Below are 576,716 nucleotides of genomic sequence, written 5' to 3'. Positions count from 1 at the left end.
TAAAGGAAGTTCTCTAAACAGAAAAGGAAACAACAAGAGGAAGAATATTGGAAGATCAAGAAGGAAAAAATAATAATGGAAAGAGTAAAAATATGGGTAAATACAAAAGACTGTCCTTTTTCTCTTGAGTTTTCTAGATTATGTGTGATGTTTAAAGCAAAAATTACAACAGCAGAGCTGGCCCGATGGAGCAGAGGTTAAGTTTGCATGTTCCGCTTCAGAGGCCTGGGATTCGCTGGTTCGGATCCTGGGTATGGACGTGGCACCATTGGAAGCCATGCTGTGGTAGGTGTCCCACATATAATGTGGAGGAAGATGGGTGCAGATGTTAGCTCAGGGCCAGTCTTCCTCCAAAAACAAAAAAAAATTACAACAGCAGCTGATGTGGTACTAAAAAAAAGTATGTATGTGGCCCACATTATATTTCTTTTGATCTGTGGTGCTCTGTATAATAAAGAAATTGTAACAACAATCAAAAAGTAATGGGACCAAAGAGAGGGTCCCAAGATCAAGATACATGTTTTTGGGTGTCTTTGGTCTATCAACCAGCAGTGGCTAGCAGACTCTTAGATGAGGTACAGTGTTCTCACCTCCCGGCCTGCATGTCTCCATTTTCCCCACAAAGACATCATAGGAGATGCTGTCAGGTGCTTTTATAGACTGCAGTTACATTATGCACAACATGTCCAGTTTCAACCTATCACTCAGAAAGGGGATTTTCAGATTCAGATAGACTCTAGATGGCAGTACCTAAGTCATCTTCTCCTTTATTATTCCCACAAAAGTAGTCCTGAGAAAACATCAATAGCTCAGGAAACTGAAATTTCCAACCAACAATCTATCAGAATAAAAGAGAATTTCCCCCTAACCAATGCATGCATAGAGTCTAAAAAACAGCAAGTCTAGAAGGGAGAAGGTGGGGAGGTCTCCACCCACCATTACTGCGTACCGTGCCCAGGACGCCTTGGCCACATGCGTGCAGAAGTCCTCGGAGGGTGCCTTGCACACGATGCAGGTTTAGATGCAGCTGCCATCTGATTTCCTCCCTGGCCTCTCCCTCTCAGCTCTCTTCCTCCCCCACTGCCTCAAAGAGTGAGTTTCCAGTGTATCTCATGGAGATTACCACCTAAGTAATGACCCATAGCCTCACAATAATTCCTCAATTGAAATAGCTTTTGAAAAATGTGTTTTCCACAATAAACTTTATAACTAAAGACATGTTTAGAAAGAAAGGCAAGCAGGCATAAAGAGAAATAGAGGGAAAAAGAAACAAAGAAAGTATTTTCACATTGGAGAGCCATTGGTTTGGATCATCTGTATCCCTGCATATTTGTCCCATTTTAAGACCTTTATGGCAAGTCAACCATATCCAGAAATGAGTCATTCATTGCACTAAGAAGAGAAAAACAAGTTCATTACAATGGCAATAAAAATCTGGTTTCTGTGCTTAATGTCAAACAACAGGTTGATGTTACTTGCTTGTTCTGAATATTGAGGAAATGTGAAATCTCCTAACGCTTTTGTAATAAGATTTCCTATTGCTCATCTATAACTAGTCCAGCAGAGCATTAATTTCCTCCTAATGGGACATTTAAGAATTTACCAGGTTATGGAGAGTTCAAAAACAGTCAGGCTTTCAATCAAGAATTCCTAATTCAAATCCTGTTCTCTATTGACTAACACACACTAATGGGGATCATTACATCCTTCCAAACCAGAACAGAACAGTGCAGAGTAATCGGCTTAGCCCTTCTCCATCCGGCCAGAATGCCTTCAATTGGCTCAGGGTTGCAGACACGCCTGACTGGATGTTAAATTGTGCAAGGAAGAGTAAGTCCCTGTTGGGAGCTCTGTGTTGGCTTTATGGGAGAGCTGCAGGGTTCTTCAGTAAAAATCAGAACCGGGAAGCAGTTCTGGTGCCAGTCAGTCTGGTTGGAAAGTACCAGCCTCCTCTTCACCAAGCTTCCTCCCATCCCCACCTTCTTCAGGTAGCCAGCTGGGTCCCTACCTCCCAACTAACATGCACAGAGGGGCTAACATCTGTTGGTCACCTGCTCTACGGGGCATGGTATTTACCTCCTTCATCTCATCTGATCGTTCCAACCAGCCTATGAAGTGGGTAAGAAAGCCTGTTTATGGGTGAGGAAACTGAGGCAGAGACACATAAAGGAACATGCCAGAAGACACCGGGTTTTGTCTGTCACCAACGCCCATCCATTTAACCAATGGGCGATATCATCTATGCTTTGACTCTTTCTTTTTATTTGACTCTTTTTTTGTTTGTTTTTTAAAGATTGGCACCTGGGCTAACAACTGTTGCCAATCTTTTTTTCTTTTTTTTTTCTCCTTTATCTCCCCCAACCCACCCTGTACACAGTTGTATATCTTAGTTGCAGGTCCTTCTAGTTGTGGGATGTGGGATGCAACCTCAACGTGGCCTGACGAGCGGTGCCATGTCTGCGCCCAGGATCCGAACCCTGGACCACTGCAGCGGAGCACGTGAACTTAACCACTCGGCCACGGAGCCGGCCCCTTATTTGACTCTTGATTATACCATCTCTCAACACTGCTGTTGATATAACGCCCATGTGAGTTTCAGCAACAATGCATTTGAAATACAAGCTTCCTGCCTCTGCTTTAATCCAAATTTGAAATTGAGACTGTTCAGAAGAAATGGACTTTCATGCAATTCTCCATGAATCCACACGTTATAGTGTTCAGAGCAGAACTTTTGATGACAATTGGACAGCAATGAGTTCCTGGCTCTATTCCTGGGTTCAGAGTGTTTTGCTGAGTGAGGGCAGATTCGTACGCAGATTCATCATCTAGGAGGGGTCGAGTCAACATCCCTGATAGAAATGGACACACTACAGAACAGAGAGCCTTTCCCTCTCTGCTCAGCAGGTCAAAGGGAGAACCCTTGGCACACGGGGACTCCTCATAATGGTTGCTGAATTAAGAAAAATGGTTCTGTGTCAGTTCAACATGCTGTGAGCTGTCAGGGTTCTCCAGAGAAACAGAACCAATAGGAGGCAGACATATACAGAGACAGATAGAGAGTGAGAGAAAGAGAAAAGAGATGGAGACATTTATTTTGAGAAATTGGCTCATGCAATATGAATGTGAAGGTTGGCAAGTCCAAAATCTGCAGGATAGGCCAGCAGTGTGGAGAGCCAGAGAAGAGCTGATGTTGAAGTTCAAGTCCAAAAGCTGTCTGGAGGCAGAATTCACCCTTGCTCAGGAAAGGTCTGTCTTTTCTCTTAAGTCCTTCAACTGATTTGATGAGGCCCACCCACCCTAGGGAGAGTAATCTGCTTTACCCAAAGTCTACTGGTGTAAATGCTAATCTCATCTAGAAAATACTTTCACAGCAACATCCAGAATCATGTTTGACCAAATATCTGGGTACCAGGCCCATAAAATTAACCACCACACTCTCCAATCAAATACAAATGTGTCCCCACAATGACACTGAGGTATCAGGTCCTAAGGGATTCAGGGCTTTGAGCTCCTTCAAGGGCAATTGTGTTCTTAAGGTCTCTCATTTTGTTCCTTCTTTCAGGTAGTTTGTGGTCATTCCCCAGAGGTGGGCAGGAAGGTGTGCCGCGCGCACTGGGCCTCACAGGGATTGTCCCGTTCCTGAGGGAGGGCAGCCGGGGCCTGTGAGCATCACTGAGGCTGTGAGCTTCCTGCCTGCCTGCGGGATCACCATCCCCACCCTTCCTTGTTCCCAGTGGGAATCTCAGAGCAGAATGTCCGGGTAACATCAGATTCTACGATCATATTCAGGGATTCCCCAGGGCCCTGAGAGGACCAGCAACCTCCGCCCATGGTTGTCCTGACCACCTGGATTGGCACCCAGACTCTCCCTTCTGGTGTTAACTCGTTTATTCTTGTACATTCCCAGTTTGCAGCCAGGCACTGCTGTTTAACTTTATTTCTGCAAATTCTAAAGTAAACACTGGGCAGACCCAGGACCTAAATCCCATTGCTTCCATTGGCTAACGCGTCCCTTTTGCCTGTCACTAGATCAAAGAGAAAGTAGAAAGGAAGGGTTTGGGCTTTTTTTTTTAACGTAGAAGAAACTTACTTGTGTCAAAGTTTCAAGTTACATGAAATTTAAGCTGTATTGAAAGAATCCTGATGACTTCATCTCTGAATGCTCTGAGTAGCACTCTTTAATAGGATTCCGTGGGGCCGCCCTGGATCGAGGGCCTGCAGGCTCTTTAAACAGATGGGCTCTGCTGGGTTTCAACACTGGACCTTACCAGTTGCACCGAGGTTTGAGGCGCTGTGTGCAGTGCGGATGCGTGTAGCTCGTTGTGAAGGGAGGCAGGTCATTTCTGATCATACCTGATCTTGTACTCCACCCCCCATGCTACTCCATCTGCTTCTGATCCTTTCCTCTCCCCTTCCATCCCCTCCCCTGACGCCCTGAGCAACATCATGCCACATGTCAAAGGGCCAACTCCCACATCGCACCTTCAGGAGCGCAGACTTCACCACCCCACTGCTCTGGGCTGACACAGGGTGTCCCTACGTCCTGCCAGTGCGGGTCCACCTTGTCGTAAAGGGATGAGAGTAAGCATCCTCTCACCACAGACAGCGGAGCCCTTGTGTGCAAGACTGAAGGGCCTTGAGTGTCTCCCTCATGCCTGGCCCGCGAGAGACACCAGTAAACACAGGAGAGTGGGTCCAGAAAGCAGGAGCAACTGACAGAAGGACAAGAGACCATCACCCTTGTAGGGGTCTGGCAATTTTCCAATAGCTTTTGCACCCACCAACCCATCTCCTGGATGGGTAACCCATCTCCTGGATGACACAGACAAGGCCACCTGGGCTTGACCAGGATTCACCGACCAGAAGCCAAGTGCGTGGGCTCCATGCACATGTGGAATCACAGAGTGCCTTACAGTCAGGATATCATCCTGTATCTGGGGCACAAAAAGAGATGACAGAAGTGAAGCCCAGAGCTTGGGAAGATGGACGTCCTGCCCACTCTCCTCCACGCTGCAGCCCCAGCTCCACGGCTGGGACTCCCCGTCCTTCTCAGCCCACACCAGGAAGTGCTTGCTGCAGCTATCCGGGCAGCCACATAGTGCTTCCCATTTCCATCGCAGGCTTGTCATCACCCTGCAATGGCACTGATTATTTATTTCAACTGAAACTCAAATTCTGTGTCACTCCTGTATTCCCAGCACAGAATTAATGAAAATTGGAGGAAATGAAAAATTAACTTTGGGGTTGGAAGGTTCTGGCCTGTTGAAATGTCCCCAGCCATTGAGCAGGAGAGCAGCAGTGCAGTGGGAGAGGGTTTGGAGACAGAACTTCGTGGTAAGAACAGACGGTGCAGGATGGGGTGGGCAGAGTTACGGAAAGAAACACACAGGAACCTATTTAATCATCTAATCTCATCTTGTCCAAATTCTGGGGTAAACATTATTATTGTCACTTCACAGCTGAGGAGAATGGGGCTTGGACAGGTCTCCTAAATTTCCCAGGACTCCGAATGTGGAAGGCGGGCTTGAGTTCTACCCAGCTCTGCCTGGCTCCTGAGCATCTCCTCTTCCCACCACACCAGCCTCCCGGGAGTGGGGCGTAGCACTCTTCTGAGTCCCCACAGAAAGTGTGCAGAAGAGAGGCCAGGAGGAGCGGGGAGCTGAGCAGAGAGGACAGGGAAGGAGACCGCAGTGAGGACAGACACATGCCCGGGGTGCTGTGTGCACAGGCGGCGAGAAGAGGCCACCAGAGACTCAGGGCGATCTCACCAAGAGCTGGAGGCACCTGGGGCAAGCTGAGCGGGGGAGCTCAGACCGAGGGCTCTAAGGAAAGGAGACCAGGGCAAGAGGGAAAGCATAGCCCCAACCGTGAGAGAAAATGTCCAAGGCGTGCAAGACATGGAACCGTTTCCACCATCCTGAGAGAAAATATAACAAAGGAAGAAGGCAGCTGAGCGTGTGGATTGTCTGATCCCAGGTCAAGAGTCAGCATAGCACAACACCTTGTCCTTGGTCCAGCACTGTGAGTTGCTCCCAAGCAGAAGCACAACTCCCTGTACATGGAGACCCTCTCAGGCAGGACCGCTGTGGCCAGGTCCCTTCCCAGGAAAGACTGACTGGAGCCCTGGAGACAGCGTGCCCCCCCAGCCCTTGTGAGAACGATGGGAACAAAGCCCTGCTGGGAAGGGGTGGGGGCCAGGAGACACCTGTGCTCAGGGAGCAGAAACACAGAGAGGCCATCCCTTCTCTTCTCTTGGATCCTCTCTCCTTGGAAGTTCCAGAAAATCCTATCTGTGTCTAAACAGGTCATCAGGGATGGGCTGGGACTGCGCCCCACTGAGCACCACCCTCCACCAGGCCTGGTCATTCATTCATTCCTTCATCCACCATCTCGGTCAATACCCAGAGCCTCTTTGTGCCAGCCTCAGGAATAGAACAGCCTCAGTGACATAGGAGTCAGTGCTGTGCATGTTCATGCTTGTCAAAGACATCTCCTCCTCACAGGCTCTCAGGAAGGTGGGTGCTAGGAATTCAAACTTCAAATTAGTAAAGGAATCTTTGCAAGGGTTGAGTGACTTGCCCACAGACACATAGTAGTGTGTACGCAGTGGTGTAGACATGGCTTCTCAACTGGAGGGAATTTTGCCCGCAAGGGGATGTTTGACAAGATCTGGAGTCATTTGGGGCTTCATAACTGAGTGTTGCTATGAGCACCTATGGGTAGAGGCCAGAGATGCTGATGATCCTCCCACAATGCACAGGACAGTCTCCCCAGCAAAGACTTATTCGGCCGCAGGTGTCAGCAGAGCCAAGGTGGAGACTGGACTGGCCCTCCCCCACATCCCGCTCTCCTCTCCAGCATTCAGGACACTCTGTACCTCCGGACCCCTGCAATCAGATGGGACATGTGGCTCCTTCTGGATCCTGAGCTGAGAGAAGAAGCGCGTGCATCATTTCTGGACAGGAGCATCCACGTAGGGTGGAAGATCTCCATGTGCTTCCCCGCCTTGTAGTGAGAGCAAAGGCCACCTTCCATGGAGATGGCTGAGCCAGGACACAGGAGCAGCCTGCAGGACTGGGTCCCTGCATGGGAACAGCTGCCCTGTGAAGTCACAGGCCCACACAAGATTTTGCATTCATGAAAGATAAACTGTTTCTGTGTAAAGCCACTGTGATTTGGGAGACGTTTGTTACCACAGCAGAGCCCAGCCTAGCCTAACTAATACCCATGCTGGTGAAGACTGGAGTAAAGATTCAAGGCCAGGCTGTAAGCCTCAGCTTCCTTATCTGCCACAGAGAGGCTGTGAGGACTCAGTGAGGTCACACAGGTGGAGAACTCGGCATGGCGCCTAATCCAGGGGAAGACAAACATGTGTTGGCAGCTATTTCTCCAAAGCCCCAGCTCTGAGCACTCTGACTCCAGGTGGCCCCTGGCAATGCCCACAGGCCATCGCCCTGGCCAACATTACCATCTGTGCATGTGGAGGAAGATAGAGAGAGCTCAGAGTCCAGATGAAGGCCACGTTGTAGGGGAGGCCACAGGAAGGAGGCAGCAGGCCCGAGCACTCACAGTGCATAATGAGGACAATCGGCATCTTCTTCATCTTCCTGTAAATTCTGCATGGGATGCAAGAAAGAATTTCAAATAACTTGGACCAGTATTTAATTACTGTGATTTATTAACACTAAGTACATAGAGCAGTCCCCTGGACGTGACATCCCTCATTCCCCAGCGAGTCTGAGAGTCTGGTTGGCCTCCTGCCGCAGCATGCACAAGTCTTTTCATTATCATCATCCTGATTATTTATAACAGCCCCACCACTGGGGAGCAGGGTGATCGCCGTAAAGTTCACAGCAAGTTCAAGGATTGGCCAGAGAATGGCCTGGTGGTTGGGAAAAGAAGATCTTGGTGGCCTGGGGGTTTCCAGGGGCCTTAGTCCAATGCCCAAAAGGGTCACATGAAGTTGGGGACTGAGAGGGGATCTACTGACAGAAAGGTAGGCTGGTGCAACCTCTGCACCACCTCCTCCTCCCCCTTCTTCCTCTCCAGGACCTGCTCCAATCCAGTGGGAGAGCTAGCTGCCCAGCCAGGGCCTTTTGCTGCAAGTCGTGGTCCTCACATTTCATCGAAGCAAGCTCTGCCTTCTTGTCTCAGAGATGGAAAGCCCAGAGAGTACCTTCCTGCTTCAGCAGGGAAGACAATGTTGTACATGGATCCCTTTGACACTGGAGGCTTTAGGCCCCAGGTTATGACAACTCTGGCTGAGATGAAATGGGTAGACCTCGAGAGTATAGCATGTTGAGGAAGGGTATAGGTAATGGGGTCATCAGCTGGGTCAATGACTTCTTAGTTGAATCTATGATCAAATACTTTTCAGAAATGTGTATTGCCATAAAACCTGCCCCATTCAGTTCCTCTTACATCAGAATGGCTACCCATGGTGCTTGGACAAAGTCACATTCAATGACCTCTGATTACTGCAACAATCTCCATGTGACTAAGGACAAATGGAAAAGATGAGGCTGTTCTGTAACAAACCAGGGCTGACTTTAACCAAAGACCTGGGATTGAGTCTGCTCTCACGATATTGGATGTTGGTTTGCATGGTTGTGAGGAAAGGAATCTGAAAGAGAAACCCTATAAATGGCCAGCATCAAAGACCACAGCCCCTCTCCACGGTCAATCCGTGCATTCATAGAATGGTGATGTCTTGAGAGCCCAATGGAAATGGCCCAAAATGCTGAGAGAGGTTTGGTTGTTATCGCCGTTGCTCTGTGAGGATTTATCTAAAATCTCTCACATACCTTACTTGTGAGTTATTTCTCATTCTCACAAAAACTCTACAACTCCAGTATTATTTCTCATTTTACAATTGAGAAAACTGAGACTCAGAAGCTTTGCCCAGCATCAGGAGCTTATGGGAGGCCGCACAGAATCCACGTTTTCCCACCTTCTGTACTTTATGTAGTAACCTCTTATTTTGACAGAATTGTTCTGTTTGCTTAGCTTTTGACACCTGTATTCCTCACACCTGTCTTATGTGCCTGGAGAGAAAAAAGTTTAAGGATTGCAGCTCAAACTACAGTGACTAGGGAGTAGAAAGAAGTCATGTTTTTCTCCAAGCCAGACAAGAAATCCTGCAAGAGCATGAACATCTCAGCTGTTCTCGGCCTGCAGTTGTCTTCTTTGAAGGTGAGCTGATTGGGAAGGGTTTCTTTACAGGAACATAAGCTCTTTGTAATTGGGAATTGTAGGACGATCTTAAGGCTCCCGAATTCTGAGTAACTAGGTGAAGGTTGTTTCAGAATTAATGGAACTATGTTCATCATCACCACTAATATCTAACGCTGTCTTAGAAATGTTAGGTGACTCAGGAACACAAGAAAAATGCAAGAAAAACATTGAAGGAAGGGTACAAAATATTACCTTAATACTTCCAGATAATGTGATTATCTACATGAAGCATTTAAGAGAACCAAGTAAAGATTAATTGACCAAAAAAGAGAATTCAGAGGGTGGTTGGTTAAAATGTAAATATTTGAAAATCAACAGCTTTTTCAATATCAGCCGTTATTAGCAAAAGAACATCATTTGTTAAACATTTTTGGTTCACAATAGTAAGAAAAATGTAAAATACCTAGGATTAAACTTAAGACTTGGAGAAGGATATTAAATGAACAATTTAATGACTAGAGAGTGATATCATAATCTAGGATTTTAAAAAGTCGATACTAAAAATTAAGCTGGGAAGTAAATACTTTTCAGCTTTGTGAACCATATAGTCCGTGTCACAACTGTTCACCTCTGCCACTGTAGCACAAAAGCGGCACCATAGACAACACACAGATGCAGGAGAGTGGCTGTGTTCCAGGAAAACTTGACTTCGTCTAACAGTCAGAGGGCTGATCTGGCACACGGGGCACGGTTTGCAACCCCTGTACACATGATTGTCTTTTACCCTCTGGCACAAAATAACTACAGCGAGCATTGTGTTACTTCTAAATTGTTCCCTCTTTTGAAATATTTCCCGAGGACACATTCTTGGAATTTGGATTACTGGGCCAAGGAGCATAAATATATTTATGATTTTGGACACATATTGCCACATTGCATCCCAAAATGTCTGGCACAAATTATAGTGTAACCAGTTGTTTATGAGGGTGACCCTTTCACGCTAACACCACCAGCATTAGAGAAATCGTTCTAAGATTAAGGTGATATGTTCGGAGTAGAACTTCTGCAATAATTATTGAAGGAAAACACTTTTTTAAAAATATTTTTCAGAATTGTCAGGTTATAGCCTTTGCACCCTTATCCACTGAAAGTGAAGTGGAAGCATTTTTAAGAGAAAATGTACTATGACGTTCCTATTGATATATGGAATATCATCCATTTGGGGGCCCCTTAACCTCAAATATTTTAGCTCTTGTGCTATTTAAAGATGATCTTTTTATGTTTACTTTAAAGAATTTACTTTGAAGATGTTAATTTAGCCAAGATGGAGCGTTGGTAGTTTGGGGGCTATGAAGTTTATGAACATAATTGAAATCAGGATTCCCTGAGCAATGTCTCCCAGCAGTTTCCGGTGCCCTTGGTAGACATTTTCGAACACAGCCCTTTCCAGCCCTTCTCCTTTCTTCCTCAGCCCTCGGTTGGGCAGGCCCTGCTCCAGCAGAGATTACATGAAAGGGCAGAGATGCAGCACTGAGGAATCCCCTGTCATCATTAGGCCATTTACAGCTGTTGCGTTTAATAAGGTGAATATTTTGATTGTCTCAAACTTAATTTTAAATGGAATTATTCACATTTTGCGTTGACGTAAGTCCTTAGGGAAGAAGGAATAGATTTCATTTTTTACTTGTCTGTGTCAAATGAACGAGCACCTGGAAAGGGACCATTCCAAAAATAAAGCCATAAAGTGACTCCAAGTCAGTGTTTAGCTGCCCAAAGCAGCTCATGTTTTCTTGAAACAAAAGCAAGCAGGTATTAAAACGTTAGGATTACTGCAGTAAACCTCACCTGGGCAGTGCCCATGGGAAGATCAACTTCCCCCAACAGCTGACGGTTGCTGTGGGCAACTTCTGCCAGAGGAGTTATGAATTTTCCATCTGAAGACATCTGCATCACTTCCCTGCTCACTAGGTGGCTTCTCACCGCCCTGCTCCCAAGAAAGAATGTTTAAGCCCACCGCTGGGCTTCTCTCTGTCGAACGGCGTATTTTACAGGGAATCTTGAGCTCAGATGCGGTGATGTTTTAAGCAGTCTCCAGAGCCAGATTGCCACAGAGCCTTGAGCAGACTGCACGCAGGCCGGTGTGGAGCCGCGTGGACCACTCGTACTGGCGCCTCTCAGTTCCTGCCCAGGCGCCTCTTCCCCGATCTGCTCTGTTCTTTTTTTTCTTGCAGTTCCATCTTTTCCAAGTCGTCTTTCTTCGCCCACATTCTCCCTCTCAACTCCCGTTTACTGCTCTCCCTTCTCCATCCTCCCTTTCCCCTACCCACTACTTTCATTTTTATTTTCTCTCTCTCTGCTTCCATCTGGTACCATTTTTATTCCTAGAAAGAAAACTTTGTACCCTAGTTTTATGTGTTGCCTTTTACATCTACTCCATTTTTTTCCATAAAATTTTGTTTAAAAAAAAAACTTTCCTCAGGTGCTAATCCGCAGTGGCGCTCACATTTGATGTCGCACGGCCAGAGTCCATTCCTCCCTGGAAGCCAGCAGGGTCACAGACTGCAGCTGTGCGGGCTCTCTGCTCCATGCCAGGGATCTAGGACTCCCTCCTGCACTCACCGGGGCTTCTCCTGCTGCGCAGCAAGGACAGCGATGTCTGTGCTGGTCGCAGCAGGGTTCCATCGCAAACCACATGTCAGAGAGCGCCCAAAGCTAAAGCCAGAATTACTGTGTCTTTCCTCATCTGACCTGAGATTAAATCATCTCTGCCCTCCTGGATTTTTCCAAGAGCAAAAGAATCCTTCCAGTAATGGAAACGATGAGGCTTGTTGGTGGAGAGCTCATGTTGGTGTGTCTGCAAGGGACAAGCGGAGTGAGCTGTTTCTCCCGACCTCCTGTCCCCTACGGAGACTACTCCAGGGTCAACCCTCGGCCTGCAGCTCGCTGACCTGCCAAGGAGGGGGCAGGGAGGAGCAGAGATCACAGAATCTAGAATCGAAAGGCATGCTTTGAATCTCACTTCTTCCTTTAATCACTGTGTCTTCAGGCAAGCAAGTGAGCAAGCTGACCTTGCTGGTCTCACTTCCTGAAACGATAAAGTGAGGATAATAATCTCAAAAATTTGAGTGAAGATTTTATACACATATATATACACATATATCTAAAAATAAAACATCTTTCAAAATCTTTCTCTCAAATAAATCACATTAAATCTGTATCTGCGTGTATATACACATAGCCAGTTCTGGTGGTCTCATGGTTAAGATTCAGTGCTCTCACTGCCACAGCCCGGGTTCTTTTCCCATCTTTGGGTTGTCACACTGTGGCGGCTGCTTGTTGCTGTGATGCTGAAAGCTCTGCCACTTGTATTTCAAATACCAGCAGGGTCACCCATGGTGGACAGGTTTCAGTGGAGCTTCCAGACTAAGTCAGACTAGGAAGAAGGAACTGGCTGCTCACTTCTGAAAAAACTGGCCGTGAAAACCCTGTGAACAGCAGCAGAGCATTGTCCAACACAGCTCCAGAAGGTGAGAGGGTGGCACAAAAAGACCAGGCAGGGTTCTGCTCTTCTGTCCCTAAGGTGGCTAGGACTCGGAATTGACGCAAGAGCAGTAACAACAAATATATACACACGCACATATATATATACAAAATGCATCAAGTGTAGGGTGTAGGACTTAGATGAATTTCAATTATTAAACTTTATTCTTTGGCAATTGTTATTTTTAATTTCCAAGAGGCTTTCTCCGACTTTTCCTTTACTGTAGCACCCTGCCCTTGCCTTCTAGGTGCAGTTCTGGAAGGACGGTACGTGAAGCTTGTGGTTGTTGGTAATTTTTTCTGTTTCCCTGAATTACCCTTGCTCATCTTGTCTGTCAGATTCACGCTTCGGATTTTCCCCAAGTGTCTGTTCACATCTAGGAACCAGAGGGTGGGAAAACCTGTGGATGTGAATTGCCTTTGTCAACTAGCAAGGTCCACTTTAGGTGGAGTAGGCAAAGCATTGATTAATTTAGAAGGAGCCGAAATGAGCAGGGCTTTGCTCTGCAGTGTCAACCTCCATAGCAGCTGCTCCAACCCTGCACAGAAGGTGTTCAGTTTATTTACAGAAGGGCCCTTTGATTTGCCAATGTCAAGGGGGATGTGCCTGCTAGGGGAAGGGGCAGCATCGCTCTTCTGGCCACGGGCCTGCATCAGCTCCCCTACTTGAGCTGTAGGCTTCCTTCCTTCCCACACCCTGCCCCTCTAGTGCTCTGCTGGCCAGATCCACATTGCCTCACACTCAGTAGGCAATGGCTCGACACACAGCTGACCGTGTCGTTCCCTGCTGAAAACTGTTCCCTCAAAGGCCAAACTCTCTCCCAGCATTTGAGGCTCTTCATAACCTGGCACCACTGTGTGTTTCCAGACTCACTCTCTTCAATTATCCCGAGTGTCCTACACACACTCTGTATGCATGACGTGATTCTGTCCTTGCAGAGTCAAGAACCATCTTCCAAAGTTTTCTCCTTGGCCAGTTTCTAATATTGCTGATGCCAATTCCTCCTTTAAGCTGTCATGGATGCTTTCTAGGCACCTGAAGAGTAGCACTTACCTATTTTTTGTCATCTCCTAGTTACTGATCATTGTCCCTAGCTAGTCACAGCAGCCTAAGAGTAAAAAAATTACCAAAAAAAAATGTTTTCAGCACCCAATTATGTTACATCTTGTGTGGCCTCCAACCTAAGACGATCCTCACTTCACAGTGCACCCCTCACCTTTGGCGATAGCCCATTACTATCTGTCACGCCCAAGGCTCCAGCTGGGACCTTGGCCATTCAAGCCAGTGCAGACACTTCCCAGGCTTCAGGAATATTTAAAGTAGGAGGGTGAGTGACGGGTCCAGCAGGGATATTTGGCCGAGGGAGCTGCTCGTCAAAAGTGCCTTGGGCTCCCAGGTTCCTGCTTTGCATGGTCACACAGATGGCCCCTTCCCCAGAACACACGCAGGAAGGCTGGCTGGCTCCAGTGGCGGCCTCGCCAGGTACCACTTTGACCCCGGACTCTGTCTTAGCTTCATGTTTGCCACCCACTGAGCTTGGGTAAGACCACCTGATTCATCTTATTTGGTTTCAAAATCTTTTGTACCCAATTCATGTAATAAAAAGTGTATTGGGTAGGTCCAAGCAGACAGCAATTGTGTTTTTCTCACTAACGCCCTTTTAAACAAGATCTTTAACTCATTGTTTCAGTTTCAAGATTTTAACACAGATGATAGAACCTCTGCTGTTTCCAGGTGTTGAAAAGTCTGGCCTGGTCTCCTCTCAGGCTGTGTTCTCTCATTCCTCCTCCAGCTGCGTGTGAGTTTGGCCTGAGAAAGGAGACAGGATCAACGTCTTCCCTCTCTCCCCACTATGATGGGCTAAGCTGTGTCTGCCGACGTTCACGTGTTGAAGTCCTAACTCTCAGTGTGACTGCATTTGGACATGTCGCCTTTAGGGAGATAATGAAGGTTAAATGAGGTCATCAGGGTGGCTCCTGATGTGATAGGACTGGTGTCCTTACGAGAAGAGGAAGAGACTCCAGAGGCCACTCTCTCTCTCTCTGCACACACGGAGGCAAGATCAGGTGAGGAGATCTACACGCCATCTACACGCCAAGGAGAGAGGTCTGAGGAGGAACCACCCTTGATCTTGGACTTCCAGCCTCTAGAACTGTGAGGAAATAAACATCTGCTGCTGAAGCCGCCCAGACTGTGGTACTTTGTTATGGCAGCCGAGCTGACTGAGACGCCCGCCTTGCCCTTCTCCCTGTCCTGCCTCCTTTCTACTCTTGCTTCTGGTTTCTCCAGGGAGGACAGGGGGAGGAGAAGAGACAAAGGTTGAAAAGTTTGACTTAAGTGACACGGTTGAAGCTCATACCCCTTGGCTATAGCAGGTGGCCACATGTCCGAGAGAGAGAGAGAGAGAGAGAGAGAGAGAGAGACGAGGCAGGTTTGTGGATTCTTCAGAACCCTCCACCTCTGGGCTTGCTAACCAGCCATTGCCTGAGATGGGCAAGGATCTCCTCACCTCTGGCTCCAGGCCGTCTCTCTTCACACTGTTCACTCTTTCAGGCCACCTTAACTCTAGAAATTTCATCAGTCAGAATGGGCCAAGTTAGCTGTAGAAACAAATGCCAACATCTCGGTGGCTTATTCCATGTTCCTTGACCCTTGTAGTTTGGCTGAGGGCTCTGTTCTGTGTCATCTGCATGCCAGGCCCCAGGCCGAAAGAGCAGCCACCGATACTCATTGACAGCCATCATAACAGAGAAAGAGGCAAACTGTCCCCTGGTCCTTAAAACTTTTACATGGAAGGGACTCAGATCCTTTCTGCCCATGTTTTAACAGCCAAGGCAGGTCAGGTGGCCATATCCAACCTCAGATGGTGTGAGGGCAGTGCAACCTCCCTGGTGCCCAGAAGGAGGAAAGCAATCACCCACCTTCTTTGGTCAGATCCCTGTCAAAATGGTTCAACCCTGATTACACATCTAGCCCGTGGAAACCCACATCTTTGCCCCTCGATCCGTGGGAAGGTAGGATTCTCCTACTATGACCCACTCTTCGATGCTCCAGCCAGCCTCTCACCCTTAAATCTTTCCGGGTGAGAGTCAGGTATGAGACCTCGATTGCTCTCAATTCCTCGGTCCCCAGGTCCAGCTTTCCCAGTGTCTCTCTTGAACCCTCCCTCACTCAGCAGACAGGTTGAAAGTGGGGAAGTACTCCTTGCCTCCCCAAAGAGGGAGGCAAAATTCACAGCACACCAACAATTCCCTCCAAAATAATTTACCAGCAATTTGTCCTGTCAATCCTGGAAGAAGAGAACAAGTTAGGAGTCTTAAAATAAATCACACAATACACAAAGTTTTATCTACTGTGTTCAGCCTGCAGGGGTGTCTATCTGGACGCCAAGGCAGCAGAGAAAGGCTCATTTAAACCCCTTATTATACTTAGAATCTCAGAGAGAAGGGATTGGAGTCCCCGACTCATCTCTTCCAGGAGGTTTCTAGAATCTTTGAAGAGATGATCATCACTTCCGTCACCTCCATCAGAAAATTCCAGGCTTAACATAATAGTTCTCTTCCCTAAGTATGCAACATACAAACATACATACACACATTCATACATGAATACATACATAAACTCATAAATGACAAAACCTCACTCAGCAGAGAGCTGACTTACCATATGAATTTTAGAAAGATTGCTCTCGTGGTAATTTGGAAGCTGGATTGGCAGATGAAAGTCTGGCTGCAGAGTCTGGAACAGAAGATTGCGGTTATCCTGGGCGGAAAGTATGGGGTCTGAACAAGACAGAAATAATGGGAATCAAGAAGGTCCAGAGCGAAGGTAGAACAGACAGGATTTATCGATCTTTCTCACGTTAAGTGAAAATTGCAGCTTTGTAAAAAGGTGTGGGTAAATACTGGAAGGTGACAACCAAGTTATCAGAAGCCATTATGTGTCGTAGTTCTGAGTCCTCCTCCCTAGCAGTCTCTTAGGTTGTTAGAGAACAAACCAGTCAAGAACGTCTTTCATTCAGGGGTTAAGGAAAAGAATCCGCTTAAGGGGAGCGATAGGGGTTCAGAGTCTCTGACAGCAGAGCTAAGCATTCTTGGCTAATACATCTGATTCTAAGTTTTCTGGCACACCAAAAGAGAGCCCAGGTTACGCAGATTTAAATTTCTGACAACAGAAAACAGATGCCTCCGATTGTAGAGACTAAATATTTCCTGGAATGGAACTCGTGCGGGGATTTATTGCTCCTTGTAGTAGGCAATACATTCCACCACGGTTTTACAAGAAATATTACTGAACTTCTTAGTACAAAACTCCATATGGACAGAGGATGTGCCCATGGACTCAGCTCCACGGTTGTCTTCAGTAAGGGACTCTGCTCTGTGAATTCCGACACACGAACATAAATCTCAGAGCCCAGAGGTGCAGGCAGGCAACATGCCGGTTTAACCCAGGTCTCCCAGATTCAGCATCAGAGGCCAGTCCTGCCAGATGGGAAAGGCCCAAGTCTGGTCAGGGCACTTTCTTTGATCAGCGTGTTAAGAAGCTTGGGCTTTTCTTAAATGAGATGGAGCATCATTGAACCGTTTTAATTGGAGAAAGACAGGATAGGACCTGTGTTTTAGAAGGATCTCCGATTGTGCTGTCAATTGTTGATTAGGAACGGAGAGTGAAAAAGCAGTTAAGCAGCTCTTTTAAAGATAAGGTGAGAGATAATGAGAATAGTCTGAACTAAGGAATAGGGTTGGGATAGAGAAGAAGGGATGGTTTTGAGAAGAATCTAGGCAATAAAATCAATAAAACAAAACTAGTGACTAATTGGATGAATCGATGATAGAGTCTAAGTAGACAAACAAGACTAAAGTCTTCAAGTCTAGGCCACTGGGTGAAGCATGTTGCCTGAAATTAACACGGAATGCATGTGGAGTGAGTATGAGAGCTAGGCTGCGTAGCTGGTCCAGTGAGGTGATGGGGAAATGTGGAGATGCTTCAGGGACCAAGGTTCAGGAAAGAACTTGGCCTGGGAGTAAATTTTGGGGTGCACATGAGTAGTAGGTCATGGCTGCAGCCTTCAGAGTTGATGAGATCATCCTGGGCGAGTGAGAAGAGTGAGAGCCACAGGGCTGTAGGACCAGCCTTGGGCAGCAGAGGAAAAGGCAGCAGAGGAGTGACTACAAAAGCAGGCAACAACCAAGGTGGGGCTGGTGTCCCAGAAATCAAGGAAGACTAGAGTGTTCAGAGGGAGTAAACGTATTCCAGATGGTTCAAATGAGAACTGAAAGTTGGCTGTGTGTTCTCACCAAGTACAGACACCCAGTGGGTTTCTGATCTACCCCGCGGGATAGATTTGGTGCCGTGCCTGCTTTAATCAGGTCTTTGGGTCTTCCACCAGGGCTGTCTCTTCTCCAGCACGTCTTCCCGAACTTTATGGCGTTAGGCATGACCCCTCCCAAAGACTACTTCTCTCAGCCTGCCAAGACTTAATCTTTGCATTTTTCCAAATACAAATTCCACCATAGGGGAAAGAACAAATAAGTCAAGAAACAGAGTTATATTAATTCATCAGTTCTTTGAAATGGCGAATTAAAAATATTGATGACTTTATTTTTAAGTATTTAATTAAGAAATAAAACAGTGTAATGTTAAAATCTTCAAAATTTGAAAGGAGAGAGAAAATCATATTGTAAGACACAAGGACAAAGTATTTCTTTTCTACTTACAAGCTTTTTGTAATAAAACACGCTAAAAAATAACCATGAAAGAACACCCCATCCACCAACCTTCGCCCTGTTTTTTTTTTTTTCAAATAAGGACCAGCATTGAGGATTTTCCAAAAGTTATAAATTATTTAGATATTTTTAAGTAATGCAATAACCACATGTTTAATATGAATAAAATATGACTAAAAATTGATGTTGTTCTTGGAAAAAGTTAAATTTTCTACTTGTATCTAATATAAACCAGTCTACTTTTTAATAAGATTCCAAAAAGGTCCTATTTAACTGTTCAAAATTATAAATCAAAGATATAAGAAAATAATTATATCATTTGTCTTAGAAATGTTTCATGTTATAATAGCTCTGTATAAAACAGGATTAGATTCAAGCGAAGCCAACTAATCTTCAAGCACTTTAAGATGGCGCTTGAAAAGCAAAATCCAGCTATTTCCATCTGGCCTGCAGGCCCTCAGTGCAGCTCAGGAAATCCGCACACCGGGGGCCTGCGGTCCTGGCTATTAAGAATTCTTGGGTGTCATGATCCTGGAATGTTCACACGTTTTAAAAATCAGCCCCTCCAAATGTTCAATCTAAGAAAGGATGGATGACTTATGGGTTATCCGGGAACACACATAAAAAGAAAAATGGTCTTGAAGCTAGAGTAACAAAGAGACAGGTTAATATCGCTTTCTTCAAAAAAAATAGGATTTTAATTAGATTACACAATCCCCTAGATTGCAGTGGTTTGGAGCACATGAATGTTAAGAGGGATGCCCTTATCTAAAATTGAAATAATCAGAAAATTCCGATGGGCAGACGTTTCGTGGTGTTCTACAATTATTATTTAAGAGAAAGAAAGGAGGAAGAAAATGAGCATTTGTTAACATTTTACTGTGTACCAGAGACGTGTCTGGTTGCTCATTTAATTCTCACAACTCTGCAGGCAGAGATTTTTACCCATTTTAGAATGAGAAACAGAGCACAGAGAGTTAAAGGAAGCTGTCAGTAGTAACCAAAATGCTTTCCTTACCAAAAAGATCGAATTAGGAAGCCAACACATATAACTGACAAATAACAAATATGTAGCTGATTAACAAATAGAACTACATGTAGTTAAATATAGTACATATAGATGTTCAGTTACTAATGTATAGCTCTACTATAATTACATAACATACATTTTCATGTAAGATATAAGTAAGCAATTACAGAACTAATTATATTCACAATAGAGCTGTGAGAGACCTTAAAGATCATCTGGCCCAACCTCTTTACTTCACACATTCTCTCTGCAAACATTACTGAATGCCTACCATGTGTCAGATATTTTTGCGCATGCCAGAATGAGACACTCTGAGAAGCTCCCGGCTGTCTGACACCACCACCACGTGCTGGAGACAATGTGGATCATCCAGAAGATAAATCAGCACAACCTCTTGAAAAGCAGTTTGGCCTCATCTTCTGTGGGTCCCTTATGACACCACACTTCTCGTCGGAGGCGTGGACAGCTGAGACCCAGAATCCCAGGCACGTGGTCCACTGGAAACCTGTACCAACCAGGGTGACGTTGCTTCTCAAAGTCCAGTGATGGGAAGGACCCAAATGCCCATCAACAGTAAAAGAGAGCAATAAAAAACGGCATACTATTGCAAAGGTATCCGCCACAGCCAAAAGAATGCATGAACTGTCCTCAACAATGTGGGCGAATTCATCTTCAAAACAAAACCAAGCAAAAGATGCCAGAAACAGAGATATATAAACATGAGTTTACTCATATTCGGTTCAAAAACAAGCTAACCAAACTGTGCAGGGACACACATTTAGATAGTAAACTACAAAGAAAAACAAAAAAGATGGTAACTCCCAAATCAGGACAGTAGCCACTGCTGGGGAGATGCAGGCGGCAGTCTAGACGGAACCGTCTCGGGGTCTTCTGTGGCATGGCAGGCACCTGGTAACTACTGGTCAAACTGCACGTCTTATGTGTTATGCTCTGTAAGTGTGTTGTGTTTCACAATAAAGGGTAGACAAGACACTAGGCCCACCCCACTCAAATATATGTAAAGAGAGTTGATATATGTATACGTACGTACAGATTTAAGTGTATACACACATATACATATGTTCAGTATTTGCCTGTGGCTATATAATTATATATGACTTTTTAATTTTCTGCTCTTTGATTTCAGTATTTTCCATATTTTCCACAATGAACAATCAATATTCCAGTGAACGGGAAAGTCATTTGTAAAAATGAAGGAAAATGAGCCTGCCTTGGACTCACCAGCTGGTCTTGGCTCAGGCTGGGCTGGTGGAGGGGGAGGCGGGGGCAGGCCAGCATTCCAGGGGGCGATTTATGACTTTGCCTGGATTAATAAAATGTGCGAGCGACTTGCTCCAGGCCCAGGACCCTCCTTTGTGTCCTGGGTAGCTGAGGAATGCTCCTGTGTTTTGACAACCGTGAGAGCCCAGCGGGCGGAGGGGGGCCGCGGACAGAGCCCCTCTGTGCGCCCGCCCGGCACCAGCAGACCCTTCTCGCCTCCTCCCCTTTGCTGACTGTTTGGAATCCTTTCAGGACGGTGCCTGGACCTAAACAGAGGCTCCTTCCAGCTCTAAAACCCTGTGACGCCTTTTCTGCTCTGAGGGAAACAAACCACATATGCGGGGCCTGGTATGACACGCGTTATTCCCTGCCACAATCACAGGGTGCAGCCCCTCACACCGAAGAGGACAAGTTCTCCTCCTCCTTGAACTTCCCAGCCGAGAGCAATTCTTCTGGGCAATGGCCCTGGCTCCCTGTGAAGGGCCACAGGGTCGCAGGGGGTGTTCTAACCTAGCAAGAGGTCCCACCTCTGAAACATGCCCTCTCTAGCAAACACCTGGCACCTTCTCGGCCAGCCTGTGACACTCAGGTGAGGTCCCCAAGTGATGGGGTTAGAGTATAGGACCCCCAGAGCCCAACTGTCCTCCACAAAAGCATGCATTCCGAAGAACAGTGCTAGAGAGCAAGCTGCTGCCACTTGTGGGGTTTGGGTTGGTTTGGTTTTAATTTTGAAGCACATGCATTTCCAGCAATCATTTTTTAAATCATCCCAATAAAGAGCTTAATCAAATTGTCAGTAGTTAGGCACAGATTTTACAGTGGAAGCCACTAGTCAAAACATCATGATGAATGATGGTCTCTTAAACGCATGTCTTTGTGCATTAACTGCCAAAAAGAAACAAATCTATACATCCTTTCAAGACTGGCGTTTATTTCTATGAACAGGCATAAAAGGATGGGATCAGTACATTCTTCTGCCAGAGTCTGTTAACTTTATGTTTTAAATATTCTTGGAAATTAAATCTTTAATTAAAGTGAGTTTTTTCTCTCTCTGAAAACAGCAGAGGAATAGGAAGACAGCACGCTGATGTGTGAGCAACAGCCAGCCCTTTGCTCAGAAACCTTCTGACAGGCAGGACCACAGCTGGGTAGAGGGAACAGCAAAGCTGAGATGAGAACAGCAAAGGAGATCTGGTGGGAATCTGGCAGAACCTCAGCCAGGAGGACAGAGGCTAGTGCAATCATCAGTGAGAGTTATTCATTTCCAAGGTATAGGCTAAAAGAAGATGGGAAGAACGTTTATAACCCTTTCTAAAAAGAACGAGCTAACAAAATTGAACCCAAGTTAAGTGAAAGGATTTCAAGGGAATATTTGTCCCGCACCATTTTACTTGATCATGCAGGTCATGCTCTTTAATGTGCTGACACTGGTGTGTGACACACCTTTGAACTATTAAAACATTTTAACTAGAAATTTTTAAATGTTAGTCCACTGTGTGGAAAACTGTGCATTCAGATACAGTCCCGATCCTTTCCCCAGTGTCTTCATTTGGACACCTCCCTCTCTGGAGTCAGACCCTGTCTCGGTCAGCTCAGGTCCCCATAAAAACCCCCATGGACAGGCCAGCTAAAGAGACATCATTTCTCACACTTCTGGAGGCTGGAAGTCCGAGATCAAGGTGCTGGCAGATTCGCTCCCGGTGAGAGCTCCCTCCCTGGCTTTCAGGTGGCAACCTTCTTGCTGTGTCCTCGCATGCAGAGAGAGAGCGAGCTCTGGTGTCTCTTCCTTTTCCTCTGAGGACACTAATCCCATCATGGGGGCTCCACCTTCATGACCTCAACTAACCACAATCACCTCCCAAAGGCCCCACCTCTAAACACCATCATGCTGGGGGCTAAGGCTACAACATATGGATTTGGGGGGACACACACATTCAGTCCATTACAGACACCAGCACAGCTGCCCAGGCAGGCAGCCACTCAAGGCTCTACCCACCTGTGTCCCTGAGTGTTTTCCTGGCTCTGTTGCTTCTGAAAGGGACAGAATACCTTACCTGGCCCAGGAATTGGTGGTGTTCACATTCTCAGCCATTGTGCTCCACTCCCACCCTTTCATGCTGTGTTCTGGGAGTTCCCCACAAAGCTAACAGCAATTCACCTGGCACTTCAGACAAGCTCTGTTTGGTCCTGTCACTGGGGAATGGATAGAGACGAACTGATGAGAGCTGCGAACTTCAGGACACCCAGAGTCAACAGGCCCCATTGTCCCCGGTGGGATGGGAGGGGCTGGGGTCACCCACAGTGTCTACTTCCCTCGGAAAGTGCAGAGTTGGGGTAAGAGCCAGATTGCCTCATCAGCCTGAGAGAACTGTGAGCATCTTGGAGAGGAGCCAGAAAGAACCTTCCTCTCACTGAATGAGTCCTTGCCTCGGACCCGAGTTTCCTGATCCACAAACTGGGGTAAGAAGTCCGTCCTCCAGGCTCTGCGAGACCGTCAGTTCACGCGTGTGCAAGCACTCTGAGGGTCTGAAGAAATAGTGGAAATAACCATCGTTCAACCTTTAACTAAAAATTACTTAGTCCTCTCCCAAGAGGTTTATTTTATTTGCTTCTTGGGAATTTTTTATAGACAAATACCACCTCTGAGGCATCTATGATTAATTTTCACAAGATGTTTTCAGTAACTTGTAGACTTGTGCTAGTTATCTGAAGCGCCACGGAAAGAGCAGAGGCAGGTGGATGGGCCCGGGTTTGAATCTGATTCTGCCTGTTCGCAGCATGAAGCAGAGCAAGTCACGCCACCTCTTGGGGACTCGGTTTCCTCATCTGTAACTCAGGACAGCAGAGCTTGCTCTGTGGGGTTGCTGTGGGAATCAGCAATGGCTTACACTGGGAAACTAAGACAGAACCTCGATGATGCTAAATCCATCAGTCAACTGTTCCTATTCCCCAAAACAGAAATATTAATTAAGGGAGGTCACTTTGCAGCAGAAATGATGTGGAAACATTTAAAACAGAAGTTTCTCAGGATGCCAACGGCTGCACCCTGCAGGTTTTAGGGTGGTCACAGAATCAGGCAGCTCCCAGCCTTTGGAGATGGAAGAAGTTCTGTGAAGTTGTAAGAGCCGTGGGGAGGACTTCATCAAACATTAGAGCTGGAGTCGGCGGCGCTCACAGCATGTGAGTCGTCTGGCTTCAAGAACTCCCATCTGAGGCATGAAACTCATCTTTATTCACCACAGAGTATATCAAGGAGGGCTCTGGGCTGCAAGTGACAGAAATGAACTTTGCTAAACTCAGGCAGAAAAGGTATTTATGGCACTATCACATTATGGCACTATCAGCTTGCTCACAGAACCAAAAGGAACTCTGGGGATATAGGTTCCAAAAATGTGAAGCTTCAGGGGAGATGAGGAAGCAGGCAGACCCCGGCCAGCCCACTCGCTGCCGAGGCCCCTGCCTCTCCCCAGCACCCTCCCTGACACAGCCCCGGGGGCAGGGATTTCCTCCGTGCTGGCTCTGGTCTTTGAGCATTATTTAGAGAGTCCAGCCATCCAGGGGTATTAGTTTTCAAATATTCAATTCTGTCAATATTTTTCTTTACATTTTCTGGGTTTCTTATCATAGTTACAGAACCCCTTCCACCCTACTGTCACGTTTTAGAATCCACACAAAGTACTAATCTTATGAGTTTTCGCTATTTAATTTTTCCCAGAGCATTTCCTTTTGTATGTGGCGCAAGGTGGAAGTGCACCATTACCCATCTTTTGGGTGAATCTATTACACAGAATTCCCCAAAGTGCTTGGGCGGGAAGCTTGTCATCCTCGAGGACAACCTTGTGCTGAAGTCGATGCTCTGAGAGCAGGGTCTCAACAGATACGACTCGTACCACCAGCACGCTGGGTGAAATCATGCGTTTGAGCACATGCGTCTAGCGGAGCAGAGGGAGTGCAGAGGTCCCAGCAGTCACTGGGAGACCTCCCTCCACAGCGCCTGCCTCACTTCCAGGGCGGTGGCCCTCACCATGCTCCCTAGATGAGAAGCCATATCATTTACCTCCCATCTGAGAGGCCCCAGAGGGAGAAAGGGGGCACTATGGGCAATCACGCCAGGACAGCAGGCTTCAACACAGACTCTTCCCGTCCCCTCAAACCAGGACTGTGGTGTCTCAATATTTACAGCCCTGTGTTAGAATTACCTCTTCAGATGCAGGTTTCTGGGCCTCCCCTTGAGCTTCTGCCTCAGAATATCAGAGACTGGGTCCTGAGAGGCTGCACTGACAACCTCCCTGCGGACTCTCAAATGTGGTAACATCCAGGAGCCACTGTCTTTGAGATGGCGTGTCCTCACGTGGAAATCGCGAACCCGCTGGGCTGAGCAGGCCTGCCAGGCCCCCAGCAGGGACTCTAGAGCGGGTTTATTTCAGGAAGCCCTTCCTTGCTGCCTTAAAACCACGACCATCTGGTATAAGGTTCACTTAGAAGAATGCTACTCACCCTAAAAGAAAGTTGTGTCTGATAAGCCAAAGAGCAGTGTGGCCTTTGCTGCACTGCCATTCTAAAATGATAGCGATTCTCCTTTGAGGTCTGGAATGAGAGAAAGATGAGACAAGTGTCTGTCTGCATTATCATTAGTCCTTGTGGCAGCAGCCACAGGACAGCAGTTAGGGGGCTTTTAGTGACAAGTCCCAGAAAGCTCAACTGGCCTAAAAGATGAAGGTATTTGTGAATTTTTGGACCTCATGACAGAACAGTGCAGTAGGAAGAGGCTTAAGCAATAATCAGTGACGTCACCAACGATGGTTCTTCCTTCTGACTCTCCCCGGGCTCCTGGCATCCAGGAGCCTCCTTCTGAGCCCACGTCCCTTGTGATTGCAGATGGCTCCTGGGGCCCAAGCTTCTTCATCCTGGTCCAGGAAAAGAGACTGAAGGCCCTCTCCACATTCCAGGCAAGTCTCCTGAGGCTGGCACATTTCGCTACTTGGTTCACGCACCCACCCCTGAGCCAATCAGAGCCCAGCCAGGGCCTGAAGATGGGGTCACTTTCCTCGGAGGCACTTGGCTGCATGGAAGTGGGGTGAACTCTTAAGTGAAAACTAGGGGTTCTCTTGGAAAGGAGGAGGGACCTGCGTGTGGAGTGGGCAGCCTGCAAACGTCACTGCAGAGGTAGCCAGACTCAGCCTGTTCCGTGGCCCTCTGCAACACCCTTTACATGTAGCGTCTCATTTAATTCTATGGCACACATGAGGTAGATATTACCATCCCCATTTTGTAGGTGAGAAAACTGAGGCCCCTGGGATGACATGGCTTTTCTCACATTATTGTGAGCACCCCAGCCCAGCCCTCCTCTTGACCCAACTCTCTGTCTATAAACCCTGGGTCTGTCCATCACAGCAGGATGCTAGGTTTCCATTCCCTCTGGCCTATTCATACTGAGAGGCCGACATAACAGGCATTAGAGTCATCTCAATGGCCTGCTCCCTGGCTCCGAGATGTCCTAGTCCCTGGATAAGGAGCCCTCTCCTCCTCCAAAGACAGACATACAATGTCTGCTGGGCATGGGCTCCTCCAGCTGCCAGGCCAGGTGACTTTCTCAACCAACCCACCTCTATCCCTCCTTAAAACGTTCTCCATGCACAAAGCAGAACGCTGGGAAATAGGTTGTTTTTCCTTTCTCTTTCCAGTGAGTTCTTCATCCTGCCAGGCCTCCATGAGAAGTTGTTCAAATGTGGATCTTTCACAAGTTGCCTTTGAGTTTCAAAGTTGCCTGACTTACAGACCCCAGCCTGGGGACCTGAGAAAGTTCGCTCTGCCACTTGAGGAAGGGAACCTCAAATGAACAGGGAACAGAGCCGTCCAAGGAGCACTGCAGAGATGTAGGCGAGAGGGCAGGTCTACCAGCCGTCACCTCATGACGTCAGGAAAGCTTTGGGCAGGTGCCACCTGTCCTCACAGACCTTACCCAAGCCCTGAATTTGCAGTGAGGGACGGAGGCCAGAGTCACAGCAGTGAGCCACCATAATTTTCAGGGCAGACTGGGGACTGGCTGTCCCAGGGCGACAAGCACTCGACTCCTCGTCCAAGACTGCTGTGCTGACGTGCAAACACAGAGGTCCAGAACAAGTAGTGGCCAGCTCTCCAGCTACCCCTGGGGACATGCAAAGTCTCCCTAAGACTTCCGTGCATTCATGAAAGCTTGGGGTGTTGGGAGGTGCTCTGAAATTTACCTCTGGCTCCAGGAGCCTCTGTCACCTTCAGGACTTGCAGGTGTGGAGGGGCTTGTCCCCTGGATGTTTATTTCTGCCCTACACTGCCTTGGCACAGCCTGATGCACCTCTGCACGTGCACACACACATGCACACAATCATATGCACATGTGTATACACACACAGAGTTCTCATGGATAGGAGACATACTGAAAACTACACCACGGCAACACAGTCCACCTCAAGTCACAGTTGGGTCCTTTCTGTTCTTCCGAGTCCCCTGGCAACCCCCCCACAGGGGATCCACTGTCTGCCTTGCCCCCAGCCCTCAACTGCAGCCAGGCCACTCCTTCCCACCTCCTCCTGACTGGCCTGCACACCCCAATTCTTATCCACCCACAGAGCAATCCCACCCTCTCTAGCCCTGCTCCCAAACTCATTCCAGAAGCACTCTTTAAACACCAGATGTTCTTAAAATCTTTGGCTTGGAACCCCTTTACATTCTTAAAGTTTACCACGAAGCCCAGAAAGCTTCTATTTAGGTGGATGGTATGCGTTAACATTTGCCCTAGTAGACGCGGAAACGTTAACTACTGCACCCATTGAACCACAGGGACCCAGGAAACACAGGGACACTGAAACTCAGCAAGAGTCGGATTTGAACCCAAGGCTGTTCCGGGAACCGAGGCATGAGTGCCCTTCTGTGCTACTTTAGCTCTTTAATGGGCATAAAAGACATCAACGTTTATAACAGCATCAGATTCCCATCAAATGAGGGAGAGCGCCAGGATCGGAAATTCTCAGTGGAGCCGGGAATCTTAGTATATCTGATGACCTCAATCACTGACCTTATGATCCTTGTTTTTTGGGCAATAGATTCCCTCCTATGTGATAAATTAAGTTAATTCTATATTTAAATGTTCCTGGAAAAAGACCACACCAAGCTAACAATTTCCTGTGTCATTTAAAAATTGCACTGAAAGATTGTGTATTGTCTTGTCTCTCAGCTATTCTGTCTCTGCCTGGTTGGGTGCCTTTTACATTTCTGAGTGGAAAACCTAACACATCGGGTCCTCCCTCCCTCCTCATGATGCTGTGCTTTGCTGGGTTGTCGTGGACAGACACACTGCTGGGCACCCATCACGTCCTGAGCAAAACTTTCAGCACACCCCTAACAATGCTGTCTCTCCTGTGTGACATTGTGCATGGCCACCACCCTGAGCAGTCACCACCACTGTGTGTATGTGAGAGAGAGTGTGTGAGAGTGTGTGTGTGAGAGAGTATGTGTGTGATCGTGTGTTACAGAAAAGTGTGTGTGAGTGTATATGTGTGAGAGAGTGTATGTGGGTGTTTGAGAATATGTGTATGTGAGTATATTGCGAGAGTGTGTGTGTGAGTGTCTGTGGGTATGTGAGAGTATATGTGTGAGAGTATGCGTGTGTGAGTCCGTGCTGAGACTGTGTGTGTGTTTTCTCTGCTCTACTCCAGCACTTTCTAACTGGTCTCTCCTCCCACATTTGTCCCCCAACAATGCCTTCTCCACACAGCACCCAGATGCTCCACCTTGAAGGCTGACCCTATCCTGTTGTGCCTCCACTCGAATCCTCCGTTTGCCTCTGCTGAGCCCCTCTCCTCACCATGGCCCAAGGCCTCAGCCCTCAGCCCCTCTGCCCTCCCTCCGCCCCAACCATGACAGCCCTTGTCCAGCCCAGGCTGGGCCTTGCTCTTTGGCATTGTAAGGATGTTATATTTCCTCTCTGTCTGGCTTCCAGAACACCCTTTCCTCTGGCAACTGTAAATGTCAGGAAGAGCCAACAGCCTCAGAGAGTCTCAACAAGGTCCCCAAATAATCCAAGTCCCTGCACCCTGGCATTTGTTTCCTTCTTGCAGTAACTGAAATTCTGAACTCTGCTCTTGACTTGGAAATGTCTCTCTTGTGGCCAGGTGGCTCACCCACTCCTGGATGCAAGTTTGTGAGGCCACGGCCTGGTGGGTCCTATTCTGGGTGGTGCCCCCAGGCCTGGCATGGAGCAGGCCCTCAATCTGAGCATGAGCAGTGGATGCCTCTGGCCCTCCGGAGTCTCTCTGAGCCTCTGTGCTCACTCTTCCCCCCTTCTCCCACGCCCCCTTCCTTCCACCAGGCCCTAGGAATGCCTGAGCAAACATAAGCCAGGCCCCGGCAGACATACCGGCGGGATTCCGGGCCCCCAGGGAAGTGCTGGGGCCTCCTCAGCGTCAGTGATCTCGCAGAAACAGAGCTGACCACACTGCTTTCAGGTTAGGGTTCATACTCAGGCTCCTAAGGCACTAGATCAGATTTAGGTCCGATAGATGATGGGCTGCCTAATTTTATTCTGATCCTGCTTTTACTTGGACTCTTCAGGATGTGCCCTTTTACAAGGTGCATCCGTCACCCAGCTCCTGTTTGCTGGGAGAGACGGACAGCGAGGCGTGACTCCAGGTGGGCACACACGGCCCCCTAGATCCCCCTTCACCAGTGACATCTCTTAATGGGTCTTTCCACACTGGGATGAGGCCACCACAGGCCCTTGGGCTTCCCCTAGCCTTTGTGAAAGGCCTCTTTGATGTGTCCCTTCTCATTTGTTTAAACAACACAAGATTCTCAGAGGCTGCAACCCAGAGGCCAGCTGGGTGGTCTCGCTTTTTTATGCAGAAGTGTTGAGAAACACTTTCAAACTCAGGGTAATTAGCCTTTATTGCTTCTCATTAAGACGAAATTGTCACTCAGCACAGATGTGGGACAGAGATGGAGTGGGTGGCCGCTCCCTCTGGCCTCCAGTATTTCTCAGTTACCTGGGGAGGACGTGGGGGGGATCCTACTTCCATCTTCACATTCCTCAGGTGAAATGTGACAATTGTTCCCCACATGAGAATTTTGTGTGTTTTCTTTAAGGAACACAGTCAGAGCCCTAATGTCAGATGATTTGATTTGGCTGTTTGAGGATAAACAAATAATCAAGTCGGGGGGAAAAGATGAAATAATAATTGTGAGTTTTGTGATCCTCCTACAGTTAGAATGATTGGTGCTGACTCTACTTTATAACTTTTTATTTGGGGAAAATTACAGATCCACAGGAATTTGCAAAGATAGTATGGTACACCCCTCTCCCAGTTCCCCAGCCTTCCATAAATATGATACAATATCAAGATCAGGAGACTGGCCTGTGCACCATGTGTGTAGTTCTGTGGCATCTAATCCTGTGAAGATTTGCATAGCCACCACCATGCAAATGCTCCCCGTCACTGGCTGTCGGGAAAGTACAAACTAAGACCACATGAGACATCTCTACACACCTATCAGAAAGCTGAAATAAAAAGTGAGGAACCAAATGCCGTGAGGATGTGGAGAAGCTGGATCCCTATGCACCGCTGGTGGGAATGGAAAATGGTGTCACCAACGTGAGACTGACTTTTTGCCAACTTAAATTTTATTTCTAGCTTTCGCTCTAGAGCACAGATCTCTTCAAACCAGTCCTGTTGAAAGTCTTGGGTAATTCAGCCTGGCCAGTGGTCCCTGGGAGCCGGGAGCCACCCCCTCATTCCCTGCTCCACATGCAGTGCACTCCACAGACCCTAGCCCAGCCCCAAATACCGTGGCCTCCCTCTCACCCTTCCATGACTGTCTGTATTGTTCCACTACTCCTAAGTCCCTGGCCCCCTTTCTGGTAGACTCCAGCCCACCCACCAGTGCCCAAAGCTGTGTGTCTCACACTCCCCCGGAAGCGTATCACCACTTCTACCTGCTCCCAGAACCTCACCCATCACTCCACCATCCCATGCGCCATCTTGAATTTTGGTCACAAACGGAAACGTCTCTCTTCCCCCCTAGACCTTCAAGGGTGGGGCCCACATCCAATTCCTCCATATCCCCAACCTCAGGTATGCAGAGGTGCTCAATAACATTTGTGAGCTAAGCCCAGAACAAGCCTAGTGAGGAAAGCGTTGGTCTGGGGCCACTTTTCAGATGGGCGAGCCAAGAGTGGAAGCTTGAATTCCTTGCCAACGCACTGCAAAGAATTGTCCTCCTTTAAAGACAATGCCAGCTTGTTGCGGAAAACTCAAAAATGTAATCAAGAAAGTTAACGGGCCAGCCTGGTGGCGCAGCAGTTAAGTTCACACGTTCTGCTTCAGTGACCTTGGGTTCGCAGGCCCGGAATACTGGGTGCGGACTTTTGCACCGCTTGTCAAGCCATGCTGTGGCAGGCGTCCCACATATAAAGTAGAGGAAGATGGGCACGAATGTTAGCTCAGGGCCAGTCTTCCTCGGCAAAAAGAGGAGGATTGTCAGCAGATGTTAGCTCAGGGCTAATTTTCCTCAAAAACGAAAAACCAGGAAGGTAAAAAAATTAACCCCTGGGGGCCGGCCCTGTGGCCAAGTGGTTAAGTTCCAACGCTCTACTGCAGCGGCCCAGGGTTTTGCCTGTTGGGATCCTGGGCGCAGACATGGCACCACTTGTCAGGCCATGTTGAGGCGGCATCTCACATGCCACAACTAGAGGGACCTGCAGCTAGGATATACAACTATGTACAGGGTTGGGGGTGGGGGGTGGTTGGGGAGATAAAGCTGGAAAAAAAAATTGACCCCTACTCAATCCCACTCTCACAGCCAGTGCCCTGGGGTTGTAACTTTCCAGACATCTGTGGCAGCTTGAAATTTGCATTTGCTAACAGGAAGTGTCAAGTTCAGGCTAAGAATAAAATGAACACTGAGAATGAAAGCACAAACTGGAAGGGGGTCAGCTGGGCCTCCCTGCAGGTGGACTCCTGAGGGGGTCCAGCCAGTCCCTCCTGGGAATTCCACCTCCGCCCTCCCCCAGGTCGGAAGCCCAACAAATACGCCAGACTCTCTCTCTACTTTTACATATCTTAAAAATGCACCCAATCTGTTTCAAGGGGAGAGAGGAGAAAAGAAACTGTGGGAATGTTACTGATCCAAATACAGTGGAAGCTAAAGTATTTACAGATAAGAAGGAGAAATAGCATCCAAAACAGCATCACAAACTTGTCTGTAAAGGCCTGGGAGCAAAGAGTTTACACTTCATGGACCATACGGTCTCACACTGAACTCTGCACAGCGGTGCAAAAATGGCCATGGACCAGACAAAAGCGAAGGAGTGTGACCTCGGTCCAACCCTACCTTAACCATGGGCTCTGGAAGCAGACGTGAGCAACACTCACACACCTGAGTTTGCTGCAGTGTGTAGTTCTAGACCAGCTCCCAGAGCAGAGAAACAAAAAACAAAAAACAAAAAAATTTGACTATGATGTTATTGGGACAATTGGCAACGTTTGAATATGGACTGTGGATTAGATAATAGTATTACATCAGTGTTAAATTGCCTGATTTTGATAAATGAATAACGGTTATGTAAGAGAATGTTTTTGTTCTTAGGAAATACATACCGAAACATTTATATATAAGGAGGAAAAAAAGAATGTGAAGTCTAGGACAATGTCTGACATTGGAACCCACTCACTAATAATGTTGGCTATTATTGTTTTTAGTAGGAGATTTTAACTCACTCAGCAAATATTTACTGAGCATCTACTATGCTCTCAGGACAAACAGGCAAAGACCACACTCCTCTGCCATTAGGCAGTAGGACGGACCTGCTGGCCTCCCCTGGGTTCTGGAAGCACCTTAGGCGAGGACCTGGGTGACCCCCTGCCACAGCCCAGTGTCTGCACAGTTTCAGTTACACATTAGAGGCTCAGCACCATATGCTGAGTGAAAGATGGAAAGTGGGCCATTTGTTGCGGGCAGCACTGTGGCTTTTCTGTCTTTCAGGCGGAACTGAGCTGTGGTCTCTTGAGGCCAGGCAGCGCCTGGATGGTTCTCACAAAGTCTGGGACTCCTGCCCTCCTCTTCAGCCCCCAGGGCTCAGTGGTCCCTGGAGCCCCTCTCCCAGATGCCCTCTTCTTCATGTGAACATCCTGAAAGGCAACAAGGATTATCACGGCTCAGAGGAAATGAACCCCATTCCTGGCCCTTTGCTACTATAAGGGAGGAGAAATTTTCCTCTACCCTCTAGGTTCTTCTGGCTGCTCTAAGAATTAAATTAACGTGAGACAGAATCAGAGGAGAAAATCAAACAAATTTAAAAACATGTGAACATGGAAGAAACGCAGGAAAACTGAGTAACTCACCAAATGGCCAAAGCCACCACGTTAAACACCTTATTCAGCTAAAGACAAAGGAGCATGTTGGCAGTAGTGGTTTGGGACTTCAAAGGGGAGGAAGGCAATTCACACAGAGATGGAAAAGCAAATGTTTGGTAAGCACACATTTGCCATGCCTTGCAGAGACAATGGGACGCAGAGAGGACTTTGATCAAACAGGCCTTGCTGGGTTCCTCCCTGTCTGCCACACCTGGTTCACACTATACTATAGTTCTCTATAGTGATAGCTCCTTGCTGGAACAGACTTTCTATGTCAAATTCTTTTAGGTAGTTAGAGGGAAGTTCAAAGTTTCTTCCTGAGTCTTTTGTTCTTAAAAATAATCAAGTCAAAGAGACACATTGTAGGGGGCAAATTCTGCTCCCCTACATTACATTGATTTATCCCTTTGACTCACTTTCATCTTTAAGGAGAAATAGGCCCATGCTTCCTGTAGGAACAGTTTATTCACTCAGCATGCTTCTGTTGGCAATCTTTTACGTGTGTGCACATACCCAGGGAGCAAGACATGGTCTGAGGCACACTAGCCCTGCACAACCTGAGGGCTAAATTTTACTAGGGTGGGTGCACAGTCCTGCAGGAACAGGCAGGGAGGGATAATCTCAAACAGTATTAGGAAGTATTAGGAAGTATGAGTATTAGGAAGATTTCCCCTCTACCCTGGAGGTGATGTTTGGCCTGGGTCTTGAAGAGTGTGCCCGAGTTTGACAGATGGCAAAGGTGGAGGAGAGAATTCCTCCTAGTGAGACCCGCTGAGCAAAGCCAGGGAGCCTGAGAAGGTACCGGGTGTTCTGGGGAGGGGATTGGACATGCCTGGACACCCAGTGGGCTGTGGTCAGCCAGTTTGCCAAGACTGGAAAGGTTACATTGTCTGTGCTACAGAATCTGAGAGTGCGCGGGATCTACACTCCCAGAGCAGTTAGTTGACATGTGAAGGAACCTAATCAAAGAATCCACCTTTCTCACGGTTCACGGTCTCATGTTTAGAAGGAACAAAGCAGGACCCTCCTCAGAGGCAGCTCTATAAGCCCCCAGCTCAGGGGAGGCCTTGGCTTTGCATGTTAAAGATACTTTTCCACTGGTGACACGATGGTGTTCCACACACAAGGAGTGGCTGGAGATGTGCTCAGGCACCTGACCCTTGCTGGGACAGGGAAGGAGAGCCAGGTGGGGCTGACACTCTGGAGGGGCCTGGGGTCCCCTCGGTCCTGTGTGCACCCCATCAGGGGAGGCTGACCCCAGTTCTAAACTAGAAGGTTCACCAAAATATTGCAACAGCCTTGAATCAGCCTTCATGCAAGGACAGAGTTTGATAGTCAGGCTTATAGGATCGGAGCTTGGCCATTGGGCTCCTGCTTGCCAGTGATAAAGCCTTATGTGTCAGAATTCACATCCCTAGTTCTGAGGCCCCAAAAAGGAGGTGGGAATGGCCAGGGTGCCCCAGATCCTCGTCAGCCTGTCAAGGAAGAACTGGGCCTGCAAGGCTGAGATGAATGCCCACCTTCAACCAAGCCGGACCACGGCCCCAGGTTCTAGTGTAGAAAAACCCAAGGACCAGTCCTCTGGGCTCCTCAGAACCACAATCTGGAGGACCCCAGCTGGCTGTGGCTTCCTGGTTCATCACAGTTGATCCCAGTGCCAAACCGTTCATTACTCTGCAGTCCGAGCGATAACTATAGCTTCAACCACCGACTGAGTCCTTACTATTTCCAGGAATGGCTTGTATTTTTCAAACATCGTTTTCTTTTAAGTGTGATTTTTCAAGGTTTGGGTCATTCTTATATTTGTTATGTCAATGACAAAAAGAAACGAACAAAAAGAAAAACATGATCTTTTCTTCTTTTCGAGGGAACTATACCTTCATGGTATATATGCTTCATGGAGGAGCTGGTTGAAACACTGAATTCCTGTAAAGTATGTGCCACATTTAGGGCCTTATGCCAGAATGTATAATTTACGTTCACATCGAGGCAACATTTCCACGGTTCCTCCTGGCCCCATCACTCTGTGACAGACGCTACAAAGGGCCGTTACCCAAGGGACCTGAGGCTAAGTCAGCCTGTCTGAGTCTGGCAATAGGTAAGGGGGGTTCATTCTATTTTTCTGCTGCCAACTCAGCATTTTACACTCTAAGAAAGAACACAAATTTCCAGGAAAAGGCAGAGAATCAGTTAGCTAAAGGTATCATACTTTTTCTTGTAAGCATCCTTAGTCCTGGACAAAGTGGGCATATGGACATAAATGTACATGTAAGATGCTGCAGCCAGCGAACTATCCCAGTGGATTTATCACACTTGGGTTCTAGCAGGCAAATTTAAGCATTCTCAGGAAACTGGTGATATAGGAAATTGGTTTAGTGGGAAAGATTTTTGGTTTTCTCTTTCACCATTTAGTGGGCAGCTCCTTGTAGAAGAGCCAGAGAGGAGATGGCAGAGGTGGCTTTGTGAAAATAAAGCGACACACTCAGCTACAGCCCCCATGAACCCTTTTGCTGGCCCCACTGGAGTCAGAATTTCTCTTGAGTGTAGGCTGCGTTCATCTGTATTGTATCCCCAGAGATCGTGCCATGCCTGGCCTGTAATAACAGCTCATACTGTTGATACATGAGTGAAGACATTGATGAAGGAATGAATTGGAAAACTCGGTTTCCCCAGTCCTATACAATCCCGCACTGCAGGCCTCTTCAGCGCCTGTGTAGACCAGCAGAGAGCAGGGCTTGAGCCATACATGGAGGCTCTGATTGAGGAGCCCAAGCCCTTACATGGCTCAGCTCCCACTCAGAGTTGGCCCAGGCCAAGGAGAGAAGTCCCAGAAACGTCATTCTCAAAGAATTAACCTATTTGCTGAAACATTTTTGCAGGTAATTCTCTCTTTCTTCCCTAAATAAAGGAATGTAGAGAGGAAAATGTGAGGCAGGGAGAATTGGCTCACATGCTGGTAATGTTCCTTGGGTCTCCCTGGACCACTGAGACCTCCCTCAGTGCCTAGTCCACGGTCAGAGAGTCCTCAGTCTGCCCCCCACGGCCTCCTCCATGCACAAGCATCTTGTGCCCCAGCACCTGCTCCCAGAAAGCTCTTTGCAGCTAATAAACACATCTTCAGTTTTATACCCCAGTGCCTTTGCACAACATCTGGCACAGAGTGAGGATTTAATATGGGACGTTAAATGATAGGATGAATATATAGTTGTTGGATTGTGTTGGGATGGGAGTAAAGGTCTTCATTCTCCACTGAAGTAAGAACTGTGTCTTCATTACCCTGATACTTTTAGCATCCGGTAAACTGTCTGAAGGGAGATGCAGTTCAACAGATAGTGGGTGAGTGAATGCATTCATACTAATAACCACTTTTCAGTGCCTTAAAAGTGCCAGGAACGTTATTATTGAAGTTATTCCCTTGTAATATTCTTTCAAAAGGTAATGAAAAAGGATAGACTTTAGGACCAAAAAGACTTGGGTTGAAATATCACCCGTATGTGGGGTCTTGGTCCATCGGTAAGTCCCAGACACCTGACTCAGAACTGAACAGAGAGAACTGGGAGGAGACCTAGAGGCTAGTCCTACGTGAGGTGAACTTGTGAGTATCCTGAGAAAGTTTGCAAATTTCTCTGAGCTTCAGTTTCCTCCTCTGAAAAGTAATTCCTGACTGAGTTTCCTCCTCTTCAAATTTAAAATGATTAGTTTGAGCCAGATGGTCTCTGGTTATTCCAGCTCGACATTCATTGGTTTTCTGAGAATGGAAGAGAGGAGCCTGGGGTGGGACTTGGGGCAATATCTAGCAGGACAGGGGTTGTGAGGGGAGGTCTCCAGAACATCAGATAGGGTCCTTGGGAGTGAAAGTCAGCTGTTAGTTCTATTCCTGCCCATCCTTAGACTGTCTCCCACATCTCACCATCCTCATGGCCCCCCGATTTTAATATGTTCTGTCTGATCCAAGCTACCTATCTTCAGTTTAAGAACTTTCTCTATCGCTTCTGGCAACCACTATCACCAAAATTAGATAAAATTTTAACAAAAAGCAGAAATTTGACATGGTAATAGGATCTCATCACATTTACAAAGTCCAAGAGGCTTCTTAAACTATTTCCTAAAGAGTAGAAGGGACCCTTTATTACTTTTATGGGCCCTGAAGAGTGTGGGTTTGTGACTCAGACTTTAGAAGTTCACTGACTCAGGAGGACGCAGGGCACCAGTGCCAGGAAGGATTCAGACTGAAGGGAGAGGGCAGCCCGTGTCTTTCCCCTGCCAATGCCTTCCTTGCGCCTCGATTTCTTCGTTGTGCAAACAGATCTTACAAAGCACCCCATGGAGGCTGCCCAGTGGGCGGAAGTAGCATGTAAACAACCAGCCCCACACCTGACCCGTCTCCAAGCTCTGCGGCCTCTAATTCTGTTGTTCTCTGATCATGACGAGGATTCATCGTCCTTATGGGAAATTCAGAAAATAAGTACCAAAATAAATGGGAAAACAGTCATTCCTATAATACCAGCATCCAGATTCCAACTGGGTTAATATTTTGGTTCATATGCTTTCAGCCTTAACAGAGTATTTCAAGACAGTCTGAATCGTGTTATGTGAAGAATTATTTCACGTTATATTCTATGAGGAACATCTGTCCGTATCATTAAGATCACTTATGAGCATCACTCAGATGCCAAGCTACATGGTACCTCATCCCATGCAGGTGCCGTAACTGACATGACTATCCCCCTACTGCTGAATATGCAGTTTTCACTTTCTAAAAAGCTTGGCTTTTATGAGTAACTCTACAAGAACTTCCTTATACATAAATCTTTGTCCATATTTTTTATTAATTCTTTCGTCAAGACCTGCATGAAGCTAATTATTCTGTCAGATTTAAAGCTTTGGATACTGATTGTCATGTTGCTTTTCAGAAATACAAAGTCAGTTTTCTCCTCTCTTAAGGATGTCTGACAGCTGAGATGAATGTCGTACCTTCAAAAGTCCTTGCTAAAAGTATAGGACAAAAAAATGATAGGTCGTTGTCCCTTTTAATGGGCCTCTCTGTGGGTCCTAGAGAGGAAGCCTGTCTCCCTACTTTCCTTTGCTGTGTTGAATTGTCCCTGCTCCCAACTGGTTTCACGCCACACGAGCAGGGTTGTGGTCTCTCGCTCAGCAAGGACCTTCCACGCTGAGTTGGTGGAACAACCAAAGGGCTTTCCAAACAAGTCCTGTTAAAGAAATAAAGTTGCCCGTCCTGCGCGGCTCACTTTCTGTCCACACTTGGACCCTTTCTGTGGACGAGGCCCCGCAGTCTGTAATCCACCAGCCAAGCTCAGGAAATGGTCCACCAGATTGCACAGCCATTTGACTGTTCCAGAGCTAATATTCCTGAGAGTGCAGATTATGGATCTGGCGAGTCGGCATATGCACATATGTTCTAGGGAAAGAGCAAATTTGATTAAGTGTTCAGTATTTTTGATAGGAGGATCTCATTCGAGTTCCAAGGAGTTGTGAGGGAAGTAGCATGTTATATCCTGGTGCCTTCCAAATGTAGTGGAAGTTGTTTTCACCAGGGAAGAACAGGATCAGATATGCTTTGCGGAATGATAATTCTACCAGCTGTGCTGGAGAAGAACAAGGAGGCTGGAATGAAGAAAGGGAGACCAGTTGTGGGAGGTTGTAGTAACAGAGGCAAGAGATTACAAGACCATAACTCAGACTCACGCAGGAGAACTCAGGGTAGATTTGACCAAGAGACAGAGTCTGGAGGGTCTGATGGATGACATGAGAAGGAAAGAGGGCTCTTTTTTTCTTTGTAAAGTTCTGAATTCTGTTTTTTAAAGTATGCTTTTTTTTGGTGAGGAAGATTGGCCCTCAGCTAACATCTATTGCCAATCTTCCTCTTTTTTTTCCTCCCCAAAGCCCCAGTACACAATCGTATATCCTTGTTGTAAGTAAGTCATTCTACTTCTTCTGTGTGGGATGCCACCACAGCATGGCTTGATGAATGGTGTGTAGGTCTGTGCCCAGGATCCAAACCCATGAACCCTGGGCCACTGAAGTGGAGCATGTGAGCTTAACCACTTGGCCATGGGGCCAGCCCCAGGAACGAGGGCTCTTGAGTGGTGACACCATTCACCGAGAAAGGGGATGCCAGGAAAAGAAAAGTGGTCTCTGAAGGGGGCTTTCAAGTCAGAGAGACCTGTGTAGATCATGGCTGGAAAGAAAGACTCCATAAAAAGGGAGAGGGAAGAGGAAGGAAAGAAGAAGAGAGTGAGACGGGTCATGGAGCAGGTCCTTGGGAAGGAAAGAAGGATGAAACTCAAAGTCCACGTCCTCAGGGATCATCCTTGCCTGGAACAAGTCCAGGCAAGGGCCAGGCCTGTCCCAGGAGGTACCAAGAGGAGGTATGGAGGCAGAGAGAGGCTGTGAATCTGCCTGAGGGTGGTCTCTCAAGGGAATGGTCTTCCTAGCTGAGCAAGATCCTAAAACACGATAGTGGGTGAGTGATGGTGAGCAGTTCCAGCTGAGAACAAACCGACCCCCAGGCCAGGGCGTGGGCAAGTGTTTGCATACACGTGGTAGAGCTCAGGAGTCAGGCAGACTCTAGGTGGCTGTGGGAGGCAGAGTCGAGGCCTCCCAAAGATGTCCACGTCCCCATCCCTGGATCCTGTCAACATGCCACCTCACGTGGCAAAAGGGCTTCACAAATGTGACTAAGATAAAGATTTTAAGATGAGGAGATTCTCCTGGACTATCTAGTGGGCCCAATGTAGTCATAAGGGTCCTCATATGTGCAAGAGAGAGGCAGGCGAGTTAGAGAAGGAGACGTGACAATAGAAGCAGCTTTGACGCCATTGCTGGCTGTGATGGAGGAAGGGGCCATGAGCCAATGGATGCAGTTGCCTTGAGCACCCGGAAGAGACAAGGAGCTGGATTCTCCCCTGGAGGTTCCAGCCCTGCCATCACCTTGATTTTAGCCCAGTGAGACCCATGTTGGACTTCTGACCTCCAGAACCGTAAAAAAAATAAATCTGTGGGGTTTTTTAAGCCACCAAGTTTGTGGTAATCTGTTACAGCAGCCACAGGAGACAAATACAGTGCTGGAGACCAAGACATACTGGGTAAGAGAGAGGTCAGCAAGCGGAATTTAAAACAAGGTTCAAAGATGTTTCCGACAGACCCTCCAGTTGAACTGTCGCCAGCCAAGGACTCTAACCCTCTTCTCTTGTCTTGCCTACACTCTTTTACATTTGACTAATTCTCTTATCTTCTCAAAAGGTGCAGATGTTCCTCTCTTTAACAACTTTGGGGTCTTGAGCTTATGCGGTTCCAGCTATGTTCCAAGAAGAAGCTCTAAGTGACAACCGCCCTGGACCCAACCACTCTGAACCAGACCAGACTGCTACCACAAGAATGACACCCGCGCAGACAGGCAGAGAGTTATACTAAAGTAACCTGCTCTCATTTGCATCGTAAATTCTCCTCTGGGAGGGGCAAAGCTGCCATTTTTAGATCATGCAATGTATGTAGAAGCATGTTTTCAAACCACACATGGGAAAGCTTATGCCCACCTCTACATGCAATGATGAAACTTCCGCTTTGAATATTCATTCCCTACCTGGAATAAACATACCCCCTCCCCATCCCTGGGAAGCCATAACTTTGTGAAATTATTCTCTGTGGTCTCCATTTTCTTTGTTGCATGCCGCAAATAAAATTTCTGCTTTGTGTGACAATTGCTTCTGGTGCAGTTTGATTTAACTCACCCAGAAGGGGATTCACGTTTGATCTGGTAACAGAAACCCTGGGAGCCACCGAAAGCTTTGCAAGGAGGATGTGTGCCAACAAGTGGTTGTAAAGGTCAGGCTGGTGGGGTATGCAGTCAGAGATTTCCAGGGAGCAGACAGCACTGACCGGCCCAGCTGGTGCTCTCTTGCAGGGGGAAGCCCTCTGTACATCTTCACTAATGACTGAAACGTTATTTTTGTAGCCCCATATTTTTCTTTACTATTCCCGCAATTGACTAGTACATTTTAAGTAAGAAGATAAAGGGTAAAAACCACAAGTCAGACTACCTGGTATAGAATATACCTGAGTATCAGATTTGTTGAAGGTGGGCATTACCACGAGCCCATGGGTGTGAGCTAAAATCTAACCATTTACATGCAGTTCTAACAAGGAGGGATTAACACGCTCAAAAAGAAAAAGGAGAAATTACGCTTTATCTTGAGTCTGGTGATCCTGACAGAAGCACGGAACAGGTTGTGGACCACACTGGAGGAATAATGCAACTAGAATAACCAGTTTCTGAGTAAGAACTTCCATTCTTCAGAGATGCCACCCAGCTCAATAGCAGCCTACAGATGGATGATTCTAGGCACGGATCGCAGGGGAGCAACCCTCCCCGCTGAAATCTGCCCTCCCGCTAGTCTTCAGGGAGGTGCTTGGTGGCAGTAAAGGAGGAGAGCTGTAGGGCAGGAAAGAATGTTCGTCATGTTGGGGACACCAAGACCCCAAGAAGTAAAGCACACACTGGAAGGTGCTACAGCGACTTACTGTCCATCTTTAAGTTTATTTCTTCATTGACTTAACAATTACGGAGTGCGCATCTGCTGGGTGCCAGACATCAGATGTGAGGCGCTGGAGATACGACTCCGACCCAAGCCGACCTGCTCCCAGAGCCCCTCAGGAGAGGGCGGCAAAGCAGTGCTCTCAGGCGTGGCGGTGCCATCCCCACCACCTTCCCACTCCACGCCAACTGGGAGCCGTGTGCAGAGCAGAGGCTCACCAGGCTGCATGCTCTCGGCTCCACGTACGCACTCCCAGCACCCAGCACCAGCTCAACCAACTTCAGTTGAATTAAAGACATCCCAATGCAGACAGGTTAGACGGTCGCTGTCACGGGAAGCAGTGATCTTTATTGGATAACTTCGTTACGTGCGGACGTGAGCTCACGCAGACGAGTTCCGCCATAGGAAATAATTTGGCGGGTCTTAGAGAACGGTCAAGGGGGAGAAGGGCAGGGCCAGCCTCCCCCATGGGATTGATCTTGGAGGAGACGGCCTCAAACTGAGCCTCAGGGGCCACTCGGGGACCTCCAAAGTGAAAGCTTTTTACAGGTCTCAGGAAGTTGGAATGTCAAAGTGTCACCTTCCCTATCATGATTTCATGATTGTCATTAACTGAGTGCCATTTGTGGATTTAAATTCTCTCCATAAATAAAGTAAACTTAACTAATACATTTTTTAAAAACTGAAGATGGTAGGAGAAAGCTGTCTAATAAATTCTTTGTCCTTCTAACTAAAAGGAAACAAGACTGAAAAACAAACCATGGAATTGAAACCAGCACCTTCTTCAGGGCTAATGGGGCAGGCCTGGCATGGAGGTCACACCTGACTGGGGCCCCCACCTGCCCAGCAGGGCCCACTTTAAAAGAATTCATGAATTCCTCTATTTTTGGTGGAGCTGTGGGTGGGTGGGTATACCCCTCTCTCCCCTGGGCCTCTGCATCTCTCCAAACAGATCCTGAGCTGGGGGCGCACTTCCTGCACACATCGCCCCTCCCTCACAGCCCCTCAGACCAGGGGGAGACCACCAGCCTGGAAAGCTGACAATTCTGGGCTGACAAGGGTGTCATTCTCCAAACAGACTAATGGAAGCACCTTGCTAAGAGTTGGATCTGGCACACCTGGCCGTGGGTGCTGCTGTCCTCAACTCTGCCGTGGCAGGGACAGAGAAAGGTCTCCTTCAGAGACACTGGTAACAGCCACCACCCTGAGAAGTAGTGTAAAGGACGTGACATTTGACACAAACATCAGAAGTGACTTCAATGCCTGGAATTCGCTCTGGGAAGCTGTGTCCCCTGCAGAGGGTATAGAGCAGGCAAAGATTCCCAGCAATGCTTTCTTTGCAACATTTTAGTAGTGAAACTATGGAAAAAGCTATATATCAGCAAAGGGGGAGAGAAATAATTGAGTAAATTACAGTAATTCTACCTAAGGAAACATTATGCCTTAACTAAGACTAACCACTGTGAACACCCCGGCCATGGAGGATTACCCTTGGATAAACCTGTTGACCACAGTAACATCTTTATTCCATGCTGACCCGCAGGCCGCCTGCCTCTGAGCAGGCCTGCGTGGAGAGGTGGTAAAATTCATCCCCATGTGGGACATGGGATTCTGGGGGACTTTTTCTATTATCTCAACTTTCTGTGCAATTGTTAAACTGTTTTAAATTTAATGGGGGCAGGGAGCTGGGAGAAGACAGTATAGACTCTGTTTCTATACGTGGACGTGTCAGAGGAAAAGGGAAGACATTGTTTATTAGTCTGCCACCGTTGTATATGAAAATGAGAAATGTTTTGTATGTATATTTGAGAAGATCTTTACAGACATAGTTGGTGAAGTCCCACCCAAATCAACGGCTCCTCGAGCGGGTTTCAAAGTGCGTTTCCTCCACCCCTCAAGCTTTGTCTGCAGGTGATTGCCCCTATGGCTCCAGGTACTCTGGAGGCCTGGGGAGCGGGGCGAGGGCAGTTCTGGAGGCTGCGGGCAGGGTCCAGCCAGGACTCTCCCAAGGAACGAGGGAAGGGCAAGACGCTCAGGGGCAGGAGACCTGTCAGGGCAGAGCCCTCCAGAGGCCCAGCTGTGCTCACGGGGTGCGCCTGGGCGGGGGAGGCACTGCTGAGCTGCAAGGAGGGGTGGGGGACTAGGGGGAGTATTTCGGGGGCAGGGCCCCTGGAGGAGGACGCTATCAGGCACAGGCAGGGAGTCAGGGAGAAGGGACAACATGGCCCGGCCTGGCCTGGACTGGAGCTGTGCACCGTGCCTCCAGCTCCCCACCTCCCTGCCCCCAGCAGGGGCCAGCACAGCCAGGACCCAGGTGAGCAGAAGACACCTGTGGAGAGTGGGGGCGCCCAGCCAGGTGCTGTCACCACTCTGGTGCACAGGAGCAGTCCCAACTTGGGGACTTGTCTCTGGCTGGTGGAGTTTTAAAGCCCTGCGAGAGACCAGGGCCAGCTTTTCCGCCACCTGAGCTCTGAAGGGAAGGGAAGCCTGTCAGGTGCTCCAGGCTCCTCCACCCAGGGTGCAGGTGGACTGGAGGTGGAGGGGGCCATGAGCAGCTGGAGAGGCCTGGCCCCCACCGGGATCAGGAACTGAAGGCCCAGCTGGAGCTACTGACTGTGGCCACCCTGGCCAGCTCAACCAGAGAGTTCCCCACCTACGTGCCCCTCGGGTGGCAACCTCTCACCTGGAAGGTGTGACTCCAGGTTAGACACCTGGGCTTCCGCCAGGACCATTCTGGAGAACACCACCAGCGGCTAGAGAGGATACTGACCTTTGTTCTAGTAAAGGATGTTCTGTCTTCTAGGATCAGGTGGGGACAGCAGGTGCATTGGACTCAAGACAGTTGGAACACAGTGCCACATGTCCTGCTGAGGGCTCTGCCATTATACCATGGAGACGGTGCAGTGATGGCCTGCCACAAGACCAGCTGGAACGGTGCCCGTTCGTCAGCCACATTCAGGGCAAAGCTGCTATGCGCCAAGCCCTCTGCATGGCACTGGGGATATGAAAATGCACATCATTCCAGCTCACAGTCTGAGGGTGCCCAGGGCCACAGAGAAGTAAAAACCAACCAAAACACAAAATGATAAATGCAGTAATAACAGCCAGTACTTACCTAGTACTTACCCTGTGCCAAGTATTATGTACTTTTTGTATATTGGCTCACTAAGTTATCAAACATCCCTCCATGGAACCCACAGTTATTAACCCCACTTTATAGATAAGGAGAGGGAAGCACAGAGATGTCCCAAGTTCAACAGCCAGTGAGTGGCAGAGTCAGGTACAGACCCAGGCCATCTTGCACCTGGTTCATGCCCTTAACCAATTGTTCTAGATCGACTTTACCATTCAGTGACCAAGGTCATGGGCCTCCAGAGCAAGAGGGTTCAATTCTACCTAGTAATCATCCATTGAATATAGGAGGGTGATATAACTCCTACTCACTTCATTACAGGAAAAGCAAAGGACACGCACTGGGAAATGTATGTTTCTGGGAAGCCGGTTCCCTCTTACACCAGAGATGCCAATTAAACCTGCAAGGCTCCCCACTCTCAAGCTCTGTCCGTGCTGTGGGAAGGCCAACTGCTTGCCGAGGATTCCCTTTTCCCTAAACGTATCTCAGAGCTCATGGGCTTTAATCAAGACACCCGAATTTTTTGCTGGATTCAGTTTGATGTCTATAGTTGAAATCACAGGCATCCAGCAGGTCAGAGATATGGAAGCCCAGAGAGGGAAAGCAGCTTATGCTCAGTCACACAGAAAGTTACTGGGAGGGAACAGATGCCACTCTCCTCCTGAGTGGTGGCTGGACCGTGAGCAGAGGAAGCATGGAAATGTTAGCATGATTTCTGTTCCAGCCCTCAGAGAAGTATGGCCTCAACAGTCAGCAGAGCTAAAAGTAAATAGAGCACCCAATACGAGTAGGTTTGTTTTTTTTGTTTTTTTTTTGAGGAAGATTAGCCCTGAGCTATCATCTGCTGCCAATCCTCCTCTTTTTGCCGAGGAAGACTGGCCCTGAGCTAACACCCGTGCCCATCTTCCTCTACTTTATATGTGGGACGCCTGCCAAGGCATAGCTTGCCAAGCAGTGCCATGTCCACACTGGGATCTGAACCGACGAACCCCAGGCTGCCAAAGCAGAACGTGTGAACTTAACCGCTGTGCCATCAGGCCGGCCCCCCAACATGAGTAGTTTAGACCAAATGAACCCCCTAGTGTCCAGCGGTTCTGGAGGCCAGGCGCTCTGCTTTTAATGCCAACCACCATCCTACCCAGAGTCATCCTGATGGCAGTTTTGACGCCGGGATGGAGTTGTGAGTGGTTAAGGAATGCGCTCATGGTCACCCTGCTCCTAGGGCTGAGCTGGCATTGGAAGGCAAGTCTGAGTGAGTCCTAAGCCAGGCTCTATCTAGGGCGGGGCTGCCTCTCCTAAGGAGCACCTTGTCTGCTCTCCAGAGAGATGAAATCCTCACTGTTGGTGAGCAGCCCGTGGAGCCCGGGGGGCACTCCGAAATCAGCCCAGCTCCCAGCTGCATCTCTTCTCCTCCTCCACAACACGCCCCTCCCCACACGAGGTAACCCAAAGCCAACGAGTGAGCCTTTTGTTCCCCTCCCCAAGCTGACATGTATTCCTGGACTCACTGAGCATCGTGGCTGAAGCTGAGCCTCCAAGCTCCCTGTGGGGAAGGACCAATCTCTTCTTGAATTTTCAGTCCATTGTGTATCAATACTCTTATGAAATATAATAAAATAAATTTCTAGAACAATTAAATGAATAAAAAGTATGAAATTTATGAAATACAAGTCAAAATCTTTGTATTAAATTTTTACTTTTTGAGGTAATTATATATTCATGTGTGGTTGTGAAAATAATACAGAATGATTCCATGCAGGCTTTACCCATTTTCCCTAAAAATAACATCTTTTAAAACTGTAGCACAGAGGGGCTGGCCCCGTGGCCGAGCGGTTAAGTTCGCGCGCTCCGCTGCAGGCGGCCCAGTGTTTCGTTGGTTCGAATCCTGGGCGCGGACATGGCACTGCTCATCAGACCACGCTGAGGCAGCGTCCCATATGCCACAACTAGAAGAACCCACAACAAAGAATACACAACTATGTACCAGGGGGCGTTGGGGAGAAAAAGGAAAAAAATAAAAAATCTTTAAAAAAAAAAAAAAAAAAAAAACTGTAGCACAGAGCCAGCCCTGATGGCCTAGTGGGTAAAGTTTGGAGCACTCCACTTCAGCAGCCTGGGTTCGCTTCCCAGCCATGGAACCACACCACCCATCTGTCAGTTGCCATGCTGTGGTGGTGGCTCACATTGAAGAACTAGAATGGCTTACAACTGGGGTACACAACCATGTACTGGGGCTTTGGGGAGGAAAAAAAAGAGGAAGATTGGCAACAGATCTTAGCTCAGGGCAAATATTTCTCTGTAAAAAAAAAAAAAATTTGTCATTTCAAGAATGTTTCATACTAGCCAGAACAATTATATAAGAAAAAGAAATAAAAGACATCAAAATTGGAAAGGAAGAAACAAAAAGCTCTGTTTGCAGATGACATATTATATGTAGAAAACTCTAAAGATTCCACCTAAATAAACAATTGTTAGAACTAATAAATTCAGCAAAGTTGCAGGATACAAAATCAACATACGAAAATCAGTTGAGTTTATATGCACGAACAATGAACAATCCAAAAAGGAAATTAAGAAAACAATTATATTTATCATAGCATCAAAAGAATAAAATATTTAGTTATCAACTTAACCAAAGAGGTAAAAGACTCGTACATTGAAAACTAAAAAATATCATTGAAAGAAATTAAAGAAGACATAAATACATGCAAAGACGGCCTGTGTTCATGGATTGGAGGAATTAATATTGTTAAGATGCCAGTACTACCCAAAGCCATCTGCAGATGCAGTGTAGTCCCTATCAAAATGCCAACAACATTTTGTGCAGAAATAGAATACTTGATCCTAAAATTCATATGGACTCTTGGGTACCCCAAATAGCCAAAACAATCTTGAAAAAGAAGAACAAAGTTGGAGAATTCACACTTCCTAATTTCAAAGCTTACTACAAAGCTTTAGTAATTAAAACAGTGTGGTACTGGGGTACAGAAAGACAGTTAGACCAATGGAATAGAATAGAAAGCCCAGAAATAAACTCTCACCATATGTGGTCAAATGATTCTTGACAAGGGTGCCAAGCCCTTTGACAAGGGTGCCAACCATTCAATAGGAAAAAGACAGACTTTTCAATAAATGGTGCTGGGAAAACTGGATATCCACATGCAAAGAAGTGAAGTTGGAACCTTACCGAACACCATTAAAAAAATTATATCAAAATCGATCAAAGACCTAAACAAAAGAGCTAAAACTATTAAACTATTAGAAAAAAACATAGAGGGACACTTGATGATATGGATTTGGCAAAGATTTCTTAGAGATGACACTAAAGCCACAAAAAATCAAAGAAAAAATAAACAAATTGGATTTCATCAAAATTCAAAACTTGTTCATCAAAGGACAGTATCAACAGAGTAAAGAGACAGCCCACAGACTGCAAGAAAATATTTGCAAGTCGTATATCTGATGAGAGATTAATATCCAGAATATAAAAAGAACTAACACTCAACAACAAAGAATACAGCCTGATTCAAAAACGGCAAAGGATTTAAACAGACATTTCTCCAAAGAAGATAGACAAATGGCCAACAAGTACATGAAAAGGCGCTCAACATCATTGAGCATCAGGGAAATGTAAATCAAAACTACAATGAGTTACCAACTCAAATCCATTAGGTTGGCTATTATGAAAATAACAGAAAGCAACAAGTATTGACAAGAAATTGGAACCCTTGTGCACTGCTGGTGGGATTGGAAAATGGAGCCGTGTTGGAAAACAGTATGGCAGTTCTTCGAAAAAATTAAACATAGCCTTACCATTTGACCCAGCAATTCCACTTCTGGGTATATATGCAAAAGAACTGCAAGCAGGGACTCGAGTAGGTATTTGTACAGCTATGTTCATAGCAGCAATATTCACAATAGCCAAGAGGTGGAAGCCACCCAAATGTCCGTTGATGGATGAATGGAACAAAGAGTGTTATAAAGACATACAATGGAATATTATTTAGCCTTAAAAAGGAGTGAAATTCTGATATATACTACAACATGGATGAACGTTGAAAACATTATGCTACATGAAATAAGCCAGACACAAAAGGCCAAGTATAGTATCATTCCACTTATATAAGGTACCTAAAATAGTCAAATAAGTAGAGACAGAAAGTAGAGTGGTGGTTGCTAAGGGCTGCAGGGAGGGGAGATGGGGAGCTGTTTCATGGGGACTGAGTTTCACTTTGGGAAGGTGAGAAAGTTCTGGAAATGGGTGGTGGTGACGATTGCACAACAATATGAATGTATTTAATGTCTCTGAACTGCACACTTAACAATAGTTAAAATGGTAAATTTTATGCTATGTGTATTTTGCCATAATAAAAACAATAAAATGTAAAACAGTAGTTTGTTCCTTTTTTACTGCTGAGCATTATTCCACAATATCGATGAGCCAGTTTTTCAACCGTTTACCCACTGAAGGACATCTGGGTTGTTTCCAGTTTTTGACAATTATAAATAAAACTGCTGTAAACATTCATGTACAGGTTTTTGTGTGAATGTGAATCTTTGTTTATCTGAGATAAATACCTAGGAGTACAGTTGCTGGGTCATATGGTAACTGTGCATTTAATTTTTTCTTTTAGTATTTTTTTTTAAAGACTGGCACCTGAGCTAACATCTATTGCCGAGCTTCATTTTTTTTCCTTCTCCCCAAAGTCCCCCAGTACATAGTTGTATATTCTAGTTTCAGGTCCTTCTGGTTGTGCTATGTAGGACACCACCTTAACATGGCTTGATGAGTCGTGCCATGTCCACACCCAGGATCCGAAACAGCAGAACCCTGGGCTGCCGAAGCGGAGTGCTCCAACTTAACCACTAGGCCACAGGGCCGGCCCCTGCACATTTAATTTTTAAAGAAATTGTCAAACTGTTTTCTAGAGTCACTATACCATCTACATTCTCACCAACAAAGTATGAGTGATCCGGTTTCTCCACATTCTCACGAGCATTTGCTATTGTCACTATTTTTTATTTTAGCCATTCTGATAGGTGTGTGGTGAGACCTCATTGTGGTTTTAATTTGCATGTCACTGATGGCTACTGATGTTGAACATCTCTTCTTGGGCTGGTTGCCATCTGTACGTCCTCTTCAGTGAGATGTCACTTCATGTCTTTTGCCCATTGTCTGATTGCATTGTTTGTTTCTGTACAGTTGAGTTTTGAGAATTCTTTATATATTCTATATACTAGTCCTTTTTTGGACTTGTGGTTTGCAAATATTTTCTCCCAGCCTATAGCTTCTCTTTTCATCCTCTTAACAGAGTTTTTTTGCAGAGCAAGAGTTTTTAATTTTGATGAAGCCTAATTTATCAATTTTTTTCTGTTATGGGTCTGTTTTTGGTGTCAAGTCTAAGAACTCTTTACCTAATCCTGGATCCCAAGATTTGTCCCTATTGTTTAATATGTTATAAAGTTTTACATTTAAGTCCATGACCCGTTTTGAATCCATGTTTGTCTGATGTGTGCAACTTTGAGGTTCCCATTTTCCCTACAGGAATCCAAATTCCTACAGCATCATTTGTTGAAAAGACTCTCCTCCATTGACTTACTTTTGCACTTCCATCAAACATCAGTTGGGCATATTTGTGTGGATCTATTTCTGGGTTCTCTGTTCTGTTCCACTGATTTATGTGTCTGTCCCCTCGCCAATGCCACAGTCTTGGTTGTTGTAGTGAAGTAGTAAGTTTGGAACCTGGGTAGATTGATTCCTTCCACTTTATTCTCCTTTTCAAAAATTATTTTAGCTATTCTAGTCCCTTTCCTTTTCCATGGACATTTTAGAACAATCTTGTCTATATCTGCAAAATGTCTTTCTGGGAATAGGAATTGCCATAAGCCTGTATATCAGCTTGGGGAGAATCGACATCTTTACTCTGTTGAGTCTTCCATCCATGAACACAGCATGGCTCTCTCTCCATTTATTTAACTCCTCTGATTTCTCTCATAGTTTTTTGTAGTTTTCAGCACATAAGACCTGTGTACATTTTGCTAGACTTATACCCAAGTGCTTCTCTCTTTTTTAGCAATTCTAAGTAATATTGTATGTTTAATTTCAGTTTTCCCATGTTCATTGATATTACATGGAAATACAGTAGTTACCCCTCATCCGTGATTTCACTTTCTGTGGTTTCAGTTACCAGTAGTCAACTACAGTCCAAAAATATTAGATGGAAAATTCTAGAAATAAACAGTTCATAAGTTTTAAGTTGCATGCCATTCTGAGCAGCATGATAAAATCTTGTACCATCCCACTCCATCCTGCCTGGGACGTGAATCATCTCTTTGTCCAGCGTATCCACACTGTATATACTACCCACCCATTCGTTAGTCACTTAGCTGTCTCAGTTATCAGATTGTCTGTCATAGTATCGTAATGCTTGTGTTCAAGTAACCCTTATTTTCCTTAATAATGGCCCCAAAGCCAACTTTATCATTAGTTATTGTTGTTAGTCTCTTACAGTGCCTAACGTATAAATTAAACTTTATCATAGGTATACATGTATAAGAAAAAACAAGGATTCGGCACTATGCACAATTTCAGGCATCCGCTGGGGGTCTTGGAATATATTCCCCCAAGGATAAGGGGCGACTGCTGTGCAATAAACTTCTTATATTAGTCTTGTATCCTACAAATTTGCTGAATTCACTTGTTAGTTCTAGGAGAGTTTTTTGGTGATTCCTTGGAATTTTCTACATAGACGATCACGTCATTTCTCTTCCTTCCTGATCTATACACATTTTATTCCCTTTTCCTGCCTTGTCGCACTGGCTAACATTTGCAGCACTAGGTTGAGGAGAAGCTCTTAGAGTGCACATTCTTGCCTTATTCCTCATCTGAGGGGAAAAGCATTCAGTCTTTCACCATTAAGTGTGACATTCACTGTGGGTTTTTGTATTTGTCCACCTTCCTCTTTCCTGGCATCTCCCCCTGAGAGAGTGAAATCTCAGAGACTTTCAGGAGGACCAGTCTGGAGAAGGTTCCAGAAGGTAGCCAGAGTCCTGAGTGAGGTAGAGTGTGTGGCCCGGCCTGAGAGGATGGGCTCTGGCCTCCGCTGTCTGCAAACCTACACTGAGCAGCTTCAGGTGAGTGACCCGATGGCACATTCTCAATGTTTAATAAATAATAATGTTCTATTTTATTATTATTAGAATTATTAGTTTCACTCAAAGTGCTCAGAGTCCCAGGCCTCCAAGAATGGAGGAAATGTGGCAGCCACTCTCCCACCTGATTCCCACCTGGGGGATGTGTGTACAGCAAACCCAGGGACACAGAGTGGGAGGTCACCCTCTCCCGCTTCATCTGGGTTAGGAGAGGCCCTGAGAGAGAAGTAGAATGCATTGAAATTCATGGGAAAGAGGATGAGAGACATGACAAGGAGCCAAGCGGGAAACCAAGGAGATGAAGGGAAGGGCTCTCCACCTTTGAGGGCTCTCCACAGTGAGGAGTCCATGTGACTGAGACAAGACATCTAGGCAGTGGGTGAGGGGTGAGCCAGGAGAAGTATCTGGAAAGGCAGTGGGAGGGGCCAGGAGTACGTTTATGTTGGACTTGTGGGGAGCCCTGGACACCCTCTACCAGCATCACCTGCCAAAGCCCACGCAGTCAGATGTCATGAACAAACATGCGTGCGTGGTGTATGTGTGTGTGTGTGCGCCACGGAAACTTAGAACATCTCAGTGAAAAGGGGATCCTGAGACACGTGAGCAGTTTTCTCAATACTTTTCTTAGGGCTTAAATATTTTACAAAGGATGTATCAATTTTATAATCAGAGAAAGAATAAAGTCTTTTAATTTTGCACAAAGCAAACTTCCTTGTGTGAGCTATAGCTGGGGAGGCTGTTGGCCATGGCCAGGGTCAGCGGGGATGAGGCACGGACTGGATAGGCTCCAAAGGAGGGGTGTGGCTAGACAGGCCGGGCCAGCCCATGGGCAGTCCTGAAGCTCCTGGACAGAACTGGGTTTGGGGCCACCCAGGCTGAGCCCCACGGAGCCCATGGGAACCAGGAGATGGGTCAGGAGGCAGCGGCACCAGGGACAGGCCAGGCTGCCTCTGGAGGGCCAGCCTGGTCAGATACTTTGGGATTTCCCTTTTTCTGGTCCTGACCAGATCTGAAGAAGGGAAAGGCAGCTTTCAGCCTGGGTAACTGTATAACCTGGGCCAAGTTCATAACCCACCTGGGTCCTCAGTTTTCCCATCTGTAAAATGTGGCTAATAAAAATATCTTCCTCGTAGGTTTTAGTTGTTGAGGGTTTTTTCCCTGACTTGCCACGTAGTAAATGTTCAAGGAAATTAATATCAATATCCTCCCTATGAACAGATTTGCCACCTCTCTCCTCCCTCCATGGAGTGTTTCCTGGGGGAACAGAGCTGCTTGGGCAGGCAGATGACCTTCAACAAACATTGATATACCCCAGCCGAGCCCCCGGGTGCCGGGCGGAGCGGACGGGAGACAGCTCACTCTGCAGGGGCAGCAGAACGCAGGACAACGCCACGAGTTACCAGCTCTCTGAGCACCTGTTGACCCCAGATGTTGGACAAATAACTCTTCTTTCCCTTGTACAAGATGTGTCCAGATTCTTTACTTCCTTTAAATGAACAATAGAGCTCTGAGCCCTCTTCCTTGCAGGCTGGTGGGAACTCAGTCTCGTCATTCAGGGGGGCCCCACCACCCCTCTGGGCTTTACTAAGGCTCTGGGTTTTTTTCAAATCTTTATAGGTAACAAACACACAGACAAGGGCACCAAAAGTCCTAATGAATTATCACAAAGTGGACACACCCATGTAAGCGCCTCCCAGGCCCAGGAAAAGAACGTCAACAACAGTCTAAGAGTCCAGACCACCCCTGTGGGCCTCTCAGGGTCCAACCCTCCCTGTCCCCACAGATAACCACTGTCTTGACCACGAGAGCCGCCTCCCAGAGCCACCTTCTTCTGTTGACTTGGTCAGCACCCTGCCATCCACTGACCTCAACCACCTCCTGCCAAACTCAAGAATTGAGAAGGAGGAGAGGCTAGGAGCTCCCAGCCTACACCGCACCCCAATCCCGAAACCCCGAGGTTCCTGGGTGGCCCTCCCTTGGGTGTAGCATGCTGATGTGAGGTGACAGCAGCCTGCTGCAGGAGTATGGTGATCTGTGCCTCTGCTCCCCTTGGCCTTCAAGGGGCACACGTCTGGGAAACCCCCAAATTCTCCCCCAAGTGAGGGTGCACTGGACTCTTCTCACACCCCCACATTCCAGAAGGCAAGGGCTTGGACTGTAGGAACCTCAGCAATCCTAGAATTTCACTGACATCCTGTAATTTTCAGTCCTGCTGACTATTTTAGGGGTCTGTCCTCAGAACATGGAGATGCAAATGTTTTACAGTGTTGCCATTTTAATCCTGGGTGTTGCGATGACAGAGGTAGAGAGGGGCAGGGTGGCAAACTGTGTTTAGAGTCTATTTTTGGCTTATTTACAAATCATTAACAGCATTAATAACAATCCTGTGGCTTCAAGTTCATTTTAATTATTTTTTGCACCAAAAGAAAAAGAAAAATGTGTCTTAGGACAGTTTGTGGGTGAAGTGAGAAGAAAGGAGAAATCATTTCAACGGTCAATGTGACGGGAACATCAGAGGTAATTTTAGAAAAGAATCAGAGTTCGTATTATCTCAAAGAAATGACCTGACCCCTCTCCCTCAAACTGAGGAATTTTAATATACTTATTTTTCAGTAATCCATTCAACCCGGTGATTTGGTTCCAAAAGATATAGCTTTCATTCAATGCTGGCCTAATTCGTCTTATAAGACAAAGATTTTTAAATACAATTTGCTGGAAGTCACTTGTCTGAGGTACCAGCCCAGGATTACAGGACTACAGGTGCAGCAGGATGGAAGCATCAACTCGCCATTCCCGCCATGAGCACCGGACCTCTGAGCAAAGCCAATCTGAGGCAGATCGCACCTCCTGACCCTCAGCTCCTTGTCTCCAGGTGAGGTAGGCCCCCTTGCAGGTGAGCCAAGGATATGGGGGTTGTGGAGGAGACAAGCCCCAGGAGAGGAAAGATTCCTGGAGCCTGTGGGACCTGAGGGTGACCTGAAGCTGTGCCTGTGGACTGTGCTAGAGCCTGCGGGAGGGCTGCACCAAATATGAATGTTGCCAGGTAAGAAGCTGGGTGTGTCCAGGTGGAGATGGTGGCGTGGAGGGGCCCAGTAATCGCCTGAGGGCCTAATTCCAGAGTCTAGGGCACATGTCATGAGACGGGCTGTGGGACTTAAAGGCATGAAGTTGGAAATAAGAAATTAGGTAATCAGGGAAAAGGGTGAGTAGTTTTTTCCACTGACTATGCCTCTTTATTCTTGCTCACTGTAGCCTGGCCTGTAACTGGATTCTTTATTAGGTGAAACCACAAATACGACCAACCCCAAAGGACTTAGAATTCCCATAGTGACCTCTGGAAACCTCTTAGGATTCACAGAAGGAGGAGAGTGACGTCAGCATCATGGCGGAGTGAGTTGTTCCCTTTGTCTCCCCTGCCTAAGTTACAACTAAATGGACATTCATTAACCAGCAGAAGATCCCCTGCACAGCACAACAGGATGTCTGAGAGATCCACACAGCCATGCACCTGAAGATGGATCTCTGGCATGCAGTGGAACTAACTGGGTGGATTCCCCTCCCCCATCCTGGTGGCAGTGACTCAGGTCATGGATCCTCATACAGCAGCTGGCACTGACTACAAGAGGAGGCAAGGGCAGCCTGGCCTGCCTGCCAATGCTCTCAGAGCTGTAGCTTGGCTGAGGGAGCGCCCACCATGCTGTTGGTGGGAACACTCCATACAATGCTCTATGCAGAGTGACAGCAGCCCAGTCCCCATGTAGGTGCCCCTCCTACCTAACACAGCAGCTCAGAGGGTCCCCTGTGGAGCACAGTGGGCCCCACCTATGGTGGGAGACCCTCCACCCAGTACAGAGGCCCTGCCCACGTGTGTACAACCTTCAGAGTGGCTCCGGCAAGGCCAGGCAAATATGGAGCAGCCATATCCACACAACTTCCAGCAAACAGTGCAGGATCAGAAAACACAGCTCCTCCTTCCCCATAGTGGTGGCAGGTGGAATCTACAACTGGATACCACCACAAATGTGCCAGCAAAGGATCAGTTCATCAAACACCATGAAAAACTTCAGCAACACTTCAGAGCAGAAGGAAAATGACAAGTCTCCAGGAACCAGCCCTGAAGTCTCAGAAATTTACAATCTAAATGACAGAGAATTCAAAATAGTTGTCATAAAGAAACTCAACGAGTTATAAGAAAACTCAGAAAGACAGTTCAATGAGCTCAGGAATAAAATTAATGAGCAGAAGGAATACTTTACCAAAGAGATTGATACTCTAAAGACAAAAAACGGAATTCATAGAAAACTGCATACAGAAAAAGCGATTGTATGTTTTATTTCAACTCTCAGTTGGGGGAAAATGTGAAGCTGCCTATCATGGGGAAACAGAGGAGAATCAATATTCATGTGGAGCTTTAGTGTATTTTTTAAAAGTTGAACTCTCAAAAAAAAGTCTTATTACTCCGTTTTATGGTTGAGAAAATTGAGCCTCAAGGGCCTCCTGAAGGGCACAGGGTGTGTGGATAGAGCTGGGATGGAGTCCAGGCATCTGGCATCACATCCCACGCTCAGCTGCCACCCTCCAGCCCTTCAGCTTGTTTGGTTCTCACCTTTTCCCTCTTCTTCTAACTTCTAACTTCTGCGGCATCTGGGAATAGGGCTGGGCAAACAACTCACATTTGTCCAAAGTATTTTAGATGACTCATGATTTGTTTTACAAAATTCTTGTGAACTGGGCATTCAGCACGTAAGTCTTACAGGATTATTTTGAGGTTTTGTGTTGAAATGATTATATTATGACTGGAGTTCCCTGGAGAAAAGCTGTAAGCATTTAGACGTGACATCCTGGAGCTGGCTGTCATTTGGGATATTTTGGGGTGCTGGTAAGGGCAGGTAGGGGTCATCCTAGGCCCTGTGTACCCATGGGGTTACAATGGGATTGATGAGTCATGTCACCCCTGCAGGAAGCTCACCTGGGCCAAGGGGCACAGTGGCTGAGTGCTGTGTGGTCTGGCCCCTCCTGGCTAAGTGACCATGGACAAGTTGCTCTCTGAATTTCAGTTTCTGATCTGTTAAACGGGGCTAATTACCCATGTCCCTGCCCTGCTCATGCCACAGAGTTTTTGAGAGGGTCATAACAAGATGGGTGCACTACAAGTGCCCATCGCAAAGATGATACAAACTCAGTGATGATTATGACTGAATGCGGGGAGGGGAGACTCCATCCACTCAAGGTAGGTGAGGGAGGCATCCGTCCTGATGTGAATGACCCTGCATTTCCACTGAGCCTCGGGGAGTGGGGGCAACAAGCAGAATGTGCTGCTCCAGGGTTGTCCTGGGCTCTGGGCAAGATTAATGGTACCACCCCCAACACCCACATCACTGGATGAGCGTCCTTGCCAAGGATAACCTCAGCTGAGCCTTAGCTCCTGAGGACCCTGGAGGGAAAAGGGAGATAGTCGGGGGGCCTGCACAGGAGGAACGCAGTGTCCATCAAGTGCCTACTCCACTTAGACATGGTTCCCTCTTCTGCTTCCTAGTTATCTTGGCACTCTTGAGAAAGGCACCTTTGTCACCTCTTTAAGTTGAGGACACAGAGATTCAGAGCAGCTGTTACTTGCCCAAGGTCACAAGCTGGCATGTGGCCGATGTTGGCCTCAGCTCTCCATTCCTCTCAGTTTGGAAACATGTATTGCACCTGGAGAAGGCCAGGGCCTGACTTTGTCATGGGATATGAAGTGACCAAGCTGAGTGTCCTGTTCTCCAGGGGCCTCTATCAACAGGAAGTGAGGGGCCTGACACCCAGCACTCTGGTTTTTCCAGTGTCAGTCTACTGTCCACCTCTCCTCAGAAGGGGATCAGAGCCAGGAAGATGAACCTGGTCCCCCATCCACCCTTCCCAGGTCATTCTAGGCTCAGCATGGCTCCCTCCTCAGGAAGCAAGGAATACATGGGGATCTCTTGAGATGAAGCCAGTTCAGCAAAACCAGAGAGAGGGGCTGCAGGAGACTGCGAAGGGTCGGGTAGCAGTAGGTCTGAAAATTGCAGCACATAGGGGCTGCTTATGAAGTTATGAAGTTGATAACATCCCCAGTCACCTGAGATGGGGAAGGAGGGACTCCAGCCTCAGGGCAGGGGTACCCCAGCCAACACCGTAGTTCATAAGAATGCACACCAGCCAGGCCTCCTAGTGAGAATTTGGAGCGGACACCTCCCTCAATTGGCCGAGGTAATTACGGATATGGAGGGAAGCCTTCTTTGCTAATGGAGAAATGCCTCACGCTCCTGATTTAGCTAACACTAAGCATCACAAGGCACAAGGTGGCTGCAAAGACAAGTAGAACATGGTCCATTCCTAAGGAGGGCAAAAGGCCAGCTTTTGCTCACCCAGAGGGAAGGCAGGATAAATGCATGAATCCTACTTATAATGTCTTGGTTCCCTGGCATCCTTTAAGTGACTGATGAGTTTTCATTTCTTGTTGTTGTGATGAACTCATGGATTTTAAAGTAATTGACATGCCTGGTCCAGCGAAGCCTTTTCTTTTTGGTCTTCGAATTGTTCCATCCTTGGCCGTTGGAAGCCTCTTCAAGCTGGGTTTTCCACCTTTTAACCTGCTGCTCATGGTCTCAGAGCCTCCATTTCCCTGGGAGAACCAAATGCTCTGGGCCCACCTCAGGCCAGGAATGAGCCATTGCCTCAGACGTCTTGGTGCTTGTTAGTGGGAAATAAGAATTCGAGAGCACAGCCTGGTACAGCCCAGCCACTTCGCCAACCTGGAGAGCATTTCATTAGCAATTATGAAGTATTTGGACTAAGACAGTCACCTTGGGGGAACCACTTAAAAAGACACATTACTGAGCCCCATTCTCAGAAGCTTTAATTCACAAGGTCCAAAGTAGATGTCAGAAACTGTAGTTTGAATCTGCTTCTCAGAAATTCTGATAGACTGTCATTAGAAGTTGGCTCCAGCAGGGAAGACGTGCAGGAGCCCGTCTTGGTGAGGGGGCGTGTGGGAGGTTTTCCTTCTGACCTTTCAGAGGAGCAGAGACCCCACAAGCTTACCAATAGTCACCATGTGTGGTATTTTGTGCCAGACCCTTGAGTCAGCATTTCAAGAAATTTTTTCTCTCCTTAGATAATTTTCTCATTTCAGTTTTCCCAAGGTGGTGAGAGAGGTGGATAATTTATTGCTTTCTTTCAAAACCCAATTTTGTCCTGAACTCAAACCACCCTGTATGTATTTATGAATTAGGTGACAGTCTTCAGATGTAGACACAGATATATTTTTTAAATACCAGTACAACTTTCTCAGCAAAAACAAGGGAGAAATCTTGGAATGAAACCCCATCTATCTCTTGTGGTTTGGTTTGATGAAAGGCTCACAGAAACATCGAACCCACACATCCGTCTCGGGTGAAGGGAGGAGCCAGAGCTGAGGCGCCCCCAGCCTGTCTGAGACTTTCCCATAACTCTGGTCTCCATGGGTCTGCCTGGGAAATTATGGATTTGTAGTTGTTCCTCTTTTCAGTGTTTGGGGGGGTTTTTTGGCAACTTCATAATCCAGAAACATACTAGCTATTCTTTCTTAGTGTGGTATTGCCTAGAAGATAAGTGTAGGGCCAGCTCAGACCCTCTAATTATGAAACCTCAATGGAATGAATGAGATTGTAGAGACTAAAATAGGCCAGCCAATGGAAGACAAATAGGACAGGATATACCCTCTGCTCCACTGAAATGTTTCCCAGGGCCCGGTACATCCTGGCCAAGGCAAGAGAAGGTGCGGCCTGCCAGGAAACTTTCAAGAGAAGCTTCTCTCTTGACAATAAGGGAGGGACAATTCCTCAGGGATTTGGATCATGAACTACAGAAGGCAGAATTAAAAAAATAAAATAAAAAGTAGGCTCTAAAACAAAGGCTTTCCCTGGAAATAAAGATGGTTTTGCCGTCCAGGCTATGAGGTCCTCCAGAGCAAGGATGGGGGTTGGTTTATTTTAATTATTTATCATTTGTCTATTTTGCTTTATTTTTCTGGGCTGTAAGTGCTTTGCAGAACTAACAACATAGCACGTGCTCAGTAAATGCTGAAGGAATGAACAATCGAATGAATGTCCCCTTGTTTCATCCATTATTAAATCAATAGGTGAAGCTGACCCTGGGAACTTCTCATGACACAGCGTGAGTTTGGGCTAGTCATGGACACTCATGTACCTGGGGTCCTTCTCTCTAATGCTCTGCTTGTTTTTAGCAAAGACGTCTTAACACCATATTTCCAAATTCCTCCAGATAATGAACACTCTGTTTAGACAGGGCACTTCTGATAAGGTGGCATTGTCACATTAAGAAACCAAACCTGAGAGAGTAAAGGGCACCCCCCTCCCCCAACCAAGGCCACTTGGTAGGAAGTAGCAGGCTAGGAGTGCTGTACCGGGCCCAGACCTTTCCGTCTACTGCTGACTCCAGAGAAACTGGGTCCTGGGCCAGGGAAGAGAGGCAGAAATAACAACTACTTCCTCGTTACCCCTTACACTGGTTATCAAGTCCTTTTGCACATCCCAAGAGCTTAGCTGGTCTAGAGAAAGGATATAATTCACCATTTGCCCAAATCAAAACCACTGCGGCTTGGCTAACAGCCCCCCAGGGACAGATCCCGGGTGCTTTCCTGGCAGCTCCATGCACTGTGGGTGGTTCTGGATCACGAGACTGAGCCAACAGGCCTGTGGCCAAGCAGAGGAAAGGCAGTGTTTGGCTCAGCAGGTACCCAGAGACCCTCTGTCCCCAGTCTCACCAGCCTGCTTCATACTCGGACATTCATACTCTTCTCATGTAGGATCCGGGCGCTCATGTTTCCTGCCTGGCTGACTCCCATGGGAAGAGTGCAGTGCCTGCCTCTTGTGGGAGCAGAGGACTCCCCTTTGGTCTCTCTCTGCTACTGGCTGTGGCAGCCTTCGCCCTGAAGCACCTCTTCAGTCTCTCCTGACTGAGGGACCCATAGTCCTTTGGGAGGCCATTTCCTGCTCGCCTGAGGTTGTTGCCTGGAGAGACTCTTCTGCAATAGTCACTTCAGAATGGCTGCTTCCAGGGAGCTGAGGAGGACAGCTATGGGGTAGAGACTCCAACATTTGTTATTCAAGGCACAGACCACTTAATGAGTGGTTGCTTTGGGATTTGAAGGCTTACCCTGGGATTTTGGAATGCCTTGGGAAAGTCTAGGAGTTGCATTTGAACTCAGGATACCTTCATTATTGAGGGAACAGAATCTGGAATCCCTGTGCCTCTGGTCATTTTCTTTTTTAATGGAAGCCATAGTCTTTTTTTCTCCACAGGGAAAGATTTTCCCTAAGCTGACATCTGTTGTCAATCTTCCCTTTTTCTTTCTTCCCCAAAGCCCCAGTACGTGGCTGTGTATCCTAGTTGTAAGTACTTCTAGTTCTTCTATGTGAGCTGCTGCCACAGCATGGCAACTGACCGGTGGTGTGGTTCCACTACCAGGAAGCAAACCTGAGCTGCCAAAGCAGTGAGAGTGTCAAACGATAACCACTAGGCCATCAGAGCTGGTTTGCCTCCAGTCATTTTTATCTTCCATTCAGCATCAAGTATTTTCTCCGTCTCAGACATATAACACAATAAAACAACATACAACTTCACATCCAGAAGACACTAACCAGAGAGTTTTGAATTGGTCACTTCCCTTCTTCCCTTCTCTAGGCTGCTGTTATCTCCATCATGATACACTCACATTGTGTATCATGTGTTCAGCAGCATGAACTTCACTTTAGTGCTTGTTGGAAATTTAGTATGTTAGGTCCCACCCCAAACCTTGTGAGTCAGACTTTGAATTTTAACCAGACTCCTCTGGTGATTTGTGTGCATACAAAGTTAGAGAAGCTCTGCTTCAGAGGACACAGAGGGTAAGACTTAGACACACTGGGGTTGATTCAGGTCACCCACTTTTTAGCCACGTACATTGGACTCTAGATCCTCTCTGAGTTGAATTTGCTCATCTATATAACAAAGGTGTTCCTTAGGGCTCTTTCAGTTGCAGCAACAAAAAGAAAATTCAAAGAGACGTAAGCATAGAGTGCCATAAGCTGGATGGCAGAATAGGAAAATTTAGGTCCTAGTTCTCCTAAGGAAACATTGAAAGAAAAACTAAAGACGGGCCGAAATAACTTTAGAGGAGCTCTGGAAAACATTCAAAAGCCTACAGCAATCAACCAAAAGCCCAAAAGAGAAAAAGCCTCATTCAAAATGATAGGAAATCTCATCACATTTTATTTGCCTTTGTCCCACCCCCTCCTCAGCACAGTGCAGTTGGAAGAAAGCAGAGTCCTGGCTCCCAATATCATCCCTCAAATCAGAGGGAGCAAGGCAGACCTTATTTTCAATATTCTAATATGTGTGGGGCTGCCTGGAGGACTGGTCTCCATTTCTCCTAACGTGGAGGTCAAACAGGGAAAAGCCCCACAGCTGGAATGCCAGTCTGAGGAAAGCCCGAGGAAGCAGTGAAGACTGCTCATGAAAGCTTCAGGGGGAATGTGGACCCCCTGATGCTTAGGGCGAAGGTTACAAGTAGAGGAATACAATGGAACATCTAAAGCCCCAAGGAGAAGTTGGAGTAAGATTCTCTGGGAAATTAAGACATTTAAAAGTAGCCGTGCATACAGGAGAAATCAAGAGGAAAAGCACATACACAGGCCCAAGGGAGATGCATGCCAGAACAGCCCTGAGAAGACCAGAAGCCTTCACTCCAGGCTGATCTCAAGCTCATAATGCATCCTCCTAATTAGTGAAGAGCTTTCCCAGCACAGAGACAGTCTGAAAAGACTAGGAGAGGTGACTGATTTTAAAAATGCCCAATTTTCACAGCAGCAACAAAATCACAGGGCATACAAAGAAACAGAAAAACAGAGCCTATTCAAAGGAAGAAAGTAAAGTGGCAGAAACTATCCCTAAAGAAAAATAACCATTGGACTTACTAGTCAAACAATTTTTAAAAACTGTTCTAGACATGCTGAAAGAAGTAAAAGAAAACACGGATGGGGCTATCCTGCTGGCTAGTGATTGGGTTTGAACTCTCCACTTCAGCAGCCCAGGGTTCACTGGGTCGGATCCCAGGCACTGACCTGCACACTGCTCATTGGCCCACGCTGTGGCACATATAAAATAGAGGAAGATGGGCACAGAGGTTAGCTCAGGACCAATCTTCCTCAACAAAAAAAAAAGAAAGAAAGAAAGAAAGAAAACATTGACAAAGAACTAAAGGAAATCAGGGAAACAATATAGGAACAAAATAAGAATATTAAAAAGAGATAGAAATTTTTTTAAAAAAACCAAACAGAAATTCTGGAACCAAAAAATACAATAGGTGAATTTAAAAATTCACTAGAGATGTTGAGGAGCATACTTGAACAGGTAGAAGAAAGAATCAGTGAACTTACAGACAGATGATTTGAAATTATTGTGTCTGAGGAACAAAAAGAATAAAGAACAAAGAAAGGTGAACAGAACCTAAGGGACTTACGGGACATTAAAAGGGGACAAACATATGCATTGTGGGAGTCCTAGAAGGAGAGAGAGAGAAAGGGGCAAGAAGATTATTGGAAGAAATAATGACTGAAAAGTTTGCAAATTTGAAGAAATACATGGATATATGAATTCCAAGTAGGATAACCCAAAAAGACTGTCATTGAGACACATTATAATCAAACTGTCAAAGCCAGACAAAAAGAGAATCTTGAAAGCAAAAAGAGAAAAGCAAATTGTTACATACAAGGAATCTGCAATAAAATTATCAATAGATTTCCCAGCAGAAATTGTTCTTCAAAAATGAAGGAGAGGTTTACAAAGCTTTGAGCAAGGAGATTAACAGACAGACAGAATCAGCAAATTGCAGCTCTATTTCAGAATAGATTAGTAAACACTTAATTATAACATGAAGGATAAAGGGAAAGAAAGAATCAAAAATGAGGGAGAAGTTAAAACATCCTCAAAAAAAATAAAAACTAAAGGAGTTCATTACCACTAGACCTGCCCTACAAAAATGCTAAAAGGAGTCCCTTAAGTTGAACTGAAAAGACACTGGACACTAACTTGAAACCATCTAAAGAAGTAAAGATCTCCAGTAAAAATAAGCACATGGGCAATTATAAAAGGTAGTCTTGATTGGTGTCAAGATGGCAGCATAGGCATACTCCGAACTCACCTTCTCCAACAGACACAACAAATTTACAAGTATTTTCAGAACAATTACCCCTGAGAGAGAACTGAAAACTGGATTAAAAACAAACCTTGCAGCAAGGGACAGTCCTGACTAAGGTGAAAGAGGCAGAAATTCCTTTCTAGAGAGAAAATAAGCCACCTTCATGAGCTACAGAGCTTCATGGTCAGCTGGGAGAAACCCTAAGGTATGCAGCCTTCTCTGGAGGAGCCAGGGACCTGAGCAGGGGAGCATTGTCACTATAAGCATCCTTCAGGCTCAGCACAACCGAGACAAGTCTCATAATGTCTGCCTTTGCTGGATACTGACTACAGTGAAGAATACTCCTAGAAAAGCTATCAAATATAAGCAGAAAAAAAGCCAGCTCTTAAAGGGCCCACACACAAATTCAACTGATTCAGAAAGCAACCTAAAATCACCAGAAAGGTCCGCAGTCTTTCTTGAAAAGAGACTCACCTGATAGGCTCTGGGTGTGTCTTGGTGAGAGGTGAGACCTCTCCAGGGATCGAGACATTGGCAACAATCAATGCTGTGACCTAGTACAGGCGTGCTGACACAGACACTGGCAGAGGCCATTGGAGTTTTTCCCCTGGCCTATTAGCCCATGGTCTTCCCTGCCCACTAGAGCGCAGGTTTAATCTGTCTCGGCCAGGGAAGGCAGCATAGGGACTGGCCCCACCCAACAGCAAGCCCTTGGGCAACTTGTGGGCCTGCATAGGCAGGGTGCCTGGATGCTCTCGAGGCAGACAAGTGGATCCACATCTGCCAGGCTGGGCATGAGTGAGGAAGGGTTAGAGTGTTGGGGGAGTCTGCCAGGGGGCAATGGGGCCCACTTCAGAGGTTTGGGACATGCACATGTGCCAGGGTTGTGTTAACATTCTGTGTGGACGTATGGGCCTTGGGGCTAGTCAGATACAGCAGACTTGTGCTTCTCCAACAGCCACATAGGGGACCAGCCCCACTTTATAAAGCCTGAAAAAAATGGGGCTCCCATGTCTAAGGCCAGCCCCACCCAGTTGCAATACTGAGAGAGCTGACAACAGCCTTGCAGGCTGAAGGCCTAGAGGAATTGCAAATCCCTGAGCCTAGCAACCAGCCATGATAGGGGCCTACTAACTTAACAGAAAAACTACAACAGGAATATGCTATTAGACCTTGCAGCCAACTGTTCTGGGGCTCCCCAAACCCAATAAAGTGACTGGAGGGCCCATAGCACACATGCAGCTGAGAATTACAACCAGCTGGCCAGAGGGACAGCCTAGCCTCCCTGAGCATCTGAAGCAAGAGCAACTCTGCCACAAAAGAAGGACACACATAGCCCACATATGGGTCATTCCTGGAATATTTGGAAGTGGTGACAACAGAGAAGCATACTGCTGGGTCCTCATGAGGCATCTTTTACATAAGACCATCTCTCCAAGATCAGGAGACGTAGCTGACACATCTAATACAAAGATATAAGCAACGAGAAAGAGACAAAATGAGGAGGCAAAGGAATATGTTGCAAGCAAGGGAATAGGAAAAAACTCCAGGAAAAAACACTAAATGAAACAGAAATAAACAATCTACCTGACAAAGAATTCAAACAGAAAGTCATAAGGATGCTCACTGATCTTGGGAGAAGAATGGATGACCTCAGTGAGAATGTCAACAAAGAACTGGAAAATATAAAAAAGAACCAATCAGAAATGAAGAATACAGGGGACCAGCCCAGTGGGGTAGTGGTTAAGTTCATGCACTCCCCTTTGGCGGCCTGGTGTTTGCAGGTTCAGATCCCGGATGTGGACCTAGCACTGCTTGTCAAGTCATGCTGTGGCAGCATCTCATATATAATAGAGGAAAATTGGCACAGATGTTAGCTCAGCAACAATCTTCCTTAAGCAAAAATAGAAATATTGGCAACAGATGTTAGCTCGAGGCCACGCTTCCTCACACACACACAAAAAAACATGAAGAATACAATACTGGAAAAGAAGAATTCACTAGAGGGACTCAATAGCAAAGTAGATGATACAGAAGAATGGATCAGTGACCTGGACAAAAGACTAGAGGAAATTGCCCAAGATGAACAGATAAAAGAAAAAATATTAAAAAGAATAAGAACAGTCTAAGGGAAATCTGGGACAACATCAAGTGCACTAACGTTATTATTATAGGTGTCACAGAAGGGCAAGAGAGAGACAAAGGGGCAGAGAATCTTTTTGAAGAAATAGTAGCTGAAAACATTCCTAACCTATGGAGTGAAACAGACATCCAGGTACAGGAAGTACAGAAAGCACCAAACAAGATAAACCCAAAGAGGCCCACACCAAGACATGTTATAATTAAAATGTCCAAAATTAAAGGTAAAGAGAGAATCATAAAAGCCCCAAGAGAAAGGCAAAAAGTGATATACAATGGTAATTCCATAAGGCTATCAGCTGACTTCTCAGCAGAAACCTTACAGGCTAGAAGAGAGGGGCACAATATATTGGAAGTGCTGAAAGGGAAAAACATACAGCCAAGAATACTCTACCTGGCTAGGTTATCATTCAGAATGGGAGGAGAGAGAAGAAGTTTCCCAGACAAGCAAAAATTAAAGGAGTTAAACCAGTTTTACAAGAAATGCTAAAGGGACTTGTTTAAGCAGGAAAGAGAAGATTACAAACAGGAATAAGAAAATTACTTTTTTAAAAATCAATAAAGTCACTGGTAAAGGCAAAAATACAGTAAACGTAAAAGATCAACTGCCTATGAAGATAATATGGAGGTCGAAAGACAAAAGTATAAAATTACCTATTTCAATGAGAAGAGGGTAATGGATACACACAAAGAAAAGAGGTTAGATATGATATCAAAAACATAAAATGTATGAGAAGGGGAGTAAAACAGTAGAGCTTTTAGCTTGAGGTCAAACTAAAGAGACTATCAACTCAATATAGATTACTGCATAGTAATCTAAATACATAGGTTATTATACATAAACCTCATGGTAATCGCAAACCAGAAACCTATAATAATTACACAAATAATTGAGAAAGGAACCCAAACATAATATTAAAGAAAGCTATCAAACCAAAAGAGAAGAGAACAAGAGAAGAAGAAAGGAACAGAGAAGAACTACTAAAAAACCCAGAAAAAAAGAATAAAATGACAATAAGTACATACTTATTAATAGCTAATTGAAATGTCAATGGACTAACTGCTCCGTCCAAAAGGCATAGGTGGTCGATTGGATACAAAAACAAGACCCATATATATGCTGCATACAAGCACACACTTCAGACCCAAAGACACTCACAAACTGAAAGTGAAGGGATGGAAAAACATACTCCATGCAAATGGCAAAGAAAAGAAAGCTGGGGTAGCAATACTTATATCAGACAAAACAGACTTTAAGACAAAAACTGTAACAAGAGATAAAGAAGGGCACTACATAACGATAAAAGGAACAAGTGCAAAAGAGGATAACACTTGTAAATATCTATGCACCCAACACAAGATCACCTAAATATATAAAACAATTATTAACAGACATTAAAGGAGAAATAGACAGTGACACAATAATAGTAGGGGACTTTAACACTCCACTTACACCAATGGATAGATCATCTAAACAGAAGATCAATGAGGAAACATTGGCCTTAAATGACACACTAGACCAGGTGGACATAGTAGATATAATACAGAACATTCCAACCAAAAATTGCAAAATACACATTCTTTTCAAATGCACATGGAACATTCTCCAGGATTGATCACATATTAGTCCACAAAACAAGTTTCAACAAATTTAAGAAGGGTGAAATAATACGAAGCATCTTCTCTGACCACAAAGGTATAAAACTAGAAATCAACTACAGGAAGAAAATCGGGAAAGCCATAAATATGTGGAGACTAAACAAAATGATACTGACCAACGATTGGTCAAAGAAGAAATCAGAGGAGAAATAAAAAAAATACCTGGAGAAAAATGAAAATGAAAATACAACATGCCAAAATCTATGGGATACAGCAAAAGCGGTTCTAAGAGGGAAGTTTATACCAATACAGGCCTACCTCAACAAACAAAAAAATCCCAAATAAACAATCTAACAGTGCACCTAAAGGAACTGGAAAAAGAAGAACAAACAAAAACCAAAATCAGTAGAAGGAAGGAAATAATAAAAATCAGAGCAGAAATAAATGAAATAAAGACTAAAAAAATAATAGGAAAGATCAATGAAACCATGAGCTGGTTCTTTGAAAACATAAACAAAATTGACAAACCTTTAGCTGGACTCACCAAGAATAAAAGATAGCAGGCTCAAATAAATGAAATCAGAAATGAAAGAGGAGAAATTACAACACATACCTCAGAAATACAAAAGATTATAAGAGAATACTATGAAAAGCTAAACACCAACAAATTGGATAATCTAGAAGAAGTGGATAAATTCTTAGAATCATACAACCTTCCAAAACTGAATCAAGAAGAAATAGAGACTTTTAATAGACATATCACCAGTAAGGAGATTGAAACAGCAATCAAAAACTTCCCAAAAAATAAAAGTTCAGAACAAGTCAGCATCTATGATGAAATCTGGCCATTTCTGGCAACATAGATGGACCTTGAGGATATTATGCTAAGTCAAATAAGTCAGAGGGAGAAAGTCAAATGTCATATGATTTCACCCATAAGTAGAAGATAAAAACAACAACAAACACATAGCAACAGGATTGGATTGGTGGTTACCAGAGGGGAAGTGGGGAGGGAGGAGGGCGAAAGGGGTAATTAGGCACATGTGTGTGGTGATGGATTGTAATTAGTCTTTGGGTTGTGAACATGATGTAATCTGCACAGAAATCAAAATATAATGATGTACAGCTCAAATTATCTAGTGCTATAAACCAATGTTACTGCAATAAAGAAAAGGCATTCTAAAATTTTTAAAAAGCTAGTATTAGTGTAATTTTGGTTTGTACGTGTATTTTTTATTCTTTTATAAGATTTCAAAGACAAGAATATAAAAAATAATTATAAATCTACATTAATGGGTACACAACATATAAACATTTTATTTGTGACATTAATAACACAAAGAAGACAACCAAGCTGTGAAGGAGTAGAAGTTTGTATACAGTTGAAGTTAAGTTGGTATCAATTTAAAGTAGATTGTTATAACTTTAGGATATTATATGTAATCTCTGTGCTAGCCACAAAGAAATATATATAGAATATAAACAAAAGGAAACAAGAAAAGAATCAAAATATGTTGCTACACAAAATTAAACACAAAAGAATGCAGTAAGGGAGGAAATGAGGAACAAAATACTTTTAAGAATTTAAGAAAACAAATAACAAAAGTAAATTCTTCCCTATCAGTAATTAATGTAAGTGGCTTAAACTTCACAGTCAAAAGACACAGATTAGCAGGATGGATGAAAATACAGGTACTAACTATATGCTGTCTATAACAGTCTCACTTTACATCCAAGGACATAAATAGGTTGAAAGTGAAAGGGTGGAAAAAGACGTTTCACGCAAATAGTAACAAAAAGAGAGCAGGAGTGGTTATACTGATATCAGAAAAAGAGACTGTAAGTCAAAAATGTTAAAGAAGTTACAGAAGAAAATTATATATTGATAAAAGGCTCAAATCACAAGAAGATGTAGCAATTATAAACATATATACAACAATCATCAGAGGTCCAAAATAGATGCAACAAACATTGACAGAATTGAAGGGAGAAACAGACAGCTCTACAATAATAGGAGGAGATTTCAAGACTCCATTTTCATTAATGGCTAGAACAACCAAAGAGAAAATCAAAAGGAAATAGAAGACTTAAACAGCAATATAGACCTATTGGGCCTAATAGATATACAACAGCAGGATATATATATTTCTCAAGTGCACATGGAACATCCTCCATGATAGACCATATGGTAGACCACAAAACAAATCTTAATAAATTTGAAAATATTAAAATCATGCAAAGTATTTCTTCTGATCACAATGGAATGAAACTAGAAATCAAGGCAAAAGGAAAACTGGAAAATTCACCAATATATGAAAATTAAACAACACTATTAAACAACCAGTGGATCAAAGAAGAAATCTTTGATCTAACTTCCAAGGGAAGTTAGAAAATATCTTGAGATGAATGAAAATGAAACCATAACACATCAAAATTTATCCAGTGAAAGCAGTGTTAAGAGGGAAATTTATAGCTATAAATACTTACATTAAAAAAGAAGAAAGATCTGAAATCAATAACCTAACTTTACACCTTAAGGAAATAGAAAAGAACAACAAACCAAACCTAAAGCTAGCAAAAGGAAAAAAATTAAGATTAGTACAGGGATAAATAAAATAGGGACTAGAAAAGCAATGAGGAAAATCAATGAAACAAAGAGTTTTTAAAAAATATCAACAGAATTGAAAAAAAAATTAGCTAAATTAACCAAGAAAAAAGAGGGAAGACTCAAATAACTAAAATCAGACATGAAAGAGGGACCATTACAACTGATCTAGAAGCAATAAAAAGGATTATAAGAGAATACTATGAACTATCGTATGCCAATAAATTGGATAACCCAGACAAAATGCATAAATTCCTAGAAACACACAACCTACCAAAACTGAGTCATGGAGAAATAAAAAATCTGAATAGATATATAACTGGTAAGAAGATTGAATCAGTAATCAAAAACCTCATAACAAAGAAAGACCCAGGACTAGATGACTTTGTAGGTGAATTCTACCAAACATCTAAAGAATTAACACAAATCCTTCTCAAACTCTTCCAAAAGATTGAAGAAGAGGGAGCATTTCCTAATGCATTCTATAAGCTCAACATTACCCCAACACCAAAGCCAAAGACACTACAAAAAAAGAACACTACAGACCAATATCCATTATGAATGTTGGTACAAAAATTCTCAAGAAAATACTAGCAAACATAATTCCTCAGCATATTAAAAGGATCATACACCATGACTAAGTGGGATTTATTCCTGGAATGCAAGGATGGTTCAACAAACAAAAAATCAATTAGTATAACACACAACATTAACAGGATGAAGAAGAAACAACCTGACCATTTCAACAGATCAGAAAAGCATTTGATAAAACTCATCATCTTTTCATAAGGAAGAAAAAACTCAATAAACTAGGAATGAAAGGGAACTACTTCAACATAATAACAGCCATATATGAAAAACCCCCACCTAACATGATACTCAACAGTGAAAGAATGAAATCTTTTCTTGTAAGATCAGGAAGAAGACAAGGATGGCCACTTTCGTCACTTCTACTCAATACAGTATTGGAAAGCCTAGCCAGAGCAACTAGGCAAGAAAAAAAGGTAAACAAGTTAAATAAGAAGAAATAAGATTATCTGTGTTTGCAGACAACATAATTTCATACACAGAAAACCCTAAAGATTCCATGGGAAAACTGTTAAAATTAATAAATAAATTCAGCAAAGTTGGAGGATATAAAATCAACACACAAAAATCAGTTATGTTTCCATATGCTAACAATGAATGATCCAAAAAGGAAATTACAAAAACAATTCCATTTGCAATATGGCATCAAAAAGAATAAAATACTTAGGAATGAACTTAACCAATGAGGGGAAAGACATACTAAAAACTACAAAATGTTTCTGAAAGAAATTAAAGAAGTCACAAATAAATGGAAAGACATCCTGTATTCATGGATTGGAAGATTTAATATTGTTAAGATGTCAATACGACTCAGCTTGATCTATAGATACAATACAATCCTTATCAAATTCCTAACAATGATTTTTTCAGAAATAGAATAATTCATTCTAAAATTCATATGGATTCTCAAGGAACCCTAAATAGCCAAAAATAAATCTTGAAAAATAACAACAAAGCTGGAGGTATTACACTTCTTGATTTCAAAATTTATCACAAAGCTACAAAAACCAAAACAGTTTGTTATTGGCATAAAGACAAACATATAGACCAATGGAATAGAATAGACAGTCCACAAATAAACCATCACATATATGGTCAAGTGATCTTCAACTAAGCTCCCAAGGCCATTCAATGGGGAAAAGACAGTCTTTTCAACAAATAGTGCTAGGAAAACTGGATATGCACATGCAAAAGAGTGAAGTTAGACCCTTATGTAACACCACATACAAAAATTACATCCCTTACGTAACACCACATACAAAAATTACATACAAAAATGAATCAAAGACCTACATGTAAGAGCTAAACTATAAAACTCCTAGAAGAAAACATAGAGGAAAAGCTTCATGACAATGGATTCAGGAATGACTTCTTGAATAAGACATGAAAAGCACAGGCAACAAAAGGGAAGATAAACCTGGACGTCAAAATCAAAAACTTTTGTACATCTAAGGACACCACCAACATAGTGAAAAGGCAACCCATGGAATGATAGAAAATGTTTGCAAATCATATATCCAATAAGGAATCAATGTTCATAGTAAATGATGAACTTGTGCTACTCAAAAACAATGAAAAAAGCTAATTTTAAAAAGGAGAAAGGAATTGAATAAACATTTCTGCAAAAAAGATATCAGAATGGCCAATAAGTACACTAAAACATGCTCAACATCACTAATCATTAGGGTAACACAAATCAAAACCACAGTGAAGTTCCACTTCACACCCGTTAGCATGGTTATTGTTTAAAAAAATAGAAAATAACAAGTGTTGGTGAGGATGTGGAGAAATTGGAATACTTGCTTTTCTGATGGGAAAGTAGAATGGTACAGCTGCTGTGAAAAACAGTAGGGTGGTTCCTCAAATAATTAAACATGGAATTACCATGTAATCCAGCAATTCTACTTCTTGTTATATACCTAAAAGAATTGAAAGCAGAGACTCAAACAGTAGATTGTACACCCATGTTCACAGCAGCGTTATTCGCAACAGCCAAAAGGTGGAATCAACCCAGTGACAGAGGAATGGGTAACCAAAATGTGATATATACAACAATGGCCTATTATTTAGACTCAAAAAGGAGTGAAATTCTTAAATATGCTTCCGTGTGGGTTAACCTTGAAGACATTATATTAAGTGAAATAAATAAGACACAAAAGGACAAAAAATGTATGAATCCACTTCTACAAGGTCCGTAGAGCAGTCGAGTTCATAGAGACAAAAAGTGGAATGGTGGGTGCCTGGGGCTGAGGGAGGGGGAATGGAGAGTTAGACTTTAATGGGGATGGAGTTTCAGTTTGACAAGATGAAAAAGTTCTAGAGATGGATTGTGGTGATGATTGCACAACAACGTGAATGTACTTAATTGTACACTTAAAAAAGTCTAAAATGGTAAATCTTATGTTATGTATATTTTACCATATAAATAAAATGGGTAAAAAGGGCATAAGCAAAACATGGCTGAACTTCTATCTATATAATGGCCACAGACAGCTGCCAAATTACATCATGTCAAATTAGTGACTAAATAGAGAGGACTTTTCTAGTACAGAATATGGGTATAAAATCTCAAGAAAGAATTCTAAATAGCATAACTTATTTCATATGCTCACATGGGAAACTGTGATCAGCAGCCCTTCATGGACCATATGGAATAGAAAATGGACAGTGACCTATATTTAAGGGGAAAAAAGAGGGAGGAGAAAATATAGTGGACAGGCAAAATCAGCAGCTAATAATCTCTGCCTTCGTGGGTTGTGATGAGAGTTAGAGATGCTGTATATAAAGCCCTGCAAATAGTAGGTATACAATAAATGGAGGTCATAGGTATTATGTCTCCATAATTAATCTTGAAAGATAAGTTTGAAAACCTTTCAAATCGTAGAGAACTCTCTTAGCTTCACTGAATTGAATGAACGTGGGATCCTCACTATCAACAATGTGTTCTTCATATACTAATTCCCACTAAAAGACACCAGGGCTCCTTGGAAAAACGGGTGATTCCAGGGATAAGGCATGGAAGGTACAAGATGATCCTGTAACATCTTGAGACACCACAGAGAATGGGCCAAGGCAAAAGACACAGGAGCCAGCTTGAAGGGTCTCTTCTGGCATATTATGAATCACTTAGAACATCACCAAGGATAACAACTGTAGGGAGTACATACATAGTCCTAATCATACTTTCAAAAAAATCACTGGTAGTTTCCAGAGCATCAGCTCTTTATTCTGGAAACTGTTAAAGAGAAGGCATAAAACACATAGCCAAGATGTTAGAATAACCAAATAGTTGATGAAGGGACATTCTGCTTTATAGATGAATTCTGGCTGATAGATGCAGAAAGTATGATAGATTAAAAATCCCCATTATGTAATGCCTAATAAAATGATAGATCTAGGCAATGGTTGTCACCAATAATTGCCAAAACCCATGTGTGATGTTGACAAGGAAGGGGAAGGACTGGGCTGACACCACCTGAACCTATGGTTAATCTTAGAATGTGGGACAACCAGATCCTATGTGTCCCAAAATGTCATGTGGTAGGAGGTGCATATCACTGCCTATGAAGTGGTATCTAATATATCAATTTTGAGTTGAGTAAGTCTCTAGATCCATCTGTTAGTTTGCAAGGAATATGGAAAGTAGAAGGGCAATTCAATAGCATGGGAGGATGACATTATCCAAATCTAGAATGAAAGATTTTCTATAGGACAAATTATCTTATTTTTTAAACAAATCAGTGTCAGGGAAATTAACAGGGAGAATTTTCAGGTCCAATCCACCTTAGGTAGTTCAATTGGTGAAATTTAATATGAGAACTGTTACAGAGTATGGAAAAGAAACAAGGGCTAGTCAAGAAGAGTAACACCAGGAAGTACATCCACCCCTCCCAGTGCAGTAGAGCCCAGGACAGGGCTGCCCAGGAGTGTGGAACTCCAGATGAGGGGCCACCTGGGGGCGGGGGGAGAGCCAGAAGTAAAAGGCTGCCAGGTGGGAGTTAGAACCAAGTTTACCTTCTTATTTGATGCCGGAGTGCTAGTTCTTTCCCTCAGCACTGTGAAGGCATTACACTATTGTTTTCAGGATGTTTTGTTGCTAATGAGAAGTCTTTGCTAATCTAATTATCTTATCTTTTTAGACAATCTATTCTTTCTCTCTGGTAGCTTACAAGATCTTTTCTTTGTCTTGGATGCTCTAGATATGATTTATTTATTTGGCTTGGTTATTAAATTCTGGAAAATTCTCAGGCTTTCTCCCTTTGAATATACTTCTCCTGCATTTGCTGTAGTCTCTCCTTCTGAAATTCCTCTTATATGTAAGTAGAATATTCCTATTCTATTTTTCAAGCTTTAACTGTCCTTTCATATTTTTCATCTCTTTATCTCTCTCTTTGCTACGTTTTGTGTGATTTCCTCAGATGTAGTCTCCAATTCACTAATTTTCTTATTGGTTGTGTTTAAACTGCTGTTTAGCTTTCTCATTTGATTTTTAATCAAGGAGTATATTCTTAGTTTCCAGAAACTTTATTTGGTTCTTTCTCAAATTCTACCTTTTTTTTTTTCATACTTTCTTGTTCTTTCATTATGTTTTCTCTTCCTTCCTTTCTCTTTTTTACAACTTTAAGCACACTAATTTTCATCATCACTTTCAGGTTATCCTATTATTTCCAGTTATTGGTATGCTAATCCCCCTGTTGATTTTCCTTTGTGGTGGTTCATTTCCTTAGGTGGTCTGTACTTTCTTATTTGGAAATCATCTCCAGTGAGGTTGTTTGTTCTGCAGGAGTTGTGCATGCCCTGGGTGGTAACATTGCTTCTATGTGGCAGTTTGAGGCTGACTTCTGTCCAGAGTCCCAGGGGACTTAACCATCCTGCACTAGTTTTTGTGTTAATGCCTCAGGTTTCTATACTATAATATAAATTCAAACCTACTCTGTACAATGTAGGCCAAAGTAATAACTTCTCAAGGATAATATTTTTCTAACTAAAACCCACAGAAAGTCTGCCAGCTTCTTTTCCATCCCTTCGTAGTTTGTGAGGACAGGGGACACTGTGAGCCTCCAGTGGACACATGGTGATTGCTGTCCAGGGTGGGATCGTGTCTCCTCACCTCACATGAGCATTCTAACTCCTGACGCCAACTCCTGGGCCACTACTGGATCAGATTTCTCCTATAGCTCTGGCTTTACTGTTTTATCTTTGTTTCCATCTCAAAGAGATGGACCTTTATTTTGGGGGACTTGTTTATATAACATTTGTCACAGTGTCTTATTCATTATTTCCATATAACTGTAACCAGAGAGTGGCATCAGCTCAACCCACCATACTGCTGGAAGTTTCCAGTAGTCAATGCTTTAAAATGAAGAAACGCAATGATGAGTAGCATATACATGGAAATGCACATATATTCTTAATTAATCAGATATTTGGTAGCTTTGCTATATATTCTGAGTGTTACAATAGTGCATCAGATGTGGTCTCTGCCTTTAAAGGACATCACCTTGTAATAAAAATAGATGGACATGCATACAAATAGTGAGGGAGAAATAAAGAGGAAGGAAGGAGAAAGTGCAGAGTGTGGATGTGAGACTCAGATCCTAGCCTGGCTCATGATAAAGCCTTTCCCTTCAGGAGTACAGACATGGGGAGTTGTGGGGATTCTTCTAGGAGGAAGGTGACCAACAGAGGGTTCAACCCAGGTGACAGGGATGTAAAATAACCATCATTTAATTGGTTGCCATAGTATATATGTGTCACCTCAGTCTGTGCAGCAGATAGATTTCTAAAAACGTTTCATGCAAATGATCTGTTTTCAAACCTAATCATATTTTAAGTGGCAGGGGAATTTGAGCCCCAAGGCAGCTTTCATGGTAGCTTCGGCCATGCACAGCTGTAGCATCCACTGGCCGTGAAGCTGTGGCCCATCCACGGTCACTGACGTCTGGCTCCCTGCTGCACCCCCAGAACCAGGTGATATATAATGCAGGCTCTGTAAACACTTGCCCATGGATGCAGGCGCTGCTGTCAGCCTGCGCACCCAGCTTCATGTGTCAGGGGTTCTTCATACACTATTCATTGGAAGGCCCGGTCACTTTCTGTTCTGTAGGATCCACAGGAAAATGTCTTTCGCTAGCCCAAGGCCCCAGTGGCTTCATGTAGAAGCTGCTGAAAGGCAGCAAGGCTTGGGCGCCCTGGCTTTTCTCCACTTCACCCCCGCTGTTTTCTTTTCCAATGAGAAGCTGCCAAAGAGGATTAGTTCTATTCACATCGTCCTGATGCACCATCCTGCATTCCAGAGGATGCTCAGGTTACAGTCGTGGGGGAGGGCGCTTATTTCTGGGCCAAAGTCAGCAAGTGAGCCTTCATCTGGAAGCTGCGGAGGGAGGACCTCTAAACCGGGCCGCCAATCAGGGATGGCAGGACTCAAGCAGCACAGGGACACAGACACACATACCCCAGGAAGAGAGGGGAGCTGAGTGGAAGGTTTGTTAGCCTCCTCCTCTGGATCAGACACCACTACGAGTTTTACATACATTGTCATTTCATTTTTCGGCCAGCCTGTCAAGATACGTGTTATGAATCCCTGTGAGTCAGGGTCCGGTTCCCAAAGTTGTATGTGGTGGCAGTGGGGCTCAATGCAGCTCTATCACCTAGACTTGCTCCCTCTTGCTTTTTTGGCAGTCTTTTGCTTTAGAAAGTGTTTGTTTTGCCAATATCTTGAGGCCTTCTGCCAAGTGTGTGCTGCCCATTTTTATGGAGCCACTGCCTGACATAAAGAGCATTGGTGTCAGATCAGCCCAGAGCTCATGTGTTTACAAGTCATACAGAACAATTGGCTTTACCCGGAGATGGGATTCTCACACGGGGCAAAGAGGAGAATCAAGGGATCCATCACTTCCCACCGGGGGTGCCCGGTCCTCTGCTGGGGCAAGCTGCTGCACAGCAGGGACCTGGCTCTGGCAGCTCAGTTTCCCTCTGTCCACGCATGCAGGCCCTCTGTAGTCCCACCTCAGCCTGCTTTGTCAGCTGCTGTTCCCACTAATCTCCCTGACCTGCCCCTACAATCCAGCCAAACGGAAGTACTCTGTTTCCCATGATACTCCCACCTCTTGGCCTTTGCTCCTACTTCATCTGCATGAGTGGCAACAGAGAGAGAGACAGAGAGAGGCTTCTTTCCACGTCTATCCATCCTTCAAGATCTTCAGAGACAGCCTCCTCAGCGGGTGTCTCTGACACTCATGCAGCCAGTGAGAAGTGACCTCTTCCTCTGACCATCTACTGTCTAGTCTCTAACATGAGATGCCTTACCTGTATTGATTTACAACTGTGGGTCGGGATCTCTCTACAGAATCATGTAAGCGAAAAATTCTATAAATTAAAATCATAGCCTCCTAGTAAGTGGATAGTTCTGCAGCTGCTAGACCTGGGCGTTGGACCGTCACTAGCACACACTCCTGGGCCTCCACCAGCACACATTCCCTTTACCTCCACTATCATGCTCTCCCTCGACCTCCACCATCACACACTCCCTGGACCTCTACCATCACACACTCTGGACCTCCACTATCACACACTGCCTGGACCTCCAGCATTCACACGTTCACTGAGCAAATGTGTATTGAGCTGCCACAATATTGCAGGCTCTGGACTGAAACACACTGCAAAGATAAACTACACGTGACTTTCCTCTGAAGAAGGCAAAGAGCCTGACAGAAAAATGAACAGCAGATTCTCAGAACAGGAAGCCTAAATAGCCGTGAAAATATAAGCTGTCCGGCCTCTCTGTAAATCAGGAATAGTGTATGGAAACCACAGTGTGATACCCTTTCACATCCATCCACTTGGCAAACATTAAAAGATGTGACGGTCCTGAAAGCTGACCACAAAATGGAAAGGGGCACCCTCCCACAGTGGGGAGTGCACAGCAGACCTCCCCGCAGGAGCTGCCTGCACCTTGCTGGAGCGCTAAGAGGACTCGCAGAGTCCAGCAGTTCCACTCTTATGTCTGAGCAACACTTCTGCATGTGGCCCATGGAGGTGCGTCCAAGGATGTTTACTGCAGCACTGCTCCTGAGAAAACCTGGAACCAACCTCTCCAGGAGCCCTGTGCGCTATGGGCATGCACCTGTAGAGAAGGAATTAAGTGCAGCGTGACGTGCTGTAACAGAGAGACACCGGATCTTATGGGAGGCAGAGGCACGGTTGATAACTGGGTGATAAAGGGCAGAAGGAGTTTCAAGAAGAAAAGGAAAGGAAGAGTATCCCAGCATGTGTTAACATCTGGGGGAGGAAAGAGCAGGTGTGGGTGGACGTTCTGTGAGGCTGCCTCACTGAGATATGAGGGGCGCGTAAGGGATCTGACAGAGGGTGAGGTCAGGACCACGCGAAAGCTTGAGATGCCAGCCAATGGGTTCCAGCCTTCCTTGGAGCCCCTACACAGAGCCATTGAGGTTCTAAGGTGAAATCCCCAGACTGGTGTTTAAGAGAAATAGACCTGGGGGTTGTGGATGGAGCAGCCCAGGTGGCGGAGTTGGGCACCAGTCCCAGATGGAGATGAGGGGGCCCCAAGGTGGGCAGTGGCCGTGAGAATGGGGAGCAGGAACAACTAGGATATTCGGGAAAGCGTTTGACTGCACTTGGACCTCTTTCTGAGGTACGCAAAATGTCAGCCATGACTGACCTGGTGTCTCTGAAAGAACAATGCCTCAAAAGGTCGGGGGTTGTGCCAGATTTGAAGACTCCAGAAAGACAAACAACCAAGCCAGTGCATGGATATTAATTAGATGCTGCTTCAGGGGGAAACATAACAACTAATAGACATTTTGGGCCAGGCTATCAGGGAAATGTGAATGTGACAGGATAGTAGATAATATTAGAGAATTCTCATGAATTTTTTATGCATGATAATGTCATTTTGGTTAGGTAAGAGAACGCCTTTACCCTCAGGAGAGGTGTGTTGAAATATTTAGGTCTACAGTGTCATGAACTTTGTAGTTCAGTTTTAAGTGGCTCAGAAAAAAAAGAATGAAAGGAAAAAAAATCCACTTGAAAAAGTTTTTTAGATTGAATATATGATTCCAAACGTATCAAATTAATTTTTACTTGACTTAGTTCTATAAAACAAAATTTTAAGTTCTGTACTCTTTTGAATTAAAATTACAGATAAATGTCTCAGTTTCAAAAAAAAGAAAGGAAAATACAGAGAGAGAAAGCAAATACAACAAAACATTCTGTGAAGATTCTATGTGGGGGTAGATGGTGCACATTGTACAGTTCTTAAGTTTTCTGCGTCTGGCCGTTCCTCGTAATAAAACACGGAGGAAAAATGACTGAAGACCACAGCATCCCGCGTCTAAGGATGTAAATAGATGCTGGTTGCTTGCATTCCTTCACTGGACTTGGGTCTCTGAAATTTGTTCCTAGTGTCCTTCCTGAGTAATTTTAAAAGCTCTTTTGGAATATGTTTGGGAATTGAAGAAATGGGATGAGGACGAGGAAGGAACGTGGCTGAATCAGCTGGATGGGAGCAGGCACACAGCGAGGGCTTCACCACCCCCTGCTTGGACGCCACCACACAGAACTTGTAGCTATCAACAGTTCAGTGGCATTCCCATCTCTAAACTTGGCTCCATCTATTTTTGAAACTTTTGAACATGAAAGAGTTCATTTTTATAAGGGTTTTTCAAAGTCTGCCCAGACTGCCTGGGCCCCCAATCTTCTCGCACAAATGGAGCCAGTGCCTGGAGGCAGTCAAACATCAGACGTGGTTTTCCTCTTCCTCTAAGTGACAGCCATAACTAATGCCAAAGTGGGGAGGAAAAACGCATTCCGTGCCGCGGGGCCTGGTGACTTGAAAAAAAACTTCTGCCTGGCATCGCCTTGAAAAAAATAATGGAAACGTCGTGGTGTTTAGAGAAGCAAACGGGGTGGGAGCAGTGGGCTGCTTTCTGCTTTGAAATCACTTGGCGTTGCTTTTCTCGGATGAGCGACAGAAAGCCTGACTTCCCCTCAGATGCAGGACTTTGTCACAGAGCCGGGGGGACACCAGCGACCAGCCTCGTCAGGCTCCAGGTCACCAGCCTAGGATCTGAGGCTCTGCACCCATGGCTGGCAGAATGACGTCGCTGAGCATCAGGACCAGCCCTGAGAAGTCTCAATCTAGGCAGCGCCCACGCAGGGGTCTGTCAATGGCCCTGTGACCTGTCTCTGGGCTCACTAACCCAGGTCTCTGGATGGGACGCTGGTCTGACCTCAGCCCCAGCTGTGTGTGGTGGGACGCAGAGCACCTTCAAGTTCCGGCCTCCCTTCCAATTCTCCAAGGAGAACACCGCCCACGTGGGGCCAAAACTTCAGTGCTGCAGAAGAAGCCAAGATCCCCTGGTTTTGCGTAAAGCCGCCTAATTTTTAAAAGTTGGCAATGAACTCAGCTTTAAACAAAAACACCACATGGGCCAAACAAACCCTGTGCACAGGCTGGATGGAGCCCAGGGCTGCCTGTTCGCTCCCTCTTGAGCTGGTGACTGTAGCTCAAATCCCATTTCTGCCACTTTCAGCCTCAATCTTCCCTTGAGAAAATGGTACCGTGGCTGCCTCCTCAGGCAGCTCAGTGAGGACTGAGGCAACTCCGGAGAGCGCAGCCCAGGTCTGAGGCACCCCTGCCTCCCTCCCTCTGTAACCATCATAGACCAATTCCTACCGGCCCTATTGTGTCCTATTGTATCAATCATGAAATATCAAAGTTATCTTGCAGGGGCAACAAGCAAAAACTGCAAGTCGTGTAGCTGGAGTGTGCTCAAAAATTGGCAAGCTTGTCTTCAGATGAACTCCAGCTGCCTAGGAACCAAAATTACCATGACTATGGAATTCAGTGTGAAGAAAAAGCGGTGTGGGGAACCTAGTAAGAAGTGAGGGGTCCCTTGATTTGTTGCACACCAGACTTATCAGACTCTTGCACTTCGCCCTCCAGTCAGGTTCTGCCAAGTAGTATTTTGCATAACCACTTCCATCCCAACTCCTTGAAAGTCTGTCCCTGCTCCAGCTTGGCGAGACAGATTTGAGCTTTGCCTCCTGTCTCCTTGCGAGTTGGCCATGCAATAAAGCTTTTCCTTCTCTCAAAAGCCAGTGCCATAGCGTTGGCTTCGATGCATTTTGGGCAGTGGGCCCTTGTGCAGTAACACCTCCTCCCTCCTTCTCCTTCCCTGTGTCCTCCCTGTCTAGGCCCAGAGCCTCTCCCATGGGCCCCCCATGCTCTGCTCAGTGTCCCCTCAGACTCCAGTCCACATCTCCTTAGACATAACCTGGCCAAGCTCCTGCAAACCCCCTTCCACACAGGTGATTGCCTGACTTTGTGCTCCCTGGTCAAGGGGCCGCCAGCATTTCCTGGTGGGCTCATGAGCAGCAGCACCTTGAGCTCCACTATGTCAAAAACAAACACCCTCTGCCAGGGTCTAGGCAGACCTGTGCCTCTCCTCCACCACTTTTCTCAGAGACGAGGCCCAATGTGCTTGCTGCCCACCATCCTCTCCTCACAGCTCAGAGACAGTGCCTTCCTCTCCTTCCTTGGGGGCAACTGAGACCTGGGCCCACCTGGGGCCATGGATGGGCCATACGCAGTGAGCTGGAAGTTTAAGTTCAGAAATGTACACACCACTGGCTGACAAGCAGAGCAGGTTCACTGTGGGAATTAAGCAACAGGGCGTCACACGGGCTGCAAGCTTGTCTGGGTGAGAGGAGGAAGTGGGGAATTGCCCCGGAAATATACGCAGAGCTCTGGGCTCGCATTCTGACCCTACCACTCTCCCGCTGGCCATCTGGTCATACCTCTTCACCTCCCTGGGCCACTGTCCCCTTGTGATACACATAAAGAAAGAAGTGGGTCATAAGAGCACTGTCACCGGGGAGTGGATGGGGCTCAAACGGGCATCAACAGGAAGCAACTTCTCAGAGAGGATGCAGGGTCAACGACTCCAGCTTAGAGAGCCCACACAGCCTATCCAGGGGTCAGAGTGGGTCTCAGATGGAAACTCATTCTACCTGAACAACTTCATAGACTGTTAGTTCCTGGGGAAGAGGATCCCTGTTGTGGACTGAATATTTGTGTCTTCCCAGTAAAATTCATATGTTGTAGCCCAGACCCTCAATGTGATGGCATTTGGAGGTGGGGCCTTTGGAAGTTGACTGGGGTTAGATGAGGTCATGAGGGTGGGGCCCCCAGGATGGGATTAGTGTCCTTATAAGAAGAGGAGAGACACCAGAGCTCTATCTGTCTGCCGTGTGAGGACACAGTGAGAAGGCGGCCTTCTGCCAGCCAGGAAGAGAGCCCTGACCAGAAGCCCACCGTGCTGGCACCACATCTCAGACTTCCAGCCTCCAAAACTGTGAGAAATCAATGTCTATTGTTTAAGCTGCCAGCCTGGGGCATCTTGTTATGGTGCCCAAGCCAACTAAGACAATACCAAACCCACGCATACTTTGAGCGGTAGCGGGAATAGTTGACTCACCAGGATGAGCCGATTGTACACAGCCAGAGGCCAGAGGAGGACAGCAGCGTGTGTGCTCCTATAATGGGGCTTCCTGGTACTCTTGGCATCTAGAAGACAGACCCTCCCAGCCAGCAGAGGCCCAAGGGAACTAGAAGTGCAACACAGAGCAAGAGAAACAAAAACAAAACCCTCCAACGGAAGCTCTCATGCCCCTGCCACCAGATCCTGGGGAAAGGAGGCCAGAAGGGCAATCTGGACCATCTTGAGCACATGCAAGATTGTCCAGGACCAATTTCTGCATGCGTAGCATCATCTAACAACTGGAAAGAATGATTTCAGAGTAAGGAGGCCAGCTCCAGCCCTCCTGCTACATGGCTGAGCCTACTGTCTGTTCCCCGTGGGCACCCTGTCAATTAACCTGCTAAGAATCTTGCAAATAGTTGCCCTGGATTTAACTTAAATAAAATGCTTCCTTTACTAATCACAGTGGAGTCTCTGCACTGGGGCAGCTGACACGTGCTCAGCTAGTGAAAGCCCCTTGGTGTCCAGATCCCGAGGGCAGTGGTGGGTTCCCACAGAAAGGGGACAAGTTCAAGAGTTGGATCCACTTGCTCCATCGCTTGCTAAGTGCACAATTTTGGGTGGCATCTTGGGTGGGGTGGGGGAGTCTTACATCCCCTTGGCATTAGGGGAGGGGATTTCTGGCCTCCCATTGCACCTGAGGTGAGTTGGCCCCATCCCTGTGTGTCACCTGGAAAAGGCAGGAGATCAGCAGGCAGGGGCCAGCCATGTCACAGACCTAACTCTGGGGGTCACAACATCTCCTCCTGCCACTTCAGAGAAACACATCATCATTTCTAAATACTGGTCTGTGCTGGTGTCCAGAGACGTGGGACCCACCCATTATTTCTCCTGTTGTTTAGTCTCCTCTCCAGCTTGACCTGTGCCGGCATTATTGTTCCCTAAATAAGCAACCTCTTGGTCACGGTTCCTCAAGATTCGTGTGCTCTGAAAATGGCAAGCTGACAGAAAGGACATGCTTAAAGGTTTGGGTTAAAAACAGCAGAGGATGTCTTTCTCTGTAACTGATTCGTCAAGCAGCATGACCCACGCACCAGCTACTCATGAGATTCTGGATGCACAAAATGAATACACACCAGCCCTGGGACCCCACAGACTCACAAAGTGACAACAGGTGTCTAGGAGCATGGAGGAGGGGGCCAGCTCAGGGAATGGGTTCTGGGAATGATTCAAAGAGAGGGGGTGATTTGAGCTGCGCCGTGTTGAAACCCTTGCTCAGAAAGGTCACTCCAGTGCAGTGGACAACAGGTCCAGGAGGCTGAAACCCAGAGACCAGTCAGGGGTTGTTGCCACTGTTAAGGGAGATGTTAGGAGGATGTGCCAGAGGGGGTGAGAGTGATGCTGTTCCATACGTTAGGTAGTCGTAGCATAATACAGAGAATTAGCACACGTTAGCCCAGCCCTGCGCTGAGAGCTCTACATGCATGCCCTCATCCAACCCTCTGAGTTAGAAATTGTGCCCCTATCTCACAGCTGAGAAAACTGAGGTCCCAAGTTCAAAGGTAACAAGTCACAGAGCCAGTGACATGAAAGGAGGCAGGATGCGAACGCAGGCCATCAGCCTCCAAAACTCACACAGACAACCACCACCTCCCTCTCTCCCTGTCCCTAAGACAGACCCAACTCCAATTAGCCAAAATGCCGAGAGAGGGAAGGAGTCAGAAACAGGGCCAAGGCCTTTCCCGGAAGAGCCTCAGGTCAGCTTGCCCAACGGCACACTGTATTTACAGGTATTTATGTTTATTTCTGAATGTGTTTGTACATGTGTTTATGCATATACACCTACTTGCACACACACACATATTAAACATGCCTCATGCACACTCACACTCACACATGCTCAGAAATTCTGGAGTGATACACCTGGTACAATTACAGACTGTCACCTCTGAGAAGATGGACTGGGGATTTGGGCACAAGAGAGGGGCCTGCTGATACTCACTGACAGCCCTTCAGTAACATTTGAATGTTTATCGTGTACATGCTCTACTTTTACAAAAATAAAATAAAGCAACTTAAAAATAAAGTCTTGACTCTGAATCTTAACATAAGCGAGAAGCGTGTCCCGTAGGATTGTATGAAGTGCCCCGCTTCCCTCTTCCAGGATACCTCGGGAGCACACACCGTGCATGTGTGTTGGATGGTCACACAGTAATGGGTTCTTAGCTCAGATTCATGACAGAGTTTCTGCCCCCAGAGGAGTCACAGGCGCTCAGCACTCGGATGTAAACAGTCACCGTGAAGGAACTTGATTTGCTCTATCCTGGGAAAGGAGACCGCACTACGGGGAGATCTCAGGGCTCTGAGATTCCCGCTGTGGGTCTGTGTAACTCAGCTCAATGGGTAAATAGGAGAAATAGCTGCTTTTGATTTTAGAAAATTCCCCACACTCAACTGCGACCACAGTGAACAGAGCTATTTTTGAAGTTGAAGGCGTGCTGTATCTTTTCAAACAGTCAAGAGCATGTTTGTGGCAGCTTCGTCTTCTTGCACAACTCTCACTTCCTGTTTCTGCAGAAACGGAGTGCTGAGTGTTAATCCCCACGGATCTGCTCTCAGGCACTTTGTGACCTGATTTGTTAAAAACCAAGACTCATAAACAAAAACAAACAATGCTCAGCGTTTGAGAGAAAAATCTAAAAGGGTCTGGGTCTTATGAATTCCCAGCACTGAAAAGAGTTAACATAACTTTCCTCCCATGTTCATATTTGGCACCCCGTGCAACGCTTGGACTGACAGTTTTTTAAAAGAAGAAAGAAAGAAAGAGAGAGAGTGAAGGAGAGAGGGAGGGACAAAGAAAGAGAGAGAGAGAAGGAAGGAGGGGAAAGAAGAAAGAAGCGAGCTTCAATTAGTAACTAAAGCTGAGCTCATTAAGCACCAGCTCTGTTTGAGGCAAGGACCTGCCTAGCAGCCCTCACGCCCCAATAATCTTTCTCTGTTCAACCCTGTAGCCTCTTGATGCCCCTGCCAACTGCTCATCCAGTAGGAAATAAATCTGTCCTTCTCTGGGGGACTTAAGGTGCTCTGGCCTACCCTCTGGGACCTCCTTCAAATCCTGCTTCTCTACCCTTGGCTCATTTGGGTACGCGGCTGGGCTGCCTGGGGCAGAGGCCAAGGCTCCCGGAAGTGCCCATCCAGCCCCTACAGACCTAACGGCGCCACTGTCCCGAGGCGCCAGCAGCCCTCCCCTCCGTCTTCCTTGCCAAGAGATGCCCGATTTTGTTCAGGAAACTGTGGCCCTGTGCCTCAGGGCAAGTGGAGCTTCCTCCACCCGACAAGGACTCTGGGTGAAGTTGATCATGGGTCTACATGGCAGTGGTTGATTCAGAAGGGTGTCTGCAGAATGCTGACCAGTAAAATACGAGTTAAGTCTGCTCTGGGGACTTAATGTGTGACCAAACATGGGGCATGTCACCTTCCCTTCTGCGGCCTTTGGCCATTGTTGTGAGGGGGTGCAGGCTGGAGCTGTGGCAGGCATGTCCCCGACCAGGAAGGGCCAGCCCAGAATGGGGGGACAAAGTGATAGATGACCCAGGCCCTGGGGCCACCTCATCTCGAGGGTTTCTGTAGAAATCTCCACATGGAGAGCAGTTGTGTCTGATCTCCTCTCACTTGCAGCTGAGTCTAGTTGAGAAGCCAATTAGTAAATCTGCTCTTCAGCACAGGTCAGAGGGAGCTCGGGGCTGGGCTCCCAAATCAGCCTGGGTTAGGGAAGGGAAGCCAGAGGTGGTGCTGAGAATGCTGTGGCAGGCAAGGAGTAGGCAGAAGTGGCGTGGCGTTCTTCAGGCTGAAGCAGAGGGTGAGAGCAGGGAGAAGGGTGAGGCCACTGTAAGAGACGAGGGGTCTCAGTACCCTTCCCCTTCTGATGCAGCCATCGTAGGCTCCAGAAAAGTCAATCAGCTACCAGCTCTCAGTGATCAGGCTTGCTTAAGTCTTTAAAGATGCTCACTTTAGTTTTTATTATTTGCTTTTGTTTACCCACCTGCAGACCCAGCCAGTGATGCCTGCATGCAAAATGGACGGAATACCCACAAGATAATGCTAGAGACTTCTGCAGCTGGAATAGCTTGTGTGCTCAACAGCTCCAGCTTTGTAAGCGCCTGAGGCCTCCATCAGCTGCTTGGGATGAGCTTCTAGATGGCCACGAGATTTCTCATCCATTCAACAGAGATTTAATGAGTCCGCACCTTGTGTGCTGGGCTTCAGGGATACGGGTGAATGAAGATGCCAGCCCTTTCCCTCAAGTAGCTCACTGCCTAGTGGTGGGATGTCAGCACATGGAAAAGCCCTTCCTAGAGGTTGTCTGCCATGCTGAGCACAGTCAGGTGTGTAATCACAATAGCTGCAATTTATTAGGAATCAACGTCTCTGGTACTAAGTGAAACAACTTTGCATAAATTATGTCTAATCTCCGCTACAATCCTTCCATTTTCCTGGGGATAGGTCGTGTTTCTCAAAGACGGTCACTTCAATGTATGTGTCCCATCCCACCTGCTCTTGCTCAGTGTGACCACTATCTTCTAATAAAGGATAGCCAGCGGTGCTGGTAAGTGTTCAACAGCTTGCTTTCTGGAAAAAAATTTAAAACCCTGATTTGCAGCACTGGCCAACTTCTGTGGAGTAAATACTTCCATCACGGCCAGAGTCAAGCTACCAGCATGGTGTCGTTGTACACAAAGTTGGGAAGAAATGCCCAAGAGCACACCAGTATATGGTATTTCCACATACGGATGCAAGAGATGGAAATAACCTTGGGGGCATAAATAATAGTAATATAGAGTAAAATAATTTGGAACTGATAGGTTTTGGGAATTTATTGCCTCTGTTTTTAATATGATTTATTTAATTGTAAGTTTATATAATTTAATTTTTAATGATGCCTGTGTTTACCAACTGGCTGGCAAAATTCCTGACAATTTAACAATCAGCTCTTGGGAGCTCGTCCTCTCCGGCTCCAGACACCAGACCCCGGAGACCTGAGTGAGACTTGCCCAGCCTGGCCCACTGCACCGCTACAATGAGGAGAGAGACTGTTAATAATACTGTTACTGTTACAGCCCCTAAGTGCTGGGTTGATTTTGTGATTCAGCAATAGATAACCAAGTCCATCCTGATTTTTCAGACGAGGACACAGAGTCCTAGCGTGAATGTGAACCAGCAGAGATGGCAGGCGCCGGGATTCTCACTGAGTCTGGGTCGCCTCCTGTTGCCACCGTGCTTCCTCCTCAAGGACAGCATAACGCATTCAAAATTAAGACGGTCTCAGTCACCTGTAAGTCATTTTAAGGTCGGAGGCTGAATCATCGGCTCGTGAATGGGAAGTGGGGCACCCCGTTTCTCTCTGACACCCCACTGGGTTCAGGAGACTGGCACAGCGAGAAAGTCACTACCCACAGCACAGGAGCCATTGGAATCCTGATGGAAAGCTGTTATCCTTGAACTGCTCATTAATAATTCTTCAACACTCCCATCAGCTTCTAAACTAACATCTGGAGAACTTCCTTTATAAAAGGCAAACTTCACAAAAAGAGTTCAGCCTCGTCTACAAACAGCCCCCGCTGTCTGGACCTGGCTGACTTGTCTGTATGGCTTCGGCTTGTCCTGGATGCGGCTCACCCTCTGCTGGGAATTATTCGGGGAGGTGACACTGTCAAACAGGGGACCACTTGGGAGCTGGAGGAGAGGGCCACAGTCTTCCTCGGGAGGAGCAGTGACTGAATTACCCGGAGGGCTCCTTCTTTCGAGGACTGGAAGAGGGCGGGTGAGGCGGGTGACAATGGCTACGTGTCTTCACGGCAGGGGGGCCCACTGGCAGAGCACCACTAGAGAGGACAGCTTGCAAACCTTTCCCAGATGGGTCCTCAGAACTGCAAACTTGAGGGTGGCGCACCCTCACCACCTGGGAACAGCATGTGTCCAGGACTGCCAAGACTCAGAAAGACGATATGGGTGAGCGCACGGGAACCGGGAAGAAATCGACCTGGCAGAGCAAGGCTGGTTAAGGAAATCGAGTCCACAGTGAAGTTCATCTCAATAAACAATCCCCCACTGGGAGGCTGAACCCGCTTCCCAAACAGAGCTGCTGTTTCCTACTGTTGCGTAATTACAGAGGTCACCCAGCTGTTGGGAGAGACCACACATTGTGTTTCCGGTTGTGTAAATACAAACGAGCCGGCAGCAGCCAGCAGAGCTCCTGAGGGCAAGAATGGGAGGCTGAGGGAGAGGTGTGCTCCAGGAGAGGACCGGCCGGAGCCCACCCGTCAGTGTGAAACAAGCGAGGCGGTTTCGGTTTCTGTCCTGTCTCTCTCCCCTCACTTGCAGCTTTGGAAAATTTGGATCTGTTGTGAAAGGGTAACACTTTTTCCATGTCTGATACTGGCAGCGTCAGATGGGGAGCAGCAGGATCCTCAACCTTCTTCCAGAAGGTTCAGGAAGCCCACGGGGCTGCACACATACCAAGCCATCCTCTGAAACCCTTCTTCCTGGTGGTATTTCCCCTGGATGTGTTTGAGCTCTCTCTGAGGCGGCCCTGGAAGCTCTGCTGATAATTAGAAGCTGGTGAAGCAGCCTCGGGCCTCGTCCTGGGCTCCTGCCAAGTCCACAGAGGGTTGAGAAACTGAAGGGGGAACCTCCCCTTTCTCACTCTTGGGCAAGAGGAGTGTCCGATGTGAACAACTGTGGACGCTGAAAGCTGTTTGACCTTGGCAGAGTCACTGAACTCTTGGAGGAGACGCATAGGACACGCCGTGGCTTGGTTCCCCAGGTCCCCTGCCATCAGCACAGCCCTTGGAAGAAGACTTCCGTCTCTGCATCTACAATGTGGGGTCACAATGAAAGGCTCTTCTTGGGGTGGTTGTGAGCGTTAGAGGAGCTGATGCATGCCAGTACCTGTCCAAGATGCTAATAATAATTAGCAATAATTCCTCTGGGATTCAGTCTTGTCAGCATGTAGGGTGGGTCAGAGTTCAGTGAGAGAGACCTCCTATCAAGCCTGGTAGATAAAGAACATATAAATAATGGTACTTTCTGATTATTTCTCACCACTGAGTGGTTTGCTTCTATTGAAAAAAGAGTTGTGAAGTGCCCCTTGTAGGGTCTGGCATGTGGAAAGTGCTTAATAAATATTCATTCACCCCTGCCTTTAATAGAAAGGAGGCTAAGTAACTTATTTTAGTTTATAGAGAAAATTCGTTGAAAAACATCCAATGAAGCAATTCCAAATTTCTGAATGTTACAAGTTTTAGCAACATTATAAATTGAGCTTTTTTTTCTCTTTCACTTACTGATTTTCTGACTATAGTCAATTTACCATTTTCAAATAAGGGGCATGAAAAACTCTATGAGCATGTAAATTTGTGACTTCTGGTTTTTCTGCAGACTTGAGCAATGGAGCAAAATACTCAACTTGACCTGGTGAATGCTAACCTCCTGCAGATATGCTGTTTGGATTGAATAAATTCTTGCATGATAACAGCACAGACTGACAAATTAGTAAATAGAATGTAATGTAAATGAGGAGCCTAATGATTTAGGGTTGACATTCTTACACTGGTCGTTTGAACATGCTTGGGTCCTTAGACCTGCTCACCTCTCAGGTGGCTGTTTCTTGACCAATCAGGGAGTGAGAAGCTTTTGCCCCTCCCCCAAGACCAGATCCGGCCTTTGCTCCCTGGACGCCATTGCTTTGATGGTCACAGTCTTCTGATCTCCTGGGACAGAACCCAGGTGAAGACTTTGTGCATAAGTGGGTTGATCCAGCTGTCCCACTTGGGGTAGCTCTTCTGATGACCATGGAGAAGGCGAAGGAACTGGCGACAAAGCTTTCTAAAGGGCACTTGCTGTAGGTTTCTGGTGAGATCATGGATGATGTCCTCTCTGAGGCCACATCATCAGCAAACACACCACTTGAGGTGGGTCACTTGAGGACCACGTGTACAGCAGACTGCAAATGAGGGCACCTCAGCCCTTGAACCCCAAGACAAGTGTCCCTGAAAGTCGCTCAGATGTTCAGGATCACATTTGTAAACATGCATGTGTGAGTCTCATGGTGCAGGTCCACAGGCCACTGAAAACCACCCTAGAGTAGTATATGGCAGGTATGCGTGGAGTATATGTAGAGAGTTACAAGAGCATGCTTACTTTATGCTTCACGTTTGTATCAGCTCAGGCTGCCGTAACAAAGTACCACAGGCTGGACAGCTTAAACAACAGAAATTTATTTGCTCACAATCCTGGAAGCTGGAAGTCCGAGATCAAGGTGTCAGCAGGTGTCCCGAGGCCTCTCTCCTTGGCTGTAGATGGACGTCCTCTCCCTGTGTCCTCACGTGGTCTTCCCTCTGCGCGTGTCTGCGTCCTGGATCTTCTCTTCTTACAAGGACACCAGTCAGATGGGACGAGGGTGGACCCAAATGACCTCATTTTAACTTATTTACCTCTTTAGGGAATCTATCTCCAAAGACAGTCACACTCTGAAATTCTGGGGGTTAAGACTTAAACATACAGATTTTGGGGAGACACAATTCAGCCCATAACAATGTTTCAATCTTCTTTTTCTTAATAAAATATCACTTAAAATTGTAAGAAGTTAATAAGCATATGGCAAAAGACAGGAATCTATAACTATAGGCAATAGGAATCTATAATAACACTAACACGATTGTCCCCCCCTTAATCAGAGACTCAATTCACCCACAGATGTTGACAGTCACTTTGGTCACCACCCATGGCTCAGGCTTGCCTATGTAACCACGGGCCCATTTAGAGCCAGACCCCATCTCTTATCCACAGAGTGATGAAAAACTATCTCTCAGAATATTTGCAAAGTCAGGTAGCCAGAGCATGTGCACAAGAAGAAATCTTGACCTGAAATGACCAAGGAACCGAAGATTCTCCTCCCTAAGGAACCAAAGGACAGAGAGGTGAGCAGAACTTAAAAGCTGGATTCTTATCAGAAGCGGGGGGTTCCGTCATTCAGGAAGCTCGTGTTAAAATTCCTTCCCCACCTTACCATAAACGTTTAGAACCTTACCATAAATGTTTAGAAACTTGGGATAAATGCTTGAAGCCCACCAATCAAAATCTGTCCCACCAGTGTTTCTGCTTGCCAGCCTGTTCTCCCTAACCCCTTAAATTTCTCCCCAAATCCTGAAGCAGAGAGACAGATCTGAGTGCCCTCTGTCTCCCTGCAGATCAATCTCACAGAATAAAGCTGATTTCCTTTCCCAAAAGCTTATGCCATAATTCATTGGTTTGTTTATGTGCATTGGGTAGGAGACACCTATTTTTGTGTAGTAACACCTGCATCCAGCAAGAAGACTACAGTCCAGCAGAAAAAGAAGCCTGCCAGCTGGTCACTGAACTGCTCTGATGTGTCTCCTGCTGGGTTCTGGGTCTCCCCGTGCCACACCCCGTCCCAGAGCCCCCCTCACTTTTGGCCACTTTGACAGGTCCTGCCCCACTCTCCCAGATCCCCTGATGGCACCCTGGGCTCCCCCATGCCATGCCGGTACACCCTGAACTCAGCAAATCCACCTGGCCAATGTGCCAGACATGCAGTCATCTGGTCTACCCGCTCTGCAGCTCTGAGGCCATTTTAGACAGAATGTTGAAGAGAGCAGCCTCTTTCCTTCCTCAATGTTTAATTTATTAGTTGGAGCTGTCAAACTGTCTATCCACCACAACCTGTATGAAGTATGACGGCCATACTCCCATGGGCGTACCCAGGATTATGCGCAAGTTGACCTTCAACTTCCACCCGGCACACGGATCAACATGAGTGGGAGTCAGGATGACGGATGACATTCTCGCAGAAATAACCTTGATTCTGGTGTTTCATTGCTTTCTAACTAAGTCACTCTCATCTTTAGCAGTTTATTATCGTGAAAAATGGCACTTCACAAACTCATAGTGACCACACATGAGAGGGTTGCTACACACCCCGAGCTCCTCAAGAACACAGACAGAGGCATCTGTTGACCACAGGGCCTCACACAACCTGACGCTGTGCAGTTTATAGACTGAATAGCATGAACAAATTGGAAGATTCACCCCAGAAAGGAATGTTGGCAAGTAAAATTATTTACTCAGAGGTTGACATCTAGGTTGCTTGTTGGGACTTTCCAAGCTATTTGGAAGAATTTTGGCATCCCAACTATGTGGCAAGAGCTGACCAGGGTGAAAAAGTTGCTTCATGTCGCTTTTGTTTGGAGAAGTGAAATCAGCTTGACTGAGAAAGAGCATCCACATTGAATCAAGTGGGGGTTGGAGCAGGTTACACAGCGATGGCAAACACAGAGGGAACAGCCCTTCTCGGACCTCTGCAGTGAGGTCTCAGAAACTAATGGGTCCAGTGCTACAAGGATCATCATTTTAAAATAGAGTCAAATGCCATGTTTTTTTTTCCATATTATGAAAGGAATACAAGCCTCTGGTGGAATCCTGGGAAACTAAAGAAAAGTTCATGTGAGTTAACAATTGTCAGTAATCCTGCCACCTGGAAAGAACCCAGGTTGTTACTGCCAACATCTTTCCTTCTTCCAAGCTTTCTTCTAAGCATATTTTTATATATTAAGCACGTCTTTCCTTTTCTTTTTTAAAGATTGGCACCTGAGCTAACAACTGTTGCCAATCTTCTTTTCTCTTCTTCTTCTTCTTCTTCTCCCCAAGGCCCCCGAGTACATAGTTGTGTATTCTAGTTGTGGGTCCTTCTAGTGGTGGCATGTGGGATGCCACCTCAGCATGGCCTGACCAGCGGTGCGCGCCCAGGATCCAAAGCAGTGAAACCCTGGGCCGCCAAAGTAGAGCGCGTGAACTTAACCACTTGGCCATGGGGCCGGCCCCAGAATGTCTTTTCTGCATAACTTTGGATAGTTTGAACAAATTTTCTCCTTTTGGAAAAATTCTTTGAAGCCATCCTTTTAAGTGGGCGCATCCAATGTCCATCGCTGAGACCTAATTATGCCCCATGGAGAGGCAGGGCAGCCGTGGAGCTGAGTGCAAACCCCCCTCCCTGAATTTCAGTAGTCCCTGTGTGAAATGGGGACACAATGGCCCCTCCCTCAGAAGGCTGTTGAGAGCACAAAGCGAGCTACTGTTTGGAAAGCACAGACTGCTCCCTGCCGGTGCACGTCCTCGGCAAGTGTTCACCGACCATTAGATCTCTCCTCATCGTAAGCGAGGTTTCCACCAACATCTTTGCACCTAAATCTCGGGCTGTGTCACAACTTCCTTGGGATGGAGTCCTCGCAGCAATTTGATCAAGGTCCCTCATAGGCTCCAAAGCTGGAAATGACCTTCTTCTTGGTGTCAAGTGGCAGCCAGAGGAAGTAGCTTAATTCAGGAGAGCAGGTGCCAGAGGGCCGACTGGGTCCCTGGAGGTCACTCGCTCCTCAGGGGGGCAGCGGGGCCCGGAATCGGGCTGCACTCATTTCAGTGCTCAGACTATGTACTAAACCACACTGAAATTGCAGAGAAATCTTCCAAACTTCTTGCCCTTCACCTTGAGGGTAAAAGTTGAAATCAAGACCCACTTGGGGGAAAGGTCTTGTTTTATTAGAACCACTTTCACTTTTTTCTTTCTTTGGACATTTTCAGGTTACAACTAAGGAGGCAAAGTTTGCTGAAGATCCACGGGGGTTATCAGTACGTCCCCCAGAGCTGGACACTCAGAAATCTGGCTTGGAGATGTGTGCCCACTGTTGGCGGTAACAGACGGCATGGGCCCCAGCTGGGCCAGGGAATGGGCAGAACTGAGCGGCAATGAGTCTAGAGGAGGAGGAGGGGCATGTGACATGGAGAAGGAAACTGGAGCCACATCTGGCCGGTCACCCCACCCTGTGGCGCCAGCTTTCTCAACTACAAATCATGCAATAGAATTGCAGAGTAGCGGTTTACAAACTTTTTAATAGAATCTTTTATGTAACCAAACGGATACACACAAGAGCCCCGATATCAGAAAGACAAGTCTGTCAATCAGTGTATGTAATTGTGCATGTTCTAATTCAAAACCTTTGTTCTTACATAAAGCCCATGAAGATGGGCGCTGGTGCCCAGCTGAACACACAGCGGCCACCTGGGGAAGGCTGAGAGCCCGGAGCAGCCTTGCCGGCCAACCCAGTCCTCCTTTTGGTTCTGGTAGGGAGGACCAAGGTAGTCCTGACTCCCAGGCAAACCGTAGCAGGGGTGGGGGCTGCTGTCATCATGTTCTGTGGCTTTCTTTTGCAGAACGGGGTTCTCCACTTAAAATGAATCCTGGAGCCTGAAAAGCTTGGCAGAAAGCTTTATCTTAATCATCAATAGATTATCCAGCTGCCCAAGTTTCTTGATGAGACATGTGACTTATAAGGGTCGGGTAGCAGCAGCCGGGATGCGCAGGGAGAGTAAGCTGTGGGCCGCTCTCGGCCTCCTGGGTCTGCATTCCTTTGTCTTTGCCTGGCTTCCCCTCAGAACCCTGTGGAAGGTCGGGCTTCATCTTTTGTAAGTCGTGATGGGCGCCCTCAGGGATCTGACTTCCGGGGAACTATTTGCTGCTCTTCTCGCCAGGGTCTGGGTGGGAGGGGCAGCTGGGCAGAGCCAGAGCCTGCAACCTCTGCTTCTTCCCGCTGGACTCTGGAGAAGCCACAAGTGGAAGGAAAACAGTAACGTCACTGGGTATTTGTTTATTTACTTATTTAGAAATAAAAATGAGTGTTGATAAAAAACAATGGCCCACCAGGCCTGTGGTTAGCGGCATGGCTAGGAAGGGCCAGGACCAAACTGTGAGCTCCTAGTCAGCGTCTGGCTTCCAGGGGGTGCCGAAATGTGGATGGAGACACAAGCTTTCATCTGAGGCCTGCAGAACACAGAGACTGGCAGTGGACACAGGGAGTGTGACGTTATGCTGTCTCATGAGAGTGAAAAAATAATTCGAGCCAACCTTGGGGCCAGGGGGTTCTTAGGGTGCCACCTGGGGGACCTGGGGTTCTTAGGATGCAACCCTGGGGGACCCGGTGTTTCTCAGGGTGCTGTTTGGCAACCTCTGAGCAAGCCGGCCTTGCTCGTTCCTGCAGTGGGCTGAGGGTTGCTGCAAGCACCCCAGGGGGCAAGGAAGTAACATGTGCGCGAGTGTGGGCAGCAGCGACTTCCTGGAGGGCTGGGTGGGGACACGCACTGGGCACACTCTTCGGCCCTTTGCGGGGACAGTGGGTGCTTAGTCGAGCTCCTTCAGAACCTCTCCTGTGGAAACCAAGACTGTCTCTCCTTCCGTGCTTGGTTGCTTCTCAGATTGTCAAGATCTCTTCAGTCCCCAGGCTGGCCGCCCACCCATCCTGCGGCCTGTGCGCCTGAGTCATGCAGGCCGGTTACCCGGTTATGGTTCTGAGGTGAGAGCACGGTGCTAGAGCAGTTAGCTCAGCTGAAGAATCCAGCAGGTCGGAATTCTCCCCCAGATCTGTTGGGAATACGCCCGTCTACATTCCTGCACTGGTTTAAAATCTACAGGCTTCTCCCAGCCCCCCATGAAAGACAGTCTTTACATGGAAGAGAGGAGCAGGTTAACAGAGCTGCAGGGCACAAAGCTCTCCTCTTGAATATACATATCCCTTCTTAAGTGGTAATTACAAAAACATGGAGACCTTTCTTTCTTTAAGAGCGCATTCCTGGACCCAGCCCTGGAATTCAGAGCTCTGGGTGCAGGAATCTGCCTGTTTAACGCCCCCTCCCCCAGCGTGATTTTGATGATCCGCAGGTTTGGAATCCACACCTCAGGCAGGAGGATTTCTTGGGTCTGGGTGGAGGCGCTGAGGTGGAGAAAGTTCCTTTAGATGGAAGTCCAGCCAGCTTAGCTTCCTTTGATGGGGAGGTGGAGGGTCTGTGGCAAAATGATCTTTGGTGCTATGCTCTCTCCAGTTCCCCTAACTGAGTGTCGGACATGTTCCAGGTCTCCGTCCACCCTGGGGAGCCCTGAGAGTGGCTGTGATGGCCAACATCTGCACTGCATGCTGGACACTGTCGTAAACGGAGCATAGAGCACACATTGACTGACTGGCTGAGCACTCACAACAGCGTGATAGGGTCAGTTCCACTGTCATATCCATTTTTTACATAAGAGGAAACTGAGGCACAGAGAGGTTCATTAACTACCCAAAGCCACACAGCAAATAATTGGCCACCCTAGGATTCCAAATTCAGGTGTCCTAAACTGCTCCAGGCTGTGCCCAGTGAGCTCACAGTTAGGTGGCATGGTCAAGCATGAAGACACACCGTGATCAGTTGCAGGGTTCAGGGACCCCCAGCTCTGCAGAGAGACACCTGAGCAAAAGAAGAGGGCAATCAGTTGGCCTTTATCTTTTTGGGGATATGCCCGCTCACCTGTACAGGAAGGTCCTCAAACTTCAGAACCCAGAACGACAGGAAGCACACTGCCTGAGGTCAGGGAAGCGTTAGGTAGGGTGGTCTGTGAGCAAGCCTGCCAGCGCCGCCTCTGGCGGGCACTGACTCTGAGCTGAGTTCAGCCAGGGGTGAGGCAGGCCCTTGCTTAGAGCAACAGATGCATTCCCGAGATGTTGCATGTGCGTCTTTTATAAATCATGTTTCATTTTCAAAGGAATACATGTTTAGAAGGAATCTTACGTAAACCAGTATCATTTTATAAATAATTCCTAGACTGTGTGTGTGTAAAGAAAGAGAAAGAGAGAGACAAAGACAGAGAGAGAGGGAGGGAAGGAGAGAGAGGGAGAGAAGCAGGCCACCTAGCATCCACTCTGTCCTTACCTTTCTACGCTCAGATTCCTGATTGCTAATGGCTCCCACCAGGCGGGGTCCAGGCTGAGCTGACCTGAGGACATCACCACAGGCCGACTGGCCTGGCCCCTGCAGAGATGTTTCCCGATTCCCTTCTCTGCCCAGAGAGCCCAGAGTTGGGTCTTGCTAATTTCCTTTGATGGTTCTTGAGGGATAAATCTTGATAAAGCGAAGTGATGCTGTTTACTTTGATTCACAGAGTGTCGTTAGTTCCAGGTGTTTATGAGGAAAACCTACTCGGATATAGAACGGAGGGGAGTTTAAAATTCATTATGTCGGTGTCGCACAAACATCAGGGTAGGGCCTGAAAGCCCCGTGAGCGTGGCGGGGACCCGGGCTCAGTGCCGGGCAGCTGCCACCTCAGATGCAGGACAGAGGTATGTGTGCCGCTTCTCCCTCCTACGGTTCATTTCTCAGCAGAAAGCTATGTAATTGTGGTCTAATTCTTAGAAACTGTGGAATATTGTGCAAAGGACATGAAGCATGAAGGTGGGAAGGGTGTCGTGGGACGGAAATCCTCCCGGAAACGTGTTCAGCTCTGGGTTGGTGAGGGTCTGGGCCGGGAGCAGATGCACGCTGAGGACAGAGGCCGGGCAGGCTGCCCCTCCAACCAGTCCACCAGTCGGGGCTTTCTAGACTCAGGACCCCTGAAAGGAGGAGGACAGGCCGTGCCAGGCAGTGACAGGGGTCTCTATGGGGGTCCCAGCTACATCTCCTCTGTGCAGAGTGCTTCATGGCTCTCAGTGGAAGGCTGCTGAGTGAACATAGAATAACTGAGTGATGCCTTCTGTAATTCATAATTGTTTAAATGCAAATAAACAAAGCAAAGCTGCAAAGCCCGGCCCGTGGTCTGTCTGCTCTGGTATTTCTGTGTTGCTGTCTAGAAACAGGAGGAGGAGAGTGGACCAGCCCTCCCCAAGTCCTCCCATGGCCCCTGCCCCCGGGGCCAGGGATGGCTGTCAGACCAGGCCTTTGTTCCCGGCACTCAGCTCCACCTCCAGCCAACCGCCAAGTCTCACCCAGGCCAACAGCAGTTCCCAGATGGCCGTGGTGCCTGCGGCTAGTGGAGGTCTCACTGTGTCAGGCCATGTGCAAAGGGCAGCTGGAACATGACCTCGGTTGGCCCGTGTGCAGACCCTTGGACTTCAGTTTCAGTCGCCACGTTTTACAGGTTGGAAAACTGAGGGTCTCACAGGTGGTTGTGGTGTATCTCCAAGGTTCTTACTCAAATCTCCCGGAATTGAAAGCCCCCACAACTCATGCACCCCTCCCACCCAGCTTAGCACTCCACCTCTTGCACCTCTCTGCCTTCTCTCCTGCCCTAGGCTCTCCCCTCTAGCTGTGCTCTCACCTCCTGTCCTGTCCCCTCCCCTCAGGGCCACCTCCTGAATGCTTGTTCACAGGCTCAGGAAGGCTGCCCTTCTCCCCAACCTACCAGGCTCCTTCAGGGTCCGGCTTTGTGCCTGGGTCTGGGCCCCTCCCCTTTTCCTCCAGGGGTACTCCCCCGGCGCACACCCTGATCCTCCAGGGAGCCCTCTCCGTGCGCCCCTCCTGTGCCCGCACGGCCCTCAGGGGGACATCTCTGGGAGTGCCTTCCTAGTAGCCGGAGCTGCTCCTCGGGACAGACTGATGTTTCCAAAGCTGGTTGGTCCCCACTGTGGGAAGCATTCAAGCTGAGCCCGGTGAGCATGTGTCAGGGACAGTGAAGGGGACATCCTGGCATGGAGGGTGAAGGTCACGGACTCTTCCAGCTGGAAGATTCTGGGATCCTCAGACCCCCCTGGCAGGACCTACTGCCACCTAACTCGGGCCCTGACTCTCACTGTGGTGATCCCAGAAGCCTCGGCTCTGGGGCTGCCATAGGGTGAAGGCTTGGTAAAGGTTTGCTCAGTGAACACACCGTGAGGGCCCTGGATCCAGCACAGCCGTCGGCACGTATGTGTGCTCTCAAAGGTTTTCTTGGGTGGATGTTAAGTGAAGCGTCTAACAGCCAGGTGCCTGATACATTGTGGGCATCTGGTGAACCTCTGTTGAACGCATGAATGAATGAATGAATGAATACATGCATGAATAAATGAATGAGTGAACAAATGAACGCATGTGTGAATGAATGAATCAGAGTGATCTCCAGGATGTGTTGTAAGCCAACAGTCGGGGCCACTGTATTAGTCTGCTTGGGCTGCCACAGCAAAGTACCACAGACTGGAGGGTTTAACCAACAGTTCATTTCTTCACAGTCCTGGAGGCTGGAAGTCCAAAATCAAGGTGTCGGCAGGGCTGCTTCCTCCTGAGGCCTCTCTCTGTGGCATGTTGGTGGCCACCTTCTCCCGGTGTCCTCACGTGGTTGTCCCTCTGTGAGTGTCTGTCTCCACATCTCTTTATAAGGACACCAGTCAGATTGGACCAGGGCCCACCCTAGACCTCATTTTACCTTAATTACCTCTTTAAAGACCCTGTCTCCAAATACAGTCACATTCTGGGATACTGGGAGTTAGGACTTCAACATAGGAATTTTGGGGAGCCGCAGTTCAGCCCATAGCAGCCTCTGATTAATAAGTCACAAGTAGAACGTGGCAGAGGTTGTAGCGAAGGTGCCCCCAGCACCATGAGATGCCTGTGATCCACAGGAAAGATGTGCCTGATGGGCTTCTTGCGGGTGAGCTCCCACCTGCCGTCCCTCACATGGCCTCTCCCACGCTGAGCCCCATAGCTCTCCTCCCAGGGCTCATGTCTGTGTGGATATGTACAGCTTTGGTGGTGGCCGGGACTCTCTGTGCAGTGTGCAGAGATCCAATTTCTGTTGGGTCTTCAGTCTTGGCAGGCTCCTTCCTCGGTCCTAACTCCCCCCTGAAGTGTCAGGCCCAGGATGGCAGACTGGCTTGCAAACAGGCCTTCCCTGGCTTTTCCAGGCCCCAGACAGAGGAGCTCAGTAAGAGCAGGAGCCCGCCTTCCCCTTGGAGGGTTCCTACTTGCCTGAGAACTGGATTCTGTCTCAGGCCCGGCAGGTGGGGCTGTGAGCCTTTGCCACATCTGTGGGTGTACAAAGGAGGGACTCTCCGAGTCCACCACCTTGGGCCCCTGTCCCACACAGCTTCATTCTTCTATTCTTTGGTGGGGAAATGGGTTGGTGAGTACTGTGCACTTGGCCACGAATCCAAGCTCAGCCTGGCCTCTGGTTTGTCAGCCATGGTGGGGGTGCTGACCTCAGCAGGCCAGGAAGGGGTTGGGCACATGGTCAGCTCACAGTTGGGAGTAGTCACCAGGGTCCCCTGGATCCCGAGAATGGTGGTAGGCAGCCTGGAGCGCTGACCGTGAGCTCCTCTGTCGAAGGTTCTTTTGGGGTGACCCCCAGATCTTCTGGGGGCCCCTGACCTTGACACTGTGCCTGGAATAGTGTCTTCCCGTGAGATGCAGGTCATAATCCTTGCACTGCTCATCCTGCAGTGTTTTTGGATTAGGCGCTGAATGTGAAAAGAAGCAATTGAGTCATCATGGATTGGGTTCTTACTGATTTTAGTCATTAGCAGGTTTTGCCAATTAGATACATAAACAAGACACAGGAATAGAATGGTAATACATTCGTTTGAAATTAAACTGCTGTTAGTATTATAAAACACTGCTTTATAAATTCATTCTGTCTGATTTTGTAAAATGTAATGGGTAAGATGGATTATTGTATTTTTTCTTTAACGTCCACAGGATAAAAGCCAGATGTTGTTACAGTCTAAATTTTCATTAAATATTCCTGTTATCTTAAGCAGTCATGAAATGTATATTTTATCAACTGACTGATTCATTTCTTGCTTCACAATGTATGTCCTGAACAGTACCTGTTATTAATGCTTAAATGTAGAGACGAGGGGATTTCCCAGCCATTTTTTCAGAGACACAGACTCAGAAATAGTATCACACAAATGCTTTATCCAGGAAATCTCATTTCTCTTTGGATAAATTTTGTATTTCACTTTAAAAAAACTTTTAAGAGGGGGTGACATGTGAGGGTAAAAGGGGAAACTGAAGAAAATAGCTTGACACTTAACACCTCCATGAATTCCATGAGTTTGGACAAACTCTCCTGAGCAAGCTAAGCACATTTCTTTGTAGCCAGAGGTTCAGAGGAAATTTGGGGGACTCGGCTTAGCCCAGGTCACGAAGGGGCAGCCTGTGGTGACATCTTCTCACTTGGCTATTTGGAGTCAGGGAAGCACGGCTGTGCTCTCATTTGCAAAGAAGCTGTTTTCTTCTTACAGCTCTAAGAGCGTTCTTAAAAAGAAACTTTAAATTTGAGAATTGCTTTAGATTTACAGAAAATTTGCAAGGACAGCACAGAGTTCCTGGACAGTCCCCGCAACCCCTCAATTTTTCCTGTCGTTGACACCTCACGTTACAAGCCTACAGCTAAGGAACCGCTATTGCGACGTCACTCTTTTTTTTTTTTTTTAAAGATTTTATTTTTATCCTTTTTCTCCCCAAAGCCCCCTGGTACATAGTTGTATATTCTTCGTTGTGGGTCCTTCTAGTTGTGGCATGTGGGACGCTGCCTCTGTGTGGTTTGATGAGCAGTGCCATGTCCGCGCCCAGGATTCGAACCAACGAAACACTGGGCCGCCTGCAGCGGAGTGAGCGAACTTAACCACTCAGGCATGGGGCCAGCCCCTGCCACGTCACACTTAACTAAAGCTTATATGGAGTTCATGCGTTTGCCCCTAATGCCCTTTCTCTGTCCCAGGATCCCATCCAGACACCAGGTGACATTTATTTATCAAGTCTCCTTAGGCTCCTCTTGGCCGTGACAGTTTCTTCCTTGTTTTTATGACCTTGACAGTTCTGACCAGCCCTGGTCAGGGGTTCTATAGAATGGCCCTCAGTTGGGATATGTCTGATGCTTTCTCACGGTTAAGCTGGACTTACTGGCTCTTGGGAGGAAGAGCACAGGGGTAGAGTGTCCTTCTCATCACATCCTGTTAAGGGCACATGCTCTCAACATGACTCCGATCGCCCAGCTGAGGTTGCGTCTGCCAGGTTTCTCTACCGTAAAGGTACTCCCAGACGCCTTCACACTCGACTCGTGGGAGGGAAGTCACTAAGCACAGCCCACACTCCATGGGTGGGGATCAGACCCTGTCTCCCTGAAGGGGGAGCTATCTACATAAATTGTTTGGAATCCTTCTGTAAGGGAGTTTTGCCTATTCTCCTCATGTATTCATTCATTCATTCATTTAATCAGTATGAGTATTTATTTTTATACTTTAAACTATAACTCCAAATTGTATTGTTTATTTTGTTGTTCAAATTGCTCTAGGTTTGGCCACTGGGAGCTCTTTCGAGTTGGCTGCTGTGTCTCTTTGACACCTGGTCCTAATCCTTTTGTTCTCTGACCTCAGCCTCCCTTTCTGGCACTATAATGTCATCCAAGCGCATCTTGTAGGTTTCCTGCCTGAGTCCTAGACCAGCCCCAGCTCCTTCTAGCGGCAAATGGGATTAGAAACCAGGATCCAGGTGCTAGATGTGCTCATCATCAGTGGGGGCTCTGTTTCCAGGCCTTCTCCAATGTCATTTTAAATAACAGATACGGTTCATTTCAAAGGAAGCTCGATAGAAGGCTGCTAATTTGTGTGTGACCTTGGGCAAGTGACCTGGCCGCCTGGACCTCAGTTTTGAGTGTGAAATGGGAGTGAGGCTCTCTGAGGCACTTTTCCCCTCCCCCATTTTAGGATCCCACCCTGAACATGGAAGATGGCAATCAACACAGTCTCGTGGGTATGGAGAGGATGTTTTGCTCCTTCAGGGCACTAGACTAAATCTCAGGCACTCTAACTGCTCCTGGAGTTTCCAGACCTCTCAGATTTGTTCGTTCTTCCACGGTCAGCCATTTATTCAATACTCATCTTCACTGAAGACCAACTGTGGCCTTAGCACCCAACTCGATGCTGGGGGTGCAAAGACATATCTACAGAGAAGGCAGGAGGGAGTGCCACAGATCTCTAGGGTTCTACCTCAGTCGGGGATGGCGGGAGGGCTTTCTGGACAAGGGTCCCCTTGCCGACTAGTGTGAGGTGAGGACTGGAAGGGCTCTGCACAGGCTGTGTGGGAGGAAGAGGTGCTGGAGGTCAAAGATAATGGGTGGGGAGAGGACAACAGGACTGTCCCTGACCCAAGAGTAACCTTCTCCTCGAGGTGACCAGTCATCTCCCCGTTGCTCCAGGCATCTCAGGAGGCACGTGTAGATGGATTTATGCATCCTGATTCTGTTAGGAATGCGTTTGGCTGCAGGAACAGAAAATCCCGCTAGTGGGGCTCTGACAACAGGCACCAGATGTTCATATCACCAGGAACCAGAGCTTGTCTGCTCAGGAGGGTCTGTCTTTCTTTCCCCTCTGCCGTCATCGGGTTTGGCTTCAAGCTCTTTGCCTCAGTTTTCCTGGGCTCCAGCTCTAAGCTCCACCCAGGTGGGACCAATGAGGGGAAAGTGCAGGGCTCCTGCTTTCCCCAGTGAGACGCAGCTTGTCCGCTACCTGCAGGATGGAGCCCAGCTGGATGCAGTTGGCAGGCTGCTCTCAGGACACAAACAGGGTGGGCAACCTACCGTTCTAAATATGGAGAGACAACTGGGGGCCAATCAGTCATTCCTGGGGCAGGTCCAACTCTGGGACAAAGCATCCCAGTGGGGATGTAGCGGGCCCTGTAATAGTCACCCAGGTCCTCCTTCAATGAACACTTGTTGGCCTGGCTGCTGGAGAGCAGCCCTCCGCTATCATCCTCCTTGGAGACAGCCTCAGCTGCAAAGGGTAGCCTTGTCTGACATTGTCCTCCTTCTGGAGTGGCCCACATCCAGACCTGACCCATGTGGCCCCAGGACATCTCCAGTGCTCCTGGTCAGGTGAGGTCAGCTCACAGCACTGCCTCCGCACTTTTCCCACCTTCCTTATGCTTTGCCCCGGTGTGATCCCCAGTTTTCTCCATCTTGGAGTCCACTTTCCTGGGACCTCACCAGTGGCACAGAGAGTTAATCTGCATCCAGGCAGTGGGCTCCCGGGGCCCACTTTGCAGAATTTGGTGTGCGTGTGCATTTTGAGGGAGAGGGTACCAAGGTTGTATAGATTCGTGAAAGCTTCTGGGATACAGAAAAGGTGAGGCATTGAGCTGTGAGTAAGGACTTGTGTGCCTGGGGAAAGAAGGAAAGGGAGGAGGGGGTGACATGTCCCAGGGAGGTCTCAAGGGACACGGGATCTTAAGGCACAACAGAGGCACGTGCTCACTCTCCTTCCATACCACAGTTTTCTTACAGCATTGTAGAGACAGGTAATGAATCTCGTATAACGTGACCTGCTTCCCCTTTCAGTGGCTCTTTGGACAATATTAATTTTCAGAGCAAGCAAATAAGAAATAAGAAAAATATCCAAGTCATAGTGCACATACTTCCTTTGATCTAGGGATACAAAATTATCAGACTTTGGCCATGGTCGGGACCATCTTCATGGCAGTGACAAACTTCCAGAAAGTTCTTTCAGAACTCCTGGCCAAGAGGAGAAAGAGTGAGGCTGCAGAGAGGGGCTCAGGGGAGCAGAGACGCCGGTGCTTCCGGCCCAGACCAGCCCCCTCCGCGCCAGGAGAGCTGGGAAGGGAATGGCCACTCTTGGCATAGGGCTGCTTTCCTTCATCTAAATTGGTTTGAGACTTTTGTTGTCAGATTTGAGATATTTTTGGATGGGTAAGAATGGAAAAAATGTGCCTTCCCTTTTTCAGATAATTGCTGCATGCCCTGTTTTTGTTTAAATTCTTGGGAACTCAAAGTTGTGGCTTGTGAAGTGGGGAGGCCCTGGACCTGGGAAGGCGCCGTGGGGCCTTGGCTGCCCTGCATGAGCCTCTGGGCCGGGTGTGGGCGTCTGCACTCTGGTGAACCAGGGAGCCAGGTAATCAGATTGCACAGGAACACCAGGTCCTTCTCCCTTCTGGAGCCACTTCTGGGAGTGTGAAGACAGACACTGCATGAATGGGCGTCCAAGTCACCATGGTCCCAGAAACAAGGGTGTATTTGGGGCCCACCAGCCCAGCAAGGGGCAGCAGGGTTAGTGGGACCATCTGCCTGGGGGTAGGTGCAGTTCGAGGGTAGGGATTCTAGGAGAGGCTGCCTGACAGGGAGAAGAACCCCAGCTTCCTAGCTGTGAAGTCTTGGGCAAACGCATCAGCCTGGCTCCCGCAAGTGGGTTTCCTAACAACTCATGAAGTTCAAGTTACTTAGCCATTCAACCAGCACGGACTGTGACGTGGTGGTAGATTCTGCAAAGCAAGGTGGATAGACACTGTTGGCTCTGGGTCTGAAGGTCCCTGTAGTCTAGTGGAGGAGATGCTAAGCAAAGACATTATTCAGTGCGACTGTGCTGGATGGATGGGCACAGCACAGCAGCCTGGAAGAAGGTAAGAGTAACTTGTTGGCCTGACAGTTCCGGTCCTTATCATGTTGTCGCTGACCAGCTGGGTGACCTAGGGCAAGTTCCCTAGGATTTCAGCCAGCTTCCCAGTCAGTGAAAAGAGGATAGGAACAGTATCTGCCTTTCCCAGTAACCCCCGTCTTGTCCTGTTGTCTCTTGGGCTAGAGTCTCCTAGAGGGCAGGAAAAATGTCTGCTCTGTTTCCGAGGCCTGGGGCTCAGCGCTCAGGGAGCTTTTGCCTCGAGGAATAAATGCCCAGCTCAGTCTGGGCACCAGAGTCACATGCCTCTGACTTCTCAGGAAATAACTCTACCCTTTAGAGCATCGCAGGGATTGTTCAGGTTTGTCCCAGAAGGGGTTGCGCGGTAGGAGGAGAGGTTGAGCGGGGCTGGGCCTCCCTTCTCAGGGATGAAACGAGCGGCCTGCTGTGACTCCTCCCTGGACCTCCTAGCTTTGGGTCCAGGCCTGCAGGTTTCTGATGGCTATTTTTAAAGACATCCTCTCAGGGATGGTTTTCTTGTTCTGTCTCCGAGCAGGGGCAGGACAGGGAGAGCCAGACCCTGAGGGCCAGGGCAAGTCTGGGCTTTGCATCCCTGAATCAGGGACGTTCCTGGTAACTGCCCTCCAGGAGGAGCCCAGCCCTCCTCCAGGTGGGATTCCACGACCATTCGGTCCTGGTGGCTGACACCCTCCATGTCCCTCTTCTGCAGTGCTTTCCTGGAAATGTCTTTCTTGTGTGAGGGGCTTCATGTAGTCGCGGGATAAGGTGTCGATGAAGCTGTTCTTTTGGATGGGAGGAACAGAGCTTCTAATTCTGCCTGTTTTACAAGTGGATCTTCAAGAACCTGCTGTCCGCCCCCCAGGATTTCACCAATGGGGAAACGGAGGCCGAGAGGCTGCGTGTGTGAGGGGCAGCCCACATCTTGGGGATGCTGGCATCTCTCTGCCTTTCCTCCTCTGAGCTTCCCTCTGCCTGGAACCTTTTCTCCTGTCTGCTCCTGGCTGGCCTAAATCCTGCTCATTTCTCCTGGCTCATTTTGAGACGTAACGTAACTTTTTTCTTTTTAAAGATTGGCACCTGAGCTAGCTGTTGCCAATCTTTTTTTTTTTTTTCTGCTTTTTCTCCCCAAATCCCCTGAGTTCATGGTTGTATGTTTTAGCTGTGAGTCCTTCTAGTTGTGGCACGTGGGACCCCGCCTCAGCATGGCCTGACCAGGGGTGCCATGTCCCCGCCCAGGATCTGAACCCGTGAAACCATGGCCCGCCGCAGCAGAGCGCGCGAACTTAACCACTGGGCCACCGGGCCAGCCCCCTCACGTAACTTCTAAAGTCTTCCCTGACCTCCTCCCTCCGTTGGTCGGACCTTCCAGGGCCTTCTGAAGCGTCTGGGCTTTCCCTGTCATGGCTGTACTGCTTTATGTGTGCACTATCCGGACTAGACTGTAAGCCACCAGAGGGCAGGGAGGTTTCCCTCCTTGAGAACGCAATCATTATAGCGCCAAATGAATGAATGAACCAGTTGTGCAGGAACCAGGACTCGACTCGCCGGCCCAGGACCCAGAAGCACCGTGAGCACATGGAGCCTGGGCTGCTCCATGGGTCTAATAATTCCCGGTCCCAGCTGGCCAGAGCAGGGAGGTCCCAGGGGCGCTCAGGGTCGCAGGCCTGCCTGGAACACGGGGCATTGTTAGGGCGAGGAGGCCAGGTGACCGGCCGCCCCGGGCGCGGGCGGTAGCGATTGCCCGCGCCGCCTCGAGGGGGCCCTGCGGCGGGCGCGGCCGCGAGCCAGGAGGACGGCCCGCCCGCGCGCTGCTCGCGCTGCTCGGCGCCCAGCCTGCTGCGGCCATCGCCCCGCGGGACCGCGCCGCCGCTCGCCCAGGTACCGGAGCGGGGCACGCGCCGCCGCCCTCTTTGTCTGGAGCCCAGCGCCGGCCTCTGCGCCCTGAGCGCGGGCAGGGGGCCCGGGGAGCGCGGGAACAAGAGCTGGGGGCGAGCGGGGACGAGAGCTCGGCCAGGATCTGGGACGCGGGCGCGGGGACGCGGCTGGGGCGCGGAGACGGGGCCGGGGCCGAGGGCGCGGGGACGCAGCTGGGGTGCAGGCCGCCTCGGCCGGGGACCCGCGGTGCCGGGGCTCCCTGGACGGCGGGCGCGGGCCGGAGCGGCACTGTCGCGGGCGCCGGGGAGGACTTCGGTCTCTACGACAGGTCCTGAGACTCCAGGGCGGAGAGCCGAGCCTGGGGCCGCAATGGGAAAGCTCAGGACACTTCTCCCGCTCTCTGCAAGCAGGCTGTCCGGTGCGTCTCTCTCTTTCCCTTTCCCTGTGGTGGGCGAGAGGCAGGGGGTCCCTTGGCGCTCCCTTTCTTCCTTTCGAAGGAGCGGAACGGGGCGGGGGGCGTCCGGGGCCGGGGCCACCTGTGGCACGTGCCTGCTGGCACGCCGGCGCTGACAGGAGGAGGGAGGGTCGGGGCGCGCCGGGTGCCGGCCGGGGTCTCCGCACGGTGCGGCACCCCGGCCGGATGAGCGAGCTGGGATCGTTTGCTTGGAGTGATTTGAAAATCTGTGTGTGGCTGGGAAGGGACTCAAGAGCTCCACTCGCACTCTTAAGACAGTGCAGAGGGTGACCTTCACTCTCCAATGTGGTTCAAAAAAAAAAAATCAATGCGTCCCCGGGGTGTGGGGCCAGCAGAGAGCACTGTTGAGGGTGGTCACTGCCCACTTAGGAGCCCTCGCACACTTTGATTCTCTGGTGTAGTTTTCCCTCTATTTTTCACTCTTTGCAGTGTGAAGGCATGATCTTCGAGGACTCTTAAAATATACTAAAACTATGAATGCAAAAGTTGCCGTGGCATTAATTTGCGTAGCCTTTCAGAACTACCCGTTTTGACATTTTGGTATATTTGGTCTGTGCATATTATTCTTTTCGAAGTGCTGTAGTTCTTTCCCTTTTGAAAGAAACTTGCGTGCCCTTGTAATTCTCCCCTCTGTGTCCTGGGAGGTTATGTTTGCAAATCAATCAACAAGTATTAAGAAAGGCGTTTCTGTGCAGAGGCGGGGAGGGGCGGGGGAGGGGTCAGGGAGTCGCTGCAGCTGGAGGGTGGAGGGGGCGAGGCCAGTCCTAGAGACTCAGGGGAGGGCTGTGCACCAGGAGCTGCCTGCGGGAACTGGCAGGAGGCCAGACTCCTGACCTCAAAGACCAAGTACTAGTAATCACACTTTGTAATATTACAAAGTAATACTGACCTCAGAGACAATGCAATAGCGTGGTTCACAGAGAGCGAGCCTGTTCGCGGTGTTTGTGCTAAATGCTTGCACGCATTCGTTTCATTTCCCCAAATAACAACCCTTGGAGGGAGCTGGGAATATTGCACCATTTTACAGATGTGCAAACTGAGGCAAACAAACACTTAGGAGGGTACCTGGCCCAAGTAGATGAAACACGTGCTGGCACAGCCCAGGGTTCCTGCCAGGACTGTGGGGTTCCAGGGCCCTGTTCGTCCCCGCCACCGCAGCACGTCTGACTGTGGAGAGGATGCATGTCCTGACAGCACATTTGTCAGCTGAGGTGCCAAAGCTATCAGCAGCTGTGGATGAAATGGATGAGTTATTTCTTCAAGAACCACCAAGAGAGAAACAGTAGTAGCCTTAGGGAACTGGGTGCTCCTGGATGCAAATTGGCTGGCTTTTTACAGTGTAGCTTTGGCACCTAATGGTTTTAAATGGAGCTACTTGCAAATGTGACCCTGGGAGCTAAACGTCACAGGGTCAAAGTAGGTTCCTGGGCTGCAGGAGATAGTGCGGATGGGGATAAAATTGGCCTAGGAAGAAGACAATAAGGTAAGAAAAGTGAGGGAAAAGGCTAGGAGGGGAAGATTTCTGACCTACCCTCTGGCAGTGGCAGCTCGTCCATAAGGCCCATTTTACAGATGAGTAAATCTGTGAAAGTCCAGAATGGCTAAAACTGGATCAGACCCACTGCTCTGGCTCTCTCTCCGGCCGTGTGCCTTCCCTAGGATCAGGCTGGCATAAACCACCGTGCTTGGCGGGGAGCTTTTTGTTCCCTCCAGCACCCTCCTCCCCTCAACTCTGTGAACTCCTTGGGGGGAGAGATGCAGGGCGTTCCCGCAAGAGAACGAGCCAGGTTCTGCGGACATAAGGGGCTGTTGTGTTCCCCCACCGAGGGCATGGCCCCTCCCTGGGGAGCGAGGCTTCCTTCCAGTGGCTCCCAGCGTGGCTTTCTCGGGAAGAGGCCTCGGTTTTGTGACTGGGTCTGTAAGGTCTGCTCTAGGCAGCAGGAGCTGGGCTGGGTGGGGTCCAGAGGTGCCCTGACCCAGGACCCCAGGCCCTTTTCTGTAGGACTCGGTAAGCACGGGAGTCATTGGTGAGCTAGAGCCGGCCCCGTCCACCCAGAGTCCTTTGCAGTCTTCTCTGTTAATCCAGAATAAGGGTTTCTGGTTAGTTGGTTAGTAAAGCAGGCGCTGCTGTTTGTTCCTGGCAGTTAGCAAGGGTGTTCGAAACCATCACCATCTATGCTGACATTGTCTAGGTTTTCTGTGAGCTGTTGTAGCTGCTGAAATACAATTACTTTTTTAACCCTCATGGCTGAGCAGAGGGGGATGCGAGGGGATATGGCGTGGCCTGGTCTTCTCAGGGATGTCCACATGGAACTGGTACTTAAACCCAAACTGTCCCACTGCGAGAAAGTGTTTCCACACTGCCTCACAGTTTTTAAAACCCAAGACATTAAATATTGGTTCCATCAAAATATTGCTGAACGTGAGTTAACTTCTCTTAGGTTCAGAAAACATTTTGAATCTTCTAGTGTGTTGACTCCTCAGAATGGCCGATGTGCCACTCCACATTGTGAGTGAGCTCAGGGTAGCAACAGTTATGTCTTTAATATCTGTCCGTTTCCTATAAAAGCAGAAAACCAGAATCTCCAGGTTTCTTGACCTTATTATTACACTCTGCATATCAGCAATGTGCCTGGTGAACGCCCACTGTTTCGGTGTGGGTCAGCCAGCTGTCTGCCCTGTCCACCAGGTGGGCCCTCCTGTAGGGACATCTTGCTCTCCTTCTCTGTGTGTGCTTGGGGACGTCTGGGTTCACTGTGCGCCTGGCCCTGACACAGCCCTGCCCAGTGTCCCCTACCTGGTGTCGCAGCCCCTACTGGGGGCTGCCTCTGCTTGATAGGAGGGAGGAGGCCAGGGAAGGTGAGGATGGCTGCTGCCTGGGGCCACCATTAGGAGCCATCAGAATGCCCCACTGTGTCCCTGAAGTAATGATGGTCATCACGATGACCCTTAGACATTTAAAAAGAGTTTTGTTAATTTTTTTAAAAAGAAGGCAGTGATCTGGTGTTAATATATTTTGTCCCAAATGGGAAAAATTAATAAAAAATTTATGTTTAAGGAGTCCTTATCAGTGGTCAGGAAAATCCCCTCCAGTCGAGTACTCCCTGATCATGCCGGGGAGGTGTTCCTCAGAGCCACTCCCTCTGGGAGAGAAACCTTTCTCCGTCCGTATCTCCACAGTTTTGCTACTGTGTCCTGGCAGGAGCCCTCTACAAGCATCCGTCCTGCTCACAGCCTAAGACCCTTGCAAGAATAATGCCTTCTTTTGACTGCATGGTGACCTACTTGGACCCAGGGCGCTTGCTACCTGAGGTCTGATAGTTGCCCAACCTTGCAAGACATGGTTTTTGTCTCCATTTTCTGGAATCGGATGCTGAGACTCAGCGAGGTTAAATCACTTCCCTGTGTCATGGGACTGGTGAGCCCAGGGCTGGTTGGAACCCAGGTCTTTCTAGGGGAAAGCCTGTGCCTGGTGCTCGTCTGCAGAAGGCGCATGTCCCCTTGGTTACCAGGGGCCTGAGCTTGTGAGTGGGTGGCATGGTGTGGTGCTGGGCGCAATCCCGGATTGCAACCCAGGTCCGTCTGCAGTGCTGGGACTTCTTCCCAAGACCAGGGGTCTCCACAGTCCCCCCGCCTCCCTCGCCCCTCCTCGAGGGGGGCCAGCGAAGGCACGGGGCGCCCTGCCATCCACCGCTGGGTTCTGGCCACAGCTGCTTCCTCAGACAGGGATTGCAGGTTTTTCTTTCCTCCTCTTCCTTCCTCCCTCAGCTCTAATTATGGCACGTGGTGAGCTGCCTGCCTTCCTCTTCCTCTTCTCCTTGGGAGCGATCATTGCACTCAGTACACCCTTTGCAGGCCCGGCTTTGTTTTTAAGATTTGGAAGACATCTGTAGAAATCCTTATTCCAGCTTCCCGAGGGGCTGTTGGCGCCGCTCCTGGCCAGGCTGCGCCCCATCCATCGGGGGACCCTCCATGTGGGCTCAAGGGTCTCACCTCCTTTCATTGTGTCTCTGTGGCAGCAGCAGGGTGTGACCTAGTGCCTCCAGGGTATAGATTTTCTGAAACTGGTCATGAACAACGAAAGCCAGTCCCTGAGGTTTTGAAGACACAGGAACGAAATAGTTGCAGTGGTGAAAGAAGCAAGTGGTCTTGGGAAGTGGCTCAGGCAGCGTCCCTTCTTTCTGCTTCTCTGTTTTTCTTTCTTTTCTTTTCACAGAAGAGGCGGCGGTGCTCCGGGCACTTGGGAAGCTGGTTATTTCACACCGGGGGATTCAGGAATCTGTTCTCTCCCCATTATCCTGGAACACAGCTGTAGTGTGTTGCGTCTCACTCACCGTGCAGCCGGACAGGACACGGGGAGCAGGCCCACATCTGGCCGGCCGAGTCGCCTGGGGCCAGGCTGGGCCATTAGCTGGGGCGTCTGCGTTCTGTACACATTCCTCCTGGAGCTGCGGCGCTGGCTCCAGGAACAAAGGGGCCCCATTGACTTGGTCCTGGCGTTCTTCTCCGCTCGTAATCCATCACCTTTCTCAGAGGTTTCCTGTGTGCTCACCCCCTCACCACTGGTGATTTTGGATGCAGATCAAAGGTACAGTTCAGGCAGCGTGCTAGGAGAAAGAGCTGGGCTCTGGCGGCCACAGACCTGGGGTAAAACACCCTGTGTCACCCTGACTGTCCTCACTGGTCCCCATCTGCAGCCTGGGGACGTGGCTTCCCTCCACAGGACTCACACCAGCGCTCCCTGTGGTGGTGTTTGGTATGACTTCCGTTGGCCAAGTGGCCCTGGGCAGGTGTCCCTCCTTTCTGGTGGGCTACTGCTTACTCTGGTTCTGCTAAATTTCCATAGCCTGAGGCTTCCTGCTGGAGTAGCACTTCCCCATTCTTGGAAGCGCTATCTGATCCCCCACGGGCACAAGCCTGTGCCACAACAGGAAGAGGTGGTGGGGACGTGTGAGTTTGTCCTGGTGATCCGGGACAGGCATGTTTCCAGTTCCTCTCCTCTGGAAAGGTCCGAAGCATCCAGTGGCCGGGGGTAAAGGAGAGGGAGCATGCCTATGCTTGTCACCACTGGGCTGGGCGCCGAGGGAGGCGAGAGGGGCTCTCAGCTGGTTAGAAAGGTGTTTTATCCCCTTCTGGACACAGGATGGGAGGGGGCATTTGTCTTCTATGTTGCTCAGAGCGTAGGAGAAGATTCCTAAGTAAGGGACATGTCTTGGCTTTTTGACTCTTTCTACAAAATAATTTTCATGTAATATGTCCTTGCTATAGACTTGGAAAAGAGGGGAAAATGCTAAGGAAGTTGGAAATAGTACCACCCCGGAGGCTGTGAATCCGCCTGCTTCATGCCTTGTACTCACTGTGCTTTTTGTTTACCAAGCTGAGATCATACGTATTATTTTGTGTCCTGCATTTTAGATCAGCGTGGCGGTATAAGCATTTCCCCGTTTGAAACTAACTCTGCATGTACACAAGTGGTGACGACAGTACAGGGTCCCTGTATGTGGAAGTGTGGTAAGGTGCGTGATGACCATTTGTCCTCTGGCCACACACAGCCTGTGTGCATCCTTGCACAGAGATCCTTGGGCAAGATCCTGGCTAGTCCTGTTCTTGGAAGGACTTCTAAGGCTGATTGAGGTCAAAGAACAGAAACTTTTCTTGATTGTAGTAACATATACATAACGTAACATTTACTATTTTAATCATTTTTAAGTGTGCAGTTCTGTGACACTAAGTATATTTTTGGGCAACCATCACCACCATCCATTTCCAGAACCGTTTTCATCTTGCAAATATGAAACTGTCCCATTACACATGAACTCCTCATTCTCTCTCCCCCAGCCCCTGGCACCCACCCTCCTACTTTCTGTCTCTATAAACTTGACTCCTCTAGGACCTCATGTAAGTGGAATCATACAGTATCTGTCCTTTTGTGATGGGCTTATTTCACTGAGCATCATGTCCTCAAGTTTCGTTTATGTTATAGTGTGTTAGAACTTCCTTGTAATATTCCGTTGTATGTATAGACCTCATTTTGTTTATTCATGAGTTGGTGGACACTTACACGCTGTTTCCCCCTTTGGGTTATTGTGAATAATGCTGCTGTGACATGGGTGCACAAGTGTCATCTGAGTCCCTGCTTTCCATTCTTTGGGGTATACACCCAGAAGTGGACACACACTTTTTGACGTCCCTTGATCTATATGGTCAGGTTGCAGTTGAGAAATGGTGTGCTCTCTGGCTCCTCTCAGAGTTCACTCTTGTCCCGGAACCCCGGGTGGGGCTGGCGCCCACCGGGTATAAACCAGGCCTGCAGGAAAAGGAAGAAGGAGACTTCTTACCGAGCTATTTTGACAGATTGTGTAAACTCAGTGATTAATGGAACGAGAAAGCAGGAAGAATGTCTTTCATTTAAAAAAAAAAAAAGCCTTCGGGGTTGCTTGGTTTTATTTTCAATTAAAAGGGTCTGATTTTGTTTCTGGAGAATGGTTTTAATTTGGATAAATGGTTCCATCTGGGAGCCGCATGCCAGCGCCTGTGATCTGTGAGTGCAATTACTCAGGGTTTCCTCGGCTCCTTTTCTGAGGGAACAGCACGGAGCTGGCCCTGCTTTGGTTTGGCCTTGGTGACATGGCCGTGAAGGCGCTGTGCCTCGGAGGGAGGCAGCCTTTCTGTCGGTACTTGGAGCCTGCGGGGCCCGGGCGGCCCAGAGAGCGCGGCCTGAGGCCCAGCGTGGTGGACGCTGGTTAATTTTTACCCTCTAAGAATGTGCTCACAATCTCAAGTCAGGAATGCCAACCGGCAGGCCACCCCCTTGCCCCGCCCTGGAACACGTTGCGCCAGAATCACTGGCATCTTTTCCAGTGTGGGCATTTGCAGGGTCGGTCAGGTGTGGAGGCGGTGGCAGGGGAGACACCCTTACGTTGTGCTCTATTCTTCCAGGCTCCCTGGGCCAGGCAGGCTTCAGGTCCAGGCATGGGCTCTCTGTGGGGTGGTCAGGTGGGGCTTCTTTCAAAGGGGATGTTGGGCTCAAGGAGGTGAGGGAGGAAATCCTGGGGGCTCTCTGGGAAGGAGCCATATCGGGGAGGAACAGTGAGGATGGAGGCCCTGGCAGGAACTGCCTAGTGTGTTCCTGGAGCAGTGAAGGGATTGAGGAAGGCAAAGGGAATAAGACATGAGATGGGGCGTTCCATTCTTTAAACTAGGAAAACTGGGTCAAGGCCTTAGCTTTCCATGCTGTTTAAACAGTGGAGGTTGCAGATCTGCCACTAATGCCAGTGACCTAGGGGGCTGGTGGGAGCCTGAGTGGGGTGGAGTGTCTGCACCCGGTGTCCAAGAGCACAGCCCACAGGGGCTTGCTGGACGAGGTGGTGGAAGAATTGTGGAGCCTGGAGGTCTTTTAGCCCTCTGCTGTTTGGGGCGAAGACCCCGCGGCCCAGAGTGAGAGGCACACCTAGCCTGGGAGGCGGGGCCTCGTCTTGCAGGCGAAGCGAGTGTGCCCCTAGTTCTTGGAGCAGCAAGTGGCCGGGCCCACCAGGCTGCGGGACGCCCACACCCACCCTGGGTCTGGTGGTGCCCTGCTGGCTTGTGGAGAGGCTGGGTGTGGGCACACAGCCCCTGACAAAGGGTGGTTCTTAGCATAAGGAATAGTGAAGTCTGGGTCGGGGGGCTGGTGAGGAGCAGAGAGGAGCGAGGACCGACCCTGTGCTGGGTGGGCCAGCCCAGGGGGGCTGCCCTGTTGGAGGGGTTGGGCGGGGCCTCATCCTTCGGAGGCCCAGCCTGCGCTGGGACCTCATGGAGAGATGTTGATAGCGCCTAAGCTCCGTGTTCCAAAAGGCAGAGCAGGATGTGCACCCCCATTTCTGGAGCAGCCTTTGCAGCTCCCCCTGGGCCTCTCACACACCTTTCTGCTGCCTACCTGCAAGGCTGAGATTTTCAGCAGGCTACACTGATGAAAAGTTTGGGTGAGATGATAATTGGCAACAACAGAGTGGATCTCTTTACCCCTCCCATGCTCATTGAAATGGGAATAATCCAGAGTGGAGGTCATCTTTAAGAGAATCGTGTACTTTTACAGCATTTTGTTTATTGCTAGAGACACCATCGCAACCTGGATGATGTTCGTACACGTACAAAAGGTGCCCCTTCTCACACTAACACACACATGGGCAGCTTCTGTTCCCGGCTAGGTTTTCACAAAGGCTCAGTGTAAGGAGCACAGGGGATGGTGTACTTTTCACTCTGAGTATTTTCCCAAACCTGTATCATATCTGAAGCATTTCCCATGTCTCCACACTGACTTCACAGTTGTCACCGTGGTGCCTTCTTTCAACTCTGGAGGACGAGGCCAGACTCTGCATGAGCGCTCACCGCCGGGCTGGCTCTTCGTGAGGAAGTGGTCAGAGCTGCTGCTTTCGGACAGTAACAGCTCCTCTTCAGCCCCGGCTTGTTGGGTGTCTTCCGGCCGCTTTGATTTTGTGCCTAGCCCCTGGGGAGGTCTGTGCAGCCTCCCTATGGCAGTGATACGGCCCCTCTGCAGCGGCTGGCTGTCCTGTGCGGAGGGACTGAGTTTCCTCCCCTGCTCCAGAACCTGCGGGCCGTGGCGGGCGGGAGGCCTGTGCGGCTCTTGCCGAGTTACGTCTTCGCAAGCTGGTTTAGCTCTGCTGTCTGCAGCGGCTCCCCAGGACGCGAGCGGCAGGGGCTGGCACAGCAACGGTGTCTAGCCGTGTGCTGGTGAGGCGAAGTGCCCTGGAGCCGTGATGCCGACCTTTGCTCTGTGAGTCTTTGTGACCAAGACTGCTGGCTGGTGTCCAGCTAGGACCTGTGGGAGCTGAACTCAGCTCTCCAGCCAGTAATGTTCTAGTGGGTCCAGACAGGCTCAGCTTTCAGTTTTCACGGCCACGTGGGTTGGGCGGAGGGCTGGACCAGCAAGGACTTGGCCGACCGTGATCTCTCGCCTGCTGTCCCTTGACCCTTGGGTCTACTGTCTTCCTCCCACATGTCTGCACTGGTTATTTCTGCAGCGTTCCACCTGTCATCAGACCTGGGTGCTTTGAGGACTAACATCAGTCCCGTGGTGCCAGCTGGTGTTGAGCAAAGAGGAGGCCTCGGCCGGGTGCTGCTGGGGACGGTGTGGTCCTGCCTGTTTGCTCTGGGGGTGGGGTGGGAAGGGAGCGGGCTCTGCAGTAACCGATGTGGTGCTGGTTGCTGCCTCGGCCACCGCTTCTCCACGTGACCCTGGGACAGTCACCGAGCTTCTCTGAAGGGCTGCTGAACACTGGGGTTGGTATTAAGGACCTCCCTGGGTTGCTGGTGGTACAGGGTGACATCCTGTACTGGAGGTCTTGAGTATACTCTGGGTGCCATTGTTGTTCCTTTCCTTTCGTCATTACTTTTTCACCTTTTCAAACAGCTGAATCCGAAAAAGCATTTTCCTCCATGCCAGCCCCCCTCCCTGAGACAGACCTCCTGGGAAGGAGGTGGGCTGTGGGGCCCCTGGAGCTCTCGAGGGTCGGGTGGGGCCCTTCCTGACGCCCAGTTAGCATGTCCTTTGTCTTCTGACGTATTCTGGGATCCTGTTGGGTACATTTTGTTCGTATCTCTCTCCTCACTAAAATCTGAGCTCTTCCAAGGACAAGACCCTGTCTTCCTGTATTTTTGTGTGATAAGAGCTTTGCAAGCAGCTTAGAGTTGGCTGCGTGACCTCGGGCAAGGCGTTACATCACGGAGCCTCATTCTGTCCTTGGGAAGCCGCGCTGCCTCCCTAATCTGAAGCGCATCCGGTGTGCTTCACAATGGGAGGAGACAACTCCACACCCAGATGGAAACATTCTAGAAGCTGCTTCTTTACTTGAAGAGGGAGGTGCTTGCACATTTTCCCAGGGTTGCATTAATTTTTACAGAATTTTTCAGAAAGATCCACCGTTTTCTTCTTTCTTGGAGTTTTGCTTTGCAATCTACTCCATTAGCTTTCAGAGGAGCCAATTGACAGTTATCTCACTGACTTGAGAACTAGTGCTCTGTTATTTTCTTGGAAAATAGCCACATTCCAAGTTGTCATATTATAGAAAGTTGATGGTAATTGCCCGCCAGGAGTCCACGAGGGCTCTCTGACAAGGGCTGCAGATACAAAGCTGTCACTTTACTGTTCTTGTAGCACAAAAGAATATTCTTTTTGCACAGAGTGTGTTGCAGAGTTTCCTTGAAATCCACCCTGTAATATGGCAAGAATTATTTCCTTTGTCTTCTACTCAAAATGGATTCCAGTCTTGATACAGACCCACTATTGATGTGTGATCTCTTGTCTAATGTTTAAGTGAGAGTGTTGTTGTTATAAAAATGTTGGGCATCCAGCAGACTCCTGTTGAGAAAAGAGTCGCCTCTCCCACTTATCTGCTTTCTGCTGAGGCTGCTCAGATCATGTTCACAAATTCTTTCTTTGGGACTGAATGCATTTAAAAAACTGGCCAAATTGTGGAGAGATGCTTTGATCAGCTGTATGGTACTCTTGGCGCCTGGAAGCACACAGCTCGCCATTCACATGAGGAATGGGTGAGGTGACACCAAGAGGGTGGCTTTGTTCTCCAGCCACAGTCAGGGCACAAGTTCTCTCTCCCTCTGTCCTTCCCCACAGAGGCAGCAGCCCACTCGGAGCCATGGTGTGACCAGTTGGCATCTGGCCTTGGCACTGGGTGAAACCCATGGCCCGGTGGCACACAACCCCCATCACCTACCTCAGTTTCCATTCTGTTCCAGCTGATGAATGAGATGTGGCGCAGTGTCAGTTCATAGACCTCAGGCTTGCTGCGAATAAAAGCTGCGGCCCTGCGGGTGGCAGAGGCGGCGAAGGACAGGGACTGACATTAATTATTGAGCGTTTGTGAGGCCTGTCAGGGAGTGGCTCGTTTGTTCATTGGCTCACTCTTTGCTTCCAGGCAGCGGGCGTGTACTGAGTGCCAACTGTATCCCAGGTGTGGTGCACCCTCCCCAGCTCTGGAGAGAGCGGGACTCGGGGGGCTCTGCGGCTTGCCCGCTGTCTCGGCTGGCACAGCGTGTTTCCTTAGAGCCCCTGGCGCTGCCAGCTGCTGCCCCTGCTTCTCGCAGTCCCACCAGGAGCCTTGAGCTGCCCTGCGGTCTCCCTGCCCCTGTGAGCCCGTGTGGCCTCCCAGGCCCTTTGGGGTGCCAGGCGTTGCAGAGGCCCGTGGGTGCGGACAGCCGAGGGGAGCAGGGGTCCGGAGAACCGGCCAGTGGCCCCGAACTTCTTTTACTGTTTTAGGCAGCAGCTGGCAGAGGCTGTCGTCTTAGGTCAGCACGAGACCTTACAGAGCAGAGTCGCCTGGCCCAGCGGCCAGAGGGAGCCAGTCCTCTTCTCGGTGCGCCCACGGTGTGGAAAGGCGAGACCAGCCTTAGAGAGAGTTGGCTGCCTGCTCATTCCGATGGTGACCTCCAGTGTCATCAGGACTTGAGGCTGGCATGGGGCTCTAAACAGATGCAGAGTGACTCCTTTGGCCTCTGCCCTGGTCCCACCTTGCTCTGGCCCCAAATCTGCTTTACTTCACTGTGAAGGGAGGTGGCTAGTGGTAGATGGACCAGGTAGAGATTCAGGCTGCCTGCCCAGTTTCACTCTGAGTCTCTCATGTCACTAGTTGTACAAGTCACCTGCCTTTCTGATGTCGGTTATAGGGGCCGAGAGTGTCCTGAGTAGTATAGCCAGGGTGATGAGACTGGGGTCAGGGTTGGGGGCTCCTGAGGACCGTGGGGTTGGGGACAGAGGTGGGTCCTAAGGACCATGGGGCTGAGGGTAGGAGTGGGTCTTGAGGATCATGAGGTCTGGGCGGGGGAGGGCCTGAGTACCATGGGGTCCGGGGTGGGGGTCCTGAGGACCATGGGGTTGGCTGAAGGGGGTCTCTCCGTCATAGCTCTCATCACATTTCTCTTTAGTTACTTCCTACTACCTGGTGGTGAACTCTCCCTGCATCATTTTGGGATTGAAGCCACGTCTGTTAGAAGTTCACTCTCCCGGGGCTGAGGGCTCCCCTTGGCTTGCATGTGCAAGGCTTTTTTTGCTATCATTCACAAAAGACCCAGGAACTTAGCATTGGCTGCATCTGTGCAGTGGTGTAAAATGAAAAGGAGACTGCAAATGAAGTAGAGACAAGCTCAGTGGGTCGTTGTTGAACTTAAAAGACTTTTTCACCCCACTTAAAGAAAATGTTCAACTTTTCAGGAAATTTGAAAAAATAGTATAATGAACACTTGTATACCCTCCACCTAGATTTACTGTATTTGTTTTCAGGGTTTTTTTTTGCCATTTTGTCACATTTGTTTTATCTCTCTTTATTTATGTAATCTGAAAAGTTGTACACATCGTGAGCTTCACCCGTACATACTCTAGCCTGCATTTCCTGAGAACAAGGACATTTTCCCACATCCCTCAAGACCATGATTACACTAAGAAAGTTAATATTGGTTTTGCAACATCAGCTGATGTCCTACCTTTACTGCACTGTTTCTCAATTGGCCCCCAAGTGGTTTCTTGCTGTGACTCAATCTGCCCAGAATCCCATCGTAGTTTGCACGTTGAAATGGGTGACGACTACCATCTGGGCTCAGCGAACAGGCCCCCTGCTTTCTTTGTTTTAATATCACTGTTATTTTTCCACAACTTTTTTATTTCGGAAGACTTTTTTTAAATTACATTTTTATTTTGAGAATTTTCAGGCAGTTGTAAGAAATAAGACAAAGAGAACCTGTGTACTCTTGACCCTGTCTCCCCCTGTGGAAACATCTTGAAAAACTATAGGACAGTATCACAGCCAGGATGCTGACATCGACATAGTCAAGATGCAGAACAGTCCATCCCTAAGGATCTCTCACGTGTTGCTTTACAGCCACCCCCACTTCCCTCCCATCTCCACCCCTCCGTCACCTCAGCAACCACTAATCTGTTCTCCATTTCTATAAATTTTTCATTTCAAGAATGTCCTATAAATGGAATCATGCAGTGGGTAGACTTTTGGGATTGGCTTCTTTCACTCAGCATAGTCCTTTGCAGATCCATCCAGGTTTTGCTATATCAGTGTTCCATTCCATTTCATTGCTGAGTACTGGTTTGTGGTGTGGACAGACTACCATTAGTTTAACTGTTCAGTCTTGAAGGACGTCTTCACTGAGTCTCCATGAACATGGTATGTCACTCCAGTTGTTTAGATCTTTTTTGATTTTTTTTTTTTTTTTTGGCGAGGAAGATTTGCCCCGAGCTAAACATCTTTGCCAGTCTTCCTCTAGTTTGTACATGGGATGCCTTCACAGCATGGCTGATGAGTGGTGTAGGTTCACTCCCAGGATCTGAACCCGCAAACCTGGGGTGCTGAAGCGGAGCACGTGGAACTTTACTCAGCTACAGGGCCAGCCCCTTCTTTGATTTTTTTCATTAATGTTGGGTAGATTTCAATATATAAGTCCTGTATATGTTTTGTTAGATTTACACCCAAGTATTTCACTTTTTTGGAGCAATTGTAAATGGTATTGTATTTTTAATTCTAGTATCTATGTGCTCATTGCTAGCACGTAGAAATGCACTTGACTTTTATGTGTTTATGTTATATCCTGTGATCTTGATAAATTCACTTATTAGTTCCAGGAGTTTTATTTTGTAGATTTCCTGGAATTGTCTATGTTGACAATCACGGCATCTGAAAATAGGGACAGTTTTTAAAATTTTTTCCTTGAGGAAGATCAGCGCTGAGCTAACGTCTGCTGCCAATCCTCTTTTTTTTCTGCTGAGGAAGACTGGCCCTGAGCTAACATCCATGTCTATCTTCCTCTGCTTTATATGTGGGACGCCTACCACAGCATGGCTTGCCAGGCAGTGCCGTGTCTGCACCTGGGATCTGAACTGGCAAACCCCAGGCTGCTGAAGCGGAACGTGAGAACTTAACCACTGCGTCACTGGGCTGGCCCCCAAGGGACAGTTTTATTTAGTCCTTTGCATAGACTTTTTGAAGACCCCAGGGCAGTTTTCTCACAGGATATAGCACAATCTGGATTTGTCTGGTTCTTTCCTCGTTATCAGATGCAGGATCACACAGGTGTGAGGTGGGGTACCTCCCCTTGCCTCCCGTCAACAGGTTGGAGTGTCTGTTGTCCCATTTGTGGCCGCCAAGCACGATTCCCCTGATGCAGGCTCCCGGCCGTCGTCAGTGTCACGTGCACCTTGCCCTCTGTCCCTTTGAGACTGTGAGCCTTCTGCTTCTCAGTTGCCTGTCACTCAATGGTTTAGCATCCAAGTGTGATCCTGGCCTGAATCAGTTATACTGGGGTTGTGCAGTGGTGGACCTTAACTGTTTTTACGCACTTTAGAAGCACTCATTATTTTGCGAATAGTCAGATTGTTAATAACCAATCCCTCTTACCTGGGTAAAGTAAGAATTTTATTTATTGTTTTAATTCTTTAAATGGTCTGTAAATTTGGCAAAACAAAAATGCTCTTCCATTTGTCCTCCTCAAACGTCACTTCGTGGTGGCACTCTGGGTGCTGTCCGGGAGGTCCTGTGCAACCTCGTTGGCAACGGGACTGAAGCTGTCATTGCAGCCACATGGCAGATCCGATGCAGGGTTTGCCTGCCCAGGTCAGCCAGCCGTTCAGGTGGCTCTGCTGAAAGCCCGTGTTTGTGACATTTGTCTAAGTCAGGGCTTTTCAAGGTGAGGTCCTGGGACCAGCATCAGCATCGCTGGAGGCCTGTTAGAAATGCCAGTTCTGGGCTCCACTCTGGCGGAGCGTTGCTGCCTCAAACCTCTGGACTGGGGATGGCAGTTGGAGGTGGAGTCCGATGCTGCTCCTGTCTGAGAACCCCTAGTTGTTTATCTGTTTTCCAGGATGTCTAGCTCTGGAACCCCGGTGAAGGTGTGCAGTCCGGTGTCTTTAAGACCCATTGTGGGTTTGCAACCATCCACACGTGTCATCGTGTCAGACTGTGGTGGGGAGCCGTTGCTAAGCCTCCCCGGGGCCTATGCCTGGAAAGAGATGCATTTACCATTCTTGGACTTAGGGGAGCTCCTTTGAGCAACCTGGACCCCAATTCGTGTTCCTGCCCAAGACGAGGACGCCGGCAGAGTGTGGGCTTGGAGAGTGAGGTAGCAGGGACAAGTGTGAAGTCGTGCGTGTTTTCAGCCTCTGCTCCTATTTAGCTTTGACTGGCTTCCTGCCGTAAGGGGTGATAATCGGCATTTCTGGAGGTCGGTGCCTCGGGAGTGGGCTCTGCTGTTGGGGATTAGCTTTTATTTTTCACTAAACAGAGGTAGACTGAGCTGCTTCTGTGTGCAAGGCTGCGTGCTTCTCATACAAAGAGAATCGAGGTCTTAGAGCTCGGGAGCTGTGGCTGGCCCTGTGCTCCTTTGAGCTTGCTGTAGGAAGGGGGCATGTCCATAGCACAAAAGAGGGTGCTGTGGGAACTGAGAGATGACTAGGAGGGAGGTAGCAAAGAGCCTAGGGGTGAAAAGTGGGTGTATTAGCCAGGTTCTCTGGAGAAACAGAACCAGTTGGAGACATATCCATATGAATTTGTGGGGCTGGCAAGTTGGAAGTTTGCAGGGCAGACTGGAAATTGTAGAAGGTCTTGATGTTATAGTCTTGAGTCTGAAGCAGAATTCCTCCTCCATCTCTTCCCTCTAGTCTTTTATCTTCAGGCTTTCAACTGATTGGATGAGGCCCACCCATTTTGTGGAGGACAGTCTGCTTTACTTGATATCTACTGATTTAAATGTGAATCATATCTAAAAAATACTTTTACAGCCACGTCTAGACTGACATCTGGTGCTATAGCTTAGCCATGAGGACACATAAAATTAACCGTTATGGATGGGAATCTGGACTAGATATAGTCAGATTCAAATAGCGGCATTGCCTCATATTATCTTTGGAACCCTGGACAATGTGAGCCTCAGTGATGTTAAGGGCTCCTTAGAGCCAATGGATATTTATTGATTTATGTAACTAGAATAATCAGAGGTAATGTGGACATCAGGCTTGGTTTGATTAAGCAGTTCAACCATGTGACTGCCCATAAACCTCTCTCTTCTCTGCCTTTTTAGTTATCACCTCCTTTCCCAGGTGGACCTCCTTATGACTACAAGACAGCTGCCAATTGCTCATTGCTTACTTCCAGAGAAAGGGTGTCTCTCTATAGTCATTCAACAAATGTCTCAGACCAATCTGGTGGCCATAGAAGGCTTGCACTGACTGGCTTAGCCTTAGTTGTAGGTTTTTCCTGGAGTCAGTGATTGGTGGAAGAGGGGGAGGTTTATGCTGGTTGATGAAGGTGTGTCAGAAAAACAATGTCCCCATTGCTCGGTGGCCTCACCCTAAGGCCGTGAGGAGATGCCTGGCATGTGGCTAGTGCTGAACAAGGAGGGCTGTTATTATATTTTCCCCTCCCTGGAGAAGCAGAGCAGGGCTTCTGTAAGTGGGCTTTGAGGGGACCCTGATGAGGAGGAAGGGTTTCCTCAGGAAAGGGTCCATGTCCTCTAGAGAAAGGGGACTTGCTGGCAGCAGGGCAGATCTCTCCGTCTTGCCTGAGTCCTGTTCTATCGCTTACTGGCTTGTGACCCTCACTTTCCTGTGTTTGTCTTGAATAATAGGTGATAAGTCCTCCCTAAAGGGGCGTGTCCCCGCAGGAGAGTCGAGTGAGATGCTAGTGGAAGTGAGTTTCCATCCCTTTGCTTACAGAATGCCTCTCAGCATAGGAGCCAGTTTTGCGTATTTCATCTCACTCTGTCCAGTTGGCATGACTACTGGTTTTAGAACCATTGTCGTTGGCTTAGAGTTCCTGAGCTCTTGAAGGGTGAGTCCTAGGCAAGAGGGGGTTCCGGGTTTCCAGCTGGTCCCCGTGCTGCTCCTGCATGCTTGATCTGGACTCTGTAGCCCCGAGGTGACCCCCGTGCACTGGGCAGAGGGCCTGGCCTTGGTATTGTCGGCTGTCACTGACTCAGCTGCCACATGGGGGTGTGAGCAGTAATAGGCTTGGCCATCATGGGCACCCGGAACTGGAGTCCTGGGTGCACGTCTTGACTCCACCGCCCCACTGGTGGCTTGGCGTGAGGCTGGCCGCTGAGTAGAGCTGTCTCCTGGCGCTGTTAGAGTTGGCCAGTCCTGACATCTACTTCCCTGTGTGAAGTATCGATCAAGTGACAGGCCTTCAACTTATCAATGCTATTCTTCCTCATCTTGAGGCAAATTTAAAAGAAAAGTCTCCTTCCTTGCACATAGGCTTCCACACACACACCTGCCTCCGGCTCTGTGGGTCAGGAAGTTTTACCAAATGATCCCCTTCAGTAGAAGTCCCGTCGCTGGGATGAAGGGTGTGGTTATTTGTCCTGTGCTCCATGGACCAAATAATTCTAGTTCCATTTCTCAGACTCTACTTAAAATAATTATAAATGTTGCTGATAAAGATATCCTTTGCAGAACCCCACTGAGGAAAAGTGAGCTGGCCTTTCCATTTCTAGAGTGCTCACTGGGCTCAAGACACTGGCTGGGGCCTGCGTGTGCGCCGTCCTGTCGGACGTGAGGGCATTCAGAGAATGTTCGCATTGCTGCTAAAATGGAGACGCATCCACGGATCACACTGTTGCAACCGGGCCTTGGTTCCCTGTCAGCCTTGAGCTGTCACCAGCGATGACGTCTGCGGGCCACTCACGGTTTGGCATTGGTGACTGTGCCAGTTATCTGTTGTGATGCAAACCACCCCAAACTTAGTGGTTTAAAGCAGTAGGATTTCTTTCCTGCGGTGCGGGGGTGGGGGGGGTGGGCGGGGCGCCGGCAGGCGTCGCCACTCATTTGCTGCGTCGTGTGGATTTCTCTGATTGCCCCAAAATAACTTTGGGAGCTAGTGTGTTAGGATCCTAAAAGGGCACACGCAGCACTGGCCTCTCTCTCAAGTCCTTTTTCCTCCATCCACTCCGTAGCTCTCTCCTCTCTTGTGGAGGACGCTGGGCAGACGGCCTGGCGTGGCGGAGCGGGCAGAGAGAGACTGAGTGGGGAGTGGCCTTCACAGCCCGTGTGATGTGGTACTGGGGGCGGGTCAGGGGTCATGCCCTTGACCTTGATGGAGGCCTCAGGGCCAGGAGAGCTGGAATGCTGTCCTCTCTTGCTGGGCCATGGTGGTCATGCTGGCAGGTCAGCTTCCTGTGCCACCTCCTGGCCAGGAGGACACTTGTGTATCTCCCCCGTCCTTGCTTCTGGGTCTGCGTTCTTGGTGTGTGGCCCTGGGGTCTGAGCAGCCAAGTTCCCCCTGTCCCCAGAAAGTCCTTGGAGCTCATCAGTGGAACGTTGTCATACTGCTTCTGCTGTCCCTGGGCGACGTCAGCCCCCATTTTAAAAATCTGAGCGTGCGTCCCCACTGTGTGCATATTTAAGGATGCGCTGGAGGGGGACTTGAAGAGTGGAGTAAGCAGTCCCTGTGAAAGGAAGTATGCGTTTACTTCTGCCTCCCAGTGCAGTCCCTCGGGCTCCCACCGGGAGGGGCTCTGGGAGGAGTCTGGCTGGTTCTCCTGCACCCTGGTCCTTGCACAGGCTCCCAGAGGTGGTGCAAAGCCCCCTCCTGCCCCCTGTTCTTGGACATAAGCTCCGACCCTGTAAAGAGGCTTGGTCTGGTGCCAGAGCTGGGTTTTCCCGCTGGGTGTGCACAGGGGATCGCCCCTTAGGGGATGTCCTGTAGGGGACGCCCGAGTGGGCACTGAGGGATGGAGGCCAGGACCGTGAGTGAGGCCGGCACCTCTGCACAGCCCACCTGCCTGTCCTTCCCTGTGCACAGGAAGCCTGCTGAGTGGGGTTGGGGTGATTCTGTCCCGGGTTTTCCAGTGAGGAAATTTGCCGGCAGTTGAAGGCAGAGGTGGGCGTCAACCCCGAGTCCCTAGAATGAAAACCTGGCTCCCTGTCCTGCCCCTGCATCCCGCGGGGCTGCAGGGGAGGGGCGCCTGGGAGGGCTCTCTGAAGTCCGGGCTGATGGGCACTTCTGGGGAAGGTGGGGCACCCAGAGTCTGGGAGCCAGCACCTGGGGTGAGGGTGTGGGACCCTTCTCGGAGCAGCAAGTCAGGCTGAAAGGAGGGCGCAGTGGGAGCTTTGCTTTTTGCCGTTGGCTAAGAAAAGAAAAGAAAAACAGCGTGAGCAGAGGAAGCCTTCCTGGCGGGGATTACCTGGAGGTGGCCAGCCTCTTTGATCCTGGGTGACTGGGCTTGCCGCAGCTTGCTCCCATCACGGCAGCAAATCCCCTTGCCCTTTTATGTCGGAAGCCCACACAGGGCTCTGAAGTTGAAGCTCTTCTTCAGTCTTGCCTGCAGGAAGCAATGCCCTGTCTGCAGGGGAGGACAGCTGAGGGTCTGGCCTGGCCCAGCCCCAGTTGCTGAGGTCTCATCGATGGGGTGGGAGTGTCCAGAGGCTCTGAATTGATGGACCTACAGACAGACAGACAGGGGAGATGTCCTGTGGGCCTGTTCACTGCCTTCCTCCTACCTGACCTCGTGACAAAACGGCATCCTTCCAGACTGTAGACTTTCTCTGGAAAATTCCATGATACATGCCTTTAAGAGTGGATATGATCCTTTCCTGCATACTTTATGGCATTTTGGGTGGAATAATTCTTTCTTGGAGGGTTTTCCCAGGAATTGGGTAGCATCCTTATGTCATCCCGCTAGAAGCTAGTGGCCACCCCAGTTGTGGCTGTGATGATAAGAGAGATGCGTTTTACGAATTTCCACATGCCCCAGACACCTGCGGTTATCAGTGGGCAGAGAAAGCAGTCAGCACCTGAAAAAATGAACACGGATGAAGAAATACCAGAGAGCATTCTATGAGTCGTCATGGTATCTTTTGTAAAAACTTCCAGTTATTTATATATGTATGTGTTTTATTGGGTTTCTATTTAAATTGTATTTCTTACTGTATGTTGCCATCAAAAAGATTTGAAAAACATGGAAACTGACAAGGACATTTTGGTCATTGTACATTGTGGCTATTCTTTTCCTGTATTTGAACGATCAAAAGACAGACGACTTTGGAAGAGGGTGGGCAGAGGATTGGGTTAAAACAGCACGTGTTTGGGTAAAAGATCCTTTTGTGTGCTGGGCACTGGCAGAAGTGATAGTCGTGGTCGAGGTAGTGGTGGCCCCTGCTTGTCGAGGGCCCTTCAGCTGTGGCGTGCACATCCTGCGCGCCTGTAGATGGTTATGAAGAAGACCACAGGGAGAAAAATCAACCCATCCTTTGAATAAGATGCTTAAGAGCTTTCCCAAACACATGAGGCCATGGTTGGTCAAGTATCATCCGATTGTGGACATTGTCAGGAGGGTCAGGGCCTCTGGATCAGGGATCCACCCGGCTCTGACTCCCCTTCCCACTCACTCTCCTGCTCTTGAGTAGCCTTCCTAGGGGGAGTCTGCATGGGGATGGGGGACACAGGGCAGGAGACAGCCCCTCTGAACTGCAGTCTGCCCCTGTCAAGGGTGGATCCTCCATGCTGAAACTCACAGGTGCCATTCATGCTGTGGGAACTGAGCCCCCACCAGACCACTCGTGGGAGGAGCCTCACCACCTGAGGCTGAAGGAGGTGGCATTCATGCCAGGCCTGCGAGGAGGTGTGTGAGGGTCTGCGGGGCGTCTGCACTGCACCCCACCTCGGAAGTCTCATCCTGTCCCCCTCTGGTTTTATCTGGGAAGCATGACTTAGAGGTGCTCCCATTGGCGAAGAAGCTCTTCTGCGGCAGGGCCCAATTGTTGGGTTGAAAAAAAGAGAAAAATAGCTAGCAAAGAAAACAATAGTCGCGCTCTCAGGGGTTGCACAGAGCATTGTGTGACGACCCCCAACGCTCCAGGGTGGGCTCTGAGCCTGGACACCAGCATCCATGACAGCACAGAGCTACTGGGGCAGCCAGGAGAGAGGCTGTGTGGGATCTCAGCCCTTGGTGTCCAGGACAGGGAGCTACGAACAGCCTGCGGACCTCCTCAGGGTGTTAAATATTATTATTTAATATTAATATATATTATACAATATATAATAATTTATTAATATTAATTTGTTAAATAAAGAGGATTCTTAAAAACATCGTATTTGATTTAGAAGCTTCTCCAAAATCTCCTGCAGTTTGTGGCATTTTGAGCAGAACCTCACACTGCCCAACACTTAGTGGAGTTTATTTTACAAAAGAGGGTTCAGGAGGCTCTGAACATACACTCGCACACAGAATCCTGCCTGCTTGCCTCCCTGTTTGCATGTGTGCACACACACCTACATGCATGTGTCTGGGTACACAGGTGTATGCAATACACAGTGTTTGTATGTGTGTATACATGTCGATATGTGCGCTCACGTGTACCATGCATATACACATGTATGTATGTGTGGGTGTATATACACCTGCATGTGTACGCGTGTTTTTGTGTATGTATGTATACATGTGTGCGTATGTGCGTGTCACTGTTGATTTCTGAAATGGAGGCAGAGAAAGCCTTTTGTTGTTGTTGCTGTTTTTTGCTTCCCCAGGCAAATTGTTTCTCCCACTCACTCATGAGCTAAAAGCCCAGACTGCTTCCTGGCCCGGCAAGATTAACGTGAGCGCATCTTTAAGCAGTCCTTTTATTTGTCAAATCCCTGTTATTTTGTTAGAATCTATCTTGCAGCCAAAATAGCCTCAGGGAAAAATAATGAAAAAAGGAATGAATTAGGTGTGTCAGCAAAATGTGGTGGGGATGGGAGCGTATGCAAATAAATAAGCATGCTGCTCCTTTTCTGTGTGTATCGAAATGTTGAAATGTTCCCTTTTAAATTATAAAGACACCACTCCAGCCCCTTAGAGTGGGCTTGCAGAGGGCGAAAGGAACGCTCCAGGCCCACCAGAAATGCCACCGTCAGTCGTTCTGACACATTGTTGAATCTCTTTGCATAACAGGGACATACCATTTTGTGTTTTTTCTCTTAACGTACCTTGGCAGAAATCATTCTCTGTTGTTGCTTTGTCTCTGCAATGTGAGGATTAATGGTTATTTAATATTTCCATTTATGGATTTGCCCACTCATTCTTTCATGTCTGTGGGATGCGTCCTGTGCTGTGGACACTGCGTCCCTTTGCCTGTTTATGTAACCTCCCCTGGTTGGCTGACTATGTTTCCCTTACGCTGTTAATGAAGACGGTGTGGTCACCCCTGCGTGCCTGGCGCCTGTCTTTGGTCACCTCCTTAGCTGAGCTTCACGGGGTGGGGGGAGCAGGGCCAGGAGCATCAACTTTTCTGTAGTTCTGGATATGTGTGGTCAGATCACCTTCCAAAGAGCTTCCCGCATTAACGAACTGTCTCTCACAGGGTGTCTCCCCGTAGTTTTGGACACTGATACAGCCAAAGGTCCCCTGCTGCCCCTGCAGCTCTGCAGGAGCCCCCTCCCTCCCTTTCTCCCCTCCCAAGTTGGCCTCACCCAGCCCCACCCACACTGGGCTTCATGCTTTCATCGCCCCTGTGGTCTCCTGGGCACTGAAGTTAACACCCCAGTAAGACAGAACCATCCCGTCCATCGCCGAGCCCCACTGACCTCCACCTCAGATCGTGTTCAGGGTGTGGTCACCTCGCCCCCGCCCCTGCCACCACCTGGTGCCAGCCTCCAGGCACCAGCCACTGTCGTCCCTTGCCGGGCTGCACTGTGTTTGCAAGATGTTAACTGGGCTTTCTGTCCCGCTACTGCCGCCTCTCCCACCCCTCAGTCTCTGTCACAGGGCAGCCAGAGGCAGCGTTTTAAAACGTTTCAAACCACATCATGGCACTCCTTTGCTGAAAGCTTTCTGGCCATTTCCATTTCTCTCCGAGTCAGAAGCCAAGTCCTTACCTTGGCCACAAGGCTGGTCCCCGCCCTGCCGCAGAACCCCGACTGTCCCCCTGGAGCATGGCCTGCAGTGGCTCATCCCTACCCACGGCCTCAGTGTTCTCTATGCTTCGGCTCCAATGTCCCCCTCTTGGTCCTGTATATACAAATAGCAGGGGCTCGCCTGGTGGCATAGTGTTAAGTTGGCACGCTCTGCTTTGGTGGCCTGGGGTTTGCTGGTTCGGATCCAAGGTGAGGACCTACACACTGCTCCTCAAGGCCTGCTGTGGCGGCGTCCCACATAGAGGAACTAGAAGGACTTACGACTATGACATAAAACTATGTAGTGGGGCTTTGGGGAGGAAAAACAAAAGAGGATGATTGGCAACAAATATTAGCTCAGGGCCAGTCTTCCTTACCAAAAAGCATACCTTAAAAAAAAATGATCAAATTGCTCTTGATAAAGGATCGCTCCGCCCCATGTCCCTGGCATGATTTTCTGTCCTTTTCACTTGCTTTGTTTCCCTCTGGAGCGGTTGGCACATCGCATGTGCTGTCTTTGTTTCCTGGCTGGCTCGCCCACTGGAAGGTAGGCTCTGTGCAGACAGGCTCCTTGTCCTGTTCATGCTGAGTGCTGTGGTCCAGGGGCAGCACACGGACACGCGGCCAGCATCCTGCCAGGAATGTGCACTCCGAGAGGGTGCTGAGCCCAGCCGAGCATGGGAGAGGGGTGGCAGGGAGGCTGCTGGCCCATCGAGACAGGCCAGCACGGCAGAGAGGTGCTCCCTTCGGGACCAGGCGTGTGAGGGGCTGTTCCTGGTGCCTGGAGCTGGGCTGGTTCCTGGTGTTCACGTGGTGGCCCAGGAAGCCGAGCCCTGGCCTGCCCCTTTGCGGAGTGAGTTGACGATCCCAGGCTGGGAATAGATCTGGGAGATGATCTCAGTCACCCCAGAACCAAGCTCTTCCCCTTTTGGGGTGCCATGATGCCTCGGGAGTGGGGAAGGACTGAGTGGGAATGATCAAAACTTAGATCTGTTTTGTCCTGTAACTTTGCTAATTTATTCTGGGTCTTTCCATGTCCATGAACATGATCTGAGCACTGTTTTGTGGTGCAGAGTCCTATAAATCCCTCTGTGTGTGAGTGCGGTTCAGGCACCGGAGACAAGTTGCTGGATGTTAAAACGGCGTCCGTTTCTCCCGCTGTGCACACTCCTGCAATGAACATCGTTCCATCTAAATCTTTATCTACATGTGTGCTTCCTGCCCCAGAAATGCACTTCTTGACGTGGAGTTGGACATGAAGAACCGTGGATTTTGTTTGCATGCCTTGCCCGCTGAGAGGCTGCTTGTGTATGCCTGTGCCTCTCACTCACGGCCCCGGCTGTCCTGTTTTGGGACCGGGGTCCCTGTGGCCTGGCTGCCGCCCACTTGCTCTGCGTGTTTAACTTTGCAAAGGGCAGTGCAGAGCACCCAGCCCTGCCCAGGCACCAGGCCTTCCTGGGGGCACTGCTGGCCGGGAGCCCGGGGCGGCGTCCCCGTTCCCACTTTCTGCGTTTGTTCACCTGTTCATTCAGCAAACAGGTGCTGGCCTTCCACAGAAGGGGTGGGCGGGGTGAGGCTGCGAGCTCAGGGGCACCTGAGAGTACTTCATGGGCTCCGAGCTGCACGGGCCCATGGTCCTCACCCACGTCAACCTTCAGAGGGCTCCACAGAGGAGACCTGTGTTGGCATTTTGAGGGTGAAGTGCTTCCGAGTGGAAGGCAGGAGGAGAGAGGGGAGAGTAAGGCTCAGGGTGGGTGCCCTCCCAGAAGGAGCGAGACACAGCGACTGGGCCGTGGTGGGGGAGGGGTGGTTCGTACTGAGGTGGGCAGTGAGGCGTCAGGAGCGTCATTCAGTCTTCACTCAGCCCACCCTTAGTGCTGCTCCAGGCGTGGGGAAAACCGTGTGAGCCAGAGGGACAGGTTCTCTGCCCTCTTGGAGGGGACTTTCCAGGGCAGGGGCCTGGCAGTCAACCCCTACACAGTGACCCCAGGGTATGCTGTTAGGTAGCAGTAAGGACCCAGAAGGAAAACAAGGCACCCTAGGGAGGAGCGAGTATGGGCAGAGGTGGGTAGGCTGGTTTTGATAAGGCCTCTGAGGGGGCAATGCTTCAGCAGAACTTTGAAAGAAGAGAGGAGTAAGCCACATGAGTGAGTTACAGGTGGAAGGAACAGCACGTGCAAGTGTCCTGAGGCAGCAGCTAGTGCAGCAGGTTAGAGAAGAGCAGGGAGGTGAACAGGTCCAAGGGGAGCAGCAGCAGACTCTGGTGTTCTGTGGGCCCAGCATCAGAAGTTTAGGCTTTTTTTTTTTTCTTTTTGAGGAAGATTAGCCCTGAGCTAACATCCATGCCCATCTTCTTCTACTTTATATGTAGGACGCCTGCCACAGCATGGCTTGACAAGCAGTGCATAGGTCCACGCCCAGGATCTGAACTGGTGACCCCTGGGCTGCCGAAGTGGAATGCATGAACACTGCGCCACTGGGCCGGCCCCTAGGCTTTCTTTCTTTTTAAATTAAGGGCCTAATTATAAAAGCTGGGGAGAGCCCTGTGCTTGAGCGTTGTCATGTCTGATTCCTGTTTAAGATGGTGCCTTAAACAGCTGGATGCAGGGGAGGGTCAGCTTGCTGGTGCATGCGTGGACCAGGCTGGTGGGAACGGAGACGGGCGCTGGGTCTCTTGGGGGATTTGTTTTGCAGGGCTTGCTGATGTGTTGCCTGTGTGCCTCTTGTGGAGAGACGGGGAGCATGTTTGGGAAGAAAATCTGGAGTTCTGACTTGGAAGGCTGAGGTTGGTGGTGCCTCGGGGCAGCCTGGTGGAGGTGTGGAGTAGGCGACAGGGATCCCAGGACTTAGCAGGTCAGGAGGGGACAGGGGAGGCCGTCAGCTGATGGATGGGGTGGGCTGGAGGCGACAGCTGGAGGACTGTGCACAGAGGAGAGTCCAGGACACCCACAGGTGCTCAGGGGCCAAGGACCCTCCAAAGGAGGGCCAGCGAGATAAGACATACTCAGGACATGGGGTCATGGAAGCCAGGGGAGGACAGTGTGGCAGGTGGGGGACAGTCAGGGGCAGCTGGGAGCTGGACTGGACGAGGAGCAGAGTCAGCTCTTGCGTCTGACGAGTTGCTGCTCTTTGGGGACTGGTGGCCAATTTCAGCTGACGGGATGAACAGTTCTTCGGTCTTGGAGTGAACGGGCGGTGGGTAGTGGCCATAACTACTGCCCACCCTTGAGGAAGTTTCCTAGAAGGGGAGCAGGAAGTGGGCCGGTGATGGGAGGGGTGGTGGCAGGCCAGAAGGGCTGTCTTTAAAGATGGGGTGTCTTGCGGCCTGTTGTGTCTGCTGGGGGTTAGCGTAGGGAGGAAAAGGCTGGTGAAGCTCCATAGTGGGAGACCCAGAGCCAGGGTCACTGTGGGGGCCTCAGGCCGGGGGCGGCCTGCTGTCCCTCTAGGGTTACACCTGGACACTGGCACCTGTGAGCTGGGCGGCCTGCAGCGGGTCGTGGTGATCTTCTGCATTTGGTTTGTTGGGCACGTCGAGCTCCTGTGTGTCGGTGTGCACGGAGCAGCTATCCACCCACGGGTGCCGACTCTGGAGGGTGGTGGGTGGCAGCACCCACTTAGGGAAGTTTCCTGGAGGCCACACTGAGAGCTCCTTGTGGGCGGTGACCTTGGCTGGTGTCCCTGACCTTCACCTTCCCAACTTCCTGCACAGCTGGGGCACAGTGTGGACCTGGCCAGCTGATTGAACAACAGGTGTTCCCTGTCACCCTGTGCTTGTAGCAGAGGAGACCAGAGAGCTGTGAGAAGAAGCTCCTGCACCCATATTTACGGGTGTCTCCCCCCACCCCATGATTTCAGCAGAAGCGTGCTGCGCATCTAAGATCCGAATCCCCAGTCCTCTATCGAGCGCTGATGGCCTCTGAAGGTCCCGGCCCCAAATAGGCCCCTTATTGCCTCCACCAAACCACTTCTTTCTCCCTCAATCCCAGCCCGGTCATGGTCCTCCCGAACCCTTGGAGCCGGCCTCTATCTTTCCGGCTGCCATAGCCACCAGGGTCTTGGTGGAAGCGCTCATGCCCTCTTTGCTGGCCTGTTTCACAGGAGGTCTGCAGCCTCCTGTCTGTCACCCTCAGCCTGCAGCACCCCTTTACCTGTAAGCCTCTGACCCCCCATTTTCACCAGGGTCAAGTCTAACGCTGAGCCCGGCCCCCAGTGCCTTCCCTCTTTCTTCTCTGGGGCTGCCTTCCTGTTCAGGGTCGGTCTTCTCTCTGTCCCTCCCACGCAGAGACTGTGGCAGTGAATGAATGGGGCCTGTGAGTCACTGTCAATCAGCTAATCAGAAATCAAAGGGCAGCAGATATGCAGCCACAAGTTCCAAGGCCCAGCCCAGGTGTGACCACAGGGTGTGGCCTCCAGTGACTTTTGCCTTAAAACCTGGCGTCTGTCTTTATTGATTTATAGTCATTCACTCTGTCGGGTATGTGTGTCCAGCACAGCCTGTGTCCCATGTGGACGCACAGTGAGAGGAAGCCCGCAGTCCCGGCCCACGCATGGTTTACAGTCCGAGTTGAGGCGCGGGATACAGGGACACATGGAACAAGCAGCGATGGGGTAGTGCCCGACAGTGTTGCTTCTCTGTCTCGCCTGCAGGACAGTGACGCTGCTGTTTCAGACACGGTATGAGAAGCCCCAGTGCTGAGGTGGGACCAGAAATGGAATAACTTTAAAAGAAATCCTAGAGGAGGATTAAAAGGATTGTCCATACTGTGCCTCAAATATACTTCTTAAACTTATAAGCTTTAACTTTTCTCTTAAAGCACAAGCCCAGAATGTATATGGCCTCTTTACTTTATAATGCTTTTAAAAATCTTTCTTCATGTAGGTGTTTCAGACAATCCCAGGGGAATGTCAATAAAGCAATTCAGTGACTTCTTCACGGTCTTTCCTCCTAGACTTCATATTTTTGCCTCCAGATTTTCTGCTCTCCCAACTGAACTGATTAAAAACCCTTCCCTCACCTTTATTATTTTTTTATTGAGGTTTAATTGACTTGTAACGTTAGTTTCAAGTGTACGACATAATGATTCGATATTTGTATATATTGTGAAATGATCATCACAATAGGTCTAGTTAATATCCGTCGCCATCCATCATCATCCATCCATTCCAACTGGAATTGTTTCCAGTTAGTCTGCTAGACTTACTTGTGAGATCTTATTCTTGTTTTCAAGGTATAACAGGTCTATGCTTGGTGGCATTAAATTAAATGATTTCATTAAAATGGTTTGGTGGCACTTTTGTAAATGGATTGCTTCTAGATCATTAAAAACCAAGCCTGAAATTCATTGAACTGTGACTACTCAGATTTTAGATTAATTGTGTTCTAGGTCTGCAAGTTGTGACAAAGCACTTGAACAAAAGTTATGGCATTTAAGAATTTCTTTATACATCTTAAATGTAAAAATGAAAAAGGGTTGGTTGGTTTTAAAATCTGGTAACTCCATGATGAAAAGAAATGTATGTGTTATGACTCTAGTGAGGTATTCATTTGATAATAAAAAACTTTAACTTTTAAAAATTAGAAATTATAAAAGCTTTAGTAACATTAAGTTTTTAAAATTATAAACCTTTCGGAAAGTTTGGGAATGACATAGACTTGGTCCGCAGACCCACCACCCGGCCCATCCTGGGTCGTCTGGGGAGGGGCTGATATGAGGCTGACGCTCCCCAGGCGAGGGGCCAGCAGGAGTGAGGTGGAGCAGCTGTCCTGAGTGACGTGAGTCTCAGGGGCTCGGTCCAGCTCCGGAAGGCAATGCCTCGCACGCACAGCCATGGGTGAGGCCAGAGGACCCGACGGGAACACCAGCAGCCAGGAATGCTGGGCAGCCGCCTGGCTCTGCCTCTCTGATGGTGGCTGAGATAAGAGCTGAGGATCTGAGCCTCAGGGCCTTGGCCATGCAACTGGAACCAAAGCGCCTGCTTGTGGGTTTATTCTGAGGGCTTCGAGGTTGTGGGTGTGCACCTGTGTGGTGTGTGCTGGGCACTCAGCTGTGCTTAGGCTAAGTCAACGAGTGGGCAGAGAATGGCACAAACCAGTGTGGCATCCTCTTTGCCATTCTGCTTTCTCTGCCCTCTGCTGCTCTGCGCCTGGTGGACATGGCAGTATTACGGGCAGTCAGCAGTCACAGCCCACACTCTCCGTCTGCAGTGGCCTGGGGTCCTGGAGTGTGATGCCCGGCCACCCCTGCCCAGGTTCCCTGCATCCTCATCTCCCTTCCCTCTCCCCACCATGCTGCCAGGTGGGTGGTCCGTGCGTCCTGGGGAGACCGAGGCTTACGGTCCTGGTCATGTGCGTGGCCTGGGGCTCTCCCTGTCATGTGGGATGCTCTGTTTCTCCTCTCTGGGTGTGGGTGGAGATTTTGCTGTTTCTTTTTTCTGAGTTTCAGCTAGCAGTGTTATTTACTGGAAACCTACTTTTCATGTGCTGGAAACTTCCTGGCCCAGATTTGGGTGAAGTAGGGTTACTTCAGGGCAAGAGCATTGCACTCAGGGGTGCACAGGAGTCCTGCACTGTGGGAAGGACAGCTGCCTCCTGCTGAAATTCAAATCAGAGGATTCAATTATTAGACCCTTTGAGAGCAGACTTTGATGGGGCCAGGTGCGTTCACAGCCACGTCGTGGTCTCACTGAGTTTGCAGGTGACCCGTACAAGGGTGGGCGGCATCACCCAGAGGCCCAGCCCTCTGCCTGGCTTCCCTAGAGCAGGATGGGACCCTGTTCTGCCTGCCTCACACCCGCCTGGTTAAAGTTAAACAGAAACTTTTTCTTTTTAAAAAACTTCAGGAATAAGTAGATAAAAATTGTTTAAATTGATGAAAACAGCCCAATTTCCTCAGAAACTGTAATGCTATCTTTCTATTGTCTATGAAAGGACCCCCCACCGTAGTCCCCCAAACTCTTCCGGCTGTGTAGGGTCCGCTCTTAGCAGGGGAGGAAGGAGTATTTGTGGGCATCGTACCAAAGCCCCTCCGTGCATATGGTGAGGAGTGACCCTCGCGAGACCTGCTGTTGGTTGTTGTTGGTTATTGTTGGTTGTTGTTGGTTGGTTTTTGGTTATTGTTGGTTGTTGTTGGTTATTGTTGGTTGTTGTTGGTTATTGTTGGTTGGTTTTTGGTTATTGTTGGTTGTTGTTGGTTATTGTTGGTTGGTGGTTGATTGTTGTTGGTCATTATGGGTTGTTTGTTGGTTGGTTTTTGGTTATTCTGGTTGGCTGTTGGTTGGTTGTTGGTGGTTGTTGGTTAGTTGTTGAGGTCGGTAGTGATTTTATCACCCCCATTAGCAGATGAAGAAATGGTGGCCCAGACTGATGAGTGATTAGCCTGCAGACACAGCAAATAGCAGAGCGGGTCCAGGGTGCCCCTTGGTGCTGTCTCCTCTGGAGGCTGCCTGGGCCCCTTGATTCAGCTTCCTGGGGGATCTGCAGCCCATGGGGGAGAGCAGGCATGTCCTCTGTCCTCGCGTCTCATCGCCCAGGGCTCCTGAACCCAGTCCTTGGGGAGATTTTGAAGAAATACTGGTATCTAGGGTCTCCTGAGGACTGTGGGCTGAGAACTGTTTGTTTCTAGGTGGGAACACAGTGCTGCGCTGGGTGCTTATGGGTAAAGTCCTTACCCAGAGTTCCAGATTTGGTCCAGCACTACAGTGTTTGGTCAAAGCTGGGGAATATTGGCGCATGTTCGGTCCAGAGAACTGGGAAGAATGAAAGGACGGAGGCTAATCTGAGTTTACGAGACAAGGCTTCCTGACTCAGAGGTGCTCTCTCAGTTTCTCCATCATCCTTCACCCTCGCCACGGGAGCCAGTGCCTGGGCAGACCAGGGGAGGCTGCGTTGGGGCCTTGTGAAACTGCGCTCTAGCACAAGGACAGGCAGGCGTGGTCCCTCTGTCCCCACAACCCACCTGGGAAACAGCATGGTTTCGGGGCCACCTGTGGGAGGCTGGCTCTGCTGTGGCAGGGCAGCATCTTGAGCAGGTTAAACTTCCCTGAGCCTCAGCTTGTCTCCAACAAATGTGGCTAATGTCTCCTGGGAACTGGGGTCTCTAGAGGGAGTGGAGGACACCCGCCCACTGCCAGCATTTCCAGGCCCATCCTCAGACTGGACAATAATCTAGATCTTCCTCTGTGTTAAATAAAACTCACTTTGAAATATGTCAATTTGATATCCTGGGGGAAGAGTGTAAAAGGCCAGATGAGTCCCAACAATATGTCTGTTTTCTTCAGCACCCAGAAAGGGAACATTGCTCCTTCCGTTTTTGGGGCTCCAGTGCCAAGAGCAGCGGGATGCGTCCTACAATTGTGGGTCTTGCGCTTTTGCTTATAAGTTAATTCTGCAGGTTTCTCTCTGCTTGGAGTCAAGTGATGGTGCAGAGACGCTTGGTGGGGAGTGGAGGGTCTGCCCTGGACATCGTCTCCTCTCAGTGCTAAACAAAAGGCCACAGACTGGTTTCCCATTGGCTTGTGTTCTGAGGTTAACCAGGATGGGCTGGGGCAGCTGCTTGCTTGTCCACCCTGTCCAGTCCCAGGACACTGTCAGGAGCAGGCGGAGGTCTGACAGCACACGAGCACTGGGGGCTGGGGCTCTGGGGTGCTCGGGCTCCGGGGTGCTCAGCTCTGTGACCTCAGGCGGGTCTCTGAGTGTGAGACTCAAGTGTGAGAGACAAGAAACGCTCAAGGAGGAGGAGCGCCCTCTACAGGCTTCCAGAGCCCTTCCCTGGGCCGCGGCGGCATGCGTGCGCGTGCGTAGACACTTGGTTTCCATTTACTAGTCTGGTATTTCTTGTTTCAGTCCCCACTCTTCCTGCAGCTAGTGTTCCTCGGGGGGAGGGTGACACTGAGTGCCTGGGTGGGTGTCTGTTCTTACCCTGACAAAGGGTGTGTTCCGTGCCTGCCAGGGTGGAGGGAGGAGCATGGTGTGTAAGAGGCAACGAATGGGGTTTGCTTTTTTCCTTTTTGGAGATTGGAGGCCTTGGTGTCCCCTCGGGCAGGAGACTGTGGTTTGCAGGGGTCCCCTCCCCAGGGGGCGGCCCTTCCTCTCTGCCCTCCTGCCTCCCCACCCAGCGCAGGTGAAGGAGCTAAGATGTCCTTCCTGCCCCAACCCACCCACCCCCCCCACCGAAGGCCCTTCCTCCTCCCTCTGGGGATGCGAGGAGATGAGGAGGAAAGTGGCTAGGGCAGGCACGTGACTGTGACTGCCTGGGGGGCAGCCTGTTTCTCATACCCATTTTTTCTGCTCTGCCCTGCAAGTTCATTAAGGAAACAGCTGCCGTTTTAGAGCAGGGAAGGGGAAAAAAAAGCACTTATTGGAGGTTGATTTTGTAGAGAAAGCACTTTTTCTGTACTTTTCCAGTGAAGGCAAGGGGAAGGAAATGCATGAAAGGGGAGAGTGGAGGGGGAAACGAGGACAAATGACCGTTTTCTTAGCATCGGCATAAAACATTATCATGCTAAGGATGTCAGAATTTGCCACCTTGTTCCTGAAAAAAAGCCACGAGATGTTCCTGTAAGAGAACCACGCTTGACACACACACAGTGTGAGGCCTCAGTGTGCCCACCCCACTGGGGAGGGGGCTGCCACTGTGGCCTCAGGCAAGACTCGTTGTGGGGAGGGGGCTGTGAGCTCAGAAAGAGTGTCACCTTGAACTCTGTAGCCAATTAAGACATTTGGTTAAGTTGGCAGGACTAAATGACTTCCCTTGAGGCCAGGGGACTCGTGGGTTCCTCACAGGCTTCTTAAGCACCTCTTGTGACTTTCGTGAGAAATACAGGGATGTGAAGGACAAAGCCTGGAGTCGGAACACTAAACACAAAGCACCTTTAATTCTTAAAATGAACCTGCGGGGTGGGCTCCTTGTCCCCAGGCATGACCCCAGCTTAGACGATGTGCCTAGACACTCCCCTGAGGGGACTGCACGCCAGTTCCCTGGGTCTCCAATCTTCTGGGGTCCCCACTCATCCAAGACCCCCTGGGGCCTTGGTTTCCCCTTGTGTCCAGTGCCCTGTCTCCCCCTCCTGGCTTTGTCTGACGACAGGTGGGAAGATGCTTGTGGACAGACTCTACTGCTGTCAGCGAGATGGACACAGGGGCTTCTTCAGTGTTGAGACGAAGTACTGGTTGATGGGAGCACCAGCTGGCTGAGCAGGGAAAGGAGGAGGAGGGCCTGGAGGGTGAGGATTTGCCCAAGGTCTGTGCTTGAGCAAGGCCCATGTGTGAGACCAGCCCCTGGAGATGGTTCCTGGGTCTCCAGCGCCCAGCATGGCCGGCGTCCCCGCCTCTGGACAAGGAGAGAAGGCCAGGCTCAGAGATTGCTGCAGATGAGAGCTGACAACAGCTCGCTGGTGTCGGAAACTTCTTAACTGAAGGGTCTTTTTCATTATCAGAGGCAAAGTGCTTTTCAAAGCACCTTTCAAAGTGCTTTAGGTGGCTCCTGGAAACTCCGTTACTCAGGATCACAGGGCCATGGACGAGTGTTACTGGCTTGTGGCGGATCTTATGCGTGATGGGGTGGAGGGGTGAAGACAGGAGGCATTTGCCGGAAGAGTTTGCTGACTCCACTGCAGACGCCAGGGCTGGCAGCGAGGATGCAGCTAGCAAGCGGAGGGGCCCTCTGAGCGCAGCTCCCAGGCACCAGAGATTCTGGAACCTGTGTCCCTCATTCAGGTCTGATGATACCTGGTCAAGATGAGGTTCAGGTCTGCCCCTCTGCAGGAGCACCCAGCAGGAGAGCCGTATTCTTATGGTGGACGCATTCCATCAAAGGCCAGGGTCACTCTGACCCTTGATTAAGGTGGCATGGCCAGCTATTGTACACTCAGTCTTTTCTCTTTTATAATAAATAAGGGACTGTACTTTGAGACTATGAAGATCTTCAAGGAGCGACAGGGACACAATGGTAGATTACAGCTCTCCTCTGCAAGTTCCCATGACAAGTGGGGGCTCAACCCTTTTCCATGTCTTACATCTCCACCCCGAGTTACCTCTCTGAGCCCATCTCCTGCTCCTCCCCTCCCTGACCCTCCAGGTGGGGAGGCGCCAGGAGACCACATGGGCATCTCCTCATCAGACCCTCAGTGTGTTCACTTACTTAATTCTAGCAGTAGGACTCGTGGACTCCTACTTTATTCAATGAGTTACAATCCAATATTATCACTATTTATTTTGATGTTCAAGTCGTCTCTTCAGGTGGGCTCTAGTGTCTGTGATGCAGCCGTCATTCTGTGAGCATTTTGTACTATCGCTGACTCACATCTGAGATCATCCATGTCTCAGGGGAGCCCTGGTTTCTTTTACTGGGACAGGGTGTTTCAAAGCCAAGACCTGGGTGCTGGCTGTGACACTGGTGTTGGGGGCTTCTGTGTCAGGTGCTCCCTGTGGACAGAGCTGGGCGTGTATACTGTATGCCTGTGTATGTTATGTGTGTGTGCACACGTGTGTATATGCATACGTGTGTGTGTGTGTGCATGCAGATTTACATCTATTTTCATTTCTGTCTGTATCTGTCTCTCTACGCTGGAACCAAGAGTTATATCAGCATCTCCGATCCCAGTTCCACAGTACGGCGCTTACTGTCATTTTCTCCCTTTCCATGTTAGTAACCCCTTCTCCCGCTGTGAGAGGTGGGGCTCCGTTTTTATTACTGTAGATTCCTCCCTGATCAGTCCTCCTGGAGTAACCGACCTCCATCTCCTTTCCTCTCCCCACAGACCCGCCTCATGTTGAGCAGCTTTTCCAGGCTCTCAGTCAGTGCTCTGTCTTGACTCCTGCCCGCAGTGCAGACTGTCGCCCCTGGGCTGCTAGGGGGTCCCCAGGACACAACATGTTCACGTGGCTCCTTTCTTCTTACCGCTAAAGGTTGCCCTCGACCTTGGGGTGAAGCCTTGGCTTGCTGGGAAGGCCCTCTTCTTCGTCACTACCCCAGGACTGTGCTCACCACCCCACACTTGCTCTTAGCACACGGCCTCCGCCTGTCTGCCATCCACGTCCCTAACACATGTTGGGCTTCAGTTCACCAAAACACCGTGCATTATGCACCTTGATTTGGTCCCCGGCTCTTTTCCTGTCTCGGAAATGTCTGCCTCCCCTCCTAGTCTCAGCCGACCTGTCACCTTCTTTCCTTGATGCTCCCACCAGCGGACTCAGTGCCCTCTCGTGACACTGTGTGTGGCTATTTGCACATGAGGGGTAAAGCTGAGTCATTCCTCACTGTACCTTCTCCAATGCTAGACACAGACTGCTCATCATTTCCAGATGGATGGAAGGGTGTGGGAGCAAGTGGACGTGTGGGGAGCAGCCTCCAGTGTCAGATGAGAGCCCTGGGGCAGTGAGCGGACCCGGGCCCTCCCTAGCAACTGGACCCCGTGTTAGAGTCGGTCTCACCGTGGGGCTCATGTCCCCAGTTCAGTCTGGGTTTCCAGCTCCAGGTTCGTGATGCAGCCCGGAGGCCTGGTGCTGGAGCCTGCCCTCACAGTCTGGCTCCCCACGTCCCTGAAGTCTGTCCTCATCAGGAAGAACCTTGCTTTGTTCCTAGGGACTCAGTGCAGCCAGAAGCCAGAGGTAGGTGGTCAGGCCAGCAAGAAGTAGGTAGGATTGTCGCTTTACCAGAGGCAGGCCAGGCAGTTGGCAGCACAGTTGCGGGGTGAGTCCCGTGAGGCTGGGACTGTTTGTATCTCAAGAGTTGGCTTTGCACCTGCCTTGGCTTCTGGGTTCCTGCAGGTTCCCCAGACTGAGCTGCCTCCAAACCTCAGGCATCAGCTTGCTTCCAAGGGGGTGAAAGGGGGGTCTGAGACAGGCTGCCGATAACTGGCATTGACCACATGGAAACAGAGCAAAGCAGGTATTTTTCATTCCCACCCCAGCATTTATTGCCCCTGCTCTGTTTTGTTGTGGAAAATCCCAGACAAAGGTTAGGACCTGCAGATTGGAGGCATGAAACAGATGACCACACTACAGAATCGGCCCGAGGATGAGGTTGGCTCTGGTGTGGGATGATTAACCAGTCGGAGAGGTCAGGCAGGAGGCGGATCTCGGCTGAGCCCAGGAAGGCAGCAGTTTTCAGTCAGAAAGAAGAATGGGAAGAGGCCAAGACGCCTGAGGGAGGCCCCAGCAATCCCTGGGCTCAGAGCAGGAGAGCCTGGGGTGTAAGCAGATTTTGGGGGGGGGTAGCGGGAAGGGGGCTGGGGAGGTGGCCAGCTGGCAAAGTGGGGAGTCACGGCAGGGTTCCCTGTTTTGCATTTGGGGAAGTTCCTTTGCACAGCAGTGTGTGGACTTCGGCCGAGAGACGGTGTCCTGATTGCTGATTCTCACCTCGTATTGTGACAACCCTGTTTGTTGTCATCCTCTGTGAGTCTTATCATGTGCATGTGATTTATTACTAGTAATAAAGCGCGGGAATTTTCTGAATGACGTACCTTTTAATTAAGTAACAGGAGATTCAGGGTGTCCCTATGGAAACAACCGTTTGTCTTGCAGTCTGGCAGCCACGGGCATGGGAGCGCCTGTGCTCCTGACAGTCTTTTCAAGTGACTCCATAGAGTGTGGAGCCTGGTCCTCGAGTTCAAGGAGCTTTGTCATGTTGGGGGTTACCTGCTGTTTGCTAAGGTTCAGATTCCTTCTGCTGGTTTTGTGGGTAAGGCTGGTGGCAGATCCAGCTGACTTCTGGAAAAAGTATTTGTACCATACACCCCCAAACAGCAGAATAATGTGCTTCTAGCTCAGCCTGTAGACGCTGCTCTGTGCTCTGTCTCATGTTAGATGTCAGGGAATCAGAAATGAATGTGATACTGAGGGAAGGGATGTATGCAAAAATAGGACTGAGAGATGTCTGCAAAAACTAAAGTCTGAATATGCTATAGAAAAAGTGCATAATGATGAAAGAATCTAGAAAATGAATGAATGTAGAGAAAGATGAATAATGATCTAATTTGAGGGGTTGGGGGAAACAGGAATGAATGGGTGTCTGCCAGGTGAGGAATCAGAACCCACAATGGCGTGTTCCTGGTTTTTTGTAGTTGGAAGTTGAAGAACCACTTTGCTCTTCCACTGCAGAAACGGAAAGGTGGATATTCAGTGCCAGAATCTGAGAGGTTAATGCAGGCCCTTGAATCGATGGCTGGAATTTGCACATGTGTTAACCATAAAGGCCCTGGTCTAGCCCACCCAGACTGCTCTCCAATGCTAAGACATTTGGAGTTGCAAGCAGAGTTGAAGATCTGAAGTCAGAGTGTTAGACCAACTCAGGTCTGAGCTGTGGGTGCATCACAGGTCAGTGGAGCTGCCCCGGGCTGGGCCGGAGGCAGGTCAGGTCACTAGGCACCCCGCTGCTCGGGGTCCACAGTGAACCAGCCTGAGGCCGGAAGGCTCCCTAGCACCATCTGCTCCTGTGGAGGGGTCTCCACCCCACAGAAGGGGGGAGGTGGCCTCAGCTGACCATGATTGAGGCAGCCTTTCCTTCTTCCTAGGAATTAACATGCCAGAGGTTCTCCTGGTGGAAAGCTATCTGCTGCTGCGTGATGGTAGCCCAGGGCAACTCAGTCCCATGGGGGTCTGACAAGCCTTAGAAAAGAGCTGTGCTGTCTGTGGATCATGCCCACCCTCCCCTCCGGGCTGTCCTTCAGGCTAAGTGACCCTTCCACTTTCCAGGTGTCCGGCTTGCTCTTCATGTGACACCCTGCCCCCACCATCATTGCCCCCTTCACTTCCCACACTCTAGGTTTTAAATTTCCTTCTAAAATGGCAAAGCCAGAAAGGAAAAGGAGAGGCGGTTTTCAGGGAGCTGGACGGCACTGGGGATGGTGAGGATAGGAAGGGAGCCCAGGGGCCCAGCCCCCCAGGTGTGGAGAGCTTGCTGGAACCCTCACCTGGCCCTCAGCCCTCTCTAGCAAGGCGGTTCTTTGTTTTTCTTAGTTAAGAATCAAATTGGAAAGAAAATCTTTGCGCATTAGGGGGTTCCTTCTTTCCACTCCAAACCCACCGTTTGCTAGCAGGGTAGATTACCAGTGATACTGACCAACACAGATACAGGTTTACTGGACAACACGCAAGATTTTAAGATCCCGAAAGCCAGAGAGCCTATGGATTTTGATTTTAAGCTCCTCGTCTGCGTTCTTGGAGAGGTCTGAAATCCTAGCAAAGCTGCACCCCAGCCAAAGGCGTTCGTAAGCCAGTCGGATGGCGGGGAAGGCCTGCCCCCACCCCTGCCCTGGGAGGCGTTTCTTCACCACTTTCCCTGAGTTTGGCTGAGAAGCCTTTGCCTCCTCTCTGGAGCTGCGGTCTGCGGCGGGGGAGGGAGGGCTAATTCGTGTCAGATGGAGGGGCGCCAGGGGACCGTGCGCTCACTCGCCTGGCTTTTGTTCCTGGCATCTGACTTCTGACGGCAGGGTGGATTTGGAGGTGGTGGCGGCGTCCTTTCGGGCCTCCCAGGGTCGAGCTTTTCCTGGGACTCCCAGACGCGGAGGCCCCGGAGGCATTCCTGCCCAGCACCGCCGCCGCGGAGGGGTCAGCGCTCGCCGCAGCTGTCCTCGCCTGGCCGGGCCGGGCTGTCCGCGGGCTCCTGGGGCGGCCATGCGGCTGCGCGCCCTGACCCCGGGGCCGCCTGGAGGGTGCGCGCGCGGGGCCGGGGCTCGCCGGCACCGTCGCCAGGTGAGCGGGCTCTCGGATCCAGGCCGCTAGGATCCTGGGCGTGGGGGCGCTGGGCGCTGGGGGCGCTTGGAACAGAGGTGGTCGGCGCTTTTCGACCAGTGCGCGAGTGCCGCTGTGTGTGCGCGCGCGTACCCTTGTATGGGCGCGCGTGTGCAAGAGCATACGTGTGCCCGTGCATCGTCTGCGCGTGCACGTGCGAGTTTATTCGTGCTCTTTGTGCGCGTGTCCGTGTGTGCTCATATGTCCATTAGTGCGCGTGTCCTCTGTGCGAGCGTGTGCACGTTCGTGCGTGTGTCCGCGTGTGCGCCCATGTCCGTGTGTGCTTGCAGGAGAGGGCCAGAGAAGGAAAGCGGGGCTTTCCTGGTGGGAGGCGGGCACCCCGGTGAGCCCACATGTAGTGGGAGACAGTTCAGTTCAGGCTCAAGTTTCTAATCCAACTGCCTCTTGAACATGTTTCGTTAGACAAGTCTCCCGGAATGGAAGTAGGACATTAGCCATTATGGAGACTCGCTGCCCTTCCCGTTTCTTGCAAAGGAAAAGGGCACTTAGCTCTGGCTGATGTTGGGATGCGCTGGCCTGTTGCAATAGCACAGGTTGGCCAGGGCCACATTACAATCTGTGGTCTATGGCACCGTCCTCCACAGCGTTTGAATTGAGCAGAGCAGATTCCGGAGGCAGCTCCCCTCTAGGTTTAGCCGTTTCTTTTTTGAGTCTAATAATCAGGCATTTATTGCATTCGTTTTCCTGGAAACTTTTATAAGGTTCTGAGGAGTGAGAAGTCATCAAAATGTCAGCTACTTGACATCAGTTTGAGTTGTGCTGCGTTTCTTTTTTCAGTTTAACAGTCAAACACTATTGCTGAGAAGCCTAGGGACAATGTGTGGTGTGAGGAGGGCGCCCCTGTGTCCTGGGTCCTGTGGTGGTGGTGGGTGGAAACGTCCAGGGCAGGATATCCAGGGAGGTTTGAGGTCCACTTTGTCCATGTGGGACATTTTGTGGGCGTTTAACTTCAGAGTCAAAAGTTGATTTGTGTTTTTGCTCAGCGTATGCCTCCCTAGAATGCTTCTGAAGGCTTCTCAGATACCAAAATGCATGCCTAAGTCCTCTTTCCTGAGAGGAAAATATAGCTTGGATACTTCTGGTTTCACCTTTGTGTGGGTAACTGTTGCTGCCGCAGGGTTAGCCTAGCCACAGCGTTAGCTGGGAGAACCCAGCAGAGAGGGCTGCTGTTCTGCATTTCTGCATTTCTGCAGAGCAGAGGGTTCCCCTTCTGCACTCATGTGGAGCACTTCCTTGCTCAATTTTGCAGAGATTTTTCTTTCTAAAAAAGAGACTTCACGATCAAGACCAGCACTAATTACCGTGCACCCCTCGGGGAGTCCTCATGGAAGGGCAGCCTCGCTCCCTACCCTTCCAACTGTCTGTTCCTAACAATTAAATGCAATTTAGATTCCTGAACTGAGCCTGCTAAATGCTTCAGCATTGCGGGCTCCCCCTCCCCCGCACAGTCATGGGCCCCACCTCTGTGGGAGAAGGGAAAGCACGGTATCAGGTGAAAACAAAGGCCGTCTAATCCCGTCTAGGCTCATTTCACAATGGAGATGTTATGTACAGATGGAGCGTGAGCAGCTGTTATTACACTATCTGAAATGAATTCCTCAGGGATCCAGCCACTGAAATGGCTCGAGCCTCCCAACAGCACCTCTGCTGTTTCCTTCCTACAGCCTTCTAGCTGTGGCCCTGCTGGCAAGAAAACCACAGGAATACAGTGCCTCTTTCTCCCTGGTTGGAATAAAGGTGTTTGTAAGGAATAAAAGGTTACAGTATCCCCCACTGGCCCACAGACTACGGCCAATTCATTCAGTCAACAAATATTAATTGAGGGTCCCCCGTGCACTGTCTGCCAGGCACTGTGCAGGGCCTCGGAGGAAACTGCAGTCGAGCACAGGAGAGAAGACGTATAAACAGATAACTGAAATATGAAAAAAAAGTGTGTGCCAGCAGGGAGATCGTGACAGAGGGCTGTGTTTGTGAGATGCTTGAATGCCTACTCCTGTCTGAGCATGAGACTGGGGTGGAGGCTGGTCTGAGCCCGTATCCCTCATCTGTTGGCTGCGTGGTCTTGCATCCTACCGTCCATTTGGAGAAGAGTGATGGTCATGGTTACGGCACAGAAGGGCCCTGCCAATGTTGTGAACTTTGGGATGGCAGCGCCGTCGTCCCTCCTTTGCAGGCATTAAATACAAGACCCCTGCTATCAAAAAGTATACAGGCTCTTGAGAAAACCAGAAACGAATGTATGAACAAGCACCTAGTAACAGTGCCTTCCATGTACATAGAGTAGATCCTTATAGCATAGTCATTGTAGTAGTGGCTCTCAGTCCCAGCTGCAGATTAGAATCACCTGAGGAACTTTGAAAACATTCATATTCTGACCCCACCTCCAGATAGTCTGTTTTAATTGGTCTGCAGTAGAGCTTAGGTGGGGCTTTTTAAAAAACTCTGCCCAGGCGATCCCCATAAACTGCCAGTGTTCACAGCTGGTACCTGGTATAGCATTTGGTCAGGCACAGTAGCTCTGCTAATAGGCATGGAGGGGAGAGTATCCTTTCCCTTGGAGAGAGGTTGTGACTTGCCCCCGGATCACAGAGCTTGTACTGCAGGTGGCAGAACTGGTGCGAAGCTTCTGCTTGGTGCAGGACACTTTCCCTCTTTTGATAGGCATGCTGACATCAACAAAAACACCAGGAGATAGGGGTTTAAGTGACAAGACTGCTCTAGGACTATTGAGGAACTCAAAGTGGTCAGGAAGGACTTAGGGGAGGGTGGGACTAGAAATGGTCGTGCTAGGAAACTCAAAGTTGCCAGCGTTCCAGGCAGCTTGAATTGCATGGGAAAGATGGGGTGGCCAAAGTGTGCTTTAAAGTTGGAATGGCACTTTGGCATCAGCCTCTGCCAGTTCCAGTCCATTGGTAGTGGCTTGCGGAGTTCTCCACTAAGAAGGCTTGTAAGGCCAGCTGGGGATGATAGCCATGATTGATTAGTTAGGTTTGCCATAGGTCAAGGAGTAAAGGTTGCGGACTGTGTGCTGAGTATTTGCACTTTGATTGATCTCAGGGGAGCATGTGCTTTGTTGAAAATTAGGATTCAAAGTGTTTGTTCAACATCTCATATTTGTTAGTTATATAGAATCCCAAGGGTACACTTTGGTTGAAACTCAGTTTAGTTTTTACACTGAAGACATGTTTTCAAAATATAATGGAGAACTTGTCAAATGGTACACTTCATATGTGCAGTCTTCAAAGTTGTTTTGGCAATTCTAGGTGCTTTGCATTTAAATATGAATTTTAGAATCAGTTTGCCAACTGAAAAAAAGTCCCTCCGGGGATTTTGATTGAGACTGTGTTGAATCTGTAGATTATATGGGAAGAGTTGCCTCTTAATCATATTGAGTCTTCTGATCCATGGCCATGGTATATCTCTCCATCTGTTTAAATCTTCTTTAATTTCTTTCTGCAGTGTTTTATAGCTTTAGTTTATAGGTCTTTCACATCTTTTGTCAGATTTATCTCGAAGTGTTTAGTGTTTTTGACGCTACTGTATAGGGTGATGTTTTTTGAATTCCAATTTCTGAATGTTCATTGCTACTATGTAGAAATACAATCAGTTTGTACATTCATTGATCTCCTGTCAACTTTGCTGAACTCGTTAGTTCTAGAGCTCTTTTGTAGATTTCATCACATTTCTCTACATAGACAATGGTGTCATCAGTGACTAAAGATAGTTTTCTTCCTCCTTTTCCAAATTGGATACCTTTTACTTATTTTTCTTGCCTGATTACACTGATTAGAACCTCTAGGACAAAGTTAAATAGAAGTGCTGATTGCAGACATCCTTGCCTTGTTTCAGAACTTAAAGAGAAACCCTTCAGTCTTTTATCATTAAGTATGATGTTTGCTGTAGGTTTTACTTAGATAATTTCATCAAGTTGAGGAAGTCCCTTTCTATTCCTATCTGACTGAGGGTTTTTATCAGGAAATTGATGTTGGATTTTGTCTGTTTTTTTTTTTCTTCTTTTTTTGCGATGATTGAAAGATGGTGCAGGTTTCTTTTTTAGTTTGTTGATTGATATTTAAACATTAAAGCAACTGTGCACTCCTGGGATAAACCCTGTTTCCCATCAAGTATTATTCCATGGGCTCCTTAGAATTGTGTTCTTTAGTTTCCAAATATTTGGGGGAATTTACAGAGATCTTTCTGTTTCTGATTTCTAATTTAACCCCATTGTGGTCAGAAAACACATTTAGTATGACTTGAATGCTTTTACATTTTAGACTTGTTTTATATCCCAGAATATTGTCTACCTTGGTAAACGTTCCATATGCATTGGAAAAGAATGTGTATTCTGCTGCTGTTGGGTCAAATGTTCTGTAAATGTCAATTAGATCAAGTTGTTTGATACCGTTGTTCAAATGTTATGTATCCTTGTTTATTTTCTGCAATAGTTATCAATTATTATTATTGATAGAAAAATAATTGTTAATTACTGAGGAAGGGTATATTAGTTTTCTAGGGCTGCCATAACAAAATACCACAGACTGGGGGCTTAAACAACAGAAATTTATTTTCTTACAGTTCTGGAGGCATGGAGTCCAAGATCAAGGTCTTGACAGGTTTGGATTTTCCTGAGGCCTCTTTCCTTGGTTTATAGATGGCCGCCTTCTCACTGTGTCCTCACCTAGACTTTTCTCTGTGTGCGAGCCTCCCTCGTGTCTCTTCTTCTTCTTTTAAGGACACTAGTCCTGTTGGATTAGGGCCCACTGTAGTGACCCCATTTTACCTTCATCAGCTCTTTAAAGGCCCTGTCTCCAACAGCCGCATCTGGGGTTAGGGCTTCAAGCTGTGAATTTTATGGGGACATAATTCAGTCTATAACAAGGGGTAATGAAATTTCTGACTATATTTCTACATTTGCCTTATTTCTCTTTGCCATTCTATCAGTTTTTGCTTCATGTATTTTGAGTTTTGTTATTAGGTGCATACATGTTAGGACTGTCTCTTCTCTGGGTGCATTTACCCTTTTGTCGTTGTCACATGCCTTTCTATATCATTGGTAATATTCTTTAATCTGGAATCTACCTTGTCTGATATTAATATAGCCATTTCAGCTTTCATTTGATTAATGTCATCATTATATATTTTTTCTGTCCTTTTCCTGTAAAAAATATATCATCTGAGAATTCCTGCCTTTTTATTAAGGTATTTAAGGTATTTACATTAATGTGATTATCAGTATGGTTTAAATCTGTCATCTTGCTACTTGTTTTCTATTTCTCTCACCTATTCTTCGTTCTTCTTTTCTCTTTTTTCACCATTTTTAGATTAATTGAACTTTTTAAGTAATTTTGTTTTATCTCCTTTGTTGGATTATTACCTTTAACTTATTATTTCAGCAGTTGCTATAGGGTTATCTTTAGCTTATCACAGTCTGTCTTCAAGTGACAGTCTACCACTTCATGAGTGTTATGAGAGCCTTACAATAGCATCCTTCCATTTCTCCTTTCCTGAACTTTGTACTATCTTATCGTAAAAATGACTTTTACATATGTTAAACCTCATATTACATCATTATTAGTTTTTGTTTAAACAGTTAATTATCTTTTAGTGAGTTTCAAATAATAAGAAAAAAATCTTATATATTCATCCATGTAATTGCCATTTCTGGTGCTCTTCATTCTTTTGTGTAAAGCCATTACTTCCATCTGACACCATTTTCTTTGTGCCCAGACTATCTTTAACGTGTCTTGTAGTATGTGTCAGCTGGTGATAAATTATTTCAGCTTTCAGCTTTTGTATGTCTTAAGAGTTTTCTAAGTCACTTTCATTTTTGAAAGATATTTTTGCTGGGTATAGAATTCTAGATTGGGAGATTTCTCTCAGTACTTTATGTTGTTCCACTATTTTCTCACTTGCTTTTTTTTTTTTTTATGTGAGAAATCTGCTGTTGTGCTAATGGTTGGTCCCTTGTATGTAATGTATCTTTTTTCTTCCCTCTGGGTGCTTTTATGATTTTCTCTTTATTGCTGGATTTGAGCAGTTTGGTATGTGCCTTGGTGTAGTTGCTGTCTCATTTCTTGTACTTGAGATTTGTTGAGTTACTTGGATCTATGGGTTTATAGTTTGCCTCATATTTTGGAAAAGTTTCACCCATTATTTCTTCCAACCTGTGTCCCCCCTCCCCCGCTGAGACTCCAGTTACACATGTGTTAGGCTGCTTAAAGCTGTTCCACAGCTCACTGAGGCTCTGTTTGTTTATCTATTTATTTATTTAGTTAGGTTGTCTCCTTTTCTGTGCTTTATTTTGGGAAGTTTCTACTGTGATGTCTTCAAATTCACTAATCTGTTCCTCTACAGTTCTGATCTGCCAATAATCCCATCCAGCATATTTTTCAGAGACCTCTGATTTTTACATTTTCTTCTTTAGATGTTTGATTTGTATCTTTTTATGCCTTCGAAGACTGTACTTAAGTTTTTGAACATGTGGAACATATATGTATATATTTTTAATTTTATTGAGGTCATACTGGGTTTTAACATTGTGTAAATTTCAGGTGTACATTACTATATTTCAGTTTCTGTATAGACTGAATTATGTTCACCACCAATAGTCTAGTTTTTAATCCGTCACTGTACACATGAGCCCCTTTATCCATTTCGCCCAATCCCCACCCCCTTTTCCTCTGGTAACCACTAATCTGTTCTCCTTGTCTGTATGTTTACCTTCCACATATGAGTGAAATCATATGATATTTGTCTTTCTCTGTCTGACTTATTTTGCTTAGTGTAATACCCTCAAAGTCAATCCATGTTGTGCAGATGGCACAATTTTGTCTTTTTTATGGCCGAGTAGTATTTCATTATATATATGTAAACCACATCTTCTTTAGCCAGTCATCTGTTGATGGGCATTTGTGTTGCTTCCACATCTTGGCTATTATGAATAATGCTGTGATGAACATAGGGGTACATCAATCTTTTTGTATTGTTGATTTCACATTCTTTGGATAAATACTCAGTAGTGGAATAGCTGGATCATATGGATGTTCTATTTTAGTTTTTTGAGAAATCTCCATACTGTTTTCTATAGTGGTGGCTAGATACCAGATAATTTTTTTATTGGACACCAGACATTATGAATTTTATTTTATTGGATGCTGGATCTTTTTTTTTATTTCTACAGATATTCTTGAGTGTTGTTCTGGAATGCAGTAAATTACTTGGAGATATAGTCATGCATCATTTAACATTGGGGATACATTCTGAGAGATGTGTCATTAGGTAATTTCATCATTATGCAGTTATCTAGAGTGCACTTACACAAAGCTAGATGGTAAAGCCTACCACACACCTGGGTTTTATGGTAGTAATCTTCTGGAGCTGCTCTTGTGTACGTGGTCTTTGTTTGACTAAAATGTTGTTATGTGGTCCATGACTATAGTTTGATCCTTTTGGGTCCTGCTTTTTGGATATGATAGGCAGAACAAGAGCAGTCCTCAGTCTAGAGTTAGTCATTCCCCACAGTCAAAGCAAGATCCTTCTGTGTTTTCTGTGCAATAATTCCTGAATCTTGTGGTTTTCTGATCTGGCTGTGGGAACAGCCACTGTTCTTACCTCTTTGTGAGTGTTGAGCACTATTTCCTCTAATCCTTTCTGGCAATTCTTTCCCCAGCCTTGGGTAGCTCCCTCATGCGTGCATGTGTGCGCACACACACATACACACGTGCATGTGCTCGTCAATACTTGGCTGAATACTTAGGAGGGACCTTCTGCAGATCTTAAGAATTCTATGCAGCTCTCTGTTCACTGGTACTCTGGCTCGTGAATTCATGCTGCGTTGTTCTGCCTGAACTGCTAGCTGCTTCTCTCCACTCAGGTTGTACACTGGCTCTTTCTCCCTTCTCTGCATCGTGGAAACTTTCTTGGTTACTGGAATCTGGGGCAATCGTAGAGCTCACTTCATTTTTTCCTGCCTCTGAGAAACTAGATAGATTCATTTGCCTGTTCATGAACATCCTATAAATAGAATCATTCACCGTGTGCTTTTGTGTCTGACTCTGTCACTCAACATAATAATGCTTTTGATGTTCACCCACGATGTTATGTGTATTAGTAGCTTGCTCTTGTGTATACTCAGTATTTCACTGTGTGAATATACCATGGTTCGTTTTTCCATTCTCCTTTTGATGAACATTTGGGTTATTTCTTGTTTTGGGCACTTTTAAATAAGGTGTCTATGACCATTCTTGCGCCAGTCTTTTGTGGACATATGCATTTATTTCTTTTTAGTGTCCATAGGAGTGGAATTGCTGAGTCATAGGATTGATATAGAAGTAAAAATATTTACAAGAACTTGTCAAACTGTTTTCCAAAGAAGTCGTACCATTTGTTTCACATTCTTGATAACATTTTATCTTCTCAGTGAATTTTAGCTATTCTGATGGTGAGTAATGGCCCCAGTGAGTCCATGTGGCTATCAGTTACTGATAAAATACACTGTCCCATATCAGCAAAGGGGTATAATGATTGGTATTTGGTTTCTAAGGCAAATTGAATTTTTATAAGATTATCAGGTACAGCTTGACACTGCAAACATGAATTTGGTGGGTGAGTGGTTCATTTCCTGCCAGTGTGTGTGATGGATTCGATGCTATACTAGGTTTAAGGAGGAACCACGTATCTTATTACATGGGGCTTTTGACTGCTTCTCCTTCTGCAGAGGTGCACATCGGCTCAGAGGCCCTGAGGGGCCGGGAGAATCCGTCAGTCAGCTTCCTCTGAGCATAGTCGGGCTGTTCGCTAATCATTTCTTCCTGAGGGAAAAGTGTTAAGACTCTGGGAATGCGTGTGGATTACTTTGTCACAGAAGTAGGCGGTCGTGAGCCTCCACTCTGGAAGCCAATACATGAGCAACGTTGATTCGTGTAGCGCTCCTGATGCGCTCTGCCCAGGGGATTTACAAGCCGGGCGAGTCTGAGCTTCCATCTGGGACTCTGGCATCGGGAATGCTGACAGGGTATCCAGGCGCCCCTCGGGAATCCCAGCGTTGGCACGGTGGCCTCTTGTTCTTCTCTGTTTGCTTGGTTAAAGTTCCTATTTTAGCTCTTCACAAACTCTGCTAGATTTATTATCTCCTGAAAGGGAGAAGGGAAAGCAAATGAGCCATGAATCGTAGCGCTGACAGTTTCTCCCTGTACTTTTTCAGCCAGAAGAATTAGCTTCGAGTCTGCACAGTTTTAAGAACAAGGCCTTCAAAAAAGCCAAAGTCTGTGGAGTTTGCAAACAAATTATTGACGGTCAAGGGAGTTCATGCCGAGGTGAGTCTGTGTTTGTCGCTCTCGCTGATTAAACCGAAGCAAGGCAAACAAACAAACAAAAACCAAAATGAAAACCTGCTTTTGGGAGTTTCCGAAGTTAAATCCTGGAATTCCCCTTCTTACTCTGTGTTTACCCCCGACCCTCGCGGGGCAGGGGCTGGCCGTATTTACACAGATATGTGCTCACGAGGACATTTGTCCAGGAAGAGCATAGCTGTGCCTGAGGGAGGGGGGACAGCAATGAGTAGTTCTTGGCGGTTCGTGTCCGTTCTGTCGCGTCAGTAACTTGGCTGTTCAGTTGTACTTTCTGGTCTCTTACCGGACTTTATAAACAAGATTGTTTTGCTCAAGTCAGAGCTCACTGCGTTGTGTTCCCCTCAGCCTGTCAGACATTGCTCCCATCAGTAAGAGATCCACCCCTTCGCTATCTGATGCCTAAGCACTGGCTAATCAGGGCACCTTGCTATGTTTTGTGTTCGAACGTTAATAAGTCTGTATAGTGGACAAGTGAGGATGACATCTCTTGTTTTCCTTGAACCCCTAGAATCAGGACTGGGGGTTGTGGGTCCACATCATGGAGCAGAGGAGAGTTGGGGGATGGGGCCTCTGGAGAATGCTTGGGCTGCTCTTTGGCATCTTGTCATTGATGGATTTGGGATTTTCTCCATGGAACATTCTCAGTGCAGAGTCTCACCGGTGGGCTCCTCTTGTGTTGGGACTACCTCTTGGCTCCCCTTTCTCCCTGTAGACCCCCTGGCACTTGGTCCCTGATGGCTGCTTTGGGGTAGGGCCGTGAGGGCGAGACTTACGTTGGTTGGACTTCAGTGGGGTGAGGATGTGACCGGGAACCTCAGGGTGTCTTTCAGAGGTAAAGAGCCTGCGAGTGGGCGGGAATCTGGTGTGGCCCCCTCCTGGGAAGGGCCCTTTCGCAGTCAGTGCTGACGATGCTCTGGGAGCCATCAGCATGTCATCAGCTCTGGCCACTCCTTCCCTTGCTGCTGCCTTGTGTGGGCCTCTGCCAGAAGTCTCCTTCCTCACTGCCCCCCTGGGTGTCTCTATTTCAGATGCACCTTGAGGCCGTTACCTGTTCTCTGAGTGCGTGGGTCCCTCTCACCTCCCTGGAGGCAGCCTATGTGATGGGACCTGGGAGCTCCCCTTCACCTAGACTGGAGGAGCTGTGGCCCTGGGATGGAGAAGTCACTATGGGTGTGTGCCCTGGGCGTGGACCACGGCTAGGCCTTCTCCTACCCACCAGCACATACACACACAGACATGCACATGTAAACACGCACGTGCAAACACACACATGCAGACACACACATGCGCAAAAATTCAGAGGAGGGTGGCCTCGTGGGTGTGTCCCCTGGGGTGTTGATCTCGTTCCTTGTGACCTGGAGCTTGACTTTCCTTGACTGCACTGGGGTGATGCTGCGGCTTCCCCAGGGCTGTGTGGACATTCGTCTGTGGAATTCATTTAGGTCCACCTCCAGGGTGGAGAACAGGGTGTTTAAAATCTACCCTGAGCAAACTGGCATGACATCTGTATGGTCCAGAATGTTCTAAAGCCCGTATTTGTAAATGGCCCCTCACAGCCCATTGGTCGGCTTGGGTGGGTATCAGCCATTTCCCACCTTCTCTGAGAACTCCCTAGAGTTCCAATTTGGGGAGCTGGATCTCAGGATCCTGCCACATGCTGTCCCCAGAGGACCCTGGGCCACATGGCTGTGCAGAGGGGCAGCAGTCAGCTGGCCTCACGCAGCGCCATCTCGTGTCTTGTTTGGCTAACACCCCTCCAGGAATCCCGGTGCGGTACTGTTCTATCTCACGGGTGAGATACATTCTAGGCCCGTGGAGAAGACTTTTTTGACCCACTCACTTTTTCCCTTGAAGAAAATCATTCATTAACAGCTATCCTATAGGTGGCTTCTCTTCTCAAGCATGGTCATCCTCCACATGTCATTTCCATCCAGCAGGACACACTGCCACCGCCTCCTCGTGCAGGGTAGGAAGGCAGGGCCACCATGATGTGGCACCGATGCACCCAGCCCTGTGTCGTGCCTGGCATTTGGCCATGGTGGCTGGATGGTTGGAGGGAACATTGGCAGTAGAGAGAGATCAGGAGTTGGGCTCAGGTCCTGGTTCTGCCACCAGATCCCCTGGGTATCCTTAGACATGGCTTTTAGGAGCATCCTTCTTCTCAACCATAAAATGGATATGAAGATACTGGCTTGATGGTGGAGAGACAGAGCCAGCGAGATATGCCTGAGACGTGCTCATCCAACCGTGCCAAGATGACAGGTACAGGGCCACCCCGACTTGCCCATCAGATCACTCCTTTGTGCTGGCAAGCGGTGCGGCATTGCGCCCTCATGTGCCAGCCTGTTCAGAGGGTGTTGGTTCAGCTCTTCCGGGGGAGGAGCAGCCCCGTGTTTGCTGGCTGCAAGTCCTCCGGCAGTGGCTTTTCTCTCACGCTCACCTTCTCAGCGTGTATACGCACTAGCAGGTGTGCCCACATTCCTCGTTCACTCCTTGCCTCTCCTGATGTCATCTCCTAAGGCCACGTTCTTCTGCTTTGAGCCCTCCAATTGCGAGGACATGTATGGACTGTCCTTGTGGAGCTGGGGCCTGTCCTTGTGGCCAGGTGGTGGCATGTGCTTCCCTGGAGCACATGGCTGCTTTTAGCTGAGAGCACTCTGGTGGAGGCCACCTCCTGGGCAGGCTTGGGAAAGCTATACAGACTGTCCCGTCCGCGGCTGGAGGAAGCAGCTGCCTGGATGTGGGCTCGGGAGAAGTCCCCAGGAGCAGGTCCACGTAAAGGATGAGGCCCATGTGCTGGAGGAAAGTCAGGGAGCACCTGCACACTCAGGTCCCTGAGATGGATTCCAGGGCATGGTGGTAGGCAGCATGGGAAGGAAGGCGCAGTGGTAGGTGCTGTTGGAAGCAATGCATTCTGATTCTGGGAGACGGCTGTGCTCCTCTCGTGAAGAGCACAGGGTGGGTTCATAGTGGGGGGGAGTGTTGTCCCTCGGGCACGTATGAGTTAGGGTTGGGGACTTGCCTATATCACTATGTTAGCGACATATCTGTAGATGTTTCTAGATAGATGTTTTGTAGAGGCAAGCTACATCACTATGTCTGCTGTCTTCTACACGGAAAAAGATTTTATAGAACTCCTTGTAGGATGGAAGTGAAAAACATGTTGTGAGATTACCCAATAGGTTATCATTTTTATGTACATTACTTAATAATTCTGTTAAACGATAGTTACTCTTTTCCTTTTTTGAAATGTAAAGGCCTCTATGTGCCAGGAATCTTTTAGACATTTAAAAAAATTAAATCAGTGTGCGTGCGAGATGCCATGAAGCTGTTCCAGGGTGATCGCAACAGTCTCTTAAAGATGCCATCATCTGCTTCAGGACAGTAGGGTGTATGAGCGGAGATGCTAGGTGCAGGTGAGGTGGTGTGATATCAGTTCCCGTCCATCTGCAGAGCAGGGCCAGGCGCTAAGAGGATGCTTGCTGCATCATGGACCGTGACTGCTCACAAGGTGCATTTACAGGCAGACCCCGCCCTCCTCTGCTCTCTGGACTCGTGGCTTGTCTTTTTCCTTCCTAGTTCTTTTTTTGACGGTCTAGCGAGGAGTGCTCTGTGGATAGTTGAGGGTGAATCAAGGGTCTCAGAAATCATACGGCATGGGAGAAACCAAACCGACAGGAATTTTACTGACCTGGATTTTAATGACAAAGAGACTTAAAATATGTATACCGAACCCCTGCAGAGAAATCTGGAAATTCCATATAGAAGCAGAAACAACTCCAAAGTTTGTAGATCTCTCCCTCTGCTCAAAACTTAGGGAGAGTTGTAAACCTTTCCTTCTTACAAAAGCACAGCTGAGATGCCAGGAATGCTCAGCATGCAGTTTGTGAGGACAAAACATGATAAATTTTGTAAGATTTTAGCAGAGTGCCTAGCATGGAACAGATATGCCGTAAATTGCAATTATTATCAGTATTTTTCTGAGATTTCTTTCGAAGTGACTTCTCTGATGTAGTGGTTAAGACTCTAAGTTCTGCAGCTGTGCTGTCCAACCATGGCCACCAGCCGCACATGGTGGCTCTCGGGCATGTGACACATGGCTGGTCCACGCTGGATGTGCTGGACGTGCAGAGCACACTGGGTTCGGCAGTCATAATGTGACAAAATGATGTAAAATATCTCATTAACAATTGTTTTAACAATGATTACATGTTGAATGATAATATATCAGATATATTGGGTCAAATGAAATCTATTAATAAAATTAATTTGAAATTACTTATGTGGCTACATTACACCCCTGTCAGAAGCCAAGAGCCAGCCAGATCTGGGTCTGAATGCTGCTCAGCACGCCCGGTCAGACACCCTGGGCTTGCAGAGGGGGTTGGGACCAAGTGCTCTTAGCTCACTAATTACCTGCCACCATCTCCACCGACGAGGTCCTGGGTGCCTGTGAGGAAGTGGGCTGGGGAGGAGAAGGGATCCTGGCATCGCCGCCTTTGCCTGGGGAGGGGCAGGTGTCCTGTCCGCACTGATGCCTGGGGACCCAGATCTGTCACTAGGAGCTGACTATGTGGACAGTGTGGACGACAGAGCACAGCCTCTGCTCCCCAGCCTACCTTTGCTCTGTGCTCGTGGCCACCTCCTGAGCTGGGCCCTTCTCCGTTGGCCACCCTGTGCCTTGCCTTCCCTCCTTCCTAACCTGGATTTGACTCTTTGGCTTGGAGGTCTGCTCTCGTTCTGAGCCACCTTCTCCTGGGCACCCTGCTCCTCTTGCTGTCCCCACTGAGAGAAGGGTGTTTTTTTTTTTTTTTTTTAAAGATTTTATTTTTTCCTTTTTCTCCCCAAAGCCCCCCAGTACATAGTTGTATATTCTTGGTTGTGGGTCCTTCTAGTTGTGGCATGTGGGACGCTGCCTCAGCGTGGCTTGATGAGCAGTGCCATGTCCGCGCCCAGGATTCGAACCAACGAAACACTGGGCCGCTTGCAGCGGAGCGCGCGAACTTAACCACTCGGCCACGGGGCCAGCCCCAAGAGAGAAGGGTGTCTTAACTGTTGGTTAGCTTCGTGTGTTTCAAAACATCTGCCTTCGTGGAGAGGGCAAGGGCCCTCCAGGTAAGCCCCTTCCCCAGGCACAAGTTTCTCCCCAGCTGAGACTTACCCGTAGGAGAAGAGTTGTATTCTCTGCATGGGTTTTGCCCTTAGGATTTGCAATGACACCTTTCCTTTCAGGTTTCCTTGTTGATAGTGGGTTGTCCTACATTGCTGGCCAGCAGCCCTTGTAGGGTGAGTGCTGGGATCAGAAGAGGGACTTGCTGGAGGTCCTGGAGCAAAACAGCGCAGCGGGGGCATGTCTTCCAAGATTTGATGGTTTTGTTTTCAGGGATCGCTAGATCGGCTCCAGATGCAACTCTAGAATTGGCACAGCCCGTGCCTGTCAGGGGAAAGATGCCTTTGCAAGAGACCAGTCTAAGCGGCATAAAAACATTAGAGTTAGGTTTTTATGTGTGTTGCTGTTGTTGTCGTTGGGTATCTTCAAAGGGAGTCATTTTAGCTGTTGTTCTTGTCAGCATTCTGAGGAGCTGGCCTCTCCCCTTCCGCGCGGACATGCCTGTAGACGGGCAGGGGCAGGAGGTGGGGATGCCGCTCACAGACTGGAGCTGGGAGCCTGGCAGAGTCAGGGACTGGCTCCTCCAGAGGAAGCTATGGCCCTGGATGGGCTGCATCTCTTCCCTGGTTCTCAGTCTGATGATCTTTACAATTTGCATGTTGAGTAATTAATCTCCAGGATTGCTTCCTTTTGTCAGTAAATGTCAGTAAACATAGAGACCATAAAAAGAGACCATTTATTAGTTTCGTCTCCTTGTAATTTAAATACATGTCATATGCATTTGTGTGTTAAGCCTGTGTATGTGCCCCCTATAGACAATAAGGCGTGCCTGTTGAGTGTATTATCTAAGTAATCACATGCACCGGCTCTGTGAGGTCTTGGTAGAAGGGCCCTTTCTTTGGCTCATTTTCGGAGAAGCAACAGGGTATGGTAGAGGGGAGCATGGACTATGGAGACAGGTTGCCAGCATTCCCAATTTGTCTCCCTGTGCTTGAACTTTCTTTTAGGGTCATTGTGAGTAACAGATTAAATACCTGTGAAACACAGTGAACATTGACTGGCTCAAGAAAGTGTCCAATAGTGTTAGTGATGCTGATGATGTTGTCATTGTTAGTTATGGTGATGAGGGTGACGGTGGTGATGATGATGATGGTGATGGTGGTGATGATGCTGTTTATGCTGCTGACGATAATGGTGATTGTGATGGTGATGATAGTGATGATGCTGGTGTGGTGATGGTGGTGATGGCGGTGACGGTGTTGGTGGGGTAAGTTTAGGGGTGTATTCTGTGACTCAGGCCCATATTTTTACTGTTCCTTTTCTGGTTCATTCTTGACTTTCAAGTCCCTTACTTTCACATTTTAACCTCTTATTTTGCCACAAATTTCGTGTGTTGCTAAATTAGAAGAAAAAAACTCATTTTTAAGGAGCTGTTATGCTCGCACGTAGAGGCTCTCTTATCCCTACTTCTGGAACTTTAACTACAGGCAAAGCCAAAGATGGAAATGATGGTGAGCGATGGAGTTAAGTGTCTGGTTATAGTTCGTCTCGTGCTGCTCAAAACCCTGCTGATGTGGCTTTAGCCCTGTGCCCTCACTACGAGTTAGGGCTCTGTGGTAACTTGTTCTCCCTACTTCATTGAGTTCCCTCGGGTGGTTTAACATGGTCCAGTTTCCACTGATAATCCTTTCACAAACCCAACCTGGTCATATTTTAGATAGGCCAGTGGAGGGCACTGGTATGGGTGACTTTGGTGTTCTGGTACTGAGTGGGTGTCCAGAGTTGTGAGTTCTGGGGGATTTGGCCCCAGGGGAGATGGAGCCAGGAGAAGGCAGAGTCAGACCAAGCAGAAGTGATCTTGTTGGAGAGGTGGTTTGCCTGGATTGAATAGTGGAATAGGAGAGAACAGACTGGAATGGAAAAGAATGGCACAGACTAAAGGAATGCTGTGAAGAGGAACAACTCTAGGAAGGAGCCTGATGGAAATGAAAGTTGAGAAAGGAAGCAAAAAGGAGGCCAGAGGGAAGGTGGAATGGAGGGAGTTTTGTAAGGAAGATTCGATAATGATTTTTTTCCCTTCAGTTAATCTAACACATATTAAGCACCTGCTAGGATAAAAAGATGAGAAAGTTGTGTGTTGTCTTTGAGGAGCTCACAGTCTCTGGGGAGGAGTCCGCCCTTTGAGGAGCCCACAGTCTGGGGTGAAGTCCTGTGTTTGCAGCCATCAGGTTCTGAGGGAGAAGTCTTGTCTATGAGGAGCTCATAGTCTGAGGGGCACCTCCTGTCTTTGAGGAGCTCACAGTCTGAGGCTGGGAGTCCTTCTGTGAGGAGCTCACGATCTATGGGGTGGGGCCTGCTGTTTTGTGAGGAGCTTATGGTCTATGAGGGGAGTCCTGTCTGTGAGGAGCTCAGGGTCTAAGGCGGGTATCCTATCTGTGAGAGCTCACAGTCTACGGGGGGTATCCTGTGTTTGAGGCCATCACAGTCTATGAGGGAGTCTTTTCTGTGAGGAAATCACAGTTTGATGGGGGCATCTTATCTTTGAGGAGCTCACAGTCTGAGGGGGGTGTCTTGTCTCTGAGGTCATCACAAAGTACACACATTAGTTGATTAGAGTTAAAGGCTTGGGTGGATGGGCAGGTCGGTAGGTATATGTGATTCAGTGCTTGCTTTGTGCCAGGTGCTGTATTAGAACCCAGGACATGGTGGCAGTTAGGACCAACAAGTCAAGGAGAGAGCAGTGCGGCCAAGCGGTGAGTGTGGCATTGGGCCCTCTGCCCGGTCCCCTCCTGTCTCATGTAGCCAGTTACTGGGGACGCGGAGAGGCTGGCAAACTTGAGGGTGGATGTGCGAGAAGCAGAGGTGACGCCCAGGGCTCATCTCTCACTTGGTAAATATGTGTGGAGGGTTGTGTAAAAGGTCTGACAAGCTGTGAGACAGTGGCCTGGATTCCCAAGGCTCCTGGAGACATTCTGAAGAATAGCAGTTCCAAGACAACATGTAAAAATGTCGGGTGTTGCAGGCCAGATGCTGTGGGCAGTTGCCTCTTCAGTGGGAGCCAGGATTCTTCCCAGGACTTTGGAAACCCCGCTTGGACCAGGGAGCCGACTGTGGACGCAGACCCTCGGCGGTGCAGGCAAGCGTCCTTGTCACTGATTCCGGGAAGCCCATGAGAAAGGCGCTCGCCACACACCCCTGTCAGACGTGGGGATAAGCTAGGGGTGGAGAAAGAACAGATCCCTGATGGGAAATGCTTGGAGGAGCCGACTCTGGACCCAGTAGCATTGAACTCCACCAACTTTTTCACTTGACGTTTCCCAGCTTTGCATTTTTGCAAGTCAGTGGATGACAACTGACATCTCCTTTTATTGTATTTTTCAGTTATCTGGTTATGACTGAGGGCTGAGCATCTAAAAAGACACAGAAAACTGTACTATTTGTTTAGTAAAGTAACCTTTCAAATCCTTTGCTCAGTTAAAAAATTAAATTATTTTATTTTCTCCTTGATTTCTAAGAATCCATTATATTATAAATATTAATCTTTTAGTGTATTATATTAGGCAGAACATTTGTCAATTTTTTATGGATTTCTGACTTACAGAAATGCCTGTTTCTTCTCATTCTACCTTAATCTGTTGCAAAGGCTCCAGGCAGTTGCTTGTCTGATTTTGTTTGCGGAGCATTTATCATGTGAAAGTTTTAAGATTTGGCTTGTTCACATCTCCCATCATTTCGTTTAGTTTCTATTTTTATTCCTTATTTAGGAATGCCCTCCCTTCTCCCTGGTCATAAAGACGTTCTACAATATTTTACTACAGTATTCATTTCTGCTTTTCCAATTCTGGTCCAATTTCATGGTTGATTCCTCTGGAATGCATGTTATTTATGCTATTTTCCATGAGTGAGCCAGGTTTCCCAGCATGACTTATTACACCATTCGACGTCTCTTAACCGAGTTGTAACGACGTCCGTCTCCTCTGCTGCGTTCTCACGTGTGGATGGGCCCGTCGCACGAGTCTGTTTTTACAGAGTTTCTTTTATACTGTACAGTTTTATATCTTTTCACTTTGCCCATTATAAGCATTGTCATGTATTAGATTTTTAGAAATCATGATTTTTCAATAGCTACTTAATATTTTATTTGTGAGTATGTAACTTTTCCTTTTTTCATTGCTTCGGTAACTTCTTTTTTTCATGGCAGAAAGGAATCTTTGGTATCACTTTGTTCCACTCCTCATTACATCAGTGAGAAGAGTGGCACTGTTGTCTCTCCATGTTCTTTTTGCACTTGTTAGCTGTGACTAAATAGACAGGTCGGGTCTTGCGATCTGCTTCTTCAGTCAATCTCTTTCAACATTGTATTAGGCAGGGTTCTCCAGAGAGAGAATCAAGAGGATGTGTATAGAGAAAGAGATCTGTCATAAGGAATTGGCTCACGTGGATATGGAGGCTGAGAAGTCCCAAGACCTGCAGTCGGCAAGCTGTTGACCCGGGAGAGCTGATGTGTAGTTCCAGTCCAAGTTCAAAAGCCTGAGAAGACCTAGGTCCCAGTTTGAAGACAGTCAGGCAGAGAGATGGAACTCTTTCTTCTTCTGCCTTTTGTTCTGTTCAGGTCCTCAGTGGATTGGATGTGGCCCACCCTCAGTGGGGAGGACGATCTGATTTGCTCAGTCTGCAGACTCAAATGCTAGTCTCATCCAGAAACACACTCCCAGACACACCCAGCTGATGTTTGACCAAATATCTGGGCATCTTATGGCCCCGTGAAGTTGACACGTAAAATTAACCATCACAAACATGTTGTTTTGATTGAAGTATTTGGGAAAATCTAGCCCCATACAGATATGTATTTGGAAAAGAAAGCATTTTAATAGCCTTTTCAGATTTTTGTGGATATTCTTTTTTGATACTACACCAAAACTCTAGTGATAGATTCTTAAAGTTTGGTTTCAATGTGGAATCTGGAACTGCTTCAAGGAGCTTTTCCTACTCTGCTCTGTTAGAATCCGTTGGTCTGTCTGGCACCTTGCGTGGATCCTTTACCCGGGCATGACATGACTGTGTAACATCATGCACTGTCATTTGGAAATGACTGGCTCACTGAGTTAAGTGGATCTTCCAAATATTGACACATTTATTGTACAATATCAAGAAAATCCCCACATTTGTTTATATCACTGTCGGTTTTATCAGAAAAGTCTTAGCAGTTGTCAAGCTCATGTTAATGGACACAAGTCCTCCAAAATTCTGCTTTCCATTTAAAATATCAAATTTTATCATTGGCCAAATGCTGTCAGCTGCGTTCCTTATCGTGATAGGCACACTTCATTCATTTTTGAAGATGACCACTCAAGTCTGAATGACCATATGTTGCTATTGGGAGTTCTTTCCAGTAAGGGTGATGCTCCCTGAGAGACTGGCTAGCGTAGCTGCCAGCTCACACTCTCACTGTGTGTCTCCCCAGGCCCACTGTCCTTCGCTGTGCAGAGAAGTGCCCTGGGCCCACGTCCCGTTGGTCTCACAGAAAGCTGAAAAAGTGAGAAGTGAATACTGATTAAGCGGTGGACAGTGAGCACCATATTCCACAGCAAAGAAGCAATACTTCCTAAAATCCCTCTACTGCATACCAAGTATGTAATTGTTCTCAAGAGATGTTAGGCATCTTCTGCTAAGTGTGTTGTCTCCCTGGATAATTTGCTTGGGTGTCGAGGTGGCAAGAGGTGTGTGAACCTGTTGGCAAAATATGACTAGAGGCATAAACCTGTGGAAAATACAGAAGAGAAGGGACCCAAGCTGTATCATGGGGGCGGTTTGGGCATTCATGGGAGGAGAGCTCAGGGTGCCATGAACACAGGGTCGCTTAAGAGTTCTGTGGAGAGAGGTCTGGGGAAGCAGAAAGAACATTCCAGCAACCTGTGAGCCTGGCATTGGATGGAGGATCTGGGCCTTGAGAGTTATTGGGTGCTCAGCACACAGGAGTGAGGGAAATTGTAGTAAAAAAAACCTCACAAGAAGGAGATGTTTAAAGAACAGAGTTGGTGTAATTCCGTGGAATCTTCAGAAACTGCATGGATAACAAGAGCAGAAGTGGCAACGCAAGGTGCGTCGATGGTGCACCAGCCAGCCCTGTTCTGTACTCTGCACATGCACTGCGTGTTCTGCTCTCCTCTCAACGACCCACTTCACAGGCGAGGAAGCTGAGCTCCAGATAGTGAGGCCTCTGTCCTCCAGTTTGGAGGATGTGTTAATGATTTCAGCAGGAACAAACTGGACAAGGGAATGAAAGGAAATGGGTACCAAGGCAAGTGGGTTTTTTTAAACCAAAGGGACATATTTGCCTTTAGGGTTAATGAGATTCTTTTCATGTAAGTAAGTGAAAATAAGGAGATTCTAAGGAAATTGTAATGAACATATTGTATAATGCATACATTTACTCCGTCTAAATTTAAAACCATCAGTAATGGTTTTAGGAGGCAGAATCACGAGCTTAGAATAACTGCCTAGTGCTGGGCCCAGAAATGGTGAGAGGTACATGTCTGAGTTTCAGTTCGGAATGGGGCACAGAGTCTCTTTGTTTTAGAACCTGCACAACATTGTGCTCCTTAGACAGACTGCTAGATTTTTTAAAAATGATTTTTTGTTAACTCTGAGTAATTCAAGACTGTTCCTATGATTAAAAGTTGCCTAGGTTTATAAAAGTCCAGTATTTAAAACAAAATACAATAGAAAACCATGAAGAGTCCACCAAAAAACTGTTAGAACTATTAAATTAATTTGGTAAAGTTGTAGCATACAAAATCAACATACAATATTCAGTTGCATTTGTATACACTAAGAAGGAGCTATCTGAAAGAGAAATCAAGGAAGTAATCTAGCTTTCAATAGCATCAAAAACAATAAAATACTTAGGAGTAAATTTAACCAGCAAGGTGAAAGACCTATACACTGAAAACTATAAGATGTTGATGAAGGAAATTGAAGGCCACACAAATAAATGGAAAGATATCCTGTGTTCTTGGATTGGAAGGATTAATATTGTGAAAATGTCCATACTGTGCAAAGTGATTTACAGATTCAGTGCAATCTCTATCAAAATTCTAATGGCATTTTTCACAGAAATAGAAAAATTCCTGAAATTTGTATGGAACCACGAAAGACCCCAAATAGCCAAAGCAATCTGAGAAAGAACAGAGCTGGAGGCATCACGCTTCTGATTTCAAACTATATTACAAAGTTGTAGTAATCAAACAGTAGGGTACTGACATAAAAACAAATATATAGATCAATAGAACAGACTAGCAAGCTCAGAAATAAACCTACCCCTATTAGATCAAAGGAGTCAAGAATATATAATGGAGAAAGGACAGTCTCTTCAATAAATGGTGTTGGGAAAACTGGATAACCACATGCAAAAGAATGAACCTGGGCCACTATGTTATACTCTACACAAAAATGAACTCAAATTCGATTAAAGACTTAACTGTAAGATCTGAAACCATAAAACTCCTAGAAGAAACATAGGTGGTAAGCTCCTTGACGTAGGTCTTGGTGATGACTTTTTGGATTTGACACAAAAACCAAAGGCAAAAATCAATAAGTGGGACTACATCAAACTAAAAAGCTTCTGCACAGCAAAGGAAACCATCAACAAAATGAAAAGGCAGTCTACAGAATAGGAGATATTTGCAAATCATATATCTGAGAAAGGATTAATATCCAAAATATATAGAGAACTGAATAGCAAAGAATCCCTAACAATCCAATTAAAAATGGGCAGAGGAACTAAATAGACACTTTTCCAAAGAAGACCTACAAATGACCGACAGGTACATGAAAGGGTGTCAACATCCCTACTCATCAGGGAAATGCAAATCAAAACTACAATGAGAGATCACCTCAGGCCTGTTGGAATGGCTGTCATCAAAAAGACAAGAGTTAGCAAGTTTGTGAGGATGTGGAGAAAAGGGAACCCTTGTGCACTGTTGGTAGAAATGTAAATTGTTGAAGCCACTATGGAAACCAGAGGTTTCTCAAAAGATTAAAAATAGAACTGCCATATGATTCAGCAATTCCACTTCTGAGTATATACCCAAAGAAATAAAATGACAATGTCGAGGAGCTGTCTGCACCCCCATGTTCATTGCAGCATTATTTACAATAGCCAAGCTATGGAAGCGACCTAAGTGTCTGTTGATTGATGAATGGATAAAGAATATGTGGAATTTATATACAATGGAATATTATTCAGTCATAAAAAAGAATGAAATCTTGCCATTTGTGACAACATGGATGGGCCTTGAGGGCATTATGCTAAGTGAAATAAGTCAGAGAAAGACAACTGCAGTATGATTTCACTTATATATGGAAGACAAAATACCAAAATCAAACTTATAGAAAGAGTAGAAGGATGGTTTCCAGAGGCGGGGGCTGGGGAAATAGGGAGATGTCGGTCAATAGTGCAAACTTCTGGTTGTAAGACGAGTAAGTTCTGGGCATCTCCTGTACAGCATAGTGACCATAGTTAACAACATTCTATTGTATACTTGAAAGTTGCTAAGAGAGTACATCTTAAGCGTTCTCACCACACACATACAAAATGGTAACTGTGTGAGGTGATGGAGGTGTTAATTAACTTGATTGTGGTAAATATTTCACAGTGTAGACATCTATCAAATCATCATGTTGTGCGCTTTAAATATATACAATTTTGTTTGTCTATTATACCTCAGTAAAGCTGAAAGAAAACAACAACGAAGAATGAGCTGCCAGTGTTGGCTTCTGAGAGAGCAGTAGATGAGAGAGGCTGATGGTCAGAGTAAACGTGTACGTTTTGTCCTTTTGGGCCTGCGTGGTTTGGGGATGCATTTTTGGGGGAAAGTTCTGGTGCTTTCTGTGGCCTCCCTTCTCCCTGGGACTGCACTACACAGAGAGGTGGTCAGGTAAGGAGGTCCCCCGCTGTGTGCAGCCCTGCTGGACACCGGCTTCTGAAGGCACACCGAGAACAGGCAAGGGTTGGTACAAAGCTGCCTGGGGAGTGACGCCTCAGGTCTCACCCCAGTCCCCAGTTGCCCCTCGGTCAATAGGCAGAAGATCGGTAGCTCCTTCATGGGGCACAGTCAAAATTTGGCAATGCCTGTGCAACAAAAGCTTGTCATAGTGCCGTCTGTGCACGGGTGGGTGCTCAGCCTGTTAGCTGCCGTCCCTCCTGTTTGTGTTGCTATTCTCAGAAGCTGTTGACACACAGTGAATGAGGCTGACCCTGGATGAGCTTGGCCCGGTCAGGAGAGGTGGACACACTGAGATTACTTTGAAACGACAAGCCACTGGAGGAGTGCTGGAGAGAAGAAGGTGCCCAAGGGGCTTCTGGAACACTTTTGGGTGCTTAGCCCTGCCTGTGAGGGGCAGGCAGAGAGAGGGAGGGCTTCCTGGTGGAGGAGGCATCTCCTGCCTTCGGTCTTGAAGAAAGAACAAAGTCTGCTTGACACAGGCTGTGTGGAAAATTCTGGGCAGACAGCAGAGCAGGGAGGTGCCTGAGGATGGTGTGAGTGAGCACTGGAGTCAGGGAGGAGAGGCTGGGGTTGCTGTTGGCATCGGCCACAGAGGACGTCAGATCGGTGCTCAGGAGCCTTCACTTTCTCCTTTAGGTGAAAGGATTGGACAGTGAGTCTGAACACTGTTCACTTCAGTGTTTATAATGTGTTTTATAATGTGTTTATAATGTGGCAGGTGCGGCTGGATGAGAAGCTGGGGCCTGGGGCAGAGAGGGGCTGGAATCCCAGCCTGCATAGGCCACAGCTTGGCCCCATCACTCTCCCTGATGGGCTTGTTGTGAAGAGCGATTGCAGTAACACACGGGAAAGCATCTTGCACAGCACCAGGCGCCTTTCCCACAGGTTGACGGCTGAGTTGCTATTCTGAGGAAAAACCAAGGGACCAGCCCTGTTGCTGGCAATTGGGTGGAAAGTCCATAAAACTTTGAGGGTCACCTGCCTACATACCGGAAACAGGGGGTCCATCTCTCGGGATCTCTGCCTTAGTGCTTGGGTACTTGATGTAATTTCACATTAGTTAACCTTTGTGAATGTATTGATTTTACCCTGCAGTGGCCCATGGCTCTCTTGTGGCCAAGTTGGCCATCCACTATGACTGTCACACCATGGTCACCATGCTTCCACTGACTCTTTTGGGTTGTGTTGGCCCATTGTATTAATTAGTTGCTGCTGCATAACAAATTACCCCAAAAAGTTAACCTGATGTTAGCATCTGTTACTTCTCAGTGTTTCTTTGCATCAGGAATTTGGGAGTTATGTGGCTGGGCAATGCTGGCTCAGGGTCTCTTCAGAGGCTGTGTAATCTGAAGGCTTGAGTGGGGCTGGACCGTTTCTGAGGTGGCTCCCTCCCATGGCTGGCGAGGTGGTGCTGGCTGTTGGTGGGAGCCCTCAGTTCCTCCCACGTGGGCCTCTCCATAGGGCTGCTTCGGTGCCCTCATGACATTGCCCCTGGCTCTCCTCAGAAGAGTTGATCCTGGAGACCAGGGCAGAAGTCACAAGCACTGCCATCCGTCACACTGCCTCATCACACAGACCAGCTTGGTGTCACTGTGGGAGTGGACTTCACATGGGCACAGGTACTTTAGGGTCACTGAGGCCATCTTGGGGGTTGACCCCCGTGTGAGGTTGTGCTCCCGTCCCAGGCTGACAAGTGGCCTGCCTGTCCGATGCAGTGTGTGGGCAGAGCGTCCTGTGGGTCCAGGGGGTCCTTCACCTGCATTTCTGCTCCTTCTCACTTACGCAAAGGCCAAGGGCCTCCCACTGTGCCTCCTCTTCGTCTCAGTCCTTGCTGCTGGCCTCCGGCTCCTGGCTGTTCTCCTGTCTGGGATTTTGATCTGGTGTGGAAGTCCCTTTAATTCCAATGGCAAGTGTGTCTTGCTTAGGAAATCACTCATCACTTTTGCAGGGCACCCATTAGAAGGTGTGGAATAAATGTTTGTGATCGCAAACCTCAGAGGCATGGAAAGACAATTTAAGAAATAGATCTTGCAAAGATAATAACCCTGGCCGTTCTCCGCTCGAGTTCCAGTAACCGCCAGCCGCTGGCCTAGTTACTCTGTCTATTTTATCCTCATTCACTCCTCTCGGACCTTAATGAGTTCGGTATTTTTGTGCTCAGCTCATAGAAAGGAGGGGGACGTGGTGGGGGCTGAAATGTTTGAGCCTTAAAGTGCCGAGCCAGAGTATGGGGCCTGTCTCCTGGCCTCCAAGGTCTTGTTCTTCCAGGGTCCCCACACACTTCCAGATGTCATCGTTTCAAAGCAGGGTCCCTTGAATGGTTCCATTTTGGTATTGCAATAACCCTGGGAGAGGAAAGAGAGGCCCAGAGAGGTCGCTGGCCCTGCCCAGGGCAGCCCAGCTGGACAGGGCCAGGAAACCCCCAGGCACATGCCCCCCGCCCAGGTCCTTGTCCCACATCTCACCACTGCTCCCAGGGGTTCACCAAGGATGGGGGAGGTGAGGGAGTGTACCAGAAGAAGCCACTTGGAGCCCACACGGGAACCTGCGATGGGGTTATTCATTCCTCAGTCTCCTTGTCCTGCCCTCTCTGCCTGGAAATGTTGGTGGGGCAGGGCTGCACCCCCAGCCACCGTGGGGTGGGGGCAGCTTTCATGTCTTGTCAGCACAGCTGCAGCCTCTGGAGGGCGGGCCTGTGAAATCCGCATTGGTTCCGGCTCTAAATCTGCATTGTTGGGGCCTCCGAACCGACACATGCCACTCTCAGGACACACAATAGCCCGGTTGAAGGATTCCCCCGTAGGAATTTAGACATGGATTTATTCTGACAGTCAGTTCTTAGTTGTCGGAAGTGGAAGGAACGTGGAACTCAAATATGCGACTTTCTCGCTAATTTAAAGGCGCCAGTCCTGATTCTTATGGGCATTTTCCAGTTTCTCTTCTTTCCTTAGGGAGAGGCTATAATTTCCAGGCAAACATTACTGCTTTTTACTGCTCAGATTCACCGCCTTTCTTCTTCAGATTTGGCTGCACGCACCCCTGGAAAAGCCAGCCTGTTTGGAACTGCTCCCGAGAATTCCCCGTCTGCGCATCTGAGCCCTTGCTAACAGCGCAGTCGTAGCTGGGTTCTTGCACACCATGTCCACCCCACGCTCTGTTGAAACTCAGCATTGCGTCACAGGGGCCAAACCTCCCTCACTCCGGATCTCTTCAAGACTTGAGACAGTTTGGAGATGTAAAAACTTTCGCTGCAGAGACCGTTCAACACACACACATTCTTTCTCTTTCTTTTCCAGCCTGCAAGTATTCGTGCCACAAGAAATGTGAAGCCAAGGTAAGCCTCGCGTTGCTTTCCCATGGGGCTTTTTATGGCCGAATTGGCCTTTGTTGAATGATGTGCATGGAAGGGGGACTGCTTTGGACCGTGGCCACTGAAATGAAACTCTTAAGAAACAGCTATTAGATGCTTTCCGATAGGGTGTATACTTTTCGTCTCAGGAATAAACTGAAGAGCTATGAAATCCATGGTTTTAATTATAGAAAATAACTCTGAAGAATTTGGTTTCACCTAAGAATTCAGTAATTTTGTCCTGGCTGTGTCACAGCCCTGTCTCTGTAACAAATGATCCCTTCTTTCTCATTACACGGACAAGCTGCTTTCCAGGGCGGAGAGGGGGCAGGAAGAGGGTGCAGGGCATGCGCCTGGCCTTGAGGATTTTCTGGCTTCTTCGGAGAGTAGTTGTTTGTGGATTGGTTGGGGTTTTCAGGCTGTTGGGAGAGCCTGGGATGGTTGTCTGGCATTTGAACATCCCCTGGAGGGGTTAATTTGCTGAGTGGCCCCACGAAGCACTGGAGGCCCGGGGTGCTTGTTTGGGTTTGGGACTTTGATTGGGGCAAATCGAGGAGGCCTAGAAATGGCATATGGGAAGCTGAGGCATCGAAAGGATGGGGCCCTGGTTTTCCACCTGGATCACTGTGTCTGCACGTCTCACATTTTTCAGGCGTGATGTTGGTCGGAAGTGGAGCCAGAGCACACATATCAGCCCTGTGGAGTGGCTGGCCCCGTCTTTGTGGGAGCCCAGCAGATGTCCTGCTGGCCGCCCCCGTGGCCGGAGCTCCAGGGAGATGGGATTTTAGAGAGTCTTGGGATTTGTTGCTGCTGTGGACCTCGGGGGTCACTAGTTCCTGAGAATTTCCGAGGTGCCTTTGGGCTCTGATTGGAAGGAGCGGGCTGGAAGAGGGCTTCATGCTGTGAGCTGGCTTCTCGTTGGTGTGTCTACCTGGGAGGACTGGGGCTCTGGTGTCCTTCACTCCCCACTGCACGTGTGTGTGCATGCACACACACACATGCACACACTTCACACTCATACACACAACATGCATGCACACAAATGTATACACACGTGCACATGCACACAATGCACACTCCCACATGCACGCACATACAGGTACATACACTCACACGTGTATACACACAGACATGCACACACACACTTGGAAGAACTACAGGCGAGTCCAGCCCTATTTTTTTTTTTAAGAGAGAGATTAAATGACATTTCTTTTTAAACTTTTCATGATGGAGAATTTGGGACACATGCAGAAGTAGAGAGGCTACTACAGAGCTCTGTGCAACACTGTTACTCAGGCCTGCAACCCATCCTGTCCTCTCCAGACCCCCTCCTCTGCCTCTTCCGAGAAGTCACACGATATGTGTTTTGAGCCGGATCAGGAAAGACGCCTGCCCATGGTGGGGTTTTGGGGCACTTCTGCTGTCACTCTCGGTCTCACTCTGGAGAAGGCTTCCCCTTTCCTGCAGGGCCCGGAGTCCCGCCCTCACACTCATGGAGCGGCTGATTTCCCAGCCTGGTTTATTTTAGGTCTGCTTTGCCCACATGTATCCTCTTCTCTCGCGTGTCCCAGGTACTGTTGATGGAAATGAGTGTGCGGAGCAGAGATGCCCGTATGCAGTGGAGAGTGGGGAAAATACCACCTGGGAGAATGTTCCTGATTTCACAGAGGGTTTTTCCCCATCCCCCTCATGAGGATTTAGGTGTCCTCCACCTCCAAGGGTCTCGGTTATAGTGAGCCTCATCCTGCGTAGCTTCTGTCTCGTCACCACAGTGGGACAGATGGGGAGAGCCATGCCCAGAGGCACTGCCTGTCCTGTGTCATTCCTCCACGTGTGTGCATGTGTGTGCACGTGAGTGTGTATGAATATGTTTGTGTATGTCTGGGTGTGTGTTGTGGGAGTGTGTGTGAGTATGCACCTCCGCCTGTGACAGTGGCTATTCCTGACCTGCAGCTGCTGTGGGCACCATTTCTTCAGGGGGCCCAGTGCCAACTACTTAGGGAATTCAATTCTTTGGTTGAAAGAACATTCCAAAAGTCTTAGCTATCACTGATTATGGCATTTCTAACTGCAGTAATTGGCAGTTTGCTGAGAGGTAGATGAGCTTTTACTTTTGTTAGATCGTGGTCAGGGGAAATGTATCCATATTCATTTTTTTCACTGATGCAGCTTTGAATGCCAAGAGAGAGTGCCACCGGCAATAACAAAGCCCCTTCTTATTCCAAGGCTGTTGTGGATACGAGGGCCCTAAGTTCTCAGCTGACCCTGGAGATGAGCAGGGGGTGGCTCAGTGTCCCAGGAGCTGGGATGTGGTTCTCCTTGACAATTTGGGTCCTTGGTTACCGCATGTGTTATGTAACCATGCGGGCTCCCTAAATGCAGGCGTGCCCTGATTTCCTGGGAGACAGTGAAGCTTTGGCTGAGGACACAGGCTTTGGCCTAACGTGCGACCCTGTCTGGCCACTTACTGACTCGGGGATGGTATGTGCCGAGGGTCCCCTCTGTGATGGGAGCCCATGTGCCTATGTATGAAGGTGGGAACACCCAAGGAGTGACGGCAGCCGAGGGTGCAGCACGTGCCCCAGAGCATGTTATTGTGTTAGTGTGGGGTGAAACCCATTGTCATTGTCATTGCCCTGGTGTGCCGGGCCACCGTCACAGAGTCCCAATCAGGCCTAGGATGTCCCCTCTATAGGGTGGATGATATGGAGAGAGCCATTGGGGCTGAGCCGGGGGCTGAGGCAGGGAAACCTAGTCATGAGCTGGGTTGCTAGAGGCCCTGATGGACCGAGGTCACTCTCTTCCTGGCCATCAGGCAGTGTGTCCCCTCACGTAAGGCTGTGGGTCAGAGGGCACACTGAGGCAGAGACCTGGGCTTTAGTCCCAGCAGGAGCTTCTTGTCTGCAGGAGCAGCTCCAGTTATCCCTAGCCTCAGTTTCTTCGTGTATAAAATGGATGAATAATACTTCTACGATCCAGCTGGAAATGGCTTGCTCTTCGCTGTTAATTTTGGTAATGTTAATTATTAGGCTTTGGGGAAGTCAAATAATTTATGTATAATTACTGGAAAGTTTGGGATTCTAAATATTTTGCTCCCTTGGAGGCTGTGCTTGTTCACTGGAGCCCTTTGAGCTGTTTGGGCATCGTGACTTGGCTTTTTCCTGGCCTCTGGTTGACTCATTGGCAAGAGAAGAAAGGAAGTAGGAGAAATAAACTGGTTTTAAGAAGGCAGATGATGGTGAGGAGACACGGGGGGATAGGGTCCCTGGTGGTGCCCCTGAAGTGAGACGAAGGCAGGGTTCTGTTCAGCTTGGGCCAGTGGGCAGGAGCACCATGAAAATGGGAATCACCTCCTTGCTGCTCGAGGCCCCAGGCATTGGTCCCTGCATGTCTGCCCATCCCAATACCTGCCCACAGGTAGAGGCACGTCCAGTTCAGGCTGCTAAGTATTGTCTTGGCTCATCAGAAGGTATATAGACCTCCAGATGATTTTTGGCAAATGGAAGGACCCCACATATGGACCAAACAGTGAGTTGGTGGAGCTGGAACGTGCACACGGTGGTGTGGAGCACCACCTCCTGGAGGGTCCCCGCACCAGCCTGGCCTGAGCCACCTGCCATCTGGCTCAGAAGGTGTTGTGGGACTCTTTTGTTCTTTCCTTGGCCTGCATAGCTTGCTGTCAAGGGCCAGCTCTCTTCTTTTACTCGACACACTTTGATCGTTGGAGATAAAGACTTGGACCTTGGGTGCTGCCCACCTTGGTGAAATGGGAGCCAGCTTTCAGCACAGGAGAGGACTCCCAGGCTCTGCCCAGCCTCTGGCTCCTGCAGGGGCCTCTTCTCCCTTTGTCCTCGTTGTGGCTGTCACGTTGCCTAAGCTGGGAGCTGTCACCTCCACCTCCCACTAGAAGCAGAGCTCTTTCTGATAGACATGCTGCTCCTCTTCCTGAAGAGAGAGCGTAGGAGGCAGACGTCACTACGTGGGGATGTGGAAGGAGCCTCCCAGAAGCCCACCAGCCAGCCTTGATCTGCTAGGGAAGCGCCCGGCCTTCCTACAGCTCTGGGTCCGGGCTGCCCGCCCTATGCCCGCTCTGTGCCGTTAACAGGCTTGGGCACTGTGAGCATGTGGGCAAGGAATGCATCTGGTTGTGCTCAGTGCCACAGTATTCAAGATGGAGGGGACCACCTTCATGTCCCCATGGGATGTCGGTGGTGGCCTTTATTCATTGGGACCCCTTGGTCCCATTTGTTCACGGAGAACAAATGACCTGAATTTGTTAGTAAAAGGGCAGGACTGAGAAGTCTTCCATAGAAAGCAGCTAGCCCCGTGAGCACAGAACTTGCAAGGGTCTGTGTGTTCATCACTCCTCAGCTCCCACGTATGCGTCCTGTGGCTTCCAGCAGCGTGGTAACCTCATCTGAAACCTGGAAGGCAATTGCTGTCTGACAGGGTGGTTTTGGGGTGATGTGAGATCACAGATCTAAATATCTAGCCCAGCAGCTGGTTTATATGTGCTCGGAAGTAACAGAAATCAGCCAAATTACTGAGGGATTATCAATAGCCTGCTGAGTGCCTTGCTGTTTTATCGTTTAATTATCACAGCCTCCCTCGGAGGTAATCCTGTTCTTGACCCCGTCTTAAGGTGAAGGCTGAGACTTGAGGGGGCCACAGTGCCCGCCTGGTGGACAGGGCCGGGCCCCAGTGCCATGTCCTACCCCAGCCCGAGCTGCAGACGCTGCGCCCTGGCCTCTCTCCTGGTCTCTGTGAATGTTTACACATTCCTCCCTCCCCCTTCCTCCCCACTCCTTGCACTAAGGCAGGAGGCAGTTAATTTTTAAACTGGCCAGTTCAACAAACATTTCCTGATAGGCCAGGCACTGAGCTGGTGCCCCAAAGTAGTTCCCTAACCATGGGTCCGTTTTGGGCTAGAGAATTCCATTGATCCACCTGTGTTTGACAGACGTGTGTGTGTTTTAATATTGGACAGCTGATTTTTGTTTGTTTTTTAAAATTAATAGGTGTTTTTTAGAGTAGTTTTAGGTTCACAGCAAAATCGGGGGGAAAATACAGAGAATTCACTCTTACATAGAGCCTCTCCCACCGTCAGCATGTGCATGTTACAATCGACCAGCCAGTTTGGATACATTGTTATTAACTGAAGTCCATAGTTTTACATTAGGGTTCACTCTTGGTGTTGTGCGTTCTATGGGTTTCGACAAATGTATAATGATGTGTATCCACTATCCATTATAGTTTCACGCAGTTCACCGCCCTGAAAACCACTGTGCTTCACGGATTCATCCATCACACCCCCAACCCCTGGAAACTACTAATCTTTTTACTGTCTACATAGTTTGGCTTTTCTAGAAGGTCATAGAGTTGGAATCACACAGTATGCAGCCTTTTCTGATTGTCTTCTTTCACTTAGTATTATGCATTTAAGGTTCCATTATGTCTTTTCATGGGCTGAGAGCTCATTTCTTTTTATTGCTGTGTAATATTCCGTTGTCTGGATGTCCACAGTTTTTTTTATCCATCCACCTACTGAAGGACATCTTGGGGTTGCTTCCATGTCTTGTGTTTAACTTCTGTGAGTTGTCGCTGGAGTCAGAAGAGGCGTTAAGCATGTTTTAATTTTGTTCTTCCAAAGGGCGCTTTTCTTTCCTTTTCCATAAGATCCTTTTCCTAGTAGGCTGTCCTCACCAGTCTTTTTTTGAGTCACTCCAATGAGAAAAGTCACCTTAACCTTACTTGAGGTACGTTCGTGGCTGTGGCTGTTTTCCTACCAGGAACTGTTATTCTGAGGCTCAGCATCTGGGAAATGGCCCCCCATGTGGCTTCCTGCTGACAGAAGCCACGGCACGGGCTCTGGGTTTTCTCTTAAAGTCCACGTGTATCTGTGTCAGGAAAGGGTGTGCTACTTTATACAAGCAGGGCAGTTTCCTTTGTACAGGAATTAATGTTTTTAAACCCAAAATAATCTGGGCCCCCAACAGGAGCATTGACTGCGGGGTCTTGGAGCTGTCTTGGACTTGAAGGTGGCCAGCAGGATGGAGCCACTGTTAACTGGAGGAGCTTGTCCACTGAATGCCTCTGCCGGCAGCAGTTCTGGCATCTCCTTCCATGGGCACCATTCTGCACACTGTCTCTGGGGGGTCCCACAGGGACCTGCTAAGCGCTGCACAGGCGAGCAGCCACTGTGTCACCGTTTTACACTGGAGGAAAGAGAGGCTTCTGAAGCTGGTGGTGGCCTATGGAGGGTGACAGGACCGTGTGGCTTGTGTAGTTGTGTCATTCTGACTTCATCATTTGCTCTTTAGTGCAGCCTGGGTTTTAGCTATGGTTACGTAGGGTTTACTAGCTCTGTCTGAAAAAAGCCCAGAAGGGAATTATGATCTTCTTTTGAAATAACACATTTATTTTAAATGTCATTTAATTAAAAATCTGTCTTGTTTTCTCTAAATCGCCGCTTTTCATTGCATGTTGTGCTGTGGCTGATAAGCAGACCGCCACACATGTCTCACAGGAGGCTGCCCTTCCCCACCGCACTGTTCGGCCGAACGGCTGCTCACCTGTTAGCGGGCTCGTCCAGCCGGCTGGAGGCGGGGAGGGCAGCCGGAGAGCCTGGCCCGCCGCAAGGCCAAGTGCACTTTGCTGTTTAGATGGGGACGTTTGAAGTGCCCTTGGAGCCTACTTCGGAGCCGGATGCTTCTCCCTCCAGCACCGGTTCTAACCTGAGGAAGTGGCCTCCCGCAGCCATCCCCTCACCATGCGCTGTGTTGTGGGGGCCGCTAGGCCTGGTTGTCACAAATTCTTGGCTAGCCATGTCTCCTGTGAGGGGAGGGGACTGAGCCTGGGTGTTGCTCAAGTTTGTTAGAATTGCTTTTGCAAATGCCGTCAGAGCTGAGACCACGTGTTTCTGCGACTCCATTAGTGGTGGGCTCTAGGCTTTTGGGGAAGACTTGACTTTTGATAAATCCCACAATCGTTGGCACCAGAATGCTGTGCAGAGCCAGCTCCTGCCTTCAGGACTGGCATCTTCCCTCAAGGCTTGACTCAGACCTGAAGTCAGCTCCAAGAGAGTTTTAGTGTTGTCAGTTTTGTTTTAATTAATGACAGAATTATTGGAATATTTGCATAGTGTCATAAGGTGACTTTTGAAGAGCTGCAGTCATTTAAATGTGTACATTCTGGAAGCTTCCTTCAAAAATAGCTCTTCCTGCACAGTCATATTCAGCCAGTTCATTGTATGGTCCTTTCCAGAGAGACCACGTGAGTGAGGCCTGCATGACCAGTTAGCCAGTGCCCTGTGTCCCCCACATCAGCCGGACTCGGGGACGGGAGGAATGGTCGCAGGAATGGTTTGAAATATTTTTAGCAAATTAATTCTGGTTTATTATTGGACTCACTTGGTGCAAAGGGGACTTGGTTACACATGAGATGATCAAATGCAGTCTGTGTGAGTCTTTCCCGAGCCTGAAATACAGCATGGAGGAGGTGGAACTACAATTCAAGCAAGCGGGCTCGCTGAGGCCCCGGAGGGGCAAGTCATGGGCACCTGGCTGCAGGGCTGCAGGAGGACGGTGCCATCTGACCTCACGAGCCAGGCTTTCATGACACAATAAGGGCACCTGGGAATATGAGGCCACTCCGTTCAAAACAGACGACACTCTCAGGATGACAGTCACAAATGTGTGACCGTTTGTACTGGCCCTGTCACGCCCAGCAGGGCAGGAGCCCGGCCGTGGAGGGCGTCCGATGCAGCCTGGGGGAGGGACGTCCAGGTTGGGCTGCCCTGGGGCCAGGCTGCATGGGCACATGTTGCTCATGCATAAACAAAAACAAGAAAAAGCACTTGGCGAACATTTTCCTTCTCTCTGAGTGTTATGACCTGATTCGCCAGTTCATGAACCTCCATAAAAGGTGATTATTTGTTTCCTTGCTCCCGCCCTCTTTTTGGGAGAACAGGTGTAGAAAGTGGAAATTTCCATGCGTAGCTGCCAGAAGCAGCCCCCAAAGCCTGGGACGCACAGCAGAGGTATGAGTTCTGGCTGCCCTGCGGTAGCTGCATGACCTTGGGCCTCGGGCTCTTTCTCCACCAGATAGGAATGAAAGTGCCTCGTTCCCACCTGGGGGCTTGGCACGCTTTCCGGGTATGGCAGCAGTGTTCCTTTAACATCACCAGACCGGTCCGCTCCTTGCCCTGCTTCCGTGCTGATGCGGTCTGCTCTGGCGTCCAGCGGCCTGATCTTGGCGGACGCAAGTTTTAGGGACTTTCCTGGTGGTTTTTGGGGGTTGTGCTCCAGCTTTGGCCAGGAGACCACATTCCGGCCGTGAGAGAAGGTTCTGAGCTGGGTCTTGTTCTCTGAGGTCACCTCCCTACTGCCCATTCCATCCGTCTTCCAGGCCCCGCATTCGGGCTGGGAGTGGTGATCAGAGCCCTACACTGACTTCATTGTCCCCTTCTTCCCCTGTCAGGGAGGACATGCAGGTGGGCTTGGGGGACCCCTGTAGGCTTCGTCCTCAGGGCGGTGGCCTTGGGCCTGTTCCCACTGTACCTGCAGACACTCTGTGCCTTGTGGCAGCTCAGCCAGGGCACAGGTGTCCGGGGACAGCCATGCCACTGGTCAGAGCCCCTTGAGGACACAGGGCCAGCACTGAGGTCAGGACCATGAATGTGGCGTACCCACCTTTCTGGTGACCACTGGTGTGCATCTGGGAGTGTTTCATGGGGTCTGTGTGGGCATCTTTGTGCCTCTCATTTGAAATTTCTTGTTGTACATGGAGAAGAACATTTCTAATCTAGTTGCTGGTTTTATTTTTGGGTGGCTGCTTCTGGAACATAGATTTTTTGGTATTGAAAACCCTATTTCTCTTTCTTTCAGCTACATTATTAGCCACAGGATGAAAACAGTTAACTAATCATTCGAGTTCCCACCTCCAAATTTTCGTTTGTAAAATTAAACTCCAGTTTACCTTGTGCTTTGTTTTTTCTCTTGTAAAGCTATTTATTTTGAGCAGGAATTCAGGAAGTGCCTGCCTCCCCTTTGCCTTCAGGCACAGAAATAGCTCATGGGTGCCCTTTCCCCGCCTCCCAGGAGCCCCCACACAGTTCTTTTTTGTGTGTTTCTAGGCGTTTTTGACTCTGGCCTTCTCAGGCACCGTGTGTCTCTCCGCGCCATTCACTCCTCATTCCCCCGGGAACTTTCCTGACCCGGCAGGGGTCCCTTCTGTGCACGAGAATCCAGCCTCTTAGCCTCCCCTGCCCCTGCTCGGACCATCTTTATGATAATAAATTCATAACTGCTGCTTTTCTGGAGGGTGGGGGAGGACAGAGTGTCTGAATGACTAAAACTGGCTATGAAGTCAGAAATTCTGATTCTGGAGTCTATCTAAAACATTTTTGTCCTTTCACAGACTTCTTTACTTTGAAAAAGCATTTTGCGGGGAGTTGACTGGCCTCGAGGCCCCTTGGAAAGCTTCGTGCTGCCCAGCGAGCGTGGGGACCTCATTCCCGTGGGGGACAGGACAGCGGGAAGGAGCTCGTGGGCATTTTAAGGTGGACCCGCTGGACCTGCGTCCTGGTGGATGGGGAGGGGGCTGCAGGCACTGCTCAGGCTTTCAGTCGTGGATTCTGGGTGGAGAGTGACGCTGTCAGCAGGAGTTTGTAAACGTGGATGGAAGTTCAGCTTCATTCAGGGTGAACCGGTGTGAGTTTAGTGGCTATGTTTGTGTGGACAGTTGGAGTGAGCTAGCTGACCATATGCAGCCTAATGCTAAATTAAAAATTTTTTAAGATTTGATGATAAGTTGTGCACTATTAAAATTTCTCATTTCCTTCCCTTGTCAGCCCTTCCCTGAATCAAAGGAGAGTTGGTGGAAACCAAAGTATTCATTGTACTCTTTTTAGACACTTTCAACAAAATGATTTTGGGGAAATTCTCTCAGTATCCTCCTTGTGGAATGTACCATTTTTGTCCTTAAATACCTGTTGTTTATGTTTGTGCCTTTTCTTTCTCTTTGTAACCAGAGGGAGGTGTTAAAAAAGTCATGAGGGGCTCACATCATATCTAACCCCGCTCATAAAGAGAAACAAAAGTGCACGCTTCATTGGCACAGCTCATTGTCCCATTTGTCCTGGCTCTGTTCACCTGGCCACAGAGCTGCTCCTGTTGAGCCTGGTCTGGTTGAGGGGTAAAGTCTGAGGGAGACCCTTCTTACTCCGCGTCTCCTGGTCTGCAGAGATGTTCTTCCCACATTGTTGTCTGTGTAAAGTGTGAGAGGAGGAAGGGGCTTGGTCGGGGGTGGGGGGGGAGTTTGATGGGGAGAGGACGGTGGAGTCTGGTGGGAGGAGGAGGGGGACTTGGTGGGGGAGAGAGAGAAGGGGCTTGGTGGGGGGACAGGAGGAGGGGGCTTGGTGGGGAGAGGGTAGGGCTTGGTGGGGGGACAGGAGGTGGGGGCTTGGTGCTCCTTGGTCCACCACTGGCATTGAGAGTGCCTTCTCCATCAGCTCGTGGTGTCTTGCCACTGTGTGCTTTACAAAATGCCACTGTAGAGCTGCCCTCCCCCCTTGGGACACAGTGAAGGATGGTGCTCGTCTGCTGTGCCCAGGTTCTGTGAATCTCCTGGCACGTAGCTCTCATTCCCCTCCCTGCCCTCTATTCTGTTCCCTCTTGATGGGGTCGCGGCAAAGTCATCTTCTAAAGAGCCTCGTGAGCCTCCCGTTTTTGAAGACACACCTACTGCGCTCCTCCTTTCCAGGGAAGCATTGGAAATAGCACAGGGATTATTGGAGAGGTCATGGTCAGTCTCTTCCTGCTAATTAAGACATGAATTATTCACCAGCATCAGTACTTTCATTATTATTAATGCCCAATCACTTGTGACGCACTTCTAGGCTGCGCATGACGTAGCTGGAGAGTAATGACTGATTTTGAGACCTGGATTTTTCTCGTGGAAATGGATCCAGTAATTTGATGCAGTTAAATCTTGACCCTTGGTATTTTAAATGACCAAAAAAACAAGAAAGATTTTCAAAAGTCTTCTTAAACGTATTATTATGTCCTATCTTTCTTCAGTTAAGTTGGATTTATGAGTTGTGCTTCTGGTTCTTTAGCAAGCCATTTGCATCTTATCAATTATTCTATGTCATCTTTCTCTCTTTTCAAAAAGATAAGACACAGGGATCTGGTAAGTGCCTGTGCCGAGACGTCTATAGGCCCCGATTCTGGTCTGGTCTAATTAGCAGGGGTCCTGGACCATTTTACCTCTGAAAAGCTCAGCTTCCTCAGCTATAAAGTGAGGGCATCAGTGAGACGCCAGGCCTCCCTATCCAGCCTAATCTTGTAAGACGGACTCAGGCACAGGATCTTGAGTCAGTCGCTGAGCACGCATCCTCTCGTGGGTGCAGGTGGTTCTGAAAAGTGTCCTTCCCGGCCCCCTTGAGAAGAATTCTTGGGACATTTTTCCAGCAATGGACTCACATGAGATTTCTGATCTGGGACAAATAGTGGTAACGAGATGAATGCAGAGCAGTATTTTATTGTTTTAATTTTATGATATTTCCTGTGAGTGGTGACGGTTGTTTGCCTGAACCCAGGGAAGACGCGGCCCTGACCAGATGGGCCTTGTGCCTCACTTGGGTGAAGGAGGTGGCTTTTGAGCAGTCACACGACGTGAGTAAGTGTGTGACGAAGTGGCTCCAACGGGAGCGCATAGCGGGCTCGGCTCACTCGTCTGGGACAGGCGCGTGACTGTGTTCTCTGAAAATCGTGTGCATCTCAGAGCTGCATGGGGAGAGCAGTGTGACCCTGAGAGCTGAGCAGAGCTGAGGCTGAGAGCTGGGAAGGCCTGCGGCTTGTCTTTCTAACTTTTTAAAAACAACTGCACCAAGTGGTCTCCACGAGCTGCTTGTTAACTTTCAGGAGAAATGTAACGAGTGACTCCAGTGACTTCCTCTCTCTCTTGTGCTCCCCCGTGTGAGGCTGGCTGGCCAAGAGGCGTGATTGCGTCTGTAGGGTGGCGTGTTTTCTCATGGGGATTAGACAGGCTAAATTGGGCTTTAACGCTCAGTGGGAGAACAGAGTCTGTGAGGAATGTGAACCTAATTAGGGATTCCAGGGTCACGCCTGACAGAGGAACTCAGAAGCACGGTTAAGGAAAGTGCTTGAAGGAGGCAAATAAGTTAATACACTCTACAGTGTCAGCGTTTCATGCAGCCACTCTTTGCGTAGACTCTGGCGCTGTTTGCAGGTTTGTGTTGAAAGTCAGCCTCTCCCCGGAGCTCCCCAACCTCAGAGGAGCATTTCCAGGTAGCCTTGAATGAGGAACCAGGCTACCTGCCCATGTCACAGCCCTCCTGGGCCCTGCCTGGAGGACCCTGCTCCCAGTGGAGTAACAGGTCCTGTGTTGACTTTGGTCCTCCTCTGCGCTCTCAGACCTTTGATGGTGGGTGCTGTGGGCCGGATGTGCCCTCCGCCTCCAAATGCAGTGGTTGGATTCCTAAAGCCCAGGACCTTGGAATGGGACCGTATTTGGAGATAGGCTTTTCAAAGAGGTGATTAAGTTAAAATGAGGCCGTTAGGGTGGGTCCTGATCCAGTCTGACTGGTGTCCTTATACGAAGAGGAGATGAAGACACAGAGGGAGGACCATACGAGGACACAGGGAGAAGATAGCTGTCTACACGCCATAGAGAGAGGCCTCAGGAGCAGCCAGCCCTGTGATACCTTGACCTCGGACTTCCAGCCTCCAGAACTGGGAGAAAACAAATCTCTGCTGTTTATGCTGCCCACTCTGTGGTATTTGTTATGGCAGCCCACACTAAGACAGTTGGTACCCAAGCGGATGTGCCCCCTCTCAGAATGTCAGCGCCGGTGGGGAGGGGGGCTTCCCTCTTTTCATTATTCTGCCCCCTATTTATGGTAAATGGTAATAATGGAAGTAAAAATAGTTGAACCTTTTTTTCCTCACTTATGTAATGGATGCTTAAAAACATCTTGCTGGTTTCCTGATCAGTAACGTACAACACAAGGAGTGAAAGCTATAAGATAATAAAAGATAAAAACAGTAATAAAGATTCTGCCCCATTAGGAAAGCCCCCATCTCAGGACTGCTGCTCTGTGGGGAGATGAGCAGTGTCGCCCGCCCCCCCCCCATGCTGTGAAGCCCCTGTGGCCAGTGGACATGTCACGTCTGTGTCCGTCTCCCAGCACCTGGTTCAGAGCAGGAGAGGGAGAAGGTGGCCTGTGACTATTGTTAGGATTTGGGAAGGAAAGGGGTGCCATCCTGGTCTCATTATGAATTCCCTTCATCGAATATCACCTTTGTAAAGATAAAGCAAAGGTAAACTTCACTCCACATTTTGCACAGCTTATGTTAGTATTCAAATTATTGTGCTAAAGAGATGTTATTGAATGCTAGAACCTATGCGTAAGGTGATGCCTTTTTCTTGGGCCTGACTCAGCAAATTGCCTCCTTTCCCGTCTGCGAGGCCCAGTGGCTGGCCCGCCCTTTCGTCTCTCCCGTTGCTGGCTTTGCACATACTGTGATGGAGTCTTGATTTATTTATGGCACATGTGAGCGGTTCTTTACTGCATTTTAATAACTGTTGGCTGGTGCTGTTGAACTCATCTACCCTTCCAAAATCTTGAATACTTGCTCCTGCTGGCTCGATACCAAACTGGGGAGACTTCATTTGTGGGCCAAATTACCTGGGAAACATGTAGGAAAAATGGCAAAGGAGAGACCAGCTGCCGGCCTTCAATGGGGCGGCTGAACGTGTGCACGCGTGCCACGTGCTTGAGGGTCCGATCTCTGTGGGGTCTGTGGTCTCATTCATGTGACCCAGCACAACTGACATTCTTGATGCTTCAGAAAAGGCTGAACTCTCATTTACCTTCACTCTGCACACACAGTAATCTGCAGTGTGTCAGTTGTACACATGCATTTTTAAAGAAACTAGTGGGAAAATGTCACCCTTTATATGGCTTTATCCAAAGCAAAGTTTAATAAGAAATGACGACAATAAAAGCTGAGTTCATCGTTTCATGGTGCTGATAGAAAGAAGACACTCTCTGTGACAAGTGTGGAGAACTGAGCGGTGACCTCTCTCCAGGACTTCCGTCTAGGCTATAGGAGACCGTCTCACTCTTCCTGAGAAAGAGGCTTACCTTGGAACTGCGGTCAGCCTGGGCGTGTCAGCCCCTCGGGTCTCCACCGCGGGTGAAAGAGCCTTCCAGGACGGGAGATGCTTGTCGGCTAAAGCACCATTGCCCCTGGTGAAGTGAAGCTGTAGGGCTGGGCTTTTGTTATGTGTTCACATGGGCACACATGCACAAGCACACACGCGTGTATGCTCACAGTCACATAGAGATATACACTCAAACTCTTGCACACTAACACATATTGTCACATAGACACGTAGTCACATGGAGGCACACAAACATGCCCCCCACATACTTACACTCCTCTACACTCACACTTGCACACACTCACTCATCCACACTCCCATTCCTGGGGGCACGGGCACTCCTCGATGCGAGGCCTCCTCTGTCCTGCCTCTGTTCTGGTCCCCTGTCCACCGGCTGGCTTGTGGGCTTCAGGCATCACGCAGCCAGGTGCAGCTGGGCACAGCGTGTTTGTTTGTGGTCGTCCTTGGTAACGGATGACTCGGCCCCACATCGAGTGTGACAAGGCCATAAAGTGCTTCTGGAGCAGACCTCTTGGGGCCCTCTGGGGTTTTCTTAGTCACAAGTGGGCACCTCCCTACCCCATCCCCTGTTATCACCTCTCATCACCTCGTCTCCCGGGCGCTCCATCTGGTGAAAAAGGGGAGCCGTTCGTGTCAGGAGAGGAAGGTGGCGTTTGGGCCCAGCAGCTGTTTCTTCTCCCCATGGGGGTCTGCCCATGTGGCTGGGCCTCTTTGGGCCTCAGTGTCCAGGCATAGATGTGACACTCACTGGCTTTCCGGGCAGTGGTGAGGGCAGTGAGAAGGACCTGCAGACGCAGCCTGGCCCTGCTGGGACTGGAACAGGCATGGTGACGCAGCCGTGGGCCTCGCTGTGAGTGGGCCCTGGTGCAGGCACATGCCCTGTTCTCTTCCTGCTGTGGCTTGCTCAGCCCACTTTACAGAGCAGGGGAGTTGCTCCATGAGGGAGGACCCCGCCCAGACCCCCAGGGCGCTGCCACATCCCCCTCTATCATGCTGGCTGGGCACTCACGGGCCATGAGGTAGAGCTCAGGGGTGTGTGGGGTGTTTGCATCCATTTATAGGGCAGTCCTGAGGAATGTAGCGGCATCGGGACCCTCCTACAATCTTGAATCCTGTGGTGGCTGCCCGCTGGCTTTTCAGCTCCCTCAGTGAGATGGAATTAGCATCTGAAGAACCTGGATGCTGCTTCATGCCGAGGAAGGCCAAGGCAACCTGGAAATGATCCAGGACCACAGCATTTCCTTTTGTCAAATGAAAATAGCAGAACCAGACGGCACTGGGAGGTATATGATCAGAGGTGGCACTGGAGATGAAGAGAGAAAGCAGGCAAGCATGCTCCACCGTTACTGCCCTGACCTGAACCCTGGATGGTGGCCCTCAGTGTGGTTACCTGCTCTCTCCATCCTGAGCGGGAGGAGGGTGGGCCTGCAGGTCGGAGGGGCAGGTGCAGCTGCCCGTGAGGAGCCTGTGGCTCTGTGGGCACATTGCTTGGGTGCAGAACATCCAGAGAAACCATGCACCTCTGCCTCGAGGGTCAGGCTGAAGAGCCGGGCAAACACCCAGATCTCCAGGACATGCAAGCAGGGGCCTATTGCACGGGTGCTCAGATCCCTAATACGGGGCAGGCTGGTTCGCGTGAGAACATGTTCTCCACTTGATGGTGGTCTTTACTACATGAGGCATTTGCAGTTGTTGATGTCAATATGAGTTTTCTCTTTACCCACAAGTGGCTTCCTCCCGACCATACCCTTTTCTCTGACTTGGCGCTTCTTGTGCATGTTCATTTGCAAATTCATTCTCTCTCGAGGTCTTGCCTCAGACATTTACTGTCTGCATTTCATAAAGGTGCTCGTAAAAATGGACACTAGGGGTTATAATCGGTTCTCTCCACCAGAGGATTTTTTTCTGGCAGGAATGCAGCCATACAAGCGCAGAGTTGCTGCTTGTCATTTGACAACTCACCTGGGAGCCTGCTCACTTCCCACCTCCAACCCCTGCTCACTTTCTGATGAACAGTACAGTCTGTGCCATTTGTGTTAGTAACTGTCCCCTCCCTGAGGACTTGTTCGCTTTGTTTAACAATGTATCACCGTGAGGTGCAGCGAGAGGAGGCGCTCAGGAAAAATGGGCTGAACAAATGATGGAGTCAGACAAGGTTGGCATGCAGAGCCTTTTAGTGGTGTTGGCCACAGCTTGGCATTGTTGTGATGGACGGGGGATGGGGGGCTTGGGGAGCCCCAGGGCACAGGGCTCTCTTGTTTTCTGGAGGACGTCCTGGGGCCAGGGCAGGTGGGCAGTGTCATTGCACCCCATCTGGACGCAGGGGCAAGTGGGAGGCACAGGACACACCTGGCACATTCTGGACTGAATACGTGGTTGCCGCTGTCTTTAAAACTCAAGCTTCTGATGTAGGGAGGGCTTGTGCTTTTGTTCTCAACAAACATGCTTCCAGAGAGTGAAATAAACAAATGATTCATAGACTTTATTTTTTAGGATAGTTTTAGGTTTATTGAACAATTGAACAGATAGTACAGGGAGCTCCCCCCGCCCCTCATAATTTCCTCTATTATAAACATCTTGCATTACTGTGGTACATTTGTTATGCTTGATGAGCCAATTTGGATACGTTTTTATTAACCGAAGTCCATAGTTTACCATAGGATTCACTCTTGGTGTTGTGCATTCTGTGGATTTCGACACATGTATAATGACATGTATCCACTGTTAGAGTAATGTACAGAGTAGTTTCACTGCCCTAAAACTCCTCTGTGCTCCATCTCTTCATCCCACCCTCAACTCTTGGCAATCACAGATCTTTTCACTATCTCCATAGCTTGCCTTTTCTAGAATGTCAGAGTTTGAATCCTACAGTTCGTAGCCTTTTCTCATTGGCTTCTTTCCCTTAGTAATAGGCACTTAATATTCCTCCACGTCTCTTTGTGGCTTGTTAGCTCATTACTTTTTAATGATGAATAATGTTCCGTTGCACGGAGAGCAGAAAATGATTTTTCAAAGGCGGGAACTCCAATTGCTTGCACATTTGTCTCCAGTATGTCAAACACTTACTGAAGCACCAGGACCCGTGTGTGCTGAGTGGAGACTGTACGAGGATGAAATGAATCACAGTGCTCCATTGACCATGGGGTTTCCTTGTCTGACTGCCATCACTGTCCTGTAAGCATCGGTCTGTAACTTACTGTATTCCAAAGCCATTTTTTTATTTTGTTTTTTTTTTTTGGCTTTACGTTTATTTTCTCACATTTCCTCATCCATTCATCAGACTTTAATATGTATATGTGGAGCTGAGGACACACAAATGAAAATGATGCTTTTCTGCTTTATAGGAAGTCTCAGTGTAGGGGGAAGCCAACCATTAAGTCAGCCATTCTGGATAGAGAGAGGGGCTGCTATGTGTGTGGAAGGGGGCAGCTAGGTTGGGCAGGGTGAGAAGATAGAGGGCCAGGAGAGAGGCCCCCTGCCCCAGACGAGATCATGAGTCAGAATCCTGGCGGAGTAATAATATGTCCCAGACAGATGAATGACTGTGTGTCACGTTTCTTGAGGAACTCACTAAGATAAGCAAGAGAGTTATAAATAGTCCCAGTGGTAAGAACCAAGGTCACACTGCTGCCCACGCCAGGCCACAAGGACAATTAGTCAGATCACTGGGATTTCTCCTTCCTTTGCACATTTTCATAAAACTCTTTGAGGATGGGGGTCTAAGGGTTCCAGAGCGGGGAAAGCCAGGAGGCAGCTCATGGGGAGCTGAATCCTGCTTGCAGGTGCCGTGATCCTGGCCTTCTAGAACTGCACCAAGCAAGTGTGATCCCCTCGCCCACCCACAGCCCTTTCAGCTCAGGGAGAGCATTGTGTTCCCTGAGTATGGAGAGCCTGCCCTGTGCCAGCCCGTTCTGAGCACCGTACATTCTCATTACATCCAGTTCTCAGATGGGGAAACTGAGGCCCAGAGTGATTAAAGCCCAGTTCTGTGGCTAGTAAATGGTGGAGCAGAGGTCCCATCAAAGACAGATTCCAAAGCCGGCATCTTTATCTCGTCGTGTCAGTTGTCCTGGGTGCCTGTACCATGTCTCTTGTGACTCAGTTATAGCTGTGGTCTCATCATGTTGGTATGTGAGTCTTTCCTAATGTGCTCTTGCTTCTTCAGAGGACCATGGTAGAGTCCAGGGAGCTCCTTTCCACCGTCTCCTGCACCTGGCACTGAGCCTCGAACGAGATAACCGCCCTGACGTTGCCACATTTAGACTCTGCTTTCAGTTCCACTTGTGGAAATAGTTCTAGAAAAGGCAGTCCATTCTGTGGAGAATGTAAGCTCTGGGTATGGTTGTGAGGCATAGGGGCAGCCTGAAGACCCCAGGCAGAGTCCTCCACTTCTTTCCCCTGGCCCCGCTCCCCACACTATGTGGCGAGGAGGGGCCTGGCAGACTCGCCAAGACATCCCTGGCCTGGGAGTCCACTGGGGCTTTGAAACTGAAGAGGACTTTCTGCATCTGTGAGTGATGGGGTTGTGCTTGGGCGAAGGCTCCATGGTTCTCATGAAATTCTCTGAAAGGACCTAGACTATACAACAGTCAGCAAAAATCCGGACTCTGTTAACTTGAGTTCTTGTCTGTCTTGAGGTTCTGAAAGTTTACTACTGTGATCGTGGTCAGAGGTCTGGGAGCCTTTCTTGAGCATTCTGCCGTTTTTTCTTGAGAGCTCATCTGCTTATCTTGTCTATTCTCCCTTTAGGTGGTGATTCCCCGCTGCGTACAAGTACCCCCGGAGCAGGTAAGTCCTTGGCGTCTCTTGGGGCCGTGGTACCATCCTGCAGGATTAAGTCTGTTCATGCTGTGCCCTCTTGGGGGGTCTTCCGTTCCCTCTTGGATCCACTCCCTCTGTTTGAGCTGTCACTTTCATTCCCACAGCTCTTGTAGGGACCCTTAACCACACTGCACTGGCCATGTCCATGCTTTCCTTAAGAAGAGAGAATCACGCACTCGTTCGTAAGACCTAGGGATTCATTTCCCTGAGCCCGAGTTTCTTTTGCTGTAAAGTGAAGATGCCACATATCCATTTTCTTAGCGATAAAAATGTGGGCAGAGTATCTGCCACAGAGTGTCTGTGTAGGAGCATCATGCGATGGCTTTGGCCCAGGAAGCTCTGACAGATGACGTCTTTCTATCAGACTGAAGGTAAACACAGTGATAACACTTTCTCTCCGGCTTGCTGTTCCGTGAATATAAATTGCAGTCTGCCTTTTAAATGAAACTCCGTTGCATGTCATGATGTTTTCTTTGCTGCCCCCCATTGGAGGACAAGGTTAAGCCTGGTGTTAATGACTTGTTAGTGGCCTACAGGACACCTGCTGGCTTAGTGCACTTCCAGGACAACAGGATACTGATCATCCTCTTTTCTTATCGCAAATCGGAAGTGACTCACTGTGGGGAAGTGCGAGGGAAGGAAACAGGTGTGCCCTGCTGCCTCCTCCAGGGTCTCTCTTAGGTGTGTTCCCCACACTTCTCCGATGGGACGCAGCACCATGCCCTTGGCCCTGGTTTTGTATACAGAATCCATAGTTCTGGAGAGGATTTTGCCTGTCTTCCTGCTTCCAGTGCCTCTTTTTGGCCGAGGCCCAGTGACCCCTCGACCCAGGGCTGGGTTTTCCCTGCAGTAGCTGTGGATTCTGTGTGAGGGCCTCCACTGTATGGCAGCTGTCTTGTGCATGGCTTTCTCCCTAGGATGGGGGGAGTGTTGTCTGCCCCCTGGCTGCTGGGGGAGTAAGCTGTCAGATGGATGTGGGCAGCCTTGACTGGCTTGTCCCCTTCTGCCTCCCTGTGCTGGGCGGCCTCGTGTAATGGACTGGCTTTGTCCAGTGGGCTTTGCTGAAGGGCTTCCACCTGTATGGTGTCCGTGCAGAAAACAGAATCCTGTTTCTCTCCTGGCCTTGCATCAGCTGACAACCCTCCAGTACCATGGGCCTGGCATTTCGGATTGGCATGGATGTGCCTCCAGATAGTCTGGCATTCCAGGTGTGACCTGGGAATCACCGGCCCGTGTGGCTCCTGGCCAGGCCCCTGAGAGTCCACTCCGTTTCTGTCTTTGTTCCATTCATGGAGTGCCTGCTCTGTGTCGGACGCTTGGTTAGACACATTTGCCCAGAAGGTCACCTTTGCTCACCCACCCAAGACATGAAGAACCTGCGGCTGCAAAAAGGAGTCACCTCCCAAGGTCACGCGGACGCTGAGAGGCTGTAGCCTCTGGTCTTAGCATCTTTTGCTTGCCCCCAGCTGTACACTCTCTGCCATTAGAGATAAGACAGGTTTGTTGGCGCTGCTTCTCATATTTTGATATGCCACATTCAGGGATAACTTGTTCAGGAAAAAACCCTCGTATTCTGTCAGTAGAGTTGGAGGGAAAATTAGTGGTTATTTAGGGCCACCAGTTTTTAGACTTCTGGCGTGGTATTTCTGAGCCTCAGGTCCTCGTTCATTCTCAGAACGTCTGAGAGATGGGCATCCTGAGTACCTTCCCTATGGCAGTGCTGCTCGTGAATGAGAAGGCAACCAGCGGGGACCCGGCTGTCACATGCTCCTTTGCCAGGCCTCCCCTTACCCAGTGCCAGCGCTCCCTGAGCTGATGCACACAGGGCCCACGTGTCTCTCCCTGTCCCCTTTCCCTCCCAATCCATCCTCTTTCATTATTGGTGGTCATGGAGACTCACGAGCCTTCCAGGTTTGGGAGCAGGTCACCCGCTTCCTCGTTCACCTGAGGTTTGGTTGATGGATGGCTCTGGGGTGTGAATGTCCCCCCACACCTCAGTGTCCAGCCCTCTGACCCGCCTGCCTGTTTGCTCCCTCTGTGCTAGGGGCTTCTCCGCACGTGGCGTTCAACCGCTCTGCAGATGTCTTCTCAGTTCCGTGAGCCCTTCTGAGAGGTTCCAGAATAGCTTCATCTCAGCTTGTTCTATCGCTGTGAGCTGCCAGGTCTGCCTGAATTGCTGGGGCAGCATTGGCTTGCACCCATTGTTTGAAATATTTGGGCATAATTCACCAGTCCCGGCTGGAAAGGAGAAGGTGGTGATGGGCCCTGCCAGCAGGATCTGATGACATCCTGTGGCTGACTCTCGGGGCCCCTGCACCTGATGAGGTTATGCTCTATGAGGGTCTTTGTCTACTGGGTCGGGATGCCTTCGTGACCATCTGGGGCATTTGTGACACACAAGGGAAGAAACTTGTCTGTGGTTGTAGTGCTCTGAAGGCTGTTTGCCTTGATGCCTGTTTTTCTATGATTTTCTGGAAGCAGATCCTTATTCTGTTTATTGCAATGGCTTAAAAAGTGGGGTATGAGGTTCAGTTAACACACAGACTAAAAATGGCAGACAGTGGGGCTGAGAAAAAGATCTGAGAACCAAACCACCCTTTGTAAATGTCAACTTAGCTGATGAAACATCCAGACAGGCTCTGAGTTTCCTGGAAGCCAGTGTAAAAGGGAAACCACACTATTGGTATGCGCCTTATCAGCTAGGAGGGAAAGGGCGATCAGCGGAGAAAGTGTGCCATGTGGGGAATAACGCAGGGTGTTGATGGAAGCTGGGGACACGTTCCGAACCATAGCCGCATGGCAAATGCTCCTGCCTGTGCCCTGGGGGAGCCGAATGATTGTTTTAGAGGGAAGTCAGACACACGCTTTGAAGTGCATCGTGATCAGGATCTTCGGCTTTATGTGGCTGTGGCCGTTGATATGGCATTTAGAAATAGAAAAGGGTAACTGGTGGTTTTATCTTCTGTCTCACATTTGTGCCACTTCTGTGCAACGTGGTCTACTGGATCATAAAGCGGATGCTTCATCGTTTTTCCAGATAACAGTGATCATTAGAGATGGGAGAGGTGGTTGGCTCTTTGAGACTGAGTCACGTGTTTGTTCTAGCTGTTTCTGTAGGTCTGCATGTATGTGTACATCGACTCTGTGAGCTCACATGTACATACAAGCACGGAGTATCCCAGTGATTATGAGCTTGGGGCTCAAATCAGGTTGGGGTACCATCCAGGCTATGACACTAGGAGAGCAGCGTGACCTTGAATGGAGTCCTCTCACTTCTGGGCTCCACTCTGCTCTTCTGTAAAATGGGGATGCTGTCACCTTCCTTGTGGGGTCCCTGTAAGGATGGAATGAAAGAACATGAGAATCCTTAGCACTGGCGGAGACACAGAGGAAATGCACAAGAGTAAGAGAGGCCTTAGTTGTCATTCAGTGAACTTAAGAGGGCAGGAAAGTCTTCGGTCCCGCAGCCTTTGCAGTTTGTGTTTTGCTTTTGACCATTGTTCTCTTGCCATCTGGTGGGAAAGAACCAGTTTGATCAGTTCCTGAGCATGCCGTCTGCTGCCAGAGGGTGAAGACACCTTGACAGATGCTGGTGAAACCTTCATTCTCATAATCCCTCATTTGGAGACTTAGAAAAAGTCAAGAAGCCGAAGGAAAAGAGACCTTGGTCAGGATTCGGGCAGCGCGAGCCTCCAGCTGGTGGTCGGTGGATTGATTGCAGGAGCTTTTCACGGCTCAGCCCTCACAGGGCTCTGAACGTGCCCGACAGCTTTTTATTGATGTTCCAGGCCCCCGTGGTGTTTGCTTTCCATCTTATCTTTACCTTCATCACTGTCCGAGGGAGCTGATTCACGTCAGTGCAGCAGCGGAGCTGGAAGCTCCCTCCTGGTGCCCGTGTGGCTTTCGCTTGGACACTGTTGAGTCCACAGGTAGGAACCACCCACACGCCAGGGCTCCTGGCTGAGCACAGTGGTCTCCGTCTGGGCGGTCTGGAGCAGCCAGCCTGGCGGAAGCACCGGCTACCCTCCGCCTGAGGGGTTTGCTCTTTTCAGAGTGGCCACTGTCCTTGAAAGAGGGCATGTCCCCGTCTTCAGGTGGCTACGTGCGGGGGGTGTTCAGGGCAGTACCAGCCTCAGCTCAGGAGGCAAGTGCAAGCCCTCGCCTGGCTGCTGGCGCTCACACATGGGTTGCTTTGGCTCGGCCATTGTGGTTTCTCGTGCTGGGGGAGAGGCTGTATAAGAATAGTTTCTGAAATTTGAGTCAGCTGTTTACTGAACTCATATGGCTTCACCTCTCTTTGTTTAATTAAAGTGGAGACAATGGGCGGTTTCTGTCAAAGGTGACATTAGGAGTCAGATTATGCAGTTTGAGGCTGGAGCTTCCAAGCTGTGTTCTGTTAGCTACACCTTTTTATTTGTGGGCATATATGGGGTGTGTGTGTTTGAACATACATGCATGGTGTGTGTATGTGTGCTTACATGCATGCTCAGTATATGTGTGTGTACATGCATAGTGTGTGAGCATGTGTATTCATGTGTGTACGTGCACACATGGTGTGTGTGCTTGTGTGCACAGGCACATGTATGCACAGTGTGTGTGCCTATGCACTCCTGCCTGGTGTGTGTATGCACGTGTGCGTGTGCATGCATGCACAGGTGTATGTGTGTGTGTGTATTGTGTTGGGACTTTGTTCAGTATTCTTTGCTTAAACTCAAACAGTCAGAGGAAGTGATTCTGAGTGATGAGGTTAATGCAAGGACAGCATGATTATTTAGGACACATGCCCATGAGCAAATGCTGTCAATGTTATATTTCCCACCAGTGGCCCATGACAGATTCTTCAAAGGTACTGAAAGATTTCAGAAAGAATGGCCACCAAATTGGACAATTGGAAATTTGAGATGGACGAAAGGAATCTACTTTAATGATGTTCCCTTTATTTTATTGCAAAATTAGGTAGCAACAACAAATTTCAAGCTTTCTGTTTGTCAAATATTGAGCTGGGGGCTTTGCAAAGAAGGGTAACTGGAGCTCGCTGAATACCTCGGTCTGCTGACGGCTCTGGTGCCCAGCGTGTCTCTGTATGATTTCTGGTCCTTGTCAACAAGTGCAGGTACTAGATTGGATGCTGGTTATTTCTGCTCAGAGATTGTTTCCACTGCTGCAGTAAACTTCAGAAACACAGACACGGATCTGCACACCACCGCAGGGTCTCCATGGAAGGACAAACTCTGTTTTCTGAAAATCACAAACGTGTACACATATGCCTGCACAGATCCGTCTAGATCCACAGCTGCCCCATCAGAGTCTGTATATCACATACCAACATCTTTGACCAGAATTGCAATGAGATTAATTTGTTTCAGGCCAACAGAGACTTGTAAATATTCTTGCTTCTTAATCTCTCTGATCTTAAGGAGACAGAGAAAAGTCTCAAGAATCGCACTGGATCAAGGTCAAAGTCTTCCACTTGGTCAAGAGACCCAAACTTAATACCTATGGTTTTGGTAAAAGCTAGGTGAGACCAGAAATAAAAATATACACGATATTGCATTCCCTGAGTTTCGCTTGAAATTAAATGATTCAAGAGCTGTGCTCCAGTTCACTAGTCTACACAGTGATGGGGCATCAGAGGAGACCCGTGGAGGACCCCTGTTGGAAGGCACGTGTCGAGAGGATAGAGCCGGGGAAACTGAGAAGCACAGTTAGGTCTGGGACACGCCCAAGTTTGTACAGCATCTCTAGATAGAGGGGCAGGTGTGAGGCCAGAGTTGCGGCGCCACCTCCACTGGAGAGACCAGGTGTTCTAGCCCCGCGGGGCCACTGGAGAGTCTGTGTTTGCTCAGCGACAGCCTCAGGCCCTCTTTCCCCAGCTGGGCGCACACACTGGCTGGTTCTGTGTCTTCTCAGCAGTTATGGACCAACAGGAATGTCCTGGGATTGACAACTTGGGGGAAGAGAGGGAGTGTTTAGGAAAAGCTGAACCTGAGTTGAGATGTGGACTGGGGCTCGCTGCCCCCAAGGTTCACTGGTACCCGTGGTCCAGACGCCCAGCAACCCCCCAGGGCGCTCGGAGCAGGCTGCACTCCCGGACTGGGGTGGATGCCCTTCATGACTTAGCTTCATTTCTCTGTTACTCATTTACTCTGTTTTTCTTGGTTCTCAGAGTTCTTTGTGAAGGTTGGGGATTTGAATTAAGGTAGTTGGGACCTGATGGAGGAAAAGTTCAAAGCCACAATCCTGAACTACACTCAGATTTGCTTTTTCTTAACTCCGTACATTTCACCCCCTCTGAAGATTTCTCTTCCAAATTTTCCTGTCCTCCTGACTTTCTCTTGAGGGAGGCAAAGTATTGATGAAGAAAGGCAGGCCCATGGGCATCTCTCACAAACTCACAATGGCTTTTCAGGTAAGAAAATGATACACAGTGAAAAGGAGTGAAAAGGAGCACAGACATGGGACCAGAGAATCCCGTGCGTCTGTCCTCACTACCCCCCTGCAATGCACCTGTAGAATGGGCGTAATGGATTGAGTCGTGTTCCCTAAATCCTTATTCATCTCAAACCTCAGAAAGTGCCCATATTTGGAATGAGGATGCCGATGAGGTCATACTGGAGTAGGGTGGGTGCTAAACTCAAGGACTTGTGTCCTGATAAGCAGAGCAGAGGTTGCAGAGATACACGCAAGGGAAGCGCCATGTGACGATGGAGGCAGATTAGAGAGATGCCTGTACGACCCGAGGACGCAGCAGCCCCCAGAAGCTGGAAGAAGCAGGAAGGATCTCCCCACCAGAGCTTCCAGAGGGAGCGCGGCCCGGCTGGCCTTGATTTTGGACTTCTGGCCTCCAGAACTGTGTGAGAATAAATGTCTGTTTTAAATGCTTGGTTTGTGGCACTTAGTTCTAGTATCCCCAGGAAACCGCATGTTGGGGTACCTCCTTTCACCTCTTTCCTGTTGCTTAGTGTCCCCAGGCATTTCTGGAACCTCTTTTTGGCCACAGTCCTGTGACGGGGGCATCTTGGGGCGTAAGCCCACAGAGTGGCCAGCAGGCAGTGGGCACGGGGTTGGGAAGGCTCTCAGAGAGGCTGGCCATGGTCCTCTGTACACTGTCCCTGCCCGTGCAGGTATAACAGGTTTTGTGAATGTGCAGAGAAGCAGGGAGCATGTTTGTGGGAAGTGTTTAAGGAGGAGCCTCTGGTTATGAATAGACCTGGGCGTTGGGCAGGGTTATGCAGTCTCTGGTATCCCAGAGCTTTCCAGGGAGAGGCCAGCAGACGGACCTCTGGACCTGTATTAAGTCAGAGTGAGCCCCAGCCGGAGCAGGAAGACCCCTTCCATTCCCTCCGGGGGGCGAGCAGGAGCCAGGCTGGCCCTGGCAGAGCCCAGCCAGTTCCCAAGATGGTTGTCGTTGCCTGACCCTGGCCCGTGGCCTCCGCAGCGGCCTTCAGTGTCTCCCCCAGGTGCCGGCCGGCCGGCTCCCCGTGGGCGGAGAGCTCCCAGGGCTCGGGGTTCATGCTCCCCCGCCAACCACAGGCCAAACTTTGGTCCACACTCTGCTTAGATTTCACCATTCCCTCCCACGCCCAAAATACCATCTGAGCCTTTGGGTTTTTTCGACTTGGGAGGGTAGAAATCGTCTGGATTTCTGGATTTGGGGGAAGGCGGCGGGTTAGGAGGCCCTGGCGCACCTGCCTTTCCTTTGCAGGAACTCCTGGTCGGCAGGCAGGAGCCTTTCCTTAAGTTTCAGTTCACTGACCTCCTGGAAAGAGGGACAACCCTTCACAAATTAAGAAAAAAACCCACCCACACTGAGCCTCATGTAATAAGCCACCCCCTCTGTAGCAGGGATTTGAAAACGGGCGGGTGGGCCAGATGCTACTGATGGTGGTCGGACCACTTGTAGGTGGACGGACTGCGAGGAGAAGGCAGCAGAATGTTCACCCAGGTCAGCTTCACCCCAGGGTGAGCACAGAGCCTGGCTAATGATTAAAACCCACACAGGCTGCAGGCATCACACCACTGACGGCTTGCCTGCGTCTGTTCCTGTCCTGGGTCAGATGTCAGTGTCCCCGTTATCTCCACGACTGTGTGTGGCACTCACAGTGCCGAGTTCCCACCCCTGGCCATAGCTCCCTGGTGGGCTTGGGGCTGCTTCTGGTCCTGGGCAGCCCTTGTCCATGGGCCCCCAATGCCCTGGCCCTCTGGGGTGACGGGCAGTCAGCTCCTGAGGCACCTTCAGCTTCTCTCCCGGGGACGCCCAGAGGAAATGTTCTCCAGGGAGCGAATGTCCCCAGGTCCGAAGGCTGGAAGGCTGCAGTGGATAAGAAAACCCTGCTTGAGGATTATTTCTTTTATTTTACTGCACAGATTCTGTAGCAATCACATGTGTGAAATGTGGAGCGACCCCTGAAGGCAGTGGTTATGTGTGATGGGTGGTGGGAATAGCAGTGACTGTTGAAAGGGAAAATCGACTGCTTGTTTATTTATTTATTTTTGCTGAGGAAGATTCACCCTGAGCTAAGATCTGCACCAATCTTCCTCTGTTTTATACGTGGGTCACTGCCACAGCATGGCTGCTGACGAGTGGGGTGGTTCCGTGCCTGGGAACCGAACCAGGACTGCTGATGCCGAGCTTGTCGAACTTAACCACTAGGCCACGGGGCCGGCCCCTGCTTATTTTTTTAGTGCCCTGAATCAGGGCAAAGTTAGCATCAGGAGGAGCGTCATATTGGCGCAGCACTTAAATTACCTGAGTGTATTTTACTTGCAGGAGGGGGACTCATTAAAAAAAACACACAACAGCCCTTCCCCCAGAGAAAATCAGCATCTCTGCCTGGGAGAGACGGCATGGGCCAGGAGTGAGTTTGGGAGCCCAGGGTTCTGGAATCAGGTTCCTGCCTAGGTTCTACGTGGCCTGGGTCTCCAAACTTCTGTCTTCTTGTCTGTAAATGGGGGTGTCCGGCTGGCCGGTGTGGTATGTGATGTCCTAGTTTAGCTTGAAGAGTGTCTGTTAGAGAACCGGGGCCTGGGGCAGTTTCTTTCTGCAGGTTGCCGCAGGTGACTTTGAGCTTTCTCGGAGGTCCACTGTTCATTTGCTGTGGACCCTGCACGGCGCGGCAGGCCACCGGGCGGTGGGATGTCTCCATTCTGAGAATCGGGAGTCTCCGCAGTTGTGGCTTCCCCACTGTGGTCACACTGTCTTATTCTCTTGGGGCTTTCGTAACTGCTTTCTCAGCTTTCTTTACAACATTTTCTTTCCCTAGGGTGTTAGGACACAGTTCTATAAAAGAAGAGAGGGAGTTTTGTCCTTCCCGGAGCCCGTGTCCCGTCTGGAGGCTCATCTGTGCAGAAGGAGTGAGGAAAATCATGTGCAGCTGCCCAGGCCTCTGTGTTCCCAACTCTGGTAACGGGAACGTCCCCACTCGGGCCCTCTTCAGGGTGCCCAGGAGCGTGGGGAGCGTGGCGGCGTGTCCCCGTCCCATAAACGGGGTCTGGAGAGCAGGTAGGGGACCAGGGGCCGTGGAGTGCAGACGTGGGCCTGAATCCGGGGGGTGATAGCTGTCAGCCTGTCCCTTTGGGCTGAGATGTCATGTTCTGATCTATACAGCAGATGTTAAAAAGGGCTTACTTCAAAAGAAACAGGTTACCTTTGAGGAACGCTAGAGAACCAAGTCAGTCTGAAAATTGGGAAATAAAGAGAAGCAATCAGCATTTAACCTTCTTTTCTTGTACAAACTGCACCTGAGGGTTAAAAATAGATGAAGAGGGAAAGTTTCATTTAATAGAGGAATTCTGGCTAACAAATGTTGAGGAAGTGATTGAGTTAGAATGTTTCAGACTGCTAATAACTGAATGGCTGGCTCTAGGCCGTGACCCTCTGTAACCTCCTCAGTCACAGAAGGAAGCTGCCCAGGTCATGTGCCTCCTCACGGGAAGTTGGCGGGTACGTGGGCCTCGCGGGAAGGACAGGCTGCCTCTAGGCTGGGTCCCTGGCAGAAGTCAAACCAGTGACACCACACCCAGACCCATCCACAGCTTACAGGAAACGCCGCAAGGGATCTGAAATAATTCCAGAGGGGTCAGCAAAACCCAGAATGGGGAAATTCTGCTGGGTGAAAAGATCCCCAGTCATTTTGAAATAGATTGGAAGAGGAGGAGAAGAACCTGTGTTGTGAAAGAACTGAAGAGAAATATTAAATAAACATTGTACGACTTTATTTGGATCCTGATTCAAACAATCAGACTGTAAAAAAACAAAACCGAAACCAAACTCCTAAGACAGAGAAATTTGAACATCGATTAGATATTTGGTGGCATTAAGGAATTATTGCTAGTTTGTTGTAATTTTTTTGAGTCTTTATTTTCTAAAGATTCGCACTGAAATATCCGTAGATGAAGTGATGTGATGTCTGGGGTTAGCTGTACAAAGATCCAGTGAGGGGCTGCGGGGGGTGGGTGTGTGGATGTAGTTCTTTTGGGAAACTGTGGAAGCTGGGAGCCCCGGGAGCTCAGGACCCCAGCCTCCATTTCCCAGCGTTATTGTGCAGGATGCAGGCCATGTATGTATAGAGCTCAGGGCTGGCCGGCGACCCAGGCCCAGTGGCCAGTAGCTGTTTTTCATTATTACACGAATCGCTAACCAGTGTTTCCTGAACCACTGCGCTCACTGTCCTGCACAGTTATCTGCCATTACCTAATGGCTCGGGGCTTGCCCGTGGGTCGTCAGTGTGGCATTCCCGACTGTTGACATCTAGAAGGACATTGCGTCTGCGTGATGAAGTGTTTCACTGAAAACCTGCTGAGTTCATCAGCACATGACACAGAGTTGATACATTGTTTTCTAAATGACAACCTTGTTCTGCATAAGGGTTGTTTCAGACTAGCCAAGTGCATTCTTATTCTTTTCCCTGGGAAAATCATATACCTCCCTCCCCAGAGGGATTAACGTTAATATGATTTGCTCATGGGAAGAAATCCAGTCAAGGTGCAGATACTGAGTACGTGCGGATTTTGACTCTGTGTAATGAAGAACTTTCGAAAATTGAGTTAAAAACAGACTTGGACGTGTATGAGATAGGGAGCTGCCTGTCTTTCAAGTAAAGGCTGACAGGGCCACTGTGGTGGTCTTTCCTAAGGTGATTGGGAGAGTAGGAGACCGAGTGAAAGGGACCTTGAGGGTTACTTTAATGAAGCCAGTGTTGTATTTGGTAACAAGGTTTTTAGTACAAACCAAGCAAAGCACAAGTAGTTTAGGTTAGTGGTTCTCAAAACATGGTCCCAGACCAGCAGCATCAGTGTAAACCTGCTAACTTAGAAACAAATTCTCTGGACCCTTCCCCAGACCTGTTGAATGAGAAATTCTGGGGTGGCGCCCCCAGATCTCTCTTTTCACAAGCCTTCGCAGGCGACTGTGATGCCAGCTGAACTCTAGAAGGAGACGTCCTCCTGGGTGGGTGGGACCACTCTCAGCGATCCTGGCGGTGTGTGGGAGCCTGGTGTGGGGATGACTGAGGACGGGGCAGCCTCGGGGGTCCCTTGCTCTTAGGAACAGCCTTTCGTTTCCTGGTTCTTTTCTCCTCTCCCTCCTGAGTGGTCCTCTCGTCCATGCTCTAGAATGCAGAGCCAGAGTCTTCAGAATCTCTCTAGAAAGCGCTCCATGCTCCTCAGCGGGAGGCATCGGCAGGTGGATAGAAATGCTCAGGTGGAAAGCAGTGCTCAGGGTGAGAGAGTGCGTGTCTTTGGAAGGAACTGTTGCAGCATCTACTTCTCTGCTTCCACTTTTCTTCCAAGGAGGAAGGAGTCCTCTGAGGCGTAGCTCATGTGGAGCATGTGTCCTCGGTATAAAGAACTGGAGTCACATACGTTTGCCAGGTTATTTCTTAAGTGAGTCAAAGATTCAATGATCTACAAAGTTATGTAAATTAAATTACAGTCAGTCCTCAATATTTATGAATTTTGTATTTGCAAATTTGCCTACTTGCTAAAATTTCTTCGTAATCCCCAGATTGGCATTCCCTGTGCTTTTCTGATCATTCATGGATGTGCTCAGAACTGCAGAACATTTGAGCTGCCTGCCGCGCACGTCGCCAGCTGAGGTTGAACAACAGCAGACGCTATGGCCTTCTTGTTTCGGCTCTCATACCAAAAGTAAATAAGTGTCCTTTTCCAGGTGTATTTAGTGGCACGTTTTTCGCATTTTTGTCCATTCTGTTAGTGATTTCACTGTTTAAAGTGGTCCCCAACTATAGTGCTGAAGTGCTGTTCAGTGCGCGGAAGCACGAGAAGGCGGTCCAGTGTTCATGGTGACTTTTTAGAACCTGATGACGGCAAACAGCAAGAGTTGGCTGCAAATGATTAGTTACATATTGACTAGGGGTCCTCAAACTGCTCCACTGTCAAGTTCTCACCTGAGAACTACCTTTTCCCTGACCTGCCAGTCAGAGTAAAAAGAGCCCAGCCCACTTTCCGGCTGCCTCCCAGTGAACCTTGGTGGGCAGTGCTCGTACCAATGCCAGAGGCTGGCAGAAGGAGAGGCCAGGCTGGGAGGAATCCCGGCTGGAGGGCTCACTCATCTTGGCTTCTTGGGGTGCCAGGGAGGTGGGGAATTTGACAGTCCACCGTGGTGGAGTGTGAACTTGGGTCCTGAGTGCCAGCTCTGCCACTCAATCGCTGTGTGACTTTGGGTGTGTGGCCTCAGCTTGCCAGGCCTGGTCCTCAACTCCCTTTTGGCAAAGTGCGGATGGTAAGGGTTCCCAGCTTGGGGCTGCAGTCAGGGTCCCAAAAACCGGTGCCGGGAAAGCACTTTGCACTGCATCTGTGCTGGAGTAAGTGTGGGACGTGTGTTGCTCTGCTCTTCCCATATGGTGTCAGCAGTAATGGGGATGATTGTTGCTTGCATGTCACGTGTCATCTATTTGCTTTCACATGCAGTCAAGCCTGTCATTTAAGACGATCAGAATTTGCAGGTGGTTATCGAATTGAATGTGAGTTAACTTGCAGAATCCTAAATGTTCCTCACGTTAGCATTTGATTGTGCCTGAAACAGACAACAGTCACTGTCTGTCTTTGATGTACGGATCCGCCCTGTCTTTGAGTTCCGTCCAGGGGCTGGGGTTCCCCTGTCCTGTTTTTGCATAATTTATACCCACAAGGAGTCCTCTGAAATTCCCCATTTGGGCTTCCTCAAAGTGTTATGAAAGCTTAAAGAGATTTACGAGATAATCTGACCACATCAATGCTCTGGGTCTGCCCTGTGTCTTACAGCTGTCCCACAGCCCCTGATTAAGTTGGGAGCACTTGGTGACCCTGCCTTTTCTGAGATGTGGACACCTATGTTCACAGCAACAACAGATCTCTTCTTAGGCTCATGTTTTGCTGGTTTGCACAATATTTTGTTCAACTCTGCAGTGACATTAGCCAGTGCATCCGGCATGAATAGATGAGAGCAGACACGGTGGGCTCCCGGTAAACTTCCAAGTTGATGTAGGATGCGGTACAGGATTACAGATGCTGGCGCCGAGCGTCCAGCGAGCAGCACTGGGCAACAGGTGTTTGGCTGGTTGCTCCATTCGTTCTGGAAGACAATTAATGGTCAGGGGGAGGGCTATAGGGCAGTTTGGTGGGACCTCACATACCTGGTTCTTGGAGGGCACAGAGTTCAATTCCCATCAGCAGGCAGTGAGGACCCCAGCTTTCCTGCAGCTTTCACAGCTGCTCTGGCCAGACGCCCCTTCCATTTCCCCTCCACGTGTGTCTGTCTCTTCTTGAGTGTGATACCTTGCCATCCAGCCTTTAATTCCACACTCACAGTCTTATATGTACCTCTCTTTCTCATTGTAAGCTTCTCAAATGAGGGAAATACGCTCTCTTGTGTTTTTTCAGCTCCAACTTTGCAGTGGGCCTGTACACATAGTAAGTGCTGGGAAAAATAACCGTTGAAGTTAATTGTTCAGTAAATTAACTTTCTCATGGGGGTATGTGTGGATTATGTGACCTAATCTGTAAATATATGATATCCAAGTTATATACACAAGACTCCTGGTGCAGGGTGTTGTTTAGGGTTGATCCTTGATCAACTTTCGCTAAACTGGAGGGAATCTGACAGGGGAATTGCCGAGTGGTGGAGCATCCTGGGTCTTTGCTGCCCTAATATTTTACAGTTTCCATCAGCTCTTCCCAATCACGTGAATAATTTCCACCCACAGGGTTGGTTTTCCCCAGTGTTTTCTTTACGTCCAGTCAAGAAGGAGAGAGGACTTCTCACGGGGTGCCTGGTGCGGCTCTAGCAGGAGGCCATTTTGGCTCCACCCCTGTGCGCCTCCCCCTTGCTCTGTTCCAGGTGCACACAGTCAGCCCTCACTTCCTGGAGGGAGAAGGCCAGGCAGAGGGAGGGGACAAGGTGGGGAGCGGTGGGGGCAGCTCTTGGTCTGCAAATACGCATTCACTGAGGCCTCTGGAGCGCCAGTGCTGGACCTGCTGGCAGTTCCAATGTGGTTTCTCTCGTTATGGAATTTACCTTCTAGGTGCTGTGGGGTCAGGGCTGCACGCAGAGAAGTTCTGGGGGACAAGGACATCAGTTTCATAACTACCCGCACCCCCCAAATGCCTCTTTAATTTTGCCAGGGTACTTCCTTTTGGGGAAAGAGACTCAACCATGCTCTAATAGAAAAGAGTGGAATGAGCTCTTCCCCTTTCAGACCTCTGCTCGCTCCAGAGCCCGATGCACAGTCCTAGAAGTTATAGCACTCTTCTTTCCCAGAGACGAGCTACAGGAAGTTCTCGTGGCAAGAATCCTGAAGTAAATTACACTTATAGGAGTTTCTCCTGAGGGAATCACTAAGGATGATGAAAATTTTTAACTGCAGAATGTTTGTCACAGCATAGTTTATAAGAGTGAAAATTGAGAGACCAATAACATTCAGGTATAGGGGAAATTACGTCCCAGCTAGACATTGGATACCACATGCTATTGAAAACTACTTCGTGGAAGAAAATCTGATGATATGGACTTACAGTGCTACTCTATTTTTAAATAAGTGTGTGTGGAAAAAAGCCAGGAAGGATCTATTCTGTGTTGCTAACTGTGGTTGTCTTGGAGTGTGCGAAGGAGTGGGTAGATGGGTCCATCTCCTTCTTTGTGTGTCTCTACTTTCTGAATTTTCTACAAGAAAATAACTTGCTTTTATCGTAAGAAAGAAAATAAGTGAGCACTTGTTATTTTTAAAATAGTACAGCAGGAGGCTGGCCTCGCAGTGCTGCGGTGGGCTCTGGTCTGCAGTGAGGCGGAGGCTGAGTGGGCCCGGCAGAGGGTGCAGTGCCTGCGTGGGACTGACTCCCAGCCGCGTGTGCACCTGAGGGAAAGGCTGGGAAGACCAGTTGTTTCTCCTGTAGAATGCTCTGCCAGCCTCCTGCTTTCCATCACTCATCTCGGTGCAGACTGATTTGATTTTATTATTTTGTTTTTATTACTTTCGGATTCAATTTGTACTGGACATCTGAACTCCCTGAGTGTAGAAAGGAAAAAAAAAGAGATTGGTGGATCTAAGAGGCGTTGCCATTCTAAACCTGGTCATGGGCCCATGTGGCAGTCCTAGATTGAAGCCCCAGAGTTTAGAGGATGGATTTGAAAATATCACACTGTCACCTTTTTTTTTTTGGAGGAAGATTGGCCATGAGCTAACATCTGCCCCCAATTCTCCTCTTTTTTTTTTGCTGAGGAAGAGTGGCCCTGAGCTAACATCTGTGCCCATCTTCCTCCATTTTATACATGGGACCACAGAATGGCTTGATGTGCGGTACAGAGGTCTGCACCCGGGATCCAAACCAGCAAACCCCAGGCTGCTGAAGTGGAATGTGCAAACCAACCACTATGCCACTGGGCTGGCCCCTGTCACCATTTCTTAAATGAAGTGGGATGCCCAATGCTTAGCTATTGAAGCTGCCCTTTGGCAGAGACCCAGGTGAGTATCCTGTCTGTCTGTACATGTGGGGAGGGGCCGCTGGGCCTTGCACCCAGGGCACTGACCTTAGACAACCGTGGCTTCCATAATTTAGTCAGGTGACCTTGGGCAGGTCAGTTAGGTGGCAGGAACTTTGTTTCTTCACCTGGAAAAAGGGAGCAACGTTTCAGTGAGGAGTAAGATCATGGGCGGTTTTTGTCCAATGTATCACGTTATATACATGGTATAGATTTTGACTGATGTTAAGTTGGGATGAGACTCATTTTGTTGATAGGTTCTGTTGATAGGGTTGATCCAAGAAAACTTATTTCCTGGTGTTTATCAGCGTTCTTTGGGTCTAGTTACTATGTCATCTTCTCAAAGTCTTCTGAGTGGCTCGCTCACTTGTCAGAGAATAACTTGGAAATCAAATTTTCCTTAGTGCAGAAGCAAGTATCAGTGAGGAAAGCCATCAGGGTCAAGCTCCTCTGTTTCTGGACTGCCAGGAGCATGAGTAGGGCACGGCTCAGACAGCCCCGGGTGAATGTCACTCCCCTGGTCATAGATGAGGACTCGAGTGGACAAGGCCCACCTGACTGAGCCAAGAGTGTCTTGCCGTGGACACAAAGCTGGGATTTGAGCCCAGCTTTTGCCAGTTCTAGGTCCTTTCCTGGGGTCTGCCCACTGACATGATGGTCAGGACGATGACAGAAATGCTGGGAGGCACCATTTTGGGTGGTAGTTGGAGGAGCTGTTAAACCCTGGCGATGGAATTAATTTGAAGTTCCAGAGAAACAAGGAGCTATTTTTGGTTTCTGAGTGGCCGAAAAACATGCTGGGGAGTGGCGTTTTTGAAAGCTTGGTTTCAGGCAGTGGAAAGGAGTTAATGTGATATTGTGATGTATGATAAGAAATATATATTTGCTCTTCGTCCCTGAAAACACTTGGAATTTCCTAAGTGATGAGAGCCATAACGGTGTCCTTTGTTATGTTAATGGGGTCCCGGAAAGCACCTAAGGATGGGGCTGGTTGCCAGTGGAGCCAAGCCAGTGAGTCCAGGGTTGGGAATTTTAGTCCCACCTCCAGTCCTCAACCTGGAGGTTGAGCCAATCACCAGTGGCTAATGATGTAATCAATCACGCTTATGCAATGAAGCCTACTTAAAAACCCAAAAGGACAGGGTTCAGAGAGCTTCCTGGTTGGTGAACGCGTGGAGATTTGGGGAGAGTGGCTCCTGGCCAGAGCATGGAAGCTCCGCCCTCTTTCTCCATACCTTGCCCTTCGCATCTCCACCATCTGGCTGTTCCTGAGTTACATCCTTTTTATGATAAACCAGTAATCTAGTAATTAACCAAATCAAGTTGTTCTTTTCTCCCTTTTTTTCCTGGAGAGCCTGTTTTAAATATTTATCAGAACACTATAGGGGCCAGTCCGGTGGTATAGTGGCTAGGTTCATGTGCTGTACTTTGGCAGCCTGGGGTTTGCAGGTTCGGATCCTGGGCGTGGACCTAGCACCGCTCTTCAAACCACGCTGTGGCGGCATCCCACGTAAAATAGAGGAAGATTGGCACAGATGTTAGCTCAGCGACACTTTTCCTAACCAGAACAACAAAAAAGAGAACACTATAGGGAGAGTGAAATTGGAGGAATGAGGTCCTGTCCTGTGGGTCGTGTCCTGTGGGTCGTGTCCTGTGGATCATGTCCTGTGGGTCACGTTGGGCCCTTGGATGTGAGGTGCAGCCCTGCCCATGCAGCCCAGGGAGTCGGGGTGGGGGGGGGCGGCGCTTTCCCCTGCTGGGTGGAGAGGCTCCTGCAGAAGTGCTCCCAGGAGGAGGACCTGCCTTTTCCTCTGGACGCCTGGCGTTCACCTGCCCCTGCGGTGCCCTGGGCCTCCCTTCTCAGGAACTGCGTGCTGCTGGCATTGGCCCCAGACCCTTGGGGAGGGGTGTGGAGAGGAAGCTTCCTCTGCCGAGCGAGCAGCCTGCAGACTGGACCTCTCGCTCCTGGCCCTCCTCATGCCTGACCTCTCCTGAGGGCCCAGCCCCTTCTTATTTCCACAGATACCCTGGGCACTGCTTGGGAGGCCCCAGCTCAAGTGGATGCCCTCTGTCCACAGCAGTGGAGGCTGAAAGCCCAAAGGGGCCTGGTTTTGATTTGAGCACTGTCTGTCCAGTGCCCAGCAGGAGCAGATGCTCACTGGCACCTCGCTGGACATGTGCGTGAGAACGTGGACACAGCTTCGAGAAGGCTCTGGTCCACCTCCGAGTGGTCAAGTGCACTGGGCTGCTGGGGAAGCTCCTCTGCTTGTCTCTTCCTGGGCATCCCTCACCCTGATGGTACCAGGCCAAGTTCATCCAGCCTGCCCTGGGCTGCTTCTTCGTGCGTTGTTGGTCTGCCTGGCCAAGGCTGCCGTGGTTGAGAATGCTGCTGCTGGAAATTTGCTGGCCTTTTTGAGAGAGCTGGGTCCCCAAGCTTGGTGTGCTCTCGGTCACCACGAAGTAAGGAATACACAGCCTGTCCTCAGGGCGCCACACCTGGCCAGTCTGCTCCCCCAGCAGAGCATGTCCCTCCCTGTAGAATGCAGGTGGTGGGCTAGAACCTTCTCTCTCTTTACAAGGCCAGTGATGGTGAAGGGTGTGGGCCGTGGGCCTAGGTGCCTCTCCGACCAGTTCTCACAGCGATCCTGCGAGGCTGCCTTTGTCAGCCCATTTCACAGAGGGGAGAATCGAGGCTCAGATGAGTCAAAGTCCTCTTTGGTCTCCCAGTCTGCTGATGTGCCAGGTGAAGGGACAGGTGGCCCGCTCAGCCCGAGCCTCCCATGCTCTCCCAGAAGCCCCTGCTGGCCCGCGGGAGCTGAGTCGGCCTGAGGCAGAGCGCCCAGCCTGTCAGCTTGGGGCTCCCTTTGCATCTGGCCTGGAAGGAGACCCCTCGCCTTTTCCTCTGGAGCCATCGAGCCAGAGGCGGGGTTTGAGGGCCAAGCGGGCCCTCCCCGTTCCCCTCTCTGTGGTCCTCTTTATGGGTAGGAATGTTCCTGTTATGAAATAATTGAGAAAAGTAAGAGAATATGTGTATGTGAGGCGTAATTATAAAATGAGCCCTCGTGAATCTCCTTCTTAAGGGACATAACTGACCATTTAATACCGAAATCCGTCCGAGTGTCGCCAGTGTAGACAGTGGTGGGGGTCTGACAGCGGGACGGGCCCTGCTCCTGGGCAGCTCCTCACACGGCTGCGGCCCACCCTTGCCCTTGTGGCTCTGAGTGTCAAGTGACTGATTCAATCCAGCCTTGACAGGTCGGGTGGCCTCTGAAGCCACCGTGTCCCCAAGATCTGACCTGTGCCCAGCTGCCATCTCCCTTTCTGTTTTGTTCTCTGGGAAACTTGGAGCCCAGGAGGGCACAGAAGTTTTTGGTGCCCCTGTGTCTCTCTGGTCTGGCTACGTCGTTTGACCTGGTTTTTGTGTTTTCTTGGTTTTGGTTAATTAACAGGGACAGAAGGTGGGCACCAGGCACTTGCTAGGTTCTGGGGCACGGGCCTGAGTACCTGCCCTCCCAGGAACCCACCACAGCTTTCTCTCCTGGGGGAAGCTTGGCAGACAGGGGACCCCTGCCCTGTCTGCACCCCAGGAGGGCAGGCCTCCAATCATGGGTCCTGGGAGGACGCAGCCGGTGCAGCGCTCTGCTCTGCGCAGCCCTTCCTGCTCCCTCTCTGGTCCCTGCAGGGCCTCGGCAGACAGCGTCCAGGGCCCTGCCTGCAGGCGTGAGAACTGCACCTGGTGCCCGCCTCGGCTGCTGCCCACACCTTCCCACTCACGGCGGCGCTGTCCCACCTGCTGAACCGCTCCTGCCGCCACGTTGGCCAGTGGCAGGGAGAGGGGCGCGGAGGAGCGGCAGGGAGGAAGCCCGGTGGTCTGAGGGAGCCGCTTCAGGAAGGAGAAGTCCTGGCCACCCGCCCCTTCCAGCACAGTGAGTGCCGCCCCGCTGGCGGGCGGGTCTGCACCGGCTGCGTCTGTCTCTGGCGCCCCCGGGCTCTTTGCTCAGCTCCTGGCTCTGCAGCGAAGGGGCTGTGAAAGTTTCCTTGAGTGCCAGGCCCTGGTGCTGTCCCAGGCGCCTGCTTCCTGGGCTGTGTTTCTGAGCCCTTCGGCCCCCAGCCCCTCTGGGGACCTCAGACTTGGTCGTAAAAGCTCCCGCCTGGGGGACGCCACCCTTCCTCCCTCCGTATGGTTCAGACCAGCCTGCGCTTCTCAGAATTCCAAGCATTTGGTGACAAATAAGCACAGATATAATCTCAGTCTGAACAAAACCTTGATCTTGTAGTTCAGTGGGGGCGAAATGATATTATTTTGGTTTCCTGACTTGTGTATTTATTTATATTTTGGTGAGGCAGACTGGCCCTGAGCTAACATCTGTTGCCAATCTTCGTTTTTTTTGCCTGAGGAAGATTGTTGCTGAGCTAACATCTGTGCCAATCTTCCTTTATTTTGTATGTGGGACACCACCAGAGCATAGCTTGATGAGCGGTGTGTAGGTCCATGTCCGAGATCCGAACCCACAAAACCTGGGCCACCAAAGCGGAGTGCATAAATTTAACCACTGTGCTGCAGGGCTGGCCCCAGCTGGGTATCTTTTTTTCTGGCAATTCTTGGTAATCGCTGCCCACCTTTAAGAGCATTAAGAAGAAAATTCAGGGTGGGTAATCCTGATAATGAGTTTGTTTCTGGTGTTCTCATTCTGGAAGGGAAAAATGTCTTGCTGGCTGTCTGACTTTAGGGAAATTACTTTCCATCTCTGAGTCTTATTTCTCTGCCGGTAGAATGGTGCTGCGGTCTCAGTTGGTTACTGCATTTAGGGTGGATTTATGGGGAAATTGCTTTTGAGGGGCCAGTCTCTGCCTGGCACCCCAAACGATGATTGACTGCATAGCTGATATTTATTTAGCTCTTGTTACCTGCCAGGCGCTATTCTTAGCCCTATACACGTGTCGCCTTATTTAATCCTCCCAACACCTCCACTTTCCAGATGAGGAACCAATCGCGGACAGGTTGAATTACCAGGGTCAGGCAGCTCTGAAGGTGGCAGAGCTGGCTTCTGTCCCAGGCATTGGGACTCCAAAGCCTGTGCCTGCCTGCTTGGTGGTGAATGAATGAATGAACAAATGAATGCCTTGAAGTTTGTCCACTGCACATGGCTGGTTGTTGCCTTTGGAAAAGGTTTTAAATGTATTTTTTCTCCATGTGCCTGGGGACACAAAAACCAAAAGTGCAGGGGGTTTCAGCTGACCTCTTCAGAGGCCCCGGCCGCCGAGGTCTGTGCCCTGCCGCCAGGCCCCCTGCGCCCCCTTGTGAATCTGGCTTGCATTACGCAATGTCCGTTTTGTTCCTTTTTACGGAACCATTCACACTGCGGGTTTCAGGGCTGGTCCGCACAGCTGGGAGCAGCACATGGCCCGGAGACTCTGGGGAAGCTGGCGTCCTGGCTGCGTTTTCAGGCCTTGCCAAGATTCCTGGTGTGGCGTCCACAAAAGGTCTTTCTCTCTTTGCTCGTCATTCAAAGGCAGAGAGGGCGAGGGGAGGGGGGAAACAGAGGCCCAGTCTTTCAGCTGCTCCAGCCCAGGGACCCTGTGCTGCCCTTCCCCGCAGTGAGCAGGAGCCAGGGGGGAGCCTGGCGAGTGGCGACCAGCTCCCTGGTGGTTGGCGGTGTGCCCAGTGCCGATCTCTGCTTCATGTGCCGGTTCAGGGGCAGGGAAGCTCATGAACTGCTTCTCACAGGGTGGGCATGGGGCTTCCAGCAGAAAGCACCAGCGAGAACGAGAGTTAGGTAGCCAGTCCCGGGGTGGGCACAGCATGCTGAGTCCACCCCGGCAGTGCGCAAAAGCCACGTTCTGCAGCTCTGGAGGAGAGGACGGGGGCTGCAGAGCTTAGACGAGGATTCACACAGCTAGTTATTTCTGCACAGGTGAGGTCGGCGCAGCCAAGAAGACCGTGAGCGTTTACCGAGTTGTCTGGAGTTGATGCTTCACCACCGGCTAGTCAAAGGACAGTTTCTTCCGAAATAAGCACCCCCAGTTCCATTGATTCCAAAGTTATAACTGTGCGAAGGCGTGGAGAATTACTGCTTTTCATCTGCTCTTCTTTTAGATGCCAAGTCTGTTTAAGGCACTTGGGTACACTTATTTTTCTTAGCCTGCAGATAAAGCTGACTGGGTATTTATTACTGAAATGTAAACGCAGCTTCCCTGTGCCTCCTAACGCAGCCAGGTCATCCTGCCGACACTTTGAACTTAGCGGTGGCTTTGTTCCTTCCTTCGTCCTGCACATCCGAGTTCTGCCATTTGTAGGATGCCGCCCCAGTGCTGAGTTGCATCTGGGCACTGGGCAGCCAGCGCCTCTGCTGTGTCTTCACAGGCGGAGCTAGAGCTTAGACAAGAATTCACACAGCTAGTTATTTCTGTGCATTTGAGGTGAGTGCAGTCAAGAAGACCAAGACAGATGGACATATAAATGGAGTCGGACCAGGGGCTGCTTTGCTGGGGAGATGACATATGAGCTGAGAGCTCCAGGTAGGACTTGGATAAGTGGATGGGGAGCATTCCAAACTGTGCACAGCATGTGCAGAGGCCCTGGGGCAGGAGGGAATGGAGTGTGTGAGGGGAACTGAAAAGTGGGTTGTGATGCAGGGATGGAGAGTGAGGGAGATACCTGATGCATCAGGCAGTGGGGTACGGGCCAGCTCACCGAAAACCTGGTGGGCCAGGCTGAGTCCCCACCCTAAACCCAGCAGCAGCAGCTGCAGCAGCAGAACGTGGGAACACCACACTAGCATTACCCCGACACAGGCGTGTTTTGCTGCCTGTGAACTCTGCTCTCCAGCTCCCTTCTGCCTGCAGGATTCACACTCAGGCCAAGCCCCCTCCCCCGTCCCGTGTGTGTGTGAGTTTATGTTTACCCCATGCTGGGCCCGTTCTCGGTGTGGCACAGACCTTGGCTGCCCAGCCCCACTATGGCCTTCCAGAGTGGGTTGCTGTAGTTGTCAGCCCATTTTGTGGATGAGGAGCCTGAGCAGCTGCCCAAGGTCCCAAGGCTCGAGCCTTTGGCGATCTTGTCACCTGTACTTACAGAGACACCTTCAGCCAAAGGAGAGCAGGCCTGGCGATGCTGGGACACCCTGCAGGGCTAACCCTGTCTCCATGTCCACTGGCTGTGTGGCCCTGCAGTCACAGATGCCCAAGGGTGGGCGTGGTGAGGGGGTGTGTGTGCCCAGCTCTGGCTCCACTGCTTACCTGCTGTGTGACGGGGACGTGCTCTGAATATCTTCCCCTTGGCTTTCCCTGTTGGTGAGTTAGAGGGGTAATGCGGTACATGCCGTGTAGCCGCTGTTGTCACTGTCCCTACCAGCACCCGAGCCTGCCAGGTGGTCCTCTACGTTCTGGTTGGGCCACGAGGTGTCCGTGCTGTGTTGTTTCTGTGTTAGGTTTGTTAAGCATCACTTTTCACAGAAGTGACGGTGCTATAGGATGGGGACTGTCTGAGGTCCTGCTGGCCCTGCATGGTCCCTAACCCCCAGGTGAGGTGCAGACTGCGAGGCCTGCGCTGGAAAGACCAGGAGAGTGGCGGAGGCTGAGGCAGGTGAATGGCCTCCCCGAGGTCACAGGTGGACCCAGACAGTCTGGTGTGGAATCATGTCCTGTGACAAAAACTGGGACAGTTTCTCCCAAGAAAATTGTCTTCACGCCTGTGCCAGCCAGTCCTGCCTCTCACCCTATGGCTAACACACCGTGAGGCGTGAACCAGGCTCTCTTATTAATGCGAAGTTCGTGTTGGCACACAAATCTCGTGGTGGTCGCCATCCTCTCTTGAAAGGTGGCCTCATGAGTGTATATCCCTCACTGCAAAATTGCTATTGCTACGTCTTTTTCAGATATAAAAATAACCCATTAACAAGGAAATGAGTTTTAATAATTTCAAACATACATTGGGCGAGAGAGCCCCTGTGGGCGGGTTGGCCAATTCTTTACCTGGTGGAGCGCTCCTCTTTGCTGTTGACCAGCGACTCGTGGATTCCAGGGCTGGGCTGGGCCTTCCAAGCCCTGGGTCCCAGCTCTCATTTTATCAGAAGAGACTGATGCCCAGGGAGGCTGCTGACTCCCTCAGTCCCAGGACCACTTAGTGGTCCAGCCCGATGAGCTCCAGGCCCCGCCAGAAGCAATGCACTCAAGGAGCTGTGACGCCTGGAGCCGCGCAGTGTACCTTTTGCAGGTTTAACCTTCAGCACACATTCCACTGGTGCCTTGTCCCTTCCCCTGCTTTTTTCTTAGCGCCTTTAGAAGTTGCAGGCTGTGATAAGTGTGTGCCAAAGGGGCCACAGGTGAGGGAGGCTGGGCCAGTGAGGCGGGTGGAGAGTGCTTTGTCTCCCTGGATGCCTGGAGAGCACAGGAGGCGGTGCTGCTGTCTCCTGGGCCCGCGGCGTCGGTCATAAAATGGTGGGCGCATCCTGGAGCCCAGAGCCTCGAAGCCTTCCCGGGAAGGTGGGCCAGCAGATCGCTTTCTGCAAAACAGCAAGAGAAAAGGAGTTTGCAGCACAGTCCTAGAGGCCTGTGGCCCACAAGCAGACACTTTCTTAAACTTCTTTCACAAGGTTAGGGTGCAGGGTTCCTCGTGAGCAAGGGACCTGCTTCAGTAAACTTTTAGTAAGTTGGCCTCTCAGTCGTTCTTGGGCAGTGAAATGTGGTGTATGAGGGGGGCTTCAGTTTGTGAACTCCAAGAGTAGATATAGGCTTTGCTTTTGAGTAAGGACCGGCAGAGACATCGTATCCCTGAGTCCCCTTCCTGACAAGCACAGGGTTTGGCAAGTCGTGCCCTTTCCAGTGGGCCTGGGGCATACCTGTCGCCATCTGCTGCTCAGCAGAGCTTCCTGAGCACCGAGGGTCCTCTCCCGGTGTACCCGGGTCCCGTCACTGGCACGTCATCCACTTGGTTCTGAATGGAGGGTTTCCCCGTCGGGGGATTTCAGTGCACATCCGACCTCGGAAGCTGGCTTAGAAGTGGAGAATTGCGCATGGTTTCTCTCTCCCGCTCGGCTTAGGGCAAGACTAGCTCCCCCAGAGAAGCTCTCCTAACCTCACTGAGTTTAGTTTGATCTGGGACAGGCAGGCAGGACAGACTGTGGACAGTCGAGGGTCTGGGAATCGCAATATCGTTTGGTGTCAGAAGTGGGTACCACATCTTAACTGTGTGATTCTAGTCTTTCTGATGCTCGTTTCCCAAGCTGTGAAACGAGGATGATGATTTCTGCTTCCTGGGGCTCCCGCTGACAGCCAGGTGGCGGACCAGGTGTGGGCTGCTTCCTGACCGCAGGCACCTGTGGCCTGTTACAGGACAGTGCTGGTGGCATGGTGCTGCCTTCCATAGTGTGCACTGTTGCCTGGGCACAGCCGGCTGCTCTGAGGTTTGGGGGCAGGAGGGCGAGAAATGGTCCAGGCTGGCTTTCTCTCCAGCCGTGCGGGGCCCCTGGATTGGCAGGAGGGCCTCCCTTCATCCTGGGGACCCCCCTCCTGTCACACTTCCCTTCATGCACCAGTTCTGGCCCCAGTGGTCCTCTTGCTCCTCCCCAAGATGCAGACAGGCCTACCGCAGGGCCTTGGTGTTGGCTGTGCTCTGCCTGAGATGTGTTCCCTTTGCTGGATCTCCCTCACTGCAGGAATCCTCAGCCCCTCCCACAGCACCCCCATCTCCCCTGCAGCTGTGCCCCTCTCCCCCTCTTTGAGGGGTGGGCACCTCACCTGAGGGGTGGCCAGGAGGCCTGGCTGCCTGGCTGGGGTGGGCAGTTGGTAGGAGGTGGTTTCCGGCCCCCGTCATACAGTTAGGTGGTAGGGGGTGCTGGAAGACATAAAGGGCCCTGCCTTCAAGGAGTTCACTCTTTATTGACAGACGTCCACATATGTATCGTGTCTGATTGTTCTAAATCAGTGCAGGTTACTTCAGTCTAAAGTGCTGTAGGACACAGCTGAGCAGCTGCAGCTGCGACAAAGAAATGCTGGGAGGGTGGGCGAGGCCTGGCCTTCTGACTGTAGTTTGCGTGTGCTTGTCTGTGTGTGTTTAATTATCATCAGTCTATTTATCTCTGTATCTGTCTGTCCATCTATGTATCTGTCTACCATCTAGGTATGTATGTGTGTATCTATCATCTGTGTATTTGTGTATCTATCGTCTATGTAATTATCTGTCTATGAATCTATCTATGTGTTTGTCATCTACTTTTCTTGCATTTATGCATTCACGGGGGCATGGAGCCCAGGACTTTTTGGGGGTGAGGGCTGGCTAGGACCCTCTGGGAAGCCGTGGGGCTACGGGGCTGCTTCAGGGAGAGAGGGAGCTGCCCTTACAGGCTCAGACTTGCTGTCCACTGGAGGGTTGGCATTTCCCGGGTCCAGAAGCTGCCCGGCTCTCTGCCCTGGGCACCAGGAAGTGTCTTGTGCCCGTGTGGTAGTTCTGGGGGAAATTACGCATCAAAATTTAAATGGTTCCTATGACCTTCAAGCCAGGAGAGGAGGTGGTGCGGAGAAGCTCTGCTGCCTCCTGGAAACTCAACTGCTGCTCGTCAAGAATGCCGATGGGCTGTCCCCGCGGGTCACAGTGGACAGGCGGGGTGCGCCTATGGGCGTGTCTTCCGTAGTGAGCGCTGTCATCTGCTCCATGTGTTTCACGACCTAGTGGATCAGAGTTTGTACCTTCTTAGTGGAAATGCAGGGAAGTTTGGAAAATGTCAGACTGCCCAGTGGAACCCCTTTGTGCTGGTCAATAGCTGAGGGCAGTGGTCTCCAGACAGCTCTGACTACACACTCCTCCCGGTAAGACCTACTTACATTAGTTGTGAATATAGTGTAACGGGATGCAGTAGAACAGAATCTTACCTGTTTGTCAATGTGTTTGTGTCCCATTTTGCAAATGTATTGCATGTGTTCTACAGCCCTCACAGGATGCGACAGTAGATGGTGGATGAGCGGCAGGAATAGTGAACGGGCTGTGTGCTCCCCACTGGGAACGGTGGTTCCCAAGCACAGTGATGATTGGAATCAGCTGGTTGGCTTAAAACCCAAGTGGTCCCAGTTACCACAGCAGCGATTTTGATGATCCCCTGTGATTGGCAGTTAAGTCCAAAGGGAGATGTAGTCACTGAGGGAATCTGCCTCTGGGGTCTCTCTGGGCCTGGGAGGAAGGTGAGCTGGGCGGCCCAGTGGCAGGGGTCAGGGCCTGTGGCCTGGCTGTGCCCAGTGTGCCCAGCTGTGCACAGTGACTCGAGGTGGGCCGGGAACATTCCTGTTCCAAGATGCTCAACATCCACCCTCAGGGGTTCCCTCATCGTCTGCCTTTCAGAAGGCACTCTTCCGTGACTGCGACCCTGGGGGGAAGGCCTGAATGCCATACTGGGAGCAGAACTACTTGTGAACTGATCCTGGGGGCATTGCGGATTCTCTCTCCAGTTACAGGAGTAAACTGTCAAGGTGGAAAAGTAAAAAACGCACATAGAAGAAAAAAACCCAGAATGTGATAGAACATGCCAGAAACAAACTACTGCCGAATCAGCCTGCAGTCTGGCCAGACCTTTGTATGTGTGAGTGTGCATGTATGTGTGTGAATCATATACTCTTCTTTATACTGCGACGTGACCCTCGTGACCTTTGACCTGTTGCTGTCATGCATCCTGGTATCTCTCTGTGCCCCCACGTGCGTCACCCCCTGCAGAGCCACGTGCTTTCTTGCTGGGCACCTTTGCCTAATGTAATACAGCTGAACTCTCAGGCTCTTGTCTGTTGTGTGCTCTTGTATAAATCCGAGTGCAGTGAGCGCCCTTGTCTATACAGACTCATGCGCTTTTCCAGCAATTTCCTCAGGATATGTTCCTCACCTTCTTAAGTCCCGTGGTTTACATTTCACTAATACTTAAAAAAAACCTTACAATTTTATCTTTGCTGTTCTAATGGGCAGAAAACCATCTCGTTGTTTAGAACTGATGTCTTCTAGTCGGAGCCGTTAAAGGGCTGGGGCAGGGCCTCGGGAGGCTGGGCAGAACAGTGTGAGCCCTCCGTAGTGCAGCCAAGGGGAGCGGCAGCCCGCGGGAGGGTGGGCTCGGATGTTGGGGAGCCGCATGCGTGTGGAGGGCTGGTTCTGACGCCCGGCGCGGAAGGGCTGCCCCTGGCCCAGGTTTGTCCAGCCCATAGGGAGCCACCATCCTGTCCCAGTCAGGGTTCCAGCCATGGATGGGAATCATCTGGCAGTCCCCAGACTCCTCTGTGATTGGAGGGGATGAACTAGAGGCAAGTGGCTTGGCCAGGGGACAGCAGCTGGTGAGTGTGGATGCCCCACGGCAAGCCCTCAGCACATTCTGTGCAGGGAGGAGGGTGCCTTCCGGTCCTGCCTCTTCTGGGGCTCAGGTCATGACCTCTGCGGGGGGAGTTGGCCTAGGTGTTGTGTTGGTGTGATTGCAAGAGAACATCTGGCTTGCTTTCCTTGTCCCCAAAATAGTTTTGTATTTATTTTCGTTTCCCTTTGTTTCACACTGTGGGACCCAGGGTGAGCCAGCTGCCCGAGTGGGACACCAGGCGGAGTCCAGGGTGTCAGATCCTGTTTGAGAAGGGTTCCCGAGGGCTGGGATTGATGAGGAGCAGAAGGAGTGCCAGGGGCTCTGGCCACCAAGGCAGACTCTGGGTGTCCTGCTGCACCCTTCAGCCAATGTCACCCACCTGGGGTATGTGGGGGCTGGCCCACGGAGCGGGGCCAGGAGGCGCAGCGGGCAGAGAGGGGCTCACGGAAGGCTGGAGACAAAGGAGCTGCGTGTGGGAATGCCATTTGGGAGAGCTGTGTCAGGGGACATCTGGGTTCTTCTCCCACCTCTGCCGTCTTTGACAACATCTTACAACTCTCTGAGCCTCGGTTTCCCAACTTCTGAAATGTTGGAGATAATTCCTAGTCACAAAATTTGCTGGGTGCGTCTCCTGAAATAGTGCATATGCATATAGCCTCAGTGCATAGCATAACCCTTACACACACACACACTCACCAATGCACACACAGGCACATGTATGCACTTGTATGCACACACACACATGCACAAACACGCACACATGTGGAAAAGTTATGTAAACTATACAGTAATTCTAACCTGAAGCTTTTCTTCCTGTTGGGTAGGTTTAAAATAGAGAGTAAATATAGAATTCTCTGGAAGTCGTTAATTGTTCTTTCAAGTAAATGCTAACGATGATGATGGTGATAATGGCCAGTGCTGTCAGAGCGCCTCTGAGTGCAGAGCAAGCCTTACCTGTGCGTGCTGTCACGCTGTCGCAGGGTGGAAGCCGTCCTGCTATGGGTTAATGGGATTGTGTCACTTGGGATCTGAAGTCCTAGGGCCAAGGGATCCTGATCTCTGGAGACCCTCCCAGGAGATCAGATGGGCAATAATCACAATGTTTGACTTACCATTTATGATTAAACCGTGGAGCATCTGTCGTCCTTCCTTCTCGGGGGGTTTGTGATGTGTGGACTGACAGGACACGGAGATTCAGAGTGACCCTTGTCATTTGTCATTTGCAGGCTCCAGTGGGTTCCTCACCACCTGCATCTCTCTGCGGTGACAAGCCGTCCAGGTGAGTGTCCCTCACCGAAGCTCATCTGTGAGCATCTGGCCTTGGGTGAGACCTCGTAGAGGAAGCCTGGGCGTGGGGTGATTTTATTCTTTATTAATTTCTTTTTTGATTTTAAAAATAAATTCTCAAAGGAGGTACATACCATGGTTATGTCCTTTTTTCTGGATGTGAGCTCCCAGCATTAGAGGCCCGGGTTGTGGGGACACGTGGTTGTCTTTCAGTAAATCGTCACATTGCTGGGGCTCGATTGTGAATCTGTAACTTTGGGTGAGGTTTCAGGCTTGATTCTAGCACGTGGGATGAGCTCGCTCTTTGCCTCCATCAGGGCAGGTGCCTGGAGGGACTGCCACAGCCAGTGCTCCTGCATGGACCGTCCCTCGCAGAGGACTGTAATTCATGCAGAAGTCAAATTATTATTATTTTTTTGTGTCAGTTTTCCAAAGAAATCTGACTTGATTTTTAAAAGCAATCAGAACTCTTGCATCCATGTTTGGTGAATAAGGTAGAGAAAAAAATCTTGGGAATTATTTGGATCCTAGTCTGAATAAATCAACTGTAAAAAATAAGTTTATAATTTGGATATTTGATGATGTTTCTTTTAGGTGTGATAATGGCATTGTAGATGTTTTCAAAGTGTCTTTATCTTTTGTTTGTTTGTTTGTTTTTGGTGAGGAAGATTGACCCTGAGCTAACATCTGTTGCCCATCTCCCTCTTTTTGCTTGAGGAAGAATGACCCTGAGCTAACATCTGTGCCCATCTTCCTCTAGTTCGTATATGGGATGCGTGGCCTTGATGAGCCATGTGTAGGTCTGTGCCCAGGATCTGAACCTGCACACCCCAGGCCACCTCAGTGGAGAGCGCAAACTCAACCACTACGCCACCAGCCCAGCCCCTAAAAAAGTGTCTTTATCTTTTAAAAATGAATACCAAGAAATTTATATTCTTTTTCATTTATAAGAATTTTTTCATTCATAATTTTCATTTTTCATTTATAATTTATATTCATTTATAAGGAACTTATAAATGAAATGACATACTATCTGGGATTTCCTCAAAGCAGTCCAAGTGGTGGAGGAGATAGCAGAGGGGTTGGATGGAAGAGCTTGGCTGTGGGTTAATTTTGAAGTTTGTTAAACCATGTTTTATATTTTTGAATTTTCCAATACTAAAGAAAGGAGAGAGAAACACATATAGCAGGAGTAGGTAATAAATAACAACCGCAAGCCCCCAAAGCTGGTGGTCGTGCTATGGATGGACGGAAACCGCCACCCCGTGAATGTCCTACATCCTGCTGGTTTCACTGCGGGCTGTCTCTGTCTTCGGTTGACCCCATCACCTCTCCCCTGGACCTTTTCCTTTTCGTCCCAACACCACCCACAGCCCTAGGGGCCTCTCCTGGGAGGGGCTCTCTGGCCAGCGGTGCCCACAGCACAGCCCTGGGGAGGGAGGGGGGCAGGGCTGGGATGCTGCATGCCAGACGGTTGTCCTGGGCTCGCCTGGGCTCTGGGCTCTCCCTACACCAGCCTGTCCTCACCAGCTCCTCCGCTCTGCTTGGCCTGATGTGCTTGGCATTTCTGCCCTCCCCCCTCCTCTATGCCCCATCTTCTTGCTCCTGATGCCTACCCTCATACCCTACCCCCTAGGCAGAGCCCGCACATGGCCCGTCTCATAGATGCCAGCCATCCCCTGCCCTAGCTGAAACACCCCTTCATTATGCTGCTGCTGGAATCTCCCCCCAGGTCATCCCCTCCTCCTTGGGCTGTGGGCCCTGCACACCGGCCCTGGATGCTACGTGCAGACATAAGGAGTCCTTTGCAGATGTCTCCCAGCCTAGGCCTCTGCTCCTGTCAGGCCTGGCTGAACGTGCTTCTTCCCAGCTGCCTGGGGCTGACCTGATACCAGGGAGCGTGGATGAGGCTCCTCCTTCCAGGGCCCAGGCCTGCGACCCCACGCTCTCCTGCTGAGGCCCTCCGGCAGGCCTGTCCCTCGGGTGCCACAGCGCTGCCGTTGAACCTCTGCTCTTCCGTTTAGCCCGGCTTGGAGCTCGTGTTGTCCTGTCATGACTTTCGATTAGCGGATTTATGAGTGCCCTCCTGTCATGGGGAGATGCTAAGGGGATGTAGCCACAGTATATTCCAAGTCCAGTTCCTGTGGGAAGCAGTGAGGGGATGTCCCACATTTGCTGCTGCAGGTTCGTGGGCTGTTTCCTGACCAGCGCCCCCTCTCTTCTAGGCCTGCTGCGCTGAACCCCACCATGGAGGACGGCCGCGAGCTGGACCTCACCTACATCACCGAGCGCATCATTGCCGTGTCCTTCCCTGCGGGCTGTTCCGAGGAGTCCTACCTGCACAACCTGCAGGAGGTGACGCGCATGCTGAGGTCCAAACATGGGGACAACTACCTGGTGAGTGGGGGACAGTGAGCATGAGGACACTGAGCATGAGGGCAGTGAGGGGACAGTGAGCATGAGGGCAGGTAGGGGACAGTGAGCATGAAGGCAGTGAGGGGACAGTGAGCATGAGGACAGTGAGGGGACAGTGAGCATGAGGATAGTGAGCATGAAGGCAGTGAGAGGACAGTAAGCATGAAGGCAGTGAGGGGACAGTGAGCATGAAGGCAGTGAGGGGACAATGAGCATGAGGACAGTAGGGGACAGTGAGCATGATGACAGTGAGAAGACAGTGAGCATGAGGACAGAAGGGGACAGTGAGCATGAAGAGAGTGAGCATGAGGGCAGTGAGGGGACGGTGAGCATGAGGACAGTAGGGGACAGTGAGCATGAAGGCAGTGAGGGGACAGTGAGCATGAGGACAGTAGGGGACAGTGAGCATGAAGGCAGTGAGGGGACAGTGAGCATGAGGACAGTAGGGGACACGGAGCATGAAGGCAGTGAGGGGATGGTGAGCATGAGGACAGTAGGGGACACGGAGCATGAAGGCAGTGAGGGGACGGTGAGCATGAGGACAGTAGGGGACACGGAGCATGAAGGCAGTGAGGGGACAGTGAGCATGAGGACAGTAGAGGACATGGAGCATGAAGGCAGTGAGGGGACGGTGAGCATGAGGACAGTAGGGGACAGTGAGCATGAAGGCAGTGAGGGGACAGTGAGCATGAGGACAGTAGGGGACACGGAGCATGAAGGCAGTGAGGGGACAGTGAGCATGAGGACAGTAGAGGACATGGAGCATGAAGGCAGTGAGGGGACGCTGAGCATGAGGACAGTAAGGAGACAGTGAGCATGAGGACAGTAGAGGACATGGAGCATGAAAGCAGTGAGGGACACTGAGCATGAGGACAGTGAGGGACACTGAGCATGAGGACAGTGAGAGACACTGAGCATGAGGGCAGTGAGGGACACTGAGCATTAGGGCAGTGAGGGACACTGAGCATGAGGACAGTGAGGGACACTGAGCATGAGGGCAGTGAGGGACACTGAGCATGAGGACAGTGAGGGACACTGAGCATGAGGGCAGTGAGGGACACTGAGCATGAGGGCAGTGAGGGACACTGAGCATGAGGGCAGTGAGGGACACTGAGCATGAGGGCAGTGAGGGACACTGAGCATGAGGGCAGTGAGGGACACTGAGCATGAGGGCAGTGAGGGACACTGAGCATGAGGGCAGTGAGGGACACTGAGCATGAGGGCAGTGAGGGACACTGAGCATGAGGACAGTAGGGGACAGTGAGCATGAGGGCATTGAGGGACACTGAGCATGAGGACAGTAGGGGACAGTGAGCATGAGGGCAGTGAGGGACACTGAGCATGAGGACAGTGAGAGACACTGAGCATGAGGGCATTGAGGGACACTGAGCATGAGGACAGTAGGGGACAGTGAGCATGAGGGCAGTGAGGGACACTGAGCATGAGGACAGTGAGAGACACTGAGCATGAGGGCAGTGAGGGACACTGAGCATGAGGACAGTGAGAGACACTGAGCATGAGGGCATTGAGGGACACTGAGCATGAGGACAGTAGGGGACAGTGAGCATGAGGGCAGTGAGGGACACTGAGCATGGGTATAGCGAGAATGCACTGAGTTTGCTGAAATTGGAAGAAGGCACCCGCGTGTCCTGGGGACGGTCATGGCCTGCAGGGTGGGGTGCAGTCCGTCCCTCTAGGTCAGGTACTTTGGGATCCTGGTTTACAAGGGGGAGGATGGGCTCACACAGCGCAGTGGCTTTGGTCCTGGCTGTGCTGCCCTGCCAGTGCTGTGGAGAGCCAGGAGTCCCCACAGGGAGCAGCCAGAATACAATAGCCTTGGCTGCAGGCTGTGGCCCCCGTGCCCTCTGAGGGTGGACAGGCCTTATCCATGTGATTGACTTTCCCTGCCCTCAGGACAGGGCCAGCCAGCCTCCCCCAACGGGGACAGGTGTCCCTGCTATCAAAAAGCACGTTCTCTCCCTTGTCCTGAGATAGATCCGGAGGACAAGGGGTGGGTGTTCCAGAAGCCAGTGTCTGCCCTGGAGACAGTGGATGGCTCCATTTTCAAAACACATGTGTGAAGTTGGCGGATGGAGCCCACGTCTGGCCTGTGGAAAAGCGTAGACCAGCCTTTCCCTGCTTCCCTCCTGCATCCCTGGTTCCATGTGTTCCCATCGTGCCAGCCTGTCCCACAGGCTGCTCCATCTGCCCTGTGGGCGCTGGCCAGTGACTTAGGTTACAGCCCCCTCGCACCTCCCAGCCCGGCCCTGGGCGGCCTCCTTATCTCCATCAAAGCAGCTAATCTTTACCCTCAGCGACAAGGCCGTTATTGTCCTCCTTATCAGCCCCATCCCATGACAAAGGGGCTGGCGGCAGGTGGCCCCACTGATGGCTGACTTCCTGCAGCCTCTGCCCCAAATGCTCTCCTCCAGAGCGGCCAGTGCAGGAGCCCAGGAGGCTCCGCCTGCTCCCAAGGACCTGCTGCTGTCCCCCGCCACCCGTCCCCTGCCACGGCCTGCTTACCGGCAGGGAAAGCGGCGTGGAAGCCCCCAAGGTCGTCTGCCTGTGTCCTCGGGGCTCTGCGTCTCCAGGACTTCTGCCTGTCTCGTAGAGGGGTCTGCCCGCCAGAGCCTGGTCTCCCTCTTGACCCCTCACCCTGGCAGTCGGCACACGCTGAGTCCCACTCCACATTCCCTGCCGCCTCCCCTGCTCACTGTCCCCAGAGAGCTGGTGAGACTGTCGCCTGGGGCTGGGGTCTGGGCAGTTCCTGCCTTCACACCGGGGGGGCCCTCATCGGGGCAGAGCTCCCTGCAGAGTGGCTGGGCCGGGGGTCTCCGCCTGGTTTTGGGAGGAGGGCCTTTTTGAAAAGTCGGAAGAAAGACGCCCGTGTGTGTCTTGTACAGTTCCTGAGTTAAGAGCCCTTGGTGGACACCTCTCCCTTCCCCACACACATCCGAATTTCGTCCTCTGACCATCGAAGGTGGAGACAACGAACCCCCAGACCACTGACTGAGGCGTTCAGGGGGCGAGTCTCATCAGGCCAGAGGGGCCAGGGCCTCTGTGGAAGGTGGGCCACGGGCCTGGTAATTCTGAAGTGGGCCGGGCCCGTGTTTCAGAGGTCCAGGAGGCAGCCTGTGTCCGGCTGAAGGAACTGGGATCCAATCAGGGCAAAGGCGGCCCCCCACTTGTAAGCTGGGAGGTGCTGTGCCACCTGGACAAACTGTCCCGTCTGCTCTCCTCAGTGTCCAGTCTCTGAAATGAGAGGGACGTGTGTTAATTTCTCAGGCCCCTTGCTGCTCTGACGTTGTCCTTCCTTTTTCTTTACTAAGGTGTGCTCAGGTCCTACCTGAGACTTGCTTGTCCCTGAGCGGTGAGTGGCTCTGGGCTGTTTCTGAATGTCGGGGCCTCAGCTCCTCGCAGGCCAGGCTGGCCACACACCGAGGCAGGGACGGCCTCCTTGCTGTGTCCCCTCTCCCCAGGAAGCCCGTGCTTTCTGGGGGCAAGGCCAATCCCGTAGGATTCCGTATGCCATCCTTATGTATTTGTTTTATTTTGTTTGTTTTTTATTCCATGACAATTATCTGTCTATACATTTCAGCCTTTTATAGTCCTTGATACCTCAAAGGCAAATGGTGTATGAAAATGCACTTGTGTTTTCTCTTTGATCTCTGAGGACGTTGACTTGTCTAACAGCTTTTTATTTGCCCTTTGTAGGTATTGAACCTTTCGGAAAAGAGATATGACCTCACAAAGCTTAACCCAAAGGTACGGACCTTGGGCCTTGATGTTCTGAGTTACATAGACTGGCGGTGAGGCTTCTCCTGCTCACCAGCAAGAGTGTGTTGTGAGTCTTTGTGGAGTGTGCCTTGATGAGAGGTATTAGGAACTGTTCATATCCGTGGGTTATTTTTTTAAATTCATTTTCTGTTAGTCTGAAATAATCATAATTTCACAGGAAGTTACAAAAATAGTACACAGAGATCCGATGTGCCCCTGACCCAGTCTCCCTTAATGGTACATCTTGCATAATTAATAGTAAAATATTAGTGCCAGGAAGTTGACCTTGGTTCAGTCCACAGACCGCGTTCAACTTCCACTGGGTGTACATGCAGCTGCGTGTGTGTGCGCGGTTCCCTGGCATCTCGTACCATGTAGGTTTTTGTCACTACCACCACCATCAAATACAGAGCGTTTCCACCCCAGGGATCTCCCTCCTGTCGCCTCTGTACAATTGTCGTCCTCCATCCATTATTCTTTTCACTAGTAAAGATTTAGGGGGAAATTTTTAAGGTTGCGTAAATGTAAGTTATGGCATATGTGCTATATATGTTCCATATGTTGGAATATTTTGCAGCCATTAGAGTAAAAAAAAAGTAACTTGATGAATTGCCTGTTTTAACAAAAGCAGAGTATAGAATTTATGTATACTAGCGTCTCAACTCTGTTAAATGTACATAGAGTGTCTAAAGGATTCGTCAGAATGTTACTGCCTCATCTCTCAGAGGTGAGAGGGTGTGACTTTTTCTGCTTCCTGGCAGTTTTCTGAGTTTTTCCATCCTTTTACACTATTTGCATTGCTTTTCTATTAATCTCTGCCTCCTCTCCCCACTTAAAACGTCTGCCACTGTAGGTGTTAGACTGGGGGTGTGCGTCAAGTTGCTTGGAGTTGCTGATTTTTGTACACAGACCCACTGTGCTTCTTTCCATGTGATCAAGACTTTCTTTGTTCCTGCTCCCAGTTGTGAGCAAGGTTTGAAGGCGCTTCCTCCCTGGGGGGCAGGTCCCTGTCCTTTGAGGAGTGTGTTTCTCCCAAGCTTGCACAATCGGCCTCTCTCTGAGACTTTGTCTGCACCATGCGTGGGGGAACAGCTCGCTGCATTTTCCCAAACTGCGATTTTAGTCTGAATGGAGGAATTTTGGCAGGAGCTTGGGCCAAGAACTCCTATTTCAGATCTTGCCAGGCCTTGGCCCCTCCCCGGGAGCCTTGCACCATTAGCGGCTCCTGAAAGCCCTTCTGGAATTGTCATTCCAGCTGCAGAAGAGCAGATAAGACCCAGGGACAGAAGTCTCAAGGGGGCAACATAATCCTTCATAGTTTTCTTTCCAGTGAAGGAGCCTGGCCGCAATTCCCATGAAGTTTTGGAAAAGGAACACGCAGCGTCTTTCTTTACTCTCGACTGAAATATTTTGGTAAATAAGAAAAGCCATCGTGAGATGGCCTCAGAGGCCCTCCAGAGATGGATACCAGGAAGCCCCTTCTCTCTCTCGTTGCAGATTCTGGACGTGGGCTGGCCAGAGCTGCATGCGCCACCCCTGGATAAGGTGTGCACCATCTGCAAGGCCCAGGAGTCCTGGCTGAACAGCGACCCCCAGCACGTGGTTGTCATCCACTGCAGGGTGAGCCCCGCCTCCACGCTCGGGGGTCCAGTGGGACCACCTTTTCACTCCAACTTCCAGCTCTGTAGGCATTTGTGGTTAGGTTTTCATACTTGACCTTAAAAACAAGAGTCATCCCACCTCCCAGAGTTTGGCTTCAGAGTTTATAGGATTGAAGTCCCTGAATGCGTAGCTGGACATTTTGAAATGAATGAAGGATACCAATAAGAATGAATTCTTTCATTTTCATGCATTTTGATTTTTCAGGGAAAGTCCTCTTTTAAAAAGAGAAGAGCATGGTTACAATACACGGCCTTGGACTTCCGGTGCTGCTGAGTCATGGTTATTGATTGACTTGAGATTGGGGGCAGGATGCTGAGGCAGCAGGCAGATGGTCCTTTCCATGCCCACCGCCCAATGGGGACGTGACATGTCCACCCTCCCAGGGTGGCTGGGGGCTAGCTGTGGAAACGGTAGCACATCGTCCTGGCTGCCCAGGCACACTTGTCAGCCGGGCATTGTCCTGGCTGCCCTTAACCTGCTTTGTATCCTCCTCCAACCCCCTGGGACACTTCCTCTGACATCTCCTGTTTCTCAATGGCCCTGGATTGTTCATAGGCTCTTCCTGTACTATCTCTGATTCCTCAAACCTGATTGGTGCTGAAGGGGAGTGAACAGGAGGCAAACTGACTGAGGGCTAAAGCATGTGGGCTTACCCCTCGGTAAGACACTTGTAGTACCCGAGGACAGGGATTTCCCCAGACACGCCTTGAGCAGGTGCAGCATGTGGGAGGAACACTGTGGGAAGGGAAGGTGCTGTGGGCGGGTCTTGGTCCCAGAAGGAACGGGCTGCGCCCTACTTTGTGCATTGTACACTCCTTTCTTATGACCATCAAAGCATCTCAAAAATATTGACACTTCCTCCTTGAAGTGTTTCTTCTTTCACACGCAGAAGCCACACAAAAATCCTTTGTATTATGGCACTTAGTTTAAAAGAACCTTCCTTTGGTTTATATCACACTTTCTATATTTCTTTCCTATAAGAGCACTAAGAGTTGCTTGTATAATGATGGATGTCAGCCAGCTCCTGACGCTGGCTAAAGCTTCTGCACTCATGCATTTGATGGGCGCTCGGTGTGGAGAAACATGCCTCCGGTGCACAAATGCCATTCGCTTCTCTCTGTTTCTCTCTCTTTTCTCACGTCTGACTTGATTACATTCTCCCACAAACAGCAGGTACTCCCATCAATTTTCTTCTCAAATTTTTTAAGTTAACCTGGGCTTTTTCAAAGATTGAGTTATATTAAGGAGCTTCTTTTCAAATTTGTGCTTTGGTGCAAACTTAAAAAAATAAGAAGAGAAGGTTTTGTCTTTTTTTTTCCCCAATTATTGTGTTTTCCATCAGGTGCGGCCTGATGATTTAGATGCAGTGAAGATGATCCTGATGGGTCATTGCTGCCTAGCATCACTTCCCAAGCCTTTCCGAGCCACATTCTGTAGCCCAGGGGTCCCAGAGCAGCAGCAGAGCCCGACCCTATGAGAAACGCAGGCCTGGCCCACCCAGCCCTGCTGCCAGCAGTGTCTCCAGAGGATTCTGGCACACTCTGGACCTTGAGAAGCACCCCGTCACCATTTATTCCATTTGGGTTGTTCACTTCAATTTTGTAATGAACTGAATTATAATATTATTTACAACATCTGGGTCACAAGTGACGAACTTCCTGTGTAGAGATCTCCAGAACGCGTGCTCTTCCTGAGCCACACCTGGCTCTCAGGATGAGTCTTGTTGGTGGGATTAACTAGGAACATGTTGAAACTTCTCAAAAAAGGATTTGCTCATCTCTTGCACTATTCTAGTGACGCGTGAACCATTTCCAAGATGTTCTAGAAAACGTGCCCTAAGAGAGAAGCACTCTTTTAATTTGAACTTGATGTCGACATTAAGAGAAGATCATTGAGGGGCTGGCCCCGTGGCCGAGTGGTTAAGTTCGCGCACTCCGCTGCAGGTGGCCGAGTGTTTCGTTGGTTCGAATCCTGGGTGCGGACATAGCACTGCTCATCAAACCACACTGAGGCAGCGTCCCATATGCCACAACTAGAAGGACCCTCAACGAAGAATATACAACTATGTACCAGGGGGTTTGGGGGAGAAAAAGGAAAAAAATAAAATCTAAAAAAAAGAAGAGAAGGTCATTGAAAGTGCTGCAGGGGCGAGATTGCTGACAGTTGCCAGAACCTGTGAGCTCTGCAGAATGTGCACTTCCTTCCTGACATGCCAGAAATGACTGACATTGCTGGCCTGTCTTGGCCTGGAGGGCAGACCCAGTGCCAGACTGCGATGTCCCTGCTCTCCTATTTGATGCAAAGGGTGGTATTTGTGTGGGTTTGCCTCAATCTCCCCTCTTAACCATCCACCCACTGGTTACTGATTGAGCAGAAATAGCCTACGGTCCTCCTGGAAGGTTTCATCCTCCACACTGTTTGTTTTTGAGTGGGTGGTGAAAGACGCCCACAGCAAATTGTGCAGTCAGCAATTCTGAGTTTAGTTAAGATCAGACGAAAACTTCAAGTCCTAAAAAATGTGGCTTGCACTGGAAGACCTCATAGCCATAAATGAGCAACTGCTGGGAGACGGAAGTGGTGAGCACCACCATGTGTGCCCGATTTGGCAGCGGTGTTCACTTAGGTGGATTTATGCAAGAAACGTACCAGTAGCTGTGTGCCAGGAGTCACTGGAAAGGGCCCATCGTGTGCCTGCACTGAGTATCTGCAAGCACACATAGGACTTCACAGGACGGAGAGAAGGGTGCCTCTAGGTGACGTTTATACGTGATTGTGGGTCTTTCAGAACTTTGACTTGAATTTCCTCAGTCGTCCCTTTTTAAGAATAGACTTAGGGGTCTTTATGTTGCTGGCCTTTTGTAATTCTATAACAAGGTTGCTAAGTTTTCTTGAAAGACCTGGGCAGTAAGCACTCTAGGCTTTGAGGGCCCTGCCATCTTGCCGTAACTTGCCGTTGCCGAGTGGAAATAACCCCTGACGTACCTAAACAGGTGGGTGTGGCCCTGGTCCAGTCAAACTTTATGTAGGGACACTGAAATTTGAACTTCATATGATTTTCATGTGCCATGGAATATTATGCTTTTAATTTTTCTTCAACTGTTTAAAAACATCATAGCAACTCTAACTCACAGGTTGTAGGGACACAGGCAGTATGCAGAAGTGGCTCATCGACTGTGGTTTGCTGACCACTGTTCTAGGTCAGGGCAGTATGTTCTAGAAGGTTTGCTGACTGCTGTTCTGGGTGAGGGCAGCCTGTCATGTAGCTGTGGTGCTTCAGGCTCCTTCTCCTGTTGGTACTGTTGGCTCGTGGTTCCGGCTGGGTGGCCCGGTCTGGGCTGTGTGTGTCTATGATTACGGATTGAGCACTGCGTTTTCCATAACGCTGCTGGACAGTGGTCCCCTGGGTGTGACCAGGCAGGGCTGGTTGGGGGTGCCAGCAACATTGCAATGGTGCCAGCACGCTGGAATCTGCTGTCCTGCAGCTCTGGACTTCTCTGGGCTGTGTGCAGCCCTCAGAGCCACAAGCCTGTGGAGGTGTTCAGTCTCTGTCACCTGGGTAATTAAGTCATGCTAATTGCTCCCACCCTGACGCAGTTTCTTCCAACCTCATTGGGAAATGGTGAATTGACTGGCTGCCTCTGTGCAGAGCTGCCCTCAGGGGTGTCCACGGATGCCCCAGGCAGCACTGCTCCCGCTGTGGGCACCCAGTGTATACAGTCCCTGCGACAGGGTGCTGCCATCCCCCGGAACAGGGACAGGACGCGGGGACGCTGGCTTCCCCTCCAACACAGGCTCCTTGGCATCCTCTGAATGAATGAATGTTTTCCTGTTCTAATTAGATCTCTGCCATGGGATTCGAGAGAAAATCAGTTCCTCTTTTTGTCTCCTGCAGGGTGGAAAGGGACGCATCGGAGTGGTCATTTCATCCTACATGCACTTCACCAACGTCTCGGCCAGGTAGGAGGGAAGCATCCATGCTGCCGTGGCATTGGGAAGCTCTGAGACTGGGCGAGGAGGACACTGGAGCCTGGGGGCTGGCCTGGAGGCCGCGGCTTGGCTGACCCGTGCCCTCGTGCCCCTGGTGCCTAGAAACCTAGCTCCAGCTAAGGGTTTACCCTCATGAGAAGGACATCTTCCTAGGTGTGCAGCTATGTATGATTCATGCTGAAGACTTCCATGCAGACATCGAAAATAAAGTGAGCACACTGCCATTCTCCAACAAAAACAATAGGGATAAACGTTACTGTTGTTAAAATCATGAGCAGGGCTGTCTCGTTGAATATCTCACACCCTGTAAATAGTAATGGCCACGGCTGCTGTGTTCTGCATTCACTGGGCCTCTGGGAAGCACTTTGCATATTTCCGTTTTCTCCGTCCATCCTCCTAAGTAACCCAGGAGGCAGCTATCATCACTCCCACTTTACAGATGAGGAAACTGAGGCTCGGCAGAGTTAGGCAGCTTGCTCATGGTCTCACGGCAGGCGAGCCCCATGGGGAGCCGGGTCTGGTCCAGTTCTCATGAGGTGGAAGAGTAATTGGGGGACTTGGGAGCTGCCACAGTGTGGGTATGGGTGCTGCTAGCAGGAGGCCAGTCCTATCAGCCAGGCACAACGGGCACAGCGAGGCCAGCGAGGCACTGGGCGTGAGCCAGCCCTCCTGGCTCTGGGGCAGCGCGAAGTGTGCCCAGATATACTTCCCCGAGCACACATCTCCGCTCACACTGAAATCCAGTTCAAAAATATCACTCTTTATGGGTTTTGCATCTGCATTGCCCTCTCTTTTCAATGGCCACTTTGTGAAGAATGAACTACTCCATTCTGGGGAAATATAAGCCTATTCATATTAGCCAATAAACCCTTTCCTTTCTAGCAGTAAGGCATGAAATTTGACTTTCCGAATGTTTTCTCTGGAAACAAATTGGGGAGCTCGTGCCTGCCAGGGAGGAAACCCAACCCCCCAGTGAAAATCATATCCCTTCTTGGTGATAATGAGCGTTTGTGTATGTGCCAGACGAGTTGAGATTCCTGTTCACATTGAATCCCTCAACGGAGCCAAAGGCATTGGTGAGAGACCGGACTTTGCCTGGCGGATTCTGGACAGAGCCCGCCCTCACGTGTCTGCCCGCAGCAGCGCAGCTCTGTCTGGGTCCCAAGTTCCATGTGCTGTGCGCAGTCCTGGCACTTGTAGAAAGTGCAGAGACTAAGAGGTTCATTCACTTAAAGCGCATCACTGACACTGTTTCTAAAAGCCCTCCTTTTTCCAAATAGTCAACGCATATTTCAGCTGCACGCGTCGGGTGATTTACGCGAATCTCTCTAGGCCTCGGGGTCCTCACCTGGGACATGGGAGTGATGGTTGTGCCTCGTGGGGTTTTATGACAATTCAGTGTGTTATTGTACATAAGGCACTTGGAACAGCACCAGTACTCAGGTATCAGCTGCCACACTCATAGGAGTAACAGTATTAAGTACTTTTCAATAAAATGGAGTGACACCACGACACTTTTGTAACCTGCTTTTCTAAATTAGCACCCTTTCCTAAATGTCTTCCCTGACATCATGTAAGTGACTGCATGGTTCTTCATTTGACAAATAGAATATTGCATAATTGAGCATTTGCTGATTTTGCCTAGCTAAAATCAGCTTCAGATGATTCTCCTCTTGAAAGTATGCCGTGATAACAGATTCTCACATATGCGTTTTTGATCATTTGTGCTGTCTGCCCCTTAGATGTTGTTCTCAGAAGTAGACTAATCACAGGGAGCATACATTTTTAACACCTTCGTCACAAACTGTGCTCCAAATCAAAACGCAAACTTCAAGTTGCAAAGTAGGAAGAAAATTCTTGTACCGGCCATAAAAGTAAGAGTTCAAGAAGGCAGAATCAGTGCTAATGTTATTATTACCAATAACAAGATTAACACTGCACATCAACATCGGCCAAAATGCATTATCAGCGTTTAATGACACAAGTAAATTCCAGAAAGAGGAATGCTTAACAGTGAATGGTGGATATGTAACTATACTTTTCTAGTTAAAAAACAAATGCGTTCAATGTGTGAAGTACTCAGTGTTTAAGTGGACCCTTCTGTTTGTGACAGCCCCACCAGCCCAGCCCCTTATTCAGACAAGTGCAAGCTGTGAGTTATCCATCTTATAGCGTGTGGTGAAAGTCAGGTCACGCTAAATTTCATGTTGAGTGCTTGCCTTTGTCCTTCTGCCTCTCTCTGCATGTTCTCTTCTAGGTCCTGTGTCTGTCCTTTTTCTGCAGGGACACATACACATTCTAAAGAGAGGGCCTACACTTAGATCAGATTTTTCAAGGAAGCTTTTGGCTCAGACAAGTCTTAGTGTGGACTTACTAGTGTCAAGTTCCACGATTTATGTGGAGTCAGATCAGGAAAGCCCATGGATGCCCCATTGTGGGGTTTCCTGAAGATGCTGCTGGGTGCACTTGGCGGCATTGTGGAGCTGGGGTTTAGAGGCCCACAGGTTGTTGGAGAGTCATTTCACACACGTGGCTCTGCAGCCCTGAGGCCTCGGATAGCTGTGCACTTCCTCCGGGCCACAGTATTCTGACCCCTCTGAAGCCTGTGGATAGACAGGACTCCCTGATGTGGCCCTCAGGCCATCCCCTGTGGGTCCCAGACTCACTTCTTGGGCTTGATGAGATGTCCAGGAACTGCAGTGCTCCAGGCATGGCCCAGGACCCTCCTGACCTGACACTTGGGTCTGCCGGCTGCCCTCGGCACGGCCCACTGAAACCTGCCTCCTTTGTTTGGAGCCAGTATGGCAATGGGACAGTTAGGATGCCAGGCCTGTGCCGCCGGTGAGAAATAGCTGCTGGGCGACTCTCCTGAGAGTGGTGGGTGGGGCGCAGCCAAGTGCCACACCCATGGGGTTTCAGACCTTGAAGCCCTGGCTTCCACTCCGGCCTGAGCGTATTCCTGTGGGGGGTTTGGGGTCCAAGGAGCGAGGCTAAAGTGGATGTACACGGCAGTAGCAAACAGTAACGCTCTTCTGGTTGCCATGGCTCAGCACAGCCACAGGGCCTGTCCCCTGTTCCCCAGCTTGCCATGGCAGCCACAGAGTTAATGCTCTCTCTCTCTTTTTCTGCTTCCCCAGCGCTGACCAGGCCCTCGACAGATTTGCAATGAAGAAGTTTTATGACGATAAAGTTTCAACTTTGATGCAGCCTTCCCAGAAGCGGTATGTATCTGTCCCGGAGCAGAGTGAAAAGGCAAATGAGGTTTTACATTTAAAAATGTAAGGACAGAAGAGGCACCTCCCCTGGCCAGCTGGGAAGAGGAGGGGAGGGCTTGTTGTCCGGAGGCGTGTGGGTGGTAGGGACCCCTGCCTGGCTCCACGTGGACCCCGACTCCCTTCCCACATGCTCAGCAATCGCATCCTATTGCGATTCTCTTTGCTCTGCTGGAACTGGGTTCTGTCTCCTGGACCAGAGGTCTGTAATGGGCTGGATTGTGAATGTTCTGGGCTTTGCAGGCCACTTGGTCTCTGTCACCACTAGTCTAACACAAAAGTGGCCCTCAGAGGTAGGAAATGAGTGAACTGGCTGTGTTCCAATAAAACTTTATCAATGCACAGGTTCCTGGTGGTAGTTGGCTGACTCCTGCAGTAGATGGTCAGCACCCGAGGCCAGGGGGTCTTTCTCTTCCCTTGGCCTCCCCTGGCCCACCTCCCCTTCTCTCCTGCCCTGAGTGTTCCTGGCAGATGCTGTGAAAGGGCCCTGAGGGAGCAGACTTCCTTTTGCTGCCCACCTCCAGGTGAATCCACGCTGTCACCCTGGCCCAGGTGGAGGAGGGTCAGGGCATGTGGCAGTGAGAAGGGCCCTAGCCGCCCTCCTTCCAGACCCACTTCCTCTGCGGATGGTGATGGAAGCTAAGCAAGTAGTCACTGCATTTTCATTTTAAAGCAAACAGCAGGGAATTTGCACAAGAATTGCCAAGGTAATTGCCAAGATGGCTTTCCTGCCCCTCACATCTGTTTCTTCAGTGCCAGAGGGCTTGGCCAGCACACGTGGGTGGACGGAAGATTCCACATCTAGGAGGCAGGGTCAGAGGTATGTTTGTTCAGGAGCTGGGTCTTGATATTTTGACCTGGGAAAGGGATTTCAAAGATTGCCAAAGGTACTTTTTCTTTTTGTCCACGATGTTTCCAGTGGCCAGGTCTGTTTGCGTTCAGACCCGGGTGCATTGACCGTGTGGGACCGTGGGTCTGAGCCTGACCGTGCCCTGCTCTGAGCAGTGGGCCCCGCAGGGAATGTGAGTTGCATAAAAACAGTGTTTTATTAGTATTACAGAAACCCCCCTTATCTGAGGTTTCAGATGTCCACTGGAGGTCTTGGAATGTATGCCTCGTGAATAAGTGGGGGGACTCTACACTTAAACAGCTCCTTGGTTCTATTTTGAACCATTAAGTGTCATTTCTCTTTTGAGCAGTTTGCAAAATGGTGGCTTTCGTAAGTGCTCCCAAGAGGAACGTGAGGGTAAACTGGGAGTAACCCACCCAAGGTGCTCAGCACACACCAGGGGACAATGTTTGCCTTGTTTCCTTCCTTTTTGTTTTTACCTTTTGACCCCCTTCACCCATCTCTTCCACCCTCCCACCTCTTGCAACCACCAATCTGTTCTCCATACCTTTGAGTTTGTTTTGTTTTGCTGTTTTTTTTTTTTGAATTCCACATATAAGTGATATCATACAGTATTTGTCTTTCTCTGTGTGACTTATTTCACTTAGCGTAATGCCCTCAAGGTCCATCCATGTTGTCTCAAATGGCAAGATTTCATTCATTTTTATGGTATTTTCCGTTGTATATATAGACCGCGTTTTCTTTATCTCTTCATCCATTGATGGACACTTAGGTTGTTTCCATATCTTGGCGATTATAAATAATACTGCAGTGAACATGAGGGTGCAGATATTTTTTCGAATTAGTGTTTTCATTTTCTTCTAATAAATACCCAGAAGTGGAATTGCTGAATCATATGGCAGTTCTGTTTTTAATTTTTTGAGGAAACTCCGTACTGTTTCCCATAGTGGCTGCACCAATTTACATTCCCACCAACAAGGTTCCCTTTTCTCCACATCCTCACCAACACTTGTTATTTCTTGTCTTTTTGATAATAGCCATTCTAACAGGTGTGAGGTCATATCTCATTGTGGATTTGATTTGCGTTTCCCTGATGGTTAGTGACATTGGGCGTTTTTCAGGTCTTTTTTGGCCATCTGTTTGTCTTCTTTAGAGAAATGTCTGTTCAAGTCATCTGCCCATTTTTTTAGTTGGATTGTTTGGGGTTTTTTTTGCTATTGAGTTGTGTGAGTTCTTTATAGACGTATATATATCTTATTGGATATATGATTTGCAAATATTTTCTCCCACTCCATAGATTGCCCTTTTACTTTGTTGATAGTTTCCTTTCCTGTGCAGAAGCTTTTTAGTTTGATGTGGTCTCATTTGTTTATTTTAGCTTTTGTTGCCTTTGCTTTTGCTGTCAGATCCAAAAAATCATCACCAAGACCAATGTCAAGGAACTTTTCCCTCTGTTTTCTTCTGGGAGTTTTATGGTTGCAAGTATTACAATTAAGTCTTTAATTCATTTTGAGTTGATTTTTGTGTGTGGTGTAAGATAGTGGTCCAGTTTCATTCTTTTGCATGTAACTGTCCAATTTTCCCAACACTACTTATTGAAGAGATTATCCTTTCCCCATTGCATATTCTTTGTGCTTGTGTTGAAAATTAATTGACTATATATGTATGGGTTTATTTCTAGGTTCCCTATTCTGTTCCATTGATCTATGTGTCTGTTTATATGCCAATACCTTACAATTTTTATTACTATAGCTTTGTAGTATAGTTTGAAATCAGAACGTGTGATGTCTCCAGCTTTATTCCTCTTTCTCAAGATTTTTTGGCTATTAGGGGTCTTTTGTTGTTCCATACAAATTTTAGGATTGTTTGTTCTATTTCTGTGAAAAATGCCATTGGAATTTTGATAGGGATTGCATTGAATCTGTAGATTGCTTTGGATAATATCGACATTTTAACAATATTAATTTTTCCAGTCCCTAAGCATGGAAAATCTTTCCATTTATTTGTATCCTCTTCACTTTCTTTCATCAGTGTCTTATAGTTGTCACTGTTCAGGTCTTTCAGCTCCTTGGTTACATTTAGTCCTAGATATTTTGTTTTATATTTTTGCAGTTGTGATGGGATCATTTTCCTGATTTCTCTTTCTGATAGTTTGTTATTAATGTATAGAAATGCAACAGATTTCTGTATGTTAATTTTGTATCCTGCAACTTTACTGAATTCATTTATTAGTTCTAACAGATTTTTGGTGGCATCTTTTGGTTTTCTATATATAATATCATATCATCTACAAATAGAGATAGGTTTACCTCTTTTGTTCTGATTTGGATGCCTTTATTTCTTTTTCTTGCCTAATTGCTGTGGCTGGGACTTCTGGTGCTATCTCAAATAAGAGTGGCAAGAGTGGGAACCCTTACCTTGTTCCTGATCTTAGAGGAAAAGCTTTCCTCTTTTCACTGTTGAGTGTGAAGTTTGCTGTGGGCTTGTCATATCTGGACTTTATTATGTTGAAGTATGTTTCCTCTGTACCACTTCATTGAGAGTTTTTATCATGAATAGATATTGAATTTTATCAAATGCTTTTCCTGCATTTATTTAGATGGTCATATGATTTTTATCCTTTCCATCCATCCAGAATGCTCAGCACATACCAGAAAAGAATGTTTGCCTTATTTTCTTCTTTTTATTCTTATTACTCATTGCATCTTTTTCATAGCATTGGAAGAGTTGCAAAAAGGGGAAAAAAGTCCCTTTAGCATGCCCATGGTTTTCATGTGTCGTTCCTGTCATCGCACACTTGAAGCTGTAACATTCCCATTTTGTGATGATGATGTGGATTCAGTTTTGCATTCCAGGGCTAATGTCCCCACGCCCTTAGATCAGGACAGTGTCATCCTGCTTCAGAAGATGCTCACCAAATCATTACTGAGTAGGTAAACGACTGAGTGAATGCATAAGCTAAGTCTGGAGGAATATTTGAGACCAGAAGAACTTTCGGTGACCGCATTTGTGGGGACAGATGCTGTGATGGGAGTCATCACTGTGCTCCTAAACACCCCCAGGGGGAGCTCTGCTGGCTATTTCGGGACCGAACTCAAGAAATCACTTCAAAATCAGTCCCGTGGTAAGAGTGAATTAATTAGCATGGAGTTTGTGGCCAAGAAGCTTGGAGCCTCAACAATGAGCCTCCTCTGAGCCTTCGTGTAATTAATACTGGGTTTACGAGCTCGCGAGGCAGGAGGCCTGTTTGACAGGAGGTGAATTCTCTCTCACTTTGTTCCTTACTCTTAAAAGCCACAGAACACTTGGCCTACGGCAGGCAGCCCTGCCATCAACAACCTGTTTCACATTGCTTGTTCCCAGCAGCATTGCTGTGGCCAGGGGCAGTCCCCTCTTTTTGCACCTTTACCCTTGAGCAAACCCTGAGGAACAGCTTGTTGAAGCCCTGGTGTGGGCCTCTGGAGGTGCTGGTGACCGCTGCTGTGCTGGAGGGTGCCATGAACTTGGAGGCCCTTTTGCTTTGATAAATAATTTAAAAAGTCCTTCTACAGTCTTAGTTGATCATCAGCATCGTGGAAGTGATGAATTATATGATCAGAGTTACTGACCTCCTTTTCCTCTCCACATTTCCTTTCTTTCCAAGAAGGAATCAAGACAGCAGCACACATTTCTTGGCCCCATTACTTTGAGTTTATTGGGGAGAATGACAGGGACAACTAACCTTTCCTGAGGGTGAGGGGCAAAGGAGACCCCTAGGAGGTCCTGGCGGGGGTCATTCCGGTGTCCTATGAGAGAAAGGGAAGAGAGGCCAAAAGTCTGGGCATGCAGAAACTAGGATGTCCTGGATATTTCTAATAGCTAAAAATTTCCTAACAGCATTATTTGGTTTTTGATAATTCTGTAATTTTTGACATGGTGCCTTGGGTTTCTGAAAGAACCCTTGAACACAAGGCAAGGAAGATGGGGAGCAGGTGTCTACATCCTCTCTCAAAAGGATCCTACTTGGGGAATGTGGCCATGTGGCCAGCAGGTTTCCTGTGCTCTGTGCCATGGTGGCGCCTCCCACACTTCCTCCTGCCCCGGCTTGCAGAGTGGACATGAGGAGCGGGGTTGTTCCACAGGGAGCCTTGCAGAATTGACCGGCTTGGCCTTCCCCTCTAGTCATGATGATCAGGGTGTTGGCAGTGTCCACTTGGGTGACAAGGCCATGTCCCCACCACAAGCTTCTTATGCACTCTCTCCCTAATGTCCATCCTTGCAGCCATCCTGCAGCAGAGGCCTGTTACTCTCCTGTTACAGGCCAGGGAAGGGAGCGCTGAGGAGCATGAACAGGCAAGCTTGGGTCTCACAAACAGGGTAGGCTGATGGGGCCCAGCCCACATCTCCCCTGCGGCTGTAGCGGCGAGGGCTATGGAGGTGGATTTAGGAAGGCTGAGGGACAGATGTGCAGTGACAGCAGCTCCTTTTACTTACAAAAGTAGCACTTTCATCTTGGCTTTTATATAATCATGTTTTCAGGGAGATTTGAGTTTATGTCAAGTGCAATTCTCCTGTTTAGGGAGATTTAGAGAAACTCCAAATGTAAATTTCTGCTTTGGCAAGTGGTTGTAAATAATGCAGTGAACACTGCAAATTTCAAGCTGCTTTAGAACATGAATGAAGCGCATGTGCTTATGTTAGTCCCCAGCCAGCTAAATGTTCGTTTCTAAAACTTACTCGATAGTTGAGATGAAGCATGGAAAGCATCCTCCGCAGGGAGTTATTTTCTCAAAAGAAAGAAAAGATAGTGACAGGAAAATAATGGTGCTGTTTGAAAATAGGCTTCTAATCTGTGCAGCTGTGAGAACTGTGTTGCCTGGGTAGAAACTTTCTATTTTGGATACGGTTGTTGCGATGGTCTTTAAGAGGGCACCTGACACCCTGTCATTCATTCATTCATTCTTATCTACCTTCACTGCCGTAAGTAAATACCAGGTACACAGAGTTGAAATAGACCCTCTCCGTAATTTGCTGATGAAGTAATCATGAAATCCTTTCATTTGCTTTTGTTCCCTCTGATTTCCACCCGTGGTCTGAATTGTCTTTTCTTTGGTGAGGATGGCGGTTTCCAGGTCGTCTTGGGCGGACTCAGTCCTGTTAAATGTGGCCTGGTGACCTGGCCTCTGACTCTCAGCTCCACACAGGTCATCTGACCGCAGCCACAAGCACAGCTTCTATCTGCGGTGGACCGGGTTGCATTTATAAGGTGTCTGCGTAGGTGCTGATTTCTTTGGCCCTTAGAACACTGTTCTGTTTTCCAGGTCATACTCAGGTGGCTTCAGGTAGTGCTTCTCAGCCTGTTCGCCTGAGGGACTCATGAGGTTGCGAACAGGCTTTTGGAACAGCAGGATGAGGCCAGGCCGATGAAAAATTCATGAAAAAATTGGCATTTGTTTTACGTTACAAAGGTTTTCTTTACCCCTACCCCCCACACACTAAAGAACAATTGATGCACAGAGAGGTGATATGCTTAATTTGTGGTGTCAAAAATTGCTAGCACCTGTGACAAGCCCCCAGGGACCAGGGGCGTGCCCTGGACCAGGAGCACACAGGCCCATGGTAGCTGGTGGAACCGGGGCCACTGGTGCTCTGCTGTAGGATCTGGAATTTGGGATTTGCCTATAGTTAGATGCCTACAGGACCTGGAAAAGGCACCAGAGACAGTGAGGGGCAATGTGCTGCCTTTACTCGAATCCCGGCCCTGCCTGGGTTCTGGGTCGTGGGCTGGGGCGGGGGTCAGCAGACCCCTGGCTGGGCACGCAGAGCCAAAGGCCTCGTGCTGACCTCTGGCTCGTCTGTGTAAACCCTCAGCCATACATTTGTGGTCATCACAGCTGGAGGGAAGGACAGGGGTGCTGTGTCAACTCTAACTACACACCTTACAAAAATCAATCTACGAATGACCTTTGTCATGTGTCCCCGTCTTGGGAGTGGGATGGTGTGGTGATGGGGTTGGGGTTAGGTTTTCTTTAATGACCGTTCTGATTGCAGTCCTGCTTATTCTAAGCCTTAGGGTAAACCTTTGCAATATCGCAGAATCTGGAACTCTGACTTAGAACTTATGATTGTATTATATCCTGTGAATAAGGAACCAAAAAATGACTTTAGTTCCACAAAGTTAGGCAGTCGACTTGCTGGAAAGTAGCATTTCGTTAATAGAAAATACCCTGAAATATAAATAAATTTTATTTTTTCCTTATTATGAAAGCATGTGAAGGAATAAGTTGCATTTTACGTTAACATTTTTTTGACTTTGATTCACCTAAAAATATGAATCTATATAAAGCACATTTCTAAAAAATGCAGAGGAGAATTATATACCAAGAGCTTATAATTTTTTGTATTGGCTGAGTGATGGATTAGTCAGCCGTTTGTGGACCGATCTGGGAAGCTGGTGACTATTTGGAGCTGTTTCAGGAGGGAGGGCTTGCTGGTCGGGGTCCTGGGTCCTGGGTCCAGGGCGGAGGGCTACCGGCTCCTCCCTTTGCATCTCTGGCCCCGTGTGACCGCGAGGCCCTGCTCTTTGGTGTCATTTGCTGGGAGCTCACAGGGAAACAGCGTTCTGCTGTCACATTGACTGTCCTCACTGAAGGAAGCTACTTCTGTGCTCTCTCTGGCCACTGGGCAACAGTGCTGGCCAGGCTGTGTCAGCGGACATGGAGGCTCCGTGGTCATCACGAGGAGCACAGGCTGATGACCTGTGGGTTGGGGGAGAGATGCTGCTCCTCCGGAGGGTGGCTGTTGGCCTCTCACAGGACTGTGGCTGTAATGAAACCCAGGTGGGCTCTGGGCTTGGCTGAAATCGGACTCCTCATGCCACCCCCAGCCAGGAGCCCCACGGGTCTCTGGGCTGCGGGATCCTCCACGTTTGCATGAAAATGTAGAACAGAAACTGACCCACCATGATGCCTGGTCAGTGTGCTCCTCGGGCCCATGGGTGTCCAGGGTGAAGGACTGTCTTGCCCGGAGTGGTCAGTGCAGACTGCCTGAGCAAATGGCCAGGCACCCGCATGGTAGACATGCTAGGCTGGGCCACCAGCAAGCCTGACGGGCTGAGGAAGTGGATTGTCTGGTGACCAGGGTGCCCAGCTCTGGAGGAGGGAAGAGCTGCTGTCCAGAGCAGACGGTGACTCAAGGCCCCCAACTAAATGTCGGTGATGTCTTTTCCTGTGCTCAAAACCAGGGAACTAAAGAGCCCAGGAAATCTGCCGTGTGTAACATTTGAGTGATTAAAAGTAGTTGGACAATTCACTTGTATATTCCAATGTCTGCACACGATAGAGTTAAGGAGTCTTTTTATCAAGATGGAAGCTACCACCGGGAAGGCGTGTGGAGCCATCTGGTGGCCAGGCCCTGGTAACCGTGGCTCAGCCGTCTGGCCTCCTGTGGCCTCCAGGGTTTCCATCAGGCCTCATGGCTTTGGGGAGGTTTCCTCCTATTCTGAAAGAGAAGAGATGCTATTTGCCACCAAGAAAATGGAAACACTGTGAAAGGTACCTAAGCCGAAGCATATGTTCCTTTCTGACATTTTCCTAAAAGGATGAACTATAAGTAGGGTTTTTAAACTTTGGTTTTAACATTTACCAGAAATTTCCTACTATTCAGTTTACTTTGTAGGCAAATTCAGCTGCTTGAAATAATGGACCACGTGTGAATTGCAGGCATAAATTAGAGATTATGTAACGTAAGTGGGGCCGAGCCTGATGAGGGTCTCGGTCCAGGGCAGGGTGGGCCTTGGCCCGTGGGGCGTGGATGAGGCCGAGTGGCTGCAGTGTGGAGGAGCCTGTGCTGCACAGCCCTGTGATTCAATGAGTGCTCCCTCCCTCTCCTGTGTGGCTCTGTGTAGGCATGAGAGATGCCTGTAGATGGTGGGGTCCTGCGGGGTTTTATTTTGTTTTGGAGTCAGACCCTCCAGGAGGAGGGCGGGCCCGCGGCCAGGCGGTGTCAAGGAGCATGGCAGGTCTACACCTACTTTCCAGGCACCGCCACCACATCTTGCCTCAGGACGACCCAACAAGGAAATGCTTCTAGTGTCGTAGAAGCTCCCCTCTAGCCGGCAAGTGCACACGCAGGGCGCGTGCAGTCAGCGCGGGCGCCCAAGGCTGCGCGTGTTGTTCCGAGAGGGCAGGTCTTCCTCGCGCACGAGCGTGGATGGTATGTCCCTGTTGCCGGCCCATGTTCAGCCTGGGGAATCCAGAGGTTCTTGATGGGGTCACATGCCCGGGGCTGTGGCTCTCCAGGGTGTGGGCCAAAGACTTGGGTGCCAAGACCTGGGAAGAGCAGGCTGTTTCCTCGTTTCCCACCAGCCCCACCCGGGCTCATGGAGGGCACTTTGTGGAAGGTCTAAGCTGGCTGTCCTTGGCAGGTACGTGCAGTTTCTCAGCGGGCTCCTGTCGGGGACGGTGAAAATGAATGCCTCTCCCCTTTTCCTGCACTTCGTCATCCTCCACGGCATCCCCAACTTTGACACGGGTGGAGGTGAGTATCTTCCACGGAGCTTGTCTCCAGATTTGCGCCCTGTCCTGCGGCTGCAGCAAAGGAGCCTTCCCTTCCCTCCTGAGTGGGCCACGCCTGGGATCCGGTCCTCAGCCCTCCTGGTCTCTGACTGGACGAAGCCGTCAGAGTGTGGCGAGGCCAACTTGCACATGCGGGGAAGGACAGGTGGCCGGGGAGGGAGCAGCCCCTGCCCCACAAGCCCGGTGTCCCTTGCTCTGCGGTCCCACTCCACACTCAGCTTCCACCAGCCTCGGAGGCAGCAGGCGGGCTGCTTGTCTCAGGGCACCTGCCTCTTTCTGTTTGCCACACTCTCGCTCGTGTGTACGGTTCCACATCTTTACAGATGGTTCTGCCTCTCTTTCAGTGTGTCGGCCCTTTCTGAAGCTCTACCAAGCCATGCAGCCCGTGTACACGTCAGGGATCTAGTAAGTACGGCTGCTTTCATGGGGACTTCTGGGAGCCTGGGAGTGGGCCTAGCCCGGGAAGGGAGTGGGAGGGCTAAGGCAGGGGATGCCTGGTAGCCTGTGCCCTCTCCTCCCGCCCTGGCAGCGAGTCTTGCTGCTGTCATGCTGGTTGGCTCCATAAAGGGGCATGGGCACTGGAGCCTGGAGATAACAGAGGGCCAGGCACTGTGAGGAAGTAAACACATGGGAGGGTCCTGTGACAGGGTTCGCCTCTTTCTCCCGTTTGCATTTTAGACAAAGGGCAGACATACATCCTCAGAATTTGTACAAATTTCTAGACTCTTTTTGGTTGCCTTTTTTGTGTTTGGATAAGCATTTTATGAACATTTATAGAAAATGAATAAAGGTAAAAATGTTCTCACCACCGTGTCATCACTCAAAACGAGCTGTCGTCACATTTCTGGGCTCCTGTTCGACTCACCCATCAGTGATGGTGTGACCTTTGCACCCTCAGCTTATTACAGAAGCTGTGGCTGTCACACCCCTGGGATCCCCACTGTGTGTCCCACCAGGCATAGGCCCTGGGGTGGACCCCGATGTTGTTGTCAGGACCCTGCCTGGCCCGGTGGCCTTTTTGTATCTTTTAGACTCATTTCCATGGGAGAGAGTCTCAGGAATTGGATTCCTCGGCCAAGTGGGATATTTTGTGTAATTTCTGAGTTTTCAGTTGTGGGGTTCCTTTTATTGAAATATATTGTTTCCATGTCATCACGAAATTACACAATGATGTACCTTCTTGTTTATTCCAAAGCAACATTGGCCCAGAAAACCAAAGCAGGATCTACATTGCCATAGAGCCGGCCCAGCTCCTGAAAGGGGACATCATGGTGAGTGCCACAGCCTGTCCCTGCTCTCCTGGTAATCACAACTCAAAAGGGAAAACAATGCTAGTCTTCAGTAACACCAACCCGCTCACCCTCCAAAAACTTTAGGAAGAATGCAAAGTAGCCTTTACCTTAAGTCAGTTCTGAGTAAAGCTGTTTTAACGGAAGAGACAGAACAAATCGTTGGAGCCACTTGACATGTGGACTTGTGAAATTAAAGTCCTAGCCGGGCCACTGCACTTCCGAGGGCTCCCATTCCCTGACACACATGTAATGTGTGATCCTAACGTGATCGTAGGCCTGCCAGGGGTCAGTGTAGACATAAAATATTTCTTTATTGGTCGTAGCCGAAGCGTGGGACGCAACTAGTGTATTGCAGGCTGGTTAACAATCAAAACAGTGGTTTCTCTGGACAGTTTGGATTCTTGGGTGTGCTGCTTCTTGGGTGAGATTAGCTGTTCTATTTTGCTGTTTATCTATCTTGAATATAGAAAAATGCACACATCTAACATAATTTTAGAGAAATCTGTCTGAAATAAGGTAAACTTTTAAGGCACGCGTGTGGCTTCCCACATGCAGAGTAGCTTTCACGTAATCCTTCCATGGCCAAGGAGGACACACTGCCCTAGGATAGTAAGACTGTTAAGGAGTTGGCTTTTCATTTTATTATAAATATCTCATCCAAAGTTTTTGAGGATTCTCATTAATTTCCCCTAAAATTTTAGATTTTAAATCCCTTTCTCCGTGGTTGGTGAACTCCCACCTTGCTGCATTCTGAATTCTCACAAAAATCAGGTCAGTGAGGTTCACGAAGATAAAGACCTCTGGATACTCTCACACCCATTGCATCCCTTTGCACGGTCACTGGGGGAGGGGCCTCCTGCTTCCACAGCTACAGAGGTCTGAGTCCAGCTTTGCACACCGTCGTGAGAGAGGGGTCTGCAGGTCCAGAGGTGCACAAGGGGGAAGAGACAGCAATAACACCAACAGCAATTTTTTCAAGGCGTCACGCCGAGTACTTTGCAAACGTCACGTTCTTCCATCCTCGCAACGACCTCAAGATGAAAGAGCAGGTGTTCCTGTTTCACAGGTGAGAAAGCCCAGGTGTAGGGTGGTGGTTACACTTTCATAAGCCCGTTTCCTTAGCCATGGTGCTGCACAGCCCCCAAAGAAGAATGACCCGGGCATGTGAGGTTTCTGCTGGCGTTCTGCAGAGCAGCTCACGGGCCTTATGCCTTTGATTAGGAGAAAGGGGAGGGACAGGACAGGGAAGGGATGCCTCTGCTCCTGGGCATCTCCACATCTTGGCCTGGGCGTGCAGCCCTCGGCTGTGTCTCCCAGGAACCCCTAGGATTTTTGGGCAAGGGGGCTAAGCAGTATTAGGCACCTGCTGTGTGCTGGGCACTGACAGGGGCTCTCTATGGCTGTGGCTTTGGTTTGCCCACCAGCTCTGTGCACTGGGTGTAGTATTCCAGCTTTAAAAAGAGAGGCCAAGAGAGGCTGGTGGAGTTAGGTCATGCACTAACCATCTGGCTACAGGCTCTTGCTTTGTCCCCATGGCATTACACTTGGCACAGGAGAGGGCTTCACAGTCAGCATCTCCAGGCTGGGTGCTCCCTCTGGTCAGTGGTGAGTAGTTATGACTGAGTCTCTTTGTGATGACCTGAGGGAGATGGCTGAAACACTGAGATGTGGAGAGTGGCTCTCATGCCAGAAAGAGCACCGGGGATGAGGGGCTCTCACCCCACCTGACTGTGGCCGGCTGTCTGCAGGCTCTTCTTGAGGCAGCGGGGTGTGGCTGGTCCAGAGATGGGGGGCCCTAGTCTGCCCCTCCCCCTCCTTTCTCCTCCTTCCTCTTCCTTCCTCCATCCTTCCTTCTTCCTTCCCTCCCACTGTCTCCTCCCTCCCTCCTTCCTTCCGTACCATTAATTTATTTATCTAATAGTCCCTTTTTGAATGTTTTGAGCTTTCTGAGTCTCTGTGTTGGGCCCTAGCACAGGAAGGAAGGGAGGGACGCAGTGACATCTTTGTCCTGGAGGAACCTGCCGGGGAAGTGGACATTTCACAGGAGGGGGATCTGCAGAGCTGTGCACCCAGAATGGGCGGTGATGGACGAGGTGGGTGGGTTGCAAGGGTGCAGGTGGAAGTGCCCTCTGAGTTGGGTGGGAAGCACTGGGGCTGAGGGCGTGGCAGTACCCAGGCCGTGAGGCGCCAGAGGGTGGGCATGTGTTAGGATGTCCTTGTGGGAATTAGTTGTCCTGGGAGGTTGAAGCTAGGTGCTGAGGGCTTGGAGGTTTGTGTAGCTTTCTTTTGGGAAATGTTACTGAAGCTCTTTCCAGTGTCCTGAAAACGCAGTGAATCACACCTTGAGGTTAACCCCATAGGAAGGTGAACTGGAGGAACAGGGAGAATGGGGGAGAGAAGACTTGGTCTCTGAGTGGGAAGAACGAAGTCCTGCAGGTGTACGTGAGCGACAGCAGGTTGGGAGTGGTGGTCCTCCCTGAGATTGATGCGGCCCAGGGGCATCACGCAGTGGTGACTGGCCTTGGTCACATGTCTGGGCTCCAGCCAGGTCTACGGCTTAAAGGGTCTGGGTGGCTCAGACAAGTTGCTCTGCCTCTCGGAGTTTAAAGTCTTCCTTCTGCTACTTGAGGACCATACACGGGGTTTGTGAGGATTAGGTGAGCGAGGACAGCTGGCCTGGGGTGAAGCCCACACTGATGTGAGCGCGGCTGGCTGACTGTGGCTTGGCCAGGGGATGGCCACTGCCTCCACCCCTGGAAGACCCCTGGCAGGCCCCATCCGATGTTCCCCGCCTCTGTCCCAGCCCCTTGGCAGGCACCAGGGCCTGAACCACGGAATGCATTTGAGCGGGCGGGATGGGGTCATTCGGAGGGGACGTGGGTGTTGAGGTTTGGCCTTTGGTAACAGGGAGGCAGGTCCGGGAATGGGGTGGGGCGGGTGGAGAGGAGTGAGGTGGGTGAAGGAGGCACTGGCAGACGTGCTAGGACTTGGCTCCCACGTGCCCTGGGCATGTGGCGAGCTCATGGAGCTGTGCGCTGCTCCAGCAGGAAGGCTTGGTCCTGTGTGTTTGGGACACTGCTGCCTGCACTGTCCTTAGATGAAAAATGGTGCCTTCTGGGCATCCACAGCCACATGAAAGGTGCCTGTCTTGGCGAGTTTGTGGCCCACGGATTAGATCCACTGACTACACAGGCCACTCGCTGGGGCGTCTGGCACTTCCATCTTCCACCTTTGCTGCTGCAGGAAGCCTGTAGGGTGATGATTTGTCCCTTCTCTGAAAATTTTATTTCCGAGTCACACTTGTGAGTCTGCTCAATGCCTGCAGAGGCATTCTGAAAGATGAGCTGCAGATGAGGGTGCTGGGCCAGCGAGCATGTGCTGAGGGCCTGTGGCTAACTCTGGAGATGAGCAGCGCCGAATGGGGAGGTGAAGGACAGACACAGCGGGGCCTGGGGGCTGATGGTTTGGAGCCCTTGGGGTGTTGTGTGGACCCCCGTCTTGCAGTGCTGGGGAGCTCGTGGGGTCCTGAGCTGGGCTGGAGGGTCCTTGAGGCTCTGTGAAGCATGGAGCACAAACAGGGTTGTCGAGGGGAGAGAGGACCCCACAGTCATGGGGAGAACAGAGAAGTGGGTGAAGCAGCAGGCCCTGTGAGGGCTGGCCTGGGTGCTCAGCCAGGGACCCTCTGCCTCCTCCCAGTGTCTCCCGCCAGCCTGGCCTGGGACAGATCTCTGGGTCTCCTCTGCCAGCCTAGAGGACTAGCTCCTCCTCCCTGTGGGCACCAGTGTTCCCTCCTGCTCTCTTGTCCAGGTTTCAGGAAAGCATAGTTTTTGCTCAACTGCCCCTCCCTTCTCTCGTCCCTCCACCCACCTCACCTCCAGTCACATTCCAGAGACCACATCACTGGAGGCCGCATCACCAAAGACTGCCTCATTTTGGTCTTCTCTGTGGCATTCACCATCACGTGCACTCTTTCTCTTTGCTGGAGCATCCTCTTCCTCAGTGCCAGCCTGTAGCCCCTTCCTCTTCTCCTGGGCGTCCCTGGGAACCTCACCAGCTCCCTGGCAGCTGTCTCTGAGCTGGTGTCCTCTGGGCTTCCATCTCTTCAGGGTACTTCTCTTCTTGCCTCTCTGCCCCTCCTTGCTGGGTCCAAGACACCCCTTATTCATGTCTGCCACCAGTGCTCCAGCCCCTGGTTCACATGTTGTGTCTTCCAGCCCACTAGCATCTGTTATGCTGGTTTCTGGGGCCCTCCCCACCCCTGCCCTGCGCTCTACCTGTGAGCTGCGCCCTACTATGGCATCTCTATGGCACCACATTTCATTAGTCCTGCAGATTCTCCGCTCGGATGTGTCCTGAATCCCGCTGCTGTGACACGTGAGTTCCCTCCCTCCTGCCAGGGCTGCTGTCCCATGCAGTGTGAACCCCACTGAGCACGGCATTTCCCTACTGCAGACCAGCGTTCTCCCCATGGGGAGTGAGGTCCCAAGCTCCTCCACATGGCATACGAGCCCCTTGTCGTTTATCCCCAGAGAGGCTATATTATCTGTCATATTCTTCACGTGGCCCAAGGGCCCTTTCCTCTGGGTCTTCCTAATGCTGCCCACTCATGTCGCCCACATCAGACGTGGGTGTCTGTGCTGCCATGATTGGGGCACATCGCCGTGCCCTCCTGTGGGCTGGTCCGTATTTGATGCTCCATCATGATAGGTGCCTCCATCTGCCTCCCCAAAGGATGCTGAGCCTTCGAGGCAGGGCCATGTCCTTGTCAAAGCCTCTCCAGAGGTGGCCACTGTGCTTGTCAAAGGTGGTGGCTCAGCTTTGCTACCAGCTATGGGGCGGGTGCTGTGCCCAGCATACCATCATTGTCCCCACCTTACAATCCAGAGCCCACAGCTGAGGGAGAATCCTGGACAAGGCCACACCCAGCAAGCTGGCCAACTGGGTCTCCACTGAAAGCTGCCTTGTTAGCCTCTCCTGGGGCTGCTGGCCCCCTGGGTGGGTAGGGACAGCCTGGCTTGATGAGCCATGGGCGATGCTGCAGCCTGTGTATTCCAGGCCCACCTGCGTCAAAGCAGAAGCCAATGTGTGTGAAGAACGGTGGAGAGTTCTGGCATCCAAGCATTTTCTAGCCGTGGCGTCTCTCGGAGTGAATGTTTTGTGCCATGGAGGCACCCTATCTGAGTTTTTGTTTCCGTTAGAAATGCTGGCAAATAGGATCTCCAGCTCTTGTCGCAGATGCTGGCCTTGATAAAACACTGCCCTTCTTGCCCCTTTATGCCTTCCTAACAGTATTTTCAGGATGTTGTTATTATTTGATTTATACTTACTGTGTTTATGGTGCATTTTTGTACACTCTGCACTTATTTTCTGCAGCATTATCAGATAGGAGGAGGATGATGTGGGTTGCAGCTGAAAAAAAAGGTGTTTTTCCATCACATGGGGCAATTTTTCCTTATGCCATTCACAGAAATGATTACCTAAGAGGTTTGGTTCATTTATCTATCGCTAAGGAGCCCAGAAGTACTTTTAACCTCTTGTATGAGTTTCCCGGGGCAGCCATAGCAAAGTCCCGTAGACTTTGATGACAGAAATTTATTTCTTCATGGTCCTGGAGGCTGGAAGTCTGAGATCAGTGTGTTGGCAGGACTGGTTCCTCCTGAGGCCTCTCCTTGGCGTGTACACAGCTGTCTTCTCCCTGTGTCCTCACTTGGTGGTCCCTCTGTGTGTGTCTGTCCTGATCTCCCTTCTAATGCGAACACCAGTCACACTGGATTAGGGTCCACACTGATGACCTCATTTGACTTTAATCACCTCTTTAAAGACCCTATCTCCAAATATAGTCACACTCTGAGGTCCGGGTAGTTAGGGTCTCAATGCATGAATTTTGTGGGGACACAATTCAACCCATAACCCATGTGTTCGTTAAATAAACCTATTCCAGAATAAACCTATTCTAGCAAGATTCATAGTGAAGTTGAGCACCATTGTCATCTGGTACCTTTGGCAATGGCTTGTCACCAGCATTCATTCATTCCCTCATTCATTCATTTCTTCACCACAGCAGGTGTCCTAAGCAGGTAATGTTGGGGATGTGACAGTGAATTACTCGCACATCCTACTCCCAGGCGTTTGGATTCCAGTCATTGAGTGAGGTGAGCAGGTGGGTGACTCTTGTGCAAGGAGAACTTGGTGTGTTTGTGTGCACACAGAGGGAAGAGTTGAAGATTCATGGATGGGAGAGACGATTCCAGCATGTCCGTGTCCAGGGAGGAGAGGCTCTGAGGGGGCGCTGACCCCCCCATCATAATCTGTGGGTCCATGTTGTGCTGTAGCTGGAAATCCCAGGCTCCACCTGAAAATGACCTCAGAGATCAACATGAGGAAAAAGGCCACAGACTGTCCCTTGGTGTTGGCACAGTGTCCCTAGAGTGCAGCGTGGCCATCTCCCCTCCTACTGCGCAGGGGGCTCTGGTTTCCTGAGTCTCTGTGAGGCAGCAGGAGCACCCAGGCCCTCCTCTCCCACCTCTCCCCAGCTCCCCATCACCTGCAGGTGACACAGGCACCTCCGCTGGGCTGGGCCCTGTCCGTGTATTTTGGTGGGTTGTTGTGATGTGCACCTCGGTGAATTCAGCGGGCACTCCTTAAGTCGAGAAAACTGCAGGCAGGTGTTGAGTTCAGGGACTTTTCTTGTTAAGGTACACATATGCAGGCATTTCCATTTTTCATCAGGAATTTGGCAACAGTTGTGACTTGGAAAGAATCCGAAGGAGCAGAGGACACTTATAGGTTCACCTCCGACAGCTGCAGGGGTCGGGTGCCTCTCTGTCGGCCGTTTGCCAAGCCCCCTCTGTGCTCTGGGAGGTGGAAGGTAGCTCCTAGGGCTGGCTCGCCACCCTTGGTCATGGTCCTTTGAGAATGCATCTTTTCCTCTTTGATTTTCCCTCCTCAGTTTTGGTAAGTGTCAGCTTTGTGCACAGATAAATCTTTCCTCATGAGGGATTCTTCATTGAGACCCACTAACAAAGACAGTACAGGTCAAGGTTACAAGCAGCTGGGCCGAGTCAGCTCTGCTGGGTTGGGACAACTACTGGGGGAGTGGAGGGAGCTCCGAGGGTCATTTCTTCAACTTGGGGGCTAGCAAGCAGGTGGCACTGTTACTGGTGAGGCAGAGGTGACTTCCACCAGCCGTGCACGGCCAGCCCACCCCATGCGCCCTCCCACTGTACACCTGAGCTGCCCGTCTTGGCGATGTGTGTGCACTAAAGGTCAGATTCTCGAGTCTACCCCTTCTAAAGGGCAGGGCCCCAGGTGTTCAGAAAACACACTTTTGTGAGGTGGGAGGGCAGAGCCTTCGTGAGCGCAGCCGGCTCGTTATGTAACCTTGCTAAGGAATTCGCGTGGGCACAGGCCCATCGGGAGCCTGGCCGGGCTCCAGAACCCCGATCTGCTTGTAAACACTTTTCCGTCTGGCCTGCCTCATCTTGCCGCCTCAGCTTGTGCCAACCCTGTGGCCACTTACATTTTGTCTTCGTGTTTGCAGGGCTCCGTGACCTGGCTCCGGTGACCTGCCTTCTAAACAGAGGGGACGCCTCCTCAAGGGGCCCTCTGAACAAATAGCACCATAGTTTATTGTTTCTTGCCGAGGGCACTGTGTAAGATCAGGGAAAATAAAAGCGTCTGTAGGTCCCTCCTGGGCTTTGCTCCACGGCAGGTGTTTGTACAGACCTCTCGTGCCCGTCGCTGTGTTATTCTGTGACTTTCTGGCACGTCTTTCTCCCTTACTATGCCGTGGGTCTCCCAGAGCTGGAGCAGGCCTAATCCGGCCTGTGGTCTTAGCACAGTGGACTTGGTTGTGTTTTCATTCACAGCCAATAACTGCTGACCTGTCTGTGGTTTGGGAAATGAGTTACAGCATTGCGCCCCTCTGAAATCACCTCCCGCTCCAAGTGAAGTCGTGGTCAGTGCTGGCCCTGGGTGATGGAAGTCCTTTGGCTTATCAGGGCCAGCCATCAAACTTTTCAAACCTGGAAGAATGCAGTTATAGCTCATTCTCTGAGCACACAGATTCCTTAAGGTCTTGTCTAGCTGGCCACTTGGCCACCAGCAAGGTGCGTTGAAATGGAGTGACTCCCTTTTCCCGCAGGGGGTGTGTTGAGAGTCCTGCTTTTTTTGCTATTTGTATGAACCATATGGAAGCTTAGCTGATTTAGGGGCTGCACTGAGAAGGACTGACATAGAGGGGGACGAGAGCAGGAGCCGTGACACCTAAGGGCTGACCGCTGACCCGGGGGCTGGTGCTCAAGCCTTGACCCCCGATCCAAGGTGCTTTTCTCTTGTTGATGGAGAGTTTGAAATAAAAATACACCCCTGAGGCCTAAGGGTTGAGCAGGTCTGTTAGCATATCATCTGTCTTTAAACACCAGATTGCTCAGTAACTTCTTTGAATCAGCATTCCAGCAGTGTGAAAGCGCGAGCTACATGCACAGTGTTCACTCCAGGGGATACTGAGGTCCGGCAGCACCTGGCTCCTGGTCACCAACAACTGAGTCCACTTGAGGGCACGGGCAGTTTTTTATGAAACTACTAGAAAATAAATCTGGGCGAAGGGTCATGCAGACCCTCCCACTAAGGTCGTTATCCACTCCAGACAACGCTCTCTCTGGAGGTTTGTCACCTTTAGTAATAAATGCATCAGTATAACAGATACCGTGTATATTTGGATTTACATATTGTATTCATAGGTAGTGCTCATTTAATCTTTGTAACAAAATCATGAGGCCAGAGTTTTAATATCCATTGTGCAGCCAGAGATAGCCACATCCAGGCTGAGTATCTCTGCTCAGATGTTCCCGAAGATCTCTACTCCTCTGTGCCTCTGCTGTGGGCTGTGGTGACAGCCTATGACAGGTGGATGTCCTTTGATGCAGTGCTCACTGTTTATTTTACTTTCCCATAGTACAAAATTGAGACTGCACCTCTGAATTGTCATTTCAAGGGCAGGTATTCTAAAATCTGAAGGAGAGGATTGACGTATTCTAGAATCTCGCTGAGGCGATCTAGATAAATAAAGCTGCTAACGCCAAAGGGTCGAAGGGGAATTTACAGCCTTTAATCACTCTGTCTTTGTGAAACATCTTTATGTCTTAAAACGGGGCATTTGGGGTGCTCGCGTCAAGCAAACTGTTGATGGTTCTTTCTGTTGAGTGCTAAGAGCACATTCTGATTTCTTGTCTTTGGTGCTAATAAGATGTACTGAGTGGATGATGAATATTTACTGGCACCGGGGATGCTGCCAGAGTACCCCAGGCAGGGCTCCTGGTGGGTGGGTAGATCTCGCCTCATGGTCGGAGCTGCCGTGTAGTGGTGGCTGCCAGGACCCCACGAGAGGGAGGCTCCTGTAGCTCCTGTCTTCAGGAGACAGGTGGAGTCGTTCCTGAGGTGGTCAGGACGACTCGGGGGAGCAGCGGGTACCACTCCATCAGTGGGAAAAGAAGTTCAGTGTGAAACAGCAGGAGGGGGTGTGGGGAGTGCCTTGGGTCTCCGCCAGCACCTCTGGTCAGAATGCCATGAAAACTGCTTAGGAGAGGGTGGGTTCCTCCAGAGGGCACTTGTTCTATGACAGTGGGATAGGTCACTCTTCCTTCTCTTCTGAGCCCTGGGACTGTCTGAGCCCCTGTCCTATGAAAAACTGGGAGTCTTCAAACACTAGATTCAGGCTTGGCCTGGGGCGGTGCCCGTGGCCCAGGGCGATTGGGAGCTGGCAGCCTGGGGAGGGCAATCCCCGTCTCCTGTCCCTTCCTCGCTCCAGGGCGTGGTGACCTCTGCCCCTGCCCCTGCCTGGTGCATGGAGTGGGCTGGAATTCATGTGTCATGAGTCACGGCTGTGTGTGTGGAACTGCTGCAATGAGCAATGGCGAGACGCAGAGGAAGGGAGCGGATGGAGCACCTTGAGGTGGTGGGGAAGGTGGGGGCCGGGCCTGGGGACTGCGGGGTGCGATGAGCTATCTGTCAGGAGTCAGCCGCAGGAAGAGCCCTTGAACTCAGAGCAGGAGAAAAGCTCCCTGGAGAGGGAGTTGTGGTTGGGGGTGCTTTCTGCGCTGCCCTGAGGCTGTGCATCTTTGCCCAGCGCTTGCGGTGCACTCCGTGTTCACTTGGGGTCCCAGCCCACAGGTTCCTGGTGAGTGCCCACTCTGGAGGGGAGTTGCTCGCTCTCTGTGGTTTGGTCGTTTGAGCTGATCTGGGGCTGCCTCCCTCTCAGGATGTCAGCTTCTGGAGGCCTTTTTGTGTTTTTTAATACATTGGTTCTGGTTGGTATTTATTTGAGAGCAGTAGGGCGTGGGTCTGGACCTCTCTTCCTTGTCTCCATCCTCATCTCCCCTTTTCACTCCCACTTCCAAGGTGCGTGTGGAAAGGAGGCACGCAGGGAGGGGGTCCCATCCTCCTGTAGAGATGGGGGCGCCTGTAGGCTTGCCCCCGTCCTGGAGGGCCCCTCTGCTGGGTCCCCCTGCAGTACGACGTGTGGGACGGGAGCTCTGCTGAGCCCTCAGTGCCGTCAGTGCTACCGGGTGAGTGGTGTGCAGCGTGTTCTGTAAGAAACGCCCAGAGGACGGCCTCTGATGGGGCCCTGCTGAGGATTCAGACCCCCAGACAGAGGCGGGCAGAGACTTGTGGCTGCTGATCCATTTGCTGTTCGAAAGCAAATGGATGTTTCACATGTCCCCAGAATTCTCACTGGCTGGTTGCAGCCGCCCTGGACCCACTCAGAGGCCAGGCCAGGGTCTGGACGCCCCGCGTGTGCACTATGCGCCCCACCTCCCTAGTGAATGCTCAGTACGTGTTTGTCAACTGGAAACACTCCCCTGACGGTCTGTTTACATTTTTTCATGTATTTATCAGGGTGTTTCCTTGTAGATAGCACGAAGGTAAACAATCCCTGGGTCTGCCCAAAGAGCACAGTTCCTGACAGCACCCTGGCTCCTGGGCCTTTTTTTCCTTTAGTTTCATAGTCTCTCTGGTTAGCGGCACAGACCCTTCACCTGCCGTGTTGTCTGCATTGCTGGTCTGGACCGTACTTGCTGCAGTAGCTTCTCACTGACCTTTGTGATGCACCAAATATTTTAAGTCAAGAAAAGTCTCTTTTGTGAGCATGGCTGCCTCTGAAAGCCCCCAAGCCTCCAGCCTCCCCTCCCTACTGGGCACGTGCAGTGAACGGCGTACCCTTCTCCACTCTGTCTGAGAGCAGAATCCAGCCTGCTTCTGGCCTTGGAGCCCTGGGGATTCGAGAAAGGAGCCCTTGCTCTGCTGTGGGGGGAAGGGAGGATCACTCTCCTGCAGCACACACCCGCTGTTGCCTGCGAGCCCTCCCAAGGGCCAACGCTACCAGCAGACCCCCTCACGCAGGAAGACCCCCATGTAAAGATGGGACATGATGCTCAGGGCCCCTGGTATGCCCACCCTTCACCAATAGTACCGAGTGCCTGCAAGGGGCACTCCCACCCTGTGCTCAGCAGTCACCCCAGAGGCCTGAGCCGCACCTCGGGATGTAATGATGACACCTCATTTCCACAGCCTGAGTTTGAATTGGATCCATGGTAATTCTGGAGGCTGGTTTCAGATGGCCATCCAGGACATCTGGACAACCCGTCACGGGAATTGAAATGCCGAGGACTCTCCCCCTCCGGCCTTCTCCTTCTCACTCTCTCTCTCTCTTTCTTTGTCCTTCTTTCTCTCCCTCTCCTGTCTCTCTCTCTCTCTCTCTCTCTAAATCATGGCATGCATGTAAGCATTTAGCATATCACAGCCGGTAATGACCAGCTGCTGCTTTTGTGACAACAGAAAGGCTTTAAGTTGACACATGGAAAGCTTAGATGAAAGGAAGACTTCCTCACAATCAGTTGTCAAAATTTAGGAAAAAGAGGCCACGGAATTTGGAATTTTGTTCTCCAGAGGTTTTCCAAAGGAGAGCACCTTCAGGTCGGTCTGAGGTTGGGGTGGCCAGTCTGAAGACCGAGGACTATGGCATTTTGGAACTTGGGTTCCATCGGGACAGCACAGGCGTCCTATGGGAGCAGCAAAGCGGCAGCGATGTTGCAGACTGTCTCTGGGTTGGGGTCCCTCGCGGCGCACACTGCAGCCCCTCCTACAAGGGAGCCTGCTGTGCACACCCACAAACGTTGCCGGTGAACAGGCTCGCCCACGGCTGTCCTTCCCTCTTTGTACCAGGTGAAGTGCTACCACAAAAAGTACCGCTCGGCCACCCGCGACGTCATCTTCCGCCTGCAGTTTCACACCGGAGCGGTTCAGGGCTACGGGCTTGTATTTGGAAAGGAGGATTTGGACAACGCCAGCCAAGGTGAGGTCACCCGGCCCAGCGTGGACAGGCCGTGGTGGGGAGGCGGCCGCACGAGGCGCCTGTCTTGTTAATTCTTTTTCACTTTTCTGCCTACCCCTCCCGTAAACCAGCCTATTGATAAAATTATTACCAAGCTCATGAGAGATTGACGATTGATCCAGCAAAGAGAAAATTCTAGAGAAACAGTGAAACTACTGATACTTTCTCTGCCGCTGGGTGCACTGATGCAGATTTTGGAATGGTGCTGTCCTGGATGGAACATAAGGACAAAATTCACCCATACTTTTTTGGCTCTCATCTCTCTCTGTTTTAGATGACCGTTTTCCTGACGATGGGAAGATTGAGTTAGTCTTCTCAGCCACTCCAGAGAGGATTCAAGGTGGGTAGAGGGCAGAAGGCCGGGGGCAGGGTGCTCACTGGTTGGGTGATGGTATGTTGTCTGTACAGTCTCCAACCTTTGCACATATTTGGAAATTTTCATAATAATTTTTTTTTTTTTTTTTTGAGGAAGATTAGCCCTGAGCTAACTGCTGCCAGTCCTCCTCTTTTTTCTGAGGAAGACTGACCCCGAGCTCACATCTGTGCCCATCCTCCTCTACTTTATATGTGGGATGCCTACCACAGCATGGCATGCCAACAGTGCCATGTCCACACCCGGGATCCGAACCGGGGAACCCCGGGCCGCTGAAGTGGAACCTGCACACTTAACCACTGCGCCACCGGGCCGGCCCAATACACATTTTTTAGTAATAGCATATTAGACAGTGAGGGGGCAGCATGGAGACCATGGGGCCCAGTGGGTCAGGAAGAGCTTAGAGGTAGAGTGACTTGCCCAAGGAAGGGCCTGGAACCTCAGGCCTGCGCCGCGCCTCAGTCTCCTGACGTTCTGTCCCTCCCTCTCCAGGGAGGTTGTGCTGGACATTTACTTCTCCCCTCAACCAACAACCAAATGCTTTTAAAGAAGATTAAAAGCACCATAGACTGCAAATATTCGTGTGTGAAATAGATTCTCCTTTCTTCTAAAAATACATTGGAAGAGGAATCAGTCCCTTTATCATCAAGGCGAATGGTTCATTTCCATCACCGAGACCCATGTGTGTGAAAGGTTTAGTCCGGTTAATACCTGTGCAAATAATCATGCTTCTTCTACGCTTCATGTCATGGATTGAGGCATGAACAGTTCAATGCCAGGCTTGGGAGGCCAGAATCCCCTTGGCATTCACAGAATGACTCAAGGAAGGAGTGTGGATTTGGGAGCCCAGAAGCCGGGCCCAAACCTGCCTCTCCCGTGCATCTGCCCTGAGGCTGCTCCTCTCGGCGCCTCTGGATCCTGATCTGTGAATTGATCCGGGTGCTCCTGTGTCCAGAAGTAGCACTCAGTGCCCAGAACCTGACACACGTGGACAGAGGACCAGTGTTCGCCTTTCCCTCCTGTCATGCGGTTTTAGGTTTTAACTATTATGCAACTTGTCCAAAATATTGCTCACAGCTGTGATTAATGCCTGGCTTGTGGGAGAAGGGGCAGGTCTAGGTGCTTGGTGCCATTACTCAGACCCAGCCGCCCCTCTGCTGCAGCACTGGGGCAGAAGCCTGGAGATGGTGTCTCGGCTGGTACGAACACCTGTGTCCCCCTCCTCCCCATGCAGGGTGTGAGCATTTGCGCAACGACCACGGAGTGATCGTGGACTTCAACACAGCAGACCCGCTGATCCGCTGGGACTCATACGAGAACCTGAGTGCAGACGGTGAAGGTGCGTCCGGTTACCGTGTTCCGAGTTACCAAAGAGAAGGGCCCAGAGGGAGCAGCTTGTTCGTGTTTAGATCAGAATTGTCCCTGCTGTCTGCTCAGAGGCTGGAAATCCCACGTCTCTTTGGAGGTCCAGAACCCACACCGTTGTGAGTTTGAGGATGTTCATGAGAATCATGGCGAATTGGGGTCGGGCTTCTGACGAAGCTGTAGGGGTGGTGGCTGGTGAGTAAGGTCATCCATCTAGGAGTTTTCTTGCCCAAAGTTGCGTGTCAGCACGTTGCCAGGGACTGTTTTCTGCCTTCTTTCTTCCCTTTCCGTTTGCATACGGGGAATGCCAGGTGTCTGGTCATGGGCAACCTTCCTACTATTGTGGCTCCCCACGGGCAGCAGACTTTCTGGTTTCGTTTCTGTTTGCTAGTTACCCTAGTGTCCTGGTTTTATGGCTGTGTCACCTTAATCTCTATTTTTGTGAGTGCGTCTCACTCAAATCTATTCTCGGTTTGCCCACTGAATATACAATTTGGGTCACAAGTAGCATAAGGAAGGAGTGAAGTGAGGGTGTCTGCTAGGTTTACCTGAAAAATCCGCTGGGGGCTGAGTTCAAAGAGGGATCCAGACATCTCCCCGGCTCCTAAGAACACGGGTCTTTCATCTTTTTCAGGCTCTGACTGAGAATCAGATCTGATTTGGGAAAGAACCAAAATACTTTTTGTCCAGTTATTTTCATCCAGTTGTGAATAGCTGAAAGTAGGCGTTGTGGACATCACACCTCCAGTGCCATCCTTGTGGATCACTGAGCTTGCAGCGACTGGCAGGGACGCCTGTGGTCCACGCCAGGGGCCACGACTGTGTCGCAGGGGGCACGTGCCCCCTCTACTTGTCCACCTGGAGGACTGGGAAGTCAGTCTGCGGGGCTCATGTCAGTATTTTGGGGATGCAGACTGTCTTGCTATCTAGAGACAAAGTGTGCATCAGTCGTGTGCTTCAGCGTGGTTCCTAAGTGCCACGGGAATGTTTCACCCAGAACCAGCTCTGCATTGTTTGATGACCTGGCTTTCCCATTTAACACACCTATCTAAGCGTCTGCACACATCTGTAAGCACCTTTTCCCATGCCCAGTTCACTGGCCACACTTGTTCCATCAGAGGGCTCCCCCAGTGCACTTGATCTTGCACGGAGCTCGTGTGGGATCCAAGTCCTCACTGTTGTAATACCACCTCCACGGCCCCTGCCTCCGAAGCCCTGCAGACCCTCAGGATTTGGTCCTCTTGCACAGACATTCCCCAGAAAGCACACACAGCTTCCCTCGGGTGGAAATTTCCTTGTCCTCCCCGACTCTCCAGCACTCCTCGGCGCCTCTTAGGTGGGGAGGCCGATCTGGCTTGGTGAACTCATTCCCTGGCCCTCTGAGCTCTCTCCCAGAACCACAGTCCCTGGCTTGGGTCCCTGAGTGAGGGCATAACTGACCCCTGTTCCCACAAAGCCTGGGGCCCTGGTGGGTGGGAAGCAGGGTCTCAGCCATATTTCCGTCAAGGCAGAGGCTCCATCCAGGGATAAAGGAGGTTTGCAGCCTGTGGAACGCTATCTTTCTGCTAGAAAGTGATGTGTTACAACACTCTCTTTTCTACCTCCACCCCGTCTCTAGTCCCCACTGGTAAAAAAACCCAGAAGCACTGACTTAAGCTGCATTTATCTCTAGAAATCCCTACCATCCCGGAACGGAGCCCCCCATAGCTGCCTTCAGGCGAGGCCCTTGACCTGTTTTTATCCCTGAGCATAATGTTGTGCTTTCTGTACCAAGAAAGGAACTGGCAGGGAACTTGTTCATGTGGACAAGCGATCCCAGATGTCCTGTCTTCATCATGGAGAGTCACTCCTCTCCCCGGGTCGGGGCCCTGGCCGGGCAGCGGGGGACAGCTGCTGCATCCACATTTCACGGGGTGCTCACTATCCCAGGGACAGAGAAATGGTGGTGTGGAGGGTGCACAGTGTGGCAGTCTGCCAGAAACTTTGCGAATGTCATCTTAGTCCTCACAAGAACCTGTAACCCATTTTGGAGATAAAGAGGAATCAAAAAGTAGCAGTTGCCTTCAGGGTTGCGTACTGTCAGTGACTAAGGTGAAGCCGAGTGAGTTGTTGGGTGCTGGAGATCGTGCAGGACAGAGACTGTGGAAATGGGACTCAAGTCCAGGCCTGTCTGACCCCAGAGCTATTCAGTGCAAACCTCATTTCTCTAGCTAGAAGCCCTCCGCTGGTCCTGGGCCAGGCGAGGCCTGCAGACCGCAGAATCCGCTTTGGGCAGTTTGAGCAGAAAGGGATTTGTTAGGAGGGCACTGGGGCAAGCTGCTGGGCAGGTGGACGCTCTCCGCCCCTGGGCTTCACAGTCTCAGGGCTGCTCACTGGGCCCCAGCCGCACAGCAGGCCCTCAGCTCATGGCTGGGAAACGGAGTTGGGATGGGCTGGGGGCAGCTGCACACGTGTCGGGTGACATGTGACACGGGCAGGGAGAGCTGTCTGTGCTGGATGCCTTGGGCCGGCCCAGTGTCTCTCCCTCCATCCTTTGCTTCTCCTCGTCTCACTGTCTGCTGTGGCTCCTTCCTCTTTTAACCGGTCGTCAGCCCGGTGCCTTCCTGGGTGCTGGCACACGAGGATGCGTCGAGCAGATGTGCTTCTCCTAAGGTGCTTGTTCAAGGGGTGGTGACCAGAGCAGGGTGGCAGGCTTCTCAGTGGAGGCACCGGGGCAGAGTAGGGAGGGTAGCACGGGGCGTCCAGTCAGGGGGCCTGGCCGGGAACAGTGGGAGGTGCTGCCGCTGGTGCGGTGCTGTCAGTTGTCATCACTCGAGTACTGTGCTCCATAAAGTCTCCATGCACTGAGTTAGTGAACTCTGACCCCTGCTTCGGGGAGGGACGGGTCAGGGTCCTGCGAGCCCCTGTCACAGCATTTTCCTCTGCCGAGCGATACGTAACCTTGTTTCATGCGCGGTTCCGTCTCGAGACACCTCGTCTAATCTGTGTTTTTGATTCCTTGAGCTCAGCCAGCAGCACTAGAACTCAGGCCCGAACGAGGCTTTGCTCACACTTCCTCTCTCCATCAGGCACATTGCGGCCTTCTTGCACCTGGGAACACCTGACAGCGCTTCAGCACTATGCTTGGGGGTCATTTTAAACAGCAAAATCACCAGCAAAAAGCCCCCAAATGTGGCATTAAATAGGCCTGGAGAAGGACCCCTGTTTACGGTGTGGGGGCTGAAATGAAGGTGAGACCCCAGCTATGCGTCAGGCGGTTCTAAATTGTGGCCGCTCTGCATATGTCAGCAAATGACCATGGAAATGCCACATATGTTGGTTTGGGGATTACATATAAATAATTCTTACTGAGTAGGTGAACTTGCAGATATGGAATCATGAATGAGGGGGGTTGACTGTACTTGCTGTTTTGTTTTTTCAAAACTTATCTTGTTCCTTTTCTCTCTTCTGCGAGGCTCAACTCTTTGGGCCCAGGGACGATGACTGGTCCACCCAGGGAGGTGTGGGAGCCACAGCTCTGCATCAGCCACCCGGTTTGGTTCCTTGCCTTTCCACTTGTGCTGTGTGGCCTTGGACAGGGTACTTGACCTCTCTGTGCCCTTCCCTCCTCTGCATAGTAGGAACAGTCGTAGTACCAGAGCTGCTGAGAGAATGCAGTGATGTGATCAGCGTGAAGTGACAGGGTACCGTAAAAAGTGTTATCACTTCCCTGAAGCCTTGGAGCTTGGTGAGGACCTAGTCTAACACAGGCCCAGTGAAGGTTTGTGGAACCCCGAGATGTCTGTGGGAGAAGCGCGTGTCTCCCATCTTTCCTGACACCGTTGGGCAAAACTAAGTGGCACTGGGGCCTGTGATGAGGGCCACCTTGCTAAAGGCTCTGGTGACTTTTCTGTTCCACCTAGAAAACTTTTCTGCTCCTGTCTGCCTCCCCTTCATGCTAACGATGCTCAGCGATATGTGACTGCCCCAGGCACCAAGTGTTACTGAATGATGCGCAGAGAGGATTGCCTGGGTAGGATGTGCCTGTCCCATCAGGGTCACATCTGCGTGATGGCTGAGGAGAGGCCACAGCACCCCATGGATCCCTGGATTCGAATGTCACCCCCGGGGGCAGTGAACAGGGCCGCTGAGGAGGGCCTGGAGTGATGGAGGATCTCAGTGCCCGCAGATGCACGTGCCAGCAGCACCCTGCTTCTCCTGTCTACACTAGGCTGCGCCATACTGGGGCCGCTGTCTCCTTTTCCTCTCCTGCTCTTCTGACCCATTCCTTTTTTTTTTTTTTCTTTTTTGAGGAAGATTAGCCCTGGGCTAACATCTACTGCTAATCCTCCTCTTTTTGCTGAGGAAGACTGGCCCTGAGCCAACATCCGTGCTCATCCTCCTCCACTTTATATATGGGATACCTGCCACAGCATGGCTTGATAAGCGGTGTGTAGGTTCACACCCAGGATCTTAACCAGCGAACCCCAGGCCACTGAAGTGGAACGTATGAACTTAACCATTCCACCACTGGACCGACCTCCCAATTCCTTTTTTTTAAAGTAATCTGGGCTGGCTTCCCTTCTCTTCCATTGACCCTCCACCGTCCACACGGTGTCTTCCCTCCGCACTGGGCAGCACAGTGCTCTCTAAAGCCTGCAGGGTCTCAGCCTGCCCAGCCCAGGCTACTTCTCTCCTCACCCTGGACATGTCTGCCCCATTGGTGGTGCGGCCACCTCTCCATCTCAATTCGCTTGTGAGCCACATTCTTGTCTGAAGCTCAGTTTCCACATCTGCAAAACGGTCTTCTTTAATTAGCTCATCCTGGAGACAGCCTCCGACCTTGTGAGTTTTTTTAGTTGTTGTACATACAATTCCTCTTTTTCATGCATCTCACATTTCCTTAGGGCCTGCCGTGTTTCTGACACTGTGATGGACTCAGGGTGAGAAAAATAAGTAGAACTTCTAATGGGGAAGATGTGTGTGTGTGTATGTATATATGTGTGTATGTATGTGTGCATACATATGTACGTGTGTGTGTGTATCCATCTATCTATCTACCTACCTCAACAGTCACCCTAGGATGCGCCCTTTGCTGTAACTAGAGTATATTCCAGGAATTAGGAAAGTATTGAAGAGAAGCAGCTACTTAGCCTGTCCACTCCAGGGAGACTCACAAAGAAGAAGAGGGCTCTTGCAGGCAGGGGTGCAGGAAGGGAGCGTGGGGTGTCCTGGAGGAAGCAGTGGACGCTGGGTGACGGAGGGTGAGGCTGAGCCCCATGAGGAAGCATTGTTGTGCGGAGCCTGCTCTTTGCTGCTTGGCAGTGAGGATCCCTGGAGGGACCTGGCTGGAGGATCTGGGAACAAGACACACGAGCTCCCTGGAGGGCGTCGGGCTCTGGAAGGAAGGGAGGCCCTGGCAAGAACTGCTGGGCCTGGACTCGGGTGTGGCTCCGGGTGCACAGTAGGCGCTTCCTATTGAGGTGGTAGATAAGTAAGACTCCACGCCAGATTCAACCCAAGGGTGAGAGTGAGGGAAGCTTCCAGCATGGTGCATGGTTGGACAAGAAGCCTTGCTCTGCTCATCCTCTCCTGGATTCCTGGTCTTGACCTACGAGTGAGCTTCTGGCCACAGGTCAAACTGTTGCTGATTCCAGGGTGAGTAGATGGGGCCACTGTACACCCAGGGTTTGGTTCTGCTACTTTAACTCGAGACCTGATCAACATCCCAGAGTTCAGACGTGGCCTCCCAGAGGACCGCAGTTGTTTCAGCGCCCGACGGGCTGGCTGCAGCCCCGGCTCTGAAGGGGACTCAAATTCCTCAGCACTTCACAGTGCGATGCGGTCCTGCTGCCTTCTGTGCAGGAGGCGCTGCTGAGGTCCCAGCAGTCAGGCTGCTGGTGAGGACGAGTTGGGTCCAGAAGCTTCCTGCCAGGGGTGTGTGCAGAGTTGACTGGGGTTCAGGGCATTAGAAGTGCCGGATCAAGTTGCGACATTCAGGTGATGCCATTTTGAAAATGGATTTGACAGCGTTTCTCCCCGGAAATTGTTGTGTTTTACAATTTGGAAAAGTGAAGCAAGCTTTGACAACATGGCAGAAGGGTTCTCCACTGGAGTCTGGCGGGTCAGACCTTAGGTCCTGGCGCTGCTCTCTGTCCAGGGCCCAGGTCCTCGTTGGCGGGATGGGCATCTGCCAGCTGAGCTTCCAGAACTGTCGGCTGCTATCAGTGTTTGGCCACCATCACCGCTCACTGAAGGCTTTCCTTCCTTTCCAGACAGGAAAATTTCTTCAGTTCTCCAAAGCCTTTCTAAGCATCGCTTGCTTCGATAGTTCAGTGAAAAGCAGCCGTCATGATGCATCGGACACTGTGGTGGATGCTGACGGCATTTGCCACTTTAGATGGCCCGATGGGCACCTTGTTTACACCTTGAAGAGCACCATCCTTTCACTGTCCCGAGTTACAGGCTGCAGCTCCGCGGCCCTGAAGGTCCCCTCTCAGGTGTGATCCCTGACCCAGAGTTAATCGTCCCTTGATAAGGGATTGCAGGCAACAGTTGGGAAGGAGGGTGACGCGTTCATCTTATCTGAGATACGAGAGTCTCACCCTCTGTGCTAAGAGCCATAAAAAGTCCATGGGTGTTGACTGTTTAAAACGGCCTGGATCATGTTGGTGTGATGTTGGAGGCAGTTTAATGAGTCATAAGCAGCCCTGAGCTGTCACCTCACTCACAGTCCATTGCTCTTCTAGCTCAAGCCATGTCAGAGAAGTCACCTCAAAATCATGTGGTCCTGGACAAGTTGGCATGGATTACCCCATGTGAGTTCCCCAGGGACGGCCACACACATTCAATAGCATGACCCCTGGGACAGACAGTGGACATGGGAGTGAGAGGTCCTGTCCCACCTGTGCACAACCGTTGGGCTGTGGGACCCACTCCGGGGCCCTGACATCCTGCTGGCCAGTGTGTCCTATGCACATGGACAGGGGTCTGAAAGGTGGTGTCATGTTGGTGTTACTACAGTTCCGGTATCTTCTTAGAGTCCAGCCAGGCACATTTATTCTACTCTTACCTTCCTCCTGCCATTTATGGCCAGTTTCGACCTCACTCCTCTTGTTTGATGGCTGCACCTGCTTAAGCAGCATGCACCCAGAGATTCCCACATCCTGTGCCCTGCATCCTGTCCCTGGAGTGCCAATCTTTGGCCTCTGTCACTAGTGCTCTGCACTGGGGACTAGCAGCTTAGATCTGACTGCAGGCGGGTTCCCTGGGGGGTGAAGCTGGAAGTGGGCCCAGCCCATGGTCTCCCTGGGACCCAGAGTCCCACAACTTCTACTTGAGTGGGAGCTGCAGAAATTGTGTAAAAATGGTGTGGCGAGGGGTTTGTTTCTTGCCCCTGCTTTAAAAGCTCTTGCAGACATGCTTTTACTGGATGCCGTCTCAAGCAAGCCCCTCCTGGTCGCTCCTCCACCTCCCTCCTAGCAGGACACTTGCATGTTGGCTGCGTGAATTCAGCTCAGATCAAACCTGAGGAGTTTCTTCTGTGTCCTCTGTCGGGAGAAACTTTCTCTCTGTTGCCAGTCACAGGCAGGATTACAATCTTCTCATTTTGTGTCTCTGCACAGCCTTCAGGTGCATTTTTGCCAAGTCGGCTCAGGCATCGTGGCGATGTCACCAACATAGGAATGGGTACTGACTTCAAGTATTTGATAAGTGGAACCCAAGGCCTGAGGGAGAAGCGGCCGCACCTCCAGCAAGCACACACATCCTTGGGACAGCTCCTCTGCCTCTGGCCTGATGTGGTTGCACTGTCGTTCTGCTTCCATCTCTTCAGGCTTAACAAATGTCTAGGGGCCTTTCCGATTCACATGCTTCCTTCTTGGGAAAGTGCTGCAAAGCGGAGAGGAGAGGGCTTCTCAGGAGGGAAAGGATGCTGGTTAATTAATGGAAAAGGGAGGTGTTTGTAAAAAGGAGCAGCTGGGAAAATCTCATTGGCTTGGGTCCCTTTATATTGTCCCCATAGGGACAGGCATCGTGGGCCTGTTCCTTTTAAGGAAATTGGTCCCCTTCTATTATTGTGACACTGTCTTGGCGACGGTGTTGATGGTGGGAACAGTGGTGTTCCTGGGTCGGACGCTGTGTCCTGGAGTTCGAGGGCTCCAAACAGACACCTCAGGAGTGGCCTCACGCCTTCCACCCATTCCCCTGCCAGGACCCCCCTCCCACCATCCCTACTTTATCTTTTATATTTTTCATGTTGGGGTTCTGCATAAAGACTTATTTCAAGACCAAGGTCTGTCATTCAAAAGTTGGAAGTTGCTGCCCTGTGTGCTTGTTTTGGGGACTCTTGATAGGGAAAATCACGTTCAAGTCTCGACCAACAAGATATTTGATGTTAAATTCACACACAATTGCATATATGTGGCCTTTTATTCTCTCTGTAGGTCCAAGGACAGAGGGGAGTGGCTGTGTTACTCTGTCACTGTTCCCTGAGTTGTCATGAGGGCCGGGCTTAGAAGGTGGAAGACGGAAGAGTGAGCAGCCAGTGAGTCTGTGCCCTGGCTGATTTACACAGGCGGCACGGATTGCAGAGGATGTGTCTTGTAAAGCATCCAGCTATTAGGGTCATTTTAGAGGCAATGTGTGATGTTATATACCCACAAGCCCAGGGGTTTGGAATTCCGGGGTCAGACAGCTAGTTGGTGAAGCACGCACGGACACCAGGCCCGCTGGCTCTGCGGCTCCTTCTCCTGGATGTGCCTGGTGGTCAGGCTGACGAGGGGGGAGGCTGAGAGTGCGGTGGGTGCGTGGGGCGGGGGCACTCTCGGACCCAGTGCTGGAGCCAGGATGCAGGAAGTGGGGAAGGAGGACTGGATATGAGTCCTGCTTGATCTTGGCAGTGTCAGGCAGCTTGTGAGCTGGGAAGGAGGACTGGATATGAGTCCTGCTTGATCTTGGCAGTGTCAGGCAGCTTGTGAGCTGGGAGGGGACCCAGTCAGGCCCACGGGGGCTATTGAGACAGGGAAGGCTTGAAGGAGCCCCCACTGGCTATGGACAGGTTGCCGGGGTGGGCAGTAGGGTGTGTCCAGTGATGCTGAGGACCCTGCATTTGTAAGGCCTCCTGTGAGTGTGGAGGGGGCTTGGGCAGTAGCCGAGGTGGCAGTGATGTGCCCTGGGTCTCCACTGGTTAGGAAAGGAAGCACAGAGGAGCTCATCTTGCCCTTGATGTCGTAACTTTGGTGCTGGAGTTACAGTTGCCTCCGCTCAGACTCCATGGTGCAGGTGGAATGGACCTGTGTATGTGGAGAACAGCAGGAGCCGAGCTGGGGAGGACGTGTGAGAAGTGAGGGGGCCCAGGTCAGTTCTCTGAGGTCCAGGGTGTGAAGAGCTCACTCAAGCATTAGCAGTTTTACAGGAGAAGCCATGGAAGCGTGATGATGGGGTATATTGAGCCTGGGCCAGTGTTGCCCATGGATGTCGGCAGAGAGGGAGGTGAGGCGGCAAAGGCAGCCAGGACCGCTGGACAGTGGGGTAGCTGGAGGGCACGGGGTTCTGGAGGAAAACGAGTTTTGGATGGAGGTGGAAGTGGCCTGAGGTGGGGCAGGGACGGAGGCCTCCTGGTGTGCCACTGCCCCTCCAGAGGCACCAGGGGCCGGGCCTGGCCAGGCAGGGCGGCTGGGTCAGCCTTGGGGTAGGCGGGGAAGATGAGCTGGGGAGAGTCAGTCCTGAGAGGGATGGGTGGAGATGAGCGAGAATGGGGCCAGGGGCCAGGGGGCCAGAGGGATGGCGTTTGTTGAAAGTCAGTGGGTTCATGCTTTAACATCAGAACTTTCTACCAGAAGAGGAGTTAATTTAGATGCCACTTCCCTGTGCGCCTTATGAGGAGGCCTCATGGGAGGCGAGCCCGGCGGTGGCTTGCCCTCAGGCCTTCGTAGGGGCTAATGGGGAGCAGCGCCCTGATCCTTCCTGGTGGGGTGGTCTTCTTTTTGCCTGGACCTTGAATGTGAAGGTCACTTCCCATCGCCAGCTTTATCCTGGAGACCTGGCGGGCAGGACGAGTGTCTCCCTCCTTTCATGGGCACCAATTACCTTGGTTCTTAAATAGACCGTTGTTACCATGTGATTCCCAGCCTTGTGATATTCTTAGTTTTTTGTATTGAGACAAAATGTACATAACTTAAATTCACCATTTTAAAGTATGCAATGCATTGGTTTTTGGTACATTCACAAGGTCATGCAACTATCACCACTTTCTAACTCTAGAACATTTCCGTCACCCCCAAATGAAACCCCGTACCATCAGCAGTCACACCCCATTCCTCACTCCCCCTGCTCCTGGCAACCACCAGCATTCCCCTTCTCTCTGGTTTCCCTCTTCCAAACATTTCTCATAAGTGGAGTTACGCAATGCGTGGCCTTTTGTGACGGGCTTCTTTCACTTTGCACGGTGATTTCAGGTCCGCCCTGTCATATCAATGCTGTGTTACTTTTATGGCTGGATAGTGTGCCTTTGTGTGGATGCACCACCTTGGGGCTATTCATTCGTCAGCAGGCAGGTGTTTGGGTTGTTTGCACTCTGGCTGTGCTGAGTAATGCTGCTGGGAACACTCTGCACACATTTTGACTTCAGGGTGTTCTTATGTCACTGATCTTTTCTACTAACTTTTGAAATTTCCACTTCTTTCACCATCATCCTAATTGGTTTAACTTTCTAGATGGTTCTTCTGTCTTTATGGGGCCCCAAACAGGAATCACACTGAACATTCTACAGGCCTCTTGTCTCACTTTGCCAACTACTCACAGAGATTCTGGGGAAACCCACCCAGTCTTTTCTTTATTGGATATGTAACCTCATGCACAAAATTCCAAATTGGTAGGTTAGGAGGTTTGAGGCCTTTCAAACCCTGAGCTGCAGAGCTTCCTGTTGGCCAAATGTCAGCAAAGGCTCTAAGCCCAGTTGTGTCAGGAGAAGTGAATACCAACAGCCTGAATGGGCTCCGTGTAACCAAGCCCACCAGTGAGCACAGATGGAAATGACGGCGTTCTGAGCGTACCTGCTCAGAGGTCGTCAGCAACATGAACGCAAGATCTGAAGGCCATGTTGGTGCCAGGGGCCATGTGTCCATGAAGGCTTGTAGCAGCTCATTTGGAAAGCTGTCTTCACCGTGAGGAAACCCACTCTGAGCTACACACACAACAGAAAAATGAGCAGCATGAAAGGAAACGCTCCTTTTGGACACACTACTAATCGTGCAGTTTCTTCCTGCTAGAAGTGGAGAAAGGAGGCCACTGGTCAGCACAAGGATGTGTTTGTCTCTTTCTAATTATTGGTGCCTTAGCTGTTGTTTTTTGCACAGTTGTCAGCTTTGTGATGCAAAGGTCTGATTTCAGGATTTTGTCCTACAGAAGGCTGGGACCCTAGCCACATCTGGACATCGAATTGTCAAGGCCCCTGACTTCATAACTTGTCAAGGCCCCGCACGCTCCGAAGAGACACAGGCATTCATCTCAGTCCTTAAACCAGATCTTTCAGATTTCCATTTCTAATCTCTTTGCTTTTGACGTGAATTCTTTGAGGAAACAAATATTGTATGATGTTAGTCACTTCCTTTATTACAGTGATGATGTTACGCAAAGTGGGCACAACGATGTGGATTTCCTTGATAGGAAGGTGGATCAGCCAAGACCCTTTCCCAATGCCAAATGGAATAGACCTTCTTGCATGGCAAGTGCTTTATGTCCCATAATAAAAGAGATCCTTTCTCCGAAGCACCAACTGCGTGTCCTCTCACTACCCTGCACGTGCCGTGTGCCTCTGTGGCCGTTTCACTGACTTAAGGAAGGCGGTACTACTCTGCCCGTGCTGACAATTGGTTGTGTCCTGTCTCCCTTCTTGAGCTGATGGAGTTGTGGTGCTTGTAAGGGTTCTGGCTGTGCTGTGGAAACCTGAAGGCGTGAGAATGGGCTTTGCTGCTTTGCTCTGGTGTGTTCTGTTCATTTAAAGAGTTGCAAAGCCTGTGGTTGTGCTGTGACCGATATGCAGCCAGGGCAGAGGGTAAACCATTGGCTGAAGCCCACCTAAATTGAAATTAATGTGGCCTGAGATGCTGGATAGAACTCTGAGGTCTGGGGCGGGCAAGGAACTGTGCAAGATATGCCGTGTGCAATCAACACTGACGATGAACTCGGGCACATCGAGTGTGAAAGATTGAGTCCCGGGTGATGGAGGATGTAAGGCAAAGATTTCACAGCTGATATTTTGAAGAGTGCAAGCAGATGCTGAAACTGTGGTTTATAAACTGCAGCAGGTTGGTGCTGGCTCCCAGCGGCAGCTCCGCAGGCTTGGCAGGGAGCTCAGAGGTCTGGCTGAGTGGCTCTGGGAAGGAGCCTTTTCTCCGCCCCCTCAGCCTCCAGAGTTCAAATTTCACTAAACCTGATTGCACAAAGCTCCACCCTCCTGTTTACATTGCACTGGCCTTTTTGGTGGAATCAAAGTCTCCTGTTTGACCAACAAGAGCTTCCACCTTCAGACTAGCTGGAGAGGGAGGCTGGGTGTCTGTGGGGAGGCACACCCCGACCCCAGGATGCTGCTCTTCTGGGATTGAGGCCTTTCTTCGTGGAAAAGTGGGTCCCACAGGCGTAGACTGAACCAGCTGCTGGGCTGTTTGGAAGGAAGGTAAGCAGGGCGTCTGCACTTGTGTGTGTGTGTGTGTATGGCGGGGTGGCTTCCGTAAGGCTACAAAGACCTGCAACAGGGCCGAGCACTTCTCTGAGACTTGCAAACCAGAGGAAACTACCAGAGGGCCCGAGGTGGTTCTCCCCAGGCGGAGTGAGGGCTTCAGGGAGGGAAGGGAGTGAAGTGATGAGCAGAAGAGCAGTTCTCACCTGGTGGGAAGGAATGTCCCGGGGGCTAAGGGAAGAGGTTTATTTGCAGGTTAGAGGAGGCTTACGTAGCTGTTTCTTCTCTTGGGGGCATCAGTGATGGTTTGAGATGGAGCTTGTGTGCCGAAGCTCTTGGCCAGCTCTGTGGCTAGCTGGCCAGGTGGCCACTGAGTCAGCCCACAGGGCGTCCTGTTTTCCTCACTGCCCGGGTCTCAAATGTGTTTTGCAGCTAGGAGTGCCCGAAAGGGCTGTGCTGTCAGAGGCTGCCAAGATAAGTTTCCTCGGCATGACGAGCCCGAGTTGGGGTGTTGGATAGGACAGGTGCCAACCGGCGGGAGTGGTCCTGCCCACCCTCATGTTTGTGTGAGCTGTCTGGGGCACAGTCGCCATGGCCAGGACATGCCTGCCACAGCCCCACACCAAGCCCCAGGGCTCCTTTATCGCAGCATTCCGTAGCCTCACCCAGGGGACCTACAGGAGCGCTGGAATCCATGTGGCCCCGGCTCCGGCTCCGAGACGCTGGTCCTGGAGAGGGGCGTGTCCTTTTCCCGAGAGGCGGCTTGAGGCTCTGTGCAGAGCCTTCCTGGTTGGAATGCCCCTGCTCCTGCTCTCGCTGTTCTTTTTCCTAGTCTATGTTTCTCAAAGAATTTACAACCTGCCTTGTTTTGAGAAAACATCTGCTCAGATCTCAACTTGGCTCCAAAGGAGCAATTTTCAGCTGTCTCCCTTGGCAGGTGAGGGTCCTGTGCCTGCAGCCACCAAGTCACCATCCTGCTTGGGCGCCTTCCTGCCTGGCAGTGCAGGGCGGGACTGGAGTGGGGGGCGAGGGCAGGCATTTGCTCTCAAGATGGGAAGGCTCACCAGGAGGAGCTACGTGCTAGGATGGAGTTACTTCTGGAACTCCAACTGAGGAGAGAAATGCAGTTTACCTTGTCCAGAGGCCCAAGCCAGAGTTTCACGCCCGTGTGGTTTCTAGCGATTTATTACCATCTTTTGCTTTTTGTTAAAAAAAAATAAGAGGAAAAGGGCACATTTCATCTAACCCTGTAATGTATCAAAGTTACCTTTTCTCTGCTTTTGTAGATTAAAGGTAATATTTTCAAAGGCCCATTCTCAGCTCTTGAGTTTCTCTGGAAAGGGAAATACTTCAGTACAAATGCAGGGGAATATTTACTTAGCGCACAGGCAGAATCCTATGCAATAAAATAAACACAAACCTTGTTTTGCGAGAGGTTATGAATGCTACAGTTAGAAAGGTCCACGTGGGAAAGACAGCGAGCTCCCTGCGTGTGTGGTGTGTGACAGGGTGAGATAGGAGGACTCCCCCCCCGCCGCCCGCAAGGACACTATCCAGGCTGGCATTTCCCCTGAGTGTGAAGGGTGGGGCCTCTGGGCCTGCACCCCTCACCCTCACACAGCCCTGAGGGAGGAGCTGCCCTTGGGTCACTACCAAAGCCACCCGCTGCTCCCCACTCTGCAGAGGAGGCGAGGGGTCAGTCACGCACTCAGCCCCTCTTGGTGAGGGACATCTCTCTGTCTCAGAGACCGGAGCCCTGGGGGCCCCCTCTGCACAATACAGTGCACTGACATATACCCCCGCAACGAGACGTCTTGCAGCGCCAGGCTGGTCCCACTGTAGGGTCGACTCTTACAATAGAAGACTGCTTGGTCAGAGCTGATGTAGCAAGTCCGGGAGAAATGGTCTCGAGATGACACCCCTGGATGTGTGTTGGAAGGTCCACAGGGGGCCTGTCGTCCTGCCACTGAGCCCTGTGCTATGGGGCACGGCCCCCATGACCTCTGGGTCCGCAGAGGCAAGTTCTGGGCCCTTTCTGGATGGTGTGAGTCTGAGTGAAGTGATGCAGAGGCCATGGGAGTCGCTTAGCCAGCTTATTGCTGCTGCTTTTGTCCCATTGCTATCAGTCTCTGCGGAAACAGAGGCAGAACAAATTATGTAACTTGAACCCTGTTCTGTGGCTAATGAGAGCTTGAGGTGGGCTGCTCGGCCACAGGGCCACGCTGTGGAGGGGGACGTTTAGGACAGTGGATGCCTGGATGGTTTGGGTCATGTCAGATGATAACTTATGGAACTTTCTGATAAGTGAAAAAAAATAAATCCTTTCACTTCAGATTTCTATTAAAAAGCAATTCCTCAATGTAATTCTCAAATTATAAGGTCAGGTAGGCTGAGTTAAGAATAGTCGTTAATTAGATGCTACAGGACACCATTCTTCAGGCTCTGGCCCAGAGGGAACACAGACATGAATGTGTGTGAATTCTGGAATCCAGCACTAAGACAGGAGGGGAGGTGCAGGAGCGTGTTCGCTCCTTTCCAATGGTCTCACTGAATCGCCACAGTGATCCTGGGGCAGCTTTCATTGAACACCCCTTGCCAGGCGACTTCTCTACTGATAAGGAAACCGAGGCACAGAAAGGCTGGGTAACGCACCCAAGGTCACACAGCTGTGGTCAGGATTTTTAATCAGGATTCAAGCCCAGATAGATTATGCCAGAAAGTGAAGATGTGCTCATAAATCACTCCAATGAAAAAGTCAAAACAAGCTTTATGCCACAAGGAGGATGCAAAGGAACCATGACAGCTCTTCTAAGGAGTATAGAGCTCCCACCATCTTATGGAATCTAAGAAGAGGAAGGAATGTCCTGAAAGAGAGGGAGGAAGGTGAGGAGGGGGAGGCAGAGGAGGGAGAGAGCGGGGAGGAGGAGGGGGAGGGGGAGAAAGGAATTAGGGAGGGAGGGAGGAGAGGAAAGACAAGAAGGGAGAGAAGGAAGGGGGCGCGGGGGGAGGAGGAGGAGGAGGGGAAGGGGGAGCCACGGCAGCGTGGCCCCACTGCATTGAGACTCTTATTTCTGTCTTGATTTCATGATCTCTTTTCACATCGAGGGATAATTTACATACAGTAAAATTCACTCTCTAAGATTTAGTGTGAAGTTCTAGGAATTTGACTTTCTGTCCTGAAACTGCCCTACAACCAGATACAGAACACTTCCTTCACCCCAAATCACTCCTGGTGCCGCTTCGCAGCCTCCCCTCCCGCTGCCCTTTCCTGAGGGCTCTCCCCCAGAATGTCAGGGAGAGCCCCGCGTGGAGCCCGTGGAGGCTGCCGTCACTTGGGGCTGTGGAGGTGGGTGCAGGTGGTGCTGACACTGGTCCTGGGAAGGCTGAGGTTGTGAAAACCCTGTGTGGGAACTTGTGGGGGGACTGCTATGGAGACGTTTCGACTTGGTGAATTGGTTTAGCTGGGTGGCCAGTGACTCATTTGGAGGGTGAGCTGGAGTGCATTCACGCGGGGCTGCCACAGGAGGCAGAAATGACCGTCAGGCCTCAGTGGGCCATGTCCAGAGAAACGGCCTGTCCCGTGGTGGGTCAGGGGAGGCAGGGAGCCGTCTCATCCTCAGGGCTCCTGACCCCAGGGGCTGTGGGTGCCGTGGGTGGGGTCTGAGGGGTCCCTGGGGGCAGCGCTGGAGCTCCCCAGTCCTAAGGATGGAGGCGCACAGCCCTCGGCAGGCACCTGCTGCTTCAGCCTAGGAAACAGACGTAAAACTGCGACCGTCAGCACATCTGTTGAAGACGCAGGATTCTGACCCAGATAATGAGCCATTTCACGAGTTAGGGAGGAAAACACAGAGGGCTTACGTAGTTTCTGAGAAGTGTGTGTGTGTGTAAGTTGCAGAGAAAACACTGGCAAATTCCTTTCCAAAATTAAATTGTAATTTCACATGAATGTGGTGGGTCACGTTTAGAATCCCAGCGTTTTAAAAGAACAGAGAGCGTGGACTTGGGAGTGGGACCAGGTAGGTCTGAATTCCAGATGATCTGTTCAGTCGGCTTTTGGTCTTAAATATTAGCACCACCTCTCTGAGCCTCTGTCTTCTCCTCTGTAAAATGGGCTTTCCGCTCCCTGCTTCCCAGCATTGCTTTGGGCCTGAATCGAGGTGCATTCCTGGAGCTGGGAGGGTCCTGGCACAGAGCAGGGGCTTAGAAGAGCCTTGGTCTTTAGGACGGCAGCCCGACGGCAGGCGAGGGCCCGTCCAGGCATCCCCTGTCTTCCTCTGAGCAGTTGCTGGCATCCTCTGTTCCTCTGAGAACACAGCCTCCCCGGCTCACCTGTGAGCGGCACACCTGACGTGCCCTTCCTCCAGTCCTGCTCCACCTTTCTGCCTCTGTTGACCCGTCAGCTGTGTGGGGAATGTCCCCGCCGCCCCTCCACCTCCTGCTCCTCTCCCAGTTCCCCAGGCTGGTCCGACCCCAGCACATAGTGGGGCCTCTGCACAGTGCTCCTGTCCAGCTCCCTTAATGCTGGCAGCCGGGGTGAGAGCGGAGAAAGCTCTCGTGCTCTCCTGGAGAGGACTTTTCTGTTGTTCTCCGTGGAAGACTTGCAGGGAGGGTGCTGTTAGCTGGTTGGAAATGCAAAGTTGTTTTTTTGCGCAGACCTGTCACAAAAGTAGAAGAGAAGATTCATGGAGTCAGTACAGAGAAGGAAGGAAGGTTCCAGGTGCTTACTAAATCCATCAGGTTTGCCCTTTCTTTGTTTTGAATCGATTTTTTGTTGGGAGCAGCTCCAGGGGACCACTGAATACATACAGATCAGTTCTACACTTTTTTGGTGGCCGAATGGGTGGCGCTTGGAAGGAGGTGGAACTGAGACGCAGCCCTTCTTTTGGCTGATCCACATTGCACCTGTGTGCACACACCTGCGAGCGCAGGTGGGCATTGGTTAATCTGTGTTCAGCCGGGAGAGGAAGGTTGTTTTTATCTTGTTTTTTGGGTCTTCCCCATTTCCTTGGATTACTTTTGAAATATTTTCTGAGCGCCTCTTTCCCTCCTGGTAGGAAAGCCCCCTTTCAAAGGTGGGTGGAGGGGGCAGGGAATGGTCACATGGTGGCAGGGGCGGGTGGGGAGTCTGTCCCTGTGGTCTCTACCCTTTAATGAGGCAAGAATGTCCACTCTATATTTTCTTCCTTCTGGTTCTTTTCCAGATGATAAACCTCCCTGGTGTGTCATTCAGCAGAAGTAATCAGTGCCATATTTATGTTTGTTTGATGTTTAACTAGACCCTAGCCACAGGGAAATCATTGCCAGACAGCGCACACGCTCCTTTTGAAAGGGGCCTTTGGTTCTGGTCGGTAGGGTGGGGGCTGAAGAAGGGGATGCAGAGAGAATGGTTCGTCCTGGGCTGGGACAGGCAAAGGCCATCTGCGTCAGCAGCTGAAAAGCTGTGGGATGCCAGGCAGGTCACTTCCCCATTCTGGGATCAGGGTCTTAATTTGCAGAATGAGATCCACTCCAACTACCCAAGACATTCCAACTACCCTTTGAGCTGGAAGCACAAAGTTAAAACATGTCCTTTAAATATACAAAAAGATTCAAGGGGCAGATGAAACCAAACTCCACCTTCTAGAATTCTCCGTCCTTGCCCCCACACCCACCCCACAGCAGAGGCATCTTTGACAGCACTCTGAATTCCAGAGGGCGCAGAGCTTTGCAGCCCCAGCCTCCTTCAGCCGAGGGGGCTCACCCTCCCTGCTGGGGGCCGGTGGCCACAGTGGGACCCCAGCCACAGCCTCACTGGGGACCTCAGACCGGAATTTGGGCTACATCAGTTCTCTGAAAATTCCTTTCTGCATCACCTTTCCAAACCCAGGCGATGTCATAAGGGGCACTCTGCCATCACTGAAATCAGGGAGTCCTTAAGAATTGACCGGAACCTTGGGGGCTTCACACACTGGGGGTGGGGCTCCTGTTTTGTTTTTTGTGGAAGGATCAGCCGTTGGCCATGCAGTGACCCCATGCCCCAAGACCCCCAGATGTTTCGTTCTGGATCGTGGCTCTTTTCCTTGTTCTTGCTGCGGTGTTCACAGGGGTCTCAGAAAACAAATCACCAGCCACGGTTGAGCAAGGTGGCCCTTTTCTACGTGCGCGCTTTAGAGGCAGGTGTGCTCCCGGCCTGCCCCTGCAGCTGTGTGGGTCTGACCAGGGAAGGCCAGTCTCACACACGGAAGGAGGAGACAGGAAGATGCGGTGTGGTTGGTATGTGCCCGCTGTATGCCAGGGCTCTGCCTCGCTCACTGTTGTACCCCCAGTCCTGGCCCCTGTGGCCAGACGGGCGATATTCAGACTTCCCTCGGGCCTCTGGCCTCGCTGCCTGCCCGATGGACATCGGGTGACCTCAGGTACTTCTCCAGTCTTGTTTTGTGGCGCCAGCGGGAGCATGAGGAGCATCGGCTGTCGCAGAGGCCGGGCTGGTGGTGGGCTGTGTACCCACTTGGGACAGATTGCTTTGATGTCTGAGGAGGAGGCCCTGCAAGTGGCCGAGGGCCCCGGCATCTCCACCTTCAGACCTTGTTGTTGGTGTGTTTTTGATTGGTTGGTTGTTTATAGTTTGTCTCCTGTTATGGCAGCTGGGCATCTTTCCAAAATAGCTCCCCAGGTTTTGTCGTGTGAGAATAAGCTAGGACATTCAGCCTCTCAGTTACTCAGTGCCCACTCAGAGCCAGAGGCTGTTCCCCAATGCTGAGAATCCCACAGGAGCAAAGTGGAGCAAAACCCTGCCCTGCTGGAGCTGCGTCCTCGTGGAGGAGACGGTAGATGCACCTGCAGTGTATCTGAACACAGTTTCCTGCCACAGACAGACACCCAGCAGGGGACGCGTGGTTGGGGAAGGCCGCTCCAAGAGGTGAGGGAACGAGCCAGGACAGAGAGCAGTGGAGGCAGAGAACAGCACAAACAAAGGTCCAGGGGCAGGTGAGTGCCTGCTGTGGTCAGGGAGCAGCAGAGCGGGCAGGGAGGAAATGGGACCAGAGAGGGAATGCTGGGCCTGGTCCACCACGGAAAGAGCTTTTTGTAATTACGGCTGCCTTTACTAGGAGCCTATGACCTGAGTACTGTATATATAATCTCTCATTCTTATAATTGCATTGAAAGATAAGAATAATTATTCCACTTTATAAATAAAGAACCAGGGGCTTGAACAGTCTAAATGTCATGACCAGGAATGCAAAGAGTAAATGTAGAACGGGATCCCATCTGGAGGCTACGGGGGAATAAGGTGTCTCATTGTCCAAATGACAATCAGTCGAGTCCTTCCTCCTGCAGAGGATGCGGGGTAGGAGCAGTGGGTACCAGAGGCCCCTTCTTGTCCTCCCTCCAAGGCTGTCTTTCCTCCTCCAGAAGGTCACAGAGCATCGGTGCAGAGAGGGTGTCTGTGGAGGCCCCTGGCCAGCCCCCTAGAGCCCCTGTGCCTTTGGGAACATCTGTGCTCCTACAAAGTGATTCAGAAGTTTGGACGGGTCTGTCTTGGGCATTCACTGAGTTGATTCATATTCTTTTCCTATAGATAGAATATTTTGGGGGGCATTTTCCGATGTAGAGAGTAGTCTGTGTGCGTAGTTTAGAAAAGTCCATAGTGGCATTTGGCTCTGTCCCATCGCTGTGCCCCTATGGAAGGTGCCCTGAGCTCGCCCAGGGCTGGGATTCCAGGTCCTCACCGCTCAGCACTGGGCCTCGCACCGAACCAGCACTGAGACAATGTAATTGTGCTGTCTTTAATGCATTTATTATTTTAAGATTTCTACTACTAACAAAAATGATAAGAATAGGATTAGTCATATCTCCCCAGCCAAGGGAATATGCTGTCCTTTACCGTTTCATGGAGGCCTTTATGGACCGTTCTTAGCATGGGGCTAGCCACGGGACTCTCCCTCAAGATGAGTCACAAGCACTTTTGGGCAATGCCCTAATTTAAATTAGAAAATTTTGGTACAACTCGTTGGCTGTGTTTTTTTAAGTCATGTGCTAGTTCGTTTCGATTCAGATTTGGGGAGAAGGTCATGGAAGTCATCGATGCACAGTCTTCACAGCATGAACTCTCTTTCTAGAATTCGTGGATCCCTCCCTGGCTGCGCCGCCCACTGGTCTGTCCTCTGGCCAGAAGGCCACCTGGGACTGGCGCTGCTCCGCCCTCCGTTGTGGTGGGGTGTGTGGTTCTCATGGAGCAGACACCGTGGGTGAGAGCTGCACCCTCTCCTTCGCGCGCTCTGCAGAATGAAGAGAAAGATGTGATGCACCAGGTCTGGCAGGGGTTGGGTTTCCCTGTGACAGAGACTCTACCAGAAGTGGAGTTAAGCCGGTGTTTCCCCACGGCCGTAAAGACACTCTTCTGTGTGCTGTCTTTTAATCCCCATGTCAAACCTCCACGTGGAGCATGCCCACACCCTCATTTTACGTCTGGTGAGGTGAAGGTCAGGATGAACATATGGGTTGGTGGCCTGAGGGCGGGTCGGGTACAAGCAGGATTTGAACTGGCACCTGTCTGATGCCTGAGCTGGCCTCCTGCACAAGCCAGCGCCGTCCTAAAGTGTGACCTAGTGACTCGCAGATGTGCGGCATTTTGCACTTTCACACCTGTAGAGGTGGCAGTTGCTGGACCTGTGACTCAGGGCAGTCTTTGCGGGATCCTCCTGTCTGACCTGCCGAGCTCTCCCACAGGCCTTCCACTGCGCCCCTTCTGACCTGGCCCGGGGTCGCTCGCTGAGCCTTCAGAGCATCGGGACTCAACGCCACCTTGCTCGCAGGGGGGAGCGCTGACACAGGTCTCAGGGCGTGTGCTCTCCCGGTGCCCTCTGTGCAGGTCTGCAGTGCTGGGCGGCGGGGCCCGGGTGTCAGAGCCAATGGACCTGGGTTCTGTCCCCACCCCCACTGCCCAGCAGCTGCCTGACCTTGGGCAGGTTACTGAATTCATGAAGCCTCAGGTTTTTTCCTATAAAGAAGGAATAACAACGTCTAGTCTGCTAGGTAGGCCATACTATGAAAATCAGAGAAAATGTGCTAACTGCCTGCCATGTAAGAGGTGCTCAGTAAACCCCAGCTGTCTCAGACACCCTCACTGTGAATTACTCACCTGGCTGAATCCAGCACATACCCTTTGCCTAGCAGCTCAGTCACAGTTGCCTGTCTTGAAGCCTTGGCTTAAATACACTTTTTTGTCTATCAGTTCTCCCCCAGCCCTCCCATTAGGCTCTACTTTAGGATGAGGGTCGCTGAGGTGCCATACAGGACTGTACCCCACTGTTGGCCGCTCCCTGTAGCCATTTCTGTTCATGCCTCCCATTGGGTGCAGTTGAAATGAGGCAGCCTAGGGTCGTGCTTGCTCTCTGCACAGCACCCTGGAATACCCCACAGGTCTCAGCCCTGACCTGTCTCCTCAGCATTTTCAAAAAGGCCGGATACTGCTCACCGCGGCAGTGCACCCAGCACACCGGGGCTGGAGCCAGGTGCTCAGGGCAGGTTCCTCTGCTGGGATGCGTGGGCTCGGCCAAACAGCGTGGGTCACCTGTCAGCAGCTCCCTTGCTGTGGTATGCCTGCAATTTCACCGTCAGGAAAATAGAGGAAGGCTGGGGAGGCTGGGGCAGTGCTGACTGCAGGCTTCCCCCTGCCCGCCCATTGCTGCCTCTCCTAGCTCTTCACTGTGACCCGGGGGATTGTCCTTTGCCCTCAGCAGTTTGAGGCTCGGGATCCACTGAATGCGCAGCCAGAGCTCTAATTAATAATAGTAGCAGAGGGTTCTGCTCTTCCTGCCCACGTTTTTGTTTTCCTGACCGTCCTGACGTATGCAGATCAGTGCACAAAGATCTGCCTCAGGTGTTCAGTGTCCTGCCGTACGGTCATCGTGTACCTGCGGCTCAAAGATGCCGCATTAATGGGGAGGCCCGAGACCAGTTCCTCCGCTTTCTCTTTTCATTGAGTTACATATTTAGATTTTAGCAGGTCTCAGAAGGTTGAGAGGATGGCAGGCTCGTAAGTCAGATAGTCCCCTTAATAAGAATTTGCTACCCGGGCCTGTAGCAGAGGCCCGGTAGATGTTGACAGGTGTGTGAGTGGAAAGAAGCTCTCCCTTGTCTTATGTGCACAGTCTATTCTTGATTCTTGGGGATTTATGAGCTGAGCTGTGCTCAAATTCAAACTAACGATGAAATGAACAGTGAGCCCTTGGGGCAAGATGACTCCCATTATGAGAATACTCAAGAGTCTCTAAATGATGATTCTCCTTACATAAGAAGGTAGAAAGGGTTTTGATGCCTGAAGCTGTTTGATTATTCAAGTTGCTTATCATTGGCATTCACTTTGCTGACATATATAGAATTTGGGGTCCTAGAGGAGTGTGTGGCCCTAATTACCATAAGTTATCTGTTACGAATTCATTTATTTGTTTAGACTGATGCACCCACCCACTCCAAGAGCCCGAAGCCCCGTGTCATCCTTGACTTACAGTCTCTCTCCCGTTTTCTCCCCCACCAGTGCTGCACACTCAGGGCCCTGTCGACGGCAGTCTTTATGCCAAGGTGAGGAAGAAAAGCGCCTCGGATCCCAGCGTCCCAGGGGGTGCCCCGGCCATCCCAGCCAGCAGCCCAGACCACGGCGACCACACGCTTTCTGTCAGCAGCGACTCGGGCCACTCCACCGCCTCGGTGAGGACCGACAGGACAGAGGAGCATCTGGCTCCAGGACCCAAGAGGGGTCTGAGCCCCCAGGAGAAGGCTGAGTTGGATCAGCTGCTTAGTGGCTTTGGCCTAGAGGATTCTGGAAGCCCCCTCAAGGATATGACCGATGCTCACAGCAAGTACAGCGGGACACGCCATGTTGTGCCGGCCCAGGTCCATGTGAATGGAGACGCAACGCCGAAGGACCGGGAAACGGACATCCTGGACGACGAGATGCCCAGCCATGACCTGCACAGTGTGGACAGCATTGGGACCCTGTCCTCCTCGGAGGGGCACCAGTCGGCCCACCTGGGCCCCTTCACCTGCCACCAGAGCAGCCAGAATTCCCTCCTGTCTGATGGATTTGGCAGTGGCACTGGTGAAGATCAACACAGCACCCTTGCCCCAGACCTGGGCCTTGGTGTGGACACCCTGTATGAACGGGAGCGGGCTTTTGGGAGCCGCGAGCCCAAGCAGCCACAGCCTGTGCTCAGGAAGCCCTCCGTGTCCCCCCAGATGCCGGCCTATGGGCAGGGCAGCTACTCCACGCAGACCTGGGTGCGCCAGCAGCAGATGGTGGCCGCTCACCATTACAGCTTCGCCCCCGATGGGGACGCCAGGCTCAGCAGCCGTGGCCCAGCAGACAGTTCCATCCTAGCGCAGGCCCAGCCCAGGGTCCCAGTCACCCCTACCCGAGGGGCCAGCAGCAAAGTGGCTGTCCAGAGGGGCATAGGCCCCGGGCCACATGCCCCTGACACACAGCGTCCTCCTCCCGGCAAAGTGTTCAAGCCCAGGTTTCCAGATGTCAAAGTCATGAATGGGACTGGCCTGGAGCAGAGCGCAGACCCCTCCCCCGGCTCGCCCACCCTGGACATAGACCAGTCTATTGAGCAGCTCAACAGGCTGATCTTGGAGCTGGACCCCACCTTCGAGCCCATCCCCACCCACATAAACACACTGGGCGGCCAGACCAATGGCCCCGTGCCCCCGGACAGCATGGGAGGCGGGCTCCGCGCAAGTGGCCGCCTTCAGGACACCGGAGAAGGCCCGAGCAGGGCCCCTGCACGGCAAGGTGAGCTGGCGTTCCACCGGATGCATACTTACCTGCATCTGTGGTTTATGGAACAGGGCTTCATGGGAGAGTGCTGGGCTCTTCTCTGGGTCTAGAGGAGAGAATGAAGAGGACAGTTGGGCCCCTGGGCACAGCTTTGTGGGGACAGGGAAGTGACTGAGCATCCCAGTGTATAAGATAGCCGTAATCTGGCCACGCAGGGAGCCCAGAGGCTGTTCATGGGGCAACAGCTGTGCGAACCACAGGGTGGAGGAGCCTGTGAGTGGTGGAGGGTGGGCAGTAGGTAGGGTTGATCGGAGGAGCAGGTTCCCGTGGTGGGAAGTGCAGCAAGAATCCAGAGCCACAGGCCAGGCTCCAGGGCCCAGCAGTGGCCCCAGCATAGCGGGGTGCAGGCCTGGTGGGGGACCTTGTGTGCACCTCTGCAATAGTAGGGGCCGTGCTGACTCAGGGAGGCCAAGACTTTGAGGACCCTTCTTTCTAGGACTCAGTGGTTTGGAAACCAGGCCTGGGCCTTCCTGCCTGGCTGTGAGGCCTGGGAAGGCTGGAGGTGGCTGTAATAGATGGGCAGTGAGCTCTGGGTATACAGCTGCATGAACGTGGAGGGGTGTGTTGTGATTGGGTCTGTGACATGTTCTCTGTGTTGGGGAGGCATAGGCTGTGGCCCCTGCAGAGCTGGCCAGGTCGACTCGGGAGGACACCCGTCAGGCAGAGGGGGGCAGGAACAGAGTAGGGGTGTCTGGGTCAGGGAGTGGCGTGTAAAGGCTGCAGGGAGAATGTGTATCTAGAAGCTTCTGCAGGAAGAGCATGGGCTAGGCCCGACATCCAAGTCTGGGTGCCCCTGAGGTCTGGGGAGGTGGAGGCTGCGTTCTGGAGCCTGCGTGCTATCAGTCAGGGAACAGAACCCAGAGGCCACTTCAGGGCTGAGAGTGTGGTGTCCACATGAGGCCAGGCTCTCCTGTATTAGGGTGTCTGCCTCTGGGGCATCAGCTGGCTCCCAGGGCCCTGCTGTAAATGTGAAGACTGGAGAGATAATGAGGGAAGGGGCCCTGTCGCTTCCTCTGTCCTCCTGAGTGGGTGCCCGTTGTGCTAAGCTGGTAGTCTGATGGGAAAGACTGCCATTCGCATTGGCTTGTTCTCTGGGCCCCCTTCATCTACTTAAGCCCCCTTGGCTGCAGCAATGGCTCCACGTCTTGCAGTGGAGTTTCCGGAGCTGTCAGGAGGTGAGGTGGCCCACCCAAGGTTGTGTAGGTCTTATGCAGTAGAGCAGAAATCGGCCCCTGGGGCCTGCTCCCAGAGGCCCCACCCGCTTTGCAGCCAGATGGGGTGGATTTTAGACCTGCTCAGGTCTGGACGGCTAGGGCTACATGAGCTTTGCAGACTTTGGTCCTGCCATGCTATGTGTTGGCTGCCCTTGTGATTTTGGGTAAAGGACATAATCTCTGAATTTCTGTTCACTCCATCTGCTAAAAGAAACCCTATCACAGTGCCCGGCCGATGGAAGGGTGCAGGAAATGCTGGTCCACACGCACCTGTCGTGTACCTGGATCATAAGTGAGCAGTGTGACACTGGCTCCGCTGAATGTCATTAACTGGGAGTTGAAAGCAGCTAAGAGTCTCCCGTGAGTAGATGATGACTCTACCAGCTGGCCGCAGACCAGCAATAACAGTAGCAATGAAGGAGTGCTGGGTCGGGGTCTGAGGATTCGGATGAACTCATCAAACACATTCAGGAAATTCTGAGTTTAAAAAAGATTGCAGGGGAATAAACCTGTCCACGTTCTCTCTCTTAGCACATGATTACCTCACCAAATCTACTTAAAAGAAGTTACTTAGAATAATTAAAATCAGAAGTTTTTTCTCCTGGATTAAAATCTCCTCTGAGATCTGGAAGACGTTGGAGGCGTCCGAGTGTATGTGGGAAAAAGGATTGCAAGGCTTGGGTTGCCATCTGATGGCTTCTCTAGGTTAATATGTTTTCCAGTTGGCAGAATTCAATTTTTAGTAATTCCTAGTTCTTGCTGCAGTAAAACGCAAAGCAAGAGGTTTTAGAAAGTCATTGACTGCTTCACCCTCCTGTTGACCATCCTTAAATTACTCGAAAACTCATCACTTTAATTACTGGAATTTTGATTTTGATTTTAGATCATTTCTAGTTTCTTTCATTATAAAAATACCAACATTTTTGAAATTAAAGAACTTAAGTACTTCAACAGTAGACTAGCAAAATACAGTGCATGTTTGGTTATTCATCATGCAAATTCAATTAAAGTATTTTTAATCTAATCTTCATTTTTGACAGGAATCATAGGCCTTTTGTCGGATTTTTTTTTTTTTTTTTGGTGAGGAAAATTTGCCCTGACCCAACATCTATTGCCAATCCTGCTCTTTTTTTGCTTGAGGAACATTATCCCTGAGCCGACATTGTGCCAGTCCTCCTCTATTTTTTGTATGTGGGATGCCTGCAAAGCATAGCTGATTAAGTGGAGTAGATCCGTGCCCGGGATCTGAACCCGTGAATCCCGGACCACCAAAGTAGATCGTGCAAAACTTTAACCACTTGGCCACAGAGCCAACCCCATTTTTGTTGTTTTCTTATATACTGTTAGAATTATAGTGATGTCAAGAGATCAGATATAAGCAAACTGGATACTAATCTTCAGAGACCTTTTTGAAATTTAGAAATGAGCTTCTGGTAGGAAGCCTGTTACAGAAGCTGTCCCAGAGCAGTGGTCGGCTAATACTGAGGTGGCTCGTGCCGTTGGGGCTGGGGCAGCACAAGCCGCATCCTTCTGTCCTTCTGCCCTGAGCTTGGCTTTCAGTTGCAGAGTGAGCTTCCTGCTTAGGTAAGTGCCAGGCTGAGAAGGCAGCAGGCCTTTGAGACTCCCACCACGTAAAGAATCTGGACAGTGTCGAAGCGTGCCCAGAGCAGCCTACAAGCAGGCTTTTGGCTCTTGTTCCAGGACATTTTGTCTTGATAGAAATACCATCAAAAGAATGCTCACGTCTGTAGCTCTTGGCCACTGGAATTGCGGAGGGAAGGGCACTTCCTTCCCTCCCTGGCAGGTATAGGGAACACTGGAACGCATTTGATTTTAAAATGTAAATGTCAGCATTTACATCTCTCAGTTGGAAAAGGCTAGGAAAAAAATCAGTAGATGGCAGGGAAAGTCATAAAAGTGTGGTCGTTATTTAACTGATTCTGAGTGTGGGAACATTTCAGAAGGTTTGGGGATGCTGGAAACCTGTGCCTTGAAGATGTTCCAGATCCCCAGCACATATCACCCCTTACATCGGGGAGGCCAGGGCTGCCCAGCTAAGCTGGTCCACATGTGGCTGTTAGTCTACTATGCTGAGCAGGAAGGGCCGGCAAGTCTGAAAGGCTCCATGGCATGCCCAGGAGAGTTGCCATCACCCCACAGATGCATTGTCCATGTCTGGGTGCCTGAGGCTTGGGCCCACTGACATGGGGAGTGTCCGACCACAGCCACCTCGAGTCTTGCTCACAAATGAGAAATGAGCTGGAAAGTTCTAAGACATTTGATTTTCTAAGTGAGACTCTCCCTGGCCAGTCTCGCATCTTCTCCCAGATGCAGGCTGCTGCATAGTGTCTCAATTCTGGCTGTCGATAAAGGTTTGCCACAGAGACCTCAGTTAGTAAAATCCTTCCCTCTTCATAGATTGTGGCCTGATTTTGAGAAAGAGCACCAGTTACCTGGTGGTGGGGAGTTGGGAACCGTATTTCCTGGAGCTCCTCCTGGGCACTGCCGCATGTCCTGTGCAGCTCGCATTGCACCAGCTCTGCAGGCAACAGCATGCCCACCATGGATCTGGTATTTTTGAGATGAAAATGATAGGTGAAGGCTGAGCATTTTCTAAGCACATCTCCTTCATATCAGCATCATAATGATAATGGTGAGGATGGTGGTGGTGATGATGGTGATGGTGGTAGTAATGATGGTGATAGTAGTGATGGTGATGGTAATGATGGTGATAGTGGTGATGGTGATGATGGTAGTGATGGTGGTAATGATGGTGATGACAGTGATGGTAGTGATGATAGTGATGCTCACAATGATGGTGATGGTTGTGATGATGATGGTGGTAATGGTGATGATGCTGATGGTGATGATGATGATGGTAGTGATGGTGGTGATGATGGTGATGATGATGATGGTATTGATGGTGATGATGGTGTGATAGTGATGATTGTAATGGTGATGATGATGGTGGTGATGATGATGATGATGGTGATGATGATGTTGGTGATGATGATGTTGGTGATGATGACAGTGACGGCCATGATGATTTTAAGCACTGCCACTCTTAGTGCCCGTGCTGTTCCAGGCATCATGTTGGAGCTTGTCCGCATCACCCCTGGCCTTCATGCCTACCATGATGTGTAAACAGAGTTTCCGTCTATCTGACTGTACATCTCACGGCTGTGCTATTATTCCACTAAATGCAGGCTCTGCCACCAGCCAGAAAAATCCCTCAAGGGCAGTTCTAGTGACTTATTCATTTTGTTTCCTGGAACATGGTAATGTTTGTAAATAGAGGGGGGCGTGGTGCAGGTGGAAGTGCAAATGACTGTCCAAGGACTCATGTTACTTTGTTGAATGGGCACAGGGACCTTAGTGAGTTTTATCACAGGACGGTTTAGGGAGCCCATCCCCACCCACAAGACAAGAGAGAGGCCTTCCAGAAGTGAGCTCTTAGAAAGCTTTGGGCAACCTTATAAAATGGGGTGAGGGGGCATTTTGCTCCCTGCAGGCACTCAGTGCCTTTATGGCTCCTGTGCTCTGGTCCGACACGAGACTGGCCTTCAGCCTGGGGCCTTCTGGGCATTGCTGTGGCCTTATGCTGTCCCCCCACCCCCAGGTCTCCCAGCTGCACTGTGCTAGGGAGAGCCAGGGCCAAGGCGTGTGGAAGTGCAAGTATATTCAAGGACTGGGAATCCAGGTGCAGGGCAGAAGAGGGAAGAAGGGAATGAGATGAGACAGAAGGCTTGCCCTGTAGGATTTCCTCGATTCCCCAAGGCTGCAGACTCGGAAGGTTGAGGTGACCTGAGCATCACCCAGAGCAGCAGGAGCCCAGCCTTCCCTGTACCCCCACAATGTGCTACAAGGTCCCTCCCTCCACCTCTGAGGCTCTGTATTCCTGCTGGGCTGTGCCTCCAGAGGTGCTGGGCAGAGGCACTGGGCTTCACAAAAACACGAGGCTCTCCCAGGTTCACCTGTGCTCAAGGCACTCCTGCTTCCTCTCCTTGAATGAGAGCAAGGATGATGTCCGTTTCACAGAGAGGAAGCTCGTGGTCAGAGAGGGCGGGTAACTCAGACTCAGAACCGGGCTGTGGTCTCTTTCTACAGAACCATTCTGTGTTAGTTCTTAGGTATTTTCAGGGAGAGTGTCCACCTCAGTCACACTTGCTATAGACCGTGTGGTGTGGGGACATGTTGAGCAGACAGCAAAGGACACAGGGTTGTCATTCAGAGTCAGAGTCCCACACTTAGGGCTTTTCCTCATTGTCCTTTTTCCCTGCAAAGACAAGATGACCATTTGCAGACCAGTGCTGTTGGTCCTGTGTCCAGGTGGCAGACAGACTTGACACTCCCTGCAGGAGCCAGTGGCAGAGCACACAGGGCCGGCAACTCTGTCCTTCACAGGAGAGGACTTTGCAGGCACCATGTATGGCAACTGCCAGTGATCCGAGTAATATGAGGGTGAAGAATAATTTCCACTGGTTTCTCCTGGAAAACCTGAAATGCTCACTCTTTGGTGATATGTTGTATTTCGGTTTTGGTGTGTTTCAAACAGTGAGGGTGGTATGGGCACGGGTATGGGCACTTTCTTTAGATGGGAGGTACTGTGCTCGCCAGTGTAATGCAACCTGTGTTTGGGTTCGTTCACATCCTTTTCAAATCTCTAACAGAATAGAGCTTAAGGAAATGTGTCAGTACCTCTTTAGTTAGGAGTACATTTTAGTTCTTCATTGGAAGATGAAAAAGTTATAGAGGTCTGTTGCACAACGATGTGAATATACTTACCACTACTGAACAGTATACTTAAAAATGGTCAGGATGGTAATTAGAATGGCATGTGTTTTTTGCACAATAAAAAAAAAAACGTAGTTTTTTAAAGCCTACAAAAATTTCTTAATTGATCTGCTTTGTATATATATTTGCATCCCTTGGGGTTTATAAAGTCATGGACTCCTGTATGTGCGTCTGTCTACCTGACTCTCTCTCCCCCCTTAAACCTCCCTCTGTCCCCTCCTTCCTTCCATTCACGGGGGTCCTGATTACAGTTACAGAAGGGGTTCACGGGCTGTGGTTAAAATTTCTGGCAGCCTGCTCTGCTCATGGTCCCTGAACCCAGCTAATCTAACTCTGACTTCACACTTGACCTCTCACTGTCCACTTAAACCCCCTGTTCCTCTCAGCTGCCCAGCAGCCAGGCCTGTTCCCGCTGAACAAGATGGTGAGCATCTGTGGGTTTGTGAAAGCATGCTGGATCCCATTGGTGTCACCATGGAAACTCTGGATGATGTAGTTTTGAACTTGACCAAGAGCACCTGGGTTCAGGCTGCATTCAGTCCCACCCAGCTGCAGGACACTGAGGTGCTCGGGACGCACAGGAGCAGGTTCCACCTGGCACAGCATCTCCCTCAGAGAGCCCACGGAGGACTGGCCTCTCATTCAGTGGCCTCTGCCTGTCGGGGACTCTCTGGGTGATGGTGGCTCAGCCCAGGGTCCCCTTCTCTCTGAGACGCCTCCCCTGACCACCTACCCTTCCCCACAGGCCCAACGCTTCCTGCCACCTCCCTGGACAGCCCAGAACTATGATTGTCCATCTCTCTTCCTTTGTCTCCCAGCCAGCCCTGAGCTCCTGGAAAGCGGAAGGAACCGGGAATTAGAGGAGGGACTTCCTTATACCCAAGACTACAGGAAACCAGGATAAAGGAGGTTGGGGAGTGAGGGCCAGCAAGCCAAGGCCAAGGGCGCTGGTGATGCCTCCATGAAGGACTCCAGCCCTCTGTTCACTGCCACATGCACAACCCGGCTTCCTCCATCAGTGAGCTCCTGGCACTGGAGATTAATGGTGAGGTGGGACGTTCATGTGCCTTGAGAGCTCTAGAAAGAGGTTCCTGCCAGGAGTCAGGACTGGCCATGGTCCACCAGGCCCTGTCAAACTGATGTTTTAAGACCGTGAACAGCGATAGACCATACCATGTGCAAGTGCGTGTTCAGTAACTGAGCCAGCTCCCTGCACTACAGAGAGCTCTGTGTGCTTCAATTTGGAAGAGATTTCAGAATGAAAAATACACGGTTGCCAGGGGGAACTGTTGTTGCAATCTCTTCCTTTAATTTCATAAAACCAAATTTGAAATTGGGGAGTTGATGAGTCAGTTTCATTTGCTCCAGCAACCCTTACTCCAAAAACAGGCAGATTTGGGTGCCCCACGTGGTCACCATGACAGGCACCTCCGGACGTTCCTGAGAGTCCCAGGGGTGCGGACGCGGAGGTGCCGTGTGTCCGCAGAGGCCACTGCCTGCTGGACTGCGGCCACGGTTCCCCCCCTTCTCAGGCCCCAGTTCTCTTTTATAACATATAATTTCAGGCGCTATCTTCACTATCCTGAAACCAAAGTCATGGCTAATATAAACTGCTTAACCACATATTTTTGAGGACAATCTGTATAACATCCTAAAACTAAAATGTTAAAGGAGAAATACAAAGAAAGCAATTTAAGATAACGTTCATTTCAAGGTGAAAACCCTTGGGCAGGCCACTCTAGGAAACAAAAATCACTCCCTCGAATCTTTTTTATTGTGGAAAAAGGCACCTAACGTAAAATTTACCGTTTTAACAATTTTAAGTGTACAGTTCACTGGCGTTAAGTACCTTTACAATGTTGTGTGGCAATCACCACTATCTATTTCCAGATGTTTTCATCTTCCCCGAAGGAAACCTGGTCCCACTAGCAGTAGCCCCAACCCCCTCTGCTAGCCCCTGGCTGCCCCTAATCTGCTGTCTGTCTTTATGGATTTGACTCTTCTGGGCATTTCACATAAACAGGATCATATGATATGTGGCCTTTTGAGTCTTGCTTCTTTAACTCAGCGTAGTGTTTTCCAGGCTCATCCATGTTGTAGTGAGTGTGGGAGCTTCATTCCTGTTTAAGGCTGAATGGTATCCCACTGTGTGGATAGCTTCCTCTGGGGATGGAACTTGGGCTGCTCCGCCTTTCGTCGTTGTGAATAGTGCTGCTGTGAACATTCATGGGAGCTTATTTGTTTGAACACCTGTTTTCAGTTCTTTGGCATATATAGACAGGAGTGGAACTGCTGGGCCGTGTGGCGATTCCTTAACTTGCTGAGGAACCACCTTCTCAGACGTGGAAAGTCTTCGGAAGGCTTGGGAGACCCGCTGGCCTGTGGCGTGGGTGCATCGTTTCCGGAAGGTCTGCGTTGCGTGCACTGGAGAACAAGCTGGTCCGCACAGACATGATCCCCCAACGCACACACGCCGTCCTCTCCAGGGGACGTGCTGGTCTAATTTAGCTAGTCCAAGGGTGGATGGGGAGAGAGAGGTTACGGCATCTCCGGCCGGGACGGGCTGGCAATCTCGGCTCTCTCAGCTTCTGTCTGAAAGTCTTGTGCGTCATTCCTCCTGTGGCCTCGCCTACCTGCAGCGCCATCCACAAACGGGCCCAGAAGGTGGGCAGCCCTAGTGACCTTCCTGGGTCACATTGTGTAAACACTGCAGTTGCTGAAAGATGACATGTTTGAAGGGAAGGCCAGTAAGATCAAGTGATCTGGGGCGGGGAAGGTAATAAAAAAAAAGGAAAAGAAATTCACATAAGCAAAAAGGAGTGGAAGCCGGGCGCCAGCCCCTGCTGTCGGTGTCTCAGGGTAGTAGTCGTGTGTGAGAGTGGTGGTCTTGCCTCTTGGTTGCCGTGAGGCTTTTTACATCTGTGCTTTAAATTACAGCTTATTTTGAGTAGAATATGGGAACATTACTAAAATTTCTCACATTGGAAGGATATACTTCCTAGCTTTTTGGACATATCAGTCCCCTTTTAAGTTTGTCTTTTTAGAGGAAAGCCTACCTCCTAACCCAGCACTTCACCGTTTCCCAGTGGAAAGGATTTTCAGGTTTGCAGTCCCAAAGATGGGCTTCCCTTATGTGGCCTCTTGGTGTCCTTCTGCCAGAGCCCTGTTCCCACAGGCTCTCCTGACTTGGATCGGCTCAGAGAGGGCGGAAAGAGGGTGGCCTAGAGGCGAGGTCCCTGCTGCTGAGGGCGGCTCTCACTGAGCTCTTGAGCAGCTGTCAACTCTCAGACTGAGACTTCTCACAGATGTCACCCAGCTCTTCGAGAATATAGCCTGCAGGTGGAAGGGTCTGGAGAATCAATCCCTATTTCAGTTTGGGGGGGAGGAGCTCCTTAAGTCATTCTGGGAACATTTAAGCTGAGCAGAGTGTTTAGACTTGCCGTTTCATTGTCACGCTGTCCTCTCTCCTTTTCCATGCTCTCTTTGGAAGATGTGCATGTTTATCTGAATGAGCTGAAACCAAGAGGCCTCAAACTAACTATGGAGCAGTGTTTGGCGATGGTTTTTGCTCCTAGGAATGCAGGGGAATTTCCAGGACCCACTGTGCATACCTCTGTGACTCAGGACTTCATTCTTATATGATCGTATAAAGATAAATAAATAGCTTAGGGCACTTCACCTTCTAGTGCCCAGAGAGAAGGCAAAGGTCACGTTCTAGGAGGTCATGAGTTTCTGTCTACTCTTCAGAGCGGGTGTTTGCCACCCTGGCTGCACAGTGCAGTCACCTGGGAACTTTACAAAACGCAGATGCCAAACGTGCAGAGCTTCCGCCTCCAGAGGGTCGGGTTGAATTGGCCTGGGTTGCGGCCCGCACGTCAGGATTATTTTAAATGCTCCCCACGTGTGTAACTCCAGTGGGAGTCCAGGGTGGAGACCTGCCACGGTTCTCGAGCTTGTTTGTGTGTTGGAAACACCAGGGAGTCTTCAGAAATGCTGCCTCCCGGGCCTCATTCCAACGGGTTCTAACTTCACAGGTAAAAGGTGAGGCCAAGAGTCGAGATTTTTAATGCGATGCTAATGTACAGCCAAGTTTGAGAACCGCTGTCTTATGTTTGTGGGTCTAACTCGTGTGCCCCAGTCACCTGGAGGGCTTACTCATCAGTGGGCACAGCAAACAGAACTCCTGCCCCCCGTGGTTCTGATGCAACTTGAAATTGCGATCCTGCTCAGAACTTGCAAGACAGATGGTGTCGTGCGCCAGGGTCCTGGGTGGAGACTCCTGGTGTGGGCCCCACTGTGGGTCCCGGCTTAATTTCCACAGGCAGAGCAGATGCTGTGACCCACCTCTGGGTCCTCAGTTCTTCATTTGTGAACGGGATCAGATCAGCAGTCACCCCGATGGATCTGAATCCCCCTACTGTAGTACCGGGAGAAACGAGTACTCCACTGACCGTGTCACTGCCCACTCTCCATTAGGCCACTTGTTTGGGAGTTTAGTGTATTTAGGAACAGGTGCAGAGTTGCCACGGAGCTTCTGGGTTTTTTAAATACAGTTTTCTAGTGAGCGATCTGAGAAAGTCACCTCCCACACCTCAGTCAGTTCAGCGGTAAATTGGCGACCACAGTGCTTACCTCCCAGGTCAGGCTGAATTCAGTCCTGGGTTCGAAGTGGTTGAGGGGCACCCACAATCTTGGTCTGAGTCCCTCACCCCTCCAGGGCTTATCAGGGCATCTGAGTGCCCCCATAAGAGGACTAGCTGTCCTGCTCTGTCCTCAGAGCACCCTCCAATTTCCCTGTTCTAGCCCTCACTCCATCCTCCCATGTGGCCCCTTTAAGGTCACAGCCACCATAGACTGGGTGTCCTGGGGCCAAGGCCCCGTTCAGTCCTCCTCCTAGCACAGCTGCCCGGCCTGATCACAGCAGGGCTCTGTCCCTACGTGTGGCCTGAATGACCAAATGACTGAGAATTGCTTGTCTCCTGGGCTCAGTGAGCTCCTGCATCCCACAGTGACTCTGAGGCCCCCCAAGGCCTGGCCACGACTGAGGTGACATCTGAATAGCCCACTGGCTGGCTGTACTTAGTGTTAGCAAGTGTCCTTTCTCTGTCCTTGACCTCAGCCCCACGAGTGAATTAACTGAAAGTGTTACAATGAGGAGATGCACTGGTCTCTGGGAGTGGCAGTGAGATGGGCACCTGGGGACAGGTGCCACATTACAACTGGGTAGGCAGGTCTCGAGGACTCGAGTGAGGGGTGTCTGGTGGTGGGAGGAAAGGAGACCAATCTAAAGACATCTGAATGCCCAGCATAGGGACTGGCCAGGTATGGGCTGCATCTAGTTGTGTGGCCGTTGCAGAGACCATGTCACAGTGTCACATGTTGGTGGAAAAAGCAGGTCACTGGGATGAGACTGGCATGCAACATTCTGTAAAGGAAGAGCCGTCCCAGATGGACCCTCCCTGGAGAGCCTGGCAGAGGGGATGAGCTAGGTTTGTATGTGGACATGTGGGTCCCCAGGGGTTTGCTAGCTCAGTGGTCCTAGGTTGCCATGTTTTCTGCACTGACTCTTACAGCCGCTGTGACTGTGAGGGGCAAGGGTCCTGGACCCTCTTCTGCTGACTTGGCAGCAGCGGGAAGCAGGTGCATGCAGCACCTGGACCTTGTGGGGAGCAGTGGGTGCACCTGGGGCTCCAGCAGCCCTTTGCCTGCAGAAGGCCCATGGGGAGCCTGGGGCTTTGTGCTCCTTTCCCAGAAGGGAGCCTGCACCGTGGAACAACTGGACTGAGAGGGCGGTTGGCTGAGACACCTGCAGGTGCCCCTGAGGGGACGCTGGCCCACTGTCACAGTCACACTGCCTTAGCTCCCTGAGTCTCTGCTGCTTTCATTCCATCTCCTCTTGTCCTAGATTTGGCTTCTTCACTAAAAAGGAGAAATACGGTCATGGCCAGATTGATGGAACGGTTTTTAAATACAGTTCAGAGAATAGGTTTAAAGTATTTCTTTATTGAAGTCATCAGGTACTGCGCTGTTCAGATGGCCCGGTCTCACCAGATTATAGTTGTGTCTTTACTGTAATCGTGAGCCAGTTTTTGGTGTCCCTCAGGTTCTTTTTGGCTCATCTGACTAGAAGTTACTGATAGAGGGCCTTACCTCCCACATGTGTGGGAGAGGGCAGGCATCCTGGGAGGGGGAAGGGTGCACGGGAGGGGAGGGGACTTGTGAGAAAGAGGAGGGGTCTTGTGGGAGGGGAGGGGTGGCAGGAGGCAGAGGTGCTGGCCTTGACCAAGGTGCTAGAAGCCCTGTGGACATGGGTGTGGAACGGCAGGGGTGGTGGGAGAGGCCCCCGGTGGTCCCACCCAGGATGGTGGAGGGGCAGTGGGAGCACAGCCCTGGGGACTATGCAGACTGTGAGGGAAGGGATGGGGCGTCATTGTTGAAGTTAAGTAAAGCTTAACTAATGGCTTTAAACTTTTAAGTTACTCTCTTCAGCAATGCTCACGAGGTAAGCCTGAGTGTGGAGAAAGAGATGTGAACAGTATCTTCATTGGGATCCAGGACTGGTTCGCAGAGCTTCTTTCTAGGCCCTGGGGCTCCAGGCTAGCTTGATTTTCTCCTAAATATTTTTGTGTATTTTCCAAATTTTCGACAATAACATACATTATTTTTACAATCAATCAGAAAAAAGTAGTCCTAAAAACTCCAAACCCATAATAAGTCACTTTGGAGAGAGAGGGTTGGGGATAGCGGTTTAGCAACCGCTATTGTTCCTTCTGGTAGAATTTGGAAGTCAGTGCCTCTCAGCACTGGGCTCCTAGCAGGTGGTTCAGGCTCACCTGCTCTCCCACCTCCTTACCTCTCAGCACTGGGCCCCTAACCTGTGACCTGGACCTCACCTGTTCTCCCCACCTGCTCACCTCTCAGCACGGGCTCCTAGCAGGTGGCCCAGGCTCACCTGTTCTCTCTCACCTCCTGCCCTCTCAGCACTGAGCTCCTAGCAGGTGGCCCAGGCTCACCTGTTCTCCTGCCTCCTCACCTCTCAAAGCTCTCTGACTTCACAAAGTGCACTGAGTCCTCAGAGCTCAGTACAGATGAACCTTGGAGCTGAGTGAAACCGATCCTTGCCCTCACCTGGTGGGACTGGTGGCCGCTGCTCAGAAAGGAAACTGCAGAGCCTTCCACGGCAGAAGTGCAGAGATAAGGCACTTGCTGTTTACACAGTCCTTCTCTAGAGGGGTAAACATAGATCTTGGTAGTCAGGGCAACCAGAGATGGCAAATCAGGTGCCACATGGAAACATCTGTGCAGCCACCGGCTCCCACAGGCCACCCCATCTGCTTTTGAGGGGTACCTTTGATCCCACCTGCCTCTGCCTACCTAGAGCCCCCTGGACGAGGAGCACTCGAAGTTCCTGTGGCAGCTTCAGTGTGAGACAGCTCTCAGCGCAGGTGAACTTGTGGTGCCTAGAGACGAAATGTCTGCCTCCCTGCTGTTGGGAGGCTCCGGTCCTTCTGCCCTGCTGCTACGCATGGGGGCCCTGACATCAGTCTGCGAGATGGCAGGGCTTGTGCACACCTGAGGTCCAGCCCAGGGCTCCGCTGCACTGGGCATCTCCACGGGGGTCACCAGCAAGCCTCTTCTTGAGTTCCCTAGAGGTGGGCTGGTCAGAGCCCTGGGCGGGCCCTGTGCAGGGTCCTGTGCCAAATGCAGCTGGAGGTGTCAGCCAGCAGCTCCCGAGGAGAAGAAAGCCTTTGGCAGCACCTGCCTGCTCCCAGCCCCTGCAAATGATCCATGGACCAACTCCCCAAGATCGAGATGCTGGTGATTCCTCCTCAGCTTAGAGGAAGACCAGGATGGAAAGTGACGCCCAAGAACACTCAGGGCCCCTGGTTTTCTGTTAGCGCCTCCCGACCAGTGGGAAAGAGCTTGTTTTACACGGAGGTGAGGTGCTCCAGAAACAGGGCAGTGAGGCTGGTCTGAGAGGTGAGCTGCCTCCCTGGTATCGAGAACACAAGCATAAATGTGTGCGCCGTCTGGGGCAGAGTGAGTCGGGGCAGCGTGCAGCTGTGGGCTGTGCTGGAGCACCGAGGGGGTGTGTGAGAGAGTGTTTATGACCTATTGAGAGAGTGTGTGTGAGATAGTGCGTGTAAGTCTTTGTCAGAGGTTGTGCGTGAGAGTGTGAATGTTTGCAAGAGACTTGTGAGAGAGTGGGAGTATTGTGTGAAAGTGTGTGTTTGTGAGAGACTGTGAGTATGAGTGGATGTGTGTGAATGAGTTTGTGATAGTGTAAGAAAGTGTGTTTGTGAGAGACGGAGTATGAGAATGTATGAGTATGTATGAGTATGTGAATGTTGTGTTAGAGTGTGAAATTATGAGAGTGTGTGTGAACGAGTGTGTGTGTGTAAGTGTGTGTAACTTTGCAAGAGGTTGTGTGAGAGTGTGAATGTGTGTGAATGAGTGCATTTGTGTGTTGTGTTAAAGTATGAGAGACTATATGTGTGAGAGACTGTGATGAGAATGTGTGAGTATTGTGGGAAAGTGGGTATGAGTGTGTGTTTGTGAGAGACTGAGAATGTGTGAGAGTGTGTGAGAGATTATATGTGTGAGACAGTGCGAGTGTGAGAGAGAGGGAACTGGGGCAGGTGTTCAATTACTCTCACCCTTGGCCTGTCGAGGGTGCCCTTTGAAATATTGTGTCCTCCTTGTTGCAAAAAGAAGGAAGAACCTTCTGGAATCCCGCTCAGAGCTGCATCTGGAAAGTGGGACCTGTCCTAGCAAACTTTTGCTGCCGGGCCCTCCAGGTCTCCCTTGCTCCTTCTTCTCACACGGGGCAGACGTGGGCGGCTGTGTCCTGGCTGCCGTCGGGGTCTGCCCTGGTGCTGGTGGTGGTTGTGTGGGGCCGCACTGGTGGAATGTTCTGGGTGCTGGACTTGGCATCAGGGACCCGGGTGGAATTCTGGTCACTGCTGCATGTGCTGTTACCTTTTGTAACCTTGGACCCATCCTGGAAGCAGCTCTTAAGGTCCTTTGTCTGAAGAACAGAATCAAGGCCTCGCTGGGCAAGGCCTGCCTTGGGCCTTTGCTGAATGACGAGGAGTGTGAGCGCAGGCAGCGCCGTGCGTGCGTCTCAGCCTCCCCGAGACACAGTCCGGCTCTCCCTAACGACTCCACCCGGCTTGTCTCTGAGCATGCTGGCGCAGAAAAGCGTGTCCCACAGGGCTTCCTCTTATCTCATGAGGCGATCTGGCCACCAGACATGGTGCACTTAGAACGAAAAGTTTGTTGATCAAACTCGTGAGTTTGTGGATCTAAGCATGGAAAGTAATACGAGCACAGAATGAGCGAAGCATGTAGGGGGATTCGGTACAGGCAGCACAGAGTAAGACAATGTAAAGAAACCTTGTTCTTCCTAAAGACAATCCGTATCTTATTTCTCTAATATTAAAGGTATTACGTATTGTTAGTGAAAACTTTGGAAACTAGAGATAGTTACACAAAATATTAAAATACTAGAATTCCACAAACCCGAGAGAACCTCTTATAAACATTTTGGTTCATTTCTTTATTTTTAAAATAAAAATGAAGTCATACTATAAAGTACACATTCAGCCCTGTGCTCCAGAAGGAAGGTCCCTCTTTCTCAGCCCAGTGTCCCCTCCATCATCCATGTTAATCATTATTAATCCTTTAGGTGCTGACAGGACCACGAGGCTGTGTGGGCGGGCGGTGCCTCCCTGGGCCCGAGGGTGCTGTCTGCTCTGCAGAGTCTTTTTGAGGTGGAAGGGGATGTTGTTGCCTCCCTGGTTGACCCACCCGTTATTTGGCACCGCTGGGTGAGGAAAAGCGACCCAAAGGGGTATGCTTTGCATTTGTGGTTTTTCCGTCAGATGCACGGGGCCACAAGTCCTCACGTCTGTGACTTCCCATGTGGGGTAGGGCAGGTCCAGACCCAAGACCCCGTTTCCCTCGTGTGTAAAAATGACATGGTGCACCACTTTAATTTTGTGACTGCTGGATTTTCTGTGTGCGAGCGCATGCCCAGGCTCGGCCCAGGGCTGTCGTGAGGTAAGCCTCGCTCTCCTTTCTGCTCTCTTCCCTTGTCACTGCCACCGGGCAGCGGCTGGTGCATGCTCGCCCCTCCTGGCGCTGTGGCTGCATCTTACACCTGTCTCGTCTCTCCAGGAGTTTCACACTGGGATGCAGACAGTGCAGGAAAACTCTGCTGTCCACGACTGTGGTCTGAGAGGAGGGCAGGTCTGTCACCGGAGAGGCCTGGCCTCCTATGACCCTGGTGCCTGTGTCTTTGCCTCTTTGGGAAGGGAAACCGTGTCCTGCGGGGTGAGAGACTTCTGTGCAGGTCACAGCCTGGAAACAGGGCCCCATGTCTTCTTGTGCATGTGCCCCTGATTCCATTCTCTCAGCGGTGGCCAAGCCCTGTTCTGGGGGCAGACCCTCAGCGCTGTCTGTGACCCCCTGTGACCGTGCTCCTGCAGGCTCTGGAGCCATCCTCCTGCCTGTCCCAGCAGCTGGATTCTAAGTGCTGATCCGCGCAGAGGGTGGACCCTATAGCTGTGCTGGACCAGGTGCCGTGTTACCCAGGTTTCAGTGAGGGCACTTGATAATAAGGACACTTTATAGGAGAGACTTCTAAGGGAAGACATGTCTATCTGTTGTCTTAATTTATGCCTGACAGAGAGAGAAAATCTAGAAACTGCTGAATGGCTGCATTCAGTCGGGACGGTTCGGGGGCCACTCAGGGCGGCTGTTCCAGGGCCTCATCTCGGGGAAGCCTGGGCGGAGGCTACTTGTCCGCTCTGCATCAGCTACAGGACACACCACGTTCCCGCTGCTCTGACGCAGAAGCATTAAAGGAGACTTTGAAGAGAGTTTAAAAAGTCTAGGGCTCCTGCTCAGAACCTCCTTTTTCAGTTCCGCGTATTCCCTTTGGGACCCTGGTCCCATCTGGACGTATTTTTACAGAGGTGCCTTTGCAGAGCACCCACGAGGCCGTGCTGGCTGGTTTTAAACTAATGAGCGACCGCGCACTGCAAGGGGCCTTGGTTCTGAAGCACGCTGGTTCAAAGGTCAGGGCTGAGGTCACAGTGCGTTGATGTCTGCGTCCTGGTCCCCTTCCCCAGGCCAGGGGGCAGGGTTTCAGGGAACACATCCTCACCCTCTGCACCTTTCTGGGGCTTCACGTTGTGCAGTGCGTTGGTGTGGTGTCACTGTCATTTGCAGTAAAACACGTTTATTACCTTGCACGTTGAACAGAAGCAATATACATCCCCGTCCCCAAAATCCCTTCTCCAGAAGGAAGGCTTACAAGCAGTGTGGCTTCTGGATTTCTCGAGTGTGATGGCCAAGGTTGTCACTGAGCCCCCAGTGCACAATTACGGGGGGATGCCTTTTGGGTGGGCGATTTCTCTGGATGAAGCGCTCGGGGCTCTGTGTTACCCCACAGCCTTTGTGGAATGGGGCAGGGCTCCAGCCCTCAGGGGTCAGGCTCCACAGCCTCCTCCTTCCTGTCACTGACGCCACGAGTGTCTGCCTCTGCCCCCTGGGCATCTTTAGTGTCCAGGTGAAAATGCCCCAGTTGGGGGGCCAGCCTCCATCTGCGGCCTCACCCTCCACCCCTCTGCACACGTGCCCTCCCTAGAGGGCTCAGGTGCATGTGGCGGGCAGGTCTGTGGCAGGCAAGTCCCAGACAAGTAGGGCCTGGTCCCCCCTGCTGGACAGCACACATCTCCTGGAGGGTGGGAGCCTGAGGAGGGAGAGGGAAGAGGACCACAGGATGGTGGTGGCACTATGGAAGTGTGCCGTTCTGTTAACAGGCTTGTCTGTGTGCAGTTGTGTTAAAGCTGTTTCATCCTCACCGCAGCTTTTCTCTCCAGGGGAGAAAAGAGAGTAAGCTTTGTGCTCATGCTCATTTTACAGTGAACGGGGCTGGACTCCTCCTGCAACTGGTGAGGGGTGGAGGAGAGCCTGCAAGTCCCAAGTCCTAATGTGCTCTCCCCTCCCGCCTCCAGGCTCTCTCTGTGGGGGCAGCTGTTGGGAACTGGAGGGAGGGAGTCAGGAGGGGAGGAACTAATCTGGGAGGAGACGCACCACTTGGAGACCAGCTTGGATCTTGCTCACTCCGTCACTGGACGTGGCACCAGCTGTGCCCAGCCTGTCTCTGCCCAGGGAGTGGACCAGAGGAGCTGGAGGCTCGAGAAGTGGCACCCTGGAAGGAACCCTGCTCCTCTCTTCACTGGGACAGCAGCTGAGTGTCCTGCCTCCACTGAGTTATCTTCCCCTTAATGTGGCAGCTTTCACATTCCATGCAGCTTCTTAAAGGCCCTGCTCAGGGGGGATGAGGCTTGTCAGGAGTGCCCACATGACAGCGTGGTTCATAACCGGGCACTTGTTTGGGACAGAGTCATTCCAAGGTGAGCCACACGCCTTTAAATGCACCGTCATTGTGACCTTCACAGTTCCAGGGATTGCATATTTTTAGCTTAAATCTGAACTGTAGGGAAAACATGTTTAGGTCTGAATTTTCAGAGTACATCACCAATAGACACATTATCTTACTAATCTGCAGCAGGTTTTCCAAACTGCCTGATCCTAAGATTCCCTGGGAAGAGGTTAAAAATACACAGACTGCAGCCCTCTCCCCCATTTCCCCTCCCCCCGTAAAGCAAGTCTGATTTGAGGGGCTTGGGATCTGTATGGAGAAGAAACGCCTGTGGCGTTTCTTGCACAGGAGAGTTTGGGGGAGTAATGTTGACTGTTCGGTTTGGATTATGCTGTTTTTCCCTCCAGAACTGCTCCTTGTTAAGATTCAAGCTGTCACACGTGGGGCCCTCCCTCCGCTTGAGCCTCTGCAGGCAGGGTGACCCTCACAGTGCTCTGGTCCTGACCTGGGGCACGGCACCTTGCACACAGCCCTGGCATGCGCAGGTCCCTCTGTGCTCAGGTGCCTCAGGTCACACCCAGCACCGTGGGTGCCGCCCTGATGCTGGGTCCTGCCAGGAAGCTGGTTCTGGAAGGACTGGGCTGACTGGTGGGAGCTGAGGGTCTCTGGGGAGCCCCGTGAGTCTGAGGACACCCCTGGGTTGCATGTTGCCTGCAATAGTGTCAACCAGTGATGAAATAGAAAGCGTCTTCAGGAAGTTTTCAAGTGGAGTTTTAGTTAAAGGTCTGCGCACTCCGCGGTGATGAAAGCACCTGCAGCTTGTGTCTCTCTCTGAACAGCCACCTCAGGTGACGAGCCCCTGGGCGTAAGATTCCGGAAGCTGAGCATTGGGCAATATGACAACAGTGCTGAGGGGCAGCCAGCCTTCTCCAAATGTGGATGGGGAAAGGCCACCAGCGCCGACCAGGCTCCAAGCCTGGCACCGTTCCTCTCTCCAACAGACACCAAAGAGGTACACACCACCACCCAGGAGCTTGGCCCGAGCTTCTCCCAAGTCCTCGGCCCCCTTCCCCACCGCCCGCCCTCCCCATCTCACAGCCATGGTTCCTCCCTGAAAGGCAAGGGATGTGGGTGGGAGAGCCCAGGTGAGCAGTCAGCCAGCCTGGGGCAAACCTCGCTCTGCTGAGAGCACATGCGGGCCGCGCACCTGGCTGGGTCACCTGAGCCTCTGTGTTCTGATCCGTGGAGTGAGGATGAGGTGCGAAGCGGGCAGATGGGTTGTGTGGTTAGAGGTCTCCTGAGCTCACTGGGTGGACAGAGCAGCGAAGGTCAATCAGGTTTCCCCAAAGTCATTGCAGAGGGGCCCCTGAGGGGGAAGCAGGAAGAATGTGGTCTGCGAGGACTGTGACCCTGTGTGACATCAACAGAGCATCTTCCAGGAGGTATAGTCAAGGCTTTTAGTCAGAATTGAAGTAAGACAGGTCGGCGAACCCAAAAATGGTGGCTCCTCTCAAATTAGGGTTTTATTTATTCTCAAGATAGAAAAGTAGGAACCCAGAATCGACGAGAAAGGAAAGTCAGTCCTGGCCTTAAAGAAGCAAAACCAGCGGTGCTGCTTGGACACGTCCATCCAGCATTTTCTATCCCGTGGGTTAAATTGATGGGGTTCTGTACATAGCTGTGAGCATAGAGTAGGAAGAGAGGATCTTATCCTGCCTTTTCACAGAATGCTGGAAGACTCACTTTCCCCATGCTATACACGCTCTGCCAACTCCGCTTACCAGCTGTGTGACACAGTAAACAGATGCACCCTAAGATACTTCCCTCTTACTGTTATTGAAGCTTTTCCCACTTTTCTGTGGCTGCAAGAGACGGGGCTGTGCATCCAGAACTTGGCCGCCTGTCCCCACTCTCAGATGATGGCTGGCTCAGTGGGCTGGCTGGGGGCCCTCCTGCTGTCTGCAGTGGCCGTCACCTGACTGCCCCCGTGCTACTTTCAGACGGTGGTCACCGCGTATCCCCCAGACCTCGATGGGATTGATGGCAGGATCTTCTCTCCAACCAAAAGTGGCAGTGAGTCCATTTCTTCCACACCAGCGTTCCCAGTGTCTCCAGAAACACCATACGGTAAGAAAGGGCAAAGCCTGCCATGTTCAGTCCCCCGCTCAGGGAGGAGACTGGAACAGCTTCCGTTCTGCTTTCTCTTCCAGTGACTGCCTCCCCACATCATCCCCCATTCAGCCCACCCAGGCCACAGATGGGCAGCGCCGGCAGTCTATACAAAGGAGCTCATGGTAAGAAACCCACCTACTCTTCTCGCTCTGGGCACCGCCTTGCATGGCCCGCATTTGTACAAATGTGTCCTCTCATGCAGAAATATTTCCATGTATGTCACATCTCAGAAGCTTCAGAAGTGAGGATGGCTCTCGCTGGAGAAGGTGTGGGTGGGCTGTAAAGCCGCTGGGGGCTAGCAACAGTGTTGACTCTACCCGGCCTCCAGCGGGCGTGTTCTGTTCAGCACCTCCGTGAGTCTGTCTGCCGAGATGCGCATTCGTGGGAAGGGTGATGCTCTCGGCAGCTGAGCATCAGTGCTTTTCAACTCCTCGTGATGTTCCTTGGAGCTGAAAGAGGAAACTGGAACACCCGTCCCACCCTTTACAGAGAAAGGAAGGCCCCCAGAGGGCAGCGAGCTCCCTGCTCCGTGCTGCATGGCTGCCCTAGACTTGTCCATGGCCTGCTCAGACTTGTCCTGGCTCCTTAGGTCCTTGACACTTGGTCATTGTCCTGGATCTCCCCAGGAGCAACAACTTTTGGGATGGCTCAGCTTCTGGGATGGCTCTGTTGCATCCCTCAGACACTTTCCATACTCGGCATCCTGTCCAAGTATGCACCGCCTGGGAGAGGGAGCGTTAATGGGGTGGGGAAGGGGTTGCTCAGCAGCCTTTCCTTCTGGACATTCCAGCCTCTGGAATCTAGGACGGGCCTGACCTCAGGCAGATGGAGTGGGGGTGTAAAGCCCTACGTACGTTTTAAAATTGCTTTTCTTTGTAATTGTAGATTCTTTAAGCTGTTGCTTTTCTCCCTGGGGAAAGCAAGGGCGGGCTCCCACTGTGGTCGTCAGGCATGCTTCTTGGGAGTAGGACATTGATGTTGTGTTTAAATCCTACCTCTTACCCAAGAGTGGTTTAGTGATGACAGCCAACTCCATGTTCCCTCTTCCTGCAGAGAAAACCAGATCCATGTGTCACTTAGTGGAAGGGCCATCTTTCTTCTAAAGTCTCCTTTATGGTTTTAGGACCTAAATGCTTTTCTTTATACACAGAGCATAGCAGTTAACCTGCCCGTCTTTCTCAGCAGATGTGACTGAAATACAAGCTAAGAAAACCTGTGCGCACTGTTGTTGCACCTGTCTGTATGTTATGTGAGCATCACAGGAGAAGAGGTGTCTGTGTTCCACTAGGCATTAACAGGCAGGCTTACCCATACGTAGCCACGTGTCTGTTCTTCTGTATTTTAGTAATAGAGGCAAAAGTAAACAAAGGGACGCTGCCTCTGTCTCCTCACAGCCCCCTCCTACTCCCTGAGTCCACCACGATTGATGGCTAATTTGAACGTATTCAATGGGTTTGAACTAGAACCCATCCCTGTGACATGGAATTCAGTCAGATTCTCACAACTCCGAGACCAGGTTCATTGGAAACACACTAGTGACAGCAGTGGAAGGGGGATCATAAGCCCCAGGAAAGAAAATACCAGAAAAACTTTTAAACTCACTAAAAGCCCCTGACGTAGGCTTTTATGGTCATTATGTGGAGCATCAGGGGAATATTGAACCCTCCTAAACTTGAGAAAGGCCTGGGAAGCTGAACAAGGTTGGTGTGCCCAATGTGGGATGCCCAGAGCTGTGCACGTGGATGCTGTGCTGACATTCCAGCCTGGAGCATTGGGGCAGACATGGGCTGACTTGTCTGTATGTGACAATGGGGCCCTGCAAGCCCAGCACGTAGTAGGCTTCAGTGCAGCCCGTACATCCTAAGTATATTGTGTGTGTAAATATCCACATGAAGAAGTAGGGTTTTGATTTCAAATATAAAAAGCAAATTACAGCTATTTAATTTTAAGAAGCTGTATGAGTCTTGTAGATTTTTATTTTGTTGGTCCCCGATGATGTTGGTCTGTGAAGAGCACAGAGACGCACAACATTCACTTCAGAGGTGCGGCAGCCCAGGCAGAGCACAGAGAGCCCAGCTGGTGCCGGGGATCCCGTGCGCTCTGCAACGCCAGGTTGGACGGTCGACCCCTCTGAGACACAACAAGGACAGCGGTAGCTCACAAGTACAGACTACCTACAGCTACATATGCCTCGTCTTCCTCTTTACAGCATGATTGCCTTTAATCTTGTGGTCACATTATAGGGGTTGCTCTGCCTGTTATCTCATTGACAGAGGAGGAAATTGACACAGAGAAGTTTAAGCAAATTGCCTGAGCCACACAGCTGATAAATGGCAAAGCCAGAATTCCAGACCAGTCAGCCTCACTTCACAGCCATGGACTTTTTGTTCCAAATCATCAGATTAGACAGGGCTTGTTTTTCACTTCGTCTCATCTAAACTGGTAGTGATATAAAGTCAGTACTGAAAAAGCACAGGGAAAGTATCAGAGGTTTAGATTTAAGTTCGGTCGTGGAATGACCATGACTTGTATGCTTACTGACCTTCTGAACCTGTTTCCTTATCTACAAATACAGACAATAAAACCTCATCCGTGACCACTGTGCAGTCTCGGGGAGTGTCTGCAGGCATCTAGCATAATGCCTGGTTCTGAATCATTTAGAGCTAGATACTGACGTGTATATACATGAGAGTATCTGCTTTAAATGACCATTGGGAGAGTGGCTCTAACTTCCTGGAAGGTGGCGTGGGCATGCTTTTCCCTCTTCCTCTTGCTAAGTACAACTAAAACTCTGTGCAGTTATGTACAATAAATGCCGTAAGACTGAGAGGCGGAGAGAAGGTGGCGGACTGGCCGTGGGCATTAGGACCACGAAACCTGAGTGGACCACATCCCGGGCCGTGAAACAAACTTCAACAGATTGGAAAGAGTTGACACCACACAGAGCGTGTTCTCCTACCATACTGGAACCAACGGAGAAATTGGTAACAGAAAGATCACAGGCAAATCTCCAGACACCTGAAAACAAAACAACACACTTACAAATAGTCCATAAGTCCAAGAGGAAGTCTCCAGGGAAATAACAAACCATATCAAACTGAAGAAAATGAAGATAAAACATATCAAAATTGATGGGACAGAGCTAAAGCAGTGGTGAAAAGAAAATTTATGGCAGTAAATACATACAGTGGAAAAGAAGCAAAGTCTGAAATGAAGAGTTTGGACTCTTGCCTCCAGAACCTCGAAAAAGAAGAGCAAAATAAACGAAAGGCAAGCAGATGGAAGGAAATAGTAAAAATATAAGCAGAAATCAAGGGTATTATAAATAGAGAGACAACAGAGAAAATAAATGAAAGAACGAGCTGCTGCTTTGGAAGGATCAATAAAATTGACAGATCTCCAGCAAGGCTGACAAAAAAGAGGGAAGACACAAATTATTAATATCAGGAATGAAACAGGGCTGTCACTGAAGACCCTGCAGACTCCAAAAGGACAGTAAGGAATGTTAGAAACACCTCTACACACATAGTGTTTAATGAGAAGCACAGACTGTGACAACTCACCCAATAAGAAATAGACAAGTGGAATACCTTGTGACTTTTAAGGAAATTGGACTAGTAATTTACAAACTCCCCAAAAAGAAATCACCAGCCCCAGATGATATCACTGGAGAATTTTACCAAACCTTTAAAAAGAATTAACCCTAATTCTATACAACACCGTCTGGAAAATAGAAGAGCAGGGAACACACTATTTTATTTTCTTATTTTATGAAGCTAGTGTTACCCTGATACCAAAACCAGACAAAGATAACAAAAAAAGAAAACTGTAGATCAATATCCCTTATGAACATAGACACAGAAATCCCTAACAAAATATAAGCAAATAGAGTTCAGTAAAATATAAAAAGAACTACACACCGTGGCCAGCTGAGATTTGTTCCAGGTATGCAAGGCTGGCTCCATATTTGAAAATCCACCAATGTGATCCACCATATTAAATTAAGGTGATTTCTTCAGGCTAAAGAAGAAAAATCACATGATTGTATCAATAGAAGCAAAAAAAGCATTTGACGAAATTCACACCCATTGACGATTAAAAACTCCCAGCAAAATAAAACAGAAGGGAACTTGTCAACCTCATAAGAAGCATCCACAAAAATCCTGCAGCTGACGCCACTCTTATTCAACATCGTGCTGGAAGTTCTCCAGGGGCATAATACAAGAAAAGGGAATAAAACACAGCAGATTGGAATGAAGAAATAAAACTGTTCCTTTTGCAGATGGCATGATTGTTTATGTAGAAAATCCCAAGGAATCTACGAAAAAACCTCCTAGAACAAATAAGTGAATCCAGTAAGGTTGCAGGATACAAGATAAACCACACAAAAAACAAGTGTATTTCTATATGCCATTAATGAACATATAGAAACCTAAATTAAAAATATAATGCCATTTATAATACGTCAGAAAAATGAAATACTTAGGTATAAACCTAACAAAACATGAACAGAACTTGTAAGCTGAAAACTGTACAATGTTGATGAAAGAAATCAAAGGATATCTAAAAAATAAATGCAAAGATACAATGTTCATGAGTTAGAAAACTCACTAATAAAGGTGTTAATTCTTCCCCGATTGATATACAGGTTTAACACAATTCCTATCAAAATCCCAGCTGGATATTTTATATACATATATATATATATATATATATATCTCCTAAAATTTACATGGAAAGGCAAAGGAACTAGAATAGCTAAAATCATTTTGAAAAAGAATAAAGTGGGATGAAGAGGTTTACCTAATTTCTAGACTTATCTTACATAGAGCTACTGTAGTCAAGACGTAGGTGGAAGCATAGACATAGAGACTCATGGAACAGAACAAAAGACCCAAAAATAGGCCCATACAAACATGCCCAACTGATTTTTTTTAAAAAGGTGCAAAATCAAGTCAATGAAGGAAGGAAAGCCTTTCAACAATAGTGCTCAAGCCGTTGGGCACCCACAGTAAAAAAATGAACAATGACCAAAGCCTCACATTTTATTAAAAATTTACTTAAAATGGATCACAAACTTAAATGTAAAATGTAAAACCGTTCAATTTTGGGGGAAGAAAATAGGAGAAAATCTTTGAGATCCAGACTAGGCAAGAGTTCTTCGATTAGCACCAAAGGGACAATCCATAAATGTAAAAATTGATAAATCAGACTTCATCAAAATTGAAAACTTTTCCTATGGAAAGAACCTGTTCAGAGGATAAAAGGACAAACTACAGACTGGGAGAAAATACTTGCATTCTAAGTACTCCGCAGTAAAGAAACAAGCAATGCAGTTAGAAAACAGACAAAAGAAATGAGGAGACATTACATTAGAGAGGACGTATGGTTGGCAGATGGTCACATGGGAAGATGTTCAATATCACTAGCCATCAGTGAAATGCAAATTAAAACCAAGATGAGGTTTCACTACATGCCTATCAGAACGGCTAAAATAAAAAATATTGTCAACACCAGTTGCTGGTGAGGATGTGGAAAAACTGGATCTCTCAGTCATTGCTGGTGGGAATGCAGAATGGTGCAGCTCTCTGGGAAGCAGTTTGGCACTTTCTTAAGAAAAACTAAACATACAACTACCATGAGACTCAGCAATTGCACTCCTGGGTTTTTTTTTTTTTTGCTTTTTCTAAGATTTTATTTTATTTTTTTTTCTCCCCAAAGCCCCCCGGTACATAGTTGTATATTCTTCGTTGTGGGTCCTTCTGGTTGTGGCGTGTGGGTCGCTGCCTCAGCGTGGTCTGATGAGCAATGCCATGTCCGCGCCCAGGATTCGAACCAACAAAACACTGGGCTGCCTGCAGTGGAGCTCGCGAACTTAACCACTCTGCCACGGGGCCAGCCCCGCACTCCTGGGTTTTTATCTCAAGAAATAGACTTATGTTGACACAAAACCTACGCACAAATGTTTAGAGCAGCTTTATTTTTAATAGCCCCAAAGTGGAAGCAACCTCGATCTCCTTCAACAGCTGAATGGTTAAACAACCTGGAGTCCATCCACACCATGGGACACAGCTCAGCAATGAAAAGGAACAAAGTATAGATGTGTGCAGCAACCTGGATGAACCTCCAGAGCAAAGTCATTCCCCAGAGTGACATGGCATTCCATTCATGTAACAGTCTTTAAATGGCAAAATTATAGAAATGGAGAACAGATTGGTATTTTCTACGGTTAGGAGAGGCAAAGGTGGCAGGGAAGTGGGGGTGGCTATAAAGGGCCACGTGAGGGAGCCCCGTGGGGTGGGAATGTTCCATATCTTGACTGTCAACATTCTGGTATAGTTTTGCAAGATATTACCATGGGGTGAAACTGGATAAAGGGTAGAGGGGACATCTGTGTAATTCCCTACAACTGCATGTGAATCTATAATGATCTCAAAATTAAAAGTTTAATTTAGAATTGCATTAGGGAATATGGTGTGGATGTGGTTGAAACAGTATTGGCTATGAGTTGATGATAGTTGAAGCTGGGTGACGTCCACGTGGAGGTTCCTCATACTATTCTGCTTACTTTTGTATTTGTTTGGAATTTTCTATAATGAAAAGTTAAGGTATAAAGTAAAGGAATACTTGGTGTTGAGTGAATGCATATGAGGTCCACCCATGTGTCTTGAGCACTTCTTCTCACCAGATGCTCTGCCAGGCTGACGTGAGCCCAGAGGGCTCTCCTAGAGGTGCAACGGGTAGAGCAGGGAGGGATCCAGTGATCCCACAATGGGGGAAGACCCCAGAGAGGACAGTAGCACTCTGCCAAATTCTATTGGTTGTTTACCTGGTGAGGGGGTCTGGGAGTTTGAAGGATAGGGAGGGTTAATTAGGAGTTAACCAGGTGAATGGAGGGGGGCATTTGGGATGGAGACACAGCAGCACAGGCCCTGTGGCAGAGGGCGCTGCAGACTGGGACAGGCTGGAGACCAGTGGTCTGCAGGGGAGTGGAGGTGCGATCTGAGGCCGGGGAGGCAGGGCCGGACCACAGCTGTTCTCTGCAGCCACAGAAGGTGGTGGTGTGGCATCCACAGCAGTGCAAGGTCACTGATGAGACTTAAGATGAGGAGGCGACTGCTCAGATTTCCATTTCACACATCGCTCCAGCTGCTGTATGCAGAATTGCTGTGGGAACGGGCAGTGGGGTGGAGTAGCTCTAGCCAAAATGGTTTCAGAAGAGATGGGAAGAGGTGGGTGCAGTTGTGGGAGATTCAGGGAGTGCAGTCAACTGGCCTTCAGAGGATGGACTTGGCTTGATGACTATTTCTGATTTTGTTGCTATTATTATTGTGTCTACTACATTCTGGCTTCTTTTTAGTTAGTACGAAGTTAGCATAACACACATAAAATCCCTCTGTATTTCTTAGTACGTCAGACTTACCTTAGTACTGGTTTAGTCGGCATACACCCAGATGTGTGAGGTTATTTCCCAGACAATCAGCAGGACAGGTGTCAAAGAGAAGCAGAGCCGGACACTAGTTAGAGCTGGGGAAGGCAGATTTTATTTGGTCCTGTTGCAGTAGGGAAAGAGCTGAGCTCAACTCCAAATGTGGCAGAGACAGCTGGGGATTTATAGCCAAAAAGCAGAGCGACAGAGTCAGCGGGTGGAAATTACCAAGAAGAACATCAAGGGGACAGGGATTCTTGCTAAACTGGCCTCCAGGTTCCTGCTGAAGACAGGCAAAGGGCGTAGACTTCCAGGATGGGGGTGAGGAACTTGATCAGGTAGCCAGTATGGGTGCTAACTTAGCAGATGCCTGGATGCCCAGATGACTGGGCCCTCCAAAGACAGACAGGGATGGCCAAGGTCGAGGCCTTGTGGAGAAGAGGCTCCCAGGAGCCTGACTCAAGATTTGATCCAGGAGGAGAATTGGTCTCAGGCTGGGCCCACCTTATGCCGTCTAACCCAGCATTGCGATGCCGAGTGCGCTTGCCTTCACTCCAGGTTTCACATGTCCTCTGTTTGTGTCCTTCCTGGTCCTCTGGGCACCCATGTCCCAGGAGCCTGTCTGGGCCACCCCCTGCCACAAGCACCTCACACACACCCCGCACCAGAAACCAACACCTCTGTAGTAAACAAGCAAAGTAAACAAAAAGCAAGCCCAAGTGACCTCTGGGTTTCTTAATAGATGGGTAAATTAGGAGTGGAGAAAGGTCCATGTGGGTCAGCCCAGAGTAGCCTGCCCTTCCCAGACACGTGCTCCTGTGGCATACGCATGTGCCCCAGCGTGTTCCTTTTTTTAAATGACAGCACCCACTCCAAGAAAGGGGGGGCATTTAAATATTTGCTCTAATAATTAATAGTTAAATATGAACTCAAATACAGTTTAATTCTCCAAGGATGTGTTGGCGGTAACTTGAAGGATTGGGGACACGTCACAGGAGATGACAGAGCAGCTGTAGGCATGGGGAGGACGGCTGGCACCTGGAGGTGGACCATGTTATGAGGGTCCTGTGAGATCTCCTGTCTGACGGAATACTGTGAGCTCCATGAGGACAGGGACCGACAGGTCTTTCCCACCTGGGACCCTCAAGCAGGAGCCTGGAAGGGCACCCCTCAGGGTGGTCCGTCTGTTAAATGCATCTCTGACACGTCCTATGTTACACCCCGGCAAACACATGAATATGGGGCCACCATCAGACTTTTCAGAAATTTGTGATTTATAATAAGAAATGTATATTTGGTTTTTCTTCCTTTTCTGGCACAGAGCTCCTAAAAGTCTTGGAATTTCCTAAGTGATGAGAGAAACAAAGGGTCTTTTGTTATGTGAATGAGATGACTTGGAAGGGATGGCAGCTGGCTGCCAGGGGAGCCAGCCATGTGATTAGAGGGTTGGAACTCTCAGTCCCACCTTTGACCTCTGGGGAGGACAGTCAATCACCAATGGCTCATGATTTCACCAATCATGCCTATGTAGTGAAGCCTCCATATAAACCCAAGAGGATGAGCTTCTGGGTTGCTGAACACAAGGAGGTGCTGGGAGAGTGGCATGTCACAGCTCTTCCTGAGTTATATCATTTTAGAATAAACCTGTGATCTAGCAAGTAAAATGTTTCTCTGAGTTCTGTAAACTGCTGTAGCAAATTAATGGAACCCAAGGAAGGGATTGTGGGAACCTCCGATCTATAGCCTGTCAGAGCACAGGTGACAACCTGGCCTTGTGATTGGCCTCTGAGGTGGAGGCCGTCTTGTGGGACTGAGCCCTTACCTTGTGGGGTGTGACGCTCTCTCCAGGCAGAGAATGCCAGAATGGAGTGGAATTGTAGGACGCCCGGCTGGTGTGGTAGGATTGCCTGTTGGTGAGGGGAAACCAAATGGGAACTGGGTGCAGAAGCTTTTAGAGCCTCAGAGGAAATGTGCTTCTGGAAAACAAAACATTTGTGAGAGTTTGAGTGAAGGAGTCACTTAATCCCAGTCCTTCTATACGCCAAAGAGAGAAAATTGTGACGTGCAAGACGTAAATTATTCTGTCATTTCTTACCTGATACTTAGCCTCGATGATATTTGCAAAATGGGAAAAAAACATTAGGAAATGTTTCATTAAAAAACTTAGGTTTCTGGCCTGCCTATGGCCGAGTGTTTAAAGTTCTGTGTGCTCTGCTTCGGTGGCCTAGGTTCACAGGTTCAGATCCCGGGTGTGGACCTGCGCCACTCGTCAGCCACACTGTGGAGGCGTCCCACATACAAAGTAGAGGAAGACTGGCACAGATGTCAGCTCAGGGCCAATCTTCCTCACAAAAACAAAACAACTTATGTTTCTGATATATCAGCTTCTAATTTAATCCATAATAGATTTTTTAATTGAGGTACAATTCACATAACATAAAACTAGCCATTTTAAATGAACAATTTGGTGGGATTTGGTACTTTCATGGTGTTGTAGGACCGTCACCTTTATCTGGTTCCAGAACATCGTCATCACAGGGTGATTTTACTTTGGGGACTTTTGGCTTCAGTGAAAATGATGACCAGTTAGTGTGAGTGTGCTGACCGAGAACACGTTTGTACGTCTGCAGCCTCTCTGCTGTCTTCAGTTGTTCTGGAGAGTGGGGCTGGTCTTTGTAGGGACCTGGCTTTCGAGTGCACAGTCTCCTCCCTCCTGTGACCAGCGGGCGGGATTGCGAGGGCAGAGGGAGGAGGCAGGAGGCATTGATGGAGGGACCGGTGGGAAGGAGGACATGCGGGTTCATCCTTGGCTTAAGGGAGTATGGGGATTTTGTTAGTGCTGTTGGGACCCCTTGGAGTTGGTTTCAAGGGGCAAAAATGGGCGCTGTTTGCCAGAGGGAGGAAGAAAAGGAGTAGCTAGGAACGTCTTGTTGAGAAAGAGAGAGAAAGAAATTACGGTGAATCAGTGCTTTATTTTTCTTTAAAAAAAAAAAGCTGTCATTCTTCAAAGCTTGACAAATTGTAAAATGCTTCTACCAGGCCTCCCCTTTCCTTCCTGTACCCGATTCACTTTTCTTTTGAAATTTTTTGAACTTTCCATGAGACTGTTTATAATAGGAATGAACGCAAGGATGGAATGTGAGCATGTGACGTTTATAGATGTCCCTGAAGACTTTGAATTTTGCGGAATCTAAAGAGCCAGGACATGGATATGTGTGTTTCTAATGTATCTATATTTAGGTACATATGTGTATGTAAATATTTTCGGATATCTGTGCCTCTATACATGTGTGATATACTTTGCACTTCGACTTGTGCAAAAGAATCCATACTGGTGAATGGTGACTGCAAATAACTGGCATGGATTAGCAACTTCCACACTGCCCCCACCACCCCAGATTAAGAAAGTGAAAAAAAAAAAAGTTGACTGCTTCAAAATATCTTTAAAAATAAACATCAGTGGTGGGCTGGTGGAGGTCGCTGGCCTGTGGACGTGCGGTTAGCAGTCGGCTGAGATGAGGACGCTAATTCACTTGAGTGGAATGCAGCTCAAAAAGCACAAGATGTTGGCATTCTGTTCTGACACCTCATCCACAAAACTGGCCGCTTGGAAATGTCCCCGTGAAGCTGACGATTTCCCGACCGTGATGAATGCCATGTTTTCTTTGCTTGCTGTTGGTTGAGAGGAATCTGTGTTGGTCTGAGTTTATTGATCAGCTCATTTCCTCCCTCCCTCTGGTGGGCTGTTCTGGACTCTCAGCTTGCAGAGGTCATTCTGACATGCCGCCATGGGGGTTTTGCTCTTTTCTTGTTTCTGAGCCCCGCAGGCCGAGAGCTTGGTGACAGACACATGTGGATCCAGAGCTGCCACTACATAGCTCTGCGATCTTGCACAAGTTGCAGAGCCTCTGAAGACATCTTTTAAACTTAAGCAAAGATGATAATAGCTGTACTCTGCATGGTATTGGGGGATAGTCTCTTAGAAACGAAAGTAAATTTCCTCTTATGGATATGATAATGTACCAAAATTTGTCTCGGAATATATTTTTTTAATTCCAAATGCACTTCCTCACTAAGGCATTTCCAAAACCACATCGTTTATCAAAATTGTGGCCTGTCCTGGGGTTAGAGAAGTGGGCCCTGGCGCAGGTGGCAGGCAGGATCTCTCCTGCAGTGGCCTGGGGCAGGCGTGGGATCTGGAATGCACCTCTCGGGCCTGTTCTTGTTTTCTCCTCGCCTCTCTGATGGGGCAGGATGGCCCTCTGACGGGGCAGGACAGTGCGGCAGGTTAGGATACCTCTGAGAGCTGGGAACAACTTGAAAGGAAGGGCATGCTCAGCCCTGGCAGAGAGACTTTGCCGTGTTTCCTTGTGGGAAGTGTCCACCCAGGGCCACCTGCAGTCTTTACCGTCCTTCTGAAGGCCGTCCCGAGGCCCTGCCCGCAAGGACCGCAGACTCCTGACGTGGAGAGAGGACAGTGAAAGCTAAACTGAGGAGTTTTCTGGGGAGCACCTGTCACCGCTGTCATCTCAGGCTGCACCCTTGGCCATAAAAAGGCCACATTCTGCTGGCTTCACTTGGGAAGATTTTGGACTGTGAGCCCTGAGAAGGGTCAGCCATCCTGAGTCACCGAGGGACTGGAGGCTTAAACACGCCGTCTGCTGCTTGCCTCTTGTCACAGGCCCAGTCAGAGCCTTTGGGCATGCTCCCAACAGCACCTGTGCCCCCAGTTAGGTGCTTCCTTGACGGAGAGAGGCACTGGCCAAACCGTCCTGATTAGGTAAAGCAGCATCTGTCTTTGGTTTAAATCCTGTCTCATTCAGTGTGTTTTCACTTACGAATTGCATAGCACACACAAATGCGGTGTCTATGTTTATATTCATGGTTACGCCTACATTGAGGGAGTCATCATTTTCTGAGCACTTTTTCAGTGCCACACACTTATATATATGCATATGTGGAGGAACAGCAAGTTTATAAAAATCCCCAAACCCAGGGAAATGAGAATACCATAGTTGGAAAAAAGGAAGACCTTCCTGATGCCCCAGGGCCTGGCACATGCTCGGTAGACATTGTGGGTGAATTTTGTGTGCCCTCGGGTCTTGGTGGGTCACAAGGACAGAGTGACCAGCTGTTGGAGTTTGACTTCCCCAAGGAACAGTTGGGTGACCATGAAGTCAGAGGATAACTGAGGTCCTGGGGGTTGTTATCTGTGTTTGTTTTTAATTCCTTCTCTGCAAAAGCAGACGCTTAATTGGCTCTTAAGAAGCCCAGAGCGGTGCCTCCCCCAGGTGCTGGCGGGCAGGAATCTCAGGAAACAGGAGGAAGGCCTCAGAGTGACCCTGAGCATCCCTGTCTCACGTGCCGCTAGGATCCCTCTTAGTTCCATTTACTAGGGGAGAGCCCTTGCTGAAGACATATGTGCGGGTCACTGGAAGCCTCCCCTCTGTGGTCCCTGCCCCTCCACTCCTGCATACGCTGGAGAAGCCCACAGTTTGCATGAACCACCCCTTTTCCCTGAAGCGGCTTCCACACAGGGCTTCTGCACTACCTATGCTGCGTCATGTACTAAGCCCTGAGAGATTTCCTGTAGATACGCCAGTGTTTGAGTGGAAAGCCTGGATTCCGCTTTATTGAGTGAACACCAGGCAGGGCAGGGGGCTGCGAGGTGACAAGACACAGGCCCCACAGGGACCTGTCAGGCTGGTGGGCACGTTGGGCTGGGCGGGCTGGAAGAGTGGGTCAGACTGACCAGGTTGTGCCTTAGGATGGTGCAGGTGAGGGGAAAACCACACATGCCCCCTTCCTGGCGGGCGCCCTTTCTGGCCACTTTAGCCCACAATTCGGCATCCTTGCTCCCCGCTCCCCGTGGTTCTCTGCCCTCTCTCATACCCCACGGACAACCAAGTCTTTTCTGCATCTTCGTCCTAAAGAGAAACTCTTGTTGCCTCTTTCTGTCTTCCCTCCTCCCTCCCATCTCCCCTCCCTGCCTCATTCAGCTGCTGGCTGCCTCCACCCTGGCCTCCTCTCCTGCCCCAGCTGAGCAGCTTTGCACAGCTCCTGGGTCCCCACTGATGCAGCCCTGGCTGTGCAGTGTGTCGGGACAGACATCCAGCCCCACCTGTCAGGTGGAGAGAGGGTCCCCGACTGTCCTTGGGACAGCACTCCCCCGCTGAACGCCCCTGCACTGGGATGTGCCTTCTAGGGGCCAGGAGAGGGTGAGCCTGCTGGGGGCAGAGCCTGGCTGGCTCTCTGAGGGCAGTGTCCTTCCATCTGTGCTTTACTCATCATTACGGTCCTGGCATCTAGCACGGACAAAGGTCTGGATAAAAGTCTGTTTTGTTTTCTAATAAGTTGGTAAATAAGTGAGTGACTAGGAGAGAGACGCCTTTTACTTAAAGGGAGCCAGCAGCATGGCTGGAGCTGGAGGACCCTGAGGGAGGATGCAGGGCTGGTTGGCACGCTGCCCAGGCAGCAACACGTGAGGGCGAGAGTGGGTGTTGCTGTGGACAGGTTGTGTCTGCGCTTGTTCCGTGACTCCACTAGGGTGACGTGGGTGACCTGCTAGGGGCCAGTGAGGTGTGAGTGCCCATGGGTACCCTCTTGCTGCTGATGCAAATCCTAGGTGCTACTCAGGGGCAGCACGGTTTCCGGGGACGAGTTTTCTGAACGTGCCTTTTCATCAGCAGAATCGCTGCCCCATGGAGCACAACCACAAAGTCACCTTAGTCCCTGTTGCTCCAGCCGAGCAGAGGGGAGAAGGAAGAAAAGCAGACAGAGCTCCAGAAGGTTCTTCAGGCTCTATGGAGTCTCTCTCAGAGTGTCCTGGTCATAGAGTGGTTGGACACAGCAGCACAGACAGAGGCAGCATTTCAGAAAGCACGTCCTGCCTTCTTTCCTCCACCTACCTGTGGGCTGCCCCAGACCCATGAGGCCCACAGCATCCGCTGGGCACCAGGGGAAGGACCCGCCCTGAGGAGCGCCCACGGGTCACAGCCCTTCCTGGGCCTGGCTGCACGGCAGTCTCCTTCCTCTCTGCTGAGGGAGCAGTGGGCCGCGGGCAAGGCCCATCCATCCGCCGGCTGAGCCTGCTCTGGGCTGTGGTCAGGCATTTCCGACAGATCTTTTGCAGAAGCTGCTTCCCCACAGGCACATAAACAACCTGGAGGAAGCGCCCTGCTCAGACCTCTGGGGCGGAGGGTCCCGGATCTTCCTGGCCCATAGCTCAGAGAGGTGCCTGAGGCATGTACTGTGCGCTTTCACCAGGTTGATGAGTGGGTCAGAGTTCATGCTGGGGCTGGGCAGGCAGCACTGCGGTTGGCAGCATGTTCTGGAAACCTACCGTGTATGCATGCGCCTGGTCCCATTGCGGTGTGCTGAGGGGGTGCTGGCCTATGAGCAAGAAAGGTGCATTCCAGGAGGACCGTAGGACCTTCTCTTCCAGGGAGAACCTTAGGGCAAGTGGCATCAGCGCTGAGGTTTGAGGGATGGTTGGGATTGTGCTCAACCCGTAAGGTGCGAGAGGCAAGGGGTAAGTGCCCATTCTGTGCTGCAGCTGGTAGGTGTAAACCGAGTCCTGTGCATGTCTGCTGCCTGGACTTCAGTCTTGAAGACCACACGTGTGACAAAGCCCCTCTGCTCTGCTATACAGACTTGGTACAGTCAGGCCACAAGGGGTGAAGTACATACTTCCAACTGACTGAGAGGGATAGTGTTCCAAGTCCTATAAAAATGAGAGGTCATTTGAAATGGGCTTTGTAGAGTGTGTAGGAGTTCTTCCCCAGTTGGCTTGGGGGATTAGCCTTTCCCCAAGGCCAGTAAGGGAAGGACATGAAGAGCAAAGAGGGAAGAAAGTGATACAGTGTGTTTAGACCTGGTAACAGCCTGTCGGTGGAGTAGGCTACCAGTCAGGTGAAATGGGCTAAGTGGTTGGAAAAGAGGCTCTGTAGCTAGGTCTAGACAGGGTGTGGAGCCCATGGCCAGGAAGAAAACCTGCAGGGTTTGAGCAGGGCTGTGACAGAAGGCAGGTCCCCCAGGCTACCCTGGGCAGGGGATGGAGAGGAGGGCCTCAGTGCTGGTGGCCAGCGGCAGATGAGAGATGAGGCCCCCATGGGGGAAGGGAGGGGTGTGGAGCCAGCCAAGGATGCCCAGGGCAGAGCTGAGCAGGGACTCTGGTTGGTGGTTGCTGGAGGCTTCTCCTCTGAGTATCAGACCCCAGGGAGTTGGGGTTCCCTTTAGGGGAGGTGTGCTTGAGGGGCAGGTCCTGGGTCAGGAGGTCCTTCTCCCAGGGGTCACCACCCCCTTTGTCCTTTGGGTGACGCTGGCCCCAGGGCTGAAGCAAAGCTGTGGAGGGAATCAGCTGGTGGTTTGCAAGAGATTAAAGGGAGGGAAGAGGAAAAAGGGGAAAAGCAATGAAAAGGAAGCAAAGCGCAGCGGAGCGAGGCGGGGCCAGGCCGGCTGGAGGCACTGACTGGGCAGCCCGCCCGCGACAGCCCGCGGCCGCCCAGCGGGCCGGATTCTTTCCGCGGCCGGCGCTCCCGCCGCCCTCTGAATGGGCCTCCGCGGAGGGGGCCGCCCCGCGTCCCGCCCCGACTCCCCGGGGACACCGGAACCCAGAGGCGCCCTGCCGCGGTGGGTGGGGGCCGCGCTCACCACGGGCCGCTGAGGGCAGCCCACGGAGCGCCTTCTGCCTGGCCCACGACTCCCGGGGGCTTCTCCAGCGACTGCCCGGCGCCCCGTGGTGCCCAGGTAAGCGGCCACTCCTAGTCGCAGGCGGGCTCTGCAACCTCCAGCCCCTCCGGCTGCCCAGGCTGAAACCTGATCTCCGGCCGGTGGGGGAGGGGACGCACGGGGTGGGATGCGGTGGGATGCGAAGTCCCAGCCAGGAAGCCCCGGGAAGCTGGACTTGGGAGGAGGATGACTCTGCCCGGAGCCTCCTGTCCCTTGACTACAGCCCTCAGGTCCTAAGGGTCTGGAACAAGACGCCGCCGCTCCGGAGCCTGGAGGGGGCCTCCTTTCAGAAGAAAGCAGTGCTTTGTCTTTGCGAGACTCACTGGGGCGGTGGAAAGCCTGGTTTACAGATGTGTGGCTTTCCGGAGCTGGGGCTGCTTCCCAGCACAGCACATTCTTTTGCTTGAAACCAAGAAAGCGTGCCTGCCCTGTTCCACGGCTGTCCCTGTCCACCCCCAGGACCTGTGAGGGCTCTGGGGCTGCCCCAATGAAAGAGGGCCCCCAGCGACCTGGGGCTTCTGCACAGCTTCCTAGGACAAGCAGAGTTTTCACTAAATGCTAAAAGCAAGCGTGAGGCGCAAGTGGGGGTTTCAAAATGAGATTTACTGTTGTCCCGTCCACTCTTGGAGCAATCCAAGAGCTGGTTTCTAACTAAGTCCATGAATTTAAAGCAAGACCGTCACTGAGGGAAGCTGCTCACATTATTATGTTACCAGACCTTCCGGAGGGAAGAGTCTGGGTCCCTCCATGTGTCTTAGCTCTGAAATCTTTGAGGTGAGCAGGGCTGGCGTGTGGGCCCAGGCTCTGGGGGTGCTTTGGGTGGGGCAGGTGCCTAGGGCAGAGTGGCTGAGCTGGGGCATCTATGCCTGAGGATTCTGCTGGTGTTCCACTTTCTCCTGAGCCTGGGCTGACACAGCGCTGTGTGTGTATTTTAACTGGAAGGATGGGGACAATTAAGAGGGAGAGAGAAAGGAAAACTCCGAACACTTCATTGTGAGAAAAGCTATGCAGTGGCTCCAAGAAAGACAAGCCCAAGCTGGTCAGTGGTCCGCCTTCTCATTCTTTCCAGCCTGAAAATCTTGTGTGTTCTCCTTTCCAGGACCGTCCCCAGTTGAGTGGGAGATAAAGTCTGTTCAAATGTTACCTGTCATTTCAATGCAGTTAATACACAGTAGTAATTTCCCATGCATCCATTTGTATATCGATATATTAGAAATGGTCTGCTTAGGATGAAATATTCTCCTAACTCCAAAGGTGAGATTAAGAGAGTTTTGGTTGTTGCTTTATATCAGGAGAGAGAGAGAATTCTTTCCCTCCCTTCAGGATGGTGGCTGGTTAGGATCCTGGGGGCTGGCTTCTGGTGGGACTTCCTGTGGAGGGTCTGGTGGGGGCCACCGTCCGAGGGCTGTAGGCTGCTCACACGGGCCTTCCCAGCCTGTGGGGAGCTGTCACAGCGGGCCCCTCGTCCTCTCCGATATGGGCATTATGTTATATTTGGGGGAAAGCGGCAGCTACTATAGGGCAGACTTATTTTATTAGATTAAGGCTGCTGACTTTGAGATCTCCCTGATGGGAGGCGAGGATGTCCCCTGGAAAGAGCAGAGCTTTCCAAGTCACAGAGATGAGTAGGCCTCCTTTCAACAAGGTTCTTAACCTCACCTTTCGGAGTCGCTGTTTGCTCATCCATAAGACGGGGTCATAATTTGCACATGGAAACCTTATTTGGGGATTGAATCAGAAGGCATCTGTTTGGGGCTCAGCATCGTGCCTGGCATGCAGGAGGCACTCGGCCAAAAGCAGCTATCATTCTGATTTCCGTTATCATTCTCTTTATAAAGAAAGTTGGTAAGCGTGATGTAACCAGGATTTTAAAACATTTTAGAGAAATTTTTGGTTTCAAAGCCATGGACGTGAGTAGGGCTGTGGAGGCATGATGACAGTTAGACGAGTGGAGTTGGGTTCGATGTCAGGATGAGTTCTAGGCAAGCAATTTATGCTTTAGGGACCCTTTATCGATGGGATATGCCCATATTGTCTCTTCCCTCTACTACCCTTCAGTTTTCTTTCCCTATATTTTAAGAAAACAGTAAAATAACATCCAAAAGCATTAAGCTGAGTTGAGATGAGGTGGGGATGAGGTTGCCGGATGAAGGATGTTAATAAGTACCATGTGGAAGCTGGTCTTATAGCATCAGTGGCCCACCTGGGATTGGCTCCAAGTCCAGGGTCTGTTAAGAATACTTCCCTTTTCACTTTGCCTGAGGCCCACCTGAGACAGTCTTGACTCCAGATGTTCTCTTGTGATTTAAAGTGACTGGATCGGGCCAGCCTGGTGGCACAGCGGTTAAGTGTGCACGTTCCGCTTTGGTGGCCCAGGGTTTGCCAGTTCGAATCCCGGGTGCAGCCATGGCACCGCTTGGCAAGCCATGCTGTGGTAGACGTCCCACATGTGAGGTAGAGGAAGCTGGGCACGGATGTTGGCTCAGGGCCAGTCTTCCTCCGCAAAAAAAGAGGAGGATTGGGGGCAGATGTTAGCTCAGGGCTAATCTTCCTCAAAATAAATAAATAAATAAATAAAGTGACTGGATCACAGTTGACATAAGAGTGGGGTCTACAACACCCTGTTCACAGGCTGCACTCTTTGACTGCCACTGCCCACTGCCATTTTTCCAAGTTTAAGAACACTAGACTTAAGAAATCAGGGAACCAGTTCAACTTCCAGTTTTGCCACTAAGTAACAAGGGGATCTTTGACCTGGAGCAGTGCTCTCTGTCTGATAGCTGATATGTGATTAGCCTCAGGGAGAGCAGGTGACAAAGGTGGGTGGGTACCAGCTAGACCAGGTAAATAAATGTGACACAGGATTTTACGAACTCAGAGTGGGAGAGAGTAGAGAGTTGGAAGCACTGGGGTTAGAATATGATTAGGACTCAGCTGGGTGGTGGACTGGGGAATCATTGGGACAGCCAGCTTTCCTGGCTGACTGAGTGCAGTTGGAAAAGCTTCTAGAATGCTGTGGAGCTCCTCTCAGGACAGCCCTGGGAAGATAAGAAAGAGAAGGGTCCCCCGAAGACAAGATTTGGTCCTGGAAGATGTGGGTCTTGGGGTCCCCTCCTTATATCTCTGTTGGTAAGAGCAGATCAGATGTCACACCACCTGCTCTCCCTTGTACTCCAGAGCAGACTCTGAGGAGAGCACACAGTGTTTCTGGTTGTCTCATCAGTTCTACCTGTTAACTTTCCGTCGTGAGCACGGTCCTGGTTGCCTTTGTAGCTCCTGCTGCACTTTGGCTGGGGACAATCAAGTCAGGAATATCATGGAGCCATTAAAGGAAGTCTGGAGTAATAAAGTTACTTGCAGATTGTTTAAGATGACACTTTTTTTTGTTAATATGGAAACTTTGAAAGGTTTATTAAGAGACATATAAAAATAAATCAATAAATGGAGAGAAAGGCCATGTTCCTGGATAGGAAGATAACGTCATAAAGATGTGGAATCTTCCCAATGTCATCTATGTATTTAATACAATTTCAATCAAAATACCAACAGATGTTTTTCACGGAACTTGACAAATTAATTAAGCAATGTATACAATAAAGGATCTTGACAGCAAGGATACCACTACCAGATATGAGGACTGACCATGAATCCAGAAAATTAAGCAAGTATGGGCTGGGATAAGGATGGAGAGGTTGATCAATAAAGAGATTGAGATGCAGAACACACCTACGCACCACTGGAATTTTGGCACAAGACAAAAGGAGGTGTGGTCAGCAAGGGAACAAGGAACTGCTCTACAGATAGAGCTGGAACAGTTTCCACATGGAAGAAGGTAAAATGGATCCCTCTATACCACATATAGACATCAAGGCCAGGTGGATCAAGGACTAAATGCAATTTTAGGAGAAAACATGGATGCAGTGGTTTTCGTTTGTTTTCCTGGTTCTCGTCCCTCCATCTCTCTTTTCTTGCCTTATTTGGGTTGCTTAAACGTGTGTGTGGGGGGGTGTTCCATCTTGATTTATTGATAGGCTTTTGAGTACATCGCTGTGTGTAGTTTTCTTAGTGGTTGCTCTGGGTAACATGACATGCATGGGTAACATGACATGCATACGTAACTTTGCATGGTCCACTGGGATCCACAGTTTGCCACTTTGCGAGAAGTGTGGTATTCCTACTTCATTTCAGTCCCTTTACCCTCCTCATTTCTAAACTATAGTTGTCTTGAATATTTTGTCTGTATGCATCAAACACCATGCCTGAAGGTGTTCTAATTTTTACTTCCATCATCAAATATGACTTCAGAGGCTCACAAGAAGAATAGACTATTATATTTATCTTCACTTTTACCCATTCTGACATTCTTAATTTTGGAAGTTCCAAGCCTTCCTTATGATTTTCCTTCTTTTTGGAAAATTTCCCCTGCCATTCTTTTTAAGGATAGGTTTGTGAACAACAAATTCTCTTTGCTCTCTTTCGTCTGCAAGTGTCTTTATTTTCCCTTCATTCCTGAAGCATATTTTTACCACATATAGAATTCACAGTTGACAGTCTATTTCTTTCAGTAGTTCAGGAAGTGGGTGCCACTCCTTTTTGGCTTCCTTGGTTTCTGATGAGAAAGCTGCTGTCATTCAGATTGGTGTCCCCTATACATAATCTGTTATTTCTCTCTGGCTGCTTTTAAGAATCATTCTTCGTTTGTAGCTTTCAGAAGCTTAATCATGATGTGTGAATTTTTTTCCTTGTTGTTTATCCTGTTTGGGGTTCATTTGGCTTCTTAAATCCAAAGGTTGTGTTCTTTACCAAATTTGGGGAGTTTTCAGGCATTATTTCTTTCAATTCTTTTTCCGCTCCAATCTCTTCCTCTTCTCTTTCTGGATCTCCAGTGATACAAAGTTGGATCTTTGTTACTGTCCCACACATCCCTGAGCTTCTGTTTATTTTATTTTCAGTCTGTTTTGTCTCTGCTTTTCAGATTGTGTAAATTGTATTGCTCTGTCCTCAAGTTCACTGATTCCCTCCTCTGTCATCTCCACTCTCCTTCTGATCCCATCTAGTGAGTTTTTTATTTCTGTTATTGTATTTTTCAGTTCTCTGATTTCCACTTTGTAAAATAACTTCCATTTCCTTGCTGAGAGTTTCTGGGTTTTCATAATTTGTTTCAAGAGAATTCATAGTAGTTTGTTAAAGCATTGTTATGATGGGTGCTTTAAAATCCTTGCCAGATAATTCCAACATCTGATTCATATTGGTGTGGTCATCAGTTAATTGTCTTTTCTCATTCGAGTGCTTTTCCTGGTTCTTGGTATGATGAATGGGAGTTTTAAATTTTACCCTGGACTTTTGGGATATTATGTTTTGAGGTCTGGATTCTTTTTAATCTGGTCTTCCTTTTTTTTTTAAGCAGGCAGTGCTCCTGCTGAGCTGTGGTTCCAGGGCTACATGGATGATCATGTTAACTTTCCCTCTGGGCCCTGTTGACACCAGGGGGGAGGAGAAAGTGTAGTGCCAGCTTGCCTGACTTGCCCTCTGCATTCACTCATGGTGGTAGGTGTGAGTGGATGCCAGCTCACCCCTGGTTGGGAAATCTAAGTGGCCACCTCCTTCTGTGGGATGGGGGAGGTATGAAAGATTAACATTGCTTCTTGTCCTCTCTAAACCCCTGGTGGGGGTACAGGTGGGGGTGGGGTGGCTTCTCCCAGTGGCATTTGGTTGGAATAGGGCAAGTATTGCCAAAAACTTTTCTGCTATTAGGCTACTCTTGTTTGTTTGCCTGTTTGTCTGTTCGTTTGTTTTGGTCCTTTGGCTAGGTGAGTAGGCTTTTCCTGGAGCTATTTTTGTCTGTGCTTGTTGATGGTTCCGGGATCTATGGGCCACAGTAAGGAAACCAGGGTGCTCACTGCCATGCCCTCCTCACACCCCGAGGTCCCTGGCAGCCGCCTTCTTTCCGTCTTTCAGAGTATCCTGTGCTGTGGTTGCGTTACGTCCAGGATTCTCATTGTAAGAGGGCAGGCCTGGGAGGAATGTGGCGGCTCCATTGAGGCTGGAACCACAGGTTCCCCACCTTATTATTTTCGGCATTGCTGATTTGGTAAACATTTACTGGACAGATGCCTACTCTGTGTTGGGAAACTATGGAAACCAAGGTGAAGCAAGTATGAGTCCCTACTGCAGGCACTTCACCGGCTGGTTCGAGAAGTCAGCCACGGAGGCCTGAGACATCCAATAAAATACAACAGATAAAGAACAGTTAGTGAGGAGGGAGGATTTAGTAAAAGGCCTCCCATGGTCAGATCCTGAAGAACGTGAAGCCTTTAGCTTGGGACACTGTCCTGTTTCCTGGAGTAGGTGGGGTTGAAGTAAAATATGGGTACAGTTTTAGGATAAAAAGGATAAAAATGAAAGAGTATCTGTTGCTACCTTACTGCTGAGAGATTTGCTGATAGGGAAGAAGGGAGACACATTCCTAAGGCCATAGCTCCAGAAGGAAAGCAGAAGGTTCTAGAAGACACGGAGCCTTATCTTTCATCTCCTGGGCAGGGAGTAGGAGTGGCACCCGATGGTCATCTTGTGGGTGGCCACGTGGTGGAGACCTCTTGATGACCACCTCTCCAGAGCGTGCTCCACCAGCGGCTTGTGTGGAAAAGGACTGCATCAGCTCTCACAGCTGCAGGCTCAGGGGCGAGACTGATCCGGCTCCAGCCGTGCTGTGGAGACCCACTTCCTTTGTACCCATCTCAGCTCTGCCTCCTCTGGGAGGGCTGCTGTCTCTGGAAAGATTTCTGTCCTCTCAGGGAGATGCTGTGCTGCCTGAGGCTCACCCTAGGAATGACAGGGATTCTCTTGCATTCAGTCCAAGGTACATGAGCGTCAGACAAACCATCGTTTTATGTAGCACTGAGAATGAAAAAATAGTGCCAAGTGAACCATAATGCACCGTGCGTTAAAAGATGTGCACAGGGGCCGGCGCAGTGGTGCAGGGTCCGCTGGTTTGGATCCCAGGTGCCGACATGGCGCCACTCATCAAGCCATGCTGAGTCAGGCATCCCACATATAAAGTGGAGGAAGATGGGCCCAGGGTCCGCTGGTTTGGATCCCAGGTGCCGACATGGCACCACTCATCAAGCTATGCTGAGGCAGGCATCCCACATATAAAGTGGAGGAAGATGGGCACGGATGTTAGCTCAGGGCCAGTCTTCCTCGGCAAAAAGAGGATTGTCAGCAGATGTTAGCTCAGGGCTGATCTTTCTCAAAAAAAAAAGAGATATGCACAGAGGGGCCAGCCCTGTGGCCGAGTGGTTAAGTTCACACACTCTGCTTCACTGGCCGAGGGTTTCTCAGGTTTGGATCCTGGACACAGGTGTGGCACTGCTCATCAAGCCATGCTGAGGCAGCGTCCCACATAGCACAACCAGAAGGACCTACAACTAGAATATACAACTGTGTACTGGGGGCCTTTGGGGAGAAGAAGAAGAAGAAGAAAAAAAAAAGATTGACAAGAGATGTTAGCTCAGGTGCCAATCTTTAAAAAAACAAAAAGACCTGCGCCATTGCAGAAATGTGGCTCTGTGAGAACAGGAACACGCCGGATTGGGGAGGGGAGGCCATGTGAGCCTCCAGAACTGTGAGAGAGAAATTTTTGTTGTTTAAGCTGCTCAGTCTGTGGTGTTTTGTTATGGCAGCCTGAGCAAACTAATATAGCCAGTACATGGGAACACAGGATTCTGACCCAGGGAGGATGGGTACAGAGGGAAAAGGAGCAAGGTTGGGAACCTAAGATTGTCATTGTTGGGATCCCGCTCCAGTGGACAAGACATGTGAGCTTCCTTCTTGGGGCAAGTGAGGGCAGGCCCCCAGCCTTAGCTGCCTGGCACATTTAGGCCAGTGACAGCGTACCCTGAGAAGCCTTTTTGGTAGCCAAGTAAGCCCCTTAGGTACCACGCAGGTAGTAATTATTAGTAATATATCGATAATTTGTGAAGAAAACCTCCTTTTTTTGGGGAAAAAAAAGTATATCTGAGTCTCGGCTCAAGCTGTGAAAATCCAGCTTAAAATACTCAGCAATGGCGGTTCCTGCAATGAGCCATCCTAGTGTTAACTAAGAGGTTTAACCTAGGCTGAGATTTCGCCTGGTGACCCAACAAGGGATTTGTGATATGGCGTACCTTGTGTTCTCAGGGCGATTTACAAGTATTGGGTCAAGACACCACCACCTGGCTACGGCCCTGGTTTTAGACTCTGAGCAGTGATAATCTCTTGAAAACAGCAGACTTCTGGTTTCTGCAATTATGGGAGAAACCTCCCGTTAGCTGCCTAGGGTCCCAGTTACCTCCTGGGCTGGGGGCATAATGGATGCAGGTCTCTAAGTGCCACAGGAGTTCTGAGAAATGAGGGTCCTGTGCGATGACTTGGATTTATGTCCGTTAAATCTTCCATGGGAAGTAGGGTTTTCCATAACAGTAAGACTTTCTGCAATTACAGCAGCGGTTTTCCCACTGGGCCCTCTGTTTGCACATGATTGTAAGTGTTCATGGTGTAATCACAATAGCAGGTACTCTCATCCTGGATAAAGATAACTCAGGCTGAAGCAGTCTTTCCTTAGAAGGTTCATGACAAAGTTTAAGATGAGTCCCATGTCCCGTTTCCAAAGGAAAGCCAGATTCGCTGGGAATTCTGCCTGAAGGAAGGAGGCATCCAGACTTCTGGTCCTGTGACTGGCCCACTTATGGGACTGGAGTTATTCTGGGAACCTAAGACTTTTAACCAAACAGAGAGTCATGGGTGCAGCATCTTCTCCCACATAGACTGGGCATCGTCTCGCATGTTCTGTGCCTCTGCTGACAACTCACCCATTCCTGTGTAAATCCCGTGTGCTTATCCCGTAACTCCACTCGCCATCATCTTCACTATCTCATACCTCCAGCTGAATTACACAGCCTTTCCCGTTGCTTGAAATACACTTTCTCGGGGTAGCACAGGAAGCCTTTCCTGGGGGGACTTTCAGTGCCTCTTTTCTTCTCTCTGGTGCCAACTCTTCCCCGTAGCCTATCGCCACGCCTGCTGTAAGCGTTCTTGTCTACCTTGATTCCTACTGGATTGGAAGCAGCTTCGAGGCAGCCTTTCCTCTGACTGAGGCCACTTTCTGTTGCGAGTAACCAGTCCCAACTCAGACTGGCTAAAGGAATACGAAAGGAGGACATGGAACTATTCACAGTCGTCAAAAGCTGGAAGCACCCCAAGTGTCCGTCCATGGAAGGGATAAACAAAATATGGTCCAGCCGTTCAATAGAATATTATGTGGCCTTAAAAAGGGAGGAAATTCTGAAACATGCTCCAACATAGATGAGCCTTGAAGACATAGGCCACTCATGAAAGCACAAATACTGTATGATTCCACTTCTGAGTTATCTGGAGGAGTCAAGTTCATAGGGACAGACAGTAGAATGGTGCATGCCAGGGGCTGGGGGAGGCGGATGGGGAGTAAATGTGTAATGGGGACACGGTTTCAGTTTTGCAAGATGGATAGAGTTCTGGAGATGCATGGTGATGATGGCTGTAGAACATGTGAGTGTACCTAATGCCACTGAACTGTACGTTTCAAATGGCTAAGATGGTAAAGTTTATGTTATGTATATTTTACTGCAATTTTTAAAAAACGGAAATGTAAGTGAGCCGTAGAGCCGTTCTGGCCTCAGCCTGATGTCTTGAGGCCTCACCCCCACCCCCAGTTTCTCAGCTATGTGTGTGGCTCCCTCCGGCTCAGGCTCTGGGTGGTCTCAGGTACCCTCAGGAGCTCCCGCCCCACTGTCATTCGTCCTTAAAGTCTAGCAGGAAAGGAGGGGTTTATTTTCCTGAGAGCTCACACCAGAGCCCATTTGTGGAAGATGCTCATTCTTTTTACAGGTTGCTAAGGGGTTTGTTAGTTACTTAGAGAAACTGGCCTCCCGTAATGCATCTTAATTATAGAAACTGCTTTGGAAACACTCATTGTGAAGGAAAAAACTGTTTTTACTGTTTCCACATTAGAATTCCCTACACAGCACCCACTAAAGGAGGGGAAAAGAGTTTTCTTTCCAGCATGTTTGAATCAAAACCTCTGAATAGAAGTGGGACATCTTCAAAGAAGAGAAAACAGGGTCCTAAGTGTCGTGAACTATTTTGTCTGCATTTTGTGTTCTTTTGGGTTATTGGGTAAAAGAAAAGTGGTGGCATACTTTTTTTTGAAGGGAATAGCTCCACTTGGCATGAGAATGTCACAGAAGGGTCACCCGTCTGTTAAGGGACAGGAACCCTGACTCCAGCGCTGGCTGGGGCTCTCCTAGCCCCGTCGGGGGAATGAGAATGTTGGATGTTTCTAGAAGAGAGAGCCATTCATCCTTTGAAAGTATTCCTTGTAACTTACTGAAAACGGTGACCTTAAGCCATAGAACACATTCATATTATGTGATTTTGACATAAGGATTTACAAAAGAAAAAAAACTCAAGACCAAGAAAGTATGTGTTTATCCATCTGGGGGTCATTCATCATCTCCTTCTGTGTTTATAGAGTATCTGTGGGGCCGGAGAAGCAGGACTTTGATTTTCCTCAAAAAACGTGTGCAATGGCATTGCTGTCTCAGTCTTTCAGGGTTTTTCACTAATTAATTCTCATTATATCTGGCTGCCCGCCCATCTTTGCTTTGCTTTCAAGAAGGTTGGTTAAATGGCCTGTTGTTCACAGACAAACAACAGAGGAATTAAAAGATAGGGACTCTCTTTCAAACATCACTACTATCGAACTTTCCATCTAACGTCTTACTTCCTTAGAATTATACTTAAATTTAGAGCTAAATAGACCCTAGAAATCATCTAGTCTGATCCTAATTGATGGGATTCTGTAGCTGAAGAACCTGAAGTTCCTAGAAGTCGAGAATGTGCCTAGGGTTCCCTGACTTGTGACAGAGAACCCGGACTAGATCTTGGACATCTGTGCTCTCCCTCCTGGCAGCCTAAATTTCACGCCAGAAATAGGGTGAAAGAAAGAGACAAAAGATATGTTAATGTTCCATTTTGCAGAACTCTCTCAAACAGTGGAGAAGGGAATTTCCTAGTTAACAAGACAATCCCAGGGTATAACCAGGAGGGAGGGTGGAGGAATGGAGACAGATGATAGATAGATAGATAGATTAGATAGATAGATAGATATAGATATTTTCACTCATTTCTAAGAGTTTATTGTGAATATGCCTATTTATTATAGGCCAAATGTCAACACTAACTTTTTAGGTAGTTAAATAACAAAACTCAAGTTTCTTCACCTGGATAGGAGAGTATAATCTTAGTCTCAGTTAAATTTATTTTGTTTTTCATTAAAGGTCAATTAAAAAGTTTAAAGGCAATTTGTAATTATTAACAGTAATTGATGTATGAGTGAATAATTTTTATACCTTTGTAAGATTTTTTTATGTAACTAAAAAGACAGGGAAATGTTGATTTTTTTTTTTTCTTTTTTGACGTCACATGTGCTGACTTGTGTTTAATGAGTGTGGCTCCTGCATCTAGGATAAGAGTCGTCTCCTGGGATGAATCTGGATGTCTAGGTCCCTCCTTCAGTTTCACTGTCTGGCAGTTCTCTCCACATATGGGTCTTAGGCCTCAGGCCAGGCACCAGGCTCCAGAGGACAGTGAGCCAGTGGGCCAGCCTGTGAGCAGCATGGGTTCCCTTTCTTCCTCTTAACTTATATGTGATGTAAATAGTGGACAGCTTCCCACAGAACCTCCTGCAACAGCTCCAACGACAGCATAAAAATAGACCTTCTGGAAAAGAGCCTGTGACCCTCTCTCACCCTGTGCTGGGCAAAGGGAGCACAGGAAGCGGAAGCAGAGGGGAGCCCAGGCCTAGGCGTCCCAGAGCGCAGAGGGAGAGGGCACGCTCCCTCCTTCCGGCTCGCAGTGCCTGCAGGCGCTGGACACCAGCTGGCCTGGGGGAAGCCAGGAAGTGAGAGGGGGTGGGATTTCCAAATAGCAAGGGTGGTATGTGTCCTCCCAGGGTGTCAGCAGGAAAGGGAGAATGTGGGAATATGGTGAGGAAGAACTGAGGTGAGACTTTGAGGGGAGGATGCCAGGGACGTACGAGAGGCGGCTGTTCGGGGTCCAGATCCGCTGGGGCAGCCGGGCTCGGACATGCACAGACCTAAAGCAGCATCCTTGTGTAGGTTTTATCCCCCTTCCCGTGGACTCCCATCCTAAAGGGGGCCCTACCCCAGGAACTAGTCTGACGGCCGGAGCCACTCGTATGCTTGGTTTAGGACCGTGTGCTCACTGTGGCATCCAGAGCCGAGATGGAGGAGAGCCTGACTGGCACACGCTCACACAGAAGGCAGCTGCACGGCAAACGTTCCACAAGTGTCGCCTGGAGGACCTCTCTGGCCGACTGGAAATCTCTGCTCCTGATTGCCCAGAGCTGAGGAGACAGAGGGCTGAGCCCTCGGAACAGGCAGCCCACGGACAGTGGTCCTTTCAGACTTTTCTGTAGTTTAACTGTGAACAGCAAATGTGCAAGTTGAGCAGTAAACAGTGACGACCCATTCTGCCTGCTCTTGTAGCGAGCACATTTCTAGAAGTGAGGTGAATCCACGAGAAAGGGTTTGCAGTCTGCGGGTCTGACTCACATAACTGGTTCATTTGTCTGTTCTTGGACTCATTTCAGTGTCCTTCTCCGGACAGGTAGGGTCCTGTTCCTATGCTCCCAAATCTCTAGGGACAGTGGCCAGTGCCCCACTTCCCTGCTACTGAATCTCCCGCAAGGCCCACTCCTAGTGGATGGAATGCGGGGCCTCCAGACGAGTGGCAGCTGCATTTAACTGCTGCATCTCTGGGCACACAAGGGACCCGAGCTCAGTGGGAGAGGTAGCCAGGAAGTCCTGTCTCTGTGCTGAGGTCCTGGCTGCCTCCCTCCCCGGATAAATGGTAAAGTCCCGTCACCTGGGGGCAGGGACTGAACTGACCAGAGAGAAGAAAACCCAGCCATGTACTTTGGATTTGGGGCTGAGTTATGAACAAAGCCACTTTCAGGGGAAGCGCAGGCCTGCTGTTTTCTGGAACAGGCAACGTGGTAAGAACAGAGCGGGATCTTACTCTCCCTGGGTGGAAATGTCAGGTACACGTGAGCCTGCTGTGGGATTCCCGAGATTGTTGCAGCACTGCGACTCCACACACAGGATGTGCAGCCTCCCCCACTGCATGGGGACCGTGTCTGAGCCTTTGCTAACTCATTCATTAAGTCATAGCATGAGTGACCTGGGGCTTCCACCAGCTGCCAGCTCAGTGGTGGGGCCCAGCAATGAACAGTGGGGTCGCTCCTGTGAGCACATTCTGCGGATGGTGTCCGCATTCCCGTTGCACCCGTTTAGTCTATCAGAATTCCACACTTCCTTCCAGACTTCCATCAAATGCCACCTCCTCCGAAGTCTTCCAGCTCTCCCCAGACAGAAATGATTCTTCCTGCAGTTTTCTCTGAAGCTCACAGGCTGCACCTCACATGCTCCTTGATGTGATGTTAATTTGCATCTCATCGTTCTGGCAAAATGCTCACCCAGAGGGCAGGACCCCCAAACACTCGCTCTCCTGCAGCATCCAGCACTGTGTTGATAGTTGATGCTCGGCAAATACATGTTAAGTGGGAAATAAATACAGGCAGATGTAGATGAAGATGTTATTTTATTACCAAGAAGAGAAGTGAGGGTGCAGAGGGATAGTCTGGAACACCATGCACCTTCATTTTTCTACCCCAGTTTCAACTGAAAGGATTGAAGGCTGGGCTTTGAAGACCATCCAATGTGTTAATTAACTCAACAAACATTTATTTTACAACTTTTACTGTGGAATGTTATGCTGAAGTGAGGGGCAGTCACATAGTTGTGAGTAAGGAGACCGCATCTGCTCTAGGAATTTCCAGGCGAGTCATAGCAGGAGATGGGCGTGTGGGTTTGTTAGGATGCAGACATTCACCGAGCCAGCGCTGTCTGGTCATAGAGTGTTTGCCGTTGGATGGAGGGGCACTCCCCGTGCACAGGAGCTAACAGTGTGGCCTGTACAAATAGGACGTTAGCACTGGGCTTTTCTGTAATGAAAAGTTTACTAAATGTTTTAAAAAATTAACACTGAAATTGGCTCCCACCCTCCCGCAAAATTGGACAGGGTGCTGTGTTTAAAAGTTTGTCTTTGATTTTCATAAGTTTTACTATTAGTGAATATGTGTAGTTTTCTTTTTTATGTACTTATCTTAAGTTTCTTGGATTTTTTTTTTTAACTTGTGGCTTGATTTCTTTAGTGTGTTTGGGAAATTCTCAGTAAACATCTTTCCAGTATTGCTTTGGCCTCATCAATTTCTCCACCCCTTCTAGGACTCTAGTTACTTGTCTGTTAGGATTTTTCATCATGTCCGTATGTCTTTATTCTCTTTTCTGTATTTTCCATTCTTTTTCTTCTCTGTGCTTCAGGCTGGATGTTTTCCTCTGACTTATTTCCCAGATCACTCATCATTTCTTATGCTGTGTCTAATCTGCTGATAACATCATTGACTGAATGCTTAACTTCATTAATTTTGTTTTTAAATTCTATGGTTTCCTTTTGATTATTCTTAATGGACTCTAGTTCTCTGGTGAAATTCTCCGTCTCTTCTATTTTCTGAAACATTTTCAGTTTAGTTATTTTAAAGTCTGTGTCTTAATTCCAATTTTTGTATCAGCTGTCAGTGTTTTTTCTGTCTTTTGTTTTTGTCTTAGTTTTCATTTCTTTGTGCAGTTACTTGGCATGGCTGATCACTTTTTATTTAGTATTGTGTCTAAAAAATTATAGAGAGATGGGTAGATATAAATGGATGGATGGATGGATAGACAGATAGATGGATGGATAGACATATAATAGATGATTGATGAATGGGTGGATAGAGAGGCAGATGATAGATGGATGGATGGATTGATAGATAAATGGATAGATAAGTAATGGATGGAGGGGTGGATGTATGGATAGATAGATGGATGGATAGATGGATGGATGGATAGATAGATGGATGGATGGATAGATGGATAGATGGATGGGTGAATGAATAGATGGATGAATGGATAGATGGATGGATGAATAGATGGGTAGATGGATGGATGGATGGATGGACGGATGGACAGACAGGCAGGCTCTAGAGGGTGGTGTATTCCCCAGAGAGGAATCCTTTCAATGATTTTCTCTCAGGCAGACTATTTGGATCCAGTCAGGGCTGATCCTGGTGGGAGCTCGTACTCCCAGGCTGTAGTCTTTACGTCCCTCACCTTGAATCCCTGCCGTGGTTTCAAGGGCTCCTCTTACTGAGTAAGTGCCTTGAGCTCTTAAGTGTTGTTTTCCAGCCCCCACCATGAAAATGCTCAAATGCCTGCTTGTCTTTTGGTATCTCAGCAGAGCTTCTGTCTAGGTTACCAGGTGTTTGGTCCTCTGTCTCTGAGCTCAGGAGGCAGAAATGCCTTGAGGGGAAATCATGCTCTGAATGTTTTACTCACTTCTCTGCAGACCCCTTTTCTGTGAGCTCTTGGTCCTTCAAGACATAGCTGCCTGGGTAGCTCTGAACCCCAATTTTTTTCTCCCTGAAGCTGTGCCCTGACCACAGCCCTGTTTGGCTCTTCTCCACGTGCTCCCAAATGGATCTGTGGTGGGGGAGACACAGCCATGGATGTCAAACTTGCCTCAGTGCTGTCCCCTTCCTGGGACTGAGTAATATGAGTGATGTGGATTTTTTTTTTAACTTTATTATTCTCTTACTGATCCTCTCTTAAAGCAGAAAGCAACATGAGCCATAATTCTCACAATATTATTTTATTCGCCATGGTAAATTCATCCAGTTCTTAAAGGTTAGTTTAAAAGGCAAGGTTTTAAAAATACCCGGAAATAATGGATATGTTTGGCCATAATCAGAGCAGACCTTTCATCGGTGGGATGTCTGAAATTCCATGCACTATGTGAGCTTGGTGTCAGACAGGCAGGTTTTCATGACTCTTGGCTTCTCACTCCCCGCGTGACAGGGGCGAGGCCAGGGTGATCTCTGCACCTAGAGGGGCGAGGACACCGGGGGGGGCAGGGTTGTGCTGGAGGTGGGAGGTGTCAGAGTAAATGTTGTGAGCAGAGCTACCAACTCAGGGACTAGTGGATGTTAAGTGCCCAGCCAGCCCCAGACATGGGGCTGCGCTTAGTGGAAAGTGGGTCTTTTCTGCGGACTCCCCTGCTGGTTTGCAGAGAGAAGGCCTCACCCTTTCTGAAATGAGAAATGGCGTGGACGATCAGGGCCGTGAGTAAATCAGGGAAATGGCCTTCCGGTGGTGACATCGTGCTTACCTCCTCGCTGCAGCGACCTAACCGGCTTGTGTAGTTGACGACACAGCTCACAGTGCCGCATTGAAAGCTGAGAGTGGGGACTGGAGTTAGGTGTCTTGCATTTTGGAAATGTGCCGGCCAAGAGAAACCCACACGCGGTGGAATCGGGCCGCCTCCTTCAGCAGCAGAAAGCTTCCAAAGTCCACACTGTCCTTACAGAAAAGAAAAAGGGCTGAGCTTGTGGCTCCTCGAATCCTATAACCGGTCTTTCTGCTCTTGTTTCCTTGCTCCAGAACCACGAGGCTGCCCTGAGCTCCTCAGTCACCCCGTGGGGATGTCAGAGAGCCCCGCCGGACCCAACCCCGCCATGCTCCGGGCCGACATGCCACCGGCGCCCTCCTTTCAGCGGGCGTTCCCGTCCTCGTGCACCACTGCCAGCAGCAGCCCCGGCCAGCGGAGGGAGAGGTAGGGGGCCTTTGACTTTACACAGGCCGCTCCTACAGACCCCGAATGCTGGGGCCGCAAAGGGAGGGCTGAGGGCTCGCCCTCCATATGACACTGGGCTCCTTTATGGATTGACAGTGACCACCCTTCAAAAATACAATTGTAAATAAAAATGCCCAAGAGTGTCCCCTCACTGTCGACAGGCGGAGTGCTCAAGGAACCAAGGGACGCACCTGCACTTAGTGTCCGGGAGCAGTGGGCAGTTCAGGACTGGCGTCAATGAAACAGTTGTCTGAGCTGAGGCTGGAAGGCGGGTGCTGGGGGGCCAGCAGGGGCCGGCCTGCGGCTGCAGGGTAGGGCATGGGGCGGGCAGGCAGGACACAGCTGCACTCAGGGACGTGGCACTTGTGCTGGTGTTCAGGAAGCATAGGTGGTAGGAAGTCCAGGAACATTCCACAAGTGAGAAACTCATATGCCCAGAGTAAGAATAACTGCTTCGTGTTTTGCTTATGTGTGGGCACATTGCTGTCCAGTTAACTCCCATAATTCTACCTGCTTACTCTTAAAAAAAAAGCGGGGTGGGGGGGGTCTCATCTAAGGGCTTGGCATCATACACAGAGTAAATAAGTGTTTGACAGTGAAATACATGTGTGCAATTTGGTGGTTGCTCAGTATCTCTCCATATTCCTAGATGTAGGGTACTTTCCAATATTCTTAATGGTGGAATCTCTAATCTCCAGTATGGTCATTTCCAGTGTTCTTACTGGTATCCCTGAAGTAGCTGGTTCGTCAGCCAGCACTTACTGGAAACTGAGCCAGGCACTGGATTAGGCATCGGGGCATGGGGTTTCGGCCTGGGGCTGTGAGGAGAAGCGGACAGTTAATGCATGCGTGATGCCTGGCTGACACACGTGCCCCATGTGGTGGGACCAGAGGCAGGGACCCTGCTAATCCCTGCGCACACACTGACAAGGGCTGGGTGCAGGGCACAGGGCTGGGAGGGCTTCATAGATGGGGACACAGTTGGGCTTCGTCTTGAAGAAAGGGAGGGCTTTGCCAGGTGAGAGCAAGGAAGGATGGGGCATGACAGGCCAAGGAGGCAGGATTGGGACTCATGAGCACAAGGGTCCCACAGGAGGGTCTGTCCGTCCTGGGGCTGGGTGCCCCCGTGCTGCAAGGCAAGCCTTGGCCCGCGGTCTTCTCATCTCGACCTTCACCGTGCTGGGGAACAGTGGCTAATACTGAGGCGTCTCCTTGGCCTTGGCCTTCTCTTTGACTGGTTTGTCTTTTGAACAGCCCTTCCTCTGCCGAGCACCAGTGGGTGGAGACCAGCCCCAAATCCACGCTGACCCTGCTGGGGAGCGGCCGTCCCGCAGGAGGCCTCCTCAGCGCCAGCGAGTTCCCCGGCCCCGGCAAGGACAGCCCCGCGCGACCCCATTTCCCACCTGTGGAGCTCCAGGCCTCTTTCCACAGCCACGAGCTGTCCCTGGCGGAGCCACCAGAAGCTCTGGGTCCTCCAAGCGGCCAGGCCTTCCTGAGCTTTGGCGCTGCCCCCATGGGAAGTGGCCTTCCCCCTGGGGAGGACCCAGGGGCCGTGTTGGCCAATTCCCACAGTGCATCCCAGGCCCCCGGCACCCCGCGGACAGCAGCGGCGGCTGCCGACAATGGCTTCCTGTCCCACAACTTTCTCACGGTGGCGCCTGGACACAGCGGCCACCATAGTCCGGTCCTGCAGGGCCAGGGGCTGACCCTGCCTGGGCAGCCGCCCCTTCCTGAGAAGAAGCGCGCCTCGGAGGGAGACCGCTCCTTCGGCTCCGTCTCTCCCTCCTCGAGTGGCTTCTCCAGCCCCCACAGCGGGAGCACCATGAGCATCCCTTTCCCAAATGTCCTTCCGGACTTTTCCAAGGCTTCGGAGGCTGCAGCACCTTCTCCAGGTAGGTGTGTCTCCACCAGGTAGGGGGCCCACCTCTGTGTATTTCTCAGGAAAGGGAGGGCCCCTGGGATTTACCTGTGGGCCTCCAGAGCGGGTGCCATCTCTAGTGCTGGGCTGAGCCCCTTGAAAGAAAAATCCAGAGCCACACTGCCAGCCCAAAGCAGAATGCCGATGCAGAGTTTCTTAATTCACCTCGGCTTCTGCATTTATCCACGTTAGATTCATTCATTCCAGCAGCAGAAAACGTAGACCTCTGCAGTGCTTCCCATTTTCCTTTCAGATGGAATTGTAATTCTTCAAAAATAACTTTCTGTTTTGAATTCGATGAATTCATTCAGAATTTAATTACTAAATATTTCAGATACGTAAGAATAAGATTCTGACACTGGTTTAGCAGCACCCCCCTCGCTCCCTTTGGTTCTGTCTTTCTAACTGCGTGTTGTTGACGTGTGTTGTCAAGTGCCCGTCACAGTGTCCTGCTGTCTGTGTGTTTTGGCCCCTGCTCCGCGTCAGTCACCTCCTCTGTGGTTGAATAGTGCGCACTTTCCTCAGAACGCTCCATCCTTGCCCAGAGGCTGGACTTTGAACTTCTAGTTCTCTGGAAGGTGAGAGGTTGCAATAAAACCTTGACAGTTACTGTTTTTGAATTCTGTTTCGCAGATAATCCAGGTGATAAGCATGTGTCCGTGAACTTTGTCCAAGACACATCCAAGTTCTGGTACAAGGCGGATATCTCCAGAGAGCAAGGTGCGTGGACAGAACGAGGGCCCGGAGTCCCTGTGTGAGGCGGCCTGGGGTGGGAAAGGCAGGGAGCCACAGTCCTGGGTGGTGAGTTAGAGCAAGGCCTGTGCTTTGTCACATTCCTTGGGGAAACGTGAGCCCTGTAAGTTTTTACGAGAAGCTCAGTCCTAATGAGGGAGCTGGGAGGAATGGGCACCAACCATGAGTGTTCCAGTGTATGGGGGTAATTTCTGGCAGCTTCCATCAGCTTCAGCCTGGCCAGCATTGCCAGCGACGACTTCAGATTGTGACGAGGAGATGCTCCTCAGTGTCCCTGTCCAGGGGCCAAGGGTCAGGAGGAGGGAGAGGCCGCTCCCTCATGCCATTGCATCTGCACAGCTGTGTTTGTCCGCTTCGGAAAGACAAGTGCTTGATAATAGGGTCTGCTGGTGGACTTAGCAGATGGCCGCACACGCACACCACCCAGCATCTGGGTGCGTGGTTCAGCCTCAAGGCAGCTGGTAAAAACTTGAAATCCTTATTTTTGAGCAGCTCAGTCAGATGTCACTTTTTACCAGAAGAGGAATAGAAGAGGCGTCTGAGAGGGAGGCAGGCCAGCTGAGCGAGCAGTGGTCCCTCTGGGGCAGCCCCTCGGGCGAACAGCACTTGGTCCTTCAGCAGAATTAAGGGGGTGTCTGTGCCATACTGATCTCCACTCACAGGGAGCTAGCGTTCTCCCCGGTGGCTGTGACACGGCCCATTCGGGGCTCATTACTCCCGGGGCTTCCTTCAGAGAGCATGTGTGTAACTGGCCCAGGAGGCTGGCAGACGCTGGCCAGGATACCCTGAAATGAAATCCCCCCGCAGGGGCTGCTGGGTGGGTGCTGGGCTGGGACAGGGCTGGCCTGGCATCCAGCCGTGAGGAAGGATAAAGGGCTGAGGCTGCAAGCGGCCCACTGCGCTGCTCTGTGCCCCGTTATCTCAACTCAGGAGGAGAATCGTGAAACCCTCTCCTGAGGATTATTTCTCAAAGGTGCCTGGAGACAAATAGTTAAGTTGCCGTCCAACTTTCTCATTGAAATTCTTCTACTTAATTAAGTAGATAATAAAAATGGTAAGAATGTGCCTTTCTTCCCATGAGCTCAATGAACCTATTGTCATTTTGTTGGGGAGGGTGGTGTGGGGCCCATGCCCTGGAGAGACTTCATTCCCTGAATTGGCTTTTGTGGCCGTGCACTCCCCATGTGTCAGGGCTGTGGTGCAGCTGGATGCTCTGTTCTGTTCTCACCCCGCCCCTCCCCGCCCCCCCGCCCTTGCCCAAAGAATACCGTGACTGTGGCCATTAGCTCCAGCACCTCAGGGCCTAGTCCACCCTGACAGGCTCTGAGAGGTGCTTGTTGAACACCATGTTCTAGAAGATTCTGTGCAGACCCTCCTACTTCTTGGTGCAGCCTTCCCAACCAGGGTGATGGGCTGGGCTGGGCTGCCGTCGTCTCTGCTGAGCAGCCAGGGCTCCCGTGTCAGAAGCAGGCAGGCCTGGTGGCAGGGCGCCAGGTGACTCCTGCAGGGCAGAGATGACGAGCCTCACGGGCTTGTTGGGCGGGGTTCTGTGTGGGAGGCACCCGTTGCTGGCACCTGGTAGGCACACCATAGGCGGCAGGAGTTACTGTTGTCATTCGCCTAATCTTAGCCACACATTTGAAAGGTTTCTCTGGGTGGACCCCATCTCAGAATAGCTCATACGTACACTGGGCGTTGATTTTTCCGGTTGAACTCTGAAAGCCTAACTTCCTGCGTTTTCTAGATATTTTATATAGAAGACAGCTACATGGACTAATGTTCTGTTGGGGGTGGCAACTTCTCCAAGTAGCGGAAAGCCGCCTATGGGTTTTGTTTTAACTGTCAGGATGTGCCCTTTTCTAGAACTGTCAGGATGGTTCCTTCGCTCCCAGGTGGCCCTGGCTTCTGGGGATGGGGCCTGGCAGGGGCGGATGGGCCGGAGCAATGCAGCCTTCCCTGCAGCCCACTAGGCTGGTCACTTCTGCCCACCACAGTGACATAAAATCAGGATTTAACAAAAAGCTCTGGTGAGGTATATCACAACTGAAAAAGTATAATTTCTGTGAATGATCTTTTCCACTACTTAAAAAAAATAAGACACGTTTAGCTGGAAAATTAGATAACACACTATAAGAGAGAACCTGCTGGTGTCCACGGTGCAGGCCTTGGGTCCCCGGTGCGCCCTGGCCTCCTCCCGCCCCCCTAGTTTTGAGTTGGTGGGGCAGCAGGGGGCTGAGGCTGGCTCTTACTCCACGGTGTCAGGCACCACGCTCCCAAGTCACACCAAATGCTTTCCCCTCCAAGAGAGCGTGTTTTCCTCCCCCTCTCCCTCTTGCCTCATGGCCTCATCCTGCATGCATGGTGGGGGGCGCAGCTGAGCACAGACGCCCTGCCAGAGGTTGGGGCTGGAGTAGGCTCGGCAGGGGCCTGGGACAGGACTCCCTAAAGTCATTTACTGAAGCCTGATAGGGCTTCCTCTCTGGCTTATGTCCTAATCTACTCCAGACAGAGCCTGGGCTCTATGGAAAGGCGGTGTTCCATGGCTGTAATTTTGTATTACTTTTTACTTGAAATTGCTGGTTTTCTCTTTTTTTTTATGAAGGGTAAAAGTCTATAAAAGAAATTCTGAGATGCAATGTGGTTACTAGAGAAAATTCTGGTGGGTGTCTGGGCAGCATCAAGCTTGAGGTTACTATCACCCTAACCCAACCCTCCTCCTTCCCATGTCTTGAGCGTAGGACCTGTGGGTGCCAGATTATGAGCGGGAAGAGGAAGGGGTTTTTTTCAAGCAACAATGATTTTCTAAGTTCCCCCAGACTCACCTAGGGAAGATGGAAGAAGGCCCAGCCCGGGCTCCGCTGGGCCCTGAGTGGTTGATGATGGCCACATCAAGGAGGAATTCACAGCCCTGTCCAGGCCGGACACAATCAGCCATGTCAGCCACAGGGCCATGGGACAGAGGGCTGCCTGTGGCCGCATTTTTGCCATCCCTGGGGCAAATCTTGGAATTTGTATTAAATATTCAGTAACTTTTCTGGGTACATCCTTTCTATCTTCAAAAGTGTGATTGGAAACTTCTTTCCTTCTATTGAAAGTTGAAAGTGCACACTCTCTAAAATCCCTAAGAAAAATGCCACACAGGGAGAGAGCACCAAAGGAGGCCACAGCAGGGGTGGCCCGGCAGCCTCTGCCTCACTGTCTGTTCCGTCACGTGTGTACTGGGACCTGGGCCCCAGTTTCCTGGGCAGTCGGGTGGGGATCCTCATTTGGGCTTCGCGGTGCCGTGGGGTTACCGGGAGTCGTGTGTGCGGTGCAGCGCCGGGAGAGTGCCTGACACCTTTGTGGTCTAAAGGGAGGGGCTTCCTGCACCCTCTGCGTCCTTTACAGTCAGGCCCCCCATGAAAACTGCTCATCATCACAGAGACCTCCCGGAGGACCCCACAACGGCATGGACAGAAGCATTTCACTTCGTTCCCTGTTCCTCCAGCCGAGCGGGGACCCTGGCCAGCTCCCAATGACCCAGTTTGCAAAAAGAGTGAGAAGAGACCCTTCTCGCCATCATAGGTGGAGACAGGATGCTGTCTGTCCTGGCAGGCGCTCATGTCTCTCTGCTCCCCTCCTCTAGCCATCGCCATGCTGAAGGACAAGGAGCCTGGGTCGTTCATCGTCAGGGACAGCCACTCCTTCCGAGGCGCCTACGGCCTGGCCATGAAGGTGGCCACTCCCCCGCCTTCGGTCTTGCAGATGAACAAGAAAGGTAGGCTTCCTGGGAGTGATCCGTTAAACTAATCTGGAAGGGTGCCAGTTTGTGTTTATGCTCACGAGATAGCAGATGACTTATAATATGCTTGGCAGGTTTTCTTCTTAGTATTTTCTTCAAGTATGTTTAACTAAGCACCGTCCTTGTTCAAGAAACAACGTTAATTATTTGTAAATTATCTTTTTTTTTATTGCTTCGAATAGGTGATCCATCCCATTGCTCAGGTATCAGAACGATAGAACAAGGCCTCCCTGAGGCATCTTGCTCCCCCTCTCAGCTCGGTCTCCCTCAGTGCCCCCTACTTCCCAAAGGCAACCATTGCAACAGCCTCCTGTGTGTCTTCTCACTGACTGTCCGGCCAATGCACGCATATGCATTTTTCCGTTTTTCTTACATGAAAGGTGGCCTACTGCACGCATGATTCTCATTCCTATACCCAGCAGAGTATTGTGATGGATTAAAAGCGAGGCTCGTGTTAGCCTGGGGCCATTAGATTAGCCCTTCTCAAGGTAAAGGACCACGTCTTTTTCCTCCTCTGCTCCAGTACACTCTGCACAATGACAATCAGCTGATAGTACTTTATCGTGTGTAGATATACTCCAATCTTCTACTTATTCTTTTTAATGATTTTTGTCATGAAACGTAACCATGTACAGGAGAGTTTGCCATGCCTGCAACCACAGGTAAACATTATTAGGAAGTGCACACACGTGTCCCCACAACCCGGGAGACTGCCCTGGAGGAAGCCCTTGCATGTCCCTCCTGTGCCGGAATCCATCATCACTGTTATTTTCAGTATTTCAACGATCCCGGATTTGGCTACGCGAGTCCCCTCCAGCGGCCCGTGTCCCTTTGACGTACCCCCATTATTCTGCGAGCGCTCCAGCTTTCTGAAACAGCACATGTGCTTTAGGTTCACTTTGCACTTTCCCTGCCCCAGCCATCTCTCCAAAAATCCTGGCTCTGTTTACTGGGGAATGGTGTCTAGAAACCAAGATGCCATCACTGGGTGTGCTCTTTGCTATGGGAGTGTCACTGCTTCTCCCTGGTGACCAGAGCTAGGGAAAATATCAGCTTTAAAAATTCATGAGCTCATGCTGATACCGCCAGTTCAAATACAGTATCACGAGGTCCTTTGTCGCCTTCTCCCACAGTGACAAGCTTGGTTACCAAGAACATCAAAATACTTACTCCCTTCTCCATCCTCTAATAGACGCAAAGTGGTTCAAATTACCGTATCGATGCTATTGTGGACAAGAAGCCTACTAAATAAAATGTAGAATTAAAATTTTTTTTATTGACCACTAAAATACAAATCCTTAAACCCTCCAGTTTTGCCTATTTTCAACGTTATGTAAGAAAACCAATACAATATGCATTCTTTTGTGACTCGGTTTGCTCAACGTCGTAAGATTCCTTCCTGCTGCCTCTGAGACTGCTGCAACTGCTGTTCTGAGTCACTGCTGACCGCCCTCTGTTGTGTGAATGAACTGCAACTCGCTATGCTGTTGTTGGTGGACGCTGGGTTTTTGGTTTATTCTTTCTTTTTCTTTTTATCTCACCCTGTGCTCTCTGCCTTTTTACCACTATGCCGCAAACTCTAAGGAAAGGGAAGAGATTCTTTCATCCTCTCTTTGTCCCCTAAATGCCGATTGTGGACTGGGACGTCAGCTGGTCACCCCCACGGCGCAGATTCTGAACCCGTTGTGTTTAAAGTACAAAATGACACTCACCTGCCTTACTCCTGTCTGTGCCCAGGACCAAGTCCTTGGATGAAACCCCTGCTTACAGCTCCCTGGAGAAGATCCCCTTGGGGTTAGGCCTTGAAGAATGCAGGGTTTGGTTGTCAGGGGGCCCGGCCTCAGGCGTGGCTGAGGGGTTTTCAGGAAACAGAGATGGTTCCGTTCACCAAGGTAGCAGTTGTGTGAATGGAACGGGCGAGGGTGAGTTTGGGAAGGAACACGTGATACGGAGCACAGAGCCCGAAGCTGTGGATACTGGTATTGTCTCCAAGCGGAGGAGGAAAAGGCTTGTGTGTAGAAAGGCTTTGTATAGAACAGATGGAACTGGTAAGCTTTGAAAGGTAGGGTCCCAGAGCACCCAAAATTCCAGCAGGAGATGCTCCACCAAACTCTTGACTCACTTTTGAGGGGAAATAGGGGCTTCTGTAGTTGGAGAACTGCATCAGGCCTGGTTGCGGAGGATCGAGGGCATTCGGCCTTATTTGGAAACGTGGTGGATGATGATTCTAGCAGGAAGAGGTCTCCGGGCGGGAGCTGCTGTGGTCTGTGGACTCAGGGATGGTGTGGGAGAGCAGGAATGAGTGCATGGCAGCTGTCAGGCTCCTCGGTTTCAGTTGGAGGGTTTAAAGCAAGGCCAAAACATTTTTCTCTGCATGCATTCTCTTTTGGGAAATACAGATGGTGGTGTAGAACTCTTACCTCCAGGTGTGCATGCCACCTCTCAGGCCAACTTTGACTCAATGTTAAGACGAAGGTAGCAAAATAGAGGATATTACAGGATAGCAGGAAACCCAACGTTGCCAGCCTCCCCTGTGTGAAATCTTACCTGGCTACCTTGTCTTCACATGGCCCCTGGATTTGGCATTTGAATTTCACAGGAAAGAGCCCAGCAAGTCAACACCCCCACTCTGGTACCCTGGACAATGTGTGGGATGCTATTCTCCAGCTCCCTCGAGGCTGGATTTCCTTCTGAGTCACCCCCACTGGCATCCAGACCACACTTTGTGTCTCCCTTCAGTTTGGAAGTTTCAGTTTGGATCATTTTCTTCCCACAACTGAGTGGCAAAGTGTTCTTTTTTCCACTTTTATTCGATACAGCCTTTTATGGAATCTGATCATTCCTTTTCTGCCAGCAATACTGGCCCTGCAAAATGCTGACACTAATATTGTTGATATTTGTCACAGTTGGTTATAAACATCTTTGGGGAGCCTACTGTGGACAAGGTGTGGGGACCAAACCTGACTCCAGCAGATCGGGCCATGAGGCAGTTTCCAAAATCAGAAACATTGGAAGTTAGGGCAGACACGTTCCCATGGAGGGCGCTGCAGGAAGCTACAGGAGGCAGGACAAAAACACAGCATGTTGTCAACGTCTGCAGGACTCACCAGCACGTAGCAGTAACTTCTTTTTCTTCTGTTTGTTATTTGTACTTTTTTACCATCGGACAGTTTGCTGCTCAGTGGTTTTCCGTGATGCACCTTCCTTGGGTTCATGGGTTGGCAGGAGCACAAATGTTCCGTTTAATGGCAGTATGACAGACAGCTTCCTTTCTGAGGGGTTTGTGTACTTTGGCTCCCGGCTAAGCCTCACCTGGAAGACTGGCATCCTTGCAGCAATTTTCAGAGATTCGTTCCTGGGCATCTGCTGTGCCTGGGTCTTCCTAATCTCCTCTTGAGGGGGAGGGGCTGCAGATCATGTTCCTGTTTCTTAGCTGTGGACTTGTTCCCTTCACCAGGAAGTCTTGCCGAATGCTTGAGGCTCTCTCCCAGGGACCCCTCCACTCCCAGGCCTGGTCACTGTGGGGGCTTTGGCCATCTTCCCTGCTTGTGCTCAGCCAGCTGTCCTGCAGCGCAGCTCCCTTTCCCAGGCTGGTCCTTGGCAGCCCACCTGCTGTCTCGGCCAGAGCAGCACCTCCCCTTGACTGCAATTCTCTCTCGCCCGCCCCTCATTCTCCTGTGCTCTCATTTTTTTAAAATTCTCTTTTCTTTCTTTCAACTCTCTTACCACAGCTGGAGATTTGGCCAATGAACTTGTTCGGCATTTTTTGATTGAGTGTACCCCAAAGGGTGTGCGGTTGAAAGGGTGCTCAAATGAACCGTATTTCGGTAAGTGACGGAGAGCCTGTGCTCTGTACAAATGGGGTACAGGTTTCTTCTGCGTGCTGCCCTCAGAGTTGGGGCCGTCACTGGGGGTAGGGAGATTGGGGGGGTGCTTTGCTCATGGCTTGTACTTTTCATCTCCGATTCTGAGATCCCTCTCACCTGAATTATCATCTCTAAAATACACTGGATATGAAATTGTTCTGAAAAGCTTTCTCAAAACCAAATAACAGGCATAGTTTGGGACTGTCAGCATAGTTGGAGCTGTCAACACAGCACCATCCTGGCAGCGGGCACACCAGTGTGGGCTGGTTGGAGCCTGGGTGTGGCCCCATTGTACAGGTGGAAGAGAGACTCAGTGCTCCCCAGTTCCGCGTTCTTCCTCCCCAGTGGGATAAGAACCTTCCTGGCCTCACAGGCATGTCAGAAAGACTCTGTGAGCTTCCTGGGGAGCACATGCCAACTGAAGCATCGCATTATTGTCACCTTTTAGAGGCACCTTATGTAGACTGTGTGGGTGTTAACAGTTGCTGCTATCTCAGATTCAGCAAACTGTGTGATTTATTCTTTATAAATTGGTAGTGGTGTATCCTTGCTAATTATCATCCATAGTTGCCTTCACCTACCCCTTTGCTGTTTTGTTGAACTTTTTGCTTCACTGACGTTTTGTACAAAGTCCTACAGTAATGGAGGATGTTCGTTGCTAAAACTATCAGCGCTCACCCTTTGCAGCAGCTTCCTTTCAGCAGATGAATTGGCTGAGCAAGGTAGTGTTTAGGGCCGTGTTAACTGTTGTTTGCTTTCTTCCACTTTACAGGGAGCTTGACGGCTCTGGTGTGTCAGCATTCCATCACGCCCTTGGCCTTGCCCTGCAAGCTGCTCATTCCAGACAGAGGTATGCCGTCAGGTCCTCCGTGCCGCTGGCTCTCAGTGGGATCCCTGCAGTGTGTCAGGCACACCGTGTCAGGGATCCATAAAAACACATTGAGAACAATCAGACATGAATTTTTTCTCTTTCACATACTCTGTGCGTAAACCCTAAGAAGGTTGACTAGCTTACCCAAGTCAAGGAAAGAAGAGGGGCCCCATTGCGCCTGCGGTGAAAGCTTTCCATGAAGCAAAGATTCTTACCTCAAACATGTAAAATGCCTAAACTAAGACACCTTCAAGGTCATTTACGTTTAATTTTTTTGATTCTACAGAATCAGCAAAATGTTGATACTATTGAGGTTACGTGCTGGGTGAACTGTTCTCTTTCTGTTTATGTTTGTTTGAAAATACGCGTAATGAAATAACACCATAGCATAGTGGTGTGATCTGACCGTGTGTCCCCAGTTTCCCTGATGATCATTCATTTAAATTCATTCAGAGTCAGTGAGCCATTTTGTGGGACCACATCGTCTCAACTTTGGCTCAGAATGTGGTGATAGTTTCTCTGGCTGGACGGTTGTCACAGACCAGTCCTGTCACCGCCTGGAAATTCAGTCGTGAGTGTCTGACATTGTCGTGCAGATTCTTTGCCCATGAACAGGATTCATTCGTGCGTTTTTTTTGCTCCTTCCTGCAGATCCGTTGGAGGAAATAGCCGAAAGTTCTCCCCAAACGGCGGCCAACTCAGCAGCCGAGCTGCTGAAGCAGGGGGCAGGTCAGTCACTGGCTGTACTTCCCACACCCCCTAGTTATGGCAGAAATGGGAGTCAGACACAGCTTCCTCTCCCACCTTCACTCTGGGATTCCCTTGCTGTGTGTTGGAAGGAGGTTTCCTCTTATAGAAAGCTGCCACAGGGGCTGGGTGGGGCACCAAGAGTCAGCCACAGACCAGGACTCCACAGGCAGGAAATAGCCTTCTGACTCGAACGAGACCAGACTCAGTGGAATAAATGTCAAGTCCTCTGTGTAGTTTGAGGGAAATGTAGTAAGACAGGGCGTGGGTGACCTGCCCCGCCAGCTGTACGTGTAAAAGTCTTCCGGAGATGTGACTCAGTACATCGCTGGAAATGAGCCGACGGTTTGACCCATGCTGCCAGCAGCCCAGGGTGACACAGATGCCCAGGCAGTGAGCTCTCCAGGGCACTGCGTTGTTTTTTATTCATAGACTTTATTTCTCAGAGCAGTTTTAGGATCACTTCAAAATTGAAGGGGAAGTACAGAGATTTCCCATATAACCCCTGCCCCACGCATGCGCAACCTCCCCCATTATCAACATCCACCATCGGAGAGGTGCATTTGTACCACAGTGATGAACCTACGTTGACACGTCTTAGTCACCCCAAGTCCGTGGTTTACATTAGGGTTCACTCTTGGTGTTGTACATTCTGTGGGTTTGGACGAACGTATAATGACTATGTATCCGCCATTACAGTATCTTAGAGAGTATTTTCACTGCCCAAAATATCCTCTGTGCTCTGCCTGTTCATCCCAGCTCCCACCCCCTGGCAACTACTGGTGTTTTTACTGCCTGCATAGTTTTGCCTTTTCCAGAATGTCATACACTTGGAATCACACAGCACGTAGCCTTTACAGACTGGCTTCTTTCACTTAGTAATATGCATTTTAGATTCCTCCATGTCTTTTCATGGTTTAATAGCTTATTCCTTTTTAGTGCCAAATAATATTCCATTATCTGGATTTACTACACTTTATTTATCCACTCACGTACTGAAGCCCATGTTGGCTGCTTCCAAGTTTTGGCAATTATGAGTAAAGCTGCTGTAAGCATCCGTGTGCAGGTTTTTGTGTGGACATAAGTTTTCAGCTCCTTTGGATAAATACCAAGGAGCACGATTGCTGGATTGTATGGTCAGAGTGTGTTTAGTTTTATAAGAAATTGGCAAACTGCCTTCCAAGGGGCTGTCCCAGTCTGCATTCTCACCAGCATTGGATGAGAGTTCCTGCTGCTCCACGTCCTCATTAGCATTCGGTGTTGTCAGTGTTCTGGATTTTGGCCATCCTGATGGGTGCGTAGTGGTATCTCATTGCCATTTTAATTTGTATTTCCCTGATGACACTATGTGAAGCATCTCTTCATAGGCTTATTTGCCATCTATATATCTTCCTTGGTGGTGTCTGTTAAGGTCTTTGGCTCAGTTTTTTAAATTGGGTTTTTTTGGTGTTTGGTTTTTACTTTTTGTTTGGTGAGGAAGAGTGTCCTTGAGCTAACATCTGTTGCCAGTCCTCCTCCTTTTGCTTGAGGAAGAGTGTCCCTGAGCTAACTTCTGTGCCAGTCTTCCTCTATTTTGTATGTGGCCCACCACCACAGCATATCTTGATGAGCGGTGTGTAGGTCCACACCCGGGATCCTAACCCACGGACCCCAGGCCACCAACGTGGAATGTGCAGACCCAACCACTGTGCCCCCAGGCCAGCCCCTTAATTGGATTTTCTATTTTTTTCTTATTGAGTTTTAAGAATTCTTTGTATATTTTGGGTAACAGTCCTTTATTAGGTGTCTTTTGCAAGTATTTTTTCCCAGTCTGTGGCTTGCCTTTTCATTCTCTTGAGAGAGTTTCTCACAGAGCAGAAATTTTTAATTTTAAATTTAGTTTTGAAATCCAATTTATCAATTCTTTCTTCCATGGATTATACCTTTTGTATTGTATCTAAAAACTTATCACTAAACCCAAGGTCATCTAGATTTTCTCCTCTATTGTGTTCTAGAGTTTTATTACAGTTTTTGTTTTACATTCGGTATCCATTTTGAGTTAATTTTTGTGAAGGGTGTAAGGTCTCTGTCTAGATTCGCTTTTTTATATGTGGACGTCCAGTTGTTCCAGCTCCATTTGTTGAAGAGATCATCTTTGCTCCATTTTATTTCCTTTGCTCCTTTGTCAAAGACCAATTGACAATATACATGGGTGGTCCTATTTCTGGGCTCTCTATTCTCTTCCATTGATCTATTTATCTGTTCTTTCACCAATACCACACTGTCTTGATTACTGTAGCTTTAAAGTGAGTTTTGAAGTAGGGTAGCATCAGTCCTCCAACGTTGTTTTTCTCCTTCAATATTGTGTTGGCTATTCTGGGTCTGTTGCCTCTCCGTAAAAACTTTAGAATTAGTTTGCTGATATCCATAATATAACTTGCTAGGATTTTAATTGGAATTGCATTGGATCTACAGATAAATTGGGAAGAACTGACGTCTTGACAACATTGAGTCTTCTTGTCCATGAACATGGAATGTCTCTCCATTTATTTAGTTCTTTGATATTTTTCATCAGAGTTTTGTAGTTTTCTTCATATATATATATCTTGTACATATTTTATTAGATTTATACCTAGGCATTTCATTTTTGGGGGTGCTAATGTAAATGGTATTGTGTTTTTAATTTCAAATTCCACTTGTTCTCTGCTAGTAATTTGGAAAGTGATTGGCTTTTGTATATTAACCTTGTATCCTGCAACTTTGCTATAATTGCTTAATAGTTTTAGACCATGTCACTTTTGCAGCATTAGATGCTGTCCTAGTGGCCCCAGTTTAAGAGGGTTATGGAAAAGCTAGAGACCACAGGGCTCTTGTGGGCCTGCAGCTGTGAGGGAGAGCCATAGCTAGAGAGGACGATGGGGCCCCCTGACTTCAAAACCCTGAATTTCCCCCATTGGAGATCTTTCATAAAAAGTAGATGTTTACTGTCAGAAATGTTGGAATGGGAATTTCTGAGTCTGGGGGAGGATTGGACAGAAACACCTCCATCTGTACCTCATATGTGTAGACTACTTTAGAGTTGTGACTCTGTGATGGAGGTATATGCAATATATAGGTATTTTCTTGTAATTTCCTCCATACAGTCTGCATTATTCTGTGCAGTTTTTCTCTGTAAAACTACACATCTCTATGCCTATCACCCAGCTGATGTAAAATCTCTCTGGTTTCAAAAGGAATGTTTTAGAGTTTAACTCACTTTAGACCATCCTTGAAGGATAAGTTATCTGTGGTCAGAAGAAAGGTGACAGGAGTTTGTGCAAGTCTGCTAGAACTTGAAGCTCCAAACGAACAATGTAGCTATGCCAGTCCTGGGTTCAAGTCCAGGCTTTTTGACTTGAGGGTTTTGACACTCAGCGTTTTGACCTCTGGTAAATCACTTAGCCCTGCAGCCCTCAACATGGTAAAAATAGTAATCTCTCCCCAACACAGATGACTAGGACTTTGAAAAATGCCTTGGGAACTATAACCTGGTCACATAAGCTATTGTTGTATTCCTGCCGCCCCACTTTCATGTAAAAACCCTTTCTCTGGCCCGAGAGGAATGGCTTCTCCTGTGCCCTTATCCTTTCCCTGCGTGGGCCCAGCTGGAAGGGCCGATCCTGGGCGACAGTCCCCACACCAGAGACGAGCTCACAGGCCCCAGGTGGTTTTCGGTGGTCCCTGCAGCCCACGAGGGCTCGTAGCTTCCTCATGTCAAAGCAGCAGCTTTCAGGGTTTCTCTCTAAGCTTCAATGTTATGTAACATTTTTGCAATAGATGTTGAATTAGTGGGTCAGTGGATTAGTTGATTATAATCGGGTACCTAGTAACCCTTATTTTTAGATATTAAAGACTTTTCTTCTATTCTGGCTTATCACTTTGAAGTACTCTATCATCTTTTTAAATAACATATGGTACGTGTCAGTAACTCTAGATGTTCTGTTTGTGGGAGAGGTGGCTCTTCCTAGGGACAGGACTTCCGCCAGAACCTGGAGCCCATCTGAGTCGGGGATTTACATGTGAGGGTTCAATTATGACTGCGTTGAGCTTGTGTCTTTATAAAATCTGTCGTTTCTAAAACACATCAAGAGGTTTACATTTCTGTCCAGCTACCTTCACGGCTGATGAGGCACAGACTCGAGTCAGGACACAGAACTGTGGCTGGAGGAGTGAGGACGCTGCCAGGAGCATCCAGTGCCGTCCTCCTCGGGGAGGGTCTCAGGGTTTTGGGAACAAGTGCAGACACTGTGGTCGGAAGCCAGTTGGACTGCTGGTCTCTGATCTCCTCAGGGACTTTGAGTGGGTTTTTTTTCCTTAAACTAAATTTCATTTGTTGCCCTAATTCACTTAGAATCCCGGGCTCCTGGCCTTGCAACAGCTCTTCGAGATCCTCTGGTCCCATTTCCTCATTGTAAAGCTGAGGAAGCCGAGACTCAGAGCATGAGCGGAGTTGAACGGCGCTGCACGAGGGGCACAGACTTTCAGTTCTCGTGGGTTTAATCCTTTCCATCTGATACCAAGGCTGTTATGGGTCATTCCAGTATCCAAAACAACTTCTGCTTCTGTTTTCAGCCCCGCTCTTACTGGGTTCTTGTTGAAGCAGCAGAATGCAGTATAATTCTGAAAAGAAGGACCTTTTTCCAGACTTCTGGCGGATTTCCCATACGTGTTAGGGTTGTGTTTTTACCTTGCCACATTGTAAAGTATATTCTCTCTATTAAAGTACTATGTGTTCTTTAAATTAAAAAAAGGAAGATAGATAGAGAAAAGAAAGAGAAAAATGAATTACTCAAAGACCTGTTACCCTGTCCAGCCACTGGATGTTTCTCCTTTTCTCATTGCATAAGAAGTTCACCCACAGATTTTGCAAACACAACATCAGTCTCATTTTGCGTGGCCGTGTAACGGTCTGTCGTGTGAGTCAGCTCCGTCCGGCTCCTCATTCTGCTTCTTTCTAACTTCTCAGTACTGTAGACGATGCAAGGCTGCCTTTCCACATTCCTTCTTTTTTCTGAATTCTGGAATGTTGCCTTAGGACACATTCCCAGAAGTGGTAGGACGGGGTGAGAACGGGTTGGGTGAGAACCGGTGGACCCGGAGACTCTCCTTGCTCACTGTGGGTGTGACAGCTGCTTTCCTGGACGGTGTCACACGAGACACCACAGCTCCTCAGCCTCACCCCGGCGTGAGCGCTTGTCAGGAGAATTGGGCAGTCTCGGGCCAGGCCCAGTGGGACAAGCGCAGCAGTGGCCCCGCAGGCCCACCTGTCCTCTACTGGAGAGAGCAGGGGCTCTGGGGACAGGTGTGTGCACTCAGAGCTGCCCCTGATGTGCCTTGGTGGGTGGCAGTGCCCCTTCTCTGCTCTGAGGAATGACACCATAGTTCCGCACTGGAGAGATGTCCCCAAACACCAGGCTCCTGCTGCTCCTTACCAAAGGGCCATTTGTGATGCTGCGAGGAAGCGCAGGGTTCTGGGTCATGGCCGCCTGCGGTTGTAAATGTGCCCCCGATCCAGCTGGTGCCCATTTTGTGGGATTTCATTGTAGTTAGATCAAAATTTTCTTTTTTTTCTCTTTTTGTAACTGAATGACTAACATAGCAGTGATAGTAATGGAATCAAAGACAGAATATTCAGCCTCCTAAAATCAGCTGTCTTAACTTTTCCAGGCATCCTTCCAACTCCTTTTCATACACACACATGCTTTTTATTATATAGTTCTAATCATAGCACAGATACAGTTTTCATTCTGCTTTTCCCATTAACCTCTAACATTTTTCACGTTGCTGTACAATTTTCATGATTACTATTTGCTGGTTGCTTGCTATTTCATTGAAGGGCTAATTTAACCATTCCCCTATTTTGGGACATAATTTGTTTCCAGCTTTTCCCACCATGGTGAGTATGTGGCTCAAATATCTTGACCTTTGGGTTATTGTCTCACGTGGAGATATTTCCTTTCTCAGTCTTCCCAGAAGTGGGCCATCTACGTTACCGAGAGCAGGCATTTCTTCTGATCCTCCTGGTAAATATTGCCAGGTTACCATCCCGAATGGCTGTCCTGGTTGACACCATCATTCCATAAAAGCACCTCTCTCATCAAAGCTTTGGAGGCACTGAGCATTGGGCAGTTGCAATATTAAGGACTTTTACCAACTTGCTCTGTTTCCCAAGGTGACACAAGTAAACCCCTCAAGTCCAGTCAGGAGCTGAAGGGCAGGTCAGCCACCAGCCGGGCAGCTCTGCTCAGTGTCTTCTCACCTGGCACCGGCGGATGAGGGCAGTGTGGCCAGCTGGAAGGAGGGGAGCTGTAGAGAAGGGCAGCGCTGGCCATGGAAACTCAGCCGTTCAGGAGGGGCCTCTCTGATTTCTAGCTGCCTCTCAGTGTCTCCCTGGGCGAAAATGTGCAGAGGTGGCAGTGACCTTCTAAAAGATGCCTCTGCGGCCAGGACAGTCCCATGGGACTGTTAGGAGGCACTGTCTATGGCTGAGGAAAATCACACTCAGATGCCTCACAGTAACATTAACAGCTCACCCTCAGGAATGTGATAGGAAATTTCTCACTGAGCGCGTGTCCTCCTCTCGGTGCCTGGTACCTGGTAGGTTCTGGTAAACACGGCAGGAGTCAGCATGAAGGTGCCTGGACACCCAGGAGCTGCAAGGCTTCTGGCATATTTCTTAATGTCTCTAGGCCTCCATTTCCTCATCTCTAAATCGGGGATGATAGAATCTTCCTCATAAGACTGAGGTGTGGATTTATGAGGTAATCTCTGTAAAATGTTTAGCCGAGACTGATACAGAAGTGTTATAATGAGCAGCATTACGTGAAGCTCCAAGAAACGAACACAATTATGTTTGAGGTAGAAACTTCTCTTTACATTTTGATAATGGCACAATGCCCTTCTAATAATTATGGGGGTGCAGCATCAAGCCCTTTTTCGTGAGAGAAAGTGAACTGTCGACTAAACTTCATAGGAGAAAGTTGGTGTCTCAGGTGAGACTCGCTGGTGATCCTGAATGTGGGGAGCCCTGTTGTTCAGAGGAAGGGGCACGCCTTTCAGTCTTTCTCTTGCGAGTGCTGGGCATGCAGTGACACCTGCTCCGGAAACATCGTCACCCGTCTTTGGGCTGCTTGCTTCTTGGGGGTTTTCTGGTATTGGCTGCCTTTCCTCAAGACTCGTCCTTTCCAGTTGGGCTTCTTCTGGTGAATCCAGATTCTGGAGAGCTTTTCACCGCTGCCCTCAGTGAGGTGCCCCTGGACCCGCCCTCACACTCAACCCCGGACAGAGGAGGGGCTTCGCTCCTCTGCTGAACTTGCTGGTGCAGACCCCGGGTCTTGCTGTCTCCCCATCACAGTTACTCTGTGTGCTCACTGAGCAGGGCCTTCTGAATCCTCAGAGCTTCTCAAACTTTAAAAACTAGCTATGAATTGTAGCATCTGCCGTGGAGAGAATGCATGGTTAGCGGCTCAGCACAGTCCTGCGTCTTGGGTGGGGCCGGCCTACGCCATTTCTGTTCATCTGAACCCATCCAAGTGGGGGCGCTGGCAGCGCACGTGGCGACAGGCATGTTTTCTTCTGGGTCTCAGAAGTTGGGGTTATGGGGACCTGCTCCACGGCCGTGCCTCCCAGAGACCCTCCCGAAAGAGAGCAGCGCAGTGAGGTCACAGCAGTCATTTGATTGCTCGGGTCCCAGGAATCATTTTCTTTTCTGTCTGGTGAAAATCTAGAGGCCTTTAAACATGGAGTTACAACATCTGAGACAGTCACATGCAGAGACTGGCATCCAGCAGGCCAGGAGAGCGGATCTGTTCCTGGGGAGGACACAGTCAAGGTGGTGGTCCGGGCCAGGTCAGGGCTCCACTTCAGGCAGAGTCCAAGTGTCTTGTGGGTCACACTGAAGTCCCATGTTGGCTTCGGCTTGATCTGCAGGGATCCAGGCTTAGAGGGCCATCTGGCTGTTTACAAAGCCCTGTTCACTCTCAGCTGTTTACTTCCCCCAGGAACAGACCACCGATGACAAGCCCCTAGCCCCTCGGCAGCGTGGGGAGCAGGGGTGGGACACAGACAGAACTGGCTGTCCTGGGTTTTTCACAGGCTGTGATCTGAGTTACCACAAATCACTCACTCTCAGCAGCTCTTTCTGGACGCCCACCACTTTCGGAACTCTGAGCAGGGTGGTTGTTTGGGGTTCAAGACTGCATGCTCCCCTCTCAGACACTTCCTTAGCTACAGTTGTGGTTGGGCTCTAATCCCTCCCAGACCCCTACTGAGGCTGCCGAGGTGCCTCCAGAACCAGCTGGGGACACCAGGTGTAAATAATGCAGCAGGGGTGAAAGCTCATCCTGGGGCCAGTGGGAGGGGTGACCTGTTTATCCTCCTTATCTGCCTTGGGACAAGTGTGTCTCTGGGTCACTCACTCTCTACGCCTTTGGAATTAGGCAAAGGGCGTTTGCCTTAAATGCATCCAGCACAAGCTATATGTGCGAGTCATTCATCAACCCCAGGGACACTGCTGGTGACTGCCCATGTGTCTGACAGATGGGTTAACAAGCTGCCCCTTGGTGTCTTGCAGCCTGCAATGTGTGGTACCTGAACTCTGTGGAGATGGAGTCCCTTACCGGCCACCAAGCTGTCCAGAAGGCCCTGAGCATCACCCTTGTCCAGGAGCCGCCTCCCTTGTCCACAGTTGTGCACTTCAAGGTGTCAGCCCAGGGCATCACCCTGACGGACAATCAGAGGAAGTGAGTGTGCCCAGGCAGCCAAGGCTGCGTGCGGGGGTAGGGTTTATGTCTCACCTGGGCATTAGACTCTGCCAGCTCTGCTAATCACCTAGATGGTGCTTCTGGGCGGGTTAGTGGTCATCAGGCAAAAGCAGTCAGTAATCCATGGGGCCAGCCCTGTGGCCTAGTGATCAAGTTTGGTGTGCTCTGCTTCAATGGCCTGGGTTTGTGGGTTTGGATCCTGGGTGCAGACCTATACCACTTGTCAGCTATGCTGTGGCAGTGACCCACATATAAAATCGAGGAAGACTAGCAACAGATGTTAGTTCAGGGCTAATCTTCCTCAGCAAAAAAAAAAAAGTAGTAACCCAACGTCCATCCAGGCTTTCCTCTGTCATCAAATTTGTCCCACAAGCCACATATAAACTATTAATATTTGGTCCAAATGCTTTTTTCTTAGGAATCAGTAAAATATATATATATATTTGGACCTTTGAGTGTCACACACGTCTAATGTGCAAATGCAAAAATCTTTGAAATCTTTTCTGTCAAAACACTTGGAGATTATGATCAAATCCACTTGTCTTTGATTCGGTATCATTACTTCTGTGTGGTCATCCCATTTCAGATGAGAGTGTGACCTTGACAGATATTATTTCTGTATCTAAATAATATTAATTATTATTTAATGACAGTAGAAGAATATATAAGAACAATTAATATTAAAAATTAAACATTATCTAGATATTATGTTATAATATTAAATGTGATCTAGATAGTATTTGAATATCCATATAACAATACTATTTCAGTCTCAAGTGACTTTCATGAGAGTTGTCACTGAGTCGGTTCTCCTTGAGCAGATGTTCCAACAGGAGCATTTTTGGAGCCCCGGCCTGAGCAAGGAGCAGCGTCGGGTACACGGACAGAACATCTCAGGATCAAAGGCATCTCAGATGCAGTTATTACTTATTAGTTGTGGAAACAGCCTGGTGTTATTGATAAGGGAGCCAGGTCGTCAACCATGAAACCAGAGTGACGGCAGGAGCTTTAAGGGGCTGCAGCCACTCCCCTCGTGTCAGCCAGGGAACAGAGCTCAGACCAGGTACTCCTGGCACCACGGAGCCCTTCATGCCTGCCCCAGAGCTGGTCCCGAGCGTGGGGAGGTCTCCGGCCCCCTGCTCTCAGGGTGAAGCATTTTGGGGGGTTTCACTCATAAGCCTTTACCAGCTGAGGAAAGGCGTGTTGGGGGACGTGGGCTCTGCTGCTCAGATCTGGTCCCCTTGCCCCCCACCTCTTACTAGCAGCGTGACTGTGGGCAGGTCCTTCACCCCATGACACTCAGTTTCTTCGCCTTTCCAACTGCACCGAAGTAACGGTCTCGGGATTTTAGTGACTCGAATGAAATGCCTGGCAGGTGCCCGCACAGCCAAAGGGTGGGCCCACCGTCTGGTCAGGAAGCACAGCTTCTTTGTTCACAGCATCTCTGTTCCCTCCTGCCAGCCCCATGCTTTTTCTGTATCTCATTTCACTGTGGCCTTATAAACCCTAGGGGTAGGCCATGTCCACAGCATTTAGGGGCTGTTCTATTGCAAGAGACAGAATCCGGATTCGGCCTGGCTGGTGCCGACAAAGGGGCTCTGTCCTCCCCTACCACCATCGTTAGCAGGCAGCAGGGAGGCTGCTGCCAGCCTCAGGGGTCCCTGACTGAAAGATGTCCAGGCCCTGCCCAACCCTTTCAATGTGCTGGCCTCTCTCTCTTCCTGATGAGCTGTCTCCCTGCACCAGGAGCAAAGCCACTAGTGTGAGGGGACACTGCCCCTTCCCCAGGAGGAGGAGGGGCCAGCCGAGCAGGGCACCGGGCACGGGACCTCGTGCCCACATGGGCCTGGGGCAGGTGGTGCTTACAAGAGTGGGGAAGGCTGGCAGGTAAAACAAAGGACTCTATGCTGTGAGCCAGGACGAGCAGGTAGTTCCACCAGGACCGTGGTGGCCCGGCATTACCGGTACCTCCTGGTGGGATGAATGTGTGCAGAGCTTGACGGCTCACCATGTGCCATCAGATTCGCTGTGGTGCCTGATTTGGATTCCTGTCCTGGAGAGGGCGGGCCACTCCCTGTGCCCTTGCCACAGGCGAGGAAAGGAAGGCTGGAGACACTGGTGGTTCCCCGAGATGCTGGTGGGAAGGTCAGGTGTCACTCACCGTCCTCCTCCGTCTGTCGGACTCTTCATTCTGACTCTGTCCACCGGGTGGCTGACCACTCACGATTTCACTGCAAGGCTCCCCGTCATCTGCAGCTTGCTTCTGTCCCGAGAACCGCTCTGCCCGGCTTCATGGGTCTGCCGACTAATGAGCAGACTCTCTGCTCTTCTCTCCAGACGACTAGTAAAGCGTAGAGTAGGCTCTGCCCCGGATCTCCTCATGGGGGCCCTGCCCGGTGCCTCCTGGACACCTTGAAGCCCCAGTAACAGATTCTTCCTCCCCGTGTCCCTCCCCACAGGCTCTTCTTCCGGAGGCACTACCCCGTGAGCAGCGTGATCTTCTGTGCATTGGATCCGCAAGACAGGAAGTAAGAAATGTGTATTTTTATTAAGCAACACATATACTTTCTTTTCTCCTGTAAGTTAATTTTTAAAATAACATAAATCTTATCTTTTTTCCTTTCCTTCACAAGGTGGATCGCAGACGGCCCGAGCTCGAGGTGAGTTGCCCGCCCGTCTCAGTCACACCCCAAAGGTGGATCCTGATCCAAACTTCCAAAGGGCCTGGCGGGGAAGTGACTGACTGGTGCCAGCGGGTTTGGGTTTTGCTTTAAACAAAGATGGAAGTGTTCTCCTTGTGAAGAAGGGGCCTGTGGAGGGTTAGCTTTGGTGCTTTCTCCTCCCTGAATGTGAGCTGTTTACCACTGGCCCATGAAGTGTGGTGTAAATAGTGGGAAGCAGATGGCGCCATTCTGGCCGTTCAGGAACCGGTGTGGATGGCAGTGATGTTGCGGTCAGGGCGTTAGGAGGCCGGCCTGTCTGTGTGTGAACAGGAAGGAACAAATGTTCGGGGTTTACCAGACACAGGGAGGACCGTCTCATCCTGCCCTCCCTCCGTGGCAGGCCGGGCCGGGCCAGGCCGGGGCAGTGTGGCCTCAGAATCCTCGAGACTGTCCGCGCTCCCACGGGCGACCGCTTCTGTGTAACCTAAATTGGAGAACCATGGATGTTGAGTCACAGGTGTCCTTTCCTAGGATTCTTCTCTCACATTCCTTGTTTGTCTCGGGATCTGATCAAGTGCCTGGAGGCCTCCCCAGTCCCCAGGTGGGGCCGTGCCCTGCTGCCCTGACCTCTGGCGCACAGGGCTCACTGCCCTTCCAGCAGTCTGGAATGTGCGACCTCGTCGGGGTACTGAGTGCCGCCAGCCAAATCCCTCCCATGGTGTGGAAACCACTGAGCTTAAACAAAAAATTCCTTCATTTTCCTAAGAAGGAGAAGAAAGGACTCTGCCAGGGGTTTGGATACGGACAATGGCAGCTATTGTGTAAGTTCGGGGCTCATGAGAGCTATTCAGATAAAGGCTTCAATTCTTCTGAGAAAAATAATTAGACGCACTGTTCTCTTAAGAGTTTCCTTAACTGCTGTAGTTTGTAACTCAGGCGTACGAGGCTGAGAAGGGAGCCCCTGGCGTGTTTTCCCTCCCGTGGCCCCAGTGGGTGGGAGCATCGACATCCAGGCAGGGCTGGCTGCATCCCGCTGCATCTTGCAACCAGGCTGGGGTGTTGGTACCCCCGCAGGCTGCGCTCCCATCTGCTCTGACTGCTTGGAGCTCAGCGATCTGCACTGACAAGCCTCTGGAGAATTCAGGACGGGCAGGGAGAAGTGGCTTTGGTGCGAGTCCCAGACCATTCACCTGCCGTCACCCTCAGGTTCCTCACCTGCAAAGTGGGAGCAACAGCATCCTGCCTGCAGGGTTGTGAAGTGGGGAGAGAAGGTGTGGACAGGTGTCTGGCAGGTGTGTGGCCCCTGGCAGGTTTCAGATAAGTGGCAGGCTGAGGTGGTAGGAGAAAGCGAGGTTCGCACACACACCCGGGCCTTGCAGGTTGGGACGCTGGCCTCTGACCTCAGCTTTCTTTTTGCAGAGTCTTTGGATTTGTGGCCCGGAAGCAAGGCAGTGCCACAGACAACGTGTGCCACCTGTTTGCAGAGCATGACCCTGAGCAGCCCGCCAGCGCCATCGTCAACTTTGTGTCAAAGGTCATGATCGGCTCCCCTAAGAAGATCTGAGCCCTTTACAGCCCAGTGACTCCTGAGGGCTGGGGCGGCCCCCACTGTGTAGCCAACTGTGACCCTGACATCCCCAGCCCAGGAGGGGACGGGGCTCCTCCAACTTTACAAACACAAGAACAAATAGCCCCGCCGTTACTGGCCTCTCCCAAAAGAAACTGCTCCCCGACACGTTTCTGTCACCGAGCGCTTTCTGAGTGGAAGAAGGCAGCACCAGGTGCACCCTCCCAGGCTCCGTGCTGGAAAGGACCATTCAAGGAGACGGGGTCCCTGTGTCTCTTGCACGATGGTCTTTGTGGCAAGGAGGGGCACCCAGTGGTGCTGTGCTCTGCTATGGCCCTGAGTGACCAGCGGCGCCTCACCGTCATCGTCGCCGTCACAGAGTGCTGCTGTCCATCTGACGCCCCAGAGGGAGGCCTCTGTCCTCCCACGATGAGGATGCTGATGAAATTGAGAGGGAGTGCATGTTTGATGAAGGTTCGTGCAGGTCAGGCCCTTCCGGAATGCTGGCGTCATGAGCAAGGGGACAACATGATGGGCTGTGAGGACGAGGGAGATCACCTGATCACTCAGGGAGGGGCTCTGTGATGCCAAAGAGCCTCACCCTCGTGTGGCGACAGCTCCGGCCTCCCGCTCACACTCCTGGTCTGCGTGGTGCGCTGGGCCGTGAGAGGAAAAAGTAAGAAGATGGAAGTAAAACGCCATTTCCAAATAATTTATATTTTACTTATGCCAAATTATTTATGATAACAATTTGCCATTGCTCTCCTCTACTGGTGTCTAAATGCTGCAGCTGCCAGGCTGGGGTTTTAGGAGGAGCATCCGTCCCGTGTCAGATGCACCTGAGATAGAGGGTGCATCACTTGTCAACGATGCTGTGGACCATCTCCCACGTGCAGCTACCAAAAGGCGGTTTTGCCTCAGGCATCCTACCCCAACATTGATCATCGATATGTCATTTCCAGGCTGCAGATGCCGTCTTTTCTGGGGAGGAAGGTTCTGGAAGGGTGGGACACACTTAGGTGTACACTCAGCTGTTCATGGTCATCTTGGGGCCAGGTAGAGATTGCCCAGAGCACTGCTGCCTTTTGGAAGCTCTCGTCTGTCTTGTCCACACCTATTGACTCCTGTTGGGATCTTGTGTGTCTCTGGCATCCTGAGCAGGGAGAGGAAGATGAGAATGAACCTCAGTCCTTCCAGGCTATTTTTGAAGGCCACTTTTCTGCACCACCTTAGCCACGGCATCGGGTGTGCTGTATACGCTGACACGAGTATTGCAGTGCCGTGGTCTGTCTGCCTGAATCCATCCATGGTCAGAGGTTTGGGAGAAGCCGATGGTCCTATAAATCCCCTGGAGCGAGAGATGGAGCTGGGCAGCATCGTGATAACGTCCTGGTCTCCCTCCCCATAACCCAGGGCACGCCACAGGCCCTCGATCCACCATGAACAGGCCACTCGGCTCTGTTTTCCACGTTAGGCACCAGCTCTCCCATCGCCCAGGAATCACTGGCGTTGGGATCGTGCTGGAGTTTGGAAATGTGCTTTGTGAATTCTCTGTTTTGAAGTGGGGCAGAGACAGACTTGGCGATGAGCAGAGTTGCAGTCGCCGAATTGCAGTGGGCATTGTGTGCGTGCGTGTGTGTGTGTATAAAAGTAGGTGAATGAACGAGTCCACTGTTTAGCTCCTATTGATGCACCAAACGCAAGTGCCTCATTTCTGTGCCAAATGTTTGCCTTGGTCTTTGAGGACCTTCTTTCCTGACACGTGTTGGCGTGGCTGTTAAAGGGAACGTGCTGACATCTCCCAGGGCCCTGAGGTCTTGGTCCTTGGTGGCGGCATCTAGCATTTTCAGTTTTCACTCACTGCAGGAATCCGGCCCAGGGGGCTAAGGTTTGTGCTGTCCCCAAGAGGTGCCTCATCCTGAGATGGCTTATACCCAAGTTTGACCCAAAGACTGCAGGCTGGGTCCCTTATCCTCCTGATGAGGGAAGAGAGGGCTCATGTAGAAATCAGAGCGAGGGAGGAGCATGGGACTCAGGAGCATGAGCTGCCGGAATCACAGACATCAGGGCCTCCCGCAGCAGTCCTTGTCAGAGCGTTCGAGAGGCCGCGCACATTTGCCTTTGAAACCGACCTTTACTCTCAGTGGTCAAGGGCGTCCGGAAGTTTGCTCCAAGCAAATGGCTCCCTCTGAGGAGCCAAAGGAAGCCGATACCCCAGTTTCTGACGAGCTGGTACGACAGGTCTCTTCGTGTGTTACATGTGCGTTAAACGGAACAAGATGAGTCCGTGAACTTTGTGCTCAGACTGCGGCGAGCCCCACCGCCAGTTCTGGCTCCTGGGCACACAGGGGAAGGAAGCTTTGCCAGGCATCTAGCCTCTGGGACACCAGTGGGCACAGGGGTGCTGTCCTGGGGAGTTCGCGAGAACAGCACCCCACGAGGGTCGCAGCCAGGGTCCTGTTAACCTGCTCATTAACCATGTGCTGTACTCCTCCAGTGTTAACCTATAACCATGTTAAGTCCTACCGCATTTAAGGGTCTCCGTGTGTATCCTCAGCATCAAAGACCTCGTCGTGTCTCCTAATCTGCCTTACCTATTAGTGGGTATTTTTACTTTTCTTATATTGTAAAAAATATATCCAGTATGTAAATGAATGTCCTATAAATCCTTTGTATAGTCATTTTCTCTGCTCTTTAAATATCATCTCTATTCAGAGTATAATAAAATTATAAACTTGGTAAGCCTCAGTGAGGCGGGCCATTTGTTTGTTGTGTTGGATGGAAGCGCCCCGAAGGGTGTGTGCAGGTGTGTACGTGTGTGTGTGTGTGTGCGCACCCGTGTGCAGGTATGTATGTGTGTGCATGCACGTCTGCCTGTGTGTGTGTTTCTCTGGGAGCTTGAAGGGGATTGTTTATGGATTAGTGGATTCAGTTATAAATTCATCTATGTTTGCCATCAGGAACATATTTTAAGATTTCTGCCCAGAAACTTTTGAAAAATTGTGTTAGGAGGTTTTAAGAATTTATAACATGTGACACTGATCCTAGTTACTGATAGGTTTTAATGTTCAGTCCCTGATGGAACTTTCCAGGTGTCTACCGAGTTGGGCACTGAACTTGAATATAAAAAGTCTAGTGGGTTCACCTATTTTCTGAATAGGTGCTGGTGGCAGGCCCAGTGCCCTTCTGGCTCTCCTGGGCTAGTGGAGTTTGTCCCCCCAACCAGGTGGGGGCCCATGGTGCTGGCTTTCTGCTCCCTTGGGTCTGGGTCCCTCTGTTGGTTGACCTCACTCCTGAGTTAGGTGATGGGGATACAAGACCCCACTGCCCTCATTTCCTCTGTGTCCTAAAGCCCAGAGCAGCTCTGTCACAGCAGGACGCAGAGTGGCTGCCATACGTACCGGGGCCCACGTCTGTGTCACACCCAGGTGCCAGTGGGTGGACGGTCAGTGGGCCAGATGGGGCCCCACCTTCCTCTCTCACTGTAGGCTCTGGCACAGATGCAGTTACCGTCGTCCTCAGGCTCAGGGCTGAGGTATGGCCCTTTACGTAGCTTAACTCCCGTGACCGTTTCCTCTCCAAGTCAGGAAAGAAGAGTACCTGGGCTCGTTTTGCTCACAGACAGATGGTGAAGATTTCACTTAACTGTCCGCTGCCCACCCTGTGGCTGGTGCAGGGCTGCTACTTTCCCATCTGGTGAGTGGCAGAGGCAGCGTGTTTCCTCTGCGTGTACTGGGAAGGTGGACTTGCAGTGGTCCCAGTGTTGATGCTAAGAGTGGAAGGCAGAGTGGGTGAAGGTGGGTTGTCTTGTCTGACAGGAGGCTCCCGCTGAGCCCTTGAAACCCTTGACCAGCATCACAGCAGGGAGTAAGGTGGGCAGGGAACCCTTTTGTTATGGTGTACTTTCCAAGAACACAGTCTGGATTTGTCATGATGGTCCCGAGCTGCCCAGAGGCCTGTTGGAGACCCAGTGACCACCAGGCCTTCCTGGAGAAGCTTCTGCCCTGTGCAGGAGTGTCATGCTTCATATTAATCACTTAGCGATTAATTAGTGCTGGGCATCTGGACCTTGTCCCCTTGGGGTCATGCATCTATTAGTGATGGGCACCTCGACCCCACCCACTCAGGGTCATGCATCTATTAGTGATGGGTACCTGGGTCCTGCCCACTTGGGGGTCATACATCTATTAGTGATGGGCATTTGGACCCTGCCCACTTGGGGTCATGCATCTATTAGTGATGGCCCCTCAGCCCTATCCACTTGGGGTCATCTATTAGTGGTGGGTGGCTGGGCCCTGCCCACTCAGGGTCATGGATTTATTAGTGGTGGGACCCTCAGCCACTCACCATCTGATCCTCCATCATGGTTTCTCATCTTCCTGTATAGGTTTGTATGTGGTCAGCATGGTCGTGGGTTGAGCTGCCCATGGCTATGGGGGCCACATTTCACAGAGCAAGGGAATGGAGCAGGGCTCAGAGTTGAAATGGAGTTTCCAGGTGGGTTAGGGGGCCTGGGGTGGTGCTGGGGAGGGACATTTCATGACATGGGATTGGCTGTATCTGGACGCATTTGGTCAGCAGGGCTGCTGAATTGGTAACAAGAAAAATGGTCCAAGAGCAAATGGCCTTAAAATTCCTAAAGAATCAGAGGCTACAGTGCCAAGCCCAGGCTGGGCGAACAGTGGGGGTGGGAGTGTCACTTTGGGGGGCTCCCAGCAAAAGGGATTCAGCCTCAACAGTTGGCCTGGCTCAGGAAGCCTCTTTGTTTCCATGGATCTGAGATTTTCCTCCCCATTCCAGAGACACCAGGTTGGTGGTAGAGCACCAGCAGGGTGTCCTGCCTGTCGACGAAAATAATCCATAACCAATCTGAAAATTTGGGAGAGTTTATTCTGAGCTAAAATGTGAGGACCATGGCCCGGGGCCTTTCTTCCTGAAGGAAGAAAGGGCACCGAAGAAGTGGGGCGCACAGATGTTTCACATATGATTGAAATGTCCCTTTTACAATAGTCACGAGACTGCTCTGTCAGCACAGCGATTGATGGACACAGCAGGTAGGTTTGCTGTCTCGGTGAACACAGCAGGGTGGCAGGTCTGATGTCTAGAGCTGGGTGGTCACAGGTGAGCTGGGTGGTCATAGGTGAGTGCAGCAATCAGTTCCTAGCCTAAGGAAAGATGCTTATCCTTAAGGAAATGCCAATGTGGGGGTAAGTCACACCTTTATCTTATGGCTATTTGTTCTTGCCATAGTAAATGTTTAAAGCAGATATATAATGTATGCTCAATGGCCATGGTCAGGCCCTTTTGGGGGAAAAAAAAAACAAAGTCAGGCCGAATTAGGTTTACACCAAATGGCTTCCTCATGCACTCCAATATATCCTATTGCTTGCCATTTCTATTTGTCATGCCCCACTTAGGAAGCACACTGTGTCTGCCACAGGCAGAGGATCCCCCACAGCAAATGCTAGGCCAGGGACGCCTCTCAGGGCCATGGGCCTGCAACCCCCTCCTTCACTGAGACACCCTCGACTTTCAGGCAGCAGCATCAGGGACCAGCCAAGCCTCAGGGCACCAGGTAAGCCACGCAGACCAAAACTGCAGACCGAAACTGCATGTTAACGACTGTGATGGCTGAACTGTCAATGAGACTGCAGCCCAGCAGCCAGGATCTGGCACTACAACTAACCAGGGCCAGGCCCGCTGACAAATAAGATTCAAATAGGACCCAGAGTCTCCTAACATAACTGCCACAATAGCGTGGATACAACAGAAAATTACCTATCCTACCAAGAACCAAGAAATTTGCAACATAGATGAGCAAAGACCATTAGTCAACGATGCCAACGTGACGATGAGTCAAGTGCTGGAATTACCTGGCAAGGATTTAAAGCAGACACTGAAACAATGCTTCAGTTAGCAAGTCTAAATTCTCTTCAAACAAATGAAGAAACAGAAACAAAACCACAGCAAAGAAATAGAAGTTATGAAAAAGAACCAAGCAGAAATTACAGAACTAAAACATAGAAAACAAATTAAAAACCCACTGGAGGCTCAGTCGCAGATCGGAGACAACAGAGGAGGGGACCAGTGAACTTGAGGACAGAGCAAGAGAATGTCTGATCTGAACAGCAGAGACAAATAGACTTTAAAAAATGGGGGGTCCTGTGGACAATAACAAAAGATCCAAGATTTGTACCGAGTCCCAGAAGGAGAGGAGAAGAAGAGTGGGGCTAAGGAGTGCTTGAAGAAATGGCCCAAAACTCCCCAAATTCAGCAAAAGACACGAACTTATAGATTCAAGAAGCTGAGTGAACCCCAAACAGAAGAAACAAGAACAACAAAACTATGTACAAGACTCAAATTAAACTTCTGACAAGTCAAGACAAAAAATCTTGGGAGCTGCTAGAAAGAAATGGGGGGTTATGTATAGGGACAAGCCAGTTTGAATAATGGGGGACTTCTCGTATTAAATCATGGAGGCCAGGAAGAAGTGAGACGTTTTTCAAGGTTGAGAGAAATGGAACATCAACTGTGAATTCTATAGTCAGTGAAACTATCCTTCAGGAGTGAAGGAAAAACAAAGACATTCTCAGGCAAAGGAAAACTAAAAGAATTAGTTGCTTCAGGCCTACTCGTAAAGATTGGCTGAAGGAAGCACTTCAGACGGAAAGGAAATGATAAAAGAATCTTGTAGCATCGGGAAGGAAGAAGGAACAACAGAGAAAACAACTGACTCTGTTCTTCCTCACAAGTTTTGTAAATCAAATATGATTGGAATAAAAATAGCACCATGTGATAAGAAAAGGATGTTTCAAAGTGAGGAAGGTGCAGGAACCCAAATGGAGGTGACATTTCCACACTCTAACCCAAGTGGTGAAATGCTGATGCCAGCAGACAGTGATAAATCAAATATATGCAGTCCTGCGCTGCTTAACAATGTTTCAGTCAACGACCTCGCCTACGACGGTGGCCCCCTAAGATCAGTACCCTGGAGCCTAGTTGTGTGGTAGGCTGCACCATCCAGGTTTGTGAAGTACACTATGATGTTCGCACAACGACGAAGTCTCCTAATGACTCATTTCTCAAAACATGTCCCTGTCATTTAGCATGACTATATTGTAATAGCCAGATTACATTAAATTAGTGATTAAAGAAGTGATTTAACAACCACCACAGAAACTACACAGAAACATATACTCAATAGCACTAAATACATCAAAATGGAATCTTAAAAGATATGCAATAGGTCTGAACGAAATGAATGAGAACGCGCTACCGTCGTTCTCATCGAAACTGAGGTCCGGCACGTTAGAAAGAAAAAAATAAGCAATAGGAAGGCAAGAAAACAGAAACAAAACGAAATTATATGCTGTTTACATGACACTTCAAATTGAGTAACATAGGTAGGTTGAAATTGGATGTAAAAAGATCTACCTTGCAAACATTAAAAAGGCAGAAGTTATTGTATTAATATCTAATAAAGTATCAGATATTTCTTTAGAGCAAAAATTGCTAGACACAAGGGGGGCATTATACAGGCATCAAAGTCAGTCCCAGAGAGACATGCCCATCCCATGTGTGCACTCATCACACAGCAGAGTCTCCATACAAGAGGCCACAGCTGGTGGAGCTGAAGGAGGCAGACAAGCCCACAGCCATAGCTGGGGACCCAGCACGCCCTTCTCAAGCTGACGGAACTTCCAGACAGAAGATCAGAAAGGACGTGGAAAATCGGAACAACGCAAGCAGCCGACAGGATCTAGTTGACAAATACTGAACCTGACACGACAGCAAGGTACACCTTTTCTCAAGCACCCATAGATCATACTCTGAGGCATAAAGCAAATCCCAACGATTGTAAAAGGACCGGTCTACTACAGAGCATGTTCTCTGATCATAATGGAATCAAACTTGAAATCCATAACAATGTCCACAGTGAAAACAAATCTCTAAACACATGGAAATTAAACATCACACTTCTGGATAATCGATGGTCTCAAAGGAAATTTAAAAAGACATAGAACTGATAAAAATAAAACATCAAAACCGTGGGATGTAGCTGAAACAGTGCTCAGACGGAATGAGCATTCGCAGCACCCAGTGCTCACACGAGAGCTGAGGAGAGGGCTCAGTCCATGATGGGATGGGGCGTGGAGTGGCCTGAGGGGCAGTGGGCCTCAGCGCCTCCGCTGCCCCGTGCACTGGAAGCACCGTGAGCCCTCGATGCCGCATGGAGCCGTGGACAGGCATCCTGTTTGTAGGGAGACTGAGGGATGAGACCTGGCGGGCAGGGTGCTATCAATTGGGCAAACTACACGCAACAACACAGGTGAAACTTACAGCTATAAGCATGGGCAAAGCAGGCAGACACTAAGGAAGAGCACTTCCTACGTGATTTCGTTTACATAAACAGCACTATGGAGCACAGCCAGCCTATGGCAGGAGAAGGCAGAATGGTAGTCTTGGGGGAGGAGAAGGGCGGTGCTGAGTGGGAGGGGGCTGCAGAGGGACTTCTGGAGTCCCGGCACTGTTCTGTTTCTTCATTTGAGTGTGTCCCCCTGAAAATTAACCGAGCTGATCACATAATTTGTGCACCTATCTCCGTGTCCATCTTACTTCAAAGTAGTCTTTTTGAAGTTAACGTAGAGTCATTCTCTCCTCAAAGGCTGGTGAAGTTCAGGCCATCACTTTGTGCAGGGAACATCTGTGGTCCTCAGGACCCACATAAAAGGCACCCAGGGTTCCAGGGACACCTGCACAGGGTCACACCCCACACTCATCGCCTGCCCCCCGGCTCTACTGTATGGTCAGCCTGAGCCTGTGTCCCTACAGGGGCTGCGTCGGACACTGATGTGGAGCTGACTGCCTGACCAGCTTGGGGCAGGGAAGACGGAGGTAGGAAAGAGCTACTCGAAGTGTCTCCTTTTCTGCAGAGAGCAGTCGGAGTCCTGAGTCAGCGGAGGGTGGATCCTGGGAAAGGACGTGCATCCGCTCTGGGGAGACACTTCACAGTTTCACAAACCATGTCCAGTTGCCTGGATTCAGGCATGACAGACAGCAAGTTGATAGCAGACATTGCTAGCAGACCACCAACAAAGCAGACATTGATTAAGTACCTACTGTTTGCCAGGTACAGTCAAGCACTTGTCTGTTAGCTATGGTTTATAGATCCAAGCTCCCCTTTGCTGAACAGCCTACGAAATCTCCCTCCTGGCACAAACCCAAGTGGGACTAGTGGGCGCATGCTTCCTGCCATCTGGCCAGGATGGGCCCTGCATGGATCACCCGAGTGGCACAGGTTGATGTGTCTGCAAAAAGCCTGAGCTGGGAGCCATGGAGCTGGCTTCTGGTCACCTTGTAGGAGCTGCACCTGAGGACAGAGATGAGTGAGGTGATCTTAGCTGCTTGCACATGAACAGTTGCAGGGGGCGAGTGGCAGGTGGCCCCTCCACATTTACAGATAATGAAGCTCAAAGTCAGAAAAGTTTAGTGACTTCGGCCACAGTCAGGGCACGGGCCTGGAAAAAAAATGAAGAATTAGTTGTCTATGGTTGCCCTTTTTTTGCTTTAATTTCTTTCTGCCAGGCGGCATGGAAGGCTTCGAGAACTCAGCCTAATGTTCCAGAGCCTGTGTCCTCCCTAAGCCCCTGAGGGGCAGTCCCTGTACACTCTCCCACTGTGGGCAATTTCTCCCTCAGTGAACTGGTTCCCTCATGGTGCACTTTGCCCTCCACTTGGACAGGAAGACTCTAACTGAATTGCTATCTGCAGTATCCCAGGATTTGTGCTAAATCCCATGGTGGCTGCGAGTGTCGTGGGCGGCATCGCTCCCTGGTGGACAACATTGCTCACTACAGCCGGGCATAAAATAAAGACCCGTGTTGTGTGTTAGCTGCCAGCTTGCAGATAGAAAGAGTGTGTGCAATGGCAAACACATTGAGTTGTTTTAATGTTAAGAGCGTGGATGCTGAGGCTGAGTGGTCCGGCTTCCAAACTTGGCTCTGCTTCGTACTCACTCTGTGACTTTGACAAGTAACTTGACTTCTCCAGATCTCCATTTTCCCCTTGGCCAGATGGAACAGTAATGGTGGTTACAATGACAAGGTCGTCGTGACAGTTCAATGAGTAAATACACATTAAAGGATTAGAGCAGGACTTGATAGGGAATTGGTACTTAATAATTTCTAGCTATAGTTATCTTCTAAAAGTATTATAGAGTCTATAATCCCCATGAGGTCAGTTGATGGTACTTGTGGATGTCCAGCATTTCAAACCCTGAAGAGTTGAGAGCATTGTACAAAAGTGATGAGTTATCTTTGGTAGCAGGATCCCCTGGAACAGGGCTCAGAACACTTTCCCAAGTGAGGGCAGATGTGTGGCACTGGCTGAAACAGAGAGGGTCGGGATGCGCCTCACACCGCGGGGTGGAGAAAGTTCCCTCCCTCCCAGCATGGCCAACCCGTTAGTCTGGTCATCTCCCTGTCTGGATGGACAGGAGCTGATCCAGCACGCCTGGTAAGCTCCTACAGGCAGGAGGGCGCACCATGTTCCCTTCCCTCTGCTCACCTCCCGCCCCCCACTCCCCACCCCACCTGCCGCCTTTCCGTGCCCACCCAGCTCCCAGCCATCCCTGTGATCTGATTATAGTCATAAGGAAATACCAGGACATAAAAGGCAAGAAGCTTCCTTTAGGAGGGGATGAAAATGTTCTAAAATTGATTGCGGTGATGATGAATTGTGGGGAATAGACCGAAAACCATCAAATCTAACACTTCAAATGGGTGCGCTGTATCTCAATAAAGCTGTTATAAAAGTAAAAACAGAAAAAGACTCTAAAAGAAGACTAAAGACAAACGTGAGAGCGCTCGGTAACATGGGCAGCGAGCGGAGCGTCACTGTGTGGAGCGAGCCGGCGAGTCTCCTGACGTCACAGGAGCGAGCGGGCCCAGCCACGTCACCAAGGCAGCTGCCTGGGAGGCCGAGACCTGCGAACCAAGTGAAAAGGAATGTTCTCTGTCAAATGATCTCCTAGCTGGTGTTGATTTTGAGAACTACAACGCCCCCCTCCCACCCCCGAGGCTGAGCCTGGGTAGCTGACGGCCAGGCTCCTTCTCTGTGTCGTGGAAGCCCTTGGACAGCCTCCGCAGCAAAGCGAGCCAGAAGATGCCTGGGCAAGAGGACGGGGAAGCTGTGAGACTGGAGGAGGATTTGGGGACAGGCAGACCTGCCTAGACATGATGGGGGCTCTGAATGGGGTGACCTTTCCTTCTAAAGACCTGGGTTTAGCTTTCTAACTTCACCTTAGGTTGAGAAATTCAATCCAGCAGGTCAGAATTCCCAGGGGTGCATAGGTGGACACCACTGCTCCAAGCCAGGCAAGGCGGCCTGGTTCATTTTTGGCTATTATTCAGTCTTTGTCTGGGAACCTGGGGCAGCAGAACTTGATCACAGACAAAGGAGACCGGCGTGAACTTGGCAGAGACTCAGGACTTGACCAAATGCTTGGGTGGGGCTCAGGCCTGGGCTGCAGCCTCTGTCACAGGAGAACACCTGTAGCCCGGAGAGAGCCAGGTGGGGTGGCTTCAATGTTGGATCTATCTCATACGGCCACTCGGCAGGATAAACACGTCTGAGCAGGCACAAGCTAGAGGTGGCCACGATTTATCGGAGCTAAGGAGGGAGGCAGTGATTTTCAAGAGAGAGAATTTTTACCCAGGTCCAGGTAGGCACAGGGCAATGGGGCATAGGCAGAGAAGCCCCCAGAGAAAGGTCAGCCTTTGCTGTGGTCCTGGAAAGCTCATGGCTTACACCTTTCCACTCTCTTCCCTCTTCCTTCCCCAGGCCCCTCCTGGGGACCGGGCAGTAAACCGAGGGGAGGCGAACAACTCAGAGACAAGCTGGAAACTTGAATTCTTACGGGGGCCTGCACACCCTCAACACCAAGTTGGACTGTTTCCCACAGTCGAGAGTGACTGTGGGACATTTTATTATATAAAAGTCACCAGAGAAGTTATGGGGCCTGCCTGAGGTCTCAGCCAGCGACTGTTCCCCCTGAGCAGGCATAAAGGGAAAGGAGGGACAAAACCAAGGTAGCTTTGCAATGACCCCACGAGTCCTGCGTGCTCCGTGTCTGCTTAGCCTCGGTGGGCAGCTGATGGGCAGGAAAAGCGGTCTATTCCAGCAGGTGTGCTGCACGTGCGGGGCCCAGGGCCCGCCCTCCTGGGAGGCAGAGCAGGAGGGTGGTGGTGGCGGGAGGGTTTTCCTCCTCTATAAAATGGAAATACCGGGAAAATCACCTCTCTGGGTTGTGGAGAGGAGTCAACTAAATAAGGGCTGTGAAGGCACAGTTTCTGTTCCTGTTGCATTTAAGAACAAAGAGAAAGCAAATCAAGGAAATCCTTTCAAAGTGTTTTCACGTCAGTTTAAAAAGGAATGGCTGCTCTGGTCGGTAGAGCACAGCAGTGTGTTTCAGAGGTGTGTGCTGATGAGTCTCCTCCCCTGCTCTGCACCTGGGTGGGGTTGGGCTGGTCAGTCCCCACGGTGTGATAATGGGCCTCAGACTCCATTTCTTCAGAGTTGCAGTGAAGATGGAATGAGGTTATGTATAAGAAGAACCAGTGCAAAGCCTAAGACATAGTGAGCTTTCCATGGTGCTACCGTATCATCATCATCATCATCCTCATTACGATCACCATCATGGTCATCGTCATCCTCATCATTATCAGTCCTCTTATCAACATCATCACCCTCACCCTCATCATCATCATCACCCATCACCATTACCATTACTATCATTATCATCACTACCATCATCATCATCATCATGACCATCACCATCATCACCATCATAATCACTGTCCCTATCATCATCGTTATGACCATCACCATTATAATCATCTTCATCATCACCATCACTATCCCTATCATCATCATCACCACCACTATCACTATCACTATCATCATCATCATCTTTCCCGTTATTACATGTCAGGTATAACCAGTCTTTGGCAACACAGATCCATGGAAGGTGTATGAGGTTGGGGAAGCCTCTCACTCTGGTGGGTGTGCTGCGTTTGTGTGTTTATTTCTCTGTGTGCCTGTGCCATGTGGCACTCTCATGTGAACACACACGTATATGTCGTTGACTTCTAAAAAGCCATTGAAAAGTATTATAGAAGCCTAAAGTAGGAAACATCTACCACTTTCTGAGGGGAATGAGTAATTCCCAGGAGAGTGAGAAGCAAGCTCCCTCTTTCTTCCTCTCCCTGCTCTGCAGCCTCAGATGGCAGCTTCTGTTTCTTTCCTTTCTTTGGCAATTCACAATGGGGTTCAACCCACAGGTCTCTCGAGGTAATTTCTTTGTGTCCTGGGTACTAGCAGTAGCATCTTAGGTGGAGACTCCAGGCTGGCTGACATTGTTCTGTCTGCTCAGTGCTGTGGGATTGTCTCTGAGGAGCTCCCTCTCAAGTGCATTTAAAGGGGTGGCTTTCCTCTAAGCCTTCTGATGCTAAATTCTGCAGCATAATTATTTTACATTAAAGCTGCTGACTTTTTCCTCTACCAAGCATCCTCTGGGGGCTCCAATAGTCAGGGAGATGACTGGGAAGCCACTGCCCTGAGGTGGGGGTCTCATCAATCTTGGAGGGACTCTCCAAAGTTCTGACTGCCTGAGATTCCCTAGGGGCAAAGCTGGTCCCGGGAAGGAGGGTAAGGAGTGCCAGGAAGTCTGTAAGGAGCGGCAGGAGCCAGGAGTCTACCTGGGTCAGCAGAAAACACATCCCTAAACCCTGCTTCCTGAGATGTGGAGTGTGAGAGCACTTGGCTCCTGCCATCAGGCCCAGTTGAACGGAAAGACGAAGATGACCGCAGTGAAATTACTGAGGAGAATTGACAAGCTGTATGAGGGAAGCTCGAGGATGTCTGCTCCCACCCAGGCAAAGATGCAGAATTACTAGTTCTTTTGATATATGGTCAGACAAGAACATGTGTGTGTATCTTACATATGTTTAGTCTCTTACACGGGCCTATTATCTCTCCAGTTATCAAAGGAAAGCAAGATTCCTCTGAGGCAGTGGAGTGGCTGGAACTCCTACACAACTGCTGGTGGGGATGCAAAGTTGTGCAACCACTTAGGAAACATTTTGGCACTTTCTTATAAAGTTAAGCATACCCTTACCATACAACCCAGCAATCCTACCCTTAGGTATTTACCCAACGGAAACGAAAGCTTATGTTCACATCAATCTTAGGCATGAATGTTTATAGCAGCTTTATTCATAATTGCTCTGAACTGGAAACAACCCAATATCTTTTGACTGGTGATGGATAACAAATCCATGTGACAGAATATATTCTGCAAAAATGTAACAGTTACCAGAACACTCAACAACTTGAATGAATCTCAAAATAGTTAGGGCAGGTGAAAGAAGCTGGACTCCAAAGGCTGCATACTATGTGATTATATTGTTCTGGGAAAGGCAAGACCATAGGATGGAGACGACCCTAGGTTAGGGATGGGGGACGGCTGGATCTCAAAGGGTGAGGAGGCAGGTTTTGTAGGGTGGTGGAACCGTTCTGTATCTTGTGGTTACAGACTCTACGCACATGTCGAAACTCATAGAACTGTACACCAAAAAACTAAGAGAGTGATTTCACTGTATGTAAGCTATCCCACTGCTGGGTATTTATCCGTATCTAAAGAACTTGAAAACGCAAAGGCATGAAGATACTTGCACCCCTATGTTCAGTGCAGCGTTATACACAACAGCCAAGACTTGGAAGCAACCTAGGTGCCCATCAAGGGATGAATGGATAAAGAAGATGTGGTATTTATACACAATGGAGTACTACTCAGTCATAAGAAATGATGAAATACGGCCATTTGTGACAACATGGATGGTCCTTGAGGGTATTATGCTGAGTGAAATTAGTCAGATGGAGAAAGTCAAACACCATATGATCTCACTCATAAGTAGAAGATAAAAACAATGACAAACACATAGCGATGGAGATTGGATTGGTGGTTATCACAGGGGAATGGGGGGAGGGCAAAAGGGGTGATTAGCCTCACATGTGAGGGAATGGACTATAATTAGTTTTGGGGCGGTGAACATGATGTAATCTACACAGAATTCGAAATATATTATGATGTACATCTGAAAGCTGTATAATGCTGTAATCCAATGTTATTGCAATTAAAAAAAATTTAAAAAATACAAAATATTAGGGCTGGTTTCTGAATAGAGACCCAATAAGTTATCTGAGCAATATTAGTCTTTAAACTTTATTGAGATTTACTCTGTGCTAGGCATTGTCTCATATAATCCTCAAGCAGCCCATCGAGGTGGCTATCAGGAGGTAAGTGCCCTGCAGAGCTGAGGACACTGAAGTGGCTCAGAGAGGCAGGTGCCAGCAGAGCCCACATCACCCTTGAAGATGCAGGGGGGGCGGGTGATGAGCACCCCTGCTGGGGCTGCCCTGCTGCCTCCCCCTCTCTTCTCTCCTTCCTTCTCTGTGGGGCACCCTCACCCAGTGATTCTGGCTAAGGGGGTCTGCTCTACAGAGTGTGCATCTGCGTGTGTGAACATGCATGTGTGCATATGTGTGTACTTGTGTCTGGGGTCTTCCTTATCACCCCCCAACCCCAGCAAGTTAGTGACAGTGGCAGGCCAGGAGCCACAGGGACCATAGAGCTTCAGGGGCCTCCTGGCTCCTCAGCAGCCTGCAGGGCCCCGGTGGGGAGGGACACCTGGGAATCCAGGACGTCCCACGGCTTAGGCAGGAGGGTGATAGGAACAGCTAACAGCCCCTGCCCCTCACAACGACCGGGGCTTGTGGGGTTGAAGTCACATTAACCTCGATTTAGAGAAGATAAAACGGGCAGTGTCTTTGCCGAAGCGGACTGGGGGTTGCAAATTCCCGTCAGCCCAGGGGTTGGCTGCACCTGCTGACTGTTGGCCGTGGGCGCTTTCTGGTCTCGCTGATCGTCATTGCCATCAATACGTGGAAGTGCAAATACCGTGGAAGGAAGACTTGAGAGAAAAACACAAAATAGTAACTGTACTTGTGCCAGAGTGGTGGGAATTTTTCTTTCTTTTTCATATTTTCAGAAATGTCCATACTGCTAAAATCCTTTGTCTTAAGGAAAACGCCTGTCAAGAAGCCCCTCTGTGCCGGGGCTGCGCAGGGACCCGGCACGGCCGGCAGGGGGCGCGCGCGCCATCCCGGAGTCTCGTTGCGCAGGGTTGGGAGCGGGGCGCGGAGGACGCGGGCGGGGCGGGAGTCCCCAAGGACGAGTAAGAAAAGTCGTTTGGAGGAAAAGAGGAAAGAAGAGGAAAAGAAGGAAGGAACAGAAATACAGTAGAGTGAAAAAAGTAAGACGTGAGCAGGGTTCCCTCGGTGATGGACATTTCTCAGCGGTCGCCTGGCTCTGGCCCCGCCCCCGCCCTCCCGTAGCCCCACCTGAGTTGCTTTGGACCAGTGGCTTCATTTCTCTCTGTCTCCAGGCAGGAAGGGAGGGAAGAAAGAAAGGAGAAAGGGAGGGGAGGGCAGGAGGGAGGAAAAGGGAACGAGAGGAGGGAAAGGCCTCCATTAGTTGTCAGACAACCTCTCAGGTGCCAGAGGTCCTGGTCCCCTGGGGACAGTCATTGCGACAGGTGCTGGGTGAGAGCACAGGCCCTGGGAGAAGGAACGCACAGCCAGTCACCTTCACAGGGGTTTGCAGGGCTCACCGAAAGGTGGCATTTTGTTCCAGGCAGGGTGCAGGAATGAAATCCTCACGTTGGGAACAAGCCGGCGTGTCCACGGACCCCCAGGGACTCCCGGGATCCGGGGAACCTTCCCGGGGTCGCCGTGGCCGCAGCAAAGCTTTGCGGACGGTGGTGTTTTCTAAGCCGGTCTCCCGCTTCTGCCCCTTGTGCACCCAGCTGGCCTGGAGCCCCAGCACCCCGAGATCTGCACGTCTGTCCTCGACCGGCTGCCCCAGCTCCAGGTGGCGGCTTTCTCTCCTGGGAGAGAGGGTGGGCCAGGGTAGAGTGTCTGAAGCTTGACGCTGTCAAATGGAAGGAAGCAAAGACAGATCAGATCCTCCTCAGATGGAAACGCTGGAGTTTAGTTATTTGAGCAGTAGGACAGTGGAGGAAAGTGCTTGCTGGCTGTTAGCACGAGAGGGTGTCTGGAGGGGATGGGAGAGGGCCTGACACAGGCACCCTGGCTCGGCCATGCCTGCTTCATGCGTGTGGTCCTGGCATAAGTGTTAATGGTGTCCTTTTGCGCTTGAAGGACGCCTGGCCTGGAGGATGATTAGTGACTGCCCTGCTCAGAGTGAGGGGAGGAATAAGTCATTTTTGTTGCCTTCCACTGACATCATATTAAATGTCCCTGGAACCATAGGCTGCCTCGGGGGACTGCTTACTGGGGAAAGCCTTGCACCAGCTGGCGGAGACCCTGAACCTCTGCATGTGGAGGGAGAGGGGGAGGCTGTCACTCTGTCCCTCCTCGTGCCACGGGGGCCTGCCTGAGTCTTTGTCCTCCCTGGCTCTCTCCACAGGCCGCTGTTCCTCCGAACCAGGGCGGGGGTCCCTTGGGTGGTGCTGTCAGGTCCTCTCACACTTGCTCCAGGCTGGAGCCCTCCTCCCGCCTCCTTTGCCCATTCACACCTGCTTTGAGCCGGTGCTGGGAACACAGTGAGGACGACATGGGGCGGTGGCCTGTGAGGGCAGCCGTGTGCCAGTGACTGATGGGTGGAACTTTCTCTCCTCTTTCTTCTCTTCTACAAATGTTGCTACAGAGAGTTGGTGCCTCTCCTACCCCCGTGGCCGCCCTTCTCCTTCACTGTGACATCTGTCTACCTGTTCTGTCCTTCCCAGTTTGTTTCCAGTCCATCAGTCCTCTCATAGATGGAGTCTGCTCCACTGTCTTCATGCCGTCAATTACATTTTTCTCCAGTGTCTGAGTGTGACACTTCGTCAGCTCTGCTTGATTCGGTTCTCCAGCCCCTGGTCCTGTCTTGTCGTCCTGCTTCTTCCTGGGAATCCTTGGCCCTGGGCCTGCGCTTGCTTTAGGCCTGTTCCCTGCTGCTCTCTTATCTCTGCTTCCTCAGGCCTGGTCTCTCCAGCTCCCTGGGCCTGAGGCTGCTTCTCTCCTTGCACTTCCTGAGTGTCATCTCTGAGTCTGTTCTGGTGGAGCGCTCTCCCAGGTGAGCCTGGGCCTGGTGGCCTCCTGGTAGGCTGGTGTCATGGGGCCTCCACTTGGATGATATGCCTGTTCATCAGCTCTGAATCAAGTTTTGCTTTGGTGGGGGTCTGTGCACCGTGGCAAGGGTGAGAATTTGGACCCTGCACCTAGGTGCCGGCCAGCTATGGGTTAAGTTCTTGGGAGGGTGTCTCTTCTCCTATGGGCTGTATGGGGACTTCCAGATGGCAGCTCCTCCCAGCTCCTATGCTGGGCCATGGATCCTGCACCAGGAACGCTCTCCAGTGCCAGCTCCCGTGGGCGGTGAGCCACTGGCCCTGCCAGCTGCTCGGTTTTTCTCTTCATTTCTCTCATATGAGATCGCCCTGTCTGTTCTCAACTAAGGTAGTACTTTTAATACCAAAAAGATTTGTTCTTCTCCAAGCTCTCTGTGACTTTGGAGTGAGTGGGCTGGGGAATATGCTCATATGCTCAGTCCTCCATTTGGCCCTGGGAGCCGTGAAATCAGGCAGCGGAGGAGCAAAGGGATCAAAGGGGTAATTTAGGAACAGGCTGTGCTGGTGGAGTGGACCTGGACGTTCAGGGACTGGAGTGCTCAGTCTGACCCCTCCCGGGGCAGGCAAGCTGTCCCAACCCATGTCAGGAACCTCGGTCACAGCTCGGTAGCGGTTTTAACTCCAGAACCATGTGGCCTGAATTAGACGCGAATTTTCCCCTGGATTCCTGCGGCTCCCTAGGGATTCGGCTCCACAGTGACCTTCCAGAGGAGAGGCTGAAGAGCAAAGAGCCTGGCAGGACTTCTGAGGCACGCTTACATAATGCGGCTGCTCCGTTTGGGCTGGTTGTTGATCCTAGGTCCCTTTCTATCTGCTCCTGGTGGGCTCAGGACCACAGAGAACTCAATTCTGGACAGATAACTGTATACAAATGCTTCTGGAAATGTGCACCAATGGGGGCACTGTGGAGGGGTGGCAGTGAAGGAGGAGAGAAACGAGGGTGAAACTCTGCCCCGCTCCTGGGTCTGGCTCCCAAAGGATGGCCTCTGCCCCGTGGTCCCAGCCCCTCCTTTCTGACCTGCGGATCCTTGATGTCCTTCATCTCGAGGTTGCCTCACGTCCCCCTCTTAGATTTCGTGTGGTTTTAACCAGGTCCTTCGATGAATGCCCTCTCAGGAAGTACCTGGAGCGGCTCAGTTTTCCCGGCTGTACCGACTTGTGCCAGCTGTCAGCGATATTTTCCAGGCCAGCTTTATATCAACTCTCCCTCCAGCCACCTGCCAATAGATCGTGTTTATTCTGGATTTCATTGTCATCAGAGATTGAGCTACTCAAGTATGTATGATCGATAAACACTGTTCATGTTGATTTGAATAAATAATTCACTTATCTCATTGTCCAGAACATGAGATGAGTCAGATAGTAGTCGGCTCCGTGGCAGGGCTGTGTATGGGAAGGTGCTGGAAGGGCTGTCACCATATTGGGCCTGTGGTAAGAGACAAGGGGGAGCGTGTATCCAGCTATTACTGTGCTTTGTTCTCTCTGCTAGAAACCCTTTTTTCGTCTTTGAGCAAATTAGCCAAACGTTTGTGTTCCTGTGCTTGCAGGCATTTTGGATGGTAGAGGAGAAAGAAGAATTTGCCAGAATGTGCTCCCTCTGCTGATTTGTTTTTTAAGCCTGGGATCTTTGGAGGGATGATGTTGAGTGGTCCTAGACATATGAGGGGCAAGGAGGGCACAGCTGAGGGGGCCTGCCCCAATCAAAGGCTTGGTGGAGAGTCTCCACTTTTCCCAGATGAACATGAGGTTGGGAACTGGGAAGTTTCCTTGCAGGGCAAAGAGCCAGGCTCCCCTACCAGCCCTCAGAAGATGCTGTGGGATGCCCAGTGGTCCTCAGCCCCGTGGCGATGGCCTGGGAGACGTGCCTATGCCCTGGGGCCTAGGAAGTGCATTTGGTATTCTCTGCTTATGGGCTAATGGCCAACAGCCCTTCCTCAGCCCTTCCAACCCACCTAAGGCCGTGAGATACCTGCAGTGCCCATGGGGAGTGATCCGCAATAACAGTGATGGGTTTCTGCATGTCTTGGTACCTGTGAGATTTGATTTAGAGATAGAAAGGATCGCGTCACCTCATACATGCGGAGTTGTGAAGTGGACTGGACACCAGCTGCATGCAGGCTCCTCTTCCTGAGCAGGGTCTTCCCATCACCATGCTTTTCCCCAGAGACTCTCTGAAGTTGCCCAGGGGCTCCGGTGCACCCTGGATGCCTCCTTCCATCTGCCATCCTGGCTAAGCCCTCTAGGACCACCCCCAGGTTCATCAGGTGAATGGAACTAGCTAACAAAGCAGTCCACTGGGGGGCAAGTTTGAGACAGAGCCCCGAGCTGGGTCCACACGCATCTGGTGCTCAGTGAGGCGGCGCACTAGGACTGCTCTGGCGACCTCCTGGGAGTGGGCCAAGGGAGAAGGAGGCAGATGTGGCAAGGTGTCCCCAGAGGAAAGGCCTCCCTGGGCAGTGGTGGGAGGTGCTGGGTATGCAAGGGGACTGTCTCCAGGATTTGTCCCCTGGCCCACGCAAAGATGCGTGGCAGATTCTGGAGGTGGGCAGGACCATGAGTGAGATCAAAGCTCTGTGGCAGGAAGCACTGGCCTGGGGCCCAGATGACCAAGTGTCATATGCAGGGAGGAAAGCGTCACCCTTTTCTACACTGGCCATGAAGGAGCATTTCAGGGGTTCGGAGATTTAGAACAGTGGCCTTAGTGTCTCCGGGGATGTCCGTGCCCAGGAAGCATGGGGCGCCTAGACGAGGCTGCTGTGAGGCTGGGCAGGAGCGATGGGCCCAGCATGAGCGAGCCACAGGCTTGTGGACAAGAAGCTGGCTGCCCATGTGGTGGACTCAGTGCAGACGTGTTCCAGGTGTGCCTGGATATGGGGAACACTTGCAGGGACTCGGAGGAGAACTGGGCCCCCAGCCACTGAAGGAGAACAAGTGCCGGGAAACCTGATAATAGAAAGTGGAAGCGTTCTGCATTGTGTGTGGGGACGAGCAATCAACCGAGTCGCTACCCCTTTTGGACCTGAGACCCAGGAATGGGGCAGGGGTGTGGCTTCTGTCACCACAGGCTCCGCCTTCTCCTCCCTTTGCCTTAAAATCATCACCCTGCGCAGTGGGCTCTGTGCAGAAGCAGATGCTTATTGGGCGCCCCCACCTCTCACATGACCATGTTCCCTGGCCCAAAACCCCAGAAGCCCCTTAACCAGTTGGGCCCAGGAAGCTCTCCAGACCACAGGCTTCTCCAGGCTGGCCTCCAGGATTTCACATAAGGATGCTTAGGGAAGAGAGCACCAAGAAACGGGTTGAGAAGCTGAATTTACATGGAAGATTTTTAATTGGCTTATGTGGGGTGAGTTGCGGCTACAGGTGATCATGAGGAAGGGGCTAAAACCCTCAATCCCCCTCCTGGAGTTGCTGTCTATTTCAGCAGCTCCCACCAGGGCATTCCCCAGCCAGCAGGATGCGACTGGACTCAATCCCCAAAACCCAGCGAGAACACCACCTCCCTGTGGGCACAGCACCAGTTCCAGGGGGAATGGTGTTGGCTGGCCACCTCACAGGAAAACGATGGGGTTTTTGAAGTCACTGTGTGTAGGGTTGCAGCTCCAGTTGGACCCCTGACCTGATGAGGGAGCATAGACACTCCTTTTCCTCATCGGAGGATGAAGCTTAGACTAATGGATCTGGGAAGCGCTCCTCTCCTATCCCATGATGCAAAAGGAGACTTTACGTGCAGGTGCGCCTGGCAACTTAAAGTTCGGAACCCAATTCCGATGTGTGTGTGGGGGGTGGGTTCCCACACCAGGTAATTCTGACACCAGCTGGGTGTCCTATACTTGAACTCGATTCTGACACTATCTACCTGGAGATAATGTCAGATCCCACAGGCTAAAGGCTCAGTCCCGCAAGACTGCCTCCCCCAACCACACACACACTTCGGACATCAATCGCAAGTCCAGGTTGTCACCTGTGCTTCTGGCAGATGGGTTATAGATGGGAGGTTCCCACAGCCTCCTCCTTGGGTTTGGTTAATTTGCTAGAGCGGCTCACAGAACTCAGAGAAACATTTTACTTACTAGATCATCAGTTTATTATAGAAGCCTATAACTCAGGAATAGCCAGATGGTGGAGATAGATAGGTATGGAGGTATGGGGAAAGGGTGTGGAGCTTCCATGCTTTCTCCCCAAATCTCCACTTGTTCACCAACCCAGAAGTTCTCTGAACCCCATCGTTTTGGGTTTCTATAGAAGCTTCAGTACAGAGGCAAGATTGATTAAATCATTGGTCATTGGCAATTGATTCAACCTTCATCCCCTCTCTCCTCCCAAGAGGTCAGGGGTGGAACTGAAAGTCCCAACCCTCAAGTCACATGGTTGGTTCTCCGGGGGCAGCCAGCCCCCATCCTTACGTGCTTCTAAAGTTAGCTCATTCACATAACAGAAGTCACCTTTATCACGCTTAACACTTGGGAAATTCTAAGAGTTTTGAGAGCTGTGAGTCAGTCACTGTGGACAAGGACCAAATATATATGAGAAATGTATTTTGGCCCTCTGACTGACCAAATGCATGCTTTTCGTAAATCACAATATAGCCGTCCACCACCTGGTCTTCAAACACAAATTCCTTTGAGCAAAACAACAATAAAAGCCAAAAGAAGCTGACACCTTACTAGAAACACATTCAGTCATTAATAACTATCTAATCCATTGCCACATCATGTGAAAATCTCTTCCAGGGTGAGGACACTCAAGTTGCAGGTGTCCATTCCATTGCAGTGACATGGAGGACTTCCTTAACATCGGTCTCCAGTGGTTTGGCCAAAAGGTTTACAAATCGAAGGCATCCTCTGAATAGGAGGTGAGGTCCACCTTAACAAATGCCGTGGCTGGGGGTGTGCGGTGGGAGACAGGAATTGGTTTATCGCCCTGCTGGTATGTGATTTGTGTGTTTCCATGGAAAGTGAACATACTTTCTTTTTTTTTAACCTTATCCCCTCCTCGATGTCTTATGCTGAGAGTTTCAAACCTTCATGAACGGTGTAGAATGACATGCTTTACCTAGAGTGACTCATCAGTGGTTACCATTTGCTTTATCTCCCCCTTGTCCATTTATTTATTTATTCAACCACTTGAGAGTGAGTTGCAGACAGTGTGACACTTCATCCCTAAAAACTTAACCTTGTAAACAGCCCCCAAGTGAAAGGTGCCGTAGAGTAACCCAATCATCCCACTTGGAGAATTTGACTGCTGTACAATTCTGTTAATTCATATGCCATCCATGTTTAAATTTTTCCAATTATCTTTTTTATAAGACTTTTTATTTTTTTTTAATTCAGAATCCTATCAAAGGAAGACATTGCATTTTGTTGTCTTGCTTCTCTCTCCCCAGCTTTTTCTCTTTTGGTTCCCTGCTACAACCCCAACGTTTCATCATGAACACTCTACATACAGTAATATTCAAAGAGTTCTACAGTGAGTGGTTGCGTACCCATGTCAACTGATGAAGGAATTTATTCAATGGAACTTGAGTCCCAGGAAGCAGTCCAACAGAGGATTCTGAGGAACTTCTTGAAGTCTACAGATTTGAGCATAATTTATATACCTTTTAACAAAGCGGTGTCCGTGCAGGAAAGGGCTCAGACATCCAACAGTCATCTGCTCCAAGGATAACATGAACTTTTTGGTTATACGTCAAACAAGGCCTGTACTGTTGATGTTATCTATGTGTGGAGGGAGGCAAGGACCGGGGTGGTCTCTTTCCCCCTCAATCTCTAAGAAGTGCAGCTGGGAAAGGCGAGAGTGAGGTACCCATGATCTCTTCCTGTTACTGATTCACCCTCCACTCATGACGTGAGGCATTGCAAGGTCATTCTGGCACAGGTTCATGAGGCCCACATGGCTGCTTCACAGTACAGCTTGGATTTGTATTGTCCTCACTTTAAGCCTGTGCTAGATTCGCCTGTTAGACCAGGGAGAAGGGTCCCAGTTGCGTTCACATCCAGCACCTAGATTCTGCCACTAACATTGTAATATATTTTTTGTTACATATCTATCCACCCCTTTCTTTACCCACCAAGTCAACTTTTTTTTTTTAATGTATTTGAAGTAAATTGCAGGCATCTGTACGCTTTCCTGTGTTTACTTCAGCAATGCATATCATTAACTGGAGCTCAATATTATTTTTATAAAATTTTTCTTTTGTTGAAAAATTTCCATACAATAAAACACATAAATCTTGATGTGCATTTGTTGAGTTTTGAGAAATGGATACATGTCCAGGTGGAGAACATTGCTTTCATTCTAGAAAGTTCCATCAAGCCCTTTCCTGATCAATCCCTTACCCATCCCCACCTTAGAAGCAGCTACTCTTCTGATTTTTTTCCCACCAAAGATTAGTTTCGCCTGTTCTGGAACTTACTGTCAATGGATCATAAAGCACATGCTCTTTTGTGCAAGATTTCTTTCTCTCAGCATGATGCTTTCAAGACTTGTCCATGCTGTTGTGAGAATCAATGGTTATTTCCATAGGATTTGTTATTATTCAGGTATGGTGAGGCCAACAGGTGAAGAGATGACTGCCATTGAAGAGACAGTTTGTCATACTCACAGATCCCAAGAGGAGGGGCGTGCCACGCCATAGGGGGCCACAACATGGGGGCAGTCAGGAGTCAGTCAGGAGGCAATGGTGGCTAACTGTGCGGAGAGCCTTTGGTGTGGTTTCTGCAGGAAGGAGCAGGTGAGGTGGTGCCAACAGGCTTAAGATTAGCAAATTTGAATAATGTTAGCAGGCTCTGGGGCACAGAGACTGTCCCTAGGGAGCAGGTCCCTGGCCCTGGGATAATTAGGGCAAGGGAGAGTGGCCCATAGTGTGAGAGCCTGAGAAGGGAGGTGGTTGGGGTGTGGGCTCTGCCGTGGAGGTTTGTATTTGAAAAGTCGTTTCCTATCTCTAGGGATTGGCTAACTCTTGGAGGGGCTGTCTCTCCAGGGTCAGCAAGGCCCCAGATGTCAAGGAAATCAGAGCACAGAAAACAAAAGACACAGTTCATACAGCGGTTCCTTTGCATTGCTGAATAGTATTCCATTGTATGACTATACCATCATCTGCGCATCTAGTCACCTGCTGAGACACACCTGCATTGTCTCCAGTTTGGGGCTATAATGAAGAAAGCTGCTATGAATATTCTTGTAAAAGTCTTTTTTTTTGAACATATGTTTCCATTGCTCCTGGATGAATACTTATAGAGATTAAATAATCTACAATGGAGATTGAGTGTACTGGAGTTGTATTTAATTTTGTTAAAAATTTACCAGAACTTTTTCCAAAGTGGTGTATCATTTAACGTTCCCACCAACAGTATACGAGAGTTCTGGTTGCCTCACACAGTGTTGCCAGCCTTTAATTTTAGCCATTTTGGTGGTTGTGTAGTGATATCTCATTGTGATCATAATTCACAATTTCTGGAAGACTAAAAACATTGAACATTCTTTCATGAGCTGCTTAGTCGCTATCTGTATGTCTTTTGTGAAGCATCTGTTAGAATCTTTAGCCTTTTTAAAAACTGGACTGTTTGTAATGTTTACAAGATGGTAGAAAATATCTACGTTGGTCGCTGTCCCTGGTTCTTGGCACGGAGCTTCTAAAACCCTTGTAATTTCATAAGTGATAAGAACACTAGAAGCATCTTTTGTTCTGATATTTGGTCTTTGATCCCCAGCCTTGACACAGAGCTCCTAAATCTCTTGGAATTTCTTGCGTGATAGGAGTGTCTTTTGTTCTAATGAGGTGAATCTTGGTGGGCTCCTGGGGGGGAACTGGTCACCACAGAAACCAACCCATGATTAGAAGCTTGAAACTCTTAACCCCACCCACATCCTCTGGGAGAGAAGCTGGAAATGGAGTTAGTGATGGATCACGCCTAGTGATGAAGGCCCATAAAAATCCCCAAAAGTCTGGGGTTCAGAGAGCTTCCAGGTTGGTGAACAGGTGGAGGTGCTGGGAGAGTGGAGCCCTTGGAGAAGGCAAGGAGGCTCCATGCCCCTTCCCACAGGCCTTGCCCTAGGCATCTCTTCCACCTGGCTGTTCATCTGTATTCGTTTTCATATCCTTTCATAATAAACTGGTGAACAGTAAGTCCAGTTTTCCTGAGTCCTGTGAGCCACTCTAGCAAATTAATTGAACCTGAGGGGGGGGTCAAGGGAACATGTGATTTATAGCTGGTGGTGCATAGGTGACAACCTGGACTTATGATTGGCATCTGAAGTGGGGTAGGGGTGGGGGGCAGTCCTGTGGGACCAAGCCCCTAACCTGTGGGTTCAGCGCTATTGCCAGGAGGCTAGTGCCAAAATTGAGTTACGTTGTAGGACACTGAGCAATGGGTGTCTCAGAGAATTTCTGGGTGTGGGAAAAAGCCCCACACATCTGGTATCAGAAGTGTTGTGAGTCGTGTGAGGTAAAAGAGACAGAGGAGGAGAAGTGAGGTTTTCTTTGCAATGTTAAATATACATTTATATTTTAATCATGAGTTTATGCTGATGCATTTAATTTCAATCTGATGATGCAAGCTTTTTTCTTCTTCCCCCATTCTATATTTGCATCTCCCTTTTCCCACATTGAGAACACATCAATACAGTGTATTTTTTCAATCTCGTAATACCAAGTATTTAGCGGGGCTATATATCCATTCTAATAAAACAAACCGATCAAGTAGATTTCAGGATTTCTTTGTAATGGGTTTCTTATTTCTCTCTCTTTGTCTATCCCACTGAGGAGGGAGCAGTTAAAAACACGTAGTTTAAAGTACTTGGATTATTATTTTTTTCTTTTTGTGTGCTTTGTTAGCACTCTGATATACGGTTAGGTAAAGTGTTTCTGTTTGCATTTAGTTTTTTATTTATTTCCCTCCTTGTTGATAGTTATATACCAAGAAACAAATGTTTGTTATGAGAACTGGTGGTAGATTATTACAGTATAAAAATTAAGGAAGCAAATATTCAAAAACAATTACCGCTGACTGAGAAGTTTTTAGCGTGCAGGGCCAACCGTGCTCACGTTCTCCATTTTTCTGCCGTGGTGCTCTTTCCTGTGAGCCTGTGAAACCGCTTTGTGCAGTCAGCATCAGAGTTATGCATCTCAATAGCGCTTTCCAGTTGGCAGCAAGGTTTTAAAATCTGATTGCTTCGCTCAAGCACCACATGTAATGGCACTAGTGAAAGTTTTTCTATTTTGATCCTCATGGGTTTGTTTGAAATCACTAAAACTACCGGGTGGTGTTTTCACATAATGCTAAAATGAACGTAGTATTTAAATTGTGTGGGGATTACATTAATAGTGCATGCATTGCCATCCGTTCCTGTCTGCTGCATCTTGCCCGCTGGCTCGCACTCGCCTCATCTCCCAGGCGAGCTCCAATGCCAGGCTCCACATCGTGAGGGTCCCAGCCTGTCATCAGAAGGGGCTGCACTCTGCTCTGGCTTTGGGAGTCCTGTACTTCGTAAGCTCCTCTTGCCTGGAATCTGACCCTGTGACTGGTGTCCCAGTCAGGGTCCAGACACCCACTAGAGCCCGTGATGATGTGCCAGGCACCACTGACTGCCCCGCTCAGTTCAGCTCGGATCACGTCAGGATCTGACCAAGACAGAAGCCCAGGGAGGCGGCAGCATTGAGCAGTGGACAGAACACAGGGCAGGCAGTCAGACGTGCCTGGTTGCTCCTTCTAGGACCCACCAACCCCACTGATGGGCCCTGATCTTTCTTGATAACTCACTCTTGGTTCTCTCATCTGCTCATCTGTAAAACAAAACAAATACCCTGTACCTGATTGGATAATTCTGAGGGCCAAACGAAATAATGAATATGAATTCATTTAGTAAATGACAGGGTATTTATAATTATTCTAGAGTCAGGTTTAAGCATCAAGAATTTTGATGAACGTTACTCATAATTCTGTTCTGTAAATTTCTCCGCATTTTCATGTCCACAGGACAAAGGGGAGCTGATGAAGAACCGTTATATGAAGAGGATCCTGGAGGAATCTTCTCCACAGTCAAGGAGTGAAATAAGGTGTATTTTGAATATCCTTTAGTTGAAATGATTCCTGGCTTAGGGCTCCCAAACGCCTAGAATTCCCTGAATTTTGTGTGATCATTAGGACTCAGGATGGGGAGCTCTAGATAGTTTCACATGAAAAATCTGTATCACATATATAGAGAAAGTGTATTAAAATTGGTTTTCTGAGACTCAGTTTCCATCATGGAGAGGGGAGCCTCCCCCGCAACACCAACCAACAATTCTCAGACACCAGGAGAGTGGCCAGGAATTCACCTCAATTTGGACACCATCCACCCAGAGATATCATCAGAGTCCACAGGTGAAGGACTCAGTCCTACAGACTTCAGACTCCAGTCAAAAGCCCAAGCTGTTACCTGTGCTTCTGACCAACTGTCTATAAATCAGGGATTCCGGATACCAGCCCAACACAAAGTTGACATAAGGGAAGCCATATTGTAGAAAAGAAACCATGCTGTGACTTTGAATGACCTCTGGTTAACTAACCCAGCTGGATGTGCACCCTCCAGGAGATCCACCTGCTCTGCAGATTTTATGGCTCCTGCTTGTGTGTGTACCTTCCAGCTTCGATAAGTGGATAACTTTGTTCTTTTGAGTTCCTTAGGAATGTGATGACCACCCAAACAGAGAGTCTGTGCTGATAGCCATCATCAATGACAACTGAAGGATCAGGTGTGGCGACTCCCAGTCTGTAAAATCAGAGAGTCGACATTCCTAACCCCCTCCCCTATAACCCACTGGCCCATATAACTGCTTCAAGATTCTGTGCTCCCTTAAGATGGTTCTTTAGGACGCCTGTCCACCATCTTCTGATTTGCTACCTTATTGCTTAAAGCCCTTTCTCTGCCAACATCTTGCCTCTTGACGATTGACATGAGCAGATTGTGCCCTTTGCACGGTAACATTTCCACGACCCCCCCCCCCCGCCCCCCCGGGTTCGATTAATTCGCTAGAGCAGCTCACAGAACTCAGAGAAACATTTTACTTACTTGATTACCAGTTTTTTAATAAAAGGATATAACTCAGGAACTGTCCGATGGAAGAGATGCATAGGGCAAGTATGGGGAAAGGGTGTAGAGCTTCCATGCCCTCTTTACCCACTCTCTCCAAATCTCCACGTGTTCACCAGCCCAGAAGCTCCCTGAGCCCTGTCCTCTTGAGTTTTTACCGTGGTTTCATTACATAAATCATTGGCTGTTGGCGATTGATTCAAACTCCAGCACCTCTCTCTTCCCAGGAGGTCACGGAGGTGGGACTGAAAGTTTCATCTGAAATCACATGGTTGGTTCCCCTGGCAACCAGCTCCAGCCTTAGGTTTGGTCCAAAAGTCACCTTATTTACATAACAAAGGACACCTTGATTGCTCTCAACAGTAAGGAAATGCCAAGGGTTTGGGGAGCTGTGAGTTCCAAATTATTTTAGGGCAAATTATTTCTCTCCTTTATCCATGAGCCATATTTCCCCTAATGAACCAAATTCCAGTAAACATGGTTGCTTATCTCCATGGAACTTGACAGCTCTTCAAAATCATGTCATTCGCCAGCAAGCTATAAAAAGGGAGGAATTCTACTTTCTCTCACCCTATAGTTTAGTAACAGGCTTTTCTTGTTTCTTGCCCTTTCTTCTCTTTCTCGGAAAACAGATATTTCTTAAAAGCTACCAGTCTGTGGTATTTTCCCGAATAATTGCACGTTTTAAGATGGTAGAACTCTCTGTCATGTGATGAAGACAGTGAGTTGGATGTAGCAAAGGAAAATATTTTACTAGTTTCAATTATGTGGTTTTTAAGACCTGTTTCTGGAAAGGGTTGGCTGGTTATGCAGCCAGTGAGGTCGGTTCTGAAGTTTACTTCTTCCAGGAACATGGCAGCCTGCCAAGACCAGGGAGCCTTCCAAGGAGACTCAGGGTGGCTGGCTGTCTAAGTGGCTGTAACCAGTGCCCAAGTGGACAGTCCTGGACAGGGCACGGGCTTCTTGGAGCTGGGGTTCACCAGTGCTGGGTTAGGATTCTGTGTTTCTCAGCTGCCATTGGCATATGCAACAGAAGCCATACAAGGCCTCTGCTCAATAGAGGTCAGCTTCCCCCTCACGCTTAACATCCCTCAGGGTGGCCTGTCGCTCTGTCCTGCCAGCTGCAGGTCAGCTGTGACAGTGGCTCCACTCCTCATGCTGGCTCCACACCAATTTTGCATCCTGAGTCAGGGACCAAGGGGCCTACGTCTTTACTCTGGTCTGGGACATCCCAGGCTCACAGCAGAGAGAAAAGAAAGCAGAGGAACATCAAGGCCAGCCCCTCTGACAGCCTCTGCCTGGGTTGGTCATGAGTCACATGTGCTCCCATGCCGTGGTTCAGGTACCAGGGCCAGGAAGCATGCTTTGTCCAAGAGGCAGGACACTGGCTGGCACATGACCATGGGCAGTGGTTAGAGTCAGCTTGCAGGAGCAGGGCTGATTAACTGAGACGGAAATTCCAGCTCCCACACACTCCTTCGGGTGCCGCTGGCAGAAACCCCACCTTGACCAGCCTGAAGAAAGGAAAAGCAGAGAAAAGAAAGCAGAAGGAAAGAAAAGAAGAGTAAATAGAGTCTCCCCCAGCTCACAAGTCATTTTGCCTTTTTTGCATCGGCTGACCAGGAAGGAGTTCATCACCCAGCCCTCCTGTTGGGCCTCTGGGGCTTCACTTCCTCTGCGCTGACGCTGGTACTGTTTCCACTCAGGCCTCCTGCTGTGAGCATGACAGCCACAGCTGCCCTGCGGGCATCCTCTCAGCTTGGAGCTTCCCAAGAATGAGAATCCCTTCTTCTGGAGCCCACAGTGTACTTCTCAGTGATTCTGGTCAGGTCGCTTTTTTCTGGTCCCTTCTGTGGTCAGGGGAATGCTGTTTTTGGCCACGTATGAGGCTGCACTATTGGTATCAGAATTGAGGGTGGGTGGTGGTCTCCCAGAGGAATACGAGAAGCAGGGAGAACGAATGGGTGCCCAGGCAGAAGGCAAACCTGTCTTCTTTGTCCCTGGCATCAACTGACCCATTCAAAACGAGGTGGGTCACTCCGGGTGCATTTTGTAACTGATTATGTATATATTTGCGTTGGCTACTAAGACACTCAGAGCTAATATTTTTCTTCCAATTTTATTTGGAATATATTCTCATTGTAAAACATCTGTGCAATTGTTATAGAGCTGATTCCACATGACCACTGCCCATTTCCGTTGGTTGTCCCAGTGGTTACCATTGTTACCAGTTTGGTGTGCCTCTTTTGAAGACTTTTTCTATTTGGAAACAAATATGCACCTACTTCACTCACCGCTCAGGAGGGAAATTGGAAAATGATCATGAAAAACTTGCAGATCTCACATGGTGCGCAGTTTCCTCACATGGATTTTGCACTAGTGATTGGAAGTAAAATGCTTTAAGAGAGAGAAGAGGAGAGAGAAAGATTGAGAGAGCCAGCTGCCTTCACGGGCTTATTTCTAGCAACCATGCAGAAGTTGGAATCTGGGGAAATTGTCTTCTTGTGAAGCCCATCTTGGGAGAGGAAAGGGCAGAGTAAGTCTTGTGGCCTTGGTAAGACAAACGGAAGGGCTCCTTCCTCATGGTGTTTAGGAGCATGGAGGAAATACTTTACCCATTTTTTTTTTTTGAGGAAGATTAGCCCTGAGCTAACATCCGCCACCAATCCTCCTCTTTTTGCTGAGGAAGACTGGCTCTGAGCTAACATCCGTGCCCATCTTCCTTTATTTTATATGTAGGACACCTGCCACAGCACAGCTTGACCAGCAATGCATAGGTCCACACCTGGGATCCGAACTGGTGAACCCCCGGCCACCAAAGCAGAACATGTGAACTTAACCACCACACCACTGGGCCGGCCCCTGTTTGTATTTTTTTTGAAAAGCCAAAAAGACTGCATCTGACTACTTCCTGAGCACTGCCGAGGGTTCACCCAGTATCTGAGTGAAATGTCAGGCCTGGTGGGTCACGGTCAAGATTCATACGGCTTTGAAAATTAAATTGAGAATACGTTTGAAATACTTCTACTTTTTTCCTTTGACTATAGCAAAGGATATTTTTTTACGTTAGTTCTGTGCCCTAAGAAAAATAAAAGGGAGACAAGTGTCTGTGGGATATAGAGAATTCTCTGTCTTAGATTTAATTCCTCTGCTTTAGAAAAGTGGTGGGGAATTGATATTTCTTCCGTCCTGTTTCTGCAGCCCTAATCCTGAATATTGTCAAGAGAACAGAGGGCTGAGGACACTGTGGAAAAGATTTAGTTGTGGAGGAAGAAAGAGGCAAGGAAAATAAGAACTCGAACACAACAATGCTGTCAGTTTAATCAAGGTTCGTGTGTACCACGGTTAGTCTCAGACAGCCCTGTGTGTGGTCGTGTCCAGAATTTCTGGAATGATTGAGGGTGGGAACAGGAACTCCTCCTCCCCTCTCGATGGCCATCTCTCTGAGAGAAGCCGTTGGTTCGTCTTTGTTTTCCCAACACCCACCTTGATCCCTGGCACTTGGTAGGTGTCCGATAAATGTTGGAATAAATGCGTCTAAAATAGCACCCACATCACTCCATCTCTGAGTCCTGCTCGTTTTCCTTTCTAGTGCTTCCCACTAAGATCCTGATTATAGTCATTTGTTTGTTGGGTCCTTGTGTGAGTGTTGGGTTCTGTCTGCTCTTGTCTTGTCTGCCCCCACAAGAAAGTAGGATGAGTTGGCTTTCTCCTTACTGGGCTTCCTTCCGTCTGCACAGTGCTGCCCGCTCTAGGCCCTTGTGGACCTTTGTTGACTGAATGAACAATGAGAAGAATGTCTCGTCCTGCTGCAGATGCCCTTGGGTGGGGATGGGGGTCCGTGTGTTCTTAAAGGGGAGCATTTACATTCACTGAGCACCTGCTATCCGGCCAGCTGTGTGCTTTTTCACATCATTCTGGTTGTTGACTCTCACACCAACTCAGTTCCCTGCAGTCCATTTGTTCTTTAAATCCATTTCCGCTCTTACGCAGCGTTGAGTAAGATGTCGGGCAATTACTTGGGGCGTTGGAAGAGAACCTTGGGAAGCACATTTCTTACTGGAGATGAAGAAGCTCTTATTTTCCTGCCTGATGGCACTAATGAGGAAGAGGGCAAGCAGAGCTGATGCCTCTATTAGCATCACCATCACTATGGCGGGAGTGCTGATTGAGGACCAAATGCTGTGCCGATCACTTGAAATGATGGCCTCTTCTGGCATGAGGAGGGGTCACTATGGAGGAAAGAGTTGGACAGCTGTTGTGTCAGTCTACTGGGGCTGCCATCATAAGGTATCACAGGTCGGGGCTTAAACAACAGGCATTTGTCTTCTTCTGGTTCTGGAAGCTGGAAGTTCGAGATCAAGGTGTCTGCAGGGCTGGTTCCTCCTGAGGCCTCTCTCAGTGGCTGTAGATGGCATCCTCTCCCTGTCCTCACATGGTCGTCCTTCTGTGTGTGTCTGTCCTGTGTGTGTCTTATAAGGACACCAGTCAGATTGGATCAGGGCCCACCCTAGTGACTTCATTTTACTGAATTACCTCTTTAAAGGTGGTATCTTTAAACACAGGCACACTGGGGCTTAGGGTTTTGCCCTGTGAATTTTATGGGGACATAATTCCATCCAGAGCAGTTATCAAGCAATGGGGTACCTGCTGTAGGGGTGGAGTGCAGGGCTCCAGCTGACCCTAGGGGAGGTGACCGAAGGGAAGACTAGTGACCCACCGGTGGAAAGGGCAGGGGATAATTTCAGCAGCATAGCCATGGGTATCAGAGCACAGGGGCTGAGCCAGTGTTGCAGGACTGTGGCTGAGATGGGATGAAGCCCGGGAGGTAGGAGAGCATGGGTTCCACCTGTGGAGTGTGGGGACTCCCCAAAGTGTTGTAACTAGAGAAGAAACACCCTGTGGGGTTGCTCAGACTTAGGGTTCAGTCCAATGCAGCGACATCTGCCACACCCCTCCACCTGAGATGGATGGCTGAAAACAATCAGCCTAATGGCCTGTGGAAGGTGCTAAGGTTTCTCCAGCGCCTAATCTCCCAGTCTCTTCTGCCAGGCAACACCCCAGAGCGCGCCCAGAGCCCGGGGAAGAGCCCAGCACTGGGTCTTCACGCGGCCCCAGAACACCAGCTCCTGACAACTCACCAGCTGGAGCCGAGGCCTTGGCTCCCTAGTAGCTTTTCTAAGAAGTTGCAAAACATTGTGAGTGCTTGTGGGAACCCAGGCCTCTCCCACCTTCCCTTCTTTGTAAACAAAGAAACTGCCAAGATGGTAACTCTCTTTCTTGTCCTTCCTTCAAAGAGCGATAGTGTGGACTATCCATCATTTTTATTTCAGTGCAATGAGCAATCACAGAAGGACTGAATCTCCTTTTCCCACTGACTCATGCACTTTTGTCCCCATCAACAGCTGGATCTGGCATCTACTGATGTTTATTTCAAATTTATAATTAAAGTAGAATGTTAACTGTGCATCTCAACTCTAGTCCAAATGCTGGACAGATCTGGAACAATGTAACCCCTCGAGAAAAGCTTAGGAAGGAAAAAAAAATTTTAAAAACCACATTTACAAATAGCGAATGTGAAAATAACAGATCGTCTTAGTTTGGGGCACATGCAACTTTCCTAGAATTTTTTTTTTTTTTTTTTTTAGTGAGGATCCTCTGAAAATCAACAAAAAGAGGTCAATTGTAATATCAATTTCCGAATAACCATTAGGAACCAAACAAAGAGGAACATCTGGAGACAATGAACAAGGAGGTGACAATCTGTGTAATGATCGTTTTATAAAAGTGACTGATGAGTAAATACAAAAATGCAACTACACAGCTATCCCTGTATATGCATTTGTGCCAAATTACAGAATTTTGGCACAGTATTTTATAGAGGGAGTGATATTTGTTGCCTTGCTGATGTGCCCAACATCACCTCATTAAACGGCAACGACCCAGGAAGTGTGTATCTTCTTGTATTGCTGATAAGGAGGCCGAGAGCACAGGCTTGGTGGGTCTGGAGCTTGCTTTGGAATCTGTCTCTCTTGCTGCAAAGCAGGTGCCTCCACCAGCCCGTTCTGCCCTGGACAGCCCAGCCCTGCTGGGGAGGGAGGCAGATAGCATGCTGACGGGGTAGCGTCCGGCCCCTAGTGACTTGTGAAAGGGGATACCTTGGGCCTGCGTGCTGGCCCACCCTGTGGAGTTGCTCAGACATAGGGTTCAGTCTGATGCATCAGCCACACCACTCTGCCCGCGCCTTGGTGAGGGCTGACCAGGGTCTGCCTGGAGGCCATCTGTTATGATGAGGTTACGGGCGTGGAAGGTGAGGCATGGCTCCTAAAGCTGTTATTCTCCGTGCATTTCTCTGTGCATTTTTTTTTTTTTTTTGAGGAAGATTAGCTCTGAGCTAACAACGGCCAGTCCTCATCTTTTTTGCTGAGGAAGCCTGGCCCTGAGCTAACATCCGTGCCCATCTTCCTCTACTTTTTATATGTGGGATGCCTACCACAGCATGGCGTGCCAAGTGGTGCCATGTTCGTACCCAGGATTGGAACCGGCGAATCCCCGGCTGCCGAGAAGCGGAATGTGCGAACTTAACGGCTGCACCACTGTGCCAGCCCCTCTGTGCATGTTCTATTTCAGAATATTAGCTTCCTGAAGCTAGATGAGGAAGGACAATTCAAATATTCACGGCATCTTCACAAAGCCAAGGCACATTTTCCTCAAGTGAGTGCACAGACACATTCATATTTTAACAAACATGAGAGGGATCCTGGCCAGCCTGGGCCTTCGGGTGGGTGCCAGTGCCAGAATTCCCCTCCCCCAACTGATGTTAATGGGATGATCTTCATGGGGACAAAAGCCCAGCATCCCTGAGGCAGCTTACCAGACCCACACTGCCATGCACAGCCCTCCCCTGCCTCGCTGCCTTCTATTTCAGAGGTTGGAGGGCTGGCATAGCTGTCTTCTCAGCATCCCTTGCTACTGCAGATGACATGTGACTCAGTTCTGGGCCATGGGATGTAAGGGAAAACCTGCAGATGGGATCCAGGAAAGCTTTCTAGTGGGGCTTCCTGGGCTGCCTCTGCCTGTGGCTTTGTGCCTGTCTACCCCTCCCAGCCTGTAAGGGGGCGTGATGCCTGGAGGAACCGTTTAAAGAAGGATGTAAAAATAAATTGTCCTGCACACACAGGCAGTCCTGTGCCCACGGGTGGTGCTGTGGCAGGAGAGAGAGAGGCCCTGCCTTCTGTACTTCTGCAAACCCCTAGCTTCCTTAAGCTTCTGTAGTTGGAATTTTTTGTTATTTGCAGCACAATAAAAATCCCCAGTGGGGCAGATGATACATTAAAAAAGAAAAGACTAAATGGGGAGCTCCAGGAGAAAATTCATTGAAAGAGAAACGGGTGTGACAGTGCTAGAGGATTCAGGCTGTTGGGGTCTGGACCTCTGCACCCCCTTTCCCCATTTCGCAGCACCTGGAAGAGAAAGACGTGAATCTGAAGTGCTGTCTCCACAAAGAAGGAGACTATTTGGGGCCCAAGCAAGCTTGCTATGGGACCTGACCCCAGCCTTGGGACCTGACCCCAGCCTCGGACAATGGATGTGGGAGGGCAAAGGCTCCGGGCGCTTCTCTGAGGACCGAAAGACTGGCCTCAACAGTGGGCAGCATCTGGCAGCAATCTGCATGTGGGAACAGTCTGAGCTAAGGGGGAAGTGGCAGCAGAGGTTGAGCGGCCGGGGTGAGAAGTATCCGCAGCCAGCACTTAGATGGCGTCCTGCTGACAACCTGTACTGACCTCCTGTCACTTTAAGGGCAGCCCCATTCCTCAGCTCAGGACATCTGTGTCTCTGTGTTTGGCCCATGCACATCTTCCTAATTTCTCCCACCCCTCCCGCATAGACTACAATCTATTTTTGCCAAATTCCTAGCTGTTCTGTGCATGTCCTATGCCGTCATGAGCTAACATCTGCTGCTGATCCTCCTCTTTTTTGCTGAGGAAGATTGGCCCTGAGCTAACATCCATGCCCATCTTTCTCTATTTTATATGTGGGATGCCTGCCACAGCATGGCTTGATAAGCAGTGTGTAGGTCCATGCCCAGGACTGGAACCGGCAAACCCCAGGCCACCAAAGCAGAGCATGCAAACTTAACCACTGTGCCACTGAGCTAGCCTCTGTTGTCCCTCTTCTTGCACCACGATTTCCACCATGGGGTCAGCTTCCTTTACTCTCTAAGACTCCTGTCTCCTTTGGTCCATCACACTTTACCTCCCAGTTCATTTGGGGTGCCCTTACCCTGTCTGCAAACAACGTTGCATTTAACAGGAGCCGGTGAGAGATCTTTTTTTGAACTGTTAATCTTTAGAAGAGTTAAGATGCTCCTTTTCTGATATAAGTAAATTGTGAATGACTTGGCAAAAGTGAGTATCAATTATATACCATGTTGTAGAAAGATGCAGCCAAGGGTGTTGAAGGGCTTTGCTCTGAAGTTAACACAAGATCTGCAAAGGGGGTCCCAGTGTGAGCCTGTGAGGGGCTGGAGGAGTCATTCTGTATAAAACAGTGAGGGAATCATGAGCCCCCAGGAAGGAGGAAGCTGGAGATGGATGCTCGCAGGATAGCAGGGAGGCCCTGCAGGGCGGCTGGCCTGGGGAATGGCACGAGGCATGGGCATCACCCATGTCATGTTCAGCTGTTTGTAGTGCCCTGAGGGGCGAGGCCTCCTCCATGAGGTCACTCCCTTCAGGAAAAGTGTGTCCCATGAAACAGCCTCTTGTGGGTGGCTGTTTGGAAGCAAAAGGTTAGAGTTGACAGGGGCAGAGCAGAAGACACCAGGAGCAGCGTATGTCTTCAGAGAGCCCCCAGGTTTGTCCCTGGACGGGGAGGGATCAAGTTTCCCAGTGAACATGGGATATTGGTGTTAAGCCGTTTTCATTTCCGTGCCCAAGGACTACGACCCCGCAGAGTTGGGGAATTCGGAGAAATACAGTTAATTGTAAAAGACAGCTTCTCAGGCTTTCCTCCTTTCTCAAGATCTTGACAGTTTGAAGAGTATGGTCAGGTATTTTACAGAATGTCCTTCAGTTTGAATTTGGCTGATGTTTTTCCCATGATTAATCTGGGCTGATGGACTCCAGCTTCCTCATGATTAGTGCTGCTTATAGCATTGCATTTAAAATGGGTTTCTGTGCTCTGTGCTACCCCTCTTGGCTCTCTCTTCCTCAGCTCACCCTGTTGCTTCCCCTAGAATGACCCTCACTCCCAGGCCTTACTGTGAGAGAACAGCCCCTCTCCTCGCAAGCTCAGCTCCAGAGCCTCCTTACTGAGGTTTTCTCTACCTCCATTGCCCCAGAAGGCTTGAGGTTTCCTGCAGAGTCTGACATTCTGGTGGATGTATTTGTCCTGTTCGTCTTCTTCTACTACTGTTGTAGTACCCTAAGGTCAAGAATCGTGTCTTACTCAGTTTTGTATTTTCTTTGGCCTCGCAAGGGCTGGCCAGCTAGCTCTTACCTCTCAAAGTGTGGCCTGTGCACCAGGAACATTGGCATCACCTGGGAGCTTGTTAAATGCAAAAGGCCAGGCCCCACCCAGACCTGCTGAATCAGGATCTCCTCTGCAGCCACTGCCCCAGGTGGTTCACATGCACACCACAGTTTGGAAATCGCTGCTTTTATCAGGGCCTCACTAAATTTGTATTGAATTACTTAATAAATGAATGATGGCAGCTGGCCTTTTCTTGTCCCAGGCGATGCAATGGGGTTGATCCCATCTGTGCTCTCCCAGGTCTGCCAGAAGCCAAAGGCATGCATTTGCGGTTGAGCTAATAACAGACGTGCCACCTGAGCCAATGGGGTGTTTCTAGTTTCTTCTGCTTCCTATATTGAATGAAAATAGTGTCCTTACCTCTCTGGGCTATCATGAGTATCCAATTAGATAATGTGTGTGAAGCACCTAGCACAACTTGCTTGGCACGTGGCATGGACTAACAATGTATTTAGTTTCATTTCTTCAAGGCACGCGATAGCCTTGTTTATTCCTAGTGAGCAGATGCACTTTCTGTTATAATCAGTACGTTCAGTTCTTGTTTTTAAGCCATTGCCTCCTGGATAGAAATATATCTGAAAGGATGATAGAAAGCCTTCCAGGGGAATTTCTCTCACCACATCGTGACAGAAACTGCACGAGCATCTGACTGCCCGTGAAACAATGTTCACCTAGAATAGTTCTAATCTGCCCCAGATAATCCCAATTTTGCATGTATTGGAATAGGCTGGGAATCTGTTCAGATCTCTCTCTTTCTCAAGAGTTGGCGTTTGTTAATCCGGAGGGAAATGGTACAAATAGAGCCTCTCCTGACATTTCGACACCTCAGGTCACAATAACCACTTGGTTTGTGGAAAAATAAACATCTCCAATTCTCTTGATACCTCTGGCCTTGTTCTTTGGACTCTTAGATGAGTGGAAAGCAGAGAACAAAGGTCAAACGACCATACTGGTCTTTTCTTGCTGCCCGGAGTCCCCACTGGAACAGCCGACCTCTGATTTTGTTGAGTGGCTTAGGCAGGGTGAGAGACACAGTTTCATCATCGCAGTTTGATGATCACTCATCTGAGTGTGGCTTTGAGTAATTTCTCATTCTCCTGATGGCCTTCTCTTTGGAATGCCATCGTGCCACTGTTTGAAGCTTTCTCTGGAGGACAAATGTGGTGTTTGTCCACATTTGGACAAGCGTGAAGAAGTTACAGCGAAGGAAATAACAAAGATCAGAGCAGAAATAATAAAGATCAGATCATCAATATAAATATCATAGAGAAACAAAATCATACATGTATGAAATAATGGAGCTGGATGGCTATTCAATCTTTAATATTCCAGCTTTGCCTGAAGTTACAAAGCTTGTTTGTGGACAAGTCAAGACCAGATCAGTTATCTTGCTATCAGTTTGGTTCAGATTTTTAGATATTTCTTACCTTAAAGTTACTGCCATCAGAATAATCTTCTGCCTCCTCCTCCCCACTTTCTGTAGCCTTTTGTAGTAAGTAGTTATTGTGGCAGTAATTGTAGGACACTGTCTGCCTCATGAAATCTTGGGAAATTTTGTTCGTATCATAGCGTATGTGGGAACCATGGGAGCAGGATATGTGTACCTTAACCATCACTCAAAAGGATGTATTCGACTAAGTCTTTCCTAAGAGAAAATTCCCTTCTCCTATTACAAGAATCTGTATTATCTTTCTAATTCAGCTCCTTTCCCATCAACCTCGTGATAGCCCACAGCCCATAACAGAACATGGCAGCGTTACAGGAAGCTGTAAGTCTATCTATAGACTGTTGTTCTCAATTCAGACAACTGGGCTGGCCCCGTGGTCGAGTGGTTAAGATCGCGCGCTCCACTGCAGGCCACCCAGTGTTTCGTTGGTTCGAATCCTGGGCGCGGACATGGCACTGCTCATCAGATCACGCTGAGGCAGCGTCCCACATGCCACAACTAGAAGGACCCACAACGAAGAATATACAACTACGTACCGGGGGGCTTTGGGGAGAAAAAGGAAAAAAAAAAATTCAGACAACGGCCTTTAATAACTTTAATGTCAAAGATATTTCTTGGGTCTTTCCCCACGTCTGGTTTAACAGATCAGACAAATGTCAACATTGTGTAATCTACATGTCATCTAGGAAAATTGTTGCTTAATTCATTTATTTACTCAGCGTGTTTACTAACCTAGTGCCCGGTTCTCTGCTAAGTGCTAGGGAGAAAATAGTGAGCAAAAGAAGACAAGACACCATTTATGCCCTCATGGACGGTTATGGACTGCATCTTTGTGTCCCTCCAAAATTCATATTTATAGCGTTGAAGTCCTAACCCCATGGAGGTATTTGGAGATGAGGCCTCTCAGGAAGTAATTAAGGTTAAACGAGGTCATAAGGGTGGAGTCCTGACCTGATAGGGTTAGTGTCCTAATGAAAGGAGATACCAGAGAGCCCAGTCTCTCTCCGCCATGAGAGGACGTATCTAGAAGGAGGTCACCCCTCAGCCAGGAAGAGTTTCTCACTGGACACAGACCCTGCTGGCAGCTTGATCTCAGACTTTGAAGCCTCCATAACTGCAAGAAAAATAACGCCTGTAGTTTAAGCCACTCAGTCTGTGGTATTTTGCTCTGGAAGACTGAGCAGACTAATTCAAGTGCAGAGGATGGACGTTACTCTTAGAGTCACAATATGAGAATAACTTTTACCTACAAGTGCTGTGGAGGATGCTAAGTGTGTGACTCGGCTGAGAGGCCGGGGAGGCTTCGCTGGGGAACTGCGCCTGGGCTGAGCCCAGAAGGAACGGGAGGCATTACCTTGCCCAAGGCGATGGCGCCCATGGGAAGAGCTGCCTGGGCAAGTTCAGTGATGGCAGGGACAGCGGTGTGTCCAAGGCCCAGAAAAGGGCCATGTGGCCAGGATACAGAGAACAACGGTGGCTGAGGCCCAAGAGGATGCTGTGGGATTGACTTGAGTGAGATAGTGGCAGCTCTATCGTGGGTATTTGTGTTTACTCAAGAGGGATTCCAAGCTGCTCGAGTGTTTAGAATAGGGAGTCACCTGATTGGGTTTCTTTTCAACTTGCTCCGGCTGCATAGTGCCTGGAAGGGTGGTGAGAGCCAATGTGGGAACCAGAGAGAAGGGTAACGCTGAAGCCCAGCAGGCGTCCTGGGGAATGTCACAGCATGCGGGGGCCCATCAGCACTCAGGATGGCCGGGCAGGGACTGGCATGGCTGGTGTCCCAGGGCTGGTGGCCTCTGGCTTCAAGCAGTCCCATCTTTGGCTTCTCAGAGGGAGCCTTAAGAGGGTAGATCGTGTAGAGTGCTCATCCATGGTTTCTGCCGGTTACGAGCAGCATGAGGGACCTGTCACTCTGTTCCACCACGTCACACCAAGGATGGCCTAGAAGGACCTCTTCCGCATGGGCCTCGGTGCAGCTGCCAGCTACAAACACACTCACTGGGCTCCCGCTGCCCAAGGAGCAGATGTGCAGCCCTGCATGTGGCCTGGGGCAGCCAGGAAGGGATCCTGTGGGGGCGGCCTAGGCAGTGACCTGGAATCTGTCCCCATCTAGAGCAGACACTTCTGTCTATGTGCTGCTGGTGTGGCTTTGCAGCGGCTTCCAGGTTGGCAGTAGAGCAACTTCAACTTTGAGTTTCATCATGACGCTGAAGCAGTTGAGTGAAATTGCCTGCTTGGACTAAAAATACATCCACTTTATTACAAGAGGTTTCAACATTACATTTTTTTAGTAAAAGAGAAAAACCATGGTTTAAACATAATTTTCAATAATTGCTGTTGATTTTACTTATCCTTGAGTGGTGTTGAAAAAAGTTCTTTGTCGACAGTGTCTTTCACGAATTTGAGGTGATCATCATTGGTATGTCACGATCGGGAGACGCATACAGCATTGCAAGCAAAATTCTGAAGAAAAAATTTATGATATTGGAAGGAAGCTCAAGCTTCTTATTAAAATATTTGAAACACCCTTATTTTGAAGTTTTATACAAATTAAAGATTTAATGTCTTTCTTAATACTTTGTTTCTTATTCCAGGGATATAATGTTAAGGGAGTGTAAAGAATTTCCTCCCAAGCCCCCGTCAGATGCCAACAAGTCCTTTCTGGTTTCCCTGGGGGTCCTACAAGGACTGCTGTTTAAAAATACACCAAGCTGTGAGAATGTCTGAAATATTGTGGGAACAACATTGTTGGGATTCAGGACTGCATTGGACGTGGGGGTGGGAGTGAGGAGATCTTAGTGCTGACTCCTGGAGGTGGGTGTCTGGTGCCCATTCCTGGCACCAAGAGCATGTGATGAGAGACAAGTGGACATGACTGGGCAAGCTGAAGACAGAATTTCTAAGAAAACAGGTGCCCTCAGGTTTAATAGGTGAGGGAACATGGGGCACTCAGGTCTGTGACAGCGCCTAATGCTTGAGAACAAAGAGGAAGTGATGCTACTCAGAGAGATGCCATTCCAGACCCATCAGTGGCCTGGCTGTCTTGGCCTGACTCCTGGGAGGCGGGGTTCAGCTGAACCAGTGGTAGTGGCAGAAAGCGGGACTGGTGAGGTGGAGCGTGGGTGGTGGGGGGCCTTCTGCTCAGACATTGTCTTAAAGCCAATGGAGACTCCCTGGAGAGTTTGAGGAAGTGTAGATCTTTGTCTTTTTTTGTGTTGCAGGAAAAGTTACGGTAGCCACATGGCGACGAGAATGGACAAGGAGAGTTAGGAGGTGGATACAAAAGTTCTATAGCTATCACTGTCATTTAGAAAAGAGGCCATCAGGACAAATACAGCTGGGCTACTTCTGAGATAGAGGCTATTTTTCCCCTTAACCCACAGGTGGGGAAACCGAGGCCCAAATCACACAGCAGCAAGTGGCGCGGTTCCAAGCTCTTTGCATCTTCCTGCCCTGACACCGTGGTTCCTGGAGGGAAGTCATTGCACTTTGGTTAACTCAGGCAGTCAGGCCCACCACTTCTGCTGCTTTTCACTCTGCAATTCCATTATATAATTTTCATTACATTTGTGAGAGTTCGCATTTCCAAAAATCTTTGCAACAGTCTTTCCCTGAATGTCTCTCATTATTAGTATTCTTTTACTTTAGCAGAAATATATGAATGTTTATTTAAACTAGTAAAAATAGTCGACACTTTGATATAGTCAACAGCTCAAAGTAACAAGGGGTTCTAAAATCAATGCACTCTATACACAAAGAAAATCAGACAGAAAGATTGAATGTAAAAAGCAAACACCATTGAAATTGTGCATTTTGACACAAAAATGGATCCTTACTGAGATTTCTTTAAATTCATTTCACTTGCAAAGCTGATTCAGTTGCTGAATGCAACATCTCCTGAAGAGATGCTTACTTACATGGGTAGATGCAGGGGTGGGGAATTTTCCGATACAATTTTATCATATTAATGGAAACTTGGATGTTTAAAATCATTCACCTGTCATTTAAATCTATTTTACTTTTTAAAGCGAGGCCCATCGTTTGCTGCATGTTGAGTACTTCTTTGGTTTCTCCAGTTAGTATTTTAAGTCTACTCAGTTTCCTGTTCTACATCCAAAGTGCTTAACAATGATCACAAGACATCAAGGTGGTCTTGCCACATCTCAATGAAATATGCATCGTTTATATTCGTAATTAAATTTAAAATCCTCATAGCCAAACCTGTTTAATAGGTCTTCTAATTCGGGGACCAGCAGTCTATGGCCCAGAGCCCCAATGGAGCTCACTGCCTGTTTTGTGAATGGCATTTTCGTGGCACACAGCCAGGCCCGTTCATCCTGTCTTGTCTAGGGCTGCTTTGGCGCTACACGGCCACGTTGACTAGTTGCGGTAGAACCATACAGCCCACAAAGCCGAAAATGTTTGCTATCTAACCTTTTACAGAAAAAAGTTTGCTACACTTTATTCTAACTAGAACAATTTGAGAAGAATCTGGAGACTTTGAAGGTTTCATAAGAGCAGCCGCTCTTTATAAATGCCTACCATTATCGTCCAGGGTCTTTGCATATTTCAGGTCATTTAATTGCTCTTTAGAAGAGTTCTGTTGAGTGGTGGTTCTTACTCTCATTTTACAGATGAGCAGACGGAGGCATAGGATGGGAACCAGCCAACAGTTCTCTATCTAGTGCGTGGCAAAATCAAACCAGGTTCTTCTGGCTTCAACCCCATAGCCACGGACATACTAGTGTATAGCACAGCATTCCATGCATATCAAATAGACTTATTCTGCAGTTTTCTATGGGAAGAGAAAGAGAAACAAATATCTTCCAAACAAATTTCAGTGGAACAAATGTGCACCAGGAGATGTCAATAGCGTCCCATGATAGGAAAATAGTTCATGAACATGAAGTGCTGATGTATGCGTGACATTCATTAGTGAAGTATTAAATTTCGACTATACCGTAATTTGTGTTTCAGAATTTTAACTCATACTTGTATTAATTTGCCAGGACCGCCATAACAAAGAACCACAACCTGGGTGACATACAAAATAAATGTATTGTCTCCTAATTCTGGAGTCTAAAATTCTGAAATGAAGGTGTTGTCAGTAGGACCGGCTCCTTCTGAGAGCTTTGAAGGAGAATCTGTCCCAGGCCTCTCCTCCGGCTTCTGGGGGTCGGCCAGCAATCTTTGGTGTTTCTTGGCTCATGGCAGCATCTCTCCAACCTTCACATGGTGCTTTTCCTGTCTTTATCTCTGTGTCCAAATTCCCCCTTTTTGTAAGGACACAGTCTATTGGATTAGGGTGCACCCTCATGACCTCATCTGAACTGGACCATCTGCAGACTAAGGTCATGTTCACAGGTACTGGGAATAGGACATAGTGTCCTTTGGGGGGACTTAATTCAACCCATAAAACTTACTATTATATGTAATTTAAAAATCTTATCAAACAACTACATTCCAGTGATTTCTTGTGACCATTCCTTCATGTGAGGCCCTTTAGGTGACTGTTTGGAGAGCTCCTTCTATCTCTTGGGCTACTGTTGGGGTTCTGTGCCCACTCCTTGTCACGAAATAAAGAAGTGCCCTGGAATTGATTTTGGAAGCACTGCTCTAGGAGAAGCAGCCCAGCCTCCCCTTTGGTCTAGCCTTGCTCCTCCTCAGCCTCTCCCACATGTTTTCTGTTTGTTCACAGCATTTGGGGTAGCCCAGCCCATCTCTCAAGGCCTTTGGTGACTTGGAGCTCACCTTGTTGCTCACCTTGGATCCACAGCATGTCTGAAGGCCCGAGTGCCTCCTGCTTCCTTCCAGCCAAGGCGTGTGTATCAGAATGAGGGTCAGCCTGTGATTCCTGCAGAGCGTCCACTCAGCTAGTGCCTGCCCTGCCCCATCCTGGGAGTGTGGAGTGGTGAAGGTTTCTGTTTGCTGTCTCTGCTAATCCTCAAGTTGGCACCATCTAGCCCGTGCTCGCATGGATTCTGGCTAGTCTCCCTGGAACTCTGCCCCTTGGCCTATGCTCCTGACATGAGATCCTGGAGGGCATTAACTCTGTGCCTTTGGCTAGCTGAAGCTCAGCTGTCTGGAGCAGTCTTCCATGCTGGAAAGAAGGTGGGCCTTGTAGTCAGAGGAGCTGCTTTCAAATTCCAGTTCTGGAAATGCATTCTCTTAACCTCTCTGACTCTCAGTTTGCTCATCTGCAAAATGGGCTTTGCAGGTGTTAGTAACTACTGGGCTGAAGTTAATATCTGAAAGCACCTAGCACCATTTTGAGTCAAAGCAGACACTCGGTAAGTGCAAGGCATGCTGCTGCCAGCCATGACCTCATCACTTTCTCTCTTGGGAGACATCCTCAGGCCTCACAGCTTCTGTTTCTGGAAACCTGCTAAGGTCAGCTAGATTTTCCTGCTTGGTTTGATATTGCCAATTTTTAGGCAACCCTTTCTGATGCTGAGCTAAAACATGCTTTTCCCACCTCACTGGTGCTGTGCTTGGAAAGACATATAATAAATCTAATTTATTTTTTGGATGGCAATGTGTCTCCTTTGAAATCTCTTCTCCAGGTTAATCGTCTCGAGCCTTTCAACTGCTTGTGTTCATGACAAAGTGCAAATATTCTCCTTATGGTAATCCCTTTCCTCACACACTATTTGACAGTGTCCCCCTCCTCCTGTGGTGCTCCCAAATCAGTGTGGTCTAATGGGAGCACCAGAAAGCGGGATCTGGACCATATGCATCCATCAGAGCACCCGGGGAGCCACATCGCAATGCCAGGACACTCTGACACCCCCACCCACCTTCTCCTCCGCTTCTTCTCAGCTACAGTGGCAACCCCCATGAACACAGGGAACTGTGATGGACCTTCTCATGAATGTCTTGTGTTTCAGTGTGATTAAAAGCCAACAGTATGGGTGCTGGCCTGGCGGTGCCATAGTTAAGTTTGTACGTCCCACTTCTGTGGCCTGGGTTTCGCTGGTTTGGATCCTGGGTGCAGACCTATGCACCACTTGACAAACCATGATGTGGCAAATGTCCCACATATAAAGTAGAGGAAGATGGGCACGGATATTGGCTCAGGGTCAGTCTTCCTCAGTAAAAAAGAGGAGGATTGGCAGTAGATGTTAGTTCAAAGCTAATCTTCCTCCAAAAGGAAAAAAAAAAAGAAAAAACTCAGCAGTGAGGGGCCGGCTCTGTGGCCGAGTAGTTAAGTTCGTGCGTACCACTTTCAGGGATCCAGGGTTTTGTTGGTTCAGATCCTGGGCACGGACCTAGTACTACTCATCAAGCCATTCTAAGGTGGCATCCCACGTAGCAGAACCAGAGGACCTACAACTAGAATATACAACTATGTACTGGGGGGCTTTGGGGAGAAGAAAAAGAAGAAGAAAAGGAAGATTGGCAACAGGTGTTAGCTCAGGTGCCAGTCTTTAAAAAAAAAAAGAAATGAAAGTGTGGAGAAACGCTATTGATTTTTGTATACTGATCTTATATCCAGAAACCTTGTTAAATTCTCTTACTTTTTTTTCAATTATTTTATTGAGGCAATAATGGTTTACAACATTGTGTAATTTCAAGTGTACATCATTATTTATCAGTTCCTGTGCAGACTGCATTCCGCTCACCACAAGTAGTCTAATTTTTATCCATCACTGTACGCATGTGCACCTGTACCCCTTTCTGCCACTCCCAGCCCCCTTCCCCTCTGGTAACCTAATCTGTTCTCTTTATCCATGTATTTGTTTATCTTCCACATATGAGTGAAATCATGCAGTATTTGTCTTTCTCTATCTCGCTTATTTTGCTTAACATTATACTCTCAAGGTCCATCCGTGTTCTCGCAAATGGCATGATTTTGTCTTTTTTTACAGCTGAGCAGTATTTCATTGAAAGTATATATGACATCTTCTTTGTCCATTCATGTGTAGCAGGGCACTTGGGTTGCTTCCACGTCTTGGCTATCGTGAATAACACTGCAATGAACATAAGGGTGCATAAATCTCCTTGAATTGTTAATTTCAAGTTCTTTGGATAAATACCCAGTAGTGGGATAGTTGGATTGTATGATATTTCTTTTTTTAATTTTTTGAGAAATCGTCTTACTATTTTCCACTAGTGGCTGCCCCAGTTTGCACTCATACCAGCAGTGTATGATGGTTCCCGTTTCTCCACATCCTCTCCAACATTTGTTATTTTTTGTCTTGGTAATTATAGGCGTTCTGACAGGTCTATGGTGATATCTCATTGTAGTGTTGATTTCCATTTCCCTAATAATTAGTGATGTTGAACATCTTTTTATGTGTCTGTTGGGCATCTGTATATCTTCTTTGGGGAAATGTCTGTTCATATCCTCTGCCCATTTTTTGATCAGGTTGTTTGTTGTTGAGTTGTATGTGTTCTTTCTATATTTTGGAAATTAACCCCTTGTCTGATATATGATTTGAAACATTTTCTCCCAGTTGGCGCATTGTCTTTTCATTTTGTTTATGGTTTCCTTTGCCTTGCAGAAGCATTTCAGTCTGATGTAGTCCCATTTGTTAATTTTTTCCTTTGTTTCCCTTGCCTGAGTAGGCATGGTATTCAAAAAGATGCTGCTAAGACTGATGTCAAAGAGTGTATGCCTATATTTTGTTCAAGGAGTTTTATAGTTTCAGGTCTTACATTCAAGTCTTTAATTCATTTAGAGTTAATTTTTGTGTGTGGTCCAAGATAACGGTCTGCTTTTATTCTTTTGCATGTGGCTGTCCAGTTTCCCAACACCATTTATTGAAGAGACTTGCCTTTCTCCATTGTATGTTCTTGGCTCCTTTGTCAAAGATTAGCTGTATACAGATGTTTGGTTTCATTTCTGAGCTTTCAATTCTGTTCCATTGATCTGTGTGTATGTTTTTGTACCAGTACCATGCTGGTTTGATTGCCATAGCTTTGTAGTATATTTTGAAGTCAGGGATAATGATGCCTCCAGCTTTGTTCTTTTTTCTCAGGATTCCTTTGCTATTTGGGGTCTTTTCTTGTTCCATATAAATTTTAGGATTCTTTGTTCTATTTCCTCGCAGAATGTCATTGGGATTCTGATTGGGATTGCATCGAATTTGTAGATTGCTTTAGACAATATGGACATTTTAACTATGTTTATTCTTCCAATCCATGAGCATGGAATATCTGTCCTTTTTTTATATCTTGTTTAATTTCTTTTGATAAAATCTTATAGTTGTCAGTGCATGGGTCTTTCACCTCTTTGGTTAACTATATTCTCAGAAATTTTATTCTTTTTGTTGCAGTTGTAAATGGGGTTGTATTCTTGACTTCTCTTTCTGCTAGTTCATTATTAGTGTATAAAAATGCAACTGGTTTTTGTAAGTTGATTTGTGCCCTGCAACTTTGTTGTAGTTTTTGATTATTTCTGGTGGTTTTCTAGTGGCTTCTTTGGGATTTTCTATATATAGTGTCATGTCATCTGCAAACAGCAAAAGTTTCACTTCTTCCTTTCCAATTTGGATTCCTTTTATTTCTTTTTCTTGCTTAATTTCTCTGGCCCAAACCTCCAGTACTATGTTGAACAGGAGTGGCAAGAGTGGGCACCCTTGTCTTGCTCCTGTTCTCAGAGGCATGGCTTTTAGTTTTTCACCATTAATTATGATGTTGGCTGTGGTTTTGTCATATATGACCTTTATTATGTTGAGATACTTTCCTTCTATACCCATTGTATTGAGAGTTTTTATCATAAATGGATGTTGGATCTTGCCAAATGCTTTCTCTGCATCTATTGAGATGATCATGTGGTTTTTATTCCTCATTTTGTTAATGTGGTGTATCACATTGTTTGATTTGTGGATATTGAACCATCCCTGCATCCCTGGTATAAATCTCACTTGATCATGGTGTATGATTCTTTTGATGTATTGCTGTATTCGGTTTGCCAATATTTTGTTGATGATTTTTGCATCTATGTTCATCACCAATATTGGCCTGTAATTTTCCTTCTCTGTGTTGCTTTGTCTGCTTTTGGTATCAAGGTAATGATGTGGTCTCATAGAATGAGTTAGGAAGCATTCTTCTTCCATTTTTTGGAATAGTTTGAGAAGGATACATAGTAAATCTTCTTTGAATGTTTGGTACAGTTCTCCAGAGAAGCCATCTGGTCCTGGGTGTTTTGGGGGAGGTTTTTTTATTACTGTTTCAATTTCTTTCCTTGTGATTAGTCTATTCAGATTCTCTGTTTCTTCTTAATTCAGTTTTGGGAGGTTGTATGAGTCTAAGAATTTATCTCTTTCTTCTATGTTATCCAATTTCTTGTCATATAGTTTTTCATCATATTCTCTTATAAGCCTTTGTAATTCTGAGGTGTCCATTGTAATTTCTCCTCTTTCATTTCTAATTTTATTTATTTGAGACTTCTCTCTTTTTTTCTTAGTGAGTCTGGCTAAGGATTTGTCAATTTTGTTTATCTTCTCAAAGAATCAGCTCTTAGTTTCATTGATCCCTTCTACTGTTTTTTTTAGTCTCTATTTAATTTATTTCTGCTCTAGTTTTTATTATATTCCTCCCGCTGACTTTGGACGTTGTTTGTTATTCTTTTTCCAGTTCTGTTACATGTACTTTAAGATTACTTGTTTGAGGTTTTTCTTGTTTGTTGAGGTTGGCCTGTATTGCTATGAATTTCCCTCTTCTAACCAGTTTGCTGAACCCCATAAGAATTCGTATGCTGTGTTTTCATTTTCATTTGTCTCCACATATTTATTAATTTCTCGTTTGATTTCTTCAGTGACCCAATGGTTCTTCAGTAGCATGTTGTTTAGTTTCCACATATTTGTGACTTTCCCAGCTTTTTTCTTGTAGTTGATTTCTAGTTTCATAGCATTGTGGTCAGAAAAGACGTTTGATGTGATTTCAATCTTCTTAAATTTATTGAGGCTTGCCTTGTTTCCCAACATATGGTCCATCTTTGAGACTGTTCCATGGATGCTTGAGAAGAATGTGTATTCTGCCATTTTTGGATGGAATGCTCTCTATATATCTATTAAGTCCATCTGATCAAGTATTTCATTTAAATCTACTATTTCCTTGTTGATCTTCTGTCTGGATGATCTATCCATTGATGTAAGTGAGGTGTTGAGGTTCCCTACTATTATTGTGTTCTATTAATTTCTCCTTTTAGGTCTGTTAATAGTTGCTTTACATATTTTAGTGCTCCAGTGTTAGCTGCATGTATATTTATAAGTGTTATTTTCTCTTGGTGGAAAGTCTCTTTTATCAATATACACTGCCCCTCTTTGTCTCTCATTGTCTTTTTTATCTGGAAGTCTGTTTTGTCTGATATAAGTATGGCAACAACTGCCTTCTTTCGTTTGCCATTTGCTTGTAGCATCATCTTTTATCCCTTCACTCTGAGCCTATGTTTGTCTTTAGAGCTGAGATGTGTCTCCTGGAGGCAACATATTGTTGGATCTTCTTTTTTAATCCATCCAGCTACTCTGTGTCTTTTGATTGGAGAATTCAATCCATTTACATTTAGAGTGATTATTGATATATGAGGGCTCAACACTGCCATTTTGTCTCTTGTTTTCTGGTTGTTCTATGTTTCCATTGTTTCTCTTGCTTTGTATTTCTGACTACCATTTCAGTTTGGTGATTTTCTCAGTTTTATTTTTATTTGTGAATTGTGGCTCTGATTTTTTGTTTAGTGGTTACCAGGAGGTTTGTATAAAAGATTTTGTAGATGAGTTAGTCCATTTTATGATAGCCTTTTATCTCAATTAGCCTGAGAGTTTCCATCCCTTTCCTCTTCCCCTTCTGAGTTATCATTGTCACAAATTAATCTGTTTTGTGTTGTGAATTTGTGATGAAGTCGAAGTGTTTATAATTACTTTTGATGCCTTTCTTCCCTTTATCTTTTAAGTTATAATTTGCTATTGCTACTTTGTTCTGAAAGGCAGCTGCAGTTTTCTGATTTTGTCTGTCTATTTATCTCCTTGCTCAAAGCTTTGTAGACCTTTGCCTTTTTGTTTCAGTTATGAGGGCATCCTTGATCAATTCTTGTTGGGGAGGTCTAGTGACGATGAATTCCCTTAGCTTTTGTTTATCCGGGAAAGCTTTTATTTCTCCATCGTATCAGAAGGATCGTTTTGCTGGATAGAGTATTCTTGGTTGAAAGTTTTTGACTTTCAGTATTTTGAATATATCATTCCATTCTCTCCTAGCCTGTAAGATTTCTGCTGAGAAATCTGCTGAAAGACTTATAGGGGTTTCTTTGTAGATTATTTTCTTCTGTCTTGCTGATATTAATATTTTTTCTTTGTTGTTGACTTTTGCCAGTTTTACTATTATATGCCTTGGAGAAGATCTTTTCACATTGATGTAATTAGAAGTTCTATTGTCTTCAAGAATGTGTAAGTCCAGTTGCTTCCCCAGGTTTGGGAAGTTCTCAGCTAGTATTTCTTTGAACAAGCTCTCTGCTCCTTTCTCCTTTTCTTCTCCCTCTTGAGTACCTATAATCCTTATGTTGCTTTTCCTAATTGAATCGGATACTTCTTAAAGAATTCCTTCATTTTCTAAAAATCTTATTTCTCTCTCCCCTTCCACTTGAAGCATTTTTATATTTATATCCTCTAAGTCACTAATTCTTTCCTCTATAATGTCAGCTTTATATTTTGAAGATTCTAGATTATTTATTATCTCATTAATTGTGTCCTTGTATCCAGAATTTCTACTTTTTTTTTTAATAGTTTCAATCTCTTTGATGAAGTATTTCTTCTTCTGGCTAATTTTATTCCTGAGCTCATTGAACTGTCTTTCTGAGTTTTCTTGTAACTCATTGAGTTTCTTTATGACAACTATTTTAAATTCTCTGTCATTTAGATTGAAAATTTCTGTGAATATTAGGGTTAATTTCTGGACACTTGTCCTTTTCCTTCTGCTCTGAATTGTTACTGTAGTTTATCATGGTGTTTGATGAATTAGTCCTTTGCCGGCACATTTATGGTAGTATCAGATCACAAATTCCAACTACCGCTGCAGGAGTAGTGGCAGCTGTGTTTCTGATCCCACCCCATCTACTGGAAATTGTGCAGATACAGTGGGCACTCCTGCAGGTGAGGAAAGCATTTTTGTGTGGGTGCAGGGCTGCCACCACCTTTTCTTGCAGTCATGCCAAGGTGCATTCCCACTTGTGAGGTTGGAGTCACACTGTGGGCACTCCCTCCAGCCAGGAAAACACTCATGCACACACGGATATCTGCTGCACCCTCTTTTTATGGTTGCACCAGCCACTGTGCTTGGTTGGCAAGGCTTCTTTATGGGGTCCAAGCTGGGGCCATTTCTTGGGACCACAACAGCATGGTGGGTGCTCCCATCTGCTGGGAACACATTCACACATGGGCTCAGGGATGCTGCTGCCTCTTCTTATAGTCACACCAAAGTGTGTTCCCATTTGAGGGGCCACATGGCACTAGGGACACTCCTGCTATCTGAGAAAGTGTTAGTGGGCATGCACCTATCTGCCACCACCTCTCCTTATGGTTGCGCCAGCTGCTGTGCTTGAGCTGGGAGGGCTTCTTCACTGGGTCTGACTTGGGGCCATTCATTGGGACTGCAGTGGCATGATGGGCAATTTTGCTGGCTGGGAAAGCATCTGCTCACACGTACATGGCTGCCAGGGAAGGGTAGGGGAGCACTCACCTATCTCCACTACTTCCAGGGACATGGTCCATCTACCTTCAGATGTATTGCCATGTGAGTCTCTCAGGTGTCCTGTTGTGCTGTATCAGTATCCTCCATTGGTCAATGAATGTCCATGTAGTTGTAATTCAAAGGAGGAGAGATAAAGGGAACAGCTCACTCTGCCATGTTGCTGATGTTACTTCTAAACTCTCTTACTTTTTTCAATCATTTGTTTATTGATCCTTTTGTGTTTTCTAAGTAAATGATCATATTGTCTTCAAATACTGGCAGTTTTAACTTTTCTTTTTTAAAGAAACTATTTTCATTTCACACTTTCTCTTCTCTTCTTCCCACTGGCTGAGAAGTGGAGATAAATGGACTCAGATTGAAGCCACATTCTGAGAATTGCAGAGCTGCCCCATCAAACCTGGGCATTCAGCTCAGGAGAGAGAGGGAAGTGAACTATGTTCACAGGCTTTGTATGGATTATTGGTTAACCATCATTCCAGTGTGCCTATTAATACTAATAATACTAATGTAAACTGCAAAGACAGATCAGTGGAAGCAATATGTTCAGGGCTGTTGAGGACATTAAGTGAGATAAAGTGTTTAAGCAGTATTTGGCAAACGGTGCTCAAAAAGTATTTTTTAAAATAATAATAACAGCAACTAATATTAGTAAGTGTTACTGACTATAGAACGCTTAATAAATCTTAGCTAATACAAACTCATCTGAGACAGAAAGGGGCTAATGCTGGTTTCTGATAACAATCACCAGTTGATCTTAAATCCACCAGTTAGCTAGGGAGAACAAATCTAAACCTTTTGCTTGTGGTTGATCTTTAGATGTTCAAATACATCTATGCTGTCCTTTCTGAGACTTCTCTGCTCCAGGTTAAATTGCCTCAGTTTGTCAACTGCTCCTTATGACAGGCACCACATGCAGGTGGAAAATGGAAAGAAGCTCCTCTACATTATTATGATGAGTACCTTTCTCACTAAATTAAGTATCACTGGGGTTATCTGTTTCAGGATGTGAAGGTGCATGGGTTTTTCTGTGGTGTGGATAACAGTCTTTGTTTTAGGATCAGAACTCTATATTTGATTCCATTACCTGCCACTTATTAGTGGTGTGGCCTTGAAAAGCCGCAACTTCTCTGAGTGCCTGAATCCTCAGAAGAGGAGATGTAACTTGTGAGAATTAAATGAGATCTATAAAGATGCTTTCTACAAAGTGTGGACAAAGACTAGATATGATGATCTATGCTGATAGTGTTCTAGGGGTTCCTAGAGCTATAAGCCACCAGAACCAGTCCCTGGGCTTCCCCAGTAGGCAAGTGTGTCTCACTCCAAGACACTTTAGGCAGGAGGAGTCCCTACTGCCAGATGTTTAGTGTTAGGAAAGCAAATATTGACATGGCTTAAGATGCAGCAATAGTTGTTTGTCTGGCTCTCTGTGTGTTGATCTTTTCCCTGTATCCTATTGTGAGCGAGAGGGGGATTCCCACTCTAGGATTATGATGATGGCCTAACACAGAACACCAGATACTGGACAGATGAGATGGACAGAAGTTTATTAGTCACATGTACTCACAACCCAGGGAGGAAGACACCACACACCACACAGGGCCACATGGAGTTTCCATACGGGAACAACATCAACACCCAGGGTCTGTGGGTGTGATCCTGTAGGATCAAGAGGGTGAGATGCCCCTTGCTTCCCACAGGAAGATGTGATTGAATTGCTTGAATAATTGAAGACTTGCTTGAATAATTTCAGGACCTGGCAGGGAATTGAAACTTGCTGCTCAAGGATAAGCAGGCACTGTGCCTGGTCCCTGTGTTAGGAGTGTTGTTTGGCCAGTGAGTCTTGTTCGCAGGAGCACAGTGGGTAGGCTTGTGATTAGCCCATTTGAGTCTCTTCTAATTTCACCAGAAGTTTTATGTCTTGCACTACAGTCTCCACATATGATTATAATCAATACTTAGAAAGTACTTCCTGCGGGATACAAATGTTCAAATTTAATGTGGAAAGGTAGCTAGTAATTCTCTCTTCTCTTCCTCCTTCTCCTTTTGCTGTTCTAGAATGATGAAATGCAAATGTTTCATCAAATCCTGAGATTATTTGAAAATTAAACCCTCTCTTTCCTCCAGAAAAAGATAACTAGTCTCTTTAGATGCTGATGATTCCATGTCTGTGTTTATCAGACTGCAAAACTGTGTGAAAGACCTGAAAGGGTGATGGGGCTTATGGAAAGTCTCAGGGCCTGGGAGAAGCAGGTGGCAGAGGAAGACATTGTCCCAGAGGGTAGGTCCCAGAGAAATAACCTCCTGGTTTTGTTCCCTGTCAGCAGATCTTTGGTGACAACACCTCGGGGAGGTAGGAGGACATGTGCATTTAGAGAGGTGAGGCCATAGGTTCTAAACCACACACAAGATTCAAGTGCCTTTTGCTTTTGCAAAATTGTTTCGGCTATTCCAATTCTTTTTTCCATGTGAATTTTAGAATCAGCTTGTTGATATCTATAAAAATTCTTACTGAAATTTTGGCTGGGATTGTGTTGAAGCTAAAGACTAATTTGAGAAATGTTGCTTTCTTAAAATATGAAATCTTCCAATCTATGAACACAAGATAGATCTACATTTAATTATATTTTATTTGATTTATTTCATCAATGTTTTGTAGTTTTCAGTATGCAAATCTTGCACATAATTTGTTATATTTGTAGCTAACTATTTTACTTTTCCTGCAATTGTAAATGACATTGTTTTTTACATTTGGAATTCCAGTTGTTCATTGCTAACACATCAAGCTAGAATATTGACCTTGTATGCTGTGACCCTTGTAAATTCACTCTAAGGAGGGCTTTATGTTTCATAAATTCTTGGAAGATTTCTACATAGTCAATCTTGTCATCTGCAAATCTGAAAATAGGAGCAGTTTTAATTTACATGTCTTAAAAAAACCCTCCTAAACCACAGACTTTATTTGGATTCTACCGATTTTAAAACAAATGGCCTTTTTTTGTTCCCACAACCTAATTTGCATTTAGTCATCATGTCTCCTCCAGTGAGTGACAGTTTCTCAGTCTTTTCTTGTTTTTCATAACCTTGAAAGTTTTGAGGCATACTGCTCTGGTATTTTATAGAATGCCCTTTAAGGTGAGTTTGTCTGCTATTTTCTCATGATTACACAGAGGTTCTGGATTTTTGGCAAGAGTATCATAGAGGTGAAGTGCTCTTCTCATCACGTAATAACAAGAGTATGTGATAACATGAATTACTACTGGCAATGTTCATTTTTATCCCTTGGTTAAGACATTATCTGCTAGTTTTGTTTTCTCTACTGTTAAGTTACCATTTTTCTCCTTCCATGTGCTATTCTTTGAAAGTAGATCGCTAAGTCCAGCCCACACTCAAGAGGATGGAAATTAAGCTATTCCTCATGGAGGGGGAGTAGCTACATATGCTATTTGTAATTCTTCTGTATGTGAGATTTTTATTTCTTTTTCTTGTCTTATTTCACGGGCTAAGACTTCCATATGATAGTGAACGAGAGTGATGAGAATGGACTTCCACAGCCACTGGAAAAGCATTTATTTTTTTTTCTTTTACCATTTTCATTAAGTATGATGTTAGTTGTAAGTTTTTTGTAAATGCTCTTTGTGAGTTTGAGAGATTTCTCTCCTATTTTCAGTTTACTGATTTTTTTATCCTGATGTATTTTGAATTTAGTCAAATGCTTTTTCTGCATCAATTGAAATGATTATGTGATTTTCCTCTTTAGTCTGTTAATATGATGAATTACATTGATTGATTTTCAAATGTTGAACCAGCCTTGCGTTCCCAAGATCTACCTTTCTTGGTTTGGGAGTATTATTCTTTTTTACATATCATTGGAATTTAGTTACTAATATTTCCTCAGTTACTTTGCAACCATGCATACTGGTCTATTATTTCCTTGTGAAGTCTTTTTGTCTACTTTTGGTATCATTGTAATGCTGGGCCTCGTAAAATAAGTTGGGTTGTGTTCTTTCCTCTTCTATTTTCTGGAAAAGATTGCATAAGATTGATATAATTTCTTCCTTAAATATTTAGCAGCCTATATCAATAAGTATATCTGGGCCTGGCGTTTTCTTTGTTTGAAGGATTTTACCTACAAATTCAATTTCTTAATAGATATGAGGCTTTTCAGGTTACCTATTTCTTTTAGCGTGGTTTGATGAGCAGTGCGATGTCCGCACCCAGGATTTGAACCAATGAAACACTGGGCCGCCTGCAGCGGAGTGCACGGACTTAACCACTCGGCCATGGGGCCAGCCCCTTGCCTCATGTATTTTGCCTCTGCTATTAGGTGCAAATACATAGTTAAGATTTTTTTGTGTTTTCTTGGTAAAATGTCCCTTACCATTATGTGATATCTTAGTCTATACCCTATTAAACTTCCCTTGTTCTGAAGTCTAGTTTGTCTGATATTAATATAGCCACTCTAGAGTTTCAAACATTCAATTATTCAAATAGAGTTTGCATGGTATATCTCCGTCTTCTCTTGTTTTAACTTAACGTCATTCTATTTAAAGATGGTTTCCTGCAGACAGTGTATGGTTGCGTCTTGCTTATCTCCTCATTCTGGCAATCTCTACCTTCGTAATCTTCTTTTAGGCTTTGGTATCTTTGTATACACTATTCTCTTTTCTAGAAGACGTTTTCCTCTCTCCTCTTTCTGAATGCCCAGATTCTTTGCCTTCTCCAGCCCCTGGGGAATTAGGATAACTCTACTCTAGGCTCTATCTGCACTCCTTGTGAATCTGTACTACAGCATCTATCTCATTTTATAGCAACCATTCTTTTCCCTCTCTAGTGGAAACTGCTTAGAGTTTCTTACTGAGAATCAAGAGCTCTCATTTCCAAAAAAGTTTTTCTTGTTCTTCTGCCTGTAGCATTTCTCCTTTTCTCTCTACTCTAGTTAACTCCTAAATATACTTCTTGTTGCAAAGTAAGTTTTATTTCCTTAATGAAACTGTCTCTAGACACCCTCCCAACCCAAATTAGGTTAGATGCCCTTGCATGTCCTTTTGCTATTATCTCTTCTGTAGGGGCAGGTACTAGGTAGGTTTTGTCCTATCCTGTGGGTTTCTGTCCTAGAGTAGCATTTGCACATATGTACAACTGTGTCCATTCTAGTATATTTTTAATCACAAAAAAATTGGAAACAGTATGGATTTCTAACAAATAAATGAAGAAGGAACTATAGAATTAGATGGATGGATCAAGTGGCTATTAAAACCATTAGGTGGGGGCCAGCCCCATGGCCTAATGGCTAAGTTTGGCACGCTCTGCTTCAGTAGCCCAGGTTTGGTTCCCAGGCTTGGACCTACACCACTCATTGGTGGCCATGCTGTGGCAGGGCCCACCTTCAAAATAGAGGAAGGTTGGCACAGATGTTAGCTCAGGGCAAATCTTCCACAGGAAAAAAAAATTAGGTGAAAAGCTGATAAGAAATGGATTAGGTTGATAATACTCTTCAATCGTAACATAGAAACTGACAGGCAACCTGAATTGTGTGCTGCCTGCCCTGGTACAACAGGAAGCCAACAGTACAACGCATGAAACCCTCATGCCCAAATTTAACACTGTATGTATGTGTTCCAGCATCTAGAACTTGTTTGCCTGTCAGCTTACAGGAAATCAGAGGACAGAGGGACATATTCCATGACACCAAGGGGGATGACCTCAGCCAAAACCATAAAGTAGAAACAAAACCACAAAACAACACAAGCACAAAAGCCTGGGGTTCTTCGCAAACAAATGGCATGGATTAAAAGGCGGGAGGGGGCACTACAGATTAAACGGGAGCTAGGAGATGTCTCGGCTAAGTCACTGTGTGTCTGTTCTTTACGTCCTGATTCATACAAACAGTACAAAAATGGTTACAAGACAATCAGAACAATTTGAACACTGTGGCATCATGATCTCAAAAAGTGTTAATTTGTATTAGATGTGATAATGACACTATGGTTATATTTAAAGAGTTCTTAATTTTACAGACATATGCTGAAGCATTTAAAGATGAAGCTATGTGATGTCTTGGGTTTGCTTTAAATAAATTCATAAGGAGGAGAAGGTGGGTTGTAGTATGGATGGAACAAGACCAGGTGTTGGCAGCTGCTTAATGGGTCCACGGAGTTTATCATGCTTCTCTCTCTTTTTTTTGTATATGTTGAAAAATTTCATAGCAAAGAGTTTAAAAAGAAAAAACTGGAGCTAACACAATAGGATAAAGCTGCATTATGCTGTGGATCTTTATGTATTACTAAAAAAGACCAAGGGAGATCTATATATTCTAATGTAGCTAAATCTCTAAGACATAGCCTTATGAAAAAAACAAATGGAAGAATAATACACATGAAGCCTCTGAGGTTAGCAACATGTGCGTACAGAGTTCATCTGGGTTTACAGACATGAAGAAAAACATCTGTAAGAGTACATACTAAACTGTTTCCACTGATTACCCCTGGGGGTGAGGATTTAGAGAGAAGGTAAATGGGACAAAGAGTGATGATCATTTGGCTTTATCAACACTATTTTATATTTAAATAAGGAGAATGAGTGAATTAGTTGTGAAATTGCAATTGACCATAAGAACAATAAAAAAGGAAAGATGTTAGGATGAGAGAAGATCTGTACTAAGCAAGAGATCCCTCTTGCCAGGAACATGGTGGTGAAGGTAGCAAAGGGGATAGTGGTTGTGGAGCCAGTCAGTTAGGATGCATTTTTCTGCGATTAACAGAAATATGGCTTAAAGTGGCTTTAACTATACGAGAATCTGTCACGTCCCCTACAAAGAAGTCCAGAAGTGGGTAGGTGGTTCCAGGGATGGTTCACTCACAATGATGCCAGGGCTCCTAGCTGATTCTCCAGGATTTCTGTGGAATACTCTTCATGGGTGCAAGATAGCTGCCATTGCACCACCATTGCCTCTCATAGTGCCATTGTCTGAGATGAGAAAGGATGAGAGGGAAGTTCTCTGCATATCTCTCCATTTCGCCTCTGATCTTCTGGCCAGACTGTGTCACATTCCCATGTCCTGACTGAAAGCTGAGAAAGAGATTGTCTGCCAAGCAATAAGAAAGTGGAGCACGGCTGCTGTTTAGGTAATTGACAGTGTGCCTGACAAGTGTATATGTGTGCGTGTGCGTGCAGATTCCAGTATTGTAGGACAGACCCTGAATTAGTCTGGTGTGTTATTGTTAATTTGCTCCCAGCTTGCTTGTAACTTGCGTGTCTTTGGAAAGAAGCTTTGATTTCAAACACCGCTGTTTCTAGAAGAACAGCTACTAAATAACATGAAATTGGCATGTAGTTTTTCATCCAGTCCCCTCTGAGCCAGCCCAGAGGTCAGGGACTTTGCCAGCCTCAATTTGACCACAAATGCTGCATTCACTTTTTGGTTCAGTCATTTGTGGGCATCTCCTCAGCTGTCCTCATTCCTATTGGTTCATTTGAGAAAGTTTTAGTAGTACAGTGAATGAGAAAGGGAAAGAGAAAAAAAGCACGCCTAATCCCGCCCCTTTCAGAGACAACTCTCAACATTTTTGCGTAGTTTGTTCCACAGTATTTGTATTATTTATAATATAATTTCATGATTTAAAAAATATTGCAAGTTCACTGTTGATGCTTTAGAAACTATTTTTAAAAATTTGCTTGAAATCTCATCGCTGAGAGAAAGCCATGGTTGACAGGCTGGTGTAATTATTCGGGTTGTTCTCAGTGTGAGTGTGTGTTGGACTAGAAGGCAGATGCTGAGCAACTTCTCATCATTCATTGGCTGCCAGAAAACTTACGGCGGAGTTTGTTGCCTACCCCTTACTTTTTTTCATATGAACTTTTTTCTCCTCATGCTATTTGTTTTTCATTGTTTCTTTTGGCTCACTTTTAATTCTTATAGTTTTGTTTGATTTATGGACTTGCATAATCCAGAAATGCTTCCTAGAACTAAGCAAGGTACGAGCAAATGTTACAGACACCTACACGCAGAAAGACTGGGACCTTCCTAGTTGTAAAATGTTGTATCTAATTTTTACAAATTAGTAATATTATGAATCCTCCTATTATCACATTTTCTTTAAAATTCAATAAATCAGCTGAATGTCATAACATTTTTTGATTACTCTTTTGATATTTAACTGTTGTTGTCTCCAGATGTTTCACGATTTTAAGTAATGCTGTAAGAACCTACACATACTTGCATCTTTTTCTGTATCTCTGATTATTCCTTAGAATATGTTTCGAAAGGTGAATCTAGTGTGTCAAAGGACCTGAACACTCAAAATCTCTTGAAACCTATTGCTAAGTGAATTTCTAGAAAGAACATCTTGACATGCAATGGTGCATTTTATTGAAACAATCCCTTATCGACATTGAGAATATCATAAAAGATCTCTGCTATTTTGGGTGCTATAAACAGCAGCCATTGTTCATCTCCTTTGCATTTCTTCGAGTTCTAGGGACCCTACATAGCCCTCTCAGCTTCTTGGAGTTTGGGATTCAGCAGTCATATTTTGGGCTGATTCCTCCATCACTGGTAAACGAATGTAATCTGAGGAAACAGAGAAGTTGGGTGACCATTCTATGGCTGCCAAGTGGAGGGTTAAGCATCAGCATGCCCACTTTCTGACGAGTCCTTATATGTGTCTACCTGACGGGCTAGGAGTGGGGATGAAGACACCTGCTAATGGTCGTCTAAGAAAATCTAGGAGTGGTGAGTGAGAAATTGGGAAAAGAAAAAGTGCTCAAATGTCCTGGTCCTGTGCAGAATGGTGCCACTCGAACTGTGCTGAGAGCCTGAAGTTGGGATTCTGAGCAGGAGCCGAAGAACATTTTGTCTTTACGAAGAAGATGGATGGACTGCTTCCTCAACCACTGCCCTATCTTCCAGATATGATTTCTCTTCTAGAAAACTGGATTTTGGGAGACTCAATCAGCTTCTGCAAATCACATAGCGTCTATCTGATGGGGCACACTAGGGTCATATTTTTTGAGCTACAGTCCTTCCTGTGGCCTTTTCATGATACCATGAACTTCCTGGTTGACACATGGTGATGACACTTGTGCAAGTTCCTTCTTTGGTCTTGAGGATAAGCCTTTCATCATGGCCATGCTAGCACGGAAAGCCAGGTCAACGTGATGAGAAAGCACAAGAAGTCCCATAAAACCTGGGGTGAATCTCATCAAAACCGTAATCAAGCAGCCTTCTCGAGCATGCTACTGACTTCCACATAATCTTGTGTCATAATTCCTGTGTACATTCTAGGCTGGAACAAGACTGTGAGGCCATTGAAAGAAATTATTGTGTCAGAATTTTCAAATCCTATCAAGTTCATTCTGTTCTGTTCCTGAAGAGTTGGGAAATCTCTAAGAGAAAAAAGGAACATGGGAGAGATCCAAAATAATTACAGAGTCTGCTAAAGAACCCAAACAGGTATTTGGATCTGACTTTAGAAAATCCCTTGCTAGTTAACAGACTTTTTTTGTTTTGTTTTGTTACAAATATTAGGGAGAAGTTAATGTGTGCTGTGTTAGGGTCTGGGATAGAGATAAACACACACGGTCCCAGCCCCGAAAGCACTCATATTAGTTGCAACATGAAAAGTAAGCCCACAGTGAGAACTCAGTGTGGAAAGTAACGTGACAGGCGGTAGACAGCAAAAATCAGCAGAGATTGTCCCCCCACACAGAGCAGTTAGTTCTGCCTTGAAGAATGAATAAGAAGTTTCCAGAGTCAAGAGGAGGGCTGGCATTCCAGGAGGCAGGGAATACAAGTGCAAGCCATGGAATTATGGGAGCCTGTTGCCATTGCAGAGGGGCGAGAAGATTGATTGTGAATAAAGTACAAGGCGCCAGTCAAGGTGTGAGAAAAAGTGAGACTGGACAGGCGGGCTGGAACCAGAACACTCCACCAGCTGCGATCCTCTAATTTCTTTTTATAAAAATCAAATAGTCCCAGCTTAAGCACAGCAGGCTAATTTACGCCAAGAGAGGATGTCCAAAAAGCTCAAGGGCAGAACTTCAAGCTAGCCCTTAGTCTGATCAGAGAGCGAATCACACGGAACGAACATGGTCACGTAGTGGAAGAGGGCATTTCTCTGAGGCAGAAAGACAGCTGACTTTGGGTGGGGCAGACACCTGAATACTCATCCATTACAGTTAGAAAAGTTCTTTTTTCTTCTTCTAGAAGTGGATGTGAGGACACTAGGTAAGTAGCAGAGCCCTACTTTCCCCCCAACTGGTTTTCTCTCTCTCTCTCTTTTTTTTTTTCCGGGAAAGATTCGCCCTGAGCTAACATCTGTTGCCAATCTTCTTCTCTCTCTTTTTTTCCTCCCAAAACCCCAGTGCATAGGTGTATATTCTAATTGTAAGTCCCTCTAGTTTGTCTATGCGAGCCGTCACTGCAGCATGGCAACTGACAGGCAGGTGATGTGGTTCCATGCCCGGAACCGGCCCAGGCTACCCAAGCAGAGTGCCCTGCACTTTAACTGCTAGGCCATAAGGGCTGGCCCATAAAAGTTCTTTCAGACAAAGATGAAGTGGGTGAACTCTGTTGTGAAGCTTAAGGGAAATTACTGAAAGGTTCCAGTCCTCTTAAAGGGCGGGAAGATTACATGATTCTATCAACACCTCATTGCGTTTTAACATTTTAATTGTAAAATAAAACACAAATACATAAACCACTAAAAAATAACCCCAAATATATGGATTCATAAGCTATTGTACAGCAAATGCCCTTATAGTCACCACCCAGCCCGATAAATAGCCCTGTTCCAGCGCCCCAGACACCATCCGTATGTCCATCCCAATTACAACTCACCCCACAAAAAAGTAACCACCATCCACCATTTTGTTATAGTTTTATTCCCCAAATGTGCATCCCCAGACACTGTTAGTTAGTCTGGTACGTTTTTAAAAATTTTATATGTGTTTAAAGTGTCTTCTAATGTGCAGCTCCCCCTCCACTCCTTTCTTATTCCTGTAGTTCACTGGTAGACGACTCAGAGTTGTTGGAGTGGCAGAGTTTCATGTGGTCTCTGTTTCACTGATTGCAAACTCATGGTGTGGCTCAACAGTCCTCTGTAGCTCCTGATTTAGGAATGGATCCAGGGGCTTTGTGATCAGGTTCAGGTTTGGCAAGACAAGATGGTGTTCTATTCTTTAGTCACAAAGCTCATAAGTTTGGCTTATCTCATTTGTGATGTTATCAGACATTGTCGGGAGTTACAAATTGGGCATAGTCTAATTCTACCACTTGTTTTTTCCTTTCTTAGTTGGAATACTTTTATAGAGGTATTTCCCTTTATCTACAATTTGCTTACCTAGAGGTTATCTAGTTCATAAAGGGAATGTAGGAAAAATGCTTAATTTTTCCCTGTATTTACCAATTTTCAAGATAATGAAAGGCCTTTCAATCTTTGAAGGTAATCAATTACTTTTAAAAAATATTAGAATAAACTCTTGGATTTAACATATATGACAGGCTTCTATCTAATGGCAGCTATTCAATTCACTGACTTCAACAATCTCCATAGGCATCCAGCCCCACGGTCTGGTGGTTAAGTTTGGCACATTCTACTTCGGTGGCCCTGGTTCAGTTCCTGGGCACGGACCTATTCTACTCATTGGTGGCCATGCTGTGGTGGCAACCCACATACAAAATAGAGGGAGATTGGCACAGATGTTAGCTTAGGGTGAATCTTCCTCAAGTGAAAAGGGGAGGAGTGGCAACAGGTGTTAGGTCAGGGCCAATCTTCCTCACCAAAAAGGAAAAGGAGACAGGAGTCCAAATCATGTTGCATGAGGCCAGCCTGGAGGGGATTGGTCTTCTCACCACATGTGGTAACACACCTGCTAGTTTTGCAAGTTTATGAAAGGATTTGTGGAAAGTGACTCAGCTCACACTATGGGAGGAATGCTAGATTTGGCTTATTATATATGAAGATTTAATGTGTGTTGCAAAATCACAAATGTTGTTCACTGGATTGTGAAACCAAATTCCAGGTTCTCCTCACTAAGAAATGAGTCAGAACTATTGAATTGTGTTGATTGCAGTCTATCTCCCGTGTCCACAGCATGGATAAAGTGGGAACAGATATAAAGGAGGGGACAGAATATTCCAGGGTGTTTGATCCCCATGCAGTTTGGAACTGGACAAAGTGGAGGTGAGGGAGGTGGCTCCAGGCCAAAGTGGTATCCTGGGCATGGGTGGAGCTTGGCGGCTGGTGTGATTCCCAGGGAGAGGGAAGAGGAGGGTCATGAATGCTGGGCTTTGCAGGGGACACTGAGGGGTCCCAGAGAAATGTAGGGGGAAAAAGCCAATGTTTATGTAAATTGGGAGGTGTGGCTGCAGCACAGGGTATGCAGGCCATAACCTACCTGATACCTACACCTGCCACCTGATACCTACAGCCTTTCCTTAGGGAGGCCTTAGCCAAGTAGAGTTGTGCAAAGTTGAAAACACATGTGCACATATAGACACACACAATGCATGCATGCACATATACGCATGCGCACATGCATGCACACACATTTGCACAGGCACATGTGGGCACACACATACATATTTGCACGTACAGGGCACACACACAACACTCACTTGCACATATGCACATACATACACACTCCCACACACATGCACGTGCCAGCATGTGGGGCCCACGTTGAACTGGTCTGAAGCTGTTCCTTTATTCTCCCTGAGCTGATATGAGGAAGTGATAAAACTTTAATCTCCAGGGAGGCAAGGCTCATTCAGGGCACTTTTTCAAGGGCCAGGGTCCCATCCTGCGGCCAGTGGAAGCCCAAAGATTTTGTCCCATGGGTGGCATGGAAGGGTGGCAGGCGCTGGCAGTTCCAGCTGTCAGATCTAGTCTCCATCAGGGAAGCTGGCCTTTCCCTGGATGCTCCTCTGCCCATGGAAGGCCAATGGCTTTGACAACATCTCTTCACTCCTGAGTGAGATAAGCTGCCTGACACTTTCAGGGGGATGTTTTCTCCCTGAGGGTGCTGTTGCCCACTTCATTGTCTAACTTCGTGGCACTCACCACAGACTGGGTCCCTGTTCCACACCTGCCACGTTTTCTGCATCTCTGACATCTGTATGCCTCATGGGCCCGTGTGAGGAGGAGGAATTTGCAAGAGTCATGTTCTGGGGACTTGGGAGGCACAGGCTGTGCCAAGAGATTCCTGAGTTTGTCCTGTACACCAAACTCTGCACATACCTCGCCTTGTTCAACACTGACAACAGTCCTAAGTGGTGGTGGCGAGTGTAGGACCCCAGAGAACCAGCCAGGTTTGCCGGAGAGATAAGCCTCACCGCAGAGGGCTGTCCTCAACAAGCCAGTGATGGAGAGGGGAGGAAGGATGCTGCCGATCAGGCTCCTGCTGGTGGCTTTCAGGGCGTTCTCTCTGTCTCCTAAGGTACCTGGAGCCATCGGCACTGCTCTCCTGTACAAGGGGAGAATCAGGGCTCTTGGAGAGGGACTTGATGGCCTAGAGAGGAGGGCGGGAAGAGGCCTCCGCTCCACAAACCTGCTGAGAAGTGGCATTGATGGGGCTACACAGAAGGCAAAGTTGGCCGGTGGGCTGCCAGGACCCGCTCCCCTTCCCAAGTGCTGACCCCAGATGGGGGAGGAGATTCAAGACAGAGGGCCCGGGGTGGAGGAGAGTCTTGTCTTCAGCATCCCTGAGACCCAGAAGCAAGTGACAAAGAAGGAGCGGGAGAAGAGGGGAAGGAGGGCTGGGCTGGAGGCGGGCGGTCCTGGTGCTCAGGGAGCGGGACAGGGTGGTCTCTGGGTCACTCCTCAATCACCCACTGGGACATGTTAAATGCACAACAAATACTTTTAAAGCTTCTTCTTTGGAAAAGTTACTTTTCTGATTTTAAAGGTAATACATGCAAATTTTAAAACCTCAGAAAATATAAAAAAGTAAAGATCTCTTATAAACCCACTTACCAGAGATTATCCACTGTTAATATTTGATGTCAATACATATTAATACAATACAATACATATTAATACACATCAATACAATATATACATATTGTATGATGACATACAATATTAAGTATGTATATATATACTTTTTAGGAATGATTTATTTTTCTCTCTGATTGGATTTCCATCAGGATTTCCTTCCTCTTCAAGGCTGCATACTACTCCACACCCCTGATGTCTTGTAAGCAAACACTGGGTCATTCTCCACGTACCCTGTTTTCTTTTAACTCATTTACTTTTAACTTTCAAGTTGACTTGGCAGACTTCCCAACCTATACCTCACAGCACGGGAAGGCTGATGAAAAGGTAAGAAGAAAAGTGACAGGAAAAGGAATAATATCAAATACCCAATGCCCCCTGCCAGCTCTCCATCTTGTCTTGGGCAAACTGGCCCAAGGGAACCACCCACTGCCACTCTCGGCTGACCAGTTCCAGCTGCTCACAGCTGCCCAAGGCTGCCCGCCTCCTCCCCACCAGCAGACCAGCGGGGGATGAGTCATCCCAGCAGTCAGGACTGGAAACACCCTCCTCATCAGTCTCCCCGGAGATGGAGCCTCTGCCGGCGCCTGGCGTCCCTGCCAGGAGCTGGGAGCGGGCGTGTTGTGGTTGGGTTATTTATGGTGGTGATTGTTGAGCAACTGCAGTGTGCTCTCGAGGAGAACATCCCCTGATGGGTCACGGCCAGGGGCTCAGTGGCCGAAGCTGGCTTCCAGCCATTGTTTGTTCTGGGCTCAGAGCCGCAGTGGCTTTTCAGGACCAAGGGCATTGCCTCATCTCCTTCTAGCTCCTTCTCCTCATCTCAGGATAGGCAGCAGTGTCTGGTTAGGGAACATCATGCTAAGGAAAGACGAACCCAGGTGGACTGGGCTGGCCTGGGGGCAGGGCAGTTCTGAGTGGAGCATGGCACCTGTCCCTAGCGTTGGTCTCCCAGCTGGGGTCCTGAGCACTGCTACCAGGACCCTGGGGGTGAGAAGGCCATGAGGAGAAAATGCAGAGTGCTGTGTTCCTGAAAACTCTGCATGGGGTTGGGATCATGCATCAAGGTGCCACCTAGGGTGGGGAAGTGGCACTGTCTCCCCCTCTGTAGGGAGCAGGCTGGCCTGGTGTTGTACAGCATCATCTTGGCACACGCTTCAGCTGAGCCCTGTGTCCTCTGGAGATGCCCCTGGGAGGTCAGTGTGCCTAACAGGACAGCAGTGAGGGCAGGAAGCAGCTCAGCTGCAGCCTGGATGGGGTGGGAGGACTCTGATTTGAATTTGTAAACGAGAATGGTGGATGCCCCCACCAAGGATATTGTGTGTGTATGGAGTGGGGGAAGTTCTCCAGTACCCCTGGGAGCACAGTCAGGGACATGCACGTTATGCTGCCTGTGCAGCTGGAGGTCTGGGAAACTTGGGCTGTTCTCCCAGTAAACCAGCAAAGTAGGTCTTTTTTTTTTTTTTAAGATTTTATTTTTTCCTTTTTCTCCCCAAAGCCCCCAGGTACATAGTTGTGTATTCTTCGTTGTGGGTCCTTCTAGTTGCGGCATGTGGGACGCTGCCTCAGCGTGGCTTGATGAGCAGTGCCATGTCCGCACCCAGGATTCGAACTAACGAAACACTGGGCCGCCTGCAGCGGAGCGCACGAACTCAACCACTCAGCCACAGGGCCAGCCCCGCAAAGTAGGTCTTCTGACGCCCACTTGTCGATGGGGAAGTGGAGTCTAGGGGAGGGAAGTGACTTGCCCAGATTTGCTGGGCCAATAAGAGGCAGAGCTAGGAGTGGCCCTCATGGCTATTTGCTCTGACCCCACACTGTCCTCACTGGACTCTGTCTGTATATTTTAGGTTCATCGTTTGGTTCCTGAAAGGAGTGGCTCATTTTCAGTTGACTGGACATCATGATTTGATTCCTTGGCTAGAGACCAGAGATGACAGCCGATAGGCAGCGCCTTGACATACTACACGCAAAGCAACTTCCTGAGCTCTAAGTTTCATTTCATTTAACATTTTGGAAAGCATTTGCTAGTATTACTTACCTTGGGCAGGTCACTCCTAGGGGTACAATGAGGAAAACCCAGGTTGAGGAGCCAGGTGGGTGTGAGGAGAGAATTTATTTAGTTTTCAACCAAGATCTGCGATTTTGAGCAAGTTGTTTAAAAACCATCAATCTCAGTTTCCCTACCTATAAAAGGATACAACTCTACCTCCCATGTATTAACTAAATGAGATAAAGTGTGGAAAAGCAACTCACTCTAAATAGGTGTTCAACTCCTTTTGGATCCTTCCCCCTTTCCTCTGCTTTCTTCTCCTTGAAATGTTTTCCAGACATGTGGAATTTCCCCTCCCCGTTTCCACTGTACAGTCTACTCTCTCTTGCTTTGGGATGGCCCCGGGAAGGCTGGCTTCTGACCTGAGGAGGAGACCCAGCAGAGAGCAAGTACATCATGAGAACAGCTCAGCTCTTAATGTGAGAATGATTGGGTCTGAGTCTGAGTCCTGCCATGACCAAAGGTGTGGGTGGCGCTGAGGAAGTAACTTGACATCTCTGACTACGTAAGTGGAGTCTGTGGCCCTGGAAAATCTGAATACAGCAGGAAACCACCCAGCAGGTACAAGGACCATGGCCCCCTCCAGCCTATTCTCTCCAGAGGCTGAGGCCAGGCATCTGCTGAGCTACAAGACAGAGGCCCAATCTTAAGTCTTAAATGGGAAGAGGACCAGCCAAGAAGCCCAATCTATAAATGAGAGTTGGAGAATAGGCTGGGGATGCAATGGCTCAGGATCGAAGGTGTGTTTGTACCTCGTGATTGTGACTTGTCCAGACTCCCATGAGTGGAATATGGCTTCACAACAAGTTCTGTAATTTGGAGGATGTTCTTGTTTCAATCAGGAATGACTAAAGCATCAGGATTAAACTCTGCTCATAAAAGATAAGAACACAAAAGGCATCCAGATTAGAAATAAAGAAGAAAAACTATCTTTATTTTCAGATGACATGATCTTATATGTAGAGTATCTGGAGAGACACATAAAAACAATTAGAGCTAATAAACAAGTTCAGGAAGGTAGCAAGATACAAGATAAATATACAAAAATAAATTGTATTTTTATATTATCAACAAATACTCCAAAATTTGATTTAAGAAAACAATTCCATTTATAATAACTAAACAGGAATAAAATACTTCTGAATAAATCTAACAAAAAAGTGCAAGACTTGAACACCAAACACTGCAAAATATCATTGAAAGAAATTAAAGGAGATCTAAATAAATGGAAAGACATCCTGTTCTTGTGGATTGGGAGGCTTAGTATTGTAAGATGGCAAAACTTCCCAAATTGATCTACTCATTCAACACAACCCACATGAAAATCACAGCTGATTTTGTTTTAAAGCAGAAATTGACAGGCTGATCCAAAAATTCAGAGGGAAATGCAGGCAACCCAGAATAGCCAAAACAACCTTGAAAAGGATGAATTAAGTTAGAGGGTTCACACGTCTCAATTTCAAAACTTACTACAAAGGTACAGTGATCAAGACTGCTTGGTACTGGCATACGGACAGATATATAGATCAATGAAATAGACATGAGATTCCAGAAATAAACTCATACAATTGATTTTCAACAACAGTGCCGATACAATTCAATGGAGAAAAGACAGCCTTTCAGCAAATGGTGCTGGGACAACTGGACATCACATGCAAAAGAATTAAGTTGGGTTTCTACCTCATGCAAAAGTTAACTCAAAAAGGATCAAAGACCTGAATACAAGAGATGAAACTATAAAACTCTTAGAAGAAAACATAAGCATAAATCTTGGTAACCTTGGGTTAGGAAATGAATTTTTAGATATGACACCAAGAACACGAGCAACAATAACAACAAAAGTAAATAAATTGGACTTCATCAAAATTAAAAATTTTTGTGCTTCAAATGACACTATCAAGAAGGTGAAAAGGTAACTCGTATAATGGGAGAAAATATTTCCACATCATATATCTGATAGGGGTCTAGTGTCCAGAATAGATAAAGAACTCTTCAATGGTAAAAAGACAAATAGCCCAATTAAAAAATGGGCAAAGGATTTGAATAGACACTTCTCTAAAGAAGAAATGCAAATGGCCAATAAACACATGAAAACTTGCTCAACACCATTAGTCATTAAGAAAGTGCAAATCTAAACCATGATGAGATACCACCTCACACCCTCTAGGATGGCTAGAATAAAAAAGATACGCAATAAGTGGTGTTAATGAGAATGTGAAGAAATTGGAGGCCTCATTCACTGCTGGTGAGAATGTAAAATGGTGCAGCCACTTTGGAAAACAGTCTGGCAGGTCCTCAAAAAGTCAAAATACAGTTACTGTATGACCCAGCAATTCCACTCCTAGGTATATATGCAAGAAAATTGAGGTGGGCCAGCCCAGTGGTTAAGTTTGCACGTTCTGCTTTGGTGGCCCAGGGTTCACCGGTTCAGATCCCGGGTCCGGACCTATGCACCCCTTGTCAAGCCATGCTGTGGCAGGCATCCCAAATGTAAAGTAGAGGAAGATTGGTATGGATGTTAGCTCAGGGCCCGTCTTCCTCAGCAAAAAGAGGAGGATTGGTGGCAGATGTTAGCTCAGGGCTAATCTTCCTCAAAAAAAAAAAAAGAAAAGAAAAGAAAAAGAAAATTGAAAACATGTGTCCATGCAAAATCTTGTGCATGAATGGTCATAGCAGCATCATTTATAATAGCCCAAAGTAGAAGCAACCTGAATGTCTATCAATTAATAAGTGGATTAAAAATGATATACCCATAAAATGGAATATTATTCAGCCATAAAAAAGGAATGAAATACTTATACATTCTCCAACATATGTGAACCTTGAAAGCATTGTGTTAAATGAAAGAAGCCGGACACACAAAGCCAAATCTTGTATGATTCCATTTACATGAAACGTTCAGAGTCCATTAAGAGAGAACTTAGGTTAGTGGGTCCAGGTTCAGGGGTGGGGATGAGGAGTGACTGTAATGGGCATGGTGTTTCTTTTTGGGATGATGAAACTGTTCTGGAATTAGATGGTGGAGCTGGTTGTACAACTTTGTAAATATATGAAAATTGCTACATTGTATACTTTCAAAGGGTGAATTTTATGGTACATGAATTATATGTTGGTTAAATAAAAAAGAATCTCAAGGCAAGGAAGATGGAAATATTTGAGAAAAGACTTAGAAGTTAAACTTGAGCCAAATTCTTTTCTGATTTGGGTAGAAACTAATCTGTTTAGTGTAGAACAAAAAGAAATATATTGGACATAACCTTAAGAAAATAAAACACCTTTATTCAGCACAAAGTACTGCCCATTAACACAGATGTAAGGAAGATCGTGGCCCTCTCTTCTGTGACAACTTTTAGCAAGAAAGATGATGATTCTTTGACATTTAGGACCCAAACATGTAAAGCCAGAAATATTTCTTTAAGTCATTGGCTCTGTATTGGAAAGAAAGCTCTTGTTTGTTTTTTTTCTCCTGTCTTACTAATGCAATTTATGCTAACTGTATAAAGGTTAAGAAACACAAAATATGAAATAAAGTAGAACATAAGTCACTCATAATTTCACTACCTAAAGACAATCATTGTTAAGCTGATAGCAAGTTTTCTTCCAATATTTTTCTATTTTTTCTTTACAAGTTGAGATCATATTGAATATGCAATAATGCTTTGCTTACGTGGCTTACTAGTATACCATAAATGTTTTCTAGGCATTTGAAAACTCATTGTAGCCATTATTTAAGTGGCTATATGCTATACTGTCTGGTAGATGGATATTGTTCTGATTTTGTATTACTACGTAACAACCCAACGTGTAGTGACTTAAAAGAAAAAAAAACTCTCATAGTTTTGTGGGATGACTGTATTCAGGTGGGTGAGTTCTTCCTTGAGATCTCATGTGGTTGCTCAGCTGACGGCTGGGGCTGGCATCATCCGAGGGTTCAGCTGGGCTTGGTGTTGAAGGAGATTCACCCCGATGTCTGGCACCTCAGTGGGGCTGGCTTGAACAGCTGAGGGATGGCCAGGCATCATACTCTCTCCATCCAGCCTTTCATGTGGCTGCTTGGGCTTCCTCACATCATGGCAGTCTCAGGGTAGTCAGACTTTGGATATGACAGCTGGATTCTCCAAGAATCCACATTCCAGGAGACTGAGGCGGGACCTCCAGTGCTCTTTATGATTTAGCTTGGGGATTCACACACATCACTTCAATCTTGTTTGCTTGGGAGATGAGTACACAGGGATGTAAAAACAGCGAGGCATGACATTGGTGACTGTCTTTGGAAACTAAATGTCATGTCCCTTTAGGTTGTTGCCATTATTTTACTGTTACTAATAAGCTGGAACAAAGTCTTTGTATGTCTTAGTTTATACTTCTGCTTAGAAACATATTTACTTATAGGGCAGTGCTCTAGCTTTGAATTAACTCATCAGAAATGTACTATTCATGATCTCTCAGGTAGTGTGTAGGCACTAAGGATGTGAAGACAAAGATGAAGGAGATGGGATGCAGGTCCTCAAAAGATTCAGGCTAGACAATCACACATGCCTATATTTTTACTAAAATATGAAAAGTATGCTCCAAGAAGCTAGGGGTCACACCTCTCGGATTTACGCTTGAAACTCTGTTCCTAAAGAACTTCACCTAGTATGTCCTCATTAAATCTTTGCTCAATAACCAAATATGATTGCTGTAGCTTGTGTGAAGCTCTGGGGCCCCAGAGGGAAGGCTGAGGAATCCTCACAAGAAGATAACTTTCCTGAAGTCCTTGAAGTTGAGTAGAAGTTCAGTGGAGAAAGCTGAGGTGGAGTGTCACATGCAAGGGGAAGTAGCTGCAAGACAATTTTCTCCATGTTTCTATTACCCTTTATATTTTCTCCTCTGCTGTCGGTTCATATATAATCCTTGTGGGTTGTATTTTTTTGGGAATATTAGGCTGTAATAAATTTTATTTGCGATTTCTCTACATGATTAGTGCCTTATTTTCTGATATATGAGTAACAAATACATTTTTCAATAATTTTTTGTATTTTATTCATAGTACGTAAAGATGCTCAAAATTCTTATAATGTCCAATCTATCATTTGGTTTCCTCTTTAATTTATTTTAGTGTTTTATGCTTAGCAAGTCCTTTGCCCACCAGAAAAATAATCACTTCTATAGCATGTTTTAGATTTAATTCTTGAATCTATTGGGAATTCATTTTGATAGATGGTATGAGATACAAATTTATTATTTTTTGGTTACAAATTATGAGTCATTTTCATAATACTCATTGGCTCATGCCCCACTTTTTTTCTAGTGGATCTTTTATAGATACTAAATTTTCACATATTTTCAGGTCCACTTTGCTCATTATCACAGTCTATTAAAATCTGCTAGAACAATGGAAGGGGCTGAATCTTCTCTCTGTTCATCTTTAACTCTGCAGAGCCAGCAGAAAGCCTGGAGAAGGAAGTATGTAATACATATTTGTTGAGTAAATGTGTTAATATGCATGTGTATACTTGACTCTTGCTCTTGATGGCAAGACTACATAAGGAAAGCTCAAATAATGGCACTTGCCCTGTGATTTTAAGATGAAAAACACCAGGTATGAGACCCAAGTGATGTCTCCTCCTTCACTCCAGTCCTGTAGACATGACTGGGCCCTGATGAAAGCAGATTCACTTTCCTATCCCTAGACAATCCATCTTTGCTAAGGTGGCTCATAGAAGGTGGAGGCTGGGCATGTCAGCTCAGCTTCTGGCTTGTGCTGGAGGGAGAGCTAGAATTAGAGAAGGAGTATTTTTCCAGAGGACAGCCAGCTCTGACACTCACCATAAAAATAATTTGCTAAATGGTAAAGGTGCCTGAGCCTAATTAGGGACAGTGTGCAGAAACCTCAGCACTGCCTCGTGAGCTGCAGAGCAATGCAGCTTCCAGAGATGGTGGCATCGTCATGGTGTCTGCCACAAATGTTATTCCTGGAATCAAGACTGAGGTTCCTAGAAATCAGTGGTTTGGGGCAGGTTTCTTGCTACAAATAACCATAATGCGTTGCAGCTGCCTGTGGTCAAGTTGACTCATGGATGTCAGGGTGGAGAGGCAGGGCTGTGCATGAGGGACACAGAGTAACAGCCTCGTTGTGGCTCCACACTGTCATGTGAGGACCTGAAGTGTCCTGTACCAAGAGTGGGTGCTCATACAATGTAAGCCTCTGGGGGCCGGGGCTGGCTTTGCAGACCATGAGGGTTCAGTTGACAGCTATGTGCTGTAACTGGGTCAGGCGTGGCGCTAGGCATGCTGGGACTTTGGCAACACTGGAGGAACAAGGAATAGAAGTGGGAAGAAGGAAGGAGGCTGACCTAGTTAGAGAGAAAGCCCCTGGAAGAAGCAAGCCCAGAGCCTGGAGTCATGCAGCCATCTCTCTCTCTCTTAAATTTTATGATTTTGCGGTAAAAACCCTTAACACGAGATCTACCCCCTTAACAATTTTTAAGTGTACAATACAGTATTGTTGACTATTGGCATAATTCCTTGAGCTATTCATCTTGCTTGACTAAAACTTTATGCCCGATGATTGGTATTTCTCCATTTTCCCTTCCTGCAGCTCCTGGTAGCTACCACTCTGCTCTTTGATTCTCTGAATTTGACTATTTTAGATTCCTCATATAAGTGGAATTATGCAATATGTCTTTCTGTGACTGATTTATTTCACTTAATGTAACGTCCTCCAGGTTAATCCGTGTTTTCACATGTGGCAGAATTCCCTTCTTGTTTAAGGCTGAGTGGTATTCCACGGTATGCACAGGCCATGTCTTCTTTACCTGAAACCATCTCTCCTTTGAAATTGGTTGTGGGATGAGGAGATTAATGAGCAGCTGCAATGTGAAGATTCTGTGCTGGACACTTGTACGCTTTCACCTCTCCCCCCGAAATCATGAGACAGAGGCTATTATGAACACATCGTTGGGGAGAGCGAGGCTCAGAGAGGTTAAGCAACAAGGTGACACAGCGGGAGGCAGGGAAGGTTCTCCCAGGTGCCTGACCCCAGAGCTGGAAGGCCACCTCATCTGGACCATGCCACCTCCACCAGATGGATGCTCAGGATTTCCTCGATCCTGGCTGCCGCTCTACAGCCCTCCCCATCAACACATATGAGATGTCTGATCTCAGCAAGTAGTGAATCTTCTTTGCTGCAGATACCCTAGTGCTTGGAGGTGTCAAAATGATTGACAAAGGGGTTTGCATCGTGACTGAACCTTGAGAAGGGATCCCTAAATGGTAAGCATTCTTGTTGTTGCTCTTGCTATTTGGGGAAATAACAAACAAATCTGAGTGGCCTTGTGCAGTGATGCCCTGGGCCTGGAACACGAGAATATGCTTCCATTGCTGCTCTGCCCTCCCCTCTCTCACTGGCATCCAGCCCACCAGAGCACTCCATGGCCACGCTTGCTGTGGGTTACGATAAGCATCGAAGACCAGTGAAATCACCGTGGTTCTGGAGAACCACAGGGGAGGAGGCGACAGGAACGGAAGACATTTCCCACCACCCAGAAATAAGAAACTTTTGAAAAGAAGCTCTAATACTGAATTTCTGAAATGGCAACATTATTCTTGTTCTCTTCAGGAAAAGGCTGGAGGGAATGAATTTCCAGATACATACCATATGCAAAAATGTCTTAGCATAACACACCAGATGTGACACTTTTGGCTACCACATATGCACCTGGGGTTGGACTTCAAGACTGCTTTGAGTTTCAGTTAACATGTGTTCAGATGTTTTCCCATGCAAAATTGTTTTGTTCATTTGGGAAAAGGGACCTCGTCATTTTTGTTTTATTTTCATTCGTGGTCACTCAGTGAGAAACTCAAATTGAGATTTACTGGAAAAAGTATTTTTTGCCTAATGATCACTTCATCACGGGGTGACTGAATGCTTTATGCTTTTTTGCCAGGGTTCCTGGTTAGGGATAATTTTTTACTTTAGGTTCTTAGCTTGGAACCTAAAGACAACGTGGAAGCAGAAACAAGCACTGCTAAGATTATCATGAGAAGGAATGATGAGGCCAGTGCTGCAGGAAAGGCTGGCAGCTTATTAGCCAAAGGAAAGGAGGCAAAGAACCAAGAGACAATGGTACAGGGGGCACTGGGCAGAGTGTCAGGACAGACTCTCTCTCGGGGCCTCCCAGGACTGAGCGTGGCACCTGCTCAGGGTAGGTCCTTGACATGCTCACAGAATTGCAGTCAGACTGAAGTGACAGAGAGCGAATTCCGTGACTTTGTGTTTGGCAATTGCTATGGGCTGGATTGCGTCCTCCTTACAAATTCATATGTTGCAGTCATAACCCCTAGGACCTCAGAATGTGACTGTATTTGGAGATAGGGTCTTTAAAGAGGTAATTAAAGTAAAATGAGGTCACTAGGGTGGGCCTTAATCCAATGTGACTGGTTTCCTCATAAGAAGAAGAGATCAGGACACAGACACACAGAGAGGGAAGACCATATGAGGACACAGGGAAAAGTCAGCTGTCTACACACCACAGAGAGAGGCCTCAGGAGAAACCAACCCTGCAGACACCTTGATCTTGGACTTCCAGCCGCTAGAGCTGTGAGAGAATGCATTTCTGCTATGTAAGCTGTCCAGTCTGTGGTATTTGTTATGGCAGCCCTAGCAAACTAACATAGTAATATAAGATCATTAATAATCTTTGAGAGAGGTCAACTTTGACAGAGGCTGGGTTGTAACAGCCAGATTATGGAGAATTAAGGATATTCCTCACCTCACAGTTTCTTACGAAGGTTAAAAGTTGAGGAAGAAAGGTCTCTTTCTGGGTATTTTGTCTTACCTCCTCTTCCTTTATCAAATAGTACATTCTTGGCACACATTTTATATCATTCAGCTCCTCGTGAGGAAGCCGGTATGCATCAGACCCAGGGTATGCAATTGTTGCGGGATCTGCTCACAGGTTCTAGAAACTCTTCAGGCCTGGGCTGCCCATGCATCTGCATTAAGTTCTGGGGTCATCTTGGCTGCACATCTTCACTGGCCCACCTTGCTCTTTTGGGGCTTGGTAACATGGCCACAGCATATGCGGCACAATTCTTACCCTGCCGAGGACGCCGTCAAATTCCAGTCTCAGCTTCCACATGAGGGGGACAGATGACAGACACGTGAACATAAACAGTAAAGAGGAATGTCAACGAAGTAATGAAAGATGGAGAACAGAACCATTAAAGCAAAAATGCTTCAAAAATCAAAGAGATAAAATGAAAACACTAAAACAAGTGATAAAGAGGAAGGATAGTTAAAATAACAAAATTAAAATAAGAATCAGCTAAATAAACATCTCTGCAAAAGCAAGGAAAGATGACTAAAGCTAGTGAAATAGAAAACAGCCGAGAAACCAGTCGTGAAAGAGAAGGAATTCGGGGTCAGAGGGAAGAGAAAAATACCTGGGGAGCCTAAAAGGAACTAAATGAATATAAAATAATTATAACAAAGTCTAATAAACACGAACAGACCACTTGTCGTGAACAGACAGGAAAAAAATGGAAAAAGATAAAAAGAGCAAACGAAGATTAGGAAGATGGTTGGTAAAAGCATTCGAATGCACAGGACAGCCATTACAACCAGCTCAATCAGAAACACGGAACACTCTGTAAAGCACGGCGGAGTTACAGGGTCTAAGTGTCTTTCAAACAGAATAAATACATCCTCAAAGATTAGGAAACAAAAACAAACAAATTGAAAGAAAAAAAACCCCGGAGTTGAAAGCCAGCAAGTGGAGGGTGTCCTTCAGCAGGTCCTTGAGCGGGGACAGCTGGCCAGAGCCTGGCCTGGAGCCGGAACCGTCTGAAGGGCCTCGCCTCGAGGCTTCCCCTGGCACCTGGCACTGAGCTGATAATCCAGATGGGGCCTGCGTTAGTCAGGGAAAACCACCTGAGCAGAAAAACACTTTCAACCCTGCATTGCACTGTCCTCTGAGCACAGGGACTGTGACGGTTAAGTGTATGTGTCAGCTTGGCCAGGCCATGGTGCCCAGTTGCTCGCTCAACTCCATTCTAGATGTTGCTGGGAAGGTATTGCTTAGATGTGATGGACATTCACCCTCAGTTGACCTTAGGTAAAGTGGTTCACCCTCCATGATGTGGGTGGGCCTCACGCAATCAGTTTGAAGGCCTTCGGAGCAAAGACCAAAGTTTCCCAAGGAAGCAGTTCTGCCTCAAGACTGCAAGAGAAAAACCTTGCCTCAGGTTCTTTCCGGCTGGCCTGCCCTGTGGAATTCAGAATCAAGGCAGCAACCTCAACTTACCGCCATTTCCAGCCTGCAGGCCTACGTGCGGATCTCAGCCCTGCCAGTCCCCGCACGCGCCAGTTCCTTAAAATAAATCTCTCTCTCTCTATGTATGTGTATCCTACTGGTTCTGTTTCTCTGGAGGATCTGACTAATACAGCGATTATTATCTGCTGAGGCTCTGAGAACTTCTTTTCTCAGGTAGGTGCAGCTGGGCAGCAGGTCCCAGTATCTCAGGCGATGAGACCCTTTGTGGTGGGGAGGCCTGACCGTGGGTCTTGGATCAGGACACACGTGCAAAGGGCTCTTCCCCTGACTCAGCTGCTTTTTTCTTATCTGTGAAATGGGAATGGCAGCATTCCTGGCTTTTAGGGCATTTATGAAGATTCCAGATATCATGCCCCATAAACGTGTTTGATGCATAAAAGGTGCTCAGTGAAAGGCACTGAGTCTTGTCGTTTTAGTCCTTTTCCTGGTACAGGGGAATGAGATGGGATGGTGAGAAATGAAAGCAGGAGGACATACAAACTCAAGCAATATTTTCACAGTCTCTTCCTTTAGAAGCAGACCGCTAGCCATCACTAGTGGCATGTGAGACCTGCTACTCCATTTCTCCATTTTCCAGGTCTATAGGGTCCTTCAGGGAATTAAGAAGGATCCAATCAGAGGAGGCCAGACACTGGGCAGGTGGGCTCACCTGGACAGGAGAGGAAAGAGCGAGGTGAGCTCCACAGTCCTGGAGTTCCACCTCTTCTTCCCTGGGCTTTGCCCAGAGAATGCCTGTGGCATCTGTCACGAAGCGTAGGGGCTCTGAGAACGGTGTCAATGCATCTGATTGGGTCTTTTTTCAGGCTACCTGGACAGCAAGTAGCCCAAGGATGAGGGGCTGATTTTGAGCAAGGATATGTTGCATCTAAAGATCCCATGATCATTTGGGAAGGTCCACCCCCATTCAGAAGCATGTGAACCTGGGGTTCTTGAACCATCCAATGGGAATCTCAAGGGAGATCTAAGAGTGACATGGGTATTCTTGCCAACCTTGGTAAGGGGAGCACAGAGCTGAGTTCCCGTAGAATAACAGAGATGAGTCATGCATTAGAAGACCGCCTGGCCCTGGTCACTGGACTTGGACTTCGGTTCTTCTCCTCCAGTTTCTCAGCAGCGTTGACTGTCAACAGGAACTCTACACACTGACCTAGAGTCTGTTGATGAATATAGATAAAACTGGCTTCCAAACGTACTCGGTTTGGGAATCAGGTGACCAGACTGGGGGTAGAATCTTTGGGAACTGGCAGATCCTTCGAAAATTTGGGAGCATAGGTAAAGCAAACCCGTGGACTGGAGAGGCAGCCATGGATGCTGGATTGGACTGCTCAGCAGCTAAATGCATGTTCTGGGCTCCAGTAGGATGGGGCACCAAGGAACAGGACCACCAGCTGGAGAAGGAAGGAAGCAGCAGGGGCATTTGCCACTCATCTTTACAGACAGGTGAATATGTGGTACAGGAGCATATAGACTGAATTAAAGGTGGACGCAGCAGAGGTACGGGGGCTGGGTTCTCTGTGCAGAGGGTCTCTGTGCACAGCAGCTGGAATTTGGAGGCTGGACTCTGCAATCAACACCACATGGCAAGATCTTTTTCAGAACTTTTGAATTTTTTAATTTAACAGTGTAACTACTAAATCAATATAAATAATTACAATTTAAAAATGCTCCTTTTCTTCCAAGTGAATATTAAATGAAGGCCACTCTCTAGCTCAAATAGATTGTAAAATATGGGAAAAGCAGGATTTTTTCTGAAACCAAAACCACAAATTAAAATTATAAGGAAAGAAGTGTTAGAGAAATGTTTGACAGTTCAGCATTGTCAGCGGTGACTAAGCCAAATAAAAATTTAACTCCTCAATGTTTGTGGTACAGATTTCTAATGCTCCCTTATATTCTGCTCTTCACTCCTTGCTGGGCACATGGAAGATTCTACCTCCCAGCTCCCTTGAAGGTAGGTGGTGCCACGTGACTGCTTCTAACCAATAAACTGTGAGCAGAATTACCAGGTGTCACTCCTGGCCTTCTGTAGTCAAGAGCTCTTGCCTGCTGTGACAGCCATGGGAGTCCTGTGTTGGGGTGACAGACCCATGCTTTGGAAGCTGCTAAAATCTCAGAGTCGCTGCATGGAAGGTAGCTGCCCAGACCTGCAGCACACTTTTATGGAAGTGATTAGTGAATTTTTGTTGTATTTAGCCACAGAGATATTTGGGCTTATTTGTTATCAAGCACAAACTAGCCTATCCTGACTAATGCAGTGTTTGTTGAAATGTCAGGGGTGTGTGTAATCATCTCCACTAATTAGTTAGTTGAAACCTTGTCTGTTCACATTCCTTATTCTTCATCTCCTCTTTATTGAACGAACTCCTTAGCAAGACATTCAGGATACTCTATGCTTTGCTCCCAACCTACTTTCCCTCTGGTCACTCCCAACACTAAGACTTCCCAACCTCGCATGGCGACACACCCTCTCCTTTAGTTGCACATTCTGGTGACCAGTCTTTGAAGATCATCTCTGTAGATTTTTTCCTGCACCCTTGCGCGTGCTGTACCTTGTGCTTAGAATTCTGTCAATGCACGCTGCATTCTTTACTGTGTTTACTGAAAGAATATTTCACCTTCGAAGCCAAGTTGAGACATCTCCTTTCGTCTTGGAGGCGGACTTGTGTGTTGTTTTGTGGAAAGTGAAGATGATCAAGATGTCTTCAGACTGTCATGGCAGAGAGCCATACTACCTCTGGGCAGCCACCCTTGGAGTCACCACTTGATGACATTTATGACAATGGATGTTCTCCAAGATCCCCAGGACTCTGCACAGGTCTAATTGGTGGGTTAAGTGCGGTGTTATGGGTCTTGCCACCCCTGCTTCCTTCGAGTGCTGTAGAGTGACATTAGGCTCTGCAGTTTCTCCAGGGAGGTGATACTGCTTCTGGATGACTCTCTCGGAAGGGAGTGGAAAATTCATGCCTTGCAATATACCCAAGTAAAATGAGTAAATATTTCCTCCCAAAGTCATCTACATAAATGTTCATAGACGCTTTACTGATAATTTCCCAAGACTAAAAACAACTCAAATGGCCATCAAGAAGGGAAGGGAGAAGTAAGTAGTGATATAATTGTGGTATAGACTATTGACATATCTCACACATTGATGAATCTGGCAGTCTTTATTTTGAGAGAAAGGAACCAGGTAGAAAAAAGTACGTACTCTGTGATTCCAGTGATGTGACGTTCAAAAAAGACAAAACTAATTAATGGTGGTGGATGCCAGAAAAATGGTTACCCCATTTTTGGTAGGGATGAGGCATATGGCAAGTTTCTGGGGTGCTGTTCTAAATTTTGGTTTGAGTAGATGTATATAAAGCTGTACATGTGTAAAAGTTTATAGAGCTACACTGAGAATAGTTCACTTTATGCACTTTATGTTAAATCTCCATAAAAAAGAAAATGAGAGAGAAATAGGGGGCAGGGCGAGGGGAGAGAAGAAGAGAGAGAAGGAGATTAAAAAGAATAGGAGGAGAGAAATTAGAGAAAATGAAAGATAATTTTTCCTTTACATTGTCATTATTCATTAGGTTCTATTTCTTCCATATTAAAAACAATTCTTTAGCACAACCAGAAGGAGCTACAGCTAGAATATACAGCTATGTTCCGGTGGGGCTTTGGGGAGAAAAAGACGAAGAAAAAGATTGGCAGCAGATGTTAGCTCAGGTGCCAATCTTTAAAAAAAATTCTAAATGAAAGAAATTAGACAAATGATCTTATTCCAGTGGGAAATGCCTAAAGAGAAATTGGAGACTTAAGTTCTTACATGGAAAGCCTGAGCGCTATTGAAATGCCAGGGGCTGCTAATCTCTTTACCTTCGACTCGGTCAAGTGTATATTCTGCTTTTCCACAGGGACCCAGGAAGTAATGACAGAACTCATGCTTTCCACTTTTCCATTTATTGACATCCTTTCTCTCACATGATGCAATCTGCTCAGACCTGGAGGCAGCCCAGACATTATAGTATATGGTGCTAGGATCTACATGAGTGTAGGCCGTTCTGTGGTTGATTTTCCATACCCACACCCGGGGAAGCGTGTATTGGGCAAGTCCTGCAACCCTGGCTGAAGGGCTGTGCTCTCACCAGGCGTCCTGTGCGGATTACCCTCTTGTTGACCAATTAGGAAAATCTCAGTCAAAAGACACAATGACACCTTTCTCTGAAACTGATCTTTCTGTAAAATCAAAGTACTACATAAATAGCAAAAACAATTCAACAAGGTCTTCAAAGTAAGTACAATATTTCAGTATTGTTTTTCTCTCACCCACTTTTTAGTTGACTGAATGGAATGTGAAATATGTCACGTTTCTCCCAAAGAGAGTATACAGAACATAATGGAAAGGGAGAGCTTTCCGTGGGAGCAAAAGCCAGGTAGCCCTGGTAAAAAGGCAAAGAAATAGAAAAATACACTTACTGGCCTCAAGGAGCCAAGCTGGGAGGCCCCTGGGAGCCTCTGCTGCAGCTCAGGTTGGAGGCAGTGGCAGGCTTCTGGTCTCTGAGTCCTGGGCCAGCGCTAGGCACATGGCAGCTCTGCGAAATGTCACGCAGAGTCCTGCCAGAAGACAAGTTGTTCATCTTGCTGATTCACAACTCCTACTCCAAAGTCATCCAGATTTTTATTTCATGACTCGAGATGGCTTTTGTGTTTTTAATTCCCACCTACTGCCAGAGCTTTCCAGAGCTGATACATGCCCTGAGGACAAGATCAGACAAGCATGCACTTTGTATTACTCATGAGGCTTTGGCCTCAAATCCTAGTACAGTCCTCTGGTTTAACTCTGTGAGCCACCGGGAGCTAAGGGCACCTGTGTTGCCAGGAAACAGAAGAGTCTACGGATCCCCCTGTGGAAACCAGGCCTGACAGCCCTCGGAGCACCCTCTTCTCCTGTGCTTACTGCCCAATGTTAGCATTCCAGATTTTAATACGACGACTTTGAAAAAGGCAAACCCAAGACAGCAAAGAGAATCACATATGTCTCTAAGGTTTAAAAATAACTCGTTCTTCATGGTCTAGTACATCTCAGAAAATGTGCTACCTTCTACAGCAAAGAAGGCTTGTGCCACCTCTAACAAACCAGCTGAAGAGGTTGAGAGAAGACACGCAGGAACAATCCAAACAGAAGAATCCCGAAAGATGGTCAACGAATACAGGCAGATTGTGAGTGCACCGCGGGAGCACTGAGCTTCGGTGCAGCCCCTGTTTACAGCAAATCCCCGCTGCCTAGTACTTTAACACTATAAATATACTTGCCTTCCATCTGCTTCACCATCTGGAGAGGCTCCTCAGAATTTATCAGATAGGTGACTAGATAGATAGGTAGAAAGGTAGGTAGGTAGGTAGAGAGATAGACAGAATAAATAGATAGATAGAATGAATTCTTAGGTCACTAATTACATCAAACTGTAAAAGGCAGCATATAAAAATGATGCTCTGGACTGAATTGTGTTCCCCCAAATTCATATGTTGAAAGCCTAACCCTCTATGTGATGGTTGGGTCTGGGGGGCGCTTTGGGAGGTGATTAGGGTCAGATGAAGTCGTGAGGGTGGGGCCCTCATGATGGGATTAGTGTCCTTATAAGAAGAGGAAGAGACACTGGAGCTTTCTCTCTCTCTCTCTCGATCTGTCTGTCTCTCTCTTTCTACCATATGAGGACACAGACAGAAGACAGATGTCTGCAGGCCAGAAAGAAAGTCCTCACCAGAAGCTGACAGTACTGGCATCCTGCCCTCAGACTTCCAGCCTCCAGAACTGTGAGAAATCAATGTCTGTTGTTGAAGCTGCAGCATCTGTGGGGACTTGTTACAGTAGCCTGTAACACAGATAATCCTGGTAAGACAGATGATAATAACAATAGTAACATCAGTAAAAATGACAGCAATGTACACTTATTGAGCGCATAGGTGCCAGGCACTAGAATAACCCACTGTTTTGTGGATTACCCCATGTAAGCCTCGCCACATGCTCCTATAGGTTGAAGCGCTATTCCTGTCCTGCTGGTGGGGAAGCTGGGCCCCAGAGAGTCCCACTGACTTAGGTAGAGAGAGAATCAAATGCAGCTTCCCAGAAAGAATCCTGAAACACAGCTTCGAGTTGATTAGATGACAATTGAATCAAGAAGGGGCCCAGCTCGGTTTAAGAGCAGAATGTAAGAAGCCAAGAACAAAGAGAGGATAAATCACCCCCTGGGATGGAGAGATGCAAAATTGGGAAAGGTGAGGCTGGAGATGAGTCACCGAGGCCAAATCTGAAGGGCCTGAGGAGCTGGTGGATTTTACCTGAAATTAAACAGCACCAAGCCAAGGGTAGGGTAACTGGAGAAGCATTGTAGATGCTGCGTGGGGAGTGAATTAGAGCACAGAGTAAGACTAGATAGAGGCCATCATAATTGTCCACCCATAGAGAGAGTGCACGTGGGGCCAGGAATAGGGCAGGACCAGAGACTTTAAGGAAACATTGTAAATACAATGTGCTGATGCTCAGGGATGGTCTGGACGCTCTCGGCCTGCTTCACTAGCGGTGTGGTGGTGCCAAGGGCAGAGCTGGCAATCAGCCTGAGGGGACAGCACTTTTGTGAGTCTAGAGGCAATGCATTTTGCCCTGGATGTGTTGACTGTTCAATACCTGGGGACTCCTAGGAAGGAGTTGGAAACACTGGCTTAGTGTCCTGGAAAGAGGGCTGTACTTGAGTCACAGATGGCTAGTCATTAGCACGCGGTGGGAAATAATGAGGTCATCAAGGGAGCATGTGTAGACTGTGCGGAAGGAGGCAAGAAGAAGACCAAAGGTGAATCCTGGGAAGCCCAACATTTGGGAGTAGAAGGAGAGACGCTAGCCAAGGATACTGGAAGGGAATTATTGCAGACTTAGGAGAAATGAGAAGAATGCACATGATCCTCTCTAGCTGGGTTCTCCCGTGCTGCAGAGCAGTCCGTCTCTTCAGCTAGAATGGAATTTCTTTCTTAACCCCCATTGGAGGTATCCCAACTTTTTACGTTCTTCTCACACTCCCCATCTATACTAGTCAGCTCAGGCTGCCGTAACAGGCTACCACAGACTGGGTGGCTTAAACAACAGATATTTTTTCTCAGTCCTGGAGGCTGGAAGGCCAAGATCAAGGTGCATCAATTTTGTTTTCTGGTGAGGTCTCTCTTCCTGGCTTGTAGACAGCCACCTGCCTGCTGTGTCTTCACATGGCCTTTCCTCTGTGCACGCATGGAGAGAGAGAGAAAGAGAGAGAGAGAGAGCGAGAGCTCTGGTGTCTCTTCCTGTTTTTATAAGGACACCTGTCCTATTGGATAACGGACCCTCTTATGTCCTCCTTTAACCCTGTCTCCACATACTCCACTGCGGGTTAAAGCTTCAACATATAAATGTTAGAGGAACTTAAATCAGTCTTTAACACCATCCACCTCACTTCATTTTTGTAGATAGTCTCACCAAGTGACTGATTGAAAGAAACATCCTGCAGATATGAGAGAAAATAATACCAACCGTGCACATGAGTGAGATTGGCCTTGAAAACCAAGGTCCTTTTCTCCCTGAGATAGGAGAGAGGAGAAGGAGTGGATGAGAACAGTGACCGCTGATAAGAGTAGTGAGGAAGGAATTTCACATGGACCACTCTCAACCATGACAACTTTGCAAATGACTTCCTCTATTCGAATGAATCTTTAAAAATGAATTGCCTAAATATGGAGTTTGCAGCCCTTACCCAGCTCTATATCCACCCGTCCACCCTTTTGGATCATTTATCCCCTTGAAAGTCTATTTTGTGCCAAGTTCTATGATTGGAGCTTGGGGAGTGATACATATGCCTTAGACCCAGCTGGGAAGGGGCTCAGACATGCAAAATAAATTATGATATGACACGAACAGCCCTGTAACATACGTGTGCTTTGAGAACTAATGTGAACAATTGTTCGAAGTCTAATACTACCTAATATGAGATCTAAAAACCCAATCAGGAAGAAAACTTTCCAGCTGCCTCCTCCCGCTGTCCACCATTGTGGTGAAGTTTAACAGGTTTGCACAAAGGGGCCCTTGTCCTCCTCATCTGCCTCGGGAAGATTAGAATACTTCTTCTTGGGTTTGGAGATATGTCTGTCTATTGTCTGCTGTTGTTGTCTTATGACTTCATCATCACTTTGAAAATCAGCGAAGGCAGGAGAGCTGAAGAATAGATGTCTCCCCCATCTGGTACTCAGACCCCAGGTAGTGTGGATCTAGAAGTTTGACACGGGCAGTCATGGCCTGTTGGGAATATCAAAGAGGCAAAGCCCTGGACTGGTTCTTCAGAAGCCTCCTGTGTGTAGAAACTGGAGTCATGCAGCTTTTATAAAACCTCCAGGGGAGCTTTCCGGAGAGCTTGTTTGACTCTCATGGGCTCTGGCTGTCATCTGCTAGGGAAATTTCTGAAGACCATGAAAGATAAAGATCCCTGTCTTATGTTAAGTCCCCCAGGTCCCCCCAAAAGCCAGCTGCTGAGGGTGAGGTGGATTGGTGCTCTGAACACAGAGAAGAAAGAGAGAGTGGAGGGGGTAAGCATGGCAGGCTGCCTACATTTTACCTGTGTCATCAAGCATGTGTATTTTACTAAGGCTGAGCTTTGAAACCAAGTGTACTTGGCATATGGACCTCGGCACAAATGGGATCACACTCCCTCAAGTCCACTCCATTTTCAAAATTCCCTGAGCCAGGGGCTGGCCCAGTGGAGTAGTGGTTAAGTTCGCACACTCTGCTTCAGTTGCCCAGGGTTTGCTGGTTAGGATGCCAGGTGCGGACCTACACACCACTCATCAAGCCATGCTGTGGCAGGTGTCCCACATATAAAGTATAGGACGATGGGCACGGATGTTAGCTCAGGGCCATCTTCCTCAGCAAAAAGAAGAGGATTGGTGGCAGATTTTGGCTCAGGGCTAATCTTCCTCAAAAAAAAAAAAAAATTCCATGAGCCATAATGAAATATTAATGGGAATTTACCTATTCTGGAAGTTTCTCCATGCTTGGTATGCCCACTATGAGTGTAGACCAATAAATATAAATGACAAACTTGGACCTAGGTTTCTGAATTCCCTCTTATTAACAAAACCCCCATTTTTTAAAAAAATCAGGACTTAAAGAGACAAGCAAATGAAGAAACAAACAACAAAGTGGAAGACTGATAATCATAGCACCTTCTCCATGGAATTAAATACATAAAGTTCTGTCTAAAGTGGTCCCCAAGCCCAGAGCTGAGTGGACCACTACAGGGGCTCTCCTGGAGTCCTGTGGGTCCTTGGCCTTCTAGATCCCAAGCTCTCGCCACAAGAACAGGGAGCATGTCTCTTTTGTCCTCCACCCCTGGAAGAGACAATAACCACTTGTACAATAAATGGATGAATTAGTGGATTAATCAATGGGTGAAGCCAAAACGTGGTTCCGTCTCGCTGTCTCTGTGCAAATCAGAAACTGAGGCGTGGTGCTCTTCTTGGTTCTCTGAAACCAAAGAGCCTCATTTCTCCCATCCCCCTTTCACTTCTACTACCCAATGCCACTGACCACGTCTGTTCCTTAACCTTTGGGTCTCATAGGTCTCATCTCTAAAACAGGATGATAAACACATTCTCTCCAAGTTGTTGTGAATATTAGAAATGACATGTGAAATCCCCAACCCAAGGGGACACATGGCAGGTGCTCAGGGATGCAAAAGAGGAGTATGAACCCTCAGACATCAGGAAAAGTACAAGTTAGAATATGGAACATTTCCATTCTTTCACCCTTCAGCATCCTTATTGTGGAAGGTTTCATACTAGAGGAATGAAAAAGCATTTTGGAGGGCCCAGGTATCCGTATCGGTGCATTTCCAAGGGTGCTGCATTCCTCTTATTTTTACAAAGAAGAGGTGGCACACGCAGACAGCAGTGGCTATGTTGAGTTGTTTTCTAGCGAGTGTGTGACATGCAGTTCCACTTTCTGAGATCTTATTCCTGCCCCATTGTCAGAGACTTGCTTGCAGAGGGTCCTTCCATGGCAAGACGAAGGGCAGACCATTTTGAATAGCTTCTGTCCTACCTTCCTGTCTTTAGCTCGGTGAAAACCCTTCACACTTCAGGGAGAATGTAAGCTACGTCCTGTAGAAATTAGAAGACCGGCCAGCACCCTGAATGTCACTGACCAAGGGAGGCCTGGGGACGGGGTCATTGTGGCTGTGCCTCAGGCATTTGGAAGGCATGGCCACTGACTCTGGGGCTGCTTGGCTCAGTGCCTGAAATCCGTCAGACACTGGGGGACACCTGCTTGCTCTCATCTTTCCCAGGAAACTTCCAGGCCATCTGAAATGGTCAAAATGTGGATCAAGAGGGCCTTGCCACATCTGTTCATCCAGACAGCTGAAAGATTAGCTGCCAATGCTATTCCCACTTTTCCAACATATGCGAGTAAAAAGAAACCACAATGGAATGTTAGTTTTCATGAACAATAACTTTTATAGAAACAGAATGCAGACTCTGGTTTAGTGGGAACGTGAAAAGTCTTCTGGGCTGTTCAGCTGCTCCAAATGTAAAACGCACGGAGAGCAAATTTCATAGTTTATTTCCTAAAGTCCAGGAATTCACTTAGACTTGTCTGCCATTACACAGCTACAAAGTGTCAGAGCAGGAAGTTAAATCCCAATACTGACCCTCATGGGCTTTGGGTTTTTTCTTTTTCTCTACTCATGTTGCCTTTGGGGATTAGAACTCTAATTCTTTGAAGACTTCCAGCGTGAAAGAAGGCAGGATGCTAGTCAAGGAGAAAAGGACCAAAAGTAATCTCTGACCTCTGCTGCATGGTGGTTCATGTCTCCTCACCTGAGGACAGAGCCCCTGGACTCTGAGCACCTTGGGAACTGTGGACACATCTGGCCTCAGACTTCGTAGGAGCATGGCACTCGAGGGAACCAGCACTATGATGTGCGTCAGCCCCAGATCAGGACCAGCTCCCCAGGCCCCACCTCCAGGCCAGCCTCCCTTTCTGTAGAAGAGGACAGTGCTTGACAGACCTCAGGGCGCTGGGCCCTTGGCCCAGCCCTCTCTTTGCTATGAGGAGTTGCCCAGTGGAGGTGACTCTTGACCACAGCTGGCCAACTGCCTTGAGGCTGAGACCTCATCTCCATCCATTCACCAAGAGGCTTTTTAATGGTGCGTCCCCTGTGAAATGTCCCCATACAGCATGCAGCTCATGCTTGCTGCACCATCTCACACCAACAGCTTCGTGCCAGCCCCAGTCTGGGAAAGGAAAAGCTGCTCATACGGATGTCAGTGGCTGTGGATTGACCGGCTAGAAAGCCAGCATGGTGAAGAGCTTGAAACCAGAGCAATGAGGGAGTGTGACTCTTGGAGGGAGTGGAGAGCAGTGATCCTAGGTGTCTGACACACAGAAAACCAACCCCTCCTGAACCTGGGACCCTGATAGCAGTGCCAGGAGCAGAGGGGGTCCCACAGCAGTGGGGCCAACAGAATCCACTGTAGGAGAAACCTGCCAGGAGCTGGAGGAAAGTCATGCCGTTTCTCATCAGGGCTGTGTGAGCAGAGCTGAGAGCACTTGGGGTCATGCCGAGGGGATGAGCCCTGCGTCCCTGTCCGCCAGAGACATAGGTCTTCCTTTTCATTTCCTTTTCCCACTGCTGTGAGGGAAGGAGTTTGGGGAGGCTGTGCTGTGTGTTGTGGTGGGCTGGCAGCTTGCACCTGTTAGGGCACAGCTAATCCCCTCGTTCCACGGCTTTTATGGCTAATGCAATGCTCCATTCCCAATTATTCAGGGATGAGTGTGAGTGACCAGGGGCCAAAAACAGATGTGTCCGCCTAGGTCAAGGCTATGCTGATGACCATGGGACAGCTGTGGGGGCTTACCACTCTAGGAAGCAAAGCCAAGCCAATAGGCTAGGGGTCGGCTGATGGGCAAGGGATCTGTTTCAAACCTGGTGAGTCACTGGATATGCTTGAAGGATCTCTGTGAGGAAAACCAAGCAGCTCCATAGGAAACTGAGGGAATGTGAATGAGGAACCACACGTGCTTGTGCCCCAACACCTAGCACAGAGAAGGCGCTGAGTGGATCAGTGAATGAGTGAACAAGAGAAGGGACAGGTGAGTGACCTACCATGGCAACCCTAGCAGTGTCTCTGGAGCCATACTGATCATTAGCTCCTCTTCCTACACACTATGTCCACCCTGGGCTGTGGGGAAAAGCCCAGTTGAATGGGAGAAAGACCCCTGATGAGAATGTGAATCCACAGGAAGGAGAACCATCTAGAAGCCTGATGATGAGTTCTGTGCAAAGGTGTCACAATCCAGTTGAAATCGTTGATTATAGAAGGTGGTAGTAATCATAGTGATAGTGTCAATAACAGCCCTAGGCAGTATTTAGGCAGGCTCGCCATTTGGTCAAAGTCTCAGCACACAAGGGTTGGATTTGTCTGGTCGACCTTTGAACCCAAATTCTTAAGCAATATGACAGGAACCAAATTCCAAAAAAACTTCTGTGTGAGGTCGACATGAAACCTTCTTTCCAAATTTCACTGTAGTCATTAAACTGATGATGAATGAGGGACAAAGTTTAACTCAATACGAGTAAATTTCCCCTTACATATGATGTGAAAGATAACCTTTGTGCTGCTTCTCAGTGCAAGATGTAATATAGAAGATACAATTTAGATGTAAGATCCTAAAATTCAGGAGAGATCCCTGGTGCTAAGGGCACAAGTTGGGAGATTGCCCAAGAGAAGAGGCAAGTCCTCTGTATAAATTACTGGCGGCAGCATTCCTGAGATGCCAGCCATGGAGCCGGCTCAGGGCCTGGGCTGGAATCCAGTCATCAGGCAGGTCTCTCTTGGGCATCCAGAGATGGGCTGAGGCCCTGGAACACACACAAGGAGGGAGGCAGGGACAGAAGCCCCGGGTTTGAAAACGAGCTAAGATCTCGGTCAGTGATTCAATCCATTACGCAGAGCAGAATTCCCAGTGACAGGTGCATGGGCACGAAACCAGGCCCAGTGGGACCCCCAGTCTTTTAGGCCAGCTCCTGGGTGGAGGGAGGAAAAGTGAGGAGTTACACAGCTCACCCGTAGTGGCAGCCTTCTCACCTCTGATTTCCACTCCTGCTGCAAATCGAGAGTGAGATTTAATTGTGTGAAAAGATGAGTCTGCACAGATTTCAGTTTTATAACACGTCCCCTTTGCCCTTCTAACCCACATTGTCTCCCCTATCGCTCTTCCTATCTTTCTCTCTCTCTCCCTTTCTCTCTCTCTGTCTCTCCCCCTATCTGTATCTATGGATATTCTTCTCTGGCGTGTGTTACTCACGGCTGTACCCCAGTGTTAGACGAGGCACCCCTCTTGCTTCTGGAAGGAAAGCCTCTGGGATTGGGGGTCCTGGACTGTACAGCACACCCACAGGTATTTTGGTGCAAATTATCTACTTCTTCTTCCGTTTCCTTCTGGAGGTTTTTTTGTTTTTTGTTTGTGGTGAGGAAGATTGGCCCTGAGCTAACATCTGTTACCATTCTTCCTCTTTTTGCTTGAGGAAGATGGTCCCTGAGCTAACATCTATGCCAATCTTCCTCTACTTTGTATACAGGATGCTGCCACAGCATGGCTTGATGAGTGGTGTGTAGGTATACACCCGGGATCTGAACCCACAAATCCTGGGCTACCAAAGCAAAGGATGTGAACTTAACCACTACACCACCAGGCCAGGCCCTCCTTTATGACATTTTTATGATTACTCTTCTTCTCTGGGGTCTGCTGAGAAACAAAGAGATGACAGATGCTTTCCCAAGTGATGAACACAGCCACCTTGAGTGTGGTACCTGCTAATACTTGCCTGCTTGGAGTGTCCTTCCCTTGGGGATGCATTGGAGAAAGAAAGAAAACATGAAGAATATGGCAGAAAGACTTCCCGGGTTCACGGAAGAGCGTGGGTCATGCCCAACACACTGCCTGGTGAGGCCAGAGAGGAAACTGCACAGCCAAGGTCCAGCACTAATTGTGGGCAGTAGACCTGGAAACTGGGGCTCTGATTTCTCATCAGGGGTCTTTCTCCCATTCAACTGGGCTTTTCCCCACAGCCCAGGGTGGACATAGTGTGTAGGAAGAGGAGCTAATGATCAGTATGGCTCCAGAGACACTGCTAGGGTTGCCGTGGTAGGTCACTCACCTGTCCCTTCTCTTGTTCACTCATTCACTGATCCACTCAGTGCCTTCTCTGTGCTAGGTGTTGGGGCACAAGCACATGTGGTTCCTCAGGAAGGGCTCTGGCTCTCAGGGAGCAGACAGAGATGAGCCTGCCAATGGCAGTAGATGAGGAGGGATCGCCCACAGCAGGTGTGCAAGAAGACGCTCATGTTCCACGGGGAGGGGGCTACGCATGCTTTGGGGGCTTGGAGGTGATTTTTGCAAACAGCCTTGAGGTCTGCCATGTGAGAAAGCTGGGGAAGAGAAGATAGCCTGTCTAAAAATCAGACATGCCAGAGGTGATTTTAGGGAGGGTATGTGGTTCACTGAGGCCAGAGTCACGGAAGGTCGGGGGTGTCGGGCCAGGAGGGAGACACGCAGACGGAGAGTGCAGTGCTTGAAGATCCACAGTGAGATTTTCTTCCTTCGGCTTCAGGCTGTTTCCTGCATTAAAAAACATCAAGCATGTGGTGTGCAACCCTGAGCGATTCATATCTCGGGGGAAGCTGTCCATCAGTCCTTTTCAGAAGCTAGAGTAGACTGACTTAGGGTTGAGCGGAGCTGAAGGAGGGGGTTGCAGTTGGGCCCTTCTGGAACAGCCATGACAGACAGCATCAGCTGGTGTTGCGACCCCGACAGCCCCGCGGCTGATGTCGCCCACCTGCCTGCTGGGGGAGCGAGTGGGCAGGCCAGGCCCCGTGCGGCTGCCTGTCTCTGTCTCGGCCATGAGTGGGGATGCTGACGAGGACTTCAAGAGCAAACAGCAGAGTCTCTAGGGTGGCCACGTTTTTTTGCAGCTGGGCCATGGTCCTTCCTCCAGGAGGCATCTGAGCGGCGCATCTCTCCAGGGCCACATATGGGATGCGACCAGGTGAGCATGGAAGATTGTGAAGCAGAAGAAAAGGCAGATGTCGGTCTGCCCCTGCTTCCCTGTAGGAGTCGACGTTGCCTTTGACGTCCTATCTGTGCAGAGCATCCCCTGTCAGGTTTCTCTGAGAGTCTGTCACCACAAGTTTTCAGGAAACCTAGTCGTGTGATAAATTATGTGCTTCAGGAGCTTCTGTCTGAATGAGAACTCACAGTAGATGCCGTTGAAATACAGAATCGACGAGGAATCTGAGAGCTGAGGCCCAGAGGGAAGCATTAATGGTGATGGAGAAACCAAGTGACAGGTGACAACCTCTCCCAGCAGCTCAGGAGGTGCTGAGCATGATCCTCAGGCTCGGAAATGGACAGTTTTGTTCATTAAAAAAATGAGGAGTTTTATGTGTGCCTCCTCATTTTTGTATAATGCAGGAGAGAGGGAATGAGGTGGACATGATTTGGAAGTTGATATAATAAGTCCTAATGAGACTCTCCTTGGCCAGAATGTCCGTCCTCTGAGAGGAGCCCTTCCAAATGCATCTCAAGAACAAATGCTCCAGGAAGCCTGGTCCTGCCTCAGCGTCCCGTAGCCCTGCGCCTCTCCCAGACGGACCTGGCTAGCTGCTGTCAGGCTATGCTATGGATTTGTGTCCACGGCTTCCTTCCTCTACTTGTGCAGGTCTCTTCCCGGGACCTGCACAGAGTAACAGCTAACCATCAATAAAATGAGATGAGCAAGCAGCAGCCATAGGAGTAGCTGTTCGTAACCACGGTGGATAATTTTAAAAGTCCTGACAGTTCAGTGAAGCGTGTCAGGTGCAGGCGGCTCTCTGAAAGGTGACCCCAGTTTTCCCAGTTTGCCGGCCAAGAAACATTCTGGATGCCAAAAATACGAGAGCAAACCCAGCCACACAAATACTAAGTGAGAAATGGCAAATGGGGTCATAAAATAAAATGGCCTCGGTCTGACAGTAATAAAGCAAGGTCAGGAGTAGAGCTCATCCTGCCCTCTCAGTCTTGCTTCCCTATTTTCCTTCTTCTGCAAGGAAAAGTTATCAGTGAGTCCACAGGGCTACGGATAGTGTGTTATGCTTGTGTCAGAGATGTTTCAATGACGAAAGACTCTTATTATTTTCACTTAACTCTTTATAGTTGTGAAATATTTTCTAAATAGAAACGAGTATATAAATCTCTATGTATATTAAAAACATTAATAGAAACAATGAGTAAATATCACCTCTATGGAAATGCCCACAAGCCCTCTGTGTGTCTCCCCCAGGGCATTCCTGTCGCCCTTCCTCCCCCCAGAGGACCAGCATCCTGGATTCCCTGTCAATCGTATTTCTTTGCTTTATAGCTAAATCTCACATGTACACCCCTCCAGCCAGACACTCCTCAGTTTAGCCTGCTGTGCTCCAGTTAGATGGAATGAAGCCATGTCCATTCTCCTGCAACTTGCCTTTTTCACTCAATAGGATGTTTGTGACACTTTCCCTTGCGAGGTAACTATATTTCATTTATTTTTATGCATCAGCTGCTGTGATGGTATAATTTCCCTTCTTTGGCCCAAGGGTGTGGCGAGTTCCTTTATTTGTATTGCTCTGTAAAATTTCATGACGAAGAATACATGACAAGCTGTTGATTAATTTTATTCTCGAGGGACGGTTGAGTTGCATTCCTCTTTCTTTCATTTCTTCTGCGTGCAGTGCTGCCGGGCACATTTCCCGAGTGTGTGTGCCTGAGAGGTTCTTGGGGGAAATGATTGTGCTGTAGAGCGTGTACATGCTCAGTGTTACTAGATTTTGTCAAATTGATTTCCTCAATGGTTGGGCCAAGCTGCCCTCCAGTCAAGACAAATGGCCTCTCTACGGCCCCACGGCCACACCAATACTTCACACTATCGCATTATTAATAGTTTAGTAGTTTGATGGTTGGAAATGGCATTGGATGTGGTTCTGGTTTCTGTTTCTTTGGTCACTCATGGACCCCTGAGGATGACTGGAGGGACAGGGCAGTGGCTGCCATGTCTGAACACGAATTCTGCAGGACGGGAGGCTGTGTGGGGTCAGTGGGCTGGGAAAAGTGACGGGCTGCTGCTCACTGTTCCTGCTTTTCTATGCTGTTTATGTTTGTTCCAAGTGCAACCCTGAAAGCATGAATCTTCAATTCTGACTTGTGTTTCTGTGATTTCTATTTTCTAGAAATTTTCTATAAAGTCCTTGAAACTTAGGAGTTGTGACTTTTCTCCAGAATGGAAGTTCTGTCTCATTACTGTGTAGATCCTCCCTGATGACCTAGGACAAGGTGGTAGGTGGGGTGGGAGCGTGTATAGGGCACTGGGTCTGGGGGGCCATGCCTAGTGCGGCAGACGTTTACATGAGAAGGCACATGAGCTGTGGCCTTGTTCAAGTTCCTCACCGGATACCTGGGGACTCCAGCCACTTCTCTGAACTGTCACTGCTCCCTTCCTCAGATGGGCCATGAGAAGACCGAGACTCTGGTACCTTCTGCTTTTATAAAGTTACCTTTCCTGAGCTTGTATTAACTGCCATCTTCCAACTTGAGAGAAGCTGGCTGTGAGGTTCCTACCCCCACAGACTTGCACTGAGAACACCACACAGGATATGTGAGCTCTCTGACAGCACAATAGGCATCAGTGAAGAGCAGCCGGTATAAATCAAGGTCATGTTTTATCCAACAAATTGATGACTATTCATATGCTCAGTCCCAGGGATGCAGTGAGGAGTACAACAGCCTCTGTGTCCAGGGTTTACATTCTAGTGGGCAAGATAGACAGTAAACCACCAAACACATAAACAATTAAACACATAAACCAGGAAGATTGTGTCAGATAGTGACCAGCTCAACAAGGAAAATAAAGCCCAGCAAAATGGTGTAACATGGTTGGGGAGCGACTCTTGGAGCGGGCCAAATATGGAGAAGCAGTGGCCACAAACAGGTGTGGGGAGAGGGCATTCTGGGCCGAGGCAGGACCCCATGTAGATGCTCCTGGGGAGTGGGCTCTGGGTCTTCAGGTGCTGACAGAAGCCAGAGGGGATGGACTGATGGTGAAGCTGGAGGTCAGGGAGGAGCCCGCGTTCCTGCTCTGTTCCCAGCTGTGGGTCATAACACAGAGCGGAAAGTACTCGGTCTTACGGTCTTACGTCAGCATTCTGTGAGGGAGTCTCTGAGTCCCCCATCCCTGATCCAGTAATATGGTAACTACGGAATTACCTCCTCCCGGCCTGGGCAGGATGCCCCAGGACAACCTCAGCTGGCCTCTGCACACTCCAGCTCCTGTCCTGTGTCCTGCTTGCATCCCGTCAGTGGACCCCGAAGAGCTCTGGGGGCCCCAGAGGAGGCTGCGCCCCTCGCTGTGCTGGGCACTGGGGTGGGAGAGAAGGGGCCTACCTCTTCCATCTGCCTGTGTCAGCAGCTCCCAGGCTGTGGTCCCCCGCCTGGGTGGAGCTCTGGTGAGTCTTGGGACCCTGGGCTCACAGAAGGGCCGCACACGCCCCAGTGGGAAGAAGATGAAGGACTCAGCTGAGTTTGTTCATCCCCAGGTTGATCCCAGCACCTGCATGATTGGACAGCTCTCCCTGAATGTGTGGTAAATAAGGGCCAGTCCTTGAGTGGAAGACTTGTAAAGACGTTGTGTTAACATTTCCCAAACCATCCACACTCTCCATGGATGGTGGCACCCTTCCAATTCAGAATGGTTGTGGTCGAAGACGCTGTTGGCGTTGGTCTTGGGGTTCCCAGCTCCCTCTCGTGAAGTGGCTGGTGGACTTATAAGCATCCTTTGGAGAAAGAGAGACAGAGAGACAGAAAGACAGAGGCAGAGAGCCAGAGGGCAAGGAAAGGAGAGGGAGAGGAAAAGAGAAGGAGAGACGGAGAGAGCCAGTGAGCGCTGAGCTGTGTTCTCTCAGAAAGTACCTGGCAAGCTGCAGCAGCTCCTGTGCCAATATTTGAAAGCTATAAATAAGGTTCCTGTGGACAGGCTCACATGAGTCATAGAAAGGCCGTGCTTGGGAAGCTGGTGTGGGAGGGAGAATGGACAGAGTGTGCTATTCCTAGGGCAGGTACGCCTTCCCTTCAGGGGAGAGGGGAGGGCTGCAGAAAGAATTCAGACTGCAGATGGGAGGGGCTCAGGAGAATAGACACCGTCAGTCCGACATGCAGGTGATTTGAACGCGTGGTTTAGCCTCTCTGAGCCTTAGTTTCCTACTCGGTCCAATGGGCAGACTTAACCCTGGGGAGAGCTAACGTCAGTGAAAGCAGGAACCCTCGGCTGATCCTTCATGGCTGTGCCACTGATGCCAATGTCTCTGTCCGTCAGTGCCAAGACCACCCCCTTCTCCAGTAACTGGAACCCACCTGCCTATGACCCGTGCCCCTGCAGGGCTGCCCAGCCGCAGTCTCACCCATCCACCCATCCGACACACTGGTACCTTCACGCTATCCCCAGAAGGACAGTTTTGTTATTATGCTCATTGTTTATTTTTTGAGTCACACACAAAACTAGCAGGTGTGAAAAGAGAGATGGGTGGGGGGCCGGCCCCGTGGCCGAGTGGTTAAGTTCGCGCGCTCTGCTTCGGTGGCCCAGGGTTTCGCCAGTTTGAATCCTGGGCATGGACATGGCACTGCTCGTCAAGCCATGCTGAGGAGGCATCCCACATGCCAAAACTAGAAGGACTCACAACTAAAAATACACAACTATGTACTGGGGGGCTTTGGGAGAAAAAGTGAAAATAAAATCTTTAAAAAAAAAAAAAAAGATGGGCGGGTCGGGAAGAAGGGAATGTGTGCTCACTTTTCCTCCACAAGGGGGTCAGCACCCTGCATCTGAGGGCTGCATCTGCCTACCATGCCTGCTTTGCTAAGTAGAGATTTATGAGAACACAGCCATGCCCGTCGTGCTGGTGCTGCCCACGGCTGCTCTCCTGCTGCGGGGGCAGAGCTGAGTGGTTGGCACAGAGAGCAGAGCCTAAATGCTTACCAAAATCTTTTACAGCACACGTTTGTCGATCCCTGTTGTTGACAATGCATTGATAATAATTGCACGGGACACATGTGCAATGGACTGCTCTCATCTACGTGATGTAACTGTTGTGCTCCTGTGGACTTCCAGTCCATGTTTCTGCCATCGTGGGGAAGATTTCCTTGGAGGAGTGTGGCAGGGAAAGTGATGTCCGCTACATTGGCTGCAACTTGGGGGCCACAGGGACCTTTCCTTGTCCTTGTTCTTTTCCCTAAAGACAGTGGATCGAGGGGGGCTGCTGAGGGGTGGCATGCAGGCCGGTCATCACCCATGATCTGGCTTTCTGAATGGAAATGCTGAGGAGGAGCAGGGCTGGCTGGAGAGGAGTGACTGGAGTGGGTGGAGTGGGCTGAATGAGCTGGATGAGCATGTGTGTCCCACTGAGGAATTCAGACACCATCCTGCAGTGGCTGGGGAGCAGAGGGGTGACAGATCAGGTCTCTATCCTTGTCTTGGGAGTTCAGCTTGATCCAGGTCACAGAGCAGGGCCTGGAATCCAGGGGAGATGGACCCGCAGCCTTGTCCCTTTCAGACCCTTCTTCCGTTCTAGGGAGGTGATTGCAGTCACCTGGGGACATGCTCAAGGTGCCAAGCCTCTTGCAGGGGACTGTCCAGGGAGGAGTCTGGGAATCTTCATTTTCACCCCTGCTCAGTTGGGCAAGTTGTGAAGGTTGTTCTCCACAACACCACATGTGGGACAGCTCAGGTGCTTCTGGAAGTGTCTGCAGGGCACTAGATCAGTGGCCGAGATTTGTTCAAACCTTCTTCAAAATTAACTCATTTGTAGTTGTTTTCCCTTGCTGGTTTCTTAGAATTTAAAACAAACAAAACAAAACAGAAACCATTAGCCCAGCAGATGGCAGTGTCTGATCAGGAATCTTGTGGACCAGCTGCCACAGGAAGCTGCTCCCCTATAAAGAGAGGATTTTTTCTTGGAAAATGCAAAAAAACATGCTAAAAAGACTTTGCGTTGCAAATTCTCAAGGTACCTCTACGCTGGCAGAAAATCATCTCAGGAAAATTTTATTCAGGGTCATCCAAGGCATGGTTTCCCCTTGTTCATCCTGATTTTTATCCTGCCATTTTCTTAGAAAATGCAAAAAGACACTGTGTCTTCTGTTGCTGTGACAGCTCTGATTGGGTCCACCAGGTGGGGAATGGGTCAGGTTACTTTCCAGAGAAAAGGCACAGACATCTGGTACTGATATGCTGATGAATATGCGCTCAGCTGCTATGGAAATCTTGGTGGGGGGTGGGGTGGGGTGGATAAGGGCCGGTTTCTGCTGGTTCACTTGGCTGGAAGGAGGGGAAGCAGAGAGCATGAGGGCTTCTTTCTTGACTCACCAGCTCTTCTAGGGATGCCAGGTCTTCCCTCCTCACCTCTCCTGTCCTCTGCTTCCCTCCTTACCCTTCCTATCCCCTCTCCTCTTCTCTCTCTACACTCACTCATATTCTATCATTCTCTCTATCGGGTACAGTGCCAGCCAGCCAACGGGCTCCCTGTCCCGGTAGAATTTATAACTCTGTAGTTATCAACAGGGAAAGATGATTTCCAGGGTGGGGAGCAGGTTGTTCAGTTCACATCATCTGTGTCTCCCCACAGTTAGAGTTTCTGTGTTCTGGGGTCTACCAAGTAAAGGACACCCCTTCTGGAGAACTGAGTGCAGTGGGACCGGCTCTGGCAATGCCTGTTTTTTCATTTTATTGAGGTCACAGTGGTTTATAACATTATATAAATTTCAGGTGTATATCATTATATTTTGACTTCTGTATAGACTACATCGTGTTCATCACCAAAAAGTCTAGTTTCCATGTGTCACTGTACCCATGTGGCCCTCTGTCCCTTATGCCTTCCCCTGCCCCTCTGGTAACCACCGATCTGTTCTCTGTTTTTGTGTTCCTTTGTTTATCTTCCACATGTGAGTGAAGCCATACGGTAATTGTCTTTCTCTGTTTGACTTATTTTGCTTAGCATAATACCATCAAGGTCCATCCATGTTGTCAAAAACAGCAAGATTTCTGCTTTTTTATGGCTGAGTAGTATTCCATTGTGTAAATATACCACATCTTCTTTATCCATTCATCCTTCCAAGTCTTGGCTATTGTGAATAAAGCTGCAATGAACATAGGGGTGTATATATCTTTTTGAATTAACTTTCAGGTTCTTTGGATAAATACCCAGAAGTGGACTAGCTGGTTCATATGATATTTCTGTTTTTAATTTTTTGAGTAATCTCCATACCGTTTTCTATAATGGTTGTACCAATTTTCCCAATGTGAAGGGTATCTTACTGTCTGTAGAAAACTTTTGCCATCTCGTTCCTTTTTTTGGAGGAGGGGAGAGCCTGCAGAGCCACTGCAATGTAGTTTAAAGGAATGTAAACATCCTGCTTATTTCACCCAAGCTGCTTGGGATGGGGAAGCAGGGACTGGCCTGTTCAGTTTCCATGATGGGAGGCAGGCTCTGATCCATGGAATGTGTGGAGTGTTGGCGGGGGTGGTCCTCAAATCCCAGAAAGAGCTGCAAAAGCTCTGTGGGCCCTCCCTTCCCCCACCAAAAAGGAAACGCAAAATTTTTCTGTAGACAGTAAGATGTCCTCCACCTTGGGTCCCAGCCACTCAAGCCAATTCTAATCTCTTAACTAAAATCTTCTAAACCCAAGCAATACACTAACTCTTCAGCACCCCCTCCTCACTCCTGCATCCATTAACTGCTTTTTGTGTGTTTCTCCTACAGGGTGTAAGAAACACAACTAGAGGTCTAGAGGTTGTATCAACCGGCAGGACCCAGGTCTCTATCCATCTTCAAAACCTGCACAGATTTTCCTCCCTGCATTTTGCTTCGCAAGCAATGATGCGACTGCTAGGTTCCCACGCTGGTCCATTTGTTCCAGAACATTCTTTCTCTTTTGTATCCTTTGAGCTTTTCCTTCCTTTCGGCCACTGTCCTCGTGTTCACATTGTGCTTGATCTTTGTCTCTCACATGTTTGTGTTTTGTTTTATGCTGTTGAGCTGATTTTCCTCCCTTGATTAAATTCATCCTCAGGGTGGAGATGAGTCCATCCCTGCATCCCCACAGCATAGAGGTCCGGTGTTGGGCACTCGGACCTGGGCAGGGGTCAGGAAGAGGGCTTTTGTTTGCTGGGCCTGGAGGGGACTGCGGGGTCCGTCAGATAGTCAGTCTTCCTAGTGGGTAGTCCTTGTTAGTAGCCAGTGAGCCTAAACTGGCCAAAAGCATAGGCGTTCCTCCCCTAAAACAAAGCCGGCAGTGACAGGCGAATGAGAACAGGACGCGAGGGAGCAAGCTTCTCCTCGCCAAGTGCTGCGAGCCTTGTCCTCCCTATCTCCTGTGTTTATCAAGGTTGCTCGCTCAGGGGCCTGGAATGAGCACCAGACCAGAGAGTCCAGTTGAGATGAAGCCCTAGGCTACATTCTCACAAAATCCTGGCCGACTGGACCCCGCTGTCCCCCGTCCTTCATTCCAGGACCTGGAAATCTGCATGGTGGCTCCTGCAGCTGCGCCTGGCTCATGGGCTCCCCGGATGCTGCCCGGGGAGAGCTGCTGCCCCAGGAGAGCCTGGGGCTTCACCCAGTACAATGGACAGAATAGCTCCTATTGGACAACATTGTCCACGGATTCGTGTAGCTTGTCTGAGTCGGGAACAGAGACACCCACATCAACACATCGCGCAGCTTCCTCCCTGGGTTTTGGCAGCATCTCCAGGTGGAACATGTCACCCAGCATCCGGCTGATGAGAGGCGTTGGAGAGGAAGACACTTTCAGTGGTTTACTTACAAAGAGCTAAAACTTACGGGGACTTCAGGGGTCTACCAATTTCTGTATCTAAAATTGCACATCTCAGCTGTGTGTCCTTGGCTGAGAAATTTTGTGTGTGTAAAGTTAAATATGGTCCCAACTGTTTCCGGTTCAAATACAAGACAGCAGACAGATGAAAAAGCCCTGGGTTCTGGATCCAGTTAGGATGAGGTCATTGGGTTGGGCTAATCCAATAGGACTGTGTCCTTATACAAAGGAGAAGATGACGTGAAGTGACACGGGGAGAAGCGGGCCATCTACAAGCCAAGGAGAGAGGCTTGGAACAGACCCTTCCCCAGTGTATGAGGAAGTTCACCTCTAGAACTCTGAGACAATGATGTCCCTTGTCAAAGCCGCGCAGTCTGCGCTCATTTGCTACAGCACATCTAGTAAACTCATGCCCTGTATTCCTGAATGGCCCTCAGTGTGGGGAGTTCACAGTTGTATGAGGCATTCAGGTACACAAAATATAACCGCAGCTCAAGACAGCAAGTGCTGGAAAGATGCTTCTCATGAAGGAGATTTGGGTGCACAGGGGCAGAGGGGCCAAATATTCTTGGCAGGAGAAGGAAAGCTTCAAATCTTGAGTGAAGTCTTGCAGAATGGCTAAGAGGGAGCTGTGGCAGAGACAATGATTAAATGCACTGGAAGAACAGAGAACATTCCTCTCAGATACCTGGGGACATGGAAGGGGTTGGTGCCACCTGTGTGCCATCAGGGGATGCCAAGGTCCACAGGTTACTAAGTGTTCCTTTATAGAATAACTTTAAATGGCTTCATAAGTTTGTTTTTATTATATCATAATTCTATTTAAAGCTGTCTTTTTTCCTATTTTTTTCCTAGTATAAATAACTTAGTTATAGGCATCATAATGGCTAAATTCTGATGCATATTTGTGTTTGTGGTTTAGGATAAATTAGTTCTCGTATACTCTTAAATGTCAAAATCCATGTAAATTGTTTTGTATCTTTAAAGTCATTACTCTTAAGAGAGAAGAGACGAACAGAGACATGTTCAGGGGAGTGACCAAACCAGGAGAGTGACCTTGTTTTGTAACTGGATACACATCAACTACCAGGGATGTGGATCTGAGGCGAGTCCACACCCTCCATGTGCCACCAGGAAGAGGCAAAAGGATTCAGGATGCCTTGCAAAGGCAGGTAGCAGCCTGTCTATTGTTGGCACTGAGAAGTGTCCTATTGGCTGGAGTGCAGCAAAGCCCTTTGGGTTTTTAGCTGTGGAAGATGAAAAGTTCTAAGCTAAGCAAAGGGAAAGCACATTGCCACACGGCCCCGAATTCTAATGAAGACCCACCTAATCAGAAGGAAAAATGCTGGAAGGCCAATTGCTGGCACGAGGTCTTTCATCTCAGACTCTAGACATAGGCTACACACAATGCCTACCTGCTTGAGTTGAGGCTATTCATACGGCCACGGCAGCCATGGAGAGCTGCTTGCCTTGGTGGTTCTGCTTCAACGGCCCAAAATAAGTGAATTATTTGTTGAAAGCCCACCAAAGCATCCCCCTCCTGTCTGGTTAGGACTCCACACCTGTGCCATGCTAGCCAGCACTGCAGGGCAACGCTGCCGGGAGAGAGATGTGAGCTGCTCTTGGCTTCGTGCATACAGTGCCACGGCTGACATGTGCAAGGACGACAGCGTTTGGCACACAAATGCTACGTTCAATTGTTGCATGACAGGTATTTACAGCTTCTGATAGTCAAAGAGAAAAACACTTGCATTTCAGATTCTGCCCTGAGTACTTGGCGTAGGATGGATACTTACGTCGTTTCCTCTAGAAAATAGCTTTCCTTTTCTTATTTATCATAAAGATTGAAGTTGGGGAAAACTTTTAGCCAAATTATCCTCGTGAGATTAGAAGAAAAAAACAGAACCCTACCTTTTTACTTGTCACATGCTAATCTCTTTTATATGACAGCTTACTGAGATACAATCCACACAGCATACCATTCATCCATTTAAAGTGTACAATTCAATGGTTTTAATACATTCGCAGGGTTGTAAATCCATCACCACAATCAATTTTACAACATTTTTGTCACTCCAAAAAGAAACTCTGTACCCCTAAGCAGTTTCTCCACTTTTCCCTCACGCCCTCCCCCCCCCCGCCCCCAAAGACTTACCTACTCTCAGCCTTAGGCAACCACTAATCTGCTTTCTGTCTCTATAGATTTGTCTATTCTGCACATTTAATGTAAATGGAAGCATAGAATGTGTATCGTCTGTGACAGGCATCTTTCACTTGACGTGTTTTCAAGGCTCGATCCTGTTGTAGCGTGTGTCAGTGCTTCATTCCTTTTTACTGTCAACTAATATTCTGTTTTATGAATATATCACCTTTTGTTTATCTATTCACCTTTTAACTGACATTGTGTTGTTTCCTTTGACTTCTTGTCTGTTGTGAATAATGATGCTGTGAACATTTGCCTTCAAGTCTTCGTGTGGACATATGTTTTCATTTCTCTTGGATCTATATATTAAGTGGTAGAAATGCTGGTTCATATGGCAACTCTATGTTTAACTTTTTTTCTTTTTTTGAGGAAGATTAGCCCTGAGCTAACATCTGCTGCCAGTCCTCCTCTTTTTGCTGAGGAAGATTGGCCCTGAGCTAACATCCGTGCCCATCCTCCTCTACTTTACATGTGAGATGCCTGCCACAGCATGGCTTGACAAGCAGTGCGTAGGTCTGCGCCCAGGATCTGAACCGGCAAACCCCAGGCCGCCGAAGTGGAGCGTGCGAACTTAACCGCTGCACCACCGGGCCGGCCCCTCTATGTTTCACCTTTTGAGGAACTGCCGGACTGTTTTCCAAGTGGCTGTACCATTTTACATCCGCACCAGCAGTGCCCGAGGGCTCCACTTTCTCCACATCCTCGCCAGCCTGTCGTTGTCTGTCTTTTGATTCCAGCCACCCTAGAGTGTAGAGCGGCATCTCACTGTGGTTTTGATTTATGTTTCCCCTACGGCTAAAGATGTTGAGGGTCTTTTCATGTGCTTGTTGGCCATATGCATATTTCTTTGGAGAAATTCTATTTAGATTCCTTGCTGATTATAAAAATTGTATTGTCTTTTTATTCACATGTTAATATTTGCAATATTTTATGAAATGTTCCCTGTAATTATTTTCATGGAAGATCTCTGGGTAGTAATCTCTTTCCTAGCACTCATGGGAGAGGCGGAAACACTCTCACAACAAAATCATATAAAGAAGTTTAATTAACAGACATCAACACATGTATCAAGCCTTGAGTCAGCTGTTGTGTGTGCTGCTGTCTTCTAGGCCATGTCAACATTCACTCTGCCCACATGTAGCAATCTGAGGCATGCATTGGTGAGAGAAATTATTATAGAATCATTGGATAGCAATCAGATAGTATTTATCTAAATTAAAAATGTGTACATTTTTACACAATAGTTTCACTTCTAGAAAATCTTCCTACAGATATACATATGTGCAAAGACATAACTACAAGAATGTTGACCACATTTTTGTGATAGAAAAAGACGGGAGAAAACCTGTAGTTGCGTAGCTAGCAGAGAAGGTAAATAACTTATGGACCATCCGTATACTATGAACCATTGAAAAGAATAAAAGCTCTCTATATAATAACACAGGATAGTTTCCAAATATATTGTTAAAAATAACACAAGGTATAGAAGAGTGGATAAAGCAAAACAATCTGTGTAAAATAGGGCTATGTATACATACGCATATCTGTATATGCATTAAATATTTCTGGAAGAATGCACAAGAGAGCACTCATAGGTCACTCGAGGGAAGTAAATTTATTGTTCACTGTATATCTTTTTGTATTATTGCATTTTTATAGCATGCATATATTATTTGTTCAGTACAATACTTCTTAAATACATTTAAATAGACATGGTACTTCTCAGGCTTTGAGATTGCTATAGGATTCCTTCCGCTAACTAAGCAATTATCACAAGACCAGCTTGTGCCATCTCTGCCCCACCTCCACCCAGTACCTTACAGTGAAGCAAATCCCAGACCTCATATCATTTCATCCATTTTCACTCTCATCTCTAACAGATACGACCCCTTTTTAAAACACAATAAAAAATGCTTTATGATGCCTGAACGCATTAACAGCTATTCCTTCCATTAACAAATGTCCGGCCAGTGTGTAGGTCTTCCCAGACGTCCAGTCATCGTTCTTTTCAGTTGGCTCCTTGGGTCCACACGTTGCTGCTGATGGATGTATTTATTTCTGATGTCCTTCTAATCTTTAGGTTCGCCTTCCCTCTTGTTTTTTTCCTTTGCGCCTTATTTGTTAAAAAACTGCATTATTTGTCCTGTCGTCTTCCTGGAATACTGGATTTTGTTGATTTCATCCCTGTGGTGAAGTTGACCATACTGTCTGTCTGGTCCTACCCAAGGCCTGGTCAGGTTAGGCACCCCTGTTGCTAGGAATTCTGGTCAATTGTGCACCCATGTGCTCCGTCTAGTACCTCGTGGGGAGGAGCGGAATTGCTTCCTAATGTTGAGTTTGATCAGTGCCACAGATGAGGTCAGTCTGATCCACCCCTTGTGAAGGGGCCCACCAGCTATTTACCCAAGGGTCTGACAGCAACTAGTGATCATTGCCAGATCTTTTTCACTAGGAATTGCAAGGCAGTTGTATTCTATTCTTCTTTCTGCAGACTTGGCTTAAATTTTTCAACTGAGACACAGTTCTTAAGACAGCAAGATAAATGCGTGTTTCCCCTTTTTTTTAAACCAGTTTTCAGGATCATGAGTATCTTATACCTACATAATTCTTTTCTACAGTTGCTATTTTAAATGGTGTTGTTTTGTGATTTTCAAATTTCAATTATTCATTGTTGTAATAGGAAACCAATTAACTTTTAGATATTAAACTTGTATGCTATGATCTTGCTATTCTTGTTTATTAGTTCTAGGAGTTTTTTTTTTTTTTTTTTTCGGTCAATCCTTTGAGATTTTCTATATAGACAATCTTGTCATCTAAGAACAAAGACTGTTCAATTTTTCTTTCCCAATCTGTACATCTCTTATTTCCTTTTCTTGTTTGCATTAACTAAGACTTCCAATATGATGCTGAATAAGAATGGGGAGAGGGCACATGCCTTGCTCCTGATCTTAGGGGGAAATCACCTAGCTTCTCCCCATTAGGTAGGACATTAACTGTAAGATTTTCTAAACATTCTGTATGGAGTTGAGAAAGTTCCCCTCTATTCCTTGCTGAGAGTTTTTATTGTGAACAGGAGTTGAATTCTGCAAATGCTTTTGCTGCATGAAGTGATAGGATCATATAAATTTTCATCTTCAGCCTGTTAATGTGATGCGTGGATTATTCTGACTGATTTTCTTACGTTGAACTAGCCTTCCGTACCTGAAAAATGTCCCACTTGGTCGTGGCGTGTAGTTATTTTTGTACATTGTTGGATTCAATTTGCTAATATTTTGATGAGGATTTTTGCAACTATGTACATGAGAGATATTGGTCTATAGTTTTCCATTTCTGTAATGTTTCGTCTGGTTTTGGTGTTAGGATAATGCCGTCATCATAGAATGAGTTAGGAAGTATTCTCTCTGCTTCTACTCTCTGGATGTGATTGTGGAGAACTGCTATGATTTCCTCCTTAAATGTTTGGTAAAATTTACCCATTCGTCTGTCTGGGCTTGGTGTTTGTTTTGTTTTGGAAGGTCATTAATTATCAATTGACTCAATTTCTTTGAGAGTTATGGGCCTATTCAGAGTATCACTGTGTAAGTTTTGGTTGTTTATAACTTTCAAGGAATTGGTATTTCATCTAAGTTATCAATAACACATAGAGTTGTTCATAGTATTCCTTTATTATCCTTTTGATGCTCATAAGATCAATAGTGATGACCCCTCATTGATTTCTGATATTGATAATTTGTATCTTCTTTTTTCTTCTTTTTGGTTAGGCAGGCTAGAAATTGATCGATTTTAGTAAACTTTTCAAAGAACCAGATTTGGATTTCATTGGTTTCCTCTATTGTTTTCCTGTTTTCATTTTCATTTATAATTTCATTAAATTTTATTATTTTCTTGTACTTGCTTTAGGCTTAAATTGCTCTTCTTTCCTTAGTTTCCTAATGTGGAAATCTCTTTTCTTTTCGAACACATGTCTTTATTGCTATAAATTGCCCTCTAAACACTGCTTTGCTGCCTCCCACAAATTATGATAAAGTGTTTTCATTTGCAGTTAGTTCAAAATATTTTAAATTTCTTTTGAGACTTCTTCTTTGACCCAAGCGTTACTTAGAAGTATGTTGTTTATATCCAAATATTTGAGTATTTTGTGGCCTTCTTTCTGCTGTGGATTTGTAGTTTAATTCAATTTTGGTCTGAAAACATCCTTTGTATAATTTCTATCCTTTTACATTTGTTAAAGTTGTTGTATGATCCAATAGGTGGTTTATCTTGGTTAATGTTCCATGCTAGTTTGAGAAGAATGTTTTCTGCTGTTGGGTGGGGTGGTCTATAAACGTCAGTTAAATCAAGCTGATTGATAGTGCTGTTCAGATAAACTACATCCTTACTGATGCTCTGCCTGCTTGCTCTGCCGATTCCTGGAGGAAGGGTGTTAAAGTCTACAGGTATAATCGTGAAACCATCTATTTCTCCTTTCAGTTCTACCAGTTTTTGCTTCATGTTTTGATGCTCTGTTGTTAGGCACTAGATGTTTAGGATTTTTATGTCTTCTTGGAAAATTGATCCCTTTATCATTATGTAATACCTTTATTTTCCATGATAATTTTTCATTATTCTCTACTTTGCTTTGTCTGAAATTAATCTAGCTCCCCCAGATTCCTTTTGTTCAGGGTTGGCATTCTTTATTTTTCCTCTATCTCTTTCCTTGTAACCCTTCTGAGTCTTTATACTTGACGAGGTGGGTTTCTCACAGACAATGCAGAGTCAGGTCTTGTTTTTTCATCCACTCTGACACCCTGTCTTTTAATTGGTGTGTTAAAATCATTCTGAGTTAGAGGGATTACTGATGTAGTTGGATTAAGATCTAACATGGCTGTTACTGTTTTCTATTCATTGCACCTTCTCCTTGTTTTTTTTTTTCTCCTCTTTTGCTGCTTTCTCTGTTTTGTTTTTGTTTTTGTTTTTGTTTTTTGAGGAAGATTAGCCCTGAGCTAACATCTGCCACCAATCCTCCTCCTTTTTCCTGAGAAAGACTGGCCCTGAGCTATCATCTGTGTCAATCTTCCTCTACTTTATATGTGGGACACCTGCCACAGCATGGCATGACAAGCAGTGCATAGGTCCTCACCTGGGATCCGAACTGGCAAACCCAGGGCCACTGAAGCAGAACGTGAAAACTTAACTGCTGCACCATCGGGTTGGCCCCTTTCTCTGGTTTTCATTCAGCATTTTCTATGACTCCGTTTTATCTCTTCTACTAACATATCAATTATCCTTCTTTAAAACTTTAAAAAATTGTTTCCTAGAATTTGCAATATACATTTTTAGCAAAAGTCTCCCTTGAAATAACAGTACTCCACCTGACTTGTAGTGCAGGTGCCTTCCAGCAATATTCCCAGTTCCTCCCTCCTGTTCCTAAGACACACTGCATGCGTTTCACTTATCCATATGCTACAACCGCCCAATGTATGCTACTATTATTACTTTACACAGTTCTCTTCCACATCAATTAATAAGAAAAATAAAATATTTTGTTTACTTTCATTTATTCCTTCTATGATGCACTTCCTTCTTAATATATATTAGAGTTTCTGACGTGTATCGTTATCTTTCTCCGTGAAGAACTTCTTTGAACATGTCTTCCAGAGCAGGTCTGCTCGAAATGAATGTCCTCAGTTTATCTTTGTCCAAGAAAACCTTTATTTCTTTATTTCTCTTTCATTTTTAAGGATAAATTCACCATCCTAGAGTTCCGTAGGTTGGTGTTTTTCTTTTCAGTATTTTAAATATTTCACTTCATTCTCGTCTTGCTTACATGGTTTCTCAAAAGAAATCCACTGAAATTCTTATCCTTGTTCCTCCATAAGTAAGGTGTTTTCCCCCTCTGGTTTCTTTCAAGATTTTCTCATTGTCTTTGGTTTTCTGCATTTGAATATGAAATGCTTAGATGTAGATTTTTTGATGTTTCTCCTGCTCAGTGTTCTCTGAGCTTCCTGGATCTGTGGTTTGGAGTCAAGTCATTAATTTTGTAAAATTCTCAGTCATTATTACTTCAAATTTTCTTCAGATCCATTTTCTCTTCTCTTTCCTTCTGGTATTCCCATTATGTATATGTCACATCTTTTGAAATTGTCCCACATTTCCTGAATGTTCTGATTTTTTTCTCTCTCTTTGCATTTTAATTTGTTTCTATAGAGCTGTCTGTAAGATCGCTGATTTTTGGCCATACCCAGTGTACTGATGAGCCCATCTAAAGCATTCTTAATGGTTATAGTGTTTTTGATTTCTAGCAATTCCTTTTAATTCTTTTTCAGAGTTTCCATCTTTCTGTTTCCATTACTCATTTATTGCATGCTGTCTACTTTTTCCAGGAGAACACTTAAAATGTTAATCGTACTTATTTTAAATTCCCTATCTGGTCTGATAATTCCCAGATCTGTGTTTTACCTGTGTCTAATTTTAATGCCTACTTTGTCTCTTCAGATGTGTTTTTCTTGCCTCTATCATGCTTTGCTGTTTCCTTGTTGAGAGCCCAGCATGATGTGCTGGGGCATCAGAGCTGAGATAAATAGGCTGGAATCCACTGTGATGTTAATGGAGCCCTGCTGGTGTGCCCCTAGCATTTGATGTCAGACAAAACTGGAAACTAGGGGTAGGACAAGGAAGACTCTGGCTTTGCATGATGACATCAAGTGGAAAAAGGAAGAAGCACCAGAAGAGGGGCAGGACAAAGGGTCAGGAGCCAGCACTTGTCCAGCACTGCCTCTCTCAGCCCCAGGAGAGCTCTGCCCTTTTCTCCTTGGTTTTGCAAAGGCGCACGCTTATGACTTCGAGTGATAACATCATTGTGCTTGGAGAGAACTGCCTGTCTAATATCCTAATATTTAAAGAAATGTATTTGCTAGTGCTGCATATAAGAATTTCAATCCATAAATTCTGCATGTGCAGGAAGTGCAACTTTATTTTTTCATCCTTGAGCACAATTTCTGTTTTAAGTCCTTTAATTTCTGAAACTTAGCGTTTGACAACTCGGGGTCTCCTCACTCTATCCTTTGTTCCCAGGGATTGCCCCAAGCCTAAGGATTTATGATTTTAGTAGTGATTATCTGGGCTGGCAGGCCCTGAAGGCTTCTTAATTCTGCCTGTTCTTTAATTGTTCCAGCACAGGGTGATGACTGTGTCCTTCAGTGTTCCCAACCTTTTGTCATCCCCAGTTCTGAACTTCTTCTGGATCTGGCTAAACTTCTTTATATTTCCATGCTATTTTGGGGCACACAGGAAACCATTTACGTTTCTGCAACAATCTGTGGCTATAAGAAGTTCTTTGAAGCTGTCGCAGCCTGTTCTAAGCTGCTGCTCCCTTGCCCTGCTAGAGCTCAGGGAGATGGCGAAGGCTTTGCTCCCTTGGGAGTTCTGCCCTCGGCTCCCCAAACCTATCCAGCTTGTTCTTTTCTCAACCTAGATCTGCCTTGGTGGGGCCATGGGGCTCAGTCCCCATGTCAATAATGCCAGGATATCCAAGCTTCGTCATCTCTTTCTTCCTCCTACAACTTGGGGAATTTTCCTCTATTCTGGAGATCAGGAAGAGTCATCCCATATTTGTCGACTTTTGAGAGTTGTCTCTTTTGTGTTCTATCTTCTGCTATCAAAACCCTTTCTTGAGGCAAAAGTGTATCACTTTCCAACTTGAATGTCAAAGGGGAAGGAAATATCAGGAGTGAAATATGCTTTGGTGAATACGACTAAGTGTTGTTGCACCGTATTTGTCATGTGGGTTGCTACCACACTGAAACCGAACACGAAAATGACCAGTGTGTCACACAATTACTGGAACAAAGAACACAGGAGGTCCAAAGCTCTCAGGCGTGAAGAAAGCAATTTGGGTTGAAATGATGTTTTTGAATTTCCTTTTGTGATTCATTATTTCTGTTATTGAGAGGGATGAGTGTATGTGGAAAGTTGTTATAATACAGAGCAACAAAAAAGCCTGAGAAATGTCTAAACATCCACAGAAATGATGTGGTGAAAGTGTGGACCAAAGAGAAATCACTCACTTCGGGTGGTAAAGTAATGTGAACCAGCAACGGGCAGAAAAATGGTTAAAATAATAATGGATTCCATTTCTGTGGGCTGACAGTGGCCCCCGGTGCTCTGCCAGGCTCTTCATCTCATGAGGATAAAACTAACACATATTAAACTTTTACCGTGTGCCAGCCATTTGGCTGAATGCTTCATATGGGTTAATTTATTTATTCTTCACAACCTGAGAGAGGTCACATAAACCGTCAAACATCCCAGAGGTAGGTGGAGCTGGCTTCAGCCCCAGGTCTCTCTGATTCTCAGGCCTGCATTACTTCCCGTCCTGGGAGCAGCCTTCCTGCTTGTCACTGGGGGATACAGATGTTGTACTCACGCGCTAGACCAGACCATTTCCCATGGTACACTGGGACGTGAAGGGTCGTAACATCTCTGCCAAGAGCGTGCCTGGGATTTCAAGCAGCAGAGACTGTAGAGTTATGTTTAGACAATATATGGACTGAGCAAAACACCATACCAATTTGTTCTCTAGAGGAGAGTAAATTTGGCTGCTATTTTTACACTTTGACCTTGTGAGTTTTATTTTTCATTAACCATTTTACAAAACCTGAGTAAAGACTTTTAAATTTTTGAAGGAAAAATTCTTCTACCCTTGATGTAATTGTCAGTGGATATTAGTCTTTTAACTGCTATATTCCCCTGCTTACAATGCACATAGTATCTGACAGATCAAAATTGAGGTGTCTGAGCAGATAGCACAGACCATCTAAGCTTCGTTACACTTGGACTTGAAACTCACACCATCAGAGGAAAGACTTCAGACAGCTCTGTTGGATAGGAGGTTTGCTCGTCCATTGACAGCCATGGAACAGAGCACACTCTTATCTTCGCGCGGACATTACACAAACAACCAGGCACGGACCTCACTGTCTTGTCTTTTCCCTCTTAATACGATTCCTTGTGGTCTGACTGACAATCTTCACATTGCCCTGGATTGAATCCTTTGGGCTTTCTGGCATCTGATCAGCAACTGTTCGGTGTCTCTGATCTATATATCTGTTCTTTTCTAGCCTGATAGAATTCTCTGTTCCTTCCTTACAGGAAATGTGTCCCCTTGCTTCTCAGACTAGCCAGCATCATTGCATTCCTGCCTGCCTGCCTCTCTTTCATTTTCATTGCAGAAAAGAGGAAAATGGTATCTGCCTTTCCCAAGATTCCAGAGTTATTGCAATGATCAAATGAAGTCATTAGGTCAAATGGAGTTAATATTGAGCACCAGGAACTCTGTAAGATATTAGCACAATCGAGCCCTCGATTCTGCCTCCTAATGGAGAAGCAAACCCTGTACGTATGTACTTCATGGATTCATCCTGAGTTTTTCTATATTGCCCTGCCACACCGTGGGAGTGGATTTATGTGGAAATGAGATTCTCTGTAATGGATAAGAATCTTTGATAACTGCCCCTCGTGTTAGCACATGGAACCAGGATCAGCCACAGAGGGTGAGTACATGGTTTCTTCCACAAAAATCTTTGCTCCATCCTCATAATTTGCAAACTGAGCTTGCAATTTAGGAAGGAAGACAACAATTCCATTAAAGATAGAAGCATATATCAAAAACATTCTCAACAACTCCAAACTGCTGACACAAATGGTTTTCCACTCCATTTTCTGTTTTGTCTTATAGGTGCTGGGTAGTTAAAAAAAAGTCACCATTCAGAAATTGAAAATACAATTTAGAAATTGTATCTTATCAGTAAAGTGCTTACAAATGCCATTTATTATCTGATTTGCCAATCTCTTTTTTATATTTGATTGGTCAATCTCTCTTTTATAAGAGACATACGAGGGAAATATTGTGCAAACGTATAAATATATCTATGTGAAATTGTTCTCAGTATTGCTGAAAATAGTAACAAACTGGATTCAACCTAAATATCCAGCAATAGAGGATTGTTAAAATAATATATGATGTGTCCATATATTAAACAACAAAATAACTATGCCTCTATTAAGTAATTTTTAAAGAAATCTCTCATTTATACCTTCACCTATGTTTTTCTTTTATATCAATATCTGGAAAATAATATACACTATGTTAAAAGTGTGTCTCCCTGGTGTTGGGATTTTGAGTTATTTTAATGTATTTATTACATTGCTGATAACACATGCTATAATTTCAAAATTTAAAAAATATGTGTAACATAAAAATACAAATACTGCTAAATATATGGAAATAATTATTCTTAATAACTATTAATTAATAAAAGTCTCAAAAAGGCATTAAACTGTTCTGCAACTCCCCTTACTTGCTAGATAAGAGAATTGTTCTATGTGTTAGAACGAAAGCAAGACAAAGCTTTCCTTCTAAACTGAGATGGCCGTGGCTTAGCCTGGGCCGCTCATAATCACCTACTTAGCACAGAGCTTAGTCAAAAAAGTCTTTTAGCTTTTGGTGTTGTAAATGTCATGGTCCTCTTTCCAAGGACACTCTCTGTGAGAAATACTTTCTTGGTGCTGGACATTAAGTAATTATTAACTGACATGTTGCACTTAATAGTTTGTGGTCTCAGTTGTAGTTTATGTGAAAAGTTTGACTACAACTCTAAAACACCTCATCGTTTGGGTTGGGGAGCTTGTCTTAAAACTAACCAGTAGAACAGTTGACTGGTTAGTGTTAGAGCTTCCAGACTGGTCCTCACTCACCTACTGGGGCCTCCCCTACACACCGGGGGTTGGTGTTCCCATTTAGACGTGGGCACAGGTAAGGAAAAATCAGATCTGGCCAGAGGGTGTCCATACATGGAGCCATTTTATGCAGAAAAACCTCTGGAATCTACAAGGAGTTCCAATTAAGCAAAAAGTGACTCTTTCTACGATATTTTTGAGGATGGCAAAGGGACAAGCAAGGGAAACTGGAATGATTTATCCCCAAATGGAGAATATAACTTGTGAAAATGAATCATGAATTTTCTAAAATGTTTGTTACTGGCTGACTAAAAATGGCATTGATTAGCTGAAGAACTCCCAAAGATTACAACACAACTGTAAGGGTATAATAAACTTGGGAAGTTCTTTTTTTTGAAGTATACCTACAGAAGAAGAACAAGCTCCCCGAGGCATGGTTTGGGACCTCACCCGGCCCTCCCATTCAACACTTCCTGTGCTGGCCTCTGTATTGGCTGCAGTCCCCCTACATTGAAGGCACGTCTTTCCAGCCCACGCTACTCCAGCTACACCGACCTTCCTGCTGGAGGAGCCATCAAGCGCTGCTTCTTCTGATGGACTTCCTCCTGAGTCCTCAGCAAAGCCATGTCTGATGTCCACACCCTGCCACGCAGCCACACGACAGCACAGGCTCCTTCAGGTGACTGAGGACTTTCTGCTTCTCCCATTTCTTTTCATTCTTTGTCACATTCAACTTCTCTGTATCATTTACAACTCTGACCATACCTTCCTTTAGGAAACTCTCCCCTACTCGGCATATGAAGCTCTGATTTTGGGTTTTATCAGCTCTCCTCCCCGTCTTCAGCCATCCTTTTTTCCCATCTACTCCTTAAATGGCACCGTCCTCATGTTTCTAGCTTTGGCTTTCTTCCCTTCCCACATTTTATTTTCTCTCTAGGTTATTTCTATAGACTGAATGCTTGTGTCCTCCCAGAATTCATACATTGAAATCTTAATCCCCAAAGTGGTGATTAGGTCATGAGGGTGGAGCCCTCATGAATGGGATTAGTGCTTTTATCAAAGAGACCTCAGAGAGCTCCTGTCGCCCTTCTCCCCTGTGAGACGCAGTGCTGTCTATGAGCAAGGGGGCTCTCACTAGCCACAGAATCCTTTGACACCATGATCTTGCACTTCCAGCCCCTAGAACCGTGAGAAATAAATGTCTATTGTTTATATGTCATCCAGTCTGTAGTATTTTGTTATAGCAGCCCAAAAGGGCTAAGTTATCTCAGCCTCCCTCTTGACTTCAGCTTCCATCTTCATCTCATAACTGAGAAAGCTACATGTCTCACCCAAACTCTCTTGTGAGCACCAGGCGGAAACTTTCATCTGCCTGCAAGACATTTCCACAAGGATTTTCCACTGCAGTTCCAATGGACTCGTCGTTCCCCGCCCACCCCTGGAAGCATACTGCTTTTCCCATGGTCACATCTCAGTCAGTGAGTCAGTAGCATGCCTTCCTGAGAGGTCCATCCTGGCGAAAACATCCATCCCACTCAACACAGCCCTCCCTCTTGTCTCCCTGTCTTTTCACTGACTGGCTCATTTTACCTCTGACATGTCTCCCGTTTAATCTCCTTCTTTGCTGCGGTATTTCTAACCCTCATCTTTTTTTATCTGGATTACTTCAAAACCTTTGATTTTTATCTTTTTGCCTATCAGACACTCTCTCCTTAGATGAGTCTGAGCTGCCGCTTATCTTTCGCAAACAAAGACTTGGTCCTATCAGTCTTCTCAGACACTTTTCTGGCTCCCTGCTGCCTGTAATATATGGTATGAGCTCTAGCCAGGCACTTCTTCAAGGCTGTTCCTGGGATCATCCAATCCACCCTCCTCGGTGGGTGTTAGTGAACACGTGGGCAGCTCTGCCTCTCCTCCCCACTGCCCACGCCCCTACCTTTACTTGAAACGTATTTCCTTTTTCCTCCTGTTCCTGCTCATTCTAATCCAACTCACCCTTCATGACCTAACATAGTCAATTAAGGACGGAGAAATAATGGGACTCAGGCACTGTGGTCTGGGTCCATTTCATGTGCTGATTTAGGACATTTGGGGATTCCTGGAATTGCAAAACTGCTTTCTTAAGTAAAATTATCTCATGACACTTTTCAGCTGTTCTCCTTGGGGAGCTCAGGGAACACCACGGAATAATGTGAAAACTGAAGGGAAGCTATGGAGAGCAACAAAACTCCGAAAGCTGCCAATATTCCTTAACATGGCCATGTGAAATAGAATATCTTTTGTTATATGATGCGTTTATAAGCACAATTGTGGGGATTACTGTTGTCAATAGAATTCTAAATAGAAATAATTAGAGCCAGTTTTCCAAAGAGTTGTTTCCCAAAGAATTCCCGTGACAGCAAACCAGGTTGAAAAGTAACTCACACGATCAGGGAAAGGGGAATAAGAGAGAAGCTTGTCATCCCTAGACAGATGTAAAAAACAACAAATTCATACGAACAAGTCTGCTAAACCTAATTGCAAAGTCGTATGCTAAGTTTGAGAGAGATGCATGTGGAGGAAGCTGGAAGTCCATATTCTGAGAGCAAGACTTCTCTTTGCCAATAGCTAAAGAAATACATCATTTGATCCCACTGGATCCTGATTTTGCTATCTGAAAAATAGATATTTAGAGATTCTTCCAGCTCTAATATACCATGAGTATTAAATTATTTCAATGCAGTAGGGTCTCCATTAATTGTTGCACTGGTATCATTTGCTTTAGGCAATTACCTCTAGAGAGGGAGAATGGCAACATGCAAGTTCTATCCTCTAGTAGAGGCAGATTGGGGTCGGCAATATACCAGACACATAAACCAAGAAAGGAGCCAGCTAAGACGTGAGGACATGGATGAGTGAGGAGCCGTTCTCAGGGGACATCTACTTGCAGATCTAGTGGCTGAGTCTCTAAGAGTGAGGCTCAGGCTCTCTCTCCTGAGCTCTGTTGCCTGCAGTAATTTTTTATCAATGACTTCAATAAAGGCGTATACATGGCTTTAATAAAGGCATATCAAGATGCTGGAGGGACGATACATACGATGGAAGATATTACCCAGTGTGTTACCTTCCCAGGGCTGCCTTAACAAAGTACTGCAAGCTGAGTGGCTTCAACGACAGAAATTTACTGTCTCACAATCCTGGAGGCTAGACCAAGGTGTCTGCAGGGTTAGTTTCTTCTGAGGCTTCTCTCCGTGGCATGTAGACAACTACCTTCTCCCTGTGTCCTCACATGGTCTTTCCTTGAGTGAGTCTGTGTCCTCATCGCATCTTCTTATAAGGACACCAGTTACTGGATTAGAGCCCATCCTAGTGACCTCATTTTACCTCAGACACCTCTTTAAAAGCCCTATCTCCAGATAGTCACATTTTGAGGTCCTGGGCATTAAGACTTCAACATGTGGATTTCAGCGGGACACAATTCAACTCACGATGCCTGTATAAGAAGAAATATACTCATACTTGTTGATAATAAAGGAAGTCACTGCCTTGTGAATAGTGACATGAAATAATTAAAGACACCTGGATACAAATCTCAGCCTTCCACAGGTTAGCTATGTGTCACTGCCAAGAATGGAAAACTTCAGTTTTTTATCTATAAGGTATGAGTAATAATCCTACACCAGATAGTATGAATTTTAAATTGAACTTCTGAGGTAGCACCAGGAATAGTTTGCTTACATAGAATATAACATTTAAATTCCTTTTCAGGAAGCTCAGAGTAACCTTGTTGTTGTCTTAGAGGCATGAAATTGAGAGTGATTCAATCAGATATGATAGCATTAAGAAAGAAGAGCTGCAATAATAGGAAAAAACTCCTTGCTTGAATTATGAACCAAAACCTTATCAGAGCTTAATTTTCCTCGATCTTTTATGGATATTTCATGCAAAAAACTTATTTACCGCCAGTCATGACTCAACACCTCGCAGTGGGAAAAAACACTGAATTCTTTTTACTTGTCACAGCATTGTGTGTTTGACTCATTCTTAAGGAAATAAGCAAGATTTAATTTGGAAAAAAAAAAGCAGGATTTTTAAAATCCCAGACACTGTGATTCGGCTTTGCATTGTTTCCATAAGAAAGCATTCTATTCCCATGGGTAATCATTAGGTGCTTCCGAACACTAATTTTTATCATTGGTTATTCTGAACGCTGGGATTTTCATGAAGACATTAAGATTCCATTTTTGAAATACTTCTTGACAAATTTTTCTGTTAATATCATTCCAAATTTTATTGGCTTTTTTTTCTCCTTTCAGTGCCAAAATACATATAGTGAATAAAAGCAGGTAATTTGAATATGTCCTGAGACAAATCATTATAATGTTAAGATGTACAATGGGAGATATACTGTGTTGCAGTTAGAATCTGAATGCTGGATTAGACATTTTTCTTTTTCAACAATCACGGCCACCATTTATACATTTTTCCGTTTGCATCAGGCAGTTCTGAAAGACAGACATTATATTGCAATTTTAAGTGAGGGAACCAAAGATCTGATGGGTTAGGTTATTAGAACCAGTTCACTAGGTAAGTGAGGTTTGACCCAGTTTGCTAAATCTAAAGTTTTAAAGTTTTAAATCTAAATCTTTAAACTCCATCAAGCTGGAAACCCACTTCCTCTATTAGCCACCACTGTGCAAGGGGCTTAGGAGCTTCTGGAAGGAAGAAGAAGCCTTTAAAATGAGCTCAAAGCTCCAGAAAAGCGTTGGTGCTCAGGGGAGGGGAAGATTATGCTCAAAAGTATTGAGTGTTGTAATCTCCTGGATCAGCCACATGACACTCAGATCTGAGGTCTGTGAAGTGCAGTGTGGGTGCAACGTGAGGAAACGTATGTAAAAACCACTGAACTAAAATATCTGTAATGCCTTTGAGGCAAGAAGCACACTTATGTGACGCCACTAACGCAGATGGTGTTTCAGAGAGAGCTGGAGTCCCTCTGTCACCACCCACCATGCTGTTTGGAAACCATGAAGCCTTTACTCCTGTGGCACTCTGAGAGTTTCCTTTCTAATTTGTCCATTCTCCTTTCCTAAAGCATGTTGATTTTGCGAGAGGTGATGGTATACCCAGCCCCCAGGCAATGAATCGTGGTTGATTTGGACTAATTATGCCCAGTGATGGCAGTCCTGTTCCTCTTGGCCACATTCCTGGTTTGACAATTTTCCTGATAGGCATTAGTGAGGCTCAACAATGTTTCTGATTCTTCTCATTCTGGCCCCTGGTTCAGTTGCAAGTCTTTCTCTCCTTGAATGTGTGCATGGCCATGCATTTTGCTTCAGCAAATCATGTGTGAGCAGAAGTGCTGTATGCCAACCCTGGGTGGAACCTTCTAATGGTTGAAGTAAGAGTCTCATATGTCTTCTTCCCTTTTGCTGCAGCAGCTGATACACTTCCAGGCAGTAGAGGACCTGCCGTCCTGGGTCCCTGAAGCATCATCCAGGTCCCCGAGGAGGATGCTATAGAATAGATATGCTGCTGAACTTGGATGGATATAGAACAGGAAGAAGTATAGACTTTTGTAGTTGTAAGGCCACTAAAGCCTTAGGATTATGTGTTATCACAGCATTTCCTAGTCTATCTTGATTAACACAGGGACAGACTTGGCTGGTGTCCCCTCTTATTTCTTCTTTCTGACTGAAATGATCATGATTCCTGGAGGTGTTGCAGCCATCTTCACAACATGAAGACAAAAAACCAAGATGATAAGAGTTGCAGGTGGAAAGATATGGAAGAGCTGGTGACATTGTTAATTAACATAACTGAACAGATGACCAATTCCAGCTGTTGTCCACCTCTTAAGAAAAATATACACCTGCCTCTATTTGTTTAAGTTCTTGTAACTGGCATTTTCTATTACTGCAACAAAAGATCAATGCTCTCCAGCAGCTGTGCTGATGAAGTGTGAGGACTCAGTGCTCCGTGGGGTTAGGACAGCATCCTGAGGAAGCTGTGGTTGGTGGAAAGTGGTCCACACAAAGTGGATCCTCAGGGTCCCCAGGGGCAGTGGCTGCAAGACACAATGGTGGCCGGCCAGAAGCAGGTGGTTCCTATGGGAGACTGTGGGGTGGCATGTGTGCTGTTACCCAAGCATTTGGCGTGAGAGATCCATTTATGGATGACTCCACAGATTAGAGAGGTGAGGGGAAAAACTAATTTTATCAGAGTATTAAATATCATCTATCATTTTTCAACCACTTGATGAAAATAGCTGGTTATATTGGTAATTGTATGCTAATATCTCTGAAAATAACTATTTCTGTCTGGTTCTTCTTAGATATGTGTACTTTATGCATAAATATAATGTTTGTAACTTAAGATTCATGACTGTTATATCTGAGTTATTATTTTTATCAAATAAGGTATTATCCCTCATACTATTAAACGATACATAATATTCTTCACACTACTAAACAATTTTGCCTTTGATTTCTATTTGTCTCAGAATGATAAACTTCTTTTTACTATCTCCATTATTTGGTTATTCTGTATTTTTACTATATTTTATGCTTATGTTTTCCATGTAATTTCATTTTAGATCTATAAAATATAATAATATATATCATTGTAAGATTTGTTTTAATCCAACTGAGATTCTTTAATCTTTTACATATAGAATTTAAAGCACTTATTTGAATAATGGGTAAAATTGGTCATGTTTTGGGGAAATAACACTCTCACAAAAGACAGCTAAACAAGTTGCTTAACTATGTTTTTTAAAACTTATAAAAATATCAAAAGCTTAAAAAGTAGCAAGGATGTGTAGAATTCTGTTTTTGGCCGAAGCGAAGTAATGGAAGTGGATTTACCTCTTGGCAATAGCAACAAAAGAAACTGGCAAAATATATCAACGAATGTTTTTCAAGACACTGGGTATCAGGCAATAGAGGGCAGTGTTCCCTGAAGGACAGGAACAGAACAAGATGAACCCTGTGATGGTTTCAGAAGAGTTTCCAGGCAAAAGAAGCCAGAAAAAGAGGGAGAATGGAGAAGGAACTACAATAGCAAGACAGCAGACTTCAACCCAGTGCTAGTAACACCACATTAAATGTAAATGGTCTAAACTTCAATTAAAACAGAGATTTCTCTATTAGATCTACAAAGCAAGACTAAACCATATGTTGTATAGAAGAAACACAGTTAAAATATAAAGTTACCAAAAAGTTGAAGGAACACTACTCAGGAGAAGACTGGAATGAGTAAGTAGATTTCAGAGCAAAGAATATGTCTATGAATAAGAAAGCTCATTTTTTAATGATGAAAGAGTGAACTCCTCAAGAGGATGTAACACTTAAATGTATACACCTAATACAAATGCTTCAAAGTACTTTAAGCAAAACCTTATTTAAGGAGAAATAGACATATCCACACTTATAGTAGAATATTTCAATACCCCCTCTTTGTAATTGATAGAGCAAACAGAAAACAAGTAAGGATAGAGAGATTTTACCAATAGTATCAACCAACTTGATATATTTGACATTCATGTAACAATCCACCATAAAACAACATAGTAGACATTCTTTTCAAGTGCACGTGAAATGTTTTCAAAGGTACACCACATACTGGGTTATGACATAAGTCTTGGTAAGTTTGAAAGAATTCAAGTCATGCAAAATATATTTCCTGATCAAAATGCAATTAATTTAGAAATTTAAAAATAAAATATTTCTGGAAAATCTTCCATGTATTTGGAACTAGCAGCCTATTTAAAAATAATTCATGGGTGACAGAAAAAATCAAAAGCGAAAGCAGAGTGTATTTTTAACTGAATAAAAATGAAAAATCCGCATATCAAAATTTGTGGCATGTTGCTACAGCAGCACTTAATAAAAAATTTATAAAACTGAGTGCTTATACTGGCAAGGAAGAAAGTTCTCAAATCAGTGACCTCAACTCCCATATTAGGAAACCAGAAAAAGAACAAATGTCATTAAAAGTAAGTAGAAAAAAAAAGAAAAAATAAGGATCAGAATAGATATCAATAAAATAGAAAACAGAAAACACTAGAGATGATCAATACAATAGAAAATACTAGAGATGATCAATGTAACAAAAGCTTATTCTATTAGAAGGTCAGTGAATTCATAAACATGTAGCCAGACTAATGAGGAAAATAATGAAAGCACAAAGTAAAATTTTCAAGAATTAGAGCAGACACATCACACAGAATCTACAGATATTAAAAGTATAATAAAGGAAATTGTGAACAGCTTTATACAAATGTATTAAACAACATAGATGAAATGAACAAATTCCTGGAAAGACGCAAATGACTGAAACTTACTTAAGGAGAAATAGATGACCTGAACCGCCATATGTCTATTAAAGACATTAAATTATAGCTAAAAACCTTCTCACAAAAGAAACTCCAAGTCCATGTGGCTTTATTGGTGAATTCTCCCAAAAGTTTAATGAGGAAAAAAAAATCTTATACAGACTCTTCCAGAAAATTGAAGAAAAAGGACTACTTCTCAACTTATTCTATGAGGTAGCATTACCCTAGTACCCAAACCAGATAAAAACATCATAAGAAAAGAAACCACAGACCAACACCTCTCAGAATGTAAGTGCAAAAATTTAAATCAAAATGTTAAGAAATTGAATGCAAGTATATATAACATATTACTCCAAGTGGAATTTATCTTAGGAATGAAAGATAGGATTAATTTTGGAAAATCAACATAATCCACCATATTACCACACTGAAAATGAAAACCCATATTATCGTCTCATTAGTCACAGAAAAAGCATTTTATGAAATTTGAAATCTATTCCTGTGGTAGTTCTCATCAACATAGGAATAGAAGGAATCTTCTTGAACCTGATGATAAAAGGCATTTACAACCTACCATGAGCATCACAGACCATAGGTCAGTGATCATAAGATCAAGAACAAGGTAGAAACATCTATTCTCACCACTTCACCATCATATGGAAAGTTGTAGCCCATGCAATAGGTAAGAAAAATAAATAAAGGGCATTCATATAGGAAAGGAATAAATAAAGATAGTAAGTTCATTAATGTAGAAAATTCAATGGAATGCATGAAAAAGGTACAAGAATTTATATAGCTTTTTAGGCAAATTTACAAATCCTAAAATTATAAAAATGTCTAATTTTTTGCTAGGGCACATGGATCATTTAGAGAGCTGATCAGATAACTATAAGAAATTCTCAGTTTAAAACAAAAGATATTGGGGCTGGCCCGGTGGTGCAGTGGTTAAGTTCACACGTTCCACTTCTGCGGCCTGGGGTTTGCCAGTTTGGATCCCAGGTGCAGACGTGGCACCACTTGGCAAGCCATGCTGTGGGAGGTGTCCAACATATAAAGTAGAGGAAGATGGGCATGGATGTTAGCTCAGGGCCAGTCTTCCTCAGCAAAAGAGGAGGATTGGCAGCAGATGTCATCTCAGGGCTAACCTTCCTCAAAAAAACAAAAGGAAGAATCTGAGTACACCCTCAGCAAGACAAACCCCAAGAAATCCTCTCCAAGATCCAATATCATTAAACTTCTGAAAACTAAAGACAGAATAATTCTTGAAAAGCCGTGAGAAAGAAATGATGCATTACCTATAGGAAAAAAATAACTCTAATGACAGCAGATTTTTTATCAGAAACCAAGAAGGTCAGAAGTAGATTGATAGTTTTCAAGTGCTGAAGAACTGTCAATTTACACCCAGTGAAAACATCCTTCAGGAATAAAGAGAAAATCAAGTTGTTCTCAGAGGAATGAAAACTGACTTTCTTGGCAGCAGAGCTAACCGAGAAGAATGGCTAAAGGAAGTTCTCCAAACAGAAAGGAAATGGTAAAAGAAGGAACCTTGGAACTTTAGGGAGGAAGAAAGAATATAAGAAAGAGTAAAAGGGCAAATAAAATAGATATTCTCTCTCCTTTAGAATTTTCTAAATTATTTTTAATGATTAAAGCAAAATTTTTAAGACTGTCTGTTGTGATCCTCAATGTATGTAGAGCAAATATTTAAGATCATTTTGTTATAATTGGGAGAGAGCAACAGAGCATAATGCTCGTTGTCCACACTTCACTCAAACCACTAAAATGTCCACACCAGTATACTTCAATGTCGTGAATATGTGAGAAAATGGATCTTTTATATATTTCTGGTGCAAATTTAAAATTCTACAGCCACTCTGGAAAACAGTTTGATAGTTTCTTTAAAAAAAAAGAATATATATATACATGTGTGTACATATATTTACCATCCAACCTAGCATTCACATTCTGCTGCATTTATCCCAAAGAAATGAAAACTTACCATCACACAAAAACCTGTACATGAATATTCATAGCAGCTTTATTTGTGATAGCTCAAAACTGCAAACAACCTATATGTCTTACAATAGGTGAATGGTTAAACAAATTGTGGTACGTCCATAGCACGGAATACTCCCACCAATAAAAAGCAATGAACTATTGATACATATCACAGCTTGGATAGGTCTCAAAGGATTGTGCCGAGTAGAAAAAGTCAATATTAAAATGTCATATACTGTGTGATTTAATTTATATAATATTCTCAAAGTGACAAAGTTACAAATATGGGGAATACATTAGTATTTGGCAGAGATTAAGGATGTTGGGATAGGCAGAGGGATGAAATTAGTGTAGAAGTGATGGGCGTGGCTATGAAGGGGTGGCAGAGAGATATCTTTGTGGTTTTGAGACAGTTCTACATCGATTGTTCTGGAGGTTACATGATTCTACATATGTGCTAAAATGGCATAGAAATATACACTCCTGTTGTACCAATGTCGATTTGCTGGTTTTGATATCATACCATAGCTGTGTAAGATATACCCATTGAGAGAAACTGGGTGAAGGGGCTATGTAATACATAATTAATACATTTGGCTATATTAAAATAAGAACTTTTGTGTACCACGAAACAAAAAGTGAAAAGACAAGTTACAAACTTAGAGAAGATATTCTCAATAAACACAACCAGTGAAGAATTAGTATTAAGAATATATTTTAAAAATTCTGAACATGCCTAAGGAAAGTACAAACCGCACAACAGAAAAGTGGCAAAAGACATGAGTGGTCAACACATGGAAGAGCATGTGCCAATTTCCAATAAATATGTGAAGAAATCAGCATAATTGATAATAAAGGGATTGCAAGTCAAAACCACAGTATGATCCCATTTCAAATCCATTTTATTGACAAAAGATGGAAAGCGTACCCTAATCTAGGATTGGGAGGATCTATTACATATTCATTGCTGTTAGGTGTGTTGACTGTGGGAACATTCTGGAAACCTGTTTGGTGCTGCCTCCTAGGAGTAGGCATGCACGTATTCTACCCAAGAGGAAGTCTGGTACACAATCCAATGTGTGAGAATATTTACAGCAGCACTGCTAGTAATAGGGAGGTGCTGGAAATAACTCAAATGTCCATCTATTTGCAAATGGAGGGATAAACTGGTACATTCACACAATGGACTATTATATAGGAGGAAGATGAATAAGTTAAGCCATACACAATATGAATGAATCGTAGCAAGTTTGAAGAGCTAAAATATTAAATATAGAATAATATTCTTTTCATAAAGTTTAAAAATTAAAATAAAATATACTTTAGGAATATATACTGTATGAATATGAAATATATATGTAATTTAAATAAAATAATATAAAAAGGACAAAAAATGGTGAACGTAGGGGTTGGGGTGATGGTTATTCCAGTGGAAGGAGATAGAGGCTACATAGTTAGACGTTCTTTTTGACAAGGTCCTGGCACTTGTTTGGAGTGTTGGGTTTATAAGATACTTGTTGTACAATTAATACTACCTTAGTTCTAACTAACCAACTAATTAACTAACTAACTATGGACCAATGATGATAATGTCAAATGAACAAAGAATTTCGATTAATTCATGATCCAATTATATGCACCCATGGTTCAAACAATAACGAGAGAGGGGAGCAGATGAGAGAAGGAGAGAGACAGAGACAGACATAGAGACAGAGAAAGAGAGAGAATAGGTGTTTGATGTGAATTGACAGGGGAAGAGATGGGAGATAAATGAGTGAAGATCTGTCAACAACACAATCAAACCACAGTAGGACCTGATTTCCAGCCCAGCAGTGTGTGAGTGTGTGTGTGTTTTCAGGGCTTTGAAATAATAAATAAAAATTGACTCAAGTCAGATTCAACCTTCTATTTTTAAATGGAGAACCCATTTCCATGGAGTTGAAGGAGCGCACTTTCAGTTCTGTTCTAGTTGAGATTCATCAATTAGTGAAGTTTTGACTAGTCTGGGTGGAGTTCCAGCATTCATGACTCACACTAGAAGTCTTCTTAGACTTTTTGTTTACTAAAACCTTGAATTTATTCTTCAAAATAATTGTTCAAGTTTAATTGTAGTTCAAGAGTTAATGATTAACGGTTTTAAAAAATGTCATTTAATTCGTAGTTGAAAATGAGGTTAGACCTGGTCAATCTTTATAATCTCATCATAGACAAAATGGAAAAAGTATCTGGCCAGAATAAAATCATAACATGAATACATTGTTGGATGAGGAAAAAGTAAATTAAAATGGCAGTAGCATTCGAGTAAAGATTGTGTGGGAGTTAAATTAAAAGCTTCCCATATATTTCTCACTCTCTCTATCCCTGAGTAATTTCAAATCCCTGGATTTGAAATTGCCGACATGGACATTGCACGGGGTGCCAGGAGTGGTCCAGTAAATCCTGCCATTTCAAACCAATAACAACCACAACAAACAAAAATCAAAGATGATGGCTTCTCCCAGTTTATAAAAAGCACTAAAACACAATATTACCCTTTGTGGATTTCTGGGAAGAGATTACCTATGTAAGACAAGCACTTGTCAGTAAGCTTGTTATTTATACCAAGTGATCAGCCCAGATGGGAATTATATTGTGTTTGAGAGGACATGTAACAGTGTCACTCTGAAATAATGATGCTGGTGCTGTCATGTTACATCTGGAAGAGATATATTGGGCATTATTTTATTTCTTTGGAAAGAAATTATTATGCAAAAATTATCTCTTGGACTGAAATTTCTTATGTTGGTAATAGTCCAGGAGAGAAAATTTTAATTCCAAGGGTGAATGCTATTCAGATGAGAGTTATTAATTAGAAGGCAGGTTGTCATCATAATTTAAATATGTTATTTACAAGAATAGCAGGCAAATGAAACCATTGCTTAAAAATTAACTGAAATGTATCTCTCTGATTCTGTTCTGGGTTGATCCTCTCATGCTTATTTCAGCCCGGTGGGGGTTTACAGAAAGGCCCTGCTATTTGACATTTCATTTGGTTACAGAAATTGACTAAAAGTCAATCAAATCAATATATTCATACATGTGAATGCCATGCTTTAGGAAACCCAGTTTAGACAAAGGTATGGTTCCCCCTCAAGCTTTATGACGACAGCCAGGCAGTGTTGGATATGTCCAAGCTCAGCTTGATTGAACGCAGGGTGATTAGAGGGAACAGAATGGGGAGTGGAAATGTTGAGCCTGGAGCTCCTATATAACTTGAGAAGTGCAGATTCGATTCTCTAGGCAAGTGCTTCTCAAAACTTTCCACCAAAACATACCCAAGCAGAACTGGAGAGTAAATTTTTAGCACTGCATGTAGATATGTAGCCCAGTGCAAAATCACCTTGAATGCTTAGTTTTATTTTGAAATTCACGTTTTGTTCTCTATAATGTATATGCTTGGTTGAATGTAAAAATATTGTTATATCACAGCTACCAGATAAAGCAATTGAAGTGTCCCCCCAAATCATTCAGTAAGATGGACCCTCTAGATTTGAGCAGGAAGACAGGAGAGAGGGTGAGCTCCTGGGTAGAACCACATTTAAGGAATGAGCATAGAGCTTGGTGAGAAGAAGTCAGAGAGATAAGGGACAAAATGCGAGAGGATGGATTCCCAGAAGACAAGGAAAGGGGACCAGTCAGGAGTATCAGGCAAGTCAGAGAAAGTGAGGAAAGGCATGGACCAAGATGGGACAACCGGACTTGACAATGACAACATCCTCAGGGCTTGTAAAGACAGCTGTTTCTGAAAATGGTTTGAGAGAGAGAGATTTCAAGGGGTTGTGGAAGAAGTGGAGACTGGTTGGCTCCTCTCTAGTGGAGTTGGCAGATGTGGAGGAGGCAGAGAGGAGCAGGAAGAAGGAGAGATGGGTCTAAGCCAGGAATGCTTAGCAAATTGGCTGCATAAAAGATAAATACAAAGTCAGTTGCACTTCTATATTTGTAGCAAACAATTAGAAAAGGTTTATAAAAGTTTCATAAAATATCAAATACTTAGAAAAATAATCTAGCAAAAGACATGCAAGATATTTACCAATATCTTAACCTATTCTCAAATTTATATATAGATTAGAAATCGGTCAGTATTCATGCTCTATATTTAAACTGATGATTCTAAAATTTGTACAGTAGATTTATACATGAGGAATAATAACAGGATAACGACAAGGAAGGAAAGATATCCTTCTTCGGTTGCTCATGTTTCCTCTACAAAGATGACAAGGTCACCTCCTGAGAATGAGGAATAAAGGACAGCTTTCCTGAATCTGATCTCTTCTCCTTCAACTGCCGCTCACTCACCATCACCTCATTTTGCATCAGGCCTTGGTCTTTACTCCGAGATCATGTTCTGGGCCCTCATTCACCACTATGACTCTAGTCTTGGCTTGCCCTGACAATGGTCTCACTCAGGACTCAGGTCCCATCCTGACCCTCAGGCATGGACTCTGCTGGTCACAGAAGCACCTCATGATTCTTGTTTGTTGCTTACGTGAGGGAGCGTTCCTGCTCCCATGTTTTTTTTGCTGTTACCCATGTGTTTCTTCTCTCTGGCTTATTCTAGTCCTGGAGCAGGTGATTTGTCAATCTATTTGGTCCTCACCTGCAAGAGGTCAACACCTATCTAACCCCACGTGCTCTAACAACCCACATCCCCTGCTGATGTTTGCTAATGATTCCTTGAGACCTCCTCTAACTCCTCAGGAAGTTTCTCCATTGGATGTGGCCACCACAAAACAGTGGGCCAACTGGCAGAGGCTATAGTCATGGGAACCTGTTCCCCTGAGAAGGTGGGCCAGGAAGCCCTCTAGACAGAAGACTTCCAGGGCAGATGGCTCTGTTGGCTTGGGAATTACCATCTGAAGTGGCAAAGTGAGGCTTTTAGATAGAAGGGGAGTCAGGAGAAGAGCCTCGTATATGGAGAAAAACTTCCTCTGGCATGGGTTGGACCCCACAGCAGCATAGCAACTGTTCTGACTAGGACCTATTCTTTCCTGTTCTATGTCCTTCAGCATAGTAAATCCAGCACACAAGATAATCAGCATGGGCGATCCGGTATTGTTGGAGGAGAGGCTGTGGAGGCATCAGGCCTCTTCTGGTTGCAAGTGGAGGCTAGAAGCGGAGGTTTAAAATGGAAGCTGGAGTCAATTGCTAGCTGGAAGTACAGAGTGTGGTTCTACACTGGTGTCCTGGGGCCATGCTTTCCATTTTGATTTAGTTGTTAATAATTTGCTTAATATTAGATAATAGTATTATGTAGACAATAATATTAGCACAGACAACCTGTTCATACGGTTCAAAAATAACACCTGTAAGGTGTCTCTTCATCTCCCAGTTTCCACTTTGCAGCCCTGCTCAACAGTGCTGATTGCCTCTTCCCATACTTCCGTCATGCTCACATCTGTGTAACACTTTGTCTCATTTTTCGGTCTCTTGTAGTATGTTGATGGGGTGGTAGGTATCTACCCCGATGCCTCATATAGAACTTGTCCCAGCTCGTGCTTAAGAAATCTTTCCTGAATTGAATGAATGAATGAATGAATTAAATACAGAACTTAATACTGAGAACTAGCGGTCAGTATTTAATAAGCTTCTGACTTACAAAGATTCCCTTCCTCAGTATCTTGTTCAAAGCCAGGTTTTAAAAACATTCTCAATTCTTAAAACGTCTGTCTCCCCTCCAAAATCTTGCAGAGTGGAAGGTCTTAAGACAGGGAATGGATATTTTATTTTCTCCACGAAAAGGAGACTCTCCCTGGGCACGCAGGTGGTCCCAGGGTCTTTCATTTACCACATAATTATCACAAGCTTGGCCTGCAGCAAATCTCATTTAATACATGATGGCAATGATTCCCTTTATAGGCCCAGCATCTTTCTTGGTTCTAGCATACAAGATGAATATTGGTGGTCTCTCCCTCAGGACCACCCAAACTCTCTACAATGCAATGCCATCTTCCCTGTAAAAGGTGCAAAAACTGCATTATAGGTATGCCAGAGAGGGAATGAGAGGAGCAAGTGAGATTTAAGATGGGGTTCACCAGATGGCAAGAAAAGGAAAAACACCCTCTGCCCAAGATGCAGAGGCAAAAGGGAGTGAGGTGTTGGGGGAGAGTAATTTGCTGAATGACAGCAGTGGAGTAGGAGGACCAGGATCAAATGGGCCTCGATTGTACATTTGAGAACCTTAGGCTTAACTTGTAAGACATAGGATTCCTCGAATGGCTAAGATCAGGAGAAGGTTTGATCCATTCCGAGTTTTAGAAAGACCACTTGAGTAGGAGTAGCCAGGACATAAAGCAGTGAGAAGAGAGTGGAGACATTTAAATTTCCACCGTAGGAGTGTTTGTGTGCATACATGGGTGGAGGCAATCCCACCATGGTTCCAGCTCATCCAGTCTTAGCTACCAAGCTTCTGTTCCTAGTTTGGTATCTGTATCTTCAGGTGGAGTTGCTATTAGTCAAACCCTATGGCTAGATTTTATATTTGAACACATTTCTCCATTGGGCTCAACGCCGATTTTTCCATCACTATCTCCACTTTCATTGAGAGTCAACTTTACTAGAAGAAGCAGGACAATACATTTAAACAGAATGGTATAGGCCCAGGAGCATTAGAGGCACTTGGTAAATCTGTTAGTGGTCTAACCAAGTGCAAAGTCCTTGGTGCACTTCTGGATAAGTGAGACTCAGAGCAGTGACGTCATTCTCCTAAGCTTACTAGTCAGCCAATCCCAGGGCCAGCTACTGTGAAAATCCAGGACACCAAAACCTGTGGCTTGCAACTGCACCCCATATCTTTTATTACCATTTATTTATTCACAGATATTTACTGGGCACCTATGTTGATGCATTATCTTCATCCACAATTTTGACATTGACTCAGGCCACAATCAGAATGAGAGACAGCACAAGAAAGAGCCACACTTAATTATTCCATCTGTTAGTGGTCTACTCAGGCATGAGGTGTATTCCCCAAATGATCTCCAAGAAAAATTTTTGTTTTTTTCTGGCATTATTTACAATCTTTCAACTGTAGTGGCATGAAGATGGCTATTAGTGCACAGTTTCCTAAGGTTGTCTGATGGGTTATTTGAAAAAATGCTCATGATTCTCTAAATAAGATAAAACAAAGGTTAGCTTTGTAATCTTACTTGTTACAAAACAACAAGTGGAAATTAAAGGAAGTGAGGAATAATCAGCCTTAATTTGCTTCTACTGATTGGTTTCTCAAAGGTAAATGTTATCCTTCCAAGCCCTTAGCAACGTTCCCAACAGTGAGCAAATGCCAGCGGGGTCTGCGGGAGAAGATCTATGGTCCAACAACAGCAAAATAACATGTGCTGAGTAATTAGAGGCTCACACTGGTCTGTGACTCAAAAAAGTGATTTGTCGTAGACGAAAGAAACAACAAAAGGTGACTTACCATCTATTCTGAAAACACTACAGCTCCCAGGAGCGACTTCCCAAAGTTCCAAGTATTAGAAATTGTTTATTAAATTAAAACATTTAAATGTTTATAATTTGTTTTCCCGTAGAACTAAGTCATTGGACTGTTCTGTTGCCCTTTTTGTCTTCTCACATGATCATATAAGAGTTTGAAAGCCCTGTTGCAGATTTCAGCTAGTAATTTGATCCGGATCTAGAGTGAGAATGGCTCTCTTTCCTGCTAAAGCTCAGAAGGGTGTTTTACAAACCAAATGAAGAATGAGTGTGTGTGGTGTTATAGGACTCACAGGGGCCTGGGGTGACTCGAAGACCAGCATATTGGTGTCTGGGTGTGAGCGTCCAGCTTTGTCTCCCATCATTGGTGGGGCCTCCACCAGCCATTGGGGTGATCAGGAACAACACCTTCCCTAGGTTGTAGGGGAGCCCGTTAACCTTCAGCACCATGGCCACCTGCCTTCCTTCCAAGGATGGCTGACTCCTGACCCCCCAGGGCCTCCACATCAGCCCCTCTGTGCCTCCAGCCCATTACCAGGCCCAGCAGAGCCCAAACACCCAGTTTATGCTTCATGAGGAACAAGAGAAGGACAGCGCACTGAGGAAACTCGCAGCCACAAGGTGTTTTGAATGGACTTCAATCGTAGCCAAGACCTCGCCAGAAGGCCGTGAGCGGCTCCCTGCTCCAGGGCAGCCGGTTCAGGTGAGGCTGGGAACCAGTGGCTGCGGCACTGGGCTGCGCTGGAAGCCCGAGTTCATTTGGCGTTGCTGGACCACATCGCATCTTTGCTGCTGTGCCCTGGCCCTTGCAGCAGAGGCCATGGAGTCTTCCAATCTGTCCTGTGTTAATTCCCAGTGGTGAGCACAGGGTTTCTCAACCTTGGCACCACTGATGCTTGGGGCAGGATAACTCTATAGTGGGGGCTGCCTTGTGCCTTGCTGGGTATCGGCAGCCACTGTAATTAGCACTCCCTAGCTGCCAGTGGCACCCCCAGTTGTGATGGCCAATAATGTCTCCAGACACTGCCAGATGTCTCTAGCAGGAGACCAGAATTACCCGTGCTTGGGAATCTCCTGAGCACGTGTGTGGCAGGGCATCCTTTGGATGTTGGCGACTGCTCTAGCCATGTGCAGCCTCTGGCCCGTCTGCACATGCAGGGGTCACTGTATACTGCTGTCTCTCCAGCCTGGTCCTTCCTTTCTTTCTTGCCTGTCTGGGCAGCTCCTTCGGACCTTACCAGACCCTCAAGGGTATTTCTGTGGAGGAGGTGGTGGCTTCCCCCATGGATGGCGTTCTTCCTGGCCCACAGCTCCATCTTCCCAAGAAGCTTGCCCAGGACTTCTCACCCTAATGGGAAACGAGGATCCTGTGCAAGCCCACTCACTGGAGAGGGGTCCCATCAGAGGAACGGTCAGGTGCTCTGGGATCCCAAAGGTGGAGATTTGTCTATTGTAGGGACCTGTGGAGGCTCAACCAGGAAGTGAAAACGAGTGAGCAGTGGTTCTCAAGGCAAACAGGATGGAAGTAGTGTGCCTGAGCAGCAGTGACGCCCGATCGGAACCATTCACAGACAATAACGTTTTTTGAGCATGATAAATGGCAGGTCCCACATAGGGTGTGCGTATGCAGTGGACATTCACCCTGACCCCAAGGTGCTCCTGGAAAGACACTTGTCTTTGCATCGCTGTGCCCTTGTCTGCCTGGCCTGCCCCATGCCTGGAGGGGGCCTGTCTGCAGCCCTGCTGGCCATAAGGAAACAGTGCCAAAGATGGTCTGTGCTCCTGGCTTCACTCTCCAGAAGCGCTGGGGTGGCTTTAGCATGTGGTTCTCAGCTTCCAGAGAGACATCTGGGCTGGCGAACAATTAGGAGTCAAGAAGTTGAATAAACAGCACAGAAAGAAAGAAGAAAATAATGTTGAGAACAGACTTGAAGAGCTGGACTTCTCTTTGAGGCTCCCCCCACCCTGTCCACTGAAATTACACTTTAACTGAATGTTGTAATTGGATAAAATTTATAAAGAATTAAAATGTGAAATTTTCTGGGGATGTGTTTCCATATGTATGTGTATTCCATTTTACAGAAACCCTGCAATGGAGAAATTATCCCCTTTTTCAAATGAAGAAATTGACAGCAGAGAGATGAACTCTTTCCCACAGAGTCTACTGTGGGCTGAGCATTGATGTCCCCGCAAAATTCATATGTTGAAACTTAATGCCCAAGGTGATGGTTTTAGCAAGTGGGATCTCTGAGGGAGATTAGGTCATGAGGGTAGAGCCTCATGATGGGATTAATGTCCTTATAAAGAGATCTCAGAGAGCTCCCTCATCCTCATCCTGTCCACCATGTGAGGACACGGTGAGAAGACGTTGTCTATGAACCAGGAAGTGGTCCTCGCCGCACCAAATCTACTGGCACATTTTCCATGGACTCCCAGTCTCTAGAACTGTGAGAAATACATTTCTGTGTTATCAGCCTCTCAGTCTGTGACATTTTGTTATAGCAGCCCAAGCAGAATAAGGCAGCCAAGAATTGGGTGATCCTGGATTCAAACCTAGTGCTGACTGATGCCTAGTCCTGCCTGTTTCCCATCAGAGGCCAGAGACACCTGGCAGTGGCCTGGATAGGAACAGCAGGGTGGCCAAGGGGCCCCTTGGGAGCTGAGCAGTTGTGATATAGTCACAGGGAACTGCTGCCTGTCTGGTCTGTCTGGTTGGCCATAATGGCTCTTTCCTTGATGGAAAGCCGCTGGAAGGAATTTGGAAGGTGGAGGGCACTGCCAAAGAAAACATTTCTATGGTCCCTAAACCTGCCCCTTCTCAGCGCCTGTCTGGGCACGGACTGAGTGGGACATGGTGCGGTCTGGTCACTGGTCAGGAGAGCTCTCCACCTGCCTGTGCCCAGGACTCCTGGGAGAGGGACACTGGGGCTGACATCCCCCAAGGCAGGCTGCAGGGTGCGTGTCTGAGGGCACCCATGCTTGCACCTTCCATCGCACCTGCAGAAGTCGCCCTTTCCAGCATCTCATTGCAAAACTTCTGGGAAAGGAAACACGTCCAGTCGGACGAGGTTGATAAGGGGGTTGACTAAGTGTGGGTCATGGAACCATAACGACGAGGAAGAGAGACATAAATAAGATCAGAGTGGTGGAGTTTGAATGCAGGTAGAATAAAAACAAAGCCATTAAAAGCTCACTTGTTTTCTCAGAGTTTTGGCCGGTGTCCTAGTGTTTTCAGCAAGCTGAATGGGCCCTAATAGAAGCAGCCAGGGGCCTGGTGGGGTGGAGCTGAAACGGAGTGATTCAGAGAGAGGCTGGTGTGTCAGGAACTGTATTCTCAGGCAGACAGTGGTCCCTACAGGCAGACGACTGAGTGTGGCCTGGGATCCAGAACCTTAACTCAGCTGGTGAAAATCCCCCACCATCAGGCTTTGAGAAAGTAGCTATTATCGAAATATGACAACTGCACAGTTTTTCTTTTGACAAATGCCATGGCTTAGGTCCTTCTCATAAGGTCTTATAGAGATCTCAAAGCCAGTTCCTGGCTCTCTAGGCTGACACTCACTGCCTTTCATCTGCCAAGCTGCTGGGGCATTTGTTACTCCAGCAGAACCCAGGGTGATGTGGGCAAGTTCAATCCTCTTGCATTTCTGTACTTTGCAGGTGCTATCTGCTCTCACCGGAAGGTTTGGTTTATTTCCTGCTTGCAAATTCTTGCTCTCACATCCCACCATCCTGATAGAATCTTCCCAACTCACTTGTTCCCTTGTTTGTACCTTATAACATTTAGTACAGCCCTGAGGTCATTATCACATTGTACACTGAATAATTCTGCATTTGTGTACATCTTTTCTAATAGAAAATAGGTGGCATCCATCTAGAACTGGCCATGTGCCAGCCCTAGTGCTAAGCTCTTTGCATATATCATTTTACTTGCTTCTCAGAGCAATCTTTTCAGGCTGGCACCACCTTCGTATCACTTTCACAGAAGAGGAATGGGCACTCAGGTATGTACTTGCCCAAGGCCACAGGTAGGAAAGGTCAGAGCTTGAATTTGAACCCAGGTGGTCTGACCCTAGAAAGGAAATGCCTTACCAATGATCTGAACTGCTGATTTGACAGGACCTTGTGTTCCCTGAGGGCAGGGTCAGGACTTAACCATCTTGCACCCTGCCCCCTCGTGAAGACCCAGGTCATCCATCCTCAGATGCACTCCCCCACCTTCCCCAAAGAGGAAGGGCACAGAAGGCGTGCAGCAAAAGAAGCACCTCACTCTGTACACGGACAGCACAGAGTAAGGACTTTCCTCTTATTCCATCAAGTGGGTTGGGAAAATCAACCCCAATATCCTTCTAGCGGTTTCTCCGATCTCCTCATTTGCACGGCCAATGAGAGAATGAGCCAGCAAGCCCCTCATGCATCTTTCTGACCAGATGTTTGACTATTGATCCCCGTGGGCCTAAAAACCTACAGAAGGCAGAGTACCACCCCAGCTGTGTCCTGGTGCGACCCTACAGTCTTGCTCAGATTCCGCTGTTTCCTTCTGGGATCGCTGCCACCCAGATCCAGGGCCCATTCCCAAAGAGAAGAGAGTGTAACCAATTGAAAATTCACAGCGAAGGGCTGCAGGGGGTGGGGCAGGATGTCTCAGTGCATGTGTGGAGTGATAACAATAGCATGAGTAAGAAATGACTGACTGCTTTCTGGGCCCCAGGGGCTATGCCTGCTGCCTGCAATAGGTTGTTCATTCTTCCCAACGGCCCTAGGTTGTATTATATTGCTCTCATTGTACATATGAGAAGATTGAGGCTCAGAGATTAAGTAATCTGCCATGGGTTAAAAGGTTAGTGAGTGGTTGGTCTGATCTTGAAGCCATGCTTTTAAAATAATTAGAAAACGCCTTCATTCAGTCCTTCATACATTCCTCCAAAGGCATGTTCCTGGACCCCACAGACACCAAGACAAACATGCCTCTCCTTGAAAGAGCACTGGCCGCTCCAGGCTGGACAGGTGAAGAGAGAGAGCAGACCCGGGAGAGAGGGAGGGTATGGGAGCCACAGTAGTAATGTGACCAGGTGTAAGGCCTGGGTGGCCAGATGAAGACCAGGCAGAGGAGAGCCTGGGAGGGAAGGACAGAGCCTAAGTCTTACATCCCAGGTGAGGTACAGGCCAGATAGAGCAGCAGAGTGAAAAGGAAGGCAGAGGACCCTGGAGAAGGGCAGGGGTAGGGGCAGAGGGCCCTGGAGAAGGGCAGGGGGCAGAGGCAGAGGGCCCTGGAGAAGGGCAGAGGGCAGGGGCAGAGGGCCCTGGAGAAGGGTAGGGGTAGGGGCAGAGGGCCCTGGAGAAGGGCAGGGGGCAGGGGCAGAGGGCCCTGGAGAAGGGTAGGGGTAGGGGCAGAGGGCCCTGGAGAAGGGCAGAGGGCAGGGGCAGAGGGCCCCGGAGAAGGGCAGGGGGCAGGAGCAGAGGGCCCCGGAGAAGGGCAGGGGTAGGGGCAGAGGGCCCTGGAGAAGGGCAGGGGTAGGGGCAGAGGGACCTGGAGAAGGGCAGGGGTAGAGGCAGAGGGCCCTGGAGAAGGGCAGGGGTAGGGGCAGAGGGCCCTGGAGAAGGGCAGGGGTAGGGGCAGAGGGCCCTGGAGAAGGGCAGGGGGCAGGGGCAGAGGGCCCTGGAGAAGGGCAGGGGTAGAGGCAGAGGGCCCTGGAGAAGGGCAGGGGTAGGGGCAGAGGGCCCTGGAGAAGGGCAGGGGTAGGGCAGAGGGCCCTGGAGAAGGGCAGGGGAGGGGCAGAGGGCCTGGAGAAGGGCAGGGGTAGAGGCAGAGGGCCCTGGAGAAGGGCAGGGGTAGGGGCAGAGGGCCCTGGAGAAGGGCAGGGGTAGAGGCAGAGGGCCCTGGAGAAGGGCAGGGGTAGGGGCAGAGGGCCCTGGAGAAGGGCAGCAGGACCTGGGTTTTCAGGGATGGAGCAGCCCCGAGATGGGAAGAGGCTTATGGCAGAGAGTGAAAAACAGGAATTGGGGCCCAGGTGGCTAATTTTACCCACTCTGTGCTGTTGCTATTGTTTTGCATTTTAATTGAGCCAGTTGAATAACCAACAGATTTCACACGCAAGTCTGTAGCTTTCTTCTTTTAGTGAGGCAGATCATCCATGCTGGGCTCATTCCCATGGACAGCAGTCAGCTGGAAGGCTCCTGGTCATTCTCCAAGGGCACTGTTCCCTCTCTGGCCTTGCTCAACCTGTGCTGCACCAGTTCACACAACTGGAGGGCCTCATCAACCTGTCCGGGCCCAGGACAGCATAAATTGTGATTCCTGCCCTGAGTTGTGGATGTGCTAGTGTCTGAGAGGAGGACAATGAAGATGATTGTAGGTGAGAAAATCCATGCACATGGCCTGGGGTGCTGGCTGTGTCTCCTTCATGGACACTGAAGCCCCCTAGGATGTGGGCAGGAGTTGGGGTGGTAATCCCAGCCTTCATTAGCACAGGAAGCTGATTAGGATAAATAGGCCTGGCGACATGGGTAGAAGGTGGACAACCAGATGCCATGACTTTCAAAGGACTTTTCTTTCATGCAGATGGGAAAGCAAAGACATTTCACAACTCACATTCTACTCAAATGCAAAAAGAAAACCAGATTTACTGGTGATTAGTTTAATTGGCCCGTAGCGGGTCACAGTGTGTATAAATGCTACAGTTGTTTTGTTCCTTTGGATTTTGGGTTAAAAATGCAATTTGTTTCTGTTAGGGACTTTTAGGGATTTTCCAAGGCCAAAGCCATGTAAGAGCCAATTATATGGAAATCTGTTCTCTCTTTATCACTCATAAAAGTTATTTAATAAAAATTTGGGCTACAGACTTGGGAATATAATAAAATTTAGCTCCTTTAAATTGAATATATATTTTCTAAACCCCAAGTAGACTATTTCCAGGAAAACAATGGCTGCAATAATGCATTTATTGTTACAAAATTAGGCAGACCAAGAGGGTGTTTATGATATTCATGAGAAATGGCTCAATCACAAATGGGTATTACTAAGACTTTGTCCTATAAGTAATGTTGGGTAACTTCTTTAGCTTCAGCCACTTTCTCGCCCTCCCCTTTGTTCCCACCAGCTATGAGAAAGGCATAGAAGGAGTTCCAGTTACTCTCAGTTTCTAGTTGAAGACAATGAGACCCAATGAGCTTGTTCTAATGTGAGTTCCATGAAATTGTGCCACAATTTCACATTCATATCACAGCTTCATTCTCTTGAACTCATGTGTGGTCATTTCATGAACCGAGTGTGAGAAATGGAAAAGTATGAGGAATCAGGACAGAATGATGCTGGGAAGCTGAGATACAGCCGTGGGTGTGGGGAGAGCCAGGCCACAGCCTGCCATGCCCTCATTCTTAATAGCCAGCTCTTTCTCCATGTCACATCTCGCTTTCGGGGTTTGCCAAAAATGAAGCAAGTTAGAATGTGTCAGAGTCCTGGCTTTACCGCAGAGCATCTTACCGGGGAGCCTGAAGGGCAAGGGACCTCTTGTCTCCTATCTCAAGACCCACCTTCACAGTTGATCGTCAGAGAAGTTGAGCTCTCAACTGCACATTTTGTATGTAGGCAAACTCAACATTTCCTCAACCTAACTTCTTTTGGAGACTTCTTAACTTGAGCTTCCTGAATTATCTGCTGGAAATCCTGTGTCCAGGGGTCTGATCAGTTTTCTCCTCCGGACTCCTCTAGGCGACAACTGCCCTGGTCTCTCCAGCCCCCAGACCATTCCTCCTACACAGGTAGTGACAACTTTTTGGTCTCTGCAAACAAAAACACCTGCTTTTCAACTGCTCTGGAAGGTCCTGGAGTCAGCTAGAAGTCCTCAGCCTCTATAAACAGCACCAGCAGTTCTAATACATTTCTATTGTAGTTTCCTCAAAGGGAGCAGATGGGCAAGCACACAAAATGTGCAGGTTGGGAGTGTAATCTAAAGTGGTGAGCCTTCAACAGGAGCTCAGTGGTTTATTTTTAAATCTCATGCTACCACAACATATGCATGTTTGCTTCACAATGTAAGTTAAGTTCCACTTGCAGTAATGGCAGCCTAAGTAATTCAGACGAGTTCTCCTGGGCAAAATTTAAGAAAGACTTTAGCAGGGGTGTTGGGGAGCTAACAACCCAGTGGGGTGTAGGAGGCCAACACCAGGGGAGAAAGGAAGTCAGAGAGGCAAGCCAGAATCAGGAATAATTTTCCTCGTAGGCATCTGCCAATTCCAGAAGGGCTGGGGAGGGGGCCCAAGAGCCTCCACCACAGCGGGGCACTCCCCCTACCCCAAGCTTCGGTTGCACCTTGAAAGTCTGGGCTGTAGGGATGAGGGCAACCTAACATGGGCCATTCCTCCCTAAGACTAAGCACATCTTCGAAACAATCCGTGATTGAAATAAAAGTGTCTGTAGATTGCCAGCAGAATGGCCACCTGTCAGAAGTAAAGGCATAAAGTGTCTGGAGAAAGAAAATTACTGTATAGTCTTTCACATTTGATGTCAATCATTCAATCAAAAACAACCAGGTGTGTGCAGGCAGAAAATAATGTGGTCTAAAAGCAAAAGACACAACTGAAAAGACAAAAGTCAAACAAGGAATTGAGATAATGGGGTCATAATATATTGACTAAAAAAGAACTATGCTAATATATCCAAGAAAATAAAAAACAAAACTGACAACAGAATAGTTACAGAAAGTTCCAAGCGGACATTCTGTAATTTAACAAATCCATAAAAGAAAATAAGAACTCAAAGAATGAGCTTAGCAACAAACTGTATACAGTTAGAGCAAAAAAAGGATAAAACAATAGAGAAAAGAACATAGGAGACTTATGGACTATGTGGAAAAGCTCTAACATCCTGTTCGTGAGACTCACACAATGAGGAGAGAGAGACAGAGACAGAGAGAGAAAGACAGAGAGATGGCGAGAGAATGCCTAGAAGTTTAAAAATCACAAGAGACTACTTTGCTTGTGTCCATGCAAATACAATTGGAAACTTTGACGAAATGGATACTTGATTGGAAAATACAGTTTACTAAAATTCATTCCAGTAGTAACAGAATTATTTAACAGACTCATTTCCACAGAAAAACCAGAGAAAGTTATCAAGGAATATTGCCCATAAAACCATCAGGCCCGAGAGTTTCCGGGGAAAGTCTGTCAAACTCTTAGAGACCAGATCAAAATTTCTAAGTTCTTTTTATGAAGCAAATACAGTGATGATACTTAAACCTGATAAAAATAGCTTAAAAAGAAATTTGCAAGTCAATATTAATTTTAAATAACCACGCAAAAAATCTAGATAAAATATTAGCAAACAGATTCCAGCACCACATTAAGAAATAATTAAGAATACTTCAAGACCAAATTGTTTCAGACCTTCATTCAAGGCTGATTCAACTTTAGGAAATCTACTAATATTATTCACCTTATTAAAATGTCTAAGGAAAAGAATAATGATTTTCTCCTTGGATGATGAAAACATTTTTTTATAAAAGTCAACACCCATTTCTAATAAAAACTTATGAACAAAAATGCAATTTCTACCAAAACAGATAAATAGAAAAAAATGCTTAAGAATAAAGTTAAGAAGAAATTCTCAAAACTTGTATGAAGAAAATTGGGAAACACTCCTAAAAGACACAAAAATAGACACTTGAAAAGTACAGACATCCTTAAACTTTCTGTGATGTCTAAACATGATAAAGATGATAATTCTGTTCCTTCATAAATTTAACATAATCCTAATAAAAATACCAACAAGCTTTTTTTCCTAGACTTGGGCAAGTTGATACTAAAGCTCATATGGAAAATAAACACAGGAGAAAAGCTAGGAAAATGCTGAAAAGGAGGAATGGCGAAATTCACACCCACCAAGCATTACTAAAATGTCAGTGACTGGAAAGAGCCTGGTGCCAGCACCATGCAGTGTGGCAGACTGGTGGACAAGAACAGGAACTGTAGAAATTGATCCAGTTCCAGATGGGCATCCAGAATATGACAAGGACAGTATATCCAATCACTGGGCAAGGATTAACTGCTTAATAAATGGTGCTGGGACAGCAGAATAGCCATTAGAAAAAAGACAAAATTATATTCATTCTTCACTCTACACACACAAGAAAAGCCCAAATGGATCAGAGATAGTAACATAAAATTGAAAACACATGATAAAATACGTGTGAATACAATCTACATCTCAGTGCAGGGAAAGACTTTCTAACAATATCTTAATCTAGAGGCAACAATGAAGGATCGATTAACTTGACTACTTAAAAAGAAAAATGTGTTCATGGCAGAAAACACCGAGAATAACCTTAAGTCAATATTCGAGTCTAATATCACTGATACATAAGGACATTTAAAAAAAAAATTGGTATCTTTTTTGCAGGACCTACTTTTATCATGTTGAAATATTCCGTAACGATCTGGCAATTATTCGTGTGAAAGAGAGTCCAGAACACAGATTTATGAGTGTATTAGCCTTGTCCTTGATTAGAGACTTACAAATTATACACAAAACATTACTCTCTAGAGTAGTTTACTGAAGGTCGAAGAGGCTGTGAACTTGGGAGAGCTTGCCCCTCCTTGTCTGGCTGCTTCAAGCAGACCACAAGACTTATGGACAGAGGGAGATATAGTTTTTTCTTTTGAATTTAAATCTTTACAACAGTTTGAATGCTCTTTCTTGCATGCATTAGCTCAAGGGCTTTATTAATTTGATAAAAGGACGGATTTTGAGTTGCAAATTCATCAACTTTTGTCCTTTTGGACTTACATTTGGGCAAATATGTTCAGATAAAAAATTTAGAATAATTTGGAATGATTATTTTTAATCTAAAAGCCTCATAAAAATGGCTATAAAGAAGATTTAGATAGATGATTCCCAGAGAAAGATAAAAAAATGGCTCTTATGTGAAAAGATGTTCAAACTTCACTCATAATAAGAGAAATGCAAATTGTAACAATATTGATTAGTAATTACACAGATAGGCAAGATTTTAAAACCTTGAGAATACACTTGTTGGTGAGTCTCTGCTGGAATGTGTACTGTTAAACTCTGCTGTCGGGAGAGCCAAGCGGCCCAATCCCTAAGGCAGGGAAATTGATATTATCTAACAAAAATACGTATATACTTACCCTTTGACCCGGCAATCCTACTTCTAGAAATTTACCCTAAAAATACACCTCTAACAATACAAAAACACATATGCACAAGATTATTCGTTGTAGCCTTGTTTGTAATTGCAAAATATTGGAAATTACCGAAATGTCCAAGTATAGGAGAATGATTAAAAAAAATATGGTACTTAGACAAAAAAGAGAAATATGCCGTTGTATAAAAAAATGAGAAATATCTGTATGAAGAGTTTGGAGTGATTTTTGAGAGGTATTGTTAAACAAAATAGGCAGACACTCAAAGAACATTGAGCACACTGCTTACTGTGAAGAAGGGGAAATAACAAAATATATGCACAGCTGAAAGTTTTGGCAAAAACTAAACAAAAAGGACACTGGAAGGATAAACCAGAAAACAGGGAAATTGTTGACAAAGAAGGCCCGAGGAGAGTGGTGTTGAAGGGCGAGAGGAGGGACTCAATGATCTGGGTATGTCTTGAAGAGCTTCGACTTTTGGAAACATGATAGTATTCCACATATTAAAAAAATAACATTAAATCAATAATTATGGGGGGAAAAACCTGAAATGAAATGCAGGCAGAAACGAATGTAACTCATACTCACAGTGAAGGGGAAAAATTAAATGCAAGTAACTCAAACACAGTAATTCGATAGTAAAACTGCAGTCTTCAGAAGAAAAAACCAGGTCAGATCAGATACTCTCATTAGTGAATCTGTGCCTTGCAGCGATATGTGTACAGCAATTCTGAAATGACTTGATGCAGGATAGGGCGAACCATGAAGAGCGGTAATGTTGTCGGGAGGCAGAGTTTTCATTCGAATAGGGAGAAGGCAAAGGAAAACCATCGGAGCTGCACAGTAAAGGAGGTACTGGAAGGTACATCTCTCTCTCCTAGCTTCATCTGCTGAGAGGGTCAAGAAGCAATGACACCTCAGGAGCAATGAGTGCTACTAGAGTCAAGATCTTGGTATTAGAAAAATACTCATTTTTCACTAAAAGGAAATCAGAGCTCCCCAGAGAAATGGCTGATCCAAGGGCTAGGGAGGGGAGGTTACAAGATGAGACTGGAACAGATGAATGCGTCAAAAAGACACTGAAGCCAGTTTAAAGGAGCTCCCATTAGCCAAATTTGAGAGTCAAAATAGATACGGAGAGTAAAGGATTAGAACCCACTAAATAAAACAAAAATGCATGAGATTATGCTGGTGATACACAGGTTAATATAGACTAACAGATTAAAAGTTACAATGAAATAGATTAATGTAGGGAGTGAATAGGCAGAATATGAACTGATAATTGTGGAGGATGGTCATACAATAATGATTTTGCAATCATCACAATATAATTGGTTTGAGCAGGAGTCATCAATGGGTGCTGGTTCTTGGGGAGAATTTGATTCGAAGTAACATCTCCTGGTAAAATTGCTTCACAATTGCAAAGGGGAAAAATCAGTTGCAGCAGAGACACTGGGCACCACCTTGCCCGGGGAGCCAAAATTGGCGAAAGGGAGATGGAGGGAGTGTGCCTTTGGGCATGATACCTTGAAAACTACACAAAATCATGTTAATTTCAGTGGGAAATTCATGAGAATGCATCAGATAAGTCAAACGGGGAAACATTATATAGAATATCTGATCTACATTGTTCAAAATGTCAGTGTTATAACAGGAAGTGTTCCAGATTAAAGAAGACCAAGACATGTGACGGATAAATGTGCTATGTCATCCTGGAGTGAATCCTGTGCGAGGAAGAATTATGCCATAAGAACAATTGAAAACATTGGAATATTGACTGCAGGCTAACGTATTATATCACGATAAATTTCCTGAGTTTGTAAACTGTATTGTAGTTGTGTAAGAAATTATCCTTTTTTTAGGAAATACGTGCTGAAGTATTCATGAGTTAAGGGGCATAATGAACAAAAATGCGCTTAAATGGTTCAGAAAAAATATTTATCTACAAAGATAGAAAGAATAATGAAGCTCATATGGTAAAAATGTTAAAAAATGCTGAACCTGAGTAACAGGAATATAAAATTTCTCTGTACTATCTTGCAACTTTCGAATGTTTGAAATTATTTCAAAATTTAAAAAGTTAAAGAAATAAGTAACCTCTCTTCAACAAGGGCATAAAAGTCAGGAGTAGGCAAATGTCATTAAACTGTGCAAATGTTCTTGAATTACCTGGCCAGGGGTTAAAGTACAAATCAACAGTAGACTTTACTAAGTCAAGACTGCAAGTCACAACTGTAGGCACAGGACCTCCAGGACCAGCTCCACTCACCCCATCTTATCAACAGAGTAATTAAGAGTGGTTTTTCAGGAACCGAGATCCCTTGTCCAGTTCAGGCCAGTTAAGACCACCAACTCATCAACTGGGCCTGCGCAAATGCTCGGTAAGTAACCTTTCTGATGCCAAGGAGCTAAAGACTCCACATACAGATCAAAGTAACACTGCCATTTTGTGAACATGTGTCTTGTGAAGAGGCATGAATCTCAACTACATTTGTGCCGATCTTCAAGTAGCTCTCTTCTCCTTACCTCCAATCATCTGTCTCCACACTTCAGACTGTCTTGCCCTTCATCCCGTAACTTGTGCCCCAAGCCCTGGATCGGGGAGACAGATCTGAAGGCACATGCCCCCTGTCTCCTTGCAGATTGATTTTGCAGAATGAAGCTGATTTCTTTTCCCAAAAGCTGATTCCATAGTAATTAGCTTTTATTATGCACTTTGGGCAAGAGAAGCCCAATTTTTTGCAGTAATACAACCACGTGTGGTTAGGATAATGTGAGAGATCAGAATTGCCCACTCCAAAATGTGTCTCTTTGGCTTGATTATTTTTAGGGACAAAAGACTCTGAAAGAAACTGTGACCTTCCCTCTAAATGCCTAAAAGAATTTAAAATAGAAAGCCTGTCCCCAGGAAAGGTCATCATCATAGATAATTCTGGATGTGATTGACTGGGAGGATCCTTGCTAAGCTAATTTTTATCAAAGTTCTCTCTCTTAGGTCACATTGTCTACAGATGGCCCAGCAAACATTTGTTTATCAAACATTTGCTTTTCCATCTCCATGTAAATTGCCTTCCTCCTCTTTGAAGTCCCAAATTACTAGCCCCAACATCATCCTTTGTCTTTAGATGAAGATGGTATTTAAGGTGGTGGCTTCAGCCATTTTGGTGAGTTACTCAGTTTTCCTGGGTTTCTCCATGTATATGTGTTATTAAACTTTGATTTTCTGCTGTTATTGTGTCTCACGTCAACTTAATTCTTAAACCAGCCAGAAGGACTTAGAGGATAGGTGAATAGTTCTTCCTCCCCATACAATAACCACTAAAAGGATAGGAAATAACATTTGATTACAAAACCAGTGGAGGAGAAAATGGAATAAAAACTACTCAATCTGTTCAAAATAGGGCAAGATGGGAAGTTGAAAGTAAGATAGAACGAGTGAAAATAGTAATATAAAGTAAATAGTGAGATGATAGGGTTAAAATCACCCATATCAGTATAAGCATTAATTATAAAAAGACTAAATTCTTTAAAACAACTGCTTAAATAAATAAAAGTCAACTATATGAAAGAACTGCTTAAATAAATAAAAGTCAACTATATGATGCTACTATCTTTCTTGTAAGATTGGAAAAAAAGATGGAGAAAGCTGTATTCCTGTTGAGTACTGACAAATAGAAATGGCAAGCAGTAGGATATATTGGAGTATATGAAGAAGCCATTTGGGGTAAACCTAATTTGGCCTGACTTTATTTTTTCCAAAAGAGCCTGACATGGCCATTGAGCATGCATTGTATATCTGCTTTAAGCATTTGCTAGGTCCCAAAGACAAGAACAAATGCCCTTAATATAAAGGTGCAACTTCCCCCACATTGGCATTTCCTTAAGGATAAGCATCTTTCCCTAGGCTGGGAACTGATTGCTGCGCTCACTGGTGACCATTCAGCTCGAGACAACAGACCTGCTCCCTGCTGTGTCCACTGAGACAGCAGATCTGCTACCTGCTGTGTCCATCAATCGCTGTGCCAACAGAGCAGTCTTGTAACTATCATAAAAGGGACATTTCAATCATATGTGAAACATCCTGTTTGGGGGTAATATAACCACTCTGTACACCCCACTTCTTTGATGCCCTTTCTTCCTTTGGGGGGAAAGGCCCCGGGCCATGGTCCTCACATTTTGGCTCAGAATAAACTCACCCAAATTTTCATTTATAGATTAGTTATGGATTATTTTCATTGACTTTTCTTAGAAGTAGATTGCAGATTCAAATTCAGTGACTTGAGGAAATTTTAATAAAGAAAACGTTGATAATTGTTGACGTGGTTAATTCTTCACAATAGTTTGATTTATTACATGAATGGAAGATGATTTTATATGTGAAAATCAGAGTAATTTATCACGTTAACATAATAAAGGAGACATTTTATATCATCATTTAATCAATGCAGAAAGGTTTTGATAAAATTCTGTAATTGTTTATGATAAAACTCGTAGAAACTAGGAACAGAAGACAGTTTTATTTTTTTGACAGAGAAATTTATAAAAATTTTGCAGCAACCATCTGGTGAAATGGGTATCGGCAAGGAGACAAGGCTGCCTTCTGGTATCCTCCTGCTCCACATTTTCCTGGGGATCCTAGCAACTGTAACAAGGCAAGCAAAAGAAATAGCAGGTGCCTGGATGGAAAAGGAAGGAACAAAGCCACCTCTGTTCTGAGATGACATGATTGCAGATATAGAAAACCTAGAAAGATCTTCAGGTAAATTATAAGAATTAATAAGTGAATTTAGTAATATTAACTTGGTATCACTGGATAAAAGGTCAATATAGAAAAATCAATTGTATTTCCATATGCCAGCAGCAAAAAAATTAAAAATTGAAATTTAGAACATATGACATACATAACAGTATAAAAATACCACTTCCTCAGGATCAAATCTAATAAATGACATAAATATCTCTACACAGAAAACTCTAAAATGAGACTGCCATAACCTAATGCGTTCTAAATAACAGAGGGATTGCTACATTCATGAATTGGGACATTCTGAAGACTGAACTATTGAAATATTTTGAAGTTATTCACAAATTTATATGCAGGAGTATTTTGGAGGTAGAAATCGACAAGCGGATCCTAAAATTTGAACAGAAATACAAAGGGCAGAATTGCCAAGGGCATCTTGAAGAGGACCCGTCCGTTAGGAGGACTAGCTCCATAAGTGCTGGGATTATGACCTACGGTTGTAGGAGTTACGTCAGTTGCTGCATCATGAAGGTGTAGAGGAGGTCAACAGGACTGGGGGAGGGCCCCCACACCACTCACAAGAACACTGGATTTGTAACAGAAGCGATCCTATAGACGGGGGGGGCAAGAAGGGTCCTTTAAAAAAATTACCTTCAATTGATATCTGCATGGAAAAGAAAGAATGAAACGTCATTCCCATCTTACATAAAAATAAGTTATAGGCGTACTGGAGATCTAAATTTGGTGCAAAAAAAAAAAAAAGCTTCTAGAAGACAACATAGCAGAATATCTTTATGTTCTTCAGGCAAAGAAACACTTCTTAAAAAGAGCATTTTACTAAGCGTTGATTATAAAGACAGGAAAACTGAGGACATTGACATTGAGAACGTCCATGTGTCCAAAAGATGTCTAAGTGAAGAGATGAGCCACATTTACAATATAACCAACAAATGCCTCTATCCAAGGTATATACAGAACGTCTGCTAATTAATAAGGAAGACACACAAATGGTTAGAAAACTGGAGAGCAGACAAACACACATTTCACCAAAGAAGATATTCGATAATTGTTTGAAATTAATCCTTCATAAATTATCAAGGATGTTCATAATTAAAGCATAATGTGATACCACTGCTTACATTAGACTAGCCAAAATGAAAAAGATGAAAACACCAGGTGTTAATGAGATGTGAAGCAACTGAGACTCTCATACACACCTGTGGGGAGTGTAAATTGCTAGAAATACTTTGGAAACTGGGAGAGTCCACTTAAACAGGGCATTTGTATACCCTGTGGACCATTAATCCCACCCCAGTTATATAGGCAGCAGAAATGCATGCATATGTTCAACAAAAGACATGGACAGAATGCTTAAGCAATGCTATTTATAATAGCCCTAAATTGGAAACAAGCCATCTCCCCATCTAGAGCAGAATTAATGTATGTCTTCGGGTCTATTCATACAGTTGGACAACATGGTGGAACCTCACATAATGTTGAAAAACGAAGGCAGACACAAAAGAATGCATATTGACCCATTTTATGGGAAGCTCAAAAACCAGCACAGCAATGAATGGTATTAAAATTCAGGATAGTGGGTGTTTGGGGAAAGGGGAGCTCATGATTGAGGTGAACACGAAGACTTTTGGGGTGCGGTTGGTATTCTAAGATGGTGGTTGTTTCTGTTTATATGCTATATTTCAATCAAGAAGAAAAAGATGCTTTCCTTCAAAACATCTGAGTAAAATTAATGAGCTAAGAAGTTCCGCTCACATTTAGGGTCCCAAGAGCGGCATTGGGCTTCCAAGCCTGTGTGGTCTGAAGAGTCCCTGGAAATTTCCATATTCGTCTGGCCGTTTTGAGAATCCCCGAGGCATATAATGTTGACATACAGCACAGGGTAGGAGGGAAGGAGCTGGTGCTCCCACGTGACCTGGGAGATTCACGGCCTTTGAAGAGCCACCATTTTCTACCTCTGTCTTAGCTTCGGATGCTCCCCGCCCACCCATTGTCCAGAAACAGCAAGCTCCTGGATAGGCTCTGCTCTCGACTTTCCACACAGCTGCCTGGAGCGCTTCCCCAGGCAGCTGTGTGGAACCTTCCCTGGCCTTCTCCAGGTAGAATTAGTGAGGATAACAGCTGCCCCAGGGAGAGAAGCCCAAGGCGTCCTGCCCTACATACCGATCTATATCATCCTCCTGGAGGTGCAGGACATCCTGACCTGATCCAATCTGATTCCTACCCAAAGTTATATGACTACCCGATAACCAGACGCCCCCGCATTGATACCATTGACTTTTTACATGATCCTTCTTTTGTCTTGTAAAGAGGTAACTCACATACCTATACCTTATAAATTTAGCCCTACCCTCAACCCATTACAGCTCTTTACTGCCCATGAGTCCTGTCCCCATGCTATTCTCTGAATAAAGGAGCATTACTACCAGACCTTGAGATTCCAAGAAATCTTTCTTTTGACTCCTTGACTCGCCGAGCCCGCATCAGAATGAGGCTCCTACCTTCTCCTAGCGAAGGATGAGCTAGCTATCAATGCTTTATGTTTAGAAGTAAGCCTTGTTCATTTTTATTCACTTTCCACCTAGTAGGAGCTCAATGCATCTGTTCAATGCAAGAATATGCCAGAAAAAAGAAAATGCAGAATAGAGGCACATTCAAAGTTATATTCTTCTTGTTAGATTTATAAATTTGTTATTATAGACTATTATTAATATCATTATTCATGAAAAAATAAACATTATTTAGGACATAATTTTAACATTTTTGTCCAAACCATTATTAAATTAGCTAATTTATCACAATGTGCTTTTAAAAAGAATGAAATGGGGAAATAATACATTTTTATTTGAAACATTGCAAATCTTCATAAAAGAGACACTTGCAATTATTTTCTTTCAGAGAAAAGTGGAAAATAAAAGTTTAGTTTAAGTGTAGGGTTTTAAAACGATTGAATGTTTAGCATAGGCTGAAAATAACATGGACTTCAACAAAATTAGATTTGCAGACTTCGTAAATGTAGGGTTTTGCAGCCCAGATAGGAGTTCAGCCCCGCGAAACAAACTGTGCAGGTGGGCGTGCCCCCGGGGCCTGATGTGACATTGAGAGAGGGTGAGTCACGGGAGTTGCAGCTTGGCAGCTGCAGCTAAAGGTCAGTTGTTTCTGAGATCGCTCCGCTGAACCGACCAGAAGGCACCCTGTATACAATTGGAGGTTAAATTGGATTCCAGCAAGGAAAATACTGATTTTCCATAAAGATTAGTTTTGGCTTTAATTCAATTTTTAGAATTTATTTTAAACATACAACAAGGTCCTTTGTGTTTTTTTTTTTTTTTAAAGATTTTATTTTTTCCTTTTTCTCCCCAAAGCCCCCCGGTACATAGTTGTATATTCTTCGTTGTGGGTCCTTCTAGTTGTGGCATGTGGGACGCTGCTTCAGCATGGTTTGATGAGCAGTGTCATGTCCGCGTCCAGGATTCGAACCAACGAAACACTGGGCCGCCTGCAGCGGAGCGCGCGAACTTAACCACTCGGCCACGGGGCCAGCCCAGGTCCTTAGATTTTTTAACAAACTGTTTATCAGTAGCCTTGCTGTCTATGGGGGAGGAAGTTAATCCATTTATACTGAGTTGCTGCAGGCCTTAAGATTTCTTACCCCAGAGACTGAATGAAGATCAAAGACACTGTGGTCAGCCAGACCCAGGTTCCAATCCGACATCTGCTCAGTGTTTTTAAGTCTGAGGTGCGCTTCTTCGTCTGGGCAGTAAGGGAACAGCGCTTACACTGTGGGATGCTGGGGAAGGAGGCCGAGGTGGGGAATGCAGCACAGCCCCCGAGATCGGGGAGTTCATGGGAGAGCTCGCTGGGGCTCAGTAGCCTCCTTTCCTCCACCCAGAGTTTTGACTGAGAGCGAAGAGAAGGGTGGAGCCTGACATTCCCTGCGTTCGACTTGGATTTGGGCCTCAGCTGCAGCAGAGACCCAGGACAGGGGACTTCCTCTGTTGCCCACTGTCTTTCACATGGGAGGCCCTGCAGAGGGGGATCCACGGGTGCATGGAGGGGAAGTGCAGCCCTGGGTGATGGAGCAGACACTGAGGCTCCCATTGCAGGCGGGACCTCCTCCCAGCAATGGCGGCCCATGGAGGTTGCAGGCTCACCAGTTCCTCTCGCTGCTGCCCATCCCTCCTGGTGAGCTGGCCTAGGAACAGGGAGGATGGGATGCTCACTCCAGTTACTCCTCATGCCTTGCACGCAGGAGAGCATCCATCTTTTCTTGGGTGCCCAGTCAGTGTTAGCCACTTGCATGACAGAGCCATGAGGATGAGGGGGTAACTGCCCCAACACCCAGCGCTGGCACAATAGATGCTCAGTTCACATCAGTGGCTATTGTTACCGTTAATGTATGTGCATTTTAATGTATGCAAAATGTGTGGAGAATGTTAAAAGGGGTAGGTGCACAATATCATTTTTATAGTTGTGTCAAATATTCAATAGGAGTAACCCCTGCCTTAAAAAGAGAATATCTTACCAGAATTTGAATTAAATAAATCTGCTTACAGATACAAATGTTTCCCTTCATTCTTAGGAGACACACCCTATTTGGTCCAAGGAGGCCCCATCCCTGAGTTACTGGAAGTAGAAGTGGGCGATGAGGCCATGAACAAGGGTCATGTTCCCCAGGCATGGGCTGAAAGAGTGACTAGCGTGTGGCCAGTGGGTGGCCAGGCTGGGGAGCCATGAGAGAGGGTGAGGGGACCAAATGCTGGAGTGGATCCAGATGGGGCTTTTTATTCCCTTGTTTTTAATGCTATTTTTAAAATTTTGCCAGAGAATAGAGACACTACACGCTGATTATTTATCATTTTTGATTCTTCCTTCCAAAACATGTATAGCTTAAAAAAATTACTCTAGTAATAACTCATAAATAAGGACCTTTTTTTTTTTTTGGTGAACTTTCTTCTAATCTCTCCGTTTGTAAATGTTTTCACATAGCTATGAATATATATAATTATACATATAATTTTATTTTGTGTATATCGATATGTGATTAAAAATTAAGTAAAAAATTTATTTATATATAATTTTATCGTAAGTGTAATTTTTTATTCTCATTTTCAAAAATATACGGTATTATTCATTTTTCATATTGTTATAAAATATTTGTTAAAGTACATTATGCTGGCCGTGTAACATAACGTTTCATATGTATCACAATTAAATGGATCTCTTCTGTTATATTGAACCTGTATGTTCTTCTAATCTTTCACTATTATATATGTAACTCTTTTATTTTTCTCTTCTCAGACAATGTCCTTAGAATAAAACCTTATAAATGTCATGACTGGAATAAAGTTTTGAATGTCATGAAGTTCTCACAACCCGTAGATCAGATTCTTTCCAGATGCCAGGCCGGTGCTGTTCCTGCCACCATCCTTCTGTGAATGACACTTCCCGCACCTCCAGCGGCACTGAGTAACGGCTCTGAAAATCTCTCTGTCAGGGCGCTTTGTAAGGACAAGCCCCACAAGCACTGGCACACCTGCTCTGAATGCCATCGCCATAATCTTAGTAACCTGTGTGTGGGGCAGCCTGGTGGCAGCCCCCGTGAGTCTTACCCCGACCTCGTGCCAGTTCGTCATCTGCTTGGCGGACTCGCCCCTCCTGGCCTGTTGTCGGTGTGAGCAGAGAACCTGTTCCAGCTCCCTCCTCACCCCCGCTTGGGCTCTGGGCAGGATCTGCGGCTCACAGATTGCACCTGGAGCTGGGGTGAAAGTCTCTGCTGAAGGCTTTCTGTCCTCCAGTGGGCTGAGCTGGTCTGGCTTGCTGGCCTTGGAGTGGCCAATTTCAGTTCCCTTACTGGCGCCCATGCGTTGGCAGTCCTGCCCTGGTTCTTGTGAGCATCCTGCCCTGGCTTGGCCCCAGCTCTCTTCTGATGGACCTGAGGTCTGGCTAGCGTACTTCACACACCTTCCCTGTAGGGACTCTTGTCACCCACCCAGGCCCCATAAGCCCTGCCTCCTCTCTCTCCTCAGACTAGAGCATGTGCAGTACTCCTGTCCTACAGCTCCCACTCCTGCCGCCATGACTCATTGGGATCTCCAACACTACAGGGCTTCTGAAGGCAGAGCCAGTCTCCATCACAAGATGGGGAGAGCACGCCGCACAGGGACACTCAGAAATTAAGGACCCTTGAACTAGCAAAATGCCTTTTCCTTGAAAAAGTAAAAAATAATTTTTATATCATCTTGGTTATACATAAGGCCGAAGCTTTTGTTGAATACGAGCACTTTCTATAGTTATGTAGTCTTTATAACCATCACTTAAAATGACTTTATATTTTGTTCTTAAGTTGGCTTCACCATAAGCAACTTGTTGGCCTTTTAGGTTGTTTATGGTTTTTCTCCACTAACCATAGGGTTGTGCCTAAAATCTTTGTGGATATACATTTCCCTTCTCTTAGGACAGAGTTCCAGGAGTTGGAATGCCTGCTTAAACGGTGTCATCCTTGGTCCTTATTGACAAATTGCCTTCACGATAGTTTGTGCCAATTTGCTTTGCCGTCTACTCAGCAGTATATAAAGCACCATTTCTATCAACCTTTGTCAGCAGTGGGTATCCCATTTTAGAATGTTTTGTTAATGTAGTCACTGAACTAAGTATAAATCGCTGATTGCTAAACTTTAAAAAAATAGCTTGCATCAAAGTAAATTTTAGAAATCCAATTATTGGCCACTTATCAAAGGAATCCAGCATGTACCTATATTTTCTGTAAATAACCTTGAGATGTTATGTTTGTGTCACACCCTTTAATTATTACATCAAATTATACTGTGGTTGTCAACATACTTGACAAGACACATTTAAAAAATTTGTGATTTGCTTGTGAGGTTTTAGGGAAAAAAAAACTTGAGCCTAAAATATAAATGGAAACATGGAACATGTAAGCGTGATGAATAATGAATTTCCCCCAAACAGCTTGAAATAATATTGAAAGCTTGATCTCATTTTAAAGGCAACCGCATGGGAATTCTGGAACTGATTTAACCGTTCTCTGAGATGCTTGGTCCCTACGTTTAGCACACACAGAAACACCCACATCAGAAATGCTAAGGCTGGAACAAAGGAATCAAGGTGCAAAAATAGGATTCTTGGAGAAGTCGTCCAATTCCAACATTACCGTATTTGCTTCAAAACTTATTTCTGCTCAAAGAACTTCTTTTGAGAGAAATCTGGGGTACTCAGACTCATTGCAATTGTCAGCCCCGTTTGCTGCAGCTAACGCTGTTGTTTTAGGAATAATGTCGGGTCGTGCCTACTTCTGGGAATAAGCACTCCTCTCTGAAAACAGAGCAAGTGTTCTCCATCTCAGTATTTTCTTTTTCACGTGCTTACCTTGCTGAACACAGCTGCTCTCCTTGGATGTCAAGCGTGTGACCTGGAGGAGAAAGACAATGCAGGGTGGCCTTCACAAGTGACCGTGGGGGAGATGACCCTCTCACCCTGTGGGCTCCAGCTCCATCACTTACCAGCTGTGAGGATGGCCTGCAGACGTGCATTTCTCATCAGTGTCTGCGGTGTAACAAAACCAGTTAACGTGTCAGTTCCCGGGGGGTGGCCATCTCCCCAGGAGCGGGGAGATGGGAGCAGCTGGAAGGGCTGTGCACGGCTCAGAAGACAGCGGTGACTCCCAGCTCTACTGTTTCTTCGTTTTAAGTGACATGGAGGCACTGCTCCTCTCAGACCCTCGGTTTGTGCATTTGTAAAAAGTGGGCATTATATCTGATGACTTTTAATGCCCCTTTCAGTTCTACCTTTTCATAATTACATTACACCTCCAAATATTGAAGTCTTTGGTATTTCTTTACAATTTTTAGTGGATTTGCATGGAAACGTCTAACAGTAGATCCTTTAAATTTGTTCACGTGTCCTGCAAGCAATTACTGGGCTTCTGCTTTGTGAAAGCCATTCTGATAGTGTGCACAGGCACATAATTTAGTAAATCCACTTGGTTCCCATTTCAAAAAGCTCATGATTCCATAAGGGGAAAAGCCAAACATTATTTTGGCAGAACGTGGTAAGTTCAATGAGAAATGTACGAACGTGTTCTAGGAGTGTTGGGAGGGAAAGCATCCAATTCTGCCTCAAGTGTTTCAGATCCTCCATCCCTGAGGCATTCGAATCTGAGCTGAATCACAAAGGAGAGACACAAACGCCAACAAGCTGCAGATTTTACAACAGTCTGACTTCTCTTTTTGGACATTTCGGTTGTGAGCATTTTTTTCTTATTAGCAGAGTATGATATGAGCAAAACCAGAAGCTTGGAAAACACGGATTATCCCCACCACTCCTAGAGTTGGTGGTCTGGAATATGTGACCGAGGGGCAGGCAGATTCGAGCCCCTGGAACAGTGGAGAGCAGGGGGCCTCGCTTTGCTGCATATGAGAACAACCCTGGGTAGCTTTCATGGCTCTGGTTCCCAGGCCACGCCCTCTGCTAATTCAGTCAGAATCTCTGGGTGCAATGGCAGCATTCGTACTTTTTGGAATTCCCCAAGTGATTCGAACTGGCAGCCAAGCTGGAGAATAGGTCGCTGACAATCAGGGACCATTAGAGATTTGGATCCTGTGGGTGGTATTTCTGGTGTGTATGTTAGGAGGGTACCCCCCAACAATCAGCCTGGAGACAACTTAGATGGAGGAGAGGCTTGAAACTGGAATAGCGCCTGCAGGAATCAGTGAGTGAGGGTGGCAGCGAGGCACAGGGGATAGAAACTCAGACGGCACCATTGGCAGGGACAGAGGAGAGATTCACAGAGGCAGGATGGAGTTTAACTGTGTGGTTGAGGTCTTCAGGTGAAGAGTACTGCTGTTAAGTAAGACCGAGAGAGAGGAGCCTAGAATGTTAAGGGAACTGTTCGCTCATCTCCGGGGTGGCTGAGCCGGGAGCTCTGAAGGAGAGGTTTGGACTGGAAAGAAGTGTTTGGGAGTCGTGGATTCAGAGTGTTGTCAGGCCACAGAGATAGATGCGGCCCTCTAGGGAGCAGGGGCACTGGAGCACCTGCCAGTGCCCGCCCCACCTCAGGCCAGTTAGCCCAGAGCCTCCGGGGGCCAGGCCTTGTGTCTTTATTGGGCACACACTTCACAACAGGATTGTGCAAGGCACTTAACGTGAATTAGAAGATTGATTTTTTTTTTTTAAAGATTTTATTTTTTTCCTTTTTTCTCCCCAAAGCCCATCAGTACATAGTTGTATATTCTTCGTTGTGGGTCCTTCTAGTTGTGGCATGTGGGACGCTCCCTCAGCGTGGTTTGATGAGCTGTGCCATGTCTGCGCCCAGGATTCGAACCAACGAAACACTGGGCCGCCTGCAGCAGAGCGCCTGAACTTAACCACTCGGCCACGGGGCCAGCCCCTAGAAGATTGATTTTGCACAAACCATCCTATTACCATAGATCTTCATTTCACAGATTATGAGATTGAAGATTAAGAGATGAAGTGACTCAGTGTTTAGAGGAAAGAGACAAAGAGCCCTGAGCCCCCCAGAGTGATGACTCTGCTCTGCTCCTGGAGAGGCCAGTCGGGGTGGGAGTCTCTCCCCAAGAGGAGGGCCCAGCACGCTCCTCTGCACTCGAGCATCTGGGCTGTAAAGGTGTCTTGACACCCATGAAGCCAGAGTTGTCCTTGACCTGTGAGCCGATGGTGGGTCTGCACCATCCCTGCTTTCTAGAATTGTCCTCATTTGTTTGTCTCACCCTCTTTGTTCAAGTGCTTGGGTCTTCATAACCACAGAAAAAAAGAAAAATGGTGGGATTCTAGAGGCAAATAGCTTCCCCCAAATGTCCATTTTGATGGGAGACAAGCAAATAGCAAACATTCAGGAAAAAACTCAAATTTATAATGTTTTAAATTTAGAATGCTTTAACAATTTAGGGACATTCCTATCCCAAAGTGTTTGAACCAATAGCAGAATTGGTTGTGTTTCCAACTCCCTGTGACTTGTTCTTAGCCATTCATTCCCTGGGTGGGAGTTAGAATTGTTTAAACACGTCGCCTTAAGGGCCCAGGGATCATTTCCTTAGATCTTGTTTGACTGGGACAATTTGGTCAACTGGAGCGCAAAATGCAAATCTGACACTCCAAGGATTTTGCATTCGAATAACTAACATATTCCACTTTGTGCACATGTGTCAACTTCACAAGAGCTCACAGATGAGGAAAAATGAAGCTTTGTCCATCTAAAGCAGACAACGAGATCAAATTGTCTGTCGAGAGATGCTTCCTGTAACAAGAAGTTAATTTAGACACACTGTGAAATCCCTCTTCTGAGTTCTGGAAGGGGTGTGTGTGTGTGAACACATAGCAGGAGAGTCTATTGGTGAGGGTCTTGCCATTTTAAACAACGGCAGCTTTACTTAGCTGTTAAATTCCACGTCCCTGCCAAGATCTGCTCTGAAATCACCAGGCCCTCCAACATCTGCTTCCTTAAAGCCCTGAGGAGCACACACACTTTCTGGGGAAAGTCAGCATTTTCCCCGAGTGCCAGAAATGATTCTCACATTCCAGAGACTCTTCCAGAAATAAGCTTCTTTAGTTTAGGGGCCTCAAGGCAACTCATCTCAGCGTAGGCCCCCTTTGTCCTGTACCCACAGAAACCAGGCTCTCCGGGCTTCATGGCTTTTGTACCGAGGTGCGGTATCCATCACCCCACAGGGCTCTGGGCTCCTCTGGTACTGAGGTACATTCTCCATCACCCCACACGGCTCTGGGCTCCTCTGGTACTGAGGTGTATTCTCCACACCCCACTGGGCTCTGGGCTCCTCTGGTACTGAGGTGCATTCTCCACACCCCACTGGGCTCTGGGCTCCTCTGGTACTGAGGTACATTCTTCACACCCCATTGGGCTCTGGGCTCCTCTGGTACTGAGGTGCATTCTCCACACCCCATTGGGCTCTGGGCTCCTCTGGTACTGAGGTACATTCTCCATCACCCCACAGGGCTCTGGGCTCCTCCTGTACTGAGGTGTGGTCTCCACACCCTGCAGGGCTCTGGGCTCCTCTGGTACTGACTTGCAGTGTCCATCACCTGGCAGGGCTCTGGGATCCCCTTCCTAAGTGCTCAGTTGCTTTGGTTTTTTTCTCCAACCAATGATCTAAATGCACAAATACTGTTGAAATTTCAACTTTAGTTCACGGCGGCCTTATTCTCCCTTTCAGCACGTCTCCTCTTTCTCACGTTGTATATCCTAAAACTGACCATTGGAATCCGTATTTTCTCACATAATCCTGGTTATTATAGCCCGGCATGATCTCAAGTATTATTGACCCTTTTATCTTAAAGACAAAGAGACCGGGGCCCAGAGAAGTTGTGATTTTCCCAGGCTGTCAGATTTCTAGTATATGAGAGGGATTCTTAATAGCCACATTTTCTGACCCCGATCTAGTGCTTTCCTCGATCGTGTTCAGCCCTAGACTGAGTTGAGGGCACAGAGATGAGATGTCACCCACATCCTGGATGTTCTATGAGGCAATTTGCTCCATGTAAGACCCAGCATTTGGTTCTGAATTCCTTTGCCTGGCCTGGATCATGAAGAATTTCCTGTGATGCCTGTCAGTGAGGATGGGTGCGGGCTGGGTGACCTGTGTGGGTGAGCGAGGACCAGGGCACCCTTGCCAATGTTTGTGCCTTATAAACCAACTCAACCTCTGCTCAGACCTCGTCAGGCTTCTGGGGCCCCGTGGTCACCCTTTAGGGTCTCTTGAATTAAAGGGGCAGATCTATGACTATTTACGAAGGAGTCACAGTTTTGTCTCTGAAAACTGTGGCCCATTGGGCTACCAAGGAAAAAACTGGCAGTAGGGACCAGACGATGGAGGGAATTGAGATTGTTCAAACGAGGAGGCAGTTATTGATTCTCAGCATTCTAGGATCCGATGAGCAATCTGTGTGTGCAGGTGTGTGTTAGTGTATGCTTATGAAAAATTGTGAAGTTCCAAAGGATAAATGATTTCTGCTAATTTCATTAATTAGCTAATTAACTAATTAATTAGTGATGCTTTGAAATGGAATTGCCCAGGTAATTTTCACATACCTCTGGGTCTATTTGAGACTTTCTTTGGGGTTTGATCTTAGCAGTGCCTCAGGGTGACCAGGCAGAATGACATTTTGTTTTGTAGATTTGGCTGGTAGAGGATGCATGACATAACGTACAGAAAAGTGCTCAAGAAGTGCTCGTTGCTTCTTGAATGGACATGTCTGATAAATGACAGGAAGACCTTCGATTCTAAGTCCCCTTTGTCATATGCTAGGAGTAACCTAGGTGTGCAAATGTGTGTGTATTCACAGACAACTCACACTCACTCACATAACACATTTGCACATATACACACTCACTCACACTTACATACACCCACACACAATATACTCACATGTGTACTGCACTCACACATGTACACTCATTCACACACACATACACACAGCTCACACACAATCTCACATATACTCTTACACACATATGAACACACATGCACTCATGCACTCATGCACATACACGCTCACACATATGTACTCACAGATACGTCACACACCCCTACACGACTACAAACTCACAAAGTACACTCACACACATTCACACCCCCAGAGTCACTCTCAAAATGAGGCTGAGGCAGGCTTCCTCCGGCCACCATTATGAGGTTTTCAACTACTTGTGCTTTCTGATTCTGTCAGCTCAGCACTTTTAGAAGTAATCATCAAATGGCAGTTTTTATCAGATGTTCCAATGAAAACTGTCCGTCTTTCCAGGGAGCTTCCTGTCATCTGTGTGCAATAAAGCATGGCTGGAATAATTGGAAATGGATCCCAGGGGGAGAGAGAACAGTCAAAGTTCAAAATGAGCCAAAGTTGAAGAAGTCATGGGCGTCCCTGAATTACGGCCTGGCAGAAAGCCTTCAACGCAGGGACCACGTGGGGGACAGTGGCAGGAGCTATTCCCTGAACTTTGCCAAGTCTCAGTTCACTCTTTCATAATAAGAGTTTCATGGTACCTTCAATAGTCATTTTTAGAAATATTGTCGAAGTCAATAATGCACATGAAAGGAACTTGTCGATAGTGAAATGCTCCTGTGGAATGAGGAGAGAGAAGATATTATGTAGGAATTATTATCAAGAGCAAATCTCAAAGTTTGCCATTAAAATGTGTAGTCTGTCACTTTTCAATCCGTCATCAAATACTTAATGAATTAATATTTCTAAATTTTTAAAGTAAAATAAATGGTCAATTCTCCTCTGAGTGATGCCTTAAGCGTCATCTCTGCAAATCTCGGAGGATCCCAGAATTCTCCAGCCAGTGTCTATTCACGGTTTCGAACTGCTGTCCTTATTTTACTATTTCATTCCACACCAGCCCTATGAGTTGATGAGACATGGATGGAAAATGTTCTTTCCAGAAGGACCTGCTCTCCACTTTTGGCTGATGGAGGCCAGTTGACAGACTGCTCTGTAGGTGAAGTGAGGACATGCTTTTATCTACTCGAGAGAACATAGTGTTTGAGTAACGTGGTGCCCAAAGAGAGCACAGGCACGAGGAAGAGTCTCCAGCACACACAGTGGGTCAAGAGAGAGGCAGGCGGCTGAGCTCATCCTTGAAGGGCTGATGAGAGGATGAGAATCAGCTCCTGGAAGACAGCCCCCGCAGTTACAGAGCTCCAAAACCTCCACAGGTAACTCCATAGGGAGATGCTTGCGCTCCAGCATCCTGATGGACGTTTATTGAGTGCCTTAAGTATGAGCAGTGTTCTGCCATTTCTCTCACACGTGGGAGGTCCTGGCCACCCTGCCACCATCACAGCTGTCACAGCCCCTCTGAATCTGCTTCCTGTGCCCTGTGCAGGCTTGCCTGAGCTCTGAGCTGTGAAGAAGTCACCAATGGGCTCCTGGTCGAGCGCAGTTGTTCAGGTGCTCGGGCACATTGGTCACCTGAGCAGGTGGGCTCATGGTTAACCTCCTATGATGCCAGGTCTGCTCCTTGGTGGCGTGTAAGAACAGTTGGGTGCATGGGGAGATTCGGTGACACTCCCACACTCCCAACAACAAAGACTGGCTCAGGGAAGTGTGAGGTGCACCCTGAGAGGGTCAAGGCTGCCAGCCCTGATGGCAGCTCTAGGAGCAAAGGGGGAGTGGGGAAGCCTTGGCGTGTTTATGACCCTGTTTTCCCATAAACGTTAGCAGCAAGCACTCGAGGTGAGACAGGCCTGCTCTCTCCCTTCAGCACATCCGGGCAAAGTTGGGGCTGAGGCTGCCCTTCAGCCACGCTGGGAAGGAGACGACCTGACAACATCGTCAGTGAGGCCAGCTCTCCATGCTGGGCCACCTGCTCAGGGGGCCTGCAGAAGTGGCCACCCGTGGGCTCTGTACCCCATGCAGAAGGGGAAAATTTTAATCTTTGTCCCATGAATGGGTGTTGAAGTGCTTGCTGTGTGGAGAGGTGAAGCCGAGGAGGGAAGGCAGATCTCGGGTGCTGGGAAAGGAGGTCAGATGTGAAAAGAACTGGGACTAATAAGGAAATGAGCATTTTGTGTTTAGTTTTGTCCCAGGCATGATCCATAGACCTTTACGTGCTGGCTTATATTTACTCCTCTAAGCCACCCTGTGAGGCAGGCAATGCTGCACCCACTTTACAGATGAGGAAATTGAGGCCCAAATTTTGGGTGACCCAGAGAGTAAGCGGTGGCACCAGGGGGGATTGGACTCCAGGAGGGCTCCACACTGCACACCTCTAGGTCAGACATGTTTGTTTTTCCTCTGAGCATTGCTTTGCATGATTGTCTCCATTCACAGTGGGAAATGGAAGTTCAGAGGAGCGTCGTGCCTGAGCAGGGCTCCAGGGCCAGCCTCAGCACCCCTCCTTCCACGTTCGCCGAGGAAGACGAGTCTGTGTCAGCTCCGGGAGAGCCCAGGGCAAGCATGGGCAGGGAGGGGTGCAAAGCCTGGGCCGGCGGTGCTGTGGCAGCCAGTGCTGAGGGAGGCCTCTGGGTTCTGTGGCTTGTTGCTATTGCTGAAGGACAATCATTGGGCAGAGTGAGTGCCGGACTAGCCAGGGACAGCGACAGAGGAGGAAGGGAGAAGATGACCAGGTGATGGATGGATGTGGCACTGAGGAGGGGCTGAGGAGAGAGATTGGGGTTCTAAACATAGGAGGGAGATGGAAGGTCTGGCTGGTGGGCACTGGGAGAGCAAAGGAATGGAGAGAGGAAGGGCAGAGGTGGCCATGGGGCCCTGGGGGCTGTCACAGAATGGGCCAGGGAGAAGGAAATGGCAAGCAGAGGGAAGTGGACAGGAGGGTCATCGCCAACCATTGCATGTCAGGGAGGCCCTCTGAGGAGCAGGCAGGGTGGTCAGCCAGGCATGCAGCAGGCGGGCTGCTGGCAGAGACCAGAGAGGCCAGGCAGTTGTGGTGTCCTGCTGTATATGTCTGCTCTCTCCTGGAAGATTCTAGAATTGTGCCTTTTTCTGGGGCCCAACAGTGTCTCAGATTCCACAGGGGTGCTAGCATTTCCCCTGCGTTCTCTTGTTGGGGGATCTCCCTGGTCAGTCCTATGAATTGTGTGAGCCTGAGTACAGCTCGGTCGGACAACTCCCCAGTCCCTGGCACCTGACCCGGTGGGTGTCAGCAAGTGTTGGTCACCTCTCAGGAGACGACCATGGGGACTCAGAGATCCTTGCTCCCACCATTGTAAAGAGATCCGGAGCCAGAACGGGCAGCCCCGTCACTGGAAGATTTGCTTCAGGTGAGGGCAGGAGGGCGCTCACGCACAGAGGAGAAGGAGAGAGAAGCGTGGACGTGGGAGCAGGAGGCGAGTCTCTGGGTGAAACCCCCGAGCAACCTTGAAGAGGTGGTTCTGGGCGCAGAGGCACATTGGCACAATGGGCACATTGAGAAAGGCGCCCATAGAGCTCAGGAGAAAAGGCCAGTGGATCCTAATCAGCCCCTTGAAATCTTGAAACCCCAGCTCATTGAATCTCCAGGAATAACTCATCACCCCAAGGAGCACAGACAATAGAAATGTGTGTGGGGCAGGACTTAGAACTCCAATCTATGTTGGCTCAGAGCCAATCTTCCTCACCAAAGAAACAGAAACAAAACTGCAATCTAGTCACTTGAGCTAATGGAAAACGGAGGAGTATTTGTATCGTGAATATTACATTTTTGTTATTGGTTAAGTATTCGAAATACCTTAGACATTTCACAGAATGTGACCTGCACGTTGCAGGTCTGGGGGTGGTCAGCAAGTGTGCTCCTGTAAGAAGGACACAGCCCCAAACTATCGCTGTTCCACAAAACGGGCCTCCTGGTAAACGCAGGAGCATTCAAGACAGTCCCAGGGCTGTGCGCACACGATTCCATCCACTTTCTTGTCACTCAATCCCGTGATGAGCCTCAGAGAATTGGTGTCCCCCACCTGGAAAGTGCCCAAGAAGGAATCTGCACCCTGACATGCGGAACAATTTTCAATTTCATGCTTTCAACCAGCAAATAGCTCTCGTGCTGCGCTTTACTAAAAGTAACACAAGAGGGTTTCTCAGCGGGGGAAACTGTGTCTTAAAGGAGGCTCTGGGGTAAATCCTTGACTTCCGGTTGGTTAAATCTTTGACGTGATTTTCCCCTCATCATTTGCTTTTATTTAGGAGGCCGAAAGGCCAAAACAAAACACAATCTTTAGCATGTTTTGCTTAAAAGGATAAAAAAGTATTTTTTTATTTACTTTGTTAGAAAAAGATGTCTTTAAGGAATTCTCATGGTTTATGCCTCCAGGGAGTGGGTGCTGTTCGCATCTCCTCACCACTAGATGGTGCCATGTGAGCGCCAAGCCTGGGCAGCGTCTCCACCTCCAGCAAGGCCCGGGATGCCAGGTGGAAAGGCTGGTCGGCCAGTCAGCACGATCCCTGAACCTAAATTAAACCAAGGAGGATTAAAGCTCCTAATGCCTTTTATACGTCTCTGAAGCTCAGCTCCACTCCTGTCCCCCACTCCTGCTTGAAAAACTAGCAGTGGCTCCCCCTGCTAAAAGGACAAAGGTCACATATTGTCCCCACATACAGATACCATCCTTATTTCTTGACCTTCTACCTGCCCCGTGTTCACGGAAGATATTCAAACTGGTTTATAGCAGGTGTGGCATATGCATGGCCCATTGGAGCGGCTGGCATGGTGACGGGGCTGCTGTGCGATGCCCGGTGAGGACAAAGCCCTTCTCCAGGCCATGCCATGCAGACCCCATGGTTTCGCTGCCCGACTTCATTCCTTGTTGGGAGTTTCTGAGTTTCTGCTGCCTGCTCACTGCAGACACATCTAGACTACACTTGTCTGTCAGTCCTTCCTCTAGTTGGGCGGAGCACTGGGCTCTGTTACAGCTTTCACCCAGGCTTTCTGCTCTGAGCTCCTATGGCTGGATGCTCAGGGCCTTGGAGTCTGCAGTTGGGGTCTGGGGCCCAGTTGCTTGGCTGAGTGGACCCTGCTTCAGAATCCGGGGAGGCTCCTGCCCCTGGCTTAGGGGACCCTGGAAAGGGGTCACTTCAGGGCACCGACATCCATGGAGGTCATTGTGGTACTCATCAAGCCATTAATCCTTTCAGGACCCACTACTACGTCACATCCTGGTGGTGGGGGTGTGAGTAAGGGCTGATTCATGCCCTCCAGAAGCCAAGGATACAGTCAGAGGGAAAGGCAGGGAGATTCCCACATGAATATGTGTGGAGTAAACGCACCTACAACGTGAAGTGGGAATGCAGAGGGAGAGATGACCATCCTATCTGGGAGATTTGGGGGCAGGAGCAGGATCTCCTGCAGGAAGGAAGGAGATCTGGGCATCCTCCAGGCTTGAGGGAAGGCCGCCCATCTCTCTCTTCCCCTTTCTTCTTTAGGGTTTGATCTGTCTGTGGGGCTCACTTCCCTCCTCAGTGGTTGAGTTGAGGACGATTGAGCAGCTCCCCCTGAGTGAGAGAGACTCAGAAACCTTGATGTCTGGCTAACATCTAGCTCCCTTCTTCTTCATGAGGGTCTGAGTTGCTTCTTTTTGAGGGGAGGAGTGGCTTTGCTCCCTCTCTTTGGCCTGGAGCACAGAGCCTCACCTGGCTGTGCCCTGGGAATGTGGACACTGTACAGAGGGACCTTTCCAGACTGGGGTCCCCATATGGATAAGTTCCAGGATCTGGCTATGGGTTTGGAAGGAATTGGACAATGTGGCTTCTTTGGTTCTAAGCTTTAAGCCTTTAAGATAGATGAAAGAGCTGTGTTCACCACTGGTGAGCTAGCTCCTTAGGTTTCCATTAGGGCTGGGGAGACAAGCTCTGCCAATCAGCGGTGTCCTTTTGCTTGGCTTTCCTCTGTGGATATCTTTCTCTTACAAATCGTATACTCTGCTTGGCAATAACCCTTTCTTCTTTTATATAGTGTGCCATTTCAAGGAAAATGAGTATTCGTTTGTATTCTAAATCCAAATCTTTTAAATTATTCAATGACCAGAAAATTAAATGGATAGGCGTTAATTTGGGTGTTTTGTTGGACGGCAGGCAACAGTGAGGCTGTTATAGGGTCTCCGGGTGCCTTCATATTCCGATCTGACAATATACCAATGATGAGTAGCAATGAGAGGAACACTGCAGGCCCTGATCGACAGGGACCACTCAAATGTGCGGCCTTGTTTGCCTTGCTTTAGTTTGCCCTGCACTGCATCCCTTCAGACGTGATGCGAGGTGATACCCACATACCGTGCTCACCATGGCCCACTTTGGGCCTGAAAGTGGGGCTTTCCTAATATCAGAAGAGCTGGGACCCAGCACAGCACTGCTCTCTGCATGGGGGGGATGCAGAGAGTTCTGCCCACAGCTGGCCGATGAACTCCGGCCACGCTCCAGCAGAGCATTCCAACACAGCCTTTTGGTTTCTCTTCTAAGAACAGGAATTGGGGAGCCTGGGGACACTGCAGGGTTCTTTTGCCTTATTTGACGTATAGAGGGATTAATTTCTCCCTAGTCTGTCTACGGAAGTGCACATATCCGGAAGGACAAACAAGCAAGTTTTCTAAGTAAACTTCAAGCAGGTGGTTTTCCGTTGTCACTCTTTTCACTCAGTGAAAACGCGCACCTTCTGTTGCAGGAACAGGTATGGGTGTCTCTGCATGCCCTGTGTAATATCTAATCCCTTAGTTCCACCCTTTGCTCCTTGAGATGGAAAAATCCTTACGTGGTCATGTGCAGAGTCTCAGGCTCCATTTTAGATAGAGTTTTGTTTTTTTACAGACCTAATGAGAAACAACTGCAACCTCGTTCTTCATAGGAACACAATTTGCATGAATGAGTGAAAGCCTTATTACTCGTAACCTGAGAGGTGGCTCAGGAGGAGAAAATTCACAGGGAAGTGTGGAAGGTGTGGAAATCAGGAAGATCCGAGGGGATGGTGCTGGCCATCAGGGAGCTGCAGAATCTTGGACCAAGGATTTGAAATCCAGTGCCACCTCCATGATGTAAATAACCTTGGAAAACGTACTGAGCATCGGTTTGTTATCTGCACAAAGCAGGTAATTATGACAAAAATATCATTTAAAGCAACAAGTACAGCTGTTGCACACTGACTATTAAGGACTTTCTGTTCGTTAACTGATTTATTGTAAACCCAAGAGGTAGTTGAGTCAGCAGGTGCCAGAGATGAGATTTGAACCCAGGATGACTTTGTCTCTTAGAGTGATTGGCATTTTTTTATGTTCGTGAAAGTAGCTAAAGGGCATGTATGAAATTGTCTACCGCTGTGGGTACACAGATGCTCCTCAGGGAGATGGGCATCAACGTGAGAATGAACAGGCTCACAGTGTTCATGGCATTGACCAAAGACCAGACTCCTGGAAGCTGAGTTAAAGAGTTAAAGGTAACGAGTGTTTTAACAGGTTTCCCCATTTGCTCTTCTAAAAGATTTTGATAATTTCTACTTTAAGCAATGTGTAAAATTACATGCATTGTCCCATTGATGAATGTTATCAATCAGTTAAATTTTTGCTTATCTGAGGGAGAAAACAATCTTATTTTTATTTTTTTTTAAAGATTTTTAAAATTTTTCCTTTTTCTCCCCAAAGCCCCCCAGTACATAGTTGTGTATTCTTTGTTGTGGGTCCTTCTAGTTGTGGCATGTGGGACGCTGCCTCAGCGTGGTTTGATGAGCAGTGCCATGTCCGCGCCCAGGATTCGAACCAACGAAACCCTGGGCTACCTGCAGCAGAGCGCGTGAACTTAACCACTCAGCCACGGGGCCAGCCCCACAATCTTATTTTTATTTTTATCTGCGTATCCCTAATTACAAGTGAGATGGTGCACATGTTTTGTGTTTATTTGTCATTTGCATTTCTTCTTCAATGAATTGTTTGTTCATATCCTTTGCCCATTTTTCTATTATACTGTTTGTATTTTTTCTTACTGATTTATGGGTTATCCTTACCCTGGAAATCTAGAATGGATTTAGATTTTGTGGTTGCTGAAGCTTATCAAATTGGGAGGTCATCCAAAGAAAAATAGTACGAAATTAGATAAGGACATGACTATTCATTGCCAGACCCTTGCCATGACCTTGGGATGAACTCCCCCAAGTAGGTGGTCCTGAAGCATGAGCTTCATTAGCTTCTTAAGAATCCAGCTTTTCCAGAAGTTACCTCTTAGCTATATTTGCAGAGAATGTTTTCAATATTAGGACATTTCAGTTTTTGTGTTTGCAAATCTGTCAATAGTTTTCATTACAATGGCTGAGCTGGTAACTTGTCTTCTGGGACTGCAGCTCCTGTCCTTTCAGGGTTTTGTAGGTTTGCTGGGCACCAGGGTGCCTGGCTGGCTTCTGGGCCCACCCTCACTGGCTGAGCGTGGGAATAATTGCAGTTGGGCTCAGTGTCCAGGGGGAAGAAATAATATGGCATCTGCTCTAGAATGCAGTGTCCAGTCTGCAGCCATGCAAACCATCTGTCTTTTCACTGTGGGTCTTGGGTGTCTGGAACACTCAGCTCCTCCTCTGCCCGGAGCTTGGGTTGTGATTTCCCTGAGCTGCTTTCTCATAGATCTGTTTGTCGATTGTCTCCCAGGAGTGCTGTAAATGTTTTGCTTGGCTGAAGGCTTTAGCTCTCATTTTCCAGTATTGCTATAGGTTTTAAAAAATATTTTTATGTCAAATGAGATTTCTGTCATAATGAGGAAGATGGCTGTGCATTTCAGACTGTCATTAGAGCCACTCTGCTCTGGATTTGACTTCCTCAGAGAGGGGACAGACAAGGCGTGCTCCAGAAGAAGAGTGGTTGGTTGCTTAAGCATGCTAAATTAGAGACTTTGAAATTTTTTTACCATAAATGCAGTTTATATTTTTATGACAAGTCTAATTCATAACATAGCCCAGTGCTCCTATTGCCACATGGATGATAGAAACAAAAGCATCATGGAAGAGGTTTCCCTGCTGTGCCCCATGCACGCTGCTATTTCCCCTTTCCTGCCCTTCCTCACGTGTCCTTCATGTTCTCTCCTCTTCCATCTTCTCATCCTTCTTTCTGTTAATTTCATTGGATTTCACAGTGTTGGGTACCACCCATTCAGCTGAATGTGCAACTTGCCAGTGAGTCAGGCTCTGCAGGTTACATGCGTAGCTCTGTGAGTGTACAGCTACTCACTGAAGAAGGAGGGCCATTCGCCTCTCCAAGGACCAGGCCTCAGCTGAGTGACCCCAGGAAGCCTTCCTCCCCAGCCCCTTCCGTCCTGCTCGGTCCTGCAGCTTCCCTTCTCTGCTTCCTCAAATATTCAACCCTCTCCCACGTGCCCCACAGTCCAAGCTCCCTCCTGTGTATCATGGGAGGGCCTCTCTCTGCTTTTGTGAGTCAATAGAAAGTTTTAAAAAGAATCTGGATTTTTTTTCTCTCTGATGCAAATTTTTAAAAATGAGGAGCTTGAGGGGCTGGCCCGGTGGTGCAGCAGTTAAGTTCACATGTTCTGTTTTGGCAGCCCGGGGTTCGCCGGTTCAGATCCCGAGCGCGGACATGGCACCACTTGTCAAGCCATGCTGTGGTAGGCGTCCCACAGATAAAGTAGAGGAAGATGGGCACAGATGTGAGCTCAGGGCCAGTCTTCCTCAGCAAAAAGATGAGGATTGGCAGCAGATGTTAGCTCAGGGTTAATCTTCCTCAAAAAAAAAAAAAAATGAGGAGCTTGATTATTTAAGACAAGATTTCCTGTGGACTGCAGCGTCCAGGAGCACCAGCTCTGAGCCCTGAGGCTAACTGACATGAACTGATGTAGCACTGGAGGAAATAATGGGAGTGATGGTGACAGGAAACGCGAACACAAGTCTGAAGCTTGTGACAGGTCTGGTGCGGTCCCAGCTGCTTCACTGACATCCTTAATCTTCACAGCAATTATATAAGCAGCCACGCTGCACAGAGAGCCTCAGACACAGAGGGCCTGAAGAAGGCTGAGAGCTAGCAAGCTCAATGTAAGCCCCTTAAAAACAAATAGGGCAAACTCAGTCTCAACTTTGCTTTTTAAAACTTATGACGCTAACATTATATAGCATTTCATATTTTATTGTTTCTACCTTCCTCAAAAGGGAACACAGAACCAATAACTGATGGCTGCTTGAGGGGTGCAAATGCTCTGGATATTTCCTGACTCTTCCTCACTGCCTGACCAGCCTCATCCTTGACCCCTGACCCTTGACTCCTCCAGCCGTGATCTGGATTCCCTTCCATCTTCTCGCATTTTCACTCTCTTCAGTCCTTCCAATCTCAGCCTGAACTGGGCCTGTGGGGGTGAGAGGGGTAAGGGGACAGGAGTGATTAGCTTTTTCTGAAAATCCAAGCAGGAGTTCTAGTGTTTGTACGTCCAGGGCCAGTTTTGTGTGTAGGATTTGGTGGAGTAGTGATGGCATGGACAGAGGGTGAGGAAGACAGAAGATGCCACCCTGGCCCTGCCACAACCCTGCGTCTCACCAGGTCAGTGACTCTGAGTGAGTTCCTCCCATGTCCTGACCTTCCACACTGTTTTCCTACGTAAAATGTGGGTCTTAATCAAGGGTCTAAACATATTAGGTGGGTGGAATCACCTCGCTGGGGGTCCAGCATAATATTCATGTGGAATTTAAAAAAATAATCTCATTGTCCTGCGGCCCACAGATGTTTGAGGCCCCTGGTCATTGGGCTGTGTGGCCGTGTGCTGTTGACCTAGGAGAACATCCGAGTTGTCCCCACCTCGCTGACCCTGTTCGTTGCCCCACTGGGGAGGGCCCATCTTGGAGGTGAGATGCAATGAGGTACTTTGCCCTCCCAGTGCCATAAACCAAGCCATCAGCGCTGAATTTTGTATTGAACATTCTTCTTTTCAGGCATTATGGCACTGCACATTTTGAGTTTTGGCCTCAAAACCCAAGTAGGAAAGCCATGCCTGCTGTGCCTGTGGTAAAGATGGCCAGGATGACTGCGGAGGAGGATGGCTCCAGGCCGAGCCACACGAGAGCCGGCCCGTCCCTGCCTGAAGAGTCCTCTCGAGTCAGGAGCCGTCCAGCTCCAGCTCCAGACCAAACAGATTAGGAAGAACATAAGCAAAAGTGTAGGATGCGCCACTGAAGTTCAGGAAAGGTCAAACCTCACCAGTGAAATGTTCAACTCCTCCAGTGTTTATTTAGTTTTACAGCATTGGCGGCACTGGCTGGGGACCAAGTGAGGCAGACAGGGATGGGAACTTTTCCTGTCCTTTCCTCTGCTCTTACTGGGACACTCAACTCCTTCTCATTCTTTATAAGTGGGAGTGACATTTTCTGACCAAAAAAACTTCGATGCCACAATCAAATAGAATCATCTCCTTAAGCAGAAGGAAATATCACCTTGGAACTAAGATTAAATATGTTCTTAAGATTTCTTTCTTTTCTTTTTTTTTTGCTAAATATTAGCCCCTGATCCAACATCTGTTGCCAATCTTTTTTCTTTTTCTTCTGCTTCTTCCCAAAGCTCCCCAGGACATAGTTATATATTCTAGTTGCAGGTCCTTCTAGTTGTGGCATGTGGTATGCTGCCTCAGCATGACCTGATGAGCGGTGCCATGTCTACACCCAGGATCCGAACTGGCGAAACCCTGGGCCACCGAAGGGGAGCTCATGAACTTAACCACTCAGCCAGAGGGCCAGCCCCCAAGATTTCTTATTTAGATGGGAAATGCAAACTTACGTGATAATATCACTTTCACATACATTCAAGAATTAGGTTTAAGAAAGCCCTTTCGTACGAGTTATTGGTTCACTCTTTTAGCATCAATTTCCTGTGTGTCTACAACGTGCCAGACACTAGTCTACAAGCTGGAGATTCAGTGCCTGTCTCCTCCAGTAGCTCTTATCACAGTGGGAAAGAGAGACATGGCCAACAGTGTTACGTGTTAGAGAGGGAGGTATGTTTAGAAGACAGAAAAGAAAACTACCAACTGTCCAGGGTTTGGGCAGGCTCCCAAATATGACTCCTGGACTGAATTTCAAAGAACAGTAGGAATTAGTTAAGTGAAAAAAAAAGAGGAGTGAGTGCAGGTAGAAGAAAGTACGTACAAAAGCACAAGGGTTTGAGACAAAAAGAGGAGGCGTATTCATGGAAATTCCAGCACCTGGAATTGTGGAGTCAGGGTGCATTTGGAGATAATTTCCATTTTGGAAGCATCATAAAGTACTGAATATTATGTGAAAGAACTTTACATTTATCCTGAGGGTAATGGGGCGTGTGCTGTAGAGATTGTAGAATCTCAAATAGGCCAAGGCATTTTGGGATATGCATTTTGCGAAGGAGGATCATTCTGGTTGCGGTGTAGATCAAGAAATGAGGTGCACTTGAGCTAGTGTGATGGTACAAAGAGTGGAGAGATACCGACAGTGTCAGGTTGGTTCCATTCAGTGGAAGGCTGATTGGGGCAGGTGGAGATCCTGGCCGGGTCTCTGGTTGGGGGTCTGTGGCACAGTGAAGATCCTGGAGAGCAAGGACTGTCTTTCCCACTCTTGAGAGCCTGCTCCATCAGGATGCTCAGCTCCCAGTTTGAGCTCAGGATTTGTTGCAAGGATCACAGGTATCTTGGGATCAGGGAATGTGATAAGGTCAAATGTGTTGAGAAAGACAGTCACGTTTGGACATGTGAGGGTTGAAGTTCCACCTGGCAGTGGGGTGTATCGATCTCTGATTTGGGGATCTAGAACGGAGAATCGTCAACATGAGGTGGTGTTTGGAGCCTGACCTGTGGAGGAAGGGCTGAAAGACCAAGAAGTGGGCAGGGGGTACAGACTTAAGGAGTAAGTGGAAAAACTGAAGAGCCTGGAAGCAGGAGAAAAATGAAGGAGACACCTTTCAAAGGCTAAAGGTATGAGTCACTTAGGTTCTCTTGATTCCGAGTAAAACAAAAGGTAGCTGGCTTACAAGCATAAGGAAATCTGATGCACGATCTCGAGTAGCTTCAAGGTAGAAGAAATGCTGGGAACCAGATCCACAAAGGGCAGAGATCATCTGTAACTGAGTAAGGACAGTTTTGTCAGTGTAGTGGAGAAGGACAGATCACAGCAGGTGGAGGGTTGGTGAGAAGTAAGGCAGTGAAGAGCTCATACAGAGATTCTCTATAAAGGAAAAGAAGTCGAATGACCAGAAAGTGACTAAGATTAAAATTTTTCTTTTATTTTTTTGAAGTGGCTATTTTGAACATGTTCCTATTTTGAGGGGAAGAACCAGAAACAAAGAAGTAACTTTCGACTAAGTGGAGTTGGGGATCCATGGCTGAGTGGGGTCGAGACCCCAAGGACAGAACCTGTGAAAGAATCAGCCAGGTCAGAAGGAGGACATCCAGTCCTCTGAGCCGGACCCTCCAGGGCAGATGAGCACCGTGAAGGGGACACATGTAGGGAAGGGAACTGTCTATTAGAAAAGTTAGAGTCTCCATTTTTCTGTTATCTGATATTCTCTTCTCAAATGCTTAACTCTTATCTTCATTTTATAGCAAGATTAAGGAACACTCGCAAGTTCATACTGCTAGAAATGATAGAAGTAGGATAGTCAGTTACATATATGTCCTTTGCCTTCAAGTCCAGTGAGCTTTCAGAAACTAAAGAAAATGTTACAGTGGTGAGTGTATGTGTGTTTGTGTGCACATATTAGACGTACTATCAACAATTCATTTCCACAGGGCTTATATTTTTTCGATTTTTCTTTGAATTCATCTTCCACGTTTGTGCCCAAATAAGCTTTCTAAATCAGAGCTCTGATCAGACCCATCCCTGGCCTAAAACCTGTGATCGTCTCTCATCACCTGAAGAATCAAGCCTTAGCGACGTAATTGGCCCCAAGGCCCTTTGCAATCTGGTCTCTAACCTACTCTTCCAAACTCACCATCTCAGGATTCATCTAGCCCTTCTGAGGATTAGAAAGGGCACCCTTTTCCTCAAGACACCTTACTACCTTTTGGCAGAAAACTGTCGTAACGTACTGATTTAAAAATTTAAAAATCTTTATTGAGATATGATTTACATACCAAAATTTCACCCATTTTAATTGTATACTGTGATGATTTCAGTAAATTTATGGAGTTGTGCAACCATCACCAAAATCTAAACACAAGTGTTTTAGAACACTTTCAATACCTGAAAAATGTCCCTTGTTCCTGTTTTCCGTAAATCCCTATCTGCTTTTTCTTCTCATTTTACGTAAATGGAATCATACAATATGCAGCCTAGTCTTGCATCTGACATCTAGGAAAGTATTTCTGAGATTCCTCCAGTTACATGCATCACTAGTTCATTTCAAATACCAGCAGGGTCACCCATGCTGGACAGGTTTCGTTGGAACTTCCAGACTAGACAGACTAGGAAGAAGGACATGGCCACCCATTTCCAAAATAATTGGCCGTGAATGCCTGTGAATAGCAGCAGAGCATTGTCTGATATAGCACTGGAAGGTGAGAATATGGTGCAAAAAGACCAGGCGAGGTTCCGCTCTGCTGTACACAGAGTTGCTGGAAGTCAGAATCGACGTGACAGCACTGCAACAGTCCATTTCTATTTTATTGCTAAATAATATTCCATTATATGTCACTCTATGAATATACCATTTTTTAAATTCGTTTACAAGTCAGTGGACATTTGGACTGCTTGCACTTCTTAGCTGTTACGACTAACACTACTATGATCGTTTACATACAAGTTTTTGTGTGCATATATAATATGCACACAAATTTTCTTGGGTGTGGAGTGGAATAGCTAGGTCATATGATAAATTTATGTTTAACATTTTAAGAAACTTTTAAATTGCTTTTCAAAGTGACTACACCATTTTACATTCCCACTAGCAATGTTTGAGAGTTCCGGTTTCTCCACATCCTCACTAACACTTGTTATTAGCTGTTTTTTAAAAATTATTATTATAGTTATCCTAATGGGTGTGTAGTGTTACCTCATTGTGGTTTTGATTTGCATTTCCCAAAATACTAATGATGTTCAACATCATGTTCTATTGATCTATATGTCTTCTCCTCTACCAATACCACACTCTTGATTACCGTAACTATATAATGGGCCTTAATATCAGGAAGAAAGACCTCTCTACTTTATTCTTCTTCGTTAAGATTGATTTAGCCATAGGGTCTATGCCTGCTTTTTCATATCCATTTTAGAATAAACTTGTCCATTTCTATAAAAACCTTCCTAGGATTTTGGTAGGAATTGCGTTAAAACTGGATCCCTCTAGGGAGAAGCGTCATCTTTACTATGTTGAATCCACGGACATGGCATATGTTCCCATTCAATTAGGTTTTCTTTGAGTTCTTTCATCAGCATACAAGCCCTGGACCCGTCTATCAGAATTATGCCTAAGTGTTTTATTTTTCTTGGTGATTGTAATTGTATTTTGATTTTGGTTTCCGTGTTTGGGGTGGATTTGTGCCATTAGAGCAGTCCCCTCTTATCCGAGGCGGATACCTTCCCAGGTCCTCAGTGGATGCCTGAACTGCAGAGACTACCAGACTCTGCATAGACTATGTTTTTTCCTGTACGTGGATACATATCTGAGGTGCAACAGCAAAATTAGCACGAATTTCTTTTTCCTTCATTACAATGATACAGATAGAAGATTTGTGCTTACTGTAGATCTTAGCAACCTCAGCATACAATTTGTTTTCTTTCCTTTTCACTTAGAGGAAGCACTCTATGGCTTCTCTTTGGCATATCCAAATTGACAGTGTCACTACTCTTGCACTTTGGGGCTGTTATAAAGGAAAATAAGGGTTACTTGAACACAAGCACTGAGATACTGCAATGGTGGATCCGATAACCGAGACAGCTACTAAGTGACTAATGGATGGGTAGTATATACAGGATGGATATGCTGGACAAAGAAATGATTCACGTCCTGGGTGTGACAGAGCAGGACGGTGCAAGATTTCATCAGGCTACTCAGAATGGTGTGCAATTTAAAATTTATGAATTGTTTATTTCTGGAATTTTCCATTTAATATTTTTGGACTGTGGTTGACTGCGGGTAACTGAAACCTCAGAATGCAAAGCCGGGGGGACTATTGTATTCATGGACAAGGGCATCCTGGTGGGGAGGAGGAATGTAAGGAGGATGGTCTGGGATGATATGTGCTCAGGCCCAGCCTGTGCCTCTTCCCACTCTGTGATCTTGGGTAACATATTGAGAATTAGATGGTGATTAATACCTACCTCACAGGAGTCAAGACAACTCAAATTCTGTTTAATATGCAAGCAACTATTGTTGCTTCTGTCATCACCAGACTGGTATACTTTCTACTTTTGAATAGATATTCACATATTCATCAAAATGCTTCGATACACCACTTTGTAAATGAAAAGAAAGGCTCATGGAACCTGGTTTAGAAGGAGAAAGCAAAACAAAATGACCTATATCTTGACCTGCATAAGAAATAAACATAAATCCGAGCTATGAAATGCTGGATAGAAGAGGGGTGAGCAACATCGTTGTACGTGAGATTCCTGTGGAGAATTGTAGCCTGTGAGAAATTCAGGTTTGGGGATGGGGGAAAAAAACCACAAAATAGAGAGATATTTAATAAAGTTTAAGTATTTTTAAAATTTCTTTTTTCTGCTGTTTAGTGCTGTGTTGCTGCCCACCGCTGTCACTGAAAACTTTCGTTAAAATCTGGAATACACAAATGCTCTCTGTGGATGGGCGGTTGAGTGGCGGTTCTTGGGGGCCAGAGTGGGATCCAGAGTGCACAAGAGGAGAGAAGAAATACACCCCTTTAGAGGTGAAAATAAGAAAAAGGTCCACTATTAAAAAGGAAATTGGAGCTAAATAGTGTAAGCCACCAGAAAGTGACAAAAATCTTGGAAAATGGAGGGGATTCATACCAATTTAATGTGGACTTTGTAGGACAGACAACATGACATTAACTGTCGTCTATGTTCTCTACGACATGCATGAGAAGCGCGTGTAAGTGTCCCCCTTGGCACTTCCTCTTGTGGTGCTGGAGTCAGGCAACCTGAAGGCATACTGATGGCAGCCACTTTCCTCACCTGCAATATGGCGCGACACATATACCAACTTTATAGGAGTGTGTGGAGAAATAGATCAGTACAGTGCTTCACACATAATATGTGCTTAAAAACTCTTGACTATGGCTTATATTAAATTTAGGCATGAGTCCCAGGGACATATTCCAGCTCATAGAGGAATGCTGGGCACATAGCAAGCAGTAAGAAGTGTGCAGAGAATGGATCAAACGAGCTAGTATGGATAATTCCTGCTAGATATTAAATCCTCAATATCTTTGTTGAATGAGTAAATTCTATCATTCTAAGCATGCAATGAAGCTGAATAGTTATAGCATTCTTTTAAAATTCCAAAATCTCTTTAAATAAACCAGCCAAAATCCTCTAAAACTACTGTCATGAGGGATATAAAAGAAAAGAATGCTCAGGATTATGTCAAGTTACCTGCAGAATATTGTCCTTAATATGGACCCCTCCCACAGTGCCTTTCCCACCTCCTTTGTTCCAAGTTCCACAGGAAGACACATTGACAATAGTGCAATTAACCTTAAGCTAGAAATCACCTGTACTTAAGGGAAATGTTTGCATGCATTTGGTGTTGCCTGTCTTGTCTTCCAGGGTCTCTGTGAGACAGTCACTGGTAATGAGCTAAAGAACCCAGGAAAAGGGTTCTGTGAGCCAGGAGATAAGTGAAGTTGCTTAACACAAACCAGGCCTTTGACATTTGTTATTTAGAGGTTCTTTTAATGGTCAAAATATTTGCTTTTCCTTTACATGCCTTCCAAGAGTGTTTATCTTCACACAGGCTAGTTGGGATTTCAAGTTGAGCAGAGATCAGGGTCACACAGAGCTGCCTTGTCTTTTCTCAAACAACTTTTTTGAAAAAGCAGCTGCCGTGCCACTGCAAGAGGCCTGATCACAGAGGAAGAAAAGCGGGTGTGGGTGGAACGTGGCCGTCAGTGAGCCCTGGACCCACTCTGGGCCTCAGTTCTACAGGACAGCAGGGGCTCTCTGATTTCCATGGGTCTGGGTGTGTCAGGGGTGCGACTGTTCTCATCACAGAATTTTCTAGTGTAATTCTCCAAACAACCTCGTGAAGTAGGTCCCAATAGCATGCTGGTGCTAGAGCTGAGGAGAGAGGCAAGCAGTGCCTCAGAGGTGAGCAGGTCCACATCATCCAGGATCACATGGATGCAGTAATTTGGAAGACCTCACGCGATGGAGAAAATATTGGAGAAATTGTTCCAGCCTCTCAGATTCAGTTTTTAATTAAAGAAAAATGACCATAAAATGCAGGAGCTTCAATCTGAATCTTTTTTTTTTTTTTTTTAAAGATTTTATTTATTTTTTTTTCCTTTTTTCCCCCAAAGCCCCCCGGTACATAGTTGTATATTCTTCGTTGTGGGTCCTTCCAGTTGTGGCATGTGGGACGCTGCCTCAGCGTGGTCTGATGAGCAGTGCCATGTCCGCGCCCAGGATTCGAACCAACGAAACACTGGGCCGCCTGCAGCGGAGCGCGCGAACTTAACCACTCGGCCACGGGGCCAGCCCCTTCAATCTGAATCTTAAGTAGCTAAGGATTATGTCATTGGGTTTTTCATGTTAGAAAATTAAGGTGAATCGTGCCTTTTAGCTTTCCCACAATATGGTGCCAATTTATTACTCTGCCTATGTGATGAACTTGATTAGTTTCCATTAAGATGCATTAATTCAGATTGTTTGTTTACTTTTAAAAAATCCTAAATAAAGAGCTGCTCACCCTAAAGTCCTATCTTCCTCGTTTCTAGAAGACTGAGTGAAGAAGTTTCCTTTGGGTGAATCTATCTCATCTGCCTCTTTTCTTCAGGCCACAGAAAGCACACCACAGCCCTGTCTCATTTTTCAAAGCCTAAAGTCCTTTAATAGTCTCACAAAAGCTACCCAGATCAGCCTTCTGGGACACTAAATATGAAGTTAGGATTTGGGGTCTGACATAACCCAAAGTCAAGGTTCTATGGTCTTACCCATGCTGGGGGCCATTTCTCCAACCCACCCTGTTGCCAAGATCCAACATTGGCATCTAGCGGCACTTTCTGAGAGATTGAGGCTGACTTTCTTGTCTGCTGCAAGCCCGGGACAGCCAGTCCTCCCCTCAATGAGGGACGTTAAGTCTTTAAGTACATGGGGGCACTTTTGGTCCATGGTGGTCATAGAACTTAAAAGAAATCTAAAGTTTCAATTTGCCAATTTCAATTTGCCAATTAAACAGTAGACAAATTATGAGTCTTTACCCACATCTTAAGCTAAGTTTTTAAAGTCCTTGACCTCTGAAATCAAATGCTCAGTTTCAATATGAGAGACAAGTACAAAGTTCACAGCTTTGACACCTGCCCGTATATCTATGTGTGTTATAGATCAGCGGAAGCCGTTTCCCATGGCTGAGTGTCAAGAATGGCTGATACGCCGTACTGGAAAACCTGTTTGCCATGGGGCTAAAAAGTAAAAAGAATTGGGTGAGTATAAAATTATAAGACTAGAATTTGAATATAGAATTATAAAACTACAATTTGAGTATCATTATTTTTATTGGATTTTAAGTGAAACAATTAAAACGTTTTTTAATTACTAAATTTTTAGAAATTTTTCAACAAAGACACAGGTACGTTTCATGTACTTTATGATGTTCTGGCTTTATAAAGAAACTAAAACTATGCACCAGAAAATATCCTGCTGGTAAGAAATAGTTAAATCTATTTTAGTATTTGAGAAAACCCAGATTAGTTTATCATTTTAGAAAATTAACTAATATACAGACCAGACCTATCTGGCTTAGAGGACAAGGCCAGCGTTCCAAGGTAATTGCTCTCTTGTTGGTTTCAGGAGGTTCTTGGGGGCTCTCTGTGCCATGTTCCCACAGACCCTCAGGCATCGCCAGGTTCAAGCTGCCTTCTGTAAAGGTTGGGTTCATTCTGGACTCAACTTCAGGGATCACACAGCCTCTGGGCCCAGATGTCTACCCATAACCACAACTGGAAAAGGATTTAACTTAAGACTTTATGAAGACAAAAAAGAAAAAGAAAGTAATGACTGAGCTTGACTGAACCCCATGGCCTTGAATATGAGTCTTGAGTGTTTGTACAGCACAGTCAGCTCAGGCTCGGTCTCCTGCTCCTCCTCCTCCCTCAGGGATCATGGGCAGCAGATCAGCCTCTGCTGAAGCCCAGGTACGTGGCCACAGTGATGGCTGCTTGTGTGATTCTGTACTGAGATGCCACTTTCCCACTCAGGGTTCTTATTTCTCCTTGGGAAAAGTCAATGGTGCTACAGCAACTCTAAACTCAAATTGGGACTGATGATCTATAGTGACATGAGGGTGGCTCCCTCTCTTGGCCAGGTTTTAATTTCTTCTAAGAGCCAATGCTTTTCACGTGCAGGGAGATGCCTGCCCAGCTCTGTTCTCAGGGACCCCTCTGTTCTTGCTGCTTCTCTTGGTGATGGGCTGATGCCCTGGCAGTGACCAGACTCACCTTCTGCCTGCTTGACTGAGAGAATCCCTGACTGATGGGCTGTAAGCTCAGCGGTATGACGCTGCATGCTTTCCCTGTCCTCCTTCGGATGTTGCATTATTGCTGTGGAAACATAGATGAAACACCTACATGTATTGTTACCCAACAATACCGTGTTCCGATCATTGCTTTATGCAATCTCATGTCTTCTAAAAGTTCTTATAAGTTTTCTGGTGCTCTTCATGGGGAGGTGGATTACCATCTTGCTGGTATCATTTCCTTTCCACGTGAAGGACATCCTTTAATATTCCTTGTAAGGTAGTGTCTTAGTTCCAGCTGCCGTAACAAAACACCACAGACTGGGTGGCTTATAAACAACACAACTTTACTTCCCATAGTCCTGGAGGCTGAAGGTCTGAGATCAGGCTGCCAGTGTGGCTGGGTTCTGGTGAGCATCCTCTTCTGGTTTGCAGATGGCCTACTGCTCCTTGTTTCTTTCCATGGCGGGAAGAAGGTGAGGGAGCTCTCTGGGGTCTTTCCTATAAGGGCATTAGCTAATTCCATTCATGAGGACTCCACCCTCATGGCCTAATAAAGGCTCCGCATCCTAAAACCATCACATTAGGGGTAAAGACTTCAAAATATGAATTATGAGGGGAAGCGCATTCAGATCACAACAGGCAGGTCTACCAGCATGGAGCTTTGTTTGTCTGGGGACGAAGTTATTTGGCTTTATTATGCACAGGACTGGAAATAGCTGGTGACTTCTACCTCCTCCCTTCCTCCCACATCCTTGTATTCTCAGGTAATACCATAAAGCTATTCTGCCTTTTGAGCACTCTCCAATCAGCTACTGTGTGGACCAGCTATGCTCTTGCCAGTCTCATTTTCACCATCATTCAGTCTCAGTCCATTTTTTGAAAAATCTAGACTTTCTTTTCACTATTTTCCCTATCAGGGGCTCCTTTTGGGTCTTACTCTCGGGGGTTCTCCTCAGTGACCCCCATTGTCCTGAAGAGTGTCTTCGATTTGTGAGTTTGGAGGATTTATAGACCCTGACCATGGCAGCCCCGTCCAGATTTGGTGTGAATTTCCCTTGTCTCACCCCCAAGTTGAGTGTGAACACCCATCCTTCTGATCCTGTGCCTCCCAGAGGGGCCCGGCCTGCTGGTGATGGGGCTCTCTGTTTCTCAAGCCCAGTAGAGCCCATTTCCTCTGTTCTGCTTCCCCCACTTAGGCCTCAGTTGATGTTGGCTTGTCCCCACCAGCTCTTGTATCACAGCTCACATGGCATTTTGTAGACAAAAGCCATGAGGCTTTAGGTTTGCTGTCTAATTCTCTAGATATGTTTTTTGGGGATATTCCAGGACATTCAAGAACTACCTGCCACTGTACTATCTTCTCTGATTCTTATCTATCCCAAAATGTTTTTTTTGTTTTCTGTGGGGTTTTTTCCTGAGGAAGATTAGCCCTGAGCTAAAATCTGTTGCCAATCTTCCTCTTTGTTTTTTCCGAGGGAGATTAGTCCTGAGCTAACTTCTATGCCAATCTTCCCCCACATTATATGTGGGTTGCTGCCACAGCATGGCTGACGAGTGGCATAGGTCTGTGCCCGGGATCCCAACCCACCAACCCAGGCCACTGAATCGGAGTGTGCCAAACTTAACCACTATGCCACGGGGCCAGCCCTCCCTGCCAAAGTTTTTAATGCTTACCTTTGGATTTTTATGGGCATAATCACATATACAGATAAATACAGTTTTATTTTTTCCAGTCCAGTGTTTATATTTAACATCGAATTGTGCTGATGATAACTTCCTCAACAATGTTGAATGATCACGCTCATGTTGCGCCTCTCTCTCTCTCTCATATTCTTGGTATCACTGAGGACCGTCTAGTGTTTCCACGTTAGGAGCAACTGTTTTGAAACGAGTATTATTCTTTTTGCTGGGTAAATGCAGTTTTGTTCCCATTCTTGAATTTTGAAATCTACTTACTAGCTATTAATTTAGCATCTCGATCACTATTTTGTGAGACAGCTTCTGCAGTTTTTCTTTTCTGGTCTATATTACTTATACTTTGATACCAGAGTTAAATTTGCTTGGTAAAATAAATGGATTTTTTTCATCTTTTTACATATTCTGGAAAGGTTTTAATGTGTTTAAAAAATATGCATGAATCTAATATCTTGAACTCTTTGGAAGCTGGAGACTTCTTCTGGGAATCCCATCTTAGGTTTGTGTGTTATTTCTTCCAATAGTCTGGGGATCTTCCTTATTAGAAGACTAATAAAGAAGCACAGACATCCTTTCTATGCCCACAGGGTACTTAAACCTATTAATAACCCTGCAAGGCATGTGTCTGCTCCTGTTACAGAAGAGGAAACTGAGGCTCAGAGAGTTCCACTGACTTGGCCCAATCCCCAAAGGCCAGAGGAAAAAGGACCTCGTGCTTCAACCCGAATCTTTGCAAATCTTGTGCTCTTGTTTCTCCTGCGGCAAGCCCAGTCTGGTGACTACTGTTTATATTAATTATTATTTCTTCCAAGTTGTTAAAGGAAATAGCTCAAAGAACAGTACATTCCTGCCCGTCATGAAGTTTCCTCCGGAGCCCTCACTCAGCCATTCAGAATGTTTCTCGATGTTGCCGCCGGCGAGCCCAGCTCGCAGTAGCAGCAGCCAGACTGGTTCCCGTGTGAACAGTCTGGTTCTGGTTAGGTCAGCTGGTTTAAGGTCCTCCCAAGCATTTGTTGTGTCTGAAGCTTCAAAACCAGGTGGCCCATTTCCCAGATGTGATGTTGGCAGTTCCCAATATTTTTCCCCAAAATCAGAAGTTCTGTCGGCAGCTTTTCCTGGATTTCTTCTCGTTGGAATTTTTTACATTATTCTAATTTTTACTTGCCATAGAAAACCATTGCAGTCAAATAGCCTTTCACAACTCTTCCAGCTGGTGGTGGCTGGGACTTACCTGGGCCAAGGGCATGTCTTCTCATAGCCCATTGTTGCCAATCATGGCTCTAGGTCACCTAGAAAGGCAGAGGGAACTTTGTGGATTGTTATGGGATATACTGCAAGTCCATATGGATCAGCAGAGGTCCTGGTGGGGGCTCCCTACAAGGTGGCTGTCTTTCCGCCCTTCCTGCCATGCTGTCTAATTGCAGCATGTCAGGGTCCCCAGTGTACTGAAACAGGAAAGTTTCTTAGGAAAACTACAGACCTTCATAGCTTCTTCTGCAACCTGTCCAAATATCACTAAACATGAATTCTACTCTGCATTCACTTAACAGACTTTTTAAGAAATTAATTAATTAATTTTTTTGAGGAAGATTAGCCCTGAGCTAACATCTGCTGCCAATCCTCCTATTTTTGCCGAGGAAGAATGGCCCTGAGCTAACATCTGTGCCCATCTTTCTATATTTTACGTTGGACGCCTGCCACAGCATGGCGTGACAAGCAGTGCATAGGTCCTCACCCGGGATCAGAACCAGTGAACCCCGGGCCGCTGTATTGGAACATGCGAACCCAACTGCTGTGCCACCAGGCCGGCCCCTCACTTATTTAAAACCCATACTATTTGACATTTATTTGGGGTTTTTTCCAACTTCTTTGACATATATTTAATATGCTAAAAGTCGCACATATTTAATGTGTACATTTTGACAAGTTTGGATATATGCATACACCCATGATACCATCACCGTGAAGTAAAAACCATATCCACCACCTCCATGAGATTGCTTGTGTCTCCTTGCTGTTTTTATATAAGATCACTTAGCATGAGATCTACCCTCTTAACAAGTTTTTAAGGGCCCAATACAGTCTCGTTAACTATAGACACTGCCGTACAGCAGAGCTCTAGAGCTTAGTCATCTTATATACCTGTAACTTCACACTCACTGAGCGACCCCCGTTTCCCCTCCCCCAGCCCCTGGCAATTATCATTCTACTCTCTGCTTCTATGAGTTTGACTATTTTAGATTCCTCATATAAACGGAATAAAGCAGCATGTATCCTTCTGTGACTGGCTTATTTCACTTAGTTTTTATTTCCTCCAAGTTCATCCTTGTTGTCACAAATGGCAGGATTTCCTTCTTGTTTATGGCTGAATAATATTCTCCTGTGTGTGTGTGTGTATAGTTATATATATATATATTTGTCTATCAATGGACATTTGGGTAGTTTTCACATCTTGACTGCTGTGAATAATGCTGCAGTGAACATAGGGGAGCAGATAGCTCTTTGAGATCCTGCTTTCAATTCTTTTGGATGACTACCCCGGAGTGGCATTGCTGGTAGCCTAAGGAGCACACGCCTTGAAATCACAGGATCTGGGATCCAGTCTTCTCATCAGCTGCACTGGCTATGTGACGGTGGGAGGGTCTCATGAGGTCTTGGAGCACTGGCTTATTCACAAGGGCACTGTGTGGGTCACTCAGGTCTGCGCTAGATATTAGTGGATGGATGAAAACAAGCCTTGCTCATGGAGTGCTTGTTAAAATCACCGGAAAAGAAACCTGTAGCAGTCTTTGATGATGACCCTCTGCGACACAAAGGCTTCCCCTGGAGAAGAAGGGGTAGCAGGACGGGGCTTTGGGGGCTGCTCCTCCTCAGACCCTGCCTCCGCCTCCTTGTTCATATTGACATTAATGCCATGTGTACGACTGACAAGCTCTTCTGTCTCACTCGTGGGAGGGCCACTTCCGGATGGCTCCCTGGAGCAAGGCCCCGCACGGAGGAGCTGAGCACCCTCCCTGTCTCCGGCGGGTCGTGGTCTTCAGCCTAGCTGAGGGTTGGCTGCATTACACAACACCACTTCATTAAGAATTTGCAGCTCCGTCACACTTGGGATTTGAGCCAACATCTTCAGGAGGTAAAAATCGACCACGTTTACTCACCAAACAAAACAACTCCAGTGCAACTTTTAGCGTTGTTTTACAAAGCATAATATTGTTGTTTCTTTCTTAGGAAGTTCCTGTCATTCTTAAACAGTCAAGAACTTTATGGTTCACTTCTTGTTATTTTGTTAGTTGTGTCCTGGATACAGTTTGCATGTGTAGCGTAAACTCAATTGTACACTTGAGTTTATTGCTGTCTGAACAAAGACTATTGCTGATATAAGGGCCTGTCGGGAACTTATTTCAACACAGAGATCCATGGACTGGGAAATCATCAGGTGCCCAAGGATTCTTTTCTTCCATCTGGCTCATTTACAGGGTGTTTAACCGATTTCACTTACGTCTGCAAAGAAGAATTATGTCTGATTGAGTTTTCTTGTTTCACGGACAATCTAGGAAAAAATAAAACATTCCAACACATAATTTTTAAAGTTTCTGACAGTGCAGCCTTTTTTCCATGTTAACTTTTCCTAAATTCATTTATTCTATGTTGAAAATTAATGAAATTGAGAATATTTTGCTTCTAGGTGAGTGTCCTAACATTTTAAAAATATTTCACTTGTTTGGTATTTATTGACGCTACTCTGATGACCTCTGGGTGAAGAATGTGTCCAGAGAGGAGCACGAGATGGGAAATGGCCTCAGGCCTGTTGCCCTTGTGGAATTTGGCAGTGGACAATAATAACAAAATCACGCACCTCTCAGCGTGTTTGGGGATGAAATAACAGAAGAGCTGGTGGAGTGTTCCAGTCCTTCAGGAACTCTGCTTCTCACTCAGCAGTGCGAGTGATTTGGGGCTTCATCAGATCCTCTCTCTGCTCACTGAGCCCCTCCAAGAACAGTGGGTAACAGCATAGCCATTGGAGCCACACGGCCGGGGCTGAATTTTGGATCAACCCCTTACTAGTCATAGGATTTGGGCACATCGCTCATCCTCTCTCAGTTTCTGCATCTGTGCAAGGGATCCTACAGGGCTGCTGTGTGGTTTGCAGGAGGTGCCTTGGAATAACAAGCGCTCTGTGAGTGTTAGATACCCGCCCCCAGGGCCCCTTGCAGCTGCCTGAGGACCAGGCAGGGCTAGTCTCCATTCAGGTGGGGCTCAGGCCCTGGCAGGTCATGGGCGCTGTGTGCGGTTCAGTGTTTCCACCCTCAGAAGATCACGCCTGGGATCTGGCAGGGCTCTTTGGGCTTGGAATTCTGCCTGAAAGTGGTCTTAATTTTGCAGAAGACCTTAAATTTTGCTAAAATATCATTTTCAAATTAACAAAGACTTATTAAGCACCGATTGTGGTGCTTGTCACCAAGTTCTGTGCTCGATGATAAGCTCTGAGGATACCTGGATAATCACTGACACATTTCTAACCCTTCCTTACCTTCTAGTGTAATGGAAAGATAGGCATGGAAAGCATTGTTCTCATGTAGGAAAGTTCTAGAAAGAGGTCGCTGTCAGAGAGTAAAGTGGGGATCAAACAGGGAGACAGAGGAGGAAAAGAACAACCGATGTGGAAGAGCAAGATTTCCCCCTTTATTTAGGAGATACATGCACCTAATGAGGGCCCTAAGGAGATACATGAGTCAGATTTCGAAGTCATCCAGGACTCAAATTCCTAGACGAGAATGTCTCAAGGATGAGAGTCACCTGCTGCTTCTGGAAGTACCAAAGCTCATGTTCACTTGAGGTGGATGGATGAGGACCAGCATCAGGTTGAAATTTTGTTGTATTAGGGAAACTGGATTTCATAAGAAAAGTCTATCATTGAAAAGAAAGAAGAAGAAGATGAAGATAAAGGGCCAAAGCCCAGAAAGAGGAGAGATAAGAAGTCATCATTTTGAGACTTTGTATCTGGACGTGATGTCAGGATGGGGAATTGGGACCAACCTTCCCCCTGAGGACTAGTGAAAAGCTGCACAAAATATTTAGCAAGAGTCTTCTAGCTGCCAAGTGGAGTGAATCCTGCAGGGAAAGAAGAATGGAAGGAGGGAGATTATGTATGGACTTACTTTATTAGGCCAAGCAACAAATAATAGTGATCTGAACCATAACGTTAACAATGGAAGTAAGTGTTTGAGGAATAACTGGAAGGATTTGCTAGTATTGGACAGAGAGTAATCAAGAATTACTCCTAGTTTTAAATTTTGATCAAATACTTGGCTGGTGAGGACATTTAATGGAGAGAAGATTGAAGAAGAAGAGGTTTGGGACAAGTTTTTGTTGAGATGCCTGTGGGATCTCCAAGGTAGATGCCAGATAGACAGTTGGACATTGTATTGGTTTAATAGGGCTGCCATAATGAATACCATAGACTGGGTGACTTAAATAATAGAAATTTATTCTCTCACCGTTCTGGAAGCTAGAAGACTGAGATCAAGGCATCCGCAGATTTGGTTTCTTTAGAGACTTTGGCTTGCAGATGGCACTTTTCTTGCTGTGTCTTCACATGGCCTTTCCTCTGCGTGTGCCCATTCCTGGTGTCCCTCTGTGTGTTCAAATTTCTTCTTCTTATAAGGTCACCAGTCAGATTGGATCAGGCCCATCCTAATGGCCTCATTTTAACTTAACCTCCTCTTTAAAGGCCTATCTCCAAAGATGGTCAAATGTTGAAGTACTAGGGGTAAGGGGTTCAACATATGAATTTCAGCCAGTGGGGAGGGGCACAATTCAGCTCATAAGAGATATACAATGCTGGCGCAGAAAATGAAGTTTTGGTTGGACATATGAATTTGGGAGTTTTTTGCATAGAGATGGTGTTTAAAGCCATGAGAGAGAATACAATCACCTCGAGAGAGAGAGAAAGAGAGAGAGAGACAAGAAAAAGGAGGAGGCGGAGAAGAGGAAGGGGGAGGACGAGGAAGAGAAGAAGAAGAAGAGATAAACAAGCTTCAAGAGCTTATTTATCTCTTGGAACACAATTCTGATCTTTATGAACATTATTTATGATCTTTTCCATTAAGATCACAGCTAAAAAAGAAGGATGATCTGAACTCAGAATGAAAAAAAAAAAAAAAAACCAGTTAGAGACACAGGGTGAAGACTGGTGGAATGTTGTGCCATGAATTTCAAGAGAAGACTGCTCAGAGGAAGTGGCATTGGGCAACTGTGCTGAATTCTGCCAAGAGGCCCAGACAAGTATAGTGAACTAGCCTCATGGAAGTCATCCTTGGCCTGGGCAAGCACATTTCTTGCAGGGCTGTGGAGACAAAACTAGATTGTGAATGTTAAAAGGGTGAACATCCTGCAGCAATATGGTAGATTAGATGTGTGGAGAGAATTCCCAGTACAGAATACCTAAAATACTGGTAAAACACACCAAATTGATTTCTTTTTAATGCCTGAAGAAGTGAGAAAGTAAAGAAAATCCTCAGAGCCCAAAAAAATCTGAGAAAAATAGAATCCATAGAGGTGACAGGTAAGTAGTCCTGGGTGTTTACTTGGGTAAAAACTCTTAATTCTGGACTAACATAGGATCCTCTGCAGCTTGGGGAAGGAAGTGGAAGCTGAGCCTAGTTTGAGCAGAATGGGAAGCCAGATAGAGTAACCCCATAGAGGCCAGGCCCCTTAAAAGGTAACAATTTTAGGGGTCAAATTCTAAAAATGTCCCACCCTTCAGACAGAGACCATGTGGATACACGGTTGACTTGGTCTTGGCCTTCAGCCTAGGTGGAGAAAAAATAACTCATCAAGAACTTCCAACAACAAGCCTACACAAATGCATTTGGGTCTGGGATTTCCTCCCCCCCCTTTTTTTTTTTTTTTAGGAAGATTAGCCCTGAGCTAACATCTGCTGCCAATCCTCCTCTTTTTGCTGAGGAAGACTGGCCCTGAGCTAACATCCAAGCCCATCTTCTCTACTTTATATGTGGGACGCCTGCCACAGCATGGCTTGACAAGTGGTGTGTAGGTGCACATCCAAGATCCAAACTAGCCAACCCCAGGCCACTGAAGTGGAATGTGTGAACTTAACCGCTGCACCACCAGACTAGCCCCTGGAATTACACTTTGTGTGTGTGTGTGTGTGTGTGAGAGAGAGATTGGCCCTGAGCTAATATTTGTGCTACTCTTCCTCTATTTTATATGTGGGATGCTGCCACAGCATGGCTTGACAAGTGGTGCTAGGTCTGCACCTGGGGTCCAAACCTGTGAACCTTGGGGGGGCCACCGAAGTGGAGCATGGGAACTCAATCACTATGCTACTGGGCTGGCCACATGGAATTACACTTTTTCTGCATCCCCAAAACCTAAACTAAAATTCAATTTAAGGTTGTCCTGGGCTAGTAGTGCCCTTAGTTAAAAGCAAATCCTCTTCGAAGGAAGGCATTTTAGACTCAGAATTCAAGGAACTTTTACACATAACATTCCAGGGAGCATGACTTTTCAATAAAAACAAAATAATGCTAAAACACAGGAAAAAATAAACTACCAAGAGCAAAAGTCGACAGAAACATCAAACATCAAACTGGTAAAAACACCAGATTTTGCCATTTTTTGATACAGACTATAGAATAAGGGTGTTTATATGGTTAAATAAATAATGGATATTGAAAATATGACAACAACCAGACAAGACATAACAAGGCAGATTAGTATAAAATCAATGTATAATACTTAGAAATGAAATATTTAAGCATTGAAATATGAAAATAAATAGATGTTGTAGACAGTAGATTAACATACTCAAATAGAGTGGGCAATGGGGAGGGAGGGAGGAACACAGCCCAGGAGAGGTCCTGGCCAGTATGCTTTCTCTGCACAGGCAGAGGGGTGCTGCCACACAGGGAAGTCCTTGTGGCCCTGACAGTCCCCTCCCCACTGGGACACAGGGATGGAAGGCGCCCAGCTGTGGTGGATGGCCTTGCCTGGAAAGCACCATTGTCTTGCATGCCTAAAATCACCCCTCCTCACCCCTTAGACAAGGGAGAGCAAGGAGCAGCTTTTAGGCGATCCTGACGCAATCAACCAGCTGGGGAATCCTCCTTTCCCCCTCACAGAGACTTGCAGTGACCTTGCCTGGAAATTCCTTCGCCCCTCAGGTAGAAGCATCAGGGGCCAGTGGGAGTCTCAGAGGCATCAGATAAGCCACATGGATCAAAATAGCATGGAAATATTCTGATGATCAAACTGTGAGTGGGACGACAGCCCACAAAGCAGGCCAGCACCTGCACACTAAATGGAAATAGGGTAACATCCTGCAGAAATAGAAGATTTGTATAGGATGCAGAGTCTCCTGTCATCATGGACAAATGTCCAGGATACAACTGAAAATCACACCAAGAGCCAAAAAATTATAATTGAATGAGAAAAGACAATTAACTGATGTGAAGACCAAGATGAATCAGATGTTGAAATCAGAGAAGGACTTTAAGGCAACTGTCATGAAAATATTTCAATTATCCATGAAACATTCTCTTGCAAAAAGAAAGCAGAAAGTCTCAGAAAAGAAATAGAAATTATGAAACATAACAAAATGGAAATAAAAAATTACAATATTAGAAATTTAAAAAATAAATTTGTAAGATGGGCTCAACAGCAGAGTGGAAAAGACAGATGATAAAATTGGTGAATGTGAGGAGGGATGAATAGAATACACCAAACTGAACAAACAGAGGGACCAGATGGGAAAAAATGAACAGTTTCAGAGACCTTTTGAACAATAACCAAAGATCCAACATTTGTGTAGTCAGAGACCCAGAAGGAGAGGAGAAAGAGAGTGGGGCTGAAAGAGTATTCAAGAAAAGTGGTTAAAAACTCCTAAAATTTGGTAAAAGGCACAAACCTACAGATTCAAGAGGCTGAGCAAAAACCAAATAGGATAAACCTCAATAAATTCATGCCAAGAAACATCATACATAAACTTCTGAAAACAAGAGACAAAGGAAACATCTTAAAAGCAGCCAGAGAAATTACACATTACCCACAGGGGAACACCAACTTGAATATCAGTGGCTTTCTCCGTTGAAACCATGGAGGTCAGGATGAAGCAGTAGAATATTTTTCAAGTGCTGAAAGAAAATAATTGTCATCTGTGAATTCTATATCTGGTGAAACTATACTTCAAAAATGAAGCAGAAATAAAGATATTCTCAGAGGACGGAAAACTAAAATAATTGGTTGCTAGTATATTACCCTTAAAGATTGGCTAATGGGGGGCTGGCCCCGTGGCCGAGTGGTTAAGTTCGCATGCTCCGCTGCAGGCGGCCCAGTGTTTCATTGGTTCGAATCCTGGGTGTGGACATGGCACTGCTCATCAAGCCATGCTGAGGCAGCGTCCCACATGCCACACCTAGAAGGACCCACAATGAAGAACATACAACTATGTACCAGATGGCTTTGGGGAGAAAAAGGAAAAAAATAAAATCTTTAAAAAAAAAAAAGATTGGCTAATGGAATGTCTCTGAACAAAAATGAAGTAATAATTAATAGCAGTAATAAAATCTAGGAACTTCAATAAGGAAGAAAGATCAACAGATAGAGCAGAAATATGAATACATACAGTAGGCTATCCTATTCTTTATGCATTTTGTAAGTGGCGTTTGATGATTGAACTAAAAAATTATAACGCCAGCTGATACCCAAAACAATGATAATTTTGGGGTTATGAAAAGTGGGGAGGGTAAAGAAAACTAAATGGAAGGAGGTTTCCACACTTTGCTCAAAGTGGTAAAATGTTGATGCCAGTAGACCACAATTTATGCTTTTATTAATACCCAGAGTAACTATTGTGAAAACTATACAAAGAGATACACTCAAAACTATACAAATAAATCAAGACAGAATCCTAAAAAATGTTCCAGTAACATAAAGGAAGGCAAGAAAAAAGAGAAACAGAGGAACAAGAAGTAGGGGAAACAAATAATAAAACGGCAGACTCAAGTGCTAAAATACAATTACTCAAATGTAAATGAGTTAACTATGTCAATTAAAAGAAAGAGATTGGCAAAGGGATAAAAGAAGAAAATACAACCAAACTGCCAGCTGCTTACAAGAAATTTTCTTCAAACTCCACAACATAGGTAGGTTAAAACCCAAGGAAAGGAAAAAGGTATACCATGCAAAAATTTATATAAAGAAAAGCCGGAGTGGCTATATTAATATCTGACAAAACAGGCTTCAGAGCAAAGATTTCTAGAGACAAAGAAGGACATTACATAATGATAAAGGGATCAATCTACTGGGAAGACTATAGATCCTAAATAGATCTATAAATAGACTATAGAGTATAGAACCTAAATGTGTGCACCAAACAACAGAGCCTCAAAATACATGGAACAAAACCAGAAATAGCTGAAAGGAAAAAGAGATAAATCCATAATTATAGTTGGTGACTTCCACACCCCCTCTCAGAATCTGATAGAACTACTAAAAACAAAATCAGTAAGAATATAGAGGAACCAAACTACACAACCAACCAACAGGATCTAAGTGGTATATATAGAACACTCCAACCATCAACAGCAGAAAATATATTTTTCAAGTACCCGTGGAACCTTCATCAAGTTAGACTGTATCCTGGGCCGTAAAACAAACTCCAACTAATTCAAGTGAATTGAAATCATGCAGAATGTGTTCTCTAACCATAGTTGAAAGAAATTATAAATCTGTAACATAAAGACAACAATAAAATCTCTAAACATGTGGAAATTAAACAACACAATTCTAAATAACCCATACGTCAAAGAGGAAATTTCAAAGGAAATTTTAAAAATGTGTAGAACTGAATGAAAATGAAAACACAACATATCAAAAAAGATGAGATGTTGTTAAAGCAGTGCTGAGAGGGAAATCTATAGCTGCAAATGATTTCATTAGAAATGAGGAAAATCGAAAATGCCCTAAGTTTCAAACTCAAGAAGCTAGAAAAAGAAGAGCAAAATAAACACTAAGCAACCAAAAGAAAGGAAATAATGAAGAACAGAAGTCAATGCAATTAAAAATAAGAAAATCAGAGATCAATGACAGAAAAAACTGGTTCTTAGAAAAAATCAACAAAATTGTAAAAACTCTAGCAATGGTGAATAATGAAACCAAAAATTGACAGAAGCAAAAAATCACTAATATCAGCAATGAAATAGCAGATATTATTACAATTCTTGTTTCCATTAAAAAGGTAAGGAAGGAATATTATGAACAATTTTGCTCTAATAAATTCAATGACTTAGAAGAACTGATCAATACCTCAAAAGCCACAATCTCTAAAACACAACTAAGATGATGTACATAATCTGTGTAACCCTATAACCAGTAAAGAGGTTGAACTTTTCATTTAAAAGCTCCTATAAAGCAAATCTCCTGGCCTTGAAGTTTGCACTTGATAATTCTATCAAACATTTAAAGAATGTCCACCAATTTTACACAATCTTTTCCAGAAACAGAAGAGGAGGAAACATTTGTGAGTCATTTTATGAAACCAAAACCAGATGAAGATGCTACCAAAAAAAAGGAGAGAGAGAAAACCACGTGGCAATACCTATCATGGACTTAGGCACAGAAGTCTTCAATGAAATATTAGCAAACTGAATCAAACAGTATGTAAAGGGAACTACATACTGTGCCCAAGTGGGATTTATTTCAGGTATGCAAGCAGGTTCAACATTCAAAAACCAGTCAATGTAATCCATCATATCACCAAGTGAAAGAAAAAAAATCATACGATCTTATCAATTGATGCAGAAAACACATTTGAAAAAGTCCAACACATTTATCACCCACTGATGATAAAAACTTTCAGCAAGTTTGGAATACAAAGAATTCCTTCAACTTAATAAAGAACATTTACAAAAACCTACAGCTGACATCATACTTACTAATGAAAACAATCCTTTTCCTCTAAGATCAGAATGAGACAAGGATATCTACTTTCACAACTTTTCCTCAGGAAAGCATTGGAAGTTTTAGCAATAGGGTAACACAACAATAAAGCAAGGAAAAGAAATAAAAGACATACGGGTAGGAAAAGAAGAAATAAAAATGTATTCATTTACAAATGACATGTTTGTCTATAGAAAAATCTCAAGGAATATATAAACAAATTCCTAGAGATAATAAGTTAAGGTCGATAAGTTTGCAGGATACGTTTAACACACAAAAATCAATCACACCTCTATTTACTAATAAGGAATATGTACAAATGGAAATTTAAAGCACAGTAGCACTTATAATTACTAGAAAAAGTGAAATACTTAGCTACACACTTGACAAAACATCTACAGGATCTGTATGGTGAAAATTACAAAACGCTAATCAAAGAAATCAAAGAAGACCTAAATAAATGGAAAGACATACCATGTTCATGGACCAAAAGATTCAACATAGTAAATATGACAATTCTCCCTAAATTGACTTATAGATTGAATGCAATTTCTATCAATATTCCAGCAAGAATTTTTGTATATATAGACAAGATTATTCTAAAATTTATATGGAAAGGCACAGGTCCTACAATAGCTAAAACATTCTTGACAAACCATAATAAAGAGGTAGGACTCATTTTACCCAATGTTCAGACTCACTATATAGTAGCTATAGCACTATATGTAGCTACGGCAGTCAAGACAGGTTAGTATTGTGGAGGCACAGACACTTAGCTCAGTGGGACAGAATGCAGGATCCCAAAATAGACCAACACAAATATGGTCAACTGACTTTTGACAAAGGTGCGAAACAAATCCAATGAAAGAAGGACAGACTTCACAAATTGTTCTGGTGCAATTGAACGTTGATAGGCAAAAGGAAAGAATCTCATTGTAAACCTGACACAAAACAAAACTCAAAATGGATCATGGACTTAACTATAAGACATTAAGTTATAATGCTTCTATAAAAATAGAAAAAAATCTTCAGGATTCAGGGCTTGGCAGAGATCTTAGGCTAGACACAAAAAGCACGATCCATAAAAGTGGAAATTGATAAACTGGACTTTACCAAATTTTAAAACTTTTGCTCCATAGAAGCTTTTATGAAGAGGATAAAGAGGCAGATTAAAGACTGGGAGGAAACATTTGCAAATCACATGTCCAATGAAGGATTAGTGTCTAGAATATGTACAGAACTCTCAAAAGTTGATAGTAAAAAAACAATCCAATTAGAAAATGGGCAAAAGACAGGAGACATTTCAGCGAAAGGATTATGCAGATGAGGGGCAGGCCCGGTGGCGCAGAGGTTAAGTGTGCAAGGTGGCCCGGGGTTTGCCGGTTAGGATCCCAGGTGCGGACATGGCACTGCTTGGTAAGCCATGCTGTGGGAGGTGTCCCACATATAAAGTAGAGGAAGATGGACATGGATGTTAGCTCAGGGCCAGGCTTCCTCAGCAAAAAGAGGAGGATTGGCAGCAGTTAGCTGAGGGCTAATCTTCCTCCAAAAAAAAAAAAAAAAGAATATGCAGATGGAAAATGAAAAGCATTCAACGTCATTAGCTATCAAGGAAATGCAAATTAAAATCACAATAGGATATCACTACACACTTATTAGAATAGCTGGAATGAAAATAATGGTAACACCAAATGCTGGTGGGGAGACTGGATCATTCATCTGTTGTTGGTGGAAATGCATTATGATATAGCCACCACGGAAAACAGTTTGGAACTTTCTCATAAAACTAAACATGCAATTACCACGTGACCCAGAAATTGTACCTTGGGGCATTTACCCCAGAGTAAGAAAAACTTATGTTCACACAAAAACTTGTATACAAATGTTTATGGCAGCTTTATCCTTAATAGTCCAAACTAAAACAACCCAGGTGTCCTTGAACAGTTAAACTCTGGCACATCCAAACCATGGAAGACCATTCAGCAATAAAGAGGAAAGATATTGACACACACACACCAACTTGGATGGGTCTCCAGGGAATTATGATGAGTTAAAAAAAAAAAAGCCAATATGAAAAGGCTACATACTGCATGTTTCCATTTATATAATGTTTTTGAAATGAGACATTTTTAGAAATGGAGAACAGATTAGTGGCTGCCGTGGGTAAGGGTTTGAGGAAAAGGGAGATGAGTGTGGTTATAAAGAGTCTCTCATCCTTGTGGTGACAGAACTGTTCTGCATATTGTCTGTGGTGGTGGTCACATGGATCCGTCCATGTGACAGAATTGTGTAGAACTAAATACATACACACAAATGAGCACAATGAAATGGGAGAATTCTGAATATGCCATGGATTGCGTCAATGTCAATAGCTTGGTTGTGATAATGTGCTAGAGTTTTACAAAATGTTACCTGTGAGAGAAACCAGGTGAAGACTACAAAGGATCTCTCTGTATTATGGCTTATAATTTCATGTAAGTCCACATTTATCTTAATAAAAATTTCAATTAAAAATGTATATGATCTTTCAAGGATTTATTTTTAACAATTGATATTAGGGACACTCAAAGTTGAGTTGTCCATGAAATATTTTACAGCTGAAGGAACTGGCTATTTTTTTTCCAAATATAAGGTACACATTTTAAACTATAAATATTCTGCAAGATATGATTAAGAGCAAGGACTTGGAAGCTAGGAAGCTTGGCTTTCATTTTAAACTGTAAGATTTACTAGTTCTGTGACCTTGGGAAAGTTACTTATCTACCTCAGTTCCCTCACCTATAGCAAGCTGATAGTAGTGGCACCTATATGGAAAACTGTTATGAGGATTGAAGGAGTTAATATATTTAAAACCTTTAGAATGGTGCCCTGTACTTAATAAGGTACCACGTGAGCATTAGGTACTAAGAGTACCCATATGTTCTTTGAGTCCACCACAGAATTTGTATCTGCTAGTGCTTGGTCTTAGATATGTTAAGAAGCTACATTATCCTTTATGCCTGCTCATGTATCATTCAATCCTTTGGAACTACGACTTAAAAGGTAAGTGAGCATTCTGGGTACAGGATGCTGGACGTTGTGTGTCGGACTTTTGCTGCGCAGGGTTACAATCTGAAGGCACCAGTGAGCCTGAGCTCTCCTCCCTCAGAAGGCCTCTGCCAGCCCCTGACCCCAGTGAACCCAAGTCTCATGAATACAGCTCTGCCCTGCATGCTCCTCACCCCACTGTACACTCTGATGGGCATCCCGCTCCAAACCCAAACCTCCTGAACTAACCTCATTAAACTTCAGGACCTTCTTCTTGGGGTCCCGATCTTACAGTTGGGTGAGTGCTCATGCCCAGCTATCTTTGCATGACTTAAGGTGATACCATATTTGCCAATGACCAAGAGCCCATCACGAGTACTTCTGGAGCCATCGGGGTGACTTTCCAGGCCCTGAGAAACCTAGGGGTCAGAAACACCAAGTTCACAGCAGGACTGCAGATGAGGTTTGCTGAGTCAAGGGTGTCCCAGCCAGCCAGGAAAGAGCAGTGGCTCACTCCTCTTTGAGAGAACACATCCCTGGAAAGATGAGTAAGGAAAGGGATAAAGGGAACTGGTCAAGTTTCTGTGCTATGTGCCAGATACTCTTCATATATTCTCTTACGTCTTTTTCAGAACCCAACTCTGTGAAGTCAGCTTATTCTATTTCACTTAAGAGGATAGTGAGAGCCAGATGCTCAGAGGTTCTGACTAGCGCAGATGGTGAGTTCCAGAGCCAGGAGTCAAACCTCGGCAGTTTTTATTGCACCCACTGCAGTTAATAAAACTCCCTTTCCCTACACTGCGGCCAATGCCATAGTCTTGAGCCAAAGGTAGAAGTGAGGTTGAGAGTCAGGCATGAGTAAACTGTCATGGGAGGACCAAGAAGCCACTGAATAGCAGCGACAGGAGCGGGGCAGGGATGGTGACCAGCAGGCAAACGGGAGGTCGGGCAGATTTTCACAAATGCAGAGTTGCCAGGTCTCCTGGCTTCTCCTGCTCCAGCAAGGGTACCAGCTAGACACTGGAGAGGCCTTTCAGCCTCTGAGAGCACGTGCGATCCCTGTGATGAGGAGAGACCATCTTTCTTCCTGTGGTTACACAATATGGCGACCTTACCTTCACATGGGCTCCTGAGGGCACAATCACACTCCTGAATCCCTGGTGACATTCTGACAACTGGTGAGCTGTTGTCATTGTGCTGTCTTTGCTGTTTCTTGTTTCCTAACACAACTTTACCCTGCCTCTTCCATCCTTCGTCCTCCTGGGTTTTGCAATCTGCGAAAGAACAGAAAGAAGTTGTTATGAGAGTTATATACAAGAGAAAGGTATCCTTGAAAATCTGGGCTGGGTTAGCCTGGAAATAGCTAAATATTGGTTAAATCAAGTCCATGGAAGTTCTTACACACAGAAGGAAACTAGTTACTCATGTGTTACCCCATGAACAGAGCACAGTCACAGAGGCTCAAGGTAGAGTTTGGCGAATCCAGAAGGAAGAATTTCCTTTAACAGAAAACTATTCTCACGGTAACGGAGCACCAAGGGGGCACTAGAGACTGAGTTCCCTGGATAGTTTGTGAAACGGAGGGTTATCTTCTGCCTCTGAGGCTTTGCAGCTGAGTCTTGCCAAAGTAGGTGACCACCATAATGATTTCTCAAGAACTCTTCATGTTCTCTTAGCCCTTAATTAGCATTTTTATGTGCTTTCCTGGAGTTCATTCCAGAAAGGCAAATAAATCATGTGCCTCATTGTCCTTGCTGAGGTTCCCCCGCGGGATAAATGTATCTTATTCATCTTTTGGCAATGAGCTCCTATCAGTTCAGTCTTAGCTCAGCCAAGACTCTGCAGCTCTTTCTGGATGCACACAGTGTGAGCTAGAAGGAGATTTAATCCGTTAGCTGTGCAGCAGAGATAACCTTACTTGGTCTCTAAGTATATTTTGAAACCCTTATTTCCTCTGCAAACAGCTCCTTCTTGCATTTTTTGTAAAGGGCACTGGGTGTCTCTGCTTGGGCCTGCCTACTGCAGGACAAGTTCTGGACAAGGAAGCAGTGGCAGGCTCCTCCCGCCTGTCCCTAGGACCCCGAGCTCAGCTCTCTAGAGGTCCAGCCCCTTTGGTGTGACTGCCTCTTCTTCTGCCCACAACTTCTAACGGCTTTCCCACCTAGTCTCCTTAGCTAAGTTCATACTCTGTCCTTCTCGAAGATTCTGGATGCTGAGTGCCTGGCTCTTGCTGAGATTCTGGAAAGCCACACCACCTTTCTGAGCCCGAGTTCCTCATTTATTTACTGGCATGAGAACTATTTCCCTTCCAGAGTTACTATAAAACTTGAGTATTAAATATTTAGTTTATTAACATTTAAAAATCATTAACATTTACGGGGTTGGTCCAGTGGCGCAGTGGTTAAGTGCGCACGTTCCGCTTCTCAGCAGCCCGGGATTCGCCGGTTTGGATCCCAGATGTGGACATGGCACCGCTTGGCACACCATGCTGTGGTAGGCATCCCACAGATAAAGTAGAGGAAGATGGGCACGGATGTTAGCTCAGGGCCAGGCTTCCTCAGCAAAAAGAGGAGGACTGGCAGTAGTTAGCTCAGGGCTAACTTCCTCGGAAAAATAAAATAAAATAAAATAAAAATCATTAACATTTACACATACAACAGTAAAAAGATCTGCGTGTCCCTTTGTGCCAGTTGCAGAGCGCACACAGGACTCATGTGCTCCGGAGTGTGCTGGCTGCCTTCCTCAGACCCGCACCCTGTGCTGTCCAGCCTGTGAGCTGAGCCCATTTGTTGGTTTTCTCCCCCCACTTTGGCTTCCACATTCTGGACCTAATATCTTGCCTGTCCGAATATATATTTTAAGGTGGATTTAATACGTTTCTTGATTCCGAGAGGAGCTTGAGGAGTCTGTGTCATTGTTATGCCTATTCTTGCCCTCATATCTAGTCCTGGCCTCTGACTGGCCTTCCCCTTTGTCATCCAAGCATGCAAGAATTTGCAAGAAATCAGCAGAGTGCAGCAACACCAGACAAGAAGGCCAAGAGCTCATCTGCCTGTGTAGTGAGAAGCGTGCAACGTGGGAGCCTCTTTTATCAGCAAAAGCATCTTAGATTCACGGACCACTCGCTGCTACTCTCTTCTTCCCCATCCCAAGCCAGCTGAAGTTTGCAGGTAGCAGTGTATATTCTGCCTCAAATTTTGGTACAGAGTTTTCTTTCTGATTATGAGCATCTTAACAACCTTTTCTGTTATGAAGCAATTCAGTAACCGAATACCACTGAAGATGGGTCGAGGGTCTGGAGGGTTCCCCTCCCTCTGCCTCAGAAACTTTAAGCTGGATCATAATTCCAGCATACGGTACACTGACATGCCATCGTGTTCCAGACCCTTGCTTTTCCACGTGTGTTCAAAATTCTCTTTCTGTTTTCACATCTTCCTTAGTGTAGATCTCATCTCTGTGACTCCTGAACTCGATCTTGCACTGGTCCTTATATTTAGGATTGATGCGGTTTCTCTGATATCTGGGGTTTCCCAGCCAACTCTGCCTTACTCCCAGGCAGGCAATATTCAGCAATAAGGATGACGGGTTACACACTGAGTGCTACTGGGATCCAGGCACTTTTTCTGTGTCGTCTCATTTATTCCTCAGGGTTACTGTGATTATCATCTTCATCTTAAAGGTGAGGAAACAGGCTTGGGAAGATGAGGTGGCAAGTAAGATGAAGAGTCCAGGATCCAAACTCTGGAGCGGGATGGAGAGAGCACAGCTCTAGGAGCTGCTGCCTGGATTCCACTCTGATGCTTCTCACAACCCGTGAGCATTTTGTGGGAGTTTGTGTCTCAGGGCCCTTATCCTGGGGCAACTGGATAGACTGCAGCCATAGTAAATGTTGCATCATTGCATCCACTTAAATGATATGACGCCCTACTTGAAGTATGATTTGGGTTTATTTCTCATAGGAATTGGAGGGAAAGAGCCAGAGCTAAAATGCTTTTATGCAATCTTCTCCGTCCTTCCTCCTGCCCTTCATGGTGAACTCCTCAGAGCCAGGGAGGCTGCACGTCCGCTGCAGGGCCTGGAGGGGAGCACGCAAGCCCAGAGACCCTGCTGTGTTTATTTTCTCATATGCTCTTCTGTGACCTTTGGCATCTGCCTCTGCCCCCTGGAGGGTTTCTGGGAAGCAGAAAACTGGACAGTCTGGTCAAGAGAGCACTGGCCAGCATGTCAAAGGCAAGACTTTGGGACGGGGGCCTTGTCATGTCACTAGTTATCCTTGTGGCACCCTGCTCCGGTCGCAGGCTTGCTGTCTCTTATTTTCTCGGGGAAATGGGAATTTGATGATAAAGCAGACTGTATCCTATCCTACGTTTTGTGCTGAGTATTTCCTTTGTATGGTGATAGTTTATTCCAGAGGCTTTCTTTGTGTGATTATTTATAAATATAACTGACGTGGTGCTTGATACAAAAATGCCCAAAGCATGTTGACACATCAAAGACGCATAATTGAGTGATTGCTCAAAATCATTACACTGTATAGAGCAAGTCTACTAATTGCCTTATCTGCTTTCAGACAGCCAAGTGAAATACGCTCACCCCATCTTACAAGTGAAAGTGTGCTACACAGGAACACCGCTCAGCAGGGAGCCTAAGGTCACGCGACCCAGAGCGGCAGAACTGGGACACCGGCTTGAGCCGACCGATCCCACCCTCCACAGCAGGTGCCCCCCAAGTCACAGCTACCACTGGTCTGCACTGGTGTCAGATGGAGACCGTATGAACTCTGAAGGCCATGTTAACAGTATCGTTCCCAGCCTATGTCTGAGGAGCACCAGTTATCTGAACGTCTTGATCCTGGTCGAACAGGCTGTGAGCCACGCCGCCCCTGCTCTTCCTTCAGAGACGTCTGACTCCTCCCTCCTGGTCACTTGGAGCCCCAAATTCAGGTCCCTTTCCTCAGTAACACCTCTAAGTGTTCAAGAATTTTAATTTCTACTTGCTTTTAACCTTAGATTTTTTCAGACTACAGAAAGAATTAGTTGAAAAGAACTGAAGGCAAACTATAGAATAAACTATATATACATATATATGCATGTATGTGTTTGTATGCATGTCTATGTGTGTTTGTATGTCTGTGCTGTGTGTGTGCTTGTATGCATGCATGCATGTTTGTATGTGCGTGCATATTTGTATGTGTGTATGCATGCATGCTGTTTGTATGTGTGTATATATGTCTACATAGCATATCAGAGGAATGGGTGTATCCACTTTGTGTTTCTGTCTGAATTCTCCATGTTATGCCTTTTCTTCTGAGTCATCTCAGGTTCTCTTCTGGAGCTTTCCAGGCAGATGCACAATGCTGGATCCCCACTAGACAGATCACTATCTTATTGTGGGCACTGTAGAATTTTCTACATGTTCTCCATTTTCCCACCACTGCTCATAAAAAAATCTAGTTCTTTAGCTCTTCCTTCTCCGATTAGCTAAAGGCTAGAACCTTGTGCCTTGCAGACACTCGTTTCCTCTCTCATGCAAAGTCTGTGAAACATCCAGCCACAAGGCCCTCCCACCTCTCTGCACAGCAGAGAAAGGGACTCAGGACTGACTGCCTGGCCATCCGCTTGCTCACTCTGTCGACAAATATCCACAGACACATCAGTGGACAAGCACAGCCCTCCCCTGGGACCAAGTGCAGAGAACAGGCCACAGCCCAGGCCCCATCAATGCAGGGCACTGTGGTTCAGGTGCCACTGTGGGTACCAGGTTTTTGATAGCAAGAAAACTTTTCCAGATCTGGAAATAACTCAAAGTGACTCCTTTTTTGAAGAAGAAGAAGATTGGCCCTGAGCCAACATCTGTTGCCAATCTTCCTCTTTTTACTTGAGGAGGATTGTCCCTGAGCTAATATCTGTGCCAATCTTCCTCTATTTTGTAAATGGGAAGTCATCACAGCATGGCTTGCCACTACACCTCGGGTCCAGCTACCAAAGTCACTCCTTTCTTACCTGCAAATAGTTCCGTTGTAGTTACTCCCCGTGCTACAACATTCATGCCTTCCTGTGAAGAAAACACGACCTCCTATTGCCTCGTTGTGCTTCGGAGTTCTGACTCTTGATTACACCCTCTTGGAGGTGGACAGCAGCAGCCCCTCCTGACACCCCACGGCCGTCTCCAAGGGGCTCCTTGAGAAATCCTAGTGGCAGTGTTGTCATAAACTTGGTCATCTCTAAAAAGCACGCTGCGCACCATGCACCTCCCGCTTCCTGGGGAATGTGTTAGCGAGCGTTCTGGCTGTTTTGAAGGAGTCAGGACGCCATTAATGTCCTGCTGCAGAAATACAAGCTTGCTCAGGAAAGAAGCGGCTGTAACAGTCATTGCAGTTATCTTTTCTGGCCTCTTTCCTTTGGCCACATTTATTATTTATTTTGGTGTATTTTGTTTCTGTTGGGGTACAGGAGATGGGCTGTTCCCCCCAGGGCCTTGCCATTCTCACTTTATAGGGTGACTTGTGGAACTTCTCTTTCTTGGAGCTGCTGCTCTGGCTGCCACGGCCTCTTCAGGTCCCCTGCTGAGCGGCTTCCCTTAGAAGAGAATGTCCTCTTTTTCTTGGGGATGCTCTGTTACCTGCCTCTCCAGCACAGAGATTGGCCTGCAGGGCTGGTCACAGCAATGACTGAGGTCCCGGTTTTGGGGTTGGGGTTGCTGTTCTTAATGCGCTAAACACGACTCTCACTGGGTAGCCCGTCAACCCCATGTTGGCGAGCACGGCTGGTCTGATTAGGGAAGCAGGAGATCGCGGGTTTCTGCGGGTTCTTAGGGCCCCCTGTAGCTAAGGTTGTGTGGAAGCATCACATTAGGGAGACCCATGTCTATGCAGAGGGTAAAAATATTGTTTCTATGGCCACTGACCCTCTCTCAGTCAACCTTGTCCTGTAGCCATTGTACTTTCACAGTCATGCGACATCTCCCCCACAGGAATTCCCCCTTGACCGCTCACAGCACCTTTTTGAAAGCCCCTAAGACTCAAGGGCGCCCTCCCTGCCCTTCTCACGCTCCTTCCAAGGCTCTGTGTGGTCCACACGACAGAGTCCCGCACCTCAGCCTGGGCGTGTCGGGCCCCCGTCTAACCTCCCTCCTGCTCCTCGGCTGGCTGGGCCCTGCTCCCCAGGAACTTTCCTGCAGGCAACTGCTCTTCTTGCCACGTTTTTCAGTCTTTGAAAACCCACCATTCGCATCTCAATTCTTTTGAGGCATATTCTCTGGTCCTCCTTGCTTGAAGGGAGAGCCCCTCTTCTCCTCTGCTGTGGAGGCAGCCATGTGGTACCCTTCTCCAGGACTGTAATCTCCTTGATTGAAGGAGCAATGGCCACAACATACCTTAGTGTTCTTGTCTAATGTGCAGAAGTGGCCTGCATGAGACGGTTTAACAATAAGCCTTTCTTGGTTACTTAACTCCACTCTTTGCTACATTTCAAACCTACAGAATGTGTATTATTAATGTTTCAGTATAAAAACATTCTCATTTGAAGGTTGTAGTAGCTGCATTGGGAGAATACAGAGAAATGAAGGGTAAATATACTAGTAGGAATATTAATAAAAATATTAGAAACACTGAAATAAACAATGAAATGATGTTTATTATGATGTATTTCGAATCCCCCTCAGTGTCCATGGTCCTTGATTCAGCAATTCACATTCCAGAAATAAGTCCTAAAGAGAGAAACAATTAATAAACCACTGTGCAGAAGCTGTTACTCCTGCGATCTTTATACAAACACTGAGAAACAAACTCAAGCTCCAATTCTAGAAGTGTTATTAGAACGGTGATTTGCCAATCTATGAAATATTATGATGCCATTCAGGGTTATTGTATTTATTATTATTGATGTTATTAAAATGATAACAGTGAAAAACATTATAAGCTAGAAAACAGGTTTTGCTAGAGTGGTAGGCTTAAAAAGGCAGATTCGCATATCAGTGAATATATTCACATATCAGAGTATATCCGTGTATCTATATTTATCTCCAGATAGCCAGTCATTTGCACTTATATGTGCATATATACACACACATCACATTGGCAACACGTACAATGCATATCTCCAATTACATATAACACGTCATATATGTATTCACTCATTCGTATGTGCATATATGTACGCATGTATACTCAACCTGTTTTTCTATCTGTTGTCTATCTGCATATCTGTCTGTATGGCTTGATTTTAAAAATTCACCAAAAAATTAAAGGTGGTTGTGTTTAGAAAAAGGCCTATGTAGAATTTGTCTTCTCTTTTACAGTTTTTGTCTCCAAAATTCGCTCCTATGAACATGTCCTACTTTTTTTAAATGAAAACCATATATTCTTTTTCAAAAGTACTTTACCCACCATTTCACATTTATGACCATCAAGATTTTCTAAAAGTTGGACCGCAATTTAAATAAAAGTAGCAATAGCCAAGACAATGGGCGCTTTTCCCCTCTGGCAGTCGCACAATGAGAACGCATTTGACACACAGCCCAGAACATTCCGAGTGAACTAACAGCAGGAAACACACTCAAGCTGAGGTCATTATAACTTACTAGATGACAATTTGTTCTAAGTTTCAAAAGTTAACCCAGCAAGTAGGATTTGGCCAATGGGCAGAATATGAAAAAAATCATTTCAACCTAACTTGCGATGTTGAACAATTTTTCGCTGTTGGTTGACTATGGCCTAAATGTCTGCACTACCGTTTACCTCTTTCCAGAGGACAGCTGTCACAGCAAAGGGGACCGACCGAGTGCTCAGGACACTCGGGCACCCTGCTGAGTATTTTACGCAGCATTTCTCATTATAACAACACTCCTACAGCATAGGTGATTTGTTTTTTCTTTTATAGAAGAGAAAACTGAGGTAGAGAGATAAGTAACTTCCTGGAGGGTCGTGGTGACAGATGAAGAAACAATGCAAGTAAAGCGGCTGATTCAATGCCTGGAGCACAGTGAGCGTTTCGTGAATATTAACTGGCACAGTTAACAATAAGGCATTCCTGGTGGGTCACCCCTGAGAGGGAACTTTCCAGGGCAGAGGGTGAGACGCGCAGTCAGCACCATCTCCTGATCAGCCATCTGAGACGAGGGCCATTGAATAGGGATGAGCTCATACCTGCGGGCCATGGCAGTTGCTTTAGGACAAGGGCCCCAGAGACTCCATCACTGGGGGAAAGACCTCCACATCAGGGAAGCAGGGGTAGTGGGCAAAAGGGCAGAAGGACTCTTCACTTAGAAAAAAAGATCTTGCAGACATGATGGGCTCCTGGTAAGGAGGAGGGTGAGAACTTCAGACGCCCACTGACTCTGTCCACTGGGGCCGCACGTGCACCGGCACCTCAACCCCGGCTCCTGGTTTCTTCTTCATTCCTCACAGGCTCTCTGTCTTCGACACACATCCACATCTCAACCACCCTGTGGTCAGTGCAGAAAGAATTTTGTGAGACTCAGACTGTCTAAGTCTAGTCAAATCCAATGTCTGTTGCTCGTGTTCTTTCCGGAATGTTTTCCCATTGTGATCCACATAGTAAGTCATAATGAAAAAGTGGCATATGTCCGTCTCCCTCAACTCTTGACCTAGACTTTGGAGAAAAGTACCCCAGGGATTCATGGAGCTGTTGGAGGCCCATGGCTCATCCACATGGCTTCTTTGTGTGAATTACAAAAAGCATCCCCTCTGGCAAGCACATAATTGCAAGCAAATGACGCTTCTTCCTCAAAGCAGAGCCTGCCCTTCCCCAATATGCAAGCTGGGATTTCAGCTCTTGCTCTCCTTCTTGGCCAGACTTTCTGTACAATAACAGTG

General features: G+C 47.8%; 1 protein-coding gene and 4 long non-coding RNA genes across 30 annotated transcripts; 2 read left to right on the top strand and 3 right to left on the bottom strand.

Annotated features, from left to right (window-relative positions):
• The first annotated feature begins 108,445 nt into the window (after positions 1-108,445).
• On the top strand, positions 108,446-368,957 carry TNS3 (tensin 3). Of its 26 annotated transcripts, none has more exons than XM_070615541.1 (32): positions 108,660-108,756; positions 157,062-157,173; positions 167,784-167,949; positions 174,624-174,661; positions 193,637-193,675; positions 223,231-223,283; positions 225,517-225,688; positions 229,421-229,471; positions 230,981-231,103; positions 235,038-235,102; positions 238,270-238,353; positions 247,659-247,771; positions 248,154-248,214; positions 249,005-249,080; positions 261,324-261,453; positions 261,767-261,832; positions 263,100-263,204; positions 286,408-287,661; positions 306,948-307,120; positions 308,109-308,235; positions 308,319-308,402; positions 341,071-341,242; positions 342,518-343,155; positions 343,815-343,901; positions 347,560-347,691; positions 351,447-351,542; positions 352,354-352,431; positions 353,104-353,181; positions 361,790-361,958; positions 364,439-364,507; positions 364,613-364,639; positions 366,062-368,957. In XM_070615541.1, the coding sequence occupies exons 7-32, from the start codon at positions 225,539-225,541 to the stop codon at positions 366,204-366,206; spliced, it is 4,353 nt and encodes a 1,450-aa protein (XP_070471642.1). In that variant the 5' UTR covers positions 108,660-108,756; positions 157,062-157,173; positions 167,784-167,949; positions 174,624-174,661; positions 193,637-193,675; positions 223,231-223,283; positions 225,517-225,538; the 3' UTR covers positions 366,207-368,957. The 26 variants fall into 26 exon arrangements, with proteins under 26 accessions (XP_070471639.1, XP_070471658.1, XP_070471642.1 ...); XM_070615546.1 differs by lacking the exon at positions 167,784-167,949 and adding an exon at positions 209,487-209,667 and having other exon boundaries at positions 108,693-108,756; XM_070615544.1 differs by lacking the exon at positions 167,784-167,949 and adding an exon at positions 165,000-165,072 and having other exon boundaries at positions 108,698-108,756.
• Positions 279,804-281,719, bottom strand: LOC139082772 (uncharacterized). Its single transcript, XR_011538993.1, has 2 exons — positions 281,505-281,719; positions 279,804-280,543 (listed from the first exon to the last, which is right to left on the bottom strand). It is a non-coding gene; the product is annotated as an uncharacterized lncRNA (long non-coding RNA).
• A 13,425-nt stretch (positions 368,958-382,382) lies between the features above and the next one.
• On the top strand, positions 382,383-390,691 carry LOC139082771 (uncharacterized). The gene is made up of 4 exons (XR_011538992.1): positions 382,383-382,582; positions 385,550-385,732; positions 389,191-389,312; positions 389,844-390,691. It is a non-coding gene; the product is annotated as an uncharacterized lncRNA (long non-coding RNA).
• A 158,313-nt stretch (positions 390,692-549,004) lies between these two features.
• Positions 549,005-555,400, bottom strand: LOC139082770 (uncharacterized). Its single transcript, XR_011538991.1, has 2 exons — positions 550,179-555,400; positions 549,005-549,143 (listed from the first exon to the last, which is right to left on the bottom strand). It is a non-coding gene; the product is annotated as an uncharacterized lncRNA (long non-coding RNA).
• Positions 555,401-574,495: 19,095 nt separating this feature from the next.
• LOC139083106 (uncharacterized) lies at positions 574,496-576,414 on the bottom strand. The gene is made up of 2 exons (XR_011539675.1): positions 576,027-576,414; positions 574,496-574,588 (listed from the first exon to the last, which is right to left on the bottom strand). It is a non-coding gene; the product is annotated as an uncharacterized lncRNA (long non-coding RNA).
• Positions 576,415-576,716: the final 302 nt, after the last annotated feature.

This window comes from Equus przewalskii, chromosome 4 (assembly GCF_037783145.1).
Source record: "Equus przewalskii isolate Varuska chromosome 4, EquPr2, whole genome shotgun sequence".
Classification (NCBI taxonomy): Eukaryota; Metazoa; Chordata; class Mammalia; order Perissodactyla; family Equidae; genus Equus; species Equus przewalskii.
The sequence above is the reverse complement of the archived record's forward strand: the minus strand, read 5'-3'. Positions and strand labels throughout refer to the sequence as shown.

Excerpts from the sequence above, each read along its gene's own strand:
- TNS3 (XM_070615535.1), top strand. The coding sequence starts at position 147,722 with ATGCGGCTGCGCGCCCTGACCCCGGGGCCGCCTGGAGGGTGCGCGCGC. Across the intron at positions 361,959-364,438 it reads CTGACGGACAATCAGAGGAA|GCTCTTCTTCCGGAGGCACT; the intron begins GTGAGTGTGCCC and ends CCCTCCCCACAG. Across the intron at positions 364,508-364,612 it reads TTGGATCCGCAAGACAGGAA|GTGGATCGCAGACGGCCCGA; the intron begins GTAAGAAATGTG and ends TTCCTTCACAAG.